A 439865-nucleotide genomic window follows, 5' to 3' on the forward strand; every position below is an offset into this window, starting at 1 on the left:
TTAAAGATTGATTTACTTACCTGATCATTAATGAGAAACGTCTGCTTTCTATATTCTACATTGTATAGGTTACCGATATGGGAAAATGTGTAAAGCAAGCTTATTCTGATGCTATAAAGTTTAAAACCAGTTGAATGCCTTGACAACAAACCCATCTTTTATTGCAGGAAAATAATAATACATAATAAATGTGAATAAATGTATGTCTGTCGCTATTTATCGGTTTCAAAAATATAGTTGAAATCAGTGAACTGAAATATAAGTTTTGGAATACTGTCTCAGATTTACTTTCCTTTGAGTTTTTTATATGAAAAAAATACTCCCCAAGTGCCACCAAAAAACACCATTTTAATCTCTATTTTTCAAAAGCTCCAATGGCAGGAGGGGGACACCCCCTCCTGACCTCCCCCCGCGACCGCTTATGCGGTCTCTTGTGGTGCTTTCGCACCACATCTTCCCCCTCTGGAAAAAAAATCCTACAGAATAACTGCATGTCACCAGAGCACTGGATACAGACCTGTACATCAGCCCTTGCCACAGCAATTGGAACCTCCTTCCGACAAAGACCTATACCACAGGGTTTAATCAGGGTCTGTACAGGGTCTGTCGCAGAAGCAATCCATTTTACTGTATAGATATTTAACTTTCCCAATTTTTTGGGGGGGGGGGGTCACTCAAATTTCTGTAGCGGAGAGGGGGGTTACTCAAACACGTCATGGTTGGCAGGGGGGTTACTCGAAATTTTGGAGTTTCGAAAGCAATTCCTCCGACCCCCCCCCCCCGCAGGCCGTAAATAATGACGGAGATATTAGTTTTTTGTATGATTACCTTAGACTTCACGGAGTCTAAGACCAGAGGCATAGATTAACATTCTTTGTGAGTATGTAATCTTTCTTTTTCTTTTCTATGGACCATTTTCACTCCATGAGATATTTTAGTTACTTTATGAGTTAAACATTAATATAATTTGTCTCTTTTAGTTATGTTGATGTGAACTTTCATTCAGACGGTTGAAATCTCAGCATTAATGGTTTATTCATGGTGTGATCAGTGTAGGAAACCCTTTCCTCTGAGTCAATCAAAATGGCGTGGATTTCGTTGATCGTTCTAAGATAGTTTTCAAAATCATGTCATAACGTTTGGGGATTTGCTATATTCTTTTCTTTAATACGTTCATAACTAACAATATTGACTTCAAATTCAAGGGAACAATTTGGGTGCATCATTTACATTTACACACTTACACAAGGACAAGAACGAAATATTTTTAACAAGAGGAGATGGAGGCTCGGCTTGTCTTACTGAGCCTGGGTATATCTAGGGAAGAATTACAGTTTCAAGTTTTACAAAAATAAAATGAAGAATAATATATTTATCTAAACGTTTCACAGAGAGTATAATACGCTGAAGACCAGCGAAGAGTTTGAACATTATAATCTACTGGAAATATATCTAGAAGATGGCACTTTCCTGACACAATGTTAACAATGCTCTACAAGAATAATTATTCTAACTTTAGCATTGTATGTGTTTGCATTTCGAAAAGAGAAACTTTCCATGCCATTACGTAACTCCTTAGTGTACTGACATATTTAGGTTGATGCTTCGTCATTTTGGTTTCCACTTATTAGGAACTACCCCATGTTTTTATCATTTAAACGTTCTTTCGTTTCAGAAAATATTGTTGGTGTAATGGTGTAAAAGATGCTTTGCTGACTCTGTTTGGAGAAAAAGTTCGTTCTTTTCGTCATTTCACTCTTATATCATCCGTAAGAGAGTATCACGGCCAAACTATAGGCCACAAGGTGGAGCCACACACATTCCTCTCGCCAGAGCCGAATGAAAACTGTTAAATGATTGTAATGCCAACGTACCAAACAAAATATCCATTGTTCGAAAGAGTTTTGTGTGCAGAGACCTTCGATATGAAATGTACAGAACACCGGTGGGTGCCGTTACGCTTGCAATGCACTGTGGGTTGAATGTTATAAGGTCACACTGAAGGTAATATGCGCCTCGATAGTGAACAGACTTTTCTCAAATAAACTTTCAACAATTCTTTAATCAAATTAAGAAGGGCCGCAATCTCTGCGCTAGCTCCAGAGGAAAAACAAGCATTTCAATTTAAAAAAACTAAAACGGTGGATTTTTTCTCTCTCCAAGAGCTTTAAAATGAGCCCTTGTTTACCACAAAAGGTGAATCAGTGTAAATATTTGAGAGTCCAAATATCTGTCTCCGAGGCGCATTCATGGTATTCTCATGCAGGCGTGCCTTTTCTATACAGTTAAGTGGCCGAATAAAATGGCCAGACATTTTCAGATCGACCACTTCTCTAAAAATTGAACAAAACAATGTTGCTTCATGATGATCTAGATATCATGAATTACATGCGGCTGTAAAAGCGCTGTTCCGTTTAGCACAGTGTCACTCTGTATAGAAGAGCGCTGATACGCGCTGATGTCGCCTGTTGTTCTGGGTTTTTTTTTGGGGGGGCAGTGAAAATTTGGTTAATCTGTTACTTACAAAACATTATTTGAAGTGAAACAAGTGAATTCAGATTATATTACGGCCTAAGCTTGCAGTAGATTTAATAAAGTGTATATAAATCAGTCCATGGTTTCTCTCGTATTTTAGGAAATATTTGTGAATGTATTTCATGGTCATATAAAAATGCACACATTTACGGCTCTGAAACACAAAGTCCATTCTATCGAATGTTAATAATCAGCCACGAGACATATTTGACTTGTAAATGTGTTGCAAATGGCAGAGTAACGTCATTTGATATTGTCGTAGCAAACAAATCGCTACTTGACCACATTCATAAACGTCTACGGCTATATGCTCGATGTGACTCTATCTCTTCTTGCAAACAGAAGTTATATTTTTCTGCCTCCAGTCGGTCTTCCTTTAGCTGTCCGTTTTTTCGGCGTGTTTCTCATTCGAGGTTGAGTAAATATTTATTTTTTATGACATCACTGTTCAGGGGTTCCCATTACATTTGATGCAGGGTCAGAATATAAATTGAACCCCATCCTAATCGAGCCAACGGAAGAATGTTACGAGGGCTGTGTCGTGTCGGACTGCAGTACCACTGAGATACATCTCGTGCTCTGCACGCTCAAACTAGAACCCACGATTATGAAATATTTAAGGTAGAACGCGCCTTTGGGACAGATATTCGGACTCTCAAACTTTTACAATTCTTTTCTGATATACCCACTCGTGGGGGTTTATGTTGAAGCTCTTGGTATATGAATACTTCTCATCGTTTTAGTTTCTCGATATTAAAAAAACAACAACATTTTTATAGATTTAACACAGGGATGGCGACCATTTTGAATTTAAATATCGGTAAATCTTTGATTATTTGTCTAGTACAAGAATTTGCACTGTGGCCTCCGATTTGTATTCTTGATTTGGTAAGATAATGTAAAGATTCCTTAAGGGAAGTTTGGGCAAAAGTTTAAGTCTTTCACTTTCGAGGCACATACTACCTTAAGCAATAAAGCACATTCAACCAGCGACGGTATACCATGAGATTTTGACCAGTTAACGACATATATACTCGAGCGATAGCTAATGCATATATGAATAAAACTGGTCAAAACTTTATGGTATACCGTCGCCTTGTGTGATTTATTGCCATTATATCATAAGAGTATTTTGATATTTTTGGGATGGAACGTCAAAAAAGTATTTTTACTCTTGCCGAGAGCTCGCGTGTGTGGCAGCCGTCTCTACCAATCAGATCGCTGTATTTGCGCTATCAATATACTTGTATGATATAATATGGAATACGAAATATTGTCAATAAAATGGTTTTATTATTCCAATATGGTCAAGCTTGCTTTCTGCTCAGCATCATTTCGAATTATACTACATATACTTCTTATAGTAGTCTACGGCACCTCCAATATAGTATAAGCATACAATAGGAAGACGGCCACCTTTCGCAGCCAGTCTTCTCTATAAGCCTGTGAAAATGTTCTGTTCTACTCCTCATAATGTAATCGTTTTAAAGTTTTAATAATATGTGTACTTTCAATATTAAAGTTTCAGTTAAAACGTTGATACGGCCCCTCCCTCCCTCTCTCTCTCTCTCTCTCTCTCTCTCTCTCTCTCTCTCTCTCTCTCTCTCTCTCTCTCTCTCTCTCTCTCTCTCTCTCTCTCTCTCTCTCTCTCTCTCTTTGTAAAATGGTCAAAATTGCATCGCACAGACACACAGTTTGCAATATTCTACGTCTGTTAGGACTTCAAGCATTTCCCTGACAAGAACATGTCCCGGTGCTAAAAGTGCAGTAAGATAGAGGGTTAAAAACAAGTCTGACAATACCTTCCTTATCATACACGCTTTGAACGTTATATGGGTACTTTTGACAACATACCAGTTGCTACGATTTAATTCGTCATGCTGTATACTGAAATAAAAGATTATGGACTCGGGAAATAATTAACAAAGGGGAAATATACCTACTCTATAATGTAATGCTGTTCAAGTGAAGTCGTGCACATTTTTGAAGTAATAGTTGTCTATGCTATTTAATTTCTTTAAGTTGGATATGAAATATATGATAAGGCTCTAAACAGAATTATTGGGGCTAGTGTTTTGTTTTTTCACAAATAAATAAACCCAAAGTTAAGGGACAAAGTTGAAGTCATACCGATGTTTTGAAGTTATACTGATCGCCGACTACATGTCGGCTTTATAGATACATTTTCATGGTGAAAAAATCTGCAGTTTGAAGTTAAGTGTCTGCGAACATGGGTCTCTGCTTGATACATCAAGATAAATACTCCAAAGTGGTCGAATAAATTTAAACCCAAGTTTTTTGTCTAACTTTTGTCCACAACTGCGGTATGCTAAAACAACAATGGCATTCTGTCAGCCCTAGATGCCCACTTACATGTTATCTACAAGAATAAACGAGATAACATCGATAACAGGTGATTTAACAAACAGACACTAAGTTGTGACGCACCGACGTTTGATTTATCTCATTTTTCGCTTCCTCTTTATCTCTTATCCTAGATTAATAGATGTCGTATGGCTCATTGGAATTTCTTTCGATTCCTCTATTTTGACTTAGAATTATGTTGCCGAACATAGGAGGTGGATGTGACCTATCTTACCGTAGCGGAATAAATGTTGAAGTAAAGAAATTTTTAACACTCAATATTGTAATTCAATGATAGCTTTCAGGACTTGGAGATGGTCCGGATGCACTGTGAAGTACTAGTTGAAATAAATCGCAGAAGTTTCTGAGAATTCTATTGTTCATTTTCGCTTTTCACTTTTTCCCTTATAATTTATTTTATTCAATGAGTTTTATCGGTAATGTCTTTATGTCAGTCACGCCTTGTCATTTAATTTTTTTTAGCTGTGATAACATCTTGTGCAATTTCTGCAGCAACATCACAGACGCTATGTACAGCGCCTCCGAAGGCATCACTTAACTTTATTTCGTTTCTTTTTAATGCCGGAACTTTCGTTGAATCGTTCAGTTCTATTTTTATTACCATCAGTTCCTGCACAGCTTTAGAGTGTATGATAACTCATAAGAAATATATGGGTTATCAACAACCAGAAACATGCCAAGTATCAGTGACAGATATATCATGATGATCATCTTTTACCATGCAAGTTCTCCAGTTTGGGGAAATAAGAACGTTGCCATTTTGTTAAGTAAAAACTTTGCCCGCTAAATAGATGACCTTCTTGAGACGAAATTTCCGAACCTGTCATCAAAATGAGATTATATGCATCCATACTGACCATGTCGTGCGTAAAGAACACCGCAGAGAGTAAACGTATTTCGTAGGTGTCAAAAAACCTTCAAAAATTGAAAAAATGTGAAATGTTAACCGGAATTTGGATTATACTTTTTGCATAGAATATAAAAGAACACTGAGAACTATAAAAATACTACGGCCTTCATCCATTGGAAGTTAAAAATTCAGCATCTCCAATAAGTAGAAAAATACACAAAGCTGTGCCAATGCTCAGACTTATACGAAACTTTGCAACACCGACAATTTAATTCCGTTTGTATATTTAAAAAATGCCATGATAACTATGTTGTTGTATTCCACCTTTCTTACTACAAGCTATATCAGTGTAAAAAACAAAATCGATTTCCCGTCTTGACGTTCCAAGAAATGCCCCATCAGTATTTTTGGCAATTCATTATTTAATGCATTTTCTGACGAAACTGAAGGTTAATTGCAATGAGAATTTTGCATCACAAAGTGTTTTAGTATTTGCATTTTGCTGCAGAAGGTTACCAACTACTTGATTGAATGTCGAACACATAGCAACAGTTGAAAAGAAATAAAAGGACGCACCAAAATGACACGAGTAATACTTATGAAAACTCATTATTCGATGAAATACAATTTACAGCACAGATTGTTCACATTATGTTAAAATGTATACGGTAATCTGTCGTAGAAACAAGTACAGAAAACAGTGACAACATTTTGGATTTCCGCCGTCGGACTTCAACAATTTTATACGGCGAATTAGGCGAATTTATGAGTATTTGCCCCACAACCTGACTTACTCGATAAAGCTGTACGTGATGCAGAAGTTGCGTACGCCCTAAATAAGATAAGATAAGATAAGGGAAGATAAGATAAGATAAGATAAGATAAGATAAGATAAGATAAGATAAGGGATGGTCATATTTTGAAGAGACGTAATTTGATATGACTAACCAGTGAGTACCTCATAGTGATAGATTTTTTCCTAGCCGGACTTTAACACATTTACTATATAGTTTTTAGTTCATTTTGTGCAATAGAATCATAGGTTTCAAACAAGTTTAAATATGTTAGTCTCAGATGTACGTCTCAGTCTATCCCTGTACTCCAACTTTACTTATTTTTTGTTTGGCTTGGAGGGCGCGCCGAAAATGGAAAATGCAGAAAATGAAACTGCCAGAAGGTATCTTTTCTTTTTTCAGTATTCCATATTCTTAAATACACGCACAATGCAAGTTCCGCTTGGATGCATGAAAAAAGGTGACCCTCCATTATAGGCTTGCACAAAATTTATGACCCTTCAAAAAGCTTCCGCGAAAAATGGCGACACATCTCCAAAAACACCGGCCCGCCCCCCTGTAATTCCTATCCAGTCCCTAACAGATTCTCATCCGTGAGAGCGGAAATTTTCACCAAGCACAGTGAATATATTAATGTTCACAGTATAAGTGTATCATACTCATCATTCACAGCTGAAAACCGACAGCACTCGCCGTTCATTGGTGAGAATCAGCCAGACTTGTTTTTCACTGGTGAGAATCAGTCTGGTTACTCTTCAGCAAACCTCAACTCTGAGTGTGCTTTGTAATATTAAAATTCTCACTGATAGCGGTGGAAATAACAAGAGACTCGCCGATTGCGAGAAAGCGTCACTTTCTCGCTCCAAACTAGCATTCTTTTCCTATAGTGTGTAGCCCAGCAAGTTTACAGCGTGCTACTGCTCTTAGAACTCTTTTCCTGCTTATGTACGTAGCTTATTGGATCAAGGTATCTTCGTCTAATACATCAGCAAGGGAATAGTCCGTAGAGTAGTATGCTATGTAACATTCAGATAATATTCTCACATAATTGTCCCCACAACACTTTTCAACGCGATAAATAATGAGTTGAAGTCATTGAAGTTGGTAGAGTGTGAATTTTGAAGCATCGAAGTGTGTTTTGAAATATAAAATGTCACTATTTATGGAATAGAACTTGACTTCAGTGCATCTGACAGTGTATATGAATTATGCAAAGTATTATTTTCATGGTCATTTTATCTACCCTCAAACTTCAAGCTTGTTTATGCTGCAACATTAGTTATATATACTGACATTATGACTTTGTTGATAGTCCGGTAATTAAGCATAGTCTAAATTGTATGCAGATTAGCTACACTTGGTTGTCAATGTTTCATCAACTTTGTGTTGTTTTTACTTTGTACAATTAACTTAAAACCGTCCGAGTTCATTAAGTCAGCTTTCGTAAAATGAATGGAACTTTGAATTAGCTACAGTTTTCAAAATATTTTATCTGAGGAGCAAATTTACCTCCATTCGGTAAAATATTGTATGGAGAAAAATTAAATATTTTATTCCATAAAAATTACGGTTAGCCAAGAAAAAAAATGAAAAATGAATCCAACAAGAAGTATACCAAAAAGATATTGTAAACTTTCACAATCAGATTGCCTGTTCCTGTGGCGGAGTCTACCTTAAAGCAAAACACGAGAGAGAGAGAGAGAGAGAGAGAGAGAGAGAGAGAGAGAGAGAGAGAGAGAGAGAGAGTATAATCCATTATCTTCATTCTACCAACTGTTTAATGATTACCGTCTGACATTTTTGTTTAAAACTCTCAGGTTTATCAGTAATCTGCCTGGTTTTACTTCGAAACCTGTCGGTATTAAACAAAACAATTAATCATATCCAGAGAGTGTATAATGGTACATAATCGCTATTTTAAAGTTTTTTCATACGTTTTGTCTAACATGAAAAGTACTTTGTATTGTTTGTCTTCCTTAAATGCACTGAAAATACTGAATAATTGTGTAAACCTCAACTGTTTGCTGCCAGACAAGATTAGACATTAAGTGTCACATTTTACAGTCTGCACACGAAAGTCACGTGCCACGCTCAACTCTCACCATTCATGGCTTAAAATACACTGTTACATAAGGTTTTGGACCTCATGCAAGCTTTTGTAATGAGATTTGCATTAGGATAGCACTTTTCCCTTACATTTTGTTCTTACGTAGTAACTATTTGCTTGTATGTTTGTGCGTAAATGCCTTTTATCTTCTTATGACTCTTTAGATTTTACAGGTTTTTATGGCCTATGCGTACCTAGATACTCTGCTAGACATAGACCTCTATCACACATCCCTTATCATAGAGTTGATGTTACAAAAAATGGCCTGATTGGACGTACATCACGACTTTTTAATGATTTGATTGATAAGGTTTGCGATGTCGATGTTTTTGAAGAATCTCATTCAACTTTTAAAAGACATGTTAATTTGTTTTTGTCATTGCTTGATGTTTAGGGTACTCTTTGTTTGTTTAAATTTTAGTGTATTTTATCCTTTTCTTTATTTTCTTGTCTGTAAGTGGCTGCCTGAGGGCGCTGTTGATGACCAAATAAAAAACAAAACAAAACAAAAAACATTTTGGTAATATTTATTTGCCATGGCAAAGCAAGCCGGAATGGGAAAAAAACAATTTTGTCTAGAGGTCACAAACGAAATAATAATGCGTTTCATTCAGCAAATGCGTTCTTCCTGACACGTTTGCAATTATAAATCGAGGATTTTTGTACACCGAGTGAATTTATGCATGCATTCCATGTGTTATTGACATTACAAAGAGTTCAACGAGACCGACTCCTTCCTGTTAACAAGAATTAAAATTTGTCGACTGCAAGAAGTATTGGATGGAGGAATGGTACATACATTATCTTACGAACAGATACTTTCATAGAATAGAGAATACAGACAACACAAAATGCAACTCAAAATACATTAATAGGGAGCCCTCATTATTTACGGCCTTGGGAAGGATCCGATTAATCGGGGGGCACTCACAAATTGAGGCTACAAGGGTGACTAAAAATGTGGAGCGAAAGAAAGGGGTTACTCAATTATTTGTGCATAAGAAATTGAAATACCTCTAGGATTGCACCATTGCACACATCAATTTCTCATTTTTTTCCGCACGAGAGAGGGGTATACCCCTCTGACTCCTTGCCCCTCAGCCTCTCGCGCGTTTCTATTCTGTACTTATATTCTGCCCATTCAGATATCCTAGTGAAAACCCTGTCATGATATCTATCCTTCCAAAGTAAACAATGCTATATGGTTGGATACTAGTTATAGCGTGAGCTTGTATATCTGCATTTTGTTGTGATTTGAATTTCATTTTGTTGGTTTCACCGTTTTCAACCGTCCTGAGACAACTGATGATAATCTAGCAGGGTACACCAGGATTTGAAGATCTGTACTATTGATGTATTTTTGTAAATGTTACAAATAAATGTATTGATATTTAACTCTTCTAAGTTTTTGGGAGGGTCAGTCACAATATTCGTAAAAGCTGTCCTATTTCGAAAAAGCTCTATTTCCCATGATTCAAATTACATGGACAACTTCCTGTACTATTTTTATCGGTTTTGTAAAAAATTGCGCGAGTTATAAATGGCGAAAATAGCTTTTCCGGGGTAAGTGACCACAAAGCTAGTATATATGTAAAAATCATCCTTGGTGAACCTCCCCTTTAACAGACTTCACTGTCCAATGCAGACACAGGGCTGCAGTCGATTTCAAGGCAACACCGATGGAAGAACAGGGGTTGAGGAATGTATGTTAAAGCGCGGCCACGTTTCCATTCCTATTACTTTATTTGGGCATATTGGCAGTATCTCAAATAAAAATACCCAGAAATTGCTAGTAGTTTCTCAGCGGTTGTGTCACTGATAAACCCCGATTGTACTTTTAATGCATTGGCATTATAACTCCATGAAGCATTAAGAGTAAACAACCACCAGGCGCTGACTGTGGTAATTGGCAAAATGATCCGCTGCCTACCGGCTTGAGTGTGAGGACTATTACATGTATTTAAGAGCAACATTTCTAGGATAACTGAGGAGTACTTCTGTTTTCTTTGTAACGCTATCTTATCTCTGAGTCAGATTATTTAAAACGATCAGTTTGAATTATATAATTACGGACAATATTAATTTGGTTTTAAAAAATCATACAGAGACTGAAGGATATATTAGCAGTCAACGCACACTGTACATGTTTTGATAGCGATATCGATAATATTTCCTGAATCACTACCAGTCATTTTCTTTGCTCACTGTCTTTACTTACAGCTGACAGTGTGAAAATCAAGCAAAAACGTGAACCTGCGTATCTGCACGAAGACACAATACCAGAACCATTATCCTGATTCAAAACGTAAGAAATTCTAGGTCGAAGTCCATCTTGTACTCCATGATATTGATTACAGTTTAAATGTAGGCCGTAGAGAAACTACGGTCTATTATTTAAATGGCTGTGCTGATAACATGACACAAATTGTGTCTCGTGGTGCCAAAAGTGAAAAAAAGCTTGCCGTGGCGTATTCCAGAACATTTGAAGTACTTTGTTTTCACAGAGTCTGACTATTAGCTATAAAAGTCCGTGTAAAATGTCATCACTGAGTACAAGACACCTTGCGTTTTTTGAAGACGATTCTCATTACCTTGTGAGAGTCGAGTACATGTTACGACATCAAGTTGGACTGGAAATAAACGGATACTTTTGAAGTCAAGGACACTTTAATTTCAAGTCCTTGTACATGGCAGATAATTATGTTGACCTTAAAGGACGTCAGAAAATGGCGCGGCAGGAGGCTCCATAAGGTAAAGAGAAGCAGTTCTATGCAACATATATCTCTACATCTCTACACGTAGCACTACCGATCAATTCGCGGCTTTCGAGAAAATGTAATAAGAAGCGTTTTATGTGAGAATATACCACTTTACCCTTCCCTTCGGCAAAGCCCCGAAGAAAAATCTACCCAGCCGCTTCATTTTCCAGGTAGTCTATAGCCTGTTTAGTAAAAGAATAAAATCTACCTGCCCGCTGTTATGATGACAAAATCGGCAGCCCTTACCCGGCAACTTTTACAATATACGTAAACCTTTCAGTGAACAAATATGATTTTCGTAGCCAACACCTATAGTGTCCATGCCTGTACTGTGGAGAGCGCTATAACGGACTTAAAAAAGCCCTCATAAAAGGTATCAGTGAACAATATCCACTTGAGGACAATCTCTGTCGCGCCAATCCTTCAGGACAGTATGAAAGTTTATATCTCACTACATGCACAATCATAATCGCATCAACACCCCGTATAGCTATAAGCAGGTGCCCTTCATCAAGATCGTATAGCCGAGCCATCGTGTGTAGTCTGCAGCTTTTGCAGAAGACACTTCTCTTGAAACAAGTATCACACATGCAATGTATACCGCATCAAAATATATTTATTCGATAACTTTGCATTTGAACGGTCCGGAAGGGTAGTATGTATCTCACGATTATACTCTTCCGTTCTTGACACAACACTACTTTTCAACACATGAATGAATAAGGTGATGATATTACAGTGTGTAGTATGTCCATTTTGAAGCACCGAGGTGAATAATTCTGAAATATGTAATGGTAGTGGTTATCGAACAGAACACGCGTATACAACGTCTATACATCTGAGATTGTCTACCTAGAGATTTTGCGAAATACATTTATTTTGTATATACATCGGGGAAATAATCATACAGACAATATTTTGATATACTGATAAAATTGTGCTGTCAACGTTACCTGTTTAATATGCGCTTGTACAAAGCTAGATTCCCGATTTTGTCGTTTACTTGATCGGATGTGAGGTACATCGATCGTCCTTTATATAAATTGTCAGGGCTGGTAGTACATTGCTCGAGCAGGTTACTTATCAATGTTACCTGAACTTATGCCCGGATGTTATCTCCCTTGCTTTGTACGTTTCATTTCTGCTTTACATCAAAGTTTGTCCAATATGGCCGACTCTCAATCAACCACCGATTATTTTTAGACCAAACGACAACTGTGCGTCTGTAGGAGTGAAAAAAGGGCCAACTTGATAGATTTTAATTATTAAACCCAAGTAAAGAGAAAATTCCATCGAATCGTAGTTGTTCATGTAGCGATATCGTGTTTCCTGATGAGAAATTTAATCTCGTCCTGTGCTAGCTTTGTACACTACGTCAACTCTAGGTGCAGTGTACAGATTTACAAGGTTGCTCGGTATTTCATGTCCCGCCTGAGTCGACTTTATGCGTTGTATCGAACGAAGTAAATAAGTCATACTTGGCGAAGAATATGTGATAAGTGTTGATTATTCTAATTTACAATGATTGCTCAGCCATACTAAATTAAAATATAAATTAAAGTCTTTAAGCAATCACATCGGTCTCTCTATCAGTTCCCTAATGAAGTTTGACCGACACCCTGAATTTGTAATAAACTATTTCCTCACATTTAGGATTGAGACAGACAGACAGACAGACAGACAGACAGAGAGAGACGGGGTTTAAAAATTTAGCGATGTAAATCATTACTCATGAAGCGTTGATAAAATTAACGTAACACATCGGCATACACACCCAGAGACTCAGCTTGCCATATATGGTTGCTGTTGTTGCACAGACATAGGAATTAAGTAGAGTTTGAAGTTGGTACGTAAACGATGGTGAGCTATAATTAGATATGACGGAATGGAAAAAATATACAAGATACCGATGTCGTGACAAGTGGATCTGTCAAAGATATGGGCGTCAGAGACACAAACAAGCACTGGTATGCGTGCTGCCTATTTTGTAAAGTGAGTGATAAAGTGCGCTGACCCAACATCAATGAGAATAATGTGTGTTTTACTGACAGCATTGTTTACATTTTCAAATCATTGGAATTTCTGCAAATCGTTACATCGTTACTTAAAAATAAGCCGCGATTTCAAGTAGACACAATTTAGTGTTGGTACTAAATTGTTAATTGAACATGATTGGAAATATTTTGGGATTATAGGATATTGTAGTAATATTGGTTTATTCAGTAAATTTAAGCTCATCTACTCTTCTGTTTTTGCAATTCACATGTTTTTAAGGGTAATCTGTAATATTGTAACTTTCAGCTATAGGGTACCCGACATTTTTGATAAATTTGCACAATAAATAGATTTCTACCATTTCAAAATGACAGATCCTATTGTTTTCTTTGAAATTGTCATTATTGTTTTGTCCATTCCCCAAGTTTTGGTAATTTGAGAAAATAGAGGGTCATGTCCAAGGTGGCCTTGAACAATAGAGAGTCATGTCCAAGGTGGCCCTGAAAAATAGAGGGTCATGTCCAAGGTGGCCCTGAAAAATAAAGGGTCATGTCCAAGGTGGCCTTGAAAAATAGAGGGTCATGTTCAAGGTGGCCTTGAAAATATAAGGTAGTGTTGTCATGTACAATTTTAGACATTTTCAACTTTTCAATTTCAAAATATCTTTTTAATTCAAATATTTCACCAGCTACTTGAACTCCTTGTATTTTTTAAGTAGATAGAATATAAAATACAATTTTAACTATTTTACTTTGCCTTATTGAGGTACTAACTTCAAAAGTATGAAATACCTTAGTTTTCTGAACATCTACCACACAATGAAAATGACAGTTTAGCAAAATAGGAGAGTTTACAATGTACTATCAGCAGTCAAACAAAGTAGTGGTTATAACTGTTCGAAAAATCGCAATTTGACAACCGTGATATATCAAAAACAGGTAAAGGATCAAAATTTGTAAGATTCAAAACATTCTGCAGAATTATATGATAAGTACAGTTTGCAAAATTTTTGTTTATTTCACTGTATTTACATTTGCAAAAAAAAGCAAATTTGACTAGATTTAGTAAAAAGCAGTTAACTTAACTTTTTTGCCAAGTAGATTGAACAAAATTAAGAAATTTACCTTAGTCTGTAGCAACAAATTATGGTCTGGTGCCTTATTTTTCAATAATTTTTGACAAACTTTTCAAAATCCTATAAACCCAAAATATTTCCAATCGTGTTATTGTTAAATTTTGAGAGTCATTCAACTGATTGAAGTTGTTATAAGTTTTTGTAAGTGATTTTGACGAGTTATTGTCTTTAAGCACTATACAGTTGACTCTTAGGGGTTCCTTCACTTACAATTTTGTGTCCATATTTCAGCTTCATCTTTTCACATCATACGTTAAACCGAAAGTTTCACCTATTTCTGTTGTAATAGGGCTTCTGAAGTTTCCACTACAATATCAATGTGTCACGGTGTAACTACGCGCCACCACATGCCTTAGTTAGCTTTTTCGTCATACATAGTAGTTTCCATAGATATTGTTGAAAACTCTTCGAGGTTTGAGTTTTCCGTGTCGTGCATTCACCGTCTTACTGTAGAATGTGTTTGCATCTATCCGCCTTACTGTAGAATGTGTTTGCATCTATCCGCGATGTCAAAACAAAGGTACATAATCAAAAATATACATTTTGTACCAAAAATAATAATTTAGCATATATTGTCAGAGTAGAATTTGACCTCCCTGTCACTGAATTTCATTGTTTTCCGACGGCCTTACCGCTTAACTTGTTTGCTTATTTGTTCCTTTTTACATGTGTGTTGTATTTCAATATTCAAGAAAAGTCAAAAATATTGAACAACTAGCAGCATATGAGATGAAAACGGTACCGTGTGCATTATTGTAGTACAGTACGTTGAAGAGCAATGGGTGCATGAAGGTCACAAGTTGAAAGGAATATCTCTTGGACGCCAAGAAATTTCAACATTGTACACAAACTGCCTTGAGCTTTGACATGATTTCTGAAATTCTCGCTATAAAATCAACAGCTACTACAGCGCTGCCACAAGTATACAGCTGTGTTATAGTTCGAATGTTTTGAAGTTCCTTACAAATGATTGAAGATTAGCCAGTTGTCATATGTTGCGCTGTAATTTGGAAGGCTGCCTATATAAGCTTCAAAGTCATGTTCCAATTTTGTTTTCACACATGCTAGTACCGGCAAATAATGTTTGATTCTATTATCTTCAAAACATAAAAGTAGAAAAGAATCGCCTTCACGTTTTACTTTCTAACAGTGAACATGTTGTTCCCCCGTCAGGAAACATTAAACTAACTAAAATGAGCGGTAACCTTAAAGAGAAACAAATTAGCAAATTTTACCGAAATAAAGAATTGCCACCATCAATGTGTAAACTTTACAGGAAATTTAAATTTCCACTTTCACAAAATAAGCCGGTGAAAGATTGCACAATTCCACGGGCTTAAAATTTAAATGAGCTCCAACAAGCGGTAGACCAAAGGGGTCTTTTGAAAGTTAGGTACAGCTGAATGGAAACATGCTAAAAGCGAATCATGGAAAACCATAAGGAGATCCTTAACCCCTGTAATTGCCAACACAGAGTATTTTCAAATTAAATACTCAAATCATGTGTTTTATTCCAACCATTCAAAACATGCTAACAGTAAAGAATTATCAACATGTATATGGAAAGTAAGGACGATGGACGAGCCGTATGGAATGAAATGGTCGATCCTATCCGATGAAGCTGCAGACTCAAACGCTACCGAGAGATGTAATCTGTGCCTGGCTGAAAGACTATATTATCGATAAGTCAAGGCTTTTCAATGAGCATTTGGAGCTAATACCAAAATGCAGACATGAAAATAAACATTGCCTGTCGATGTACACATATGTATACTTGATCCACCAACCAAAACAAACGATTCGAAGTTCTTACACAAAATACAGTTGAATTTCACTTGTCAGCTGAAGATAGGTTTCTCGAGGATCCATAGTTAAATCCGTGAAATTCTAATTTATGACAAAGTTTTGCTTTGTACTCGATCTAATTGAAAATTGTTCTTTTGGCACTTTATATTTATTCAAAGCTTCTTAAGAAAACAATCATTTTCAAAAAAATCGAAAATATATCCAAAAAAGGGAGGAAACTGCACTGTATGTCCAGGCCAGACTTTTTTTTGAAAAAGATAAATTTATTTCAACATCAACACAAATAAAACAAATCTACATAACTATGAATGCATTAAAATTACAATGCGTCTTGTCTGAAAAAACAAATAATTAGCTGTTTAATTACAAAGATCATCATATGAATGCATTAAGGATGCATTCTTCTCCTTTTCGTCTTACAAGACTTGAAAACTTTGTGATAAAATCCTCAGCTTTGTTCATCATCTTATAAGTGAAATATAATGTATCCATCCATGAGGAAAGATAATATTTTAATTGCATAACATAGGATTGAAGGGAAACTTCAATCCCATCAAAAGTAACCGAATTTCGAATATTCCAAACTGTATATTTTACAAAGGAAGTAATACAGTAAATAATGTCAGATGTTGCATTATTATCATTTTCGATTCCTGCAATTGCTAATTTTTTGATATTGATATTATTATCAAAGTTGTGTTTTCTGACAAAGAAAGAAATACATTTCTGCCAGATTTCTTTTACATATTTACACTCAAATAAGATGTGTTCCAGTGTTTCTTCTTGGCCACAAATATGGCATTTCCCATCACTTAAATTGAAAGTTTTGGCCAAGCTTCCTGTGACTAGGCCTCTATGGAAAATCTTCCAATTTAAATAATTTACTGAATTGCTGACAATTCCTGTTGAATTAAGACGGCCAGACTTAATGTTACACCTACGTAATAGCGCCCTCTACAAAAAACTTACAATGAAGGTTCTACGTTCTACCTTGGTCATTGGTTGCACTTGTTTTTATCACATTTTGTTGCAGCGGTACCTTATCTGATGTTATCATCATATTTGATACATATATCTTGTATTTGAGCTGTATGCATTAGTGTAGCGTATCCTGCACTTACACACCAGGCCTCTATAATTAATGTAAAATTATAATAAAATGAGAAAATTTGAAAGACATTAACACCATTTTTCATATATATGTCATCAGTGCAATTCAAATTCTTTTGTCTTTAAATAAAATCCCAAAGGGTATTATTATGGACATCTTTATGAATGTAAGGCACCACAGAAAGTTATTCATCTTTACCTGTCCCGTTGAATTCTATCCTGATCTTACTTCAGCGTTTTTATTTTTAATATGAAAGCACATTTTCTCCTTAGAATTTGCATAAAGTGCGTTAAAAGTCAGAGGAAACGCTGACGTAGTGAGGCCTGTCCGTTTAATGCTGTAACAAACTGATTAAGATAAAGTTCTCACTTTGAAGGATGAAATGTCACTGGTACGCAGACGAGAAAATGGCTTTTTTATATTATTATACAATATTCGGCACACAAAGTATATAAAATCCAAGAAAATTTGTACAGACAATCAGTATGTCAAACTTTACAGGAGACCATTAAGAGCTTTTTTCATTGCAATTTTTATGTAGCAGTTGGAAATCTTGGAGCAACTCGTTTTCGTGAAAAATAATTTCTAACATTATTCCCCTCTTAGCTCCCGAGCTCTCTTGGCAAACGCAATTAGATTTGACATTGCCCCCCCCCCCACCTGTAAGTCAGGATTTTTATGATTTTACTTTTTAAATTTCAAGTTCAAGTAATACTCCTTGTTTCCATAATAACGAAATTTAATCATACAATAGCACATTGTAAACTTTACACCTCAGCAAAAAAGAATCAACAACATGTATATTCTCATATCTGGAAGTTTTTACTCAATATTTATACATAATATTGTATGGCTTTTTGTGAGTGTCATGATAATTATCTTGATTTCTTGTCTACTTGACAGTAGATCATTAATCAAGATTCCAAAATATTCAATGAAGACGCTTAGGACGTTCATTTTGCCACATTTCATCTTAAAGTTGTAAGTATGGTTCGGTAAACAAATGTTGCCGTACATAGTCTAGCAAGTCATAGTTACCCATAACAATGTGGAAGCCTGGAATCGAAGACCTTCCCTGTATCTTTGTATCTAGATGCACAGCAAAATTTACTAGACACTTGGGCGTACAATCTATTTCCCCCACCGCTGTGCTAATATGCACAAACTTATAAAACATTATTAATAAAAAATCAAATTTCCACAAAACAAATCTAAATCAATAAGCAAAAAAATAATTGAAGTGTATCGCTCGTTGAAAAACAAAATGGAACTTGAATACAGCAGTCTTCGACATACGACAAACAAACAAACATGCATAACTGTACACAAACTTGACACAGATCTATCAATGACCAAAATAGATTCAACATGGGTAATAGTGTCACTTTAACATTACTTTTGAAAATTTGTGTGTGAACGATGAGAGCTTTTGTTTGGTAGATTTTGTCTGATTGGCATGTGTCTTGATTCAAATATTCGCTGTTGGGGGCGCTGATGATGACGAAGTTGAGAATTCAAAACACTCCACAAATGATATCAAGGAAAACTCAAAAATTGAATTCTCACAGTGTAAAATAAAGTAACAACTCCCCATTCAGTTTATCTTAAAGATTTCAAAAATAGATCTAATTTAAATAAATCATTGCGTGTAACACATCGTTACAGATATATTATATTGATTATGTTATATGGTTATATTGATTTATTTAAAATATCGACTCATCTACTACGCGAAAGGGGAATTTGGTGCGTAAGGAGACTGCGTTCTAGCTCCTGCATTGGTTGCTGTCCGAGTCATAAGCGAAGTTTAAATGACTGCAAGTAAGCCCATAAAAGAATGCTAAAGAGGGATATGGTGATACGTTGAACATTTTAGTAAATTATCAATATCTTGTTTGGTGTGGACTGAGGTTGGGCCAACATTCTGTTTAGTACGTCAATGAAAGAGCACCCTCACCACTCAGGTGGCACTGAACATTCGCCGCACCCGAGTCCCGAGACTTACAGTGTGTAGATCCTCCTTATCTTCCTGTTATCATAGACGGTCTTCTGCTCCACTGTCTATGATATAACACACGGGAAATAGTTACGCCCATTCACTGACAACAAAATTTGGCTTTTCAAAAATTGTTATTTTAATCAATTAGGCAGCGCCGCGGTGTCTGTCCCAAATGATTTAAAAATTGATTTTCAAGTTTTATACACCATGCAAAGTGCGTTATATACGACAATTTACACACATATAATGAATCCATACATTTGCCAAATGCGTTAATGGTACTGTATACTCTTGGTCTGCAAATACCTGTGCGTTGCGTATATGCATAGAAATACGATATCTGTATGAAAGTATTGATTGGTGTTCAATATACAAAGATACATATTGCATATATCACTTAAATATGGCATTCCAATACGTTCACCTACTTAAATATACTCAATGTATATCAAGCGCTTTGCGTAGTGTTAAGAGACACAAGGACGGGTAATGTTAAATTTCAGCATAGCTATTTCAACAGCCTGTTCAAATCGATGAAAGAGCGCCCATGCTTACCATATACAGTCTCCCACTCCAATATCTATGCAATGACGAATGAGAAATACTCAATCAACGACAACCAATTTTGACCTTTGAAGATTTATGGTTTTTACAAAATAAGCAGTGCTAAGGTGTATGTTTCACATAACATTCAATCAAAATACGAAAGCCCGTAAGGGTACTTTGTACAACAATTTATTCTTATTTTGGTTACTATCGAATGTCAGCAGATCTTCTAGTTAAGCAAACGTGAATGGTACGGCTGTATATGTGTAGCGGTAATCAGTAAAGGTCTTGGTAATCATGATAAGATGCTATGTATAGAACCTTGCACCTCCGATGCTAGCCACTGACTGTACATATATACATGTATGGCAGCCTTTGTTCTAGGGGACTATTTGCATTGCCTTGTGAAGTCGAGCACTATCTGTCATGAGGTCATGCTAGGTCACACGTCGTAGAGTTGTCCATTACTTATACACAGAGTTCGTCAAGCACCGACGTCCAAATAACACATAACTTTGATAGATGGGGCTAGACTATTCCAATTTCCAATACGGCAAACAATTTGTCACATTGTCTTGTACAAAAGCAAAACGGATCACTAGAAAAGTTGGACTCCGAACAGGGTAATTTCGCAGACACACCGAAAATTCAACGTGATGAATGTATGAGGAAGCTTTACATAACATTAAGAGTTTGAAAGCAGGGATTTCTGAAATATTTTTAGAGAGACAGATACGTTGCCGCCCTGAACTGTCTTCAATGCATACAATGACCCTTTTGATAAATTAATAACCGTTGGTACGAGACTTGCAGTCTGGCTGCGATGTATCATTCTAACATATCTTTTAGGCTTCCGTGGCATGCAAATATGTTTTTTATCTCTCTGAAGTCGCACCATAACCTGTACCCGTCGAACAATGATGGCATTTAGCCATATCGTGGAGGTATGCATGATGACGTCATCGGTTTTTGAGATAGCCAAACAATTGAACTCACATATAAGACTGCTTGGCAGCTAAAGCTGCTTCAGAATCCATAATTTTGTTTGTTTCACAAAGTTTTTCTCTTACGGAGAATAATTATTCCGCATGTCGGCTATCCGGAATCTTGAGCCGTAATATTGAATATTTCTAATCTATATTGTATGTGAGCGCGGCGAGAACCAAAATGCTTCACTGTTTTCACGTTGAAGTGCGAACTCTCCTGACTAACTTTCCCTCTTTTATAAATACTCGCGGTAGTAGCTACATGGAAGCAATTGGAGGCTGTACCTCTGATTGAAAGTTCGGAATTGTGACATGAAATTTGGTGATTCTGTCATCCATTTTAGCGATGCCGAGATCTAACGTATCTAATTAGTTTTACCAGATATTTTACCCTGGATGACATAAACTCGACTATTGTTCATAACGTCTGACTGCGTTCACGAGAGGCGGCAGGTGATACAAACAGGCTAGCCCTGCTGTAACGGTTACAATTCAACGATGAATTTCAAAACTGTTGATGAGAGAAAGGGAGATAAAGGACTAGTACGCATGCCCACCATTACAGATAGAAGTTCAAGTGGATTAAAACGGTAGAATCAAAGGGGCGGAGATAGTTTCTGAAGTGCAAATTCAAAATCAGTGGAATTGAAGCAAAAGACTAATGCATGAATGCTAGTGTATGTCTTGGGACCAGGGTTATGGCCTCAATAGCGAGTCTTTTGTGAATCTGACAGGTGTTCGCAATAGTGTCCTGTTTGGTCGGATATTTAAAACTGTTGGCCAACGATTCCTTACTGTTTAGGATATCGGGCACACGTATCACGCACTCTTCCATTACAAGATAAAACAGGATAAAATAGATCTGATAGCTGACACTATTTTGACAGACTACAGTATCTTTGTTATATCCGATTGATGCTATATCTCCGGTGACTTCTGTAACCTAATCTTGTCAACAGAAATGTAGAAACTGCAGCCTGTCGTAACATGGACTTGCATTGTATTTCGTTTTCAAAATTCTGCCTAAAAAGAACGTGTTTGCCAATGACAAAACTGAAATAAACTGAGGTTCATCATAAAAAGGCCATCAAGCGATCGTTAGTTAAATTAAATTTTAATATATTTTCTGTAATAAATATTTGTACTAGGACCATAAACGTTACCTTCAATTCAAACGTCTGTCAGTGAATATCTTAATGGAAGTGAGGAAACTACCGAAATGTTGCCTGCGCCTGATCTCACATCATATCGACAACTAGTTTTTAACACTCTTATTGTAACAAAATCATCTTGTTGAACCTAGACATTTCGGAAGATCAGCCAATTTATTGAAAGCCGAACCATTTATGCTTTCTTCATCATATAATTTTGTATGATATTGTGAAATGGACTGTGTTTGAAAGACATTTTCTCGTGAAGGTGAAGGCATTAGAATTGGAAACAGAAAGATACGAAAATGAACTGACAAACATAATTTCAGTCACAAACAGTTCCATATTTGCTAACATCAAAGTAACAACCATACTCTGATTTCTTGGCAAATCATTTATTTATAAAATTATTCCTAATCAAATATTTAAGCGTATTTGCAAATCAATAGCTCATATACTGTATTTAAAATTGCGGCAATAAGTCTAACATTAAGTCTAAGAACATTAAATTAAACCGATATTAGTAAAAAAAGATTAAATATTCACATTGCGGATTACAACGTTGAAAAACAAAAACAGAATTCACCTCATTTCCAGTTTGATTAACTACAACAAATCATTTAATAAAAAACCGCGGAATTTAACGAAATTAACTAATTTAAAGTTAGCTAACCTTAACGAAAGCGAAATAATCAATATTGACGGAAGTAAAAACTAAATTTCCTTCTCGTGACGGTTTGTTCAAACTCCAGATTGCGATTTCGTAATTAATCATCCATGATCAACAAGAACACAATTACGAATATTGTAAATAATGTAACCAATAACAATTTTACAATGCATGACATACTTAAAGACAAAAGGTTGTAGATTCGGTAATCGCGATTCTATTCCATTTGTTCCATAACTCAAATTATTGAGTATCGTGATTCATAATACTCTGTGCAGTGTTTAATCAAAAAGTACATAAAAACGGAATTTTGTCAATAATGTGAAAAGTAACTTCTTTGAGACAGTATTGAATATAAACTGTCTAATTATTCTTATTAAATAATAACAATTATGTTTAACTACTCAGGAATAACTTTCTTAAAGTTCATTTGATGCAAGTGTAATAAGCTAGAATTTCCTGGAAGATGATCGTTCGATATCTTATTTCATATTCTCTCATCGCAAGGCATCGACGTTTTAAACCCTTTGAAACATTTTATTCGACAATATAGCTATCAAAAACATGAGCGTTACGCGATACCGCTGCTAAAATTTATAAAATCATGTTATATTATAGTCTAAAATTTTGTGAGTTAACGATATTATAGGATGTTACTCCTAATATATTGCCTATTAAAGCCTGAAAATTTTGCAACAATGATTTTAACAGGAAATAATGTGTTTGACTCAAAGCAGACTCGTTTCAGAGCAATTGTAGAAATCTCTCAATCTATCTGACGATGTAATGACCAACAACGAAAGTGCCAAATTAAATTAGGAGATAAAACGAAACTTACAAACATTATTTTTTGTAAATAACGGCAAGACAAACATTCGAAAATATATCAGTAGTAGGTAAAATGCAGAAGCTATAACCTAAAACTCTTACTTTGGTAATTAATGTTCCTTCTTTCAACACTACAAAGTATTTTATGTATTATTTAACCATACTAGTTTACGTTCTCGTATCCATCTGACAGTGTACAAATAGTTTATTTGAGACATTCCTAGTCTATGCATCAATATGAGAGTGATCATCGTTCAGTTTCTCTTACTAATTGAAGACCTTCTTCAATTCTTTCTCGAATCTCTCGCGTGATTCTTTCAAAGTTACAGACTCTTTCAGTTTAAGCTTTATACGCTGTGCTACTTCAAACCGTGCAGTGTAGTTGTCACGTAGAACATCAATGATACGGTTTCGCCATGTATCTATGTCACCTTCAAGGTCGATATCGTTGACGCCAACTTCGACAATAATTGACTTAGCTTCGGCTGGGAATTCCTTTCTGATAAACTGAGCCAGTCCAGAGTTAGCTGTCACCAGTACAGGTACACCTGCTGCCATCGCTTCAAGAGCTGGCATACCAAATGGTTCGCTTCGAGAAGACAAGAGTACCAGGTTGCTTTGCTTCAGGTGTATTTTGTTTTTATCCTTTGTTCCATACCGTGGTAGCCGTATTTCAAGATATTTATCCTTTGCAGACAATTTTTTAAAAATATTGTTTTTGATGACATCATGATATTGGATTGGAGCACCTTTGATAATGTAGGATGGCGGTTTCTCGACTATATCGTGGTATGCCTTTGAGACACGGCTAAACGCTGATGCAATGAATACGTTACGCTCTTCCAGATTCCCGACACCTACCATGTGTTCGTAACTGATAATTTGTTTTAAGCTCATTTCTCCCGGCAATGTCATGTTTATGTCGAAATAATCATTTTCCGGAACCGGAAGATATTCAAAATGATTAATTTGTTTGGATGCAGCTTCAAAGGTTTTGCTGAAAGTAGAGAACACTTTCGGGCCTACAGAAAAAACGGCATCAGCTTTTTCTGCCGCTTTTATCGCGAGACTTTCCCATTCTTCATAGATTTCAGGCTGATATTCCTCCATTGCCTCTGGAATGTTACTGACGAATAGAAAGAGGCGGCTATTTGGAAAACTATTCTCCTTGAGGGAAATTGCTGCTTTTGACGTCGTGGGCACATGGCCGACAATCACCTCGATGTTTGCTATATTTTCCGTCGCAGAATAAATACATTCATCATAGAATAGCATACAGTCAGCGCTTATATTATCACAAATATTATTTCCGACCTTAAGAGGACGCCCGATGCCTTCAACGCCATCAGTTTTGTAGTCTTTAAATGGCAGAGTTGTCATATGAACCTTAAACCCAGCGTTGTGTGCAACGAACGCTAACTGGCGATTCAGGTTAGACGTCCTGTGATAAACTTCTTCCGAATTGTCGTTAAGGATCAATACACTTCTGTTGACAAATAGAAGGTATAATCATAAGTGGTGAAATGCCATTATTTACAGAAATAAACATACTATATATTGTTTTCACTACTAAAAAAACAATTAACGACCTTGGTCACTCGTATTGATCGACAATACACTGCTAAACTTAATCCGAACATGTACTTTTTTCAATTTATACAAAATATACTTAATTGGTTAACCATTCCCCCGGCACCTATAACAAAGAAGTAAATATTAAGGGCATTTAAGGCGTGTTAGTTAAATGAACGGGATACCAAAGTGAGGCAGAGTACAGTAGACACGCACATTCAACAGCTCCGATAAATTTGTCATTTTGAGTCTACAAGAAGACCTTCTTGCTATAATTCTTCGGCAACGCGTAGTACAGGCAAGTGTCCAAGTATGGGTATAGGAATTTTGGCATGGAGAGCCTCCATTGGGACATTTACCATCCCAAAAAGTTGGAGAGGAATAACGGTTCCGACGTACACGCCATTTTCACAATGGTCTACAACCAACGAGTTGGCATACCGGATAGCTTGTTGCATAATCGTAGGTTCTTACATAATACTTGGTACCAATTGTATTCTTCACTGCAACAATCTGTTCCATGATTGGCTCATCGAATCTGGTAGAATAGGAATGTCTTTGCCACGTCAAGCAGAACGGTTTGAACTCGTGAGCGCAACAGAGGCCAACTTGAACACGCCATGGGCGACATCCCACAAAGAAACTTTTTTGGACACGTATACTTTTTCTACTGAATTCCCTCAAAGTTTACTGACCACTATGCCAACACCAGTGAAGATAATTTGCGTCCGAAAATTGCTGCTCTTATCAGGAGATGTAGAACAGAATCCCGGTCCAGAGACGAGACAGGCAACTTTGACCCGTACGGGAGAATTGCGTTCGGCGACTGCAGCAGCAAGTACTGAAGAATCTGTCATGGATATGCTCAAGGACATACAAAACAACGTCAAAGAGCTCAAGAAAGACACCAAATCATTAAACAAGAAAATGGAGAAAGTGGAAGCATGGTTAAGTAATATGGAAGATGCAATTGAAGACGTGAGGAAAACCGCTGAAGGTAATAAAGAGAGACTTAAAAAGATAGATAGTCTAGAGGGAGATATCATTGGTAAAGTTGAGACAGAGATGAGAAATCTACGTATAGCTAAGTCAAAATGGAAGATCGCTCTAAGCGAAATAACCTAGTTTTTCGGGGAGTAGAAGAAGACGAGCACGAGACGTTGGAAGTAACTGAACAGGTGAAAACATTATTATCAGAGAAAATGAATATCAAAGAAAACATCGAGTTCGAAAGAGTTCACAGAATTACGTCGGGTACTGGAAACAACAGGCCAATAGTCGCTATGTGTAGTAGATATAAAGACAAGGACAGGATACTGGCTGAAGGGAAATCATTACGTGGAACTTCTATTTTTGTAGACGAACACTTTTCGGCTGAGACGAACTTTATTCGAAAGAAACTTTTCAATAAACGGAAAGAATTAACAAGCAAAGGCTTTCGAGCCTTTGTTAATTACAAAAAGTTAGTTGCATATGAGGATGGTGTTAAACGAGTGTACACATACAATGAAAATACAAATTGTGTTGTGTGTCAAGGTTCTCCGAGATAGGGAGATGGCCAAGGTCCCAAAAATGTAACTAGCCTTGAGAACATAAGCTTCGTATCTTGGAATATTCATGGTCTGTATGCAAAATTTTCTGTAAAGTCAATCCGTAATTATTTGTTAAATTTTGATATTATTTGTATCATTGAAACTTGGCTCCATAAGGACATTCTACCACATGTTACACTAGAAGGGTATAATGTATATCACTCATGTAGAGTTAAACAATCCCGAAAGGGTAGATGTGGGGGAGGAGTTTGTTTTTGTTAAAAATTGGTGTGATAAGTGGGTTACTCGACTTGAATCAAACTTGTCTAATTCAGTTTTCCTTATGCTTGATGGAAATAAGTTCGGGTTGTCAAAAAGTGTAATTTTGGGTTGTGTATACATTCCCCCTGAGGGATCGAAGTGTTATGACATAGAAAAAAATGGTATTGAGCTATTAGATCAGCAGTTGTCAAATCTGAAAGTTAAATATCCAAATTGTAATTGGCTGTTGGTGGGAGATTTCAATGCGAGGACAGCTAAAGCTTATGATTACATAATGAATGATTCAGTTAATTATATTCCGCTTGAAATGGATAATTATGAAATGGACGATTTTGACATGGAGCGCAATTCAAAGGACCTTGTTTTGAACTCTTTTGGTAAACGGCTGCTGGAAATGTGCCAGGACCACTCCATACACTTTTTAAATGGGCGATGGGGAGAGGATAAAAAGGGGGAGTTTACATGTATTGCTAACAGGGGGAACAGTGTCGTTGACTACATAATCGCCTCAACTGAGCTTTTCCAAAGTATTTCTGAGTTTAAAGTTGAAGAAAGGACTGATTCAGACCATTTCCCCTTATCATGCAACGTTAAAATTTCTATAAATAGAAATGTCCCTCGTAAGGTCGAACCTTCAAATTCCATTCTCCATGATTTCTCTTTTTTCAAATGGGATGAAGAAAACTCAATTAGTTTTAATACAAATTTAAGGTCAAGAGAGGGGGTAACTCGTGTCAATAGTATTTTAGAAACAGAGTGGGAGTGTGTTGATGACCTAGTAGCACAAATTTATATTTTGTTCAATTGGACTGCAGGAGATTACAAAAAGATTAATATGAAAGATAAAATTCTCAAAGAGAAGACACAGCCTCATTGGTTTAATCATGAATGTGAGACAGCAAAGAGGCTTATGTATCAGACACTTCGTAAATTTAGAAAATATAATGATAAGGAAAGCTTGAAAAATTATAAAGATTCAAAGTTAAATTTCAGATCTATCTCTAAGAGAATTTACAACAACTATGGAAATCTGGGAGAGAGTAATAATAATATTTGGAAATTCCTAAAGGCACAATAGCTGTATCTTTTTGATTTTTTTCGATATTCTTGTTTGAAATACAAAACAAGGTATGTAAATATGCTTACCGGACTGTGACTAAAGGGAGTTTTTCGACAGCGAGCGTTAAACCTACACTAAGATATTAAGAAATAAATCTTTTTTGTTTGGGCAAACGAAAAATCTATAATCGTCATCAACCGATTTGAATCGCCAACGATCTGAGCATGCGCATTTAATACTTCACAAACAAATATGGCGTCGCCCATGCAAAAGCGTCGCGGACGGCCCACTTTGACTTCTTCGACAAAGAAGAGACGGGTACAGATGCAAAATATGCTAACTACTCGCCATAAAGTTTATATTGGGCGCTACATCGAACAATGGAAAGACCTACTCGAGGAAACCGGACTTTCAAATCCTGATTTGGCTGGTCTATTGATTAATAGGTAAGTCAATCATGTGAGTGACTGGTGAGTGGGTACAGAGAAACGTAGATATGTACATGTACGGTGTTTCCAGTATCATTGCTTATGTACAGTGCAGATTAATTTGGTTAATATGAAATGCTATTCAAGATAAGCGCTATCGACGACGAGGGATTAGATGCCTGTCGGATCAGTGATGTTACGGACATGTATTTGTTTAGCTTGGCATCGTAGTATCAGCTCATTGTGCTTATTTTGCCAACGTCCTCGACGATTTGCCATCAGACGGGTTTGCCCAGTCGCTAGTCGCTCAAAGACTTTTTCACAGTTATAAACGTGGTCTCCGTGAAAGTGAAGGCGCTTTCTTCCTATGGCCCTTTGAATTGTAAACTGTGACCGAATTTCCAACGTGTACTAGTAGGGGCCGTCTATAATAAAAGCGGACGCACAAGAAACGTAATTCCTTTGTTTTACCTGAAACCCCCTCCCCCTCAAAACGAAAGTTCTTATCCAAAATCAATTTTATATTAGGAGCCCATTTCTGAAAAAAAACCCATATGCTCCTCTCTCTCTGCATGCCCATGAAAAAATACTCCCCTATATGAAAGAATTACATTTGTCGCGCGTCAGCTTTATCATCGACAACCCCTTATAAGATTGTTATTTTATGTCCTAAATACCTGATTCTATAAACTCTCATGTACCCATTGGATTTTCTGTTGTGTTACAAAAGGGCACGTCTCTTGTTTTTTGCTTCAGGCTAGCCAGGAAAAGAGTTGCAAACCACTTCTAAAATGGACAAGACATATCATGAACCATTTTTGGTACTCATGCCAAAAGGCTGAAACATGTGATGAGTTTAAGGTATGTTAAATATGTTGCACACCAGTGTTGCCCACAGACACTGAATATATATATATATATATATATATATATATATATATATATATATATATATATATATATATATATATATATATATATATATATATATATATATATACACACACAACTGAGTTGATGAGGATAATCTAAAACATTACATCTCCACTACAAATTGTTTCGTATAGGCTGCAGAGCCGCCTACACTCATCGGGAAACGATCGTTTCCGCCTAAAGTTTCAGTCGATCACAGCCACCCGATGAGTGTAGGCGGCTCTGCAGCCTATACGAAACAAATTTGTAGTGGAGATGTAATGTTTTAGATTATCCTCATCAACTCAGTTGTGTATTTAGCTCTACTCTAGTATTGAGCACTCTACTCCAGCTGATCTTGAACTAAACAAGTATATATATATATATATATATATATATATATATATATATATATATATATATAAAGGTAGTTGGGGAATTGATTTTACAATTTCACCTCTACAACGTTGTTTCATATATATATATATATATATATATATATATATATATATATATATATATATATATATATATATATATATATATATAAAGGTAGTTTGGGAATTGATTTTACAATTTCACCTCTACAACGTTGTTTCATGAGTTGCAAGACTCACTCATCAGGAGACTCACGAAACAATGTTGTAGAGATGAAATTGTAAAATCGATTCTCCAGCAACCCTTATATATCTCGCTCTACTCTTGTATTGAGCACTTTGTATCGGACAAGTGGAACAACATACTTCGTGTATATATATATACCCGTAAAGTGTAAAGTACATGTACTTGTCAAATCTTGTCATTTTCTTTGATATCCAAAGTTGCAAGGATGTCTGCTTTGATGTTGCATTATATGCTGACCTTGATTTAAAAAAGAATCATTATGTTCTTTTAAACAAGGGAATTTGGTTAGGTGTTATACACCATGTTGTCAACGAACATTCCTGGGCATTGACATATGCACAGGGTGTCAGTGAGTGCTACCATGGACCATTGGCAGAGAGTGAAGACAGAGATAAAGAGTGGCTGATTCATGGGAGTGCTGCTCACAAGGCCTTAATGAAGATTGCACTCAACAAGCAATTTTGAGCAAGGTGCCACAGTATATTAACTATAGGTAAGTTTTTTAGCCCCACTGTCAGCGACATGGAACTTATCTTATTGATGGGTGTTTTGTGTCATCAGGCATCTGTCTTCTGTCGTCCGACGTCTGTCAACTTTTTGCATTGCAGGGTTGCTCTTTAAAACCTCTAGTCAAGCCTTTATTGCCCTAGTTGCTGACCACTACCTATTTGACTTACGGAACGATATATGGCAGGCGGATTCCACATGTGGGGCAGCATGCGCTGACTATATTAGAAACACCTGACATCACTTCTTGAATTTTTTTTGCCAGAAGTCCATATATCTTCTTTTCATGAATTTGATTTTGTTGTGTGTACCGGTGCTTTACTGTCTGCTTTAAGATCATATTTGGTATGTACATGAATACCAAAACGAGCTTATATGGCGAGTCATTGGCATCTGTATGTCTGTATGTATGTATGGCGGATGTATGTCCGTCACACGCAAAAGCTCCCAAAATGCCACACCTACCATCTCAGTATTTGATGTACAGGTAGATCCAGGGGTTGAGATGTGACGTTGTTCAAATGAGGTAAGAAAAAGGGAAAATCATGCAAATGTGCGGGAGTGGTGGCATTAACTGAAACAGATTATGAGACATTTCCTGTCATTGTTCATGACCTGCTACATATTACCAGACCTGCTCAAACTAAGAGGGACTGGCTGTGTTGAAACATTCCTCTGCTATGCATGTTGCTAAAGTTGACCTCCAGTACCTAAGGTTTTAGACCTTATTTACTTTTGTCTTTCTTGTTTTTCTGGTTTAAATATTTCTTGAATGGACTGATTCAAACCAAATATGAGCACACTGTCCTTGACAGTATTTTTGCTGTTTTGTGTCTTGTTGACTGTGCATTACAAATTGACCTAGTGTTATCGTGCGTGGGTATGATTGTGATTATTTGGTATGCAGGTACATGTACCCAGGGGTTACCTTATTCAGAATAGTTCAAATTATGAATAAATATGCAAATTTGTATTTTTGAGACTATTTTTATCTTTTTTGGTCACAAGTTAAAACAAATGTGTCCTTGAAAATTACTGCTTAGATAGGTAGTACTCATGGAGGTAAGAAAGATGTGACCTCAGTGAATTTTTCGCCTCATTCTGGCAATGCCATAAATGCATCTTCTACTGTTCATTTCCTTCAGGAGTACAGCAGAACTTGAGACGTTTCAGCAGAGCATTTTGATGTATGCTGGAAAGAGATTTGCATATTCCCCACCTGTATATAGAGCCAGAAACAGGCTTGCTGCAACAGACCATAATATACACAATGGTAGACCAATGAGGAAGAATAAAGATGGTAAAGTCATGTAAGTGGACTTTTTCCTCTTCACCTATAAGTATTTGTCAATTTTATCAAATAAGCAGGTTTTCATAATTTTTTTCCAAAGGTGTCAAGAAAACCAGTCCTACTTTGAGGATTTAAAGGAAGTTCTCATTTCGTCACCAAATACAAATAATATAACCTTCTCACATTTGTACATAGTATTTAATGCAAAGGTAGTGGTAGAGCCAGATTTACATTGGACTTGGCCTACCATGTAACCAAGATCCATTGTTATCTAATTAGGAACAACTGGACATGTCATTGATGCTGTTTTTAATGCATGGTACATTTGATCATATTGCAATTTGCTTTATATTAGGCACAACTCATTTAACCATTGTAATATACATTTTACTTCAGATACCACAGGCACTTCAACAAGAAAAGTGACCGATGGAGTGCATATCCAGAGAAGAGTGCCAAAACCTACCCACATATCAAAGAGCTGAAGAAACTCATCTTAAAGAGTCGCATGGAAGACAACCAGGGAATGCAGAAGAAAAAGCCGCTGGAAGAGAATGATCCACGACGAATATCTGCACATCTAGCGTCAATACCACCTCCACCAACTGACACAATTGTGCAGGACTTTGTTTCCAGGAGACAATGAACAGAATGGACTAATGTGCAAGTTATAGGGACATAAGCTGTAACTTGTGGCCAATTTTTCAGTATTCTGCTTCTGTATATCAACTACAGTGTATGACCCTAATTCATTTGTCATGCTGAAATTTCGAGTATTCTTTTTTTCATCCCAGCTTGTATGTGTGTAGTGATCATTGTTTATTGTTTAAAAATGAATTCTAGTCCTGACTTGAATACAATTTTCTGCAATAACAACGTAGATTATACTCATATAGGTTGCATTGATATGCTAAATTTTTAAGCAATAAAGCACGCCCAGTGACAGTATACTACAAGATTTTGACCAGTTCGCGACATATATGCACTCGCTATCTCTCTTGCATATATGGAGTGAACTGGTCAAAATCTCGTGGTATACCATCTCTGGGTTTGATTTATTGCTATTATATCAAACAGTATATTGAAATTCTGGTGTGGAACGTCAAAAACAGAATTTTGCTCAAGTTGAAAGCTCGCGCGTATGCCAGCCGTGTTATATCGCCAATATACCATGGTTCTTTTTGCGTCTCAACAAATCAGATTGCTGTATTTGTGCCATCAATATATTGGTATGATATAATATTGGCATGAAATCACAGTTGAAGGATTCAATGCAGAAAATGTAGGGAAACCATAAGACAAAAGTTCTCAAACATAGCAAAAAGATTCACCTTATTCAGCCAAATTATTGTCATTACAGGCAACATATCATACAAGTTGTCGGGTATCTTTAAATGCAAACTACTGGTACACATAGAAAAAGTGCAGTCTTGTTAATACAAATTGTAGCATTTTTGGGCAGAATGGATACCATCCCAACTTTTGGCTTACTCAGGTTACTCACAAACTGTATGCTTGTGAATGTTTTTAGTGTAATAAATGTTCTCCTGCCAGTTTCAAATAGCTCTTTTATATAAATGTTTTACCTATGCAGTCAAAATTATTAACAAGTCAAAATTATTTACAGAAAGAAAGTCACTTTCTCATTTCTATTTCTTGAAGCTTTGTGCAAGAGCCATTTTAAGAACTTTAATGGTTCAGATACACTGAGGTCCCTAGGGCCCTAGGGATAAAGTGTTGGTTCCACCTGGATGGAAGAGATTAAATTGGGTTGGGGTTTGGGGCTATTGTTAGGTTTGGTTCTTACCGGGTGGGAGACAGACAGATTTTACTGAGTTGGGGCTATTGTTAGGTTTGGTTCTTACCGGGTGGGAGAGAGATTTTACTGGGTGGGGGCTACTGTTAGGTCTGGTTCTTACCGGGTGGAAGAGAGGTTTTACTGGGTGGGGGCTACTGTTAGGTTTGGTTCTTACCGGGTGGGAGAGAGATTTTACTGGGTTGGCGCTACTGTTAGGTTTGGTTCTTACCGGGCGTGAGACAGATTTTACTGGGTTGGGCCTATTGTTAGGTTTGGTTCTCACCAGGCTGCATCAAAAGGAGGAAAATCAGGGCTAGGGGCATTTGATATATGACATTCTTTCAAGTTAGATGCGGAAGTTTTTTTTGAAGTGTTGATTTTTTTCATTAATCAGTGTGCATACCTATAGCAATAATCCAATGTATGTGTGTAGTAGTAACACATCAAATTCATACACCAGGATCTGTTCCTTGCAAAACTATTTTGTTTATTACCTCTTAAGCATTAATTTTTTTTTCAAATTATCAACTTTAATTTAAAAGGAATTTTGCAATCATACTTCTCAAGAAATTTATTTGCCATTTTGTGGTTTGCAAACATTCAACGGTTTACAGTATTTCTTATGTGAAATGGCTTTAATGACTTTTGAAAATCAGTTATCATGTTACAGCTACCTACTGTTGCTACTTCATTAGTCCCGTAGATGAAGTAAATCTAGTACCCATGAAATTGATAATGTATCACTCAACAAAGCTAAGATTTTGTATTTTCAATATGTGATATTTATTGCTTTTGAATAAAGTCAAAATTACACCAACATGAAACTTTGGTATATCACCTTACGATAACAACTGGAAAATAAAGATTTACTTTTTCCAACAGAGTAATGGACTCATGCATGCACATACTGGCAAGGGCTTATCTGTAAATTTGGCCAAATCTCTTTATTGCACAAAAAAATGTGTTAAATGTTCTGTGGGTGTTTGTGAAAGTAAATGTTGTAGTGCATAGACCTGTCCCTGAGGATTTGGCTGTGTGATAGCTGCTGTTAGTACGATCTCAGAAGCAAAGATGTAGAATTTTAATCGTGCATTTACAGGTACAGTACTGTCAAATGTTTATAAGGGCAACATTTTTTATTTTTGTGTTTCTCATCTCCCGACCGACCATAAATTTCAGCTTCGATATGAAAATAAAATAAAAATGTTATTTGCGCTGCCTCTGAGGCCATAATCCTAGCAACAGCACCACCATCATCAAATTGTGAGATTGCAGCGACTCAGACTGAAAGGACAGAGAGCACAGAACAGTTAACTGAAAGACAAGAAATTGCAGTGGCTGAATGGACAGAACATTGAACTGAAACAAGTACACGTTTTTCTGTACTTAAAATTGTAGAGACTGAATGGACTGAACATTGAACTGAAACAATTACAGATTATTTTTTTGGTACTTATTTCTTTATTTCGACCGCCTGCCCTGCCCAAGTATTCCTCTGGAGATGAAAAACAAAAAAATAAAAGGGTCATCCTAATCTGAGTTGCACAGGAAAATGATAACAAACTGCAAAAACAAAATGAGGGAAAAAAATATATATATTATACAAACATGTTTTCAACATTGCACACAGGCGATAAAGGATATCTAACCTTTTCAGGAGGACTGCATCGAATAGCCAATTGAGTGAAAGTTTTGTCAAATTATAAAAATAAATTATGTTAAATCCAAATATGTTAAAAAAGTCAAACAATCTAAAAAAATCCTAACAAATACTGTTTTTCAAGAGGAAATAGTATTGCACATGCCTACTACTGTTTGATGCCAGAAATGCATTGTTTTGGATAGCCAATGAACTTGTAAGAACAAATAGATTGCAGGCACAATATAGGAACACAAGGAATAAGAAAACTGCTTCAATGACTAAACAGAAACAACAGATAATAATGTAAAAGAACTCTTCAACACAAAGTACCATTATACTATTTTTGTGAAAGTTTGTTCAGCAAAAAGAGGACTGAGGTTCCAGCAATGACCATTCAGGCAAACCTTGAAGGCAGAAATCCAGTGTATTGACCGAACTGGTCTGGATATTTGTCGCGAATTTTCCAAGTGAAAACAGCTTGGAATAACCCGTCTATCACCAGCTCCTAATCTACCATACTGCCATAAGATGAACATCCGATAAGCAGCATGTCTGTTTGATTTATTGAAATCATCATCATCTTGTGTTGCCAGCATATCATTTCTGTAGGCCCGAGAAATAGCAAGGATTGTGTCATCAAGGCAAACTTGTCTAAAAACCTGCAAAGAAGCATCATTTCACTGTTAGTTCCTGAGGAAATTGAAATTGTCAAGACAACTAGATTGATTAAAGATACAGGAATGACAACTTCAAATTCAAAAAGAGATGTAAAATTAGTTACATATATTTAGAAAAAGTTCATTCAATATTTTTTCACATTTGACAAATGTGGATTTTCTTTCATCATGTTATTGAAAGACAATATAATTGCTGGTTCACAGTATTAGTGGGCTGTAAGGTGGTATGGCTTGTCCACTACCTCAGTTAGTGTTCTCAACAGCTAGGAAAAGCAACAGATGATTGAATTGAATAACGATACACCATTTTAAATATTTTTATCATGATAGTGTTATCTATGGGGTTATTAACATATCAATAAATTTTTCCTAAAATTCGGGGGGGGGGGGGGGAGAACACCTTCAAAATCCCCTTTGTGGAGAGCCAGGTTGGCATTGTCTGAGCAAAGTATAGCATCAAAACCAACAGATGTAAGCAACTGTTGTACAGCCACCCATCAAACAAATCATCAAAAACAGTGAAGTACTTGTGGCTGGGTATATTTCAGTGCTTTAGTGTTTGAAAAGTAATTCATGTTGAGAGTCTTATCAGAAAACAAGTTTGCAGGGATTGAAAGTAAAGGTCATTGAAGTGATATAACCTACAGGTAACCAAGTATTGTACAACCCCACTGTGTTGTAAATGTATTGAGCTGCACTTCCATACAAGGATGCAGTTACAAATTGTGCTGCACATACCGTTATTCCAGATATGCAGAATTCTGGTTGTTTGTTACAACACTTCCTTTCGGGAAGGGTCGGCATTTCACGGCAGTGGCTGCAAATGCACCAACTAGGTTGATTTGCAGATGGTGGTGGATGATACCCTTGTTGTGGCGCTGGGGTTTTTACTAAATCAAATACCATGCTTGGATTCCTTTCGACCATTTCCAATATTAGGTTGTCTTTTTCCTCAGATGACATTTTGGAAATCATTGCCTACAAAACAACTAAAAATACAAGTTTATCAGACATTTTCAAAAACATTCTTTATTTGCCACCAAATTTTTCTAAAACCTCTGCAGAAAAAAATAAGTATTCCAACATAAGCTTAGCTCTACGTTGATTGCATTCCTGTTCAGGCATTTTGAAAAAAATATTTCTGATTGAGTAAAGTGTTGAAATTGTGTTTGCTTATTTTATCTGAAAACATACCAGCAAGCAGAAAGCAAACAGAATTTTACTTGCAGTCATTACATAAACAATTTCGTGCATCATCCCTGTCTTTTTAAAATTTATTTTGTACATTACTTACCTGTAAAGTCGCCTTTCTCTGTGCAATGTCTGCTTCCACATCAACCATTGTTGGTACACGTTGTCCACCTCTGCCTCTCCCCCTGCCTGTACCTCTTCCTCCCCTTCCTCTACCTCGCCCTCTTCCTCGTCCCCTTCTACCTCTTCCTCTCCCTCTTGTAGTTTGCTCAAACTCACTCTCATTGTCTGAAGATGATGCTGTTGTTGTCTTATGTGAAAAATTGAAAAACCTTATAATGTAATGTAGATCAAATAGTAGCCACTAAAAATTTTAACTGGGAATGACAACATCTATATAGGCCCTAATATTTACATAGTATTGCACGCACACACACACACAGTTGCGAACACTTTGCAGCTCTGAAATTTAACACGCACTGAGTGAGAGAGCCTATCTCTTTGGCATAATCATAGCCGTTTATATAAACCCCCGATTCGGGTGTAAATGTTTGCGTTATGATACAAAAACAAAGTTTGTTTCCCATTGTACTTGGCTCGCGAGTTAGACGACAAAAAATGAATCAAAACTTTGAGCGCAGGTAGTTGACCCTGGTCGTGTCCTGGTATCGGTTTGATTACTATTCGCTATCACTGGTATCGTAATATTTGCAACACGGATTACAGCATGCAGCGCGGCTGGATAATGCAGCTGTGGTCGGTACGCTAAATTTGTATTGTGCAAAGCATGGGACCCAGAGTTCGCTAGTTCTCCTAAGCCAAAAACAGCGTCGTGGGCCGCGATGCTATCGATCATCGATCTCATAGCGACGCTAGTATAAGGCTCAGCGGCATGGCAAATTGTTCACAACGGCACCGCGCACTGAATGGTCAACTTTCGTACGATAACGGTGTACTCATGAAACGGGCTCTTACAAGAACATGTATGATGAAGGCATGGAAGAACCTTGAACCATGGAGCTACTACCTCCATGCTTGAACGATGTACGATCGTCATGATAATTGCAATCTATGTTCATTTTCAATCGGGTTATGCTTGAGCGATGTACTCGTACTGGTACTACTGTTATGTTATGTCGAGTCGCTGAAGTTTGACTCACTCGGCGCCGGGGCGACGTAGCATTTCACCACTTAATTAGACAGGCAGAAAAAAAAAGACTGACAAAGCCTTTACTGTGTACAGAAGATTGTACGCGTAAAGTTTGGAAGGACAGAACGTGCGGAATCGTTTGAAAACGTGCACAACATAACAAAATAGAACATTACCTCAGCACTCCGACAGCAGTTCGCGTGGAGTCCATGTTGTTGTTGTCTGCTGTAAGTAACGCAAAATCTCACTCTCGGCGAAGCTCTCGCACTGAAATATGACGTTGCATTCTGCGCGATCTCTCGCCACGTGACCGATATGCAAAATGGCGGTAGATTCAAATTTATGCTTGAGCGCCAGAATAAATCCACCCAATGCAGCCACAATAATGGGAATGGTAAGAGTTTACAAGGCATAGTAGCTTAATGGTGTTAATCCAAAACATATACCCGAAGATTAGATAGTAATTTTTATTTCAAAAAATGCAAAAGATACAGCTAACGTGGCTTTAAAATCGTTTCAAGGGAAGTAAACCATATGCCTCAAATATCACTGCTACAGAATCGGTGAATCACTTTGAATCATTGCACAATCCAACTTTACAGAAGACAAATTTCGATATTTCTGTGGAAGAATTTTTAGAAAATGCTAATATTTCCCTGGATGTTCAGAGTGGGGATGCAGGGGAAATACTTAATGGTAAAATTACAGACAATGAAATTATTTTTGCTTTGAACAAACTTAAGGCTGGCAAATCACCAGGTCCCGATGGCATTTCTAATGATTTTTACAGGAGTGCTTCAGTCAGTCTTCTTCCTTTATTAAGTTTTATGTTTAATGCGATTTTTTATGCTGGCATTTTCCCTAAGGAATGGAGAAAGGGACTTATAGTCCTGATATATAAAAAAGGCAGTTGTCATGATCCAAATAACTTTAGGGGAATTACTTTACTCAGTTCAGTTGGGAAAATTTTTACCTCCATTTTGAACCAGCGATTAGTTAAATGGGCTGACCTGGTTGGCTCTATTACAGAATGTCAAGCTGGATTCAGAAAAGGTTTCAGCACAATAGATAACATTTTCATATTGCACGTGATGGTACAAAAATACCTGTGTAAACCGAAGGGTCGTTTCTACTGTGCCTTCATTGATTTTAGTAAGGCATTTGACTCTGTTAACCATAACCTTTTAATTTATAGGCTATGTTTGGAGGGTATCGGAGGAAAAATCTTGAATATTTTAAAAGCTATGTATGCAGATTTAAAATCCTGTGTCAAAGCTCAGCATGGTATCACAGATTTTTTCAGTGTTCAGTTGGCGTCCGACAGGGATGCATGCTGAGTCCCTTTTTGTTTTCACTTTTTATTAATGAGTTGGAAAGTATGTTAACAAGCTCAGGTAATTGTGGGATTCAAATAACCCAGGAGCTTTATGACTTATTTCTATTGCTTTATGCCGATGACGTAACAATTTTTAGTGACACTCAAATTGGTTTGCAACGTTTACTTAGAATATTAGAAACATTTTGTGAAAAGTGGAAGCTTTCAGTAAATATGAAAAAATCCCAAATTGTGGTTTTTAGGAGGGGCGGAATTTTGAAAAGAAATGAGAAGTGGTTATTTAAAGGGGAACGGATGCAAACTGTTACTTATTATAAATATTTGGGTTTGTTAATGTCGAGTAGGAACGTGTGGGGCAAAGCCGTTGCTATGCTTGCAGATCAAGCTAGAAAGGCCATGGGAGTGGTATTTCGTATGATGAAAACCACAGGTTGTTTACCTTACAAGGAATATTTTCGATTATTTGATGCCATGATCCTGCCAATTTTGACGTACGGATCAGAAGTGTGGGGGTATAGCATACACCATGTCGCTGAACGTGTTCAACTAAAATATTGTAAATATTTCCTTGGGGTAAAATCTTCTACAGCTGATGCATGTGTAATTGGTGATTGCGGCAGACTTCCAATTTTTGTACATACATATAAAAAAGTTATTTTGTATTGGTATAAGCTTTTAAAAATGCCACAGAACAGAATAGCAAAACACGCCTATCAACTAGCCGTGTCTCTTGACACTAATAATAAAGTGACGTGGGCGACATATATTAGAAATCTATTGCAAGAGCACGGGTTTGGTGAGGTTTGGATGTGGCAGGGTCCCGGGGATTTTGATGCATTTCTCTGCCAGTTTATGACTAGAGTAACTGATGTTTTTAAGCAAAATTGGTTCTCAGAAGTGTGTACCAAAGAAACACTACGCCAATATCGTAATTTCAAAATATTATTTATCACTGAAGGTTATTTGACCGTCAATATGGATACTAGATTTAAAAGAGCTCTAGCATGTTTAAGAAGCTCTAGCCACCGTCTAGCAGTCGAAGAGGGTCGGTCACTTGGATTAGAACTTGAAGAACGAATCTGTAAAATATGTGAGTCTGGGGAGATTGAAGATGAATATCACTTCACCTTAATATGTCCGCTATATCATAATTTGAGAAAGAAATATTTACCTAAGTGGTCTTTTGAACATCCAACTCGGCAAAAATTTTATTCACTAATGTCAAGCTCCAGAGACACTGTTATTATCAGTTTGTCAATTTTTGTTTATAAAGCATTTAAACTAAGGGAAGAATGTGTTTGACCAATTTTCTGTACTTCTCCTCTGTTTATAAAGTTGTATTATTGCATTTGGTTTGCAATTTGGGCCGGAGGCCTGTAAAAGCAATAAAGTATTATTATAAAGTATTATTATAGTTGAATGAACGTTTAATTACCTATCTGAGGAAGACTTGTAAGACAATGGTACGTGTACATCATCATTGTTTTCACTATTTATTGATGTGTTCCTGAAACATAAGTGAGTGAGTGAGTGAGTGAGTGAGTGAGTGAGCAAGCTAGGTAAGTAAGTAAGTAAGTCGGTAAAGCAGGTAAACACTCATTCATCGAATCAGTAAACCAATCAATATGTGATTCTATCAGTCACATTTCAGTTGGTCAATCAATCAGAAGGCATACGTTGCCTCTTAATACGTCATCGATTATTTCTGTAATTAATGAAAGTCTAATTCAGAAAAGACGTTGTATGATCGTACATTGTATGATCGACATGGTCATTAAAAGAAATACAATAGTGCTCTTCGACTAGTTGGCAAGTCTGATGAATAGTTTAAAGATACGCCGTTTGATTTATATCGCTTGACCGTCTTGTGCGCATGTCAGTCTTGTATTTCTGTGTCAAATATACGTTTCACTTTGCGCACTTTTCTGAAGTCTGAAACGAGTTTTTTTATTCTTTTGACTTTAATTACATTTGAATTAGATGAATTCATTTGGTACTGTTTGAAACTATGATGTAATATGTAGTAAAAAAAGTTCATTCTAGCTATTGCGACATAACGTGACGTAAACGTGCAAAACTGACCATCTAAATATTTATTTGGTCTATATCATTTGCATTGAAGTTATATACTGTATGTTGTTTAATTACATTACGTGCCCGCCATCATGTCACTATTTTCTGAGTTATAAGTTTACCAACCATATGGTTTTCGTAATAAATGCAGTTTACATTATTCAAATTAATGAAATTGAATCGAAAAAATAATCATTGTTCATCATCAATATCCATCATCGCTGTCAACAAAATGATATTTAATAATGCTGTCTACAAAACTACAACCCGTAACACGAAAGCGAAGCGTTTCGACTGTTTGAAACAATCATAAAACGTAGTTGCAGTGAGTGTAAAAGTATCAACGTTATTGTTTTGACGTACGGGTAGCGACAAAAGTTGCTACAATGACAGTTTCTATAATCAAAACAGTGTTCATAATACCCGGCCCCCTCACACGAGTTCAGACAGACATGTTTAACACGATTTGAACTAATTTGGGATACTTGGATGGTGAAGTAATATCTGTTTAATCTGCAAATGTAAGCTCATCTGATTTTCTTTTTAAGATAAACATTTGTTTTTATGAGTAATTTGTAATATAGCAACATTCAACTATAGGGCACCTAACACTTTTGAAAAAATTTGAATAATATGATGATCCAATTATCCAAAATTAGTTCCAATCGTGTTGTTTGCACATACTCCAACAGAATGTTGCAGGTAAATTTGCTTAGTACGGAATACCGTTCAGAAAAACCTGGCAGTGAAGATCTAGGTAACCTCCTTGTGAATCACATCGGACAAAATGGCGGCGAGAATTTTACTGGTAACGTGCCGAGAGGGAGAACTCAGGATACCGCCAATTCACCTTTTCCAGGTACATTGTAAAAAGGACCTGGGATCGCTATGTAGAAAATGGAACTTGCACTGCCGTGAAGAAGAAAGTCAGACGACACATCGAAAACGTTAGGAAAATGACATCGCTTTCCTAGAGAATCTAAAGACGGAAGACCCGTCAATCACGTACAAAGCCATGAAGCAGCAGCTAGAGAGGTTTTCACCTACAGTCGCCTCGACCATAACTATATGTAGGGCGGTCAAATTGACAGTGGGTAGGAAATGTTCCCGGGGAGGGGGTACTCCTATAGAAAGGTGAACGGGTATGTGCCGCACAAATAGGTCACTTTTTCTCGGAAAAATCCCTAAATATGGGTCGACTTTTCATTGGAAAGATCCCTAAACATGGGTCGGAAACACATGGAACGTCCCTAAAAGTTTTATATACATTAGTATAACGGTATAAAATCCTCAAGGCCGCCATCCTTCGGGCCGGCCGCGCCGACCGCGAACCGCGATGCGTATACGGTGATGTTGTGACGCAACTCTCGATCGATAACTTTCTCTTCAGTGACTTGACCCACAGTAAGTGAGGCTACCCACAACTCCCCTTGATTTGTTCACTCAGACATTTTTTGCTAAAGGTTTTTTCAATTTTATCAGTTTCTTAACAATTATTAACTTACAATTTAAGTTCAGGATTATTTGTTAAAACTATGTTCCAAAATTTTTGATTATGTTTAAAATTCAAGAGTAAATGGAATAATAAGTTGATGTTTGGAGGTGTTAAAAATTGCACACTTGTCAAGATAAAGTTATCAGCAACTAAGATGGTCTCATCATACCACCTGTCAGACATGCAAATTTCCTTTGGTACGAACATTAAAAAAGATCGATACTCTTTCTTTTGCCAACACAGATGCAATTATTCTCCTAGTTTCCTTGAAAATATTGTGTATGGCTGTCAAGAACCTATGTCGACAAAATTACAAAATTGCTATCTCCTCCGCGGAAAAGGGGTTGATCTTCTCATTATTCACAGTGAGAAATCAGAAAATTATGATTATCAGAACTATGTTGCCAGAATTTTGAAATATGGACCGAGTTGTTTTGTGTACAGAAGAAATTTGCTTCAGTTCAGTGAGTGATCTCCGTGTGTACAGATCATGGAGAATTGTGGGTAGCCTCACTTACTGTGTGACCCTGGTTGACCGCACTGTAAGACTGTTACTTAGCAACCCATGTCGTCAGTTCCTGTGCGTCTGATCTTTGGAAGTCATCTGCTATGGCGGTTTTTGGTGCGGGAGGTGTTGCTAGTGGCATTCACACATTTTAGTTTAGGATTCCAATTTTTTCAGATCATCCCCATAGATAAAAAAACCCCGGGAATAAACCTCGATCTTTTATTAAAATCCTACAAAACAGCTCGAAGCTGTGAAAGATATCGGGTTTTGATTTCATTCAGATGTTGTCGTCTGCATGGCTTCCCAGTCACCAGCTCTGCGTGGCAGGGCTATGTGTTACCGGCGTGCGCTGGAAACACACAGCCCTGCCACGCAGAGCAGAGCTACCCGATCACACATAGCCGGAAAGATGAAATGTGCTGTGCCGAGTGAGATCAGGGGATATACTGTGCAGTTATTGTGATTTTGCATATTCTCAAAAATGATTCAGGCTACACAGTGCGAATCCATTTCTGTTTTTGGACTGGTGGCAATATGGGCTTATATAGCACAGTGGCAATAAAGACAAATTGCATGCATGATAATAGCTGTGGAAACGCAGCTATCTGTTGGCGGGGTACAGCGTGCGTTATTATGCGGGTCAAAGGTCAACCATGCAGCCATGCAGCCAAGCCATGCAGACGACAACATCTGAATGAAATCAAAACCCGATATCTTCACAGCTTCGAGCTGTTTTGTAGCATTTTAATAAAATATAATATCAGGGGCCACATCTAGCATGGTAATTAAGGGACTGGTCAGTTTCTTAGGCCTATCTAGGGGGCGGGAGGGTCACCCTGTTTTTTGATTTTGGTGATGAGCGTCATCATGTTTTTGAAATGCCCAATAGGAGGCCAGTGTGTTTTTGAATTTTGACATGGGCTCGTAATTGTGTAAAATGCATCGCGTCAGCCATAAATTTCATCATTCCGTTGCATTTTTCGGCGCGCCCCGACTTAAATATATCAGACATACACATATCAGAAATATCTCATATCTGTCTGTTCAATATTTTTCAGTGGGCACTTTTAGCGCATTACTTAACATATCAGACATTTTTCAGCACGCCCTTTCGACTCATGACTTTAATATATAAGACATAATATCAGAGATATCAGGATGTTTCATATTTTTCGGCGCGCCCTTCGGGAGCCATACTTTAATAAATTAGAGATATATGTCAGAGATATCTTGATGTTTGCTAAGTGAAAGTGTACCATTATGAAATCTGCAGTTCATATGAAAAGCATATACTTTTCTGTTTTCCCTATGAGAATTCAGTATTCAAAATTAAGACAAAATTCAAAATTCGGAAAAGGGGGTCAGCAACTTTTTGACGTCGGCAAACAGTCCACCCCCACCCCGGCTGAAGAAACTGACCAGTCCCTAAGGAAATTTGAAGTTTCAACAGAGACTTTTTTATTTTAGTGACACAATATCTCATGAAAATAGCAGTTTCTTTTTGCTGACAATAAATGTGGTAATCCACAGCAATAAAATAACATCAATTTATGACAGTAGTTACTTGTATGAGTGAGAGTGTATTGCTTTACAGCAATACTTTCATGGTTGCAAGTTTAAGGCCCATTGAGCTGCAACTTTTGGCAGAATTATAGAAAAAAATACTTTCAAACTAATATTACTCCGTGCAGAAGTACTCACTGAAATATCTGAGTATAAGTTACATGAACCTTTAAATGTGAGCACATGACAAGTTTAAACCATATAAATAATAAAGTGGTGCCACACCCAAATGTGGCCGCCCCATGTGAATTTTCAAACAGACAGTAAGACCAGTGCATAAACCTATAAGAATTTTTACAGGCCAACATGATTCCATCCGATAGACCTCATGGGACTGAATATACTTCACTGAGTCAAGGTATTCTCTATTTTCATTGTAATATTTGAAGTTTTGGAAAATTGTGGGAAATTTAAGATTAACTAAACTATGTAAAATTCCTGGCTGTTTTGGACAAATTATATCGTTTTCATGACAGTGTAAGGTAATATCACTTTATTTGTAGAAATAATATCTGTAACAATTGGAAATATTTGAACTTGAACGAATTCAATGACTTTGGAGCTCACGGGCCTTTAATACTTTTGTTCGCTAGTATTCTGTTTGACAACTGGTCGGCTTATTTTGTTTTTTGCTCGTTGCATTATTCCCTAAATATGGGTCTGATTTTGACTAAAAGTCCCTAACAATGGGTCTGTTTATGACAATAAACTTGGGCCACACACCCCCGTATGAAAATAATATTGAGAGTACCCCCGCGGGTAAATGTTTGTGATACATGTGCATTTTTGTTGATGGAAAACGACTCGATTGACAGCAAAGCACGGAGTAAAATGTTATAATATGCGTATCAGTGGCTTAGCGCTTATCGTCAAAACAACCAAACGTTGATACTTTTACACTCACTGTGTACAAAAGAAGAGACTGTTTCAAACAGTCCAACGCTCCACTTTCGTGTTACGGGTAGTATTTGGGACGTGCAGAGATTCCTTGTCAGTATTTAAGCTATCAGTTTCAAGATAAGGCAGCTATATAGGACGATTTAATGTCTACCTCTACACGTCCAGGCTACCTAATATCACTCCGATTTCTGAATGCCCACATGGAATCGATGTTAGACACGCCCAGTCAAGGAGAGCTATGTAGTCTTAGAAATTTTCTACAACACTTTGCACAGATATATTCACAATCTTAATTCTATCGGGAAAAGAGGAGAATCGAACTAACTCCGAACCTGCTGGAACCCTAAGTTGTATAATAATAGGGTGAGGAGAAGCACCAATCCTTATATCCTTTTGATGATATTTCAAATAAGGACATATATTTTTTATCACTCTCCCTCTCTGTGTTGCTTTCATCTATCCCCCTTTGCGTGAATTTAACACGCTAATTGCAACCTCTGATAATTGGAATAAACACTGCTATAAGTCCATAAAATTGCCTAATTGCCTGCTATGTTGACTTTATGAGGGGATTACGTTAGTCGCTCAACATATCCATCTCACGATATTCTAATGAAATGAAAGAAACTATGTCTGTAAATACATATAAATAAACTTAAATGTATGAAAGTTTAACTGTGGACAGCAAGCAGTTTAATAAATGCGCCTTCAACATAGAAAACTATTTTTCTGCATGGACTGGAAATATTACACGGCCATGTGACAATTTTTAACAAATAACATGTAACCTTACTGTGATGGTGTATAGTCCCCATTGTCCGTCCAATGTAGTGATGACAGGAATAATATAACCAGTAATAACCAGCGCATTTTCACGTATGAAGTTCAGCAATGCTGAAATAAGTGAATAAGTAAATTAATCAATAGATCAATCAACCAATCAATCTATCGATCAATCGGTCATTCAATCATGATTCCGTTTGATATATGAGTGCAGCAGATCGTTTGCCTCTATCATAGATTGGCTGTTTATCTATTCCAACTCTCGTAGCTGATAAACATTTTTAATTTGGGTCTGAGATTTAGAATTACACATTGTAATGACATTTGGCTCAATAACTGACTAAATTTATGAATTTGCATGAAATCTATAAAAGACTTGTAAATACCGCTCTTCTTCTAAAACGTTCTTTTCATACATTTCCTTCATTTTAGGTAACAACATCCTCTTTTGTAAAAATGTAGCAAAAGATCAGCATATGTATCGCTTGTAACTTTGTGGTGGATATACTATAACCTTATCAAAAGTCGTGTTTCAATCTTCTATGAGTGGATGAGAGTCGGTTCTTCCCGAATACAGATATTGTAAAGTCGAACAAAACATTGGCGTGACCAATCAGTGATATCGAACAAAAACGTTCAATCTAATTGGCTAATTGATGTCAATCATGAAGGTTTGTGAATAGAGAAATATGTTTTGGACAAAAGTATAGTTTATCAATATTTCAAAGAGATTAGAAATTCCTGTGGTAAACAATGTAGATTATACTTACATACTGATTGCAAATCTACTGGCGTTTTATTCATAGTATTTAATCTAATTGTTGTACGCTAAATACTACGCGAACACCGTTTTGCGTGCAATAACTTATACCTACATACGCGACCGGCCAATGTCAATCAAAAAATAAAATCATATAAAAAATAAAATCTTATAAAAAAGAATAAAATAATAAAAACAAAGAGAGAGAGAGACAGATAGACATACAGACAGACAGTCAAACAGACAGAGAATCTGCAAGAAAAAAATACTTCACGGTTACGATAGAACATTCTTAGTGCTTCATGTTTACAAGTAACATGTTATCCCTTGTTAGCTGACTATATGATGTGTGAAAGACAGCAAAAATACAAACATACAATACAGCTTTTCACTGGTCATTTTGTAGAAAGTTAACATAATTATGAATTTAAGCTGACGAGTACGGCTGTTGATAATTTCTGATGTTGACTTTGTTATCGTTTTACATCATACACGCTATTTTGTGAAGACATTGTGTGAAACTGGAACAGTAAAACTTACTTTTGTTCAAATCTTGATATCCACTTGCAATCATTATTATAAACTGCATCAGAAGCGAATATTTGAATGGAATTCTTCGTTGACGGGATGGTAAGGAATCCGAAGTTACCGTACGCGATGTAATGTTGTGTACTTCTTTTTAGTGAGATTAGTTTTATTCAAATTAACATTTCTGAAAAGTACCAGGTCAGTGGCTGTCTGGCGTAATGCAAGTATCTCAATGTTGTGCAGGATATAATAATGATCGCATCACGGCGTGAAAAATTACCTCAGACCACTAGGCAAATTTAGAAGAAGTTTCTCCTTGCTAAGAGTAGGGCAGAGTTATAAATTTCCCTCCACAAATACTTCAATGACAACGAAGGTAATAGGATCTAGTTATTTTTCAAAGTGACTCGTTGTTTATCAACCGTATTTCAGAACAAAAGTATTCTCATTTTAAAAATGCTGAAAAAAGAAGGAATATCACAGTGAAATTTGCCGATGTCAACAAGAATCCAGGGTGAGGTCCAGGAATTTAGGACTAAAAGGGTCAATTGGAAACTATTTAAATAACTGTGAGTAACACTCTTGCTTATGATATTATCGGTTAGGACGTGTCTCTGACTTGGTATTTCTGTAGCTGACATTCAATTGCATCACAAATTACCGAGCGAAATTTTTGGGAATTGTATTCTAGTAGGCTTTACCGTATCGAATCGTTGTCACATAAACAAGGCATAACATATTTACTACATTTTTGCTAAATATGACCGTGAACGTCGTACGATGAAGCTCGGAGATTGGTGATGATGCCAGCTACCCATGAAGACTCTGTGTGGAGGATTAACGAGAGTTTGTCGTAAAAACTTTACACCCTGGTACTCGGCTTTGAATTTTAGGGAAAGTGGGCACATCGTGGCTCCACGATTGATCGCTTTCGTTTCATTTGTTTTCTTGGCCTTCAAATGGCAGCATTGCACATGCATTATAGCATGGAGGTAGAACGATACTTCATTGCTTGCATGGTTCGCCTTACCAACCTGACCTGTTCGAACAGAGCATTGAATATCGTCTTGTCTTTCAGGCAATTTCGGGCACTGTTATGCCGCCCATGGAAAAAAAACATCGGCATTTTCTTTAAAATCCTAATGACAATCTTTTGTTTTAAGCCGCTAAACAACTGTTTGCATACCCTGGTAGTCAGGGTATTCTTGAAAAAAAAATTATGTCAAAAAACCACCGTCACCGCTATTTGAGATGCAATAGTTGCAGTAATACCGGCGCAGTTGTACGTACTCACCTATACCTGTCTACCCATGAACGTAATTACGTCCATGGTCTACAATAACTGTCTTTCGAGTGCATCCTTTTCACCTTTTTTCATATGCCATACGAACAGAGAATAAAGACGAATTAATGCGTGCATATAAAATCTGACTGAAGAGAATAAATCAAAGCACAGTTTTCCGGCAAGTTACTTTAAAGAAACCATTGCGACACTTTGTTGAGCCACAGGGGTGTATTGTAATTTTGTAATTTTGTAATTGTATTACTTCAAGTCAATGCATCCATAAATGGATTTTCATGCATTGAATAAAATACATGGACACATACAGAATAAAAAATAAATAAATAAATAACTCAATAAAAAACCAGTAGTTAAAAGTTAAAAAACTACACATCAAAAGATAAGCATAAAAAGTTAGTGAGCACCGTGTATTTAATTAAAACAAGCAGGAAGTTGACATGCAAATCGGCCAAGAATTGGCTCTGAAAAGAATAGACAGGCACAGAAAAGTAGTTTAAATTATAGTATTGGCAATGATGGATGAACGATATTTGAATGAGCGACTGTGGGCTTTAGAAACATGATATTTACTTCTGGTGTTATACTGGTGAATTGTTGAATTTTTTGTGAGAAGGTCAGACAAGTAGACAGGAACTTTTTTGTTGATACATTTGTGAACTAGATTTTTTAAGTGTTGGTCGTGTCTTTCCTGGATAGTTGGCCAGTTGAGTGAATTTCTGTAAGATGTAACATGGTCTTACTTTTTGAGTCCACACTGAATGCGAACTGCAAAATTAATTATGGTTGTAGATTGCTTTTGAGAGTAATATTACAGTTGGAAAAGACAGTGTCACAGTAGTCTAAAAGGGAGAAAACTGTAGTTGAGATAACATTTTTGCGAACCTTTTCAGGAATACATCGTCTGACACGGGCCAATTTCGTCAGATGATAGCCACATGCTCGACGGAGGTAGGCAACATGGTTGGACCAGCTGAGTTCTTGGTCAAATCTTAAACCTAAACAGGTAGCAGAAGGAGATGCTTAGTACTTTGATTGGAAAGAACTTTTATGTGATTTGGTATTTTCTTGAGTTGTTGCCTAGTACCGAAGAGCATGTATTGATATTTCGAAATGTTGGGTTTCAGAGAATTGGAATGGAACCAAGTAGTTAAATGATGAATTTCATGTTCCAGATCATCGTGAAGGTTGTCAATATCAGAAATTGTGGACGCTTTTAGGATGTTTATGTCATCAGCAAAACCATAAATTGGTGTTGTGGAATGAAGCCACGTGGGGAGATCGTTAATGTAAAGTGAGAATAAAATCGGTCCACAGACACTACCTTGAGGTACACCCGTTTTGACTTGAATAAACTTGGATGAAATGTTACCAATTTTAACACACTGAGTACGGCTGTTAGGTAGCTACTAAACCATTGAATTGTAGACGGGTGAAAATTGTAGCGTTTCAATTTACTGAGCATAATGTTATGGTTAACTGAATCAAATGCTTTGGAAAGGTCTAACATGAGAAGAGAGGAAATTTTCTTATTGTACATGTTATCAAGGATGTCATCGGGTTAAACGCTGTAGTAAAGTAGCTGTAGAGTGTTTGGGACGAAAACCGGAAAATGTTGGAAAGAGAATATTATTTGATTCTAAAAATAAGTTGAGCTGGTTGCAGACTAAGTTCAAGAACTTTTGACAGGGTAGGGAGTAGCGAGATCGGAAGGTAATTTGTAACATCTTGCTTATCTTGTTTCCCTTTTTAAAAACGGGAATAATTGTAGCTTTCTTCCAGTCAGTTGGCACGATTCCCTGAGATATAGACATATTGAATACATACGTCAGTGAAGGAACAATGGCTGGTATGGACAGTTTGATTAAGTGAGGTCAAAGTCGTTCTCTGACGAGGACTTGTTAGAAGGCAGTGAAGACAAAACAGAGGTGACTTGTTCTTCTGTTACACTAGTAAGTTTGAAACTGTTCGAAGGCAATTTATTGTGATCCAGTAGTGGTTTTGCAGAATTGAGCTCTTCTTGGACAAGCGTACCAACGTTGGAAAAGTAATGGTTGAAGTTATTGGCAAGGGAAGCGGATCATCATGAGCAGGTAGTACATTGCAGGAAGGATTTAATAAATTATTAATCCTTTTCCAGACTTTGTAGGTGTTGTCGATGTTTTCATTGATTATGTTTCGTAAAAACGAGATTTAGCAGTTACTATCTCACTTTTTATCAAGTTTCGATATTTCACAAACTCAAACCAGTAGACATGAAGGCCAGTGCGATGATGCATTTTCCGAAACCATTAAACTCGCGGCTGATTGTAGATCAAATTTAGCAATATCTGCAAAACCTCTCCGACATAGTGTTCACTATCTCTTCCAACATTATCCGATTACCAAAGTCAAACCCAGGGAAAAAATTAGTTCTAGATTTGATTGCTGAGGTAAACGCTTGATTGCATGGCAATAAAACGTTACGCGCCTCTAGATTTGTTAAATGACGGCATTTTGCTTTACGGCTCAATGTGTTCTGAATTATGGACGCTGAATATAAATACTGTTTGTAGTTTATATTGTATGAACATACGTGTAAAGATCTCTTGGGTGAACAATTAGGGGAATTTCGCTGTTTTCATCAGCAAAGTCCATAGACAACTATGGAAAATTATGATGATGTCGTATACTTAAAGCACCTACACGGCATACTATGGCAAGACAAACGTTGCAATATTCTCGAAAACATATTTTCTTGTTGTGAAAACTATTTTCTTTTTGTAAAACCCTGTTCTCTCTTTGTAAAACTGTCATTCATGTTGGTAAAACTTATGCATGTATTCCAAAACGGCCGATTGTATTGGTCACGTCATTCTTGTGCTCTTTGATCACATTTTTTTGTTCTGCTTACTCGCATGCTTTCTTTCAACAAATTACCTTCGAACCAAAGATGGCGCTTTGGTCAAAGGTTATTCAGATGTCACAAGTCTAGTTGTGTCTGTGTTGTGTTACAGCAGTAGGCAGCGCAGTTGTGCAAGGCGTGGTCCATGAATTAACAAATTGAAGATGTTTATTTAAAAAAATATGTATTCAAAAAAACATCCCGCTAAGCGACTAGTGGCTATTCCGCTGGTAGATGACGTCTGCAAATAACCTTTGATCAGAGCGCCATATGTAGTTCGAAGGTTATATGTTGAATTTGAAAGAATCATATGCTAGTGAGTAGAACAAAAATGTGATCGAAGAACACAAGAATTACACGCCCAATAAGAATGGCCGTTCAGTTTGGAATACATGCATAGGTTATACCACCATGAAACCAATTACACCTTGCTCATATTATAATATAAAGGAAGATAATTCTACATTTTTAAAGAGAAACGTGAGTTGGACAAACTCGAACTTAAGTCACAGTGTAATACACACGAATCTAGGGGTAAAAGTGAAATCGTAACTGTGGAACACGCGTGGATTTGAAGATCAAGAAAGTTAATCGAGTAACGGTCAAACATGGCTTTCGGGAAGGAGAACTTAAAGTTGAGTAGAACAAACATTGACCCGAAAAAGAAAAAAATGAGTAAGACAAAAATGAGGTTTTGGAAGAAGACCGTATTATTGAGTAAAACAAACATGGACTTGACAAGACTGTACATAAATCGGAGAAGATAAACATGTGTATGGAGAAGAAGTATTAAATTTAACAAATGCAAACATGGGTTTCAGTAAATAGGTTTACAGAACATAAATGGAAGTTATTCGAAAATTGAATAGGTTTTACGAAAAGAAAATAGATATTTACTGAAAAAATAGGTTTTTACAAATAGAAAGTTTTTACCAAAAAATAGACTTCCAAGATTTTTGCAACGTTTGGCTTGCCACAGCACCAATTATGTTGATATCTCGGTATTACAGTATTGGCTCCAGAGTTTGTCTTTTGATAAAGTTTGTGAATATGTACGTTGCAGGACGAGTTCATCTGATTTATCAATAGTGTCTTCGACGGAAGAAGTGGGCAGTATAGAGACAGGTCTTTTTGAAATAAATTTGACGATCTTCAAAGAACATTGATAGTAGTATTTCGAAGTGAAGATTTCATCAGTAAAATTTGTGTAGCTCAGAAAACTAAGCGAACTTTAGAAAACATTACCTATTGATTATACTGTCATACTCATATAACTTCACCCTCAGCAATGATAATATTATGGTAAAATCGAGATTTGCACGATTAACGTCATCACTTTTGGAATGTTCCCGAGCTATATTTGCAATTCGATAGACATAAAAGTTAAAAACTAAAATCGCTGCCGCCCTCCGCTCATCTTCGCTTGCCAAGGTCTCTTGTCCGGACAGCTGGATGCTTCCCGAAATTAGTGGCAAGTAACGGACGTGTGCGAGCGGACGATGCGCTCCACCTGGGAAGCGATACATTATAAAGATTTTAAGCGCTTTAAAACAAGGATATTTTGGGAATCGAAACAATGGAATAATACGTTGAATTCTTGTGTTTTTCTAGGGTTATTTTATTTATGTCCTTGTATTTTTAGACAACCTCGTGAGCAAAATTTCTACCGTTCGCACGGCACGGTCTATGTCAATCTCCACACAGAGGTTGAAGAGCGGTGTGGTAGCAGAGTGGCGTGGATATTTCTAACTAAGCTAGAGGGTCTGCGAGTCGTTGACCGCGCGCCCTCACTATACCAATCTCTTCTGCAGGCAGATCTAAATATTCCAAATAGGGACTTCTTTCCCTTCCGCGCGCGCCAAACTGTCTCAATAAATGTGGCAGATATCTCAGATTTTGAGAGTAGCTATCCAGCTAGACATCTCACTTTCCGAACACCAGTAAAAATACATAATCTTCTAAAACTTTGATAATCGCGTCTGCAAAGCTGACAACAGCCGTTATGGCATACATCCGTGTAACTTAGAGCAAAAGCTATGTTTTGCGGAATGTGTTCGCGGAATCAAGAACCGATATTGAAACTGGTGGATTTTTCATTTATTTAATGTTTTAGGTTCGAAGTGTCATAGAAGAAAGACAGAAAATGCATATTTTTGGAAAACACGTTATGTTACTGAGACTCCATTATGGAATGCCGTTACTGCCTTCTGGAGTTGCTTTACTGTATGTGATGAGATGACTTCATTATATTATAACTTGAGGCCATAATAATATATTCGTGTGTTCCATCAATGTCTATTTAGGTATTGCATTTTTTATAGGGTAATGTCAACATGTTATTTGGAAACATTTTTATATTAGGTACTATCTTTATATTATATAATTATGTAAACATATGATTAGGAAACGCCTTTACTTGTTCATATAGTGTCAATATTTAATTACACGACAGCAATATATGATTAGCTATTGCCTATATACTGTAAGGACATTTAAATATATGATTATGTAATATTGATATATGATTAGGTGACGCTTTTATATGATGAGGCTGTGTCAATATATGATAAGGTACTGTTAATATATAATTAGCTGACATCGATATATGATTAAGTCATGCTTTTATATGATAAGGCTGTGTCAATATATGATTAAGTATTGTCAACATATGTGTAGGTATCGCCTTTACATTGTAACACATTATCAATACATGATTAAGAAATGTTTATATATGATAAGGTGACGCATTTATATTATGAGGTAGTATCAACATATCATAAGATACTGTTAATATATTAGGTGACATAAATATATGGTTTAGTAATACCGTTATATGACAAGATTGTGACAATATATGATTAGGTAATTACAATATGCGATTAAGTAATATTTGATTAAGTATTGTCAGCATATGATTAAATTTTAAATTAAATGATTATGATTAGGTTAAACCTTTATATAATGAGGTAGTGTCAAAATATGATAAGGTACTGTTAAATATATAATTACCTAATCATAATTATGATTAGGTAACGCCTTTATATTTATGCTTTATGTAAATATATGATAAGGTAACACCTTTATATTGTGACATGGTATCAATACATAGCTAATACGTTCGGAACGGCAGACGATACTTCTACACGCAGTCATAATTACGTGTAGTATTTTTAGATGCTCTTGGTGTTTTCCGTAAACTTAGACGAGTAAACTCATCGTAACTAATATATAACCAAACACCTTTACACCACTCCGTGCCGTCAGTCATAATGTTATTATACTAGTCCCCGGTCATACGTGTAATTATGTGTTACTAAAGCTTTCTAACGTGGTGTTCCATAGACGTCCATATATATATTATCAACCATTTCACCCATGCATAGTTGTCCGATTTGTTTCCATATAAAGACCTATCGGTGGCGAGCAATATTTGATAATGCTAGAACATAAACTTTGCATAACATTTGAAATTTTGTTCTTACCAGAAAATCATGGAATGTTAAAAACATGACCATAACGGAACGGTATTAGCTTTGTATGATGACGGAAAGTGACGGTACAGAAAAATTGGGGATCTATTTGCAATGAAATGTACATCAACGAGAAAACACAGGCATAGACAATGCATTTTCCTAAATTTCACTCGTTTATACCTATGCGACATGATCAGGATTACTCTAATCTAGATTCATGGCGATAGATCACCGATATAGTAGTAACAGAATACCTTTAAAATTAGAGGTGACTTTAAATATCCTTTTCTGTAGCTAACAGATACTGGTAACGTCGGTATTTCTACATACAAAGACAAAACATAGGGCGTTGGGGGCGCTACCGATAGTCGCCAGTGGCTGATCTGGTGTTTCAAACACTTCACAATACACCGTGATCGAAGGCAGAATTACACTTGAACACCGACCTAAGAAAATAACAATTGTCCCTGTGTCTTAATGATCTCAACAAGTGCATTATTCTAATACGTTGTAAACAACTTAAGTGAAGGATATGACCATAGCAACAAAAATATTTATGATGTTGTTCCTGTAACGTCATTCTAACCTTGAATTGTACAAATACCCCAATATGGCAGACTATACACAACAAATGACTCAGCGACAGAGTGAAGGGACTAAAGTAAGATGTGTCATATCACACAAAAATCAAAGTGATTCAAAAGAATATTACAGGTTGTGACTTTGAATGATTAGAATTATCATTGAGGAAGGTTAGTATGTTGGCTTCTCCTCAGACATTTGCTGTGTGCATAAAAGATATTGGATAATAGACTTCAAGTCAATGATCGACGTTAAGCTTACAGAATTCGTAATAATTTGACTGTGACATTTCAAGTTAATAGCTAATGACAGTTTTTACTGTTCGAAATTTGTCATTTCTTAAAAAAGCAATGGTTATATATATCTGTTCCACATTACTATAGTGCAAATGTCGAAGGTAGAACTTGCTACCTCTAAGAACCGCATGGTCAGGTAGTTACAGTTGCGTACAACAAAAATATTTGTATGCAAATACGACAACATTCAACAATTTGGTGGAGCTGCATGTTGCCAACAGTTTTTTTTGTTTGTTTTTTTGTTGTTGTTTTTTTGAGGAATAGTTATCATCTAAGATGACATGAAACCCCCCTCACACTATATATTTCAAAATAGCAGAGAATCTAAAGTTTAGTATAATAGCAATGGTTTACTCGAAGGTTGAAGGGGTGTATATTTGGGGTAAAAAACCTCAATTTATTGTATTAATGATAAAAATTAATTTAAGTAAAAACCTGATACTATTTTCTGAAATATTTCAATCTTGGATTAATCGAAATTTAATTATATTTGCCAAAAATTGGATTTTAATCCAATACGCAGTGTCGAATGCGGTGCCCCGTTAATTGTTGTAACATTGTTCTTATTTCGATTATTTCTCATCTACAGACCAAAAAGACGTTACACGGCAACAACATACAATATGTGTTTTCACTGGTTTAGTGGCTCAAAAAGAACAAAGACAATTGCCAAAGAACAGATAACTCCGGTGGAGATAACGTACCAATTGGAGTCTAAACTTCGTTGTATACTTTGCACATCATATTAATGCTTCGTTCGATTTCGTCATTGTACGGTCGTACAAATCATTGCAAATATGATAAGGAACTCTATTAGGCAGTTTAATGCATAGCAATTTATTCACCACTAGTTCAGCAATAAAACAATTCAACAGCAAACAGGTTTGACAAGTACAAAACTGTTCTGGGATCTTTGAGAGCTCCCTCTACGGTGACGTTGTGCTTTGTTGCGCTTGTTATCTCGACGCGTTCGTGTTCTTCAATGTCGTGTTGTACAGAAAGTGTATCACTTGCGCTGTATTGTCTCAGTGACAAATACCTTTCAGATGCCAACAATAAAGAGATATTCATATTAAGGGCAATGTACCCACTCCTGAACTATTGAGTTACGGTAATTACCGGAATACCATTTAAATATTGTATACGGTTTCTAAAATGCTAAACCACCTAGGAGTACCTTGAAGACGTAAGACCTCAATACTGAACACAGCGAAAATTCAATCTTCACCTATCTGTGAAATTATCAAATATAATGATCTAAAAAAATCTGCTTATGTTTATAATGACTGGCTATTTTCCAAAACGCGTCTTCAAACTGATAACACTTCAGTGCCTATTGAAGAATATGCTAAACCAAAAAATGGTAACTCCGTTTTTAAATCATTGATTCAACTTATGTAACTATTAAAACAGTAAGGTTTTTGTATGACTACTTTACGCAAGTATCAATTGCTGCAAATTAACTGTCTCACACGTTTTTTTTTTTATTTAATTGCAAGTTTTCGCCATATCGTTCCGGAAAAAAACTAAAGCAAGCTATTTTGGCTGGTAACTAATTGAAAAAAAAATACAACTTGTGTACCGAACGAGATTTCCTGTGTTATGGTCGAACCAAGAGTGTTTTCAACATTCATAGTTTATCTCTTCCGGACAAGTGAACAGCGAGTTACGTCAAAAATTGACGTCATTAAGCTGTTAAACCAGCGCAGAGGGATACAATTTCTGAACAAACACGATTCAGCGTCGATGGAGAGAGGCCTGCAATGAGAGAACAAAAGAAGATACTAAATGAACTTGACGAAATTGTTTCTCAGAATTGTTAAATGTCGTTTACGGTAACGCCATAAGCCACGACTTCCGTAATTTTGACAACCTTCAGGTTAGAAAGACAAAACAGAATCAAGAAAAATGACCAGAAATGACGTAAAGATATTTTTCGTTTGTCGTCTTTATTGAACAAAAATAGATCAGCTATATTACAAATATAGAATAAAGTACAAATCAAGAAAAAGATAGATATATAGATATATATATACATTTATATGTATATACAATATTGCATACAATATTGCATATTGCATATATATATATATATATATATACATATATATATATATATATATATATATATATATATATATACACAATATTACATACAATACTGCATATTGCATAAAGTATAATATATATATATATATATATATATATATATATATATATATACACACACACACACACATATAAAGTGTGGCGTAGACGGTTAGAGTGCAAAACACTTCTGAGGAGAAGCAGAAGTTCAGTGTTCGAACCCTACTACATGCTGCCCTACTTTCAAAGCTTATAAAGTACAAATCAAGAAAAAGATAGTAGCCGCCCTACTTTCAAAGTTATTGTTTACTTACCTGTTATTTACTTTGTAGTGCATGAAATGAAAACCATTTAGTATGCACATATATATCACGTGTCCGGATCTGGAAGCGAAAAAAAAAAAAAGATTGACTCCGCGTCGCAAATACAAAATAAATAAATCTGTAAATAAAACTATGGACTAAGCTATTTTCAACTAGCTAGGGTAAAAATAATTGAAAAATAATTGAAAAAAAGAATACACTTATATATACCTAACGAGATTTCCTGTGTCATAGAGTGTTTTCATCATTCATAGAAAGATAAACAAGTAATAAAAAAAGTAATCAAGACAATATTGCACTATAAATTTCATTATACTTTTTCATTATACTTGTAGGCCTTTTGTAGCCTAATGCAATTCAAACAATAACTATATGACGATAACTATCTTTAAGAAGAGATCGCCGTGGCTGGAGAAAATCGGCGACGCGATCGATACGGGACGATTTGCGAATTCCTCGAAGTCATACGTCTGAACAGACGTATATTACTGAGATAACGCGTCGCAATCTACATATAGTACTCGTGCAACAATATAGCACTTGTGTAACTTTTGCTGATAGCGTAATTTTACTGCGCGCCAAGCTGTAGAAAGATAAACAAGTAATCAAGACAAATCTTACCTTTCGGCCTGTCCTCTTCAACGTCGTAACGCGTACTGTACTACAGAAATAATGAACACGAAACGTCATCACAACAACTTTGCATTGTGGGTCGCCTCAACCACCTTAGACAAGTGTGAGAGATGGATGTTGACTTCAGTTAAAAAAAAAGAAAGAAGTGCATTAAATACAGCCACCAATGCACGTAATGTATAATTTAACATTTGCAAAATACCGATCATGACTTGTGTATCTTGGTTTTAGAAATATTATAATTAGGAATTCTTGCACTAATATGAGAGTCCCTTCACGCAGTGACTTGCACATCCCCACCAAAGAGTATATTGTTATTCAAAAAGACCAGCCACGTGACCTTGATGGGCTTCACATGACTATTTGCATGATGTTCATCTGTTAATAAAAATCACAACATTTTGAAATATCGGGTGACAGAATGGATGTATCTCTATTACCGTGAAAATACAATATTAACTTCGAGATTCGACTAAAAATAGTCTACTTTTGCTGTGTTTCAATTTAGTCACTGATTTTCAAGTCAATCAAAGATTCACCCTACAGTGTGTCTGTCGTGAGTTGTCTCCGCCAACCCCAACCCTACAAACACGACTGAAATTTTCAGTCTAGCTGACAGATCAAATCAAATCAAAAGTCTCCCTGTTCCTTGACAGACTTGTTTGAAAAGAATAAAAGTTCTTTTTGTGTTTTAGATAGAGGCTCGTACTTCAAATTCTGTCCTGGCAGAGACTATAGAGTGGCGCAGGAAATTTCTACGTAGTATACATTTATTGAACACATATTGACAACCTCGCTGTGACAACCAAACCGATATCACTCAAAGAGTCACGCATTAAGGAAATTATACGCTTGAAAGGCTAGCATTTCTCATAAATAAGGGAACACTTTTCACCCAAAAGGGAAAGTTGATTTATATTAATAACGTCGTTACAAGTTATTTTACCGAATTCTGAACCAAATTAACTTATCACCGTACAAACCTCTCAGTAAAATTCAGTAAAATTGCTTCAATAATTGATGAAATAAGGAGTGTTAGAGACAAAATGTTGATGAAATTTTAGAAAACCGAGTAAGATGACAATTTCAGCAATACTCACCAATTTAGTTTTTAGTAGAATATGGGATAAATAGGCAGCTGTTTATATTCGATAAATGTTACCGTGCTGTGACATCGTTAACCCGCAAGCTTTTGACCATGGGCCAGTGGCTAGAGCAGTGGACTCACGATCAAAGGATGGTGAGTTCGAGCCCCGGCATGGCTGTGGTGTTGTGTCCTTGGGCAAGGCACTTTATTCCTCATTGCTTCTCCCCACCCAGGAGTGATGGGTACCTGGTAGGACAGAGGTTGTTTTGTGTGCGTTTAGCTCTGCTGCGCTTATTGGCTGCACATGTGAGCTGTTGTCTGCTCCCCGGGAGTTGAGTGGTATCATATTAGGTCCAGTGACCAGGGGTAATAATAATTGTAAAGCGCCTTGATCACATCTACTTGTGGATATGTGCGCTATATAAGAACCAAATATTATTATATTATATATTATTATGTCAGCCATTATATGTGACCTGTAAAAAATAAAGGACGACGTTTGATTGTAGTCACCCGTAATTTCTCCTCTGGTTATTGTGTTAAAAGCGTGTTTTGAAACTGAACATGATTCTTTCGAATTCAACAGTCATTTTGTTCTGGTGGGTTCAAGTAGTTTCGGTCAAAACATGTTTTCCAGTTAGCCTTCCGCTATCATGATAAATTTGTCAGAGAGTGAGTCCATTGCTGTTTGTCTGGGTTTTTCCGTTATTGCATACTCCTCGTCGTTTCTTTGCACTTTTACGTTAGATTTCATGAGAATGAACAGTACTTCTCAAACAATATCTAGGTTGTCATCATTCATTTTATGGCATTGCAGTCAGTGTTCTTTGAATCAAAGACATTAAGGGGCCCAAGCCTATCGGCTGGGCCCCCATTGGTTTCACTGACTGAGGCTTTCCTTCTTCTTCCGTCAATTCGTTGCCAGCCTAGGTCTGGAAAACCGCTGCATATACTCTGCTCTTCCTAAACTTGGCACAGTGATCAGGGCTAATAAAAATTAGTGCACTTAACCCTACATAACGTACTTCACCGTCCAATGCAGATAAAGGGTCGGTGGAGAACAGAGATTGAGAAATGCAGCTTAAAGAGCACGTTTCCATTCCGATTACTTTATTCGGCATACTGACATTACAGTGGATCTAAAAATTATCCTGACAATGCTAGCACTTTTTCAGATATCAGATTATGTCACTGATAAACCCTGACTGTACTTTTGACGCACTGACATTATCACTCCATAAAGCTATAAGACCAAACAACCGCCAAGCACTAGCAGCAAGTTGATGGCAAAATGGTTCGCAGTCTACCGGCTTGACTGTGCGGACTATTACATGTATTAAAGATCAACATTTCCAGGATAAACAGGGGCATAGTACTTCTGTTGTGTCTGTAACTCTATATTTTCTCTCTTAAGCAGATTATACAAGGAGTAATTTGAATTTTATAGCGAGAATGTTAGGGAGACAGAAGAATACAGTACCAGTCAACGGATTCGCTGTCTTTACTAGCAGCTGAAGATCAAGCAAAAACTTGAACCTGCGTTTAAGAACATAGACACAATACAGTAACCGGTATCCTGATTCAAAACGTACAAAACTCTGTGTCGAAACCCACCTTGTACTCCATGCTCACCTTGTATTCCATGCTCACAGTTTAAACATAGACTGTAGGGAAAACTTGGGTCTATTGTTTAAGGGTGATCGAGTCACTAAATTTTTTACCAAAAATTTTCGTTATTTTTCTCTAACAGTAAGAATTATATGTGAGGATGAGATTATGCCAAAAAATCAGTATGTCACCAAATTAATTTGGCAGCTAGAAGGATTTGAAATACACTCACTTTATCCCATTCGAATGACAGAAATTATGAATCTCCCGTAGGGTTGCACAACCCGATATGTTTACTTTTTAGTTCCGTTCTTGAAATGCTGCACTTGTTTTATTTACATGTGAGCCATATTGAATAATAAATGAAAGTTTTATCTATTTTTCTACTGAAAATGTGAATAAGTATTTAAATTGTCTCTTCTCAGGCCTTCCAAAACAACAGTTAAAGTTGTTGCAAACTTACAAGTAATGACCACGCCTTATCCATACTTTGTAGAATTATTAAGATTTCCAATCCAACAAATTTGTTTGTTTTCACATAACTTATTGTTATTGTTATTGTTGGGATTTTTAAATACTTTGTAAATATATCGACCTTCAAACATTTAAAACTTACAATTCTAAGATAATATAATGATCATTCAATCATCACTAACAACGTCCGCTTTCATGCTAAAAGCCCTGACAATAAGTTGTATGAACATAGCTTTCCACCAAAACCTCGGTGTAATTTTTGCAGTGAGCACGGCCCCGTACAGTGGACGTGCGATTGTTTGCAGCTATGATAACGTAGCGAGTGACTCGATCACCCTTAAATGGCTGTGGGAATAACATGATACAAATCGTGCATTATGGTACCGGAGATAAAAACAAGCTTGCCATGGCGTGTTCCGGAACATTTAAAGTAGGTTGGTATTCACAGACTATAGTCTGCGTAAACACGCAGTTTCTGAGCATACACCTTGCCTTTTTACAAGAGGATTCTGATTACTATGTCAGAGTCGAGGACATGTCACGAAATTAAAAGAAACTTGGAATAAACGGACACTTTTGAAGTCAAGGACTTTCAATTTGAAGTCTTTCCACGAGACGTAATTAGGTTGACCTAAAGGGCGTTAGAAAAATGGCGCAATAGGAAGCTTCGTATTAAAAGCTATGCAACATATATGTCTACATCATGATTTCGACGCGAAGCAGTACCGATCTACCAACCGATTTCGAGAAAATGTAATAAGAAGCCGTTCAGATGTGAATACTAGTATACCACTTTGCCCTCCCCGTCGGCAAAGTCCCGAAGAGAAAACTATCCAGCCGCTTTTTTTTCCAGGTAGTCTATTTAGTAAAAGATCAAAATCTATCTGCTGCCTGTTACAACAAAATTGACAGCCCTTACCCGACAACAGATATAATACGTAAACCTTTCAGTGAACAAATATGATTTTGTCACCAACACTTATAGTGTCTGTGCCTGTAACGTGGAGAGCGCCATAACGGACGCCTCAAGAAAGCCCTCATAAAAATACCTGTGAAAAAATATTCATTTTGAGAAGAGTCTCTGTCGCACCAATCCTTCAGGACTGTATGAAAGTCCATATCCCACATAATCGCGTCAACTCCCCGTAGCTATAAGAAGGCGCCCTTCATCAATACCGTATAGCGAAGCTATCGAGTGTAGTCGGCAGATTTTGAAGAAAGCCCCTTCTCTTGAAACAAGCATCTTGACAAACGTAAGACAGTTTCCAGTAACTTTGCATTTGAACTGTCCCGTAGGGTAGTATGTATCTCACGATAACACTCTTGTGTTCTTGACACAACACAATGAATAAAGTGAAGATGTAGCGTGTACATTTTGAAGCAGCGAGGTGTATTTGAAATATGTAATGCTACCGGCTATTGAACAGAACAGGTGTGCCAGGTCAATGCATCTGATATTGTCTACCTCAGTATAGATTTTGCGAAATACATTTATTGTCGTTTTTATATACATCTGGAAATAAGCATACAAGCGAAATTTTGGTCTGCTGACGAAATTGTACATGTGCTGTTAACGCTACCTGCCTGATATGCGCTTGTACAAAGCTACGATTTTTTCTGTTTACTTGGATCGGGTGTGAGGTACATCGATCATCCTTTACATAAACTGTCAGGGCTGGTAGTACATTGCCGGTGGTACATTATCAAAGTTACCTGAGCTTATGCCTGGTTGTTATGTCCCTTGCTTTATTCGTTTCATTTCTGCCTTATATCAAGGTATGTCCAATATGGCCGACTCTCGATGGAACGCCGATTATTTTAGAGCAAAAAGACAACTATGCGTATAGGAGTGAAACGTTTTGCCAACTTGTTACAAGTTTACTTATTACGGCCAAAACGGAGTCAGCGTGGACTCTCTCTCGTGCCGCTCAACAAAAACAAACGTAGCCACTGACGTTTATTACAGACAAAACATACAGACAATGTAGCAAATATCATGAAATCTTTTTTGTTGAAAAAGGCGTGCTGGCGTTACCAGGACTGTTTTGAACGTGTTGATTTCATCATGGATGTTAAATAAACATATCCATGTCTAGAACAAAACTAATGAAAAAAGTTAAATTTCAATATTTCAGCGATTTTATCCAACTCAGAAACTAAGGCTTTCCGTTTGGGGCAAAAATTGACCCTAAGCATGGATAGTATGGTGTCCAATCCATGCCAAAATTACTACTTTGATTTTACAACACAACATGCCATTCCGAATTCTATTTTACAATTCAACATGCTATTTCACAACACAACATGCCATTCCGAATTCTATTTTACAATTCAACATGCTATTTCACAACACAACATGCACTTCCAAATCCTATTTTACAACTCAACATGCTATTTCACAACACAACATGCACTTCCAAATCCTATTTTACAACTCAACATGCTCTTGCCAATTTCATTTGACAACACATCATGCACTTCCAAATCCTATTTTACAACTCAACATGCTCTTGCCAATTTCATTTGACAACACATCATGCACTTCCAAATCCTATTTTACAACTCAACATGCTCTTCCCAATTTCATTTGACAACACATCATGCACTTCCAAATCCTATTTTACAACTCAACATGCTCTTGCCAATTTCATTTGACAACACATCATGCACTTCCAAATCCTATTTCACAATTCAACATCCCATTCTCAAGCTAGCTCTGCGGAGCAGGGCAGTGTTACTGGCTATCGAACAAGATTCAAAATGGCGGACGCGAAATGGTCCCCTCGCACAGAGAGAGAAATGCGAACTTTGCACAAGTCTAAAAACGCAGCTTAGCACATTGTGTATCTAAACAAGATGAGCGTGCTCGAAAACTAGGATCGATCACGATTTTAAATTAAAAATTGGCTGTTTTTGGAAAAGAAACTGCGCGTTAAAATCAGCAGTTTTGTCTATTGTGCACCGTGGGAGGCTTATCGTGTGCGCGGCTCATGTGAAAGACCGGGCAAGATTCACCCTCAATCATAAGTATCCGCTGACCTCCCTCCGAGCTCAGACATTATCTCCGTTCTGTGACGGAGCAGGTCGTACAATTTTCATAGTTCATTGCGCATGCTAAGTAGACATTGCCAATATAATCTACAAGATTTTTTCGCTTTCCTTGTAAAAGAACCTTGTTTTACGGGGTACCAGTCAACTCGCACTTTTTCCAACCCGCCCAGAACCAATTCGCCCGATTCCAACTCGCCCGATACCAACTCGCCCGATTCCAACTCGCCCGATACCATGGATGGATTTTTTACATCCATGCCGATACCAACTCGCCCGATATTATTTTGCAATTTTATGAGTACCTGGTACGCTAGGTCTGCATGGCAGGGCTGTGTGTTTACCGGCGTTATACGGAGGCCGTATAACGCCGGTAAACACACAGCCCTGCCATGCAGAGCTACTGGTACGCTTGCTGCGAATCGGTAGCCTTTGCCACTCGGGTAGCTTGGTCATTGGAGTGGAAGAACATATCAAAGAGTGGCAGGGCTCGTTTTCGCAGCAACTGGTACGCATAAAACGTTTTATTTCTAACAACAAATATTTCTAACATAGAGAACCACAGGTGCGGCTTGAAATATGTGCCAACACGGAAAACTTTTTATTTGCGAATTTCACGTTTTGCAAATCTCTTGAAAGAATAAATTTCGTTCGGCTTCTTTACGTATAGGGATAGTTACTGCGAACTGGCTCACTTCTTTAGGAACAGCAGGACCGTCTTTCACGAGTTACTGGCCTGGCATGACATGAAAATAGCTGGCCTCGGGCCATCGGGTTAGCGTACATGGAATCTACAACACCCTATCTCAAAACAACGGGCGAGTTGGTATCGGGCGAGTTTGAATCGGGCGAGTTGGTTCTGGGCGGGTTGAAAAAGTGCGAGTTGACTGTAATTCTGTTTTACTCTATTTTTACATCATGCTTACCAACCTTGGAAGCTGAGGAAAAACCCTGTCGCCAAATAGAAAACTTTCCCCTGAAAGGAATTTATTTAATTTCCTACAACCAAATACCTAATCAGTGATATTTTAAAAGTTGTACGTTTACGATCAAAAGCAGAGAGGAAATTCTTCCGTACTGATTTCCTGCATTATTATTATTATTATTATTATTATTATTATTATTATTATTATTATTTTGTGGTTTCCAAAGCTTACATAAAACGAAAAAGACTAACATTTTGACAGGACAGGAAACGCCAGCTGAAAGCCATATAAAAGGTGTTGCTAAACACATATTTTCCGCTGCAAAAAGTTTTAATATTTTATTAAAGCTCGGCAGACAGACACTTTATGAAGTTCACAAGCTTAATTTTCAATTTTGATAAGGGGGTCAAAATTATCTCAATGGCAATTAAGCAAATATTTACAACGAAAACATCACGAGATTTCTAAAAGTTAACAGTATTTGCGAATAGAGGTCACTTTCGCAATTTCCAAAGTTATTTTGTGAACACTTGTCAAGGAAGTGTTCGAAGATTAAAGAAAACTCCTCCACGGCTTTCATTTCATTCTCTCATTGTACAACATACATTGTGATGCAAATAGATACCAACTTTTCGATGCTGCTCGTCGAATTATGAGATAAAAAAGTTGACACAAGAATACCTTGAAAAGATTACAGTAGCGTGTAGTTGTGACACGAAAATAGTTTGCAGCAATCTGTACTATCTGACCGCACCAGCTATGCGTTAACAAAATTATTTAATTATCTCAGAACTGAGTAACCTGCACTATAGCGTTAAACTCCTATTTTGTTAAGAAACGACGAAATCATCTCAATTCCAAGCATTCTTCAATATGCTCACTCTTCAATATGCTCACGGCTATCTATTGTCTTCAGTTTCACTTTGCTGCAATCTGCATAGCTGTGATATCGCAGCGGTTCTGGGGGGTGTATCGAACGCGCTCGGGTCATTGAGGTCATCGCCACTGTGGCGATGACCTCAATGACCCGAGCGCGTTCGATACACGCCATACCGCTGCGATATCACAGCTATACAATCTGCAATATCCGACAATCTATGACTCGGCTCCGAGTAACCTTCACTAACGTTAAAACTCCGTCTAGGCTAAAAAAATTACCAATCCGTCTCAGTCTGCAGCATCCTCCAATACACTCAGGACTCTATGAAAGTCCACACATAAGAAAAGTCAATCACTTTGCAGCTATCTGCAAAGGTACAAAAATTATTAGTCTCAGCTCGGAGCAAACTGCACTGACGTTAAACTCCGTCAAGGATGAGAAATTACTGATCTATCTCAGGCCGTAGCATTCTCCAATACACTTAGGACTCTGGGATCAAAGTCCACAGATATGAAAAGTCAATCACTTTGCAGCCATCTGCAATATCTGACAAGCTTTGTATAGTACAAAATAAAATAATGTCTCAGCTCAGAGCAAACTGCACCAAGGTTAAAACTCCGACAATGAAAACAAATTTCAAATCGCAGTCTGTTGCATCTACAATAAACTCAAAACTGTATCTACAGTCCATACATACGAAAAGTCAATAGTTTGAAGCCATCTGCAATATCTGACACGCTATGTATAGTACAGAAATTATAAAATGTCTCAGCTCGGAGCAAACCGCACCAAGGTAACAATCCCGACCATGTAAAGAAATTTCAAATCTATGTCAGTCCGTTGCATCAACAATAAACTCAGAACTCTATCAGTGACGTCTGGCGGTTCGCCTGCAATGAGTCGAGAGCCTGTGGGCAAAACCACTGGTTGCAACGCGGTTACTCCACCGAAAACAATCGTTTTTTTTCACCCAAAATTGTGATCGATCTCCTATTTTGAGCACGCTCAACTTGTCTAGATGCACGATGAGCTAAGCTGTGCTTTTGAACTTACACAAAGCCCACTTTCATCTCTCTATGCGATGGGACCATATCCGTATCAGATGCGCCATATAGTAAATCTCGGTCTTTCACGATAAGCCTCCCACGGAGCACAATAGACAAAACTGCTGATTTAACGCGCAGTTTCTTTTCCAAAAACAGCCAATTTTTAATTTAAAATCGTGATCGATCCTAGTTTTCGAGCACGCTCATCTTGTTTAGATACACAATGTGCTAAGCTGCGTTTTTAGACTTGTGCAAAGTTCGCATTTCTCTCTCTGTGCGAGGGGACCATTTCGCGTCCGCCATTTTGAATCTTGTTCGATAGCCAGTAACACTGCCCTGCTCCGCAGAGCTAGCTTTAGAATGGATGTTGAATTGTGAAATAGGATTTGGAAGTGCATGATGTGTTGTCAAATGAAATTGGCAAGAGCATGTTGAGTTGTAAAATAGGATTTGGAAGTGCATGATGTGTTGTCAAATGAAATTGGCAAGAGCATGTTGAGTTGTAAAATAGGATTTGAAGTGCATGATGTGTTGTCAAATGAAATTGGCAAGAGCATGTTGAGTTGTAAAATAGGATTTGGAAGTGCATGATGTGTTGTCAAATGAAATTGGCAAGAGCATGTTGAGTTGTAAAATAGGATTTGGAAGTGCATGATGTGTTGTCAAATGAAATTGGCAAGAGCATGTTGAGTTGTAAAATAGGATTTGGAAGTGCATGATGTGTTGTCAAATGAAATTGGCAAGAGCATGTTGAGTTGTAAAATAGGATTTGGAAGTGCATGATGTGTTGTCAAATGAAATTGGGAAGAGCATGTTGAGTTGTAAAATAGGATTTGGAAGTCCATGTTGTGTTGTCAAATGAAATTGGGAAGAGCATGTTGAGTTGTAAAATAGGATTTGGAAGTGCATGATGTGTTGTCAAATGAAATTGGGAAGAGCATGTTGAGTTGTAAAATAGGATTTGGAATGGCATGTTGTGTTGTGAAATAGCATGTTGAATTGTAAAATAGAATTCGGAATGGCATGTTGTGTTGTAAAATCAAAGTAGTAATTTTGGCATGGATTGGACACCATATGGATAGGGTCTATGGAAACACTAAAATTTTTAAAACAAGAACATGCAAGAAAATGTCAACAAGTTCGTAAGCCTGACAATACCAGTCGTGTTCCTTGCCATTCAAGGTGTTTGTGGATACGATGGTGGAGGTTCTTTGGAATGGGTGGGAACCATTCATCGGTACGGATACTAGTCGCTGATGTGTTTAGCGGGAGAGGGGTGGAGGAGTCGGTCACAGTCACAGTCGCTGACGGTGTGCTCGCTGTTGCGAATTTCACCTGGACGTTGATAATAGACGTATGTTGATGAAGGTGGCATCGCATAATACGGATAAGGTGTGTAGTACTGGCAATACGAAGGCAGCAATCTAAATTGAGCTGCGTGCTGCGGAGATTGCTAGGTTGACGCAATCCCACTTTCGCTGAAGCTAACACCACCTCCTCGATCGGGCGTTTATGTAGATTCGGGCGCAGGAAACGTGATACCGCGCCGTTCAAGCTCTTTCTGTACAGGATTTACCGTATTTTTGTTTTATTCTCAAACCCATCGTATTTTTTCACCATCGACTCAATAATTGAATGCCATCTCTTACTCTCTCTTTTTTGACGAATCAGGATTTAGTTATCCGGGAGTTTGTAATAGCCTGTACGGACATGCAGCTATCGGCACTCGCTGTGTTGAAATACAGCGGTACGCTAAACAACCAAATGTAACGCTGAATCTACTTGTCAGCGCCCATGCGGGCATTTGTCATGCAAACGTAGTGGATGGGGCGTCTGACACTGATTCGTTTCTAGGCAGCAAATTCGGTAATGGACGATGGTACTCCTTCGCTCATGGTTGGCGACGTCGTCATTGTTGACAATTGCCCAACTCATCACAATCGTGGAGGTGAACTTTTGGCACAATTCTTAGATCACATGGGAATACAGTACATTTTCACGCCAACTTACTCGCCTGACTTCAACGCAGCTGAGTATGTTTTCGGACACTTAAAGACACTATGTAAAAGACCGATATTCAGGCATTTGTTTGAGGACAATAATACAATATGTTATCCTTCGCGCGGTAATGGAAATTACGCCTGGTGATTGCCTCGGCTTTTATCGCAAAGTTGGCTATTTGACCATGTAGTTTTCCTTGGAAATAGGTCTTTTCCTGAGAACGAAACCAGGTAACCCTAGGAAGACGGTTGCGGTTTTTCTGTCATTTCATTTTACAGTCTGCAGTATACATGTATATCTCGCTGGAATGATGATGTTTTTCAGTGTGTTTCCAATTAATCCGTCTGTAGAGAAATTCTGCAAACGTAATTATTTGTTACAAAAAGGATACAAATTGAATCATTTGTTTGATTTGTGCGATTGTTTGATGGCGTTTGATGGGTGTTATGTCTGAAAAAACGTCAGTGAATGCGTTTACTTTGTTGTGCGGCACAACAGAGAGTCCAAGCTGATTCCGTCTTGGCTATAAACCCCGGACCACTGAAGATCACGCAGCCATCACATGTTCCCTCAATTAATTATATCTGGTCAGTGCTGCCTTTGTATACTACGGCAACTAAAAAAAAGGTTGAAGATTTACAGGCTTGTTTGGTTTTTATTTCCCGCCTTTTGAGTGAGCCGGATTTATGCATCTTATCGGATAAAGTAAGTCATGCTCGGCGTAGAATATGTGATAGCGTTGATTCTTCTGATTTTCAATGATCTCTCAGTCACACCAAATTCAAATAAAAATTAAAGTCGTCAAGCAAGGTCACATAAGTCTATTAGTTTCATAGTGAAGTTATAACGAACAACCATAACTTAACAGACGATTTGCGCACGTTTAGGAAGGGACGAGAGAGAGAGAGAGAGAGAGAGAGAGAGAGAGAGAGAGTCAGTTGAAAAAACTTGCCATAAATTTGGCGATGTAAATCGTTACTATAAAACGTCGATAGACATGACGCAATACATCGCCCTACACACCGCACCCAGAGACTCGGTTTACCATGTACACTCACAGGGAATTCAGTAATCTTGTTGTTGTTGTTGTTGTTGTTGTTGTTGTTGTTATTGTTGTTGTTGTTGTTGTTGTTGATGGTGATGGTGATGATGATGATGATGATGATGACGATAATAAAAAATATTAAAAAACAATGTGTCATTCCTTGCTGTTGTTGTCGATGTTGTAGATAATTGTAAAAGAAAACTGTAATCGTGACCAAAAAACGACGTAGGTCGCCCAACGTCACTCCGTCTTAGGTTGTATAATAGGACGGGAGTGACGTTGGGCGACCTACGTCGTCCAGAATACATCGGACTACTGAAAGATCACGCAGTCCATCACATGTTCCCTCAATTAATTATATCTGTCAGTGCTGCCTTTGTATACTACGGCAACTAAAAAAGAAGGTTGAAGATTTACAGGCTTGTTTGGTTTTTATTTCCCGCCTTTTGAGTGGGCCGGATTTATGCATTTTATCGGATGAAGTAAGTCATGCTCGGCGTAGAATATGTGATAGCGTTGATTCTTCTGATTTTCAATGATCTCTCAGTCACACCAAATTCAAATAAAAATTAAAGTCGTCAAGCAAGGTCACATAAGCTTAAGTCTATTAGTTTCATAGTGAAGTTATAACGAACAACCATAACTAAACAGACGATTTGCGCACGTTTAGGAAGGGACGAGAGAGAGAGAGAGAGAGAGAGAGAAAGAGAGAGAGAGAGAGAGAGAGAGAGAGAGAGAGAGAGAGAGAGTCAGTTGAAAAAACTTGCCATAAATTTGGCGATGTAAATCGTTACTATAAAACGTCGATAGACATGACGCAATACATCGCCCTACACACCCAGAGACTCGGTTTACCATGTACGGTTTGTTGTTGCTGCACAGGCATAGGGATTAAGTAGAGTTTCAAGTAGGCAAGTTAACGATGACTAGCTATATTTAGATGTGACGGAATGAAATAAGTCAACAAGATGCCTATGTCGTGACAGGCGGATGTGTCGATGATCGATATGAGCGTAGGAGTATGAGAGAGAGAAACAAACAAGCACTGCCAGTTGCCTTTTTTTGTGAGGCGAGTGATAAAGTGCGCTGACCAAACATCAATGGGCAACTGAATAACGTGTGTTTTACTAACACCACTGTTTCCATTTCCAAATCATGGGATTTTATCCGAGTCGTTCAATCGGTACTTCAAATAAGCCACTATTTCAAAGAGAGTAGAAACAATTTAATGTTGCGACAGGTTTACTGATGAATATGCACGTGGCTTGTTGAATTTTTGAAGTGATTTTAACGAGTTATATTGTCATTTATTCAAGCTCCTAGGAGTTTCTTCACTCACTATATGGTGTCAATATTTCAGCTGCATGTTTTCACATCATATGTTAAACCGAACATTTCACCTATTTCAGTTGTGATAAGACTTGCAAAGTTGCCACTACAATTCATGAGCCTCCACTACCGTTTTCGTCATACATAGTTGTTTCCATGGATGTTGTTGAAACTCTTCGAGTTTTCAGTGTTCAGTGTTGAACATTCACCGTGTTAAGCATGACTTTCAACTGTGTTTGCTTCAATCGCCGATGCCCAAAACAAACGTACATAATTTAAAATATATTTGGAAGCAATAATTTATGATATATATTGTATATTCTCGTAAATATGAAATGGATTGATAATTAATATCAGAGTGGAATTTGACTTCCATGAACTAGGATCTTGACAAACGTAAGACAGTTTCCAGGTTTTAAGGTCTCCAAGGCAAAACCTAAAATGCCAAGATAATTTACATTAGACTTGCATTTGATGACTTAGGGATGTAATTAGAAATTAAAACATAGAGAAATAATTGGCGAGTATATTTTTATGTTTTCAGTCCTGTGCTAACGCCCTGAGTGCGATGCAATGCCCTGTCCAGCTGCAAACACTGACGAAATTAAGGAATACCCAACTCATGTATGTATGAGTAAAATGGGCCACCAAATGGATGAATGTTTGATGATTAAGCTCAGATGCAAGAGATCGGCAGAAACGACAGTTGTTGCTAAGGACTGTCTGGGGAAAAGAGAATCAGTCTGAGGGATGATGACTGCTTTACCTCCGCCACAGATGGCGCTGTATGGACAACGTTTTCAGTGATCAGATAAAATTACTTATTCTGTAATTCCTTATTCCTAAACATTAGGATTGCATATAGCATGAAAACCTGTATGTGTATGCAAATATAAATGTGTAAACTACAAGGGTTTTACGAGTCGATTTTACATAAGTTTTAGATATTTTACAATATTTCATCATTACAATGTTCATCAAAGGTTTGAACAAACGAATTTTTGATACACATTTGATACCACGTTTTCTGACGATACTAGGTACCGTACGTGAGCTTATAGTTTGTAAACTTCTCAATAAATACTAGTCTCAAACGACTGACAGAAACCAAATGCTAAAGGATTAAACCCATAATAAAGATATGATTTCAACTGGATATAGCTAACACGAAGAAACATTTGACATGTACGCTCTGGCCATGTAAGGAGAATTGATGATCTTGTTATGTAGGTCATTTCCCCCACACTCATCATGACCTGAGTTCAATTAGTCTAGAACATTCTCAAGGTCACTGCCCTTGATGACCTCACAACCTTGAATTCAATTAGTCATGTTTGGAATGTTCTGGAAAGTTGATTAGTTGTGTAAGGGAGATAATTTTAGAACAGTAATTAGCATGTCAATAAAAGTTCTAGATTGTTCTTATATGCCTTTATAAAAGGGACGTGCTCAGCTTCCAGTCAGACTTTTGGGATCGTGTCTCTTGTGTGTTACTAAACTCCAGCAGTAGTCATTCTCAAGACTTTTCAAGACCTTCACTGTCAACGCTGGATTTATACTGTGGTCTTTGTGCAGCTTCAAGCCTGCAAGCCAAAGGACTGTTCATTCATCAACTGACTGTTACAACTCTGAGACTGGAGCTTTGCCGTCCCAGCTGAGATAAGTAGTCTGTACACTTTTAAAGCTTGTACTCTGTCCCTAACTTAGCAATTAGTTTTGTTTTCGTAATAAATTTTGTTTAAACGGAAACTGCTGAGTTCACCCTTTTGTTCGTTTTCTCTGCACGTAACAAATTGGGGGCTTGTCCGGGATACGAATATTTTGAGCCGTTTGACAACATTTTGCCTGCCTTTTTAAAACTACAGTATTCTGTGAACTCAGCGAAATTTAATCATGGCGGAATTTAAACCAGAGGAATGGATGACCTTGATCAGGACACATTTGATTCCCTCAGAAAAGACGACCTCATTGCACTGGCCAATTTCCTTAAAGTAGAAGTCAAAAGATCTATGCGCAAGAGGGAAATACAGTACCGTATTGCCAAACATCTAGTTGATTTAGGCCAATTTGAGGAATCCACCCTGAAAGATTATGAGCCCGAGTCTACCTCTGAACTCAGAAAATTAGAATTAGAAATGCAGACAAATTTGGAGATCAAGAAACTAGAATTACAAATGGAAAAAGAGAGACAGGCATTAGAAAAAGAAAAAATACAAATGCAATTAGAAATGGAAGAAAGACAGAGAGAGAAAGATAGGCAGGAAAGATTAGAAATGAAACGTTTGGAGCTTGGACAGTCAGGAAAATTCTTCCCTTCAGACAAGTTTGACATCACTAAGCATTTCAGGTTAGTTCCCCCTTTCCAAGAAAAGGATGTTGATAAATATTTCCTTCATTTTGAGAAAATTGCTCAGAGTCTGAATTGGCCTAAGGAGTCCTGGTCTATGCTTTTGCAGAGTGCTTTGGTGGGTAAAGCCAGAGAAATTTACATTCAGTTGTCAGTAGAGCAGGCTTCAAATTATGATTCTGTGAAGGAATTAATTCTCAAGGGCTATGAGTTGGTGCCTGAAGCTTACCGTCAGAAATTTAGGGATTGTGAGAAGGTGAAGGATCAAACTTATGTTGAATTTGCTCGAACAAAAGAACAACTGTTTGATCGTTGGTGTTCTTCGAAAAGGTCAGTCAGAATTATGACAAATTACGACAGCTTGTTTTGATTGAGGAATTTAAAAGGTGCATCCAGAGTGACATCAAGACGTTATCAATGAACAAAAGGCAGATACATTGGAGGTTGCTGCACGTTTGGCCGATGATTATTCATTGACCCACAAATCTTCATTTCTCAGCAAACCATCCCAGTCCTTTTCCTACAGAAACAATGCAGGTAAATTTAACTCGTCCTTTTCATCCAAGAATTTTTCAAAGGACAGTAGAAAATCAAATGACAACAGTTCACAGAGTTCAAGTAACACTCCCACATCATCAGATCCCAAGTCTCAATCTCCTTCTGACAAACAGTTTGGTACACTTTCTTGTAATTATTGTAAGAAAGACGGCCATTTAATGTCAGAGTGTTTCAAATTGAAAAGAAAACGTGAAGGTCAAAGTGGTCAAAGTGGATCTAAGCCAACCGGCTTTATTTCTTCATCAACTCAATTAGAGTCTAATAATGTGTGCAACACATTTTCTGAGGTTAAACCCCTCTCATCCCCAATTAATGAGGTCAAGGTCAATTCTTCTCAAGATAGCATTATGGGTATTTTCGAGCCATTTATTCATAATGGTTTTATATCACTTTCTAGTGATTTCTCTTCCGCTACCCTGTCAAAATTTTAAGAGATACCGGGCTTCCCAGTCTCTTTTGTTGGCAGATACCCTGCCGTTTTCTGAAAAGTCATTTTCAGGTTCTAAAGTTCTTATTAAGGGGGTAGATTGTAATGACTACATTCCTGTTCCTCTCCATAATGTCTATTTGTCTTCGGACTTTGTTTCTGGACCTGTGGCTTTAGGTATTAGGCCTTTTTTGCCTTTTGAAGGGATTCACCTTCTCTTGGAAACGACCTTGCTGGGGACAAGGTCATTACTAATCCACTTGTGACTGATAATCCTAGTTTAGATCAGATCCAGAGCCAATTGAACAAGAGATACCCGATTTATTTCCTTCATGTGCCATTACTCGAGCCATGTCAAAGAAAACTTCCGAGAATCAAAATACTCTCAAAAATAATGTCACAGATGTTGACTTAAATGACACCTTTCTCAGTCAGGTGTTTGACACGGATCATTCCGTTATCCCTCGTGGATTTGAAACTTCCAGTAAAACTTCTGCTGACCAAAGTCAGACATTTTCTAGATCAAATCTCATTGCAGAACAACACAAAGACCCAGATATTTTGTCTTTGTTTGACAGGGTAGATGATGAAGGTAAAACTTCAGATAGCTCTGTTTCCTATTATACAAAATCTGGTATTCTCATGCGTAAATGGAGACCTCCAGATGTTTTGGTTGATGACGATTGGGCTATAAAACATCAAATTGTGGTTCCAAAGCCCTACCGTGCTGAAATATTGCGCCTGGCCATGAAACCCCCTGGGCTGGTCACTTAGGAGTCAGGAAAACTTATCATAAAATTCTCAGTCACTTTTATTGGCCTAATCTCAGGCAGGATGTAGCACATTTCTGTAAAACTTGTCACACATGTCAAATGGTAGGAAAGCCAAATCAGACCATTCCAAAGGCCCCTTTACAGCCAATTCCTGCATTTCAAGAACCATTTAGTAGGATCTAATAGACTGTGTTGGGCCCTACCAAAAACAAGATCAGGAAATGAGTACATGCTGACAATTATGTGTACATCAACCCGGTTCCCAGAAGCCATACCACTGAGAAACATAAAGACAAAGACTATAGTGAGAGCTTTAGTCAAATTTTTCACTTATTTGGCCTCCCTAAATGTGTCCAGTCCGATCAAGGCTCCAACTTTATGTCTGGTATTTTTCAACAAGTAATGGATCAGCTAGGCATTAAACAGTATAGGTCATCCGCCTATCATCCAGAAAGTCAGGTGCTCTTGAGCGATTTCATCAAACTTTGAAAAACATGATTAGGACCTACTGTTTTGACACAGAGAAGCAGTGGGATGAAGGAATTCATTTTTTGCTCTTTGCTGTTAGAGAGTCAATTCAGGAGTCTCTTGGTTTTAGCCCATTTGAGCTTGTATTTGGACATACAGTCCGTGGCCCACTTAAGCTCGTTAAAGAGAAATTCCTATCAGACGATGATGATTGTCTGAATATTTGCAATATGTGTCAGATTTTCGTACAAAACTCTCTAAAGCATGTGAATTAGCCAGAGAAAATCTTGAGTCATCTCAGCAGTCAATGAAAACAAATATGATAAAAGCACCTCAAAACGGAAGTTTGAACCAGGTCAAAAAGTTCTTGTTCTACTTCCAATTCCTGGCAAACCACTCCATGCTCGTTACTTTGGGCCATACCTAATTGATAAGAAATTGAGTGATTTAAATTACATCATAATAACACCTGACAGGCGAAAACAAAAACAGCTATGTCACATAAATATGCTTAAGCCATATTTGGATAGGGATAATCCTACTATAACTCAGCCTGTCAGTGCAGTCAGTTCAAACCATTATGAAGATAGTGATACTGAAACTGACTTGAGTGAAAATACTCTAAACTCAAAGCTGGGCTCGGTCAAGCTTCAGAACTCAGAAATCCTGGAGAAGCTGGAGTCTACAAAGTTGGCACACCTCCAGCCAGAACAACAACAACAGGTGAAAGAACTGCTCCACGAATATAAACACCTGTTTCAAGATGTTCCAACGAGGACAAACGTCATCTATCACGACGTTGATGTTGGGGACAGTAAGCCTGTAAAACAACATCCATACAGACTGAATCCAACAAAAGCGAAATATCTCCAGGAAGAAGTCAAATACCTGCTGGACAATGACTTTATTGAACCCAGTAAAAGTAACTGGAGTTCGCCGTGCATACTTGTTCCCAAATCAGATCACAGTTATCGTATGTGCACGGACTTTAGGAAGGTCAACACTTTAACAAAGACAGACACTTTCCCAATCCGAGGATTGATGACTGCATCGACCGAGTGGGAAAAGCCAAGTATGTGACAAATTTGACCTACTGAAGGGATTTTGGCAAGTCCCTCTGACGGATCGTGCTCGTGAAATATCCGCCTTTGTTACACCAGACGGATTGTTCCAGTACAAGGTGATGCCATTCGGAATGAAGAACTCTCCGGCAACGTTCCAACGGATGATCAACGACGTCATATCCGGGCTAGACGGGTGTGCAGCCTACGTTGACGACGTCGTCTGTATAGTGACACCTGGGAGGAACACATCAAGCTCATGCGGAAGTTCTTTGAGAGACTGAGCAAAGCAATGTTGACTGTCAACCTTGCCAAATCTGAGTTTGGTTGGGCAAGGGTAACTTACCTCGGACATACTGTAGGACAGGGTGAGGTAAAACCTGTTGATGCCAAAATCAGTGCCATTTCAAGTTTTCCCATACCAAACTGCAAACGACAACTGATGCGCTTTCTCGGTATGGCTGGTTACTACAGAAAATTCTGTCCAAATTTCTCCACAATTACTGAGCCTTTGACTAACTTACTTAAAAAGAAAGTAAAGTTTGTTTGGTCAGAGCAATGCCAACAGGCATTTGATACACTTAAAGCCATACTGCAAAGTGCCCCAGTGTTGTCTGCACCAGATTTCACTTTGCCATTCAAATTAGCTGTAGATGCTAGTGATACGGCTGCTGGTGCTGTTTTATTGCAAGAGGATAGTCATGGTGTAGATCATCCTGTTTGCTATTTTTCACGCAAATTTAACAAATCCCAGAGAAACTACTCTACAATTGAAAAAGAGTGTTTTATCTTTGATATTAGCTTTACAGCATTTTGAAGTTTATGTTACTCTTCAAATCAGCCAATAGTGGTTTATATTGATCACAACCCTCTGTTTTTCTGCAGAAATTTAAAGGCAAAAATCAGAGATTGCTAAGATGGAGTTTAATGTTACAGGAGTTTAATCTTGACATTAGACATATCAAAGGCAGAGACAATTTAATTGCAGACTGTCTCTCTCGTATTTAGAGTTTATTGTTGTTCACTTTCAAGAAATTTTACTTTAGAGTAAAACAAAATTTGAGTACTTAAATCCTTGTTCAAGATTACATTTGTAAAAGAAAGATTTTTCTTTGAAAAATTTTCTTTTTTTGAAGAGGGGGTGTGTTATGTAGGTCATTTCCCCCACACTCATCATGACCTGAGTTCAATTAGTCTAGAACATTCTCAAGGTCACTGCCCTTGATGACCTCACAACCTTGAATTCAATTAGTCATGTTTGGAATGTTCTGGAAAGTTGATTAGTTGTGTAAGGGAGATAATTTTAGAACAGTAATTAGCATGTCAATAAAAGTTCTAGATTGTTCTTATATGCCTTTATAAAAGGGACGTGCTCAGCTTCCAGTCAGACTTTTGGGATCGTGTCTCTTGTGTGTTACTAAACTCCAGCAGTAGTCATTCTCAAGACTTTTCAAGACCTTCACTGTCAACGCTGGATTTATACTGTGGTCTTTGTGCAGCTTCAAGCCTGCAAGCCAAAGGACTGTTCATTCATCCAACTGACTGTTACAACTCTGAGACTGGAGCTTTGCCGTCCAGCTGAGATAAGTAGTCTGTACACTTTTAAAGCTTGTACTCTGTCCCTAACTTAGCAATTAGTTTTGTTTTCGTAATAAATTTTGTTTAAACGGAAACTGCTGAGTTCACCCTTTTGTTCGTTTTCTCTGCACGTAACAATCTGTTCCGGGAACTTGTTGCGGATATCAAACGTTTGTCATTCCGCCATAACAACACTGTCGGAACATCGAATCCATGAATTCAGGAAAACTGTTGTACCCCCAAAAGTTTGGTCTAATGGCCACAATTTATAGAAGAATATATCTGTTCCACACTTTCTAATATGGAGCAAGTAGCTTGGTACTGCATACAGTTGGTTTCACTTTTTTTAGAAATCAAAAGTCAAAAGTGAACAGAAATAAATACAAACTGTGATTCCATTCTCAGCTACAACAGCTGTATTGAATATTTACACATATCAGCAGATATCTAGAAAGTAAATCAACTCAAGTTGCATCGGCCTTCCGTAATTTTGCATGGGAACCAGTCAAATGACAGATTTCAGGACATATCTGAAACTAGCCTTTTCAAGTTCTCTGACAATGTGCAAAAATAATCGCTGTAAAGGCTTTATTAGAAGTATTTCATTGCTGTTTCTGGACCTGATGTACATAGAATTTAGTGCATAGAGTTGCACCCTTCCTTACTGCATCCACTATTTTTACCGAGTAGTATCATTATGAACCGACAAAAAGTCATAACTATGGACTCTTTAACTGGGTGATGCGACTTGGACTCGACACGTTTTGGTTCAGTAGCCTAAAGAGGGCGCTCTAATTGAGGTTATCACACAGTATTCCTCCACGTATATATAAGGAATATCATTTCAGTTGCATGAATACGTTGAAATCTATTTACAAGATTATAATAAATGTAAATGGTTGTGTTCAGTTATCAACCCACGTGATATTTTAGAGAAAACTATGAGCGTTTAAGTTGTTTTGTTACTCTTATGAAGTTAAACTTTAATATAATTTGTTTTTTTTAGTTATGGGGATATGAATTTTCATTTCGACTGTTGAAATCTCAGCTTTGATGGTTTATTCATGGTGTGATCAGTACAGGAAATCCTTTACTCTTAGTCAATCAAAATGGCGTGAGTTTCGGTGTTCATCATTAGATAATTTTCAATTCATATTTGGTGTTTTCTTTTTAAAGTTCATAACAAAAAAATCTGAGTTCAAATTCAATGGAGCAATTTGGGTCAATCATATAAATCGACATCCTTGCACAAAGACGAGAAAAAATAAAACCAAGAGATGGAGGCTCGGCTATGTCACTTTACCTGGATATATCAAAACAAAGAATCAAAGTTTCGATGTTCGCAAAAATAAAACGAAGAATTATTATATTATATTTATTTGAACGTTTCACAAAAAGTCTAATTACGCTGGAGACCAGCGATGACTTTATACATTATAATCTCTGGAAATACAAAAGATGGCACCTTTCTGACACAATGCTAATATGCTGTACAAGAATAATTATTCTAGCTTGAGTATTGTATGTTTGTGCATTTCAAAAAAAAGACTTTCCATGCCATTACATACTTCCATAATGCTACTAACGTAGTCAGATTTATATTACGTCATTCCTGGTTTCCACTTATTAGGAATTTTCCTTTACATTGCACTTTATGATATTTTTATCATTTCAGTAAGCTTCTCACCGTCAAACAGAGAGGCAGGGAGCTGACAAAAATGGAAACATCATGACAGATGATGCCATAAAATTGTCTCCGGTAATAAGTTAACACCATGATGCTAGGTCACTGTCGTTTTCTTTTGTTTTTCTTTGATGCAAGATAGTAGGTTGTAGGATATTCTTATAAAGGCGTCAATTTTTCATTAAAATGTTCACATGAAAGCATACTAATACACCTTTCACTAGACAGATTCTATTAAACGGCCGACTCCGATCAAAATCTGCCAGCCATTTTGCATGTGTTGTTTTATTTTTGTACAGTAACTGTACGTTCTATATTAATGTGAACGTTCGTATACATGTATTTTAAGTTTTTACCCTTTAATTCGACAAAGCAAAACACCCAGGCCAAGACAAGAACTTTTACATTCACACTAGTAAGTCTGGAAAATGTGTGTGATATGTCGCCATCTAGCGCTGTGTTGTAATTATTGTATTAACTTTATTTACTGTCCTGTACGTATAAAAATGCAACATTTAATCCCCATACTTTAATAATTTGAACGTTCTTCCGCTTCAGAAAATTTCTTTCGTGTAAAAGATGCCTTTCTGTTTGCAAAAAAATTCGTTCTTCGTCATTTCACGCCTATCTTATCTCCGCTTTTATCACGTCCGAATATTCATTCCCCAGAGCCGAATAAAAAAAATGATTGTAATACCTGCATACTAAGCAAAAATATTCATTGTTCGAAAGAGCTTTATGTGCAGAGGCCTTCGGTGTGAAATATACATAACAACGGTTGATGTGTTAGGCTTACAGTGCACTGTGGATGCGATGACATAGTGTCATACTTCAGGTAGTATGCGCCTCGAAAGTGAATGACTGAAACTTATGCTCAAACTTTCCTCAATCAAACGTTCAACCATGCTCTTACCAAATCAAAAAAATAGGGTTTGTAAAGTTTGGTACCAGGTTTGGTAATCAAAACGTAAGGAAATCTAAAGTCAATTTTTATTCGAGAGATAAAATCAAAAGCAAAATCAAACTCGAAATTACAAATTAATTTCGTTTTCAAGAATGAAAATGATTCTACTAAAGTCTATTTTCATTCGAGAGATAAAATCAAAATCAAAGCCAAACTCGAAATGAAAATGAAAATGAAAATGCAAAGGAAATCCAAAGTCAAAGTTAAAATAAAACTATTAAAAGTGATTTCATGAGCCTCCTCGGTTGCCGTACTCTAAGGAAAAACAAAACTTTTGATTTTCGAAAAACTAAGGGGCCGTGGATAATCAAAACACGCGCATGGTAAACGTAACTTCTGTCTTTAGGGGGAGGGGGTTTGGCTGTATTTCGATTACCGTTCGCAAAAATCGCACAGCAAGTTTTCATACCGCAACATCTCGCTACACGTTTTTATGTATCGCAAAATATCGCACTATTGTTTGGCGTGTACCAGGCCAGTAAGCCACCGGGATAACCCTCTAAAATCAATCTCTGTTCAGCACCAACTCAACAATGACGCAACCAATAGAATGAAATGAAACAGTGTATCCAAAATGATTGTTACGGTATTTTACTCGTATACTGATTCACATGTAAGTCAAAGGAGTGCTGATGGTGGTATGCGTGATTTCCTAGCGACGTAATTACCGACTCAGATACAGAATGAGGCTTGGTTGAATTTTCGCATTTCCAAACTTTCGTTTGGAGGAGGGGGAAGGGGGTTGAGGCCAAACGCACTTAGTTTCGTTTACCTTGAGAACGTTTTAATTATCCACGGCCCTTAAGACGGTGAATTTTTTTCTTACTCTAGAGCTTCCAAATGAGACCCTATTTTCCACAAGTGGTCGATTTAGATAAGAAAGAAATGTAATAATCTGAGAATCCGAATGTGTGTCTCCTGTATTATCAGGGGTCCTTTTACGTACAGTTAAGTAGCCGAATGAAATACCCAGATACATATATATATATATATATATATATATATATATATATATATATATATATATATATATATATATATATATATATATATATATTATATATATAATCGAGCACTTTTCTAAATATTATTAGAATTGAAAAAAACAATTTTGCATCATGATGATCCAGATATCATGAAGTATTAGCTACGATGAAAGCGCTGTTCCGTTTTTATTAGCAAAGGATCATCTGCAAACGTGAGGAAGGGCGCTGGTACGCGTTGACGTAATTTGCTGCTTGTTTTGTTTTTTGTTTTTTTGGATTGAAATTTGGTTAATCCGTTACTAACAAAACACTATTTGACGTGAACAAATGAATACAGATTTGTTATAGTACGGCCTGGCAGAAGATTAAATGAAGTCAATGTTAATCAGTCGATGCTTTGTCTTTCTCACCCAGAATGGCATCACAAGAACACGCAATGTGTTGTATCACACGTCTGTTAAGACACGTCTGTTTAGACATAAAATATATAATATTCCATGACCTCAAACTTGTCTAGGTGCTAAAGGTGCAGTAAGTTGGAGGGTTAAAACAAGTTACAGCACCTTTACTATATTGGATGCTTTTGAAGATAATGGGTCCGACACACAAGTTCTCGGCACTCGAAACAGCAACGCCCGGCCGTTAGCGTACGTTTGCCCCGTACGGTCTCGCGATGCGACACCTGCTTCACTTTTTCGTGGACGCCTTATTTTTCCCAAATATATCTAAATGTGCCTATGCCAGAGGAATACAAACGAGTGAGGAAAAATACTTTCGAGTGAATTTCATCGTAACTTTCCCGTGTACATGAAATAAACGGGTTTTCTCAGGAGCATCAAGGCCTGTGTGTATGCGGAACTTCTCGCTCGCCGCTAAACGACACGAAAAACTACGGTATCTTTCCAATCAAACACATCTCAGTCTAAAAACATGCATAGGGATACTCACCAATGAGAGTTTCAACGACTACTTGGTTTCTAATTACTTGAAAACGATATGGCTCTTCGTATTTTGGGGTTTTACACACAAACCTCGACCGGTTCCGTGTTATAGCATAGGCGTCGTCTGGTCGTTTACCGCACTTCCGGTCCGCGATTTCCCATGTAACCTTGCGCATTCGCGAGATTCGCAATGGGTGTATTCCACACTTGAAACAAGTCATAAAATAGTGGTAGTCTTGAAAATTAGAACATTAAATCATTTAATGCGGTATTTAGAACATGTTCACAAGAATATGGTAGTTACACCTTCATGGATAGGTGGATGGTACCATCAAAACAGCTTGAAGTTTGTCTCTACCTGCCATGCACGTTAACTATTTCACAACAATGGTTTGGTCCATTATTCAATTGTGTTCTATTGTAAAGTTGCACCTCTACACATAGACACTGGGCCAAAGGGGTTAAATTCTTTCATTGCCTTTTCTGATTGTAAGGGTCTATCCACATGATGTCATCAAAGCAAAGATTTGGTAGTGTTAGCAAGGACCTGCTACTTTTACAATCTACACTTTCAGTTGACCAAGGATGGACACTTGTTCTGCAATTTGAAAATTACCAAGGATGGAAACTCCACACTTCATAACAATAACTAATGCCTTTGAAGGATAAACAGCAAGCAGTAGCATGGGGAAGTGAATGACAATATTTAAGTGTTATCTTATAGTCAGTGAATGATTCTTCGTACATATTGATTGTTGCACATCTAGAGCAAGACAGTGATGATTCACATTATTAGGAATTCTACAAGAGCACCTGTGTCCAGTTACCAGATTGATGGAATATGAACTTTGACACTTTTTGACACACTTATTAATGAACTTGAAATGTACATTTCAAAAGAAGAAAGAGTTTGTAAAACTTTAGATCAGAACACCTTGCCATGAACATCTCAAGGACCTAACGTAAAAACATGAAGTGTACAGTGATAAGTATATCACACGATTGGTATGACAAATTATTGTACTCGCCCAAGTATAAACCCTTGCCACGTATAATACTCTGCTCATGTGTAAGCCCCTCCACTACTTTCAGAGGATTTTTGTAAATGCTGTACATCCATGTGTAAGCCCCTACCCGAGTTACACCCAAATAAAGAAAGGTTTGGAAAGTATAATACGTCATCACAGTTGGTAAAATTACTTTCAGATCAAAGAAACTATTAAAAGATGTTAAAACAATGAGACATCACAGTTCCCATGACAGCATTGTAAGGAAAATGGCATGTTTTTTCAGTGCCTTTATGATTCTGTGACCTTCTGTATCCAAATAGAATCGTCTTACTCCGCAGTCATGTCCACGATGTTAGTTTTCATCCTCTAAAACACGCAATATCATTTTTGGCCCATTTTACTTGCGATGACTAGCCAATAGTTTGTGTACACAACAGCCTTTGATCAGCTTACTTAACAAAATACAAAATATTTGCTGCACTGTCACTCATTTTGCCATACGGCTGCCTTCAACTTGTTGTGGTACCTGTACACACCATACATGACTAAGTTACAGCACCATACATGACTAACAGACACACAAAACTCACCTCCTCTGCCATTTCAAGTAGAGATCTGTTGCATGTCCCCCATCTACTTTTCCATGTGCAAGTCTCTTTTTCAAGCTTCTTTATTTTTTTTGGTCATCTATTCCAAGAACAACAATTAAAAAATACACATGATATGCAAGGTACTAAAGAGAAAGGTGACTAGACTTCACACTGCAACGTGTTGTTTGAAAACAAATATTTTTCATTCATCCATCAAAGCTGTGTTTTATCCTCCTAATCTGGTATGTAGTTTTCATCTCTCCATTTTTCCCTACCCTCGACATATTCTATGACACAAACAAAACTCATACAGCGAAATTATAATAAAACAAATAGACGTTTAACTTTAATTTTTGTTATGTTGAATATGCATGTGTGTTGAGGGGGGAGCAGTAGCTTGCTAATGTGCAGAGTGTCTTGTGGATGCCAGTATATAAAAGGAATATGCATATCTGTTAATGGATATTAATGAGTTTACTATAATGGACACCTCCAGACAAGGTTGAGTCAAGCTAAACCTGTGAGTGTCTGCGATGGACAGGTTTCACTGTACATGTCAAAACATGTGACCAAAATTTTAATTAGCAACTGCGGCATTCGACTTTGCATAACAGGGGTTGACGCATATCATTGTTTATATACACAAATATTCGAAGGTAGCGATGATTACTTCGCATGGTGTTGTCTTGCACGTATTCCGTAGAATGTATGCAGGGACAACAGCATACGATGTTTCACTGCAAACTACAACGTCGACCTGAAGAGAGAATAAAATTCTGTGATGTGGGAATTTACTTTGATAATCTAGTTGGTACGAAGAATTAACCGCAAAAAATTCTACACCCTAACAGTGACCCGGTCCGGTCCAAGGATATGCAAGGCTTCAGTAAGATATATACCACGCGTGAGGTATACCTTGTGTACCATGTGATTGACAGTGTGGAGCGCCACCACCGGTTGGCATGTGTGACCTCAAGTGCCTGGTACTTAACTGCTTTAGACAGATACATAAGCTTACATGTTAATTAACGATTAGAGTTGTTCGGGGAATTTATATTGTCGATTTCTCTTTCCGCAGTTCCTCAAAAACACTGACCAAACATTTAGGGACCCTCTCCTCCCTTAAGCCTGTGCTGTGAAAAAAATTGCAACTTTATCCCTACGATTTACATTAATGGAAACTATAAACATAAATGCGGATTCTTTATGTTCTCATTTAGACAAATATGACTGTATTTGCTGTAACGGACAGCCCCTAATAAATAGGAAGATAAATAAATAAATAAATAAATCTACATAATCTTTTCTTTCCGTCGGCTGAGTTAAATTTGCAGTACCGATAACTAAGAATACAATACAGAATACAATACTAATAACGCTAAAATTTAACGACATAGATTGGCTTGGTATATTTTATCTTTGAATTCAATACAGCTTACAAAGATGTTTTCTGGATGACAATGGTAGAATGACTCTGCTTGGCTATTTTGATATTTTGATAGGAGAAGATTTATCCTCGCAATTGCCTGGTTTACAGACATTTACGTTCCACGTCAGAAATCAGACTGCTCAGCGTTGTGCGCGCGAAACCCGCTGTGTTCCACGGACTTGTCTAATTAAGGTTTGGCGAGCCCTTTGTAGTGCGCAATGTATTCTGCGCACTATAGAGGTCAGCCAAGATGGCAGCGTTATGCAACAGTCTGCGTTTGCGTCGCGTCGACGGCAGGGAAATTTGTTTCCAGAAAATCAATAATAAGGCGAAGTCAAGCTCAAAAAAAATTGGAAAAATTGATCAAGGTACATGATGAACTTTATCCTGTTCATGTTTCTTTTTGTTACAAATTCAATGGCGTACAGGAACTTTGTTGCTTGTCAGTGGCATAACAGCACAATATCGTTTATTACAGTTTGAGAGTTACGTAGCGTACGTATGTTGTGTATAAACATGAACAAATTTGATGCAAAATCTAAAATCCCACAAATAATATTGATTCCAAAATAATGTAAGTGAAATTAGGAAGCTCTATATGCCTCGCAGCTGACCTGTTCGTGTATTCAAGAAACATTATCCAATTCTAGTCCATTTGAAAAAATGTAAACATGTACCGCGAATACAACTACGACGTCGCGTGCCAGCTGCAGTCAGTGGCCATGGCCCAGCCCCCCCCAAAATTATTGATTCATTGTTTCATCACTTCAGTGGTACCTAATATGATAATAGTATATTTGAATAGAGAGAGCTTTTTCTTATACATTATAGACTTGTCTTGTAGTTGAGTTTTCAAAATGAATAAAATTCCATTAATTCACCAATACACTGATGGTATATCAGTCTTACAATGTTGTCTAGGAGTTTTTGAGTTCAAGATAGAAAAACACCCTCACTAATGCCCTATTGTATTTAATTATGTTTCCATTCAACATTTTAAAGCGAAGTGATACCTACATCTCATCATTATTCAGTCCAAATAATTTTACGGCAATCTCACAGCACTGATACAAAAAAAAAACATTGTATGCATGATTGTCACGGTAGAGTAACATTCAACAGCTGAAGTAAACATGATTTGAAGGCATTATTGATGCTATTACTTGTTATGTCACATATTTTATCGTTGTAAGTTGTCAATGATTTCACAATTTACGAGTATATTATGGAAATATTGCCATAAATTATGAAACATAATTTCTCATCTTTGCCTCCAGGGGCGCACTTCAACATCAAAGTCTCCGGTTTTAGAACTTTTGGCTATATCTAAAGAACTAAGGTGGTGACCCCCACTTTTTTTTTTCTATTGATATACTTTTTGGTCACTTATCCCTCGATTGAGGAAGTTTCATCAAAATCTATTGGCGGGAAATACTAAATTCTGCCATGTTATTTCTTAATTATTCAGTCCATTGTTTTCCTATGCATAAATATGAAAATCATAAATTTTAATGATTGGATATCTCAAAAATTTTCATGGTGACACCCTAATTTTTGTTGACAATATTAATCTATGTGGGGTTCTTGGTCCTTCCAGAAATTTTAATTGAAATCTATTGGTGAGAAATAAAAGGCGCACCAAACCTTAAGTATTCATGAGGTGTGATGACGTCATGAGCATTCTACCTCAATGCTGTCTGAGAAATTCAATATTTATGCCGCAGACTCTATGTATTGTAACATCACTTTGACTCTGTCGGTGAAACACAGAGTCATCTTCTCCAAATGTCAAGTCCAACCTCTGCTGTTCCCCTGCCCAAATAACCAGATTGTGTGCTAGGATGGAGGTAGTTGTCGGCAACTGAATTTCATTCCAGACATGGATTTCCCTGTCGACAAAAAATTATCATTGGTGCCATCCATGATATTGCAAGTACCTTGTATTTCGACTTGTCGCGCTGGGGAGAAGGAAAAACATGCTTGTTTTTCTAAGACAATGAAAATATTGAGTAAGGTTAAACATAAAAAATAAATGTTTCACATGCGAGATGCAAAGATAACTGGGGGAAAGACCAGCGTGTAGAAGGACTTTATTGTTTGCAGATATTTGCTGAGGAGGAAGGGGCAAAAATATAACTTGGAAAAGATAGTTCTTGGTATTTGTAGTTTGAAAAGGACAACTTTGAGCGTTTGTGACGCGAGGAGGGCTGGTGGTGAGATTCCTTGACAAGAAGTGTGGAAAAAACTTGATGATGGGGAGGGGAAGTTATGAAGTCGTAGTCGAATTGCTGTCGATTTCCCCGCCGACTTTGTACTTGTTCAAAGAACCTTGGTGTAGTATGTTCACGAGCAAAAACACCGGTGTGCAGTTTCTCACGATCAGCTCGCCGGTTATTCACATGTTGTATCCGTTTACAAAGAAACTGGTCGATCATTACAGAAAGTCCACAGCCCTTCCCATATATATCTGACAATAGGACCCGCGCTCTCAAAGCAAGGTTCTATGATCTAACAACTGTGTATGACTGAGTATGAGACTGTAACAGTGGTTTTTTTAAGCTCTGTTTCACCAAAAGTTCGGTGTAGTGAAGGAACATACGGCAAAACCTTCAGTAAATATAGTCTTTGGTTATGACTGTCCGTTTCGCACAAAATTAAGACTGAGAGTGTGGAAAGACCAAAACCTGGCACAGGCAGTCAGTCACCTCACTGACCTGTCGATGGAGCGTCAATTTCAATAAGGCTTTGTTTCCCAGCAAATTGTACTTTTACTTGACACCCTACTAGATCTGCATGACAAAAGCTGGCACTTTCTGTGGCATAGTATTTAATGACGGTACACCGACGATGTGCCACGATTCAATCACGTGTAGAACGTCACCTTGCAGTCCTCATTCGCAAACGGCACAGACACCGAGACTCAAACCAGCTGTCGGGCAGCAATGGCGAGCACCGACTTTAACCTTACGGCCATCATGAACGACATCAGCGATGTCTCAGACTCGCTTGCGTCGCTCGAGTTCAACATGGATCAATTTTTCCTGATCATCATGAGCTGCCTGATATTTTGTGAGTACATTTTACGGAACTTTGCGTTGTGAGAATTGTTTGGGTTTAATTTAGGGTATGGCTGTTCCAAAAGATATCAAAACCGGGAGGTTGCTAACTACCTGTAACAATGGGCTCATGATAAATTGGTCGTGAATTTATTCTCAGAAATTTTCCCGCCATTCGATCGGGATATCCGGATTTGTGGTTAAAAAAGTAAAACACTAATCGTTTGAACAAAACACAGAAGTTCATTTTCGTTCAACGACCACAAGAGAAACTACCATGTTGTTGGTTCTTTGTCCAGTATAGTACAATCTTTGCAAATATTCATCATTCAACGCGAACAATGAGGGTAATAAAATTAATATCGTGAATAGCAGTGTGTCCACTCAATCAGTTTATAATTAAAATATTTCTGAATAAATTCATGTCACTATCTCTGGATATCTTTCAAATGACACAAGTCCCTGTCGACATCTCTGACAATTTCCCGCCTTAATTTAAATCTGATGTGTTTTATTTTGTTGTCAGTGACTAGGCGATTTTTTGCCCATTCGAGTTGTGTGAACCCAAATATGTGTATCCTGAGAAATTCAAATTGACCCTGTGATGCCTTGAATGTCACATACTAAAATATTTCAAGAGGCTACAGATGATATGTAGAAAACTTAAAATATTATCACGAATTTAATCGTGTCCCTTGTTCCTTGCTGACTTACAAAGATTGCTTTTCATTATCAGATTTATCTGACAGGAAAATGTTTAGTTGATAAGAATTCCAATGGAGCCTGAGAACAATCCATTGAAAAAAGAGTGTTAACGGGGATTGAAAAAAGAGTGTTAACGGGCACATCACACATCCGCTGATGAGAAAACAAAGGATTGGGAAGGGCGCCTTTAACCCTTTGAGTACTGTAATTTTTCCACCAAAATTTTAGTGCAACATTTTTGTGAATTTTTCTGTAGTTTTGTGGGTTTTTTTTTTGATAAATTTGGATCAAACAGACATCACATTTCATTGGCTACAGTTTTTCATCAAAATTTTGGCAAAAAATCTGAAAAAAATTGACTGGGGTACATTTTATAAAGGCAACAAAATTGGCTTTGGCGCTCAAAGGGTTAAAGAAAGTTTTTTTTTCAAACTTGGGGGTAGCTTTCTATGGTACAGATGAATTTTTTTACAGAAGGAAGATAATATCCTTATATTTACAGAGAATTTTCAGCTTACGAGCTACAAGAGCTTCGCACTCTGTCTTGTTGTGGTGTTTCGCCGAGATTAAAAATTGCGGTGACTTGTTGCAACATATATTGTATTTCCACACTTCGGACCACCAAAATTGCTAGAAAACATCAGCTATATTTTCTTTCCATTATTATGTTGCGGTGTCCTTTTATTTACACGTCGGATTTACTATAATGTTTGTAGTCATTCGATTTACAAAAACCGTTTTCCAAAATTAACAGATTTGTCAGGCAAAGAGATGCCACGGTGTGGGGGTAGAGTAACCGTGGAGATAGGGAGAAAAAGAATCGAAAATCTATATAACTCTATGCAAGAGTGCTGCAGGTGCTGTCACCGACTTCCGCATATATACCTTTACTTGTCTGTGCTTAAATTTAGCGTCATTAAAACGCGCCTTTTGCGAAATGCCCTGGATACTGACGACCTCTTTGTGCCTTGCCGTGGAGGTAGTACTGTGTCTGCCACCTCCCCGCTTAGACAATGGAGCGGAAGATTCCATTCCCACTGTCAATGCTACATGGTCTCACTATAGGAGTCTGCGATCTCCACGTCCCTCCTTGCGGAGAGATCGTGGTCTCATAGACTGTATACAAATGGTAAAACGATAACACTCCTTTTATCCTGGTGATCGTTTTTTCAATATTTAACGAGCGTTCTCATGCCGTTTTTGTTTCATTTTGCTCTTTGTTTTTTTTTTGTTGCTATTGCTCAGTGCACATTTTCCATTACTAGTGCAGATCTCCTGGTGTCAAAAAGGCCAACCGTATGCCAGAACTCAACCATTATTCGGGTGCACGTTTTACTTTTTGTCGCGGTCACTGCCCTTTACAGAGGCCATTGTGTCAGAGTGTGGCATTCAACACCGTTGCGGGCATTGTCTCTGCTAATCTCCGAAGTATTCGGCTAAACTTTATAGAATTTATCATTGATTCGTGTGTGTCAAATGATTACGCGTCGAGAAACCAACCTTGAGGTACAGGTGCGCGCAGCGTTGGGATCGAAGTGTGAGGCCGAAGGCCGAACCTCGGTTCTATTAAAGCAACGCTGCCTTGAGGCAGATTTTCTGCTTGTTTTGATTCATTATGAAGCTTACAAACTTTCCATCTTAAGACTTAGCTTTTGGTTTGTTTAGGTTGATTTTTTTCTCCTTGAAAATCGGAAATTTAACTTTGTGTGGTCCCAGTCTGAAGTCTTTGCTGTAAAAGAAGTTTTCTTCGTAGAGTGAGTATAGAGATGCCGGCAATTTAGAATTCAAGATATGAAACAGTAAATTCAAGGTACATATTAATTTGTTTTTCCCATGCCAAAATATGCACGGCGACTCTCCATTTTCAATCTTTATAGCGAAAGGGAAAGATTGAGGCGCACTACAGTTGGAAGAATTGGCCTCGGGGACAGATATTAGACTCAAATTTTGCAATTAATTGCTGATCTACAACTTGTATGGGCTCACTTTAATGGCGCTTTGAATAAGAAAAAATTATATTTTTTAGTTTTGTTTTGTTTTTTTTTGAAAATCGCAAATTTTAGTTTTCTTCATAGAGTTAACACAGAAATGGCGGCCATTTTGAATTATTTCAAATATCGGTAATGTTACGCAATTTGCTTCTCCAGTACCAAATTTTGCACAATGAGCCCTGATTTTGCTTCTTGATTTAGCAAGAGAATGGTTGAAAGGTTCAAGGAAACTTTGAGCAAATGTTTAAGTCTTTCACTATCGAAGCGCATACCACCTTAAAGTGTTTACAATCAAACACAAACATACTTTGGAAAATATGAGCAAGAATGCCACATATCAGCTACTTTTTACCCATGTTTTACCATATCTATATATTAATTCTCGCTACATTACATAGCCTGTGTCTTCTGTAGAGGGGTCAAACTGCGTTATATTGAAATGCACTGTGGGTAAAAAAAAGATGACTTCTCATCACGGCAAGAGTTTGACATTGTGATCTGATAAATAATTTTAACAAAACTGCAATCACTTACATGGCAAAAATGTGTTTGTTAGTGAACTTTGCAAAACTAATGCATCTTTTCATCTTTTCAGACAGAAAATCCGCCGTATTAAAAAATATGGTCGACCGTCTGATACTTTTATGACTCACTGTCGATAATTGTACTTTTTGACGTCACGATGTAAAAGTGATGTGACAAAATATAACTTCCTATAATATAGCGACAAGTCCGTAGATTACGTTCTAGCCTAGACTTGGTTCAAGTTGGTGAATTTCAAAGAATAACATCATTTGTAATAGTTTCTCTTGTGTCTCTCGTGTTTCATACAAACCTATTCGGAATTTGGCTGCCTAGGCCAGGTCCTAGCGACTGACCGCGTTACCTTTGAGTCTGCGCAGTAGTGAGTTAGTTTCTGCTGGATTCACCCCCGATTTGATTAGGTCATTATACTCTTTGATTCCGGGAGAAACTCCCTGTGTAGCGTTCACCCCACTCATCGCGTTCACCCCATTCACGCGTTTCAAATGAAAACAGAACACAAATCATCGCGTTCACCCCACTCAAATATTAAAGAATCACAGACTTGAACCAAGTCTAGGTTCAGCCTTTATTGCAGTACCCAAATTTCCACTATACAATGGAGGTCTTGCTCAAGGTTTTGGGTTTTTTATCCTTCTTACGTAAGTTATCAAACTCGAGTTGAGCTTTGAAGTTCGCGTTTCCAAACTGGTATTTTCTTGACAGTGTAGTTGGACTGATTGCAATACTCTTTGCAAGGCACTCTTCTCTATAATACAGGAACGCATATCGAACGTAATTTTCACGCATTTTTCCTTGACGGGTCATTTCGAACCTAGTTTCGTTTCTGCATGGCCACTTCGCTAGAATCTTCGCTATTAGCTGTCCGAGTTACGCGCTGTCGCTATCCTCAAGCAGCATGCAGCATTAGAACACAGACATACCTGCACTTTGACGTCTGCATAGTAATTATTAAAATCTCCATCTGCCCAGCTGTAAATTTGAGATAATTTCCATTGTTTTGTCGTGTCAGTGGAACACTTTGCCCTATTGGACTCCCGAAATTTATATCAAAATACTTGGTATTCAACTAGTCGATGCAGGCTGAACGCGCGTACCGTTAAACGTCATTGTTGATACCAGACTTTTAGCCCTTACTATAATTCAATTAATTTGTCAGCAAAAACATTTCATTCTGTTTGTAACGCTAATACTTTTAATAGCAGAAAATATCATCAAAAGTTACGGCTGGCGACCTTTAATATATTTAAAGTAAACGATATTCTATGTTTGAGGGAGAAACATTTGCGAGGAATACAATTCGAGCAAGTGCTCATGGGGGACCTATTAACCTTGGCGTAACATAAACATATTTCGAGGGATTACAGGATCGTGTTTTGTTGTTGTTGTTGTTGTTGTTGTTGTTGTTGTTGTTGTTGTTGTTTCGCTTTGGGGTTTTTGTGCTTTTCACTTCTCACTACTGACGTGACGTGGTTTTTAGGATACCATTCAGTGACTGATAAGCTGGTGCCTTTGTCCGTGCGGTTACGGGCACCGACAGTCTTTGAGCTGGTTGTAACATCCCCAATGAGAGATCGATGTTGTTTGGATTCTACTATCTAGACAGGGCACTTGTAATAACAATGGGATGGGCCAAATAGTTTTGAAATTGAAGGATGTGTACCTGTGTGCTGTCACAAACAGTAATACGTGAGAGTGTTTTGCCGTCAGAGAAATCGACCCCAACGTTTTCGAGCTGCCATTTGTGATATCATGTAGCTTTGAGTCCGCTTTGTCATTGGAAATCTGCCATTTGTCGCAGCCGATAATAGCTCATATTTGCATGAAAACAAAGTAAATCGCAGAATTACAATGGGACCGTAATTCGTACATTTGTTCCCGGTGCTGAATGCTGGTTAGTGAATACACTGGTTCACGCCATCTAGGTCAACGGTGACCAACAGACAGTTTTCAACAGTCAACCACACCATGGCGGACTCGTCAGAACCGAACATCTCCGTACTTCAGCAGCACTTACAAGATGTTTCGGAGTCACTTGATTCCATCAAGTCAAACGCCGATCACTTCTTCCTTCTCATCATGGCTTGCCTCATATTCTGTAAGTAGATCAAAATTTTCAAGCTCACAAAAGATTTGTGTCCACAAGAAGGGCGTGGAACGCCATCTTCGACACGGAGGCGACAGTACACAACATAGCGGGAATATTCATTAATCGTTATCGCAAATTCTTCCCTATGCAGATATGAAAGGTCCGGTAGCTCACAATGCCAGATCGTACAAAACGTGTTTTTGTGTACATATTTGACATGTACGTGGTACTTTGCGAGCTAATTTTTCACTTACGTAAGCAATGACACAATGCGGTAAAGTTCATCTTTGATTGTCGTATATGGATGTCTATTTTTACGTTTGTTTTTCGGAGCTAAGCAAAGAATTGACCAATCAATGTCACGAAATTCCCATTACTTCAAAGAAGTGGAATCACGTGCAAAAAACGGAAGTAAACGCACGTTCCCCCTCTACTCTGTATGGCTAACGCAAGGTACAAACGTCTGAGAATTTACGGTAGCTGTGAGTTAAAGATTACGGCAAGTGGACAAGATGGTTCTGATAACATGAGTGTACTTTCGTTTTTGAGATTTATATATGTTAACCTTTTGGTATTCAATGCTCGCAACACCTTTATTTCAATCACTGTGAGGGTGCAAAACGGTCCTCCGATAATGTTGCATATTTTTATAGACAACACACAATGAGTATACCCTGTTTGTAAATGATCGATGTTGACGAGTTATACGCGGGTGCTCCACCTGCACGCGACGCGGGCACATCTATTATTCATGTCTGTGTGGAAACTCTTCTCGCTGTTTGTCAACTTCTGGTTTCCCCCAAGAGCTTTGACCGAAAGATATTCCGGAAATTTGTCTCGGCAGTTCCCATCCCTTTTTTCTCCATGCTCGAATCACGCACCGATAGCATGGTTTGAATAATTACACGCTGTGGGAAAGCTTTGGCTGTTACATCATCAGAATTCAATGAAACGTCTGCATCACAATGGAAAGTGGTCGCAGTTCAATGACAATATGTCGCCCGGACCGTATTGAACCATAAACCCTAGAGAAAAGCTAGGGTCTATGATTGAACGTATCTCTATTAGAACTTCAAAGAAGCGGCCAATATTTTCGGTCCTCACTTAAGGGCAATTAAATGTTAACTTTTAGTAATTTTTTCACCATATTTGTTCTGAATGTCAACCATAATTGCTTCCCAAAGGCATGTTGATCTACACAGTGTTCAGTTTGTCAACTCAGCCCAGACGTGTGTAAACTGCATTGTTATTGTTGACAAGTCTGTTGTGGTCCGGACTAGAATTAAAATGTAAATAATAACAGTGCACTTTACACATTTAGACGCTACGTCGATCAGCTCACCATTGGGTCTTTCAACATTCTTTTGGGAGTAGAATGAGAAGTTGCAGTTGACATACAAAACAAAAATAGTGAAAAAAATCGTCAAAATTTTGCATTACTGGCCCTTTAACATGATCCTATATAAAAAATATCTTTACCAATGAAGTATCGTGTGCATTCTTTGTAATTGTACGACGCGTGTGTTTTTCGTTTTTAAAATCTCTAATGCAGTATTTATCACCAGATGCAAACACAAATGAACTCCATTATAATAATATCACAATAGGGCTGACCCCTAAGCTCGGGCAGTTATGTAATTTCAACGAACCGACAGTCCACCCTTAGTTTTGATGAAAAGATATTTTTGGGAAACTCCTCTTCGTCACAGGTGTTGATGGTCCCGCTGGCTACGCGTACGCCAGCTCACCGAGCCCGACTGCTCAGCGCGCTGCAGTATCATTGTTTTCAGAAAATGCTCATCAATTTTTTTTCATGATTTTGAAAGCCTATAATTGTAGAGTATGTGTATTAACTTTCTCAGCATATGATTCAACCACCAAATAATGAATTGGTTAAAATACATGTCCAATTGAATTTCAGTTTTTTGCTTGGAGTTTTTACGAATAGATAGATATAAAGATATTTGACACAATAACTTTTCATGTAGACAGTTATTAATAACCTCAGACTATCCTTATTTGGTACCGTACACCAACAATTGTTGCTTTTGAGGCTTCTTTTCGGAGAAGAGCAACTAGTAAGGCGACCATCTTTACCATCCAGAACAATCTGATGTTACACGAATGTTACACAGAAACAAAGCCTGTTGTTCTGTTGTCCAGAAAAATGTTCATGAGGTAGTGATGGTACTTGTGTACCATCGTGGATTCATCAACTGCACTCAAGAGTTAACCCTAAACTTTCGAATGTTGTATAAATACTTTAGTTTGTCCAATCCAAAACCAATTTTGATAAAGATAATTTTGTTTCGGAATTTGTGTATTGAAAATGTTTTGTAACAGCAGCTGAAGAGGAAAGAAACGAAGTTCTTTTGTCTGTTTATTTGTTTTTGTTCGTTTGTTTGTTTGTTTGTTTGTTTGTTTTTCTTGATTAACCAGCAACTGTATTTCATCTTTCAACAGTTATGCAGTGTGGTTTGCTTTTCTTGAAGCTGGGTCAGTCCGCAGTAAGAATACTACCAACATACTTATCAAGAACTTACTCGATGTTTGTAAGTATCAATGATATAAGAACTCGTCAATGAAATTGCGATTTTACCAGACTGATCAGTAAGTGTGACTTGAAGTAAATGGCAGTGATAAGAATGATGAAGCTTGTGATGATGATGTGATGACGATGATCATTGCGATGATGATGATGATGATGGTGGTGGTGGTGGTGGTGATGATGATGATGATATGATGAGATGGTCTTGATGATGATGATGATGATGATGATGATGATGATGATGATGATGATGATGATGATGCTAATGATGATGACGGTGGTGTTGTTTTTGGCGGTTATGATGGTAGTAGATTGATGATATTTATCATCATCATCATCATCATCATCATCATCATTATCATCATCATCATCGATATCATCATCATCATGACGACAACGGCGATAACGCTGATAATTTCCAATGTGACCTCAGCGGAAAAGCCCAGTCTTCGTATAAAGTCGTAACTGTGTCACCTTATCTGACCTCTGTTTGACCCTACAATTAGGTCTGGGCGCGTTCGCGTATTGGGGCATCGGATACGCCTTCGCCTTTGGAAGTGGCAACGAGTTTATCGGACACAGGCACTTCTTCTTTGAGAGTTTGGACACCACCATGCTGTCACACTGGTTCTTCCACTTCGTATTCGCTGCTACCGCTGCAACCATCGTGTCGGGAGCCATGGCTGAGAGAACCGAGTTCGGTGCCTACATGATTTACAGTTTTATCATCACGGGTGAGTTGTGTACATTTTGAGCATGGGTATGGGCAGTCTGAAGATCCATCGCTCGACGGCGCTCTCCAGGCTCCCCTCCTGGGAGGGGGGGGGGGGGGTAGAGAGCGCCCTCGAGCGACGGATCTCTCAGTCTGCGGTATGGGCCTCTAACACAGCTTACACCAAAGTCACAGAACTTGCCAGAATATTGTTGTAAAATTTGTAAAAGTAAAGAAGAGTAACTTTTGCTCAAACGTTCCTTGAAGAAACGTTAAACCATCCGCTTTCGAAATCAAGAATACAAATCGGAGGTCACCGCTCAGAATTGGTACATGAGGAAACATATTTCTCATATATCTACCATAACTTTAAATTCAAAATTGCCTCTATCCCTGTGTTAACTCTATAGGAAAAAATAATATTTTCGATTTCCCCTATATAAGTCGATGAAACCCTTATTTTCTCCTTGAAGTACAATTGAAAATAAGCCGCTGCGAGTGGTAGATCAAAATGTATTGTATAAGTTCAAGAGTCCAAAAATCTGTCCTCGAGGCTCATTCTACCTAAATAAAAAGGATAACTATACTTGTAGCAAAAATCACAGAATAATCTAAAGTAATTATTTTACAAGTCGGTTGATACTATGATTTGAATAAAAAAATCTGAGACATATATATACGTAAGTTTTCACATTTAAAACCATCTCTGTAAAATTTGAAGTGAAAACGAATTCATCCACTCTTGGTAAACTACCCTGATATGTTAACCGTGCCAGTGTGTATAAGTATTCTCGGGCGCATTCGGTGCATGTACTTTTGGATTTGTGACGCATGCAAGGTCTCTCTGATGGACGAACTGTGATCACGTAACTTTCTCCGATGATTACCTGGAGCAGGAGGGTGGCTAATTTACATGTCGTTTGCATAAATTTTCGTACTCGAATGGTCGCTGAAGTATATTGCGAATCGTATTTCGCGCGCGTTCTGTAACGGATGTTCATTTCTGCTATTGGTGATGTTGTTATTTTTAAAGGAGGGCTGTTGTCCCGTCTGCGGCTGCGCCACTTTCTTGTTGATAGACATTGCCACTTCCCAGAAATTGGTGATGAATGTCTTGCATATGTGCAAATGTGAAACAAAATTCAGCATAGTTCACCAGTATTGTAGATTTCCAATCGACGCAACATCTTGCCAAATAAACTTTGGTTGTGTCCCTTCGTTTGCATGAAGCTGCTTTGGCCCAGTCACAAGTTTCGGTACAACCGCCATTTTAAACTGTCGATATGGGCAAGGGATGTTGGGATATATATGCATCGCAACAGATCACTTGTTTTGGTCTCGTACGCATTGCCGCAGATTGGCCAATCCCCTCCATTGAAATGAATTTCATGCTGGCGTAATTTTGTGGAGTTTCGGAATAAAACGAGATGAAAACACCTTCTGCCAAGCAAAGTCCTGGAAAAATTATATTTAAAATTTACCAAACAAGAAAAACGTTGCCATCGACTGTTGAAACCGCTGTGCCTCCTGCCAGTGGAAAGACGGTGGTCGAAGAACTATGGCATACCGCAAGAAAATCACAACTTAACCGAGAAAATGACCAGCCACACTGTTTTCAAGGAGAATATGCTATAAAAATTTCGATCTTATATATTTTGTTTATTTAGGTTTTATTTACCCGGTTGTCAGTCACTGGGCATGGTCAGAGGAGGGCTGGCTCTATGTTGGACCCGGCAACGGCATAACATATCAAGTAAGTATTATACTAACGAAATCCCCAATTTGATTGTATTGAACTCGAAACAACCCAACCCACAAGTCTCCTGCGACTAAATTATGACTAGTAAGAACTTTGTTATTCAACTTCTATCGCTGAAATGAAAGTCTCCTTTGAATATTATTTACACATGGGTCTGAAATATTCAACGAACGTGGAAGTATTGGCCATCAAAGTTTTCCTTCAGGGCATTACGCGCCTCGAAAATTAAAGATTAAACTTTTGCTCAGACGAATCCTGCAACCATTCTCTTGGCAAATCAAAAATGGAAATAAGCGGTCACTGTCCTAATTTTGGTACTGGAGAAAAATAATTTCCTTACATTTACCAATATTTGAAGTTCAAAATTGCCGCCATCCCTCTCTTTACTTTATGCGGGTAAAATAACTCAGGTTGTGAAATCTTTACTTAGTACCAGAGCTTGACAATGAGCCCCATCACATTCAATTTTCCCGGGACCTCGATCGCGTACATCAATCCTGAACAGCGTAAGCGAGTTTGTCTGGACAAATTCGGTTTGAACAATTAATAACACTTGTTTTTCTCGACTTAGAGTAATTAAAAATGTACGAACAACCAATTTTTCGTTTGTTGGAGTGAAAGGGTGAGTGTGAACATTATGACGTTGGAGGCTTTTTTGGAAAGCAAACAAAAGACACGGTTTATTGGATGTTTGAGTGGCTCATTCAATGCGAATACCGACTCATAGGAAAAATAAACTCTTGATGTCAACGTTCTTTGGCACTTTTCGCCCTCATTGAGTTATGTTAGTTTTGATTGATCTTGTCTGAAGGAAGCTATCCTTGGATTTTTTCGCCATGCCTTCGTAACTTTTTATTGATGATGATGATGATGATGATGATGATGATGATGATGATGATGATGATGATGATGATGAGATGATGATGATGATGATGGCTGTCGTTATGGTGGTGGTGGTGATGGTGATGATGATGATGATGATGATGATGATGATGATGATGATGATGATGATGATGATGATGATGATGATGATGATGATGATGGTTGTGGTGATCATAGCGGCGGTGAAAATGATGATTATTATAACAGCATCTCTTCAACTCTTCTTTTTGGATTGTTGTAGGACTTTGCGGGAAGTGGAGTGGTTCATATGGTTGGTGGTACCGCTGCTCTTGTTGGTGCTGCCGTGTTGGGACCGAGAATGGGACGATTTGTCGACGGTAAACCAGTCGATATCTCTGGACATACCGTACCCGTGAGTTTTAAAACTTTCCATGCGAGAATTCTCTGGTACTGATTTAGTCTGTTCGTTTCCATTCGACTGCATATACGTCAAATTTAGACATTTACATAATAAGGTTCGTAATAAGATTTTGTTTTGCCCTATGAAAAGGGCATCATCTTCATCATAGGCAGACAACAGTTTCAGAGACTGTGGAGAAAAAATGAAAATCTGATCACAAGATTCCAAACGATCAGTAAATAAATATTCTCTTTATTCCTTTGTTATTGTAGTCTCTTTTTGCCTTAAAAATGCCTTATTATAAAACGAACCAAATCAAATGAATCAATGAGATTGTAGCGCATTGATGACGTCATTTCCGGTTTGATTTTGCAGCTTGTAGCACTTGGCGGTTTCATTTTGATGTTTGGATTCTTCGCCTTCAATGGCGGATCACAGGCCAGTATATCTCAACCAGGAGACGGTCCAGTCGTTGCCCTGGCAATTGTAAACACTACCTTGGCCGGCAGCTTTGGCGCGTTGGTCGCCTTGGCAATCAGGAGAACCGGGCTTGTAATGTCCGGATCATGGAGTCTGTTGACCACCATAAACGGCGCCCTCACCGGCATGGTAAGCTACCTGTTCGCTGTTTGATTGAAGCTTCGGAAGGGTTTGGATGTCAAGGCGATGAACTGAAAGTATATGCGACGATTGCGTACATTTTATAAAATTATTCAAAGTATCAATAGTTTGATTATCTCAATGATTTTTAAGCCAGAACATTCTCGTTCCTAATGCCGAAAAATTAGTTTGATAGAATAGCTAGTTACAAAATTTTACTTCACGTGTGCTCGGCTGAACAATCTCGAACAAACTTGGCAAAAAGTTCTTTCTTTTGACCTGTTTATTTATGTCTTCATCTATATATCTATCCATTTTATTTATCCATCAATTTACTCATCATCCCTCGATTCGTTTGTTCACAGGTTGCCATTTGCGCCGGCTGTTGCTGTGTTCACCCATGGGGCGCATGCGCAATCGGTGTCATAGCCGGCTTTACGTATATCTTCTGGAGCTGGGTAATTCTGAAAGTGGGAATTGACGATCCGCTCGACGCTGTCGCAGGTAATTTTCATTAGGAACACATTAATGTGCCTTTAGAGTGAGGAGCGAAAATCAGCTATAAATTATTAGGGACGATTCAGAATTTACTTCCAGGGGGGGTGGAGGATTTTCAGGGGGGGCCACCCATTTTTCCCAAGAAAATTTAGGGGGGGCCAGACAAAAATACCACAATCTTTTAGGGGGGGGCCAAGGAAAAAAAACATCAATTCAATATTTGCCCAGAATTTCTGATCTCTACAAAAGAGCACCGTAGACGCTACCTGGGTGACAGATAAACTCAACATGTTTAGTTAAACTCCTTTAGCTGCCAAATTCGGTAATATTCACAGTGGTTTGTTTTATGCATCTACTGCAGTATCTTGTTCTCCTCCCTGAAGCGTTATGAAATGTCCAGTATTTAGCGTGTCAATACAAACCATACAGTGAACAGTCAGGGTTGTTTTTGTTGAAAAGAGATGTCAGATCAAGTCCAGACTAGAATTCATTTATCAACAATAACAATGGTCATTTATGTTCACACTGGTATGTTGCTAAATACAGCATTGGGTGTTCTATGTAGTGATAGAATAACAAACAAATGCTGATACACAGAGATGAACATTGAACAAATGCTAAAAATTACAGCAAATGTCTTTTTAAGGTTGGGTTTACCTTGTAGCTTGTAAAGCAGTTGAAAGTTGCATGATAAAGAAGTGTTAATTTATGCAAATTTATGCTTCTTTTGCCTCCCAATTTCAAAATTTCCAACGAATTTAATTCCACTCCGGCTGGGTCAAATTTTCTGAAATTTCACATTATGTTTTTTAAATGCTATATAACACAACAACTATCAATTGGTTTTGTTTGGCAATAAAGCTCTTACATTTTTAATAAGAGGCATTTTGAATAAGAGGCATTTTAATTTTGCTGATCATGATTTTAATCAATTATTAGAGTGTCAGTCTTTAAACCCCTACAATTTTAAAATGAAGATGGATAATGCCAAGTAAAATAGTTGTTTTTTTACTACATGAATACTATCCTTTCAAGTGAAATATTACATTTCAGAAAATACTGTCTAGTTTTCGACTTAAATTAATTTTTATCATTAATACAAAAATTGAGGTTTTTTACCCCAAATATACACCCACTTCATCCTTTGAGTAAACTACTGCTACTGCTACTCTTCTTTTCTGCTCCTTTTTTCTATGTTTCATTCTCATCAATTTTACCCTTTCTAAATTTTTTAAATGTTCTACATAACTTTTTACAGTGCTTACATCTACTATAAACTTTTTTGAAAATAAATTTATGGCCGTCTCATCTTCAAGGTGCTTTTCAACGAATAGGTTTTAATGTTGAAAATAAAAATATTATGCATTACTGTCAAAAATGTATGGTGAAAAATTTACAAAAGGGTTGATTTTCCAATAATCCTGTATGTGCATCCACAAGATCATGTGGCACTGCACCAATGCTATGGTGTCGGATTGTTGAAATATTGTGTACACAAGAAATTTGCTGTAGTCCAAGAAGTGATCTCAGTGTGTATGAGGCTAGGAGAAATGTGGATAGGCTTACACATTGTGTATTGATGCTAATACTTTTGTGTCCATTCATTCTGATATGTATAATCAAAGATTTCACAGTGGCGGCTGGCAGAAAAGGCAAAAAAACAAATTAACATGTATTGTTTCGTGTCATCTGAAAACATGCGCATCATGACTATTCTAAAATTAAAGTTTGTTTAAAAAAATTTGAAATATGAATGCTCTGTCAATTTTGAAAAATACTGCTGACAAAATGTGAATTTTGACTTACACAGGGTTACCTGCATTTTAATATGAACATTGGATTGTGAATGGAATGAGCAGAATAACATGTGAATTCATTCTTTTGGATAAGGTGTTTTGTTCAAGAAATGTTCTAAAATATTCCTCAGCATTGTTGCTTTCAGTGGCAGCAACTTGGTTTTATGACAACCAAATTAGAAAAAAAGAGAAAATTAAAAACAAGTTGGCTTTCACCAATTTTAATTCCTAATGTTTAAAACTTTCACCGTGAGTCTGCAAATATTCAGCATCATCAAATGAAAATGTATGCTGAACGTGTGCATGTACATGTACATCTCACTTTCCAGAAATATCTGGATATCTGCAAATGAGATGTACCATTAAACTTCAAGATATATATCACTTTGCCAATTATCTGCTCCCCTGATTTTCTGTTCACCATTTCTAACTGACATCTTTGCTTGTCTTTGTGTGCATCATATGTATCAGTGAGACATAGCGAAAAAAGTATTCATATTTAGTAATTAACTTTTCTTCAGAAATTTACAACCAGATATGTTTATTGCTACCCTTTCCAAAAGTGTGCCACTTGCAGTCCCTGCAAATCATTCTTTTTATAGTCACATAACCCTGAAATGATTTGTTATATCATCGATTAATGTCCACTAGGCCCTACAGTTCCTGCAACTTGTTAGACTAGATATGTCTATAATGTACCGTATAAGCATGCATGTATATATTAGGGGGGCCATGGAAAAAAAACAGGAAAGATGAGGGGGGGCCATAGATTTTTTCTATAATTTACTAGGGGGGCCATGGAAAAAAATCACCGAGAAAATAGAAAATCCTCCACCCTCCCCCTGGAAGTAAATTCTGAATCGTCCCTTAGACCTGAACATTGTTTTAAAAAATCGGGACTTGTCCCACACCTTCCTAAGAGGCTTGTGAAATAAGAAATATGACAATTACGGGAAAAAAGCAATAATGTTCTGTCTACTGCTTTACAACTGTCAAATTTTGGAAGGCGACATGTGTACATCCTAATAATTCTGACCACCCCCTCCCAAGATCGTCTGGTCTATCCTTGGTGGCAACGTTCAGTTCATCTTGCCACAGACTTCCATAACACCTTGTTGACCGAGTGATCAAACTGGACGATGCCGGAGAAATTGACATTTGCTCAAAATTGGTCAAGGAATTTTAGATACAAATTTAGTTTCATCAAAACTGATGTTTTGCCTGATGTAAGTTCATGGAAATTTGGTCAAATTTACGTCCAACAGATGAGGTCTCATCTCATATTTTTGACACGGAGTTAATTAGTTTAATCATGATGGTGCGATGATAAGTGTTGTGCTTGTTGGTACAAGTACACATGTAATCGTGTACAAAGCTGCCACCTCTGGCTGTTCCATCATTAATAAATAAATGGAGAGGAACGTAATTTATTTATTAGAATGGGAGTATAGAGAAGACATAGTGTATCGTTTGCCTCATCATTTTGTTTGTTTGTTGGCTGTTTCTTTCCTCAGTTCATTTGGGTGGCGGTTTATGGGGAGTGATATCGGTTCCGATACTGGCGATTGATTCCGGCATCGTTTTCAGGATCTCAGATGCAGAAGCTTGGCAGGTAAGTCCGTAGTTGACACATTTTGGTTGTGGTTTTGGGTTGTTTTTTCCCCCGGGGGCGGGGTTGTTAAAATAGAGGAGCATTATCACATCTACACTGAATGATCCGTCGCTAGTTGGGTGAGCCACTACTCAAAATCCTTTTGTGGAGAACCCTGAAATTACTTATTATAGTCTGCTAATAGTATTGAAATGCTATCATCCTTTAATAGTAAAAACTTTCTAAAGATTTTGTGGTTGTATTACTCTTTATAAAACACACACAAATACTCAAAAACTGCAAATAATAGTACGAATATCATGTGACGTCAGCCTGTAGACGCCCAATACCAGTCGTCTTATGACGTCGACATCTTCAAATTCTTATTATCATTCTCTTCCTTCAAAACAGGCGTTCGGATGGAACCTTGCCGGTGCTGGCGCTATTGCAGCGTGGTCGGGAATACTTTCGTTGATCTTGTTCGGGTTGATGCACTGTCTCAAGATTTTGCGAGTTAGCCGAGAATTGGAGATTAAAGGTAAACCAAGCGGCTCAGTATAACAGTATAATCAATTGGACTTACATCTAGTGTTGAATCAGAAGTCGGTTCGTGGCGATTTTTTGCAGAATTATCAATTCACAAAATTTCTCATGATTTCAGATCAAAGGCTTCGGTAATTAGAGGTTATAAACGGCAAGCGTGGGTATTTGGTCGCTGATGTAAGGCTTCTGGCGTGAAAATTACCATATTTAGCGGGAAATAATCATCCACCATTCAGTACTTTTTATTCCTTCTAAATTTCATTATTTTCTGCTTCCTAGTTCGTCAGCCTATCTTTATATGGAATTTTCTTTTCCTCCCACACCAGGCCTCGATATTCCAAAGCACGGAGAACCGGCTTATCCAGTGGAGAGTTATGGACACGGCTGGGGTGCCATGGGGATTGCTCTTGAGAAACACTCTAAAATGAATGGAATCGATAACCCTGGTAAGGTTGTATTCAAGTCTGAAGATTAGGGATCAACCATCATATCTTTGAGGGGGGAAATTCAAAAATTGCAGTGCTTAAAACTGTTAATTTGCATTGTTTTAGACTCTAAACTTGAGAATGTAACGCTGGACGAGGATACGCATGCTCTGCAAACTCTGGCAAATTCTTGGAACGTCTGATTTCTCATCCCTGACCACACCTGTGATATAATGGTCGATCCCTCAGAGTCTCTTTTATCCCCTTCATAGCTAACATGTCCCATCTGTTGCATCTCGCGTGTCATCACTTTTTTAAGTTGCATTTTGAAGAAATATGAGACAAAAATAAATTGTATGTCGTCTTCTGTTTTGACGCGCACTCTTCTGAGAGAAATACTTAACCCTTTGAGCGCCAAAGTCAACTTTCGTTGCCTTTATTACCCCAGTCAATTTTTTTTCAGATTGTTGCCAAAATTTTGATGAAAACCTGTAGCCAATGAAATGTGATGTCCGTTTGGTCCAAAATGATCAAAAAAATTACAGAAAAATTCATAAAAATCGTTAAAATGTTGCACTAACATTTTGGTGGGAAAAATTACAGCACTCAAAGGGTTACGTGTTTACATCAACCATGGATGAGCGCGGTACAACAATTCGGAAGAACAAATTGTAGACGGCTGCCAGTCAAACAAATGACCCCTCCCAGAAAATGCGTACTTTAACCCTTATCCTTGAAGTTTCAAGTTCATACGTCATCGTCAGGTCAAGTTGGTTTAAAACCAGTTAGCAAAAGCATGTTTCATATGTTGCGTTTAGAAAAAAAAACATTTGCAAGCTGTCGAAAACGAAGATATTACATTTACACACGATTTTTACTGACTCGACCTGCTAACAGCATACCATGTCAAGCAGGCGGGGATACGAATACATACTGCTTTTTTACTGACGTGGCACATGGGGAAATGGTACTGCCTGGCAGAATTAGGATTTAAACCATTACTATACAGTTTTGGATACTTTTTACAGTGCCTCGAGGATAAAATCACGCTGCTTGACGACAGTGGCGCTGTTCTTTCATAGACCAGCGCGCAATGGTTCATTTTCAATTATTCTGAAGGGAATATTGTGAAGATCAAATGTGAAAACGTCAAGCCACACCACCTCAGTTCATGGCGGTTATTATGATAAACAGCCTGCTTTGGCAACGTTTTAGCGTATGTACGAAGAGGTTATAGTAATACCGTCAAGGAAATACCTTACATTGACTTTACCAATATTGTTTTGAATATATTACAGCATGTGTAATCGATTATCCCCCGGATATGGAAAAACGAAAGACAACTGCTGCAAATGTTGAAAACGGTGAGTATGGCGCGCTGTCGGAACACAGCCGAGGAAAATACTGTTACTTGCTTTTACAATTAAATTGAAATTATGCATTTTAAAATGTTACCGGTGTGGCACATCGTTTTCCATGTAAATGGTGTGAAATGAATTTTAAATCATTCGATTTTTTTTTTTTTTTTTTTTTTTTTTTTTTTTTTTTTTTTTTTTTTTTTTTTTTTGCCGGGGATCGTGAATGAGACACACATGCCGGTTTTCTTAGCTACACATATATTTACTTCGATGACATATATATTGTTCCTCATATTTCTGGGAAATCTGTTCTAACGTTCGCTTATTGCATTTGTAGAGCAGAGATTGACTTGAAATGTTTTGCAAAATATGTTGATGCAATTGACTGAATTATCGTATATTGATTTTTGTATCGTGCAGGGCATTATAGTATTTTAGGCTTATGATGGCCTGATGCTTTTGCTGTTAGCTATTTTTAAGAACCTTCAAAATGCATTTTGCTTCACGTTCAAAGATTTGGCATATTTTTCTATAGAGTTAGTTGAGGGTTTCAGAATTCAACACTTTTGTTAAATAAGTACGCCTATCGCAATTGAAAGACAAACTTTTTTCGAACTTTTCGTATGGAAAATTTAAACCATTCCCTTTCAAAATCAAGGATAAAATTCAAGGATCATCGTGCAAAGTTTCGTGCTATAAAAGCAAATTTGCCGACACTTGAAATTCAAACAAAATCGCCGCCAACCATGTGTTAATGTTGGGGAAAATGAATCTCTATTTCCATAAAATAAGCCAGTGAAAACTGCTTATTTTTAACACGATTGGAACTAATTTGGAATGATTGGATAGTGAAGTAATGTCGTTTTAATCTGCAAATTTAAGCTCACCTGCTTTTCTTTTTAAGTTATACACTTGTTTTTATGAGTAATTTGCAATATTGCAACATTCAGCTATAGGGCATCTAAAACTTTTAAGAAATTTGAAAAATATGAAGATCCAATTATCCCAAATTAGTTCAAAATCGTGTTTTTATGGCATTTATTTATTTTTATTTATTTATTTATTTATTTATTTATTTATTTATTTATTTATTTATTTATATTTATTCATTTATTTATTTTATATTTCACTGCATAGGTAATGGCGTTGTACACAGAGACATAGGAGTGTATGCTGACTTCGAAGAAACAGAAACGAACGACACGCCACTGTAAACTTCAATTTTTGCCATGTTTCTGCCAGTTTCAAAATGCGACTATGATGGCGCTGTCATATGGCACCGTGATAGACTGTTGCGTGCTACAGTAAATACTGTCGTCCTTGGAGATGAACTGTGCTTAAGTCGATCTCTATATTGGTCAACTTGATAACTTTCAAAAGGAGATGAAACGACTTGCACCGCGTTAGCAGTCAATATTAACAAGAAGTAATGCGAAAACAAGGGATTATGGACTTCGGGTTTCACATTAACTTGCCCCTTTCTTATCTTGCCATTCGACGAGAAAAATATTAAATCTGTCTTCCTTGTTCCAAGCTGGATATAGTTGCGATTTTGTCATCGATATCAGATAATTAACATCAATAACTGAGGGTGTATCATCAAATTTTCTATTGGGGTATTATGCATGTATTTAACTTCGGTCACTTTCGGATTTTGCTGACGTAATCTACTCATTTGCTCTATTTTTGTATATTTTTTGTCATGGATATTCGTTTATTAGTATTTAAAGTTGTAAGTGCGTTGGCAAGGTTTTGTCACGTAAGCCAGCGTTTAGCGAGGACATGTCGATAACTCAAACAGAATTTAAAATCAAAACAAATCAGTATTGATTGGATTAATAGAGTACAAATAAAAACGAAAAAAGTAAAAGAGAATGGTGTTTTATTATTTTCCTGTCATTACATCTGCATATGGTGAATGGGTGAGAAAAATAATCTTGCCTTAAGTTGTGAGAGAAGAAATGTCGTAGATGTAATCCCGGGATGTAATCTCCAATGGTCCTATTCCAGTGTTAAGAAAATGGCGGAAATGGAACGATGTCGTAAAACTATCTATCACAGTACTTCTTTGTGGTATACGTCACGGCGCACACACGGACAGATTTGGGTCACTTCTACAGTCTCTCGACATTCTCAAAAGAAAACTGGCGTGGAATATGTTCTTGGCACTTGTAAGAGCTCAAGCTTTAACGTTTGATATATCTTCGATTTTTTAATGCAATAGTTCGCTGCTTTACCCTAAAATTATCTCGAAATGCCAGATTCGGTCAAGTTGTCAACACATCCTGCATGCGTGTAATGTTCGGTATTACTGTTGACAATAAAGTTCAGCAATTTCTAATTAATTTACAGCGATAACATCGCATATTGTGCGCATTGAATTCTGTTTGCAAAGCTAATGCTTCGTGTTTCAACACACTCTAGCAAAACAGGAGGAGGGGGACGTAAAGAATTTTAAAGATCAAAAGAATGGACATGATTTTAAAAATTTAAAGCTATATCATTGTATGACCTGATAGGGAAAACTTGTTTCGGTCTAGATTCGGTTGCAAGTAGTGATCCTACATTATTTTTTTACAAAATTTACGAAATAGGCAGCTGACAAAATTGTGTAACATTTAGCAATTATCACTGAAACGATCACGTACATCCAAAGACTGTAGCCTAACTTACGCAATTCATTCAGTGATAAATCTATTTTTTTGCTCTTTTGCATGAGTGGGATTTTTTCCCTAAATATTCGCATACTGCCAACCCAAATATTCTTTCTAGAAAGGCGGCCGTTCAACATGGCGGAGAGACAATAACCGGGTGTTTCTCAATAACCACTTCTCGATGCCGTATGTATCGATGCTTAGCAGGCCTTCGCAAGAACCGTGCCTAAAAAGACCCCCTAGCGATATAAGAACTACCAAAATAATGGATGTCAGCAATAATATTGCACAACCATCAAGAAGCTTTATGCACAAACTCGAACTTGGTTCAAGTTTTATAGATTCTGTCGAACTGCTCTCGACCGAGCAACGATGTCCATTCGTTCGACTCTCAGTGCCCACGCACTTTGACCTTTCTAACATCTCGAGTGAAATTCGTCCATCTGTGTCAAAGATTTCGTCGCCGATGTCGTACATGTCACCAACAGCGTCGATTATTTCAATACCAAATGATTCAGAACTACTTTCTTGTCTCTCTGACATTGTGGGAGGTCCCTCGCCATTGCAAAGTTCCCGCATTTTGCCTGTCGTCTGCTCGTGGCTCATGTCTAGCATCTGAGGCTGCAAATGTACAGGATCGGTCATGCTTTCTTCTGAAGCAAAAGTTACTTTGTTTTCGACAATTCGAGGCAAGTAACCCGAACGTTGTGTTTTATGTTCAGCGTCGATGGACAAAATTATTTCGTCTGCGTCTTTCCCGCGCATATCGTTTACTTCGTCTGCGTCTTTCCCGCGTAAATCAATGTGTGAATCGCTTTCCTTCGTATTTGTTTCGGAAGAACCATTTCCCGGTTGACTGGTCAAATTTCTATTAAGTCGATCATGTGGTTGACTTTCAATGTTATCGCGTTTAGGTGCCGAGAAATCACTTCCATGGAAACGAAAAACGGTATTCATAAAATATTCCAGTGAGGTCGTCGTATTAGGACAAGTTTGGTTTGTTTGGTGTGACGATAATGTTGATTCTGTTTCTGAATGTTTTGGTTTCTCGGAAACTAAACAGCTTGCCTCCGGAAATATCTGAAAAGTTGGATTTTTTTCAACTTGCACTGTTGGTTCTTCAATGACGGAGCGGTTCAGAGTTGTGCCGGTTAAAACTGTTGGTTCCTCGACGAGGCGGCTGCCCGTCTCTCCATTTGCAGAAAACACAGGGTCATCAGTGCTGACTTCGTTGTTCGGTTCCGCAACGGATAGCTGCTGGGGAGATTCGACTAGGTTTGTTTGACTTTGCTTTCCATTGACAGGACACTGTCCATCAAATACTGTCACAGCAAGGTTTGCAGCTGGCCGTGTCGACGCATCAATATTGCCGTCTGCTCGTGGCTCGATCTCATCAATATTGCCGATCCCTCTTCGAATTTTGGCCCTGGTTGGGAGAAAGTCACATTAAAGCCCCATGAGCTGTAGTCAGGATTGTGTAAAATTAACTTGTTGGGCGATGATTCATCAATTTTTTTAATATAGCTTATTGAAGTTTCCTTGTATTCAAGTAACATTAATTCAACCTGGCACAATTATTCATTCGTGAAACTTTTGAAGTAACACCTTAGATGACTAGTAACTGTAATAGTTGATGGTTTTCTTTCCACCACTTTTTATTTCAAATGTAAGTTAAGCATGTTGAAACACGAAGTGTTTAAGTAGCACCACAGACTCTTGAAAAAGATATTTCTTTTTCTACGATCTGTGCTATATAATCCCAACGGGTGTTGGGGTGTATGACAAGACAATGTAGTTGATATTAAAAACAAACTAGTGGGGGGAAATATCATCAAATTTTTACAGCTGCCTTCCCTTTCATGTTTTCCTTACAATACTTCGATTTCTTTCGAGTGATCATGCCAAATAGATACGCTTCTCGAGAGGAGGCGTCATCAAAATACTGTCCGTACGACTTAGGGGAGTAATTTTTAACATTAAACCTTAAATGCAACATTGATCATCGTATTCTCGTAAAGCCACGCACGTGAACGTTCATGATACATCTCTGTTCCTCACACAAATGCTATCACCAGCGAGCTCCGGAAGTTCTGACTTCCAAATATTCATATGTCTCACACAACGATTTGTTCTTTCAACGGAAAATACAGAATGGTTTTCACAAAGATTAGTAGTACATGTATTGAGTTTCCCTGGGAACAAAGAGAGAGGAGGAATAACAACGGAGGCGGAATGTGATCTACAGCACGCCGTTTTCAAAACTATGGTAACCTTGGGTTTACTCATATTAGATGCAAAAATGCACGTTACGACAACACACGACGACGAAAAGCTTGTTTCGGTCTAATCGCAATCATTACAAGGTACAATGAGACGAAGGTGCTACATACATTGAAAAAGCCCTCCCTCCCTCTCTCTCTCTCTCTCTCTCTCTCTCTCTCTCTCTCTCTCTCTCTCTCTCTCTCTCTCTCACCTTTTCATAATGTATTCCACTTTGTGAAGACGTGTCCTGATGTCAGCGTTGTTGCAGGCAAAACGTTCCATGAGATCGACTAGCTTGAGAAGTTTGGATTTCACGGTCTGCAGCCCTCGCATCAGGCCAAGCTTCTGAGTCTTGTCGGATAGGTCAACTATCTTGTCGTTCATCAACTCAACTTCTTGGCGTAGCTTGCTAATAACCTCTTTGCTTTTCATAGATATAACAGGAATGTTCTGGTGGGAGAAGAAACAAGCGAACGAATGAAACTATAGAAAAAGAGCTTGGAATGGATCATCAAAGCGAAGGGAAGTAAAGACTGTGATTGTGAAAATGTGCACATCACTAGGAACCGGGAAAAAAATTAATAAACATGAGGACACATTCATGCCATGCTTTCCATTTTAGGCCAACGCAATCTATACTCATTCACATCTTCCAAAATATACAATTACTAGTAGATGCCTAACTACAGTGTACCAGTTGATATGATGCCAACATTCACGTTATGTGCCGTCCTCACCCGTCAATATTTCTTTGCCATTTTACATCCATATTATTATCTCGATTGAATTCCGCGTAATATATTACATCTCGTATGATTTACACGCAACCGCTCTCCCCCCTGTAATATCAGAAAAAAATTGAAGTCCCACAAGGTAAGCCTCTCCCCTATGTTATTTGGTGGTCGCTGGTTATTTCGGTCAAGTACAAACACGTATTTGATTCTCCTGTACACACATACATTTCAATACAAGTGTATTGGGTAAATTGGTCTGCTACACCAGTGTGATGCCAAATTCGCTTGTCCAAGTAAGATATTTAGTGGTTTTTGATCTAAGCTCCCTGGATTTGATCACCTCTGCTCGTGTTATAATAGAAATGCTATAGTTACGCTTATGGACAGGCGCTATGTGTGACTCTTCAACCACATTGCCCTGATAACGTCTAAATACTGTATGGCTGAATTTTTATATCTGGGAGAAATGAAAGGGCGTAAAACAGCTCTTACGTTTAAATTTTCCACGATATTTTTCATTTCCTGGCCCAGCTCTTCCCTGAGAGCCACACTCTGCCTCCCCTCGGAGTCGATCTGGCCTACAGCGCCCTCCTGCTCCCTCATCAGGTCGGCAACAAGTTCATTGACCTCCTCTTCCAACTTCATGTTTTCTGCAAGTTTCAATGTGATGACGTCGATGTTGTTCTTTACTTCTTCTGCTTCTCTCTCGTCAAGTAGAAATTCGTCGAACTCTTCGAAATGAAACCCAGAAATATTGTTATTTTCAGGTTCTGTGGATTCGTCTCGCACTTCCTGCACGCACACAAAATTTGGTTCATCAGATTCCTTGCTGAAATATCCCCATTTGTCGTTCCTTAGCGACGAATTCCTCTCGATGTTGTAAAGGGTCGACTGGTCAACAGACGTTTCATATAAAGTTGATCCTTTCTCGGTGGTCGTTCCGATATGGTCGTTTTCCTGGAAAGTCCCTGTTAGCCCGCCAATTCTTTCTCGTACTGCACTGTCCTGTTGATAAACGACTTCTGTATAAGCTACAGGTGTGTATGACAAATCTTCATCAGTCTGGACACCAGTTTCTGTTTTAACCTCGGATTCAGTCGGAGAGATGCGCCCGGTGACTACGCTGCTGAGCGTTAAGGACTTTCTTCTCTGCAATCGAGAAATCTGTGCTTGGATTACGTTCTGGAGCGTGCCGAACGCCGCTCGGTGACCGATTTTTGGAACTCTGCCGAGAGCGCGTGTTGTGCGAACCGCGTCTGAACCACGGACGCTGTTATCTGCGTACGAATATTTTTCATCGCCCGTGCTCTTGTTGAAGACTTCAAAACTTCGCAATTCGCTCTCGTTTTCGCCGTGTCTTTTCTCCGCGCCAAACATAGCGACATGTTAATAAACTCTCATGAGTTACCTGTTCGACCAGATGTCCAAGAGATTGCATTTTACATTTCACAAAACAATGTCGCAGACAACTTAGAATACACACACACAACAAAGTCAAAGCGCGTCATGATGTTCCCTGTAGTAACCGTGGAAACGACATTTTGTGTTCGAAGGGGCGTTGTGCTTATAGATGGGAATATTTTTTATCAAATGATATTCAATATCACGTTATTACGAGAAACATTAATATTTTGGGCAGAGAGCGTACAAATGTCTGCTAAATTGGACTAAAGTGAAAACGACATGTTTCCGGATGAACGCGGAATTTGCGTTCTCAGAGTTAGCAGGTTGCGGTCACGTGCGTGGAATAGAATATAACAGAATTGTACGCGCTCAGAGACAATCGTTGAATCGTGAAGTGACGTCACAGAGCACAGTGTTTTCCAAAACCACGGAAACTTTTCCGTAACGGTAACATCAGCTCTTTGGAATCGCAAAAATTGAAGAGCGATGGAGGAGTCTGAATACCAGACCGCGTATTTATGGTTTATTCGTACCTATCATTAGGAAGTCAACATGACCGTGACGTCGTTAGCTGCGACCGTTGATCCGCACACGGTGTCGGCGAACACCACAGACCATTACAACGACAGTCACGGATCGCACGACTTGCACGACCATGATCCCACCCATGGAGCTCATGGAGGACCACCCTACGTCATCCTTTTTGTGTTCGCCTCTTGTGCAATGGGAGGTAAGCATTTTCTCGGACATTCGACCGACCGTGCGTGTTATGATTTTGCCGATACTAGTAAGCTGAATTTCGTACTTCAACAGTTCAAGCTCTGACAGTCTTCCCTTCAGATAACTTAGCCTCTACTTAATATATAAGTGGTATCAGTTGATGACAATAGTGATGACAACATCCTCAGCGATAACGATTACCTCGGCGGTGATTTCAATGAATATTGTTGTGTTGCTAGATAAATTCGATATTCAAGCAACAAACCGATATTTTGACTAGTTTCGTATATACTCGGGTGACACTGATAGCGAGCCCTGATATGGTGTGAAAGAGTCAAAACCGTGTGGTGGCCCGATGCCGAGGTGTCTGATTGATGTTACATTACAGCAGTGCATTAAAATTCCTGCTTGAAACGTTGAAAAAGGAATCTTTCTCCAGCTATAGGCCTACTATATCGCGATTACAGCGTTGTTATTTTAACGTCTCGACCGATCAGATCGATGTATTTTCGACATCACTATGCTGGCATAATATTGTATATGGTATAAACGACTTGAAATAAAATAATCATATTTTCAGTTATTCGGTCAAACCATGTTAAGTCCCGAATTGTGATATTATCAACATCTCAATGGTCATAATTTTGTCGCATTACCTTAAACGGGAAATTACAGGACCGTGGGCGCACAATAGGGGGATTACTGATGACGCAGCCATGTGCATACACTGGGCGGGAGTTTTGGAATTCTCATAGCATCGCTTTGACAGTGGGTCTGAGAGTCCGAATGCCTGTCCTCGGGGAGCATTATACCTTTAATATTAATGATATTGCTGTGATGATACGATCACAGTACTATCGTATTAATCATATCAGCATGTGATTGGCTATCCAACGACCAGTAGAATAACCTGTCAAATTTAGACGGACTCTTTCTATTTTCTGACTCCCACGTTTTTTTGGTCGTTCATGTCGTTAACAATCTGGTCTTAACACAAGCTTTTTTGTCGTGCCTTCACCCAGCTCTCATCCGAAGTCTACTCAACAAGGTGCCCCTCAACATCCCGTACACCGTTGTTTTGTTGGTCCTTGGCGTTCTGATCGGAATCCTGTCCACAAACGTAGAGGGCGTTGCTAAGTACACAACCATGGTGCATATGGATCCCCATCTTATCCTACACGTCTTTCTGCCGGTTCTCATCTTCGAGTCCGCCTTCGCCATGGACGTGCACACCTTCATGAAATCTGCTATACAGGTCAGCATGTGTTCTCTCTCTCTCTCTCTCTCTCTCTCTCTCTCTCTCTCTCTCTCTCTCTCTCTCATGACTCACAGTCACTTTAAATGTAGTTTGTATATGTGCGACGTAAGACACAGATCTCTTGGTCTTTACTTCTAGCTTAAAGGGACAGTGGTGCATAATTTTGGTGATTTTTTACATGTTTTGTTTTTAATGTTAGTTTGTTTTGCTAGTCCACAAAGCATGTTGAGATACAAAGTGTCGAGCTCGTCAACTCAGCCTTTACATGTGTAAACTGCATTGTTGTTTTTATATTGATACAGGCTGCATGAAGTGCATTTACGAGTTGTCTACTACTAGTAACCATCCGACATGATTTCGCGAGTACAGCGAAATACTGTAGTTCACCGAAAGAAAAATTACGAAAAGTAACATTAAAAGTTAAAGTTGAGATATTAAGCGCCTCGAAATATAAAATTGTAAACATTTGCTCAAATTTTCTTCAAGGGGACTATAACGCATGGAAACCCTTGCGAAACCTAGAATAGAAATCAGGGGTCACAGTGCAAAATGATACAGAAAATAAATTTCCCCGAATGAACGACTCTGAAAGTTCAAAATGGTCACCATCCACGTGTTAACTCTATGGGGAAAAACAAATTTCGATTTTCAACCCCCAAAAAGTGTATTGTGAAAAAAACCGTGAAAACTGTATTGACTCCAAGAGCTTCAGAACGGATCCCCTCGATTCTTTATATATATATATATATATATATATATATATATATATATATATATATATATATATATATATATATATATATATATTCATTTATTTATTCTGTTCGCCTAATTCTTTTATTTTATGAAAATACCTGTTTATAGTATCTGTCCCAAGTGGTAGGCCAATCAGGTAAAACGTTTAAAAGTCCGAATATGGGTCCCCGAGGCGCATCCTGCCTTAAATAGCTTGAACAGGCCTTCAAATTATTTGTCATGGAATACTTTTATTGCAGACATGGTCTTCAATGTGTCCAATCGTAATTTTGCGCCCCACTGTAGTACAAAATCAACAAATGATTGACATGTTTCGCTGAAATGAAATTACTTTTGGTGTATACTCCGTTTAATCATAGACCCTCGAGAAACTCCAGGGTCTATTGTTTAATGCGTCATTTGTATATTCCTCTACCACTTACCAGGTGTGTATTCTAGCTCTATTCGGACTAATTGTGGCATCACTTCTGACGGCAGTGCTGGCTATGAACGTCTTCACCTACGGCTGGAGTTTCAACACAGCAATGATGTTCGGTTCCATCATGAGTGCCACGGATCCCGTTGCTGTGGTGGCGCTGTTGAAAGATCTCGGTGGGTACAATTGCGCTGGACGCGATATTTATTTATTTATTTATTTATTTATTTATTTATTTATTTATTCTGTTCGCCTAATTCTGTTATTTTATGAAAATCCCTGTCAATAGTACCTGTTGCATCATAGACTTACTTGTAATCTCTGCTATTTTTTTCGTCAATAGACATGTTTTGATGTTTAAATAGGTTTGCATGATATACACACACACACACACACACACACACACATATATATATATATATATATATATATATATATATATATATATATATATATATATATATATATATATATATATATATATATATATATATTTGTCTTCGGCCTGCTTTACTTTACTTTCCATAAATAACTCCTTTAACGATCTGAACGTCAAAGGCAGTAAACTGTTTGACCTTACGAAAGCCAAGGTGATATTGACGGCTCCATAATTTACCTTCCCGTTTACAGGGGCTTCAAAACAGCTCGGTACATTGATCGAAGGGGAGTCTCTTCTCAACGACGGTTGCTCCATTGTCATATTTCACGTCTTCCTGGAGCTGAGCTTGCCTGGTGGAGGAATGACAGGTGAGCAAACGAACAAACGATGTGCCCGGGGTGACACCTTTCAAGGGGGAAACTTGCAGAATCTTATCTGTGGAGTAATTTTGTGAGGGAAGAAGTATATTATGGGCCTCTCAGGTTTTCTCCAAAATTTTATAGCAGATATGACTCCTTTTTACATTTCAAAGACCCAGACACGCTGGAAACCTTGAATTAAGATAGAACGCACCTAGGGGGACAGATATTCGGACTCGCAAATTTCTACAATATTCTTTTTTGATCTACCTCTTGTGGGGGCTCATTTTAAAGCTCTTGGAGAAAGAAAAACTTTCACAGTCTTAGTTTTTTTCGAAAATCTGAAATTCTTGCGATACATGCCACCGAGTAATCGCCACTGGGCAATAGTCAAGGGTGACTGTACTGGTGTATTTTGTAAATGTAAATGTAAACGTGTCTCGCACCACATTCTTTCCCTTCGCGACCAGAAACTAGCAAATCATGGATAAAACACACTAAACGGATCAGAAATGATTGCTAATAGGGCCTGATCCTACATGTATCATCATTGCCCATGGAACGTCTAAAACCGTACTTGCATAATTTTTGGTAACGTCTTCAACTCTGCATTTGCCATTCGGACACATATATTAGGAGTCAAACGTTTACAGTACATTTTTGTCTTCTCCTTGTGTGGCTCATTTTAAGCTCAATGAGCAAATAATAATTTCATCCACTTATTCCTGTAAAAATCGACCATTTCATTTCCCAATAGAGCAGATAGAGCTAACACAGGATTGGCCGCCATTTTGACTTTCAACTCAGTATACATATTTTAATTTTACTAGGTATCGAAATCTTGATCTATTTCGTCCGGGTTGCATTCGGCGGGCCTCTCTTTGGCTTCGTCATGGCCAAGCTGACAACTTTATGGCTTTCGAACATTTTCAACGATGCACTGACTGAAATCACCATCACCTTGGCTTCCACTTACCTCACATTCTACATCGGTGAGGGCGTGCTACAAGTCTCTGGTGTGCTGGCTGTCGTGATGCTGGGCCTGATTGTCAACGCTGAGAAGACCAGCATTAGTCCCGAGGTTGAAGTCTTCTTACACAGGTAGAAAGAGAACAACGTGTGTCTTTTGATATGCAAATGAAACAAAGGGTACTTTTACACCATACACTTTTTCCTGGTTATCCAACAATGCATCGCTGTGACTACATCGAACACGGTATATAGGCCTACACTCAAAACAGCGAAAACATACTGATTTTGTGTTTTACAACGGATTGTTATGCAAGAATAACACAAATTTGCAATGCTAAACCTTGCCCCGTGTATATTCTAACCATCAGCGACGAAAGTATAGGTCAGGTGTAATCTGCCATAGAGTTTTATGTGTAACATACTCTGCGTGTACCCTACGGCTAAAAAGTTCTATGCGTAACGTGCGTGTTTCATAAGCAAACGCACACTGCATCTTGGAAACAGTAAAAGAACTGTCGACGAAGTTCACGTTACTATAGGCAGTATAGGACTTTAACATCCGCTCATGTACTTTGGGTTTCGCTCATTTCGTTTTTTGCGGAGTCATCACACTCAAAATTCAATCATCAGAGGAGGAATAAACGGATATACCTACCAATAAGTCAAGCAAATAAACCGTTAACACGTTATTTGACCCCGTTTTTCCTTTTCTTCTTAATTTCAAACTTTTACGTTAAATGACTCAGGAAAACCTAATGGGCGAAATACCAAATACATTTTATCTATAGCTATTATGAAAATTTAACAGAGTTATACTTTGTTATAAAACTCATCTTTATATCCTCAAATTCTCGTTTTTCGCTGTGTAACAGCGAGGGTTGGGGCGTTTTACATTTCTCTGCTTGGATAATCTCATATTTTCATTTGTATGTTAAAAAACTACCGAATCAGAACAGACTTGATTTGAATTATGACACAACTCAGAAAATTACTACATTAAGTCATGATGTACGCCCTCTCAAGGCATAAGTTGAATCTTGTGCTTGATGAAGTTAAGTGATTTCTACGCGCTGTAACGGAAATATATTCGTATAAAACTAGGAGTTTTCGGTAATGATAAGTAAAATTGATCGTACCTTTTTTGTGATTACAGATTTTGGGAAATGTTGGCATACCTGGCAAACACTCTCATCTTTGTGTTGGTTGGAGTTGTCATCGTTGAGCTTGCCATGAGTAATGTGGAGTCCAGTGACTGGTTTTACATCCTGGCAACCTACATGGGTATCAATATCATCAGGTAAGTATACTGAGTAATTACCTTTGTCACTGGGCAAGTGTGTTGTTATCGGGCAAGTGTCTCAGTTATTGGGCAAGTGTCTTAGTTATCGGGCAAGTGTCTTAGTTATCGGGCAAGTGTCTTAGTTATTTGACAGCGTCCATTATTATTGGGCAAGCATCTTGGTGATTAGGCAAGTGTTTTAGTTATCGGGCAAGAATTTTGATTATTTGGCAACAGTCTTTTTGAATTGACCAGTTTCTTCGTTATGGGGAAAACGTATGATGGTTATTAGGCCCGTATCTGGTTATCTATCAACTTTCATATTTATTGGTCAAGTGTCTTGGTTATTGAGCAAGTGTCTTGGTTACTAGGAAGCGCGGGGAAATCATTTTTATAATATTACCTATGTCTTTGTCTTTGTCACGAATAAAGATTCCCGTCAATAGCGATACTATGAAAGCACATGACATCGGTGAGCGTGCAACGAATATTTACATCAGCACTTATGACCAAAATAGCGACCAAAATTTGTATTAATATTTTTCTTTCGTCGATTATTATGGACCTAGACAAAAGTCACCTCCGAGATCGAGAACAGAGTTTCCGACTGTGGCGTTTAATGCCCATCGTAACTGTAGCTCAACATTTTTTTCGATCGAATATTGGAAAGAATTACCCATATGTACTGAATAAATAACTGCATATAAGTATCAAAACTCACCTTAGCAAGACCATTTACTTTTCTGTCTATCCAATTCGCTTCGCCATTTGTAAGCTTTGAGAATTGGCACTAACGACATATCGTTACTCTATATTTTTCAGAGCCATTGCTATTGCCCTCTTCAGTCCCATTCTGTCTCGCATTGGTTATGGGCTGTCCTGGCGAAACGCCGCCGTCATGACATGGGGAGGACTCCGCGGAGCCGTCGGCTTGGCCTTGGCCTTGCTCGTGACGTCAACGCCCGGAATTGACCAACAGACTATCGGCAGCAAGGTTCTACTCCACACATCAGGCATCGTAGTGCTGACTCTTTGCATCAATGCCACCACAATACAGTCACTTCTCAAAGTCCTTGGTAAGTTACAATGAATTCACGTGGCGTTGGATGGAGTTCAAAGTAGACTGCGCCATGGGGACCGTTATGCGGTCTCTCAAATTTTCTCGAAACCTTTCCTATCTACGGCTTGTAGGGGCTCATTTTCAAGCTCTTGGATTACGTAAAGTTTTAACCATTCCAGTTTCGTAAAAATCGAAAACTCAATTTTTTCCTTATAGTCAACATGGGGATGGCGACCACTTTAAATTCTAAACATCGATAAATGTCGGGTAATTTATTTCTCTAGCACCGAAATTTGCGTGATGACAAGGGATTTTTATTCTTGATTTGGCAAGTCAGTGGTTGGAATTTCATTGAGAAAAGTTTGAGCAAAAGTTTTAAGTCATTCACTTTCGAGGCGTGTACTACCTTAAGGTGATACAACCCCCCCCCAAAAAAAAAACCCCGAAAGTTTAAAATGTGCGCAAATTTTGCTCGGGGAAATTGCTCATGATGACCAAGAATAAAGAGACTTGATCATTATGCAAATGTTTGACAAGACGACAAGGTTGAATGCAAATTTACCATATTTAAAATTAATATAGCGGCCATTCGGTGATTCACTAACTCTACGGATATACACTATAATTTCGATTGTGTAAACAAATGGACAGGGGACTTGAATTTTCTTTACGGCGTTCAAATTGAGAAAACAAAAGCTGTAGACAAGAACAAAGTTGCAAAATTGCACGAGTCCGAAAATCGGTTCTATACCTAAAGCAGCATTTTGCCTCGCTGTCGAAAGAGGGCACATGACTGAAACGTAGCGATTGCATTTGTCGTTAGGGCCATCAGAGTACTGTCTTAAATTTCCAGAGTGCTGGGTGTGTCAGTGGAGGAAAGGAACGAAAGATTGCCCAACAACAAATACAAAACTTACAAAGAATATATAATTAGATTGATCCAACGTATCTATCTTTACAACAAAATAGTCAACTTGACATTAAGTCGCATTCCACAGAGAAGATTGTCAGTTTTGTTCTTCTCAGTTCCGTTCATGTCAGAGGATCTACTCACTCACGTACATATTTAACCCTTTTACACGCCATGATTTTTCTAATCCCATTGTTATGAATAGTGACGGGGAAAGGTTTACTGGGAATGGGTGAACGGGTTAAACTACATCGCAAAGTCAAGTGTGTACACTGTAATACATTGTATTGAGGACAGGTTTACTATAATGAAGAACTTTACGCCACTTTAGTTTGATAGTTCATGTTCAACGGATACATTTTGCAGATTCCGTGCTGTGGCACGACCTGAGTGCCTAATTATTAAAAACTATCCGTTTATTCTTGTGGCACGATAGGGCCGTGGTGGATACTGTTTATTTCTATATGATAAAGGCGATCGTATTCATATCCTGCATACATCATATGCAAATCTCATTTCTATCAACGAGAGAGAGGTATCTGACTTATTATATCAGTGATGTTTTTCAGGGTTTTGTGATTTAAACATGCCACTAAAAAACCTGAATGTAAATACGGAACAAAGGTACAAAGGTACTTTTTCTGTATTCTCGAACTCATCTATCTCTCTCTCTCTCTCTCTCTCTCTCTCTCTCTCTCTCTCTCTCTCTCTCTCTCTCTCTCTCTCTCTCTCTCTCTCTCTCTCTCTCTCTCTCTCTCTCACATCAGGTATGAGCGATATTTCCATCCCTAAACGCCTAGCAATGGCCAACGCTGTGCGCCGTCTCCAAGAATCACAAGTACGAACCTTTGCCATGCTGAAAGCTGACAGGTTTCTGGCAGACACCGACTGGGAAATGGCCGAACAAGCCTGTGAAATCAGGGACCCTTACAAAACAACAGACGAAGAGGTATTTACGCTAGTCTACTGCTCATGCGTGTCACGTCACCCTATATTGTTCCAGAGTGCTTTTCCGATTATTTTCTTCTTTTTGGGGATGACGTATGAGACAGAGAGGTTATATGACATTGGACCCGCAAAAGCGGTCAATACCAACGTCATTCTTCTGTGTCGCTCTTCACCCTGAACTAATGTAGACCCCAGAGGAGCCAATGACGTTACTCTACAAAAAATTACTTCAGGATGTAAAACAATGGAACATTCTACGATTTCTACTAATAAATGGCAGCGCTCTTCCTGTATTTTGCTTCCCCGCCAAAATCGTTGACAAAAAAGGCGTCGACTACCGTATCTGTTTGTGTCATCTCTGAAAAACTTTCAACCGCGGCAACGATCAGCTTTGCATGACGATAGAGTGATTCATGGAAGCAGTCGATCGATCAGACTACCTGTGGTTGAATTTCCCGCCATGGAGTTTTGATGCTGGTTCTTAAAACACCGTCCCTAAAGGTTTTTAATCGAATTTTATTGTCAGTTTGTGTCAGATTATACCGTACGGTGCGCTTCTTTACAGGTTGAAACATCCGACGGAGGAATCGAATTTCGAACAAGTACATGCCCACAATGCAAGACGAGTGTGCAAAATGAACCGTCAAGCAAGGAGTTCGCTGACATGGTTGAGGAAGCACGGCAGAGAATGTTAAAAGCAGAACGGGTAAGGTGACAATAGTTGTTTTAACCCTTTCACCACCATGGTTTGTCCCAAATCCATTGTTTTCTATGGTAAAGTTGGACCTGTATACAGGGAACTGGGGGTGAAAGTTTTAAGTTTGAATGCGCCTCGGAAACAGATATTCGGACTCCAAAATTCATTAATACTTTTCTAGTCCACCGCTTGTTGGAGCTCATTTTAAAGTTCTTGGAATAAGAAACATTTTCATCGAAAATCGAAAATGTATTTTTCTCCGCAACATAGGGATGGTGTCATTTTTTAAATTTAAAATGTTAGCTAATTCGTTTATCTAGTACCAAAATTTGTACAGTGACCCCTGATTTTTATTCTTGCTTTGGTAACAGAATGGTTGAAAGTTTCATTGAGGAAATTTTGAGCGAAAGTTCAAGTCTTTCACTTTCCAAGCGCACACTACCTTAAGCGCCTTGGCTATAAAGTTTCGTCAATTTTCGTTCTGTTTGTAAAATCCATCTACTCGTTCTGCTCAAAAAAGTAACGTCGAATTATCGAGAAGTCCATGTGTCAACACAGCCTGCCTGCATGTGAATAATGTCCTGGTGTTGTTTTGAACACTTGAATTGTAGTCCGGGCTCGGATTCGTTTTTCAACAATAACACTGCATATTGTACGCAACGTATGCTCAAAAGTCTAATATTCTCTATAGTTCAGCATGCAGTTTAGGGGTAAGATTAAGATAGCGTATCTGTTCCAAAGAACAGCAATTAACATTTTAAAAAATTATCAAAATTTACAGCCGAGTCCGCAAAAATATCACATTTGTTTTTCCGTCAAACACTGGCGTCTTTTCCGAAAAGGTGACAATCAAAATGCATACATAGTCTTCCAGATAGAGACTACTGATTAAATTTCGATGGATCTTACTGCAAAGGTCTCGAGACAACGAAGACGGTCAGTCCAACAAAATCATCTTGGTGTTATATTATTTGCTTTATTTCTATGGAATGACTTTCATTTTACTCTACTAACTACCAAAGTTACGTTGCTTTCGGCATAAATTGTCGTATTTGTCGTACCTTTTTTTTTGGCCTTTGATCTCAACACGATTGGATCTAATATGGCGTAATTGGATGGTGAAGTAATGTCTGTTTAATCTGCAAATGTAAGCTAATCTGCTTTTCTTTTTACGTTACACCCTTGTTTTTGTGAATAATTTGTAATATGGAGACATTTAGCTATAGCGCACCGTACACTTTTGATAAATTTGAAAAATATGAAGATCCGATTATCGCAAATTAGTTCCAATCGTGTTTCTCCTAAATGCTTGTTTACAGGTAAGCTACTGGAAACAGTTTGAACACGGCATGCTGTCCCGAGAGGCCATCCGAGTGCTGGTATCCGTCACCGAAGCCGTCGGCGACGAGGAGAACCGCTACGTTGAAGTCGATGACATCAAGAAGAATTGGCAAGTGCGAGGAATTTGGCCTTACTTGGTAAGGGTCAAGTTTTTTATCCGATTTTGGGTTTTTAACCCCTTTCAAAACCATGGTTTCACCCAAACCCATTGTTATCGATGGTAAGTGTGGACCTGCTTACAGGGAATTAGGGGTGAGCAGGTAAAATTGGCCGAGTAGTTTGCAGCAGATGCCATGCAGCGTCTTCACGTGTGGTAGTTAACTTCTAAACGATTCTCAACCTTTTTGATATATTAAAAACAATTTGTTCAATTTCTGTGTACTTTGTTCACATATAAATATCTGACAATTTTCCCGGACACTCTTTTAATTCTACCCATCAAACGGATTATCCTTTACCGCGTTACAATAGCATTCATTTGTGACAACGGGAGAGTAGGTGACAACGGAAGAGTATATTTTAACAGTTTCATCTTCATTTTAAATCGCTCGCCATTTTCAAACACAGGTCACTTTACAAAAAAACAGCAGAGAACGCGCCATGTAAGTTGAGGGCGTTCGATTCAGTGTTTTTGGATGGATAAGAATATGTTATATCCGTTTAGATTCAAATACATATAAACATCCCGACCAACATTTGTGTATCTGCATTGGAGTGGCTGAGGGTCAGTCACTGTTTAGTGAAGTACTCCTTGTAGTATTTTATTATGTTCAAACTGGCACAGGCACGTCAAATCCGTTGTGTGGTTAATAATTAGATAATTATTGTACAAACATCCTTCAGTGAATACATTATCACATAAAATAACTAATACTAGTTTGCAAGTAAAACACCACACACATGTAAATATAAATATGTATGTATGTATGTATGTATGTATGTATGTATGTATGTATGTATGTATGTATGTATGTATGTATGTATGTGCGTGTGTGTGTGCGTGCGCGCGCGTACGTATAAGCTTATATATGATAAAATCACATAGCTGATTTTAAAAGTCGCATCTCATGCCAACACCCATAAACACTATGAAAAATATCTTATAGCAGGTGTGGACTGCATGGAGACAGCGTTTTGACTGTTTTGAGAACCACGACCGTGTAATAATTTCTTTATTTTGCGTGAATAATGATAAGTTTCCTTAGGTTATCAATTTTACACTTGATCCATCAACGCTGATGAGATTTTTTCAACTCGACATTGTTTCTCTAACAGAAACAAAAATTGGAGCAATGGGTGAAGGGTGAGAAGGACATCGTCCCGGAACCGGGAACAAGATGGCAGCATTCCATCTACAACATGGTCCGTCGACCAGCCTTTGATTATTTCATCTACACCGTCATTGGCTTGAACCTCATCCCGATCGGTTTGGAGTTAGGCTATGATAACCCGGCTTTCAAGACTACACAGAGAATTTTTAACTTCGTCTTCTGCCTGGTTTACGTCATCGAGGCAGTTCTCAAGGTATCGGTCGACCTACAAACGTTTTGCGTCGACACACGTCTGTATTTTGCCATGGCATGCGCAGTACTGTACATTATCTCAAACCTGGCTAAGTTTACTGGAATTGACCCTTTCAAACTTTCTATCTGTGGAACGGACAATTCACTGAGCCTGTGAATAGCATGCAGACTTCTCCGAGAACGATATCATTCTTTTATCGATTTCGCACGACCTGTACAATCGCTTGTATTTAAAAAAATGGTACAAGGCGACTCAGACGAAAGGCTTCTCCATTGATATAAAATGGTCATATTTGGTATGTTTCTGCAACGAAAAGGCATACTTAAGGTAGAATGCGCCTCGGGGACAGATATTTTAACTCTCTAACTTTTACAACCCTTTTCTCATCTACCTCTTTGGGGGGGGCTCATTTTAAAGCTCTTGGAGAAAGAAAACTTTTCGTCGTCTAAGTTTTTTTCGAAAATCGAAAATTTTATTTTTTTCCATAGAGGTAACACAGAGACGGCGGCCATTTTGAATTTTAAATATCGGTAAATTATCGGTGATCTGTTTCTCTAGTACGAAAATTTACATGGTGACCCCCTATTTTTATTCTTGATTTTTAAAGAGAATGGTTTAAAGATTCCTTGAAAAAATTTTGAGCGAAAGTTTAATTCTTTCATTTTCGAGGCGCGAACTACCTTAACCGGAGATCTCAAGCCACACTGGCACCACTACAGAATATAAATATCAAAACTGTCTAGAGTAAATTGAAGGGGTAAACTTCAGCAGACTGTGATCGTGAAACTGAAGCAATGTACCCTGGCAGGCTGTTGCTTAGATCGCGGGGAGAACGCGATGGCCAGTTACTGCTGCTGAGAAAAGCAAAGCGGTCGGCTGGGACCAGTCTAGCACCAATACAGCTCAGAGAACTGCCGTATGTTCGTTGTGTTGAACAAAATCAAAGTTTCACGTTATGTTGATTTGAAATTCATTCCATCCAACGTCAAGCTTGTTTTCTTATCTTTTACTTTTTTCAGTTGCTCGGTCTGAGAAAGTATTACTTCTACAGCTACTGGAACATCTTTGACTTTCTCATCATGCTGCTCTCTGTGATTGACATCGTCCTGGACTTGAGTCTCGGTAATTCTGCCAGCTTCAATCCGAACATCTTCAAGGTGCTCAGAGTCTTCAAGGTTTTGAGGCCTTCAGGGGGCTCCGACTGGTCAAGGTGAGAACTTCATGAAGTCGCCCAGTCGCTGCTTTTGAGTGCAGAACATCTGAAGCGAGATTGCTAATAACAACACATTTTAGGAATACACTGTAATATTAATGTATGAGCATGTTTGCTTCTTATCCACGTGATCAAAGCATGATTACGCTATGCAAGGTGACGATTAAGTAATATTTGTATTTATAATACCTTCAAGAACTGCTTTGATACTTAGTATTCTATGAATCGTTTTTCTTTAACTCATATCCAACGTAAAATTGAAGCCACGCGTTTTAAAAAAAAACGCGGTCAAAAGGACATGCATAGACAAAAGCTCTTTCTCGCTCTAGTTCTAGATTGTAAGTGATATGTACAAAGTCATGGGGCTTCTAATGGTGGTCATATGCATGGCATCTGTGGGTTTCCGCCTTGTGAAGGGGCGTCTCCGCTCTTTTTTTCAGCTAGTCACGTGATATCACCAGTCAGAATTATGTCAAAGAATGATGTTCCATGGATCCTTGTCCATATTGAATTTGTTGACTGGCAAAACGGGTCCTTCATGTGTAAAATACTCCATTCGGACACATTGATTTCAATTGTACTGCGATGGTGGAACTCTGAGGGATACGTATATTTCGGATAAACACATGTGTTTTTTTCATTTTGAGAAGATTTTCAATACCTTGCTAGCAAAACAATTATAATATATCGCTCAATCGCCATGTTACTTGTGATTTGCGCTTTTGTGGTCTCCAGTCTCAGTGGATGGTGTTTTTCTTGTCTATATGTGAGATGTGCTCTTTTTTCTGTCCTTTGATTTTTGTTCTTTCTCTCTTGTTATCCTTTTGAGAGTCGTTATAAGTAACTAGATGCATTTAAGTCTGAAATAAAGAAGTATTGATAACAATTATTACAGGGAACTAAAATGTGTACGAACTTTGCTGTTGTAGGTCATTATTCCAAAACTGATCGACTCTGTGAACACGCGGATCAATGTCAAACTGAGTCTGGGCTATGATGTCGGTAAAGGCTATATTGTTGGCGAGGAAGAAGTCTCCAAGTTGATTGAACACATGGTGGACAACAAGAAGATCCTGAAACTTCTGAAACAGCAGTCTGAGAAATCGCGATTGGCCGTCATCAAAGAACTTGGTGAGATGATTGGCTGTCATTCAGATGACGTCACTGTTATTGAAATCCAAAACGGCCGCTATTCCCTGGGTAAATCCATGGGAAATTCAGTGTTTTGTCACCACTGAAATAGTTCGGCGGGAACATTTTTTTCCACAGTCCTCAAAAGGAATTCACACAAGCAGCGGTGCAGACAAGAAAAGCATTATTAAATCTTTCTGCCCTCGAACTTATGTCCCTTTGGTCGGTTTTACTTTGCCAGCCGAGTGATCATGCAAAGTTTATGTTAAATTCTCAATGACGGAACAAAAGACATATTAAAGCTGAACTTTTGCGAGGTAGAACGCCCCTCGAGTACACAGATATTCGGGCTCTCAAATTTTTTTCAGAACTTGTATACGACTTGTGGGGGGCTCAATGGTATTAGAAAAAATTTTACCGTCTTAGTTTTCGAAAATTGAAAATTTTATTTTTCCACGTAGAGTGAAAACATGATGGCTATTGAATTTCAAATATCAGTAAATGTTCAGTAATTTGTTTTTCTACTACCAATTTTCGAAGGGTGACCCCTGATTTTTATGCTTGATTTGTAAGAGAATAGTTGAAAAGCTGAGGAAAGTTTGAGCAAAAGTGTAGGTATTGCACTTTCGAGGCGCATACCACCTCAAGTAGTTCTGACACATGAAAACACCCGTAAAAGTTATATCGATAGCAACATTGAAGAAGTTGTAGGACATGTTGGCTAAAATGTCTTTTTCTGTGCGTTTCTGTTCACGCCCAGGTCTGCTTCAGCGACAACACCCCGGAATCGCCATATCGGTGAAGACGAGACAGACAATCCGTACTGTTCTCAACCACTCCAGAGACACCATTCACGAACTCCAAGGCGGCGGAATACTGGACGAAGCCGAGGCACAAAAACTAGAACAGGTTTGCCAGCCTTTCTCGAAATTTGAGTAAGACATGGAAAAACAAGAGAGATTGCAGCAAACTGAATTTAAGCCTAGCCATATTACAATTACCAAGTAATATAGAGGAGTGCCACGTGTCTCCAATTTACTAAAGGTACTCTAAATTTAATTCACCGTTTCCCAAGGGGATCTGGAGGTGGTTTTTCATTTCACACACATACAGAAAACATAGACCACGCGTAAATTGGTGGGTAGTTGATACGATACAAACTTCTATAATGCGGTGAAAATTGTAAAAAAGAAAGTGTTTACAATTATGAATCGTGATACGGAGGGGGTCGTCTGTACTGCGCTCAAAGGTCGTATCATGGGTCATATGCGACCAATATCTAAGGTACGTCGGCGACTGGTGAAAGTAAAACATGTTTGTCATAATGTGCAGTGTGTAAAATTTAAATGTTGCAGCAATTTTGATGCGATCTTTCTTGACATATCGTGCATACTACCTGAATGTTAATGTTAATGACATCGTGCATACTACTTTAACCCTCTGAGCGCCAAAGTAAATTTTTGTCTCCTTTAGAAAATATACTACAGTTGATATTTTTCAGATTTTTGTCAAAATTTTGATGACAAACTTTAGCCGATGAAATGTGTTGTCTATTTGGTCCAAAATTATCAAAAACTTACAGAAAAAATCATAAAAATTGGAAAAAATTTGATGGGAACATTTACAGCACTCAAAGGGTTAATGTTAGCAGAAATGCGATGAAATCATTTCCTATTATGGATAGCATGAAAATGTCTGGATCAACTTTGAAAAATTCGGTAAATTTTATTGCTCAAATAATTTGTTTGTGCAACTTTTTTCAGATGATTGAAGTAAAGATGAAGAGATTGATGAGAGCGCCAGCCAGCATACCACCACCATCTCCAGAATTTCTTCTCCGCAATATCGCCTGGTTACAAGGAGATGACGACACCATCAATTACATCACCGTAAGTCTTAAACTTCTCTCAACACTGTCTTTTAAAAAGACTACTTTTCAGTTTGTCTTGCGTTTCAAATAAAATTTCGACTTTGAGATTTAATCAAAGGAGCGAGTGAATAACTCTACTTGGAGTTTGAAGGTTCGGAAATCGAGGATATTCCATATCACAAAGCTATCAAAAGATGTTAAAATTCGTGTCTGATATGTAATCATAAAGAAATGTACGGAGTTAAATATTGTTTCAAGACAGTGATTTCATAGACACTCTCTCTCTCTCTCTCTCTCTCTCTCTCTCTCTCTCCACTTTTTCTATTTCTCGTTCCTTTAGGAAAAAGCTGAAATGCTCCACTTTGACTACGGAGAGGTCATTGTACGACAGGGTGACCTGCCAAACGGAGTTTATCTGGTTGTTTCTGGCATGGTCAAGGTAGTGTCAAACATATCTTCATACATGTGCTCATGTTCACAATTGTTGTCAAGCAGTTTGCGAGTAACACAGTCAGTGTTACCACAAACATTGTTTAACATATCTGAGTTTGCAGTCATCTGTAATCTAAATATGCCCATATATGGTCTAAGGTGCATTCCTTGGTATTCTAAATGCCCATGTGAGAGCGCTGTTTTTAAAAAGCGGCCACCCGCTTAAAATCTGGGATTGGTCAGATTTTCTCTTTCTATGGTAACTGTGGCAAAATTGGAACAGGTGGCAAGCCAGAGAATGCAAAGTTCACTGATATCGATCATGACCAAAAGAAGGGTGATACCAGTCAGTTACACGAGTATTGAATTTCTAATCGTATGCCAATGTGGATGAACAGACAGACAGACCGACACACACGCATCCGTACAAGCCAGGTTTTACAGTATCTGAAGTTCCCAAAGAAAGCTGTTTCTTTGGCAAACGGGAACAAGAAGAAAATAATTTTTTTTCTTCTTTTCTTCTCTCGCAGCTGCAAGGTACTGGCGGATATCATGAGGACGCCGAAGTGGCCGTATACGGAAGTTCCAAATCAGTGGTGGACACATTCGAGGATTACCTGGGTACCGGTAACGTTATTGGAGAAATGGGACTACTAACACACAAACCTCGAAATGCCACAGTCACCTGCGAAACATCTGTGCAGGTTGGAAGTCTTTACTTTTTTAAGTTCTTTAGAGTGAAGTAGTGATAAATTTTTAGGCTGCATAAAATCACACTCGAAATAACCATGGTGTGAATTAAATATTTTATACTACCACCACAGTAGGTGCACAAAAATGTAATTATTGCAGAGTGGCTTCAGCTCGGAAGTAGGATGGACCACCTGCTATGGCTGCAGAGTTCTTCAATTTTGTGATTGACTGTTGAAAATGACTGTCGTTTTACTTGACGGCCTCAGCAGAAGCTAGTGACATATTTTAATCTTGTCACGCCCCTTTTGTAACAAAGAAGTTTTTAGTTTGTTATTCGTGAACAAGTTTGATGAATTCTTGTAGAAAGAATTAAACTTGTATGTTCCAGGCTTATTTCATCAATGCTGAGGACATGTACGCAGCCATGGCAATTTTCACCCAGGTGCCGTCCTTGGAGTACCGTTTGTGGCGGGTGTGTGCCATTCGCGTCGCCACACCCCTTCTCGTTGATCAAATCAGCCACCAGGTAAGTAAGAGAGTTTGTGCAATGGCACTGGTTACCATGGTAACAGGTGGTATTTGAAATATTGCCTGATGGGATTTACTTGAATATACAATGCCAACAATATACCGATACAACTACAGGTAATTAATGAAGTTAGGTTTTATGAGCAGGACTGATGGATAATGATATCACAGTTCTATCATTATGCAAAACAAATATTGTCTGAAATTTTTTACGAAATATTTAGAAATCACAAATACAGGTATGCCAAATTGGTACTTTGTTTAAATACCACTGATGATGTAATTGAAACCATAAAAATCCCGTATCAGGGGATATAATGTACAGCCTACAAACTGAACAAAGTACAGGGGACAAAATCGTAAGAATTTTTGTCAACAAGTCGCACATGTTGCTATATTTAGTAACAAACCTACGGTCGCGCGCAAGCAGCAGACTGGATGACAGTGACAGGGATCAAATATGAAGTTAAATTGGCTACTATATTACAGTGAGGAATACTTTCTGACCTGTTGAATCACTGCAACTCAGCTCATTTCAACGACACATCGAAATTACAGTTTCAAAACATTAGTGATTCTGATTTCATTTGTTGTTTATTTTGTTTTAGGGATGGACCCAGGAGAAGATCAAACTGCACCTTGAAAGGGGCTTCCTGCCGGACCTTGCTGATTACGGATACCAATTTGACATCGATGACACCATGGAAGATATCATACTTGTCCAGGGAATGGCATACAACGCGCACACGCGTGAGGAGATCCACGCACCGACTACCATCCACCGTAATGTTCACAAACTAATTTTTCCAAAGGAACAGGAGATGGAACCTAAGCTGCTGGTGGTGCAAAACCAGGAGATTGTTGCCGCAAACCTCGATGCCAAGGTCTCGCTCCTTGACGCGCGATCCTCAAAACTCAGCATCGCACAAATGAGCAATCTCTGCCTACGGCACGCCGCAGACATCAACCACAGCAACAGTAAAGTGCTGGCAACGGCCGCTTCCAACACTGGTTCCTTCCATCGCCTTCTCGGCAAAAGATCTTCAAAACTGTCACCAATGGCCGAGACCGAACTAGGCTCGGTTGGAATGCACCTCGCTCCGTTGACGTCTAAACCGTCATCGAAGACTAAGCATGACGATCCCCATGTTCCAACCGGTGCTGAAGTAGTCTGAAGGACATCATCAGGAACTTCTATAATAGCGTTGCTGTACTTTGCCACAATCAACCAACATTTCAATGATATTATCTCATGTATTGTCGCAAGAAAGATCCATTAAACCTGCCATGGACGTGTCAGTTACAAACAAAGGCTGTGTTGCCTATTTATTGATTGTTCACAATACAAAACTTCTACCCTGTTACCGGACAAACATCTTTCCATCAACTGATATAGTTAATCCAATTTGACTTAAGACTGAACTATGGGGCATTTCAGGTAAACATACTTAATATACTAAAAGTCATCGTCAAAATATAAGAAGTCTTAAAGGGACAAAGTCGGCCATTTTTTCATAAATTCTGTTGAATGCGAGATACAATTTATATTGTTTGACATGTTGAAAGATACTGAATGAATGGGTGACCATGCATATATTCGACCCCGGTTTTAGACACAATACATGAAACCATCGCTAGAATGAATTAATGGTCGTGATCATTAATTCATTTTCGTAATTTTCATTTACCGTGTCTAAGACCAGGGTCGAATATATGCATGGTCACCCATTCATTAAGCATCTTTCAACATGTCAAACAATATAAATTGTATCTCGCATTCAACAAAATTTAAGAAAAAATGGCCGACTTTGTCCCTTTAAGAATCTCGAACTTTCCAAAATACAGATACAAATGGACAAAGATTAAAACTGCTCCATTTTAGATTTTTCAGAAACTTTATGAAACTATTCTTGACATGTTGTGGGTCGTTGTACAGAAATACTGCACACAACAGAGTTGTTGAAAAATCAAAGCTATGATGTCATGTTCAGTACCAAAGGTTGTTCCATTTCTACTTGTTTCATGTACAATCAAGACATTTTTATAAAATCAGCATCTTGTGAAGACAAAAGAAGTACATTTTGAGAAACAAAGACATAAACTAAGATGACCAATCAAACCAAGTCCAGAGGGCGCCACCTAGAGGGCGTTCTAAACTAGAAAATACAAAATAGTACTTTTTGGAAGGTGAACAAAGCAAGACATATAAACAAGAAGCAGTTTGAACATTTGATTCTGAAAGATTCTGATGAGTAACACATGGCTAGGAAAGCACAAAATAAGATCTGTTAAAGACATCCAAGACGTGTTGGTATCAGTAAAGATGACTATCAGACAGTCTGTCAATCAACATGAGTAATATGAAATGTTTGAAAGTTTATATAATAATATGAAATATAAGTACCAGGTGCATGAAAATTGTACAAAAAACAAAATAAATTCACAGGAGACCATGTCAACCTAAAATCTCAAGGGCTGACAATATACTTTCTCAGTTGACTATGGTTGGTCAGTCCCTTTGTGGAGGGACTGTGGGTTGATTACAATATTTTTGACACTTTAACACTCCAAATTGATAAATTAAACAGAGGGCGTATGTTTCTGATATAATTCCTTCCGTGAATCAGAAGATGCATATTTCTGTAAAATCAAATTTATATTTTAGACATTAACACTACACACTGTTTGTGTATTACCGGTATATGACAAATGCATCATGGTCCTGTCACTGATCCCATGATGCTTTTCACTCCAGGGTGAGTAACTTAAGGCATTCGAGGCTGATGTGCCACTTTGGACGATAAATTTGCCATGGTCACCAATCACAACACAAGGCACCAAATTGTGATTGGTATTATGAATTATATTACTCAACAATGCCATACAATATCTATACAAAAGCAATGATGTCTGGTTCCAGGTGCTATAATTTATGCATTGTGCTTTCAAAGCTTCATCAACATACTTTAAGGTAAAAAGGATGCACAATGTTCTGGAACAAAAGTAATAGCATTGTTATCAAAAGTAACAAGAAGCTGTATTCCCTTTCACAGAGAATTCTCCTAATTAGATTGGTCAGTAAAAACATGTTCTGTGTATGTTGATCTCTTGAAAAGGATTGTCCTAATAAATACGGTGTGTTTCATTGTCATGCATCCAGAAAATGTCAGGAAAGTACCATATAATGTCTAGACAATGAGATAATCCACATCTTTAAAATTTGAGCAGTTTCGTAGAGTAGAAAAAAATGGCCACCATCTTGAATATCCAATGTACTGAGCCCTCAAGTGGTAGGAAATTGTATAATGATGTTGCCCTCAACTGTGAGAGTGGGTGGTCTTGATTGAGGCACCCTAGTTGACCTGACCGGAGCGTGACCAGTTTTTTCCGTCACATGGTCGGGGTCATCCAGCTGCTTCTCCAATTAAGTATTGGTCGCCATATTGTATTCATCTGCTCTCGGCCAAAATCGATCGGGCTAGTCGGGGATCCCCGAATAGATGCTCGTGCACAATCCCCGAACCAATCAAGTACGAACCTTGTTGGCCTGCATGCACCGGTCTACACCGGTCGCCTCAATTAAGTTCACCCAGTGTATGTACTCATTAGTCTGCCCTCTAGTGCTCGGTCTACAGCCCAAAGTGTTGATTTATCGTCGCAATCAGATCCTGCTTCTTGCCAGCTGTTGTAAGGCCTTGGGATTTACAGAAATCTTTCAGTACTGGAACTGTCAATTTACCAAGCTGCGAAGGAAGACATCAACATTTCCTAATTAAATTGTGCAAACAACCAACAATACAACCGATCCGTAAATCACAAAAGCAATGTAAGAAAGCTGTACACAGAGTTTGACAAATAGACCCACATGAAAAGAAAACCATTGCAAAATCAAGTGACAGGGAGAAGATGCTGTGAGACTCACCCTGCCAGCTTTGGCTTCATCTTCAATGCTGACATCAATTTCAACTTTTGGTTTCTTAGCAGCCCCGCCTCCACCGCCAGCAAGCTGTAATATGATAAAAACACCTGACAGTAAGACAGCCTACTCCAAGAAAATCACTAACTTAAATTTCCAAAGTCCTACAAAAAATACTTGTCTGCTACACTTTTTCAAGACTGATTATGGTCCAGAGCTAATAGATGAAATATGGTTGCAGATGATATAACTAATCACTTGTGGTTTATCCTACATACAAGAGTCACATTTTTCATGCAATACCATAGATTTGTCTTCCTTTCATATCATTTAATCTTCAGAGATGTGAAATACTGCAACTGTCTAATCAAATAATCATGACGGTTTCCGAGGCCATGAAGAGGTCTCATTAAATATACAGTCCAACCTGTGTATAGTGGTCACCCAATGGACCGAGAAAATGTGACCACTACATGGAGGTGACCTTTGTATAGAGGGTGGATATGGCATTACTTTCAGCGTAGGTGGTGTGCTGAGTGATGAATTTAGGACAAATAACAGCACTAATAAAGTTCAATATCATAAACCTCTTGAACGAATCATTTTGCAGCTATAAAAGCAGTTGAAATAGACCAATTTCTTGCTTTCCCTTCAAAGCATTTTTTTGGCAGGGGTCATTCAAAATCAGAAATGCTGACCATTAAACAGATTTTGTATCGAACTTGAGCAAACAAATGTGGCCACTGACCACATAAGAGCGGTGGCTGTTCTGTAAAAGGCCAGGGAACTTCTCTGTAAGGTTTTCCACTAGGACAGGTCTGACTGTAATTTTTGAAAGCGAAAGCTTTCAGTTCTGACAAGTTTTCTCTTGACTAGTGAGGAAGAAAGCAGTCTGACATCATAGGCTTGGAATTATGGCCTTGACATTGTTCAATTGGGTGCTGAAAAACTTGTAGATCATGTCAGAATAGTGCTGTTTGTGGCTACAGGTTTGTTACTGAACATACTGTAGCTGCAAGTGCAAGACACCAGACACTGCTGCTTTAAATTCAGACAAATTTTGTAAGCGTTGCATGGGTGGCTGTTCATACTTGTAATCTGAGCCGTTGATATGTCCTTTAGTGTTTGTTGTAACATTAGCAGTTGCCTATTAAGTTGTATTTTTGCTTTTCTGTAATTTCCAAAAATGTAATCAAAATTTGCAGATGAATATTTATTATTGCATATTAATGAGAGAACAATGACGTCACTTGCAAGCAGCTCTGTTGAGCACCAGGAATGTTCTGACTTCTCAAAACAGTGTTTTGTTATTGTACTGATGTCGATGAATAATTACCTTTCGCTTTGCAGGTGGGGCATCTGGATCATAGCCATCGGGAAACACCAATTCCTTGAACTCTTGTATTATTCTCCCGGCCCTTTTTTTAATGTTTTCGTTATTTGGTTCTGGAAAAATTAATATACAGAAACGTTTTAGGCTTAACTGTGATACAAAACTGATATATGATAACATAAATGGCCACCATAATGTCAGTTCAAATCTATTGCAAAAATGTAAAGATTCCAATAATCATTTTTTTTCCTTTTCCCTATATGTTTGTCCAATCTTGCCTTCGTAAAGATAGAGTGATAGACACGCCTGCCAGTGAAAAAAAGAGTGACTTCGAATACCTGTGTAGTCTGGTACATCATCAGGGACGTCCCTGTCCAAGGCCAGAGCTTCTAAGTTTCTGTAGTGAGTTTGAAGTGATGGATTCTCAAAGGCTTCACTCCTGTAAGTGAACTGTAATTTCTTGACCATCTCTTTGGCTTTGTCAACTTGATCAGTGTTGGCTGCAAAAAAAATCACAGAAAAATTTCTGAAACATTCTCTACAAGCACAATGTCGAACAATAATCTCATTACACTCATGTTTATACTGTCAAATTGACTTTAAAAAAATGAAAATTAAAACTGATGCCATTAATATTACAAAGCAGTAATATACTAGTCTTATCTATTAATTGTTTTGCAAAATCCATGTGTGTGTATACTCATACAAGAAGATTCATTTCTATGGACAAATGCGTACCTTTGGGAGCACTTTCATATTTCAGTTTTCTAATGTCATCACAAAACGGCAGGAAAATAACATGGAATCCTGCCGGCGTCAACTGGACATTGTGATCATCCAGCTCTTCTTCCTGGTTTATTGACAAAAAAAAACAATGGATCAAGATTTATAAATTTCAGGAATGTAATAAAGAAAAAATTATTTGGTAATAAATTACGGTATATGCTGAGAAAGGGGCCTTGCATTTCTGAAGCTAAATCAAACAAGAAGTGAAACACAAGTGTCACCTAGGTTACCCTGTCCACCCCTAACTTTTCCAGTAAAAAGGTCCACAATCACCACTGATACAAATGGTTTGGGACAAACCATGGTGGTGAAAGGGTAAAGTAAAGATGAAACTTTCTGACAAACCTGCGGCAAGAGAGCAACGAATCTAGGAGGTGAATTCTTCCGTGCAACGATCTTACAGATGGCGATGACATCCCTGGCGACACATTTCTGTAACAGTGCTGAAAAGAGTGATGTGCTGCCAGTCACACTATTTTCATCAGGATGGATAAACTGTGCTGGTCTCACATGGTGGTAACGTTTAAGGCTTGATCTTGGTTTAAATCCCATCAGTACCATACCTAACAATGAGATGGTTGTGTACCTCTATTATAATGGTGCAGAAAGTTGGCTCAGCCAGGGGGTAGGAAATGAAGTTGTATTTTTATCACAGTTTAGACAACGAAGCAGAGATATTGATGTCCAGAATTGGCATGATCAGATAAAAACACACTTTGCATCTGTCGCAAGGGGGCATGGAATTATGGGAAAATACTGACCGGAAGTGCGGTCAAGCACACGATGACTCCTATACTTTGACACGGAAAGGTGTGATTTTCGAGCGAAAAAAAGTGAAATACGAAGTGAATATTTATGCTACTACAAGAAAACACCTAGTAGTGCATGGGACTAGCTCTGGTAAGTGTTCGTGTGCATGGTTTAGCGCCGTAATGTTTTATAACTGTGGAAATCAGCGATTTTTGGCCCGTGAAGCGGGTGAGTAGTAGACTTTCACTGCGTTACGTACAACGTTTGCCGGCGTAGCATAGCCAGTACGTCAAAATCTGCACAATTATGAGTAAAAACATAAAAATTTTAACGAATTTATACTCTGTTGACTTATATTTTCATTGCTGGGTTTTCATTTTTAAAATATTTGAAAAAATTGAACGTTTGCAAAAATTTGTCTCACACATATGACAATAATGTTAGGCACTGTTGATGGACACCACTTTTGTGATTTCATTTAACGTAGTATGCGCCTCAAAAGTGAAAGACTTGAACTTTTGCTCAAACTTTCCTCAAGGAATCTTTCAAACATTCTCTTTCCACATCAAGAATAAAAATCGGGGGTTACTGTGCAAAGTTTGGTACCAGATAAACAATTTACCTAACATTTACCGATATTTGAAATTCAAAATGGCCGCCATCCCTGTGTTAACTCTATGGAGAAAGATAAAACTTTCAATTTTTGAAAAAACTAAGACAGTGAAAATTTTTCTGACTCAAAGAGTTTTAAAATGAGCCCCACAAATGGTAAATTAGAAACGAAATGTAAAAGTTTGAGAGTTTGAATACTTGTCCCCAAGGCACATTGTACCTTAACTTTTCACCAGATCTATTTTGATCTGATTTTGTCAACGTAAATTTCTGGAATCATTCTTCCATCACATCAAAGTACCATCACATTCATCATCATAGTTTGTCTCCTTTACCTGGATCACCAAATTTCTTGATCTCCGTGACTTCATCTGCATCAAAGATGATTCTTCTTCCACCAAATTTCTGGAATTTTTTCACATCGCTTGGCATCAATTTCTCGCCAGTTTCCTATCATAAGGTATAAAAAGCAAACATTTTGCAACAGGGCTAACAGTTGATATCAGTGATGTCTCAAAAGTGTCACTTGGTAACCATGGTGACTGCACTTTGCACTTTCTCAGTATCAGACTGCACAACTTGTTATCGCTTTATAATTCACCGTAAGTCTCCTCATGAACAGGTGAATGGACCAGTAGCAGGAACTTTTTGACAATTTTTTCACTACTCTTGTTTTGTATGTCAATTGCAAGTTCTTGTTCCACTCCCTGAAGAATCTTAAAACATCTACTATGTAGCTTGTCTGTACATGTGTAAGGCACTGCTATTGTTGACATTGGAATTGTAGTCTGGACCAGAATTCTTGCTAAACTGCCTTTTTTGTAATGGACTTTGCCAATTTTCAAGTCCAATAATGTATAGGAACGTTACTTTTTCAAAACTTACATCGCTAAATCTAGATGACTTGGTCTGCACAGGTTCATTGGTTTTCTTGTCAAGGTTGATGGGAGTAGACTTGGTTGTAGCACGGACCAGATTATACCTAGCACGGAACAAAATGATGAGTAAATCAGTGACGGTAATACTGTCTGTATGTACTAGCTACATATCACTCTAAATTCAAGGATCCAACTCCCGGTAATCCCAAATCCAAGGACAAATAAACCTAACCTTAGGACTGCTAATTTCTAGAAGTAGTTTTCCCGTGAGAATGCCACTTATCCATTTGTCATGGAATGGAACTGCAATGTACAGCTTTATAGGGTGTGTCAGCTCCAGGCTGGCTGGCAGACTTTCTCAGGCTGTCTGACAGTATCTAAGGGACCGTCTCAAATTGTCGCATAAGTTCAAGAAACGAAATTCCTTCGTTTACATCAAACCCTCTCCCGCCTCTCCTAAACGAAAGTTCAAAAGTGTTAAATGTTGATGCCTGTCTGAGAGTACAATGTAGCATTTTGATATAACTTCTGAAGAATATGTATCCCCTGACCACATTACATCGTCAAGTAATCAATCAAATCTGAATACTAACAACCGTGAGCATGACATCGGAAATAGCAAAATTTGTTGGTACAAGTGCGCAGTTTTTTGGTTTATTTTTACACACAATATAAAGAGAACTTGCAATCACAAAATAGAATTGTGAAAGTGAAGTTCACTAATTGAATGCAGGTCGACCATCCCCCCCCCCACCCCGTAAACAAATGAATATCGCTTTTTGAATTTATGTGACAATATGAAACGGTCCCTAAACCTGGCAAAATTTGAACAATAATGATCAATTAATCATCAGCTATAATTTATTCATTCTAAATCTACTTTGGCTGGTCAGGATGATGAAAGAGAGATATTATTTGATTAGCCTATATTAAAAGTACATCTCCGTTTGAAAGTGTTTTTGTATACTGACACTTTGTTGAAGGAAAATTAAACTAGTTGAGAATTATCTGACATTGATTTTTTTTGTCAGATTGTCAGACATATTAATCATGTAATTTAAAATTAGCCACATGGCTGGGGTAAAAGCGGACTACCAGATGTCTTCGCCAGACTACTAATTTTTGGAAGTGGTTGTACACTTGGGCTACAACTTAAAAAGGTTAATTTATAGCAGCCCTGAAATTCATTTCAACGTTTTGGAGAAAGCATGTCATTTCTAGTAAATCAAAAGCATCTCATAACGACAAACTTTGAACCAGCCGACCAACCACTGAAAGCACTTAAAACACATTTACAAGGTGCTCACAAATATTTTCCACCAGGTGGAAAATTTGCAATTGATGGCCTATATGAGAAGAAAAGTAAATACGTCAAGTGTATTACCCCTGGATTAAAAAATTTCAAGGCATATATAGTAAAATTATTCATTTTCACAAGGCTTAAATCTTACTATTTCGATATTCAAGACATTCTCTGTGGGATGTAAACTTCACAAATGTTGCTGGTAGAACAATAGAATCTCTTGTTATTCTATATTTTCATACATTTGCAAGAATAGAAAAATTACATTTCAGTAAATTATTGATACTTTTTACAGAAGTCAGTCAAAAGTAGTAAAATTTCTGGTCAATATGGCTTGTGTTGGATAAAAAATGAGAACAAGACGTTTTACAGTTTGCATTAAAAGTGCCCCCGAGCCAAACATTCCCTTGTCACTCACAATGACACTGCCATTTCCAGGCCCTCTCCCAGTTTAAATGTCACTCTTCCCTGGGATCTCTTCTTGTGATCCTTGCTTCTCACTCTTGAGAGCAACTCCTCAAATTTCTCTGCTGGATCCGGCAACACAGACACATCTTCATCGTCAGGAACGAAAATCACATCCTAGACAGTAAATTCACGGCAAGGATTGGAATGAGCTATATATATATATAATACCAGAAAAAAACTGCCATTGAAAAATGCATTTTCAAAAGTACCTCCAAAATCAAAAGATTGTGTGACTCCATTAAACAAACATTCACATGCTCCATGATTAATTGTATTGACTGGATGCCGTGGAAATTGCGATACACATTTTGATAACTTTTTTGGATATAATCGAGTTGAGTAGACATGAATTGCACTTCAAGAAGACTTCTGATTTTAGAGTTTACAATACACTCCAAGTCACTCAAAGTCAACTAAAAATTTAAAGATTTACAAAAAATTTTTATCAGTTTTCACAGAATTTATTTGGTCTAAAACAACTTTTCCTGGGTACCATTTTTATGATTTATTATTTTTATACACAAATTTTACATATCAATTTTATGATATCAATTATGACCAATCACTTCCAGGATTTGCAAACATTGTGGGTGAAATCAATTTTTCGGACTTTCCAGCATTCAATTTCATTTTCAAGGACTTTCAGGTGTGGATGAACCCCTCATGATGAAATGAAAGCTCAATTCACAAACATTGGGCATACATCTTACCTGGTAAAACTTCGAGAGGTCAAAGGATCGACCAGGTGACTGCATATGCATCAGGTCAAGGTCAATGCCAAGTTCATTCAGATCTTTGGCTTTTGTCTTGGCTTGTCGTTGTGCCCCCGTGTCGCCGGCGTGTGGATTGTCATTGTTGGTGAACAACATGACACGTTTGTGTCCGATTTTCTGTTCACTGCCAAAGAGATCATGACAAGCCATTAGGCAGAATAAATTTGCGGGGATGAAATTGTCAGGGTATGCAACATAAAATATACCAGTTTAAGCATAAAATTTTTGTCTATTATAACACTTGCATGTAGGGTAACGTACAGTTACTAACATTTTCACCACCATGATTATTGGCCCACACCCATTGTTGCTAATGTTTACAGGGAATCAGAGGTGAAATACTGAACAAACACAGACATGGCATAGCTTAAACCCCGGTGCGAAAAGATCCCGGCCTTATCACTGGATTAAATATGGTGTTAAGAAGATTACGAGGTGTTTCTGTCTTTTGTTTTCCTTTGAAATTGCAATCGTTATATAAATATGTTGCTAGATTTTTGGATTAAGTCCACACGGGGCTTTAATGGCATGTGCATGTCTTGTCCACACATTGCACTGTTTTCACTGTGATGTCTCTGCTAGGTGACTGAATGCCGTATGATGTGAGTTCAAATCCAATCAAAAATCTACTGAATTACATACTATTATTTTCACAAATGAAAATGAAGAAAAGAACACTTAAAATACACAGTTCAACACTTTAAAATATCAAAAAGATGCAAATAAAGTTTTTTCTTCAAATCATTGTCGGCAGCAGATTGGTGAATAAATTTTTACCTGTTAGAAAACATATGCGAGCAGGTCCACAATGCATCACTGAGTTGAAAGTCCATACTGTGTCCGATATTCTTGGCAAAATTGTTGTTACTGTCATCTGTAATTTAGCATATTTATTTTACTGCAACTGGCTGGTATTTCATAATTTCATGAAATATTTCATATTACATGATCCAAAAATTCAAGGACTTTTGATGACTTTTTAAGTAATTTACACAGACTTTTTGAGGTCCAAAATACCATTTTCCTGTTATCCTTTTTACAATATACGATTTTTAAAGAACATTTTACATATCATTTTTTACAATATCATAATTGATCATCTTGTCAATTTTAAAAATTGGGGACAGATTATCAATATTCCAGAATTTTTCAGGACTGAATTTCATTTTCAAGGACTTTTCCAGGACTTTCCAGGAGGTTTTAAAATTGAAGGATCTTCCCGGAATGTACATGCCCTGACATTTTGAATGACGGTGAATCCCAAATAGCATATCTTCAGGGCATTTATTGACTTGCTCACTCAATACACAACGAGCTGGAAACGCTTTGCTAGGATTTTTGCCTCTGTAAAACAAGCAGCGGCTCCACTTACCTAGATATTCTTCTAACTCAAGAATTCTTGCTGCACACGGCTGTTCCAACTCCTGGAAAACAGAAAATTGAATTCCTAAGGGCACACAGATTTCCCTCAAAAACAACCTGAACTTTCCTGAAAAGTCCATGATTTTTGGAGTGGTTTACCAAATCAATTTATGACTTGTAACCCTCTTCTCCATGAAATGTTGTTAGGGCTACAAATTTATGAAAAGTCTAATTTACACTAAATAGCCAATACTCCCGTTTGTCACGTCTGTAACTTTTTTCGTCTCAGACCAAACAGCAATTATTTTTCAGCTTTCATCAGTAAAAAGCAAAGGTGGTTTGATAAATCTTGTTATTTAGCTAGGAAGGACTTACGTGAGGCATGTAAGTTATTGAGTCGCTTCCTAGTGACCCTTTCATCCGTGGCAAATGTTTCAAATTGAAGAAGAATATAAAAAGTTGATCAAACACAAAAAATCTACTTTCAAAAAGAATCAGATTGCACAGTTAGAAAACGCACACACTAACAAAAGTACTGATTTCTGGAAACTTTGGAAAGAAGTAACAGAGGTGCACACAGAAAACAAAGGAGCATCTTCCATCTCCCCTAATATTTGGTATGAACATTTTAAGAAGTTAGGCAATTTTGATTCTGCTGAAATAGACACGTGGTCGAAAATGGTTGTTACTGATTTAACTGGTTTAGAAATGAGCAACAATGAAAATATATGTCCCATCTTAAATTGCTATTTCTCCAATTCAGAATTACAAAAAGTACTTGGCAAATTAAAGTCTGGGAAATCCCCAGGAACGGATGGTATTTTAAATGAGATGTTGAAATTTGGGGGCCATTCCCTTCTCAACTCACTTTGTTTTTTGTTCAATGCTATTCTTCGATCAGGCAGCTTTCCAAATTCATGGAAAACTGCCTTTATAGTACCAATTTATAAATCAGGAGACAAGAATGATCCTTCTAATTATAGAGGTATTTCAATCAATAGTTGTATTGCTAAACTTTTTACTTCAGCCCTTAATTGTAGACTTGTTACCTTTTTGAATAAGAAGGGAATTAATACACTTTCCAGTCTGGTTTTAGAGCTAAGAGAAGGACTGCAGATAATGTTTTTGTCTTAAAATCAGCTGTTGACAAATATTTGTATTCTTCAGATATGGGAACAGATTGTAAGCCCTGTCACAAACGTATGTTCTGCTGCTTTATTGATTTCCATAAGGCCTTCGATAGAGTATGGAGGACTGGTTTGCTTTGGAAACTTAAAAACTATGGTATCAATGGGAATTTTTACATGCTTATTAAGTCTATGTATGAGAATGTCAGTTATTGTGTGAAAACTAATAACAGTTTTACTGACAACTTCATGTCCAATATTGGGGTTAAGCAAGGCTGCAATTTAAGTCCTACTTTATTTAATATTTATTTGAATGATCTTCCTGGGATTTTTGACTCTGTTAATGACTGCCCTATCAAACTTGGTACACTCTCAATTAGTTGTCTCATGTATGCAGATGACTTGCTATTAATGTCTGAATCGCAAGCAGGATTACAAAGTTGTCTTGATAAATTGTTTCATTTTGTTCAAAATGGAAGCTTACAATTAGTACTAAGACAAGCGACCTAGCGGCCGATATAGCTCCGCTGTGTTTATGTAGAGAATAACTATTTTTGACACATGTTGATGAATAAGGTGGAAATCTTTGATAGCTCAATGCAGTGGCCAGAAAAAAGTGGCTAAAATAGCTGCAAAAATACACAATCGAAGATTTCATCATACTTTGAATATATCACATTGGATCATTCCTAAGAACATGTCAACCAAAGCTATCTGATGAGTAGTTTTTTGGAGAATAAAATTTTCTGACCAAAAATGGCAACAATTGCCCCAAAAATAAAATTTGCAGATTTCATCATAATTTCAAATGATCAAATTTAGTTCATCTATAGAAATCTGTATACCTAATTTCAAAGCTGTTAGACCAGTACTTTTTGAGAAACATATTTCAACCAAAAATGGAAAAAATTGACCCAAAAATTCAACATTACAGATTTCATCATGATTTCAATAAATATTATTTAGTTCATCTATAGAAACCTATATACCAAATTTCAAAGCTATCAGATGAGACAAGAGTAGTTTTGGAAATACACATTTTTTGACCAAAAATGGCAAAAACTGCCCCAAAAATACAAAATTACAGATTTCATCAGAAATTCAATATATTACTTAGCTCATCTGTAGAAACCTGTATACCAAATTTCAAAGCTATCAGACCAGTACTTTTTTAGAAACACATTTTTTGACCAAAAATGGCAAAAATTGCCCCAAAATTACAAAATTGCAGATTTTATCATAATTTCAATAAATATCATTAAGGTGACCTGTAGGAACCTGTATACCAAATTGCAAAGCTATCAGATGAGTAGTTTTGGAAATACACATTTTTTGACCAAAAGTGGCAAAAATTGCCCCAAAAATACAAAATTGCAGATTTCATCAGAAATTCAATATATATTACTAAGTTCATCTGTAGGAACCTGTATACCAAATTTCAAAGCTATCAGATGAGTTATTTTGAAAATACACATTTTTTGACCAAAATAGCAACAATTGCCCCAAAATATACAAAATTACAGATTTCATCAGAAATTCAATATATATTACTTAGTTCATCTATAGAAACCTGTATACCAAATTTCAAAACTATCAGACCAGTACTTTTAGAGGAATACATTTTTTGACCAAAAATGGCAAAAATTGCCTTAAAAATGCAAATTTGCATATTTCTGCACAATTTGAACAAATCTGAAATAGATCATCCCTAGGGACATATGTATTAAATATCAAAGCTATTTGACTGGTAGTTTTGAAGAAGAAGATTTTTAAAGATTTTTTTACCAAAAATGACAAAAATTGCCTTAAAAATACAAATATGCAAATTTCACCACGATTTGAACAAATCTGACTGAAGTCATCCTAAGTAAACTGCATATCAAATTTCAAAGCAATCAGACAAGCGGTTTCAGAGAAGAAGATTTTTTTACCAAAAACACCAAAAAATGCCCCAAAAATAGGAATATGCAAATTTCACCACGATTTGAACAAACTGAAGTGAGGTCACCCAAAGTGAGCTGCATATAAAATTTCAAAGCAATTGGACTTGCGGTTTCAGAGGAGAAGGCAATTGTTGACGGACGACGACGACGACGACGACGACGGACGACGGACGACGGACGACGGACGACGACGGACGACGACGGAAAATCAACCTATTTGATAAGCTCCGCGTCGCTGACAGCGGAGCTAAAAACTAAGGTGATTATTTTTAATAAAACTAACAGGGTTCTCAAAAATATTACCTTACTTTATAATGGTATACCACTTGAGTTGGTGAATGAATACTGTTACCTTGGCTTTGTAATAACTCCCAATGGTAAATTTAAGGGCAATTTTCGCAACCTCAAGTTAAAAGCAACAAAAGCCTTATTTAGCCTATACAAGGGAATGTCTCACAATAATGGTTTCCCTGTCAAGTTGCATTAGACCTTTTTGATCGTTTGATCGTACCCATTATGACTTATGGATGTGAAATTTGGGGAAACGAAATCAATGATAAGAAGAATTTTATGAATGATGTAAGTATTTCCTTTTACAGGTATTTACTTGGTGTTTCAAAACAAGCTCCACGAGCTGGTATTGTTGGTGAATTGGGTAGATACCCCATTCAGTTCACTGTTATACTACATATGATAAAATATTGGCATAGATTGGTTTTATCAGATGATATTCTACTACGTGCTGCATATACAACTGCTAAGCACCACTCCCAGTGGTTTGAGTATATTCAGTATATTTTGGATAATTATAGTGGAAGATCTATCTGGTCAAATATCTGTAACATTAATTTCACTGTTTAAAACAGTTCACAGAGAACTGAAAGAAAGATATCGTGTCTCATGGATGAATGATTTACATAATGATGTAAGGACTCAGAGTGTGGACAAAAATAAACTAAGAACATACAGAAAATTTAAAACTTTATTTACTTTTGAGGAATACTTGATGGATATTACAAATATTAACTGCAGGAAATTGATTACCAAGTTTCGTATTTCTGATCATAATTTACAAATTGAGATTGGCAGAAGGTCAGTCCCAAGAATCCCGTTAAATGAGAGATTTTGTACTTTTTGTAAGTCTTCTGTAGAAGATGAGTTTCATTATATTATTAAGTGTGACAAGTATGTTAATAATAGAAATACTCTTTTCACTAGTATGAAATCACATTTTGAGAACTTTGAATATTTAAGTGACAGAGAGAAATTCCTGTACATCATGAATTTTGAGGACAAGAAGCCTCTTTTAAGGTATATTTCTTACACTACAGATTCATCCCCAGCAGCAGTCTTACCTGAACATGTGTGTAATGTTTGACTTTGATTTGCTCTACCGCACTTCCCGAAGTGTGTTGTTATGCAATAAAGTATTATTATTATTATTATTAGTAAATGTACCTTTGATACAAACACAGAGATTTGGGAGGGTATTGTGATGAAGTCAGACTTCACAAAAGATCATAGTTCATATTATTGTCAATCAAAATCACAGCATAGCCTAATTTTCACATTATAAAACCTGAATTACAAAAGTGAGGTACAGCAAACGTTTCAAATTATACTGCGTCCTTTCCTATATGCAGCATAACTCACTTGGATATGAGTGATATTCAGTTACCTCTGGTTGATCTCTTTCTTTGTTAAAGCCAGTCTGAAACCAGGTGTACACCAGATGCATGAAATACATAGCCAATCAGAATACAAAAACAGACCTTTTAAGGCAAAGCAGACTAGACCTTGTCTAATTCATGAGGGATATAGATTTCTGTTGGTATCAATTTCATCTAGAAACTGATACATTATTTCCTACCTGTAGGATGTATATATGTTTGAAGTCAGTGTCATTCTTGGCAGCTGTTGTACCGAACAAAACAACGCCAATCAGATCTCGGTCACTGCTGATGATTTTGTTGCTGAGAACACTCCTGGCACACTGTCAAGAAAGCAAGATGTATTCTGATAAGCAAGCTGAAGCCATGAGGCATCGTAAAATGACAGTCATTTTTTCAGATTAAAAGAACTCTACAAATGGCAGAAGTAAATGTCCTTAGAAACAGTTTCACTTAAGTGTAGTTGTAGTACTGGCACAGAACATGTTGCAAGATTTCTACATTTCAAGTGGAAAATTCTGTGCTTGGCTACAAATCCAAAATTTCATCATGAGAGCCAGAACGTGTCACCTTGCATTTTATTCCATCATTGCAAGACAGTGTCTTTTCACATTTTGTAAGGTGAAGATCATTTTAATAATATTTTATCAAAGTAGGCTGACGAGCTAGTCTGCACAAATTGCACAACCCAGTGTAAATACAGGGCATTCTGAAACTACTATATTTTTAACTTTGCTCGTAAATTTGACTTTATTAAAAAGGTGTACAATGATAAGGGTATTCAGAAAACACTGGGATTTTTGTCCTCGTACATTGTACGATTCTGTATTGTCCTTTACACAACACGTCTCACACAACACTTCTGCTGTACGATGTACTAGGATATAAACCCCAGCACTGTGTGAATAATCTTTTACAATTTACTGACCTTGATGCAGAGATCAAAGTGGCTTTCCTCTTCATCACCATGTCTCTCAAACATTGGTTTGGTGCAATCGATAAGAAATATCAAACCATCACGGCCACCAAAACGAGTCTGAAATCAATGAAGTACAAAATCCTATACAGGGTTCGACCGAATAACCATACAACAAGTAATTAACTGACTAAATTACAGTTTTAAACGGTAACAATAGATCCAGTGCTTTCTCTACAAGTCCATGGAAGGGGAGCTCTCTGTTCCATCCGAGGTATTCAAAAGACAGCAAGACAGTCAAGAGGATCAGGAAGATAAATTTAGGAGACTTCAAAGCTACGAAAATACATGGAAGAAAGCAAGGAGTGTGGTTGTCACTTCCATCAATGGACAGAGATTTCACTGATTTAGCAGAAACTTTCAAGAAATTTCCCGTTCATATCATACAAATATCGAATCCATTTTCAAATGTAAACCTTGACTATCAAACATGAATGAAAGTAAAATGTACGTTGCACTGTTTTCCTGGAAAGCCTACAGTCTCAAAACCTACGTCTTACCTGATATGAGAACTCCTCTTCCTCGTTGTCATCATCGTCTGCATCACCGTATCCCCATGCCCAGTTTGCCATGGTGTGATGTCAAACCTACGATCAATACCCAATCATAACATTAACAACATGTATCACACAAGATGACCTCTGACCTCGTTTCTGCGTGCTGTGGCCTATAACTGTGCTGAATCCTGTGTAAACTAGACCACTAGTTTTTCGAAAGCTTGCTTCACACAGACTCACTCATCACATATATATTGGATATTGGCTAGGAGGTTTCCACAGCCCTAAATCCGATGTTAAACTGAGTGTGGCTAGAGTGTCTTTACTATATATCACTGCATGAGCTCGATCATCGAGTCGATGCAGGTGTGTGTCTCGATCGATCACTGCACTGACACTGTATGACACTGTGAATTACAGAGACTTGACGTCCACCGTCGACGTCTTACTCCTATGAACCTCATTCGTACATAAAAACAAACTGAAGAAGTAGGCGATCGCCTTATACTTGCCTTTGACACCTTCTTAATGTACACGATGCCGTATACGTGAATCTATTTTGAAAATAACTGCTGATCCAGCAAATGAAAGTAGCCGTGAGCTGACTCAGGTGACAACACGACCCGTACTGAATCGACGTCACTGAATTGCGATACTCTGATTGGTTGAGGTTGGCGGGAACATTATCTGGTGACCTTACATGACCCTAGATAACGCTTACAACAGCAAAAACCCTCTTTTTCACCCATAAACCCACAGTTCCTTTACCGTTAAATATCCCGCATGATTTTCATAGTCATATCTGTTTTCTTGAATGTAAATGAATGCACAGATATTGAGAAAACATAATTAAAGGTTTATATGTCATCTTGACCCTATTTCCCATGATGCACACAGAACTAGAACAGCGCGAACGATATACACACAATTACTAGTATCAGTTCGTGTTCTCTCTTAATTTAGAGATGTATTTTGGAGCACTGCGCATGCGCAGATTGACATTTGCATAAGCGACCCGTTCGACCAGGAATGGCAGTTTACAAAAAAAGTACAAAAAGCACGATTAGAAGCAGGGGAAAGCATAAGTGTGCGCATGCGTGTAAGGGCATCCTCGTACGCGGATGTCATTTCAAAAATGAACGTGCTTCTTGAGATACTTGTTTTGTACCTTTAGAAGCACAATCAGTAAATATCAGTAAATATAGGAAAATTGCATGTTAAACTCATTTTTTAATGCTGTCAGTTTCTATTAAGGTAAACGTAGAATGCCTACATTTTCTACATAACAACATCTCTCCCCCTCCCTCTATGACATGCTTCTTGAGCGATATATTTTGTATCTTTAGAAGCACTCAATCAGAAAATATGGGAATATTGCATGCCAAACTCATTTTTAATGCTGTCAATTTATATTAAGGTAAACGTAAAATGCCTACTTTTAAACATAGCAATGTCTCTCACTCTCTCCACACCATCCCCCACCCCCTTATCTAATTATGATGTGCTTCTTGAGATATATACTTTTTGTCCTTAGAAGCACTCAATCAGAAAGTATAGCAAAATTGCATTGTTTTGAAAATATTTAATTTCTTTGTAGTGAAAGTTTGAATGCCTAGTGTGGATCACTAACATGTTATGCTTCTTGAGATACATATTTTTTACTCTTAGAAGCACACCGAAAAAAGATAGGAAAATCGCATCAATTACACCCTATTATGTTAAATTCAGTCATTCTATAATAGTTAAATATAGAATGCCTAAGTGTGGATCACAGTTTAAACAAAAAACTTTTTCCTCCCCTCTGTTATGGCTCTTGCTTCTTGAGATACATATTTTGTACCATTAGAATCACAATGAGAAAAATTAGGAAAATTGCATGTTAAAACTAATTTTTAAGCAATCATGCCATTTTGTGTTCAGTTAAAATTAATATGCATATTTTAGGTCACAGTTTAAACCAAAATCCCTCCCCTGTGTGATGTCTTGTGTGTGTTGAGATATATATTTTGTACTCTAAAAAGCACAATGAGAAAAAAATATGAAATTTGAATATTAAAACCAATTCTGTCGACAATATGTCTTTTCCTGCTTAGTTAAATTTAAAATGTCTAAAGTGTGTGTCACTTTTTAAACATAAATATCTCACCTAGCTACCCTCTATGAATACATGTGCTTCTTGAGATATACATTTTGCACTCTAAGAAGCACAATGAGACAAATATACAGAACATTGAAGTTAAAACAAGTTTTATAGACAAAATGATGTCTTGTGCTTCTTGAGATATATATTTTGTACACTGTTTAGTTAAATTTAGAATGCCTAAAGTGTGGTACTCTTTTGAAACTTAAAGATCTCATAAAGATATATATATATATATATATATATATAATATATATATATATATATATATATATATATATATATATATATATATATATATATGTATATATATATATATATACTTCTTGTTTAGTTCAAGATCAGCTGGAGTAGAGTGCTCAATACTAGAGTAGAGCTAAATACACAACTGAGTTGATCAGGATAATCTAAAATATTACATTTCCACTACAAATTTGTTTCGATCACAGCCACCCGATGAGTGTAGGTGGCTCTGCAGCCTATACGAAACAAATTTGTAGTGGAAATGTAATATTTTAGATTATCCTGATCAACTCAGTTGTGTATTATATATATATATATATATATATATATATATATATATATATATATATATATATATATATATATATATATATATATATATATATATATATATATATATATTATATATATATATATATATATATATATATATATATATATATAGATATATATTGTTCTCTAAGAAACACAAAGAGAAAAATATACAGAACATTGAATGTTTAAACCAATTTTATAGACAGTATGATGTCTTGTGCTTCTTGAGATATATATTTTGTACTCTGTTTAGTTAAATTTAGAATGCCTAAAGTGTGGTACTCTTTTGAAACATAAAGATCTCATAAAGATATATATATATATATATATATATATATATATATATATATATATATTGTTCTCTAAGAAGCACAAAGAGAAAAATATACAGAACATTGAATGTTTAAACCAATTTTATAGACAGTATGATGTCTTGTGCTTCTTGAGATATATATTTTGTACTCTGTTTAGTTAAATTTAGAATGCCTAAAGTGTGGGTCTCTTTTGAAACATAAAGATCTCTCCTAGCAACCTTCTATAATTACATGTGCTTCTTGAGATACATTTTTTGGACTCAAAGAAGCACAATGACACAAACACAGAACAGTGAATGTTAGATTAATTATCATAAAAGAGCAGGAGCTAGGAAGATTTTTATGTTTAAAAAGTTAAACACACTTAACGCATAATATTCTTTTACTTCTTGAGATATATATATATTTTACTCTTTGAATCACAATTAGAAAGAAATACATAATATTTAATGTTAAAACAATTTTTTTGATTAGTTAAATTAAGAATGGTAAAGTGTGGGTCACATCCCTTCTTAACTATTAAAATTCCGCTGGGCCCCATTTTTAATACATGTGCTTCTTGAGATATATATTTTGTACTCTTTGAATATTAAAACCAATTTGTAGACAATATGTCTTTTTTGCTTTTTTACATTTAAAATACCTAAAGTGTGGGTAACCATTTAACCATAAAGATCTCTCCTAACCCTCTATAATTACATGTGCTTCTTGAGATATATCTTTTGTACTCCAAGAAGCACAATAAGAAAAATGTACAGAATATTTAACGTTTAAACAAACGTTGTAGACTATTTGATGTCTTTTTCGCCCAAGTAAATTTAGAATGCCTAAAGTGTGGGTCACATTTTGATCATAAAGATCTCTCCTAGCTCCCCTCTATGATTACATGTGCTTCTTGAGATATATTTTATACTGTAAGAAGCACAATGAGAAAAGATAGGACAATTGCATGTTGAAACTAATTTTTTTAGAAAATACAATGTCTTTTCTGCTTAGTTAAATTTAGAATGCCTAAAAGTATGGGTCACCATTTAACCATAAAGATATCTCCTAGCTACCTTCTATAATTACATGTGCTTCTTGAGATACATTTTTTGTACTCTAAGAAGCACAATTAGAAAAATATACAGAACAGTGAATGTTAAAACCAATTTTTTAGACAAAATGATGTCTTTTTCTGCTTATTTAAATTTACAATGCCTAAAGTGTGGGTCATAGTTCAAACCTACAAACCTCCTCCCCTGTATGATGTCTTGTGCTTCTTGAGATACGTATTTTGTACTCTAAGAAGCACCAAGAGACAAATATACAGAACATTGAATGTTAAAACCAATTTTGTAGACATTATGATGTCTTGTGCTTCTTGAGATATATATTTTGTACTATAAGAAACACAATGAGAAAAAGATAGGAAAATTGAATATCAAAACCAATTTTGTAGACAATATGATATCTTGTGCTTCTTGAGATACATATTTTGTACTCTATGAAGCACAATGAGACAAATATACAGAACATTGAATGTTAAAACCAAGTTTGTATGCAATATGATGTCCTTTACCATGTAGTTAAAGCAAAATTCTTTAATAGTGTTGGGTCACAGTTTAAACGAAAAATCCCTCCCCTGTATAATGTGTAACTGTGCTTCTCGTGGGTTTTTTGTAACTCTTAGAAGCACAATGAAAAAAAGAAAATTCTATGAGCTTTAAACCAACATTTTTCTCAAATTATGTCATTTTATAGTACGTTAACATATCCGGGATACTATATTACTTTTGTGGGTGCAGTACAAACATAAGAATATATGTCTTCTCTTCTCTATTATCACTTGTGCTTCTTGAGATACATAATTTGCACTCAGAAACACAGAAAGAAAGTAGAAAAGTGCATGGCCAAACCTGTTAGAAGCACACTGTAAAAAGACATGAAAATAAAGAAATTTCATCATTGTAACGTAATTCATTGATTAAATTCTTTCATGTTTTATGAAGCAATTGTGACTTATCTTCTATAGACCAATTTTATTAATTAAACAAACACTTTTTCTGTTGAATTATGACTGGTGCTTCTTGCGAGACATATTTGTGTCCTCAGAAGCACACTATAAGAAGACATGAAAATAAAGAAAATTCATTATTGTAACGTAAGTTATCGACGAAATTCTTCCATGGGTTATGAAGCAATGAAAATTGTGACTAATCTTCCACAGACCATTTAAAAAACATTCTTGTTATATTAAGACTGGTGCTTCTTGCGAGACATATATTTTGTGTCCTTAGAAGCACATTATTAAAAAAACATGAAAATATAAAGAAATTGAACGCTTTTACCATAACTTGTCGATGGAATTATTCACGTTCTATAAAGCAATAGTGATTTATCTTCCACAGACCAATTTTAATAATTCAAAAAAACACACTTTCCTATTGAATTATGACTTGTGCTTCTTGCGAGACATATTTTGTATCCTTAGAAGCACACTGTTAAAAAACATGAAAATATAAAGAACTTGCACATTTTAACGTAACTCATTGATTAAATCTTTCAAAGTTTATTAAGCAATTGTGACTTATCTTCTACCGACCACTTTTAATTGAAAAAAAAACTTTTTCCTTTATATTATGACTGGTGCTTCTTGCGAGACATATTTTGTGTCCTTAGAAGCACATTTTGTTAAAAGACATGAAAATCAAGAAATTGCACCATTTTAACGTAACCCAATAATGAAATTCTTTCATACTTAACTAAGCGATTGTGACTTATGTTGTTCAGATCGATTTTATTCGGTAAAAGCACTTCTCCGTTTATATTCTGACTTGTGATTCCTGCGAGACATATTATATATCCTGAAAAGCACACTGTTAAAAGACATGAAAATATAGAAGTTGCACCATTTTATGGTAGCTCTTTGATGAAATCCTTCCACAGCATCGTGATTTATCTTCTACAGACCTCCTTTTATTCAAAAAATCCCTCTTCTTATTACAATTCCGTGTATCTGAGGACCAATCTTCGGTTTAAAAATTACCTTCATGTGTATCAAATAACAACCATTGTTTGATGTTGAAACATAGCAATATTCTGCTGGTTATCATCGCGTCTTTAAACACATCTTGAAGATTTTTAAGCGCTAATTTCGAGGTTTATGACAGGTAAGTATAAAGTGAACAAAAGACAATCCATCTGTTAATATATTCATAAACTTTTTGACTTAATTACAAAAATGTGATAGTGTAAAATGTGGCAATTAGTAAACATTGAATGTATATTCTCTCTTGTTTTTGCTTTTCTGGTGATGACAAGTATTTCAGTCATTTCTTGGAATGTGAATGGATGTCACGCTCTTTATAACGGTACAACTTTCTGTCTTAACTAAAGTGTAACCATTGCGCTGACTTTAATTTTCTACAAGAAACCCATTCTACAATGGCAAATCAGGCACATTGGAAAGTTGTTTGGCGTGCGCCTATTTACTTCTTTTATGGAACGAGCAATTTTGCTGGTGTTGCGGTGCTGTTTCCGCGAAACAAAAATGTTGATGTTGTTTCTGTCAAAAGTATCATTCAAGGTCGTTTACTTCATTTGCATGTTAAAATGGATGATACTTCCTATCATTTGCTCAATGTTTTGCTTCTACCAATGGAGATGGTCGTTGCATTTTCTTTCAAAGGCTTCGTACAGATTCATGAAATATGACTAAAACTTACCCATACCCCAAAGTTTAACATCGCAAATTACAGTGGATCGCAAATTCTACCAATTATTTGCTAGACATAATAAGAAATGCAATGCTTTGTATGAAATCTGTTTTAATTGCTACAGAAACATACCAGAAATATAAAATTGACTTTTAATAGGAAAAATATTTGGATTGTATAGCTTTAATAGCCATATTTTGAAGAGTAATGCATTATCACAGTTCTGCAGACTGGCACCTTTTTTCAAATTGTTAAATTATTCTTGTGAGTCATCTAATGAGCTTAACCTGGCTTGTTTAGTATTAGAAAGGCAATTTATTAGTCTTCAAAATGACATATTGTAATGTTCAATATTGTCTATCTTTGTTTCTGAAATAAGACAAACATTTACCCGATACCCTAAAGTTTGTATCGGAAATTACTGTTACAGCTAATCTAAAATTTTACCAAAGTTTTACTTAGATATATTACAAAGACAATACTTCGTATGAAATCTGCTTATTTACTACAGGGAAATGTCATAAATATATCAAGACTTTTAATAGCAAAAAATTGCCATACTTTTGCTACACATGATACAAAAGGCAACGTTTATATAAAATCTGATTTGTTTGTTTGTTTCAAAAGTATGTCACAAATATGAAATAAACTTTTAATGGGAAGATAATATGATTTAGTAGCCATTTTGATCATTTTGGTAGGGCACCCAGATATGGCACATGTATGTGTTTCAGCAAATTTGCCGTGATACGTGGGTACCCTTCCAAATATGATCCAAATGGCTACTAAATCATATCATATTCCTGTTAAAACTTATTTCATATTTGTGAAATAATCGTAATCATACCAATCCATAATCCGATAACACTAGGTCAAAATTCGTAATACACAAGTTATAAAACATAGACTCTTGACAGAACAGAGCAGATAGTAAAGTACCCGTACACACTCATGTAACTCTCATTCTAGGGCTGAATTAGGTAAATCTGGACTCATTGCTCAATTGAATTCCTTATAATCAAAATTCACTCCTGTATAAGCAAGCCAACAGATTTTGCAGACAACATATTGCTTTTTTCTTTCCTTTTTATCCTTTCTGTCGTTATTCACGTAAATAACTGACGCTAACATTCCGTTCAGAACTGTACATATATTTCACTGTTATATAAAGCTGGCAAAACTGTGCGTTGCTGCACTAAAAGTCAAACCACAGAACTGTTGCTATACAAAAATACTAAAACAACACTACTGTGCATTAATCTCTGCGTGCATTGCTATGTCGTTTTCATGTTTTTTGCGCATTCTTGTTGGTTAAAGAGTAAAAAAGTGAGGAGAAATTTAAAAAACCGCGTCACCGCATCATTTTTGGAATATGTCTAGTATGGGAAAACAATTTGTAACAATTTACGCTAAACGGAAAAAATAAATTGAAGAAAAGAAAATTGAGTACGAGACAATGTGATTACAAATCGATCTATAGATATATCTATCCATCTATCTGATGACGAATTTATCGATCGATAAATCGATCTGTCGATTAATTGATCTATTTTTCTATCGAATTGATAGATCCTTCGTTCTATCGATCGATCTGCCCATCAATTTATCTATCGATCAATTGATCGATCGACCGACCATCTATCAAACATCAATATATATCGATCGATCTATCGATTGAGTGATCGATTTATCTAGCGATACATTGATCGACCTATCTATCTATCTATCCATCTATCTATCTATCTAATATCTATCTATCTATAAATCGATCGATCTATCGCTCCCAATGAATCACTGAATCAGATGTTATCAGTTAATTGATACAGTATTGGTTGTTTTGATGCAGTATTGGTTGACTTTTCTACGTTATCAGTTGATTTAATCCGTTGTTGGTTCATTGATACGTTATCGGTAAATTTGTTGATACGTTATCGGTTAGGAAAAATTACTACGTTATCGGGTTTGATACGTTATTGGTTAGTAACAAAGTTATCGGTTTTAACAAGGCTTCTGAAAATACAGGTTTGTTATCGGGGGGGGGGGGTGCATGTAGCCCCTCTAGCCCACGGCACATAAACGTATACTTTCAACTAATGCTCATGATATAAATACTCTTGTTACTCGTAAAACCGAATTTAGGGTTAAAATATTGGTTTTCTGTTTACAAGCTTGCCAGCAAAAATTATCTATCGTAAGTCTCTCGGGTCTTTTGGTTGGCCCTTGGCGTGGGCGTACTGATCACCTGCTTGAATTTTTTTTGGAATAGTATTGGTCTCACAGTCCTTGGTACTTATTTGGGTAACAGTAGTGAGTATTAAAAAAAAACTGGATTGACTGTGTTAATAATGGTGGGATAGATATGCTCCAGCTATGCCATTCCAAGGCCGCGTCATGTAATAATCCCCTTGCTGTAACCAAACTCTTCCATCTTTTGATTTGCCTCTGTCCTCCTGCTTTTATCATCGATGAAATTCAACATAATTTTCTTGATTTCCTCTGGCAAGGAAAACTTTGGGTATCAAATCAATCAGTTTTTGCTCCATTGAAGTTAGGAGGGCAAAAGCTTATCGATATCTTTTCACGTTTGAAAGCTTTTAGGTGAAAATATCTTCAAAAAAATATGTATTTAGGTCTGGATAATCCTTCATTTTTCTTCGTGTTACACCTCTCAACTTTTTATAGTCAGTTTTCAGTATGTTTCAGGATGTCTACCTAGATTTATCTTTAGCTTTGAAAATTAAAATGGTCTGTAGAAGATTAGTCACAATATTAATGACTTCATAAACCATGAAAGAATTTCGTCGATAAGTCACAATTGCTTCAAAAAACGTGAAATAATTTCATCAATAAGTTACGGTAAAATGGTGCAATTTCTTTATATTTTCATGTTTTTAATAGTGTGCTTCTAAGGACACAAAATATGTCTCGCAAGAAGCACAAATTGGAAGATAAAAGGAAAAAGTTTTTTTTTAAATTAAAGATAGACAGTAGAAGATAAGTCACAATTGCTTAATAAAATATGAAAGAAATTCATCAGTTAGTTAAGTTAAAATGGTGTAATTTCTTTACATTTTCATGTTTTTCATAGTGTGCTTCTGAGGACACAAAATATGTCTCGCAAGAAGCACCAGTCATATATCAAAGGAAAAAGTTTTTTTTTTCAATTGAAAGTGGTCGGTAGAAGATAAGTCACAATTCCTTCATAAAAAGTGAAATAATTTCATCAATAAGTTATGTTAAAATGGTGTAATTTCTTTATATTTTCCTGTTTTTAATAGTGTGCTTCTAAGGACACAAAATATGTCTTGCAAGAAGCACCAGTCATAATTCAATAGGAAAAAGTGGGGTTTTTTGAATGATTAAAATTGGTGTGTAGAAGATAAGTCAAATTGCTTCATATAACGTGAAATAATTTCATCACTAAGTTATGGTAGAATGGTGTAATTTCTTTGTATTTTCCCGTTTTTAACAGTGTGCTTCTAAGGACACAAAATATGTTTTTGCAAGAAGCACAAATTGGAAGATAAAAGGAAAAAGTGGGGTTTTTTTAAATAAAAGATGGTCAGTAGAAGATAAGTCACAATCGCTTAATAAAATATGAAAGAAATTCATCAGTAAGTTAAGTTAAAATGGTGTAATTTATTTATATTTTCATGTTTTAATAGTGTGCTTCTAAGGACACAAAATATGTCTCGCAAGAAGCACCAGTCATAATATCAAAGGAAAAAGTTTTTTTTTTCAATTGAAAGTGGTCGGTAGAAGATAAGTCACAATTCCTTCATAAAACATGAAATAATTTCATCAATAAGTTATGGTAAAATGGTTCAATTTCTTAATATTTTCATGTTTTTAATAGTGTGCTTCTAAGGACACAAAATATGTTTTTGCAAGAAGCCCAAATTGGAAGATAAAAGGAAAAAGTGGGGTTTTTTAAATAAAAGATGGTCAGTAGAAGATAAGTCACAATCGTTTAATAAAATATGAAAGAAATTCATCAGTAAGTTAAGTTAAAATGGTGTAATTTCTTTATATTTTCCTGTTTTTAATAGTGTGCTTCTAAGGACACAAAATATGTCTTGCAAGAAGCACCAGTCATAATATTAAAGGAAAGTGTGGTTTTTTATTTGAATTATTAAAATTGGTCTGTGGAAGATAAGTCACAATATCTTCATAAAACATGAAATAATTTCATCAATAAGTTACGGTAAAATGATGCAATTTCTTTATATTTTCATGTTTTTTAACAGTGTGCTTCTAAGGATACAAAATATGTCTCGCAAGAAGCACCAGTCATAATATCAAAGGAAAAAGTTTTTTTTTCAATTGAAAGTGGTCGGTAGAAGATAAGTCACAATTGTTTCATAAAACATGAAATAATTTCATCAATAAGTTATGGTAAAATGGTTCAATTTCTTAATATTTTCATGTTTTTAATAGTGTGCTTCTAAGGACACAAAATATGTTTTTGCAAGAAGCACAAATTGGAAGATAAAAGGAAAAAGTGGGGTTTTTTTAAATAAAAGATGGTCAGTAGAAGATAAGTCACAATCGCTTAATAAAATATGAAAGAAATTCATCAGTAAGTTAAGTTAAAATGGTGTAATTTATTTATATTTTCATGTTTTTAATAGTGTGCTTCTAAGGACACAAAATATGTCTTGCAAGAAGCACCAGTCATAATATCAAAGGAAAAAGTTTTTTTTTTCAATTGAAAGTGGTCGGTAGAAGATAAGTCACAATTCCTTCATAAAACATGAAATAATTTCATCAATAAGTTATGGTAAAATGGTTCAATTTCTTAATATTTTCATGTTTTTAATAGTGTGCTTCTAAGGACACAAAATATGTTTTTGCAAGAAGCACAAATTGGAAGATAAAAGGAAAAAGTGGGGTTTTTATAAATAAAGATTGTCAGTAGAAGATAAGTCACAATCGCTTAATAAAATATGAAAGAAATTCATCAGTAACTTAAGTTAAAATGGTGTAATTTCTTTATATTTTCCTGTTTCTAATAGTGTGCTTCTAAGGACACAAAATATGTCTTGCAAGAAGCACCAGTCATAATATTAAAGGAAAAAGTTATTTTTTTCAATTGAAAGTGGTCGGTAGAAGATAAGTCACAATTCCTTCATAAAACATGAAATAATTTCATCAATAAGTTATGGTAAAATGGTTCAATTTCTTAATATTTTCATGTTTAATAGTGTGCTTCTAAGGACACAAAATATGTTTTGCAAGAAGCACAAATTGGAAGATAAAAGGAAAAAGTGGTTTTTTTTTAAATAAAAGATGGTCAGTAGAAGATAAGTCACAATCGCTTGATAAAATATGAAAGAAATTCATCAGTAAGTTGTCACAATCGCTTAATAAAATATGAAAGAAATTCATCAGTAAGTTAAGTTAAAATGGTGTAATTTCTTTATACTTTCCTGTTTTTAATAGTGTGCTTCTAAGGACACAAAATATGTCTTGCAAGAAGCACCAGTCATAATTCAATAGGAAAGTGTGGTTTTTTATTTGAATTATTAAAATTGGTCTGTGGAAGATAAGTCACAATATCTTCATAAAACATGAAATAATTTCATCAATAAGTTACGGTAAAATGATGCAATTCTTTATATTTTCATGTTTTTAACAGTGTGCTTCTACGGATACAAAATATGTCTCGCAAGAAGCACCAGTCATAATATCAAAGGAAGAAGTTATTTTTTTCAATTGAAAGTGGTCGGTAGAAGATAAGTCACAATTCCTTCATAAAACATGAAATAATTTCATCAAAAGTATGGTAAAATGGTTCAATTTCTTAATATTTTCATGTTTTTATAGTGTGCTTCTAAGGACACAAAATATGTTTTTGCAAGAAGCACAAATTGGAAGATAAAAGGAAAAAGTGGGGTTTTTTTAAATAAAAGATGGTCAGTAGAAGATAAGTCACAATCGCTTAATAAAATATGAAAGAAATTCATCAGTAAGTTAAGTTAAAATGGTGTAATTTATTTATATTTTCATGTTTTTCATAGTGTGCTTCTTAGGATACAAAATATGTCTCGCAAAAAGCACCAGTCATAATATCAAAGGAATAGTTGTTTTTTTCAATTGAAAGTGGTCGGTAGAAGATAAGTCACAATTGTTTCATAAAACATGAAATAATTTCTTCACTAAGTTATGGTAAAATGGTTCAATTTCTTAATATTTTCATGTTTTTAATAGTGTGCTTCTAAGGACACAAAATATGTTTTTGCAAGAAGCACAAATTGGAATATAAAAAGAAAAAGTTTTTTTAAATTAAAGATGGTCAGTAGAAGATAAGTCACAATCGCTTAATAAAATATGAAAGAAATTCATCAGTAACTTAAGTTAAAATGGTGTAATTTATTTATATTTTCATGTTTTTAATAGTGTGCTTCTAAGGACACAAAATATGTCTTGCAAGAAGCACCAGTTATAATATCAAAGGAAAAAGTTTTTTTTTCAATTGAAAGTGGTCGCTAGAAGGTAAGTCACAATTGCTTAATAAACTGTGAAAGAATTTAATCAATGAGTTACGTTAAAACGTTGCAATATCTTTATATTTTCATGTTTTTAACAATGTGCTTCTAAGGATACAAAATATGTCTCGCAAGAAGCACAAGTCATAATTCAATAGAAAAGTGTGGTTTTTATTTGAATCATTAAAATTGTTCTTTGGAAGATAAGTCACAATTGCTTCATAAAACATGAAATAATTTCATCAATAAGTTACGGTAAAAATGGTGCAAATTCTTTATATTTTCATGTTTTTAATAGTGTGCTTCTGAGGATACAAAACATGTCTTGCAAGAAGCACCAGCCATAACATCAAAGGAAATTTTTTTTATTCAATGAAAGTGGTCTTCGTAGAAGATAAGTCACAATTGCTTCATAAAACGTGAAATAATTTCATCAATAAGTTACGGTAAAATGGTGCAATTTCTTTATATTTTCATGTTTTTTAACAATGTGCTTCTAAGGATACAAAATATGTCTCGCGAGAAGCACAAATAGGAAGATATAAGGAAAAAGTGTGTTTTATTATTACAGATGGTCAGTAGAAGATAAGTCACAATTGTTTCATAAAACGTGAAATAAATTCATCAGTAAGTTAAGTTAAAATAGTGCAATTTCTTTATATTTTCATGTTTTTAATCGTGTGCTTCTAAGGCACAAAATATGTCTCGCAAGAAGCACCAGTCATAATTTAATGGGGAAAAAAGGGGTTTTGAGTAAAGTGGTTAAAATGGTGCAATTTCTTTATTTTCATGTCTTTTTACAGTGTGCTTCTAAAGATACGAAATATGTCTCGCAAGAAGCACCAGTCGTATTTGGAAACAGAGAGCACGGACGATACGATCACATGTGGATTTCACTACGATTGTGGTTCTAGAGGTACAAAACAAGTATCTCAAGAAGCACGTTGCTTTGATCTTTCAAATGACATCCGCGTACGAGGATGCACGCATGCGCACACTTTGCTGCTTCTAATCGTGCTTTTTGTATTTTTTTTGTAAGCTTCCATTCCTCGTTCGACACGAACATGGATTTTTCTCAGGGCACTCGTCCCGCACCGGGTGCTTTCGGCTCTTGTGTAAAGGCGATGGAGACACATATTCGGGTCAAACTTGGAAGCAGAAACAGTTTGGACTTTCAGTTAACGTCATGGCAACCAGCGAGGGTGGAAAGTTCGGATTTCCAGTAGATTTTATGCAATACTTTCAGCGGTCCTCTCAGAGTTTCCGCCATGTTGTTTCTGTCAGAATATCCATGATTTCATTCAGCTATATTCAAATCCATCGTACAGTGTCTTTTTTGGCCGATTTTTTCATCCCACGTGAACAACACTGTCGATGAACAATTGGTGGACACAAAGGCCAGCATTTTATGGCCGTTGCGCCATGGGGGACATCGGGGGACACTCGACATTTTCTTACATGCATCGCGGCCTACTTCAATTTTGGGAAATTCCGACGTTTTAGCTTTGTAGACGTACCAAGAATATGACGATCTTATGCATGGCGACTTATAGAACAGCCCGCGAAGGAATTCTTTTAGTGAAAAAAATACAGCCTTCAACTGTCCACAGTTTCATCCCAGTGTTCAGCTGCGTCAAGTGGTAGCCCTGCGTACAATGGTGTGTGTTCCCGGCGCTACACGGCCTCCAAACCGTGTAACGCCAGGAACATACAGCGTTATACGCAGGGCCGGCTACGTCAAGTGGCAGTATACGAATTGAATCAAGTCAGTGGGTACGTACCGCACTTTAGATGGGTTCAAACTTAAACTGAATTCGATGTTAAGTGATAAGAGGGGAAATACACCATTATAAATATTTAGGATTTTGATCCCATTTTAAAATAAATGTTGCATTATCAGATATTGTAGAGTACAATAACAAATTGTGTTCTCGAGAGTAAAAGAATTTTGATCTTAGGGTTGCCAAGCATTTATAATAAGTTTTTGTTTTTGAGATGATATATGTATGGGGTCATATGGGTAAGTAACCTGGCCCTGTGATTAGTCAATTTGGTGATGGATCGTAAAGGTCTGCAGTTTGGGTATTTCTACAAGAGATACCTTGAATTTAGTCAGTATTGTTATTGCAGTAATTCTGTGTTGCTTTCATGACTGAGGATCTGAATTAAAAAAGACACTAAAAAGACACTAGTACTAAGTCATATTGCAGTATCTTTATTATATTTCACAACACCATGAACATGTATAACAATATAAGTATTATAATTTTCAAATAAATACTCTTGCAGTAAATAAATGTTTCTCTGTCTTGTTTTTGTAGTACTTTATAGAGCTGCATGGACAGTCCTGTTGAGTAACTAACTATGAGTGATATGCTGCTGACATGTGTCTTTTATATTAACCTAAGAACAAATGCTTTCATTGCACTGTGCAAAAAATATAATGATAAAAAATAAGAACAAAACCGAAAGAAAACCCTCAAACTAGGTTTTTGGAGGAAATAGTTTTCCCAAAAACAAGAGCAAAATCAAAACACCGTGAAAATCAGCCTATAAGCTTGACTAGACAAACGTTATAATGCACATGAAGCAAATTTTACTTAGGCAAATTTTATCATCCTGGTGTCGTACGTCTGACTAAAATTCCTCTCCAATTGGTTTCCTTCCGTTAGTCCGGATCCTCCCAACCTCATTATGGCGAGACTCCTTTGGCGTCGTTGGCGTGTAGCAAAAGACAGAGGGGAAGGGAAATTAAATATAGTTTTAGAAACCTACGTTAGTTATGGAAGCCTAGCCCCGAGGGTCATTGCGGAAGCTTAGGTTTTTGACGATCGCCTTTGACGTACCTCTGCAGACAAGAGTGCAGTCGTCCATCGGAGCATCAACGTACGTTCACCGTGGCGATGGCGGAAGAAGTTTCTACCTCCATGCAGCATCATATTTATAATTATAAGCCCTACACAGCCCCATTGCAATATATTCGAAATGATCAACAACGACAGGCAGGGAGGGACAAACAGTCGACGGTACAATGGCGAAGTTTAACACCCAAAGAAATACAACTGCCGTGCATGCAAACATGAAATACAAGTCCGGGCAGCGGGCTCTGCGTCGCAGGGTACCGGCGTTATGTGGTCTCAACGCCGGTAACACACACAGCCCTGCCACGCAGGCCTTGCATCGTGCTCCCAGGAAAGTTAAAAATGAAGCGCTGGTTCCACAAATTTATCATGGATCACTGTAAAGAGGTATATTTACTGTTGATTGCTAATCTATTGTAACTGTGGACCTGATTCGGCAAGTTTACCGTATACAGCAGAAGCTTCCGAAGGAGTACACACGGTGTAGACAGTCAGGCAGAAAACTTAGCGCGATCCGCGCGATCGGAGCTAGCTCTGACCTCTGACATTTAGGTACGATCAACTTTCTGCTCTACGCACGCGCAACAAAGGGTCAACGGGTCAAAACGTTACTGCGAGTGCGCATAATACATCTCTAAATTAAGAGTGAACACGAACTGATTATGCTTGAGAATTTAGGTTTTCGCAGTATCTCTTGTCTATGATTCGATATTTATGATTTAATATTTTATCTGACAACAATTAACATCATTTCCTTCTCTCAGTTCTTTTCACATCGTTTCATATAAACTACAGCGGTAAGTGATACTTTACAATTACATGTCGTCTGCTCGACCGGGAAGAGAACGCACATTTTTCCATGCATATGAAGTTGAATGAGGGCCGTCACGCCGATGCAAGTTAAAAGACAGCTATATAAGAGATAGCGTGGAGCTGATGTTGATCAGTTAACTTGATGAAACATGGACCCACAGAAAATGAATAGAGCTGTGTTTGCAAGACAACCAGGTATTTAAACATATACACATGCGTCTTGCACAGTTTCAATGAATGCCTACATACGCGGACTGGCACAGGATGTCTCGCCTGAGTCTGAGTTCCAACTGTGCGTTTCCCGTATAAATATAAGTGAATGTGGTACGTCTTTTTTCTTCACTTTGTTTTAAACACAGAGAGAAATCACGAGACTCGCAGAGTTCTTCTAAGAAACAGACAGTAGCTAACACTGCCTGAGTAGGAGAGATGTTTCGGGAAGGGAACGTATCTAAAATTATTACTAAATTGAAGAAATTTCATTTAATTCTTAGTCCCGGGTTATCCGCAATCGTTGTGTATGCTCACTATGAAATGATGAAACTTTTAAACTTCAATAGTTTTCAACCCCCCCCCCCCCAGTTTTCTATTGATTCGATCTCTAATACCTCCCATGTATATACCTAACAGCTCATGTTCTGATGGTCGATTTTTCACCCCCATTCGACATGGATACATGCCACACCCTCAACCGAACCCTGGAGAATTTCTTTTCACTGGTGTGTAACCTTGGTGGACCGTGCCGCACTCCTTTATTTGGACTGTATGCTCTGGGTTGCTTCCCTGAGGTAAGAATCTTGTAAACATTGGCGTTTTTTTCCCTCACAAATAGTACAAGTTTTCGTTAGGAACAACTTGACAAATTAAGTAGGAAAAGTTAAAAGCTGTCCACTTTGGTCCGAAACCTTCCCTACTTCGATTTGCAGAATGTCACAACCTCTCCCCGGTCCCCGTTTCCCCATAACCTCCACACAAACACTGCTTTGTCCACTCCCAAAAACAAAGGTTCACCTCTCCTTACAGAAATACCTTGTTTTCGCCATCTTTCTACTACTAGACCATGACTGCCAAGACATCATTCTTAAAAGTTACCACTTGATAGTAGCTTATATAGTCTTACCCATCAATATGTCTTTTCTAGAGCACATCATAGTATTGGCAGTCGCCACTTGTGTTTTTGTTGTTCTTGCATGTGTAATTTCCAGAAATGTAAATCTAAATTTGCGGGCAAATATTTATTTGTGCATATTATCAATAAAAGAGCAGTGATGTCATTTGCGAAAAGATCTATTATCATGTTTTGGTTTCAGGGCATTGGAACATTTTTTATTCAATTTAATTTACAAGTAATCAAACTTTCTTTATGTCTGTCCTACATCAATACACTTAATTTTCTCATGTCAAGGAGAATACTTGTGTAATTTTATTTATGTAACCTTTTCATGACCTGTGTTTCCATGTGTAAAAGTCCAATTTCGCCAATTAAAACAACAGGACAAGGCTTAAATATAGTAGTTAACAGGTGAAACAGCAGTTGCTTATACCCAACATAAAAGTCATTCAAAAGTATAGTCTATTGACCAGAAGAAATAAAAAGCTCCTCACTTGAGCTATTTTACATTTTCCTTTACAGTGTTTATTTCCACTGCAACACGTGAGAGGCAGCTTTCCAAGGCTGTACACTGCCTTCAGTAATTTGAAAAACTATTTATCAGATACCATCAGTGTTGCACCAAGGAGTTCACACTGTGTTGTACAGGGCATACAGGAAGCTATAATGCAATTCAAAAGACAGTCTCAGACTTTAAGACAGGTATTGTAGAGTTCCATCTAGTTATAAACTTTTTCCTAACAGGTTTATCCTTTGCTATTGCATCAAAATCTGTTAAAAATGGTATTCCCTCCAATTTTAGCAATCTTGATCAACATATACATAAAGCATGATTTTTACTGCCTTGCCTTGCTAACATGAAACCATGGTGATTTTAACTGACTTAACTGGACATTAATATGCAACAGTGGCATGTGTCATAGTTATCTTCTTCTTCCATAGTTTTTGCATCAATTTTAAATTACTTGTCCGTAAGATAATTAAACTGACATCACTGGCTTTGAAGGGCCAGAAGTTGTAACTTATCATGATTTTTTCACTACTTTTGTTTTGTATATCAATGACAAGTTCTCATTCTTCTCTCAATTGTATGTTTAAAACCCACTATTTAGCTTGCCAAAATGACGTTTTTACTTGTACAATGCACTGTTATTGTTTATATTTTTAATTCTAGTCCAGACCAGAATTTAATCGTTGACAATAACAACACAGTTTAAATATATATGTAAGGGCCAAGTTGACAAGCTGAATATCCTGTATCTCAAAATGTAGTAGGGGAGTAGAAAAATTACCAAAAGTCACTGCTACTGTCCTTTAAAGAGGCACTTCACTTGGTATAACTTTTAAAACACATTTTTTCAATGCCAACGGTCGATATTTGACGTGGCGACTGCGCGCGGATCGCGAGATATCGATATAAACATGTCATTTCCCGAGCGTATTTTTCACATCCCGAAGTTTTACGATCGTTCCTTCTTTTGGCCCGAAATCCCCCGAAGGTTTGTTGTTGTGCTGATTGACGATATTCTAGGGAGTCTACAATAAGTTCGAACGACGCAGTTATTTTACTTCCCACTGCAAAGACTTATATACAGCTTATACCTTTAACTCAGGTAAGTTTTTAAAAACTTCTCCTTAGTTTTTGTCGTTCCCATTATTTTTAACCAATACCACATAAACATCAGTTTTTACGTGTTAAATATTAGCCGCCTCCGATGACTACATTTTGTCGTCTGCCACACAGTACGTGTGGTTCGCCGCGCGCGTGGTATGAGTCTATGCATACCACGCGGCGGCCGTTATGTATCAACCGCACGTAACTGTGCTAGTCACCTATGCGAATTCTGGTGGAATCAGCAAAAATTGTTTTTCGGTTTTTTGCCAAGTCAGTAAGACTCAGCTTTCTCCCACGGGGCATGACCGATCACCGACGCGAGTGGTACTGTGGCGTACAGCAGCGTTAGTGTAGACTCGTACTCCATAGCTTAGTTGACAATGGCCCCAGTGCCGAATGTTCGATGTTCGGAAGCTGAATTTAGGTGGGCCACTGGAATTCAAACTTTTACTTTTTTGAAGACATGTTTTTATCAATATCTCGCGATCCGCGCGCAGTCGCCACGTCAAATATCGACCGTTGGCATTAAAAAAATGTGCTTTAAAAATGTTACCAAGTGGGAGTGCCACTTTAAAAGGACTAAGTCACTATCAAATTATTTTATTATTTTTGTTTTATTTGAGATGTTTTTTTATGTTGGTCTGCTTCCTAAAAACATGTTTAATTATAAAATATCAGATGGTGACTTTGTCTCCTTTAATTAGTAAAAAGCATTACAGTAGTTTGTCATTCAGAAAAGTGTTTTCAAAGTTCACAACTCCGTCTAGTGAATGAAAGATTCCAGGAAGACAGTATTTTCAAAGTGTCTTGTGTTACAATAGAGTAGAAATCAAATTTTGTAAACTTAATTGCAAACCCATTAGTTTTGATACCCGTCTTGCATTTCTCTGTCAGGTGGCTGGGTTTAGCAGTCAGCTTGAAATAACAATCATCACAGCGCGCCAAGCTTCAGCAATCAGCAAACAGATTGAAACTGTCACCGGTAACATGGATCTAGAAAATCTCAAGGTAGGTTTTTAACTGAATGTTATGACTTGAGATGTTTCTGTAAGGTTAGAGAACAGCAATAAATGGTTTGGGATTACCATGGTACTGTGTCTGTAACCCTGTAGGATGAGGACCTTCATATGCAAAGTGGAATCTGAGTACTATGGGCGAATTGTATCCCAAACTAAAACACCAAGGTTTATATCTTTTAGCAGAACATTCCATTTGTATACAGAGAAAATATAGTATACCTTGTATTAATTGGTAAAGAAGACTATAGTAAGCTTTGGAAGGGTGTACTATTTTCTTACCGGTAGTTTTGATTCACGAAAATGTTCATTTTAGAGTTAGGGAACACCCACTCAATAGTGAGATTAGCCTGTCCGTGTATTAAATTATGTACAGCGCATACCCAAAAAGCTAGATAGACCTTGTCATATGTAAGTATTTGCATTGTTAATTTAATGATATTATTGTGTCATTTTTCTGGGTATACCGTATCTCCACTTTCATATATGGCATTTATGGGGAGTGACCATAGATTAGTATGTAGCTGTGATATTTGATACCTATGAAATGATAATGTGATATGTAAAACTTGAAGAATCAGTAATCAGACAGCATTTTTTTCCTGCCTGACTTGTTTGATTTACTGTAGAAAATCCAGGTAGTGTCGGTCAGTGATCCAAATAACCTCAGACTAGGTGAAGATGAATTGTTTGAAGCCAGTCAGAGTAGCAACAACACATCAACCTCCAGTGATAACGCCATGTGTAGTATCATTGATGTAATCAATATTGATAATGGTAAGAATTGTGATATTGACACCTACGTTATTACATAAATCTGCAGTAAATTGAATTTATTTTGGGGAAATGAAATGCTAAGTACACACAGCATTGACGAAGGTCTATGCTCTTTTTCATGTTCAACATCAGACTGTGTAAGGATCAATAAAACGTAATAAGTGGTTTCAACTTGCCTCAGATTACTCAGAAGTAAATTTTTCCTTATTTCCATTCTTGATTTATTCATATTTACCAAGGTACCTCAGCAAAATGAGAGGTAATACACAATCAGAACAATAAACTCTTGATATATGAACTCTCATACTCATGTTTTATGAATATTTTCCATGTCTTCGTAGACGAACTGAGTCTTGAGAATTTTTTCAAAGGTTGGCTTCATGACTGTGGCACAGACAGAGAACATCTTCATTTGACCCTACCAGCAGTGTCACTGAACAGCGAAGGTAAATCAGACATTGTCATCAAGTGATTCACAAGTTATTATAATGAAAAAACAAAATGAAAAGCTCAGCATGTCCTGAATTCCCATTTAAAGTAAAAGATTCACATGATTCTTTATCATCTTTCAGTGTATATTTTGAAAGGTGCAATCTTTTCTGCCTGTCACATTCCAGATAGGACATGATAAAGTGCTGGATCACCATGGTGGAACTGAAAGCGCCCTCTAGTGATCTATGACACTGGAAACTTAGTATGAATAGCTTTAAAACTTAGTTCGAATTCTTTTCTACATAGTCTGTTTTCTCACATTAACAATATACTTAGAAAGAACATCCTTAACCAGGATTACAATTTCTGCCAAACTGAATTGACCTCGTGCAGAATACTGCAAACCTTTCCTTCACTTTTTCTCCAGCTGCCTCATTGTAACAGTAGGCTACAAAACAGTTTAACCACACAGTAAATATGAAAGGGTGAAAGAAAATGCAAAACTAACTCTGATATATCTATTTCAGATTGCAGTGAGACAGGAAAATTAACTCTGAAGTGTGATTTACAAGAGAGAATCATCAACCCTAATCAGTTACCATTCCAAGCACAGTATGTAAGTGATAACATCCTATCATATCATTGGTACATCAAAGTTAGTCTCTCCTACCTGACAGTTTGTATCAATTCACAGGTGTTTTGGGTGGGGTATAATTTACTGCAATCAAATAACTAGTATGAAGCCTCTATAATATTGGTGAGTCAGTGAAGTTTGATTTCAGCAAATACAACTTTTTTTAATCAGTTGTTGCTTCTAGGTTTCTTTTGTTGCTAAATTAAACATACAAAATTTCAAGGGGAATGTCCAAAGTCTCTGTGACAGATTTGACATTCAGTTCAAGTTGCAAGTAACAATATACATGTACATGTATTGTGTGAATTTACACTTAAAGTTCTCTGAAATTTATAATAAATAAAAACACTTTTTTTTCCTGAATTACATTTCACTTCTTACTGCCGCAGAGTGTACAGATGGATGCAGTAAATGGCAAACCCATCATGTCATCATCTCTCAACAAAGGGACTGGTGTCAGTGTAACAGTTCACAAGATGAGAGCAGTAAAACTTATCAAAGCTGACAGCGTATGTGAATCTGTGGTAGGTCTATCAGTACAGATCGGTTTGAGTGTCAACTATTTGTACTTCGTTGATAAGCCTGTAAACCATTTTGTATTTTCAAGTTTGAAGTAATGCTGACAAGATTGTCCTCAGTAAATATCTCATTGAAGATATTTTTGAAATCCCGTTGTCTGGCTAATTAGCAAATCCATTCAGTATTTGTTATCTGAAACTAGTATCAGTGTACATTCAGCAGTCATGTGGCTCAGTTTAACCTTTTCACTACAATGGTTTGGCCCAAACCCATTGTTATCGATGGTGATGCTGTTCACAGGGAATTATGGGTGAACAGATAACTATAAAACACTTTGAATTAGCTGCATGTTTTTTTAGTGATTTTGGATTTTTATTGCAATCGATGAGTTTTACTTAGCTGAGAAGACATTTTAAGCATGGTAAATATGGGGGAAAAAGTTTAAATTAGCGAAGTTCAATAGTTAAATTAGCTAAAAAAGGATGTTAGCCGAAAAGATGTGTTTTACAGTATTACAGTCATCCATGCGTTCCCTGTATACCTTTAAAGGGTATCAGAATTGACTGCAAAGAGTTCATGGTACCACAGAATTTTCTCACTCTAATCAATCTCACATACACCTCGGTATTGTCTTCTTTACTCAGCTGTACGGCATGCCATTGGTAGTGAGACCCACTACATGTTGGAAGCTGGACTGGGAGGAACTGGACACTAATCAACAGAATTTCCAGGCTTTGTGTCAGCTGCTCCAGGACAAGGTATCCAAAATTCTACCACTTTCTCAAATCTTTTTTCTTTCTTTTTAATTTTTAGCCGTGATAAACAAATCAAAAAGTGAATTATTTCTCTAAGAAACTTTCTGAAATAATTTTTAGGACAACAGTGTTCCAGTTTATGAGAATTAACACTTCCAACCAGTCTTATTTACAATCTACAAATTACTAGTCATGCATAAAACTACCCGAGCAATGATATTTTTTATGTAAAAGTAACATTTTATCAATTTTTTTTTATGTAAATCATCTTAATAGCCATAGCTTCCAGATTTCCTAATTCTTTCTGTTTATACCTATGGACAGGATCTATTTCTGTTGGCAGAGATGGAAACCACAGAAGAGAAAGCAAAGTCGACTGGCTCATTCAACTATCGACCGGACCCGCCAAAACCTAGTGGTTATTTCTTACTACTACCATCGCAGAGCATGACACTACTGATCAAATCTGTGGCAGTCAATGAATTGATGTTACCCTGTGATTTCCAAGTACCAACCGATAAACCACTCAGTGATGCTGTCAACCTACTGTCAGACTCACTCAATCAGGTCAGACATATACTCAGGGACAATCTCAGATTGTCGCATAGCTTGAGGTAGATTGTGCCTAAGGGACAGATATTGGGACTCTCAGATTTGACAGTGTTTCTCTGTACTACTGCTTGTGTGGGGTCATTTTGAAGCTTTTGAAATATATAAAGTTCACACCATCTTGTTTTTGTGAAAATTTAATTTTTCCCCACAGCATTAATGCAAGGAAGGTGACCATTTTGAGTTTCAAATATCTAGAACTTTAAGATAATATTTTTCCACAGTACCAAAATTTGCAAGGTAACCCCTGATTTTTATTCACAATTCTGAAAGAGAATAGTTGAAAGTTTCATCGAGGAAAGTTTGAAAAAAGTGTACCACCATAAGTTCAAAAAGCAAAATTTTTTTCATTGTACACATTGTAGGCAGGGGTTAGGACCTCAGCTCAATAATGAACTTCAATTTTGCATTATTGTGGCGACTGAATTTCTTTCTTATTTACTTTTTATGTGTACATTAAACAGACACTTGTACTGACTAATTTAACAAATTTTGTAGTATGATCTTCCCTCTTGCTTATATTTACTCAACAACAAAGCCTTTGACAAGAATAACATTGTAACCTAAATTTCCTTGAAACAGCAAAGAAAATGTCAGAAATTGTCATATTTTACTTTTTGATGACATCAACACTTTGCACTTAAGAAGTTTCATATGAAGTTTTATTTAGGGGAGGTGTTTTGGTCCAAACTGAATTTTTTTTTGTTCAATTTATGCGACAGTCTGCAACTGTCTCTTAGGTGATGCATTAGTCCTCAGCTTGTTTCATGTCTGACATATGCAATCATTTTATACGCATTTTTGAAACAACATGAAAACCATATTCTTACCAATACTGTAGTTACCTTCTGTTACAACCGTGTTCCAATCAGAACAATACATAACAGAGAAGGTTGATTCTGCTAGTTAGCAGGCATAAATGTTTTGACACTAAAAAATTTGTCAAAAATAAATATAACAGTTGCCACTTCTGGGTTCTGGCTGTACCCAATTGTAATTTTAACTGTTACATTCAGTTCAGCTGGTGTGAATTCCCATGGCATGTTTTACAAAAATCACTCACAAACCACCTTGATACTCAATTCTTTTTCTAAAACTTTGATAGCACGCAAAATTTCAATGAAAAAGGAGTATTAGTGCCAATTTGATGCTTTGATTTAAAATACTGATCAATTGATATGAAAGTTGTGCTGTTTTCAAATGGTCAATGGGATCAACATCACTGGAAATCAGGATGATAAAGTTGTAAGACAAAATCTGATCGTAATTGAGATTAGGAGAAACGTATACTTGTATCGATTTACTGTAGAATGTGTCATGGGGACAAATGTTTGGACTCTAATTTCTGGTGTACCACTTGTGTGGACACATTTTGAAGATCTTGAAGTGAAACTGGCATATTTTAATGATCATTGAAAATTTATTTTTTCCCATAGAGTTAACACAGGGATGGGGGTCATTTTGAATTTCAAATATTTGTACATGTTCAGTAATTTGTTTGTCTCGCCCAAAAGTTTGCACAGTGACCCCTGATTTCTATTCTTGATTTTGAAATTAATGCTTGAAAGTTGCCTTCAGGAGACTTTTGAGTGAAAGTCATTTCAAAGTTTCAAGGTACATATTACCTTAAAAAACACCAATGCAAGCTTTTAAAAAATTGAAAATGTTTCCATTTGTAGTTGGAGATAGAAGATTCTTTCAATCCACTTTTGATCAAATCCAACCTGTGTAGAAGCCTGACTAGCTCACTGTTGAAGAATACAAATATAGGAAGACAAAACATTAAAAGGAAGCCCAACATCTATGACTCTCAGGTAGGCATATCATTATTTTCATCAAAATTGGACAGCGACAATAGTCATGAACATATAGTAAAACACTCCGGTGTTATAGATTGTAATGATATTAACAGCTATTGTAACTGAATTGTGTAAAAGTTGATACACAACCTATTAAATAATGACAGCCATTGAAAATATGTTACACAATGTGCCAAAATATGATAAAGTCTGTAGTATGATTTTGTGTAACACGTAGTAAAATGACAGAAATAAATTTACTGCTGTTTTGGAGAAATCCAATCTAAAAAGATCAAAATCTAATACACAATGTGACTATTGAGCGAAAATAAAAGATTAATGTCTTATTTTGTGTTGAAAACTGTAACAGGATGTTAGTTTCTGTTAATCATAAGCCTAAACAACTGTCAGATAAATTCGCTGGTGCCTTTTTACGCAATTTTCACCTAACAGATGTCACAGACAACTCATGCTACCAGAGGAAGAGGCCGAGGAGGCAGAGGAATGGAGGGCAGCAGAGGACAGGGTAAGGCCCAGTATCCACCTGTGACTAGACAACCTAGAAACAGAAATGTCAGTTGTATACCAAGCCATCAGAAGCGTTACTGTCCACCTCCACCACCTACTTCATCTCAAGATATCTATGCATTTCAAGATTTTGAAGACTTCCCAACTGAACTGTAGCTGTTTTCCAATTGTTCTCCTGTTTTTAAAAAAAGACTTGTTTTACCTGAGCTACTCTTACAATCCAGTGTTACATTCAAAACCAAATTTTCCAGTTTTACTGATATGGCAAGTATTGATCATTTGTTTGACATTTAGAGTGTGAACACTGTAAATTTTGCAATCTTTGAGTGTTGCAAATGAAAATATATAAACCAAAATATTTTCAATGTCAATATCAAAGTGTATGTACATACAAAGCAATAATGCTTTACTTGTATGCAACATATTGGCCACATGTGCATTGAGGGAACTAGACCTAAAATACTTATTTGTACATATTGCTTTTCTGCTATTTAAAGACACAAATAAATTTTGTTGTACATATTGGTTTTACTGAAGTTTGGTGTTCCCAACTTTCCATGAATTGTATTTTTTTACTCCTTTTATTAAAATTCAGTTGCAATGAATTTTTTTCTTGATAGTTTGTAATAAGTGTATGCAGTATTTTGGGTGACTTGAAGTGTCAGCATTGCTACCTTTAAGATTTTGGAAAAAATTAAGATAACTATATTTCAAAATAATTCCAAGGCGTGTTCTACCTAGCATACATGTAGATATCACATATAAAGTAGTAGTAGCAACACCAAAAATTGAAAATCAGTTTTTCTCTTTGAAAGCTTTCAATGGCAACATTGGAAAGGTTACTTGAAATAAAACAATATATAAAAAGACCGTCTTTGTTTTGTAACAGATATACCACAGATGTACCTTATACAGGGTGACAGTCTATACACTCAAATTTGCGTAAATTTCAAGGACTTTTAAGGATTTTTCAGCAATTTTCTGAGACTTTCAGAGGTACAAAATACTTTCAGGTATTATTTCTTCAATATATCATTTTATATTTCATTTTTACAATATTTCGACCAATCATCTTATCATTTTTGAAATTATGGATGGATTATCAATTTTCCAGGACTTTCAAGGAGCATGCTGACCCTGCATATACCAGCACCCACATCAAGAATGGAACATTCATGTGTCATCAGAGGGGCTTGCTTACATTTTGTGTACGAACAAAGCAACCAGGGCATCTGATGATCACTATGTGATTTCACCCCATGTTTTGATATGTCAGTATTGTGGCCTTTCTGCCTCTGTCATAGAGGGAAATCTCCACACACAATGGATCCCTATAATGCTGCCTTCTCAGTATGATTTTATTCATGTCTGATCCATATGTTTATACTTGAAGATGAAAGTAATATATGTGCAGACCTTGATGTAACCCTTTTACGACAATGGTTTGACCCACAACCCAGTGATTTCTGTGGTGAGTATGGACCCCTCCACAGGGAAAAAGGGGGTTTAACAGGTGAATCATCAGGTCCCATTCCTCACAGTCTTTGTACCCGGGTGTTTTTAAAGTTCCAGCTTTGGTGATGAAAAAGCCTTCACAAACATTGCTAAATTACCAGTAGAAACAACTAATTTTATCCAAGTGGCACATACTTTTTATTTGACAAAATGAAACTATTACACTGTCTAATAAACACAGAAATACAATACTATTCACATCTTTTCTACACATACAGACTACAGGACAGACTATATACTGTGATTATATCATATGAAAAACATACAAATTGGAACACCATTGCATCAAATAAAATCTTGCTTTTAAAAATAAATGGTGTCAGGATGCTGTCGAGACTGAAGAAACAAAGTGTGGTTTCCAAGCATAAAGAGCATCGATCACCAGTTTTCTGGGTACACATCTGAAAAAGTATATTTTGCAAATTAATTACACTATCAAGATTTCATAATGCTACACGTGGACAGTTTGTTGTGCAAATATTTTACAACGGTCATGGTTCATGATGGCAGAATTTCTAAAGTTATCACACACAGATTTCAAATACAAAAGCAAGTTTTCAGCACAGGGCAGAATAATATCACAGACCTTAAAAAACAAGGTACAGCGGCATTTCTTTCCTGTTAAATATGCCATAGTTTATTTTGTTGTGGTTTTTTGTTGTTGTTGCAAAGAGATATTTCAGAAGAGGCATTTAGTGCATGATCACAAGTTTACTTCAAAGGGCCAGCAGCTGTAATTTTTGCTGACATTTTCCACTGTTTTTGCTATTTAATATCAACTGCAGTTTCTCACTCTACTGCTGAAAGCACTTTGAGACACACATAAGTGTAGACTGCATTAATATTGATGAAAAATGAATTCTGGTCTGGACTAGAATACAAATGTACAGTTACTGCCCCTGGAATGCATACTTCAAATTTGGTTTTACAAAAGTTGCACCAATGATTTTATTAAGGGCGTGTGGTTGCTCACAGTAGGATATGCATGTTTTTCCAATCTACCGTTTGGCATTTCATTGAGAGTCAGTTGGGGATGGCATGCACACCTTTCCACTGGTTTCATGTCATCTTTCATGCTTTGGTTATTTTCACATTTTTCTTCAGGTACAAGAGCTGTAAAGAATGATTCTCCCATTTCCTATCCATGACTTGTTTTTTTTTTCACAATTTTGCCCACTCATCTGAAGATCAGACCTATCCCAGACATAACTCACACCTTGACAACAGCCGGGAAACCAGGGCATTTTCCAGGAGCCACAAAATAAAATACTAACACTTATCTTAACATTCTGAAGACCAATTGCCCTTGTCCGACACATTTCTGGTCATTTTTTAAAATCATGTGTAAGAAGTCTGTTTATTTCATTTTGAAGACCGAAACATCCTTGGGCCATAAACTGTTAGACATTTTTTCTTATCTGGCTTAATTGTATGCATGTATTCTTTGACTGTTATATTTCAGCACCTAAAGAGATATCTTACATCTGACAAACTTACGTCAGTACAAAAAATGATATAAATGTTTTCTAATGCGAAGCACAGATAACCATTCCAGTATCGTAGTAGGATGGTGACATTGTCCCTCAAGGGTTGAAAATTCTGGGTCTGCTTTCAACACTTGGCATTTTGACCTTTGACCTCCCATTGGTATAACTATGTATTTTGATTGAACGATGGTATTATTTAGGTTCAAACTTCAGCACAGTGTAAGGAAAGTTCTTTCTGTCGTAAAATGTATTGTTATCGCCGTCATACAGTCAGAAAAATCAACAATAGCATATGAAATATGCAATTATCTTGTATTTTGGCCAAGCATGGTGTATCACATTGAATATGGAAGGAATGCATGCACAATTCAGTTTAATGCCCCATTTGTTTACTTCCCACAGACAACCTTTGACCTGTTGTTCAAAACCCTACAATATTGACTTGTCTATCTTTGACATTGTTCAATGCCCTACAATACTGACTTTGTTTCATACAACGACAATCAGTTAAATACTGCTAAGCAGATTCAAGACCTTGTATTGGGTCATAAACATTAATTGATAAGTCGTTAATCAAGCAGATTTTGCATCAGTGATCTGTCATGGTCATTAAACTTACTAATTACCCTGTCCAGGTTTATTAATCAGTATTATCGCCCTCAATTTACACTTCTGGAGTAATAATCATGCGTGAAATCTCAATGGTTTTTTGCCAAACAGAATAATCAATATGTATTTAATGGTGTGATGATATGAAACATGAATTAAGTTGAAGCGACTGATGGGTAACCGACTAGACAACTGGAGAATATTATAATGATAGGCACATCGGCTTGAAGAGATGCACCGTCTATCCTTCCATCGATCACAGCAACCCTCACTAATGTATGCGTGTCAATTCTTCGATCATTTTCACCAGGTCGTCCACTGTGGCGTCCCGCTTCATTCCGCCATCATCAATCTGTTGGGAGTTTGAATAAAGAGATCAGGTATTTTAAAATTCAAACATTTCATCGATGAATTGTGCAAAGTATATGAGTTCCAGACAGTGTTGTCAGAATAGTAATACTTTAAAGGGGCAGTTCTCAATCCCTGGTTCTCACATTAGTTGTTGTTGACATTGAGTATTTATATGGTGTTAGTGAACTTTTTATCAGGTCAGTCAATTTGCTTTTAGCTATTAAAAGCTGAAAAATGATCTGGCCTTTAAGATGGATTACTTTTATCCATAATACAAAATTCAATGCTTGAAATATTACATAATTGTATTAATTTATGCAAATTTATTGATGACGACTTAATTATCAGATGTGGACATTTGCTGACTGGATTGTACACTCTACATAACTTGACTAGTTTACTTCTATAATCGCCCTTTTCAGTCAAAGATGAAGAGACTCCTGCTATACAAATGGATATATACCGATAAAATACCAGGATGTATAAAGGCCATGTAGGGGTCATGAGAATGGCCATTTCCAGATGAAAGATAGAAAGTAGTCAAAGCCTGGTCACAACACTGAATTGATCTTGAAATTTACCTCTATTAATTGCTGTGAGCTACCGAAGTGTCATGATACAGGGGTTACCTACCTGTAGGCCTTGAACAACTTCAGCCATTTTGTCTCTGCTGAGATCTAAGAAACTCTCAATAAGGTCCCCATCTATGAAGCCAGCAGCTGGCTCTGTTTTCCTCTCGGTGTGGAAAGACCGCCAGGTGAAAATTCAATTAAGGGAAAAAATTGGTAATACTGGTTCTCAAGATAAGAATGGGTTGGCCATGTTGAAATTGGTATATGTACAATGAAGGCACGGTTGGCTTAGGTGTGTAATCAGCATCTGTCATAAAAACTACAGATTGTAAAACCCTTTCAAGTCTAATCTGCTGACAAATCTTGTAAGATTCAGCCCATTTTATGAAGTGTTATAAAGTGAATCATAGGTTTCCAGGTTTTTTCAAGGACCTCATTTTCTTGTTCTCACCATACATGTATTTGACAAAAACTACCATATGTAGGTACCCTTAAAAAACAGACCCCGTTATAGTTCAACCTTGAGAAACATTAAATGGACAACTATAAAATCTGATTCATCTAGCAATTTAACATCTATTCTTGATGAACACATCTCTATGAAGAGATAAGTCTCATAAGTAAAAGCCATACATTGAATAGCTGACAGTTACGACACCTTAAATAAGGGACACTAGTCATTCCAACAAGTGTCCTCATTGAACAGTTTTCCTTGTATACTTTGGCATATCTATGATTTGCCATTACTTACACAAGTTACATTCAATAAACAAAACTTCAAATCAATTTATTTATCTAGTTTATGATGAAAACCATGCTGAATTATTGGTGACCACGATTCATTGAAAGGATATAATGCGTGATCTATCTTGCCGACACTCTTTATAACCTTCGTCAATTTGTTTTGAACTTCTGACAGGAAATTGTACAGCTCCTCTGAAAACTGTGTTACTAAACCTATGGAAAAAAAAAAAAAAGATGTATGAAATGCGTAAATTCAGTTCCGAGACCCAGATATCTCTCCAATGTTATAGACCTTTTACCACCATGGTTTAGCAAAAACTATTGTTATCAACAGTGAGAGTGGACCTGTTCAGAGGGAATTGGGTGTGAAGTTTCTAATATTGAAAATTCATTAAGGTTGAAGAATGTGCCTCAGGGACAGATACCGAGACTCTCAAACTTGTACAATTCTTTTCTGATATACAACTTGTGGGGCTCACTTTAAAGATCTTGTGTAAGAAAAATATTCACCTCCTCAGTTTTTCAAAAATCGAAAATTTCATTTTCACCATAAGAGTCGACAGAGCAATGGCAGCCATTTTGAATTCCAAATATCAGTAAATGTTAGGTAATCTCTTTGCAACATTTTAACCTTTGCACGGTGACCCTTGAATTTATTCTTGATTTGGTAAAAGAATGGTTACAAGTTTCATTGAGGAAAGTTTGAGCAAAAGTTTGAGTCTTTCACTTTCGGGTGCATTTACAAGGTGATTCGCGACACTTATTTCCAGAGTTTGAAAGAGAACAGTCTGAAGTTTGTTTTAAGGAAATCTTGAGCTTAAGTTTTATATCTTTCAGTTTCAAAGCGCATATTATCATGACAATTCTCAAAATGGTCATTTCCAAAGATCTGGCGTTGTTCCTCACCTATAGAGCCATTGACTGTACCATAGAGCACTGACCCTTGTGTCGGAGTTGAACTTTCACCCGGATGCTGCATAACTAATGAGCCATGTCTGAAGACGTTGATGAACTCTCCAACGTGAAATAATCCCACTTCTTGAAGATGCTGCCTGTCTTCATCTGTGGTTGCCGCGCTTTGTAAGAATAAACGTCAAAATTTATAACGTTGAAGAAAACACAATGTGAAATAAATATCTCATAAAAGGCATTATTATACATCTACCATCGAGAACAATAGAATTTTGCGTGCGCTAAAAAAGCTGTATGGAATGCCCGTTCCATAACACGTATGGTTTCCAGGCCCCCTCCCCTGTGGATGTATCTGCATGTTCACTGTTGAACGGTTTCAAGGGAGCTATTGGACGAGTGCCAGAACATGTCTCGTGTGCGCACAGTATGTACATGTGTAGTGCACACACTGTCCAGAACTTGCAGAAGCGCCTCTGACATAGCGTTCCACACTTGCTATAAATCGAAAGAAAAATTGTAATATTGCATGAAAATTGTCACTACTCTGACAATTTGATGCCCCAGTCATGAATTTAAGATGTATAATAAAGGTTATTACGAAAATACCGCAGAAGATGCACGAGGATATTGGCACTGCGCATCGCCCGACGCGAACTGTACCAATATCCTCGTACATCTTTTGCGGTATTTCATAATAACCTAATAATAAACAAAAGACAATTGGTGAATGCAGTAATTTGGTTGTCCAAGAACTGGATTTATCTGTTGTACAACATTACATCTTACAGTGATTTGCATTGAACCTTTGACAATATGGGAATGAGACAGAATGTCTAAATTGAGGAGTTGCCAACACTGTCAGGTATAACTATCGCCTAGCGGTAGTATCAGTAGATCACACAGAACTCCACTCTGTGCATGCTTAAACATTGTCTGGAAGGAGGTCAGACACATTCAAAACAACAACACAAGATCTGCATGGATTTTCTAACCCTAGCTATGACCAAATTAATCATTGTAAGGAACTTTCTTTCATACTTACCTGTCTTTCTGACATGTAAAAAGATTAAATGAATTCTCAGCACCAAGGAAATTATCATCATCCAGTATTTCTATCGATGACATCCAATTTGGATTGTAGTCTCTTGCAATCTGTCGACAAAACGTTTTGATGATCACTACTTGTTGGGTGACTGACGTACAGTAACATTACGGTAGAATGTTACTTTGGGGCAGATATTCACTTCAAATTCTTTACAATAATTGTGCACTTGTTTTAAAGCTTATGTTCTTTGTGACCACGTGACCAGATTACCGTAACTTGATAAATTAGCATATATAGAGAAGATGCAACATGGCTGCCCCTGCGACAGCTGTGCTCTTCATGCACCAAAACGTGAGTTGCTCACACACTCAAAACCTTAGAGTGAACACTGCCTGTGAGAATGCTCTGAACAGTCGCTACTCACCTCTTCAAAGCTTCCTTCCATTGGTTTGTACCTAAGTAGAGTTATGGATCTCATCAGATCTCCCACCAGAATGAAGTCTCCTTTGATCTTTAGGAACAGCGCAATGATGTTGCTAAAGTGACTGCACTCAACTCTCAGCTCTCTGTCAGCAGTCCATTCAAATAATCGCACCTACACACAGAGAAATACACATTTAACCCTTTCACCACCATGGTTTGGCCCAAACCCATTGTTATCAATGGGGAGTTGTGGACCTGTTTACAGAGAATCGGGGGTGAACAGCTTTAAGACAATGGAATGGAGCAAAATGATTACATGGCAGTTAAACAAGTAAAGGTTCCATGAGAAATATAGGCTTTAAACTCATGAATTTATTACTCACTTGGATTTCACCAATCACTAAATCCTCTGAAGTAATCTATATGAAAATGTTCGATAACAATACATTTTAATCCTTTTCTGACGGATTAGTGAGTTAAAATAGATTGAAATACTAGAAATGTTCAACGAATTCTTTTACAGCGTCTTTACAACGCCAGAATCCGAAAACCCTCCGGAACTGAACTATTTAATTAAGGCCGCGTTCAAAAAAAGTGGTGAGGGGGGGCTGGAGGAATTCAGGGGGGGGATTCGAAAATTTTTGGGGTAGTCGAGGGGGGGGGACTTGAAAGTTTTGCTCTGCCTATAGGGGGGACCTGAAAATATTTTGACTCCCAACATTTTGATGTCGTCCAATGGTTCTAATGTTAGTAATAATTAAACAAAATCTAGAACCGTTTTGTCATATTTTATGTCTTTAATCTCGAAAAAGTCTAAAAATGTATGAATGCCATTAAATTTTCGTAGAACAAGTTTGCCTTGTAATGGGGCAGGAGCTACAACTGTTGATAATTTTTCAATATTTCTATGCAATGTATCAAACACAGTTTCTTGGTGTCTCTCTACAGCAATAGCATGCTGCTGAAAAACACAATATTCAGTTTGTCAACAAAGCCCGTTTGTCTAAATATTGGTGATAATTGAATGATGCAAATGCACGGTACACGTAGGCTGTGTTGGCAAGCTGAATACTGGATAGCTCAACATTCTGTAGGGAGTAGAACAAGAACACAATTGTATAAACTGAACAAAAATATTGTCAAAATAAAAAGTTAATACAACTACTGCCCTGCTACTACATACTGGCAGTGACAGTGATACATGTAGCTCTGACTCTGATGTAGTTTAAGAAGAGTTTCGGTCATAGGACACTCAATTGACAGTGAAACATACATCTACTTGTACACAAGATCCATCCAGAGAGCAACACATAGAAGACTAGGGGACTAACAGTTACCATGGATTTTTGAATTCTGGCATATGAGAACAATCAAATATTAGAGAAAAAAGATGGGGTCACCATACTTGATCTTATACAAATGTACGATGAAAAGTCAGTTTTTCTAAAATCACTTAAAATCAATAAACCATTCATTTCAAGTTCATGCAGTGAATGAAATTTTCAAATCTCATTGTACCAATAACACAAAAGTAAAACTTTGAACAGTAAAGACTCTAATATAAATGGAAAAATGTTTGACTAAATGGAACCTTTTATTTTTTATCAAATTTGCCATTATTACACCCAAAATTTCTGAGATTAAAACATTAATTTCATGGAATATTTTAACCTTCCAGTATTGTCAATTTTGTAAAACATTTTATAAGTGGCATCTAAGTTGTAGATGTCTTGTACTTTTGAAAAAAAAAATTTCGGTAGGTCACTGTGCTCATTTTTTCACAATTTGGTTAAACGTAGCTAGAAATACATAATTTTCATTCTCTCTCATGATTGTCATTTTGTGTGCTTTTCAGCTGGTGCCATTGAACTGGCCAGAGTTGGATAAACTCAAGTCGGCTTAGACTGAGAAATCCAAAAAGTCCACTGATGCATTTAAAAATGAATCAATTTAAGAACTTGCCCTAGGTATATGGCTCTACAACCTGCTGATAAGAGGTAGTGTTGAACATCTGCGTGCAGAACGACACATTACATGTTTTTTTACTCTGCGTGCATTCCTAATAAATATGCGGCTATATGGTAATTTGGGGGGGGACTTGAAAATTTTTGAGGGTATTGAGGGGGGGGACTTAAAAATTTTTGAGGGTATTGAGGGGGGGGGGATCTGAAAAAAAATAAGATTTCAATCGCGATTCCTCCACCCCCCCCTCACCATTATTTTTTGAACGCGGCCTAGATTCACTGTCTACCTGTCTGTTACGGTTTGAACAGAACAGTACAAACCACCTTAACGATATTAATATACACAAAGCCTGTGGGCCGGATAACATTTCCGGCATCTTTTTACGAAATTGTGCCGAAGAACTTGCTATACCACTGACCATGATTTTTAACATATCTTTATCATCTCATTTTAAAACAGCCAATGTCATGCCAGTTTTTAAGAAAGGAGATTGTCATGATGTTACGAACTATCGACCAATATCCCTGCTGTCACTAATAAGCAAGATTTTTGAAAAATCTGTATATACAAAACTTTTTGAGCATGTCAAGAGTACTCTCATCTCTGAGCAACACGGTTTCATTAAGAACAGAAACACCGTTTCTAACCTCATTTCATATGTTGACCATTTGTCCAAAGCTTTTGACTCTAAGCAACAAGTCGATTCCATTTATCTGGATCTCAGTAAGGCCTTTGACTCTGTGTCTCACGAACTTTTAACTCATAAAATGAAATATTATGGATTTTCAGGTTCATTGCTAATGTGGCTGAAATCCTATCTCTCAGGTAGATCTCAAAGAGTAGTTTTAAACGGTAAACAGTCTTCCTGGAAGCCAGTTCTTTCTGGTGTTCCCAGGGCTCTTTAATTGGCCCTCTTCTTTTTATTCTTTATGTGAACGATGTGTCTACTGTTATTTCTCATTCAACCTTGTCTATTTATGCAGACGATACAAAATTGTTCAAATGTCTGGACTCAGCTGAGGACTGTATATTTCTTCAGCAAGATTTGAACAATATATCGAATTGGTGTGCAAAATGGAAACTGAATCTTAATGTTTCTAAATGCTGTATTATATCATTCACCAACAAAAGAAACAAAATAGTCGCTGATTATTCACTGAACGGCTCTATGCTACAACGGGTGTCTTCAGTTAAAGATTTAGGTATAACCCTGACATCCGATTTAAACTTTAAAACTCATATTAACTCCATTATCAGTAAATCTTACAAAATGCTAGGTTATCTTAAGCGCACCTGTAAATCTTTCGCCAATATACAGGCTTTGCGGACTTTGTACATTTCCTTAGTTCGATCAAATCTTGAATATGCTTCCACTGTTGAGTCTCCGAAAAATATCTCGTCGAAAGACTTGAAACTGTTCAGTTGAAATTTATTAAATTTCTCTGTTTTAAACAAAACATTCCCTATGTATCAGAACAATATGAACAGACATGTAAATATTTTCACCTCCCCCAGCTATTCTCTCGTCGCAAGGCCGCTGATCTTAACTTTTTACACAAGTGCGTTCATTCCGAGGTCGACTCACCCTATCTTGTAGAACAGGTTAATTACAACTTTCCAATGAGGACACTTCGTCACTCTGAGTCTTTAAAACCCGCCAGATCTCGGCTAAACGTTAGGAAGTATTCCTTTTTCCCAAGATCCATGTCCGCTTATAACGATTTAGTATGTAAATATAATACTGTTGACATTTTTACTACTAGGTCTGCCTTTCGTCGGACCATCAAAGACATTTTGTACAGATAATGTTTGTGTGTAATAGGTTCGTATACGTGTATGTTTGTATCAGATTTTTATCCTTGCTCTTATTGTCAGACCTATAAGTGGGCCTTTCGCCTGTTGGATCTGAACAAATAAAATTAAAAAAAATAAAAAAAATAAAAAATAAAATTAAGGAGAAAACACTCCTGACCGATGTCCACCTAAACGTCACCTAATCAATGTGATATATCATAGAATTGATTGTAATTTTCAAGCAGCAGGAACTGACTACAGTGAGTATTCAACTCAAACTTACAGTACTGTTGATACTTGCTAACAGTTTTCCATTGAACTCAACCAACGTGTAAGCGGCACCTTTAATGTCTTTCTCTGCTACCTGGTTAAGTTTTCCTGCGTGGAGAAAACACCATAGTGTGTTTAAAGGCGTGGATTTGTCAACATCAATCATGAGTTGCTTTTCTGATAGACAAAGATTTGATAGCTTGCCTATATTACAGTTACTCAATGCTCTATCAAAATTGACCATTGTATTCGAACTAACAACTTACAAGACCTCCTCTGCTAGCAAAGAAGTCATTGATCAAACCCACTCAGCTAAATCCACTGCCCCAAAAGGTGGTTTAAAAACAGAGTTACAGCTAGGATGCGCCCTTGCGATAGTGTCCCCAAAACAGAACCAGTTGTCCTGCATTCTCACATACTGCGGGTCACCTTGGCACCTTGGGCTCACAACTGTGTTGGGTGTAGTCTGCAAGTAATATCTGATACTGGCAATGGCCTTTGTTTTGTGTTTTGCATGATTATTTTGAGGCTTACTATATTTACATCTTTCAGAGCTGTGATTGAAAGTCATGAAGCTGCATTTAATGTATATATATATATATATATATATATATATATATATATATATATATATATATATATATATATATATATATATATATATATATATATATATATATATATATATATATATATATATATATATATATATATATATATATATATATATATATATATATGCACAAAATATATATATACACAAAATGTATACAATATATATATATATATATATATATATATATATATATATATATATATATATATATATATATATATATATATATATATATATATATATGGTACACTCTTACAATCATCTGAAATTCAAGTATATGCGACATGATTCCGATAGCTTGAATTTTGTTTAGTGAAACTAATTTGTTACAAAATACGAAATTTGATAGACAACTGACGCGTGTTGTCCCCAAAATGTCCCTAGATGTCCCTGAAATGAACGGCAATGGGACACAGTGTTCCCTGGTTTAAAATTCCTGGCTGCAACATTGGAGTTGTTGCAATTTTAACCACCACGACCCCTCTACAGGGCTTGGGTTCAATGAAGAATTCACAAATACACACTTACAAAACACCACTGACACATCAAGAAATGCATACCTTCATGCCACTGGAATATAATAATCCTTCCACTTTTTGGCTCTGATTCTTCCGGATAGACAAATGCCGTGCTGGCAATGTAGTAGATGTTTGGGTCATCTCCCAGTCTGCAGGACACCAGACTTGTAGCAAATTCATTATTCATGAACTGGTGTGCATGTAACACTGCAAAGACAAAATGACAAAAAGTTCATAAATTTTCACAAGATTTTAGAATAACCTGTCTCCTGCCAAGTTCATGTTTCACCATCAGGTCACGTTGGTTGAAACCATTGATGCACAACATTTCCCATATGGTGCATTACAAAGACATGAACGTTTGAAGGCTTCTGAAAATACAGAAACTGTGAACACGATATTCACTGACTTCATCCGCTATCATATGTCATGCCAGGTAGGTTAAAAGGAATGTGGGTTTTGGATTTTTACTGACTTGGAAGATGGGGAACAGACAGACCTGGCATGATAAGAGTCAAATCAAGCCTTCATACAGTCACTCAGCTACATCTTTTTACATCGTAAATCAACAACCATTCTCAATAATTACACAACTATCAAATATCACACTATCTGTGTTAGTTACACTCACTGCATCTCACAAAGATGCACTGTTACCGAATTTGCCAAAGACGCAATTTATGAAAATATAGTCACCACAAAGTTTTGAAATATGCCAGTGACAATGGCATCTCAGATATAATTCTGTGGTCACTCTAAACAAAACAACTTCTACTGCTTGTCTTCAACACACCAGCAGAAAATCAAATGAAACTTCAAAATGTCAAAGTTTTTAATTTTGATAACCACTGGTATTTTGAATGTGTCACAGTATTTCTGTAAAATTGTCACAAGACAAGCCCACTTATTGGTTGTACCACAAGAAGTAACTTTGAACCTATCATGGACAATGCTTTGGTAAACACCTAGTCTTATAAATGCTATGGAATGCTGTGGTAGAAACCATTCTTTGGAAACAGGGATGAAAGCACTAAGTATCATGATACATACTTATTAAAACTCACCTTCAAAAGTGTGTTGATCTATGACAAGTAAACTATGCATCTCAAGCTCATCTCCGAATGACCCTTCTCCGTACTTCCCCGAATTGCTCTGCACAATTTTGCTGCTAGCGTTAGACGTACTCAGTGCACTGACGCTGGCACTTGGCCTGCTGGGTACGGTGTTTGTGCCGTCTTTGCACTCTACCCGAGTACTCAACACACCAAAGGTCTGCGTCTGTTCCTGGTAGGCGATGCGGCGCGGCGATTCTCCTAGCGGTATTGTGCGAATGTGGAGCTTTTGGATTTCGTCGATGGTACCGATGGTTAGCGTGGTGTCATTGGCTAATGCAAGACTGCAAATAGAGTAGAAATGAAATGCATTCTGGGTACGTAATAAATTCTGCTCGCTAGTGTCAAACCTTCAAACCTAATCTCTAGGTTTTTTCATTTTCTTATTAACTTGGTTTCTGAGTGTTGTCACATTTAGAGATAGTTTATTAGTAAGAATAGCAGATCTGTTCAGGGTCCATATACTTAAAGTCACTTAAAACTTCAAGGACTAAAGGCTTTTTTCAGCAATTTTTAAGGACTTTTGAGGTCCAAAATACCATTTCCAAGAATACATTTTTACAGTATCTCATTTTTACATACTACTTTACACATCATTTACGATATCACAAGTGATTGTCATTTTGAAAATAGTGGATTGATTACCAATTTTCAAGACTTTTCCAGAATAAATTTCATTTTCACGGACATTTCCAGGGCTTTTCAAGAGGCTTTAAAATAGAAGGATTTTCAAGGACTTTCCAGGAGCATAAATGTCTATTGCTAGGCATCTGGGAGCTCATTTTGAAGCTTATGCAGTAAATAAAGTTTTAAACCAGCTAAGTTTTGTGAAAAGCAGGAATTTATTTTTGCCAAAGGAGATAAACAAGGATGGCGGCCATTTTGAATTTCAAATATCAGTAAATAGTGGGTAATTTTTTCCTCTGGTACCAAAATTTGAACGGTGGCCCCCGATTTCAATCATGATTTTGAAAGAGATTGGTTAAAACTTTGCTTGAGAAAAGTTTGAGCAAAAGTTAAGGCCTTTCATTGTCGAGGTTCAAACTACCTAAATGATGATATATCATCTGCTACGAGTTGATAATCATTGGTTGTAAAGAGTTAGTTAGATACCTGTCTGGATATCCTTCTGCATTCAGTGGACACATGTAGTTAACTTCTTTGAGGTTGACGTTGGAGAAGACCAGCTTGTGATTACTGGAGTAAATAACTGTTGGTCTGTCCGAACAGGCGAACACATTGACTGTGGACAGTGACTTGAAGGTCTTCAAGACTGTTGGCTGTGTGCCAAGAGTTACTTTTTTGCGGTCACTTAAGTAGCCTGAAACAGCAAGTGAACAGGGAGAAATTTTGGCTGGGACTGTCATATCTGGTAACAGAATGAGATGGAACTTTAGCCAAACTGCAAAGCTTGCTCCTTATCAAAATAACTATACAAATTAAAAACCTTGATACACAAATGATTAAAATTCGACAATTTATGAGTTAGCACATACATGCAATGTCACAAGGTTCAATGCATCAAAAAAAGAAGCAAATATTTCAGCAAAGACAAAAGTAAATGGGTTTACAAAGGTAAAGATGCTGAAATTTTAAAATATATTAAATATGAATTTTAAACATTTATAATCCAATTTTCATCAAGACGTGACTATATACACAACCAAGTGATGACCTAATATTGTTTTCCATGAAAATTTGGTGAAAACATTTGAAATTTCGGTACCAAGGAAAGAGGAATTCTCACCTGTTTCAGTGTTAAGTTGGAAATAAAACAAGGAGCCATCTCCGAGAGCACACAGTAGATAGTGAATGCCCTCAAATGCCGTCATCAATATGGATCGGGGAATTATCTCTGAAGGTGCAAAGCAACAGAATGTCCAAAATCAGAGAAACATAACGCAATGCAGCACAACAGAATATATTACAGGAAGAAGGACAATGAATAGGATGTAATAGAAGACACTTCAACTGGGAAAAAAAGAAATCTAAATCTGCCCTTTTTAGTGATAGCAAAAATAACATATTATTGCAAAACAGCAAAAAACATAAGATTTTTTGTTGGAAAGATATTTTTTTAGATTATCCCTTATCCTTACCCATTTTTTTCATTTCTTATCAACCAAGTTGGGTGACCACAGATGACGAACAAGGAAGGTGATTTGCAAGGGAACTTATTTGGCTGGGAATATGTGCCTTGCAAAAAAACATTAATATTGATCAGGAAGGAAATATAGAACATTTCAGCCAGCAGACAAGATACAGATCCACTGCAGTTCTGAGAAAATATTTGAAAACATGCAAACAGCAAAAAAGGAAATAAATGTGAAATATGTACAAGTACTAAAGCCCTATCATTCACAGTATTTGTTTTTGGAATATTCAAACTTTCGCTATGCCTGCTTACCTCCGCCGAGCATTTCCAAATGCATCTGGTCCAGACTGGGAAGTTTGAGAATTCTGGACGAGATGTCCGTCCACAGACCTACAGCACACAGGTCAGCCATATCGCTGCCCTCTACAGTTGGTGTGATGTCGAGACAGGCTACTTCATGGTCCATGGTTGCCGTGCTGTGTCAAGAGAGATGATCAGACAGGGAGGATGATGAGCTTCTGCCCTTCAGTAGCTCTATGTACTTTAAAGGGGCCATACACCCAAAGTAGCTTGCAATTTAAAGACTTTCGAGGATTTTTTTAAGTAATTGTGAAGGACTGTTAGTCAAAAATACCATTATCCTGGTATCATTATTACAATATATTATTTCAACCATAAATTTTTTATAACATGGCCAATCATTTTGGGATTTTCAAAAATTTTGGATGGCTTATTGTCTTTCCACAACTTTCCTAGACTAAGTCTCATTTTCCAAGCACTTTTCCAGGACTTTCAAGGACTTTTCAGAAGTGTATGAACCCTGACTTTACTCAATCTAAAATGTCTCAGTTGAGATAGGCATAATGACAATATAAATAGCAGTAACTTCTTGATTATTCACCCTGATATTGACAAATCTGCAAGGACAATACGTTATTCAGCAAACTTTAAACCGGTAACTCTCGGTAGGGCCCTACCGAGAAAAATCGATAAAAATGGGCGGAGCAAAACATAACTAATATGGTTTCTTTGTGAACAAAAAGTAGCAAATTAAAACAGCTGGTTGAACACCTCCAAAAATAGAACGTGCACGCCACATAATGTAAACATTGACTGCACGGTGACTTTACGTATACTATTTTCACCCAATTTTACGGTTTACTTTCCATACGATACATCCACTCATTTCCCCATAGGTTTGTCTTGAACATAGACTTTTTCGAAGTCTTACTGGAGCAGCGGTTCGGCGCGGCGGCGCCTCGGATTTGTACAAACCGTGATGACGTTGCTAGGCGATCGATCGACACTCCTCAGTATACGTTTCTCGTCCGAAAACGAAGCGTTTGTCATTGTATTACAGCGCGTTTTTGAATGATTCTACTACCTCCATGATTCAACATAATGCGTATCATGACAGTGGCAATTAATAGCTATCCGCATCTTTGTATACGGGTAAACGATGCAGAAATCCAACGAGTAGTTTTTCTGCCACGGGATCAATTATCGGGGTTTTCCTCGGCTCAGTCATAGTGTACATCACTCTTGCAGGGAGTCTTGATTGCATAGTCCGAACGCCGTCCTAGAAATGCGGCATTTCAGGAAAGAACAGGAAAAAATCAAAACAGTTCTGAAAGAACAGCAAATTCGCCTATAGTACATGTCCAAATTTATCGAGTGTGGTTATTTTAATGGACGACGTTGACATTTACCACAATGCTGAACGGCCAAGTCGTCTACCAAATTTTGTAGAGCTTTTGTGTTACAAACAATCCTTTCCTCATTCGACCTTAGTTCAGCGAGGCAGGGCTGTGTTTCCATTATAAAATGTAGTTTTCCACAGTTCTTGGATGGTAGTTGTAGCTTCCTTTTCAAAAATTTCGTTGTCTCATGAACTCGGCGCTGTCGGATGGGAGGGTACCGACGACTATTCCCCCGGCTTCGATTACACGTTTTATGGTGACCGAAATGAAATATGGTGTCGATTTGTTGTCTTATGATTATTTCAAAAAGCTTCTGAAAAATACTTATTTTAGAAATCAAACCTGTTAATATTTAATCACCAAAAATAAAATCAGAATAAAGTGATCGCATGAATTCTCGGAGCATTCGTCCCTCCTTATAAAATGGTGAGTTCTAGTATTTCGCTACTTCGAACGATCCCGCCAAAATCGAGTGCACTTGCACTTCTACATTCTCCACGCAGTCGCGATACTAGTTCATTACAAACGCGTGGTAGTCAGAGTCAGACTGCTGATCACACTATGTCAACTGGCTTTATGAAGATAGCGGTCACTGATGAGCACTAGAGGTAGCCTCGGGAATTTTCTTTGCCAGGAATGAATTGGAGTTAGCTGTGATGGGGATCGAGCGCGGACATTTGAGTGCAACTTATGGGACATAGTACGGTGACCTCAGCTGCCGCCGCGCCGGCGACGTTTGTCAACTCGACGTCTGATCAGGATAAGTGACCCAGCAGTGACGACCGAACATGCCGAAGGCGATAGCAGGCGTCAAAAAAAATCCCGGTTTTGTCAGCACATTGGATCTGTTGGATTCTGGAGGCTACTTGTTTTTTGAATTTTGACTTTGTTCGCTTTGTGTTACATAGGCATGCACGGCTTAGGTCGGGCAAGAAAATGTATATCACTTTTGGAAACAGCTAAGCGATAGTTACGCATATCGCATTGCGATGATTGCGCTTTTAACAGTACGTTGACTAGAGGGTAAAACTTGAAATTTGAAAAGAAGACAGAAGATATACAGACAGTGTAGACAAAGTGAGAGATCATGCCAGAATTCGTGCTGGTACTTGTCCGTGGTCTCAACCCGAACATACCAGACGTACTTATGTCTGGCAGAAATGGCAGTATAGGCCTTCCTGTCTGTAAAATGTACGGCTCAGGTAGGCCAACATAAATGAAAATGGTCCTTTTCAGGACCAACAAATTTTCCAAAAGGAGAACTACCGAATCATGACCGAATCAAATGTTTTGCATGTATTTATTATACACAGTGTGTGCGTTTGTATCTTTCGGTACGCTCCGAGTATTTGGTGTTTTTCCCCGCATTGAACAATCAACGCTACGTACGTAAAAAGTAAACAACGTACCGCTAATGACTCATTTGCAATTTGCATATCATGTCAATCATGCAGATTCAAACTGAACATAGAACGTTATACCGGCGATATTACCGGCAAATATTTTATTCTTTTTCTGGTTCCAGACGTCATTTCAAATTTAATTTCGTCAGAAACCAAGTATATTGTGCTCCAAATACTTATACACCTATCCCTCAATTTCCAAGAAAAAAATTAATCGGTAGATTTCTAAATTAAAGGTTTTTATCGACGACGTCCAGAGCGTACCGAGTACGTTTGAATATCCCACCATTATGACCACTCTCGTAGGTTCTCGCGCTTTTATACGGGAGTTGGGGCTTTAATATTCACCTGATTTGCGTGACTTCACCAGCGTGTATTTCAAGGTAGAAGAGTTCACTTCCTACAGCACAGACTATCTGTCTGGTGTTACAGGATGCAACACTGATGTTCTTACCAGACGATGGCTTCCATTCCCACACCATTCTCTTGGTCTCTGCACTCACCAACCTCACGGATGCTGGTGTTATCTGAGGATATCGGGTCAATAATGTGTTGTTATTGACTGGGTAAGTAATGTGTTGTTATTGACAAGGCAAATAATGTTGTTATTACATGTAACTGGGTAAATGATGTGTTTTATTCACTAAGTAAATAACGTGGTGTTATTGATTGGGTCAATAATGAGTTGTTACTGACCAGATAAATGATGTGTTGTTTTTGACTGGGTAAATAATCTGTTGTTATTGACTGGGTAAATAATGTGTTGTTCTTGACTGGAAAAGGGCATAAGGCATTATTGCCCTGACAGACCAATTACTTTAAGGAACTATGTGTGTCAAAAGGAAAACTTGCAAAATTTTCGTGAAAGACATTTAGCTGTGACTGTAATTTTTCAATATATACAAGTTGGTTTTAATGTCCACTGCAGTTTCTTGTTCTACCCTCTGAAACATGTTGAAATACCTACTATTTAGCCTGTCAACACAGTGTCTATACATGTGAAATGCACAGTGAGTGTTTAGATTTGAATTCTAATCTGGACAAGAATTCACTTATAAACAAAAACAACGTAGTCTACACATTCACAGACTGAGTCCCCACATTCTGAAAGATATTTTGAGTTCCTAAATGTGATTGTATTGTCAATTTAATGGTCTATTTTCCCAGTCTATTTCCCATGCATATTCCACTGAGCCTTCAGTCTCAGGAGAGAGACTATTTGGAGTGATTCACAATCTGGGAAAACAGACACAGCCAGTACTTGGATGGTAAGTCAGATTATATGTTCCAATACACCACATATGAAGTTCCCTGTCTGTGTTGCTGAATTTAGCCTTTGACATTTTTCAAAAACCTCACCTGTACAATCTGTCCATAGCTGACATTACCACAGTAAAATGTCTGCTGATCACTATCAAAGCCCGGTAACTCTGTCTCTTCAACTTCTTCGCCATTCAGCTTCAACACACTGATACAAAAATTCACAAGAATGAATTAATGGTCATGACCATTAATTCTTTTTCGTGATTATTTCATTTAATTTGTCTAATGTCGACTATATGCATGGTCATCCATTTATTCAGTATCTTTCAACATGTCAAACAATATAAGCTGTATCTCGTATCTAACAAAATTCATGAAAAATGGCCGACTTTGTCCCTTTCAGTCTATGTATTTTTGCTCAGATTTAGGAAAATGACAGATGACGTGAGAACTTCAGAAACAAGTCAACTATTTCCTGCTGTCACTTCCATGTTGTATCAAAGACGGACTCTCTAGAGATGACTACCCTGGCAGTATTTACAGTCTGACCAAAAAAAACAAGACCCTCAGTATGTCTGCAATGACAAAACAGCACATAATCTTTGACACACAGATCTGTAGCACTTTAACCCTTTCACCACCATGGTTTGGCCCCAACCCATTGTTATCAATGGTGATTGTGGACCTGTATACAGAGAATTGGGGGTGAACAGGTTAAACATGACTACCATATTTTGACAGGGGAAAGAATCTTCATAACCCACTGACACTGAGGAAAAAAGGCAATGAAGGACAACTCACCGTGTCTGACCGACGAAAGTCAAAACTAATGTGTCGTCTAGTTCAGTGTTGACGTCAACTCGTAGAGGCCAGATACCTGAAATTTATTGCAGAGTTGTATCAGGTAAAAGGTAGAACTTATAACATTGCAAAGAAATATTCATACGTGTGTTTCCAACGTAATCTTTGCTGAATACAAAGACGACAAATGAATCACATCATGACCATATTTGGGAGTCTATTCCTGAAAAAAGTCTTCGGCGAAAAAAAAATATAAAACAAAATATTTGCACTTCAACAATAGCTTCAGTTTTTATGGGACTAACTGGGATGGTGACTGATAATTGGACACATAATCAGCAAATTACTCAACTGTATTGCCAGCTATACAGTGAATTCACTTGGTAATTAGTGAGCGACTTTGTTAACTTGTCAGTGATATCGTTTTTCAATTCAGTCAGCTGCAGACACTTCATGCATATGGGGGACAAATTGCCATAGAGCTTATCTGGGTTAGAATAATTCAGTATAGGAGTGGCTGCTTGTAACTTCATGGGATTCGGAACTAACAAAGATTTAGTAATTTGATGTTGTTCCAGCACAACTGCACATTTGTTTTACCCTATGGGTGAAAAAATTACAAAAAAAAATTTTGACAAAGAGGGTTGGTTTTCTGCCACTTTCAAATTTTATGTTGCTGAAATTTTTTTGAAATAATGCTAGATTACTCACCTTTTATACCAGGTAGATCAATACTGGCATGTTCATGAATACCAATTCCATTGCGGATGATTCTCAGTGATCCTTCTTTATACGCACCAGAACAGGTTACCAGCTACAAGCAATTGTGATACAGGGAACAGCAAATATGTAAGACAGCAGAACATTTGAGAAAGTCAACTACATGACAAAAATTCAAAATAATTGAAACCTTCTATGGAGATTAACTAAAATGGGTGTATTATAACTTGTACAATCATTTGACACAGAGTCTGCTGATAGACCTCCGTGAAACTTTTCAACTTTTGCAAATGGCAGGATTTCCATTCAAATTCATGAAAGAACGACATAAATTTGATGGTTGCTGAACATTTGAGAGGTCAGACCATTGATATCATGCACTGATCTGACCAATCAGAGATTGGAAGAAACAAGACTTACCTGACCCTGCCCCTGCCTCTCCAAATCTACAACCACCATATCGACGATCGGTCCTAGATTTGTAAACGTCTCCATCACTTGCACGTAAGAACCGTGTTCATTGGGATCAACATTCAGCTGTAGTGATGTGTGAGAGAAAATCAGCAAATCAGCTGGTGCTTTGTTTACAACCATTATTTTATTGAATGGTGAACTTGCCCTTTACATACAACTGCTTAACAAGACACTTGATTTTGATTGATATAGGTGAATGGACAACCTGTTTCAATATGTTTTTTCGCTAATGAAATATTGGTGGACAGTATTCTTGTAGAGGGTGGCAAAGTTTACCAGGGTTTCCCTTGGAATTGGTAAACCAAAGCTATCATATTAGAGAACTGCTCAAATGTTACCAGGATTCTTAAATCACATGTACAGCATCCAAATACAGAAGAAAGAACACTAGCAAAATACATCCATGACAATTTTTTCCCACTCCGCACACAAGAAATTGTTGGATCATATTGATGATTATAAAAAAAAACCAAATGGAGTGATACATGAAAACACAAAATTTTCTACAGACACAGCTCAGATTAAAAAGTCTTAACATGCTTCATCAACTTTGAATTTTCTGGCAATCAGCTCAACATCCCTTCATCACTCAGAAACAATGAGATGGATAAAAGCAGCTTCATTGCCATTATCACAACTCACCGTAGTAGCTTTAAGCTTGATGTAGGTTGTGACTGATACTAAACATGACCTATGTGTACGCAAATTGACTAACTTTATACACCTTTTCCAGCAATGTATTAGAGTGACTACAGTACACATAGGAAATTTGAAGGGCTTTTGGGGTCATGGCATCCTTATGAATTCATTACCTTGACTAGCTGTGAATCTCCGAGTCTGGAACCAACGTAGACCACACCGTTGTCAAGATATGTCAGACACTCTGCAATGGCTGTCTGTAATTTGAGAAAAGGATTATGTCAATACAGTGCATAGTATAACTCATTTCAACAGTATGCATACCAAAGATAAATCACAGAAAAATCATCAAATTGTTACAGCTGGCTGTTAGCCCATTTACAGTTTCACAATGTGTTGCAAAACTTACAGGGCAGATCAAAATTACTCTACCTAGCAACAAACAGTCTCCATAGAAACCAGACCACAGGACAGCAAACCATGACACTTACTTCTCCAAGAAGTTCAACCTTGAGGTCCTTGACATTGACACTTCCATCCATCATTTCTTCTTTCTCCAGGAGAAGCATGAACAGTCTCCCTGCCATGTCGCCGAGTAAGTAACGACATCCGTTGGAGTCTACACGGCCATGACACACTATAGCACTTTGCTGTCAATACAATTAAACAGAGACAATGGTGAGCAGAGCTGTTCTCATCTGTGAAACACGTTCATTGTCTTTGTTCATTTCAATTGGTAGAACAGTGAATGTTGGCCAGCAGCCTGAGTGCTAACAATCAACTTTATCTTTATTCACGTATTCTGTGATCCTGAAATCTGACATCCCATACGTAAAGAGTGATAAAAGCATGAATTCATGCAAAGCATATGAACTAGTACGGTGTAAGTATGCAAATATTATGATAATGATTTTTACTATCAGAGCATACTCATGTAAAAGTCATGTACTTCGTATCATGCACTTTACATAAAATCTGATTACAGTTTATCGTGACCATTTCTTTGTAAAAAGAGTGTGAATATCATTCTCTTTGACTCTTCATCAACTTACATATGACACAGGTAGAAATGACAAATAAAATCTATTGTTGACCACGTGGTAAGAATAAAGTTATAAAATGCATTCTCTTTAGAGAAACTGGAGGTCAATACACTGGATACACTTCACAATGCATTTATGCATATGGGTCAAAAATTACCCACAATGCCTTTGGTGGTCTTTTAAAAAAATCATGTTCCAAGGACTGACATTACAGGATTAATTGTGCCAGTAACACAGGCACTAGCACTGTCCTTCTGTTTCCTTGACAACTTACCTTGATCATGGGTGGTGCCACTGGTACATAGTTGTCACCTTTATGATATGTGATGGATTCCTGGCCGATGATGAGGACACCGCCAAATGGCTGTGGTACAGCAATAACCATGCTGGCTTCTGTCTCAACATTATCTTGCTTCCACGGTCCTTTGGTGAACTCTTTGTCTCTAAGTGATATTTCATAGGTTTTCAGATGTCGTCCTTGGGGGTCCTAGAATATGCAGGAAAAGGGGGGGGGGCCTTTCTAAGTTTCAGCGTGTTTTCATATTTGTAACAATCCAAGAATCCCAATCTGCTCTGAATGTAAATCTGATTGGAGTGTTAACAGCAAGGTACCTAACTGTCAAATTCTAATTCTGATTCAACTCAACTTTATTACAGCCACGTTAGAACAAGATGGTTTGTAATATGTTTTTCCATCTTGAAAGTTCACATAGAGAAAATATGGCGCACAAAACTGTTCAAATGCAATTTCATGCAAATTATCGACGAAACAAAAACAAATTACAGAACCCTTTGAGTGCTTTGTTACTCTACCTGATGTACAAATGCGATGGTTGGAACTTGACAGCCGTGTACAAATTTGACATCAATCACATGGAGTTCCTCAAGTCTGCAATCAAATGTAAATATACTAAATTATCATTAAGTTCACTGATATCACAAGACCATAATCAATAAGACAAAACATTCTTGTGTTACCTAATTATCATTTCTCAGTGGCCCAGATTTGCATATTTCCATATATGGGGAAAGGGGTGTATGTGTCACTGTAAAGATTGGGCTAATGTGCAATATCTCAGAAGCTTGAAGCCAATTGGTTGGTCTAAACTCATCATTTTATTGAATTATTTCCACACAGCTAAACAGGTAGAGAACAGACCTAGTTTTAGACTCCTTAAGTTGCTGTAAATAATGACAATCTCTTAATCAGATGCAATCTTCCAAGCCGCTGTACATTTCCAGTAAAGACTTGGTGGTGCCTTCTTGTGCAAGTGTCTCCATCGTCCAAGCATAAATCATCGACTCGTATGTACAGCAGCGACAGAAAGTTGAATTAGATTGGGAATTTTGTCAGGAGTAACAGCTGAATGAAATCCCTGTAATTTGTATTTACATTTCAAACAAATACGAAGACTACCTGATATTAAAAGCCTTCAATTCTTTGTTGTCTCTGTCCAGAGGGATCACTTTAAACAATCCATCGTACAATCTCAGTCCAATAACTCTACACTCTGGATCAATGATTCCGATAATACCAGTTTCAGATGGACGACCGATGCGATCCTGTGTTTGATAGAGAAAGATAGCATGAAAGATATGAAACACTGAAACACTGAATGGATAGTTTCCAACCAGCAAAATTCATTTTTTCAAAGGCTGAACAAATGAAAGAATATGTATAGTATGATAGACAAAACTTTGATGCCCATGTCCTCATCTTAAATATCCCGGAATTTTACTTGGTGAGTTATTCGGTCCCTGAATATTCACACACTGGACACATACCCTGACCCTAGACTTCTTACAGCCCTCCAGTACAATACCCAGCTTACAGTATTTCTCGGATTTACACTGATTTGCACTAGACGGTTTAGCTAAAACAGTTTCAAAGCAAACACTTTGCAAAACCACGGGCAGTTACCATTCCTTGTTTCACAATCACAGAGCCAGGCTAGGCTATGCTTAAAATCAGGGCAGAAAAGGACAACACAGTGTAGCAAATGTGCAACAGTCTGCCCTGACCCTATTCAAAACCCTAACCCTACTGATAAGTCGGAACTGTCCGGACGGTGTATATCTCATACTCATGTAGTTTCAGATAACTCACCTGGACACTTCCGTGTGCTTTGGTGATAATTTCAATGTTGTCGCCATCTTGTTTGTATTCCAGAATGCAAGCGTTGTATCGTTGTGTCAAGATAAACACAAATCTTTACTCTCACCCTGGCAAAGAAAGAAATGTAAACAGAGCTGATGTCAAATGATGTAAAATTTAAATAATTACACAAAAAAATGATTGACAAAATTTTTGTCACAAACTTCGGAAATCATGAGTCTCGGAATGATATAATTCTTCCTTTTCATGAAATATTTGAAAACATGGAAAAGTTAAATCATCGTGATCTGCTGCATTAGCACAAAAAAGACAAATTTGTCATAACTTGTCAACAGCAACCAATGTCAACACAATACATAGTTCTATACTGCAATCAGCTGTACTCTCTTCATGAACAACATTGCATCAAACATTTCAGTAAAGACAGAATTTACAGAAACACAACAACATTCACTTTCCTGACACACGATGGAGGTACAAGCTTCGTCTTCATGTTGTAAAAATAGATTCTAAAACACTTCCTTATATTATTATACTGTGACTATTTTAACCATTATAGAGAGCCACCATGATTTTCAAACCATATGAGTCATATTTAAAACTCTTGGCAAGGCAAATCAATGAAAACCTTATTTTTGTATGTTTTTGCGATCTGTTAATTCAACCTGACCCACTGGTGACCTATGACATCATGCAAACATTTTTTGTCTGAGCGGGGTTCAAAGGGTTAAAACCCTACCAAGTTCATAGGTCATCATCAGGTCAAGCTAGTAGTTTAAACTAATTCAGCTTAAAATATCCCCTACATTGCATTTTAACAAAAAAATTGAACAGTTGAAGGCATCTGAAAACACAGATTCTGAGAACATGATTTTTACTGACTAAAGCTGCTATTTAACATACTAAAGTAGTAGGTGAAAATATGTGTGATTTTGGCTAAACACTGCTTCAAACTGATTTGGCAGATGGGGAAGTTATACTATCGGGCACAGGCCTCGAAGTTTATTTTTTTGCTTACCTGCCCACTGGGCAGGTACTCTGAAAATTTACCAGCCCAACAATTTTTTTACCTGCCCAACCCAAGTTCACAAGTCTTTTAGTTCGGGTCGTCTTTTACGTGTGCTACTATGTAACCATCTGTCAAGTGCTCTAATGGCCACATAGTCATCACTTTCTGGTCCATCCAGTACAATCCTGAGAAGCATATCAAGGGAGGTAATGCTCAAACTACTGCGCCAGTCAGTTTTGACCCGTTTCATTGCTGAAAAACCACGTTCACAGCAGGCTGTAGACATGGGATACAGAAGTACAATTTGTACAAGGTATAGTATGGTTTCATATCTATCCACCAGTTCAGGATCAGTAAGAAAGTGTTGCCACAAAGGTAAGTGCCTTAGATGTCTGTGATGTCTGTTTATTTCAAGCTTTACGTCCAGCCATTGTGTTTTAGCATCATCTGCACTGAAGTGAGGTACTTGTCTTTCAAGTAGAGGAGTGAAGTGGTTGATGAGCAAATTGATGTTCTCATCACCATAAGTTGCAAGTGCTTGGTTATCTTCTGGCCAGTTGCTTACATCAAAAACTTCAGATGCCACCAGGATATTGTCATTTCTCAGGTTTCCAAATCTCTCATCCATGTGGTTGGTCACATTTTCCACTATTCTTGCCTTGGATCGATTGAAGTTAGGTAAGTCAGTGTCTCTCACAGTGAGTTCAATGTCTTTCCACTTTCCTGTGTCACGAACTGTATCAATAAAATCATTGAGCTGATCTGATGGATGGTCAACCATAGTTGAACTGTATCAATAAAATCATTGAGCTGATCTGATGGATGGTCACCATAGTTGTGAGTGAAATTTTCACTCTCTCCAAGGCTGTATAACCTGGGTAAGTACCAACACATCTTTCTGCATGACTTCACTTAGCATGGCAGTTTTATCCAGGATATCACACAGGAAATGTAGAAACAGTAAGAAGCTATAGCTCTGTAACTTCTTCAGTGCATTCTTTGCCCTTCCTTGCATCTCAGCACTGGCTTTTCTCTCCTCCACTGTGTGTTGAAAGTGAATTACAACAATCTTGAAATCTCTCATCAAGACTTTGACAGCTCTGTGCATATGGGGAATCCACCTGGTACCCAGGATGTTGACTGGTTTCAGCACACTCTCCTCCAGTGTCTTGGCAACAGATCTTAGTTCTCTGAGAGCTTTAGGGGAGTAGTAATAGTGCTTATATACACCTTGTAACAACTCTTTGGTATCTTGTAACATTGTCTCTTCTTTGATAGCTTTCAACACACCTAACTCGAGACGGTGTGCAACACAATGCATTTCAATTAAATGGGGAACATCTCGCTTCAATAAAGCACGCTACTCCATTTCTTTTACCCAACATCACAGACGCACCATCTGCACCAAATCCAACTAGTTTCATTCTCCATTGTTGACCATTCAACCGTAGACCATCCTGAAACCCGTTGTCGATGGACTTAAGAATGCCTTCTGCGTTGGCATTTTCCAATGCTTGAATGCTGAGAAATTTATTCTGTGGCAAACCAGCTTCAATAATGCGTACATAGATCAGCTCATTTTCGCTGGTTGACGTATCGGTTGCTCCGTCACACATGGTTGATAAAAAAGTAGACTCACTGACTTTGTTACGCAAGTCTTCTTTCATAGTATCGGCAATTGCTTCGATAAATGCTCGGCAAGCATGGTCGTTGAAATATGTCTGTCCAATTTCACAGTCGTTTTTTTCACATGTAGTCGACATAATTTGGCAAACATTGTGAATGGAAGCTCTTCTTTTGCAACGAAGTAGGCAATGTTAAATAGCTTCACCATCTTTTCTCTCATTTTGGCTTCCATATTAGTTATAGTTATGTCCATTGCTGCAGGTCGTTGACGTGCAAATACTGCATCTCTACATCTTATATGACGGTTACTTTTATGGTGTTCACTCAAAGCCTGTCTTCTGTATCGTGTCGTACCTACAAAGAAAGCCGATGAGTTGTTCGCCAGTGCCGGGAAACTTCTACAGTATTCGCAATACATGACTGCCTCCTCGTCTTTCTCATCTCGCTTTAGCCATTTGAACTCTTTCTCCCATTCATCCCTGTATCCCCGCTTCCGTTTTCGCTCATATTCCTTCCAATACGAAGTCGATTGTGCACGATCATCGCTTTTCACGGACTTTCCACTTTCTCTTGACGTGCTTGCTACAGCCGTCGATTCACCACATGGCTCCACATTTGTTGCATCACGATCGTTACCTCTGTCGACCGTTGCTGTACTGTCTCCTTCTTTGTCATCGCCTTTTCTTTTCTCACTTTGATTTTCTTGCGGAGTACAAACTCCCTTCGAACTTTTTGTAAAGCCAAAGTTGAAAAGACTCATGTTTATTCTATGAGGTGAAGCGAGGCACGTACGGGGAATGAATAAGTCACATGTGCAGCAGCGACGATGTATGCAAATTTATGGTAGCTATTTTTAGACATCACGTACGCTGTGTTACGTGGGAAAGGTCAGGTCACCAAATGTGTACTGCCCTAAATGCGGAAGTCGCTTGATGACAACGCGATCGCGTCAAACATTCTTTTACTTTGAAACAGTCCGTGTTTTGAACTTAGGGCAAGGGCATTGTTATTGTTTTATTTCCTGAATGTGGACAATTCTGTCAGAGAAAACATGAATTTTATGAAATAAGCTGACAAATTCACCGGCCCAGCTGGGCCGATGACAATGAAATACACCTGCCCAGCGCAATTTTTACCGGCCCTGGGCCGCTGGGCCGGCGTAAACTTCGAGGCCTGTGTCAGGAATATGGTTAACCCTTGCACCACCACAATTTGGTACAAACTCTTTGTTCTGAATGGCATAATTGGACCTATAGATAGGGAAACAGGGGTGAAAATGTTACATGACCCGATTACAAAAGATGAACCTTGCAGTACAACAGTTCAGGAAAATGGAACCATTATACTATTCACTCCATTTCCAGACTAGCCTCTGGTTCAGGTTCAGGTTTGGATTCGACTGATAACCCTGAAAAGGACAAAACTACGAATCCAACTCCATCCATTTTTTTCTTCACTGTGAACAAATCATGCCCACCTACATTGTGAACATAATATGAACATTGTATCATGACGAGAAACACACAGAACAAATAACATAACCTCTTCACTGATTTTACAGCGGTAGAATATTACAAAACCGTTACCGTACAAAACTCTGCAAGTCATATTACCACAAATGAAGAACTTTCATGGTGCAGTGTTCTCCACGGCGCCTTTTAAGTGGGCGGTGCGCCCACTTTAATTTCACGGCCGCCCAGATAAAATCTACGCCGCCCAGTTTATTTTCGGCCGCCCATGCTCTTGAAACCCACCGTCAGCCTTGGTCTGGGGTGGCGGGTTTGGTTCACGGCAATGTTTTTATGCCGTGCTTTTGTTTGTTTCTGTATTTAATTTCAATAAGGTGTTAATTTAAATCAATAAGGCACATTTTGCTGTTGTTGTATGTGTGAATTTGTCATTTTAATACCTCGTCAAGATATGTCACGACGACCATAGCGGAAGAAAGACCGCGAGAGAAGCTCGACCGACTTGTCAACCCATTCACACAATCACCGTCCCGCCACCCGGACGGTGACACAATAAACTGTGCGGTCGCATCAAGATCTAAGTGTTGTCTCGATTGATTCTGCCGAATTTCCCCCCAAGAAAGTACACATTCTTTTAACACCCTCAAATTCAGGGTTCTCCCAGCCAAAAACAGCGTCACGGCCCGCGACGCTATTGTTCAACCCTTAACTCCACCGACCCATCCAAAGAAATTGTAAAGGACAGAAAAATTGATATAAAACCATAGTCAAAAGACAGCAAAAGTCAGCGACGATTTCTGCTCTTAATTGACGAAAAATTTGAAATCAAACTGATTACACATTCCCTAGATACAGCAGTGGCAATTTGGTGAAATTTCTGTTTGACTCACATCTTGAAATAAAAAGTAAACGTGGAACGAAGACATGTATGCCGATCAACAGCGTAGCATAGCTTACGGAACTGTCTGTCACTGCACCGGCATGCGTTGGCTGCACGTAAAAGCAACTCAACTTTCCAAGATCGAACGGTCAGCATCTTGTGAAAACAGCAACATAGCAATGAAAATTGTTATAGTCAGCGGTAAAACTCTTAACAGATGGAGCGTTACTTGCTTTAAACAAATGAAAATGCATGTGAAGAGAATAAAATCCCAGATCGCAATGGCAGATATGACATCAAAGTGGGACTCTTCTATTTTGGTACCAGGGGTGCGCATTGTCAAAGAACCCTGATAAACGTACTGAAAAACGTAGTATTTTCCTAGCGATGCTGTCACGGGAACTTCGATATCTCATTGTTTACATCTTTTAATAGTTTCTTTGTCTTTGATCTGAGCAGTTTTACCAACTTTAACGGTATATTTTACTCTCCTAACCTTTCTTTATTTGAGTAAACAAGGGTAGGAGCTTATGCAACTTAGTGAGGATGTACTGAATTTTGAAAAAATCAGTGGAGGGGCTCTGCTCCATGAGTATACTGTTTTGTCAATTTTTGGTGAAAACAAACTATATGTAAATATTATGCAAATGATTATGTTAATATTATGCAAATGATTGTGCAAATTAGCCACCCACTTAATTTTTTTATTTATGGAGAACACTGTGGTGTGCTACTACTTACTGGCGGTCTGAACAACTCCATGACTGCAATGCGTCCATACATTCCTATCTCCTTGATAGGTCGAAGGCCCTCCGGTGTGACCACATAGATCTCCAGTCTGGTGTTCTTTGCAATGATCAAGTTCAAGTCCGTTGAGGAGGTGAAATGACCTGGGGAAAAATGAATTTTACGTTTGTGCAAAAACTGTAAACTCTGAATTGCACTGTAAGCTCATGAGGGAGAAGTTATTCTGTTTTGTTCAGAAGTAAGTCTAATTCTGCCACGTCAATGGATATTTTCAGGGTGCTATTCAGGGGTGAATTTTCTGCAAAGTCAGTACAAGCATGGCTCTTTTGGTAGCTCACCGTTACGTGGCCATATGTTTGGAGTAGAACCACGGTCCCTCCACCGTGGCTGAACACATCTTCGATATCGCCTGGTGACGAAACGAACTCTAACTTACCCACAATAGTTGTACTTTTGGGTAGAACATTTTGATCAGCATTGCAAGCTAGCTGTTATCACTTGAAAAATACGATGTTGGATTTCAAACTCCCAAAGAGAATTGTATGACGACAATTGCTCCGCATGTTTAGCCATTGCAACGCTGGTTTTAAAATACGGTTAACTGTTTTTATAACAAAGAATGATTAGCGAAAATTGCCAAATCAAAGTGCTAGTTTTTCAGTTACATATAGAAAAAATGAACGAATGAGTAAAAAATATCCAAGCACCGTTCCCCATGGGGGAGGGAGGAGAGACAAAGCGGACGACCGGAAACGGCTCAGCCGTCCGACTCTAAATGGTGCGTCCCTCATCTAACAAGCAACATTTATACATAGTACACTTTCATATTCTCCGGGGCACTAAATTACTAATAAACTTCAAACACAGTTTCATGTTCTAGGAGTACTAAATGAAATTTCAATTTATCCTTTCAACGTACAGTCATAAAACACACTAAAATGTTCCTGTTCTCACAACTCACATTGAACTTTAAACGTAAAGAAACCGCCATGGAAAGAGATCGCGAATCCGAGTAGCCGTTGCTGCTGTCAACTTGGTGCAGTCTTGGAAAAAAATAATTGAGAATGGTCAAAATCTGAAAGCTACGACTTCACGACCAGTCATTGGGAAAACTTTTGGGAAAAATTCAATACTTTACAGCAACGTCCGGGCGACAGGTCGTGGAGAGAAACGACCGAAAAATAAACCTGAAAGCCACGACCTCGCGGCCGGTCTTGGAGAAAAATGTCGGCAAAAATTCAACACTAAAGTTACAGCCACGACCTCGCGACTGGTCGTAGAGAAAAATTACAGAAAAAGGGAATGAAATAAACTACCTTTCGACAGATCGGGAGCGGGAAGATGGCAAAATTAAAAAAGTCATGTACTATTATATAGCAATATGGAGAGAAACAGCTCTAAGAAAAAAAATCTGAATCATGGTTACTCTACGCTACAAGAGTAATGGTGTCTGAATAGCCTGACTGAGAAACGTTAAATATTTTCGATCACATATATTGAGTATCTGATTCCGTTTTTTTCACTTTGGAACTTAAAGTTTTCAGGCTTTAGCTCAATGATATTATTCTATGTGCTGCTGAGGTTGATGGGCGTGTTTGAATTACGATACGATGCTCTCAAATCTTTGCGTAGTTACATGGAAATTTCTAGAAACCCCACAACAGAGAGCCTCGTTTTCACTACAATCCAACATGGTCGTACGACCGGTCGTGCAGCGTGCTTAATATGAAACGTTGGTTCATTTTGGACCATTTATTGAAATCCATGTGATAATATATTTGGGGAAATCCCTTGTAATTCCGCACTGGCAATGCAGTAACAAGCTTCACTTACTGCTTCTTGTTTTTATTTACAATTTAGTGGCAAAATTGCTCATTATTTTTTTGGATGCCACAAAAATATGACTCGCCGCCGTGGTATCGTAGAAACATTGAACTTTAATACAGCATGGATGCCCGATAATAGAGTTTACTTTGACGTGCCTATTTTTTTCTAAAAGGAAGGAAAGACTTATGTCTGAAATTTTCCGACATCAATGAAAGTTGTCATCTACGCATCTACTTCTTTCTCGAACTCTTTTGAACCTATTCTTGGCTCCAAATAACTCATTTCAACATATGGATCGTTTCCGTTGACTTGATGCGTGGATGCCGTAGATGCGTTGTGGTTAAACATGCCCGAGCAAAAATACAACTTTCTGATTTCAACTGATCACGCAAACTTTATGTTTTAAATACCAATGCGATGTCATCAAAATAATAAGAATAATAAGTAAACTTTTTGTAAGAAAGATGATCTCAACAAACTCTCCGGCAGTTCAGAAAAATCATAAATATTTAAACCATGAACCTCCTTTCTTTTATGGAGAGTCTCTCCCACAATATATCGCCCTTGTATGTCCTCTTTCCACCGATGCATTTGCTTTCCAGTGTAAGTTTGTTGTACAGCATCATCTTGAAGTCTTTTCCTAATCCAAATTTGATTGTGGATCGTCAAACTGCCGACGAAGTCCTTCTCTTGGAAACTGCCTTTGCATACGTAAAAACATGCACTGCACTTATAATTTTGAAAACTTATGTCAGTGGCAATCTTTACCGGCAATAATTTTTAGAGGCGGTGTTTTCACTTCTGGTTTCGAATCATTCAGAATGCCTTATCGAAATCTCGCCCACGATACAGGCTAGGCATATGCTATTTATGAGACTCCCTAGATCAGACCCCTAGCCAATGCACCAAAACACGAAAACTTTACGTCATCATCCGGGCATTTCTCCCGACATGCTTTGCGAGGAAGTAGACAATATGGTCGCGCACAGTCGGCTAAAAAGGTCTCCATATTGCCTGATTTTGATATTTATTTTCATAGATAACTTCTACAAATCGCTGTTTCTGCGCAAAAAGTAATGATAAATGCTTTTATGACATACATAGAAACCTGTATAAGGCAGATTACATTTTGGGTGGACTATTCCTTTAAATTTCTATACATCTTGTAAATGAGGCCTGCCACACATGTGAAAATAGGTTTACGTCTTGACTCAATATTGCTTTTTACCAACTTGGAAGAATGATGGGGAATGGGCACACCAGCCTGGTAGGTAAGTGGCCAAATCACATTCTACCTTCACAGTAACTGTTTTTATCTTTCACTCGTAATTATTTCTCAACGTCATAAGTTTTTATCCTGTGTATAGTTAGGAATCCTCCCTGGCGTTAAAAATCAGAACACTCTTCTTTGCCTTGAATTGCTCACATTTTAATATTCATTTTCCTGACAATACAAGATAAGTCACAAATAAAAGGTTGAATTAAATTTATGAGAGAATCTAAAATAGAGTATAGAGGCCATAAATTTGAGAGAGTTATGCAATGACAGATTTTGGTCCAAACTGTTTGACAGAGAGTGTCTCTCAGGATATACCAATAAAGGTCTAAAAACTTATCCATCAGTACGTAAAATGATGGCAATTTTGGACGTGATTTCTCTATAATTCTGAATCAAATAGTATTTAATACGTTAAATTTACGATAAACAGTAGTTTGCATGACCCACTGTCCCTCCATGTTTGGCCGGAGATCATCAAATACAGGGGTCAGAGGTCACTAAATGTCTCGAGGACAATATGAGCATAACAATTCCACAACATGCACAGGGCATTGTGCAGACTGCTGTATCGGTAAAAGCTTCAGTGTAAAAACAGTTTCTAGACTTTCATTTTCCGTTCGCTGATGCAAACTATTAAGAAACGATACCCGTAGTGGCCGATATTAGTTTGTTCCATACATGCTTTTCGCGATCGGATATTACAAAACGGAAGCTGAGGGTCCTACTAAAAACTGCCCGGCAATGCCCGGCACTGCCCGGCGACAAACAGGGCACTGCCCGGCACGAAATAAGCGCGTCAGTTATCACAAGAAGTTTATATCTACATACCACAGACCACTAACTCTTATAAAAACCTAAAAAACGATAGTTCAAGCCTCAAAAACGTCGATTTACTGGTCTTTAGTTACGGCGTTTGTAACCTTACGCTGGGCCAGCTAGCCCTCAGAATAATGAATTGTACATCGATAACATCAAAAGTGGAAAAAAAGAACCGGGAATCTGGAACTGTCAAATGCAATATGCAAGCACTTGCTTTCGGACACCCCATCCAGCAAGACTTCAAAGTACAAGGCGAAGTTTCGTTTAAATTTCGATAGGCTACTAGTACTACCCCTTCTCTCAGTAAATAGTTGGTTCTGTAAACAAGATTGCGTAGGGCCGGCCCAGCGTAGGGTTACGAATGCCGTAACTATAAACCAGTAAATCGACGTTTTCGAGGCTTGAACTATGGTTTTTTAGGATTTTAATAAGAGTTAGTGGTCTGTGGTATGTAGATATCGACTTCTTGTGATAGCTGACGCGCTTATTTCGTGCCGGGCAGTGCCCTGTTTGTCGCCGGGCAGTGCCGGGCATTGCCGGGCAGTTTTTAGTAGGACCGGAAGCTGATTCTGACTTTGATGGAATCGGATTGCACAGTCTAGGTTTGAATTGTCATCATTGCGCAATGCCATTACACTGCAGATTCGTTGGTCGGAAGTGAAAGTACAACAAAAGACTGCAGAAGCGTGCCTTCTTCGGCACAACGTCAGAACACAACCATAAGGACAAATTTCTTCGTGAATGCACTGCCGCGGCGTCGACTGTAATCACATCACATGGACTCCATGGTGTGCTACCCTACCTTGTCCAAGTTGGACGGATCGATTGGACGCTAAACTCACAACGATGCTTCAATTTTTTGCACTTACCGGTGACACATGCATTGACTGCAGTGGGTTTGTGAGCGGTCACAACATAATTGTGAGCCATCTTTGCCGAAGATAACTGGTTCCGTATAAGAGGGGCTGGGTTAGACTTCACTGCAGCCTTCCTGGCACTGTTCCGATCGATAAGATGGCGGTGCCGGCAATGTGCGCATGCGTGGCGGGAAACAAATTCCATGAGGGCTCACTTCTCGTTTCTCCCTCCAGCTTTTACGGTAAAAAGCGCACCTTTTGCTTTTATATAAGGTTAAGAGAAACGATTTGGTCGGCATTTATTCTTCCATGTCTTTTAAAAAGGTAAATGTCAAATTAAAGTTTGTCTTGAAATCAAACGTTGTGTCTAGCTTTTTTGAATCCAGGTATTTATTTATTTATCTATCGCAACCTTTTAAAACAGCCAGGGATCAGCAAATTACACAGGGTGCTGGAAATGCAAGGTATTATTATGACCTTCCCTCCCGGGTCTTTTGTGAAAGTTTTGGGCCGGGAAATGAAATTGATGAAATAGCAATATAAAATTTCTCGTGCTTTTTATGTACGTTACATCTATACTTTATTGCTGATAGACGCTTGTTCTCAACTTGCAGCCAACGAAATTTCGAAAACGTTGCCCAATAGTGGGAAAAGTACAGGCATCCGAACTGGACTTACAAGGTACATAGCAATGTAATTTTTAAGGTAGAGAGCGCCTCGGGGACAGATATTTTGACTCTCAAACTTTCCCCATTCTTTTCTAATGTACCAACGTTGTGGGGGCTCATTTTGAAGCCCTTGGAGTAAGGAAAACTATCATCTTCTTAGTTTTTTTTAAAATCAAAAATTTTATATTTCTCCATAGAGTTAATACAGGGATGGCGGCCATTTTTAATTTCAAATATCGGTAATCTAGAGCAATTTGTTTCTATGGTATCAAAAATTGCACAGTGACCCCTGATATTTTATTCCAGGGTCTGTCTGTCTGTCTATCTATCTAATACAAATTATATGGCGCCTAATATCCAAGGTTGAACAATTCTCAGTGGCGCTTTGAGTGATGAGGAGGGTGTAAATGCTCTCTGAGTAAGTTTGTCAGAGTTTCTTGAAGTGTTGACACTTGGTGAAGTATTTATGTCCAAAGAAGAAGAGTTCCAAAGGACAGGAGCTGCCGAAGAGAATGAGCGGCGACCGTTGGAAGTCAAATTCCATCTGGGTGTGAAGAGTACGTGATGATGAACGCCGCGTAGTTTACTTAGGTTCCTGGGATATTCTGGAGAGAGTCTATTGAGTGACTGATGATCAGAAATTTGAACACCATACAATAAAACATTGCAATAGTCCAGCTTTGATGATGTTAGAGTAGCACATTTTATTGAAGTGAAGTTGTCTCCCAATTATATTATCACTGAGGCAGACCCTACTCTATCAATCATTTCAAATGTAACACCATGGCTGTAAAGAACCAACTTGTGTGTATCAAAGACAGAACAGTGAGCTGCAGTTCAATCTAGACAAACCACAATAGCTTTTCAAAGACTTGCAAGTTCCTCAGTGTTCGTTCTTCAAATCGAGCCCCCGCATTAACTGTAAGACATCTTTTGACCAGGGCAGTCATAAATTTCATTTTTCAACTTGGACATCAAATCCTCGAAAGGTTTCTAATGATGATGTTTCCGATGGCTTATGATGAACAACGAAATAGATACATAACGAAATCGCGAAATAACGAAATGACTTATTTCCACAACCCCAAAAATTTTCCCAATAAAATCTAATATTTATATAATGTCCGTGACCACAGCAGTTGGTTTACTGGGTTTAATGAACGGATTACGTACGTAACGGAATATTTTGAAGTGACTTCAATCACGGTCGAACTACAAAGTGATACATGGCGAAATCATGGGCCGCCATGAAAATTATCAGTGTGAACACGTACTCCCACAGTCACTACAGTACCTGTTTAGTCAGGGGAGGCTGTGAACTTCACAAATCTCTCTCGAAATAAAGCCATAACGTTTTGGAATTGAGGTTTTTAATCTTCAAACACCTGCACAAATCCAACGAGGTAAAATACAAATAGTAATTCGGCCATAGCTGTGATATCGAAGCGGCACTTGTGGCGTGTATCGAACGCGCTCGGGTCATTGGGTTCATCGGCGATGACCTCAATGACCCGAGCGCGTTCGATAAAGTGCCGCTGCGATTTCACAGCTAATTCGGCCACAGGCGCTCTTTAGCTGGGTAGTCTGCTAAGTAGATCGATTTTCGGATCGATCTATCGATCCCGTAGTCGATATGCCCGCCACTGCAACCTCAGTCGCGGGTATATCGACTACGGGATCAACAGATCGATCCGAAAATCGATCTACTTAGCAGACTACCCAGCTAAAGTCCAGCGCCTGTGAATTCGGCCATTGTTTTCGCAGCACACACGCTGCTAGCGCTATGTGTGCCTTTTGTTCAGTATGATTTTGTATCCTTTTTGTTATCCAAAATGTATCAAAATTCTGCCATACTAACTCGCAGTGCAAGGGCTTTGATTTGCGAAGATTCCATTCGTCATTTTGGCAAAGCAAGATTCGATTTTGTATTTAAGGAATATGTTAAATCACTATTTAAAATGAAAGAAACATTTAGCGCATATTTTTATGAGACAAATATCACTTAAATGTACTTTTTTTAGTCGTGTTGGGGCATTCTCGACCGCGGCCCATCCGGGTACTAGCGGGTTTTTTTTCCGTCATTTTTGCGTCACAGCGCCGTGAAAACAAATAATTGAAGTTCGTATTTTCAACCACCAACACAGTATTCACTTTTACTTCAGAATCTGCTTTTTTCCACACAATTTCTGTATCATTCGCTCGTATGCGTTTCACCCACTCCTGACGTCACTCCGCGGTCGAGAAATGGTTGAATACTTGGGCTGTAAATATCACAAGAGAATACAACTTGAGCAAGCATGGCGATGCCTGGCTACCACGCTAACTTTCTGTCATTTTTGTAAGTAAATTTTTAAAACTATTGTTACTAACTTTTATGTAACATCAGAGGGAAAGGACGCGCAATAACTTAAGGTTGGGTTAGGCCTGGTAAGGTTAGTTTGCGCGATGTAATTAGAAAACAATATGAAGTAATCGAACTCATGCCGACGTGAAAGGCAGCCCGCACTCAGTTCACGTGCGCGTGCACAACCCCTGTGATTGTGTAAAAAAAATTGAATCGTCGCTAGCACGCGTACAGAGTTACAATATATTCACTTTAAAATAGACTTCACATAACGAAGAACCCCCACAATTCTCAATTCTTTTCAACCCAACACTTCAGTTCTCGCCAGTGTGTTTTGTTTCTTCTAGGGGGGGGGGGGGGGCAAAGAGCTGCCCCTGGCCCCATGTGCTCAGGGCCTTGAGGCGACTTAGTCTGCTTTACATCAGTCATATTTACGTTTTTGCAATTAAACACTGGTGTCATAATGCAAACGATGTTCTCAATTTACTCAATCTTTTTTTTGGGAGGGGTCATAAAGAGACAATAATAATTATAATAATTAGCCATCTTTGACATTATTTGGGTTATTTTATTTTTTTCATGTGAGAAGTTATTTTATGTTGTTCTGATTACTGAAAAATATTGAAATGTCAAGTCATTGTAGCTCTACAAAAGTTTGCGATATAGGCTGAACACGTAAATATGTAAAATATAATTCCTGGTAGCCTTACCCTTACCTGTGTCATCCTGAAATCTTTATATAAATCTGTACAAGTAGAGTGAGTGTGCTGAGCTCAGAGGTCAGTATATAGTACGTTCAATTAAGCCAAACAGCATAAATAACTTCAATAGTGAAACAGCCAGTTAATGTCAGTTTCTCCACTATTTTAACAGATGCAAAATAAGCAATTTTCCTCACATATGCCATGTCTACCTATCAACTTGGTTGTGCAAGTTGTAAAGTATCAAGGCTTAGTGCGCCCATTATAGTGTGCAACCTATGATGCGCACGATCAAGATCAGTCAAAATGGTGGCTTTATGCAACAAAACACCCTCACTAATGTCCCTTGTATTCAATCATTTTTCCATGATTTTCATGGTAAAGTAAGTAACATTCAAAAGCTGAAGTAACCTTGATTTGAAGGCTTTATTAATGTCAATTACTTGTACACTTTGTTATGTTACATAATTTATCATGAATTTCACAATTTGAGTTTTTCTTGTAAATATTGCCATATGAAACATGATTTCTCATCTTTGTCTCCAGAGGGCGCACTTCAACAAAGTCTTAGGGTTTTATAACTTTTGGCAATATCTAAAAAAATGAGTTGTTGACCCCCCATTTTTTTCTATTGATATACTTTTCAGTCACTGATCCTTCAATTGGGGAAATTTCATCAAAATCTATTCACAGGAAATACTAAATTCTGCCATGTTATTTCTTAATTATTCAGCCCATTGTTTTCCTATATAGGAATATGAAAATCACTGATTTTAATGATTTGATATCTCAACAATTTCCCTGGTGACACCCTAATTTTTGTTGACAATCCTTGGTCCTTTCAGAAATGTTCATTGAAATCTATTGATGAGAAATAAAAGGCACACCAAACCTTAATGTGTTCAATGACAATGCTCTGCAAAAATCCAGTGAAAGTTCTTTGAACAAGTAGACAGGATAAGAGTATCTCATTTTCTTTGGCTTTATAAATACCATTGCATTCAACAAGCTTATATTTTCACTTGTCAGTGAATGGACTCTTAATATTGGTTTTTCTATGGAATGTACTGTTGTTTTTAAAAAGCATTTAATTAATATTGTCAAGTGCACCCCCCCCCCCCCCTTATTGCATGGGGTGTAATTGCCAATAAATTGTCTCACACTTAAACTTTTACCGAATCCAAAAATTCAAATTTAAATTTATTGTATATAGCATAATCTGGAATTAGTTGCATCCAAAAGGTACTGAAAAGATCCGTTGTTTTTGTTAACAGTTACAGCAAACCATGATGGAGGTGCCTTTTACGTATATGCTATTTGTTAATCCTCTTTCTCACAGGGGTTATTTAACTTGGGAGAAAGAGGTTTAATAATAAACATACATTATTGTCTCAACAGGATGTCAAGCTGGACATGTTCCGACTGTCATAGTGATGTTTTACCATCCCTGTCCAGTTGTCCCTTGTGTGGGAAAGCAAAGGTAAGTGTTGTAGATGTTTAACATATGACTATCACTTTGAGTACAAGTACCATATAGATTCACCCAAGTGACAGTACCCAGCAAAAATTGACAGTTTGGGGGTAAAAATTGACCCCCTTTGGGTTTTTGATGCACAAAACATTTGGCATATTGCCATGTTCATATTACATACAAAAGCTATCACTTCAGAATTGTGTCACATTGAAGTAAAAATGACAATGCATGCAAGTCATTTATTTATTTCCCAATATAAGTGTCATATTTTAAGTATGTATTGTCTTTAACAACAGGCAACTGTCGTTGAAATGCCACCAGATCACTCAAAACAAGAATGCAGTGTTGAATTTGGGTTTTTTTCATATGCTGATGTGACAAAATCGCCAACAAAGCAGGTAGGTTACTCTTTCTAAGTCTCAACTGGCTCATACATCTTTAGTCTTCTGCAGGGGAAAAATAATATAGAATTTCACAGAGTATACTAGCTCCAGACAGTTCATACTATACCTTTAAGCATTTTATGAGAACATTGTATATGTTGATGTACATCCACACTCTAATGTACTCCACACTCTAATGTACCTACCTACACCAATGCACCCATCAGAGTAATTAGTGTGCTAAAATACACAAGTTTTTATAGACATAATGCACATGATTGCAAAGGCTTCTCAGATTGGGCAGAAATATTGCAGAAATACCTGGCCTGACTTTGGTTGTGATATGATCAAGTAGTTTCGCATCATTCCATGAAGAATGTCTTGATATAAAAACATTAATCTGAATCAATTTTATGACACCACCAGTAACACATAAGGTACTTCAATTACATGTATTGGATTGACTGAACAACCATTCAGTTATGTCCAATTTAGCAAAGTTCCAGTTACAAGCATAGACTATTTTTCCAAAAAATTCAATGAGTTGTTCATCTGTAGGTTGACAACCATATGAGTGATGTTGTGAGTATGATGTCAGCCTTGGCCAGTCCAAGCAAGTCTCCATCACTAAGGTCAGTCCATTATAAAATTAAAATATCCTAGACATTATTTTCTTTTCTCTTCTGTTTTAGTCCCCACAAGACAACTGGGATGAGGACTTGTAATTGTGTTCTGACTGTCAATGTGTCTATCTGGTGTCATTACTCAGACCAATGGCCTTCAAACTTTACACAATAATAACTTACATGTGCATGGCAAAGTCCATGGTACAGTTCAATGTGTTTGTTATTTTTTTTTTTTAATTTAGTTTTGTACAGCCATTTATCCACACAGTGAATTTTAATCCTTTCCTGTGAAACGATATATTGTTATTGTGTGAAGTTTACCAGCTGTAGTGTTTTTTCTTCAACAGGCTGACAGTCTTGTTTAACAGAAATTCACAAGCTATTTACCCTCTAATTGCACCTACAGTACACACTATGTACACACATATATATAGAGCAAATAAAATTGTAAGTTTACTGTAGTCTGTAGAACATGCTGGCCATTGAGAAACATAAAACTATTCCAAGCTGACATGATATTATTGGATGTGCAGATGCATCATGGGTTACATGTACGAATTTATAGAAATGGACATACAAAGGCAGATTTATTTCATGTATGCGAACCTTACAGTGTTCTATTCGTGTTTTCAATTTAAAGTGAAATCAAGAAAAATGTCACCAAGAGTGTTAATGATGTGACTGTTCCAGGTAAGTTTATCAGCAGTTTTTCCTCATATAAACTCATATATGAAAATATGTCAGTGCTGCAGTGCCTATATGTTTGTACCAGAGCACAATTGCTGAGTACCTGTTCATTTTATTTTATTGAGGTACTTCACCCCATATGCATCGTTCATTTACACTATTCGTAACTTCAAATTGTCAGTGGCACAGTTTTCATGTGGACAGCATGATAGGGGTTCTGTTGACATGGGGTACCCTTAGTGTTGTGTGAAGTTGGGTGAGCGTCTCAGGAAATGATGTCAGTCACACCTCATATGAACTTGTAGAACCACCATCTCCCCCAAAAAACAACAACAACAACAACAACAAACAAACAAACAAAACAAAACAAACAAACAACACACACACATTTTGACAGAGGTAAATGCCATCGTGAATGAAATACTGCAAAAAAGGCGTAGTCTAGTTTTAGTCCCCACGGACGAAGTTCAGGGGACTTATAGATTGGGTCATGTCCGTCTGTCCGTCCGACCGACCGTACATCCGTTCACGCAAATAATTTAGACATGCCCTGGTCAATTTCTTTCAATCTTTGCACAAGGATAGTACCCTACCCCATACAGATGCACGTCGATTTGTTTCACAATGCGATCAAATTTGGCCGTGTTAGAGGACTTTTTAGTTTACACCTCCATAGACTCCCATGTATAAGGCAGCTCTCCATAGACTTCCATGTATAAGGCAGTTCTCCATAGACTCCCATGCATAAGGCCAAGAAAAATAAAAATTTAGTTTCTCATTGTATTCATATTGCAAAAAGGATGCAGTGACACAGTTTTTAGTCCTCATGGATGAAGTCCAGGGGGCTTATAGATTGGGTCATGTCAATCCATCCGTCCGTCCATCCATTCACGCAGATATCTCAGACATGCCACGGTCAATTTCTTTCAAACTTTGCACCCCGTACAGATGCACGTCGAATGGTTTTGTGATACTATCCAAGGTGGCCGCCAGAAGGCCATTTTGTTATGATTTTTTGTGTTTTCAGCCATAACTGAGGCATGTCTCAACCTATTTCTTTAAAATTTGGGCATTGATCTATTTCATACATATGCATATTGATTTTTGTTGTAATATGATCCAAGATGGCCGCCAGGCAGCCGTTCTGTTACGATTTTTTTGTGTTTTAAGCCATAACTAAGGCATGTCTGAACTGATTTCTTTAAATTGGGTACACGGGCACAGATCTTTGTCATAGCAGCCATTTCAGATATTAAATATTTGCAAAGTCATCATTGATGACGAAGTCCCCACTTGTTAATGGGTCTTTAAATACTTAGACATGCCTCATGTGTTTCAAATTGCGAACAGTGACATAGACCTATGTGACCATAGATCTCAACATATACATTCCATTGATACTTCTTAATGACCGTATTTCCCTGCCCCATCAAGACTAATACTCCTATTACAAGTGGGGACTATTATTACAGTGGGGACTATGTCATTGCCAATGACTTGTTTACTTCATACTGATATTTGCAGTGATTGTGAGGATTATGAAAGAGAAGACATTTAAATGATTGGGAAGAAAGAATAATAATCAGTCCATCTCACTGCAGTTTCAAGTATTCTGATGTTAACAAGGTAAATATAACTACAAGTTGCTGTGACTGTGAAATGTTTAGCAAGGCCAGGTCATATTATTCCCCAATGTTTTTCCATTTTTGACAAAACGCCAAAGGTGTCCCATTTCCTCGTAATGTCTATGTCTGTGTGTCTGTGTGTCGGTCTGTCTGTCCATATACAGACTTTGTTTCACTCATAACTTAAGAACCATGGGGTTGTATGTCATGTAAGTTGGTATTTAGCACTGTCATGATAAGATCTACCGGTAGATCTCAATAGATTTTCATGGTTGTGGCTTATTAATCAATTGCTTCCTAGGCTAAGCCTAGTTTTACAAATTTCATAATGAGGCAATTTCTCAAGAAGTACTCAACCAAATTTTATGTGACTTAATTAGCACATACTTTGATTACCCTATAGCATTACTGTGCTAAAAGTGTTAGCAAAAAGACCTTCTATTGAAGGAAATTCTGGGGAACTTCTCCATTGTATGAGCACTAAAAGTTAAAACAAGTCAGCAAGCAAGGGGATAGATATGAATTCCTGTTGGAAAATATATGTCATCCAAATCCAACATTATGTTGTCAATGAAAAGTTCAAACATACTGACAGTGTATTCTCTGTAAAGAATACTGCATTAGTATTATTCTTAACAAAATGTGTAGAAGTATAGTCAAGTATGACATAATTTTAATGGTGTACCTGAACTGTTTTTGAAGAATATATGCCTCATTATAATTTTCAAACATTGTTTCAATTTGTCGAAATGCAACCATGGTTGTGAGCGATAAAATTATACACCGCTTGATTTCTTGATTAATGTCTGCAATGATTTTTTTAGAGTGTGGTTATACCCTCTGAGGTTTCCCGTGGGAAGACAAAGACAGTAAAGAAGAAGTTGGTTGCCAAAGAAAGGATTTGTAAGTGAGTACAAATATGAAAAAGTGCCTAAGTTGGGTTTATAATAAAGCAATTTGTTTTGTGTTGCACAAGCAGCCAATATGTTGAAGAGCTTATGACACATAAAATCTTTTCACTGGGGTGTTTGTTTAACTTGTCTGGATGGGTAGGAGTTACCTATAATAATAAAGTCTTGTAAGTTTACGTTTGAATATTAGTCAAGACAAAACTACAAATAACCAAGAAATATTTGTGCAACAAATATTAGGCATTGTGTATGTTGAAAAGTACACAAGTAAACATAATACACAGGAAATAAAAAAAACAACAAAATTGTCAGGAGTTAAAGCTGCTGTTTCTTTAACATTTTTCATTTCACATTTTCTTCAGGACAGAAAATATGGATATTTGTGCAGATTTTGTCATAGATCTGACTCAAGATAATGCAGAAGATATCATAGTAATCAGGTACTGTGCATGCATGTCTCTTCTGGGTTTTTTTTATTCATGCACAGAATATTACACATTTCCTGAACACAGCATGGTCACTTGTCTTCCGCCTTGACAGCACATAAATTCATGTATGCAAGCAATAACAGTTTGTGTACTTATACAGAGCAGAATGATGTATATGAAGATGTCATATAGCCCCTTGTTCATATATCATTTGAGTCACAAGCTCATAACGGACTAATTGACAGGACTTTCCCTTATTGTTCTCCCAAGTGATAGCGATGAAGATGAGCCAGGACATTCTCAAGAAGTAGTCCATAACCATTCAGTGACAGGTGAAGAAGCTCCTGCAGGGCAAGCATTGCTTCATGCTAGTCATAATGGAAAATCATCATCTGAGGTAAACTTGGAAGGACAACCTGTGCTGACTGGTGACCGCCATGGGCAAGGAACAGTAATTGATAAACAAAGTGAACCTTTCACAGATAATCACGTTGGACAGTGGCCAGTTTTTAGCAATATATACAAGGGATTGAACAGGAGAGATGTATTAAACATAATTGTTGGAAATCAAATTAGTTTTGATTTAGTTTGTAAGTCTGTCCCAACAATGTACGAAAAAATGCAACTTTTGTGGTTGATACAACCAGTATAAATGTTAGAGATTTGAGTGCTGATGATAATGGTATTTGGCGAGGAGGACATTCTTGTCCACAAACATATGTTACAGTAACAACTGCAGATGGTGTTGTTAAAACAGTGAAAACTGTTCCAAAAATCAGTCTACCTCCAGTAACACCTATTTGTATATGAGACACTACAGCATTCATGCCGAGTCATCCTTCAAAAGAATAATACACAAAGTGTACAACAATGAAAGAAAACTATTACCTCTAGTTGTAATTCAATATTACTTTGATGATGGCATTGAAAAAGAAATCAGTCTTCCAAACCATGGAAACCAAAAGAAGGCGGGGGCACCATTTTATAGAACAAAGCCAAGTACACTCCAAAACATTCGAGAAAAATGTCTAACCTTACCACCAAAAAAGTAATAAGCTCATGTACAGAAGATGTTGGTGGTGTGATGGGGTGCAAGTCGGTAGGAGATATACCAAGGGACAGACGACAAGTATACAATGCTAAAAAAATATAACAAACGCTTGTAAATCCAAGCGCGGCAGAGCACCTACAATGTCTGGGGACTATGGTAAACTGTTTACTATGGCGGCTGAAATGACTTTTTGAGATCAGTCCAATTTAATCCACAGCTGCAAACATTTTCAGCCACAAATCAACAGTTATGTGATTTGAAGCGATATTGTGGCAGTGACAATTACAAATGTATCCTTGGTATAGATCCAACATTTCGTCTTGGTGAATTTTACACAACTGTAACAACCTTTCCACACCCAATGTTTGTGATCAAAGGTACGGATAATCATCCAACAATGCTTGGGCCAATCATGACTCATATGGGCAGAAAACAAATAGACTATGACTTTTTCTGTAACTCACTTAAGACCTTTGGTATTGATAGAGTAGTTGCATGGGGTACTGACGGAGAAACTGCACTGATAAATTCCTTTGAAAATGCATATCCCACTGTATCTGGCACATCTGTCCATCTTAGGTGTTTCGCCCATGTTGAAGATGACTTAAAGAAAAAATTGAAGTCTTTGGGTTTTGATCAAATGAAAATACATGAGATCATTGCAGATATTTTAGGTTCAGAAATTGGAAATGTCAGGAGATATGGCCTAGTTGATTGTGACGATAGTGAGGAATTTAAAGACAGATTGTTAACATTGAAAGAAGAATGGAAATCTGATGTATTTCTTGATTGGCTTGAGAAACATTATTCTTCTATCATAGTAAACAACATGTTGAAACCTATCCGCATAAAGGCTGGTCTTGGAAACCCCCCAAATAAGTGGACGAATATGAGAAATGAATCTATAAACCATGTACTCAAGGATCATACTGATTGGTTGAAACATGATGTTGTTGATTTTCTTGGAAAAGTTAAAACATTGGTAAATGAGCAGTATGAGGAATTGAAAAAGGCCATTTTCAACATGGGAGAATACAGACTTGCTGATGGTTATAACATTTGGAAGTAGCTGCTGTGAGATGGATGGAAATGTCAGATTCACAACGAAAATCACACTTGAGGCTTGTATTTGAAAGTGATAACATATGTCAACATGTTTCACCACTACCGATAACTAAACGGCTGTCAGTGTCCAAAGAAAACTGTCAAATTAAATGTTTAGCAGCTTGGCAGTTGGGTAAAATATGGTCAAGAGCTGAAATTATTTTATCACACCATGAAGTAATTAATTTGAATGAACATAAATACTGTGTCCTTGATGAGGATGACAGTTACTGTATACAAATTGGTAGATCAAAGAATCAACAAAAATTAACCTGTGAAAACAAATGTAAGCACTATACACAATTTAATGGAATATGTGAGCATGTTTTGGTTGTAGCTGAAACTTTGTGCCAACTTGAAGAAATTCTTACCCTGTACAAAAACCAAGGTGGTCCAAGTGTTTCCACAGTGTTGAAATCTACCATGCCAAAGGGATTGAGCAGAAAACCTGGTGCCCGAAAGGGTGCAAATAATTTGAGAATGCAGCCATATTGGACACTGTCAACTGTACAATTGACCAACCTGTTGTCTGTCGGTACACTCAACCATACCACAATGCCAATCCATTTACCTTGGCCTTTATTAAAGACTTGCCGAATGCAAACGTTGTAAATCATGCAGTATTGAATTCCCAAGAAATTTTCTATGTGCCCCTTTTGATGTTATAATTGTTCACAAAGAGAGGTATGAATACCACAATAAAGAGGGCCTGTGGGTATACACTGAATGGAGACAACGTGATGCATTTTATGATGTTGATCCAAATGCCTGCGTAAACGACATCCATACTTTTGGAAAGGTTTAGTTGTTGTACCTGATGCTGTCAGACAGCAATTAAAAACAGGACATTTTAAACACTTGGAGGAAAATTTGAACATCAAATTTGAACATATTTCGTACAAATAAAAGGAGTGTCAGTAGGGGTGAAACATGGATAGGTTTCACCTGAGGCAGTTTTAGAAAAAGTTCACTGTATATGAATATTTGGACCGGAAAGCAAATTTTCAGCATGACATTTTCATTAGCATTTAGTTTCACAGAAAACATATAAAGCTATATTTTTACATATGCAAATAGAATTTAGTCTGGTGACCAAGATGGCTGCTTCAATTTTGCATGATTTTAGCATGACAGAAATATCTCGAAAACAAATACGCCCAATCTTCTGGAAATTTGTATGGCGTAACTTGGACATATATGATATTGATTGAACTAAAGGTTTGATGCTAGTAAATTATTCATTGAATACAATAAAAATGTCCCCAAGAAGAATACAGTTCATAGCTTGTTTTAGCTGTATTCAATGGATAAATTACTTAAATCATTTATATTACTTCAATCAATAAGTTATGTTTCTAAGTTACTCTGTGCAAAGCTTCAGATTATTTAGCCAAACACGTTGAAAATTGTAGCTGTCATCTTGGTCACATGTCAAATTCCTTCATATGTTTTCAGTTAAGGTTCCAAGACAAGAAATCAACCTTTTTATGCCAACAATTTTCTAGCGGTTAATAAGCTCAGTACCAAAGTAAATTATATATTTTTGGAATGCCTAGATATAGGGAAACATTTTGGTTACCATAGTGTCATCACTATTTACATAATTATCATGTGACAGGTAATTTGCATAACCTTTCAAAAATCGGTTTTCCGTATGTTTTGTTTCAATTCTTTTAGATATATGGTTAAACTTTGTGTGATTGCAAGCTGTCCTTTAGATCTTCAAAAGTGTGTCTCAGAATTTTTTGAAACCTTCTTAAACAGTTTTTTTATGCCAGAAAAACTTCCAGAGCAGGGAATTTAACCCTAGTTTATTTCTTTAAAATTGTGCTAAAATAACAACTAGGCAAGATATAAAAAATGTGAGACACTTTTTTAAAGAGCGTTGTGACAGCTTGCATTCCAGCAAGTTTGAATCAGATATTTTGAAGTATTGAGATGAAATATAGGGAAAGGTTATGCAAATTATGCAAATTACCTGTCACGTGATAGTTATGTAAACAATGGTGACACTGTGATTACCAAAATCTTCCCCTATATCTAGGCTTTCAGAAAATGTATAATGTAAGGGGGTGCTGAGCTTATTAACCACTAGAGAATTATTGGCATAAAAAGGTCAATTTCTTATCTTGGAACCTTACATTAAATCATAATGAAAATGTACTTAAGATGTGCTTTTCAGACCAAAAAACTGAAAGTGTACATTCACTCTGAAATTGTTCTAAAAATGCCTAAATATAGGATGGAGCTCAGCCTTAAAGATAAGTTGGTATCAAAAAAGACAACAAAAACTATAAACTAAGAAAGTATTCAGAAATCTGTTGACACATACATTTGTTGTATTTGTTTTTTGTTCTTTGATGTTCTGCATGTTTATCAAAAGTGACAGAGTCACTATAATTTGACCTTTTTATCATTGAAAACCCATAAAAACATACTCAAATGTGACTGGGAGATTAATAATGCCAATTTATCATTTGAGAAATGTGTGAAATTACCCAATTGAAGTAAACACCACTGTTAAATGTTCGTTTGGTGATCACAACAATGTGATAAAACTACTAGGTTTAAACAATGCTCTACAAACTAAATGTGCATTATTTTAGTTTTGGACACATTGTTTTATTTCACAGGGGCACTGGAGGATTTTAAAAAGTGTCAAGAAATTATAAAAAATTTTTGAAAACCTAAAATTTTAAAATATTTGCTGCCAAACTTGCACACAAAATCATACCTTGTGCTTTTGTACTTTTTTGTGTATATTAATTCATTTTCCAGACAGGACAAGTCAGTGGAATGTCTGTGTTAATCTCCCAGTAACATAATACAAGTAAACAAAGTCTTTGATTATGTGAGGGTAGATACATGTATCTTGTATCTGAATGCAGGTCAGCGCTTGCCAGTCTGGGGTTAATACCAGCCCTGCATTAACCCCTGATCTGAGGTTTTTCTATTCATGCAAACATTGTCTTTGGTCGACTGTTTTTAGACTTTGTCCTTTCAGTATGTCCTTTGATAAACACTGAGTTTTTTTCCAGCCTTGTACTTCTGACACAGTACAGTACACAGTTCAGTAAGTGTACACTGATGTTGTGAAACCCATTCATGTTGAAATAAATTTAATGTTGTAAAATTATGTACTGTATGCATTCATATATCACAGTTAAACAAGTGTATACCATGGAGAGGCAAGGGAGTTATTTTTATATTTTCCCCAAAATTACCAGTTAAATCACACAATTATGATAAGAGATTGAATACTGAGTAATACTATGGTATAAACAAAATGAGGATACAGTTTCTTCACATCTATACAATTTGTAATGAAATTAGGCAAGACAGTAATAAAAAACAGACCAGAAAGACAGGGTAAATAGAGCTAACACCAACAAAAATAAAACATTGCAATGACATTGAGGAGACTTCAACTAGAAAAGTAAAATATCAAAATGAGAAAAGAGCAGCAGACCAATGACCTATTATGCGCAGGATTTTGAGCAGTTTTAAAGGGGCAAAGTTCTATCTTGTGACATTGTTTCATTGGAGATATTAGTAAGTGAAAGATACTGAATGATTGGTCTTTCTGAGTTACATTTGTAGCTACTTTTACGAGTCATTTAAAGACCTATTTGTCATTAAAACAATATTTTAAATGCACATTGTGGCTGCATATTTAGTATGCTTTATACAGTATAAATATTGTTAGTATATCTTCACTAAAAATGTATGACAAATTCAAAAATAGTGCATTTTCCTCTAATTTCCTTAAGAGGGCGCAATTTGTCGGCGCGATCGTTGTGTCATTGTCAATCAATCAATTTGCAAAAGTTTATATAGCGCCAAAATCCAAAACAGAAGTTTTGCTCTGTTACGCTCAATGGTTAAGCCACACTGTATGCTCTAGTGAACATGCGAGTTTTCAGCTTTCTTTTAAGAGTTTCTAAGTTTGTAGATTCTCTGATGTCAAGTGGTAGTGCATTCCATAGTTTAGGGCCAGCGTTAGAGAAGGCAATGTGTTGTGAATAACTGAATCAGAGATTCAAAGAAAGGTTGTCATGATATTTTAACATAATTATATGACCAATGCAAATAAACCAACGAATTATTCATAAACCTACATATAAGAACAATAACAAACTCGTCGATGTTATATAACGCCCTCTTGAGTTGATAAAAATTACACGCGTGATAAAATTATAAAGAACTGTAGTTGATAAAAAGTGTAAGAGTAGAATCAAAGATTGTGATGAATCATTCATATACCTCCAAGTATTTGCCTGGCGATATAGATAAAATCAATGAGTTTGTCGTAAACATTTGACAGCTTTCAGTCTCTCGAACCCGAAACCGAAAATGAATCCGAATCCGTGACTACTTTCATCTTTATTATTGTCGAATGCGGTTATCAAAATGGCGTCCTTTAGCGCAGCGGCGCGGCAGACGTAAAATGCCGGTGCGGCATGTCCTACATAATCCCAAATCATGAATCAGAGTAGGATTTGTGAAGTTCACAGCCTCCCCTGACTAAACAGGTACTGTAGTGACTGTGGGAGTACGTGTTCACACTGATATTTTCATGGTGGCCCATGATTTCGCCATGTATCACTTTGTAGTTCGACAGTGATTGAAATCACTTCAAAATATTCCGTTACGTACCTAATCCGTTCATTAAACCCAGTAAACCAACTGCTGTGGTCACGGACATTATATAAATATTAGATTATATTGGGAAAAATTTTGTGGGTTGTGGAAATAATGTCATTTCGTTATTTCGCGATTTCGTTATGTATCTATTTCGTTGTTCATCATAAGCCGTTTCCGATTAGGGTACGGGCTGTTAGCTTAGAGCTTGAATCTGTCTGTTGACTTAAACTTTTCTCAAACTTCTCTCAGTGAAACTTTCGACCATTCTCTTACCAAGCAAGAATGAAAATCAGGGGTCACGGTGCAAACTTTGGTACTAGAAGAACAAATATACCAAAGATTTCCCGATATTTGAAATTCAAAATGGCCGCCGTCCCTGTGTTTACGCTATGGCGTAAAATACAATTTTGGTGATTTTTTTTCTTTCTTTAAGAGCTTTAAAATGAGCCCCAACAAGTGGTACAGTATGTCAGAAAAGAATTGTAGAATGTTGAGAGCCCGATATCTGTCCCCGAGGCGCGTTCTACCTAAATCTGTGTAGCTAGCTGACACAGATAACCGTATATCAGGTATAACAATGCTGGTGGCAAAGCAAAGCAAAGCAATTAAATGCAGATTCTCGTCTAATAGTGATCGGCCACTGCATATTTTTTTTCTCTTTGTATCTCAGAGTTAAACAACTGTTGGTCCTAAATCAATGAACCATACGCTTGGACTAACAGTAACACCGCATGCTAAAGGAGGGGTAACACCCACGTGGTTCAGTGATTTTGATGTTTGACGGTATCTTCCATCATCCAGTCCGTACGACTAGATAAGGTCAGAGTACGTAGCAAAGTCTCGCTGACCAATCGATTTCACGGAAGGGTCTCCGTGCGAAGAAACTCTCTTGGCTTGCGAAGTCGGGTTTCTTCGAGTTGTTATTTTCGCAAAACCATAACAAACTGCCTAGTCTCCAACTCGTCAATATTGCCTTCATGTCTGTAATGCTCAATACTATTGTTGATAACTGAATTCAAGTCCGGAAAAAATTCGTTTGTAATAATGTTATCGTAATGTTAATTACAATGTTATTGCGAAGCTGACGCTATTTCAACACCATCTGGGAATTTAAGTCAAATAAAATCATGTAATTATTTATTAGCACAAAATTGCGAAAATGGCAAAAGTTTCAGCTATTGTCCCTTTGAGAGTGACAACTGCAGTTACCTTTGGAAAATTTTCACATGTCGTCACTGATGGCGTGTTCAGTACTGTGTGTCAATAAGCGACAAAGATGCATTGTCATATTCCGTTCGCGTGGACTCACGGTAGCGAGTGTGGTCATTCAACCGCTTGAGGGCGCCAACACTCCGCTGACTTTCTCCGTTTTGGGACAATGCAAACACGACACACGTCAATAGACTGGGATCGTTTAATCTGCATCCTTAAATGGTCGTGGTGGCGGTGATGACGATCTATATTATATCATGGCGGTAAAAAAAAACATGGTTAAATTACTCCCTAACTACTTTTGTAACTCGTATTCACGGAACGTTGATAAAAACTTGTTCATAAATCACTTTTAAATCGAATCGGCGATAATTTTACGACACAAATCTTTACGGAAGCGAAGTAAAGGATTACATGGTGACGCCATCATTCCTGGAAAACGTGCAAATCGGCACACACGCCTAAAACCAGATAGCATACATGTTAATTGCCTGGCTAGCCAAAACTACCAACAGATATAAGAAGAGTTTATCCACTGAGGACAGAAAATGACTTGTAACAACTGCCCAAGACGTCGGCAGATATATGTGTGATTTCTCGTGCAGTTAGGCGTTGACTACTCAAAATGCAATCGCGACGATCGATACTCGCCAGAGTAAATATTATTTCCTGGTCTTTTATTTAAAATGTTGGTATATGGTGCATCGACATACTCTTAGGGACCTACCTAAAGCGATTGTTACGTTAAAGTAGGTTGCGCCTCGAAAGTGAAAGACTTAAACTTTTGCTAAAACTTTCCTCAAATAACATTTCAATCACTCTCTTTCAAAATCAAGAATAAAAATCGGGGGTCAACGTGCTAGAGAAACAAATTACTCAAGATTTACCGATATTTGAAATGCAAAATGGCCGCCACCTGTGTGTTAACTCTATGGAGAAAAATAAAATTTTCTATTTTCGGAAAACTAAGTCGATGAAAAGTTTTCTTACACCACAGAGTAACATAAACAGAGTAGCAACACTTGCATGCCTTTTGTTCCATGGTCGTCTCGGTAGACTATTGGCTTTTCATATTAAAATGAGCTCCAAAGGTGTTAAACTTTTTGGAGGCTTTGTTTGTGGTTGATGATTACACGAGATGATGCGAAAAATACGACGAGATGGCATCGTACTGCCAGTCGCGTAGCAACCATAGTTACTTTGTGAGCTCTCAGGCCAGAAACACTGCTTCACGCCAATCAAAACATAACACGCCAGCAGTTTCATAAACATGTCCTTCCTTGACGCACGTGTAAAAGAGGGTACGACTGACCGTAAACCATTGAGTAAAACCAGACAGTATCGATAAAAGACTTTCAAATTTGGTTCAAACACACTCATTATATATTCATAAAAATATGAGAGGAATTTTTAAAACGGTAAAACTCGTTTTCCTGAAGCTCAAAACACTCCCGTTTTCGCCAGCACGTCAATTCTGCTCAGCACCATACGACAACAACAACACAAACTTTGCCGAACATACTTTCGCTTAACAATTGGCGAAAATCCGAAAACTACCGAAGGATTCATGGTCGGCACTCTTCGGAAAAGAGAGGCGAGAGCAACCTGAGGCGAGGCGAACATGGATAGGTTACGTAACCGCTGCACGCCTTAAACAATACCCGTTGCCACTCTATCTATCTTTCTCTATGCTTACACCAAGAGCTTTAAAATGAACCCTCACAAGTGGTAGATCAGAAAATAATTGTAAAAGTTTGAGAGTCCGAATATCTGTCCCCGAGGAGCGTTATACCTTAATTACAGTCTATGGGTTGAGGTACCGATCTGGGATCGTAATGCTTTCGGTAACTGAAGCTGCAAACCAAGTTGTCAGTTGCAAGCACCACTTTGGAATGTCTAGCGTTGAGTGATGTTTTGTTGATGTTGACTGTAGCTTCGAGTTGAAATGGAATCTCATTTTTTTCAGATCCCCCTCAATACCCTCAAAAAATTTCAAATCCCCCTTCAACATGTTCAAAATTTTCATGTCCCCGCCCTCAAAACGATATCATATAGCCAAATAAACCCTGTGTTGCGCAGCTCTGCATGCAGATTTTCGACGCTACCTTTTTATGACGTACATGCGTACATATTTCGCAGTAGTTTGATAAAATTGTCATCATTAGTTCGCATAGCCATATTCCTAAGGCAAGTTCTCAAATTGATTCATTTCTAAATGCATCAGTGGACTTTTTTATTTACTAGTATCAGCCGACTTGAGTTAATCCCCAAATCTGGTTGGGTTCATGGTACCCGTTGAAGAGCATGCACCCAAAATTACAACCATGAGAGAGAGTATGCAAATTGTGCATTCCTCTGTCGGTTTTGCCTAGTAATGAAAAACAGAGCATGGTGACCGACCCTCAAAATATTTCTTTAAAAGTACAAGATACAACCCCATAGTTTTACAAAATTAACAATTCCAACAAACACAACTTTTAATCTCTAAAATTTTGGTGTATTAATGGCAAATTTAAAAAAATACTCCCATTTGTTCACACAATTTTTTCATTTAAATTAAGAATCTTTACTGTACACAGTTTTAATCTTTTGTTATTGTACGTTGAGAATGTTCATGAAAAAACAGTGACTTTTATAGTAGGTTTGTAGAAAATCAAGCATGGTGACCCCTTTGTTTTTCTGTAATTTTTGATTATTCTAATGTACCGGAATTCAAAAATCCCTAATTCCAAAGTATGACAATAGTGTCATTTTTCTGAAACAATGTACAAACACACTTTCTCAGTAATTTTGCTTTTTGTATCAACTTCAGTCTCTTGTTTTTACATCTTATCATGTTCTGTATTTGGCTTATCCACACAATCTGCGCAATCGTTATATATATACTTACATTGCTGAGTTGCATTTACAATCACACTACTACATAATCACACTCAGGTTGTGTAAACAAACTTAAACCATTTCAGCATCACTTTAAAACAATTAATTAACAGTCGTCGGAACTGCGTCAGTGCGAGTTTCTTGTTTAGAATCAATTTATTTCGAGCATGATATCTAGATGCACCTCATCATCATAGCTGCAACATTTAATTTATACGATGTAGAATTATGACAGACATGTTTTAACTTTCATCAATCACCATCGTACCTCGGATACAGTGTTTACAGAATCATATGGGTCTCATACGACCCTTGAGCGCAGTTCCGACAACTGAATACTCACATCTTGTTTTACTGTCTATAGACAGTGTATATGCTTTGCAGAATGACAGATACAGGCGGTCATATAGAAGTCAACTGGACCGACATGCATTTTTTTTGATGTACTACAGTCAAAACTATTTGTGAACATTGGTATACCTAATTTCCCCTTTTGGCCATTGTTTATTAAAAACTGTCAAGTCTCCTGGTCTTCCATGTGATGCTTTCTGGCCTGATCTTGTGTACAGGTATGTTTCGCTGTCATGAGCGTCATGTGATCCAAACTCTTCTTCAACTACATCAGAGTCCGAGCTATCTCTGTCACTGCTAGTGTGGTGTGACAGTGACACTGCCCGTAGGCAGTAGTAGGGCAGTACCTGTACTATTTGCGTAGATAATTTTGACAACATTTTTGTTCAGTTTATCAACTGCGTTCTTATTCTGCTCCCTACAGCATATGTTGAACTGTCCAGTACTCAGCTTGAACACATAGATTATATATTATTTGTATTATGTGTATTGTGTATTTGTATTATTGACAAATGACCTTAGTCTGGGACCCATATACAGGATTTGTTGACAAACTGCGCATTGTGTGTTTCAGCATGCTATAAGGATAGAGCAAGAAACTGTAGAAGCATCGCATAGAAATACAGAATTATCAACAGTTGCAGTTTCTGTCTTGTTACGAGTTCTACTTGCTGTTTTGCTCATGAAAATCCCATGGCATTTCTACTGTAGTTTAGATTTTCTGGAAATGAAAGTAATGAAATGCGATATAATGGTTCCAGATTTTGTTTAATTATTATTTACATTCGAACCGTTTGACGACATAAAAATGTTATTTATTTTTCATTGCATTATCTACCAAACTCAGAATATAAAAATGTATAAAAAGTAATAAAAATATAGATCCCCCTTTAATACCTAGAGCAAAACCGTCAAGTTCTCCCTCTATTATCCCTAAAATTTTCACCCCTCCCGAATTCCTCCACCCCCTCAACAGTATTCGTGAACGCAGCCTATGAAAAGTGGCGCTTCAACAACTTTGTTTTCCAGCATCAGTTTCAGGCATTTATAGGACCCAGGACCGACCGGTACCCAATTCTTACACCGTAGAGTAAGACAGGTCACGTGTAACACGGCTACCCTAAACCCAGGGTCCAATCCACTGCGTGGATGCATAGCCATGGCATCCCGTGGACTGCCAAAACTACAATTTCTCAACTACCTCTGTAAAGGTTTTCTCTGAATGACAATTGTTTGCTACAATCATTTTGTCGCATTTCTTTCCATCTGATGTCAAACAAGCAAGGCCTTGCACATATCGGCCTCTGGTGCAAACCCTTGCACTCTTGAACATCGGCCAGGTCGTAAAAGTCGCTACGTGCTCCATGCCATGTCTAGCTGCGACTGTCACAGCTATATATAAGACTCATACACCGTAATCTACAGGTAACACGTACGCAAAACAAATATTTAGATATACCGGCATGTGTTCCGTATGTCGTGTAACCCTGTTTGTCGCGCTTGGAGATCGCACGTATACTGATTCAGCTGATTTATGTAACCAACTACGTGTACCGCGTAAAAGGTCAGTTTGACTTTGAAGTGATGACGTAGCTAAGGTGTGTGAAATACTACACCACTCTCTGACATCGATCGGGTAAACCCATCGCACCCACCTGTTTTGAATAACATTCTCGTGGAACTCTTTCGTTTCCGATTCGCGACTTTCCGATGTCGTCATGATATCAAGAATAACATCTTTGTTCATCGCCTCAGTACTTGGAAAGGCCGAATTCCACCAGGAAAACACTACAATAAAAGCAACATTTTCCTTCTCGGTTCAGCATCGTTGTCAAAATTAGTTTCGTTTTTACGACGCAAGGGTCTTTTCCTTGTTGCCTGGCTACGATTCGCAAAACGATTCGCAAATTTGAAGCTTGAGAGTTAAGCGGCAGAAACTTCGGAATTTTGATATGAATGCAGGGCAAGTAGAACACAATTTCTCTCATTGACTTTGACTGTGACACATATCTGTGAGCAGCCGGCTAGTTCCAGTTGTAACCAATTTTTCACGATTAGAAATCGTAAAAAATTTCAAAAAAGTTGAAAAAAAAATATATAGAGGCCTTTGATATACGTAAATACGATGAAGTTGTGCCTGACTGAAAATGATTAAGCAATATAACTTTTAATACCCTTTTATTTGATTCCTCGTAATTTGCAGGAATTAACAAAGGTAGGTTTTAAAAGTGAAACAATAGGCTTCTTCCTCAAAGTGTGTCCATCTACGTGTAAAAGTTGAATTTAAGAATTCGATTACTGGTAAGTACTGGATTTCGCGAACAGAGCATATAAAAGGAAGTTTGACAATTCAAAAAAACACAATGATGTAAGCTCACATAACTGTCACAGAGTGTATTAAACCATTGTTAAATTGAATCAATCCTTGACATACTGAAGTAGTCCGTATTGTATTTGTATCAGCGAATGCTTTTGTAACCAACCACCCAGAACAATTTTAGAAAAGGTAGGTCAATGTGAAAGCTGTGAAATGTAAACACCAGTTAATTCCCCGGTAAACACAAAGTAATATTTGCCAGGATGTGTTTTCATATTTACAAAAGATGTTGGTGTGAAGGGAAGATAATTTATTGTTTTCCGGCAGTCGAAAACAAAGGGTACCGACCAGGCTTGAGGTATGTGAGAAAGTAGGACAAATGAGTTGCGCCCTCTAGCCAACGATGAACGTGCAATAACTTGTTCCGTTTTCAGGCCATGCACACGCGTTTGGTGTGAAGATACTTGAAGAAAATTAGGTTTAATGTTATTTTCATGCTCGGAGCAAATATCCAAAAGCATACATTGAACTTTAAGGTCATAATGTGACTATTTAAGTACGGGAGAGGTAATTTTTACGATAGCAATTTTAATTTTCAATTATGCAAATAAGCAACTGGAATGTCACAGTGCCAGTGGGGGTGGGGTCACGCGCGCAAGGCATGTCGGTCCATGCAAAGGCCAGAGCGCCCTATCCGCTGATTTCGCGGCGTTTTGTCATACTTTGATGCAAGGATTTTACGCTCTTTCCGCAGGAATGGCACCCTATTAGGAATTTCATGTATTGTTCTGATATTCAAGGAGATCTACGTTGTGTGAATCAAGTATGGTGTGACCGAAGAGAAGCGAGAAAACCGTCTTGATTTGCGACCCGAGTTTTAATGTTTATCTAGTTCTTGTGCTTAGGTTTATCTACGTACCCATTGCACTGTGAATTGAACGGAAACTGCCGGGTGTCGGAGCAGCAACCGGTGCGTTGGAGGGGTTTTATTCTTGTTCACGATAGACAACAATGATGTGTGACGTTATGCCCACAATTTCGGAAGATTCCTCCAGCCAACGGGGATCGCAGTGCAGCGAAAATGACTCTAACTTCGAACAATTGATGGTCAATATGCTCGATGAACGAGATAAGTTGATGGAAACACTGCGAGAGACCCAAGAAACGCTATTGGAAACACAAGACAGAATGTGTATGGCTGAAAGAGAACGCGATTCTCTGCAGAAACAGATCGCCAGTAATTTGCCACAGGTAGGTTTTGCCTTCTGTCCCCGAGGGGTCGACAGGTTCAGCTCGCACAAGCTGAGGAGACCCTGTTCGGGACTGTGGCCCCTCGGCTCATGTGCGCTAAACAGTGACACTCAGTCGAGTCAGCCATCTTGAAATCGTAGTAAGCAGTAATCGAGAAGTTCTGATTATTCTGCCCCGTTTTCATGAGCTTTTACCGACAACACACGTCCTTTCATCCCACAGGCGGAGCTACAGTCACTTCCAGAACGCCGTCAGTCGGAGCGGGCAGAGACAAAAATAGGCCCAACGTAGAAAGCGGGGCATTTCACTGAGGAAGGGGGGCGTTCTCAGCGAGGGTATTGCTAAACAAAGCGGAGAAATTAGCATTTGAAACTGAACGATGACATGTAGCCCCTCTCGTGCTGCATCAGTTTCTGCGGTTTCTGACACAATCGCCTGCCTTACCGCCTTCTCCCTGAAAAAAAATGTGTCCTCTGTTAAAATTGACCGCAACTGACAGCGACGTCACCGGCATTTATCTGTATGACAGGTGATATTTTGTTCTCGAGCGAATTGTCCAAGCATGAGAATTTCGCCTATCATAGATAACCATACTGTGTGAACTCGCATTACAGTGTACATTGGCACAGTTTATCTTCTGAGAAAATACTCACCACCCATGTGACAATAAACGTGGCCGTGATTTTTTTTTCGCTCATTGTTTAAAAATTTACATCAATAATGCAATGGGTGCATCGTAGGTGGTCAGATTTGTCCAGAATACAGCCCCATTTGAAATAATTCAACACACAGGTTGTTTTAAAAAGAGCTAAAATCAATTATTGACATTCTTAATGATCATTGAATGTTAATGGAAGGTATGTATTTTAGCCTGGAGGAAAGAAACAGTGGGCATACATTGTGAAATGTTAAGCTGCCCTGATTGATGTCAATTAATGGCTTATCAGGCAAATGTGTTTATATGCTGGATGTAGTATGTCTGACAGTATGGGTCCTGTTATACTGACGAGTTTGAAAGAATGCAGATACAGGCTGGAATAGGGGTCGGCTGACCGTCCTTCCGCCCTCAATTTAATATGGAGCAACTGGCAGAGATCTCAGTCTATATTAAAAATGCTGGTCAGTAATGGATTGATTTCATCTGCACTCTTAATTTTTTCCTTTTGAACATCTCCTGACCAGTGACGGTATAATTTCCACAATTGTCATGACTGGGCAGTGAAACTTTTAAGAGGGATGGAGTGTTGACAAATAGCTGTCTGGAAAAATTATACACATCTCGTTATATCAGGAGAGTTGTTTAAAAAAAAAGTGACATAAAAGACTAACACATTGTAAAAGTATGCAGCCATCAAGCAGGGTACCGATGACCTCAATTTTTGTGTACACTTCTCACAAACGTGTTCCCCAGGGCAGTGATAATAGGCTCTAGGCAATGGTCTTTGTGAAGTTTACCTTTGAATATGTCAAAGGAATATGAGATGTTGTAGTCATCTGTACCAAGAGAGGCAGGACTATCTGACAGTCGTTACACAATTACATTTACCTGTAAAAGCAGCCAAACTTTAAAGCTGTTTCAATGGGATTTTTATTGATTATTAATAATATTTATAATCCATAGCTGTTGATTTACTTAACCATGGTAAATGAATTCAAGGGCTTGAAATGACTATGTTGCTTGCCGTAATGGTAGATTGAAGCCCATTGTTTCAACAGTTCAAAGTATACCGCATTTAATTCATCATTTCCTTTTCCGTAGTTATAGCCTCGATGAAAATCCAGTTGTCGTCATTCATGAATGTGAATCTACAGCTCAGCTACATTTGATACCCTTCGAGTATTTTGACAACGGCCATTCACACAGAGCAGTTTGCACATGGCCACTCTGCTGTTAAAAAATCAGAACGACAGGACTGCCATTTCAAATCATTCATAATTTTGCCGTGGTGTGATGGAATTTTTTTTTCCACGATCACTCTCTGCTAGACCTACTCAGACGTTGAAAATGCTAACACAGCACGTTCAATATGACTGTATCCTTGACACCCCTTCACCCCGGTTTCTCAGTGTAGAGATCCATCTTCGCCATGGAAGGTAATGGAATTGGGCCAAACCATGGCCTTTGAAAGGGTTAATTAGATCAGCATGAGAGAACGTCAGCATCTTGTTTCTTTGCGATCAGCTGTACTTGGGACAACCAATCAGGCAATGTTTGAAAGGAAAACGTGATTATTTATGCCGCTGTCATGTGAGTGGCACACTGTTTTCAGACTTCCTTTTTAGTCTATTTGAATGTAAGGAATATTTCAAGGTTACAGAAATATTGTGTAGTTATTTGTAGGATTGACGTATTGCAAATTATTTTTTTGAGGCCATTTCTTATTTTCAAGTCGAACTGCTATGGTTTCTGAAATGATACTGCAGAGAAGAGGAAAGAACTGTATCCTTGACACTGTGTGGTTGTCTGAGATAAGCCACAGACTGGTGTTGTGTTTCAGATGCATATCACTTTCATTTCTTCACTGTACAAGCTGCCAAATGATTAAGACGAGTAGCAATCTGAACCTCTCTTCAGTAAACATTGATGAACCATATACACGTTTTGAAATCAAGGTTTATTCCAAAAATGTAGTACTTATTGAAATATTTTGTGAGAAGAGACCCCATTGAAAGGTTCCTTTGCAAATTGCAGTACATCAGTCTTCATGCTTACTTGCCAGAAAAGTAAATAAACATGCATTTCTAACAAGCATGATATTGAAAATAATGAACAGATACAATATAGATCAACAAAATTATTGATTATTAATCTTGCATAGCTGTAACGTCCCAAGTGTACATTTTATCCCCAGTGCATGTTACTGAAATTACTGTTAAATGTTGAAATGTCAATTACAGATACCTTATGATATGAATTATATACCGGTACATAGGATGACTGTTGAAGTCCCTCAAATGTCATTATTAGACATGGACAAATTAAATATAAACAAGAAGATAATGTTGTACATGGTTGTTCAGTTTTGCCTGTGGTTGACTGTGGTTTGGTTGTTGGTTTTGATTGTCCTCATCAATGGCCTGAATTCAGGTGATTTTCAACCTGTTCTCACCCAATTCTCTGTGAACAGGTCCATGATCGCTATTGATGACAATGGATATGGGCCAAACCGTAGTGGTAAAAGGGTGAATTCATACTGTCCTCTTAAAGGGAGCAGTTAACTGTTTCATCACCAAATTTTGTAGAAACCAATCTTTCTGCTTTGAGAAGCTGAACTACAATACGGATATGGCAAATGATTGAAAAAGGTTACAGATTACAGCTGGTCACATGAAAACTTGATAAAACCGTTGGCATTGAGGAAGACAGCATTGGTACCGGCAAGATGTATGCTGCATACTTTGCATACAGCTTTTAGAAATTGGAGAATTTCACCTGAAAACGTAAAACAGTGGAATGACAGTAAAACAATGGACAAAGCCAGGCATGACAATGAGTGTGTCCTAATGGCATTGTTTGCGTCCTGTTTTGTTTATTTGAATGGAGAGCAGTAGCAAAGCCAGCAAGAAATGATGTCGTCCAACAATAGCGGGGATTAAAGCATGGAAGTATCAATGGGTAAAAAGTGACATTTACATAATTTCTGGACTGTTTTAGATATTTCTGCTATGAAAAATCAGTTTGTTTGCATCCAAACGATGCAAAAGTGACATATTCAAGATGTTTTTTTTCACAATTTTAAAACACTGACTTTTAGTAGATCTAGATGTCGATAGGCTTGCTGGAATTTATGCAAGTGGGTACCGCATGCTTGTCAAGGACGACATTCCAACGCTTCATGCTACAATTAGTATGTGCATCTACTTCTTAGGGTGATTTTCCCTAATGCAGAAGTAATTTACCACAAAATTTAGCCGCCACTTCAGCAGCCTGCCTTGGGACGAGAAACTCTTTCACAACAACAAAGAAGTACGGTGCATATCGGTTAACCAGAACCTTGTCAGTGCATCATTGGTGTGCAGATTCACTCCAGGCAAAATCCGACAGACTAGTGCCAGTTAAATGGAGACACTGCCAATTACGGTCTAGTTTGCCAAATTCTGCCAAAAAAAATCAACTCTGAGATTTTTAGATAAGAATCTGATGCGATCAGCTGTTGCAAAGTTGTTTGTAATTTCGTATTTACTGACAGAAAATGAAATTGACACCTCTTTGATGAGGGTCAGTTCATCAAGTAGATTGGGAAGGGGGAGGGTTTGATTTGGAGGGGAGAGGGTAATAGCAGGGTAATATCCAGATATCTATTTTACCTGGCCGCACATGTACATGTCTGTATGTTGCAACTATACAACGGTTGTCCGATCTGCCATAAAAAGCGATGTGGTCGGATTCTCTGTACTTTTTAACGACCTGATGATATGACCTTCATGGTGATTGGACAAGTGTGTAACACATGGTTCTTATGCAGCTGTTTAGTCACGGCAATGCCCAGTACTTCAAAACCGCAGCCGGCATTCCCAATCTGCTGTGCAAAAAGAGTCATTATGAATAGAAAGTCCAAAATCAGAAGATGTTGCACATTTCCATTTTTAGAGTTTAACCCTTTGAGCGCCCAAGTCTATTTTTGTCCCCTTCACAAAATAAACCCAGGTCAATATTTCTCTGAATTTTGCCAAAATTTTGAGAAAAAACTGTAGCCAATGAAATGTGATGTCCATTTGGTCCAACATTATCAACAAAATTACAGAAATATTCATAAAAATTGGTAAAACGTTGCACCAAAATTTTGGCGGCAAAAAATTAAAGTGCTCAAGTCGGATTGTGTGTACACTGGATGTGCTCTCTAATATTTTCCTACTGTGGTTGACACAGTTTTTAGCCATGCATGGAGTCCTTGAGAGAGTTCTTTTAGTTTGGCATAGCTTTTCTTGATTAGGGGCTTGTATATCTGACGGTTATCTGTCCCGGAGTTACCAAACATTGAAATTGCCATAACTAGACCTTCAATATGCTAGACAGTGGTAGCGAAGTTTGCCATCCCATGTATGTCAAATTTTGTCATGTTCCACGCGTGGTAGTATGTATCAGGCTAACACTGGATTCCAAGACATGATTTTGAATCGAATTTGAGTAAGTGTGAATGATTCCAGTGATTACACAGCTGTTATCATACAGTATTATTAAGAAAAGACCTTCATAGCAGAAATTAAATCAACACACTTTGATACAGAAGATCACATATGATCACAGTCAGTGCTTGTACATTATAAAAAGACAATCGCCTTATATGTCAAAAAATACACTTGTATTCTTGACTCAAACTTTTGACTTTTGACTTTTGTCCACTGGCTGTACATAACAAACTGCAACTTCCAAAATAAATTTGTTTTATCAAAGGAAACATGAAAATATGGCTGGTTGCCGTATTCTACACACACAGGGAAAATTTTATCATAATAACGTTGCACAATGTTTTAAGGTCGTGGTGATTTCTGGTTTTTTTTGTGTGTTGAGAAAAGAGCAGGTAAATTGGTGATTGAAGTGGTTGGGACACTTAGATGATGTTACATTGTGGACAGAATGTGGATAATCTGAGAGGCGAATAATGCCATATACTTGAGGCGGGCACATTCCGAGGTGTTCGGTGTCGCAACTCCATGAATGAAAGCTCATTGTGCGCCGAGTTGCCAACAGTTACACGTGAGCCGAGTTGGAAACAAAATTGACTGTGTGAAGTATTCGACTTGAAGATCAATCGTTTGACAAAGAAGGCATTTGTCTCATTACTTAGCCTTCTGTCAGGGGAAGTTTGAACAGACTTGGGGCTGGCACAAGGAAGATTTTGATACATCGCTTCTAATGGTGGTTGAAATTTGTCAGCACTGGTGTGTTGAGGCGTCCTCCGTTGGCAGTGCGCGTAATTAAAATTTTTTCAGTGTGTAACATCTGTTTGCCTGGTTCAGACACGCATGCCTCCTGACGGTGTCTGTCAGCTAGACTGTAAAAACAACACAACAGATGCAATTTAAAAAAAAGTTAAAAAATCCCCCTCCGTGCTGTGTTTATCCAACTAACAAAGCTTCTAAAATCACACCAGAGTTCAATTTACAACTGTAACAAACCAGGCAGTTATTGAATCTCCGATTTCATTGACATGGTATTGTTTTTATGTCCATCAGATTTTGTACAGATGTAAACATTCGTCAAACAGTGTACGGATATTTTCTGAATGATTCAAACATGAGGTGTTTCGCGCATTCAGAAATCCTACCTTCACTTCAAAAACACAATACAATCAACAAAAAATTCAAATTTTTGATCACAAAGTTTACCAGATTCATAACTATGAAAAAACCCCACACTTCTTGTCATAAATATTGCGAATACAGTTTTCTATTTTTGGCAACTTTTACATTGTAGTGTCTTTCGCTCCAAAAATTCTGAAGCAGAATGAGAAGTATTGAGTTCTGTCACAGCCATCGCTGTTCACACAACAGCTCAGAATAATACGACACTGGAATGATAAATATTTTTTGATTACCAAAATATGTTTGTTCTCCCAGAATACTTTTTGTAAGTGTCAAATAGTTTTCTTCGCATTATAACTGATAAATTGTTTTTTATTTCTCCGCTGTCAAGCTGTGAGTACAGCTCCCATGATTGGTGACAGTGTTCAGAGGCGGCTGTCTGGCTCGCCTTGTGAAATTTATTCCAGAGTCGAGGTCCCCACGGTGTGTTCACCGCATACCCGATATATATTAAAAATCTCTGAAGCTTACCTGTGTGTGCCGATTTTCCATGATTGCATTATGGATGCTGGGAAGCGACGTCCGGAGAATTCCTAATGCGAAAACAGAAAATACCTGAGTTGCTGCGAAGTTCAAAAGAGTGTTTGCAATGCGAGGGAAATGTAAACTTATTTGCCAGTGGTTTTTGCCAAGAACATTTTTATGGCAATTGTATATACCAGTCAGGCGATGCAACCAGGCACAATTTAATTCATTAAAATTCTACATTTTTCATCTGTGCCATAATTTTGACAACCAGCTTTTTTTAGAAGAGTATATCCTTTTAAAATATTAGAAATGAAGAAAATGTTTTTAGCGACAGGTCCATCATGTTAACAATCATGAAATTAAAAAGACATACTCATACTGTATGTAAGTATTTCCTGTCAAATGCTGATTGCGAACCAAAATTTAATATGGAACTGGGGAATTTTTAAAATAATGACCGTGTTTCACGATAACATCATGTGGGTTAAAGAGGATAACAGTAAAGTTCATGGAAGATATGTACCATAATGTGTTAGGTCACTGAACCGATATTTTTTTCTTTGTGCATAAAGCTTACTGAAGATTCCAATATGACTTTCTCTCTATCGCTGTGGCTGTTTTTAGCCTGTTATGTTATTTATATGTCACTATAAAAGTTATTCTTGTGAATTTGAGGAAAGCTCATTTTCGCTCAGCCGTAGCTTCTTTGAATCGTAGACTTGGGGGCCTGGGATACTCTCATTCTGTAGAAGGTTGTTCATCATCAAAACTGTCTTTCGTGTAAATACAGAGGCAGCTCGTTCCTATTCATGTGTATTCCACAGGGAAGCCAGCCTCATAGACACCACTTGTTTTGTCGACCAAAATAGGAGTCGAGTAATCTCTTTGTGAAAAGAAGAACACAACTTTAGACAAGTCTGTGAAAAGGTAGCCCCCGTGAAAATAAAAGACCTTACCTCCGGCAAATCGTATTTGCTTATGAAAAAACCCCAGCATTTCATGAAAGGCTGGATGATTCAAGTTCCTGCAAGTACTCATGTCATGTTGTGAGTCTCGTGCACAAGTATGAGTCAACGTCCAGCTCGGCATTCGCTGACCCATTTCCCACATTGGAAATAGGGTAACTTCGGTTCTGCGGTTTACCTGTGTCATTGTTTGATTTGCTTGACTCAGCCCTTTGAAGGCTTGTAGATTGTTCAATCGCTAAAGAGATCATGTATTTATACGAAAACCACACACAATGGGTCGAAGGTCGTGCTACGTCTATAAACTAGGTTAACGATGTTTTCAAACCTTGAATAGCTGTACAATTGGTGGGATTTCGCAAAAGATATGGGACTAAGTGGCCCGTGCATTATTCTGAGGCGAGATCTTTAAAAAGTGCAGAGAAAGGAAGGTGAATTTAGCCCGTGTTATGCGGTGGCGTTCATGAATATTGTAATGTTATCAGAACCGTTGAATGAATGAGATGGGCTCTTGTGTTGTGTTGCAGTTGAATTCAAACTCAAGTATCTGCCATGAGAATGTTGATGGCGACACCTTGTTGCGGACATTTTCACAGATGGAAAGTGTCCGCTTGAGTCGTTTGCCTTTTTAACCTGATCACCCCCAGGTTTCTGTGCAAAGGTCCACAATCACCATTGGTGACAATGGATTTGGGGGACAAACCATGGCTGTGAAAGGGTAGAAAGAGAGAGTGGAACAGAGTAAACACAAGCAACTGGAGAAATAAATGAAATTATTAATTTATGTTTTACCATGAGTGAAGGGAGTTAAAACCTGATATTGTACCTCTTCTGGAATTCAATATCAAAAATTTTATTTTCAAACATTATCAAGAGGACAATCTTGTGTTCCTTCTGGCTGGCTGGGCTAGCCAGCAGCATTGCACTTGTTTAACATTACAATAATAAAATCACCGTCTGCAATACATGCTGCTTTCACTATACTGACTATACGTATGCCACTGGAATATATCAAATCCTAGTATCCTTAAATATACAGTGCTTGTCAATATACTTTGATATTTTCAAACACTGTATTCTGGCTTCTCATCTGAAGTGGATAAGTGAGCGAGGGAAAGTTCCAGTGAACAACTCAGGTTAGTGCTAAAGTGGATTTGTGAAGGGGTTTCTATGGGCTTCCCAGCTATGGCTGATAAAATAGGGCAGTAATAAAGATCTCAGAACTTGATTTGCAAGGTAATAATGCCATATCTCAATGGCTGTCAGCCACTCTGCTTTGTGCTGTTCAACATGTACCTGTGAAAGGCTGTGCTGTGTATATCAATCATGATTAGAAATCTGTTGCGATTGAGATATATTGATATCAAATCATTTCAGGGCACCACTGTACAGTATACTTAACCTCAATCCTGCCAGAAGTTATCACCTCTACATTTGCCAAGTCAGTTGAAAGTGGTGAGCCAAAATCATGTGTATTTTCACCCACTTGGTTTGGTCTGTTAAATAGCAGGTTTGGTTACTAAAAATCGTATGTACTTTAACCAGGTGTTCAGGCGCCTTCAAATGTTCTTAACGACCTGGCTCATCGCACTGGTTGTAATCAAATTGACCTGATGGTAACATATGAACTTGCCAGGATAAGGGATAGGTGGTTTATATGTGTACTTTTTAGGGGAGTCAAGTGTCGTTTTTAGATGGAAAAAAGTGTCGTCTTTTGCAACCTATCCCCATCATTCGGAGAACATCCCATATACAGTATATCTATATATAACATACAAAGGATTTCAGATTCCCAACAAAAGCAGAGCATTTTTCTTTTCAACAATGTGTTGTCTGACAACCAGAAAATTGACATTGAATACGGCGCAGTGTTGTTCAATCTTTCATGATTTACATCATGGATCTGTTGCTAAAAATATTTTCTTAATTTCTAACATTTTAAAAGGATATGCACTTCTTTTAAAAAACCGGGTTGTCAAAATTATGGCACAGATGAAAAATGTAGAATCTTAATGAATTAAATTGTGCCTGGTTGCATCACCTGACTGGTATATTAAATACAATTGCCATAAAAATGTTCTTGGCAAAAACCACTGGCAAATAAGTTTACATTTCCCTCGCATTGCAAAAACTCTTTTGAACATCGCAGCAACTCAGGTATTTTCTGTTTTCGCATTAGGAATTCTCCTTTTTACGTATGTCTGTTGCATATCAATATTAAGTCAAAATATGGATGCATCTTGTCACAGAAGCCTTCTGTGATCCAGGGCCTAACATATAAAGCAGGTGTTATGTAAATGCTTGTGTCACGTGAAGGTCAAAGACTGATCAATTGTTCATCCTACTGTCCCTATCAATTCAATTGAGATTCAGTTGTTTATAGTTCAGAGAGGCATGTAGGTCTTCAAATTTTTGTTTTGGACTTGGATGAATTTCTTTCCGGTCAAGAGGTTACATCACCCTTTCTATCATCATGGTGTGGTCCGATCACATTGTTTTCAGTAATGAACTAGGACCTCTAACAAGGAAAGTAGGGGTAGGTTATAGATGGGTTGGGAGGAATAATATAAACCTGGAAGTGTGATCCAGATCACGGTGGAACTGATTACAGGTTGTTCAAATCAATGATTGCTGGTTTTTTCTAGTTACAGGTGACCTGATCACTTGTTGACATGGTCCGTGGTCGCTTGCAAACATAAATAATTGACACCAGGGTCAAATTTTCTCCAGTGACTACATGGCTGGACCGCTAATCGAGACAATCAGTGTACTAATTGATTTGTAATCCAACGCTAGGAAAAGCTGACTGCTTCGTGGATGGTGCTACTTGGTTGTCATGGTACCTCGCTTGTTCCAGTTGCTTGGCAGCTCCTAGTGCCCGCGATGTTCCTCAGTTCATGTAATTTTTTGTTATGTTTAATATACAGTTTAAGATTTTTCACCTGGACAACGGCAGATCGTCCATGTAGCCGACACGAACACGAAGTGTCTGTTACCGGCTACCAAAAAGTATGAAAAATAGTAAAGAACGAGCTACAAAATCACTATCAGTTTTAAGTTGAAGGTAGAATAAGTCTGTGCCTTTGTATAAAATACTATAAAAATAGTAGAAAGTGAGCAACCAGCTGAAAGTTAGTCGAGGAGACCTTTACCGCATATCATTTGCATCTCATTGTCGGCTACATGGACTGTGACATCTAGTCTCTCTACCATGTAGCAAATTGGTTATCTTACGAATTATATTACATAAGAGTAGCAGTTGACCTTTGAACTTTGACCCTGGTTACAGTTTCAGTCACCTAGTTGTGGTTTGCCCCATAGGTGTGGCCAAATGTTACAAGTTTTGTTGCTATTCTTCAAGTACCTGTTTTCTAAAGATGACAATATGGGATTACCCAAAGTGGCGACCTTGCGAAACTCTTGCCAGACTGCCTGTTTTGTTTTGGGTGAGGTTGCAGTGTATCTGTGTACACGGGCAAAACGAAAACGGTTTGTGCATGTTCGTTGCCTGCGTGAACTGCTTCTGAAGGTGTGGTCCATAGAAACGTGACATTTGACACGCATGTGTTTTTTTATGGAAGTGACATTCAAGGAGTTTGACTGATTATTACTGTTTCAGTGTTTTGGACTGTGGACTTTGTCCTTATTTGCGTGGTGTCCGTATTTATTTGCTGGGTGAGGCTGCAAATTTGTAGGTACAAATCAAAAAGGAAAGAGTTCTATATTGCTTTCAACAAACTTACCAACTTATGTATATTTATTTATATATATATATATATATATATATATATATATTTCTTTATTTCTTTATTTCTTTATTTATTTATTTATTTATTTATTTTACATCCTCTTTAGTCTTGCCAATGCTGTTTATGCATCTATACATCTATACTGTATGGAAAATTAACATTTGAATTCACAATGAAATATTCTATATTCTACCACTTTGATTTTTATGTGTGAAGTCTTTCCAGAATGTTTTTGCTCTACCTGCTGTCACCCCTGTCTGACAATGTGTAGATTCAACCTCACTATCATAAACGGTCAGATTCAACCACGGTTCCATTTTGAAAGGGTTCACCTCTGACACTCAATTCTTTGTCTTTACGAGGGCAGTGGACTCATACTTCAAAGAGTACAAGTCAGCAGGGATAAATTTAGAATCCAGCACGTGGGTTTTCTTTTCATTTCAGATGAAATCCATCATGCAAACAAGAACCTAAATATAACCAGGATTGCAAATACTGGCAAGAAAAGTCACATTATGCAATGCATGGAGATGTCAAAGTGATGGTGGTTTCATGGCAAATATTTGATTGCAAATATGCTGAAGAGGAAACAACATGCCAGTATGAAACCGCTATCATAGCCGCCATTTTAATTGTGATTTATAATCTTTAAATATACATGTAGGGTTAAAAGATCATCTTCCGGGGCTAAAATAAGGCACATTGTTGAGATTTCCGGTCCAGCTCTTCAATGTGTATGTACACGTACTTGTGAATAGTGTGGGAAGGTTTTCTTTCTCATATCCCAAGGTGACTCAGCTACCTGCAACCGCTTTGTAGATTGTTACGTGACTGGGAGATGTACCTGCAAGCCTAAATGTCAAATTGTGTCAAGGACTCCTTGTCACTGTGTAACCATGGATTTTATCAGATCAGAGCAGGTGTGCACATAATACTGGCAACCCTTATGTGCTGTGTGGCTTTTTAGAATATCGTGAAAACAGCAGTTGGAGATAAAGTATGGCATAATTTTAGCCATCTTTTTTTTTTTTCAAAATCCCTAACCCTATATTAGTGTTTGACCGAGCATTTAATACAAACGTTAAAAACAGCTCAAGAATTCCACAGCTGCTTTTTAGGCAATGTCTTTTCCCTAATACAAGTTTCTTGAATCTATCATATTTTGTTTCTCAGGAAAATCTAAAATTTGAGAGAAAAAATGTAAAAGAATATTTATTTTGTTGGACTGAAACCATTCATTCCCAAAGGCAGGGATACGCTGTCACATTAAAAAATGAAGTTTGCTCTTCAGTTCTCTATTAGAAAAAGTAAAGTCATATGTAGAGTTGTAGTGTATTTGGTTCACAAGTTTATTCAATGAGGACAAGCATCTACATATGCATATCTTTCGCCCTATCCCTTTCGACACAAGACTTAATGACACCCCTATTGTTTTGTGTCAGATGGTTTGACCTGTGCATTGGGAAATGAATGTGAAAGGTTAATGGTATAGTCTGACTGTGCCAAGTTCCATAGTCCGAGTAAACGGACGGTAGCTGTAACTTTTAATGACTTTTTGTCGCTATTTTTGTTTTGTATGTTAATTGCAAGTTATTGTTCTACTCCACAAAGCATTTTGAAACACCCACTATCTAGCTTGCCAGCACAGCATCTATACAGAATGCACTGATATTGCTGACATTTGAATTCTAGCCAGCACTGGAAGTCATTCGATATCGATAAAAAAATGCAATTTATACAAATTCAGGCTTAGTTTACAAGGTGAGTACTGTGTATCTTAGTATGCTTTTGGGGAGTAGAACAAGAAACTGTAGTTGACTTTAAAAACAAAAATAATGATAAAAGTTATCAATTATTACAGCTACTGTCCTAGATATATCCTGTTTTGCATTGGTACACTTTGCCAGAGTGTTCAAGGAATAGGAACCAACCAGTCTGAGATAAAATGATGTCTTCAGTACAACTGTTTGACCTCAGGGATGTCTTCTGTATGTTCCATGTTCTGGGGTTGTGTTTTATCCTGAATACGTCAATTTGTAACCTGAAAAAGTTGCGAGGAATACTGACAAATTTATAAGCAGATTCAATCGTTTTGGGAATAGGGGGACACTGGAATTTGAAATCTTGATTGAGAAAAGGAAATGTTGAATGTTTGATGAAATATTTTGAATATGTAGGGGTGTTGCATGGGATGTAAAAATAATAAACAACAATTTTTGTATTATTTACTGAACACTGAAGTCGACTCTTCCAGATAATTTGCACCCAGGATGCAGCAAATAGCTATAAAAATGCTTCCCTGCTCTGGTATCGTGACATTTCTCTTAGAATTAAGGTAATTAAAGTATGTCTGTCGCCATGGCAACTCCCGGGCAACACCAGAGGCAGTAACGCCTGCCTTAACTTTTAGAACCAGCAATTGAAATGATGAAGAGTGGGCATTATATGGTGTACAGCCTCCTAAAAGGCAGCACACACCCTCCCTCCTCCCCCTGCAATCCATCACAACAACCCCTGTGAATGGCTGCAACCAGATGTTGAGATGGAGTCTTTTATTTGCGTTCCCGATGACGACATCTCCAGGTGGTTGAAATAAACTTTTACGGCCAGTAAGACGTCATTCTTTCGTCAAGATAGAAGAAAGGGCAGTGGTTGAAAATACATCTCAGATCCTGGGAGGGAGAAACTGTAATTCAAAAAATTTCATTACTCTTTGAACGCAAGTTAGATAGACAGTTCCCATTACGTCATCTCATAGATATTCGACCGGGCCTCAGTTTTCCTTTCAGCTATTTTATTTTATTTTTGTTGTGTGGGAGTTTATTTTGGCTCTTCTTGTATTTGCCTGGAAACATTGTTATACTCTCACTGGTATTGTGAGAGTCTCAAAAGCTGGCATATCAGACTTCAGTAGGTTCAAAAGAGTTCTTTTTTACCTCTGGGCACTTTTGTTTGGTTATTTCGGTGCTGACTGAGTATCACGCACAGCGGGCTTAGTGCCACACTTTTGCAAATATTTTTACGTTTGAGGAAGTTTAGTTGTGTGTTTACCAATATATGCGGATGTCACTTTCATGTGTGTATTTGCTTTATGTATATACGGCTTCGTGAAGGTCTGCACGTAAGCGTTATGAAGGTATGAATCTGTGGAGAGGGGGGGGCGTACCGTAGCAGAGGTACGCAAAATGGAGCATGTGCTCCAACGCGTACGGCAGGTTTGGGTTTCTTGTGTAAAAGTTGGTCAGTTTCTAGTCTGTGGTGTGACACTGTAGGGACAATGTAAACAGATCAGACTGGGGCAGAAGTTAGTCTTGTTTTTGGAAACAGGGACACCACACTTCCACGTCGCACATTTGTAATGTGTGTGTTGTCCACCATCTTAAAATGTATTCACACACGGGTTGAGTTTGCAAACATGGTATTCTGAAAAGTACTTCCATTACACACTTGCTAGAAACAAAATTTTCCTCAAAAAAAAAGAAAGAAAGAAAGAAAGAAAGAATAAAATGTACAAACACTGCTGTGACTAAATTTGCACTGTACAATGACAACAGGTGAAATTTAGTGTCTGTGTCAAAATTTTTGGAAGGCAGACAAGAATTACCAATACTATTGTTTTCATCTGGTACAATGTTACCCACTTCATACAGAGTCCATTTAATACAGACATTTGAGCTGTAATTGTCAAAATGATAAGATATAACCAAGTGGGACATGTTTAACAATTTATCTATAGACGGTGATGTTGCCATTTTGTGTCATAGTATGAAATATTTTTTTCCAAAGGATGAGTTTGCCCTTTTAACCCCTTCTGCTTCTGACTTAGGTAGATGCTCATCGGAAGAAGATGTGCATGATTTCATCCTTTATTTCCAGTATTTAATGACGCACAACTGAGGTGACAAATCGACACACCGCTGACAGCACAACTATCAAAAGATATCAGTGATGTAGTGTGTGGGAATATCAATTACTTCGCCAGCGTATCATGCAATTCTCGTACCCCAAAAAGAGCTACTTGTGCGAAACAAAACTCACTTCCAAATCATGAAAAGATCGTGACTCGCTACAGATAGAAGACCCTACATTCCCCAGGGTCAAGGGGGTTTTACCGAAAAAGGGAGAAGTATGCACTATAGGTCAGAGAAAGAGAGATATGTTTGTGCTGAAAGTTTGAGTCAGACACGTAGAGTGTACCATCAAAACTACAGTGTTTTCTCTGAAGCTCTACATCTGCTGTATGTGTGTGTGGGGTATGTGGAAGTTTTTGAGTGGAAAATAAAACCCCTCGGTAGATTTAGAGGTTGCATTCTGCAAGGTAGGTTTCTAGAATGTGATTTAGCTGGGATATCTCTGAGATTGTAAAAATCTGATTATTGTAGGCGTATTTTTAACTATGTTCGATAACTAAGTAAAAATAACTGTAATATTGCCAAATCGGTTTTAAAAAGCAAGACAAACTGTGTATTTTAGCACTTGTTCAAGAACGTATCAACATCTTTGAAAACATGGGGAATGTCCAATTTACATAACAATACATAGTTCGCATATTCCTTTGTTTTGAAAAAAATTATTCTGTTGTATGTATATTTACATATGAATAGATTTTGGGGAAACAGAGGGGTGGCCCACTGCTCAAAATCCCCCATGAAGAGCTCCGGAGTGAGCTTTGGTCAAACATCATTAATAATGATGTCATTCTTGAAGAATGAATTTATTGGATGTGTGTAGGGTCATTTGTCATTGTTCTGTAGTTTCAGTGAATGAGGGGTCAAAGTTCGTGGTGTGACATTTGCTGAAAGTGAGGTAATGGCCTTACTGTTACAGCCAATCACAAGACATTGCAAATCTTTAGAGGGCATGCAATCATTATGTTGTGTGACGCACACACGTGTGTTTTCTTTCAATAAATTATTCCATTTTTCACTCACTGTATTTGAAATCAAGCCCAACACCACTTAGATGCGATTAGAATAGAGACACTGATGTGAAGGCAAAGTTAACGATGCGACTCAGGTTCAAAGGTCAATTTTAGCAATTTTTTTTTTACTTAAAATTTCGAACCACTGACACGTGGTCTTTCTTTTGGGGAAAAGTGTTGGGTCACATCGTACGGGAAATTCCTTAAATATTACTAAAATGGCAAACTATCAGCTACATCACGTGCCATTATTTCCCTTTTGTCTTAACGGTCGCGGATTACCGACCACGATATCTTTGATAAACACGCAGAGATTATGTATAGGCTTTGCGGTATAGTGCGCATGCGCTAGCTTCAACGTTATGCTCAGCGTTTTGAACTCCGCATGTATCGGTACGGCAAACACGTCGAGCAGACCAAAGCCGGCGCTCGCGCTCCGTACCGTCGAAAAAGCAAGCGAGGTCCACAAAAGCGGACCTGAAAAAGACGGCAACGTGCGCAAAGGTCGATTTAAATGTAAAACAGTCCGACTTTGGCTCATACTCCCTGCAATAACGATCAAGAATGCAGTGAAGAGTCAGATTTGGTCGAGGACGCAGACGATAACGGAGACAACTATGAAAGTATTTGACACGCTGCTTTTCGAACATATTAGGCTATGCTGATTACATACCCGAGTCCAAAAATTAGCCTGAGCGAGATGAAACTTCTGTTAGTTGCGATAATTTTATCACTCTTGCTGTACATGCTTGGTGTTAGTATCGTGTTCTTTTATATTGTTAAACTCGAGTTTTCTATCGTGCAGTCTTTTCGTGTCTGCTGAGAAACCTTGAACAACACCGTACCCGACAACAAGTGACATTTCTGTCCAGGAGTATCCAAGCCAGTGCAGGAGTTCATACACACATAATGTAGATTCACAAGAGCAAGTTCACCGATCTGCTAATTTTTCGAAACGAAATGCAAATATTTTTTTTTATTTCATGCCTTTTCTTTCTTTAAATATAACCCAAAAATTAAATTACGTCAAACGTGAATTGCGAGGGTTCACAAATGATTATTGTGTGCGTGTTGTCTACATTTATCAATTACCCGCAGACTCCACAGCTGCTAGCTGGACCTCAACACTGAACGTAAAACAAACCCGGCTCAACTTCTAGAAGTGCTGAAACTAGCAATTTTTGCTATATGAGGTCAGTCATCGAAAGTTTGACTAAAAGTAAAAATCTCCGAAATAATTATGTGTGCTCTGGTATTGCGCAAGTCGAGTGACTCCACTGTAGACTAGTCGATACTCTGTCTCTCGGAACACGCTGTCGATGACAGCCTGCACTGTTTTACGCTACGGCGTGATTATTATTAGTTTGATAAAATCGGTACAAGAACACATATAAATAAAGTTTGAAAAAATAACACGAGTCAATCTCTCCCGTCGTAACGAAGGGCGACAAGTTTGCAGTGCGGTGCAAAAGCTAAGAAAATACGACAGACATTTTATGTTGTCAAGAGTTACATGTGTTCGTCTCATCTTGAGGTAGGAAAACTAGCAAGTGACGTCCCATTCGCACAGTGTCGGCGCTAACATGAACTTGACAATCACTTTTCACAAAGAACATGCATAAATTGCCGATCGCGAGACAGGAAGTAGACAACTTGAGTCAAGAACAAGTGAATGCCCGACGCGATCGCGCGAAGACAGCACACAGGTCTCGATCGATCTGATAGACTTTTTTACACAAGTTTCGACGTCTTCGTCTTGACTGTGAACACTGGTAACCAGATTGTAACCGTTGAGTTAACAGTATACAGTTAATATGCTAGTTAAACGTTCCAAAAATGGATTAAATCGCTAAGTACCCTCTGTGTTTGTTGTGTAAATACCACCCACTGCTGGCACTAAGCATTTGCCAGTTCAGTGTATAATTTCTTTCTATTTTCACACGATCTGCAATCCTAAACATATTCAAAATTCCCAAAACTGACTCTAAATATTTCAACTTATTCCTGGTATAAGAAAATTCGCAGAAAATACTGCGCGAGTCGGACTTCTTGGTCACAATGTGTGACGCAAAGGTCGTTTACACAAATCGTCGATTTTCTCAGTTCCGTTTTTGGCAGTGCGTACATTATTCAAATAAGTATAAGTCGGCAGCGCCTGGAAAGACTAGCCTGATTTTTCACCTGTGGACAGTGAATGAATATATCTGAAAGAACGTGTCTCAGATTTCCGATAAAGGGCCTGGAAGTGAAGATATCCTGACAAACGTGAACAAAGGCCGATAATTTATGCAAAAAACGTCAAGTTGACACTTTGAAGGTGCATTGTGCGAAAACAAAAGCGAATTTCAAAAATCTGGGACACGGTTTTTTGCCCAGTATACCCAGCCGTCGATTGCCGTAAACAGATCACCAAGGCCGATTGGAGATTTGTACTTACACTTTTTTGAGTAAAAAAACTAAAAAACACGTGTTTTTGAGTAAAACAGCCGTATGCGCACTGTTTTTGAAAAACTAACAAATTTTCTGAACTCTTCGGTGACCGAGCAGATAAAAAAAGTACCACATGTCGGGTGTGTGACTACGTCTTCTTTGTGAAATGAGGATTGAAAATAAGTGACAATGAAACTGAGTCGCTACCTAAACTTCTGCAGAATGAAAATTGCCAGAATTTTTAAAGTACTGTTTGTTGTGTCTTCTGAAAAGTGAAGCAAACAATGCAAAGCTACATTCACAAGAGCTTGAAATTTGACAACTGTGTTTGTCAAGGGTCAGGTCAGAGGTCAGGGAATTGAACTTACTTGATTAATCATCTCTGCGTGCTGTTTGCGATTGCTATTCAATTGAATCAGCAATAACTTGTGAAGTGAAATCAAATTTACTTGATTGCTGGTAATTTTCCCCCCAGTCAATTTTCTTGCCTTTTGAGATGATTGCAAACGATGAAAGAGTGCCCAGAATCGTTTGATGGCACATTTATGTTTGGGAAACGCTCTCTAAACGTGTTTTTTTTGTAAATCTCAGAGAATTTACTTATCCATTGGCTTTCGTTGAGCACGCTTACTCTGTGTGAATCTTTTTCACATTGTGTGCAGATACTGATGTGAAAATTGAAGCAGTTAACCAGAATTAAATTATTGAATAAAGTGAATTCATAAAGTTGACAAGTAACAGAGGTTGCCTGTACTTTTCTCGTAAACTTTTTACGTATTTTACCACAGTGCCGCTATCAGGACTGGTTCTCTGATGTGTTCATGTCATTTGAATTTACCTTTAACTAGTTTTTCACAAAAAGTGAAAAATCGACGTTCTTTTTTTTAGCTCACATGCAAAGAAGAATGCAGTTTCGGAGAGTGATGACTCACAAACGTGCTAGCAGGTTTAATTTATGCACATATATTCCAAGATAGAACAGCAGTGCAATCAAAACTGAAACGTACCTTTCCCTGTCGCACAGAGGGAGATCGAGAGAGGTCGTCATATGAGTTGTTGCTATCCTCTCAATTGCTGCGATCTCTTGCTGGGTTGGCATTTCTTCAGCTCACCTAGAGGGCTCACATGCAGAGTTTGTACTTGACCCAGAGGTCAAATGCTCTCAGCCAATAGGATATCAACAAGAAAAGAAAGCCACCTAGTCACATTGAAAAAAGCACCCAAGTCGCAGAATTGCTGAGAATCAGGATTTGTCTTAGATTTTGCTGTTTTTGACTCATGTAGGATACTCATCGATCTTGTCTATTTTGAAATAATAGTGAATAAAGTGAAAAATTCCCCTCGTGAAAACTGATTACTTTTGACTCACTTAAACAGGAGGATGCATTTCCCGCATGAAAAGAACCGACCGGAAACAGTAATTTCTTACCTAATTGAATTAATTTCAACAATTAATGTTCTCGCAGTGGTGATCACTTTTTTTGCATAAACTAATCTCTTAATTACTACAAATAGTGGTGTGTAATTGGATTACAATAATTATGTACTAGACTAATAGAAATCAGTGTGTAATTAAAGAAATATGACAACAGCTGAATGTTTTAATGATATAATGAAATTCATGCATTATACTGAATTTCTTGTCAAAAGTGAAAGTGACTCAACTCCCCCACATTTTGCCTAGGAAGGAGTTTAACTACATGTTAGATTTCTTATTACTATAAAACCATCAAATGATATTTGAATATTCAGGTTTAGTGGCCACTGGTACACATTTCATTTCAGTAATTTCAGTAGATGTTCTTCCTAGATTTCATTTCACTTCCATTTGTTACGTCCAGGAAGGGAAAGTTATGAATTCACGCCGTAAATATGTACTTTGCAAATTGAAGCCTGGGGCAGGCAATACAGAGTTTTTGCCTGGCCCAATAATTTTCACATCCATTCATCCGTAAATTCACTTTCAGGGAGGCACATTGTTGCTGTTTCCGATTCTAGGTCGCTGTATCGAGGTTAGAGACAACAAAAAGCCCAATGCAACTCCTCTACCATTTTTAGCTGTCAGGAAATTAGCTGGGCAAAAATTCATGTTTTTGCACTTCGCAGATATTTTGAGGCTGAATTCACGACTGACTCTATAGAAAACTTTTTATATCCATCAACTCTTCTACTGCCTACGCATAATCCTTTCACAACGATGAGATATTAAAATTAAGCACATTCAAAAAATGGCCTTTCTACCTGCATTGGAGGGGGGGTAGGTCGGTAAAAATCATTTTTTGAGTGACATAAACAGGAAGTTTGATCATTGGTTCAGAAAATACTTCGTAGCTATATTGCACAAACTAATAAAATTGTAAATTTGGCGGTTGGTAAACACTTTAGGTGTACATCAACAGTTTGAAACATTTACGGATTATTTTTTATAAAGTCGTTTATGAAAATATTTTGGGCTGTCAGCATTCTGTCCATGGGAAAGTGGCTGTCCCTTGATGCAAAATAAATGTCATTAATGTTTTGGCTTTCTGAAAATGGCAAACACACACTGAAACTTATGCATAATTTGTTGATGAATTATTTTATTGTGTGAAACACAGAGGGAAAAATTTGGCAACAATATAGTTATCTGAATTTTAGTTTAATTTGGCACACTAAGATAAAGAATGAAGCCCTTTCCATTGTCACATGCTGGAATATTATTTCTATCATTCATTAATCCTTTGAGTGCCAAAGTCAATTTTTGTTGCCTTTAAAAAATATACCCCAGTGACCACAAAGCTAGCACATATGTAAAAATCGTCCTTTGTGAACTTCCTTAAGGTAGTGTGCACCTTGAAAGTGAAAGAATTAAACTTCTCCTCAAACTTTCCTCAAGGAATAATTCGATCATTCTCTTATATAAATCAGGGGTCACTGTGCAAATGTTGGTACGAGAGAAACAAATTACCCAAGATTTACCGATATTTGAAATTCAAACTGGCTGCCATCCCTGTGTTAAGTCTACGGAAAATAATAAAATTTTTGATTTTCAAAAAACTATGAAAGAAAAAAATTTTCTTAGACCAAGAGCTTTAAAATGAGCCCCCACAAGTGATATATTAGGAGAAAATTAAAAAAGTTTGGGTCCGAATATTTGTCCCCGAGGCACATTCTACCTTAATCAGATACAAACATTAGAAATGTATGTAATAACAACAGACTCAATGGATGAAAGAGTGTGCATGCTTGGCTAGCACAGTTTTGCATCTGTGTTGCTTGTGTTCGGCTATCCTTTCATGAGAGTAGGACCCAAGTATTCAACCAAATGCGTGTGTTTGTGCTGCTATTATGGCGCGCTTGCACTTCCAGGCTCTCGCACTGCGTCTCTGTAAAGTGTAACTCAGATTGGGTACATATGGCATACATTTGAAATGTTAGCTCACTTGGCGTAGCTGCGTTAGGTTTGGTTACCGTGGTTGCAGCAAAATCTGCCGCAATGTCCGACGATGATTGGCCGCAAAAGTATGAAATGAGCCTTTGATGAAAACATCGGCGATCCACTCATTTATGCAACTCAAGGCTTTCATTCTAGCCACCAGTCTGTGTGTAAACCTATTACTGGCCTGGTTGCCAAGCAGCACTTGAGGGTCAATATGCTCGACCTTTTGGTATGTAGGTGCAGAAATTAAATCCAAATGTGTGCTCTAAAATGCAGTCGTTTTTCAGAAACGGTTGCCATGCAAAAAAAAAGAAAAATGAATATTTGACAATGTCACTGATGAGTTCTGCTGTTTAACATTTCCTGCTAATCAAAATGCTGTTTTTACAACATTAAAAACAGGGGAAAAAAGATTAATAACTTTGAGATAAGATCTCCTTATCAGGATGATACTGTTGAGACCATTTGTATCCCTCTAACTACTGTTCTGTGCATTGCGTGAACTTTGAACTTGTGAGAATGGAGTTGCTCTGAATAGGCCTGAGAGGGAAATGTAAAAAAGTTTTCTTCTTCATAGTTGGTGAAATCATAGAAAAAAGTATGCAAATAACAAATTTATAATCTCATGGAGGGAAAATTGAAACAAGTTCCCACTTTTTCCATATGTGAGAAAGCCAGGTAAAATGTTGTAAAACACAATTTTAACCCCTTTGAGTGCTGTAATTTTTCTCACCAAAATTTTAGTGCAATATTTTAACAATTTTTGTGAATTTTTCTGTCATTTGTTTGATAACTTTGGACCAAATGGACATCACAGGTTTTCATCAAAATTTTGGCAAAAATCTGAAAAAATTTGACTTTGTACATTTTATAGAGTCTCAAAGGGTTGAATGTATGGAGGAAAAATTGAAAAAAATTCTGACCCCTTGATAATTGATAATATTAAAATAGATGTGAAATTCCAAACTCAGAATTTTACTTTCAAACAAAATTGTTTTTTTTATGTTTTGATATTTGTAATTTACTAGAATTTTTGTAGGTTTTTAAGTCTTCTTTCCATCACCACCTGACGTCGTTCGCATTTATGTTTGTGGTACATGTCTGATCATGAAATTCTGAAATGAATAGAAATTTAAGAGTTGTGGCACTTTTCAGTAATTTATTTGCGGTATGTCGTCAGGGCTTTCTCGCAGTAAGACATAATGTACACAAGCCAGACTCTCGTCCCTGATGTATCACCAGGTAGAATATGCATTTTTTTGTCAACCAGATTATATATATCACAAAGAAATATGACCATAAGAATTTACGATGTAATTTTGTATTCTCATTTCTGTTGTTTTATTATTCCCTTCCATTTTCTTCTTGAAATGTAGAAACTGAAAAAACACGTCTAAAAATATGAAAGTCATAAAATGTGGTATCCGGCAGTTTCTTTTTCAAATTTATTGATGGCAAAGAATGGTATGTAGTCATATTATCACCTAACACTTGATCAAGCTGTATATTGATTGCCTTCATTGTGAGTGACCTTTAACCTTTGAACTCTCCGATACAAACTTTCACCAGGGGGGAAATACAGCCATTCAGCCGTGAAATGATTGGTGCAATAGTTTGATCAGAAAAACCAGGGTTAATTTGATTCTCTCAACGTTTTGAGGTTTCCTCTGAAATTGGAGATCTTAAAATGGTCGATAAAATGTGCTGAAATTCTTCAAATTCTTGAAATCCATGTGTTAGTATTTGTATATCACTGAGTTTGTTGTGATTCTGTTAATTTTGATGTGTTACGCAATCGAGATGCTATTTTCGTGTGAAAGCGTGTACAAGTCCAAAAATATCTAAGAATGTGCAAATTATTATGAAAATTGAAGTACATCTGTGTTTGTGCATGTTGCACCAGGTAGTCTTTTTCATGTCTTCAAAACTTTCAACTATGCAAGAAGAGTGTCTGCTTGATGATTCTCTACTCCAGTGCTCGCTTTCACTTTCCAAAGCTCGCCCTCTTCTCCGCGGTTTGCTGAGCACGGCAGACATGCTGGCCACATTTCTCAGATGATTGACCGTTGATTGTTCCGGCTAGGGTCACGGGAGTAGCCCAGTCAGTTTTATGAGGGCTATCTGAATTTGGTCGAGCAAAGAGACACAGAGCTATAGAGAAAGAGAGCAAAGAGACACAGAGCCATAGAGAAAGAGAGGGAGAGTTATGCCCGGCTGTAAAAAGAATGACCCCGTCACACCTATAGGGTGGTTTCACCATGCTTATTTGCACATCACGGTCGCGCCAAATTGCCAGACAAGAAAAGGGGAAAGAAAGCGTGACAAAATTGACACGATTCCAAAATAAAAGCCAACTCAACGATTTTCGATCGGGGTCAGTGGACATTCAGTCAGCGGCACACCATTTGAAAGAATAAATAGTGAAAAATTCAGTAAAATAAGTGGACCTCGTACCATTGCGTGACAGAAATGTGTAGCTGTTACTGGTATCATGACAAAGTTCGGCAGATCCATTGTACGACCAGAAACTGATAGTTGTCATTCACTTACTGTACAATATGAGGAACTGCAGATCATAAAAATCACTAAAGTCCAAGTAATATTAAAGGGATACAGTTGTTGGAACTGTGATCAAATTTTTCAAATTGAACCCATACAACCAATGTAAACACTGTATCCAAGGTACGATGGTGATTGATGAAAGTTAAAACATGTCTGTGATAATCTACATTGTATAATTTAAATTTTGCAGCTATGATGATGAGGTGCATCTAGATATCGTGCACTAAATACATTGTTTGTAAACAAGAAACTCGCACAGGCGCAGTTCCGACGACTGTATCACTCTAATCATACGGCTGTACTGTGAGTGTACTGTACTTGAATCTAATTGGAAAATAGAGCATGAAAATGGAAGTATAAAGTGTTCATCCACAATCATTAATTTGTGGATCTAGCATTTATTCTTATGGTTTTCAGTCTGTAAGTCTTTTTCCTTGAATATAAATGTTCATGAAGTGATGTTGGTGAAATGCTTCTTTGTGTAGAGAACCAGGTGTTCCCCAGGAAATGTATAGAATTGGAGCAAACCACAGAGATATACGGGTCTTGTTAGTTTGCCTACTTCACAAAATTCACACACCAATGCTATAAAGACATTTGAGGGATTGTTTAAAGCCCAAGATGTCGCTCCAGCTTTCTGCAGATTCTACAGGGAGGCCCCTACAGCTTGTCATGGAGTGGTTTTGTCAATTATGGAAAACACAAGAAGGCATTTTCTTTCGAAACATTTTGCTCTAGGGGAGATCTCCGTAAGTTTTATCACAAACCCATGACATGTGTGTTGAGTGTGCTGCAAAAAACTGAAGTTGTATTACTTCTGTGATAGACTTGGTTCAAGTCTGTGATTTGTGAATGTTTGAGTGGAGTGAACACAATGATTTGTATTTTGCTTTCATGTGAAACGCGCGCGTGAGTGGACGCGATGAGTAGGGTGAACGCGATGAGTGGAGTGAACGCTATACAGCGGAGTTTCACCCGGAATCACAGACTTGGCTTTCTTGCAGGGTTTGCGTTGCTATAAATTATTCATGAGATGACGTTTTCTTTACTCATATATTATTCATAAGATGACATCACTAATTTTACACATTGGGAGGAGTTACTAATTGACCCAAACGAGACGTGCATAAAACTCACATGGCGTTGTTGACAAAATGTCGAGTGCGATCACTCCCACTCCCACAAAAGTCAGCATGACCTCTGTTCTATCACCGAAAACGCGTGAAAATATGTGTTGTTTGTGGGGCCCATGTTACAAAATGCGAAAATCGTGGCCGGTTATTCAAGGATGGAAAAAGACACCGTCCTTACAGTTGGAGCCTGTTCTCTTACGTGCCCAAAGCGATGGAAATCAAAACAATGTGGAGCGACTTCGTAGTCAGTGATTTTCCGCTGCCGGTTGGTGCGCAGACGAACACATCTTTTCCCTCAATGTAACTCTCAACAAGCTTTCTTTGGTAATCTCGCATGATTAGCGGTGGTCGACCGATCAGTTGTAAAACGCGGTGGATGTACGAACTTGATGCTATTATTCGCCCAGATATAAAACGTACTCGATGTCTAGCTTTGCACGGAGATGACAACAAACTTTTTAATGCATGCAGAGGTTTATTAGCAAGCGTTCTTCTTATTGGCCAGAATAACGGCGGGGGCTGTCAATCATTTTGTATTTGCTTACGTCACTGTGTACACAGTCCGTCTCACCGCCTGTACTTTGCAAGAAGTCCAAGTCGGTGAATCCGGCAGAAACTAACTCACTACTGCGCAGACTCAAACGTGACGCATTCAATCGCTGGGAAAACCTGGCGTGAGCTGCCGAATTCCGGATAGGTTTGTACGAAATAGGAGAGACACAAGAGAAACTATTATAAATGATTTTATTTTTTTAAAATTCACCGACTTGAACCAATCTACTTCTGTGACAAATACAGAAATCCTGTAAACATGAAGGGTTAGCCCAAAGTCATATTTTGTATCAGTGATCCTACCCATGGTCCCTTGGTAGAGGGACTGCGATATCCTACCCAGGATGTGAGTCTATCAATGTACAGTATTGCATGCTTTGAAGTTTCACAGCTGAACAAGCTTTATAAAGGTGATCTAATGCACTTTGGCCAGCCACCACTTTATTCTCCCCCCCCCCCCCCCCCCCCCATGATGCCATGCAAAAAGTGCATCTCGCTGTCGCCATTGAGAGAGAGGTCTGTGAGTCAGGATCATGGCACACAAACACTCCACCCAGTGTTTCCCAATTCTGACTTCAGTGTTGCCACTGGTCCAAGCTTGGAAGTGGCACCATGCCCGACTGGTGCTGGCACCAGGCGGTACCGCAGGTGCATGGGGTTTGATTGGCACTGGCATCAGGGTTGACTGGTTTAGATGCTTGGCCGTCCTTAGACTACACTGGCCAAGGTCAAGTGTATCCCAGCTGTGGGAGAAGTCCGGCAAGAAGAATGCTGGAACAAGACATTCCCAGTTGTGACGACAGGCAACGTCCAGCCAGGGCTTTTACACATCAAGCCAAGTTGTTGGTTTTGGATATGCCTTGTTGTGACACTGCGCACCAGGTAGTGTTGCATTTCTAATGAGCTCAGACCCATGCTTGCACATTGATTACCAGTTGCCAGCACTGAGCTATCCAGGTTGAGACACTGACATTGATTATGGCTGTCTCAAGTTCAGCCCAAGGCTTGCACAAGGTCAGACCTGTAGAAGATGCCTGCCCACAGTGTATGGATGCTTGAACTTGGCCCTGCTTGTCACCTACAAAACATGTACATATGGGTTACAATTACCTATTCCATTGAAGATGGACTCAGTCCATTGGTGAACTCAGTGCTATTGTTATACGGTTGCAGAAAAAGAAAATTGACTCACTGGACTCGAGTCACATAGAATGGCTGACCATGCTTTTGTAAAAAAACTATTATTATTGATATTCAGATTCACCGCATGATATCTTTCATCAACTCAGCTGTTTGGCCTGTTAAATGTGAACAGTTAGACCTTAACATTGGTCAGTGTTTAGGGATGATACAAGTTGATTCATGTATAGATTAATTGATTGATGAAATTCAACAGTGTTTCACAGGGAGTGGCTCCACATGTACTTCACCCAGTTTTTCACAGCGTTTTCGCTCAGAAAAAAACATTTTGCCTCACATCATTCTCAGAAACTGAAAAGTGAATTGACATTATAAGACACCATGTTTATCCAAAAGTTTTTTTTCCCGCATTTGCTTGTGTGTAAAGAGTCCAGAAGCAGATGGGTTTTAATAAAGTGTCATGAAATAGTCTCCCTGAGAGATGGTTCTGGAGTGGTTTACGTCATCCAGCGACAGGGTCTTGCATCCGTACCATCAATCAACGTAACAAATGTTTGGGTCTGACTGGAGAAGCCAGTGTCCTGCGATAAAATTTATGGCGATCAGATGTCTGCAGCGTAAAGGTTTTGTGAACAAGCAGTGTGCATCCACTCACCCAGGTTCGTCAGCCATTCATATTTATTTGTGTGGGATCCAGCGCTGACGTCGTTCTGGAGGAGGAAAGGCTTCGGGGATTTTCTTTGACATGAAGCAGGAGGTGCTCCTGGCTTCTCATATCTGGCATGTCAACCCATAGTTTACTGGTGAATGCACTCATGCGCATCTGCAAGGCGCAGGGAAGCCAAGACCCACAGGGTTCTTCATCGATAGATTCCAAAAAAGAGGGCTGACATATTATTCACTCACTCTCTCGTTGCTTATGATTTGTGGTGTTGGTGACCGTACTATTCTTGCGCCTCCGAGCAGTGGTCAGGAATGCTGCGTCTTTCATTTGCACTTGAGACGCAGTCGTCACGTGTTAGAGCCATTGATTCCACTTGTCGGTTTGAAAAGTGATTTCTTATAAGAGATCTGATCATCAAGATGGCATTCCTTTAAACCCATGACTGTGAACAGAAGCGAGGAAAATGGCACTGTCTTTGTTGCTCACATTGAACAAAAAAATAACCAAAAAATAATGTTAAAAGATAGTGACTTTGTACCTTTGATCACTAACATCCATTGTCCTTGAATGTCTGGTGACTGTTCATGCACAAGCCATGCTGCCTGAAGTGTTAGGGCACTGTATATCTTTGATGGAAGTTTGTCACATTTTAATAAGGTCAAAATCATTTACATGGAAAGGCAGGTTCTCATTATCACGGGATACATATTATCTGGAGGGTGCAGGGGGGGCGCCATTTTGCCCCAGTGCACCCTGGGAGATTTTGGCAACTTTTGTATCGCCGCGGTATCACAGTTCAACAAACGGAGCAGACTCAGTGATGCAGAAGTGGTAGCCATACACTGCATATAAGCCCTGACATTCCCTGAAAAAAAGTAGTTTTGTCAGGCCTAAGTACCCGAGGACTTTGAAGTCACCTGACCTTTCAGTGACCCCTGGAAGTCTTCACTCTACCCTTAGTGAGGTTTTATAAGGAACCGGTTCTTCACTTTGAAGTGACTCAGTAATTCAATATTTGGGCATCCTTTCAACGATACCACTCCATTTGATGGCTTTTCCATGCTTGACCTGCATTTTTCCATTGCTTTCCGAATGGTTCCCCTCTAGGGAATTGTCAAAAGGATAGCCTATATTGGTGATGCTTCCACTGGTTATTGCCATTGTCCTAGTGATCATCCATGTTGATATACAAAGTCAAATTTGAGTCTAATGCATACGTGTGCCAGTGGCTACAGTGTTCGTCGCAATCGTTGTCTTAATTCATGCCCAAAAATGTAAATCTTTCTTCATTCCAAAAAAGTAGAGATAAAATTTGGTTGAGTGGTGTTTTGTTTTGGCTGGTTTTGTGAAACCCTATATAATATATATTTGTTAAGGTATATAAAATGAAACCTGTCTAAACCGAACCCTTTCTAAACTAGAAACCTGTCTAAACTGAACCCTTTTCCCAGTCCCATTCCAATAGAACACTATGTTGAAAGAACCTCTATAAACCAAACACCTCTCCAAACCAAACAATTTCCTCAGTCCCTGAACGGTTCAGTTTAGATAGGTTTTACTGTATATGTTTTTATAAGTTTGTATGAGCTCTTTTGTATTGGTATTTTATAATGCTCACTTTTTGACAATAAAGGTAGCTTGGTACGGCTAACTGCCTGCACAGAATGACCATGCAGTGGCTACCATCAACTGATGCAGTCACCGGCGTGACCTTTGTGGAGTTGCAAACTCGGATTTCACTCCCTTCTTTTGTCCGGCATTCTGGAAATTCCTTTCAGTTTGCGCGATTCAACAGGTGTTGAAGTCGTCGACAAATTGCTCGCGTGAGACATTCTCAAGAAAACGGATTGTTTGACGCAGGTGAAACAAAAATAACACACAGTGTGTGCATTGGGGAGTATCGTCATGGTTGCGAGCAGTTGAAGGAGAGTGGGGGAGGTCGGTCAATGACCCCGGCTTGTCAGGCAGGTGGTATTTCTCATTTTAGAAAACATTCAAAGTTCAAAGACAAGTATGACGAAATGCTGTCTTGTCTTTTGAGTTCGTTGTCTGTTCGTCATGGCTGTTAGATTAGATTTAACACAAACACGGGTAAGATACCCTCTGGGGGTGTTGACTGTAATTTGATCTTTCTGTAGCGTTATGTAACGTGTGAACTCCTGGAATATACACACAGAACTCATTGCAACTGTTGAAAGTGCAGGTTTATAGTGTACGTGACCTTGATTCTGAACTTGAATTACCTTTTGGTGGTATCAAAGAGTTTGTTACATATGAACATAAAAAAACAAAAACAAATGGTATCGGGGTTCACTTTTGCAAAGGAAAAATGTCTGTGTGTGGCATTGCTCATTCACGCCAGCGGAGAAATTCATGCAGTATTGTCACATATGAAATGGAAGTATAATTGCTTTCTGAAGCAAATTTACTCATTTAAACTTTTGATTTGGAAAATAGGTACAGCATTCTTTTACCTGGTAATTATCTTCGGTGCTTTATTGGCAATGTCAGTCAATCTTAAACTATTCAATGTTTAGTCCACAAATATGGAATTGGTGCTGTAATTATTTGCAAGGTTCCTATGTTGTTCTCTGCAGTATACAGTGCGTCAAGGTGACATAGCTTCCTTAGCAGAGAGCAGAACAGGCACTGAGAAATACATTATGTTCAGACCATTGCGATTGATACGGTCTGTGATCACAATAGTTCTCTGTTATCAGAAATCGTCAGCGATGGCATCAGAGGTTACCCTGCGTATCGTTATACTCATTGACACACCTGTTTTGGATTTTCCTCTAAATATCCTGGCATTACACGGTAGATACCCCTAGACTGAGCATGAGGTATACCCCTGTACTGCTTGGTACGAATCCCAGTGCCAAGAACCGCAAATTCACACAGATAGTGCAATCACCTGTGTGGAAAGTACTTCCAGTTTCTTAATGATGATATGCTAGTTAACTTCCTCCCTTGAGAGATAGGACTTTCAGTTCGTCAATTCTGGGTTAGCAATTAAAATTCTACCCAAGCGATCATCTAGCTGTGTTTATGTCGGATAAGGGCACTCATTCCTATCTGGGGTTAAGTTTGTATGATAGAATATGACGTCAATGTTAACAACAACATTTTTTTTTCCAGATGTAACCTTTTTTACTCCTGTTTTGTGTTAAGATTTCCAGTCTCACCATTTAACACAAAGGAGTTCAATGCATTTATAGTGGAAGGGCTGAAACTGTGTGGCCCCCGAAAGTTTTTATAAGGAGTAAGGAATAGGGTCTGTCAATGCCAGCAAGGTTGCAGCCTAGTTGGGAGGCAGGAACTAGCTTCAAAACATGTTTACACAATCCGCGAATATACCCTGGAGTTACGGACCACAGTTTTGCAGGTTTGTAATTTGCTTGACATTGACAACAAAAGGTTCTCAATCAGCCGTGACGTCAGAACAAGTCCCTGATGCTCCTATCTTCACGGAGTCGTAACACTTCGTAGTTGAATCATGAAAGCTACTGGTCGACCAGATTTGGTCTGTGGTGATCAGATGCAACATGGAAAGAAGAGATATACCACTTGGAAAGAAACTGAACAAGCCTTGCGCGTCTAATGTTCACATAGTTTTGACATTCCCGTCAGCCAACCCTAGCTTAATTTGCTTTAACAAGCCATGGAAACTACTTATTTTGAAAGCTACTAAAATAAACGAGGCTGTTCCTTTTGACAACCAATTTTCGATTTTAATTTATGCATCTCCACTCTCTCACTCAAAGGAAGTCATCTTTCATTGGGTGTTGATTTCATTACCTGTGTATTGACTCGGTGCACCACAATTGTTCATTTCCAAAGATGTGTATTGATACACTGATGTGTGTAGGTTATAGAACAGACATGGATTTTGACTGGCAATGCAGTGTTCCTTTGTGATGGCAAGGACTGTGACGTGCCGCCCTAATATGGTTAATGAACTGTCTTGATAAAGCCGAGAGGGCAAGTTAATGAAAGGCCGGAGAATTCCTGAACCCTGAATAAACATGCTATTTTGCCTGATAAGACTCCTGAAAGTCCCGAACCTTACACTGAAAGTATCAACATTGGTAAATTGAAAATGACATTATAAAAGTGTGTCGATACGGCACCGGCCAATCAGCTGTCATTTAGGTGATGATGTCATCAATTAGGAAGAGTGTCTTGATTGGATTAGATGCATTAATTGAGCCAGTGTGTGAGGTATTTTTATCGTGAACGACAATCCAATTGTGAATGTATTGGAATAGATATCTGTATCCGTTCCGTAATGCCATGCAGGGAACAGAGAATAGATATTGTATCAGAACAAATTTTACATATGTAGCAACACCATTCTATGAAATGGCCAGTAACTTTAGCTTTTGATGTTTTTAACTTTTTTGTTTTGTATGTCAACTCCTCAAAGCATGTTGAAATGCAGTGTCTACACGATCAGATTCAAATTCTAGTCTGGACCAGAATTCACTTGTCAACAATAACAAAGCAGTTTACACACGTACAGACTGAGTTGACAAGCTCAACACTGTGTATCTCAGTATGCTTGCTTGGGGGAATGGAACAAGAAACTGCAGTTGACATTAAAAAAAAGCTACAAAAATAGTGAAAAAAATCAACAAGAGTTACAGCTACTGGCCTGTCTATGTACCAGCATTCCGTTTACCTGCTGTGGTTAGAATATGTGTTCAGCGTATTAGTATAAACAGCCACTGAAAGCTTTACTCTTCCACGTTTCCCAGGCTAAAGGCCAGTACTCGTAAGGTTTGCATACCAAGCTAACATTCAGCACTTAAGGGATTACACAATTTACATTATAGGTGACAGCTACCATTTAGTCATTTGTGAAAATTATGTGATATTAGTGTAACTGAATAATTGTAGCAATATCGGATACAATAACATGATAATTACAACACAGTGTATTGATTTAACTCAGAAATTCTCCCTCCAGAGGATGTCAGCAATTTGTGAAAAAAATTCTTTCTGACAAGGTGAGGAATGTTGATAAGATGACGAGAGCCTTAAGTTTTGATAACATGTTCATGAAAACGTGTACTGATTATCATCTTCAATGAGAAGTATGTTGAAACATCGAAGTATGTTGCAAACACAGCAGTTAGTGTGCATCAATGTAGACACATTAATTCTAATCCGCACCAAAATTCAGCCGTCAATAGTGACTTTGGATAACCAGATACAGGCTGTCATACTGGCGGATCTACAGGAGTTGACAAGTTCAGCTTGTTGAGATGAATTTGGGAAGCGAACAAGAAATTGTGCTTCACTATTAGAGGATGAAAAAAAGAGCTTGAAAATTTGCCAAAGGTTACATACAACTAATGGTGCTACAAAGGTGACCTGCTGACTGGCTTCACTATCTTTGCCGTCCAGTTGGGTTCGATGATGTGTGTATGTTATTTGTTGACTCCACTAACTGTCAGGGTATGGGCAAATCCAGTGATACCATATACAGCATGACAAACTTTTCGCTCATTTTTTCAGCCATCCATTCCATTGGTCCAGCAGATGAACAAATACACTAAAAGAGCCAATATCTGATACTTTAAATAATTATTTTCATGAGTTTTGTTTTGTTGGTCAGTTGCAAGCTACTGTTTCATTCCCCATTACATTTTATAACATCAGGTTTTAAAATGCACTGTTATTGTTTCATTTGTGAATTCTAGTCTGGACCAGAATTCACTTGTTAACAATATCAATGTAGTCTACACATGTACAGACTGAGTTGACAAACTGAATACTCTGTATCTCAATACACAGTATCTCAATTACAATCTGAATACTTTGTATCTCATGTTTTGGGGAGTAGAACAAGAAACTATAGTTGACAAACACCCCCCCCCCCACCCCCCCCCAAAAAAAAAAGTGGAAAAAAAAACTGTCAAAGTTACAGCCACTGGCCCTAACTCAGTTTACCACTTATATTATTATTAAAGTGGACTATGTTGGACCACCAAACTCCAATTTGAAAGTGGTCCCATAACCATCAAACCACCAAACACTCAATGGATTGCCTTTCCCCATGTTCATATCTTCATCACATGTTGAAACGTTTGTCAACAACATTGTGTGTGTCTTGCATGAAAGTCAAGTCAATCTCTAGAATTCAATGTTTCACTGCAGATGACATGTATCACCCAGACAAATTAAACAGGTCTCATTAGCACTTCGAACTGCCTCAGATTTAACTCAGGACATAAATCATTAAAACACAAAGATGAAGATGTCCTCCGTACGTGCATCCGCCGTATTTCTAAACAGTTGGAATCATTCATGCACTGGCATCTTATCGCAGTCTAATCACCTCCGACTAGCTTCACATTTGCATTAATGTCCGCAGTCATTGTTCGTACAGACATGCATTATCACCCCAACAAGTGGCTATCGTGGTATGGTTCATGCGCAAACAGGTCTTGATTGATCGATAGGTGTGAAGAGACAGTTAATGTATTTGTCTTTGGGGTGATAACATGTTTAATAACCCACTCCATCGATTTTTGTGTTTGGCTGAAAATGAAATACATTTGTCAAACTTCGTCAATAGTGACCTTGCTTCTCTGAAAAAGAAGTTTACAGTGTCCGAGAAAAAACTGCGACCTAGCCAATATGACCTTTCAACTTTGAACCTTGCACAGGATTAGGGAATCTCTCAGATCACGTGAGAAACAACTCAAATGACCCGAAAGAATAACTAACTCGGCAAAAAACCATTAGATACACTAAAATTGTCCTTATTTGAATACTGAAATGGTGATCGAAGGAAATTCATGGTTTTGGATTTTGTAGTATAAAAATTGGGTTTTAGATGAGTGAGTATCTGTAATGACAGGTTTCACTGTATACGTGTTGTGTGTCAGGTTTAGAAATTTAATGACCTCGTGGTAGATTGGAAATACCGATAGTATGAAAGGTCTTATTCTTTTAGCTGAATATTAGAACTGTTGTTTTATCTGTACAGAAAAATGATGACGAATGGGTCTGTGAAGCTGATTGGAGGAATTGTAGCATCCTTACTCAGTGTCATATTGCACAATCATGTGACGAGAGTTCCCGCTGATTAAAATTTGGACAAAGTTTTGTCTGTTTTAAGTCTGTGTTTACGGTTCAGTTTGTGTTTACATCCCTCATCCCATTATATCTGTGATTTTCATCGCAGCAATGACAACTGAAGCACCATTTTTATCAATTTTACACCTAACATATTTTTTGAAGAATTTTTTCATACAAATCAATGTTTCATCTAGAGAGGGGGATGGGGGATTCCCCCTCCGTTGACATGTTGGCATCCCCTAATAATTTGTCAAGGAGGGACCAGCCCCCCCCCATGAAATAGTGCCAGTCACACCTTAGAAATACAAGTACAACACATAAATTGGTGAAATCCCCCCTAAATTTTCTGGTCGGAGGGAAATCCCCCCCCCCCTTGCTGCCCCCTGTTGATGCCATCCTGGATGAAACACTGACAAATATTTCTTTTCTCCAAATTAACAATGTAACTCTTGATGCCATGTGGAATTATCACAATTCTAGTAGACTCTCCGACAGAAAGTACCAGTCTTTCATGCATGTTTCTTGTCGCGGTATTCTTGATGAAATTTGAACGGTAGTTTTGTTCAAAGATAGCTCCAACTGTGTGATCGATGCTGTCGCTATAAATAACAATTTTATTTTCATAGACTCTCATTATCCATTCATGAACAAAAACATTCTTTATGAGACTGCGAAGAAATGTGATGCAGATTTAGATTAATGGTAATAAAAATAATTTTTCATCAGTTAATATATTTACCTAGCCATATTTATGGTGTCTAAATATTTTCACTGTGGGAAGTGTCCATAGTGATGTGTCATATTGACCGGAATTTTTTTTCTCAAAATATCAATTTGTATCATCATTATGGTGTATGTACAGTATATCTGTTGTAAAAATGATACAACTATGATAGAATACAAGTCACTGTGTAGGTTGTGAGGTTTATATTCTGTTTTGAAAAGAATTTAATTCCACTGGAGTGATATGATCAGATGTTATAGATTATCAGAGATATGTGTAAAGTCAACTGATGTCGCCAAGCAAGCTGTTTCCATATTTATCAGACTCTGTTCAAATATGGTGGTGATAGAATATACTCGTCTTCCGTTCTAATCTCTGATATATCAGTATATCGGTCCATTTATTTATAGATTCCACTTTACTTTCATTACGGGATCAGGAAGTGTATATGATATGCGGAGTCCATAGCATTCACATTCAGTTGTTTACCGCACGCTCTCATATTTCGTATCACACAAATAAACACTCTATTGTCAGTGTAAATTTTACACATATGCAGTCGATTTAGCTTATGATTAATCTTTTTGGAAAATCGTTTTTTTTATGTAAGAAAATATCAATTTCCAAGCAACTTCCATTTCTGTTTATGGTCACATGGGCTCACCTCAACTGTTAGATATGTGTGGATATTCAACAGGGACATCAAATTCAGTCATATTTCAAAACAAATGATGAAAGTTAATAATCGGGGTGAATATTAAAATTTAGCCCATACCATCACTGTTATTAGTTGTTTTGAAATATGAATAAGTTTGATGCTACCATCGGCTGCATTCTACAAATAAACACAAATACAGTGTTTACAGGCCTAGCACTACCTACAGTGGAGACTGTCTTGCTTGAGAGATGTTCAAGTCGGCCGTCATGCATGCACATACTTCACATTGACACACTCACAAAAAAAAAATCTTGCCCACCAGGAAGCCGACACACTCTTACTGTTTCTGAAGAAATATTAGCCAATTTCCACAAAGAGATATTTTGATCAGAATTAATGATGTCGGATGTGTGATATACGACCAGAAATACTGTCAATTTATTAAAGAATGAATCTAATATCGTTAATGCCCTGTGGCCTGGTTGTCACCTATATGGAAATACCTGTCAATGCGTCTGATGACTTACTCTTGAAATTAAAAACTAAATACATCCACTTTAAATTTTTCACATTTTTGGTTTGTATTACGCCCCTAGATGTCCTGCTAAATACCAATGGTGTGTTTTGAAATTTTCCCGGACTATGACGCATGTTGACTATTTGCACACCTTTGCCAGTGTTGCCCCGATCTCACCTTGTGGTTTTCCATCTTCATATTTCGCAGGAAGATCACCCGGTCTTTCAATCATTTAATAATGAAATCAATTTCACAGTTTTAATGAGGCAGATCATGAGTTGTGCATATTTCAAAATTTTTTTCCTTCGTTGACAAAGAAATTGATTTAAGTTTAGTACTCCTGACCCTAGCAATGGAATTTTGATGTTTTGTGGTTTTTGACAAATCTCATTAAAATTCCAATCTCATCTCGGCTGTACCTAGAATGATGTATGTCAATATTTGAAAATGTCGGTGTATCAGGGAATGTTCTGATCTACAATACTAGTACTACTATCAAAAACAGCTTCTCTACTGTGTAAAAAGTTCACCAATGTTTGTGATGGAGCAGGTATGAGCCAGATAATTGATCGGACTCGGTGTTAATTACCGATAGATGCGATATTAATTAACATGTCACGTAAAATTTCTCAGAGCCAGCCCGGAGCGACTTAAACATGAAGATTATTTTTCAATTTGAAATGTTCACAAGTGTGTTTGAAGACAGGATCACAGCCAGGCTGTGTCAGCTAATTTATCAAAAATAACCTTTATTTCTGATTGATGTGGTAAGAATTGACATTTAAAAGAGCTCTGGAGACATGAGAATATTTTGTGATCGCAGTCCCAGTGCAATCATACTCAATCTGTTGAACTTCAGAGCTGGATGATTGCACTCATATTTCAATGTAAACTTGACCTTGGCTTGGAAGCTGTGAACGCTAGTTATACATCCGTGTAACAGAGCATCTCTGCAGTAACTTTTCCCCAGAAATTCATTTAAATGACTTTGATGTAACATTGGAAGACACGACATGTATCTGACCTTTGGCCTTATAATAGTCCAAGGTCAAGGCCATGGGTCTACAACTGAATCTGCAACAAATGAAATCAAAGAAAATCGTCAGTGATGATAATAAGTGATAGAACAGGTCGGAGAATAACGCAAGTTCGATGTTGTAATATGACAAAGATGAACAAATCTTGGTGAGATCTCTTCAATTTCTGAGTGCGGCTAAAGTTTATTTTAGTTTCATAAAAATATAGCAAATATGAGAACGGTTTCCCTGTATGCCTACAATGACATATTGACCATTTTCAATTTCACATGAGATTTTTAACATCAGCCATTCATTTTGCCGTATTTAACAGCAGAGAGAAGAAAAAGAGTGGTTTAATGTGTGTAAGTTGTGTTACTGTACACATCCATATACCACAACTGATGTGTTGTTCGCTGCTTGATGGAAAAAATCTGCCAGGCGAAGATGACTTTGACACATGGCTGTGCTGATACAGGAAGTGTCTGTAGGTACAGAATGGGTAGTGAGCAAAAGGAAAGGAACTTAGAAAATGGATTTTAAAAAAGTGAGAGGCCTTCTCTCTGTGCTGACTGTATCACACAGACTTTGGGTGAATAACCGACATTATCATTCTAATCCCATCAATTGTAATTATGACTTCATAGGCCTTGCCCTTCTGGCAGTGTAATACCAGGTGGCCAGAGTCAAGGTCACTGAAGGTCAGGTAAAAATAACTATTTCCAGGACAGGTTTTCAGCAATGGCAGTCGGTCACTAATATCTACACTTATTTTTGATGATCAAAATTGCAAATATTAGATTGTTTGTTTTGTACAAATACAGAATGAAAACAGGCCTTATTACATGGATTGCACGCTCAGGCAGTTCATATTTTTGGGGTTGAAAAAATACACAGTGAATGGAGGTATTGACATATTTCTTGGAGGGAATTGATCATAATGTACCGTTGCATTTGTGTAACAGTTTATGCTCCCTCAGAAAGATACTGCAGACCTGGACTTGATCAGCCAAATATTGCCACTGAAATGGGGCACTGTGTGGTCGCACACGTCACTCTTGATATTGGAAATATGCCGATTCTTTGTCTACCTGGAATTATTTACGGTTTGTTGAATTTTTTTCCCCCTTTGCGGTCCTCACAGGAAGGTCAAATGTGAACGGCTCATTGACTGGTGAAGATTACGTTGGAAGAAATCTTAGAGTGTGTGTGTGTGGGGAACTAGCTTATGATTTCCCAAATTGCAGCTTGCATCTTTAAGAGCTCTTATTGCTTTGAGTTGGGATTTTTTATAGACATCTCTTTTCTGCCAAGGGGTTGATGTGCTTGCTGATAAACGGTGAAGGACGGAGGAACAAACAATTGCTTGTGCAGAGTGTATCTTCACATTGTAACTACTCAGGTTCAGATGTCAGCTGTACTACTAACCTTGATTATGAGCGGAAATATGGACAGCTGTAAAATCAAGCACACGTTTTCAGAGAGCCACACTGTACATACTCATACAATAAAATGCACACAAATATGTAGATGTGCGTGTCTGTCATGAATACGTAGAGATCAATAGAAAAGGCATAAAGAATTGTAATAAAATGATGTAATGCAGATATAGACACAGAAATACTGTAATTAAAGGTGATATGTGTGTGAAAATATATATACATACACACACACACACACACACACACACACACACACACATATATATATATATATATATATATATATATATATATATATATATATATATGTACATATATAGTATATTAAACATTCAAACATTATATATATATAATATACAATATATTATGCCTCTATATCATATTACACATACAGATGTGTACATGAAAATTGAAATACAGTCAATGCTCAGACAGTAACTGCTGTATATGGGGAGTTAAATATAAGTAAGTCGCTTTACAATGAAACAAAATTTTGAGAGAAGGAGATTCCAGTAACAAGTGTGCTGGTTGGTGAATCAGTGGCACAGTGTTTACCCCTTTGAGCACTGAAGTCTATTTTGTCCCCTTTATAAAATAAACCCCAGTCAATTTTTCTCAGATTTTTGCTAAAGTTTTGAGAAAAAACTGTAGCAAATGAAATGTGATGTTCATTTTGTCCAAGATTATCAAAAAATTACAGAAAAATTCATAAAAATTGGAAAAATTTTGCACTAAAATTTTGCGAGAGAAAATTACAGCGCTCAGAGGGTTAATAAAATTGCTCACAATTGTAGCTTTGTCGGCCGCAAGATTAAGTCTTGAGCTTTTCGAGACCTTCTGTGTTTACATCTGAATCACTCCAGTAAATCTACAGCGATAACAAGTTGGGTGAATAAAGCTTTCTGAACAGTTTTTTTTTTGGTGTGTTTTTTTTCACAAACTCAGAAATGAAAAATGTTGATTCAGAATCACAGAAAAATAAAATATGGTGAAAGAGATTATTAACACAAAACATGAAGTATTTGACAGAGAGAGAAGCTGTACTGCAGAGAATAATATTGAAACGTTGATTTTAATTCACGCACTCAAACTATTTATTGTACCACGCTTTTGCAAGGGCAGGTGTGTTTGTGACTTCATTCTTCACATCTTTTTGTGATAATTCGATTAGTTTACTCCTTGATTGGATTCTGTTTATTCTTTCGGAGTGACTTTTGTGCTTTATTTCGGTGAACAGTGTGGACTTGATTGCCCTCAACAGCAACAGAATTGCTCCCAAGGAATGTGAAAAGGCATTTGAGGAACAAACTGCAATAAAACCATACGCTTCATACAGAGCGGTAGGGCAGAGATATTCCAGAAAGCTGACATTTTCATCGTGATGAAGAATATTTTTCCTAGGTAGTCTAACATAATCAATAGTGTGGATAAAGGCATGTAATTATACAAACACCCGGATTCTTTTTAAATATATCAACCTCAGATTGTTTGGTATCAATATATTTTCTGTACCACTAGGATTTCTAATCTCACGCAATTTTAAAAAAAAAGTTTGCATCTGTAAGTTTAGTACGTTTCGTAGCAACAAGTTTGTTGATGTCGGTGTGTACAATTTAGTGTTTAACTTTCCTGGCAAAACTTTTGTGGCTACTAAAGTGATTTGCAGCAATGACCTTTGACCCAAACCATGAGAACACTGAGAAAATATAGTGCAGGATTTTCCTAGGTAATCCCAGTATAATTTATCAGAACATTCGATAAGACTTGTTTTGCAGCCTTAAGGAAAACTAAAACGTCTTTAGTGTGTGTGAATATCCTTTATATCTGTCCACTGTAAAAAGTAATACAAGGTCATTATTAAGAATATGAGGATCAAATTCACTGTAATCTTCTTGTAAATAAATACAGGGAAACCGTGCTTGTGCATTCCTTGCCTTTCAATCATAGCCTTGCCTCCACAAAGCTTTCTTAATTTAGGAACTGCGTAGATTTCAGATGAAATTGGCATAAGTACTTGGGGGAAATTGACATGACACGGTTGTCAAAGTAATCAAGGAGCTATCAATATCACTCGCCAGGTGTTCGCAGAAAGATCAGCTCCTTGAAGTTTGAAGTGTAAAACTGACATGCCGTCAGCCGTGCTTGGCCTTTGCTGTATCCAATGATGGTATCCAACGTGATGAATTTTGAATTGTGAGTTTGAGTTTGTCATCGGTCATCGTTTTGATGTTAACTTTCAGAGACGTAGGGATTCTATGGTAGATGTCTTTTGAAATTAAATCATACAGTGTTTTTGTTAAGGCCTGTACCCAAGTAAATGCTACCAGGGTTCCCCTTGGTATATCAATGCAGTCAGATTAGGGGACAGCAGAAATGTTACCGGGGTTCCCAAATCATTTACCAATGTTCCAGAACCTTTGCAAAAACACTGTCATAGGAGGTGAAATGTACTCTTTGCCTATTTTGAGGATTAATTTCACCGAAACAAACTTTGTGACTTCAATCAGTGTCAGATAATGCCTCACAAAATTTTAAAATCAAAACAACTCCAGAGAAGATTTTGTTACGCAAATTAAGTTCCTCCTTTCTCCCCACCAGGATGGAAATCTTTCTCAAAAACATATGATTTGCATGAGGAAACTTTGAGGTTTTCTGTCAGTCTAGTACTATGTGAAATGTACTGAATGTGCATTGGAATTGTGTTTGTAAAGATAGTTACATTATACACAGTCACAGCTGATTGAATGCCCTCCCGTGTAGCGCATCCCCAGTGAATACAAAGTTCCGTGCTGGAATTTTATCGGACAAAGGAAAAAGAGACCGTCATATTGTTAGATATCCGGGGAAGATAGTTGATGTCTTACGAGCCGGACAAGACACAGGAAGTGATGTCGCCCACAGGTCATCAATTTCGGCCATTGTCTTTGTGACTCGGTGACATATTGAGAATGGCTTCAAGGTGAAGAGACAGGCAAAACCACTCTTACTAGGGGGGTTCTCTGATGCTTATGCACAAAGCAAAAGTCCGGAGAGCTGTACATTACGTCAACATGTCCTGCACATATACATCAACATGTCCTGTACATGTACATATGTATGGCGTACACGTACCATTCAAACTTACACCCCCATTTTAAATGACATACATCCGGCTACACTATTGCAATCATCAGGACTGTACCAAGGTGAGCCAGTTAACAGGGTCCGACCATCTGTGTACAAGATACAGCAGTTTACAAGTAATGAAGATTGTGTTGTGGTTATTAGCGTCAAACATAACCCTAGTTCTAAATTACCCAACTCTGTGATGAACCATATGAAAGCTTATTTTACATCACCTTTCAACAGCGTAGAAAATTATCTAATTTGTTAGATTGCTTCCCCCACACACTCTATTTATGAGTAATTGTCTGCCTATTTTCAACGCCGTGGTTCACATTTGTTCGGGACAGGTGTGTAGATGTACATTTTCTGGTAGGTAATGCACTCAATGTGGCTAATGGTTCCAGATGTGGGTTCCAACACAAGTTCCGTCCCGCAATTACAGCTTTGCAATTACAACTTTCCATAAATAAATCTCCAGGTATTCATACAAAAAAAAATGGGGAAAAAATTCATGGCATGAAAATAAACTGCAATGAGCGTACTCCAGAAACAGAGAAAACGAAATTCTAAAAATTTTGCAATTATTGAATTTATTAAGCCAAGCATGAATAGAAATAATACATTAATGTTTGCGACGCAACATTAATATTCTATTTTTCAAAAATTTTGATTTTAGACATTATAATGTAGAGCAGTTTCATGTCATGTGTGAATCAAACTCAAATTAAAACATCAAATTTATACGAACACTATCAAGCTTTGTCATAGTGCCTTTAACACAATTGATACACATGTTCCAACTGGCAGGTTTTTTCCAAATAAATATGCGTATCAAATGTATCTTCCCTCAAATTGTTATTCTGAGAGCATTTACTGTTTAATTTAGACCTTAGTTTCTAGACAAACTTTCCGGGATATTGTGTGACAGGATGTTAAGACCAGTATGGTATCATTAATGCGTTTTTGTGTGTTTTGTACTATTTTTTCATCCCACATCCCTCAAAAACTCTTTAAAAACTTACTGGTTTTAGTTCATACTTGCAAGTGAAGGGTATTGCCATAGTCACGTGGTGTGATAGTGTTCCTGGCACAGACTGTAAGATGTTATCCCATGTTTATATATAGAAAGCTGTGACTCACTGCCGGGCTACCGTCTGGACGTGGTATCTTTTGTTGCAGATTGATATTTAAAAGGTTCCTCCCACTCGTGACAGAAATATCACGGAAAAAATACCAAATGTTGCATTCATTTGACTTGTTATATGTGCTAGCACCCTGTATTATCAGCAGTAATGCCAACCTTAGACCAAGAAGATGTTTGGGGTTCATTGGCCGAATCAGCCACAGTTTGGATTGAAGATAAAACGTTGGAGTGATTACTTATGCATTGATTTGGAGTTATTTTAAGAAGGTCATATTGTCAGTGACAAAAAAAAAGGCAACCTGCTTCTGACTTGCGATTCTGGAATCTGTGGGAAGTTTTTGCCGTCACGGAAATCTGACAATTCACTTTAACCAGGTGTGTGACAGGTGCTCATATATGAAAAATATAAATTTAAAATATGTGTAAGTCTCTCTGAAGCTAAAATACATAGATACAACATTGTGAATGTGTCGGACACTTCTTAATCAATAAATCAGTGAAAGCTTTAACATTGCTTGCATTAACCGTAATTTTGAGAAAATTATTCAGTATTGGTGCCAAAATATTTGACAAAAACTTTGGACATCTCATCTCATCATAAGAATCATTATCCTGGTGATCTGGTGATGTTTGTGAACTTGTAACGCTCTTGGTCAGTCCTGTGTTTCCGTTCTCAACCATAAAGTCACTTGAAAAACCTCTGGTACGTTCATTCTACTTTCACTGGTTTTTTTTTTCGCTAAAGTTGTACTGAGGTACCGCCATAGAAATTGTCAATCCCTGCGGGACACACATCAAAATGCTCACAGTGAAGCATTTTGATGCAAGGATGTCAAAACGTCATCCTGACAAACGTCAGAAAACATTTTTCAATGGCGCTGTCTATTCTACTTTGTTGGTTATTCACTGGGTGAAATATTGCTCGATGACGTAAAAATATACGAATAGATGAGTGTGTAAGGATCCTAACAAGTGAGACATTCAGTTGAAGACATTGAAGTTCACGACCTTTGACCTATGACCTATTCTGTCAGCCATCTTGGGAAATTATCATCACTAGTGGAAATTAGTTTGGATTGTAGATAAAACGGTGGAGTGCTTACTTTATGCATTGATTTGGAGTTATTTTAAGAAGGTCATATTGTCAGTGACAAAAAAAAAGGCAACCTGCTTCTGACTTGCGATTCTGGAATCTGTTGGAGGTTTTTTACCGTCACAGAAATCTGACAATTCATTGGTATTTCTTGAGGTGACCTGTTGTGTGCTGCTGACATCACTAGCATCTGTTGAAAAGCCCATTGATGGATTATTTTATTGTTTCTTGATTTCTTTTTTTTTTAAATTGAGGTCTCTGACTGCTGACACCCAAATGGCTCAGAAAGCAAATGGCAGTCTCTTCCTTAAACTCGGATCATTTTCTCATATTCTGAATTGTTTCGTTTCTATTTATTTAACATCTTTACAACTCTTATGAAGTAAAACGTTCATGAAGTAAAATTATTTTTGTCTAAATTGGGTAAATTTCACAAATCAACTCTTCAAAAATAAGGGCATCGTTAACTTTAGTCATTTTTTGTCGTCAAATATATTTTGCTGTCAGTCTTCCTACGGATGATTTCAGAGTGAGCAGTGACAGTAATTGCTATTTTCAAAATGTGTTTAACTTCATAGCATCCAGCATTGGCCATTTTGTCTCGGTCTTTAATTAAAGCGATGCCATCTTTTAAAAATGAAAGTTTTAAACGTTTACCGATAATTTGCTCACTGATGCATGAAATTCTCTTTTGTAATCAATGATGAGTTCAAGTTACAGTTTGCAAATTTTTTTATTTAATTACAGAAGTTCAAATGTCAAATCTAGGAGTATCACTTCTGAAATGACTTGATTTTTACAAGTAAACAATGAAATTTCACTGCAATGCATGCTGGGTAAATATGGCCGCCTTATATTTTGGGTTTCCCAGGGGAGTTAATAGCAAACACCTGCCAGAATATTAGTCCTGTCGGTCACAAGGTTAACTTCTTGTTCTTTTGAAATATGCATACCTGCTTCTGTTTTGATGATGTGGTCGGGTCATCGGAGCTGTCACATGATCGTGCTTCACAGGAAATTAGGAAAATGCGTTTGACATGGAAACAAAAGATAGTGATTTGAATGAGGTGGATTTTTGATGCGGTGGTCGCTGACAATGTGACATGTATGAGTGAATTATGATGGTGTCTTAATCAATAAAGGAACTTGTCTCAGTGAACGGTTAAGATGAATAGACTCATGGCCTGACATTTAGTGCAATGCACTGATGGAAAAATATCTGTATGCCCTGCAACAGTATGGCTGTTAGTTCTTACTTAATCTTTTTGTCCCTCATGAGTTAACTACATTGTAACTGTTCATAGTAAACAAGTCGAATTTGTCAGAAGTAACCCCCATGCTGAATTAACTTGCACTTCGAACTACCTCCTGCAAATTCTGCGTAACTTTTGTATTCCTTGATTTAATACCGGTGATTTGTCTTAACGTAAATGTCTACTTTGAATGTCAAAATGAACTCAATTATATGTACACATTTTGAAGTTGCTATATTGAAAGATAGGACCATAACCTAGAAGGGTAAACAAGTGTTCAAAAACCTCAATTCTGCCTGCAGAGGGTGAAATTTGCTCTAACTTTGGAAATTTTTTTTTTAGAGTTTGATATTTTAGTTCTCACATGTTTGTACGATAGACTTTGTATGAAAGTGAAATTTTAAAATTTCACGTTATTAATTTCAGTGATGTCTCATTTGTTCAGAAAATTCTCCTTCACAAAACAGTGCATCAAGATGTGAATCCTAATGTTTCTACATAATGTATATTTATTATATCATTTGTATATATATGTATCAACATATTTCTAGTCCACAATTACAGTGAGAATTGTTGTAGCTTTATAAAGAAAAGTGATCAGTTTCATAGTGTTGAATGTGCAATTTTATTCACTGAATAATTCAACGACCCAATGGCTAGACTTTGTGATGGATTTTATGTACAGGAATTTGCCCTCTGCAATGAAAAATGTTGATGTGCTGAACTAACTGCTCTTATACTGCTCTTATCTCATGAAGAGTATCGCTACGGCGTACGATAACTGAGCTCAGCTCAGACATTTGCTTTTGATATTCAGCTTCAACAGCTGACAAGACAAGAGAGAAAAGTAATGTCTGGTGTGAGGTAGTGAACAGAGAGACAAAAATATTACAGTTGATTCCTGTTGTGTTTAATTATAAGCATATGTGTCATAACATCTGGATGATTGCCCTGTCATTCTTATTCTCAACCTTTCCATGGCCAGTCATGTGTGTCTTTTAAAGCTACTGTTTAATAACATTGAAACTTCAACTTGTACACAGTGTTTTTAAGTCAGTTTTACATGTAGAGTAGTATTTCAATGTTTCTTGAGCTAATAGCTTGACCAACAGATGTCAATCATTTTACTCTGTCCAGAACCTAAATAAATTCCATGTATCAATGATGTTTTCTAAATAAGGCAAACTTCTCTTCGGTTAACCCTTTCAATGCTGTAATTTTCTCCTGCCAAAATTTCAGTGCAACATTTTACCAATTTTTATGATTTTTTTTTTGTAATTTTTCTGATAATTTTTGACCAGATGGCCAAAACATTTCATTGGCTGTAGGTTTTAATCAAAATTTTGGGAAAAATCTGAAAAAAATTGACAGGCTTATATTTCATAAAGGCAAGTAAAATTGACTTTGGCACTCAAAAGGGTTAATGCTCTGTTTCTGTATTATATCTGTGTGAATCTAAAACCCAATTTTGGTGTGTTTTAGAAAATGTTTAGAGACGTTCTGTTGGCCGAACGTCACCTTCCTCATCCGGTAAGACGAGCGCTGCATGGAAATTGACTGAGTTCACTGATTGTCACCAGCTGTGAGACGTTCATCTACTCATTCATGAAGTTTCCAGTCAGAGTTGACCCTCGACCTTTCTGTCATTGCAGTGTATCGTGGGAGTGAATAATTCATGTGGGACTCAGAAATTGAAGTTTTCACTGCTGCAGTCCTCCTCCAATCGGTGGAATTCAGAAAATCATATCCTTCGAGAATTCATTATCTCCAAAGAAACAATTTGAACCAGGAAACATTAGCGTTTTTTCAGTTACAGCCTTCTCTTTGCAAGCCTTTCCCTTCTAAAATATCTGTTCTTGTAGTCTAGGGTGACAATAACCATCACATATATTCTGAATTTCTGTCTGGATATTCATGCGTAATTGTAATTGTGTGATCAAAATTTTATTCAGCTTTTATGCGGTCTTTGGCGAAAGGTTTTGTGAAGACTGGTTTTAGTATAATGTACAAGCAGGTTCTGTAATTTCTATGGAGATAAACATTGTTTGACGTTTCATGTCAAAAATTTGACTCAAATAACTGACATACAGATAGTCCCCCTTCTCATTGATACAGCTACGACAAATCCCAACTTCATCAGGAATGAAGGTATAAGAAAAAGAAACGTGCTTTTTTTTTAAAGGAGCAATCAGCGGGATTCGTTTCTACCTTACCGGTGCCCCAGGAATGTGGAATTATTAAATTTACACTGCCATTATTATGTTCTTGAAAACATCCAGGGCAGAATTAAAAAACAGGCGATTGTAAATTGATGAATTTGTCTGGGTTTGCTGAGAATATCTGCAAAAAATAATCAATTCTAATTCTACATTAAATTAACCGAGATGGATCACAAGAAAAAAAACAACAGATTTGATAGATTATTGTTAACTTGGTAATTATTTACAGGAAATAATCTGATCACGTTAATTAAAGAAATAGTGATGAACTCTTGTATGCTTGTCAAATTTCAAAATTCGGATGATATTTTCCCTCGTCGTATTGTAGTCTGTAACGTCATTTTGTGATTTATCATACGATGTAAAGAAAGAGAGAGTTGCTGAGGTCAGCCCGAGTGACTGATTCGATGTTGTCAGTGAGAGACACTCTGTTGTAGATCAGGATTAAAGTCGGGCTGTGTGTCGCGGGGTCTTGCCGTGAATCAACCGTCAGACCCATCACCAAATGAGAAATTGCCTCAAACTGCTTCCATCATCTCTCCCGGTAATATTATATTTTGTTCCTGTCGGAGCGCTTAGCAGACTTAGTTCTGTGTCATTAAACTTCATGTAATGCAGATTTTGTGCATTCCCAGTGGCCCATTTGCCAAAATTGGATAATGCCAACTTTTTTAAAGCTTTGTCGGGTTTAAAAGCTTTCCGGGCTGGTTTAACCCGAATGTGAATAAAATTTCATTTTCAGTGGCATTCCCTGTTAATAATGACCAAGTCAGACTTAACGTGATGTAGAGATTTGATAGTAACACAAACGTAAACAAAAATTATATCAGTGTTTAAATGGTTAAGTAGGAATTTCCTGTAAAATTTGGCACAGTATTTCTTGACAGAAAACAGACATAGCTTTTTCTGTTGAATCTCGTGTAATCCAGTTAAGTAAAAAAAAGTATATTGGAAATGTGGAATGGCTGTGTACACTAAACCATGCAATATTCATTACGGACTAATCAAAATTCATCATAAATGATAGATTTGATGTGTTCTTAGCTCTAGTTTACTTTTCAGCCTCACGGTGCAGATTGTGCAAATTCTCCCTGTGTGTTGGCATGTTCTTCTATTCCCAGGATGCACTGCTGTGACTCGGTGTACTTTTCCTACCTGTCAGTTCTTCATTTGACCTTGCATGTGAACTTTTGTTCATTTCATCATGTGAAATGTGATCCCTCGGTTGTTGTATATACATGTTTCAAAAAGACCTTTTAGCTTGTACGTAGCAGTGACTCAAAAAAATATTTATTTCTTTGGATATTTGCTCAGTGATAAGCAGATGCTCGTTGAGAAATATGCAAATATTGGTAGACTCGCCAAATATCTACCGTATTCATGACATTTGTAGTGCGCCGCATTGTGATAAATGCATGTCGATTGAAACTAATGCTTGATATGTTCTTGATAGAGGATTTTGCCAAGGGCATTGGGTCTCTAACAGCAATTCCACAGTTGTCAATTCTAAAATTGTCCAGTCCTTGAGGTTTTACTGCTTCTGAACAGCTCAAGGACATACACGTTTCAGGATAATGTCCCCCGCTTATGAGATGGACGTGAACGACTAACATAGACGTGATCTCTTATGTGAGCGACCATGTATGTCAGTTTCCATTGTGGCTTAAGGTGATTTTGTGAACAGAATTTTAAATTATCTTGTTCAGAGCAATTTATTTTGCTTCGATATCTACCAGTGGTTTTATTAAATACATGTTAGCCCATATCTGTTTATTTTGTCACAAACTGCAATTGCATTTAGCATGAACATGTAGAAACACACAGAAATAAAATTAATATTTGAGTAAACTAATTGCATTTTCAAGATTGTAAAACCGGTTTTGGAAAAAAATATGTTAATTTTTGATTCAGTGTTGTTAAATCGTAATCGCTCCAGTTGTGTTTTTGCAAATGTCTGAATATGTGATATTTTAAGTTCGGGATGTACAACTCATTTCATCAGTATGCTCAAGGGGTCAGGACAAGGTCACGACCTCAAGGTCGACTCTTTTCAAGGGCTTATGGGAAGAAGAATGCAGGACTGATGTAATAGGTACGCAGAATCTAACGCAGAATCTAAGACACATGTTGGCCACTTCTGTGATTTATTATCAAGAATATAAAAACATGGAAAACAGAAAAACAAGGAAATTGTACCTGTTCCTGGATTTGATTAGGATATTTTTGGATCTTTGCTTGTAGATTATCATGTCAGTCTATCTGTCTGAGCTATGTGCCAGCCTGTCCGTTTTTACTAGCATGTGTGAATTTGCATGGTAGACTTTTCTCATAAAGGGAGTGTCTGGCTTGCTTGTATGTTTAGAATCTAGGCAATAAATTTTCAGTACTTCGGTCTAGGGTACAGGGTGTTTGTGCATACTGTAAGCATTGTGAATTTGAAGAAAGGTTGATGTTTGTCATAAGTAGATGTCCATGGTATGTATTTAAACATATTTTCAGATTCAGAGCCAGTTTTAAATTTATAGATGTCCATGGTATGTATTTAAACATAGTTTCAGATTCAGAGCCAGTTTTAAATTTAAGAATATAGATGTCCATGGTATGTACCAAACATATTTTCAGATTCAGAGCCAGTTTTAGATTTAAAAAATAGATGTCCACGGTATGTATTAAACATAGTGTCAGATTCAGAGCCAGTTTTAAATTTAAGAATGAATACGTAGTCTGCTGGCAGAGAGAATCAGCAAATGTAAGAATATTCAGGCATGTGTACTATGGCCTCAAGGTCACAAGATAAGATAAGATAAGATAAGATAAGACTGAGATGAAGGAAAGAAGATTGAAGATGGGAATGATTGAACCTTTCCTGGATGATTGAAATGTCGTTTCTGATGTCAGTGAATGGATGTCTGTCTTTACCAATGGAGAGACCATTATTTTGAATGATGTTAATGTTCTTTCAGTAGACATTTTTTCAAAACATTTTACAAGACATTTGAAAATTACATACAAATTTGCAAAAGATGATACTTTGTTATGATTGGTGTTACTATGAAGACCCTAGAAATTATAGATCAAGATCCCTTTTAGGTGAAGTCCCCAGATGTCATTGGTCAAGATCCCTTACAGGAAGCCCTAGAAATTATAGGTCAAGATCCCTTATAGATGAAGATCACAGATTTATTGGTCAAGGTAGCCTCATAAATGAAGATCCTAGATATATGGGTCACAGTCCCTCATAGATGACGACCTAAGAGATTCTAAGTCAAGGTCTCTACAGATGAAGGCCCTAGAAATTGTAGATCAAGTTCCGTCACAGGAAGCCCTAGAAATTATAGATCAAGGTCCCTTATAGATGAAGACCCTAGAAATTATAGGTCAAAGTTCCTTATAGATGAAGATGCTAGAAATTATAGGTCAAGGTTCCTCATAGATGAAGACCGTATGGGTCAAAGTCCCTTTTAGATGAAGATGCTAGATTAAACCATGGACTGGTAGCTCTCAGGATCAAAAGCGAAAACTTACTTGTATGACTACTTTCTCTGTAGCTAGACAAATTTCTTAAAAAAATTTCTTATCTTCTGAAACAGCCTACATTCTAGCAAAGGGTACCGAGTCCGGGTGACCTGTGCAGGCGTGTGATCTCATATGATCGGAATGAACATAATATTCCTGGTGAAATTTGATGACTTGAAAGAAAGCGGCCTTACGCAAAGGTCGTGTAGACAATTTGCCTGGTTTCCCTGGCGACAGGAGGGTTCTGGCATTTGAAGATCATCACACTAGAACCCAAGCATCCAATCTGTGAAAATAAACAGAGATTTTGTTGAAAGAAATTCTTGAAACACAGACGTTGGTGTAGAATTCCTTATGTGAAATACACAGACGAAGTGTCCGATCTCTGGCTGGCTCTTGATTGAACATGCACATCAAATGTTCTTATAATTTTATAGCTCTCACTAAAGTTGCAAATTTTTATAGCTTGAACTTTGCAAAACTTCAAGATGATAGAAAATATTGAAAACGATCCTGATAAATGATGGGTGGGGTAGCAAAGCATCAAAATTACAAGAATTCTTGCAAATTTTTGTATGGATTAATAATGCACAGCAAATCTATATAATACTATTCATTTGCACTTTATATGTGTCACAGCTCCATTTGTTTTGGCACATGATAGATTTATTGCCTGGTACTTGGGTGCTCCAATGCTGCTCTGTGTACCAAAGCTAGAATATTTCCATGGTTAACTTGTCGTAAAAACGTCATACTTCAAAGTTGCCATGACTGACAGGTGTGGACTCGTTTGCTAAAAAAAACAACTTATGTTTACATCACTCAGGAGGAACACCTATTTCATATACACAACACTGTTGCATATCCTGAAAGAAAATTTATCATCATGAATACTTTACCTTTCACCGCCACTTATGATCTGACTGTGCCCCCGAGAACGTCACTTGCACCGTGCTTTGGTTTTGAAAAGGTTTAACATCTTCCCTCAATCAGAGTAAAATTTGGTGTCACGACATCGCCACGTGTTACGAGCTGTCGTTTCACGGTGTATCACCCATGCAGACAGAGGTGCGGTTACTGTTTTTGGCGGTAAGTTTCAGTACGTCCTTGAAACGCAGGTTTTGGCGGTAAGTTTCAGTACGTCCTTGAAACGCAGCCTGCTAAGGTGTGAAACAAGTTGTAAATATTGAGACAAGTGGCATCTTGACTTAATCATTCCTTGCGCAAGACGTTGCATTTCAGTTTGGCAAGTGTTGCTAAAATCAGTGTGGACTCTATATAAAGCAGGCCCTCCAGTGTGACCTTACTTGACCTTCGTAACAATAGCTATTGTTAGCGGAGGTGATTTGCGAGCCCCGGAGAAGGACCACTTAATTGTGATATGCCGATCTCAAGAAGTTGCAAACTGGCCTAGTTTACTCAACCAATCAGTTTGGTTCTTCCCACCCACTGTAAATCTTGAGAGACTTTATGAGTGCCCACATTTTTCAAAATGAAGGAGTTAATTATATGCATGTACTGTTCCAGCAGGTCACACAAGGGCACACACCTTTGCCTGTGTCTCTCTGCCCTCACAGTACAGGGAGGATAAAACTCCCTGACAATCAGAAGTGTTTGCCGGTCAAATCAAACTATGATCTTCTGTCTTCATCATCAAGGTTGACAAGTCGTGTGTCAAATGGGTCCTGTACCCGCACAAAGAGTAATGTCACATACCCTCTGTATTTATAAATGTACTTCCTGTTTTCAGACCATGATACAAGACTGTCAAAATTTTAAGAGGTGCAGAAGAAGAAGTTGGTCCGATCTACCTCGTGGTGTTCATCGCCTTATCCTAGGGGGCCTTTCCCGGTTAACGAAATAGAACTGAATCACATACCCTAGGATAAAGCTTAATTGATGAACCCAGCATTCTGCAGTTTTGCCCGGTTACAAGATCTGTCTGCAGCTGTATTTCTTGATATATCTGACATCAATATTTATGACAGCTTGTAGAATAGCTAGTTCTGTGACTTACCTGGCTTTGACACAAGGATATTAGGTGTTTTATATTTAGTGTAAAGATGGTTGTATAAAGTATGATCGGGTGTGTTCAGTTAAAATGTTGGACTTGACGTTGATGATGTGAAGTGACAGCCGTCGTGGATTCGCACACAAGAACGTTGTCAAACTCGTTACACTGGAAATTGTAGGGATTGTCGTTACTCTAGATTCGTGCCATTATGTTTCTGTCGTACAGCCCCCTTCATTGTTCAAGAGGATTTAGATGGTAACTTAGAAGCAAACATGGACAGAAATAGCTCCATAGTAAGTTGATGATCGTTAAATTTGTTAAATGAGTTTTGAGGGAAGACTGTATAATGATGACATGATAAGTCTGAGGTGACCAAGGATGTAGGTGTGTTCAATTACTGATGATATTTTGGTGGATTTAGTTAATTAAAGGTTTGCCTTTGTTCTCAAACTCGCAAGCCTGAAATTAATGTGTAATTAACGTGTGTTTGTTTACATGCAATTAGGGACTTCATAGCCAGCACCTATACCATAGCAACATGGCTTGGCAGTGTAATGGAAAAAGTCAAGTGTGAAAAGTTCATGTCCAGCAGTTTACCTGGTCAGGTGAAATTTCTAGCCAAAAATTGGTCTGATGGGGCTTTATTTTCCTGGACAATTTTTTTACAAAGATTCTGAAGATCTCATAAATTTTGAGTAAATGTTGTGGCTTTTGTAACTTTTTATTTAGATGAGAATGTGTTTCCATGATTTCATGAAATGTATGTATGTATACTTATAGATTCACAAATACTACGACACAAGACAGTGTGTCACTTTTTGTTCATTGCCGTAAAATTGATCAATGTTTATCTATAACAAATGTTGTTTTTGTTCCTGTACATACAGAGAAACACTACATGTGTATATAATGTTGTGAGTAACCTATGTATAGCCTTGCAGAACTGATACAGCCGCTGCCAAGATAAACATTTGGGGTCAGGAGGTCAAAGGTCAGCTTGAGACCCAAAATAATATGGTCGCCGTCCAGGTGTTCAAAAAATATCATGAATTTCAGACTACACTTCTTGCATTATAATTTGTCCAGGCTGTGCATTGTTTTTAATTGTCGCAGTATCACACGTCAAATGAAAAAGATCATGAAATGTGAAGCGTGTTACATGATAATACATTAGTTTATCATGGGCCATTCAATTGCCTAATTAGTTTTTTTTATCCCTAATGGATTCTGAAATATTGCCTGTAAAAATTTGGTGGCATTATTTTACATCAAGCGTGTCTGTAAACTCATTTGCTTAATTTTGTTCGGTCCATTGAACGCATATCTGATAAAAAATATTGGTTTTGTAATGGCGTTTCACACACGAAAGAACTCGTCGATGTTTCCATTTCATGTGAACGTGTGACTGAGCATTCTCAGGCATTACCGTGTAAACATGAACAGCATGCCAGTATGTATATGTGTTTGTTTTTCTATCCTTTGTCAGGCTAATTTTGTGCTTCAACTTTCGTATGGTTGGTTTACAAAAAATTTACTAGCTGAACCAGTCTGACAATATGCTTGCTGGAATCGTGTTTCCTGACTGAAAAATTTATTCATTTTGTTGACAATGTGTCTATTCCATATTGGCTCAGTGACACATTGAAAATGGCGTGAAAATTCATCAACCACAACTGAAATCACAAAATGCTGCTGTGATGGTTCAACTCTGAAGAATTAAGTTTCCTGCTTTTTTTACTAAAAATTGCAAGTGACAACACTGTGTTTACTTTTTCCTCATTGAAAGTGAAGAGTGAGAACAGATGTCCCAGCCCTGATAACGTTTCAATTTGAAAGATTAACCTCCTGGTTTCCTGAGCCTTTTGTTTCTCAAGTGATTACGTTTTCCTGCCTGCCAGCAAAACCTCATGGAACAGTCAATGGATGATGCAAGTTTTCGTTTTGATGTTTTTCCAACATCGAAAATAAAAAAATCTGCAAATGAAATAGTGCCCTTTTGATCACCCCGACACACTGGCCTATAGAGGGCGCCCTCACCAGTCTTTCCCCACTTGCACTAATCTGTCTGTTCATTATAATTATTCTATAGATAACGAAACTTTCTTGTAAGTTTATAAACAAAACAGGCTTTCAGGTTCTCAAGTATTCCAAGGATTGCCTTGTTAATTGGGTGTCCCATATGTGCTTTTTAAAATTTTTAGCCCGCGGTTACTATAGTGTTTATGTTGGTGGTTGGGTATCCATACGATGCGGCACCAATCAGTGGGAGACTATTTTATGTAACATGATGATGGGTTTAGATACATCGCTTATTTAGAAACAGTTACAAACCATTCATAAAAGGCCAGTTGGCCCATAGCAGTTGTAAACACTTCATTTAATTTTTAAAAGTCCTTAAAATGTTTACTTAATTGACAAAATTTTCTAGGAGAGTGATAGTTTTTGATAGTTCATGTGATTACAGTCTTACAGATGATTGAACTGTTCAACAAATCTGTCAAGGGCAAGTGCATTACCATGGTGTAATGTTTCTGGCATTTTAGACATGGACAGTTTAGGATTTTCAAGTATTGAAGGTGAAAAGCGTTGTCTGTAAATCATAAGTGATGTTGACAGAATGCTATGTACTGCATGACATGTATCGAAACAGTCGTGAAAATGAACATAAATCCCAATTTTCTCAAATATATCAAGTTTTGAATTTTGAGTACTAAGAAGTCAATCTACTATGAAACGGGCTATACATTTTGTTAGATCAGTTTACGTATGTCAGAATGATTGAAAACATTTCAGTGGAGACCAGCGTGTAAGTTTTTTGATGGTAACCGGTCCTGATCAGCAGTTTACATTCCAAACATTGCTTGGAATAGAGATATTATGAATGAAAGACGGGAATTGATGGGAATTTAATTTGAAGTTGTTTTCATGGGGATTTTTAGACTTTGTAATGTGCTTATCAGCAAGTCCACGCCTTTTGAATTTGAACGTGCAATCGTAAACTTAATACCTTGTTCTGCCCATTCTCTGCATATTGTATCAGCACATTTCCTGAAAGCCAGTGAACATTGCATCATGGGAAATGATTTGCGATGTCTTGATAGCACCAAGTATGTCCCAGTCACCTAAAACTCATTGTTTTCTGTTTTAAATGATCTGCAAAGTGCAGTTAATGCATCCGACTTCAACTGGCCTGCCTCATTTTGCTCTTTGTTGTTATGGAAACTCGTCCAACACACATCAGTTAGGTCGTTTCGAAGCCTCATTGATCTTACATCGGATATTTTGATACGTGAGCGCAGAGTCAGAACTGGTTTGCCCTTCAAGCCGGTATGGCCTGGTGCTAAGTACACAAAAACATTTGCAAGTAGCCATTGTCCCACGAACATTTCAATGTTGTTGTATGAAACAAAACAAACAGCCAAAAACTCAATTAGTACTGAGCTTCTCAATGATGTACATTGAGCAGGATAAACAAACAAACAAACAAAAAACTAAATTTATGTTTGTCTGTGAAATCTAATTTCAGGGTACTGTGATAAAAACACAGCTATACTTGTGTTTTGTAATTGCCCTACCATATTAAAGTGAACTTGACCTATATTTGGCTTCGGTTTCAAGAAGTGAAATTATGTCTATCCAATTACAAAGTTCTCAAATTTATTTTTTATAACCAGGTGTAAATAAACTTAGTCATGATAAGGGTCCTGAAGCAGTGGTACTGGATAGGTGTAAATTTTGCGTGCCATAAATCATCTTGATATCGGCAGCAAAGTTAATCATTTTTATGAATTTTTCAAAGACGGTCATCGAGAACCAGCAGAGTGTGTCAGAATGTAATTTATTTTTAGGAACATTTTTGTTTGACTTTGAACAATGCGTTAGCCATGGATCAGTAGTCACCGATGGGTGGAAATATGATATAGTTTTGATGGACCAGTGCAGGGTACATGAAAATTTGACATCTTGTTATGCAAGTATGAAGGCTTTGGGCTTTAAGGTCGCAACGCTGGTAATTTATTTTTTTTGGTGTTTTGTTTTGTTTGATGGCATTTCGCATTTGTAGCCAAACTGATCTCACCGCCGCATGTGAAAGTTACATTGATATTGTGTTATTCTTGAAAAATTGTATCAATTGTTACAATGAAAAATTGACCTGTAACTCATTGAATGGCTGCCCTAACCATATCTTAGCATTGTATAAGTAATCAGTATTTGCAGGGTCTTGATGTTGACTTCTTGCACTGTTATCCCGCCCACAAGAAAATTATATTAAAAAATAATGTGTGATCTCATAGCCACTTGTTCTGTGTTGCCGTGCAATAGCGAAAAACAAATTACGGTACTTAAAAAGCCAGTAACTATAACTTTTTGTGATTTTTTTTCCAGTATTTTTTTGATGTCAACTACAGTGTCTTGTCCCACTCTCCAAAGCATGTTGATATACAGTTTGTCAACTCAGCCTGTATTTGTGTGAACTGCATTGTTATTCAAACGTTGACAATAACAGTGCATTTTGCACGTCAGAGAAGCTGTGTTGACAAGCTAAACAGTGAGTGTTTCAAAATGGTTTGGGGAGTAGAACAAGAACTTGTAATTGACATATAAAACAAAAATAGCCAAAAAAAATTTGCCCATTCTTCATTGGCACTGCCTCGTCTGAGAATGTGATTTTACATTTCGTGAAATGTAAAATTGATTCAATACTGAATTGTTTAGCCAGTGATTTTAAAGCAGGTAGGATGGGCAAAGCTGTGCAAGTTACTCTTTTGGAGCAAGCAATATATATGGAGTAGTAATTGACCAAGGGTTTTTGAATGCGGAGAGATTTTGCCAATGTGGTTTCCAACACCCCCCAAAAATTAGTGACACCATAAAGGTTACCCCAGTTGGCAGACAGCTGTGGGCATGTAAATCAAAGCCATGCTTTGTTGGTTAGATGTAAAATAATGTAGGATATGTTGAGTGAAATTATTTTTTTTAATAGGCAAGCACATTTTAGTAGGGTAGTATAACTACATATGGCTTGTTGAATGGGATACTCATGGCTGGCTAGATCCCTATACTGTAGAATTTTCGGTCTGCAATGAAGTTCGTCTGCTGCCAAATCTGAAGCATATGCACTGAATTAAAACACAAAGTTGACTTCATTGTCGCATTTTTGGACGAGAAATTATCAGCCAGATGGCACAGTAAATAGAGTGTTAACAGCTATTTACCTCACTTGGGGCCTAGTGTTATGTTATCGTACTTGGACGGTGTTGACATAATTAAAAAACGTTGCTCAGACATGAGTGGTTAATAAATAAGAAATGAGTTAAGTTTTATCACCCTTGTGACGCAGTGTTTTATGCATGATAAGATCAGAAAAATGCAACATATAATGATTGCTATTTGCTCTGTTTATTAGTTTTACAACTGCTGATAATATTTAGGTTTTTCTTGTAAATTTTACTACACTGGAAAATTCTTTGTAGGTCAGTTTATCTCACCTCATGCAATTTTAACCCTTTCTCCTTAATTATTCCTGCCAAAAATTTTTGTCATATCTTTGCATTTTTTGTGACTTTTTTCACCAAAATTTGTGATATTTTTGTATTTTTTGCAACATTTTTCCCGCCAAAATTTTTGCCTGTTTCTTTTGCATTTCTGGTGTTGCATGAAGCAGGGTTCGTACGGTCCTGGAAAACCCTGGAAAACCCTGGAATTTTATTTAAGCCCTGGAAAACCCTGGAAAACCCTGGAAAAATGTGATTTAGCCCTGGAAAACCCTGGAAAAATGTGATTTAGCCCTGGAAAACGCTGGAAAATGAAGATACTTGAGACTGATGTAGTTGAACGTACCAAATCTGATATTATAAAATTCCAAGAAAGCTGAATCTACAGGGAAATGTCTTTTGTCGCAAAGTTAAATTGTCTTAGAAGGAGTGCAAATTCTAAGACTGCAAAAGAGAAAAACAAACTGAAATACAATCAGTAGCTATACAGTTAGAAGAGAAAGCTCAGGAATTAAAGCAGTAGGTAGGTACGGTGTGTTGATAGAAGTCGAGTATAAATTTGTTTTCATGGTCAAGAGCCCTGGAAAATCAACTTGATTTTAGTTGAAATAGCCCTGGAAAACTGGTCAAAAAAACCTGGAAAGCCCTGGAATTTTATTTGTCCCAAGGTGTACGAACCCTGATGAAGTTGTGCTTCTGTCAAAATTTATTCAAATATCATAATTTTCAAAATAATTGTTATCCTGCTGTTAAAATGTAGTTGAACTTCAGTATTATACCCCAGGTTTTGCAAAGTGCAAATGAATTTTTTGGCAAGAAGTACAAGGTTTGTAATACCAGTGGGACAGATTATTGATAGTCTGTGTGTCTGTCGTGCATGCACACATTTTTCACCAGGGTGTTGAGTGGAGTAATCAATTTGAAAAGTTGCACGCATCTGGAGGATTTGTTGCTATTTTGACAATTTCCTGCGACATGGAAGTTTAATCATCAGTAAGTAGACCATAATGAAACCTTGAGTCAAGGCGGTCAATTAAAATTCAAGGCGGGCGGAAGTATCTGGGCACAGACTGAAAACCATTGTCCAGCCTGTGGGAGCCGACAGCTCTCTTCAGAAACCATAACCAGAGAGACTCGACAGTTCAGTAGGGAGGAGCGAAAATGTGGCTACACAAACATTATAGTCTGATTTGATATGTCGATTTCTGGATGCAAATGAGACAGATGCACTTCCGGAGCCTTTCAAGACGGGATATGACTTGAATTAGAGAAAAATAATTGGGTTTAAGAAAAGTGGATTAGATGGCCAGTGAACTTGTCTGTCTAGGAAATCATAGCAAAGAGCAGACATGATTTGAATTAAAAATTAATGAATTTTATAGCTTTTATGAAAGGGTTAAACTGTAATGATATTTCCTCAGAATTTTGACTGATTTCTATTACTGTTATAGATGACTGACAATCTGATCAAGATTTGCCTTTGCACCACACAAAGCAAGTGTGTGTAGCCATATAGCTGTAGGAGCAAGACATCAGACATTACTGCTTGAAATACCGACAGATTTTGTCAGTGTTGCACGGGTAGCTGTTGTTGCAGCTTGCAGTCTGAGCTGTAAATGTCTTTCAGTATTCAGTATTGTTTCAGTATTATAACATTATCAGTCACCTATGAAGTTTTATTTTTGTCGGTCTTTCCATGTGATATTTCCAATAGCGTAATCTAAACATATTTATTTTTGCATATCAATCAGCAGACAGTGATGTCATTTGCAAACAGCCAACTATTTGTCTTGTCAACACAGTGCGTATATGTGTAAAATGCACTGTCATTGTCTTCATTTGAATTGTGGAGTAAAATTCACTGTCAACAATAACAATGTAGTTTACCCATATAATGACAGAGTTTACAGGCTGAATACTGGGCATCTCAACATGCTTTGGGAGTAGAGAAACTCTAGTTGACATTTAAAGATAAAAGTGAAGAATCATCAGAAGCTACAGCTTACTGGCCCGTGAATGTAGGTCATGAGTACCTTTTATGTGCATGGGCAAAGTTTCCAAGTCAGTTGAATTCTTACAAAATTTGCAAAGGTTAATTTGAAATCTTTCCACAAAAATTAGCTTGGTTACATAAATCTGATTGGTTTGCTAGATCGCTTTTGACGTGATGACATTGTTATGAACGGGTAACTGTGTTCCAGTTTTTCCACCCTGTCTAATCCTGCGTGTCAACCCCTGGTTTTATGAGTGGAACGGTCTGTGCAGTCATTGAATGAGTATTGAATGATGTACCATCAGATACTGACAGCACGGAAAGTTGATTTTTCACGTGAAGTATCCATTTCTGATAGCTCTTGATGAGTCAAATATTATCTGAGTATGCTTTTTTTGTCTTTTACATGAATTGAGCCAGGGAGCATCTACTTTGCAAATACAACGAGTTGCAAGGTAATGGCGGGTCAAACGTCATTTTTCTCCCTCAGCCGTAGCGCTTGTTTTCAGAATGCCGGGAAATTGGAGCACTCATGATGTTGATTCATGGTATCAAGTTGTACATGTTTTGCTTGACCCAGCTGACTGGTATTTGGGGTCAAGAGAGGTTGTGACTTCAGGGTCAAAGTTCAAACATGGTGCATTGATCTCGGTCAGAATATATGTTGTTTCATTGCCTTCAAATGAGACTTGCCATGAGTTGGTGCTCGGTATGTTTTAATGAAATGAATATTAATGATGTCAGGGTCAAAGGTCAGCAGGTCACAGTTTTTGGGATAATTCAGCCTTACTCATTGTAGCTTTATAAGAGACCTACAAATGACAGGCTAGCTAATTAAGTTTCTGAATGGGTCAATGCAAGGTTTTATAAGACTGAAATACACTGGGCCCACGCTTATCAGCCGTACAATTCTATGAAATGTTAGGGAATATGTTTGTATTTAATACAGACACTCTCTGATAAGTCCCATATTTCACCATCTAGGGAATGCATAACCCATTGTTCCTCAGGTGCACTAACAATTTTGTTTTATCAACTAATTACATTTTATGAATAATTTTGCCCACTCTAAGCTTTCTAATTTACATGAAGGCCAAAGCTGTAATAATTTTTACTGGCAACTTCATTATTATCTGTAAATATAATGAATGACACTTTCAAATGGCAACAACATTTTTATTACTCTGCAGAGACATCGGCGTTGATAAATTTGTTGATTATGATCAGCTAAGTGGCCAGTGTTTGTATTCTCAATGTGAGTTGAATAGCCGGAAAACTAACACACTATCTGAAAATTTTCAAAGTTCATTACACTATCAGCAATTACATTAAGATTAATGATTGCATTCTAGATGTTACATTTTCATTTCTTTCTGGAAACAGTGCATGAGTTTTGTGCAAACCTAACCAGTGCAACGAGGTTGTTCTGATGTCATTTTCTGTGTTGAAATATAAACAGATTAGAAGTGTCATCCTGTTCTGAAAATTATAGATTTACGGTGACCGTCGTTAGTTGCTGAGTTTAGAATGTTACAACTTTCAGTACTGTATCTGTCATAGTCTGTAGTCTGATATAAATGATTAGCTCTTTTTGCAGTGATGCTGTGTTTGAACTTGAAAGATCGATCAAGCTACAATTTGAAGTTTACTTTAGAGAAAGGTTCTGAGACAACTACAGGGTAAAGTTTGGCACAGATGAATGAGGGTGTTTTTGAAAGTGACCGGTTCTCTGCTGAAATATGGAGTGTGTGGCCATTGTTTGCTTTCCCCTGATCATAGAGATGTTGAAATATAGGCAAATACAGTATATCACTTTCACTGCCTTCACAGATAATCTGGTGAAATCTGGTGAACATGAGTTTGCATTTCACTTCATTTTAATATTTTCTTCACTTTATTGATTCAAGATAGAGTTTTAGACCTTTTTGTGTACTCACTTTTTATGAAACCCTGGTTGACCTTTAACCCACACTTACCCAAGGCTGTCAATGTGAAAATACACAGCGCTGTGTACGTCTTGAAATATTTTGGCTTTGCTTGAAGAATTACTAATTCTTCTGGTCACAGGAAACCACTTGAAATACTCCACAATTTGTGTCACACATAAAATGTGAGCTGTTCCCTCTTTCGTGTACATTTCAGTTTTTCACGAACTTCGTACTTAAACTTTCACTTGTTGTAGGGTGTATCCACAATTCTGAAAATACATTGACTGGAAGTTTTTTTGGAGTCTCTATCTGATGGGCAGTTTTCCCAAAAAACATTGCGCTGTTACAGAAATTGTTGTTTGATGAAAGGGTTTATCTTTATATTCCAACTGCCGTCTGAAGAGAGTCACTCGAAACGAAATTTATGAACGAAATGTACACCTGATAAACACCTGATGTTACCTCTGCATCTGGGATCAGAAAAGGTCAATGTTTGACCTGTTTTGAAAGGTCACATGAACTTTTCAGAATATGAGTCATCTGAGGTGTCTAAAAGAATGCAGCTTGAATATAGTTTTTGAAGCCAGTAGGTATTCCCATGTTCCCAGATCAGATGGTATGCACTCCTGGAAACAACAAAACTAAACGACTTTGTTTGTAAAATTCATTTACCTATTGTACAAATTCCTGGCAAAACCACCTCTCTGCATCAGTTTTATCACTAAAATTAAATGAACCGGCGGGAGGAAGCAGACGAGCAATAAATTTTGCATGGAGAGTCCTTGATACAGATAAGGATAGCAACACAAACCGTTGCGTCCACGCTGTTGTTTTTGAAAGCCGCAGCACACACCGATGTTTCGAAATGTATCATGACATGAGGCCAGAGTATTTAAATTTTTTGCTTTGCTTTCAAAATTTTGAACGGACATGGGTTTAGAAGCACACAGGTAATTTTGCACACACAAGTATTTTATTGACTCGCTTCTTTCCATGCAATATGAGTGCCCATTTAAGAATCAAAGCAGGTACTTCGTTTTTACCTCCATAACTTACACTACAAGTTGAATGTGACACTCTGAAAGTATACAGGCATTATAAGTGCACTACACAAATTTGTAAACAAAGACTTACCGGCAGAAAAGCTACATGGTAAAGTCTAACTCAAATATGATTTTTTCATGGAAAACTCCCAAAACTTACAAGTGTGTGGATGCAAAACAGAATCTAATCACACCAGGCCTTGTTTCAGTTTGGCTTTATTCCAGAATGTTTCGAAACTCTTCAAAGATATCATTTGTTTTTTTAATTTCTTGTGTCGGCTACAATTACACAAATAGAATTGTTTAGATGGAATGTCTCAAGGAACTATTGCAAAGTGCTGTTTCATGCCTAAAGTATCATTACATATATATCAAGATTTTTTAATGATTTTTGATGAAATTTTGAAAGAGAATATTCCTATGAAAGTATTGCTTTTCAGGAAAACACCCAATTGCTTTGTTTTGGCCCCTAAGAAAATGTCAATAACTTTTGTGTCTCGCCACAAATATAATATTATGGATTGAAATTTGTAATTGGATGAAATCCTCTGTTGATTTTGTCTGCCTTGAAGAGCTGAAGTGGATGGTTAGCGGAGACAGTTGGAACCAGACGAAGGGTTGTCGTCTGAGAACTGCTTAGTCTGAAATGCTCAAATCCAAACATTGACACCATCAATCAGTCTCGTCAGAACAGCTAATTTCATCACCGATGGAATTTATGTACTTTTTTGAGGACAGTGAACCGTATCAGCAAGATTCTTTCTAAACATGACACAAATTTGATATATTAGACAAAGCTAGGGGGGCTTATGTCGTTAACTGGAAAGTGATTGGCTTAGATACTGTAGTTTTATACATATTTAAATTTCACTGAGAAGCAAAAACTTACCAAGAAATGAATGACGTCAAATGTCGTTGACCTTTCACTTCTGACCCAAAGTTGTTATCCATCTTCAGTGAGACGGATTTCATGAGTAGCTCTGTCAGTCAATATGCATTTTTATAGCCACTGCATCAAAAGTGATGAATATTTGATGAAAGATGAAATTAGTTGATAATGACAGTTAAAGGTTCATTAGCGGCGGATTGTCGGCAGAATTAAACATTTGAAGTGACGGGGTATTATTAATTTAACTCACATGTGATTTGAATCGAACATTAAATTGACATCTTAATGTAGGACAAAATGTCCTTGTATCAAGCTGCAACAGTCTCAACAGATGAAAAAAAATAAAAAACCTGAATTTGAAAATAAGTATTGTTTGCTTTGGACACTTGTCCAGCAATTGTTGTTGTGGTATTGTATATTATCGTAGAGAAGTGCTGACTCCATACAGTGTACCAATTGAAGTGAAAATTCAATCAATGTTGATATTTTTCCTGGCCTTTCTGTTGTTGTATTAGATGGGTTAGATGAGTCAATACTATGTCTGCATGCTCTTGGAGCCAGAAGGTACAGTTTTTGCACACGTCAAACAATTTCCCATCTCCCTTTTGAAAAGTCTACAAAACGTTCTGATATTTGCAGCAAGAATGATGAACACAGACAAGAAACATCAAATTGGTTCATTTTGTAATGCATAGAGAATTACTTTACCCATGTATCGTAGAGTTTTGAAACTTAAGTGTGAAACTTAAGATTTGCAACTATGTCAAACAATCATTTAAAGTTAAAAAGTATGTCAGTATTTAATGAGAAAATTGCTATCTATCAAAGGTTTGTTGATAGCAGATAGAAACACATTGTTTACATTTGAATTCTACTCCAGACCAGCATTCACTTGCCAACAATAACCGTACAGTTTATGCGCATACAAGCTGACTGAACAAGCTGAATACTTTAAATCCCAGAGACTGTAGTTGACAAAAAAAAATCACACAAAATGTTTTGAAAAAAATCATCAATTGTTACAGCTACATGTACCTGCCCATTTAGCGAGAGAGCTTCTTATTGTTTTCTTTCCCCTCACTTTCACGGGACATGTGTCTGTGTTTTCAAATTGACAAAGTTGATGAGTCACCTCATGGACTATTTTATTAGCCATTTTGTAAAGCCAAAACTACCAGCCATGGAATATTTTACAATGTACAAGTGTTGTTAACACTCATGATGGTCAGTGAATTCATTTCAGGAGCAGATGTTCCAGTTGTTATTACTCGCTCAGTTTTTGAATTGCTTTTTATTTCCTGTCCATGTGTCATGTGTTACATGTCAAACTTTAGAGGTTAGATTTTTGAATCCCAAATTACAAGGCACTGTGTCGGTTTGATTCTCATCACTCTCTGTACTGTCAATGTGGTGGTGGACATATTCAAGATGTCTTTGGCCCACAGAACAGTTTTATGTAGTGTATGATGCCAAACAAGTGTGTTTAGGCTGATATTTTGACATTCACCAACAGCCGCAGTTGCCATTTAAAGTTCCATCAGCTGTATCTTTTTTGCATTTTTGTTTTTTAATGAGATGGTTTGGAATCAAATGAAACTTACTTTTGTAAAACTGCTCATAGAATTGTAACCACAGAATCTTTTTCAAACATTGGTGATGAACGCACAACTTTTAGATTTTAACAACTTAATCAAGACACGACTCAAATATGGCCTCCACAAATATATGTGAGCACCTGAATTTAGTCAACCTGATCCGTCACTAAGGATTGAAATAGTAACATTTTCAAAAACAATATGGCTCAATAACAGGAATCCTATCCAAAGATTGATATTTTTGTTAAAGAAAATGCAAAAAAAATATATTACAGCTAATATGGCTTTACACATGTGGAATTTCCTGTTTGGTGTATTTTTGGACATTCAGGAGTGCTATAGAATTATATGAATTAAAAAACCATTGCTATAACAATGAGTTAATGAAAATCAGCATCTTTCGTACTGACACACCTCACATTTGATTTTATCAAAATAGACATCATTTATTTTAAAGTAATCATTGTCCACAGAAAATCTTCAACCAGAACTCTGTGTGTCTTGGTCACCAAACCGTGCCCCAAGAATAAGCTGTGTACTGGAGTGCAATTGGAAAATTGACAACTGAACTGTGGTGGCGCTAGACAGCTTTTTTTCCCTCTTCAAAAGTTTTGTGAGAAAGGTGATGTTTGGTCTGCTCATGAGGGGAGGAATTTTCCAAGGCGTTGGGTCACCCTTTTATGTAAACATATCCATTTCACTAGAACTGCCAGCAATGTTGTTGGGTTGTGTCAAATTATTTGCTTTATTTATCTTCTCAGCAGTGCGATACGCCTCGAAAATAGAGAGAAGAGCAACAATGTAGCCATGACATGGAGAGGTCACGGGGTGTGAAGTCACCCTTGCCCCTTTTCCATGAAAAGATCGCAAAACCCCAGACGTGTTTCTCTAATCATTTTTGAATACCATACCAGGCCATTTGTAACCTGCTTGTCCGTGTTGGCCTGACATATTCATTTTGATCGGTTTACTTAGCAGGCAAACTGCCCCGGCTCTAGATGTTCCGTAATCAGCGCCGGTATGACAGGAATTTGCAACATGCGCATGCAGTGATCATGAAACTGTCACAGTAAACTAGCCATTATTCCGGCAGATCTCCATCAACACGGAGCAAAAGTTCAAGTTATCGCAGTGCATGAGAGGCATTCCATGAGTCTGGAACTTGTTAAATTCACAGCAGTTGAAACATTGCCAGGAGAGTTTGAGTCAGTGTGCCTGTGAAGTTGTTACATAAAACGTACCACCCACAAAAGATCTTTACAACATTTATGCCGAAAACTTTTTAAATTGATGTAAATTTTAATACTTTTGTTGTGATTTTAGCCCATCTACCACAGTTCCTAGTCATATATCTGTCAGGCTGTATACCACTACACAGGTCAGGTCATCAGATTGGTCCAATTTTGTACCACGAGCAGTGTTGTCCCTTGGGGACAACTTCCTCAGCATACAAAATTGCACAATAGACGTTACTCTGTTCACCCCCAATTCCTAGTAAGCAGGTCCATAGTAACATTGATAACAATAGCTTTGGGCCAAACCATGCTAATGAATGGGTTGAAGCAAGGACTCATAGTCATGGCATGCAACACAAAAGATGATTAACAAATAATCAAAAATAACTTCGGTCCCTTCAAATGTACCAACAGAATAAAATTTGAAAAAAAGAGGGTGACTTATAAGAGGAGAACTCTCGTATTGTTATTTTAATGTATTCTTTCTAAAATTACCCCATTGTACGCAAATATGTAACTCATTGAAACTCTTTCCATACAATTTGTTGGTGCTATTGTGAATGTTGAACTCATATACATACAATTGAGGGTGGGTGTTTCAGTTTGTTGCAACATCGTTGACCATTGTATCATGTGATTTTCAGCAGATGTTTAACTATGGTATTTTCGGAAGGAAAGGCTGAATAGTGGATGCAAAGTACTGTATAGTATCAAATCAGTCAATTTTTTTATTTTGTTGGAAATTTGAAAATTTCAAATTGTATGTCTCCTCAGTGCAAGAAGGTCATTTTGTTAGGATCAGTCTTATGAAAAGTTCTAAAATGATTTGTTGTGTGCGCTGAAGTTCTAACAAAGTAAAAAACTTTACATAGATTGAATGTAAATTGAATATAAATTATAACATTTTTCACTCTTATGTTATGTTATGGCATTGACAAAATTGAAGTTTCTCTGGCATACCAGCCAAAAACAGAAATTTTGCAGATACAAAATTTGTTTGTAGTCTGAAACGTGGATGACCAGCAAAGTAAACAGGAATTGCCTATAGTACCATAATTTTGAAATCCAGTATGAATCTGTAGTCAATGACATAAGTGATTGAAGTTTGTAAGGCTTTGAATTGAAGCCATGCAGTGTCAAGTCCAGGTTGTGGAATTTCACGCCAATAGTTGAAGCCCGAAGCCGCTTTTGTGTTTATCAAACAACTCCTGAACCGCTCCACCATGATTATACAACTTGTTTTATGTGTGTTCAGAGGTCAGAAAAAGTTTGAGGTGACAAATAGGTTCCTGCACTGTCCGGATGATGAAATGTTCACAGTTGAACAGTAGCTCTATATAATCCTCAATTTATGATTGTAAACAGCTGCACAACAGTAAAGCCATTAAAACTGAACACATGATGATTACTTATTCAGACTGGTGATGCAGAAACTTTTCAATCAGTATTTGCTGAAAGGCACAATAACAGTTATAAAAAATATTTCCAAACAATGGTCACAAAACATCTATTGTCCAACTTGATAGGTATGATGTCATGCATTATTGTATTCTAATTGTAAAATGATCAATGCATGCATGACTGTGAGCACCAAAATAACTCCATTGAAATTTTTGCAACCTTCAACTCTGTATTTATAATATTCTACAGGAACAGTTCAAAACAAGCTTGTTTTACCCTCATATTGGTAGTTTAGTGTTTTGTTTTTCAAAAATGTGTAAAAATAGGGAGGGCAAAGAACAATCAAGAATTGGCACATTTTCAGTAAATCTTTACAACTTGTAGTCTGCGATTGTGGAAATCAGCAGGCTATCTTTATTTCGTCCGCCTATTCCTCAGAAATGGATTAATGCCAAATTCTAAATCACCACGGGGTGACTCCTTTGAAATGGTGTTATCTTGTGTTGAATATCTGCCAGGAAGCATGACGAAGGCCATGCTGAGGACACATCTGGTTTGTTTCTTGTGATCAGATTTGGTGCAAGGACGCGCAAAATCCGAGCAAGCGTAACAGAAGCGCGTAGGTCCAGAACACAGCGATACCGCTGATAGAACATAGTATCAAGGCAGTATGCTGAACTCTTTTCTTGTCATCCCTTCAACACAAAATTGATAGTCACAGCCATCAGTTATTTCAAGCATCTCTCACAATGATGCATTGACGCAGTTCTGTGATATATATCAATACTTCTGACTCCGCAGGAAGTTAAACTACTTAAAATTCTTGTATGGCTTGGTAAAGAATCTGACTTTCTGAAAAGTAAACTCTCAGCACTTTGTATATACTTTTCATGGTGGAGCTAGATCATAGAAGCTTCACTGAAGAGTGTTTTGTCTGTTGCAAACGCCAGAGTATTTTAATGTGTTTGATATTGTGATTTTGAGTCAATTTGAGAGTTTGATTGGTTGAAAACAATTTTCATTTGTGGATGTAAATTACAAGTTTTACTCAAATTATCAGTCCCTTTGATGTAACATTGTGATGTCCCTTTTGAAAAACCATTTCAGCCCAATGGATATGGGTTTTTTGGTACAGCGCCCTCAAAGTCAGCAAAAATTTCATGTACATAACCTCCAGAGGGCAGTGTGTGGGTTCAATTTTGCACCTCAATCAGCAGAGTATTGACACTACGACTTGTTAAGGAACATTTTTGCCATCATTGAAATGGTGTAACAGATTGTTTTGCAACAACTCATGCTTGTAAGTGTAAAGTCGCTGAAATCTTGCCAACAGATTTCAGGAATGGTTCCCTGGGGATAAATTTGTGTGGTACATTTTATAAGTACCATTGATGGACATGTATTGCCAAATGTAATGTATCCACAATTCAAGTATGTGTAAAATGATGATGAATAACTTTTTAACTTTGACCATGTGCGTCTGCTAATTTATATTTTTTCTTCTCTCTCTGTTTCATGTACCCGACCAACACATCATTTGCTGCTTTCAAAATTGTCTGCTGCCCTCTATCTGTACATAACTGGAAAAAACAGGTCAGTGAAATAGAGCTCTTCTCAGTATAGTGGAAATGTGTGATGAATGCATGTGAGTAAAAGAGGAGAGAGAGAGAGAGAGAGAGAGAGAGAGAGAGAGAGAGAGATGCATTCAGAGATACATTCTGTGAGAGACAGAAATCAGTATGCTTGTCTGTCCATTTTGAGAGTTGAATGACAATGTGACATGCACTTTTTTGTATGTCACAAGCTTGCTCTTAATAATGCTCTGCATCATGTGAGTGTGATGAATATTAAAGAAAATATGAGAATTTGCAGCGTGATTGACTGTTGAAAGATCAAAAGTTGTCCCTCTCAAATGGAAAGACCTGTTCACAAGCTGTCATTTTAATTTGGCATCCAGGAATTTTCATTCCTCCAGATTAATAACAAGGAAACTCATCAGTAAAATGGAAAGTCATTACCTATGCACATTTCTTTGGGAATCTTCGGAGTGAGAATGAAAAATTCCCACTGGTATTGAATTTGGATATTGTTCCCGGACGTGAATTTTAAGACTTTGGGACATCTTTGTGTACAGAAGACATAGATGACAGAGTACAGGGAACTGTCATCAAAAATCACACCTTGAAAGACAGTTTTCACTTATATGTGTTGTTGTAACAGTGAAACCACTTTCATATTGGAAGGAATAAGATTTATCAAACTGACAACTACTTCTTAATCAGCTAAGAGTGAAGATTTAGGAACACAGACAGCAGTTTGCACCAATTACTGGCAACCTAGGGAGTCATTACGGGTAGGTTTGCAGATAGAGTGCAATTCTAGAGGCGTGCTAAGAAAATCCTGTGGCTAATATTCAAAGATTTGTATCCACCAATTTTCACGTGTGTGAAATATTTGAGCCAACAATGCGAATGAACAGTGTACCGCATAATTAATTAGCCAAAATAGATCTGGAGGCGTCAAAACTATTGCCACGACATCCTTGGGTCAATTGTTCTTTGTTGAACAAGTTATATGCAAACGGATTAATTCGTCACCGGGTAGAAAGTCACGCAGACATGGTATTATTCTACACCGGTGTGATTCTCCCTATCCCCAGGGTACATTAATGTGTGATAATGTTTGAATATAGCGGTGCAAATAAAATAAACAGTAGCAATTCTGTACACTGTGTGACCGGAATACTAATATGCTCATTTAGAATGCGTAAATTGAATCTTTATCAATGCTGTTAATCTTTCAAGGGCTATTTTCTATCGCAATTTACTGCCGGCAAGGGTGGAGATGATTATGAAATTTTGTGTTCGAGTGATGCCAATTTTGCGCAATTTTGATGAAATTATGGTCTGCAATGGCTGTTATACAATTTCAACAGTGCTTTCGTATATGTCTTTTCCTTTTTTTGCAGCTTATTAATTATGATCAGTTGTGGTAGTGTTCTGATAAAGAAATTATTACTGTTTCCATGTATATCAAATGTACATCACGAGTTTGGCAGAGGCGTCATCAAAATCGTGAAAGACTATAACTGTATTAACGGTCCTCCACCCCCAATAATTCACCATGTTTTAACATACAGCACGTGATGTGATGAAGTGGTAATGTTGATTCAATTAAAAGTTTTGTGTCCCCAAAACAGTGATTGACTTCACTTCCATGGAAGTTTTCTGAAAAGTCTATTGATTGTGATGTACCGTCCTCGTAATAGTTCCCGCGCACCATTATCTTGCCCCAGGCTAGATTGCACCATAATTTCTGTGACCTTTCGGAGAAAAGGGAAAAAGCCATTAAAAGAATCTTAGCAAGTGGGTGGAGCATTAATATGTATCATAATTATAGGGAGGCCTACACCCATTTAGATCGATAGCTTGAGTCATGTCAATAGCAAGGGAGGGTGACTGTTATTCTGTGGCACACATTGGTGGGGCAACTTTCATTTTCAGTGAATGCTTTTGATGTTCAGCGTGTGATGGTCGTGATCCTATTCTTAGTGGAGCGTGAAAAATGCATCCGTGTGAATTTTGTGCCAGAGCTCCTGAAATAGGATGACATTTTGATGTTACTTCTGATGATTTTCATGCAAGGCTTGTCGTACTCTTGAACTTTTCCAATAGCGGATTCAAAAGGCACCCGCTATTTAATCAGCTCTGATATATCTAAAATGAACACACTGTCTGTATTAGCGTGGTGTAACGCTTGATAATCTTGTGTCAGTGCAAAGTAAAAAGATGTTTTGACCTCAGGAAAAAAATAACTTTGGTATTTGATGGCACCATTCAGTCAACTGGATGGCTGTTTGCGGCTAATTGGAAGACTTTGAAGGGAATTTGTCATTCTGCATGATGTCTCGTTGCTGACCCAGCAAATCTCTGGATGTGATTTTATCGAGTATTCATAGCCAGTGTTTGGGTTTATTCATTGAGTGGCAGTATGATTGATATGCTGAGAATCCTAGCAGATCACTGTGTAGCACGGTTAGAACTGAATAGGTTTGTACATTGTCAATCAAAGTAAAAAAATCTCCAAGCCACTCTTGTCTGAAGAATACTGACCATTGGCAAGCTTGAGATTCTTCACAGTCCACCTAATTACTTACTCATTCACTGCAAAGGCCAATTGAGTATTTGTCATACCGTGCCAAGAGGGGCCTGACATCTGTGGAAAATGAGGAATCCCACGGTGAAACATCCTGCCCAGAAGGTAGATGGTGCATGTACTTTCCCAGTTGTCAACCTGGTCATTTAATTTTCAAAGTCTGTAATTGCCGAGGAATAGTTGTCATCTTGTGGCAGGGGCAAGAAGCTAAGTACTAAACATTTAAATTGTTGATTGGTTTTCATGTTTACCAAGCCACTTGAAGTCAGAAAGTTTGGGGCATGCTGCGTGTGGTGTTAACAGGCTAAGCAATCCAGGGTCATGTGTTAGGAGGTGTTGGGCGGGCAATTTCAAAATCAATACAACCATTTGAAGCAAGCTGCTTATGAATTCAACGGACATACCAACAAAACTGTTACTATCAGATACAGCAATTACAAGATGTAATTCAGTCAAACAGTGCACAGCAAAGAACACATTCAGGGTGTTTGGAAAAAAGTCGTCCTGAATTGACAAGATTACACTGACTTTATGCCTTGTTTGCAATGTCAAGACAAAGGACTGGTGCCCAAATTTTCTTTGGTATGGGTAAGTTCTTTCTACCAATCATGGCATCTGCCACCTTTCATTATGTATATCTTATATCAGTACTCACCCAGTGAACGTAGAATTTGTCTCGTTGAATGGAGCCATCAGATGCACATTGTGTACAGTTTCACAATCTAAACTCAGTCAATGGTACCTACCACGTCAGTCAGCTGTGATTGTGTGGCCACCAATAGAAGAATCCTCAAGATGTGCAGTCACTGTGGTTAAAATTTTACACAGTAACTGGTCCACCTACCCTTTTTCTTTGTCACACGCAAAATGGCTGCAAATGTTGCCATACCTTTGACAGCCAAATAGGCTCAGTCACAGAGCATGACCTCTCAAAATATGCTGTGAGATAAATTTTCACAGATACGGACAGGACTGCGTGGTGACTTTCTTCTGCATTGAATTGAAAGCACTACAGTCATTTGAAATGTTAAAAGTGGACATGCAGATGAGATAACAGTGACCTTTTGAACCGACAGTCACAGCTGACAGGTTGTGCAGTAGAAAAGCAAATTGTACATTTCTGTACTGATAACAAGTGAAAAGACCCCCTTTGAAAACCATTCTGCTCCACTGTTATTTAATGTTTGGACAGATAGTTGTCACCAGCATTTGTTTAAAATAGGGAAAATAATGTTCTGTGAGCACAACGCCGACACATTTTAGACATATAATGAAAATCTGAATAAAAGGACATTGAAGGCGTTACAGAAAATTTTCTGTAATGTTCCATGGAAAGAAGTTGAAAAGATCTTGCAGACTGTCTTCTGAATGCCTTTTTCAGAATGTCTTTTTTATGATGGTGAAGCAGTATCCACGGTTAACATCTGAATATAATGTTTTACTCATACATTCATAGTTTGTCTAATTAGCAAGTTTGTAACATCAACCTTCTTGACTTAGATTTCTTAGAAATGTAAGTGCAGCCTGAGCTTCGATGAAGTCAGACTTTTCATGCAAAAATTGTGCAAAAAATACATTCTCTTGAATACTAGCATTGAGAGCACATATACTTGTATGGAGATTAATATCTCTATGGAGAGCAATATCTCAACTGAAAACAGAGACTTCTGCAAAATTGGGAAATTTTACTGCACATGGAGAACTTTGTGAGGTTGGGTTACATTTCTTGACAACCATGCATACAGCTAAACTGTTTACATGTTTGTGTTCTGTAGCGAGTTGCTTTTTACTCACCTAAAATACTGTAGAGAAGGGGTTTTTTTTTGAAATGCTGGAGAGCGTTGTTCTGTATTCGTGAAGTCTGGTCTATTTTTACAACAAAGAGCAATCACACAGTATCATTACGCAAAGGAAACACTCAGAAAACCCGTCTAGAATGGAAATACCAAGGAAAACTTCCGACAGGACCTGGATGTGTGATTATTTGGTACGTGATCTGAGTATGAGATGAAAGGGAGTAATAACACCGAGTAATGATAGATGGATTTTGGAGTCCAAGCCAGTGGAATATAAAATAGCAAATTGCTGTGAAAACTAGAAAAACAGAAAAGCCTATAGTGGCAGAGGAGTTGTCACAGATAACGAGAGAGAGACATTTTGTATACAGACATTGATGGAAAGAATGTTTTGAAAAAACATGAAATTTTACAGTCTACAAAAAAAGTGCAGATGAAGTGAATGTGTGATACATATTTGCATTGGATGAAAGCACTGCATGATGGGATATCAAGTATAGCCCATTCAGTGCCATGTGCTTCATAAGTATTGAGTCGCATGTGAATTGAAATAAATCATTGCACCATTTTCTCGTTTCCCGTTCCATATTTATGATATTAAGGTAGAATGTGCCTCGGGGACAGATATTCAGTCGCAAATTTTAACAATTCTTTTGTGGTCAGACATATTTCATAGATTAGGCGGTACATCCTGCCCAGACGTTAGATGGTGCATGTTCAATTTATTATTAATCAGAAAAAAAAACTGAATACATCCCAGCATGAGATCATTGCCTATAAGTTAACTTATGAATTTACATTTTGATGTGTTGAAAGGGAAAATGGCTGAACCTTTAAAATTGAACTGAAATGTATCCTTCCTGGAAAAGATGTAATTTTAGAGACAGATGTGTTTTGAGAAGAGCTGTTATTTATAGACACAAATATCCTAAGATAGTCCAAAGGTGCTTCATTTAGCAACTTAGGACAAAAATATCACTAATCCCGTGACACTATCTGTAGGTGGATTATCTGGCAAGTTGACCCAGTTTCATGTATAAATTTATAATGAGAGAGCACATAAGAGAAAAGTTCCTTATCCGGCTGGACGTTGTCAGGGGATGTCACAGAACATTATGAGGGAAATCAGTCACCATTACAATTGTAAACATAGTTATTTACCCTTTAAATGAATTTTATATTTGATAAATACACGTTCTTGAAGACAAGATAATGGGAAAGTTTCGGAGCATTTATAAAGCCTGTGGTATCAAATTTTTAAGTCATCCTTTGTAGTCTCACAACAAAATACTTTCATTTATAGTCGTTGGCACAGTTGATTAAAATAATCAAGTTCAGAGTTGGGTGCCCTCCTTCCTGGATAAACGCACTCAACTTTTTCATCTTTTCAAAGTTTTCCCAGAATCAAAACTCATCTCAGAAGCTCTTTTATTATACCTTAAAAACCCTCCCTACAAGGTACAGTGAAGAGTACTTGCTGTGTCTGATGAGTGGTGCACGTCATGGATAAAGATCCCTTTTATCGGTTCACATGTAGCAGATTCTGGTATGCAATTACTCAGTTCATAGCAGAGCTGCAAAGTATTCAAATTGAGGGGTGAAAATTGCAAATTTGAAACTCCAGATGTATGTCAAATGGAAGATAATGCTCCCTGGTGGTGGTATTGTAGCAAAAAAATAAATAAATGAATTTTAGAAGTTCAGGACTTTTAGAAGTTCAATCTCGATGGTATAGGAACACAATATGCAAGTTGTATTTCTCTATATAATCTGAATGGAGAATGTGTTGTTGCTGATTGTATGAGAATAGCTCGAAACTGGCATTTGGCAATTTGAGTTGCCTTCGCACTGAGCCAAACTGATCAGTATTCTGCTCGCATCTCTCCAATGTAATTTTATCTTTAGTGGTTTTTCTGAGTTATCATAGCTATTCATTGCAAATTGAGTTAAATCAATTCTAACTAGTGTTGACTCATCGTACGGGATATTCTCCTTATTGCTGTTTGCGTGCTCACAAGTCATGTTTACAAGATTGACTTTATTTTTCAGTATTACATCGATGTTCTTGCAGAGACAAGTTGGCTTGATTTAGTCAAAGTTGTACATCAGATCGCACACTAGAGATACCCATGGTTTTTGTATATTTTTGCTTTTGAGACAAGAAAAAAATGATTGCAATTCTTACAAGGGATGTTGTCTGTTGTGTGTGAAGTGCCCATTGCTGTGTACTAAAATTTTAATTTGCAGAATGTCTTGATAATTATTAATAGTTTCTTTTGCCATTGTTTGTCGAGTAGCAGAATTCTGATTCCGAAATTGCGACCGACACAATACCGTTGTATGTGTAGCTGGGACTTTTCTTTCACAGTGTGTATTTTATCAAAGTCGCTCCAGCAATTTCTTATTTTGGTGAGATAATCAATACAGTAAATATCTTAAGGGCCTGAGGATCTCGCAGATAATTCTGCCAGCAAATTTGTCCATCAGGTTACAAATTCGTCCTGAAAAAGAAAACACCGAGACATTTCTCTAATCCTGCTCAGCTGTATTTAAATTGATTACACACATTCTCTCTGACCTGATGGCAAATAGGATTAATCTTCATACAACCTAGGGGTAACTTGCTGCCAGGGAATCGTGTCTAAGCCTTTAACTAATTTTCCCCTGAAACCTAGGGCATTAAAAGCGTAATTCAATCAGACACTGTATGAGAATATTTTGAACTGATGTTCTGAGAAGATAGGCATAATTTTGTTGCCAGTGTCTGTGGTTTTTTTATCAGTTTTATAAATCGGCTTAAAAATTGTGATAATTGACTGTTGCCATTAAATTAATGTCTGCCAGACTTGTAAATCAGTCTGCAGTCAGTTTGTTTAGATTTGGTCAGAATGTGTGCTTAAATCGCTAAAAAGATATGTGATACTGATGGTTGTAGGTATCTTGACAGAAGAAGGGGTAATGCTGTCTAAATCTTAAAAGAACATATTGTTTTCAGTGAAGGTATCATCTTTGATCACTGGTCAGAGTTCAACCAAAATTAATATTCACTCCATACTATATGACAGTTTACAGCAGATTTTTAAAAAGTAAAGTGAAATTAACCACACTGCATCCCAAGCGTTATCATAATTCTTCATATAATATTTATGCGTGACAAAGTGGAGAAGTGTGACCTTTGACCCTGCCAAGTAGAAACCGTGATGTCATAGCGTGACCTGGAAGATCAAGACAAGGGTCAGAGAGTAGCTGCCTATGAAAAATAAAATAATATTAACTCGGAATGAGTAATAGTCTATGCATAGTGTTGAGAAACTGGGAATCATTAAAAATGAGAATGTGAATTTTAAAGAGGATTTTGCTGCTCGGAGAAATGCTATGATTATAAATCAAAATAGGTATTACCGTTGCAGGGGCAAAATGTGTTCGTATATTTTGATGCTACCTAAGAACACTCATTTACTTGCGACCTTTTAGCGACCCTGTGAGCTTACAAAATGGAATCAGTGGAGCGTGATAAATTCAATATTGCGGCTGCTTTGCCAGTGTCAAGTTCAGGGAATCAGTTGTTGTACATACCGGCAGTGCATTATGTGTTGATGGCTTGTAGTTGCGTATGTAGAAAATGAGTGATCGGTTCTTGTTTAGTTTTGAATAAAATAAGGAGCAATTCAGTTGTCCTGAATTTCGGGGGAACTTTGTGAAACAGTATCTACAGATGTCTTAATATTTGCCTTCGAACTCACGGCAGTCTTGAATTCGTATCAACCTCAAAATGTGATGTATGCAAAGCCTGTTATTGTTGCAAAGTTCACCACACCGCAAAATGAGCTTTCGTCTGTGTCTCACATCCTGTGATAGATATTTTCACAAAGATCTTACAACTGATGTAGTGAGCCATGGTTTGCTCAGAATATTATTAGTACATGGCACTCATCCAGTGAGTGACATTTAAGTTGAACAGGTTTTGTTATATTAACCCTTTGTGCACCAAAGTCAATTTTTGTCACCCTCATAAATTATACCTCAGTCAATTTTTGTCAGATTTTTGCCAAAAGTGAGGCCAATGAAATTTTGTGTTCATTTGGTCCAAAATTATCAGAAAAATTACCGAAAAGTTCATAAAAATTGGTAAAATGTTGGACTAAAATTTTGGTGGGAAAAAATACAGCATTCAAAGGTTTAATAACTGAAAGAGGTTTCTCCAACAGTTGAGACATTTCGAATTTTGAAATAACATGCACTGCACTGCTCATACTCACAATTCTGTTGAATATGAGATGATCAAAATCTCCTCAGCTCCGACTTGAAGCAAACTGCTTTGTCATCCATCATGGTTCAGAGTGCATTTGTGCGCATTTTGTCTCAAAATGTTCAAACTGCATTATGCGACCATCAATATTTCATGCTTGAGCAGTCGTTTCTAGTAGCAGACGTTACGAGGCTGGCTCCGTTTGTAGCTTTTCTGTGCCAAGCACTCCCCATTAACAGAAACTAAAAAATTGATGCTTGGTTATTGAGAAGAGACAGACCGTCACAGTGATAATTGCTTGTCATTTGTCTCATATTTTGAAGTTATTCAAGTTAACGTACAGCCCAGATGTCTTCCCAAGAGATTATATTCGCAATATTTTTGCGTTTTAAATGTGAATTGTTGAGTTTGTAGACACACAGAAATTTAAAAGCAAGTACTCGTAGGGAGTTATACATGCATGTTGAGTGCTAAAACCCCACAGGGAATTCTGGTAGCTATAGTCTTAAAAAAATGATATGATAACATACCGGTATGATTGTCATGGCAGGCTGAAGCTCTGCCATGCCATGATGAATGACTCCATCCAATCATGAAGCCAGGAGATCACAGCCAAGGGAAGCGGGCGTTAACAACAACACCATGAAGAAGAGAGTGAGTGGGCAGGATCGGAATAATAGCAGTTGTCAGGTAAAAGAAAAGAGCGGAAATTTTAACTGATCGCGGCTATTTCTGTGATGTACTCTTAATCGATAGTAGGTAAGATTTGATCATGATACAAGGTCACGTACCGGGCTCCTGCAATGGGCAGGTCTTGTAGTGCCCATGATACGGGGAGTTATGCAGTTAATGTGTTAGGGCTTTTTATGGCAGCAGACGGCAGCGAGTGTCATTGCTCTCACAAACCATTATGTAACAGTCTCATTTGTAGATGTATGCGTGGGGAATGCACCGCTTCAATGAGACAGAAACCATTTGGTTTTCATATGTAAACGGCACTGTCTGGGAAGACAAACAACCCGTGGTTGTGTTATTCAACAACTGCTGTCTGCTTAAAGTGTACTTGCATGTCAGTCTTTCACTGTTTACTGTAGTCCTCATGTAATGAGAATGCTTTAAAAATCCTCTTACACAGGCTGGTGCTGTCTGTTGACCTAACACTGGGGTCAAAGATTGTCTGTACGGTATTTGCCCAGATCCCCAATCAAAACATATGCTTTTTCTATTAGTTTTCCCTGTGCCATGGATATCTTTCATTAATCCCTAATTGGTACAGCAGCTGAGTTTACTCTTCTGAAAGCCATACCATCTGTACTTTCATCCCATAATGCAGTGCGGCGGTATACAACTCCCTGTTGTACTGGTGTGAAATTTTTCAGAGCGACATGCATCCTACCATTATAGCGTCACTTGAATATATTGTAAGAAGGTGATAAAAGATGTGTTCAATTTGCTAACATGAAAAGTCTGTTGAGCATTTTGATTTTGAACAGTTTTCATAATGTATTTGAGCTGTTTGCAGAGAGAGATAAAATTTATACGTTTCGTAAACATCTCTTTTCAAATCTACCGACCCAACCAGATGATTTATGGAAATTTTTTATTCAGCAGCTCAGATATATATGTATAACTTTTTCTGCTTGAGAAGATTGTAGAAAAAAGGCGTACAAATACATCTAAAGGGTGGAAATAATGAGCAAATAAGTGAATGTAAATTTAACAGGAAATGGAGACAGGGCAATGAATATGTGGGCACGTGTTTAGACAGTCTCTGTCAGCATTATGGAGCAATTCAATTTGTCACTTGGTAAAATTTATTTTTCCTTCCGTAGTCTGATTAACCTTAAAGCCCTTCTGCAAGTTCCCAGGATGCCATGCAGTGTTGGTGAGACCACCTCATGGGAGCACTGTCGAGACACTGCAGATCTTCTCCTCTGCATCAAATACTGATTACATTTTAGTAGTAACGTTGTAAAACTGTTTCTTTTAAGACATGCAGACAGATCTGTTTTTTGCCCCTTTGCTAACCTGTTTTTCATCAAAAGTTAGGTTGTAGAAAATTGTGTTATGAATCTTATTTGGACAAATTTGAGACTATATTCTATTATAAATTTGTTTTTTACATACAAAGTATCTCAGTTTGACTTAAAATAGGAGTCCTGAGCCACGGTGATGTGCCTGTGCATGTATGCCTGCATAGTGATTTCAAGCCAATTCTGAAATATTCACAGCCTTATATTTTTCATACTTTACATATTCAGAATAACATGTTACAACTGCTGCATGTGTATCAATTACAATGCTGTAGATTTGCATCATTGTATCCATTCTGTTCCATAGTTTCATTTGTAAATTGGCAACCAGATTTTAAATTTTCTACCTCATGTCTATCAAATTATACTGCATGATTATTTGTACAAAACAAGATGGCCGCCAAGCAGGATTAGATGGTATTGATGAGTTTGGATACCGATCGTTAAGGTTTAGATGGTTTGTCAATGAACCATTGCTAATGGGAAAATGTCAATGACAAAGAATGCTTCATTATAGAAAAGAGGGTGTTTTCGCTATGTCATTGCTTCAATAACTGCTTGTACCATCTTAAAGAGGTATGTTGCTGATCAGATTTATCAGTAGGCAGACTTTCAACGGATTAAAAATGTGTTTTTGCAACAGAAAGACTTGCAAGAGGTAATTCAATATGTAAACAAGCAGATAATTAACAGATATTAAAATGTAAACAAGCAGATAATTAACAGCTATACCAAATGTGGACAGGATCTTGATTCTGGCATTTAGTGCTTTCGACATTACACTCAGTCCTGCAGCATCATTTTGTTTCATAACTTCTAAACGTTCACTGACGTATTTCTGTATGTCCCTGCTGACGTGTAAAAACACTTCATATGAGAAACGTGTCACAAAATGGCCTGCTTTAGAGGATTTACGGCTTCACCAATGATAATCCAAGAACAGAACTGCGTCTGGATGTAGAAACCCATCACGAATGTTAACATTGTTAATGATTTGGTGGCATGTTTCATGCGTAATTGAGCTATCCATTTTGTCAGGCATACACACACGGCAATGTGACTGTATCAATGAAACAGAACAAGCATAGTAAGATTGAGTGGCAGTGTGGTTGATTTGCCAAATAAACAACTAGTAAGTGACTAATTTTCAAAGCTTGAAGCATTTCAGACTTGTTGTTTAAAGATAGGCAAATTTCTTCTTGTTTGCTTGATGTATTTAGGAAACATAGTGAGAGAGTATTACAGAGGAGACAAAGAGCAGACAGTCATCTGTTACAAATAACAGACACATGCCCATGTGCAAAAGCGATAGATGCATTATGTAGGTGAACTATCAGCTTTAATTACAGCGCATTTCTTGAAGACCTGAAATGTTTTATGACAAAAGCCTCATCAACAGTTCAGTTTTCACCGTTTAGGGACCCCAGAGCTATGCAACGCTATAAATCAATGGTGAATTCATCCAGACTAATCATGCAAATGAGCATGGGTGACCCTTGACATCACAGGTGTTGCAATGAAATGAAAGTATGCAAATTATGAGTGGCGACCCTGTGACCTGTATTGAAAGTTGTGGCACATATGGGCCATTCCTGCTTGATTTGGCTTAATGGTGTTTGCTCTACTTTCCGACAACGAAAACTAACTTAACTGTGTGCAACCCACAAATATATTGCCAAATGCAATACAATGAAAGTACGGTTGTGAGCAATAATAACAGAGTTACCAGAGCGCAAAATTCAGAAATTTGCAAATGCTTCCCCACGCATCCTACCCATGAGCCTGATCAAATAGAACAGTCCTAGATGTATAGACATAGGGATATTCCATCTATCAGGGGTGCACGGGGCAGTGCAGTGAGGTATCTATGTAAATTTCATGACACCGGGAAACGTCTCATGAGTATTGATTATTTTCCTACTCCATGCATTTTTTTCGAGAATTTTTTTTTTTCTGGTGGTTGAACAAGAGTAACGATACTATGGAATCACCCATCGATGTGCCTCCCTCAATACAAACAGTTGCGTTGAGGACTGAGGCTGGTCTGTGTTTTCCCCTTCCAATGGTGCGGTAAGACATGGAGGAGCAAAAATGTGTGAGCAGCCGAATGCGAAACGAGGACGAAGGGTAACTATCTTTGGGGCTTTTTGTCTATGGCTGGTGCGTGTGGGCCGGGATTCATTCAGGCCAGTGTCAATGCTGAGATGTAAATACATGCAGTGATATGGTATGAAAGCGTTAGAGTATGTGTAGTCACCGTGCAGGTAACCTCCTCTTGTTGTTACAGTGCTGAACTTTAGATACATGCCATCGGGGATGTGCTTATTTCCATGGTTGTTTGTTCACGTCTGTGAGGAATTCCAACATCAACAATTCATTATTTTTTTTTAACGCATGCACACACTACTTTATAAAGAAACCATCATTTTTAAACTAGGTGTTTTGCAAATGTTCACATCATCAAACTGTGTGACAACTGGGTTTGGTCTGTTGAGTGGAGAGAATAATATCGGGAAATGAGTCTAATGCGTGTGCATTTTTTCCACCAACCATCCCAGGGGACGGTAGAGAAAATTAAAACTCAGAATTTGCAGGTGCCTGAAAAAAAAAATGTTTTTCGTGGTTTTATCGTTACAACCCAGTACAATGTTTTTGCTGCGAAACAGAAACGTGTGTTTTGGAATTTTCTTTCCTTGTCCTCAATAAATGCAGCCAATTAATTATATTACTCATGATTATTATATTGTTGTCATTATGCTGACTCTAGCGTCTGAGATGATAATTTTGATCGTATGATATTCTATTCCATGAAGGCCAGTGATGTCGGCCATAACTATACATTGTTGAAGTATCATAGTACAAGTAGGCATGCATGTACATCACCTTGACAACGAAGCGTGCCCGCCTCATCCAGCCAGTCACACACCACAGACCAATTTCAATGAAATAAAAACTAAAAACTAAGAAACCAAATAATTTAGTAACTGCTTCGATTTTTCATGATTATTTGAGCTTTCTTTGTGAGTCTATTCTTGTCGCTGATTCTTAAAAATATGCATTTAATGCCATATTGAATAAGAATTAAAAAATTCAACTTCACATCCTCATACTTTGAAACTATCATGTTGCCCCAGTGGGAATACGTAATGAGGTTGTTTCAGGAGTTTGATCACCATAATTTTTTTGTTTTTGTGAAATTTGTTGTAGTAATATATCCCCAGTAATTTTGAAACTTGAAGTTATTTCAATTTTAAAAAAATTATATGAGTGCTTTGAAAGAAACTTTCTCTCTTTATAACCTCTTTTTCTCTTTATCGTTGAATAGTGTACCTTGAACTCTGCAAAGGACTTGCAGGAGTTCAAGGTGGACTGTTCCATTATGCTAGAAATGGTAGGGGCGGAGGGGTTAATTCATCCAGAGGTTATGTATTAGTTGAGTGATAAGCAAAAAACCAAAGAGCAAATTGATAGCCGATGATTGGTGACTGAGGGACAGTTGTAATTTGTTCTCACGAGGGCCTCTTTATCTGCTATATACACTCTTGAATGGCGGCAACAAATTGAGTACCTATGTGATTATTTGATTTTCCTCGCCACATTTTTTTTTCAAAGAGACTTTTTATCGCGTCACCTGAACAATAGACTAGCTTTTAACGATTCATTTGATTGAGTCAGCGCTGACAATGAATGCATTTGGGATAATTTAGATGGCAAAATGTCGACCATTGTGGTGGGCTCGTGTCCTGACTTTATGTAAATCTTATTTGAGCTCGCGTGTAGTGTTTGGCTTTCTGTAACTTAACTAATGTAAAGGGCTGTAATGTAGACAGTGTATGAGTTAACCTCACTCTGGTGTGCCTCCACACTCTCAGATATTCTCAATATTGTCAGTTCCTGGTCAATTATTTAAGTCGTGTTTTTTGTCCCAGAGTGATGAAATCAACAACCCGTGACATAATTTCAATTCTTTCCTGTGACGAATAATTTGTATGATTTTGCGTGCTGAAATTTGGTCAAGTCGTCCATGGTCGAACGTCTCCTTGACGTCCTTAAGAGCGCAACATGCAAAAATGTACGCAATGTTTATTTCTGGTAGACACTAGAAATTATGTCGTTCGTTTAAACATATATATATATACATATATATATATATTTATATATATATATATATATATATATATATATATCTATATATATATACATATATATAGATATATATATATATATATATATATATATATATATATATATCTGCAAGCAGGATGACTTTAGTTTGGCGCCAAATTGCCCAAAATGTGAGTTTAGTCAAAATGGGAGTTTTTACATTACAGAGAATTCAGTTATATGGAAAAGTGACATATCAGATATGAGTAATAGTATTGTAGAAACCTGTTATTGTTTAGATCATTATGTATATCTAAATGAAATGTATATCTAGATGAAAAATACTATCCAAATATCAAAATGCCAATACAGGTATTTTTGTAGAAAATACGATGGTTTCAATCGGGTTCAAACTCACAACGTACGTACCCAGTCACCTAGCGGAGAAGCCACAGAAGAAACCCCTTGGCTAAATCCCCAGTCTCAAAAAGATTGGTTCAATAAATGAGCTAAGTTGTTACTATTTTTCTGACTGCGACCCCTCCAAATGCTGTAGAGTTCGTGAAGCACTTCCATGTGTACGCTCACTATCGCACATCACACACAATCTTAAATATCACATCTATAATCTGGCATATCAGGCGTGTGTAACACAGTGTCATCAATTTTCTTTTGCTGATGAATATTTCCCAAACTCTTATACTCTCAACCACATTTGAAATTTAATCCCTTGAAATATTACATCACCTAGTATTCATGATCTCAGTGTCCATGACTGAATAACGACCATAATGCATTTTCACATGAATGCCACAAACTAGTTACATTTCCGTGTACCTAGACAGTACAGAGAAGTCGTTAAAGAAGACAGAATGATACAACTCAATGTGCATCTTCCTTTTACAGTGCATCTGGCGTCAAGTGGTATTATTGCTTATTTTACGGCTCATGAAAGGGATATTGAATCTTGCTCCAGCCATGAAGTTTTTTTTTTCCCCAGAAAGTCTCTCCTGCATGTTTTTGCTACTTAAAATTGTGGTTTAAAATTACTGATGCACTTTGAAGGACGGAAAACTGATATTGAGCTCACTTGTGTGATTTTTGTGGAATATGTTGGCATGGAAATGCCAGAAGGTATAAAAAGTAGCATGTTTTTAAGTAGGGAATATAAAAAGTACCCCACTTTGGGTCCGGAACCCGACAGTTTTACCTGTACCATCTTGATGATCTTCGTTTTATCAAATACTGTGAATAGCTCAAACCAAGCAAGTTTTAACGATCTTCACAAATTTCACTTCCATGAGAAAAAAACGCCTTTGAGAAAAGACTTCTTCATAAGTTGAAAATGACTCTAAAATTACTTGCTGTGATGTCTTGCAAGATTATATTTAACGTATGATCTGTTTAATAACACACTCAAAAGGTCAGTGCCAAATTTAACCGTCAAAATTGGACATACACACGGATCACCAAGAGACTATTAACTTCTTTGTGCATTGAGCAGTCTTGTCACGAACTCATTGATTTAGCAATGTGCCTTAATGAAAATCATTGTGTTGTACATTAATCCACAATTATTAAACCAACTCTTCAAAGTTCAATTGACTCATTATTAGGTTTTTCTCATCTGCTTCACTGCTTATACAGTCTTACTTCTAAATTGACGCAAGGAAAACCCAGTTCTCGCTCTTTAATGAGCTGTCATCATTCCTCTCACCGATGATTGTTAAAGATGTTTGTCTTTCTCAATATTTCTTCAATTGTTTTTTTAGTCCCCACGGACACCGTCCGGGGGGACTTATAGGTTTGGTCATGTCCCGTGCGTGTGTGCGTCCGTGCGTGCGTGTGTGCGTCGTGCGTGCGTCCGTCCGTTCACGCAGATATCTCAGAGATGCAAGGAGCGATTTCATTCAAACTAGGTACAAGGATTACTTCATACGTCATACAGATGCACGTCGATTTGTTTTGTGATACGATCCAATATGGCCGCCAGGCGGCCATTTTATTACGATTTTTTCATGTACAAAGCCATAACTCAGACATGTTTCAACCGATTTTATTCAAAGTTGGTACAAGGACATTGACCAATGTCATAGATAAACCTGTCGATTTGTTTTGTGATACGATCCAATATGGCCGCAAGGCGGCCATTTTATTATAATTTTTTCATGTACTGAGCCATAAGTCAGACATGTTTCAACCGATTTTTTTCAAAGTTGGTACAAGGATATTGACCACTGTATAGATATGCGCATTAATTGTTTTGTGATGCGATCCAATATGGCTGCCGTGTGGCCATTTTGTTACAATTTTTTCATGTACTGAGCCATAACTCAAACATATCTCAACCGATTTTATTCAAAGTTGGTACAAGGACATTGACCTATGTGATACATATGCACATCAATTTGTTTTGTGATACAATCCAATATGGCCGCAAGGCGGCCATTTTATTACGATTTTGTCATGTACAAAGCCATAACTCAGACATGTTTCAACCAATTTTTTCAAAGTTGGTACAAGAATATTGACCAATGTCATAGATATGCATGTCAATTTGTTTTGTGATATGATCCAATATGGCCGCCAGGCGGCCATTTTATTACGATTTTTCATGTACAAAGCCATAACTCAGACGTGTGTCAACGATTTTATTCAAAGTTGGTACAAGGACATTGACCAATGTCATGGATAAACCTGTCGATTTGTTTCATGATACGATCCAATATGGCCGCAAGGCGGCCATTTTATTATAATTTTTTCATGTACTGAGCCATAAGTCAGACATGTTTCAACCGATTTTTTCAAAGTTGGTACAAGGATATTGACCACTGTAATAGATATGCGCATTAATTTGTTTTGTGATGCGATCCAATATGGCTGCCGTGTGGCCATTTTGTTACAATTTTTTCATGTACTGAGCCATAACTCAAACATATCTCAACCGATTTTATTCAAAGTTGGTACAAGGACATTGACCTATGTGATACATATGCACATCAATTTGTTTTGTGATACAATCCAATATGGCCGCAAGGCGGCCATTTTATTACGATTTTGTCATGTACAAAGCCATAACTCAGACATGTTTCAACCAATTTTTTTCAAAGTTGGTACAAGAATATTGACCAATGTCATAGATATGCATGTCAATTTGTTTTGTGATATGATCCAATATGGCTGCCGTGTGGCCATTTTGTTACGATTTTTTCATGTACAGAGCCATAATACTCAGGCATATCTCAACCGATTTTATTCACAGTTTGTACAATGACATTAACCTATGTCATACATATGTACGTCATTTGTTTCATGATATGATCCAACATGGCTGCATGGCAGCCATTTTGTTACAATTTGTTCACGTCCTTTGGACACGTACAATTTTATTCACCAATTTTATTCAAACTTAGTGCAAGGACATTGACCTATGTCATACATATGCACATTGATTTGTTTTGTGATACAATCCAATATGGCCGCCATGTGGCCATTTGTTTTTCTGATTTTTTCATGTCCGGAACCATAACACAGACATGTATCAAGCGAATTTATTCAAAGTTGGTACATTGACTTATTTATATACATATGTATGTCGATTGGTTTCACGAGGTGGTCAAATATGGCCACATGGTGGCAATTTTGTTATGGTTGTTTCATGTCGAGAGCCATAACTCTGGCAAGTCTCAACTGATCTTATTCAAAGTTGGTACATGGACATTGACTTATGTAATACATATTATATACATTTTATACATACATTTTATGAACTTTAGGATGGTGGCCTACATTGGTTTTATGTTTTCATCAAAATGGAACTCATTCTTGGCCATTGAGTGCCATCTGTATCAAAGTATTTTTATCACAGACCTAATTAATGAAGAGGACTCTATCCTCTCTGAGGACTTGTAATCAAAGTACCCATTAACAAGTGGGGACTGTGTCATCAACGATGACTTGTTAATCACCGTTTATTGGGCACTGCACTGTGTCCGTCGCTGTTTTGTCAAAACCATGTTAGTGAAATCCATGTGGTTTCTAGCAATCTCTCCTTTTGTCACAACTTTCATGAGATTCCCACTTTAACCCTTATAGGCACAACCTCTGTGCATGGAGGTAATATGAATGTATTAACAGAAAGTCAGGGCTGAAAGACTTACAAACTTGATGCAAATTCAGTTACAACAAGAAAGACTGATATATGTAAGTGTTCAAATACAATTGTGGAAACATAAAACACGATTTTATTTGAGCTGTATACATATCTTAATATTCTTTGATAAAGTGGTTGGGTTTCAATGTATCATTCTAAATATGTTATTCTGCAAACCTTGGTGTGGCTGAATTGATAATGCACCATCTTGCTGACAATCATAAAAAAAACAATCGAGGGAGATGTGGCTCTGGGAGTTAATTTGCAACAGGAACGCTGCGCATTGGTGAGGAGCAAGTGAAGTGTGCCCTCCAGTGGTGACCTTTTATGTTAAGGTCATGTATAGCGACCTTGTGTGTTCTGAAACAGGCAAGTTTATGTCAACTTCTTGCCCGTCTGACAGAGATGGATGTTGGGATGTGTAAGGGGATCAGAATGAAGTGATCTTGAAAGGGACAAATTGATGGGAGATCCTTCATAATAGTGTCACCACAAATGTCTCAGAGAGGGTTTTGGTGAATGATATCTTACAAAGAGACAAACTCTTCACATAAAAATCATGACAGATTAGTTTCATTGAAGTGTGAATGCTCGTTGTGGTGGCTTAATTTGAAAGTAAAATTTTCCTTTCAGGATGCAAGTTTTTGGCACATCCTTAAAATCTTAATTATTAACAATATAATTACAATGACTTACAATTAACTATTGGTGTAATCAGTTCCCTGTTACATGATAAGATCTTACGACAAAGAGAGAGACATGGCATGTGTACATTCAAATGCACATCCACACAGCTCGCACACAGCCACAGACAAAATGCTAGGATTACAGAGACAGACTTAGTGAAATGTCACGTCAGCATGGTGCTTTCACGTCAGTTTTGACAAACAAATCCTACAAACTAACCATCACGTTAGCTGTGTAAGACTTCTGAAATAACTTCCCTTGTTATCCTTTATAAGACCTGAAAGGATAGATATGTATTTTGAAACATAGGATGAAAATTTTACCGGGAAACATGATCTCAAAAATGTATTTCTCTTCAGCTACTGTCTGTGAGTGCGGAAACTAAATGTAGTGGCCTGGTTATTTGAATTATAGTGTACAAATTTTGACAAATTTGATCATGCATTGTAAACAAGAAATGCTGTATTTGAAAATGCATCACACCATTTGATAGTACGACAACACTTAATATGACAGCATGGTATAGGATGGTGAAGCATTAAAAAACTTCAGTCAATATTTGAGAAAGTGCCATTTATCGTAGTCTCTTAGATGGTGAGACCGTTGTATTGACATAATGGCCATTAGCGTTAGTAGGGTTTGTAGTTCTACGGAGGTGCTTTGCGTGTTTTTTTACCCTAAACACAGTTCAAAGGTGAAGATATCAGTTGCAGATATATATAGGTACATCCTTTTTATCACAACTGGAATTGTGATATAGAGGTGGTTTCAACCGGTGTTTGATGTCGTCCATTTCCGTAAACGACAAAAAGTCAAAAACTGCTGAACAGACTGCGTTGATATTTGGTACCGATACATAGACTGGTTCCAAGGTTCCAATTCGGAAAAATGGAGCCAAACGGAGCGGAGGTTACATAGTTTTGGGAAATTTCTAACCCCCCTTTTTATCACAACTGGAAGTTGTGATATAGAGGTGGTTTCAACCGGTGTTTGATGTCGTCCATTTCCGTAAACGACAAAAAGTCAATAACTGCTGAACAGACTGCGTTGATATTTGATACCGATACATAGACTGGTTCCAAGGTTCGAATTCGGAAAAATGGAGCCAAACGGAGCGGCGGTTAGATAGTTTTGGGAAATTTCTAACCCCCCTTTTTATCTAATTGATTTTAGGGGTCTTTCATATATGTAGTTTTGGAATGTACACCAATCCTGCATTGTGGACTATTTAATGAGTTGTGGAACAGAAATGAGGTTTGATGAATGTTAGAAATATGCAGGATGACTGATTCGAAGTATAAGAGATTTCTATGCTCTTTTGGGCATCAAAAGCATTAAAAAAAAACATATTTCATAGTTTAGATTCTCACTTTTGAGATGACCCTAGGCATTTGTTAAGTAAACATCCTTGAGTCAATATACAGACTTTGACATTCCAGAGATTAAGTATCCACAACCTCACATGTTACAGTCTTTCACTACAATGGTATGGCCCAAACCCATTGTTATCAATGGAGAGTGGACCTGTCTACAGGAAATTGGGGTGAACAGGTTAGACAATGACGTTACAAGTTGTAGGTTAGTTATCAAGATAGCACCAGCATAGAGTCCTGAGCATCTGTCCATGTGTTCTCACAGCAAATTACAGGGAAAAAATTATTTGAGAAGTTTCTCTCCTTTAAATAGAAGTACAACCGCGGCAAAGCAAGTGCATAGGTATAAACTGATTGTAATACAAACACTAATAGTAATTAATATGTAGTCTAACTTCGCCTTGTTTATCTATACTTTGTCGCTGTCAGTAAGAAATCTCAGCAGGGTGGCGTTAAATGGTACTGTCTTCAGGAAGTCCATGCCAAGTTGATTTCTTATATTTACGTTTGGCAAGGAGACTTCTCATATCTAAACCAAGCACCCGTGGTTTATTAGCTCTTTATTAGTAAAATAAAGATGCCGCTTCTATACTTTAAGGTTTTCCAGTACTTGTTGCTATTGTAGTTTCTGTTTGTATTACAATCAGTTATCTATGCACTTGCTTTGCCGTGGTTGTATATTACAATTTAAGCTGTTATGGATGGATTGCTCTCAAATGATCTGAAACACAGTTATTGCCCATTAGCAACAAATCTACAGCAAGATTTATGTAAAGTTCATGAACTTACACAAGGTATTAGACAAAAGATGACCATGACTTTGCTACTTTTCAACATTTATTTCAATCAGATTTCCCCAGCTTAGTGTATAATTTTGTAATCTTAATTACTGTCAACTTAGCTTTACTAACTTATTCTAACCTCATTATTCTTACACTAGTGTTATACCTTATAACCACAAATTTTAAGAGATGCATATATGATTGTCACTTAACAAACAATTTACAAATATGTCTTCTGCTATTTCTCCATATACATATACATGTCTCTTTTCTCATAAAAATGAGCTTAAAATCGCAATGTGAAAAATAGTCTTTCAGCTATATGTTGCTCATTGACTTCGTGGTCTGTCTAATTCACAGTGAGTGTGGTTGTTGATAAATGCCGATAATACTAGGCGGTCATTATGTCCAAGCGCCATTGGCGGTATTTTTTAACATAATGACCATAGGTCATTATCACATCTGGAAGTTGTGATATAGGGTTAGCTTCAACCGGTGTCAGACAGACTCAGTGTCCATTTTCCGTAAACGACAAAAAGTCAAAAACCGCTGAACAGACTGCATTGATATTTGGTACAGATATTCAGACTGGTTCCAAGGTTCCGATTCCGAAAAATGGAGCCAAACGGAGCAGGGGTTAGATAGTTTTGGGAAATTTCTAACCCCCTTTAACTAATTGATTTTAGGGGTCTTTCATATACAATACAATACAATACTTTATTGCTCGACAACACACTCAAGAGTGCGGTAAGGCAAAAATTACAAAACTCAGCAAACACTGGATGAAGCCGCTGCTGGGGGAGGAACTAAAGTACAAGAAATAAATTTGGCAAGAGGTAGTTTATCTTTGTGAGTAAAGATATATATGAACTTTTCTCTGTCATTCAAATCAAGAAAGCCTGGATTATACAAACTTGTGGATGAAAATAGACCATCTCGATACGTTCTGTATTTTGGACATTCTATAACAAAGTGAAATTCATCCTCAACTAAAGACTTACAAAACTTACAGAATCTTTATATGTATTTCTACATATATGTAGTTTTGGAATGTACACCAATCCTGCATTATGGACTATTTAATGAGTTGTGGAACAGAAATGAGGTTTTGATGAATGTTAGAAATATGCAGGATGGCTGATTCAAAGTATCAGAGATTTCATGCGCTTTTGGTAATAAAATAAACAACATATTTAATGTTTTAGATTTCTCACATTTGTTATGACCCTTAACATTACAGACTTGATGACATAACTAGCTGCTGGACCTGTTTACTGGCGCATTGATTTAAAGACAAAGATCGTTTTATTTTGTGATAAGGACGTGTGATTTCGTAAAACATAGTCTATTAGCCTGGAAATGTGATTTTTGCGAATATTTCTTACCCCACTGACAAACAGTGTGGTTTGAAAATGGCTGGAATTCGCTACTTCGGGACTTTGTTTTGTGTGTGCATTTACTGACAAACTCCAAACCCGCAGCACCTACCTATTCAGTATTTCATGTACAGGTGTACCCAGAGATAGAGTAGTTTCACAATGTGCCAGTTGTGATCAAGTGCCATTGGCGCTATTTATCTAATTGATTTTAGGGGTCTTTCATATATGTAGTTTTGGAATGTACACCAATCCTGCATTGTGGACTGTTTTATGAGTTGTTGAATAGAAATGAGGTTTTGATGAATGTTAGAAATATGCAGGATGGCTGATTCGAAGTATAAGAGATTTCTATGGTCTTTTGGGCATCAAAAGCATTAAAAAAAACATATTTCATAGTTTAGATTCTCATTTTGAGATGACCCTAGGCATTTGTTAAGTAAACATCCTTGAGTCAATATGCAGACTTTGACATTCCAGAGATTAAGTATCCACAACCTCACATGTTACAGTCTTTCACTACAATGGTATGGCCCAAACCCATTGTTATCAATGGAGAGTGTGGACCTGTCTACAGGAAATTGGGGTGAACAGGTTAGACAATGACGTTACAAGTTGTAGGTTAGTTATCAAGGTAGCACCATAGAGTCCTGAGTATCTGCCATGTGTTCTCACAGCAAATTACAGGGAAAAAAATATTTGAGAAGTTTCTCTCCTTTAAATAGAAGTATATTACAATTTAAACTTGTCAGGATAGATTGCTCTCAAATGATCTGAAACACAGTTATTGCCCATTAGCAACAAATCTATAGCAAGATTTATGTAAAGTTCATGAACTTACACAAGGTATTAGACAAAAGATGACCATGACTTTGCTACTTTTCAACATTTATTTCAATCAGATTTCCCCAGCGTAGTGTATAATTTTGTAATCTTAATTACTGTCAACTTAGCTTTACTAACTTATTCATACCTCATTATTCTTACACTACTGTTATACCTTATAACCACAAAATTCAAGAGATGCATATATGATTGTCACTTAACAAACAATTTACAAATATGTCTTCTGCTTTTTCTCCATATACATATACATGTCTCTTTCTCATGAAAATAAGCTTAAAATCGCAATGTGAAAAATAGTCTGTCAGCTATATGTTGCTCATTGACTTCGTGGTCTGTCTAATTCACAGTGAGTGTGGTTGTTGATAAATGCCGATAATACTAGGCGGTCATTATGTCCAAGCGCCATTGGCGGTATTTTTTAACATAATGACCATAGGTCATTACTGCTGAACAGACTGCATTGATATTTGGTAGAGATATTCAGACTAATTCCAAGGTTCCGATTCCGAAAAATGGAGCCAAACAGAGCAGCGGTTAGATAGTTTTGGGAAATTTCTAACCCCCTTTAACTAATTGATTTTAGGGGTCTTTCATATATGTAGTTTTGGAATGTACACCAATCCTGCATTGTGGACTATTTAATGAGTTGTGGAACAGAAATGAGGTTTTGATGAATGTTAGAAATATGCAGGATGGCTGATTCAAAGTATCAGAGATTTTCATGCGCTTTTGGTAATAAAATTGATAAAAAACAACATATTTAATGTTTTGATTTCTCACATTTGTTATGACCCTTAACATTACAGACTTGATGACATAACTAGCTGCTGGACCTGTTTACTGGCGCATTGATTTAAAGACAAAGATCTTTTTATTTTGTAATAAGGACGTGTGATTTCGTAAAACATAGTCTATTAGCCTGGAAATGTGATTTTTGCGAATATTGCTTACCCCACTGACAAACAGTGTGGTTTGAAAATGGCTGGAATTCGCTACTTCGGGACTTTGTTTTGTATGTGCATTTACTGACAAACTCCAAACCCGCAGCACCTACCCATTCAGTATTTCATGTACAGGTGTACCCAGAGATAGAGTAGTTTCACAATGTGCCAGTTGTGATCAAGTGCCATTGGCGCTATTTTTAATCCTTTGGACGAGTTGATGGCAAGGCTAATGCATGTCAGCTCTTCCAAGTGTCATTTACGACTTGCGTCATGGCTTTAAAGTCTGAGTGCTGAGTAATCACGGTTTCAACGATTGTGTGCTTTGTAATCATGAAAGAAAACAGACCTATGTTGTCTATTCTTTGATAGCTTGCTCTCATCCTGTTCATAGATGTTAAAAAGTGTATCATGCGTGAAGTATGAATATTCATAACTATCATGAATGTATAATGTTTGGTTATTATTGGATTTGAATATTTTAACATGACCCATAAGTACAGTTTATACGAGATATCATGGTCCAAACATGTGATACATATTTAATATGCAGTGATAAAATTTCAAGTTTTTACCTTCTCGTGTCTATTTATAGACAGAGAAGGTATTAGAGTTGAAAACCAATATGCTGCTGTCAAGAACTTCCGTCTGTCAAGACTTCCGTCTGTCAAGATCCGTGACGTCATGCCATTGTGATGGGTCATATCATAAACTGGTGGGGGTGTTCATGGCTCAGGTTGAGGTGTGGGAGAACGATTTTGAGCTATGACAAAAATCAAAAGGGACTTAGCGGCATAGCCACAGTGTTAAGCCTTTCTCCAAGGTTTCTTAGTTGACTACAATCTATTACAGACTACTGAGCTGACGTTAGGGGTACTCACTTTGTGTTTGCTCACTCTGTGAGCGCTAGTGTTTGGTACTGAGTTGCGTGGATATCCCCTCATGGCCTCACGTGATCTGGGCCTGTTGCAAACATCTGCAGAGATGATCATATGCCTCCGAGTCTGAAAACTGTCATTGTGTAAGCCTGTCGGCATTTTCCTTTCCTTGCATTTTTTCTCATTTAATTTTGCAAAATATCGGCGAGTACCTCAATATTTCAAGATAACCCTTTCTTCCAAATCGTTTCCTGGAGTTTCAGAGTCATATGAACGAAAATGAGTGAAAGTTTTAGACAGGAAAATCGGACGTCGGCCATGTTCAATGTTTACAGTACAATCAAGTTTACGTGGAGGAATTAACCAACAAACACAGGAGTGTTCATGATGCCCGCCCTCTAGAGGCAGACCCTCCTATATGAAGTACCACATTTGATGCTTGTGGAAAGCTTGACCACACAATGGAGCATTTAAACTTTTAGCAAATGACAAACTGAATAAGAAAGTATTCAGAAAATGTCAAATACTGAGGAAAAATGCGCAAATATTCAAAATAAACAGGTTAACTGATTGGTCAGCTATAAAAACAATGAAAATGTTTATGATCAAAATTTTTTGAGATGTGCACATTTTAACAAATACAGAAATTATTAACATTATAAATATAAGACCAAACTATTTTTTCAGGGATGGGACAGGTTGGAAATGAGGGGTGAGAGACAAAGGCACTCCTATTGCTGCATGTGGATGCAGCCACACCATTTCATTTACAGCATACTTATTCACTGTGTTGTGTTCAAGTTCCATATTGTACTGACTGTCATACAAGGATAACATAAGCAAATCAAATCAAATTAGAAAAGGATCAATGCTTTTGTGTGGATTTTGCTGAACATGGCTGATATTTCGCCCTATATATTTGGTATCCAGCAAAGGCATATTTGATGTAAAGTCAAAATTAACACTACATTGCTGACAACATATTTTACAGTTTCTGCATGAATTTTTCTTTTTTTAAATTATGGTATATTAGTACTTCAAACAGATTAACAGTTATCGTGATGTCAACCCATAATTTTACATCACAAGACTGTAATTCTGCCAATTTTTTTTGTTTTTCAGTCATTTTATAAATTTTGCACTGCACAAGATGATTGAACAAATTGCAATGTTTGAATTTGTAAACTCAAAGAATAAAAATCCTTTGGTCACAAATTAAATTATTTTTTGAAAAGAAATTTACTCTTAAACACTTTTAGCATATATTCTTTACACGGTCATGTATTTCAAGGAAAATATGCCTATTAAAAACAGTAATTTCTTCACTTTCAATTTTTTTTCAATACTATGACAATTATCAGCCATGAGGTTATACAAACACAAGACCAGATAGGCGTTTTTCATCATTTCCACAGGACTCTTTGGAAAATCCATTAAAAACAGTTAAAAGTGACTGGAAATGATCACTTGGTATACATTTAATTTACAGATGCCAGGTTGTGTATTTCACATGCACTCAGGTCAGTAAGGAAGTGCGTCATTACTATTTTGGACTGTTAATTCTTATTTCTGAATTGTTTAACTTTTTTCCACATTGAACTATCTTTAGGCAGTTTATACTGTAGCTTCGAATTTTTTTGATTGATGTATTTAATCATCTTTTGGGTTCTTTGGGTCCATATCCCACCTCATGCCCCTACATCATCAACTATTTACCAACAACTCCATGCCAACAACCAATTACCTGACCTGGCCACACATTAGAGAAGGTACAGCGTCATTGACGGTATTTTTAACATACAGAATTATATCGTGGGAACTGCGTCATGCATATATACATTTTGTTTCAGTAGAATAACATACATTTTGCAAAAAAAACCCCAAAAATTACATGTCAATTAATTTGCCATTGTAAATACATCTATCGTTAAAGTTTACAGTAACCGTGATAGTCCCGTTGCTGGATGGTATATATCAAGGATATAAATGTGGACAGTCCCGTGTTCCCATTCGGTTTGCATCATCATAACTAGTTGTGTGGATTTATTCTGTGTGAGTGCTATTGGTAGATTTCCACGTACGGCACCTCTTCCAGTGTGATGTGAAAAGTCAAAATGGCTGAAGCAGCTTTCTGAAATTATCGTGCCTGGCCAGCAATCCGATGCTTGCAAACACCAAATATTAAACTCTGACCCGTAGATTGTAATTTTCCATCCAATAAAGAATGAATACAGAACCACCAGATTGGTGCAAGCACTACTTGGTTTACTTTGAGACTTGTTCTGAATACCACCAAATGCCAGGTGGATTTATTCACATACACGGATACGCGGAAATGTTATCATCCTTGATGTGGAATTGCAGTCATTGACTGTTATTACTCTGGAAAGCATGCACTCATGAAAATGATTGGAGGTCAGGAAAGGCCCAGACTATCACCGCTACCCAACCCTCTACAAGTCGTAAATCTTTAGTAGAATTTCCATTTGACGGCCATTAATGCCTGTTGACAGCCGACACTGAGTTGACTTCCTGTACCTATAGTTACGACTGCAGTCGTTTTAAAATACACCGTGATATATTTCTTTTTGATTTTACCGCAAGTGTTGCTTCAGGGCAGATTGCCATAACTGCAGGGCTTTTAAATATCAAGTAGAATTGTGCGTGCATAAACATGATAGTTTCAACATATGCATCATCATTATTTTTACCTTTTTATGGTGTTTCCTGCTTCAGGGGAGTTTTGAAGTTATGGCAGTTGTCACATTTGACATACTGTTGTTATCGATCATCAAAACTTTTCTTATATTTGAATGATATGATGTTTAGTGCTTCCAGGTAAAAAACATTTGTAATAAATCATAAAATCCATGTATCATGGGAGCGGCACCGTCAAATATTTTTACCTTGGACAGAAATTTTTTGTAACTTTTACATTTGCAAACTGGCTTTATAGTTAATCTGAATCATGTTTTCAAGGAGAATTTGTAGCCATGAATTTCAAATGTCTGTGATATCTTCATTTATAGACTGATTTTAAGCTTTTAAGCGTCTTCTTTTAAAGATAAGTTGGTTAAAACAGACTCAGCTTGTCAAAGAAAACATTATCTGCAATACTTTAAAAGGATCAGTGAAATCTTCAAGGTTGACTTTTTGCTCTCAGTGTAACTTTTACAATATAGAAGATGCAAGTCATCCAGACCATCTAGTAATAATGTTCAGCCATTATGATTTGTACATTGTCCGCATATCAATGAAGCAGGAGAGGTCAAAAGGTCATCTGAAGTCAGTGAAAACCATCACAGTGTTTCCCGCATGTCTAATGAGTCTCTGTGAAAAAACCATCAATCACGTCATGATTATTAACACTTTTGCAAATTGTCAATGAAATTTTAGTGGTTTGGGCATCCCCGTAATGGTGGTAATATCTCTCCTCCTGCCCTCGCTGTCTCCAACTAATAACCTGGCATAATTGAAATGTGCAATGCAGAGGACTGTGGCCTGCCCTGATGTCTGTCTTGGGAGCAATAATCTGTGTTTGGAGAATATTTTGTAATTAAAATGAAATAATGGTGTTCTCTCAGCAAATTATACACAAGTGTGTCAGCTACTGCAATCATCTTTGAACTGCAGTGGTGTAATCGTTAGCATGAAAGCCACATAAACTTGGCAAAATTTTGCATATTACAGTTCTGGTCAGTGTGTGTTCAAATCATCAATTAATATCATTATTATGTACTAAGCTTGATGACGGTCAAACTTAGTTTCTGGCATGAAATGTCACTTCTACATTTCGTATTTTTTTTTGGAAACTACTTTCAGCCAAATTTACCGGTACAGTCATCAAAGTGTAGTGGTAAATTTCTGACATACACTCTCTGCACTTTGAAATTTGATCTGAAATACTTGTACATTCAGCCATGATTTGCAAACTTTCATTATAATTTGAATAAATTATTATTATTCATCACAGGAAAATCAGCATGAAAAGATGTCCAAAGGCTATTCAATATATGTGCATATTTCATCTTACCTTTATGTCAAATTTTTCACAGCAATTAACTTAAATAAAGCAAAACATCCTTAGCAGCTTATAAATATTAAAAATTAGCATATAAATTACTTTAAATGCAATATTGTAATATTTTTAGATATGAAATATGTTGAATTTTCAATTTTAATTTGTTTGGTCTCACTATCTTTAAACCAGCTGAGTAATCTAAATTGAGTGAAATTATTACTCGGCTGTAATTTTATTGAAATTTGTTATCATGTACAACCTTTTCAGATCATCGCACATCAGCATTTTACTATTTCATAGTTGCATACTTTATGAAAAAAGGAAAGCGTCTGGACCATGAAACATTTTTACCTTTGCCTCTAGTCAGCTAAAAGTAGATTAAAAATGATTGGCTAATAAATTTGTCGGTAGTCTCTTTTTCAGTGTTCTGGAGCAATGGTACACAGTTTTAGAAAGTGGAGAATGGGTTCAAAAAAGGACATGTGGAAGTTATCGGGGCTGTTGATTATAAAATTCATGATATGGGTTTTCGGAAGATAAGAGAGCCATTATCAGGAACAGGGGATTTGATAACTGTCAAAACGGACAAATCGATGCTCACAAATTCGTGTTAATTGATTATGGGAAAAAAATGGTGATCTTGGACAAACGGTGAATACGAATATTTTGCCCGGAGGGTGAGGCATGTTGCTGTTTATGATGGCAAATAAAAGCAACCTTTATAAGTTAATTATTTGAAAATCAATCTTGACATGAAAGCTTCTCTACTAAATAAAACAGCAATAGTAAAACTGTTGATTGCTGTCCAGAGATGCAATAAAAGCATATTCTCTTGACTATTGCCAGTGTGTAAAAACCATAGCCACCCCGTCACAAAGGGCATCCTGAAAAAATTGTGAAATTATAGATTTACATATTTAGCCAATGTAACCATATCTATATTGCAGATTTATTAAATAAGATAACAAATAACCAGGAAACATGAATTGATATGGCTAACTGTATGGTACATGCATGAGTGTAGATTCAGGAGTCGGCCATTTTATTGTGAGCTTCTGAATCCTAAGTAAGCTATCCAAATAATATAGTCACGTCTTGCTGTTAGGCTCTGTACCCTAGATGTCTATGTGTTAAGGTTGAACCACTGCAGTGAAATTAAAGGGCTTACACCCCATTTTCCTGTGAAGAAGTCCAATTTTGCTGCAGGAGACAATGGGATTGGGTCAATTTTTGTCGCCATTATAAAATATCATCCAGTCAGTTTTTCTGAGATTTTTGTTAAAATTATGATAAAAACTGTAGCTAATGAAATGAAATGTCCATTGTTCCAAAACTATCAAAAAAAATTCAGAAAAATTGGCAAAATGTGTCAGTAAATTTTGGTGGGAAAAATTACAGCACTCAAACGGTTAATGGTGAGTGTGGTGGTGGGCCTGTTGACAGGGATAGCAGGTTAATACTGTAAGTGATGTTCAGTGTCTGTAGCAAATGTTGAGCTGGATTACAGGATCTGCTTTTTTTGTGAAAAACAAGTCAGACATGGCAAATGTGCTGTCGGCAAGTAGAAATCAAGATGTGTAAAAACTGACATTCAACATCGTTGGTAGGATTTGTATAAATCTTTACAAGTTTGGAAAGTAGGAAATGCTGAAGATGGCTAAGGGGATTTGCCTTCAACTGTATCGATGGTGACATTTACAGAATAGGATGCAGAGCGTGGGAGCTGACTAAACGACTTGGACAGCGAAGCTGACGACAACTCAACTAAAAAACAGTTACCCCCGCGCACCTGTCTTTAAAAGACAAATCCTGAATTGCGTAAAATGCTTCCAACTTGATCTCATTAAATCCCAAAATTCATTAACCGGCAAAGTCTGAATGGTATGCAAATGAGGGACAATCTGATGTAATTTGAAGTGGTAAAATCCATTGATATATGTCGAGTAATTGAACCGTGATTGGCGGCAACATCAGGGAGTGAACGCCGAGTGGCCAAAGATTAATGGAAATGTATAATGGCCGGCCTAATGGGTAGATGTGACAAAAGTTGCAGGACTCCATGATGCCCCAGATCAATATGGTAAAGTGGACACTGGGGAACATCACAACTGCTAGTTGATAGTTCCCGAGAAAGACGTAATTACTGTTAAAGTGTAGAAGTATCCAAGATCGATAGGTTGCGTAGCTGGCAGTGTGTAATTTCCCAGCAAACTATAATGTGATAATGTCATGACATGGTGTTCTTGTGTTTTTCTTTCAAAATTGTCCAAAATTTGTCAGTTTTCAAAAAAAATTTATGGCGTGGTTAAATGTGAGTCTAACCTTTGCAGGTATTTGTGTTAGATTTATAATCTGAAATGCTTTTTGGTAGGTTTTCTGGTATCAATATGAAAATGGTTGTCAAAGTCATTGACCTCATCGTGCCCACTCAAAAACAGTACCAGTGTTCAGACTATTGAGTCTTGAATTGAACTTGAACACTGTGTAATTTATATCATGCTTTTGCAAAAAGTGTAGAACACTGGGCCGGCCCACATGATAATTTCACAGAACAACATATTCATAAGAAAGCAACTGTTTTCAGAAGGAAGGAAGATTAGACTCAGTTCTTCAGTTGTGCCGTTTTACCAAGGCCTGCGTCGGCACTTTCAGCCTAACTTTCACTGTAAAGTGCAAAGGCCTCATTTCAGGAATCATAAACAAACCATATTTAAGTACATATTTTTTGTATCATTGGTCACATGAAATTTTCATGCAAATTCTCAAAAAAGAAAAAAAAAACTGTTTCCAGCAATGTCCTTGAGATCTTGCACCTGGGATGAGTCAGTTCTTAAGACCCTAAAACTTCGAGGACACATATGAATAAAAGAACATCAGACTTTTGTATTTTATGCAGTTATTCAGTTAGCGCAGTTGTTTTTCATGTCTCTGTGTTCATGGTTTCATGGATGTTTTCTTCATCCCATATTTTTCTGTCTTTCCTGGTATGAATGTGATGTTTGTATGTTTAGAGACTTAACTCGGAAGAACAGTTTCACAAGCGTAATTGAACAGCTGATAAAGTGTTATTCGATAAAACTGTCACACTTCCAGTGATCCCAAAAAGCACCGATATCCCACTACCACCATGCCCATCTCCCCTTTCTGCCCCACTGCAGTTCAAGTGGTTCAGTCTAAATGCATTGGACCCAGTGGAATAACGCAATTCAGGATAGGGGTGAAAAGGCCAGTTCGGAGGAACCGCGGGTAATGAGTATGAAGAGTACATCTGCAGCGCTGGAACAATTTCTGAAATTGCTTTCATTACATTCAGTGGCTTAGTGGTGAGCTTTGGGCAATTCATGGCAATGTGACTGTTAACATCTGCTCCTGTACAGGACTAGAGGGGTTTTCAAAACCATTTTCTTAGAGTCCCATCGCAGACCATGTTTGTGTATGTGTGGTTGCTCTGTACTGTTGGAGCCTGAAATCAATGCTCATTTCAATTTAAGACTTTAATTTGGGTTGTGTCCGCTTGTCACTCTCCAAATTTCCAAAAACAAAAAACTTATGACTCGCACAAAACCTTGTACATTAGATATCCTAGATAGGTTGCTTCTAACAAATTGCCATCACTGAAGGAGAGGGGCATTTGAATGCTTCCATCCCCATTTGCCAGTGCATAGACCCGTATTCCTTCACAGACATCGACAACGATACAAATTTTTGGTAAATCAAATTAGTGATAGCAAAAAGCGTCAAGTACTCTTGACACACACAAATTCACTACGTGCGGAATCATGGAATGAAAAACCTCTCCTGACAGTGCATTTTTTTAGCTACTATAGACTATAGTCTATAGAAGCTATTGGGATGGGTATCCGTCCGGCGTCCGGCGTCAGTCTGTATGTATGTATGTATGTATGTATGTATGTATGTATGTATGTATGTCCGTTTGTGAGGCGTCCGTCCACTCAAATATCTTGAGAACCGCAGTACTTACTGATTTGATATTTGTTGCGTAGATGAAAAATATGATTTTGAGAAACTATTTTTTTTAATTTTTTGATATTGTTGAAAATAGGCAAATTAATGCCAAAAAAGGTGTTTTTGGTAAAAATCTTCTTCTTCATAACCGCTGGTCTGACAGCTTTGTTATTTGGTATACAGGTCCCTAGGGGTAACCCAACTTAGATTTGTTCAAATTGTGATGAATATACAAATGTGTATTTTTAAGGAATTTTTTTGTCATTTTTGGTCAAAGTTTGACTTACATTGTATGTAATTCTTGTACTGTACAAACCCTATCATTCACCCAGAAAAAATAATTAATATGATTTTAAATAATTGAATTAATTAGGAAATCATCAAAGCCAAAATAATTTAGTGTGGAATTATCAGAAAGTTCAACTGTTTTTGACAGTTCATAGTGAATTGAGGATTAAAACATGTAAAGGCAACTTTCCTGAATCCCAACTTTGATATATCTGAACCACCATTTATGTTATCTTAAAGAATTGCTCACAATAGTTTGTCATGATAGGGTGGTCAAATAAATAGAGATAGAGGAAGTTCTAATTTCCATTTATGGTTGACTTGGTAAGGATAAAATAAGATTACTTTTTGAGGAAAAAAATAGAGTGGTCAATTATAAGAGTGGTCAAAGTGATAGGGTTTTTATGGTAAAGCTCTGCTATAAGATTCCTCATGTGCTATTTATAGCAATTATGCAATCTGTGTAAACAGTGCAATGAAAGTGTAACATGATTCCTTATAATGCTTTTGATGACCTTGAACTTCTTAAGTTTCAAACATTTGTCTCTTCAGTGTGCTTTCTCTGAGTACGTACAGTCTCAACTTATTCAACAGAACTTACTTACAATGTTAATTTGAAAGTTAAAATGTGCTTGGTTAATAGGATGAAAGTACTGATATTAAAAGATAACCAGCTCAAGATTTTTTATAACCGACAGATATGCTGTTTTTTATGACGTAAATCTTGATTTAAGCAAGTCTTGTTTACTTTAATTAGAATGTAATTAACTCTCCTTTATTTGCTATTATAGACTAATATAGTCTGATGAAATATGCAAATCTGTATTTTTACGGAATTTTTTTCCATTTTTGGTCAGGCCATCCTGAAATGAGCTATCAAAGATATCCACCTTCTTCATCAATACATGTGTCACAAAAGGCTATTCTCTACATAACACAGCAGAGCTCTGTCAACTGTTGAGTCGCTTGTTTTTTCAAAACCGCTGGTCAGACAGCTTTAATATTTGGTTTACATGTCCCTAGGATGACCTTAGTGAGATAATTTCATACAGTTAGGAAATTCTTTATTTTTGTATCTATGTCTATAGTAGCTTCAGGGACTTTGGCCCTATGTTTATTACAACTTCTATGGCCTTATTCACGTCTCCCTCTTGATTACAGTCACTCTCTTGGTTCGTACACAGTTGACTGTACTTGACTTGCAGAAAGTTATAGCACTCTAGTAACTTTATCAAGGCGGTGTGTTAGCAGTGAGAGATCAAAGAGGTTGCTTGTTAAACACAGATAATGAGGATGTTTCTTGTAGCAAATACATAACTATCCCAATTTTACTCTTCGTTTCCCGTCGTAGATTTCTTTGTTGAATTAGATTTCCTCTCAGTTGTTTTATGAACTGTCTTGCTGGACAGGTGCAAGACTCTATGGGAAGTGCTGTCTCCTTTCATTCTCTATAAGCCATGAGAGATTCTTTTGTAATCATTGATATCATATAATTGACGATTTTCAATTATTAATTGTTGAGTATTATAAGGTGTTCCATCAGAAACTTTGATGTTCCAGCAGTAACTTAGGGAGACTCATGCAATCTATCAGTAACCTAGGGAGACTGTCAGATAGACTATATTTTATCAGTAACCTGGGGAAACGTCAGATAGACTATATAGTAACCTAGGGAGACAGACAGTTGGTCTATTAAGACTAACCTAGGGAGCCAGTCAGATAGGCTATCAGTAACCTTGGAAGACTGTCAGAGAGGCAAAATTCTTAGTGACCTAGAGAGACTTTCAGATAGACTGTCAGACATCCAGGGAGACTGTTGATCATTTGTGGACAACTCTTGGAGCTTATGTGAATGTACCGTGATAATATTAAGGAAAAGATCTTATAACTGTTTTTGAGCTTTATTGCGTATCATCTTAACATATGAGACTTGTGGCATTTAAATATTTTATGAGCAATTTTGACTCAGTAACAAAGCCGACAAAATTGACGCAACTCAAGTAGTAGCAAATATTAGTTGTATAATTTCACAGTTACTTGATGTTGTGAACGCGTGAGAAACATTTCAATGTTGCAATGACTGTCACCTTTGCATACAAAGCGAGCTCAGCATCAGTTCTGAGAAAACCTGTCCGGTTACGAACATTTTTAGTACATGTGTGAATCTGAATTACTAGTCTTTGCAAGAGTATTGCCAATCTCATCAGGTATGAAGCATCTCGGCAGATGTCTGATTGCATGATATCAAATACGGGGGCCCGGAAAGCAACGTATTACCACGCCAATTTCGTCAAACAAATTCAATTTGATCCGGTGATATGAGGGGGAAATGATGCAAAGATCAGTTCCTTGGCAGGATTTGATGCCTGTCGTCATGGAAACTTCCGAAAATGCATGTTTTTAATCAAAGCAAGAAGCTGGCTAATCGACAGGGTGACGATACAGGACCAGCACCTCGCAACATTTGCGGTATCATGTGTCTCAGTTTGTGATACACTTATCAAAACTCCATGATGGTGTTTGCGTCACAGTTGCCATAGAAATACAGTATATTTTTTTCATCAAAAAGTAACTGGAGGGCCACATCTATTCTTTTGATAATACCGACCAGGGTGAATGTACTGGTGAGAGGAATATGTATGGTTTTTATGCATGTGGTGTCTCAAAGAAAACATACAACCGCGTACAATCTCGGTTTACCATGTATTGGGGGGGGGGGGCCAAAACGAGTTTTCCCTTCCATGGATAAGAAAAAAAAAATCTGTTGCCTCAGACATGATTGAATCAAACTGCCAGTGGCACAGCTTACACAGGATATTACCCTTTCACTGGAGACCTGGACACTCCATGGAAAAGGATAGCGTATCCCTGTGGTCATGTTTGGTTATCGTCAGTGGTGCTGTCAGAGAAAGCCGAGGCTAATAGCCTGACTGGAGTTATCGGTAGCCCCTGGGTCAGGCTGATAAGATTCCAAAGTGGAAGGTACTTTTGATGTACTGAATTTAATGCTGGTTGTCACATCGTACACAGTTTTAATTTTTGCATGTTATTAAGCGTTTACATTTTTTACAAATGTCTGACTTTTCAACTCGATAATTTTGGAGAGAAAAAAGTAAGTGAAGGAAGTGAGTTGGATACCAAACAGACCTGCAATTTTTCAAGTGAAAAATAAAAGTGTTATTATAGCGAATTTGCTGTGTTTATGTCACTTGGGGAAATTTTCTATGGAAATCGAAGATGACTTGCCAGTGTCATCTACATGTATACAATCATGCTCATGGTATTTCATCCAAAGCATTCATGCATGTTATCACTGGACCTGAAAGGATAACATCTGTAACTTTTGTCAATATTTTCATTAGTTTTGTCCAAGAAAGCATATGTTTTGTTCTTCTTCTTCGTAAAGTATGCTGAAATTCTTAAGTATTGGCCACGTAAATGCGACACATTATGAATAACAGACTGTTACTGTTGACAAAGAAATTCTAGTCTGGACCGGAATCCAGTCATCAACGTTACACACTGAATATTACACACAGTCAGACTGTGTTGACAAGTTCAATACTAGGCAGTTTTGACATGATCATAGAAGTAGAACAAAAAATTACATCAAAAAGTTAAAACATGACAGAGCTGTACGGGGTTTGGATATTGACAAATTTTCTGGATTTACGACACCACAGAATGCAATTATTAAAAGATAGAATACTGCTTTATCATGGTTATCAGAGAGCTTACCATCTGCCTGAACCAGACCGAACTGGTAGGACAACTGAATTCTCATTCAGCATAAGGATGGCAAGAATCAGTCTCTGTATGACAAAAAATGATAGAAAAGTTAAAGGAAAAATAAAAGTGAGATGGTTTTGCGGCAGAGTGAGTGATGAGCGTGAAATCTGCCTGTGGAAAACTGTCTGTCGAGAGTTACTTCCAAAATAACATGCACATTTGAATAGCGTGTTCTCACTGATATTTTGAGGAAGACAAGGGAGATAAAATCTTAAAGGTTGTCTCCGAGTTCTTGGAAAGCGTAGAGACACAATAGTTCCAGCATCCATCACCATAGGGTGTTATTCACATGCCAGGAGGTCTGCCATTGTAGACCAGCTGGACTATTTACCTAAAATTGTCCGAGTATTTCCTTTGCATAAAATTACCGTGATTATTTGCTTGGCAGCATGGAATAATTTGGTAAACTATTGAGAACATGACAGGCATGTCCAATGTCCCTGTGCAAATCATACGGTATCTCGGCAACACGCAGACTTGAAGCGTATTGTTGCATCGTTTAAAGTGCTCATCTAGCGGTAATTTATAAACCAGCCACCGGCCATCTAGCTGCAATCTATAAACCAACCACCAGTCATCTAGCTGTTATTTACAAAAAAAAACACTAGCCATTTAGCCGTAATTTATAAACCAACCCATACTGATATCCATCATCATAATCATGTCTTTGCCTGATTATATTACACCAGTAACTACATATGCAAAGGTAAATATAGATATTTTAGTCATTGCCATGACAACATCTCCAGCATCAGTCCTTGGAAACAGATGAGGGCAGTCTCACTGTTTCTATGATTTCTGCTTCTCACGCAAGTGAAAAATTGGAACTGTTCAAGACTCCAGTGACTTGTACATGAAATCAAGGCAGTTTTCTTCTGATAATGTCTCTTTTGTAAGTCCCATTAATTTGATATTACGATACGATTGAAACATTTTCTGATGAGAATCATTTTAGAGATGAATTATTGATCAAATAAAATATGATTGATTCTTGTCATAAAAAGACTTTCTGAAGTGAGTTTCATGGAAGTGCTTCATTTTCTAGCCAAATCTTTTAATCTTTTCAAGTTTTATAAATAATTTAGCCATTGAACTGAAAACGAAAAATTCCATCTTACTTTCTTTAATACAGCTATTGATTTTCAGCCAACAAATCTTTGTTCAAAATCCAAATTCAGAATATTTTGCTCAGTGAATTGGTTCTGTGTGTTGGTTACAAGTTGGAGTGCTGAAAAAAAGAAAGAAATATGACTGTGTATTAACTATAAGCTACAGGTAATAATCATTTCCCATGAGGCTTTGCTTGTAAAATGAATTCAGGAATATGAAAACAATATTCAATAAATATGCAAAATACAGAACAGAAAGTTGAACAGCAGAAACTTGATATCAACGTGAAAATCAAACTTGTAATTACAGCATCATGTTTTTTGTCTTTTGACCTATTGGGTAAGTCATTCAGCAGCCATTAACCCTTTGACCATAGTGGTTTGGCCCAATTGCATTGTTTTCTATGGTATAGTTGGACCTCTAGACAGGGAAACGAGGGATGCAGATACTGACCCTTTCGGCAAACTGACTCTTTGGAACATTCACATGGCTTTCAATGGGATGGTCCAACCTATACACCAGCAAATAAGGGGTGAACTTTTAAGTCCAGTAAACCTTGTTGGATGATTGTTACATTTACCACAGCACAGTCTAGCTAGAACACTGTCCTTCCTTGTCATGAAGAGAAGTGTTTCAAACAAGTCTTTGCTGGTCTTCTCTATCCTTTCATCACCAAAGTTTAGAATAACCTTATTGTTTACTGTGTCAAGGGGAACACTATTGAGGAAATAAAGGGTGATCTTGTATTAATTTTTGGTTTGATCTCCTTTACTTAAATGATATGCTTTTCATACATTTTCTTTTTCACAAATGACTTATCATTTTCACTTTTTCTGGACTTTCAGAACATCCATGTAGTAGCTTTTAGAGATCTGATCCAGACCCATCAGTTGTGGTTTTGACAGTCATTGTTGACCAGTTTACAGAGAATTGGGCTAAAGAGTGTTTAAAAATGCAGAGGCAACTCAGAAAAATTTGTGATGCTTATTGAATCCCATCAAGAATGTTAGTGTTTGGGGCAATATAACAAAATGGGGAAAAGATGGAAAAATTATTATTTTTGCTGCTTGTTTTTTCTGCAGATATCCGTAATTCCAGTGAAAAAATAATTGTCTTGTATGTTTTAGTCAAAGGAGTGTAACATAATATGGATTTTGGTTCAGAAAAATATAGAGCCAAATAGAATGTGTGATACAATTTCAGCAGTATTACTTCCTTGTTGTCTGTTTAATGTACTCTCCCAATCCCCTTTTAAAAAAATTTGAAAAATGTAGTGGCAAATATTCTGACGCTGATATAAAATCATATCAATGAAGATTAGATAGAAAGCAAATATGTGCAATAACTGTTTTTCCCAGATTTTAACATAGTGATAAAGATGCAGAAGAGAAACAGAAAGATGGAAAATTAAGGAAACAATTCGTAGGGGATGGTAGCTGTCACTCCAGTGTCGTTTTGAAAATGAGCTGATTGAATGGAGGCAAGATTGCGCATTCTATTGACACTTGAAGTGAAGTGAATGTGATAGCATTTGGCACCGATCATAATGACACTTACTAAAATCAATTGCCCTTTGTTATGTAAATTTGTGGGCCGTCTATTTACTTTCTCATCAAATTGATACATAGCTGCAGTAATATCAGACGGGTACACTGTTAAATAGGGGTGAGTTGATTACTTAAACAGGGACTTCCTCCCTTTTTGAAAAGAATGAATATTTTTGAAAAGAGAATGAAAAAGATTTGAAATTAGAACGATTTTAAAGTTCCATAAAGCAAAAAATGATTATTTTTACTGATTTGCACTTGAGTATAACCTGTCAACTTTATAAACATGGCCACCCCCCTGACGATGATGGTACAGCCCGAGTAGATTATTATCTTCCATTGTTATTTTTCATGAGTTATATTACTCAATTTTCATCCCTCCAAAGTCTAGTTCAATTCCGCGCAGGTGGAAGTCTATCAACTTATGTGTTGGGAGCTAATCACAAGCAGAGTTTTCTGTGTTCGAATGAAATGCCGTTTTGAGAATACCGTGTCACATCTCTCAAGGATATAGATGGCCATGAAAGCCAAGCGAGGCTTTACAAGCATCAATAATTGTGGAAAATTATTTCAGCGTTTGTGTCGGGAGAGGTGATTCACTTTTATTCCTTGCAACTGTCGAGAGTTTGGCAGCTAAATACTGTCGCGTAAAAAAACTACCTTGGTTGCATTCAAGGGTTTTTTTTGTGCAGAGTGCCTCATTTCTGTAAAATAGGAGAGCTCTGCCTCCGCCGGTAGATTTCTCTCCCATCGTGCTCCGGAGCTTCTCCAAGGCACAGCTGGTCTCCAATCCTTTCCGCGTGGAACCGTTTTACCAGAGAGAGAGCTTTGGATCTGTACCCCACAGATTGATTCAACGACATGTTTTTCTAATTGCGCATATCGACTTCCTCACTAGCCTGGATTTAAGAAAAAAAAAAGACCTTGGGATTTCTTACCGTGCATCGCTGGCTAACGGATTAGTGTTTTCCAGTGATCTTTGGAAAATTCCTGGTCAAGTTACACAATGTATTACCATAACCACTGCAGTTGTACCAAAGATCCGCTTGGTCAAAATAACATGTCATCGCGATCGAATTCGTTCTCAATCTGTCTTCAGTGCAAAGTAAGCATCTATCTTCTCAGTTATATGTCGTCTTTTTGAATAACAGCAAATTATAATATCATAGATTGATGAAAAAAATTGCTCTGATCTCAGATGATATTTTGTATTGTAAATATCAATTGTGAGTTCCTGTGTGTGGTTTTGTACTTGTTTCTGTGTATGTGTACGTATGTATGCACTTTGATGTATCCCCTCAGTGGCAAAGCGTCGTGCATGTAATACATGGTAGCTTTTGAAGATTGCTAAAGAACAAAGCTTGTCTCCGTTGCGTGAGCCAGAGTTGTTAAGCTGATCCAGCACATGGCAAGGAAAAAAAACACGAGTCCTTTCACACTGTATTGACTCTGAAACAGCGTAAATTATTCATGGTTGTCAAGTCCAATAAATGGCCGGCACTATGAGGGTCCTGTGAGCTGTCTGGTTTGATACATGTGCGCAGCACACGTCCGGTAATTACCATAGCGTATTTAAAGTCATAGGCCAAAAAAATTGTGATGGTCCGTTCATGTAGCCTGCAGTACGGGGCCACACAGTTGTCGATATTACGTGGCACAGTGGGATCAGTGTGGATATCAGCAGTTGTGGGATTGGTCAAACTTTCAAAGTGGCAAATTTCTGATGCTAATAGTATATTAAAGTCCAGGATTCAGGTTTACTTCAGGGTGACATTGTGTTTAGCTCAAGATCTGTTGGTACAGATCAAAGGTATATTAATGCAAAAAAATTTGAAAAGCTTTGAATTTTTCTTCCGTAAAACCTTATTCATCAGTATAAATTTGTTGAAAGTAACTTTTGTGTCGACTGACGTTGTCAAATATCAAATCCTGCTGTTATAAGAATCAGTCAACGTAACGCCAAATTCTGTTGTAAGAAGAATCAATTGAACTTGTCAAAGTGACTCTGAGCAGATCATATCCATCACCCTGACTCTCCACCTCATTCAGATGCATGCAAGGCTCTCCCACACAGGTACATGTTGTATTTTCAATCCAAACACAGCAATTCAGAGATAAAACAACAAGCATAATTGTTTTACCCAACAAAGCAGACAGCACACTGTGTATTGAAGACCACTTGACAGAAGATAACATTTGTGATACAACCATGTCTAAGCTCTCCGGCATTTTGCTAATTTAATTTAGACTGCTTTCAAGCTATCTGATTGCTTAATGGTCGCCGTGTTATCCGCCACTCTGTTAAAAGGCATTATTTTTCGACGCGAAGTCGAGTCATAACACATCACCTCTGCTTTCTTGTTCGCACTAAGGTTCGGATTTTTAGCGCATTCCAGTGTCTGTTATTTTGACCAGTTTATCTTTTCATATCAAACCAGTCTGCCGAAAAGTTCTTGTGGAATTTTGTACCAAAATTATCACAACTAGACCGCAGTGCTGAAGTTTTTCAAATTTTTGCTGATGGGTCCACCACACACACACAATAGTTGGCTACTTTTACCAAAAATAACCATTCTTTCTGTTGTGCCAGAACTTTCACAAATCTTAAGGTACAAGATAGGACAGGTCAACGTACATCCTTGGTATTTGCACTGTAACTTTGAAATGAGACAGACGTGAAATGAAAGTGACATTTCGATATCGGGAACTAAGTGAATTGAATGAAAGAGAATTTTAATAGATATGATATTCAGATGTCTAGACTGCATGAAGTATTCCATAAATGGGTTTGTTGACATTTTATCCATGCTTGGTTTTCCACCTTCGTGACTCAGTGTGCCCTCTTTTATGGAAAAAAAAGAGACTTTTCACAATCGGAAAGTTGTTTGAATAATATTTTGCACATGTTTGACATATTTTGTTGGTTGCGATAGTGAGTCTTGCAACTCCAAGCTGTTTTCAGCATCTTCCCAAGTACTGAGTCTTGAAAGTTTTCTTTGTCATGCTTTGAGTGTGGTTTTTGCAGAATGGATGAATTCAAGTCAAAATTCCTGGTCAGCGTTTTTAAAAATTTGACTTTTTTTATTGTTTTTAAAAATCTGCCGTATACACATGGAAAGCATCAATTTTTGTACATGTGCATGTAGGTGTCCATGGTGACATGCTTTATTTGTTATCATTATGCCGCAACTTGGAATTAAAGTGGTTTTGCAATATATTTTTTTTAGTCTTTTGAGGAAATAGATTTGACCTTATCAGTCCAACAGTGTATCAGAATAGTATAGTCAATATCCATTTGTGTCTCAATATTAACTCTTTGAGCACCAAAGTCAATTTTTGCCGCCTTTATAAAATATACCCGAGTCAATTCTTTTTTCAAATTTATGCCAATATTTTGATAAGAAACTGTTGTTAATGAAATGTGATGTCCATTTGGTCCAAAATTATCAAAAAAAATTACAGAAAAATTCATAGAAAGTGGTAAAATGTTTCACTCAAGTTTTGGTGGGAAAAATTACAGCACTCAAAGGGTTGGGGGGATGATGAAACCCAAATACACTAATAGTTCATCTAGGTTTTCATGTAGTTGAATATCAATGGTTTCTTTACAAATTCTTGAGTCTCTGTAGAAATGCAGACTCGGCAGGAGAATCCTGAAAATTAAAAAAAATCAATCTACCTACTCCGAAGCCCCACAAGCAACTCTGCTCTTATTTAGTGAAAAGATAACGCTGTCTCATACCGTCAGACACCGGTGATGGTGACTTGAAGGTGTCATTGCCATGGGATTCGTTAACTTGTCACTGCTTATGACAGATTTAGTTGGGATCACTGCTTCACAGACTGCGGGTGTGAAATAAAAAAATTCTAATCTTGTCAAATTTGTTCTGAAATTCTACTCCGCATGTGAGAGTCGTGCGTCTGTGGATTTCAACGAGCGTGTATGACACAGCAAATGCCTGAATTCATCACTGATGTGCATCCGGCCGATGCTTGGTTTGTGATGAGCGTATTACAAAGAGTAAAGTTTTTTCCCGGTTTGAGGCGTCTGATGTTTTTACAAGACTTTCTGTCCTCTGTTTTGTAACCTTTATGTCTGCAAAATGATGAGAGTTTACTCTTGGTTGTGAAAGATAAAATTAGAAATTTTTTTTCTCCTTGAGACAAAAGTGTGACTTTTGTACTGAGTGTACATCGACAAAGGCAAATTCATTCCTTTGTTACCGGCCAAGTTTATTCACATTTACTCCAAACATTTGTTCTTACCAATATAACTCATATATCGGCACAGAGAATATTGATCTGTGACTATAATTGTCCGTACGCTGTGTCCACACACTGCTTGTGCAATTTTTCTGCACCAAATGCTCTTCAAACGTCGCAGTCTTTTATGTTCCATGGCCATTGTGCAAATGTCAATATGCTATATTTGTCCCAATGCACAATGGTCAATATTGAATAACGTAAACCCAAAAGCTCACAATGTGAAATATCAATATACGGACAGCCTTCCTCTCTACATCCCCGTACATACCGGTATACACCAATATTGGATAATCTTCACTCGTTGAAAAATCAAACCACTTGCCTTTCCAACCAATCCTTCACAAACCACTTAAAATTTTGACATCCAGCGAGACCCTCCCTTCTTCCAATCAAATTTCTGTGCTTCTAAACACCTGAAAGTTGCATAAATGTCCAAAAATTTTCAGACCTGTCACGCTTAAGAATCATTCAGTAACTTCCTTCTTTCAAATTTATGGTCCCAACAAAAGCTGTCATTATCATTTTGTAATTTTTCTGCATTTTTTAATACGCTATACTTTCATTCAGGTATGCAAAGTGTGAACATGATAGTGATCTTATTGATTAAATTATGAAAGAGAATATTTTACTTGAGTTCATGGATAAGAAAAGAAAGTTTATCTGTACAGAAAGTGGAAGCTGTTGTTCCTTTGTTGCCTTCATAGGCATGGATGTGAGAATAATTCTCGATTGTCTAATATATTCTGAAGGGAAAGCAGTCTGGGTTTGTGTAATTATTACTAGCAGCAGATTAAAGTAAACACATTCAGTGTCATAAGGCAGCTCTCTTTGTCCCCCTGAAAGTCAATATATTTGCTTTGTTTGCGGAGAATCATGACTTCTAGTTGGCCAGAAAATGATCAATTTTTCCTTTCAGTCTATCCATTCAAGTCGGTGTCTGGTTATTGTTCCTGCCACTGCTGTGAAGAAAAGGAAAAAAGTTGAATATTTTGCCATTATTTGCCTTGCTCATATCGTAAGCCCAACCCGTATCATTACTTGGCAGATCTCCCACAGTGTGTGCACGCAATTATTTCAGAAATAAAAAAAAAATTCATTGGCCGATATTAAGTGTGAATCCAGGGGGGTATGTGTGAAACTCTAATTGCCAGCTATTAATGAACACACCACGTGTGCCACAGTGAACACGCAGCTTTTTCACTTTTTCATTTGCGGATTTCACACACACACACAGTGTTACGTCACCACAGCACAAACACATCCACAGCTCAGTTGACTTCTTTGCCTTTTTAATAGTTATGCAAAATTTCCAGTATATTAAAATTTGCCAAATATTTCTTGAAAACCAAATATTTTTCATTTGAAATGTCATTTGAAAATTCAAAAGCTCTTTATTCTCAGAAAGCACTCATTAAAGAGATAATTTATTATCCACTTTTCCAAATTACTTAACACCAAGCTTGCCAGTTTACTTCACATTTTCCTCAAAATTTGTCCAAAAAAAAAATGTCGGTTGGATGATCTGGAAATTGTTTCAGTTTTTGATATGAGAATGTATAATTAGAATCTAAAAATGATAAGAAAAAATGTCATGGGGTGTGTTTTACTTTACTATTTGACTTGGTAATTGCACTTAATAATTAATAAACGTCATGTAGCTTGGTTTTCAATTTAATTTGGCTCTGTGTTTTGGCCGAGTATTGTTTTCAAAGCTAACACAATGGCCGCTCTAAAAATGGCATCCGGCCAATGCAAAAAGAAAGCTTTCTCACCAAAATTTCAAATTGAGCATCAGTATTTTGGATACAATCAGAGGTACCTTTGCTGCAGAACAGGTTCTGCAGCCACAAAACATTTCCATATCGGAGATCATGGTTACCGCCACCTTGACGAAAATGCCAAACAGTGTGATGATCAATGTATGAGAAAACAAAGGTTGGCAAAATACAACACCATACCCTGTCAGCATTCACAACCATGGCATTGTTTTTAAAACCAACAGATAAAATTTACCCGAGAATGTCAGAAATAAAAGAGTTCCGTAAGGCACAGAAAGTAATTTTGGATTGGATTCCTGTCTCTGAAGCATTAGAGTGTTAAAAATATTGATTAAATATCGAAAAATATATTAATTATGAATAAGCTTTATACTGTAGGGTAAAATTGAATTGTGCTATTTTATGTACATGCAAGTTGTTTACTCATATGTAGTGTCCAGTACTTGACTTTTTGAACGATAGTTTAACATTCTTAGAATTGCCACCAGCATGTTTCGACTTATAAATTCGCCGTTTCATGGAAAATTCATGAGAGTATTTAGCAAGATGGGAACAAGACACAGTTTGGCTCTGCAGAAGCGATATCTCATGGGTTCTGATGAAAAAGAGTATCTATTCAAAATGGAGGTCATCTTTGGAAAGATCAAAATGCGTTTAGAAAGATGAGGTTATTAATAGCTCTGAGGTCATGAGTGAAGCTGATGCTATGAACACCTGGTTTCCATTTTGTACAGACTCAAAAAAAATACCTGCTCTGCTGGTACATGAGTTGAGTCAAAAAAGGGGGAAAGTTGTAACATTTCTTGAAGAGGTGAAGTTTTTAAAAAAGTATGAAAAACATGCCATTTTGAAGTATGCTCTGCTCTGCCATAATGTTATCTGTTTGCTCCTCCAAAACATCACCTATGTTATTATCAAAAATTTCAAAATTGGAATTTGCAGTTAAACCTCTAAACCCTCTTGTCGTACGCTTGATAATATCATGAAGGAACATCCATAAATGATGTAGAATACAAAAATATTTATGAAAATGTCACAAGATTTGATTTTCAATATGCTGCCATGTTGGGCTCAGGTTTTCTTCTCTGAAGGTGAGATGTCATCCAAGTAATTTGCATGATCTGACATCACAGTATATCACATTATTTTAACATTGAATCCTTTGAAGGTAGTAAGCACCCAGAAACTGAAAGTTGAAACTTTTACCCAAACTTTTACAAAAGTTTACTCAAGGAAACTTTCAGCAGTTGTCTTTTAAGATCAAGAATACAAGGTACAGGTCTTGTGCAAATTTTGATCCCAGAGAAACAAAATACCTAATTACTTATATTTGAAATTCAAAATGGCCGCCATCCCTGTGTTAACTCTATGGCGTAGGACACTTGTAAATATAAATGTCAATTTTCACAAAAAGTAAGATGATGGAAACTTCATTTACTCCGTGAGCCTCAAAATAAGCTACCACAAGATGTAGAAGAAAATTGTATTCTAAAAGTTTGAGAGTCTGAATGTCCGTCTCTGAGGCGAATTCTATAACAGACTATAAGTGAGCTAACTGTTGGTACAGATTGTGAAACATTTACAAAAGTGTGAAAAACTTGCTGTAAAGTGAGACCATCCACACAAACTGTGAACAGGTGTAAGAAGTCAATTCTTGTTTGCTCCGAGGACAAGCCTCCTCCCAGGGTTTATTTTGTAATCAATAGACTGCCACTAATGATACAGGAAATGGAAATATCTGATCATCAGTCCGTAAGGCAATTTGAAAATTTGACCCTGCTGGTGTCACATATCACATTAATAATAGAATTATGAGAGAAATATAGTTTCATCATTTGATAGGCACTTGTCACAAGTGACTTTTGCTCAACGTTGATTGTCAGCGAAACCACATGAAATTTTCATAAGAAAAAAAAAAGTCTGATATTTCTTGTATTGAAATTACCATAGTCATATCCATGTTATCATTAGCAACTGTTTTTCAGGCGACTGTTAAAAATAATTGCGGTGGTACCTGTTACCGACGGTTTGTCTCCAAACTCAAGGACCATAATATCGTCATAAATCTTGCTGAGATGCGGAGCCCCTCGATAGGTTAATGCTTTTTACAACACATTTTCTGGGGAAATGAAGTTTTCATTAATAATCAGCCAGAACGCCGTCCTTCTGTGTAATTGCTTTGTCCTCTGGCACTCATCCATCTGCTAGAGGATAATCAGTTGGGTTGTCTCCCTGGCAATGCCGTGACAAGTCTCTGACATGTACATGTAAATACGGCTATGTCAACTCCCAATCATCACTCTCAATTGCCACACACACATATACACACACGATAAAGTCAGTATCTAAAGTTTAACCCTTTCACCCCCAGTTCCCTGTATACAGGTCCAACTTTACCATAGAAAACAGTGGATTTGGGACAAACCATAGTGGTGAAAGGGTTAAAGGGCCAGTGGTTGTAATTTTGGATTATTTTCTTCACCACTTCTGTTTTGTATGTCAGTTGCAAGTTCTTGTTCTACTCCCCAAAGCATGTTGAAACAATCGCTGTTCAGCTTGTCAACACGTTGTCTTTACGTGTAACATGCACTGTCTGAATTCTAGTCCAGACCAGAATTCACTTGTCAACAATAACAATGCAGTTTACACATGTACAGGCTGAGTTGACAAACTGAATACTGTGTATCTCAACTTGCTCTTGGGGAGTAGAACAAGAAACTGGAGCTAACAATAAAAACAAAAAGCTACTGGCCCTTTCAATAGTTTCTTGAGTGCAATTTTCTCAGATTCTGTACCAGGTTGTCAGCTTTACAAACCTGGAGAATGGTGGATCCATTCTTCCGTATGATGGTTTGATCTTTGTTTCAGGGAGTTTTCATATCACACAAAGAATGGACCATTATTATATCCGGTGAGGAGGACATTCATAGTTTAATCTCGATACAAATTTTCTTCTTGTGTTCAAAATTTAACCATTGTTTTTCGGATTTTTTATGGCAAACCTACATCCCCCTCTCGCCATTCCATTTGTTTCTCAGCTGACCTTCATGTCAATGCCTTTCTTTTCAAAAAAAGCGACATGACTGCAAATTTTTTCCCCCGCGAATTTTTGTCTGAAGAATTTTTTTTCCCATTTTTGATCACCTACCACTTCCAAGATCTCGTCGTCAACTCAAAGTATAGCAATACCCTTCAGAAGATTACTTAGAATTGTGACATGGCTCGGACTGAATGCTTTATTTCCACACATCTCCACTGGTTTTTCCCGCACAAGGCTCAACAGAACCATTAAGGGATTCCCAAATGTTTTCTTTCCCCTGACATGCCTGATCTCATTCCGTTCAGTTTCAATTATGGACGTGAATGGGTGAAATGGGGGTCAGGTGCACTGGGCAATTCCCAACTCTTTCCAAAGCAGCCATGTGTTGTAATCACACTGCCATGCTTCAGCTGGTTTAATTATGATGTCCGGCGCAATACCGGGCTAATCTTTGTGTGTGCACAATGGACACATCCAGAATTTTAAAGGGGAAGAGAGCCAGGCGTCATATGCAGGTGGAATCGGTCGGTGGGCAACGTTATGTACATTCTACTCTGCTGGTATGTTTTCCGTGAAGTTATGGTTAAATATAGTGAAATTTGAAATTATCATAGGACTGGCTGAATAAATTCCTGCTATGGTAAAAAAAAATTCTTGTGCTACCACTGAAAGTGATGACAAAACTCATTTGGGCGTCGTACAGGATAAATGTGTGAAAGTAATGCTTCAATGCCACCAAAAATCCACAGAAGATTTCAGGAGTCTAAAGAGTACCATTCAGTTGTCACCCTGATTCACATCCGCCATGTTTAACTAAACATACATTCGCTTACAGACTGTTGCATGTAAAATTTGTTCCTGAAGGCATAAAATGGGAACAAATACCAAAAGAAAGTCTACAAAAGCAATAATGAGCTTTATAAGTAGCTGGTAATATGTGAAGCTGCTCAAACATCGCTGTTACAATGAGACGATGTATTGTGGTGTGTCCTCGTTTTCCAGCCCACCTACGAGCTTGTTGCGTTTTAATATTTTTGTCTTTGAATACGTGTGTAATCAGCTTTCTATTACATTTGTCATTTTACACCGATCATTTTCAGGCGTGTTTAGCCACGGTATTACATTCTGAGTCTCTAAATGTTAGTAGCTAGAATTGAATATCCAAGAGTTCTTGCTCATTTTTTCCCTCTTACTTGGAAGGCCTTTCATGTGCTTTCAACCAATATGAGTGTAGGAAATGAAAGTAATGCTCCTTAACTTTGTCAGAAAAAAGTGTTCACGTTTGCTGATCAGAATTGAGAATTGACATCACAATCTGAAATGTTATCCTCCAAGTGTTTTTGTTGTCATGGGCAACCAGCAAGCAGTTGTTTCTGGACATTATAATGTTTGTAGTTGCCAATAGAATGTATTGATGTTTATATAGTTCAATGTACTTTCCATTTTAGTTTTATCTGAATTATGACAAAGGAAATCCACTTTGCTGAAATGTTCAAACTTTTATGTATAGAAAAAGGATTTTGGAGTTTGACTGTACTTTAGCTAATGGTGATGAAAAAGCATCTAAATTACAACAAAATCAAGAGTTCACATCAGTTTTTGAACTGTCTTTTCACGTTCTCTCTCTTTTCCACTCGTTACGAAAAAAAAAGTCAAAAGTGATTGTTCATATTTTTTGTCAGGAAAGTGTATAACCCACCAGGTTTCAATACTTTGAAGGTATTTGTGACTCAGAATTGAGCAGTTGCTGTTCATTAAAATGCACTGGCAATGCATTCAACTTGTACCGCTGGTGCGTACTTTACTTTACCTGAAATGTAAATCACAGTTTGAAAAGGTTACCGAGACCCATCTATGCATTCAGACAGTTGTGAACTGTGCATTTGTAGAGCTCCGTTCCCTGACAAGTAGACATCAAGTAATTCTGGGTTCCCGGCAACTGCTGCGGAGCAGCCAAATTTAATGGAAATCGACAGAAAAAGTATTTATGTTTGTTATTCTTTCGTATCCAAGTGTTAACACATGGCTTTCACAATAATCGCTGTCAGCCATTGACTGAAGTTACCCACCTTTCAACATCTCAATTTGATGGATTAATACCTACCTGTCGATGGACATGCAAGGGCAAAGAATGCCTTAATGTGACATGTGATGATCAGCCACTCGATGTTTTGTGTAATTTCTGTCTGAACAGAGACGAGGGAAACGCTTGAGCGGTCTGTCTGTGGCATTATTATTGATTTTCTATTCTCTGGCATGGTTCGTTGTTTTTACTGTACAAGCACATGCACGGATTCAAAGGAAACTTAACAAATCTCTCCCATGTTTATTTTTCAAATAACGTCTTTCCCAGTGGACAACATTTATCACACTTCCCTGTCGACGCTTAACATTCGCTGTGTAGTTTAAATGTAGGACGTTCCAATGAAAGATTTCAAAGGGACTGTATTTCAGTATTAGGGGGGTTAGACAAATACCACTTTGAGATTTTGCCCGGAGTACAATTGCAGGCAAATTTATGGTAACTGCATAGCATAGCTGAGAGGAGATGGGAATTCACCATAGAATTGCAGTCCATTTGCAGAGCTATTGTGCAGATCTCAGTACCATCAAGCCAGCTTTTTCAGAACTTGGAAAGTGGTGAATTTAAAATTTTGCTTTCCGTTTTGTCCTTGTGGAACGTTTTTCAAAACGCTTGGTTATTTGCCGCAAGTTGAGTGTTAATGTAATCAAAGATTACACTGTTGTGAATGCAGTTTTGTACTTTCAAAGAGAGACACAGTTAACATCACTTGGGATTGCTTTCTAAATTAATTTATATTTCAGTGTTATGATACCATTATCATTTCAAGAGCCAGCCCAATGCAGCTTCTCAATATATTTAATGATATTGCAAATTTGCATGAATTTTTTCCTTGTCTAACTGTCTAAGCTTTGAAATACTTCTTCATGGTGCTATAGTTACCGTGATCATGCAGAAAAATTTTCATGGAAAACGTACATGTTGAGTGCATTTATGTCTCTCCAAAAGTCAAGCCTTTTCTTCATTTGTTAAGCAGCAGTTGTCCAGAATATTTTCCATCAGGGCAATAATTCCAATCCTCATTACTGATAACCAGTTTGAAAAATTTTTATTCAATAAATATTGTTGTCAAGATTTCTAGTTTTTCAGGTGGATGAACAAGCATATTTTTTGTACAAAGAACGAGATTTATTTATGTAAAGGTTTGGCAAGCAGAAGTAAAGGAGTGTTTAAGACATATGTAGGAAATTAGTGGGCTCTTTCTGATGGGTGAATGACTCTGGGCTGTCAATACTTGAAATTTACAGCCTGAATCTGTATCAGATGCCATTTTGAAATAAATGGGGAAAAATAAATAAAGATTGAGTGAGTAAGCCAGGGTAAATATGTTCTGTCCGAGACTTTTACTGAAACATTGCATGCCCACGAGTCAATGAACCAGGATGTTTAAAGTCTGAAACTGGAAACAGAATAAAGAGGCGAAAATCACGAAATAGGATGTGTAGTGTGTTTGAGTAATATGAACAAATGCTATGCGATACTGAAATCAGGTGGGATGCATGCTGCTTTTGACAAAAAACGATACAATATAATGCACAGTTCTTAGTAACCGGAGAAACTCATACCATGCGCATGTACTATGAGCTCACTTGAACCGTAGATCATCATAGAGTTCATTTTTAAGCAAAAATGGCCATGTTGAATTGCTCTTCACTTATACTGTATTTTCCTGCCAACAGTTAAAATTTAACTCTTTCATGAAAGGGAGTATACCCTCCCTTTCCTGGCTACCTATCAATTGCAAGTTGCTGATTGTGGGGAAAATGTTTTGATTCCCAGGATTGTAAATGTACATTTTAACATATGACGTACAGATGCAAAATTCAAGTGTTTGAAATACAATAAGATTGTGTCCACATTAGTGTTAGATATTGTAAGTCATGTAGAAGACATGTAACATTTAACGGGCAAGAAGAATATCCGTGGGTTGCACTGTGAGCGCCATTGACTTTAATTGGCCAGGTAAGAGTTGATCAGCTGTTCCAGATTTTGATCTTTCGACAGGTTGAATGAGGTGGATTTCCTTTAGCCTTGCTTTGAAGTGCCCATAGGATTTAACGTATAGCTACTTTACCCTCTGATTGTTATATAAGGAGAATGCATAAAATGATATGTTGACGAACATATGTTCCAGTTGCTTGTGACGAATTTGCATCATTTCTGTGACGGAAAACCTGGCACATGAACTGTGAATCATTGTGGAAAACTTTGGAGGATGTTTTTTGTCCGTGACAGTCCCTGAAGAATATGTTGTGCAGTTTTATATGTTCCGTATAGCATTTTTTGAAAAACTGAATCCATTTGACTTGTGCAAACTTCTGTTGGGTGTATTTAGTGATATGCAGACGATACACAAAATACGTAACATGTAGTAGCTTTGTAAGTGAAAGAAATTCAGTCAGTGCTTTCAACAAATTGTTTGAAATGGTCAAATAATGGCTAAAACATGGAAAATATAAAGAGGAAGACTTACTTACAAATCTCAAGTTATTTATACCTTGTATATAGTTTTCCATTTATTATGTGCACAAATCAGATTATAGTTTCATTAAAACGGTTCACAAATGATATGAAATACTAGATCCATCCTTTGCAATCTTTCTCTTAACAGGTCAAAGTATACCATTTTATAAAACTATACTATCAATCATTACAAAATGTTTTAACTCTGTGGAATGCTGTTAGTTTTTAGAAAGATTGGAATATCACAGTTTTTTCATAGTAATTAAGCCATTTTATGGTAGAGGTAATTTTAGCACCTTTTCTTGAAAAAAATTCATGAAATCCATATAATATTTTGTAAATCATCTGAAGTATGGACAATTTCTCTTTGTCAAGGTCTGAAATGTGGATGGTTTTGGCAATTATCACCATTACTTCATTTCCAAATTTGCCGAGAAGAATCCTAAGTACAACATTGACCAGATAAGCTTTTCATACAGTTGATAGCCAGCAGGGGATACATAGTCGCCATAGAGAAGTGCTCCACAGAGGTGTTAAGTTGTGTAGACAGAGAGAATTCTTTTCAAGTAACTGTATTCTGTAGATGGTGTATCATCCTGCCCAGACTCTCTTTAACAAACAGATGGTGTATCATCCTGCCCAGACGCACTGCCACTTGTTCAAGTAGACAGTTAGGAGAGCACTATTGCTTTTATCTTGCTCTTCTGTTCTAGTCTAAATGAGTTTTAATCATTTTCACAATCAAAGCAGAAAGGTAGTGTTTGTTTTGATTCTCCCAGCATATTGTGTCATTGATCCTGCTCAGGTAGACTGCCAGTATCATAGCATAGCACAAATCCATCAGGAAAATAACATAAACAAGGTAGATGTAGCTATCATATGATGTATTCTTGTTTTCAATATTTACAACTCATTGTTGCATGCTGTATGACTCATTGTTATTGGCCCATAGTTGTTCTAGCTCTGTTTTTCAAGGCCCTTTGTTTCTTATAATCAAGAAGCATGATGAAATGTCTGATTCTGAACTAGAGTTTTAATGACAACTTAGTTCCAACACCATCAATAGTTCCTGTACAGTAAGATAATGTCAATTCATGTCTTATATGTTTTATAGTTCTGCAAAATCCATCTTTATCTGTGTTTAACAAAAGAGTGTTTCTGTTTTGTCTCTTTTCTGGGGAAGAATAAGTTGCTTACATATACATAACTGAGGCATTATATACATGTACATAGACATAGCTGTAGGCATTTTTGGAACCTTGTTAAGATGAAAACTCCAAAGTTCTGCAACAGTGTAAGTGAGAATAGATTTGAACAATGCCTTTGTCACTGTGGCCAAATTTTACGTTTGCAGTGATCTGATAGGAGAAATACAAAAACCATTTTCATTTCAAGATGTAGCACGTTCCATCGCTGGTGTCATTAATCTTTTTTATTTCATTCTGTGAAATTGGAGTCTTGTTATCGAATTCTGGCATGATTTTTATTAACATTGATATGTTTAGTTGCCCTGTATTACTCTGTTCTTACCATTACACAAAAATTGCCATTTGAACTGTCAGATCTCATCTTCTGTAAGCTCTTGCAGTTTTTCCTTTGATGGATATTAATTTGACTTGTATCAGTGTCTTGTTACAACTGACTACAGCCGAGAAGTGTCATTTTTCTCTTTTATGTAACTTCAATTTCTGTCAAGTTACTGTGCATAAGTTATCCTAGGGAGTAAAAAATAATTGGAACCACTGAAATAAAATTTGCATACTTCATTTTTATTTAACATATTCACATGCAAATTGAGAGTGGTGATGAAAACAGAAAATGACCCCGAATGTTAATCAAACTTGTCTTCCATCTGGTCTTGTCCACAAGTACATACATGATGTTAATTACAATTGTATGTTCTTCTGTTAAACGATGATGAAATCTTCATTTCCTCGTAAAAGATATTCCCGCCAAGTAGGAAAAATTTAAAATTTAGTCCAAAAAGTGATGCATAGAACTGGTAGTTTGCATGGTAAATTGCTATCTCTGAAAGATTTGCACAATGTGGGTACTCTTGTTCTGATGTGAACATGTACTTATATTCAATATTGTCTTGTTGTACAGTATTTATTTTGACACGGTCTGTGTCCTGGAGCCATTCCAACTTTTGTCCTGTCTAAAGATTTCCGATAAGACTTCAAAGCCTTACACATGCAGTCATGAAAAATATGAATTCCCCATCACATTGTGCCTAGGAAATGCAATTGCAGACAAGCTGCAAAGACTCTCAATAGTAAATCTGATGAGTCATTTTCAATGAATAAATGGCAAAAGTAATCGTTTGTGTATTAGAACATTACCCATGTTCAGTAACCTTCGCTGTGGCGTGTTTAGCCTGATTAAGGATTGATTTTAGAAGCATGGAAGGAAAAATATCAGTGTTGGTCAACAATGGAGGAGTCTCAGCCAAGCTGTAAGTGGCCAGCATTTCTTTCATATGTGTACTATTTTGATAATACACACAAAATTATGTAACTTAAAAAAACAACATTTAGCTCCACGTCACATAGTGCAGACCTAGCACATGTTAAGTTCATTACCAGCAACATATATTTCATTTATGATTGCACAATACAATGTTTGCAGTGGCTGCTCATGTTTCTGTCTAGTATTTCACAGTATAGTTATCATTTTATGTAGAAAGACCCACCTCGACAAATCTCAACAAATATGTACACCTTGCATTATGCAGTCAGAGGTGAAAGATTTGGTAGTAACTGTGCATAATCACTGCAGCCACAAGAAATGTGATACAGCCACACCCACGTCATATCTCCTATGTTACCATGGTTTTCAGCCATTTTCAATCAGCGGCGTTTATTTTTATTTCAACCTTCTGTTCAGTTTCCCTACCCCCCATTCCTCTTCCGAGAATCCATCAGCACGTGAGGGTATGAAACGTGGTAAGGGGCAATCTGCTGATAGCCGGGAATCGGTGTTGTGTCTTTCACAGTCCTTAGGTAGATGGCAAAGATATCATCTTTCATGCGCCCCTCGGAAATATTCCCCCGTTTTTTTCCAGAAGATGTAAAGTAATATTCACCTAGCAACAAGTGGCTTGATCTTAATATTTCTTACTTGTGTGTAGAGCTTTTTGACTTTTCCGATTCTTCATACCTGACAGATCATTTCTCGTTCACAAAAAGTCATAATTTTCCTGTCACTTCTATTTCTCATCTGATTAAATTCTTAACTTTAATTAATCTTAATCGCACCGATTTATAATTCTAAATGAAATAATTGTAGTTTGAGCGTTTGAATGAATAATTCACGAACATTGTTGTTCCAAAAGCAGTGCAAGTCTTTTCTTCCGGAAAGGGAAATATTCAAATATCAAGGGGTTAAGGAAAGAAAATTTTACTACATCAACAAAAGGCATAAAAAGTTATTGAATGTAAATGATCTCAATTTAAACTGACAAAAATAAAATATCTTGAACAAGTTGAAACCAGAGAAACTAGATGATAATGTTTTATTCAGGGTAGAGAATTTGAAAAAAAAGAGTAACAAAGACTTCAAGGCATGGTGGAATAACTATTGTTCAGAATGAGTGAGAAATTTTCTTGCAACTCATGAATTTTGAAATTGTGTGTTAATAGTAGTAGTAGTACACATGTACATTGTGCTCCAGGGAAACACAATATGTCGATAATTTGTGAACTTCTGAGAAAAAAACAGACTTCAGTTAGGTATGGATTTTTCCAAAACCCTCGTAAATCAATATTTTACATTGTATTGTCGTATCACTAGCCATAGGGAAGCGTACAGGATATCAGAATTTTAAAAAAATCAGAGAGGTTGAAATTGTACCTATGAACTGGCAAATTTATAGCATTGCTCTGTATGTGTGTGTATTTGTGTGATAAAATGTTCTCTTGTTGCAAAAAAAATTGGCTTTTAGCAGCTAAAATATGTTTCAAACTGAGAATCCTTCGTCCGTTTTCACTCATGAATGCAATGGTGTCAGCCCATTATGCTGTTGGATATGAAAAAAATGCTAAAATTAGTTCAGAAATATTGAAGTTATTGATCACTCTCTTGTCGCGAATCACATCGTTAGTGGGAAATTCACTGAAGTGTTAATGGAAGTGTGAATCGGGGTCCACTCTCTCCTTTCATGATATCAAATGGTATGTGGCTCTTCCATTTGTTTGAAAATCCTTTCACGTTTGATGTTTCCCTTTCGTGTCCGTCAAATGGTACTATCTGCCTTTGATGACATCTTGTGGTGCTGATGTATCATTTGTGTAAGACAGTGGACAGGGTTTGAAACACAGGTTTTGCATTTGCCTTTTTTTTCCCCTAAGTCTCTGCGTCCCATATTCTGCACTTTTTTCCGTTCTTCAGATGAAAGCAAGAGAAAGTTGAACGCTCCCGGTTAAAAGCTCTCCATCCATACCCTGGTGAATAAATGCCTAACATTTGAATGTACAAGGAAAGACATATACTCTGAAAAAAAATTTAAAGAAAAATGGGGAACAGGAATTCCTTAGCTTCTTGTCATGTAGAGGATGCTAACCAGCCATAGAATTGTCAGAGATGAGTCTCTTTTGAAACTAACAGTATGAAATGGTTTTATCGTCACGTTTGATTCGATTGTGTAAATAGTTCCTGCTGAGTCTGATGAATTGTTAAGCCAATGCTCACCTCGAACTAAAAGATTTCAACTTTTAGACTTTCCTCAAGGAATCTTCAATGTATGCTCTTTCTAAATTCAGGAAAATAAATTATGGTATATCCCGCTAATTTTGGCACACAAAAGAAAAAAAAATTACTGAGATTTAGGGTTGTGTGAAATTTAAAATGGCAGCTATTTCCATGTTAACTTGGGGGGGAGGTAAATTTTCACAAAAATTTCCATTTGCTCCACAAGCTTCAAAAAAGACAACACAGGCAACACACCAGCAAAGTATTGGGGAAACTTCAGAGTTAGAATATCTGTTCCTTAGGTGCTTTCTGCAGCGAGAGATAATTGGTATCAGAAATTTCCCTGGAAATGTAAAAAAGCCCCAAAAAATAAATATGAGTGGTGGGATAAGTATTTGGTGAGTAAAGAAAATTTGCTAGCTGTGAAAGAACTTTGTAGGTTTATGATATTCTGAAAAATGAAGTAGTTTCAACGTCTTTGCTAATATTTAATAATACAAGTAAATGCCATGGCTGGGTACAATTGCTGATGTCTGCCAATGTAATTGCATTGATGTGCCGAGGGTATGGCTTGGAAACCACGGTAAAACGTATCCAGGTACCACCTGTAGCAAAGATACTGACCTTCTGAACACAGCACAGCAACTCACAGAGCTGTTGCTATGGTTCTGAGTTAATGAAAGTTTGTTTTCAGCCTGGTCAGGTATCACCTACTTTTGATTAATGTGATTAATTTTTGAATTTTATTGCGTCATTAAGGCTTTTTATAACGCCCATAAACCTTTCCCCTTGTTTCTCCTCAGCCAGAAATTGTGTTATTGAAATATGGCATCCGATGTGAAAAATTCATCCGTCATGTGGTCTCTTGAGAAATGGATGCAAAAAACCTCAGACATAATAAAAAGTTAGTTCATAAACATAAAAACCTGCTGCGGTGTTATCATTCTTCTTATATCTGTGCATACATTCAACATTACACAATTTAAAAGTTAAAGTCAGAAAAATTGTGAAGTCAGTGAACTTGTAGATTGTAAACACATCGTTTTGATTCATAGTTTTCTGAAATCAAACCCAAAAAAAACCACGAAAACAAAAAAGCCAGACTGCAGCAGTCATTTTATCAGATCCACTGAAGTATCCTAGCAGAACTTGATAGCCATAGGTCTGATCGATAATATTCACCGGCCTCTTCAAATCTTCTTAGATACGAAAGAGAATCTAGGAAAACTACCCTGTACATACTCAAAAACAAAGCATATTGGCGACTGATATGTCAGAGACAGTCGATATCGTTTACTGTATGAGCAGATAAGTACGTCTTGCTTTGCAGTGTCTGTGGAGTGTTTACATCTTTGACGACGGATGAACAACTGTTTCCCGTTTTTTCCTAGACTTTGAGGAGTAGCTTGCCATAATATTTACCAGGAAAGTAATTTTTCATGGAATATTGATCGGATTACTTTTATGGGTGTTCCTTCATTTCCTGTCTCAATATCATAAATACAAGAAGAAACCTCTTTTTTCAGCTCAATTGCAGATTCTTGTGATCAGACAAACAAATTAAGACTGGCAACATGTTCACTTTACAGATATTGAATCAAAAAATTTTATGTCACATTTTCCCATGAAAGTTGCAGTATCGTATGGACATGCCATATCATTACAGTTTTCGTTCAGGATCATAAACGCCAAAGTTGACGCAGTTTGAAAACTTTTCAACTCAACCTCTTGCCATTGCTTTCTATGAAAATGTACGTTTTGACTTTTTGCGCCACGATGAAGAATTGTATGGCAAATATGTTCAAATTTGGGAAAAGCAAGGCGACTCCATCAATTTTAATAGTCTAGAAATTTCTGATACACTAGATGTGTGCATATCTTTTGAGTGTCGATGATTGAGTAATGATGATAATGATAATCACAACTGTAATTTTATAGCAATAATAGTAATGCCATTATAATTGTAATTTGCTTTTTTATGACTTGAATACTGATAATACCGAAAGCAATCATTTCAAAGCTGCGCAGAGAAAAATAAACAAGCACACATCCTTGCGGTAACACTAATGCTATTTGAACAGATTGCAGAACAGCAGTATACGACACTGTCAATGATATTGAGCATGTCGCAAGTGTACGTACCGCGGCGTCTCTTTAATACAATTAGAGAAACCCACTGAAAATGACAAAAGTTATTTTTTACCTTGACCTGGTCATTATCCGGGTCATTATATGCTTTCATTTCCCCAGTTTCTTACTTACGATACATGGTTTTTATTAAGCCTTTGCCATTGTTACACGTTTGAACAGCATGTAACGTGCATGTTCAATATGCCATCATTTCTACGCTGCTGTTCAATTTTCTCTCCCAAGGACATCGCTCTCAGCGTTTGATATCTGGTGCATTGATTTTTCGCAAATCACGGAGTCACGGACTGTTCACTTTTAAGATCACTTTAACACCAGTGATTTTCTCTTATCTGTGTGTTTTTATTGAAGAGGTAATATTCAGCGTCTGAAAGAAATAATTTTGCAGACGCAATGCTAAAATACTTTTATTAAAACACAGATTTTCAAAAAGTAGGGAAGAAAATTGTGACGTCAAGAACAAGCATCTGTACTTCTCAAATGGTAGAGTGTTTAAGCGTAGAGTTCTGTTCATAGTGCAAATTTTTGTGACAAATTTACATCATTTTGTGCATTATTTAGAAATGCCATTAGCTTATGCATGTGCGTGCACGCACACGCACACACACACAAACACACAGATTACATACATGTACATATGTGCATATGCATACTTGTCAACTGTACAATATTGGTAGACTGTAAATTGGTAAATTGTATGTGACAACGCCTTGTCAAAGGGTTAACATACAAGGAACGTGGAGGTGCCGCTGTTAGGGCATTTCCTGTCCACCATTTCTGTCATATGGCAATCAGATAACATGTGAATGATTAGGGAGCGTTGGATGATGCATGGATTGTCTCGTCATGGTGTCATTAATGTATTTAAAGTAAGAAAAAAAACGGCAAGATCGATGATAAACTAGACCACCAACAACCTGAAATGGCGGATGTCATTGCAATCAGTAAAAGTCGCCAAAGCTTTTATGGAATTACTGTAAAAGCTTGGTTATTGAACAAAGTGCGCAGGATAAACCCACCTCAGTTCGATCATTTTGTTTGTCTAAGTTTATAGAAAATCCCTCCGCTTAAATAGGGCGTAATGATAACAGCAAATGTGACTGGTTGTAACCCAGTGGTCATTCTTGTGTTTAAATGTAGTCTTGACACTGTAGAAAATTTGCAGATTTTTTTCTCCAAATGTTTTTTCTGAGGTCAGAATTCTCAATAATGAGGGGTTAAAAGGAAATTACCTCACAGTGGTGTATTTGCTACAGACATACGCCACGGACTGAAATCCAGATTGTATTGCTGGGTTTTCTGTTCAGGCAATCATTATCTTCAGCAGGAGAAACCTATTGGCTTTCACTGCCGTCTCTCCTCATAGAGAAAAAACAGAATTACTGATGTCAGTCCCTAACAATGGAGATGGCGGTACTTGAAGGGTAAATTAAGGCAAATGGGTTGTAGTAATTACCGTTAGCCAGCAACTCCCTGAAATGTCTCTCACAGAGAAAGCCAAAATGCACCTCAAGGACAGATATTCAGACTGAATTTTTTACAATTTTTTCTGATCCACCACCTGTTTGGATTCATTTTTGAAGCATTTGATGTAAAATTTTCTCTATCTTGCTTTTGTGTATAAGATTGAAAGTTTGAATTTTTTCCCCATAGAGGTAAGATAGGGAAAGCATCCATTTTGAACTTCGAATATCGGTAAATGTTAGGTAATTTGGTTCTCTAGTACCAAAATTTGCACAGTGACCCCTGATTTTTATTCCTGAATTTGAAAGGGAATGGGTAAAAGTTTCCTTGAGGAAAGTTGTAGCAAAAGTTAAAATCTTTCACTTTTTAGGTGCATACTAATTTTACTACTTTATACTTTGAGCAAAATCATCAGACTCTCCGACTATGTGTTTAATGTGTAGTCAAATGAATTACACAGTGGTTAATATAAAAATCAGTATATTGACTGTTTCGCTTATTTTTATGATAATAATTTGAGTTCTAAATTCAGTCAGTTGATGTTTCAAAGACATTTTTCCAGACAAAGTAATAATAGCGTACCTGGGCAATTTCATCACAACTTGAGTAAATCATATCAAGGCTGACACACTATTCTCACAGTACTACCATTGGCTATTATCATACCTTCTATATTAATATGTCAAAAAGAAATGAAAAGTGGTAATTCTTTGACAGCTCAATCATTATTTACAACGTATCTTTTGTTTATTATGACGTCTCTATTTACATCAAGTGTGTGAGGAAAGATTGAAAGAAGAAAAAATTCAAGTGTTTTTTGTATTTTCAAAATCTGCATACAGTTGATTGCGCAGTTACATCCATGGAAATTGGATATTTTGAGTTTTGATCCACCCATCTATACCTAAATTGATATTTGAAATGGAATTTTATATTTCGTACTTGACCCTGTTATCCTACTAGATTCCACTGTTTCCATATTTAGTGTATTGCTCTGCACACGACACTTAATAAATTGTGTTGATGGTTCGTATATTTATTGCTGATTATCTGCGAGTGCTGTGTGAATCCTTGGTTATAAAATGCAGCCTACAAAACAAAACAAAAGAACACTTCAAAATAATTTGACAATATTAATTCAATAATATTATTAAAATTTTATTAACAAGAAACAAAAAAAACCCCATCTGGATGGCCCACACAGATCTATTTCATAATGTACCTTATAGTTTTGTAGATGTGTACAGTACAGTGGTTTTTGTGTGTATGGCTCCGAATAAATTTAAAATAAATAAAACCGACAAAAATTGCCGGTATACCCAAAAGATGATTCTACACGTATATGTTGCTTCGTTAAATGGGTATTTTTACGCGTTAAATACATTTATGGACTGTGACCTTTGAAAGAAAAACATCAAAATAACTCCAGCATGCTTCCTTTTTGTCACAAGTAAATTGCATTATTTAGATTTGAAAAAAAAATCTTTTGAATCCGTTCCCAGGATGTTTGATGATTAATGGCAGAGCTTGAAAGGGTTTTGTGATATTTCATGCCATCGGGTGTATTTGCCATAGCAATCTGTCCCCTAGGGAACATAATTTAATTGAGGACAAGTGTAATTGTGTTAATGTACATGTGTATTCATACTTTACATGAGAAATATGTGTCAATAGAAAATTTGGTGGTAAATACTGATATGTCAAAACAGCAAGCGGGAGTTTTTCAATTGTGTGTTTCGCGTACCTGCACGACTCAGTCTATTCTCTTGTGTAGGGTTTAACAAAGTGTTTGAAGATTACTGTCATATTGTGGCCTGTATGGAAAAACACTCTTCATGTGTGAAAAAACATGTTTTTGCTGCTATAACTGATAATATGCAATTTTTTTTTTTTCGATACGGGTCAACTGTCGCTGACTAGGTTTTGGGGGCAGGAATTTCCTTCTGAAAATAATTTTGGAATTCTTTGGAAGATTTTTACTCTGGCAATGCAGGTACTCCATGCTTGCTAAGTTCCTGTCCATAGTTTAAGAGCTGGAAATTTTGAATTTTCATTCAGTGCTCAATCTACTTGGTCTGCTGTGGCACACGTCAAAGTATTTCACCAGTAATACAAAAAATTTCAGCCCCATGAAATAGACTCAAAAATAAATCTATTGTAGTTTATATTTTTGTAATGGTACAAATTTTTCGAAGTTGACTCAAAAATACAACTTCTCAGAGGTAAAACACAATATTTGTGGCAATATTTCTCTTCTCAATTGATGTCATTGTTCTCTCATTAATATGCAAAAATAAACATTTGTCTGCATTTTTAGGTTACGTTTTGAAAATTATGTATGCAAGAATGACAAAAGACATCTTAATAGGAGACTTTTAGTGCAACAGTGAATACCGAAAGACATATTCATGACTCAGAGTACAAGCTGGAAAAACAGCTACTCATGCAACACTGATAAAATTTGTCCGCATTTCAAGCTGCGTGTCCAATGTCATGCACGTGCAGCTATATTTAGTAACAAAGCTGTAATCATGAACAGTGCTATTGGCTAGAAAGTAACATGAACAGATGTAAATTGCATGCCGCATGGTAATTTGTTATTATCAAGAAATTGTACACTTCCTGGCTCACTGGGTAATTTGAGAAGACGTTAAAACCATCGATGCATCATCTATTTTTGATCAAGTCACAGTTTTATCGAGGATAATTTCACTTCCATCTGTGACCGTCCATGAGACGTCTCCTCAAGTTAACAACTCCCCAGTGGACCGGCATGAAGCAGTGCTCAGATCTTGAATATCCTAAACACACGGCGGTGAAGCCCTTTCTGTAAAAATGATTTCAAGTACTAAAATGAGATGAAAACAGACACCCAGTGTGATGTGACAAAAGCACTGTATAAGCAAGATGTATAAATTGATTTTTAATAGCTCACTGTTACAATTGAAATTAGATTTCCAAGGGTCTCTGTGCAGGTGTGAATAGCAATAATATGACTTTGTTAGTGATATTGTTTTCATTCCGTGCAAACTAGTTGCAAACGTCTTTTCTAAAGTTGGGAGTTTTCGGTCTTTTTCAGGGGTTTATTTATGACAGGATCATCACATCATTTGAGTTGGGCGTGAATATTGTAAAACATTATTGTGAAGCATTCCAAATGTATCTGCTCCTTAATTGAAGGAGAAGTGCCATCATGGTGAACTCCATCCCATATGTCTTTCACTGCGTACTAGATTATTAATAGTAATCATATCCGTCCATTATCCAAAAGTCATAGGTCAAGAGTCGCATCACATGCTTATTGTATAGGACAAACACAGCACTGCACCGCAGGACGCACAGACTATGAAAAAAAGTATCGGTATAACCTAACGCAGTCAATGTTGTGAATGAAAGATACAAATGTACATGTACCTGCTCTGGTAAAACAACCGAGAAGCGATGTCGATTGTTTCAGAAGCGTAAGCGCATAATGGATGATATTAGGTGTGGCATTACAAGTAAAAGGGGTGGCAAAACTGTGCTCAGAATGAGTGGTTGAATTCAGATGTTTTTCTGTAGTAACAGACATGAAAATTTCAAAGTGACACAGAAAAATATTTCATTAACTTACGAGTGCCAGTCCCAGTTGAGCAATATCATGAAACGGTTTACATGTTTATGCAAAGTGGACCCTTTTTTTCTGAGATGAGCATCTCAATTTTATCGGTGAGTGTTTCCATTCCAAATTAGAGTTGACCCAGTCTGAAGTATTTGTAACCTGTGCTTTGATTGTCTATGTGAGTGATGTTACAGACAGACTATCGGCTTGTGTTTGATTGCACCCACAGGACTACAGAAAACTGTATGTTGTGTCATGCAGATCCGTCTCAGTTGCAGAGCCAATTGAATTTGCTATGTGAATTTCAGTCCTTGTCGCAAATTTCAAATGACAGGGAGGATACGTTAGCTTCTCTCCAGCGTGATATTCCTGTTATTTGTTATATCCACTGATGGTTTGTACTGTATCCAGTGTCAAGCCAAACTTGATACCGGAAGGTGATCTAAAATGATGGATGGTTTTGCATAACAGAAACTGTGTAATATAGAAGTTACATTTACTGTGACAGTTAACTAGAATCATTGACAGGCCAAATAGAAAAAAATATGTGCCATTCTGGTAATCTGTCCTACCCTATTTACAACCCTCCAACCCTAAACTTTTTTACAATATTTTTAAGCATCACGCATGATTTTGCCAAAATGTGTGGATTTTCAATGGGTTACTTCAAATCTAAGACAAAAAATTTAGATAAAAACCAACTTTTACCATGTTTGCTGAAGGGCAAGTTAAAGGAAACACACAGTTTGCCCTATTGGTTAAGGGTTTATTCAGCTATGAAGCTCCACATACTCTTACTTGTGGTCACTGCCTATTAACCCATTGCAACGCTCAAAGGTCTACCAGAAAAATGCTTCATGTATTCTGCCAATCAACTGTAAATTTGTCTGCAGCCCTCTTACAGAGGCATGGCAATACCCCACCTCACCCCAGAAATAAAGCAGGTTCGTTACTACCCCTCCCGAAGTAATTGCTACCCTCCCACTACTGTTACCCCCTACTCCTGGCAAACCCGATGCAGCAAGGCAGACAGCAAAACCCAATATCCTGAGGCTACCCACTGACTACAATGATGTCTAGGGCCTGCAAGCCAACTGCTCAGGTGCGTGTCGTTGTCTTCAAACCCTGCGAAATAACAGGCTTGAGTGCATACATCTGTACCTTGGCTCCATTTGTAACACAATCCCAGGATAACTGTTGCAGTTTCTTTCAGTTCGTTTCCACAGTAATAGTTCTGCTTGAACTGATTTCCGGTTTGAAATCTGATTGATACACAGTGTGCTAGGATTTACTGTCTCAGTACCGCATGGCTTCAAATCGGCTTGTTTGTGGGAGAGATTTGACTTCTAACAAAGGCACTCCGAAAGCTGGTTGGACTGCGTAATTTCGTTAACTATGATTTAGTATTACAAGTGCTTTGAACTTGACTTGAGTAGGGTGTAAATCTCACTAAACCTCACTCAGTGCAGCGAGTGCAAATTTATCTCAATGTATGCAAATCTGCCTCCATTTATGCAAATCGATCTCCATCAATGCTGGCCAATCAAATCGTCAAGCAGATTCCAATTGATTTCGCTGTCATTTTTGATGAATATTCCAAGGCTTCGGTGGTCGGCCGTCCAGCGGGGATTACGTACTTCAGCTGATAAATTGCCATGGTGTCCTTGTAACCATAGTAACACTTTGATGTCACTTAGTCAGGTAGCTGCCCGAAATGCTGTTCTGTCAACACTTAACGACCTTCACAGCGCATATGCTGAATTTGCTATACAAGATGAATGACATCATCAAAAGGGCCTTGTTTTTTATTTTTTGCAGAAGTTTTTAATCACTGTAAAACTTTCCCAAAACACTCTAAGATTGATTCATCAATAATTATCTTTCGGAAACTTTGCTAGTTTTAGTTGATTCTATTTCTAGAAATCGGCCGTCATGTTCCAATAAAATGTATTTCATAAATTTTTCCTCTTTTATACACTATGATTTATATACTCTCAACACGCTATTCAGTTCAGACATATATATGTCAGTGACAGCCTATGCCATAGATCATGTTATCTCATGTATTGGATATGTTAGGTACGGACAGCTTTATCGAAGATAATCATAGTAAAAGAAGATTTGTGATGGAAAATCATAGAAGAGAGATAAAGTGATGTACCTATGGGGGGAGTGAATTCTTGCATGATTGAAGAGTACTGGGTCAGTGCTAACCTGTAGTACAACTTTATTGTATCTTAGGGGGTATATTTGTATGTCTTTATAATTAAAAGCACCCCTAGACAGGTACTAATTTGTTGCATGTAGAGGAGGTGGCCCAGTGTTCTGTAGGTATGTGGCAAATGCTGCTATTAAAATGTTCAGCTAAATCTAAGAAAGAACGTGTGGAGATGAAAACGATCAGTGTGGCCAATTTCTTTTACAGACTCAAAGGGGCAGTTCTCAATCCCTGGTTCTTGCATAAGTGTCTGCTGGTATTGACCATTTGTTTGATGTCAGTCCTTTGGTTTCATTTGAAAGTTGTGCACAGTTAATCGCTGTGTGTAGATGGAACGCTGATAAGCTGTCCCTTTAAACTGGTGAATGTACATGTAACACCTAAAATGTCAAGTTGTTCTTAGGAAAAGTTCTCATCATTCACAACGTTAGCTTCATCCGACTGGTGTCCTTTCAGTTAATACTTGACTACAGTTCAGCAGGAAATATGTGTTACTTTTGTGGAAATGATCAGTGATGTACATTGTATAATGTATATTCTACATCTACAAATTATGACAAATACTTATCAAAGGGTACTCAGTGCATTATTATTTGTATGCAAGCTTAATGAATATCTTATGAAACCTGAGACAAAGAGGACCATTCACAGCTTGTTCATATTGTATGCATTAGTCATGATACAAATTGCCGAACCTTTAAGAAGTTTTGACCAAATCCTATAAAAGAATTACTAAATCTCTCGCTAAATTTTGCTCAGTCTAAAGACTATAGAATTGATAAAAGGCATGGTGGGATTCATTCCTGTGTATGTTCTAACATTGTAGATTCTTCACCAAACTTCAAATTATGTGATATCAGATACTGTATGATGCGAAATCTGTGTGGAATGTCCTGGGTGAACAATTTCGCATTCAGTCATGGCATCATGACAGCTGTGATGCGGTGTGAAACATCATTGTTTGCGTGTGAGAAGTGGTAACAATCACTGTGATAGGGTTTTGTTGAATGTCATACCACTTGATTCAAATGTCAAGTATGGCTGTATGAGTGGACGTGTATTGCCAAGCACACTACGCAGGATCATTGCCCAAAAATGTATCTGTAATATGGTTTCTTTGTTATTTTGCTGGAGAATATTTCATTCTAGGAAGCCATTTGTTTTTACCAGATTCTTAGGATACACCCACATATATGTCAAGCTGTGAATCCTACTCACATATGATTTTGTTATATACTGGGAGAGATAGTAGTACATTTATGCATGATATGAATGAGTGTAGTGTGAATTGTGTGTAATGTGAATGATTCCAGCATGTACTATATTCTTGCAACTGTACACAATATGTTGCTTGATTTATGTTACTCAACCTTCACACCTAACTTCTGCTCTCATTTTATGTCTTTGCAGGAGTTTGCAACGTTAACAAAAGAATTAAACCATACGAGGGAGCAACTTTTAGAAAGAGAAGAAGAAATTTCAGAACTTAAAGCAGAAAGAAATAATACTAGGGTGAGTTTTAAAATCCACTTTTGAAGAGATTGTGCCATTTGCTACAAGAAATTGAGTCCTTGAAGTCCTGGAAATTTGGTATCTGCCCCCAGTTTTCAAAAATTACCGGAAAGTAAAAAGGACATGTACAATGAACTATGAAAATGATATATATTGTAAAATGATATCTGCAAAATAGTGTTTTTGACTTCAATATTATTCTTGAAAATTGGTGAAAAAGTCCTAGAATGTGACCTTGGGTGCACACAGCCTACTGTATAAGAATTGACTAATGACAATTGTAATGTGTGAAACAGGATGTGCTCAGTCACTTCAATACACTGAACATCACATTTTGTACTGTGCTGTGAAAATCAGTCTTTTGAGGAGTTGCATTTATCTGCATAATTTAAAGTTCAAAGTGCAAAGATGTCTTGCGGTTATATCTTATGAATTTGATGGTATAAGTTTTCTGTAAGTGAAAATAATTACACCACATTGAAATGCTGTTTTGACATATATGATGTGACATCAGTACGGTTATCGGAAACATTCTCTCTTTCAGTGAGGTGAACAGCCCAACTCATATCATGCGTAAAGATAACATGATATTAAAGGATGGGTACTTTATCTGTTGTAAGGACACAGATGTAAATGATTTACAATACAGTGCAAAATTTACCTGAAAAACCTGAAATATAACAAAAATTGTGAAAATGAGAAATCTTGGGGTTTGAAATTCTAGTTTCGATGTCCACGAGATGTGTCTATTTATAGATCACCTAAGATAATGTAGTCCCAGCAATTTCTCAAAAACAGTCCAAGGACATTTTAACATGATTGAAGAGTGGAATACTTCCATTATGGCTTATGAACAGCAACACAAAACTTACAACCCGTCTCAGCTTCTGTGGCCGAGTTAATTTCGATAAAAGCCTGCAACATCCAGCTGTTTGTCTGGAGCATAGTATATAGTGGTGTCTCTCGCCTGCGGATTTAACTTTAAAAAATCGATGGAAGAAAAAAAAAGAACAATTACAACCATCCTGTAGTGGTCTGTCTTTATAATGATGTAATTTAGATGGGAGAGAAAATATATGAGTGAGAAATATGGCCTGTAGCTGGTATATAATAGTGCCGAGACATGCTGGTTACAGATCATCTGTACCTCATGGCTGTTGAATTCAGCATGCTTCGTAGACTACGAGAAACAGACTTTACACAGTTCCATCATATCGCTGACTTGAGGTGCTGTGTTTTTCCTGCCATCTGTAAATTGATCACGCAGATTTTGCCAATTTATTAGCGGGAAACATGGCGGGCAAATAAAGAGAAAAGTTCGCTTTATTAGAAATATTGAGAACAAGTCATAAAGTTGTCCTGAGATATCGTTGTTCAGCCAAGTATCAAATTAATAGTTTTTGGATTAAGGATGGTATCGGGTGTCATCTAGTCATTTTCTAAATTGCTAGACTAATTCTGCATTGCCATTCAGCTCATGACCTCTTTAAAGCTGAAATCAGATGTTACAAACTACGTGTATCTGGTAAGAAGAACACCACTACTAAATATTGGCTGCTCACTTCTCAGTTTATTAAAATCGTGCATCGCAAAATTTGCTCATTTGCAGTCAGGCAAATATGTATTTTATTGAATTATTCGCAGTAAGACAAGAGTAGTGTGAAATCTTTACGGCTTTTGTTTTTATTACGTGAACATTATATCTCTTGGAGTTATTGCAACATTTGATATAACCCTGAAGTATAATTATGGGAAAAATGAACATTACCGACTGCCCTCTCCATGGTTACCGGGTACCCAAACCATACCAAATCTCGAAGTTCTGTAAATTTGTATTCTTTTCAAGTGCCGACTTTTTTTAGTGGCACGCACAAATCATTGTGGCGCAGGTAACCACTCAAATAGAGAGCGGAGAAGGAAGGAAAATCCCCATCCCTCGCTTCTTATTATTACAAAATGTTCTTGGCACACCGCCATCAGATCAGATGAATGTGAAATTTTGGGGGAAAAAACCCATATCTGTTTGCAGTTTATTCGTAAACTTTACAAAGGAAACGGTCAGTTTATGACTTTTACAGACTGTAAATTGCAAATTCAAGAAGTCTGAGTGGAAGTACTGCACTGTATGTTACAGATGGCTCTGATGAGTTGTTTGATGGCTATGATGAATATTGTAAGTCGTGAAAATCTGTCCTTTAGAGTCAGATATGCTTCAGCGGCTACTGAAAGAAAACCTTTCATTTCCTAGAGGCTATATTCTCTTTCAGAATATAGAGGAAGTATTAATCAAACTTTTATCACCATTTTGAGGCTGAAAAAAGGAAAATATTTACTTTTTTAGGTGTGCTTGTCAATATGGCGGGTAATTTTTGTTTCACACATGTTATGGCACACTTTTTGTGATTTAAAATGTTATGTGTTTTCTCATCAGTACACAAATTCAGAATTGCCAATGTTTTTGCCTTTGATGATAGTTAGTGTTAATTCGGTCGAGATTTTGTGCTGTGTCTGTCACTGTGGAATTTCACAATGTTTATGAGCTGCTTGTTATCAGCAAGCATTTTTACTCGTCCATTGTTTCTGAATTTTGTCTCTCCATTAAAAGTTATCCACTTTGGTTTCTTCTTTGTTTGGACAAACCATGCAAAGTTTTCATATATTAACTAATTCTTAGAACAAATAGTATTCTTTTGTCAGCAAGGCAAGCTGCAGATTCTATGCCAATCAGACAAGATATTCATATTTTCTCCGATTTATTGTAAGTTAGGTTTTTTAACTCGATACATATGGAAGCACACGTCAAAATTTGATGCATAGCACTCCACACATTTGAAGTTTCCAATCTCACCGATCTCAGTCTAATTACATGGAATCGGAAGAAGGAATTAACTTCAGTTGTTTGCTGTGGCCTAGCTTCCAGCATTACCATTCAATATTTGTAAAAAATGATGTTTATGTTAAATATGTATGCATAAAAATTTCATGTTCAGTGCAAAATTGAAATGTTTCCATGGATTATATGGGGGTTTTCTAGAATGGCATGACAGTATTGAATGAGTAATAAATGTGGTGTAAATAATGTAATAAGAAAGGATGACATCATAATTCATGCTTGATATGTGACATTTCATTCTGTAATAAAGTGAATCATGAAATTAAAATTTGAAAGTGATACGTTTTTTATCCAAAACATGTGAAAACTCTTCAAACTTCAAGAAATGCACAAGTTGAAAAGAGTGATCAGCATTTTATTAATTTTAGATCAATTTGGCAGTCACTTCCACTGTTGACTACGTGTCACTTGTTTGTTCCTCCCCTGTAAACAGGCCAAAGCTGGCCATTGATAATAATGGCTATAGCCCAAACTACAACATTCCATCAGCCTCATTCGCAGAGAAAACAGATAAAGAAAATGATAACAACGCTTATTGTTTATCAGAAATTTGCAAATGATGTTCCGATATGTGCAAATGAACTTATGACTTTTTTAAAAACTTCTAGCTGCATATTATGCGTAATCCTCTTTTAATTTTGAAAATTGATTATATTACATGGTACTTTATAACACAGCAAAGCATCAAAAATGACAACTTTGTCCAGCTAATGGAAACGGTCCGAAAAATTAGAACAAAAATGATCATACATAGCTGTGTTCCTCTAATAAAGGCAATCAAAGAACGTGAATGGTAATGATCACATCCCCCATTTGCAAATGTCTTTAGAATCTTTGACTAAGCTCAGTCAGAGATAAAATTCATCATATCAATATGAGTCAGTTGTGAGTGTCATTAATTATGAAGCTGCTGATATTGTCACGTAAAATGTCAACTAAATTTATCATGCACTGTGGGTAGGATTGCAGTTCTGTCAGCGTATTTCTGTGTACAACCAGAAGTACAATACACACTCTCAGCCATACCCTGAACAAATGGAAAATAAAGGCATTCTTGAGACAGCCTTCTGTAATCATGGCAAAACACCCATACAGTACTCTAGGCAACCATCTTGTACATGTGTTATACCAATCAACAAATACATGTCAGACAAAGCAGCCATGTTGGATCATGCCAGCATACAAATTCGTTTGTGGATCCAGGTGCTTTTGAATAGAATAAGAGAACAAGTGTAGAATGATTTAAGCATCGATGTCTTTCCTGCAAATCAAAATTGACTTTACCTAATAGTGAAGATTCTTCTAGAGCATGTCAACGTTTGAAGAAACCAAGAATTATAATTACCATGGTAATATAATGGACTTAGCTGCATGTTGTTTTGAAATGTTTGTTGTCAGGTTCAACTTTTAGTAATTGCTTGAAGTAGAGTTTTATCCATGAAACATTTGATTATCCATGAAATAATCAATGTATTACATGATCAAAATAGCCAGTAATGGTTTTCTGAGGAAGTGCGACAGTTTCACATTTTCCCAACTTTTTGGCACTGCATGCATTTGTTTAAGCAATGTTTCATCTTCCTGGCTAAATTAGAAACTAAGTCTTCACAGTGTATCACTCACACGAAGTTACTAATTGTCTTCCAGCCCAAATGTTGCCTTTGAAGTAGTTAACTCTTTGAAAGCCAAGGTCAATTTTTGTCACCTTTATAAAATAAACTCTGGTAAATTTTTTTCAGATTTTTGCCAAAATTTTGATAAAAAACTGTAGCAAATAAAATATGATGTCTATTTGGTCCAAAATTATCCAAAAAATTACAGAAAAATTCGCAAAAACTGGTAAAATGTTGTACTAAAATTTTGGTGGGAAAAAATTGTGGCACTCAAAGGGTTAATCCCGCCATTTTACTCCTAATTTAAGCGTATGTTTCTTTCAATTGCAGTTATTGCTAGAACATTTAGAGTGCCTTGTGTCACGACATGAGCGATCGCTAAGAATGACTGTAGTCAAGCGGCAGGCGTCGTCACCGGCTGGAGTGTCCAGTGAAGTAGAAGTCTTGAAAGCGTTGAAATCACTGTTTGAACACCACAAGGCATTAGACGAAAAAGTAAGTGTGTTTCCGTGTAACAGTTTACAGCCCAGCTCTGGATCTGTTATCACAGAATCGAGAAATACAACAGAGCTGTCAATCAGACGCTTCTTACTCAAGGAGAGATGAGAATTGAAGGGATATTGTGTTGTTTGAAGGTGCCAGACATATTGTCTTAACACCATTTGGTGGGGGTCAAAGTGGCATCAATGACAGTCCTTGATCTGTGGACACAAAAGCTGTGCAGAAATCGTGTAGTGATGACACTGGAGGTCATGTGACCAAAACAGAACTTATATTTGGCTGTCACATAGTTGGAACCAGTATTCAGATACATGTAATTTACATTAAGGAATGTCAAGTGAGCGTACAGATTTTGAGTAAAGTTTGTATTTCTTGCTTTAATGATATTCACCATTTCGGTGCATACTTTGAATCAATGTCTACATTTTCTACAAGAGAGTTTTCATCAATAGTCAACGAATTATTCTTCAAACACAGATAGTAGAAAGTTATGTTGTAATTCACACTTTTTTGTATTTCATGCATGACCGTATAGAGTAGCCCTGCAGGTCATAGGTGTCATAACAAATTTCAATGTGCTACAGCCTAGCAAAAACTTGCCAGAATATATGTTCAAAAATTTCACTTCTTAACCCTGTTTTGAAGTTCACAGAAAAAATCAGATATTACTCTTTGAATGAGAATTACTATGCTGTGTCAAATCTTTTGCCCGATCAAAGAACTGTACTAATTTATCACCATTTCCATTCAAGGTAAGGGAGAGACTTAGAGTAGCATTAGAACGGGTCGCTACGTTAGAAGATGATTTAGCAGTAACCAATCAAGAGGTAAGTTGACATTCATCTAACTAATAGGAGCAAGTATTACAAACAGAGACGGTAGAATTTTACTGCCAGTGGACAAATCTTTCCAGGGTAATTCATCCAGGCCATCGGATGTGTCAGGGGTATCTATACAAATTGATTCCATGCAATGTCCAGCCCTGTAAGCTCTGCTAACACTATACAGCTGTCTAAATTTTATGTAATTTATTCCATCTGTAGCCTGCCGTTGCCTGAAATTTCTGTCAACTTTGCATACTATGATGATAATAATTACAATCTGTTGCTAGTCATCATAGTATATTGTGTTTTCACTTGATAGATGTAATTGATTTGAAATGAAATTTTATGTTTTGATGTAAAGCTATAGTCTGCAAAATGTTTTCGAGGTAATATCTAGTAACTATCCTTTAATCTTCAAAGAACAGGAGGCCGTGCTGGTGTCAAAATAGAAATAACCACAGAAATGTGTGTATCGTATATAGTCAAAATATGCCTGTTTTAGTGAAAGTTTGATTTAAATACAACATCATAGGATTTTGTTGTAACAAAAATCTTCCAGCCCATAGCAGAAGTCTGCCAACTCTGCCAACCTCATTATGTATATTGTGGTTTGGTATGGATTATAATTTAATTATTTTCATCAATGTAGATGGCTAGAAGTCAGGTTGCGACTTAGAAAATTCGTTTGTGATTTTATTTCACAGAAGTTTCTGGTTTTGAAGGGGTTAATCTTGTCACATGCCCGGCAAATGTGATTCTTGGCAGTAAAAAGCCGATTGCAGAGCAAAAAATGAGAAGAGACTGTGTTTTAGGAGCATGGTTTATTTTACAACGTGTCCGTAAAAGGATCCTAAAAAATTGGCTATAAAGCAATCATTGCCGGTACTCGTATATGACCGAAAAATAGGCAGAAGAGAAATATTAGATTTGGTCAGTAATCTTTTCTGTGTGTTGTGTTTTTCTTTCAATCAGAGTAATTTCTCCAGAGCTTAACACAAAGGTACATTTGATTAACCCTGTCGGTATTGGTACTTCTCTAATCAAATCACAACATTTGGAAAAGTCACAGTGCATGGTTTTCGTCATCGTCTCATTTTCACGGGACAAAAAAAAAATATCCATCTTGGCGTAGAAACATAAACGTCTCGCATAAAAAAATAACAGGGCTTGTGTGTATCTTCTGTCCTATGCATGCTGCATTCAGAAAAAGGTATTCTATGCACCTAGAATAGAACAACTGACTTGTTCAGTGACATTTACGGTCTTTGAGAAGGAAAGGGAGTAACAGAATAGAGGGAATGAGATTGCAAATTAGCGGCCATTGAAAGGTGATGCTGTTGGTACAAGAACGGTGACATTTGAAGAAAAAAAGAAGGTAGCTATATTGAAGAAATATTCAATGGCCGACACCGGTCTGTGTAAACTCTTGTGTGTGGGAACAGGTGTATCGTAATTTCCTTTTCACTGACTCAAAGCTAATAAAGACAGATTAGATGGGAAGTCATCCTTTGCACGTGATTAGTTCTTCTCAGATACTGGTTCTCTTGGCCGTCCTCTGCAAACATCAATTTTTTGATATTTCGCTATACATCATCTTCTTATGAATTCAGGACCGGAATTCATCATCTTTCTGACAAAGCCGGACAAATTACTTTCTCTAGCTTCATAAACACTGTGAAATTCAAGATTGAGCAGACAGATTTGTTTTTTTTTATTGTCTTGACGTGAAAAACAGAAACAGGTGGCGTCTGGGCAGGATGACGAGAGAATTCCCACGCGCCGTTTGTGTGGATCTTCTGGGACAGCTCTGTTTCACTTTAATCAGTTAGAATCGCGGTGGTTTTTTAATAAGAACCAAAATTTGCATGATAAGGTGAATGCCCACCTGGGATCTCCAAATTCAGGCGCTATTCTGCATTCACGGCGGCTGTTCTATATTAAGTGACAGTTTCTACAAGTTAAGCAGTCTAGCTACAATATGTTTCTGCCAATCAATTGTCAAATGTAGTCGGCGTGTATAAATGTTGTGAATTGACAGTCTGCTCCGATTTTCTCCAGACGGACGCGGTAATATCACGTTGACAGCCTAAGATTGACAACCTAATGGAGTTATGAGATTTTAAATTGCCCTTGTATAGTTTCAGTTCCATTCGCAAGGCTTGTAATCTGTGACTTATATATCACATTTACGTTTTGGTAATATTTTTGTGAAAGTTCATAAGCTCAGATTAGGAAAAAACTGAAAAGAATTTTTTAGCTTTGATAAGTTTTAACCAAACATGATTCAAGCAAAATGTCATTAGCTCATATTTGGTATGAATATAAATACCAAAAAGAGCTTATATTTTTGTTTGTTGTCTCGGTCATGACATAAAAAAAAGCCAAGATATTATGGGGATTATTATATGTAAATTCCGATCCATCATCCTGCCCAAAATGGTTGTTAACATATGCCACGAAATGCTATACAGAATGCCAACTGCTCTCAGACTACGTGTAGCAGTTATTCAACAATTTTACTCCCTTTTCTTGATTTGTAAGGATGACTGCAGTGAATATCAGCGAATGCCTTGATGAGTTTAACCTCATTACACGGATGTCTTGATAATTTGGATGAGATTCAGTATTTGGAATTAACCCATATTCAGACATTAAGTAATTTCCATATCCATATCGCGTAGTTGCTCATTAAAGTCATTTTGTCATACCACTGCATACCTTTGACTCAAAGATTACATACATATTACGAGTGAGTAAATTTTCAATGCAGTCCTACTCAAAAAATTTTTTTAGATGAGTGAAAACCCTTCACATTGCGCACAGTGAAATGCAGATGTTCATACATGAAATCTGTAAGGTTTATCGTAGTCGTGTATTACCAATTAAACATGCCAGTATAAGATCTGTGTCCAACATGCAGTTTTAGGTAATTGATGATATCGGTAGCAAGACAATTAGTCTGAAAGTCAAGTCAGAATATGTAGCAGACATTTTCTCTAGATGAATGGTTTTCTGTTCGTTTAACAAATTCTCTGCCCCCAAAAATGTATCTCAGAAAAACAAAAATCGCATGCACAATCAAAATTGGCTGCAAGTCAGGAAGTAACGCAGAGCCCTAATAGAGCTGCATTTCGTGACTGAGACGCAAATAGCCTCCAGTGAAATTGTTCTAATTATATTAAATATGGTTTGAGTTTTCAGAGTACATGGCATAATGCCCCAGGATTGTTCTGCAGGGTCACAGATGAATACCCACTCGTTTTTGCATTTTATTGGTAGGCAGTTGTTATAATAATCATACTTAAGCAAGCCCAGGCATCTCTGAAAAAGAACGATAGTTTACGACCACCCTCTGATGTTTGGACACAAGTTATCTTTTTTTGTTAAGTCTTTCTGCATATTGGGGCTATGGTTTACTGTTGTAACTTGCACTTTTTCCAGTGTATGATAATGAAGTGAATGGCCCAGTCTTGCTAATACAGGACAGGCAATGATCAGTCATGGCAGCTAAATTTTTTTCACACTTTGATTTGGCAGAGATTTTGAGCATTTCACATTCTCAGCAAATTTCCAGCCTGTCAGTGACGCTGTCCCCACCTCAACAACCTTAAAACTTGGAAGGGAAAAGATATTTTACACTATTTTATGCTCTTCAATGGTATGAAAGTCTCAATCCAAAATGGCCGTCCCGTAGAAAAGGTATCTCTATGGAAACATATAATGAGTGCCTAATTGAAAGATGGTATCAGCTCTGTCTGCCAAACCATATAAATCTTCAGCATATTGGTTGTCTCCCATGAGTGACAGGACTTGAAATCGATGTGTAACACTGACAAGAGAGCATACTTCAGTGTCGTCTGTCACAAGATTGCAAATATAATCAACAAGGGGATCATTCAATAATGAAGTTTCATGTCGGGCAGATGTGCACACTTCAGCCGTTAATTCTGCCACAGTTTGAGTTTGCACGAATGCCAAATGTTTAAGGTGACCACTTAGGGTTTTTTGCACAGGATCCTAAACAAACAACAGAGGATTTCCCAGTTGTTAAAAGACAAACACAAATCTTCAATCACTGTTTGAAATTTCCGGAAACAAAAACAGCTAAAGTGATTGGGTACTACAAATCCGCACTTTGATATTCATACATCCAAGATTGAAACACCACTGCTTCTTTCAGACTGGCTAACTCAAGTATTTGTCATTGCCATGCAGTTGTAAGTAAAAAACAAGTATTTAGAGCTGACAGCATTAATGAGTACAAGGAAAACACAGAAATAATAGTTATCTGTTGATCTGATGTTTTCTGAACATTCTTTGACATGAGGATAAAGTGATAATTTGTAAATAAGCAAAGACGGTAAATTCACTTTGTGATCAGATAAAGTAGCAAATTTTCAACACTTTTGACCAACAAAACACAAAATAATGAATGTTTTCTGGGTTCAATGTTTGAGCGTTGTACTGTTTTACAGTTTCTTATCATCATTTTGTAGTGAAAGAGATATTTGAGGGTACGGAAAACATGACCAAGTCAAACAGCATGAGATACGTGTGTGTCTTTAAGAAATGTTTTCCGGGTCCTGCATGTTGTATTGGCAGGCAGTTACTATTGCCTACACATCAAGTACGTGTAAAGCTGTTGCCAGGGCTGCCTCCTGGCCGTCACTCCCTCAGGAAGTAAAGATTGTGAAAAGACCATAAATTTATATGAAAAGGACAGGAATTAAAATCAATTCTTCAAAATTATCTAGGGCTAGATCAGATGGCCTGATCATGTCAAGAAATTTGGAAACTGCTCAAAATCTGACCTTTCCTGGACTACCGCTTCCTTGGACATGATTCAAATAAAGACAAGTGTTCTACCAGTATGCCGCATGTCTGTTTCAGTGATTATCAATGTCCAAGTTTATTGTACATTAACTAGAATACAGTGGGAAACGAGGCCATAAAAGATATAAGTAAATCAGTGAATGTTAAGATAGATTTGGAGACTAAGTGCTTGCTGTCCGCATTCATCTGTCTTGGTTTATTGCATCCTTAAAAATTCTTTAAAAAATGCCTGAGAGAAGTGAGTCATAATTGTTGAAGACTGGGAGAACACAGTTGTGGGATTGAATCATTAAAGTATGACTAGCCAGTGTTGGTGAATATAGGCCGAATTAATGCAGTTCCTTTAGGGCTTTTGGACATAATAATAGTGACTGTGTGTTGACTGCATGGATATCTTTTGCTGCCTGCATAATTTACAGTGGCAGTTCATTGCTTTTGGCAATTTTTGACGTGCTTAGCAGATTTCTTAAGCAGTTTAATGCTGTTTGCTCTTGCCACACACACTTTTCCGAAGCGGAAACTTTGCTCAAGAACCAGTCAGGACTTTTAAAAAAAACAACTCAAAGGTTATTTATATTATCAGGGGTTTGTTAGACAGCACGGAAGCATTTGGAATGAAGGATTTATTCTGTTTAAATGAATAATAACAAAGATGTCAGACGACGAAGCTGAAAAAAACGAATTAGGCAGATTTATGTAAATTACATGCAAATTGTGACAGATTTGAAAAGATTCCATACAAATTGTGGCAGATTTATGCAAATAATGTGCAGAGGGTCAAATATGTAAATTACATGGATTCTGTTGATTTAATGCTATCATGTAACGGTGAAAGTAAATTTAGAATGACATTTCAGAGGTCAGATTGTATGGAAATGTCACAAGATGATATATGTGAAACAATAAAGATAAAAAACAATATAATAACATTTTCAATTTGGAAGTATTTTAGGCTGGTAGTATTATCACAGGAGGAAATGTAATGATTTCTTTTAAGCTGATTTACTATTTTAAGTTTCAGTTAGAATATTGTTGGTTAATATCTACAGATGATTGCACCGTCAGCCACCTTGGGTTGTATACATGTCATGAGTTTGTCATTTTGCTTGTTATCTTTGAAGAAAGGAAGGCTGGAATAAAAAGTTATGAAAGCAAACCTTCATGAGAAAATCGTACGTGTGTTTGATGAGGTTTCAAAATACCATAGCTCCTCTCAAGATACGTAAATGATGACAAGATAGGGTTGTTGGTACCGGTAGATCTGCATTGTGTCTTCAAGCATGATTGAAAAGGATGTCAGAAAACCAGCTATTCAGCATGTTCCATGAAAAATGAGATCTTATGAAATAAAAATGACTCTTGAAAAAGCCTTAAGAAATGTCAAGTCACGTGATGATGTCTGCTTTGTAACCATGGTAACTTCCCTTTCCAAATTATCCTCCAAAGACGGAGGGAAACCTCAGAAAAGTATCAGATTTCCTGATAGTTCCATTATTTCTACGCAAAGAAATTTGAGATTTGACGTTCCATGGAAAGCCTTCCATCTTACGGGGAAGAGATTCGGGAAGAGATTCCAAATAGTGTTCAAACCCGTAGGACATGCAAACTTAGAATTGTGAAGGTATTGCGTTTCCTGATGTGCAGTAGTTAACCTGTAAGTCTGAACCAGCTTTAGATATTACAAGAGATCAAATAACCATGGTAGTGCTGTATTGCTTGATGAATGCTGGGTAATCTGATCTGACGTGATGTTGTCCATCGTTGACCTCTGACCTGAGTCTTGTAGGGCAGCAATGAGAAGAGCCCTCCTTGTATGCTGGAACATACTCCATGGAATACTCAATACATCTGGGAATTCCCATGTAACTGTTTACCCAGTGGTTGTGTTGTTATGATTGTGTGTGTATGCATGTATGGGTGTAAGTACGCAAGTACCTATGTGTGTAAGGGACTGGTCAGTTTCTTCGGCCTGGGGGGGGCCGGTGGATTATTTTTTGCCGACGTCAAAAAGTGGCTGACCCCCCTATTCCAAATTTTGAAAACAGGGTGACCCCCCCTATTCCAAAGTTTGAAAACAGGGTGACCCCCCCCCCTGCACGCGACAACTGTAATATGTAATAATATACCGGTAATACTGTAATACACACACACACACACACACACACACACACATATATATATATATATATATATATATATATATATATATATATATATATATATATATATATATATATATATATATATATATATATATATGTATGTGTGTGTGTGTGTGTTGTATGTGTGTAATATATATAAATATATTATATTTTACATACATTTATATTTTAACAGTCATTAAGTGTTTTAATGAAATTGTTGGCATGTCAGTTGTAAGATAGGAATTTCAAAGTGTCAATCTTAAAGTTTGAATACAGTACATTTGGAATGAGCTGTATTTTGATGAGCTGTGAATGTATTTCACACTTTCTATGCTTAAGGTGAAGTACTGCGAATCGAATTACGTCCAAATTAATTTGTGGTGTCATTTTCTTGAAACTTTGCACAAATATTTTTGGAAGTTGTGCAAGTGCAAAAATGAAATAAAAAATGGGGGTCACCACGCTTGTTTCCATGGAAACGGACGTTAAAATGGCGTCGTTAGAAATAAATAAAAATGATATAATTCACTTAAACTAAAGAAAGCAATTATAAAAAGCTTAGCAAATGAGTTAATTTTAATAAATACCAAGACTTAAGATCCATATTCTATCGAATGTATAGTTTTCATGATGTTTGTGAAGAATTTTAACATAAGTATCGATTACAAAATGACGATATCGAAATTATATCACTATATAATTTTCGAACGTTCTTCCTGTCGTTTTGAATGGTGTCATTTTGACCAAACTTGGCGAATAAACTCCTGACATAATACCATTTAGTTTACACTTTTAATAAAAGGGTGTCACCACACTACTTTTTACAATATCTCCAGGTGAATGGGTAATTTGCGCCATATAAATGGGAGAGAAATGTTAATTTTTCGCTCATATTGAATAAAAACCAGCTTCCTAGGGGGTCAAAATATGACAAGGTTATAGGTCACATGCATTTCTAAGACACTGGGTCAAAAAATTAGGTAAAAGCGCAATTTCAACAATGACAGGTGATGTTAAATACATGCGCTACAAAATAACCCATTTGCGGCAGGCTGGAGTTAAATCTGCGCAGAAACGTTCTAAAGCGTGTGCGCGTCCGAATTCGTCGCCCTTCACCTTAACCAGATGTCCTGAACTGTTGTACAGAAATGGATGTCAATCATTAATATCAAAGAGGAAAAAGCAGTGAATCAAAAACTTTGATGGGTGTTAAAGACTTGCCAGCCATCCAATTAAATCTCCTGAGGAGCCATAGACAGGCATTTTAGCCAAATCTGATGTGTGCAGAGTCTGAGATGACCTTTTCTTGTAACATTGATATTTGTGCATGTTGCTTTCTCATACTGAATTCTCATAGAGAGAACAGAAAAGTATCAGGAATTTGTCATGCTTTCATATGAAATGGAGATTTCATAATAGTACACTTTCACTTAGCAAACATCAAGATATCTCTGGTATATATCTCTGATATATTAAAGTATGGCGCCCGAAGGGCGCGGAGAAAAATATGAAACACCTGATATCTCTGATATATATGTCTTGTATATTAAAGTAATGCACAGGAAGGGTGTGCTGAAAAATGTCTGATATTATATTAAAGTAATGCGCTCGAAGAGCACGCTGAAAAATATTGAACATACATATATCTCTGATATATGTATGCCTGATATGTTTAAAGTTGGGCGTGCTGAAAATATGTCTGATTATTAAAGTTACGCGCCCGAAGGGCGCGCCGAAAAATGCAACTGGATGAAATTTGTGGCTGACACGATGCATTTTAGGCAATGATGAGCCTGTGTCGAAATTCCAAAAACACACTGACCCCCCCTATTGGGCATTTCAAAAACATGGTGACCCCCCTATCACCAAAGTCAAAAACAGGTGACCCCCCCCATGAATCCACCGGCCCCCCCAGGCTGAAGAAACTGACCAGTCCTAAGTATATGTTGTTATGATTGTGTATGTATGCATATCCTTGTGGTGAGATACATCGTGAATGTACATCTTTGTTTAGTGTGAAGCTACAAAGTCTGTGTGATGAAAATCGACAGATGGCATTCATGTCTGTCTTTCCTCCTGGGGCAACAAGGGCAGTTTAATTTGGTTACTCTCTGGTATAGCAAGGTAATATGTAATATTCAGCATTGTTGCAAAGAATGGGTGTCAATTGGTCCCCCTGAGTAAAGATACAGCAATGCAGTTTTCAAGGAGCTGTGATGGGTGCAGCATTTGTATGAGTGAGTATTTTAAAAGTAGCTGTGATCAGCTATGATAGCAGCGGTAGTCAACAGTGGTTGTAGTAGGTAGGACAAGTAGTAGTACCAGTAGTAAAGGTTGGTTTTGGTAGTAGCAATAGTCAACAGTAGTAAGGGTTAGTAGGGCAAGTAGTTGAAGCAATACCAGTAGGAAACGTTGGTTGTGATAGCAGCAATAGTCAGCAGTGGCAGTAGGAGTTAGTAGAGAAAGTAATTTAAGTAGTTCCAGTAGTATGGTTGTGATACAGAAGCAAAAAACATCAGCATCAGAGAGTTGTAGCATAATATTATCAGAGTATTCCGTAGTATGTTGTAGGACTAGTAGAAGTAGTGGTTATCAATCGTGATACTAAGATTATTGTTACTGAGCAATAGTTCCTGCTCAGTTGTACACTCACTGCTACTAAATTACTATACGCAAAAGTGTAGCAACTTCTGTTTCTACGTCAGCATTTATCACGGCACATTTTATCCACTCAAGGAGCCAATGTGGGAGCATCTCTGCTCTTTTTGCTATTGTAGATTATTCACCATTTCACATCATGACCGTGTCTTTATTATCACAAGCCAAGATATACTGCCACTCAGGGATTTTTCAGTGCTGTAAACGAATACCATTGTCGGCCATAGGGTCAGAGGTCAGGGTTACAACCCTCAGCCAATGATCTCTCAGTCAAACAGATTTCACAAGATTTGAATTCAGCATTTCAGCTGTCTTGATCGAAAGTATTCCAGCTAAGCCGGCAAAAATCCCCAGTTGAATGTCACCCCTATGTTAGACTCAAGTATTTGTACAATCTTTTGTTGACTTGCACGATCTGTTTCCCTGTCCAGACTTTCCCTACAGCGACAGAAGATGTGTAAATTTCATTGCGGTGTTTGTATTTTAGCAGACATGTGGCCAAGCCGGCTGTTAGAATCGGCTCGCCTCTTTTCACCGCCTCTTTTCAAGATGATTTTGAAACGTAACTGATACCACGTTTGGTTTTTGATCCGTGTAGACAGGACTTCTGATTGAATGTGTGCATTAGATCGCATGACGTTTTCACTTGGTCTTTATCCCCAGTCTGTCCAAAAAATATGCATGACTCTCCTGTATACCATGAATGCCAGTGAGAAATTCATGTATAAAAGCCTTCATGAAACACTGATTTTCTTCATAAAAGTGTTTTATTTATGAATTTCTATAGAAACTATAAATTTGGCCAATAAGTTTAAAAATTGTTGTCTCTCATTCAACACTGACGTCGTAATGAATGAGTAATTTATCAAATAATATCTCATTGGGTGTTTCTGTCACTAGACTCACTCCTTAAGAACGATATTTTGACTCACAAAATGTTTTTGCTGAGTTTGTAATATGGTTGTCGAGAGCACAGTACAGTCAAGGGTCAGTACATGCGACCAAGTGAGGTTTCGCTTTTTCCCCCGACCTCTTTTGCACGCGAGGGAGGGCGAACGCAGAAAATCAATATTATTATTAATCCGAAAAAAAACGATTGCAAAAGTTCCCCAGGCGTCGGGAAAGTGAAGAAGATGACCCATTAAAGCTGTGTAATAATGAGCTTTAGCAGAAAATGAAGGATGAGAGGCCGAGAAACCTGTAATAAATGCATTCAGCTCGCAGCAATAAAACGTCTGAGAGCCGCGGGAACACAGGTGACCAGCCAAGATATAAATTGGTATTTTATCCCACAGAGACAGTGCGTCTTGTTCCGAGTATGCAGGCATCGCAATAAATACATATTCATGCTTTGCCACCAATCAGTTCCTGGATCTGTAATTTTTGTTTCTGACGGAAAAAAAAATGAACTGCAATATGATAAATGGAAAGATCTTTTCGTTTTCTTCTGTCAATTTGACAGCTAGTTTATTTGGGATTGGCGGTTCCCTTGAGGTAAATCAGACGTTATCAATCATAAGGTACTTTTCCATCTTTCGGGTTAAAACCCTGCTCTGCACAGAAGCCACACATTTGTCTTCAAGGCAGAATGTTTGTGATCGTGAAAGTTTTCTCTCTACATGTACAGGCAGAAATTCAAATATTTCCATCGTACAATAGCTTGCATGGTATCAAGAATAAATGCGGCAGTGAGTTAGTAGAGCTGGGGACAATAGCTCACACTTTTGATAATATTTTCATAATTTTTGTCTCTTTAAAGTATGTTGATTTAAGAAGTGTAAGCTTTGTAAAGATAACATATCATGTACATTATGCAATTTTATCAAAAGCAAAGGAGTTTTAGTTTGGACTAAAAATTCAGCGGGCCTTGAAACCCTTTTATCACCAAAGTCAACTTTTTGTCACCTATATTTAATGTACCGAAGTCAAATTTTTTCAGATTTTTGCCAAAAATTTGATGGAAACCTGTAGTCCATGTAATGTGATGTCCATTTGGTCCAAAATAATCAAAACCATTACAGAAAAATTCATAAAAATTGTTAAAATGATGCACTAAAAATTTTGGTAGGAAAATTACAGCACTCAGAGTTAACATGGAGGTAACATGGAGTTAATAACTTATGCACATACAGGCTGTGGTGACAAGTGAAATATGAGGCACTTTGATGTGATTTTGGGGGTTAGACCAAAAAGTGTATTTTACTAACAGAAAAACCCAGCAACACAAAAGCTATTTGGTTTCGAAATAAAACATGAGATATAGAACGCATTGGAAGAAGACTGCATTTAAAGGGTTTATTGTAAGTGGATACGAAATGAGGGGCAACATATGAGAAAAGCATGGCCATGTAGTTTAGTTTTGACATTAGCAATTTTTGTACTTTCAAGTGTAACATCAGCGCTAAATTGTTCCGAACCAAGGGGATTGATAATATTTTGACATAATCTTCAGAAATTTGTACAGTTGGTAGTCATAGATACAGGAATATTCCACAATGAAATACATCAGGAACTCTTGCCGACGATGTCGTAAGAATGTTGCCAAATTGCCAGTCAAAGCACGAGAATACCTCATGCATTGCTTTCATACTCAGTGAGTTATGAGAACATTCCTGTTTCCAATACATCCATTCAAAGTTTATGAAAAGGTACATTTAAGAGCAGTTTAACATTTTATGCGTTGATTCTCTGACCAAGTTATAAATAAAGCATGGGTTTCGTTTTAATTCCATATTCCCAACAGGAAATCAGCGGTTGATGTCGGTGTATTTTCCAAAATGCGAAATGTCAATGCACTGTCACAATTTTCACCGTCATCTTTCCATTGATTTTTTTTGTGATAATGATTTTTTTTTCTCTCATCGATAATTTCCCTCCATTGTTTGTAGAACTGAATAATAAAACGCTAAATGTGGTTTGATCGTATTACTTCTAATGGGACAACAACATCAATATTTTTGTTCCAATTAATTGGTATACCAGCATGGGCAGACTTTGTTGATTTCAGTGCATCCGTGCGGTACTTTTGTTATGCTAATGAAATGCTCCAAAAAAACTAATTAATCTCTCGCCGAAGCTGTCCAATTAGCACAAATGTACCTCAATGGGCCTGGACAGACAATGCAGTGTGTGCTATGTAGGACATTGTTTGTTAGTTTTCCCCGTTGTCTCGATGTGTGTGCTATTCCAGAGATAATGCTCGAAATGTGGCTATGTTTTTGTTGCCGCTTTATGACTTTGAATTTGATCACAATCACAGGTACTCGACAAACACACAGACAGACAGACAGACAGACAAATACACAGACAGCTATATTCAAACAAATGGATATAAACAAACAAAATAGCTAGCCAAATAGGAACAAAAACATTAATTTGATGGGAGTGCAAGGGAAGTATCATGTGACTAATTCCGGAAAGATAGGGATATCAAATGGAACGTGGATGGCATGGTACTGGATAGGGCCTCAGTTATGGGAAAATCTATGGCTTTGAAAGGAGGTGAGCGATACATTGGAAAACAGGAACATTTACGGAAAATGGCATAGGAGATGTGTTTCAAAAAGGAGAGCTTGAGACAGAGGAAAATAGTGAGAAAGAAAGATTATGTAAATGAAAGAATGGACAAAATGGGGGGGACCAAAAATATCTGATATGAATGTATAAAGATAGGTTTCAAATATGTTCTCAGAGAATCTCCTCCTAGGAAAATTTGTTATAAATGGTGTTGAAACAGGATTGGGAATGTAATGGATAGTCATCGTAGGTGGGGGATACAGGAGATGTAATAAATTGACTGGTTGCCATGGAAATCTGTATATTTCTCCTTCAAAGAACTTTAAAGCCGAGATGGTTGTTCTGTGAGTCATGTATAGAGTGTACTGTTACAATGAAATCTGCAACAAATATTTGAAATACATCACTATCTTAGTAACATTGACGATAATCCAAACACATCAGGGTGATGGCAAAGTGAAAAAAGAATTCTTTCGTAATTTACACAATGACCTGTGCATTAATTCCATAAGCCATGTCACATCAAGCAATTAGCTATATCTCCATTGTGACAGCCATTTTTGGCTTGTCCAATATTCCGCCCGACTATAAACCTCAAAGAGAATCCCGAACCCTAACTGCTCGTCTCTATGTGAAAATCCTACTTAGTACAGAATTAGACAGAGCTTAGCTTCAAGACCATGAACACACCAGGTTTTTTGCAAGTGTAATCTTCGGAAAAAGCCTGATTTATCATCCTACTCGTGTGAATTTTGTAAACGTCCATTATTTGGGATTATGATTAATAAAAGCTTGACAATCAGGTGAGCCACCCAGTTATTTAAATAGTTGACCTTTTACCTTTTTTTCAAAAAAAAAACCCTGCGGTAATAAGTGAACTAGCCCAGAGAGTGTGGTCGTAGCTTTCTTGATTTATGCTCATCTTGCAAGTTAAGCATTCGCAGATAAATTTATTGATTATGAAGTCTATGGGCCATGGTTTCAGCAACAGAAATTTATGTGTGCCAAATGTGAAACTTGACCTACGAGAAAAACATTATATCGTTGTGGTGTATGCTTTCAATTGAAAGTGGAGTAGAAGTGAATCGTGACACATATTTTTGATTAATTGTAATGAATTTATGGATAAATTAATAATAGTGGTCAAGTCATAATTGCCTGAAGCAAGGGTCACACAATGTACATCAGTTTTTGTGTATTCATAAAGGGATGTTGTTCACCATGGCATGTACCTTGGTAAGTCAATCAATTACTTCAAAAAAGAAAGCTAATGTTGGTATCTGTTTTGCAAGAGGAAAATTCCTAGCCTGTTTATCCATTGTAAAGACAGGAATAAGGGTGATCATGATAGTGATATAGCCATGATTATGATTGTCATATAGCCATGATCTGAAACTGTGATCATTATGATGATATAGCCATGATCTGAAACTGTGATCATTATGATGATATAGCCATGATCTAAAGCAGTGATCCTGACCATTATATGGCCTTGATCTAAAACAGTGAGCAAACTACAAAGGATGTCTCGGCTAATCAGACTTTCTCATATTGTCTAACAAACAAAAACTTTTTTGTGATTTCTGATGTAAAATGCTGTTTGAAGGCAGCTGGATTTGGCAAGTCTTGATAACCACCACCACCTGAAATTACGGCCTTTTGGTGATATTGAAGGATAGCTCTCGCAAAATTTGTAGTAATGATTCTTTTTTTTGTTGGCTGAGAGGGACAAAATGGTCTAAAAGTTTCAATACCCGAGGGCGCGTTCCATGAACCCCCCTCCTTTCTTTTAGACAGTGCCCTCTAGCAACGACTGTTCCAGTCGTGCAGAAATGGTGAAAAGACAGAACTAAATTTCAGTGGGCGGATGTGATTAGGTCATTAGTGGAGGAAGCTCTTTTATTTTCAAAAAGGGAAAAAAAAAGTAGACAGTTGAAGGTTGAAAAACTGAACAGTGGAAGGAGAAACGACTGTTTATCTTGTATTTTCCGGAATTCATCAAATGTGCATTAGCAATTAATGATGTTTAACAAGGCATCTCAATAGCTTCTCCAGATCTGATGATGAGCAAAAAAGAAATGCAAGCAAATTGGAAGAAAACAATTTGTCATTAATGTTCCGTAATTGATGTAAATCAGATAATTTTTAACTGTACATATTCAGGAGAGTCCTTGCAGTACATGGATTGGAGGATAGATTTCTTCAGATAGTGAAATTCTCCGGAAATTTTGTTTGCTCAGTCTTCACAGCTTTGTTGTATGCCTGACAGAGGAGCATTTAGTTGAGGGATTGTGTCACGGTTCATGAGTTAAGGTCATAGTTCATGAAGCTAGGGTCATGGTTCATGAGTTAAGGTCATGGTTCATGAGTTGAGGTCATGGTTCATGAGTTGAGGTCATGGTTCATGAGATTTTGTCATGGTTCATAGCATTTGGAATATAACACCAGGATACACCAATTGATCAAAAAACATAACTTGATTATTAGAAATGGTGAAACAAATTCTACAATAATAATAATAATAATAATATTGGGTTCTTCTATAGCGCACATATCCACAAGTACATGTGCTCAAGGCGCTTTACAATTATTATTACCCCTGGTCACTGGACCTAATATGATACCACTCAACTCCCTGGGGAGCAAACTACAGCTCACATGTGCAGCCAATAAGCGCAGCAGAGCTAAACACACACATTACAACCACTGTCCTACCAGGTACCCATCACTCCTGGGTGGGGAGGAGCAATGAGGAATAAAGCGCCTTGCTCAAGGACACAACACCATGGCCATGCCGGGGCTCGAACTCACCATCCTGTGATCGTGAGTCCACTGCTCTAGCCACTGGTCCATGATGCCTCCTCGATATCATATCATATGATATCATATTTATACAAATTTAGCAGAAATTTGGGGTAAAATCTCAGGATTTTGGTCAAAAATTAAAATTTTTAAAAATAAACCTGAAAAATAATCATAACTTATTGTCCAGGGGATACTTTCTCGTAGTTTTTACTCAAATGAGCCACCGTACAACAAGGGAAGAACTTTCTGGCGTGTATCAAGTCACTGTTGTTGAAGGCTGTTCTCAACACCATTGTTCCCTCAGATATTCTGTTCACATTGACAAACAGATTCTTCCAAGTCTAGCAAAACTATGAATAAACAAAATAATGTATCAACATAATGTATCAACATTGCCAAGGATGTCGTATGTCACGATTTTTCCGGTCTGAGTTTCTCCATCAAATCACAGTGTGATCTGAAAATATTTCAGCTCATAATTTGAGGGGTTTTATCGTTCAGTGATAAATAAATATATTCTGCCATAAATTGGCTGCAAATGTCTACATTTTATAGAGAACAAGTCTTCAGCAACACATGAAATTACTGATTTGGAAACAAATAGAGAAATGATATATGCAGGCCGAATAAAAAGAATATCAGTAACCTGACCTACTGTATTTTAATCCCACCAGCCCAAGTTATTTTCAAATTTCAAATATAACATGCGAAGCACCCGATATTTTTTACATACTCTGAGTAATAGCAAGCAACAAAATGTTGGTTTCCAACAACCAGTTAACACAGAGGCTTGTTGTGGCAAACACCACTATAATTTTAGTCAAGAGATAGCATGATAGCATAGAAGTATGAAATTATTTGGATGTTTCCAGGAAAAAACACAGCTTGACGTCCAACTGATGTACATTAAGAAAGTGGTTGATATTTGGCCCGCCTGTCTTCACAGTGCAAGATGAACACGTATCAGACGCCGCTGTATTTTTTTTACATGAAATTATCTCTGATCACAGCAGTAAATGGGCCTTGGCAGACAGTGATAAGATCTCTCTCAGAAATGTCAGAAAAATTTTGACTTCTTTGGAAAATGCCAAAAGCAGGGAAAAAACTCGCAAACCATTTCCTTTAATGCTCTATTTTCAGATCCCATGCTGTTGGGGGAGTCTGTGCCCTATAGTTCAATTACAGATGGATTCTTTTGTATAAGTTCCAGACTTAAAATGGTAGATCTGATGTGTTCTATCAGGATGAAGGAAAAAATATGTAAACCATCTCTGTTTTATAAAGGAGATTTACTAAGAGATAGACCACTATGCAAATAATTCAAATGATATTGTCATTTTCAGAACTACTTTCAATACTCCAAACCAGTTCACCCCTGGTTTCTGTTAAACAGGTCCACACTCACCATTGATAGCATTGAATTTTGGGCCAAACCATGACGTTGAAAGGGTGAAAGGTGTTGTCAGTGCAAGGAACTGGACTTTGAATTGATTGGCAGACCAGCAATGAAACTAACATTCAGTTTAGGTACATTTCTGAATTTCAGAGTTCCTTGGGAGTTCCTGGCAGCTTGAAAGTGAGTGTCTAGTGGGGACAGGTGGGAAAAATCTTGTTATTTTTGTCGCCATGTGGGCGTTTGTAATTTCATATTCTCCAGTAATCTGTTCATACATTCAGTAGGTGGGTTTGCTGTTAATCAGGTTCTAAGAAGAGCCTGAAGAACCGAAGCCGGGAAAAAGTTACGCAATTTCCAAATTGATGTATTTGTAAAAAAGCTGCAAGATGGGCATTGCATCATCGGTGCGAAAATCAATAGCTCATTTCAAAATTTCTGGCAATTGCGTCCATCCATTAATTGACAGGGAAAGGTCATGCCAGCGAAGATAGAATTGATTTTTCAGAAAGACATCAAAATGCGCAATGTACACAGTGAATATTGTTATTGATAGTGATGTGGATGGAAAGACTGAATGTTCTTGCTACCATATAAGGTACCAGTGGGTCACCTCTGAAATGCTAAGAGTCAAGGGAAATGTATAGAGTGAAGTGTGTAAGTGAACAAGGTAATGTGGGTTCATTTCATTAGTTTAAGTTAATGAAATTACCCGCATGTCGTTTGAAGCAAGGGTAGCCTTCGGAATTTGCTTGATTTCTGCGGGATATCGCAGACAACCATGGGATATGCAGTAATTGTCCATGACTGTTCACGTTCGGGAAGCGAGGCATCATGGGAAATCCACCTTCTGATGAAGTGGGGCATTGTGGGAAATTACCCAATGCAACGCTGAGAATTTCAGTTGCTATGGTCTTAACCATAGTATTCCACCCCAACGTGGAACTTCTTGGAATTGATTCTGTTGGCAACGTTCAGTGTTTGATCAAACAATCTTTTGGAGGTGATATCAGCCTGTTTTCACTTTCAAACATCAAATGCTATATCCTCAAGCTAGATGTGATATTTATAAATGATGTATGCATATATGTGTGTGGCATAAAATTTAATGAGTTCCAACGGTTTTTCTCTCCAGTTCATTTTCAATCACTGATATGACTGGATGGGAACAAACTTTTGGCGCCGTCAAGACTGCCAAGTTTCTTTTGGAACTCCATGCAAAACATTGAATGCTTGTCAAGCTGTCGGTGACTAAATGTAGTCAACAGAAAATTGAGGAATAGGTGAAAGCACGGAAAGAAGCATGCAATTTTACTTTTACTGAATTGAAATATTCGCAGATAGATGACAAGTTTATTGGCGCTCAAAGGGTTAATGATATATACCGGTGTTGTGCATCCAGAACAAAAGCAGGGAATCGATACGCTTTCAATAACACTCAGCTGTTGCATGCTTTGAAATCGCCTTCCGGCATTGCAAAAAACCTCAAGTTCATACACAGATTTAAACCTCAAGTTCATATTCAGATTTAAAACTTCAAGTTCGTACACAGATTTATAAACTCGAGTTCAAACACAGATTTAAAACCTCAAGTTCAAACACAGACTTCGAGGAAAACAGAAAACAAAACAAATGAAGGTAATAGAGCTGAGATGAAGAAATGTTTTCACATCTCTTCTGAAACTGGCGAATGCTTTTATATATGGTCAGTATACCTATCTCGATGCTTATAAAAAAACTTAAAATTTGTAAAATTCTTGAATATAAACCTAGCAGAATGCCATAATGTTTTGATGTATTTACTGCAGGTAGATTTGTTGTGACTTGAAATCTGTATGTTTTTCAGTAGAAAAATCGAGGTTTGTGTGACTTCAACTCATCAAAGACTGGAGTTCATGAGCGAAACCTTGTTTTCATCTTAGCTACGTATTGTTTATCCGTGATTGTTGATTGACATTTCAGAATGCAAATAAAGCTATTTTTTATTACATATTCATAAAAATATAGCTCAATATGGTAACCGAGGGATTTCCATTTAGTATTTTAAAGAGGTCTACCTCACTATGTACCCATTATGGTGAAAGCATTTTACTAGTTACGTTTGAGCAAATTAAACCTTAAAATTAAAGTTGTCGCTAAAGTTGTTTTCACAGCACAAGTCGTCAAGGTGTGGTGAATAGACAGGCAACAAAGTAAGATAGATGTCAGTGACTGCCGATAGATGAATTCATGGATCACAGTTTTGACACATTTTCAACGGAAACTTCATGAATGTCATGATGTAATGTATCATGCTAGCTTCGATGCCAGTCTTGTCCGTGATTGAAATTAGAGAAACGTTCATCTTTTCTTTGGAGAATTGAAAAGATAGCTGCCGTGAAGATTACCATCAAAGATCTCAGTCGCAAAGTTGTCTGTGACATTGTAAAATTAAAATCTTTATCACTGGGTATTCAGAAAGAGAGAAATTCATTAGATGTAGATTAAATTTCAGCGTGTTGGCAGCGTGACAGGATGCAATGAACACTCACGGCTGAAAGATAAAAAAGGAGTGTTTATGACATGAATCTTCCATGAGGGGGAAAAAAGAGAAGGGAAATGTGGAGTTATTACGTTTTCATCTGTAGGGGTAAATCAGTGTCATGTCTCATATAACCAGTTTAAATTTGTTCCTAAACCTTTTCTGCAGTTAAGGTATAATGCACCTCAAGGACAGATATTTAGAATCTCAAACTTTACAATATATTTTTGGTCAACCACTTGTGGGAGCTCATTTTCAAGCTTGTGAAGTAAATAGAGTTTTCACCAGCTTATTTTTTGCAAAAATCAAAAACGTTATTTTTTCTACAGCGTTAACACAGGGATGGCCATTTTGATTTTCAAATGTTGATTAAGTAATTTGTTTCTGTAGTACCACTTTTGCAGTGAACCCTGAATTTTATTCCTTTTTTTTGAAAGGGAACAGATTAAAATTTCCTTGCAGAAAGTTTAAACCCAAATTTAAGTCTGTCACTTTTGAGATACAAACTATCTTGAAAGGCCAGTAATCCTAACTTTTGATGATTTCTTGACTATTTTTGTTTTGAGCCTCAACCATAATTTCTTGTACTACTCCCCAAAGCGTGTTGATGTGTCAGCTTATCAAATCAGGCTGTAAAGTGTGTTTTTCTTGTTGACGAGTGAATTCTGGTCCAAACTAGAATACTAATATAAACAATAACAGTGCATTTTATATATATAGACACTATGTTGAACAAGGTAAATGGTGGGTGTTTAAACATTCTTTTTGGAGTACAGTATAATAAGAATTTGTGATTGACATGAGAAATAAAAATAATGAAAAAAATCAACAAAAGTTAGCATCACATAGTCCATTTTGTGGGCCATATTATATAATATTTGGTTTACTGTATCTAGGATATAAATCTATGCAATTAAACAGCCAGTTATAATCTAGAACGACCACACACATGAAAATACGGTGCATTTCATGGTAAAGGTATTCTACAGTTTGACTAGGTATGAGATTGTTCAGTATTTCAAGTCACGAACCATTTCTATATTGCATCTCCCTGTTTGCGAGATTTTTAACTGATCGCTTGCCCCCATCCCACCCATGAAAACTGTAACACTGAAAGTATCTCTGCATTAGTAGTGCTTAGATGCAGCCATTTAAAGTATTGCTACATTAGTAGTCGGTAAATGTTCAAAGAATATTCTCAGGGAACTGTGCGTGTTTCTCAGAAAACACTGATATTCCCACTGATCATCTGTTCAGATTCATCATATCCTCAGTTAGACGTCGCGAGCAAGCAATTTGCATTGATAACGTGTGAGAAATAGAGGAATTTTACTTCTGAACGGCCATGTTTGTTAACAATTAACGATTATGTCTTAGTTATTTGCAGTGCAGTAAAGCTGATAAGCTGTCAAAATCGGAGGCAGTTTCATGCGGAAACTAAAATATTTACCGTTTGGTTTTTATGGGTGTAGCGCCGATAGCGTCTCGCGTTCTTCAGATATGGGCACCATTGTGCCACTCAGGTAGTTTTTTACACGCAAAAAGATGGTTTGGGGGCGATGTTGTTATCCACCAGACAGTCGTGATGTCAGTTACGGTTTCCAAAGGTTCAGCACAAATCAAAACGAAGTCAGGGGTAAAATTTAGCTCCAAGTTCGAATCGGGAAAAGAGAGCCTGATGTCGGTTTCAATATTTCAGCCATAAACTATGGATATAAAACAAGTGTTTTATGCAGATACTCTCTCCTTCTGCCCCAAATACCCTTGAATATCTCACGAATTAATGTCTCCAATGGCCAATATTATGCAAATAGGGCAATAAATGAGGTATTTACCGCATAAATGTGAAGAATACAACCAGCAGTCGATTTTTAGAGCTCTGTTTTACAACTGTATCTGGTTGTATTTAAATTTTTCACACACAAGCATTGAAAATTTCAAGATAATCACTTCTATATATGTATATATATAATGTTATAAATTGAGCACATTTAATGAAATTGTAAAATGTTAGAGAATTAATCATATCGAGGTAAGTTTCTTTTCACTGTTGGACATTTTGTATTTGTTGTTCTCAAGTCATTTCTTCCCACCTCTATCATGATGAACAGAAAACTTACCTGTTTTCAGAATTGAGATAGCTACCAAATTTGTCGTCGCCTTAGATATTTCCAGTTGTTTGAAAAATATAATGATGACAACATTTATTTCCATTATTCGATTATTCAGTGTAATAGTATCTTGAAGCAACATACAGATTGGAAATGGCAAGGTCAGTGACTGGGTGAAAGTTCATAGGTCAAACAGCAGAAGGTCACTATGAGCAGTGACCAACTGGAATCAAGTTCAAGTATTTTTATTCAAAACAATGAAGAAACAGTTTGATAACATTTTTCACAGAAATTCATGGCCGCTGTGTTCAACCACCTGTTCATGATGTAATTTCTAGCAGATCTCTTCCCCAGATCTTTTGGGTAAGAATTATACTAGTGCAATTTTGTGCAAGTATTTCTCTGACAAAGCAAGTCATGCCTCTGAACCCAAGCCAACTGTGTTGTTTAAATCTCCACTGCACTTCAAGTAGTTCCATAATCTGATAGACTTTGGCAGCTGTAATAAAGTGAATTATATAATTGCCTCCGCAATAGTTTTTTTTCCCCAGTTCCAGACTGAAGACAATTGATGAAAAGAGGCAGATCTGTGTGCATAAGATAGCTGGAGACATTCAGTTGACTATCAGGTTGCGTGTCTGCCAGCTCACAAAACACTTTACCTGATACATGTGTGTGTATCTAGTAACTTTCCCCGAGACTTGAAACGTAACAAAATATTAATCATAGCTATTCATATGATTGGTATGCCGGTAGAAAAACCTGTTTCCATGGTAACAGCCCCTATAATGTTGTAAAGAACTTGGCCAAGGGAGAGCACATTGTTAAACCGATTCTGTTGAAATATGTGCCCGCATGGGTAGTTGTCATTGTGAACAGTGCCTGCCGAAATTCTGGTTGGCTTTGTGGAAATATAGACAATGATTGCAAAACTGTAGCTGGGAGCCAAATCTTCCATCTTGAAATCTTGTAGATCTTGTTAATGGTATCTGCTTCATAGTTGTTACTCCCTTCCCCCCTCAAAGAAAGTCAACATCCCTAGGGAGGCTAAACAGCCGCTACATCACCATCTTCGAATGCATTGACAAGAAAGTAAGGGAGGTATCATTGTATATTTAGAGGGCATTGGACAGAAAACCCAAAAACTGTTTCTTGACAGGAAGACTTTTTGCAGAATTCAGATATGCATCTTCTGTAATAAAAAATCCTTGTGAGTTTAATATGAGAACACTATCTGGGGGAAATGTACATGAACTGAATGAAAATTGTGTCTAACTGTGTAAAGCCAAAAAAACTTCTCTTACCAAGATGACACCCACCCCCCACCCCCTTTTACCCCCTTCATAAAGTTCAATTTTAGTTAACATTGTCCATTGATAATGACTCACTAATTTGCACACTCAATAATACACATTTCACAAATGAATACAATTATTTACAACATTGAGCGTTAGACGGTCCCCCCTAAGATTTAATGATCCATCCCTATCAGTGTGACATGGTGCATATCAGACTCAGCAGACCATAGTAACCGTGCATGTTGTGTCACTGTGATCTCAATAAACGCCTGTGTACAACAAAAAACTTGATATATTATTAGTTCCAGGTATACAGTTCATCCGTGGTATTTTCCCTGCTATTCCATGCCTGGTTGGTTTCCTTGGCTGTCTGGTAATATCCGGTACATGTACAGGGGATAGGGAATATCCAGGTTATTTTATGTGTAGTTATTTTATCGCATTTCATTATTGCGAAAATTCCATGGAAGTACTAAACTCGAACTAATTTACAAGGATACTCATATTGAAAGCACCAATAGTGAATGGAAAATTTGAAAATCTCCCACATTTTTCAGAATAAAAATTACTTAACAGTGCTACTGGAAGGAAAGGATACCTGACATGGTTACTTAATAAGTAATGCACTGTCCTTATAATTATTAAGTTAAAAATGTTTCAGTGTACAGGGAATTGATCGTATTTCCAAATTGCTCTGTAGAGATCAAAGTTGTTTGTGTGTGAAATGAGCACAAGAGAACATCTCCATTCGGTTTTAATCCATAATATCTTCCGTTTTCAATTCCAATGTTGAGAAAAGAAGGATATATTATCAGAAGTAGGTTTCCTTGACCTCAATTTTTGTAATGCATGTATTTCACGATTTTTTTTCTGGTGAAAATTTTGAAATCTATCGGAAATGAAAAGAGTTGATAAGAAAGGTATGAAAAAATGTAGGAAACATCGCACATGAGTGTGACTGTTCTTTTCACACAGGAAGTTTATGTCAGTGTTGGAGAGAGTAAAATCAGCTTTGCCTTCCTGTAGTATTTGTTCTGCATTCAAAAAAAAAGCTTCAAAGGGACGGAAATTCCAAAATGCATTTATTGTATCGGGCGGGTAACAGCTAATGCGTCATATTTCACCCTGAGAAATGCACAAAAAATGATGAATATCCGAATATGTTTCACTTTCATTGCTGTGAACATCTCATTTACTGCTCAACGAGTTTTTTTGAAGAACAATTAACTTGAGCTACGATCTATATCGAATCATCAATTCCATCAATTTTTAAGAAACAAAATTACCTGAACGTGAATTTTCATAGAAAAAATTTGCTTTTGCCGTTCGTTGATGAAGTGCCATTCTTATCAAAACACAAATTTTATTGATGTCAAGTCGGCCATTCAGCGTGTTGCTTGTTAAATCTTTTGTTGTGTTTCACCAAGGCATTTAATGATTGGCAATTTTAGCTTTTTATTGAACGTGATCATTGATATAGGCAAGCCAGTGTACTTTTTTTCTAGTTTGGATCACAAAAAAATCAACACTGTGTTTCATTCCTTCTGTACTGTTTTGTACTCAAAGCCGGACTATAGAGGGCAGTATATTAACAACGCTGTTCACACAATCTACAGAATTATGTTCAGAGGAAGTGTGATGTGGAAATGCAATGATCCACTCAACTGGGTTAAATGTTTGCTTTTGTCCTAAGATAGTTCAGCATAAACTTTACATGTAAAACAATAAAGCATAGATTGCTCCAAATGAATAGTCCAATATTGTACTTGTTACCTTTTATATGTAATTCCCTTTTACTTTTAACGCTGATGGTTATCAGATAGTCTCAAAAGTGTTTATCTTTACAAGAATGAATAATTGTGGACCACTTCATCAAATGTATTTCACTGATGAAATAAGTCAGAAACTAACAGAGATAGGCGAATTATTAGCTTTACCAATCTACAAACACACTGCGTCATGCAGTCAGTGTGGACATTTTATATCCAGAACACATATCCTTCAAATTGTCCCTAACATTTACATGCCTTATGTCTTCCTCGTGTTCATCTCTTTAGCATTCCCATCAGGGTCTCCCTGAATCACACGTCGCTGACCGGAGTCTTCGCATTTACGTCATCCATTGAGGGGTGAGGTTTAAAGTCACGTGACATTAAGTCGTAACTCAGTCTACTTTGAATGCCTGAATGGCGTAACTATCTTTGTTTTTTTGATGCCGGGGAATTAGCGGGCATTAACCAGAGCCTTGTCCAGACCCCTGCCACCCCTTTTACTTGCGGAATGAACTGATCCATCAATGGTAACGACATGGGTTTCATGCACTGTCTGGGGAGGAATATGGGTGTGTCACTTGAGACACAGTGACTGCATCATAAATTCTTGGATGATAAATTTACAACAGAGACAACGGGACACATCATCATCATCTTCATTAAATATGAATTTTCTTCTACATCAGTAGAAAAATCCAGTCTTGTATTTTCTCTTATTTTCTGTTAATTACCAAAAGACTTTCAGGATGTTAAGAACATTTCCCTTTGTCTTATTTTGTTCTGCAGAATCAAGTGCTACGGGAGCAAATAAAGTCGCGGGTTATAATCGGGGAGGATGGACCTCTACGGAGTTCGTCGGAAACAGCCAGTCAAAGTAGCAACGAGGATGTTATTAGCAGTCAACAATTACATTCAAAGGTAAGTCACTTTATAGGACACTTGGGTGTCTAGCAATATTCCGTTCACTGCTCTCTTCCTTGAATCGGCCATTGAATGGTCAAAGTACAGGGTTAGTTTCTGATCCTTTGCCACATCACATATTGGTAATCCCCACTGTATTCACTCACTCAGAAAAAATCAAAAAATACTCCAACAAAACTAATGGTATATATATATATATATATATATATATATATATATATATATATATATATATATATATATATATATATATATATATATATATATATATATATATATGGGGAGAGAGAATCTGCTTGTGGTCGTGATTGCAATCAAAATTGTGCACACACACACACACACATATATATATATATATATAATATATATATATACCGCACACACTCACACCCCGCTTGTTGTCATGGTGATTGTGATCAGAGTTGTATATGCAAATAACATATTCACTAATCAGCTGGTTATAATTTTAATTGGTTGATTGGCATCTAGTTTCCAAAGTTGATACGCGGGAACAAACAGACATAGAAAGTCAGTCTTGTGTGAAATATGTCTGCAGACAATAATATCAGCAAATTAAACTGACTCAGAAGTAAATGTGGAGAGCTTCATCACCATTTATAGCTGTGTAGTAATCATCTCCTTTTATAAACTGCATTGAGTCTGATCATTGAATTCAAGTCCCTATATGGCAGCACAGCATGTTACAATATGCGTAATATGTTTTTTCAGCGCTCACATGAGGCTACCTTGTAATGAAGTTCATTTTGGGTGACCAGGTTACTATAAAGTTGATGACACTCCCATTGGCGTTTGTACAGAGTTAATACATGCCTGCCTGCCATCTGTCTATCTATCATTATGAATATTATGCTACACTCATGTGTTTCCAGCTTGGTTCACATTTGTAGCATATGGAAATATTATTCTATCTTGTCTGTCTAGACGTAAGTATACTGGGCCTAAACAACAAATTTATAAATCAGCATGATCCTAGGGGGTCTAGTTGCTATGCAAAGCCATTAGAGGCCCCTTAATAACGCCTTATTGTTTTCATTCTAGAGATTGGGCCCAGTGCCTTTCTGGTGTGCCATTTATCTATTTTGGTTTATATATCTTTATGCATACAGTATTTCCATGTCTTACTATGTGCATACAGGCAGGCTGTGCTCTTACATAGTAACAGTTTAAACCAAGTCAAACAGTTTCAAATCGCATTATTACCTTACTTGATTGTTTTGTTACTCAACAGAGATATTCAAATGGTTCAATAGACCCTGATGACGACGTCAACAGGGTTATAGAACTGCAGGAGACGTTAGAGAAACAGAACCATGATTACAATCAAGCCAAGGAAAGACTTGAACAGCTTGCTGCAAGAGTTGTGGAGTTGGAAGATAACTTAATTGGGTCTCAGAAAGACACATCCAAGGCCCAAGAAGCCGCTGCTAAGTACCAAAGAGATCTTAGAGAAGTAAGACAAATGTCTTGAGTTTTTGAAATGTCTAAAGTGTGTAGAGAGGGGATGTAGCTGTATATGTTTTTAGCTCCCATGTGGCATATGTGTGTTTCCCAGTGGGAGCTTATTGGATCTATTGTTGTCCATCATCTGTATGTCTGTACACTTGTACATATATTTGTGTATATGTCTCTTTGCATACATGTAGATATGTGTATGTGTGTCTGTATGTATGTATGTCCATCCATCTCAGTTTCTGGTTTGAAGATGAATCATGGATTACATATTGGAATGTGTTCCAATTAAAATGCAAGTCTCAAAAATATGCAAATTACCTTGAAAAATATGAAAATGGTAAAACTCTTGAACTTGGGGAAAATGGTCAGATTGCCCTTATATGAAATTCTTCCAGTCTGTTTGCCAGTTCTTTGAAATATTTGCAATGCACTATCTAGCTTTTATGTACAGAAACATAATAGATAGATTCCAACTGTTCTGAATGTTTGAGTATATTTTTCAGTATGCATGGCTGTCTGTGCATTGTCAGAAAGAAACCGAGTCTAGACTTGAATTAAAACGTGTAAGTTTCGTGAATTTAATGTGTGAACAGAAGCTGTGAGCATTTGGACATGAAACGGGGTATGTTGTGGGAGTTGAATACTGAGAGAATGAATATACTACAGGGATTCAAAGAGGAAATTGTGATTTATTGCCGCACACATACACACAGATGTGGAAAGAAAGTGCATTCACAGCTGCTGCCAATGTGACGGGAAAGGTAGATGCGAGCACGTTTGGAACTGCGCATGTGTATTTATAAGAGAATTACACAAAACATCGTGAAAACGGAGTGACAAAAGCCGGGAAGAAAGTGAAGTACGAAGTAACCAAGGAATAGTACTCATTTGAAAGGTCAACTTTGAGGGCAGCCTTTTGCCAAGAGAATGGGGAACTTATTTGTGTCCACACCGCCTTCAGAAACAGGAATGGATAGTGTAGGTAGATGGGGCTGTACCAATGCAGTTGTACAGAATGATACATCTCGGCTGAAAGAGAGATTCTGAAGACAATATTCTTTCAAGAGCAGTCGCAAGTTGCCTTCCTCTCAAAATACTAATGCATCATGGCTTTTAAATTTCCATCATGCAAATTTTCGTCTTTTTCCGTCAACAGTCAATGGCTCAGAAGGAAGACATGGAGGAGAGGATAGCTACTCTTGAAAAACGATATCTAAGCTCACAGAGAGAGTCAACCTCAGTCCATGAACTCAACGATAAACTAGAAACTGAATTATCCAATAAAGAAGGCGCCATCAGACAGGTAAGGTGCTAAATGATTTTGATATGCTTCCCCTGAAAATGTTTCTAGTGTTGCATTTTAGATTGCTCATAATACTTTCAGTGTTCAAAATTTAAAATGTCATCAATACAGCAAATATTGTATCATTTTTGCAATGTTGTAGTGTCTCTGATATTGATACAAGTTTGAGAATTTAGCGATAGTCTTAACGAACAGTTAAAAAGAGGAATTTTGCCAGACTGTACAAACAGGTTTCTGTTCTGTTGTCATGTGAAAAGCTACATTCAGATTTTTCTGTATATTTGGATGATATCTAACAGGCGGAGGAAAGATGTCGGAATCTACAAGAAAAATTAGAATTGTCAGAGCAGAAACTGCAACAGTTAGTCCGAAAAGCTGAACAGTTACCGGGAATGGAAGCGGAGTTAGAACAGAGAATGGCAGCTCTTTCGCAAGTAAGTTGTCTTGTTGAGAAATGATATTATCCATCCTACTAAACATCTGGTTTGTTTTTTCTCACAATAACAGCTTTGAATCAGTGTCGAACAAAACCAAAGTATGAAGAGTATTTTTTATGTTGAATGTGTTACAAGGAAATAAATGTGCCCTGTTTAGGAAAAGCAGAGTCTCTGTCAATAGTCTCTGGAATTTTTAAATGTAAGATCATAATGTAAAATGCACTATATATATATACTGTGTAGGGTAATTTACATCGGGAATATGTAAAATATACAACTTAACAGACAGGTTGAGAATGACATTTTCTAAAATAAAAGACCTCTTCCGGTATATGAGGAATAATTTTCCATGTGTTCTGTTCATCAGGCGGAAGAGCGGCAAGGGAATGCTGAAGAAAAACTTAATCAACTTAGGAGTGAATTAGAAGAATGTAAACAAGAACTTGAAAGGGTAAGTGTACTTCCTGGATGAAAACAAAAGAATATCTAAGGTGAACCATAGAGGGCATATCTATGGGAAGATTTTTCTGAAAATTTGTCTCTGACAATACCAGCCGTTGGACATGCTCCATGCTGTTTTGTTAAGAACATGTCCAGACCTAAGGAACGCAAGATGGCAATAGAGGGCAGTATAACAATACAAATGCAGAAAAGTTTTTCAAGTCGACAACCAGTCTTGACTTACTGCAAGGAACAGGTATTTGTTCAAGCTGTGGATTTGTTGTAATTAGAATAAAATTTTGTTTTTTCGCCAGGCGCGGGAGAGGGAAAAAATGAATGAAGAACACAATAAAAGGTTATCAAGTACTGTAGATAAATTATTATCGGAATCAAATGAACGATTACAACTTCATCTCAAAGAAAGAATGGCAGCATTAGAAGACAAAGTAAGTCAAGTTTTTGCATCGTAATAATTAGCATTTCCTGTGACCCAAGATTAGTAAACTCTGAGTCAATTTATAAATTCCTTCAGCCGACTGTACACTACTGCCTGCAGTCAACCATATACTACACTGTGCAGCCTATAAAATTTCCTGACCCAAAGAGAAATTCTATAAAGTGGATGAGATCTCAGACTGGTAATAATAAATAAAAAAAATATATTGAAATCTAGATAATGGCTTTTGAGTGGCTGAAAATAGAACCTCACACAGCCTGAAGCCAAACATGTAGCGAAATCAGCTGGCTGAGCCAGGTCCACAGTGACCTCAAAATCAAGGCAGGGAGAGGGCCACACTGTGTGGACTAACAAGGGACAGTGTGGGAAGAGGTAAAAATCAGAGCTTGCCTAAGGAAGCCTGTGATGGTGAATAAGTACATACATACTCCCTAAGATAACATTGAATTGCACTACAGCTTAACATAGGCCAAGTATTCTTAAGTCTTGCCACAGTGGTCTGACGTTGCTTGTTTTGTAACTGTCACTACAGCTGTTGTGTAGTGTTATGTTCACTTGTTGATGCATACGTCTCTATTTGCCTGCAGAACACTTTAACTCAGGAATTAGATAAGACAAAGAAAAATCTGGACGACACGCAGACAGAGCACAGGAAGTTAATGACAGAATTCACCAAACTCAAAGCGCAATTTGAATCCTTCAAAGAGAGAGTGGAGCAGGAACAGAAAGAAGGAACCAGGTCCAATAGGTGAGTTATCCAGCAATGCAGCTGATCAGAAGAATTATTGTTACAGATTTTGTTGCCAAAAAAAATCAGAAGCTTAGTGAGCTGATATGTGTTGCCCGAAAGGATTAATATCACGTGGTGTGAATCCTGTTTGTCAGCAATTAGTTTATTGGTCACCGAGTTTGAAACATATGTGTCTTTACAAACTGTGCTTTTCCAGTGCTGTCTCCATCATCGATGATTGCAATGTCAGTCGTTAGGAAAAACATTATTCACACAAGGTGTGTTTCTACCACTGAATGACTCAGCTATCCTAAATTACCAACTTTCAAGAAGTAATTTTGTGAGGAAGTGACATTTTCCTTGTGATAAGATTTCCATTTATCTAACATTTGCTTGTTTTTTTCGCAGATAACAAATATGTCATAAAAAAGTGTAAATGCGATTGTATTTATGATTTTCAGACTTTCCTTTTATTGAAGGCATATACAGAAAGAAGTTGATGGTTTAAAAGATGCAAATATACTCTGACTTGCTGCTAAGCAAGATATATAAATGAAAACATTTGCTATTATCATTTTAACAATCTTATCCAATATTCTTTCACCGTCACACAGGAATTCACAAAATTTAGACAGCAATAGGGAGACCAAACAGAAACCACCCTACCCTGTGGATGCAAACGTCACCATAACCACTAGTAGCAGTAGTAGTACTAGTAGTAGTAGCCAGGAACGTAGTAAGACGTCTGTAGATAGCAATAGCTCAACCAATATCAATACTAGTAGTGATAGTAATACGGCTAACAGCAGTGTTATAGTGAAACGCACGCAGAAGGGAAGACTACACGCGCTGAAGGAAGACCCTAGCAAGGTGAGGAATCAGATTTCATGTTGATTTCAGCACCTTGTCTATTTCCAGTGAGTGTTTTCACATGCAGAAATGTTTAATGTCACTTGTAAAGACTGTTGAATGCTTGTACATTTCAATGTTGCTTTGTTACAGCCATGTTTTTGTGTATTGTTCGTATCACTCAATTTCGTTGTTTTTTGTCAAGTTGACAATGTCATGTGGTTACACGTGAGTAGTATTCAAAAGCCATGTCCAAGCTGTTGCATATTGCTTTATATTTGGCTTCACCAGCTCACACTTTTGAACTTTTATTAGGGAAGGGGAATGCAGGCGTGGTTCAAACTTACATTATCACTCAAAGTGAATAAGTGAGAATTAGAGATGGTCCCTAACAATGTTGCAGTATTTTGACGATACAGTATGCATATTGACTGTAGGTGTCTTCAATCAGTAATGGTTACAGCGTGGTTCTCTTTGCTTGTGTATCTGTCAAAATCTTGTTTTCTAAGCTCTTGCATTCTTCCTGGCTTTTGACCCATGAAAAAAATGTGACATTCATTTTAGAGCCCAAATATCAACACTATATCTGTACATGGGCATACTCTGACATCAGTTGACCTTTGATCCCCAACAGGTGCTTACTCTAAATGAAAAAGAGTGGGAGAAAGCGGAGCAAGCCAGCGTGCTAGCCAACGTAGCGCATGCCTTTGAGACGGATAATACTCCATTGCAGTCAGAAGATGAAACAGATTCAGTATTCGGTGCTGTCGACATGCTTTCACCGACCGGTCAAACTGATGCACAAACACTAGCAATAATGTTACAGGAACAATTGGATGCTATCAATAATGAAATTAGGTGAGTTCTGTCAGTTAATGCGTTGCACTCTTTATACCATATATAGGTATGGCAGCCTACACCTTTATGTTTGCAGAAATTTTGGCCCATGTGCCATCTGTGTTCAATTTTCACCACTGTGACGATATTATGCTAAATTATATCATACCAGTATATTGATGGCACAATACTGCAATTTGATTGGTTGATACTGAATTTAAGCTTGCTATATTGGCAATATTTCAGGGTTGGAACAGGCACAAGAAAAATTCCCTCTTTGACGTTTTACGCCAGAATTTCAATTTAATATCATGATATAACAGCAATGAACTATGACCTCAACTCCTAATGAACTATGACCTCGGCAATGGGTGGTACACTACTCGATTATGATCCTTTTATCCAAATCATACCAAGTGGTGATGGGAAAAGAATGAAATCAATGTTGTTTTATATTTTTTAATCACACTGTAAAGGAAAAGTCTACATACAGTTACACTTTAATTAATATGGTACACTTTAAGTAATTTGTGACATGCACTTTGAATAATTCCAAGGGCTCACAAAAGATTATGTTCTCACTGTGTAATATTTATGTTGTTACACTTTACATACATTGTGGCATATTTTATGATCCTAGGACTTCCTCAGTGTAACCAATTGTGAACTTTTACATTGACCAATGTTGATTTCACTGCTTTCTCGTTAATACTTTCGTCTCATTTGAATGAAAAAGGGTAGTACGAGCTGTTATTCTACACTTAATACCCAAATGGGTAGTGCAATTTTAATAATTTTATTTTTTTTATTTGTGTATTCAAGCTCCATGTTTACTATTTCTTATAATTTTTCATAAAATCTGGCAGGCTTATACAAGAAGAAAAAGAAACGACAGAGAGACGAGAGGAAGAAATTGAAAGCTGTGTGGGAAGTGCCAGTGGTAGTCTGGACAACGTTGGTCTCTTCGGATCAACACGAAGACGCCCCGGCAACACGTGGTCGGGGGACCTGTCCATGGCGCGGTCGCTTCCGGGCAGCATCGCTGGCTCGCTAGACCACGACAAACCCTCCCCACCAGTGAGTGGCCGCTCTACTCCCAAACTTACTCGTAGTGACAGAGTCGGTGGGCTAGCACACCATAGTCAAAGTCAACCGCATATTGCCACTGGATCTTTACCAAACTATTACAGTCATTCGGCTGTGACTTCAAACCAGGTACGCTGTTGCTTTGCCCCATGCATCACTAACCAATCCTCCAGTCATCCTGACCTGCCTGCCGGAATGCTATTCCTATCCTTACTTACAAAAACCCTCGGAATGCCTAACAATCAGTCTTTCCGTATTTTTTTCTCAGCCTTTGGTTTTCCTGACATTTTTTTCCACTAACATATTTATAAACTAACATAAAAAAAAAGCCAGCCCCCTCCATGCTTACGATATCAGTGTATATTCTGTAAACCATCAATCAACCCAAAACCCTGTATTGTTATCAAGATCTGCACTAATTACATAATCACTGTTTTATATTTTTGCTTATGTAAAATATTGATTGAATGTAAGTTTATGCAGATATTTATTACTGTTTTTAAGTTCTAAAGCAACTTTCTTGGCATAATTTTGCTTTTAAAAGCCTCTTGTATTTTTCACAAAAATTAAGTGCTTTTTTGAATGCAGTAAACTTTTAGTATTTGTTATCGACACTTGTTGAATGCTCGTTGTACACTATTAGACAACTTTTGCATATGTACGACTCGCTGCTGTCTATCACAGCGACTGCTCAGTCGCAGCTGCAGCATTTTCACATAAAAATTCATACCACCATAAGATATGGCAACTGCTTCACTTTGAGTTTTCACATGTTTTATTTTGAATCTTCACATTGCGGAATTTTTACAGCCACAGCACAGTAAAGCTCTTCTACACTTATCATCTCTTTTGAGATGCCGATTTTATTGCATTCGACCAAAACTGAGTCCAGAAAATTTGTTTCTCTCATTTCTTAAAATAATTTCAATTGATATCATTTCAGTGCTAATATAATGTACAGTTTACCCAATGTGATCCTGATTCGTAAAAATCAATTTTATCTTCTGTGAAAATGTCAAAAGCTTCATCAGATGTCTTTCATGAGGCTGTGAAAAAAAATCATAGGAACAGATATCCATACCAAAAACAAACTTTAAAATCTTTTTAACCAGCATAATTCAAATTCCATTAAGCAATTTTAAAGCAATGCTTTGAGCATTAAAGTCAATTTTTGTTCTCTCTTTAAAATAAAACCCAGTCAATTTGTTTCCGAGTTTTGCTAAAATTTTGATAAAAACTTTAGGCAATGAAATGTGATGTCCATTTGGTCCAAAATTATCAAAAACATTGCAAAGAGATTCATACCGATTTGTCAAATGTTGCACTCAAATTTGGGTGGGAAAAAAATAAAGCACTCATAGGGTTAACCGTACTTCAGAAATCTTGACAATTATACAGAGTTTGTACTGAAAGAGAGACCATTTATTAGGTGGAAGGTTGTATTAGTTAAGGCAGGCTACACCGTGCATGAACATTAGGTTTAGTATTTTTGCAGCAATCTATGCATTTGCCATCCACATGCACTTACACACACTGCAATTTTTAGAGTGTCACCTATATCTGGTCAGAATTAGTCTGCATGCTTCACACGATCACAAATATAATTGCCTGTCAATTTTTTTGTTTTGGTTTAAAAAAAAATCATTTTAAATTATTATTTTTGCCATTTGTAGTTGTAGCTGTATAATAGCACAGTCACAGTATCCTATGTTCATCAGTTTTCCATTGACCATTTTCACATTCGGAGTACCTCGTTCCCATCCAAACTGTCAACTCCAGGCTGATTCAACCTGCTCTTTGTCATATGCAAATCATTTGCATCAAAAATTTACATATTCATGTCATCTCATGCATATTCATGAATGCTAACATTTTTTTTAATGCCCTCCCTCCCCTATCATTGGCAACAGTAAAATTTGACCAACCATGTACAGAAAAATACTTGCTCAAACATTGGTAAATTCAGGAATTTTTTCAGTTCCCCCCTCAATTCATAAATGATGGAATAACCACTTTGTTAGGTTATTCTATTATTGAAAAAGAGGGGATGACTGGCCTAGGAAAACGCTATAATGTTGAAAACCAACAATGATTTTGGTGTTTCTTCAAAACATACAATTCTTGACCAAAAATACCCCTGCATCCGGAGTCTCCCAACCCATTCCCAGCATGGAAATATCTGGAATGCAATCATTTTTTTCTCATTAAAAAAACGGAAGCAACAAAAGTTCATCGCATCCGGCTTCCATTCCTCATTGCATGAAAAAGAAAATTACAACCATCAAAAAAAAGACAAAGCAAAAAAAAACAACAGAGAAATAAAAAAATGTTTGGTAGACAGATCTGGCTAAAGCAGTTATATATATTCTTATTTCTTCTTATTGCTTTCCCCAATAGTTGGATTTTATTGACCGATATTTGTCCCGCTCTGATAACCAACTTCACGGTTTCCAGGTATAGCCCAAATATCCTATCACTATAACGTCTATAATTATGCATATATCTATATATATATATCTATATATATATTTTACATATATACATCTTACATGTATCGCTGTCTATACTTTCTCTATACTGGTATAATAACACTTCTCTCCTTTTGTGTCTGGGGCTCTTTATTTCAAAAACTTGTGAAAATACCTTTTGCTTTTTCCTTGGTGTGTTGGGTTACCAACTCTCATCGGGGGGTTTTTGTCTTCTTTTTTTCACAACTCATGGTGCTTGTGTCATTTGATGTCAGTTGCACTGTTTTATATTTGTTGCACATCTTTCTGCTAACCTGCTTAACCCTACGTGTCTGGAATCTTGGAATGATCCATAGTGTTAGTATTGGTTCTGTATGGTGGGTTATTCCAATTTTCAAAGATTCTAGGGATTAGGAGGGGTTAACAAAACATATTTTCCATTCTTGACCGCCAGACATAGACATGGCACAGTATAAAGAGAGCTTTAGTGTGAAAAAAATTTGAAACATTTTCAACTATCTCAGAATCAGCCAAGTAGGTCAAAGTTCAACTCAGGGAAGAGGTCAAAGGTTGTAACCTACATCAAGTTTCATATCAACACATATCAGTTCAAGCTGCAATATATATATATATATATATATATATATATTATATATATATATATATATATATATATCAATATATATATATATATATATATATATATATATATATTATATATATATATATATATATATATATTTCTTTTGCTGTCAACAATTCTCCACCATGGGGCAAATATCCTTGGGCATCCTCTGAAATGAGGCAGCCATCTTGAATGCAACATCAAAACACATTTAGTGACTATATCAAAATGTAAGTCAATGACCAACCACTCAGGTGGAGAATGTTTTGTTGTCAGCAAACGATCTCACAGCGTGAAGGAAAAGGTGATTTTCACAAGTTTTACTGACTTGCATAGTGCTATCATTGTGGTGATGGTTCAATGTGGTGATTTCTAAATGGTGGTTTTTTCCATTCTATCTGAGTTCTAATTTTGTTTTATCTGAGAGAGCATGCTAACCACAAAAAAAAAAGAAATCAAGTAGGTACCATTAACATATTTGTGAACGGTGACTTTTAGTGACATCGTGCGGCTGACTGACTAATTCGTACTAGGTATGGGAACAGGATGTTGCTAATGGCAGATTTGATCTTCGACCTTTGACTCCAGGGTCATATGCAAATGCACAGCAAGACTCCAAGATGACACTACTTCAAATTTCGGGTGAAAATTCCTAAAATTACATCGATAAAAGCTTCCAAATCACAATAACATTTTTTTACAGTAGTTTTGACTGATGTTTGCCACAATGGGCACCAAAATATGTGAAAATATTGTAATTATTGTACAAGAGTTTTGCATATTGTTCTGGAAGATCGGACAAACCTGCTGTTACAGAAACCTATTGATAGAGACATAGTGTAAAATATGGTGGAATGGTGACACTTTTTTTAAGTTACTAATATTACTAACTCTTCATCCTCTCTGAGTTCCTTTTGGAGACCAAAAAAATCAATTCACTGTGTGTCGTTACAGCCGCCCTCACTACGTGAGGATAACCGTGAAGAAAACCGATCAATACGGTGCGAGTCCAGCCCACCATCGCTGCGATCTACCAGAATAGAGAGAGTCACTACGTCGATTGCTAGCAGTGCTAGTGACGAGCAAAAACGGTAGGTAAAGATTGCAAGACGTTTTTGCTTTCAGCCACATGAAAGATACTTCCTATGACAGGACATGACTTTACCGCTCAGGAATAAAAAAAGACAGACGTCTGCTGTGTTCTTTTGCTGCTAAACAAACATTAGTTGATATGATAGCAATAAATATAAAAATACATATCTAATGCTCAGTTACCCAAAATATGTTAATGACTAATTAATAATGCAGGGTTAACTCTTGGCAAAATGCTTGGTATAAGTTCACTTTACTTGGACGTATCCGGAACACCACATTACTTGTAGTTTACATGCGATGTATACCTTTGCATATGGAACATATCAGTACGTTGATATACATAATATGTACCTGTGCAGAAGAAGAGTAAGCATAACACAGATCTTTACAAACAAAGTGTACTCTACTAGTACATTTTATTTGTATACATTGTGTATACTTAATGTATATGATAAATTTGCATAATCACTATATGTGTAAATATTGTCATATATCGAGCATTTTGCCTTGTGGATGATATCCATGCATTGGAGATGGTGCCCTCTTTAAGATTGTCAGCTTTGAGGTTAAAGGTCATGTTCTACCTGTGCTCTCTGCAGGGGGTCGCTAGACAGCTCCCAGAGCACGCCCAGCCCACACAGCAGCACAAACAGCAGCCAAGACTCTCTCCACAGACAGCAGCAGCAGCATCACCAACAGCAACAGCTGCAGCTGCAGCAGCAGCAGAAAAAACGCCAGGGCTTCAAAGGGTCGCTAGGTAGGTTATTTGGTAAGAAAGAGAAGAGCAAAGAAAGCGGCAGAGACGGAAGCAGAGACAATTTACCAGGTATGTGCCTCAGCTGGGATATGAATATTCATGACATGCAAATGTGCTGTATGAATATTCAGAGAGAAATGATATGCAGTCTAGTTTACCTGTGTGTTTGCTGCAGGAGAATCGTAACCCATAATGCACTGCAACATAACATAAAGCTTCTTATTTCATGCCTCACTGATATTTTACTTGTTAACATCTTAAGAAGAGTAGTTACTTTCCAAGTATAACTCAAAAAAGCCTTTAATTGAATTAATTTCTTTTCAGAAACTATCTTATTTCTTTGTAAATTAATGACCTTTGACCTTATTGCAGAAGTTGCTGCCATCCTTCTATATCCTGATATCCCATAATAAGCTAATATTCCAACTTTCTCCTCTACTTCCCTTTCCTGTAGTCATTTACTTTTCCCCTTGAACTTTAAGCCAGGTCCATAAATTCTCCTCTCCCACAACCAAACCATCCGTGTCTTTCTCATTCAAAAATCTGCACCAACCACACAGGAACTAGAAAAGATAATTAAAGAAAGAATCATTATTGTAAGTTTTTTCAAATGAAAAACACATGTTCTTACTGTCTCTAGTTCATACTATGTGGACCAACATGTCTTAATTTCAACATAAACTGTCCCTGTGTTTTCCAAAGTTCAGAGATATCATTTGAAATGAACCTTGTCATGGACATTTTTGTCCAGCCACCCTCCACCAATTTTTGTTTCCCCATTCTTTACTTCGTTTCATTGTCATATCTCGATAAAGAACCCCCACCTAGCATCACAAAATTACAAAATATTTTCAACTGAACTCCCAGCCCTCTTTACTTCCCTCTCATTTTGTGCGCCCTCACCTTTCTTATCACTGTTGCACCCATGACTGTTACCATGACAACTAGGAGTAACCCATGACCTGACCTGACCTCTCTCCCTTCCAGCTGTGACATTAACCAATTCAATACAATCTCTCATTGCTTCTGTTTTTATCTGATAATGAACTTAGAGACATCTTTTACTACTAATGTTCTCATTTCTTTACTTTCAACCAGGCATGTGTGGTTTTTTCTGCTTTAATTTTTCAAAGCATTTTATTTAGAGTTTTTGGTTATTTTTCTGTCTTCTTTCTCACTGCCTCTTTTTGAGTTTGCATGCCAAATAGCATGAGATGGTATTATTTCAGGGAAATCAAAGTGGGAAGTGATTCGGCAAGCTTCCATGATATCAATTTTGACAGTGTATCCATTTCTTGAGAACAGATACAGCAGGTATATTAGTTTCAGCAAACACGAAATATTGTTTAAGTTTCTTCAGGCACAAATATTGGTGGTTTCCTTGGTAACAGGAATACAAAATGATTATTTGAACCCCCCCAATAGCCATGTGACTTCATGTGAAATCATTGTGCTTTCTGTTATGACTCTGGAAAAAATCCCAAACCAAGTGAAATCAAACAGAAAAGCAATACATCAATGCGTTTTGTTTCCAACATTAGAGAGAGAAATAATTTTACATGCTTGTAATCGTACCATGATAAAACAAGCAAGGTCACTGTGATATTCTGCAGTAGTCAGTCAAAAGCCAGACTTCTGACCATTGGAGGCACAACAATGAGAATTGCGTACTTGCCCCATTAGTATGGCTCATATTTAGTTTGATTCACAAGGAAAGCAGGATGTCAGAAAGCGTGTCAATTATTCTGACAGAAATATTTTGTGAAGAATTTTAAGGTTGCAATCGTGACACTTCCTTGTCAGTTCAGTATTAGTGAACTAGGGAGTCATGTAAAATTTCACATGAATTAGGGAGTCCTGTGTAAAAGTAGACATAACTAGGGAGTCACTCAAAACCCAAACATGAACTAAGGAGTTGTGTTTGGAATTGGACCCTTCAGCTTCATGAATATTAAACCAACAGTCAATTATGCCAGTATCACTATCCACTTTGATTTTCTACCTGCTCTGTCATATAAATATGTAAGGGAAAACATCTCAGCAGCATTAAATTTCACCTGAACTTTAACACTCCATTTTCTAATGATGATTCCATACAGCCATTTTGTATGTTGAGAATTTGATTTGCATGTTTTGAACTCCCACAGTGAAATAGAGGCAGTGAGAATGATCATTTCCAAAATCATTTCTTCTCACTCCAAAATTTTTTGCATCAAGTCTGATCTTTCTCTGTCTGCTTTCTTGCTGTGTGATGTTTTGTTTTTAATTTCACAATTCATTTTTGTTTGTTCCATTTTTGGGAAATCAATATTAGCATGATAATAGGAAATGTGGGCATATCTTCCCATGATGCCCAGCTGCAGAAACTATATTTTTCATTTGTTTTACAAATTTTTCACTCTTATTTTTTTTTAATTTTTTTTTTAAATATCCATTTTATAATTTGCACAGTTCAAATATTGTTCATCATCCATCACATGCATGAAGAACATAAAGTTTTCTCTTGCAGGTCTTGTTAACTGATTTTTAATGCGTAAATTTGTTTCTAGAAGTTTTACGAGGGTGTCAATTTAAATGTGATAATTTTGCCGTAGATTTTTTTCAAAATAATGACATCTTGGAAGTCATAAGCATCATAATAAGAAATGTATATTTTATATGAAATACTCATTGTTTGCCGAGACACTGCATTTTCTCTATGATAAAATATACACAAACAATTGACCGAAAACTTAAAGTTTAGGTCTCAAATTGCTACATCTCACAACATGAAACTAAAATGTCTTCCACTCTCAGATTGGAGAACACAAAGACATTTGATAGTTTACAACTAACATTCAAGTTCTCCATTTTTTGAGAGATTTTTCTTTCAGGGGCTAAGCCAGATGAAGTTCTCCAATACATTAGATTTTTTATCACCAACCTAGGGGGCAGTAATAATTTGCATGTATTACCACTTACCACCCAATAAGATTCACCCACAAATTACCAAGTGGACTCCCTAGTGAACCTTTTTTGCACTCAGCAGCTCTTACCCCATGCCCACAACATACTTTACACTGACAAAAATGTTACCACATTCTATGACTTACCCCTTCTTCCCATCATCCAAACAGTGTCATTTGACAGTGACATTGGGTCGCAGGAGTCAATCAGTATGGGCCTTTCATTGGTACCTGGTGGAACACAGAGAGAGTTTGATAGGAGGAAAAAGAAAAAGTGAGTGAAATTTTCTGAAGAAAAAAAATCATACCAATGTAATTGTTTATCATCATCGTGCAAGTCGGTGAAATCACAATTTTTGACAAAAATTTGAAATTTATCAGGTATGCTCATTGATGTTGAATCTCAAGAAGAACAAAGTTTTCTTTTCAACATTGCTGTTTCACAAATCACCAAAATAAAGCATCGTGTGCATTGATAAAAACCAAGTACTTGTTCCAGTAACAGGTAAATTATTTAGACTTAAGCATGAAGAGGAGACTCCTGTGTAAAATAGCAGAAAATAGCTGTTTGGCGATATTATCTCTGTCAGCTTTGTAAATATCTTTAAAAAATGGACAGTTCTTATACTAGCAATGTCAAACCTATTTACAGACATGAACTTTTGGAGGAAGCGATGAAAGCAAAAACCCCCTTTGCATTATGGAATGGTCCAACTGTCGTAGCGTGGTTGGAATTGTGGGTAGGCATGCCTGCCTGGTACGTAGCCGCTTGCCGGGCCAACGTCAAGAGTGGCGCCATAATGTCAGCATTATCAGATCAGGAAATCCAGCGTGAGATTGGCATAAGCAACCCACTTCACAGGATGAAGTTGCGACTGGCCATACAAGAGATGGTCAGCCTGACAAGCCCATCAGCGCCACCAACGACCAGAACAGTGAGTACTTTCACTTTTCTATCCTCTCTTATCCAACTTGTCTTGTAACATGCCCTTTTAATTTCCAGGTTGTAAATGTAGGTTTTCTGCGACAATTTGTTTTGCATCATCAGTTTTAGTTCAGTGTCGTATGAAAATCAAGTGCAATTTCCAGTCAGAATCATGACAAATTCAAAAAGAAATGGAACGAAACATTCTACTCTGCTGGGCTCTTCACTTCTTACATCTGTACTACCAAGTAGTTGCCCATTTCTTCACAGCTGTTACCTTGTTCATCTGAAGAGAAAAAAGTCAAAAGGAAGATCTGTCAATCAAGAGAGGGGGTGCAAGGAGCACAGCGCCCTCAATTGATGAATCTTCAACGCTGTGGAAAAAAGACTCATCTGTTTATTAATTATTTCACCATTTGCTAATTATTTTTTAACAGACATTAGCATTTGGTGATATGAACCACGAATGGATAGGCAATGAATGGCTTCTATCGCTGGGTCTGCCTCAGTATAGAAGTTACTTCATGGAGTGTCTGGTGGACGCACGCATGTTGGATCACCTCACCAAGAAAGATCTCAGAGGCCAGCTCAAAATGGTGGACAGCTTCCATAGGTGAGTGGCTGAGGGCATCTGTCATGTGCTCGTCACATGACTTACATCGGGTCTTCACAACTGAGTCATTTTCAATTGCCTGAGAGTTCACTGTTTATTGATATTTCAGAGGAATTGTCTTCGAATAACAAATGTAAACCCAGATACTCTCCCAAAGGTTTCAATCACTCGGAATTAATGAAAGCATTGGTTTCATTTGTGATGTCACTGTCATGTGATCATCACATGATCATAAAAGATGGCTTATCATGAACCAAAAGCATAAAAATGCATGTTGGTTATGAAAAGAATTAAAGATGACTCGCATATATGTAACAGAAAAGAAATGTTAATAAGTTTCTAAATTTTTTTATCACAACAGGACTAGTTTTCAGTACGGTATTATGAGTTTGAAAAGAGTAAATTACGATAAAAAGGAGCTTCAGAGAATAAGGGAAGAGAGTATGTCAGAAATTAAAGGTGAGTAAAATTTCATCAAGGTTTTGGAAATTTCTGAATTGATATCAGAGTAAAGCTGAAAAATCATTCCATCCAGGTTGTTCATGAATCGGCTTTTGTTCGGAACCTTACAAAGAAGTTGACACTGAAATAATTGCTTGAAAATTGAAAGTTGTACAGTTTCTACCCACCAGGTGTGCTGTATGTTATTATTCAAATGAGATAGGCTAGTGATGTCAAACAAATTTTAGAGGTGCACCAGTACCCGACAATATTTTCCATAAATTATAGTCCTCGGTCCTTGCTTTCCAAGTGGATCAACTCACAGGTAGACCTTTGACACTTCCACAGCGCAAAAATTTGTGAAGATAATAGGCGTAATAAGCTTGTTTGCAACACTTAAACACCAGGTGTACTAATCATACAATGCTAATGTCTCTTACAGATGTTATAGTTTGGTCCAATGAAAGAGTAATTAGATGGGTGAATTCACTTGGTCTTCGAGACTATGCAATGAATCTACAAGAAAGCGGAGTTCACGGAGCTCTTATAGCGCTTGACGAAAGCTTTGATCACAACGCACTGGCCTTAGCGTTACAAGTACCTACGCAGAACACGCAAGCACGGCAAATCCTGGAGAGGGAGTTTAATAATTTACTAGCACTGGGCACAGATCGCAGGGTAGATGAGGTACGTTATGACACAAGCCACTACAGGAGTTTTTCATAATAATGTGCAAAATGATATTGCGAAATAGAAAGATGTATAAAAGAGGTACATGTTGAACCTTTTAAATGGCTGGAAAGTCTTGTCTTTCCATATGCCATCTGCAACATTGTTCATATCTTGCTGTCTCTATGTGGATGACATTTGTTTATTAGTCCCCACGGACACCGTCCGGGGGGACTTATAGGTTTGGTCATGTCCGTGCGTGCGTCCGTGCGTGCGTGCGTCCGTCCGTCCGTTCACGCAGATATCTCTGAGATGCCTGGAGCGATTTCATTCAAACTTGATAGAAGGATTACTTCATATGGCATACAGATGCACGTCAATTTGTTTTGTGATACGATCCAATATGGCCACCAGGCGGCCATTTTATTACGATTTTTTCATGTACAGAGCCATAACTCAGGCATGTTCCAACCGATTTTATTCAAAGTTGGTACAAGGACATTGACCAATGTCATACAGATGCACGTCAATTTGTTTTGTGATACGATCCAATATGGCCGCCAGGCGGCCATTTTATTACGATTTTTCATGTACAGAGCCATTACTCAGGCATGTTTCGACGGATTTTATTCAGAGTTGGTACAAGGACATTGACCAATGTCATAGATATGCACATCAATTTGTTTTGTGATACGATCCAATATGGCCGCCAGGCGGCCATTTTATTACGATTTTTTTCATGTACAGAGCCATTACTCAGGCATGTTTTGACCGATTTTATTCAGAGTTGGTACAAGGACATTGACCAATGTCATAGATATGCACATCAATTTGTTTTGTGATACGATTCAATATGGCCGCCAGGTGGCCATTTTATTACGATTTTTTCATGTACAGAGCCATAACTCAGGCACGTTTCAACCGATTTTATTCAAAGTTGGTACAAGCTTATTGACAAATGTCATAGCTGTTCACGGCAATTTGTTTTGTGATACGATCCAATATGGCCGCTGTGCGGCCATTTTATTACGATTTTTCATGTACAGAGCCATAACTCAGGCATATCTCAACCGATTTTATTCAAAGTTGGTACAAGGACATTGACCTATGTCATACATATGCACGTCAATCTGTTTTGTGATACGATCCAATATGGCCGCCAGGCGGCCATTTTATTACGATTTTTTCATGTACAGAGCCATTTCTCAGGCATATCCGCATGTTTTGACCAATTTTATTCAAAGTTGGTACAAGGACATCGACCAATGTCATAGCTATGCACATCAATTTGTTTTGTGATGCGATCCAATATGGCCGCTTTGCGACCATTTTGTTACGATTTTTTCATGTCCTGAACCATAACTCAGACATGTATCAAGCGAATTCATTCAAAAGTATTTTTATCACAGACCTAATGAAGAGGACTCTATCCTCTTTGAGGACCTGTAATCAAAGTACCGATTAACAAGTGGGGACTGTGTCATCAATGATGACTTATTTGAATTTCTTTTTTTCAGAATTTTTCCAAATTTCAAAAATTTCATAATATGCAGTTACAACTGAAGTTTCTTCAAGAACAAATGAGCCGAAAATTTTCTCTATGCAGTTTCAAGAGCAACAGAAATAAACACAAACTAAAAATGAAGTTTTCATAGAAAGGTATTTGTACCCAAAGCTCACTGGAAAGAAAAAATGTTATCATAAGGTGGCAGTAAAAAGTTTTGTTTGCGTGGATAATATTTCATCTCAGTCATATTTCATTCAAATTATTTCACAGGGTGATGGAAAATTTAGACGTACGCCTTCGTGGCGGAAGAAATTCCGACCCAAGGATGTAAACAGCAGCAGTTCTAAAGGAAAAGACACTAAGGGCCTGACTGAAATGCAGATGGGACTTTCTGCGTCTGCACGGGCGATGGAGCCAATGCCTATAGATCCATACACCGGTAGGATGGCGCCGGGGTCGCCGCTCCACATAGCAAAAATGGCCAATCAGAGACCAGCTGGTAACACGCAGCAGTCAACCACAGCACAATCAACGTCCACGCCAGATGGTCCGAATGTTCGAACATATTCCTGCTGATGATGACTGACTTGTGACCTCAGGTATGATAGTGTGACCCCTGACCTTTGAACCCAAGGGTCACTTTTTACAGCTGAGCTACCTGATAAGGGATCTCGTCTGCTTTTAAATTCACATAATCACAGTGTGTACAATAATTTGTTTTACCTTTGCTGTTAGAATTGCTTTCATCAGTTAATCTTAGATGCCAAAATGCTAACAGAAATTCTTAACAAAATATGAGTAAGTGTTGCAACAAGTGATATCTTTGTGAATACAAATTTGCCGAGTCATTGCAAATTCCAGTAAATTTTTATTTAAATCAAGATCTGATCAAAAAATGTTTTGATTATGAGCATGCCATCACTGCATTGTTTGTGATTCTACCAGCCAGTTCTGAGACCCCGGGCTGTACGGATGAAATGTAGATTTTTGAAAAATTGTGAAATTCATTGGTAGGGATTCTAGAAAAATGATTACAAAGTAACTGTTTGCTTTTCCTTTTATTTTCCAGGTTCTGTTGGGAATAACTCCAGAAAATTGTGACTTTGAAATTTCTACAATCAATGTACAACCTACAAATATGCAGAGAATAAACAGACTAAAATTTGGGAATAAAATAAAATATCTGTCTGATGTCCATGGCAGCTGCACGCTTTCATTAGTCCAAGGTCTACACACCCCTGTAAATAGTCCATGAGGCCACTTGATGGACTGAACCATTGCAAAGGTTGGGGGTAGCAGGTTTCTCAAACAGTCTATTTACTGTATGTCTGACTTGGAGCAAAAAAAATCTTTATTTTGTTTTATAAAATCTATCAGGTGTTCTAATCTGGTTGTGCCCTATTTATTTAGAATCACCGTACACAGATATGATATCCTCAGTCAAATTTTCTCTTTATCTGTCAGTTTTTCGTTGGTTTTGTTTTGATGTTAATGAGAGAAATTTCAGAAATTTGCATAATATCAAAGTAAATTTTAAACAAACTTGACAATAGCTTATCTTGTGCTCCTTTTTTTGCTCAGTAGTTAGCCTCTTTTTTGTTTTGCTTTATTCATAATTTTAGTTCAAGTTCATGATTTTTTTGCTTCTTCAGTTGTTTTGTGTTAAATGGTGCTGCGCTTACAGTTAGTAAAAAAAGGGCTTTGACCAATTATATTCAGCCATACAGATTCAAAATGCACGGTCAATTTGCATATTTAAGACAGCAAAACAGATTTGCTGAGAAATATTTCTCATGTACAAACTGGTGTCCCACTTTGTCTCACTCTGTTTGTATTCTGTATTCAGTAACAATTTGATAAAGAAAGCATAGTGTATGAAAGGGACTCATTTGTGCAAAATGAAAACGTAATTCTAATCAAAACCAATCCAGATGTTGCATTTCTACTTACCATTTGAATTTTTTTCGAAGGTGATCTTAAAATTTAACCAATGTTGCGTGATTTACAAAACGGTGAAAAATTCCCAAAATTCCACATTTTCAATGTCGTGTGGTGGATTTGCAAATTACATCCCTATCAGAAATAGAAAGGACAAAGATGTCTCTGCTTTGCTCACTTTATCAGATTGAACACAGAGTCGCTAAGTCAACGAAAACAATTTTACAGTCAGTCGGCCTGTGTATGAAAACTCACCCAAAATCCAGGCAGTATTGTGAACTGTAATGGCTGTAACACTAATTGAGCTGAATGCTCCACAATATGGACATTATTTCGCATCATTCCTAAATTTCATGTAAATATATATTGAGCAATGTGTAATTAATATCACTTTCATTCTGGGCTTTTTATGTTTCATCTCCATGTTTAAAAAAAATTAACGGCTTCAGATTAGTGTTTTTCCCATATTACACTGCTTGTCAATACGGTTGTTACATTTTGGCTCTCAGGCACAAACAAACACACATTTTGTCATTTACCTATGTCCATCACACTTTCATTACCATGTATTTTATTTTCTCGTTCCAAGAATACTTCAACACGACTTAAGTGAAATATAACTAGGATTTTCATTTTGTTTTTAAGTCACCTGTGACATACAGTGATTTACAATAATGACTATTAAGAATCGAGATAAAAACACATCCAAGAAATGTTACTGTAAAAATGTGGTAGTGAAAGACGTGACCAGTGATATTTTTTTGAAATTTTCAAAACTGCCCTGTACAGAATCATATATATGGTTTGCAGATCTGTCGTAGTAGTAGTCTTGCATAAGTTTATAAGCAATGCAAAATATTTTCCATGTGCATGACACTAGCAACTCAAATTAGACTTTTTGTCTGCTTTTTTATGTCAAGCCTAATATATAGATGGTGATAAAACAAAACAATGTTGTGAGGCTTCAATTCTATGCATTTAGAAATGTACCGTTTCCTCTTTTTGTTAGACCAAAAAAAAAACCACACAACAGTGCCTCTTTATTTATGGAAAGAAACAACAAACATCTTGTGTATATCAAAATGTTCTTACTAGGGCATTCCATGTCTCTATGTGGCCACTGATATCACTGTGGCTGGATGAGTAATCATATGTAAATGAGGCAGTCCTTATTTGGTTAGGTGCTGCTGCATACTGTCTGTTGACCATATATAGAAAACGCATGTCCATATATGGATGTCGTTGCTACGTGTTGCTAGCCATATTCTGATATTAGGAAATGAAAGTCCATTATACATGTGGTGCTCCAAGATACGCTACGTAGGGAAAAATACAGTCGAACACTTTCGTTTTTTCTTGTTCATGTACATAAATATATTTGAATGAACTTCATAAAACTATAATAGAATGCACAAAATAAAGTGCCAAATTGTTTTAAGTCATAGCGAATATGTAAATACTGATTGTTGTTTCTTTCCTCCATTTACCATTGCTTAGGGTTAAAGGTCAAATTGTTAAAAAAAAAATTGAATGCCAAGTTTCACCTACAGCATTTCTTATACTGTACTTATGGAACTATTTTTCAAAGCAATAAGAGTGATTGTGAGGATGAATATGGAACTTCTCGGAGAGAGATTTTCACCCTCTATAATGATGCTTTATCCCCGGTATGATATTAACGTGTGGTTTTTCCTTTACACATTGGAGCATACCACTTTTATTCAGGGAGAATTGGAGGATTATCTAAAAAGAGAAAGCATGTGCTATATTGTGGTTGCATTCCACAGATTTTACATAAATGTAGAATAATTAGCTTATGTTTATCCACCATGACTTTAGGATGCGTGCAGACAAGTTTTCTGCATTTTTTTCCAGATATGTATTCCCAAAAAATTTTAAAAATTTGTAATATTTATATGTATCAAACTTTGTGGTCTCCCTGTTTGCTGTTTATGCCTAGTCAGCAAAAGTATCTGTAATGGTTGAGGTCCTTGCCACAGCCAATGTGTGAAGATAACACAGGTCATGTGACTAGGGTGATTTGCATATTCATAAGGTCATATGAATATATATTAGTTAGTTTGCTGAGACAGAATTCAGCATCTAGACTGAAGTGGAGAAGCAGCTGACTTGAACAATTTGCTGTTTTATGCATTTTTCGGTGGAGATTTAACTGGATGTGGGCCTTGAACAGGATTGCCTTATAAGGACACTAATTTGCATCATCTTACCATATATGGTGGTTTTATAGGTGGCAGCCTCAAATGAAAGAGGGAACTTGGCATGTGAAATCGGAAAAGGTAGCAGATATGTAAATGTAGGCAATTTGGTCAAATAGAATCCTGAAGTGGGTAGGAAAGATGGACGGACGATGTCCAAATATTTCTTTTTTGATACAACAACTACAAAACATTTCACTCTGTCTCAGAAGAAACACCAGCAGAGTGCCTCTGCAGTAAGTGTAATTATGTGTACAGTAATACTAGGCCCTGATGGATTAATATACCTCATATAATTTACTTTTCAATTTTTCCTTATTAATCTGAAAGGACCTGGTTGAATTTCAAGGAGTTTGATACTTTGTGACATCATGCCAACTCAAAATGTTCACGCTCAGTGTTGATCAGTTATATTAACAGTCTCATTATTCCAATAGCTGAAATTTTTTCGTAGTGAATTGACAGACTCCTGTTATATAAATTATTTCCATGATACGACGGACAGGTTTCTACACGTGATAACGACCCGACAAAAAAAAACAGAAATAAAGCTGTAAGTTATTATTCTTTATTATACATATTTTGTGTTTGCGTGGTTGACTTTATAGTTTCAATAAATACTGTTTGTGGTAAACGAGCAAGGACTCATGGCAAAGGCATACTAAAAGGACAAAGTCGCTCATTTTCGAGCCTTTTCCCATGAATTTTGTTTTGATATGAAACTTCATTTGTGCTGTTTGAGTTCTTGATATATGCTGAAATACTGGTCAACTTGTGCACAACCTCAAATCTGCTTGCTGCCAAACAAGATTTAAAATTCAGTGAAACATTTTACGGTCTGCAGCAAAACGCAGAACATGATTGGAACAAATTTGGGACAATTGGATCTTCATATTTTTCAAATTTCTCAAAAGTGTTAGGTCCAATATAGCTGAATGTTGCAATATTACAAATTACTCATAAAAGCAAGTTTGTAAGATAAAAAGGAAAGCAGATGAGCTCACATTTGCATATTAAACCGACATCACTTCACCATCCAAGTATCCCAAATTAGTTCCAATCGTGTTGCAACCTATGTGTACAACTCTCAGTATGCATGGCTATAAACGCACACCATAAAGTTTTGGTCTCATGCAAGCTTTTGTAATGAAGTCTTAATCGTTGGTGCCTCTCATATTGATAAGAATAGCTGCTTTTCCTAACATTGTGAACATCTTTATTTGTCATGGGAAAGCAAGGACGAATTGGAAAAATTGATTTTGATTAGAGATCACAAACAAAATCATGTGTTACCATTAAACAAAGTGGTAATTTTTGACAGTTTAGCATTTACCAGTTATGTGCCACCATCATATTGTATACCGAGTGACTTTCTTGTTGTTTCAGATTTTCTTGATATCACGAAAAAGTAAAAAGAGAGTGACTTTGTCCTGTTAACGCGAAAAACGTACACACTGTCTGCCAATGGCTTGCTTTCAAGATGGGTAGTGTGAACTGCTCTGCTGTAGGAGGGCGCCCTCACACTACTCGATTGGCCTTTGGTAAAGACAACTTTCCCTACCATAACCGACTGTGTATAATCGATGAAGATTACGATATTTAACCAGATTACTGTAAACAAACACACATCTAGCTTGTTAACACAGCATCTATACACCTACACTGTAGAAGTTTCATTAATGTCCTAAGTAG

The 439865-nt window shown here is 37.3% G+C and overlaps 11 protein-coding genes and 1 long non-coding RNA gene across 23 annotated transcripts; 7 read left to right on the plus strand and 5 right to left on the minus strand.

The window, feature by feature from the left end:
- Positions 1-28107: 28107 nt before the first annotated feature.
- On the plus strand, positions 28108-34546 carry LOC139130855 (uncharacterized). 5 transcript variants are annotated; one of them, XM_070696675.1, is made up of 5 exons: positions 28108-28549; positions 29288-29392; positions 30344-30560; positions 31720-31884; positions 32262-34546. In XM_070696675.1, the coding sequence occupies exons 4-5, from the start codon at positions 31760-31762 to the stop codon at positions 32509-32511; spliced, it is 375 nt and encodes a 124-aa protein (XP_070552776.1). In that variant the 5' UTR covers positions 28108-28549; positions 29288-29392; positions 30344-30560; positions 31720-31759; the 3' UTR covers positions 32512-34546. The 5 variants fall into 5 exon arrangements, 2 of the variants coding, with proteins under 2 accessions (XP_070552776.1, XP_070552756.1); XR_011552000.1 differs by lacking the exons at positions 28108-28549; positions 29288-29392; positions 30344-30560 and having other exon boundaries at positions 30576-31884; positions 32262-33825; positions 33880-34487; XR_011552002.1 differs by lacking the exons at positions 28108-28549; positions 29288-29392; positions 30344-30560 and having other exon boundaries at positions 30576-31884; positions 32262-33717; positions 33880-34487.
- On the minus strand, positions 33598-38826 carry LOC139130841 (uncharacterized). Of its 2 annotated transcripts, none has more exons than XR_011551995.1 (4): positions 38500-38826; positions 37277-37483; positions 36721-36971; positions 33598-35964 (listed from the first exon to the last, which is right to left on the minus strand). XR_011551995.1 is itself a non-coding variant. In XM_070696642.1 (4 exons), exons 1-4 carry the CDS (start codon positions 38734-38736, stop codon positions 35638-35640), a joined length of 1011 nt encoding a protein of 336 aa, XP_070552743.1. In that variant the 5' UTR covers positions 38737-38826; the 3' UTR covers positions 33598-35637. The 2 variants fall into 2 exon arrangements, 1 of the variants encoding a protein (XP_070552743.1); XM_070696642.1 differs by having other exon boundaries at positions 36721-36960.
- Positions 38827-91079: 52253 nt separating this feature from the next.
- Positions 91080-111923, plus strand: LOC139142993 (putative ammonium transporter 1; the record flags this gene model as incomplete). The annotated part of the gene is made up of 12 exons (XM_070713188.1): positions 91080-91177; positions 98956-99044; positions 99547-99774; positions 101420-101505; positions 102635-102766; positions 103130-103363; positions 103720-103858; positions 107163-107260; positions 107651-107777; positions 108109-108228; positions 109506-109571; positions 110703-111923. Coding segments are annotated over 12 exons (1494 nt in total), but the record flags the coding sequence as incomplete, so codon positions are not given.
- On the minus strand, positions 111465-116592 carry LOC139143004 (uncharacterized). Its single transcript, XM_070713198.1, has 5 exons — positions 115708-116592; positions 114693-114931; positions 113288-113645; positions 112622-112840; positions 111465-111470 (listed from the first exon to the last, which is right to left on the minus strand). The coding sequence occupies exons 1-5, from the start codon at positions 116590-116592 to the stop codon at positions 111465-111467; spliced, it is 1707 nt and encodes a 568-aa protein (XP_070569299.1).
- A 391-nt stretch (positions 116593-116983) lies between these two features.
- On the plus strand, positions 116984-131548 carry LOC139130876 (sperm-specific sodium:proton exchanger-like). Its single transcript, XM_070696686.1, has 13 exons — positions 116984-117349; positions 118362-118594; positions 119779-119944; positions 120399-120515; positions 121337-121607; positions 122632-122775; positions 123580-123833; positions 125495-125676; positions 126241-126381; positions 127692-127850; positions 128989-129237; positions 130257-130447; positions 131380-131548. The coding sequence occupies exons 1-13, from the start codon at positions 117172-117174 to the stop codon at positions 131396-131398; spliced, it is 2304 nt and encodes a 767-aa protein (XP_070552787.1). The 5' UTR covers positions 116984-117171; the 3' UTR covers positions 131399-131548.
- Positions 131549-138725: 7177 nt separating this feature from the next.
- Positions 138726-154152, minus strand: LOC139130884 (X-ray repair cross-complementing protein 6-like). Its single transcript, XM_070696697.1, has 16 exons — positions 154011-154152; positions 153502-153588; positions 152954-153061; positions 152226-152348; positions 147296-147347; positions 146701-146797; positions 145861-146047; positions 145101-145264; positions 143387-143483; positions 142837-142951; positions 141485-141702; positions 141092-141203; positions 140692-140853; positions 140357-140466; positions 139027-139110; positions 138726-138847 (listed from the first exon to the last, which is right to left on the minus strand). Exons 2-16 carry the CDS (start codon positions 153571-153573, stop codon positions 138734-138736), a joined length of 1815 nt encoding a protein of 604 aa, XP_070552798.1. The 5' UTR covers positions 153574-153588; positions 154011-154152; the 3' UTR covers positions 138726-138733.
- A 13600-nt stretch (positions 154153-167752) lies between these two features.
- Positions 167753-175361, plus strand: LOC139143015 (meiosis 1 arrest protein-like). The gene is made up of 6 exons (XM_070713209.1): positions 167753-170565; positions 171001-171158; positions 172004-172183; positions 173991-174104; positions 174742-174889; positions 175231-175361. The coding sequence occupies exons 1-6, from the start codon at positions 170520-170522 to the stop codon at positions 175359-175361; spliced, it is 777 nt and encodes a 258-aa protein (XP_070569310.1). The 5' UTR covers positions 167753-170519.
- Positions 175362-175534: 173 nt separating this feature from the next.
- Positions 175535-180460, plus strand: LOC139143025 (meiosis 1 arrest protein-like). Its single transcript, XM_070713217.1, has 7 exons — positions 175535-175559; positions 175849-175937; positions 176345-176479; positions 177119-177232; positions 177554-177796; positions 179518-179652; positions 180091-180460. Exons 1-7 carry the CDS (start codon positions 175535-175537, stop codon positions 180319-180321), a joined length of 972 nt encoding a protein of 323 aa, XP_070569318.1. The 3' UTR covers positions 180322-180460.
- A 1334-nt stretch (positions 180461-181794) lies between these two features.
- On the minus strand, positions 181795-217037 carry LOC139130948 (DNA damage-binding protein 1-like). Its single transcript, XM_070696806.1, is given in 26 exon segments — positions 181795-184128; positions 184761-184884; positions 185554-185656; positions 186350-186519; positions 187398-187507; positions 187825-187995; positions 191866-191960; positions 193029-193193; positions 194051-194382; positions 195212-195419; positions 195846-195953; positions 196506-196669; positions 199645-199823; positions 200656-200764; positions 201361-201436; positions 202072-202174; positions 202501-202617; positions 203367-203450; positions 203685-203843; positions 204511-204723; positions 205050-205125; positions 205654-205799; positions 206344-206441; positions 206444-206459; positions 212078-212226; positions 216878-217037. Coding segments are annotated over 26 exon segments (3417 nt in total). The 5' UTR covers positions 216939-217037; the 3' UTR covers positions 181795-184047.
- A 2653-nt stretch (positions 217038-219690) lies between these two features.
- On the plus strand, positions 219691-228832 carry LOC139143040 (uncharacterized). The gene is made up of 10 exons (XM_070713221.1): positions 219691-219871; positions 221977-222058; positions 222349-222450; positions 222994-223067; positions 223702-223751; positions 225319-225374; positions 226198-226280; positions 226647-226724; positions 226983-227302; positions 228585-228832. Exons 1-10 carry the CDS (start codon positions 219831-219833, stop codon positions 228830-228832), a joined length of 1134 nt encoding a protein of 377 aa, XP_070569322.1. The 5' UTR covers positions 219691-219830.
- Positions 228833-240942: 12110 nt separating this feature from the next.
- On the plus strand, positions 240943-438749 carry LOC139130957 (liprin-alpha-1-like). 7 transcript variants are annotated; one of them, XM_070696815.1, is made up of 24 exons: positions 240943-241522; positions 382454-382555; positions 387392-387556; positions 388315-388389; positions 414224-414355; positions 415608-415829; positions 416988-417134; positions 417434-417568; positions 417939-418022; positions 418327-418458; positions 419057-419217; positions 419814-420069; positions 420683-420906; positions 421752-422100; positions 424369-424425; positions 426019-426155; positions 426759-426985; positions 430033-430135; positions 430514-430796; positions 431224-431399; positions 431761-431858; positions 432283-432527; positions 434287-434615; positions 435086-438749. In XM_070696815.1, the coding sequence occupies exons 1-23, from the start codon at positions 241283-241285 to the stop codon at positions 434590-434592; spliced, it is 4056 nt and encodes a 1351-aa protein (XP_070552916.1). In that variant the 5' UTR covers positions 240943-241282; the 3' UTR covers positions 434593-434615; positions 435086-438749. The 7 variants fall into 7 exon arrangements, with proteins under 7 accessions (XP_070552916.1, XP_070552951.1, XP_070552934.1 ...); XM_070696850.1 differs by having other exon boundaries at positions 421752-421962; XM_070696833.1 differs by having other exon boundaries at positions 240945-241522; positions 426759-426916.
- LOC139132415 (uncharacterized) lies at positions 247009-249655 on the minus strand. Its single transcript, XR_011552297.1, has 3 exons — positions 249253-249655; positions 248300-248361; positions 247009-247518 (listed from the first exon to the last, which is right to left on the minus strand). It is a non-coding gene; the product is annotated as an uncharacterized lncRNA (long non-coding RNA).
- Positions 438750-439865: the final 1116 nt, after the last annotated feature.

The sequence above is a fragment of the Ptychodera flava genome, chromosome 1 (assembly GCF_041260155.1).
Source record: "Ptychodera flava strain L36383 chromosome 1, AS_Pfla_20210202, whole genome shotgun sequence".
NCBI lineage: Eukaryota > Metazoa > Hemichordata > Enteropneusta > Ptychoderidae > Ptychodera > Ptychodera flava.

What these genes read in the sequence shown, in the direction of transcription:
- LOC139130855 (XM_070696655.1), top strand. Translation starts at nt 31,691, where the DNA reads ATGCATCTTCTACTGTTCATTTCCTTCAGGAGTACAGCAGAACTTGAG. An exon ending in AATAAAGATGGTAAAGTCAT is followed by an intron (nt 31,885 to 32,261) that starts GTAAGTGGACTT and finishes ATTTTACTTCAG; the next exon opens with ATACCACAGGCACTTCAACA.
- LOC139130841 (XM_070696642.1), bottom strand. Translation starts at nt 38,736, where the DNA reads ATGCCTTGTAAACTCTTACCATTCCCATTATTGTGGCTGCATTGGGTG. An exon ending in AGAGAAAGGCGACTTTACAG is followed by an intron (nt 36,961 to 37,276) that starts GTAAGTAATGTA and finishes GTTGTTTTGTAG; the next exon opens with GCAATGATTTCCAAAATGTC. An exon ending in TCTGCATATCTGGAATAACG is followed by an intron (nt 35,965 to 36,720) that starts GTATGTGCAGCA and finishes GCTTCTTTGCAG; the next exon opens with GTTTTTAGACAAGTTTGCCT.
- LOC139143004 (XM_070713198.1), bottom strand. Translation starts at nt 116,592, where the DNA reads ATGTTTGGCGCGGAGAAAAGACACGGCGAAAACGAGAGCGAATTGCGA. An exon ending in GTGGAATACATTATGAAAAG is followed by an intron (nt 113,646 to 114,692) that starts GTGAGAGAGAGA and finishes TCTCCCAACCAG; the next exon opens with GGCCAAAATTCGAAGAGGGA. An exon ending in CTTTTCAGATATTTCCGGAG is followed by an intron (nt 112,841 to 113,287) that starts GCAAGCTGTTTA and finishes GTACATTTGCAG; the next exon opens with CCTCAGATGCTAGACATGAG.
- LOC139130876 (XM_070696686.1), top strand. Translation starts at nt 117,172, where the DNA reads ATGACCGTGACGTCGTTAGCTGCGACCGTTGATCCGCACACGGTGTCG. An exon ending in GAATGTTAAAAGCAGAACGG is followed by an intron (nt 126,382 to 127,691) that starts GTAAGGTGACAA and finishes GCTTGTTTACAG; the next exon opens with GTAAGCTACTGGAAACAGTT. An exon ending in TCATCGAGGCAGTTCTCAAG is followed by an intron (nt 129,238 to 130,256) that starts GTATCGGTCGAC and finishes TACTTTTTTCAG; the next exon opens with TTGCTCGGTCTGAGAAAGTA.
- LOC139130884 (XM_070696697.1), bottom strand. Translation starts at nt 153,573, where the DNA reads ATGGCAAACTGGGCATGGGGATACGGTGATGCAGACGATGATGACAAC. An exon ending in TCGCATATGTTTTCTAACAG is followed by an intron (nt 146,048 to 146,700) that starts GTAAAAATTTAT and finishes TCTCTTTGGCAG; the next exon opens with TGAACAGAAAATCGGACACA. An exon ending in CAAGAAATTTGGTGATCCAG is followed by an intron (nt 141,703 to 142,836) that starts GTAAAGGAGACA and finishes TCTCATTGTTAG; the next exon opens with GTATGGTACTGATGGGATTT.
- LOC139143015 (XM_070713209.1), top strand. Translation starts at nt 170,520, where the DNA reads ATGGACCCACAGAAAATGAATAGAGCTGTGTTTGCAAGACAACCAG. An exon ending in CTCTGGGTTGCTTCCCTGAG is followed by an intron (nt 171,159 to 172,003) that starts GTAAGAATCTTG and finishes TTTCCTTTACAG; the next exon opens with TGTTTATTTCCACTGCAACA. An exon ending in AGTCTCAGACTTTAAGACAG is followed by an intron (nt 172,184 to 173,990) that starts GTATTGTAGAGT and finishes TTTCTCTGTCAG; the next exon opens with GTGGCTGGGTTTAGCAGTCA.
- LOC139143025 (XM_070713217.1), top strand. Translation starts at nt 175,535, where the DNA reads ATGGTGGAACTGAAAGCGCCCTCTA. An exon ending in TACCATTCCAAGCACAGTAT is followed by an intron (nt 175,938 to 176,344) that starts GTAAGTGATAAC and finishes TTACTGCCGCAG; the next exon opens with AGTGTACAGATGGATGCAGT. An exon ending in TGTCAGACTCACTCAATCAG is followed by an intron (nt 177,797 to 179,517) that starts GTCAGACATATA and finishes TTCCATTTGTAG; the next exon opens with TTGGAGATAGAAGATTCTTT.
- LOC139143040 (XM_070713221.1), top strand. Translation starts at nt 219,831, where the DNA reads ATGGCGATGCCTGGCTACCACGCTAACTTTCTGTCATTTTT. An exon ending in GCCAAAGAAAGGATTTGTAA is followed by an intron (nt 226,281 to 226,646) that starts GTGAGTACAAAT and finishes CATTTTCTTCAG; the next exon opens with GACAGAAAATATGGATATTT. An exon ending in GAAGATATCATAGTAATCAG is followed by an intron (nt 226,725 to 226,982) that starts GTACTGTGCATG and finishes TGTTCTCCCAAG; the next exon opens with TGATAGCGATGAAGATGAGC.
- LOC139130957 (XM_070696815.1), top strand. Translation starts at nt 241,283, where the DNA reads ATGATGTGTGACGTTATGCCCACAATTTCGGAAGATTCCTCCAGCCAA. An exon ending in TGAAGGAAGACCCTAGCAAG is followed by an intron (nt 420,070 to 420,682) that starts GTGAGGAATCAG and finishes GATCCCCAACAG; the next exon opens with GTGCTTACTCTAAATGAAAA. An exon ending in CGGCTGTGACTTCAAACCAG is followed by an intron (nt 422,101 to 424,368) that starts GTACGCTGTTGC and finishes TTTCCCCAATAG; the next exon opens with TTGGATTTTATTGACCGATA.